General features: G+C 43.8%; 10 protein-coding genes, 1 long non-coding RNA gene and 3 pseudogenes across 39 annotated transcripts; 5 read left to right on the plus strand and 9 right to left on the minus strand.

Annotated features, from left to right (window-relative positions):
• Positions 1-25,422: 25,422 nt before the first annotated feature.
• On the minus strand, positions 25,423-25,975 carry LOC140711753 (c-Myc-binding protein pseudogene; annotated as a pseudogene).
• An 80,747-nt stretch (positions 25,976-106,722) lies between these two features.
• Positions 106,723-189,790, plus strand: PMFBP1 (polyamine modulated factor 1 binding protein 1). 2 transcript variants are annotated; one of them, XM_073015534.1, is made up of 24 exons: positions 106,723-106,865; positions 114,808-114,919; positions 126,635-126,758; positions 131,579-136,613; positions 137,619-137,690; positions 143,862-144,014; positions 153,950-154,198; positions 157,563-157,784; positions 167,820-167,990; positions 169,005-169,115; positions 171,451-171,577; positions 171,664-171,821; positions 174,264-174,507; positions 176,534-176,723; positions 176,890-177,043; positions 178,026-178,193; positions 178,465-178,602; positions 182,679-182,843; positions 183,406-183,573; positions 183,880-184,047; positions 185,159-185,262; positions 185,791-185,865; positions 188,692-188,930; positions 189,460-189,790. In XM_073015534.1, exons 5-24 carry the CDS (start codon positions 137,679-137,681, stop codon positions 189,474-189,476), a joined length of 3,033 nt encoding a protein of 1,010 aa, XP_072871635.1. In that variant the 5' UTR covers positions 106,723-106,865; positions 114,808-114,919; positions 126,635-126,758; positions 131,579-136,613; positions 137,619-137,678; the 3' UTR covers positions 189,477-189,790. The 2 variants fall into 2 exon arrangements, with proteins under 2 accessions (XP_072871635.1, XP_072871634.1); XM_073015533.1 differs by lacking the exon at positions 189,460-189,790 and having other exon boundaries at positions 131,579-134,650; positions 188,692-188,992.
• Positions 189,791-196,228: 6,438 nt separating this feature from the next.
• On the minus strand, positions 196,229-215,318 carry DHX38 (DEAH-box helicase 38). 2 transcript variants are annotated; one of them, XM_038008312.2, is made up of 27 exons: positions 215,171-215,318; positions 212,594-212,935; positions 212,064-212,251; positions 211,299-211,403; positions 210,279-210,426; positions 210,027-210,145; positions 209,792-209,868; positions 209,181-209,336; positions 208,482-208,643; positions 207,900-208,007; positions 207,480-207,592; positions 205,881-206,018; positions 205,304-205,490; positions 204,961-205,146; positions 204,465-204,605; positions 203,964-204,074; positions 203,753-203,869; positions 203,477-203,584; positions 202,989-203,101; positions 201,550-201,758; positions 201,299-201,453; positions 200,715-200,870; positions 200,491-200,625; positions 200,172-200,297; positions 199,586-199,681; positions 198,072-198,193; positions 196,229-196,723 (listed from the first exon to the last, which is right to left on the minus strand). In XM_038008312.2, exons 2-27 carry the CDS (start codon positions 212,914-212,916, stop codon positions 196,639-196,641), a joined length of 3,684 nt encoding a protein of 1,227 aa, XP_037864240.1. In that variant the 5' UTR covers positions 212,917-212,935; positions 215,171-215,318; the 3' UTR covers positions 196,229-196,638. The 2 variants fall into 2 exon arrangements, with proteins under 2 accessions (XP_037864240.1, XP_007991964.1); XM_007993773.3 differs by having other exon boundaries at positions 215,008-215,318.
• Positions 214,615-279,280, plus strand: TXNL4B (thioredoxin like 4B). Of its 14 annotated transcripts, XR_012092975.1 has the most exons (10): positions 215,470-215,694; positions 217,430-217,594; positions 218,988-219,139; positions 233,247-233,352; positions 236,733-236,895; positions 239,851-244,046; positions 249,597-249,702; positions 265,858-265,994; positions 272,419-272,571; positions 278,864-279,280. XR_012092975.1 is itself a non-coding variant. In XM_007993776.3 (6 exons), the coding sequence occupies exons 2-5, from the start codon at positions 217,463-217,465 to the stop codon at positions 249,669-249,671; spliced, it is 465 nt and encodes a 154-aa protein (XP_007991967.3). In that variant the 5' UTR covers positions 215,470-215,694; positions 217,430-217,462; the 3' UTR covers positions 249,672-249,702; positions 253,304-253,484. The 14 variants fall into 14 exon arrangements, 7 of the variants coding, with proteins under 7 accessions (XP_007991969.1, XP_007991968.1, XP_037864248.1 ...); XR_012092973.1 differs by lacking the exons at positions 236,733-236,895; positions 239,851-244,046 and adding an exon at positions 215,954-216,107 and having other exon boundaries at positions 215,420-215,499; positions 278,864-279,256; XR_012092972.1 differs by lacking the exons at positions 236,733-236,895; positions 239,851-244,046 and adding an exon at positions 215,954-216,107 and having other exon boundaries at positions 278,864-279,256.
• LOC103233192 (haptoglobin) lies at positions 231,361-234,521 on the minus strand. Its single transcript, XM_038008314.2, is given in 4 exon segments — positions 231,361-232,176; positions 232,178-232,298; positions 233,372-233,446; positions 234,166-234,521. Coding segments are annotated over 4 exon segments (1,095 nt in total). The 5' UTR covers positions 234,410-234,521; the 3' UTR covers positions 231,361-231,521.
• On the minus strand, positions 247,863-253,232 carry LOC140711692 (haptoglobin). The gene is made up of 5 exons (XM_073015536.1): positions 253,071-253,232; positions 250,921-251,003; positions 250,516-250,617; positions 249,722-249,796; positions 247,863-248,795 (listed from the first exon to the last, which is right to left on the minus strand). Exons 1-5 carry the CDS (start codon positions 253,115-253,117, stop codon positions 248,017-248,019), a joined length of 1,086 nt encoding a protein of 361 aa, XP_072871637.1. The 5' UTR covers positions 253,118-253,232; the 3' UTR covers positions 247,863-248,016.
• Positions 279,281-279,299: 19 nt separating the features above from the next.
• On the minus strand, positions 279,300-297,482 carry DHODH (dihydroorotate dehydrogenase (quinone)). 2 transcript variants are annotated; one of them, XM_038008311.2, is made up of 10 exons: positions 297,400-297,482; positions 294,260-294,472; positions 291,842-292,041; positions 289,418-289,500; positions 286,132-286,212; positions 285,304-285,491; positions 284,137-284,250; positions 283,298-283,451; positions 282,983-283,142; positions 279,300-282,479 (listed from the first exon to the last, which is right to left on the minus strand). In XM_038008311.2, the coding sequence occupies exons 1-10, from the start codon at positions 297,418-297,420 to the stop codon at positions 282,425-282,427; spliced, it is 1,269 nt and encodes a 422-aa protein (XP_037864239.2). In that variant the 5' UTR covers positions 297,421-297,482; the 3' UTR covers positions 279,300-282,424. The 2 variants fall into 2 exon arrangements, with proteins under 2 accessions (XP_037864239.2, XP_007991978.2); XM_007993787.3 differs by lacking the exon at positions 286,132-286,212.
• Positions 297,483-299,204: 1,722 nt separating this feature from the next.
• Positions 299,205-300,546, plus strand: LOC103233184 (coiled-coil domain-containing protein 25-like; annotated as a pseudogene).
• Positions 300,547-304,439: 3,893 nt separating this feature from the next.
• PKD1L3 (polycystin 1 like 3, transient receptor potential channel interacting) lies at positions 304,440-389,889 on the plus strand. The gene is made up of 32 exons (XM_007993760.3): positions 304,440-304,961; positions 306,233-306,355; positions 311,256-311,372; positions 314,222-314,271; positions 317,749-317,994; positions 320,037-320,168; positions 321,935-322,111; positions 324,048-324,175; positions 324,270-324,396; positions 325,717-325,845; positions 326,616-326,847; positions 330,585-330,778; positions 335,599-335,829; positions 337,981-338,082; positions 338,682-338,860; positions 348,587-348,733; positions 357,412-357,608; positions 358,645-358,844; positions 359,989-360,169; positions 361,523-361,715; positions 361,815-362,049; positions 364,183-364,282; positions 364,816-364,956; positions 365,959-366,144; positions 372,593-372,908; positions 373,800-373,933; positions 381,244-381,371; positions 383,491-383,651; positions 385,204-385,414; positions 385,801-385,902; positions 389,228-389,359; positions 389,749-389,889. Exons 1-32 carry the CDS (start codon positions 304,667-304,669, stop codon positions 389,887-389,889), a joined length of 5,367 nt encoding a protein of 1,788 aa, XP_007991951.3. The 5' UTR covers positions 304,440-304,666.
• A 532-nt stretch (positions 389,890-390,421) lies between these two features.
• IST1 (IST1 factor associated with ESCRT-III) lies at positions 390,422-422,718 on the minus strand. Of its 3 annotated transcripts, XM_038008310.2 has the most exons (11): positions 422,594-422,713; positions 405,972-406,070; positions 403,350-403,452; positions 402,436-402,616; positions 401,917-402,004; positions 398,119-398,202; positions 397,523-397,633; positions 396,304-396,498; positions 395,613-395,705; positions 394,188-394,236; positions 390,422-391,803 (listed from the first exon to the last, which is right to left on the minus strand). In XM_038008310.2, the coding sequence occupies exons 3-11, from the start codon at positions 403,435-403,437 to the stop codon at positions 391,604-391,606; spliced, it is 1,089 nt and encodes a 362-aa protein (XP_037864238.2). In that variant the 5' UTR covers positions 403,438-403,452; positions 405,972-406,070; positions 422,594-422,713; the 3' UTR covers positions 390,422-391,603. The 3 variants fall into 3 exon arrangements, with proteins under 3 accessions (XP_037864238.2, XP_007991952.2, XP_007991955.2); XM_007993761.3 differs by lacking the exon at positions 405,972-406,070 and having other exon boundaries at positions 422,594-422,718; XM_007993764.3 differs by lacking the exons at positions 395,613-395,705; positions 405,972-406,070 and having other exon boundaries at positions 422,594-422,718.
• Positions 422,719-431,495: 8,777 nt separating this feature from the next.
• On the minus strand, positions 431,496-449,793 carry LOC140711693 (uncharacterized). Its single transcript, XR_012092976.1, has 3 exons — positions 448,063-449,793; positions 433,652-433,941; positions 431,496-431,841 (listed from the first exon to the last, which is right to left on the minus strand). It is a non-coding gene; the product is annotated as an uncharacterized lncRNA (long non-coding RNA).
• Positions 432,410-458,047, plus strand: ZNF821 (zinc finger protein 821). Of its 10 annotated transcripts, none has more exons than XM_073015540.1 (9): positions 432,422-432,473; positions 433,784-433,846; positions 435,624-435,741; positions 437,035-437,151; positions 449,800-449,925; positions 452,815-452,960; positions 453,623-453,727; positions 455,795-455,961; positions 457,067-458,047. In XM_073015540.1, the coding sequence occupies exons 4-9, from the start codon at positions 437,112-437,114 to the stop codon at positions 457,719-457,721; spliced, it is 1,239 nt and encodes a 412-aa protein (XP_072871641.1). In that variant the 5' UTR covers positions 432,422-432,473; positions 433,784-433,846; positions 435,624-435,741; positions 437,035-437,111; the 3' UTR covers positions 457,722-458,047. The 10 variants fall into 10 exon arrangements, with proteins under 10 accessions (XP_037864234.2, XP_037864235.2, XP_072871641.1 ...); XM_038008304.2 differs by lacking the exon at positions 432,422-432,473 and adding an exon at positions 432,844-433,149; XM_073015541.1 differs by lacking the exon at positions 432,422-432,473 and adding an exon at positions 433,484-433,632.
• Positions 458,048-460,416: 2,369 nt separating this feature from the next.
• Positions 460,417-471,733, minus strand: ATXN1L (ataxin 1 like). Of its 2 annotated transcripts, none has more exons than XM_007993759.3 (3): positions 471,609-471,733; positions 469,666-469,727; positions 460,417-468,132 (listed from the first exon to the last, which is right to left on the minus strand). In XM_007993759.3, exon 3 carries the CDS (start codon positions 468,013-468,015, stop codon positions 465,946-465,948), a length of 2,070 nt encoding a protein of 689 aa, XP_007991950.2. In that variant the 5' UTR covers positions 468,016-468,132; positions 469,666-469,727; positions 471,609-471,733; the 3' UTR covers positions 460,417-465,945. The 2 variants fall into 2 exon arrangements, with proteins under 2 accessions (XP_007991950.2, XP_037864231.2); XM_038008303.2 differs by having other exon boundaries at positions 460,417-468,135.
• Positions 471,734-482,474: 10,741 nt separating this feature from the next.
• LOC119627620 (E3 ubiquitin-protein ligase TRIM13-like) lies at positions 482,475-483,550 on the minus strand (annotated as a pseudogene).
• Between the last annotated feature and the right edge of the window lie 24,731 nt (positions 483,551-508,281).

Below are 508,281 nucleotides of genomic sequence, written 5' to 3' on the forward strand. Positions count from 1 at the left end.
TACTCTGTCACATGGTCACCTTAGCTTCAAGGAGCTAGAAAGGTAAGTATCAAACAAAGAGGCATAGATTGCCAAATGGTCCCAGGCCAATTGTGATCCATCCCCTGAGGCTGGACACATTACCGTTTGAACAAAATCAGAGTTTTGTTAGCAAAGAAGAAGAGCTGTAATGGTTGTTGAATGACAAACAAATAGTGTCTGCCACCTCTTCTGTATGTTTAGTTTTAATATTATCAGTGGATATTTTACTCTCTGTCTTAGGCTATTTGGGCTGTTATAGTGAGATACCATAAACAGAGTAGCTTATAAACAACAGAAATTTATTTCTCAAATTTCTGGAGGCTGGGAAGTCCAAGATCAAAATGTCAGCAGATTCAGTATCTGGTGAAGGCACGTTTCCTGGTTCGTAGGTTGTGCCTTCTCACTGTGTCTTCACATAGTGGAAGGGCAAGGCAGCTCTCTGGGGCCTCTTTTATTAGGTCACTAATCCCATTTGTGAGCGTTCCTCCCTCATGACCTAATCACCTCTCAAAGGCCCCAGCTCCCCACACCATAACGCTGCTAAGTTTTAGCATGAGTTTTATTTTTTTTTTTTTTTTTTTTTTTTTTTTTTTTTTATTTTTTTATTTTTTTTTTTTTTTTTTATTTTTTCTTTTAAATTTATTTATTATTATTAAACTTCAAGTTGTAGGGTACATGTGCACAATGTGCAGGTTTGCTACATATGTATACTTGTGCCATGTTGGTGTGCTGCACCCATCAACTCGTCATTTACATCAGGTATAACTCCCAAAGCAATCCCTCCCCCCTCCCCCCTCCCCCCTCCCCATGATAGGCCCCGGTGTGTGATGTTCCCCTTCCCGAGTCCAAGTGATCTTATTGTTCAGTTCCCACCTACGAGTGAGAACATGCGGTGTTTGGTTTTCTGTTCTTGTGATAGTTTGCTAAGAATGATGGTTTCCAGCTGCATCCATGTCCCTACAAAGGACACAAACTCATCCTTTTTTATGGCTGCATAGTATTCCATGGAGTATATGTGCCACATTTTCTTAATCCAATCTGTCACTGATGGACATTTGGGTTGATTCCAAGTCTTTGCTATTGTGAATAGTGCTGCAATAAACATACGTGTGCATGTGTCCTTATAGCAGCATAATTTATAATCCTTTGGGTATATACCCAGTAATGGGATGGCTGGGTCATATGGTACATCTAGTTCTAGATCCTTGAGGAATCGCCATACTGTTTTCCATAATGGTTGAACTAGTTTACACTCCCACCAACAGTGTAAAAGTGTTCCTATTTCTCCACATCCTCTCCAGCACCTGTTGTTTCCTGACTTTTGAATGATCGCCATTCTAACTGGTGTGAGATGGTATCTCATTGTGGTTTTGATTTGCATTTCTCTGATGGCCAGTGATGATGAGCATTTTTTCATGTGTCTGTTGGCTGTATGAATGTCTTCTTTTGAGAAATGTCTGTTCATATCCTTTGCCCACTTTTGGATGGGGTTGTTTGTTTTTTTCTTGTAAATTTGTTTGAGTTCTTTGTAGGTTCTGGATATTAGCCCTTTGTCAGATGAGTAGATTGCAAAAATTTTCTCCCATTCTGTAGGTTGCCTGCTCACTCTGATGGTAGTTTCTTTTGCTGTGCAGAAGCTCTTTAGTTTGATGAGATCCCATTTGTCAATTTTGGCTTTTGTTGCCGTTGCTTTTGGTGTTTTAGACATGAAGTCTTTGCCCATGCCTATGTCCTGAATGGTACTACCTAGGTTTTCCTCTAGGATTTTTATGGTATTAGGTCTAACATTTAAGTCTCTAATCCATCTTGAATTAATTTTCGTATAAGGAGTAAGGAAAGGATCCAGTTTCAGCTTTCTACTTATGGCTAGCCAGTTTTCCCAGCACCATTTATTAAATAGGGAATCCTTTCCCCATTTCTTGTTTCTCTCAGGTTTGTCAAAGATCAGATGGCTGTAGATGTGTGGTATTATTTCTGAGGACTCTGTTCTGTTCCATTGGTCTATATCTCTGTTTTGGTACCAGTACCATGCTGTTTTGGTTACTGTAGCCTTGTAGTATAGTTTGAAGTCAGGTAGCGTGATGCCTCCAGCTTTGTTCTTTTGACTTAGGATTGTCTTGGAGATGCGGGCTCTTTTTTGGTTCCATATGAACTTTAAAGCAGTTTTTTCCAATTCTGTGAAGAAGCTCATTGGTAGCTTGATGGGGATGGCATTGAATCTATAAATTACCTTGGGCAGTATGGCCATTTTCACGATATTGATTCTTCCTATCCATGAGCATGGTATGTTCTTCCATTTGTTTGTGTCCTCTTTGATTTCACTGAGCAGTGGTTTGTAGTTCTCCTTGAAGAGGTCCTTTACATCCCTTGTAAGTTGGATTCCTAGGTATTTTATTCTCTTTGAAGCAATTGTGAATGGAAGTTCATTCCTGATTTGGCTCTCTGTTGACTGTCACTGGTGTATAAGAATGCTTGTGATTTTTGCACATTAATTTTGTATCCTGAGACTTTGCTGAAGTTGCTGATCAGCTTAAGGAGATTTTGGGCTGAGACAATGGGGTTTTCTAAATATAAAATCATGTCGTCTGCAAACAGGGACAATTTGACTTCTTCTTTTCCTAACTGAATCCCCTTGATTTCTTTCTCTTGCCTGATTGCCCTAGCCAGAACTTCCAACACTATGTTGAATAGGAGTGGTGAGAGAGGGCATCCCTGTCTTGTGCCAGTTTTCAAAGGGAATTTTTCCAGTTTTTGCCCATTCAGTATGATATTGGCTGTGGGTTTGTCATAAATAGCTCTTATTATTTTGAGGTACGTTCCATCAATACCGAATTTATTGAGCGTTTTTAGCATGAAGGGCTGTTGAATTTTGTCAAAAGCCTTTTCTGCATCTATTGAGATAATGATGTGGTTCTTGTCTTTGGTTCTGTTTATATGCTGGATTATGTTTATTGATTTGCGAATGTTGAACCAGCCTTGCATCCCAGGGATGAAGCCCACTTGATCATGGTGGATAATCTTTTTGATGTGCTGCTGAATCCGGTTTGCCAGTATTTTATTGAGGATTTTTGCATCGATGTTCATCAGGGATATTGGTCTAAAATTCTCTTTTTTTGTTGTGTCTCTGCCAGGCTTTGGTATCAGGATGATGTTGGCCTCATAAAATGAGTTAGGGAGGATTCCCTCTTTTTCTATTGATTGGAATAGTTTCAGAAGGAATGGTACCAGCTCCTCCTTGTACCTCTGGTAGAATTCAGCTGTGAATCCATCTGGTCCTGGACTTTTTTTGGTTGGTAGGCTATTAATTATTGCCTCAATTTCAGAGCCTACTATTGGTCTATTCAGGGATTCAACTTCTTCCTGGTTTAGTCTTGGAAGAGTGTAAGTGTCCAGGAAATTATCCATTTCTTCTAGATTTTCCAGTTTATTTGCGTAGAGGTGTTTATAGTATTCTCTGATGGTAGTTTGTATTTCTGTGGGGTCGGTGGTGATATCCCCTTTATCATTTTTAATTGCGTCGATTTGATTCTTCTCTCTTTTCTTCTTTATTAGTCTTGCTAGTGGTCTGTCAATTTTGTTGATCTTTTCAAAAAACCAACTCCTGGATTCATTGATTTTTTGGAGGGTTTTTTGTGTCTCTATCTCCTTCAGTTCTGCTCTGATCTTAGTTATTTCTTGCCTTCTGCTAGCTTTCGAATGTGTTTGCTCTTGCTTCTCTAGTTCTTTTAATTGCGATGTTAGAGTGTCAATTTTAGATCTTTCCTGCTTTCTCTTGTGGGCATTTAGTGCTATAAATTTCCCTCTACACACTGCTTTAAATGTGTCCCAGAGATTCTGGTATGTTGTATCTTTGTTCTCATTGGTTTCAAAGAACATCTTTATTTCTGCCTTCATTTCGTTATGTACCCAGTAGTCATTCAGGAGCAGGTTGTTCAGTTTCCATGTAGTTGAGCGGTTTTGATTGGGTTTCTTAGTCCTGAGTTCTAATTTGATTGCACTGTGGTCTGAGAGACAGTTTGTTATAATTTCTGTTCTTGTACATTTGCTGAGGAGTGCTTTACTTCCAATTACGTGGTCAATTTTGGAGTAAGTACGATGTGGTGCTGAGAAGAATGTATATTCTGTTGATTTGGGGTGGAGAGTTCTATAGATGTCTATTAGGTCTGCTTGCTGCAGAGATGAGTTCAATTCCTGGATATCCTTGTTTACTTTCTGTCTCGTTGATCTGTCTAATGTTGACAGTGGAGTGTTGAAGTCTCCCATTATTATTGTATGGGAGTCTAAGTCTCTTTGTAAGTCTCTAAGGACTTGCTTTATGAATCTGGGTGCTCCTGTATTGGGTGCATATATATTTAGGATAGTTAGCTCTTCCTGTTGAATTGATCCCTTTACCATTATGTAATGGCCTTCTTTGTCTCTTTTGATCTTTGATGGTTTAAAGTCTGTTTTATCAGAGACTAGTATTGCAACCCCCGCTTTTTTTTGTTCTCCATTTGCTTGGTAAATCTTCCTCCATCCCTTTATTTTGAGCCTATGTATGTCTCTGCGTGTGAGATGGGTCTCCTGAATACAGCAGACTGATGGATCTTGACTCTTTATCCAGTTTGCCAGTCTGTGTCTTTTAATTGGAGCATTTAGTCCATTTACATTTAAGGTTAAGATTGTTATGTGTGAACTTGATCCTGCCATTATGATATTAACTGGTTATTTTGCTTGTTAGTTGATGCAGTTTCTTCCTAGCCTTGATGGTCTTTACATTTTGGCATGTTTTTGCAATGGCTGGTACCGGTTGTTCCTTTCCATGTTTAGTGCTTCCTTCAGGGTCTCTTGTAAGGCAGGCCTAGTGGTGACAAAATCTCTAAGCATTTGCTTATCTGTAAAGGATTTTATTTCTCCTTCACTTATGAAACTTAGTTTGGCTGGATATAAAATTCTGGGTTTAAAATTCTTTTCTTTAAGAATGTTGAATATTGGCCCCCACTCTCTTCTGGCTTGAAGAGTTTCTGCCGAGAGATCTGCTGTTAGTCTGATGGGCTTCCCTTTGTGGGTAACCCGACCTTTCTCTCTGGCTGCCCTTAAGATTTTTTCCTTCATTTCAACTTTGGTGAATCTGGCAATTATGTGTCTTGGAGTTGCTCTTCTCGAGGAATATCTTTGTGGCGTTCTCTGTATTTCCTGGATTTGAATGTTGGCCTGCCCTACTAGGTTGGGGAAGTTCTCCTGGATGATATCCTGAAGAGTGTTTTCCAACTTGGTTCCATTTTCCCCCTCACTTTCAGGCACCCCAATCAGACGTAGATTTGGTCTTTTTACATAATCCCATACTTCTTGCAGGCTTTGTTCATTTCTTTTTCTTCTTTTTTCTTTTGGTTTCTCTTCTCGCTTCATTTCATTCATTTGATCCTCCATCGCTGACATTCTTTCTTCCAGTTGATCGAGACGGTTACTGAAGCTTGTGCATTTGTCACGTATTTCTCGTGCCATGGTTTTCGTCTCTTTCATTTCGTTTGTGAGCTTCTCTGCATTAATTACTCTAGCCATCAATTCTTCCACTTTTTTTTCAAGATTTTTAGTTTCTTTGCGCTGGGTACGTAATTCCTCCTTTAGCTCTGAGAAATTTGATGGACTGAAGCCTTCTTCTCTCATCTCGTCGAAGTCATTCTCCGTCCAGCTTTGATCCGTTGCTGGCGATGAGCTGCGCTCCTTTGCCGGGGGAGATGCGCTCTTATTTTTTGAATTTCCAGCTTTTCTGCCCTGCTTTTTCCCCATCTTTGTGGTTTTATCTGCCTCTGGTCTTTGATGATGGTGATGTACTGATGGGGTTTTGGTGTAGGTGTCCTTCCTGTTTGATAGCTTTCCTTCTAACAGTCAGGATCCTCAGCTGTAGGTTGTAGCTGTAGGAGATGGCTTGAGGTACACTCCAGACCCTGTTTGCCTGGGTATCAGCAGCAGAGGCTGCAGAAGATAGAATATTTCTGAACAGCGAGTGTACCTGTCTGATTCTTGCTTTGGAATCTTCCTCTCAGGGGTGTACTCCACCCTGTGAGGTGTGGTGTGTCAGACTGCCCCTAGTGGGGGATGTCTCCCAGTTAGGCTACTCAGGGGTCAGGGACCCACTTGAGCAGGGAGTCTGTCCCTTCTCAGATCTCAACCTCCGTGTTGGGAGATCCACTGCTCTCTTCAAAGCTGTCAGAGTCGTTTGCCTCTGCAGAGGTTTCTGCTGCTTTTATTTATCTGTGCCCTGTCCCCAGAGGTGGAGTCTACAGAGACAGGCAGGTTTCCTTGAGCTGCTGTGAGCTCCACCCAGTTGGAGCTTCCCAGCAGCTTTGTTTACCTACTTAAGCCTCAGCAATGGCGGGCGCCCCTCCCCCAGCCTCGCTGCTGCCTTGCCGGTAGATCACAGACTGCTGTGCTAGCAATGAGGGAGGCTCCGTGGGTGTGGGACACTCCCGGCCAGGTGTGGGATATGATCTCCTGGTGTGCCTGTCTGCTTAAAGCGCAGTATTGGGGTGGGAGTTACCCGATTTTCCAGGTGTTGTGTGTCTCAGTTCCCCTGGCTAGGAAAAGGGATTCCCTTCCCCCTTGCGCTTTCCAGGTGAGGCAATGCCTCGCCCTGCTTCAGCTCTCGCTGGTCGGGCTGCAGCAGCTGACCAGCACCGATCGTCTGGCACTCCCCAGTGAGATGAACCCAGTACCTCAGTTGAAAATGCAGAAATCGCTGGTCTTCTGTGTCGCTCGCGCTGGGAGTTGGAGACTGGAGCTGTTCCTATTCGGCCATCTTGCTCCGCCCAGGCAGCATGAGTTTTAGAGTGACACAAATATTCAGACCATAGCACTGTTTTCCGCAAACTCTTCATCTTGAGATTATTCTAAATTAAAAGTTCACATTTCAGTAGAACCCCTGCTTTACCGTGACAGACATATAGTTTGTCATACATAAAACCCACAAACTCAAGGAAAAAAGAAAGCATCCATGGAAATATATAAGTACCATTTTATAAATCATGATGGATTCTGGAAAAAGACTCCAGAGCTCCAAACAAGACCAGCTAAATCAGAATCTCTAGGAATGGGGCCCTACCATTAGTAAAGATTGCCTCGTGATTCTAACAGGAGCCAGGATTGAGAACTACTGCGAGAAGGATTTATAGAAAGCAAAGATACAAGTCATCTCTACTTTTAGCCTCTCTGGAAATCTTTTCCTGGCCCGTGATAAATTTTGTCATTATTTCTCAGTATTCATATTTGTTTATTCGTTAAGATACTGCCTATGTGTGTACTGTGTGCATATAGCTCTGTGTGAGAGGCTATGGATATTAAGGAGATTTTAAACAGCCTATATTTCAAGAATTTTCTGTTCTTTGGAGTAAATGAGTGAAATATTTCTATTTAAACAAGGTCATGTTTATTAAATACCAAAATGAAAGATATTACAGGCTTTAGGAGGTCCCATGAAGGCCAAATAAATGTGGACTGAAACAGTTAGTTAAGGCCTCATATCCGTGTTAGAAAACTTTGGATAGGCAATGACAAAGGAAAGGCCATACTTGGAAATCACAACATGCTATTTCTAGTGTGTTTGGGATCTGGCTAACTCTATTGATTCTCTTGGGGAATGGAAGACAAGACTAGAAGTATTGAAGGAACTGATGGTTTTGGGGTTTTGTTGACTTTCTAATTTTTAATTTGTGTGGGTACATAGTAGATGTATATATTTATGGGATATCTGGGCTGTTTTGATACAGGCATGAAATATAAAATAAACATGTCATGGGGAATGGGGTATCCATCCCCTGAGGATTTATCCTTTGTGTTACAAACAATCCAGTCATACTCTTTAAGTTATTTTGGAACTGGTGTTTTGATGTTTGATGTCACAGCTGAAGAAAATATCAAAGCAGGCCATTAGATCCTAAGTTTGCAGGAAAAAATTCAGTTTGTTGGGGCTAGGGAATGATAATTTGGAAATGTCCAGTAAGTAGTCAGAAATATAGGAGTATGCATGGGACAGAGGTGTGTTTGGGGCATAGAGATAATTGTAGAAGCTTTGCAGGTGGACACAGAGGCAGAAAACTGGAAGCTCAGTGCTCAGGACTCCTCCTAGCTCACCCCCTCCTTGGAGCCAACACTGGGCTTTGTATATACCATAATGTAAGCATTTGACACCACTGTAGTGCAATTATTCATCAGTCAACAAATATTTATTAATCACCTAATGTGTGCCAGGTATAGGTGATGTAGCAGCAAATGATATAAACAGGACCTAAATTTGGAGGGAGAGTAAGAAATAAGCATGTTCAGGAATGGATAAGTTCAATGAAAAAAATAAGAGGAGATAATGTTTAAGTGCATGGAGTTGGATGTGTCTCTGAGCTAGGGTGGTCAGGGGTCCTGAATAATGAGAAGGAAACAGCCATGTGAAGATCTGGGAACCAGCATTCCAAATAGAAGGACCAACATGTGCAAAGGCCCTGAGAAAGGAATGAGTTGGCACATTCAAGGCACAGAACAAAGGCTAGAGCATAGAGCCCAAGGGGGAGAACAGAAGGGCATTCACCCATTTCTGTATTGATTTATGTTTTACAAATATTCATGAAGAGACGACTCTTCTAGGTTCTAAGGTACAGCAGTGAGCAAGCAGAGTTTTTCCCACATGAAGACTGCGTAAGGTCAGCTGCATAGACAGAGCCTTGAAGGCTCTAGTAAGGAATTTAGATTTTCTTATGGTTGCCATGGTAAGTCTCTGGAGGGTTTTTATTGTTGGAAACACATGACCCAGTTTGTGTTTTATTTTTTCCCAATCTACTTTTTGCCACACCCTGAGGCCCTTCAATGAAGAGACTGTCTTGCTCACCTTTGAATCCCCCAACGTCTGAGCAAAGGGCCTGTCCCTTGGTAGATACTTAATAAATATTTGTTGATTGAAAGAGCCTGTCATGAATGTCTGCACCCTGAGCCTGAGAAAAGTGCTTCAAAAAGAGACACAAAAAGTTTTCAAAAAGTTAAACATAGGATTACCATGTGACCCAGAAATCGCCTTCCTTAGGTATATACCCCAAATAATTGAAAACAGGTTGACCAAATATGTGTACACTAATGTTCATAGCAGCACTATTTGCAATGGCCAAAAGGTGGAAGCAGCCCAGATGCCCATCAGTGGAATGAATGGGTAAACAAAATGTAGTACATCTGTTCAATGAACTGTTCAGCCATGAGAAAGAAAGAAGTCCCCACAAGCTTGTCCAATATGCAGCCTGCAGACCACATGCGGCCCAGGATGGCTTTGAATGTGGTCCAGCACAAATGTGTGAACTTAAAACATTATGAGTTCTTTTGCAATTTTGTTTAGTTCATCAGCTATCATTAGGGTTAGTGTATTTTGTGTGTGGGCCAAGACAATTCTTCTTCCATTGTGGCCCAGGGAAACCAAAATATTGGACACCCCTGTTATTATATGGATGAACCTCAAAAGAATCCAGACCCAAGGGTTGCATATGTATGATTCCATTTATATGAAATATACAGAATAGGCAAATCCATAAAGACAGAAAGTAGATTAGTGGTTGCCAGTGTCTAGGGGGAGGAGGGAACAGAGAATGACTGCTTAATAGGTGCAAGGTCTCCTTTGAAGGATGATGAAATGTTTTGGAACTAGATAGAGGTAATAAGTGGACAACATTGTGAATGTACTAATGCCCCTAAATTGTACATTAAAATAGTTAATTGTATCTTATGAGAATTTTACCTCAATAAGGGAAAGAGACAGATAGAAGTATCAGTCAATTTAAATCACGGGAGAAGTGTAATTCCCATACTGGAGAAATTTGACAGAGAAAAAGAAGAGTAATATAGAAGGATAGCAAAATGGACCATTGGCTCAAGAGAAGGTTTTTTGGGGTAACAGGAAGACTTGTGTGTATTTGAAGGCAAAAGGGAAAGGTGTCAGACTGAGATCCTAGGGAACACACTGAGGTCTTTCCAGGTCTGAGAAGCTGAAGACTTCAGCATAACCCTATATGAAGAGATCGGTCATTCACTCAGGTAAAGAATGCTGCAATTAGGATACTTCCAGGAGAAATGTAGTTGGGGGGAGCATTAGAAGTGATCTAGTCCAGGCTCCCTACTCACTAGTGATGCAGTGAACTGACAACCCTGTGTTGGAAGTCAGGTCTCCAGACTTACTGGGCACAGCAACTGTGATGATTTTTACTTTACTAATAGTTTGGGATTATCCACAAAGGCCATTTGCTGTTAAACCTGTATTTTATCCTTCATTTTTTTGTTTGTTTGTTTGTTTCTAAATTCAACAAATGTGCCTAGTGTGTGCTAGGAATTCAGAAGATGAGTATGTTTGACTGGTGAGTTCCACTTACCCTAATTATAGCACAGGTGTCAATATGTCAGTAACTCCCAAAGCCCAGTAGCCTGGTAATGTTGCCGAGAACTTCACTTGCCAAGGATTTATTCATCTTTCTGGGTCTGAGGTCTGATTAGCAAATGAAGTTTGATCTGGGTATACATGTGGTTATGGGTATGTCTATGTGTAAGAGCTATTTTTATAATATAGTTATTTATTAAATAGAGAATATATCCTTCGAGTTCAAAAAACAAAATACGAAAGGATCACAGTGAAAATCCTGTTTCTATCCACCTTGTTCCTTTTCCCACAGGCAAAGCATGTTATAAGTTTTTGCGTACCCTTTTAGATATTCCATACATATATGAGCAAACATTAATACATGTGTATGCTCCTCTGTCCAATTTTACACAAACAGCACACTATACAACCTGTTCTACACCTTTTGGTTTTCATTTACAATGTATTATGTTCATAGATATTAAGACCTTTCTTGACCCCTCCTGTCATTATTTTATTTTCCTGCAATGGTTACAAAGAAAGAATTTCTGTTTAGGAGAGTACTCAATGTTTTCATAGCTTCATGATATCTCATTGTGTGGACACACCATTGTTTATGTAACCAGCATCCTACTGTTGGCCATTTAGGTAGTTTCTAATCTTTTACGATTACAAAACTGCAATGAATAGCCTTCTACATGTGCCATTTCACATGTGTGCAGGCATATCTGTAGGATAAATTCATAGAACTGGACTTGCTAGATAAAAGGGTAGCTGCATGTAATTTTAGTGGGTCTTGGAAAATTTCATTCCACAGAGTTTGTGCCACTTTCCACTTCTACCATCAATGTATGAAACAAACCTATTTTACCACACCTTCACAAGTTCATTGTATTATCAGTAGATTGGGGGTTTTGCAAATAGTATCTCAGTGTGGAGTTAATTTGTGTTTCTCTTACTGTGAGTGAGCTTTTTACTTAATATGATTAAAAGTAATTTTATTTCTTTTCCTATGAACTATTTCCCTGTTTTCTGTTAGGTTATTAGACTTTTATATATTGATTTATAGGAGCTTCTTATCCATTTGTTGTAGAAATTAACCCTTTGTTTGTTATATGAATTATAAATTCTTCCCAGCTTGTCATTTTTCTGTTTACTTATGATGATTTTTTTCATATAGAAATTTGTTTTACTTTTATGATGATGAATTTATAAATCCTTATGTTTTGACTTCTGGGTTGTGTGTTATATTTAGAAAAGACTTCTCTCCAACATTATTTTTAAAAATTCTCTCATGATTTCTTCTAGTAATTTTACGGGCCTATTTGTAATATTTTTATTTATCTGAATTTATTTTGGAACATTTGGCACATTGTTGGATGTTGTCCTAGCACCATTTTGCCATCATCAAGTGAATGCCATTTGTATTTATTCATCTAGTACAATTTAAATCAAAATATTGCTGTCAATTTCCAAATGAAATAAATGTTGATTGAATTCCTACTATGTGTAAGGCATAATATCATGTTTTCTTTCTAATTTTTTTATTCAAGAATAAATGGAGACAGGATTTTAAGGCCAGAGAGCCAGAAACTTCCTCTGATAGGTTAAAAAAAAATATTTAGCCATAGTCTCTTCGTATTGGTAGGAACTGAATACAGCCATATTCAGTGAGAAAATAAGCTAGTCAAAACTGCAAGCAGAGAAAAGAAAACATAAGTAATTATTTATAGGTATGAGTTTTCCTCTGTAACCAGGGAAGGAAAATGAAATAGATAACAGGAGAGATTGTCAAAGACCACAATATCTGTGAACATATGATGCTACAATATGAAGATCATAGCTATGAACACTATGTAAATATTCACTTGAAATAGAGCTTGTGAAATGGAGCTCAAAACGGATTAGTACTAAGAGATTCTAAAATAAGTCATTATCTTTTAAGTATTCTTTCCTTTGGCATGAGAAAGACCATCATAAAGACTATAAACCTTAAATGCTATATTGAAACAATCCTAGTTATATGACTATTAATAAGAACCCTATGACTCAGCTATTGATGAACTGTTGTTCCTCCAGCCTTCCTTTACCATGGCCTGGAACCACTGGCTGCTCTTCTGCCTAAGAGCTATTATGCTTCTAGCTAGAATTTATCTGATTTTTGGAACATCATTGGAATCTATATCCTAGAAAAGTTTCTAAAGAAAACCAAGTTGTACCATTGCATGGATTCATAATGTGCATGTTTGTGTGATTCATCCATACAGAATGTTACAGAAATATTACTGGAAGGGGAAGAGACAGGGATAAGAGCCAGTGGTGGTATGAGTCAGAGGCAGGGGAGAGAACAAAATGCAAGGAGAAAATATATAGGATCCCTGTTCTTTTAAAGAACATACAGAAACTGAGGATGCACAGGAAGGTGATGTTTACAGTTTCATACTGCCCGTCTGTAGTGGGTTGAATAATGTCCCCCCAGAATTCTTGTCCACCCAGAATCTCAGAATGTGATCTTATTTGCTCCTTGCAGATGTAATTAGTTAAGATGAGGTCATACTGGATGTGGATGGGTCCTAGATCTGATTACTGGTATCCTTATAAGAAGAAGAAAGGACACACAGAGACTATAGTGATGTTGCCACAGGTCAAGCAATGCCAAGAATTTCGGGAGCCACCAGAAGATGGAAGAGGCAGGGAAAAATCCTCCCCTAAAGACTTCAGAGAGAGCATAGCTCTGCCAACACCTTGATTTTGAACATCTAGCCTCCTAAACTGTAAGAAAACACATTTCTGTTGTTTTAAGCCATCCAGTTTGTGGTAATTTGTTATGACAACCCTAGGAAACAAGTACACCACCCTACAGAAACATCATATACCACCCTAAACAAAAGCCTTTCCTCTGTGTATCCTATCTGTCCTTTTCCCAGTGTGACATAAATGAAAATATCCTCGTAAGGTTAGTCTTTGGGCCTTCAGGTTTGCCAGGCCATATTGTGACCTGATACTCACTGGCTATAGTGCCATTAGCACTTTTTTAAATCTGTAAAATGCAGAGAATAATACTTGTCTCTTTCATAAAGTTATTTTGAAAAAAGATGAGTTAATATATAGTAAAGTGCTTTTGAAAGTAGAAAATACTATATTGATGTCAACGTAATTATAAATACTGCAACTTCGTAAATAGTAAGCTCAAATAGTTACTAGTCCAGATTTTTATTTTTATCAGTCGGATTTCACCCATAGTTACACATAAAAAATAATATTTATTCTGATTTCCTTACATAAATGGTCTATCTTGAGACAACAGGCCAAATACTTTCTTTCCAGGGCAGACCAATTAATAGTAAGTTTTCTTAGTCCTCAGGTGTCTCATTTCCTCTGTCTTAGAAGTCATGGATGTCAATGAAGATACGGAATTCACTTCTTCATTCTTATAAATATTGCTTAGTTTCCTTGTGCCTGGCACTGTGCTTGGTTACTGCGATCTACTGTTCAAAAGCAAGATCACATACAGGGTAAGGGGATGGGATCTGCCTCTGAGGTGCGTAGTCTCTGAGAAGATGGTATTTGAGCAAACACCTAAAGGACAAGAGGTGGGGCAGACCTTGTTGAGTAGACCTTGACAAAGAGGTGGGATTTTAGTCAAAGTGCAATGGGAAGCCCTTGGAGGGTTTTGAGTGAGGGAGTGGCATTATCTGATTTCAATGGTAAAAGATGGAGCTGGCTGCTGTGGGGAGGACTGATTGTAAGTTGCAAAGTGGAGGCAGGAATGCCCTTTAACAGGCTTCTGGGGCATGCTATGATTGGTGGTGGCTTGGAACAGGATGATCTTGGGGTGGTGGGGTGTGAATAGCCCAGGACACATCTGAAGGAACAACAAGCAGATCCTGTAGATAGGTGGGATGTTAGGGTGGGGAAGAAATAAGTGGGGCTCAGATAACCTGACCTTTTCATCAGCAGCCCTGATTGAAAGCAGCCCTACTGGATACACCAAGTTTTGCAAATCGTTGTTGTCTGAATTATCTCTCTTCCTACCTGGTAAATCTGCATTCACTGCTAGAAGACAGATGAATGTGGTTGAACTCAGTTGCCTAATTTTGGCTGCTTAGAACAACTTGCTTTGAAACCATGCAAAGAAAGAAGTTCTCTATTAGCCCCTGCTCTTCTTAGGGCTCTGAATGACTTTGTCTCTATTTAAACCTACTAAGGAGGGCTAAGGGCATTTATCCTATCCCTGGTTCTAACATAAGATGAGAATATTCGGGTCATTTCATTTTTCTGTATCTTTCATCCAAGAAGTGGGAATATTAGTGCCCACTCTGCAGAGGTTTTCTGACAATAAGATGAAATAACATGTGGTCAGGCAGATAGTTGAACTTCAATAAAAGATAATGATGATGGTGATGGTGATAAATGTCTCACAAGACAGAAGTGAGTGAAATTGACCTGATTCCAGCTGAGCTTGGAATCATCTAGTTCCATCTAAGTCTCTCCACTACCGAAAACCCTCACTACAACTTTAGCCTGGGTCTATAAAGAAATATGCTAGGATTTGGTTCATCCAGAGCACCAGCTCAGGCTGACTGGGTAACCTCTTGAGGTTAGTACATTACTTATTCTCAGTTATTTTGTGAGACATGGGAATAATTTTTGAAACAGTAACAAGAAAAAGTAGTTTCTGGTAAAATAACGAGACTTCCTTATTTTGAGCTTTCCTTTGATGCTTGCCACCTCCCTCCCATTATGGCTTTTTGTCCACTGTTGAAAAGGCCAGTGTCCTCAATTTGTGCCCAGCTGGAGAGAGAACATTGAGCTGAACAGTGCAAAGAAGCAAATAAATCACACTGAGATGATATTTTCCTTTATGAGACATTTCAACAACCACAACAGAGAGAATATCTTATGAGCTGATCATCAGTTTTAAATATGGAAAATGTTTCTTGCTTTGGAGCCATCATTATGCCCTTATATATTTGATGTCACTGACAGAGCAAGCGAGAGATTTGTCCCATATCAATAACATATTTAACAGAAAGAGAGAAAAGAAAAAAGTATGATTGCTTCCTAAATCCTGATATCATACCAAGAGTCCCGCACATTTGGGAAGAAGTTACATTCTTTTTGAGATGGGGGTCTCACTCTGTCACCCAGGCTGGAGTGCAGTGGCATGATCATAGCCCACAGCAATTGCCACCTCTTAGGCTCAAGCACTCCTCCCCTCTCAGCCTCCTGAGTAGCCAGGACTACAGAGGTACACCACCAAACCCAGCTAATTTTTGTTTTTTTTTTTTTTTTTAGAGATAGGGTCTCACTATGTTGCCTAGGCTGGTCTCAAATTCCTAGTCTCAGGTGATCCTCCCACCTTGGCCTCCCAAAGTGCTGGAGTTACAGGTGTGAGCCACCATGCCCGGTCTAAAGTTGCATTCTTGATCTGAATGCATGACTTTTATCCTCCTCTAGTTTATTCTCTTTTTTTCCTTCAAAATGCTTTGCTATTTTTGCATGACACTTTCCTTTATGTCTTTAATCATTTTAAGCATACTTATTTGCAGTCTCTACCAGATTGTTCTATCACCTGAAGTTCTCAAAGGTATAAATCTGCTATTTACTTTATCTACATTCACTCTTGGTCTTTAGTTTTGTAATGTGTGGGTACATCCTCACCAGGGCTTTATTTACAGGAATTCTAGGTGCCCTTTGTGAAAGTGTGGCTCTCCAGAGCATTTTGGGTTTGCTCCTGCCAAATGCCACAGGGATATTCCTGGCCTGAGACTAAGTTTGATTTTAATTTTTCAGCTTAGAGGTTTCTCAACTTGGTAGATAGTAACTGTAAATCCCCTTACCTTGTAAAGCATAGTCATAGATTCTCAAAGGACATTTGTTTCCTTCCTATGCACCATGAAAAGACAAGCACTATTGTGATAATAGATGGATTTTTTTCCTCTTAGGCCATCTTTTTAAGGGTCTAGTTTTATGTGAGGATTCAGTTTCCCCTTGCTAGTTTTCATGGACCCTTGTCCCTATGTGAATACTAAAACCTAATCCCTGTAGTCACTGAGTCTGGGCAGTTCTCCTCAAGGCAGATACACGTCCCACAGCTTACTGATTTTGTTTCAGTTCCCTCTTTGTACCTGGCATTTGGGGAATTTTCTACTTGCAAGCTTAGCCCTATACTTAAAAGAATGTGTGTTCTATTTTATTCAAAATAACTTTCTGGTGGAAGGGTTTTTGAGTTATCCGGCCTACCCACCATATGGCTGGAAATGGAGCTACCAATTCATTCTTCATGCTTGCAGCCAAAGAGACCTTTCTACAATACAAGATTTTGTTACCAACCGTGCATAAAACTCTTGAATGGCTCCCCAGTGATCTTAGGACAGACACTGAAATCTATAATCTATAAGGCCTTGAATGGATGGGTCCATACCTCTTTCTCTAGTCTCATATTGCATCATATCCTTCTCATTCTCTGTGTTCTACTCATACTGGGGTTTTTTGGTTTCTGGACTATACCTTACTCCTCCTTACCATATCAACTTCCCACGTTCTGTTCCTTCTTAGTGGAACACCCCTGTGTTCTCTCAGTATTCACCCTTCATATCTCAACATCATTGCATCGTGGCGGTTGTCTAGGTTGAGTTTCCTCTGGCTCATGTTTGTTGCCTCAGATACCTATCCTTTATTATACTTATCACAGTTGTGTTTTTACTTTTATTTGTAGTTATTTTATTAATATCTCTTTCACCCACTGGGCTTCAGGCTCTGTGAAGGCAGGGGCCATATCTGTTTTTGCTTTGTATTTTTGTTAGTCAGTAAAAATAATGTTAGCTTCTATATTCACACTAACATAAACAATCCTAAAATCTCAGCTGTTTAACAACATTAAAATTGGATTCCTTTCCCCATAGTCCAAAGTGGGTCAGGGCAGTCTTCTCCAACTGGATCCCCAAAGACCCAGGTGTGTCACCATCAAGGGTCATATTGGAAGGGAGGAGAAGGAAGGGCCATGAGGAAGGTTTTTATAAGCCAGCCCAGGCATGCCTCTGTCTCACCTACATTCCATTGGCCAGAGCTCAGTCATAAGGCCCCATTGTAAAAGAGCTGGGAAATACAGATTATCTGTGAGCCTGGGAAGAAGAGGAGAAAATGGTTATCGGCAGGTACTCAAGTCTCTGCCACACCATCCTATTTTTAGCAAAGAGTAGTTCCTGGTAATAGGAAGTTCTTGATAAGCACAAATTGAATGTATCAATGAATAGGTGGCTGGCTGGTTGGTTGGGTAGTTGGGTGGATGGATGGTTTTGCTGTCAGTGAATGGCTCATGATTCATTTAGTCTGTAAGCTCTTTAAATATAATGACCATAATAACCATATCTTTAAGTATAATGACCATATCTTTAAGTGTATTGACCATAACATATTGTTCATTATGATATCCCACTGCTAGAGAAGTTTTTGGCACAGGTAGAAGCTCACACAGGAATGCATAATTACCACTGCTTGGGAGATTTCAGGAAGGAGATGGAATGCTAGGGGGTCTTTAAAGAAGTGTATGAAAAGAAATTAGGAAAGCAACTTAAGAAATAAATGTGTGAAGGCATGGGATGGATGGGGAAAAAGTAGAAAACATGATGAAAGGTTAGTGTGCCTATAGCTGAGAGTAACAAAGGAGGGAATCAATGACGAGAATGAAGAACCTTAGAGAGGTAATATTTCACCTAGCTAGTGTCATTTGAACACCATGTCTGCTAAGTTGAAAATTCCTTCATTTTCTCTTTCGATGTATGATAGCCTTACACCTAGGAATAAAGTTGTCGGTGAAATAACATCTTTCCCTCTCCCTTCTTGACCCTTACTGACTAAAATGAGTACTATGTGCACAGTAAGTGTGTATTTGGATTGGCCAGAAGTTGGTACTGTGAAAGTCACTTTGCCCCTGACCATGCAGAATGGAAAACCACACTAGTTCCAGCCCCAGCTGTCAGGCCAGGATTTCGCCCTAGCCCTTTTCCAATCAATACATAGAAATGCCTGGTGCCATCGGGAGGGAGCTGCATTTTAAAAAAATGAATAAAGTAGGACAGCCAAAATCTTTACATTCTTTATGCTCTTCTCTGCAGCTTTCTGCCCAGGGATGGAGACTACTATGATAGCTGCAGATGGGCAGCCTGAAGGTGCCATCCTCCCCTGCCCTGAGAAGGGGATTGGGGATACAAAAAGTAGCCAGTCCTACAATACAGGCTTCTGAAATGCACCATCAGAGTTAGTGACAGGAGAGCCGCTCTACCTCTGGGGCTACAGCAGTGCAGGGAGCTTTAGTGGATCAATACTTTAGTCTTGTCATGCTAATTGCTCATTGGTTGACATTCATGATCCTTCCTTGCTCCCTCCCTATGTAAACTCTTTACAGCTGGAACAGGGAGATGCAAAAATCCCGAGCCTTCAAAGCCAGCTCCTGCAGAAGAGAGAGGGCCTAGCAGCTGAGGTATGGTGCTCCCCAATTTTCTTGCTCCCCTTAAAAGAGCTTCATGTGTGTCTGTATATGGTGGTGGGATAGGGAGATGCACGAAGAAATGCCTCAGGAACTCTCCTGCGACACGTAAATGGTATTATCTTTTCAGAACAAAACAATGTCTCCTCCTCTTCCACCCCTGCCCCCCCCCAAAAAAAACCCCAGAAAACAAAAATATCCACTGGCTCTATAAGTTTGGTTGCAGCCCCTCTTCTGTTTTGGTGAATGTGTCGCCCTCCACCAGTTCACAATGAACACGTACCTGCACTGTCCTCTTTGCTCTCAGACTAGGGCATGTCAGACCAAGCTGCTGAGAGAGAGAGAGAGAGAGAGAGAGAGAATATGTGTGCGTGTGTGATCACGCCTACCATATTGGCTTCCTGTCCCTGGAACATCAGGTTTTCTAGCTGGCTGAGCCTGTCCCTACACTCATTGTTGCCACTGAGACCATCCCAACTCCTACCCTGTATGCTCCAGGCCTGTGCTATGCAGGGTTTTGTTAAGCCGGTTAGTATTAATTGATTTTTTTTTCCATTTTTTTCTTTCTTTCCCTGGGCGGGTCAATAGCTGGATGCTTCAGGAGCAGAGGATCTATCAACTGCAAACCAAGCATAGGGAGACGCAGGCAAACCTGGAACAGTAACCCAGCCAGCTCCAATTGCTCCCACAGTACTTGGTGGCCAGACAGTCAGCAGCAGAAAGCATGCCCCGGGCCATGAAGCGGGAAATCAACTCTGACTCAATCCTTGAGGTCAGGTAAGTTTCTTTACTTTTGGAAAGTAAGGCAAATGTTAACCAAGTCTTTATGTCTTGCTCAAGAGAGTCAGCAGCATCTGGGCCGATTTCAGTGAGTGAGCTAAAGATCAAAATTGGAATGCTCCAGCAGATCTGGAAGGATGGAGGGGTTAGGGGAAGGAATAGGGGCTTGCGGGATAGACAAGGGCTAACCAAACTCCGATCCTAAGGTGAGCCACTGCAGCCAAGCAGATGTCCTGTGTATCGATCCCTGCATCCTGTTATTGATTTCCTCTTGGGGCCAAGAATGGGGTGGACCCATGCAGGAGAAGAGGGGAACTGACACCCTCCCAGAGGGCCAAGCAGCCCTAATTGGTGATAACAGTGTTAAGTGGTCAGCCTGGAGATGAGGTTTGCTTAGATCTATTGATCTGCATTCCCCTGGGATATAAATCCTTCTGAATTTGCTTCCATAGATATAAATATTTATCATTAAAATAGCCTAGGAGCTTTTTACAGGAACAGAGAGAGTGGCCCATCCCAGGATAAGGCTTGATACCGATCTCTTTCGTCTCCCTACTCAGTACACTCTTCTCACTGTCTTGCATCTGTTTATACATCTCTGTTCTCTGTTTTGAACCCTATTTTGCTCAGCCTCTGAGTGACAGGCACAATATCTCAGACTATCAGAGCTGGAAAAAATCCATTCTTTCTGAATGCAGCCTCCAGCTGAGGAGGGAGTGCCGATCCCCCCAGTCAAGGCTACACAGTTTCATATGCATTCAGGAGCCTGGACTCAGAAAGGAATGGGCTATTTTGGGGGCAATGAGGGAAGACTTTTTTGAGTTGTTGCTTTGTTTTTGCTTTGACTGGGGCATCCATTTGGATCCAGTAACAAACAAGCTTTGTAGCACAAACATGTTAGCCAATGCTAAGATCCTGTGTTGACTCACTTGTAGTATTACATCTGGGAGTACAACTTGAAGGGCCCCATACTCTTGTTTCTCAGCACCTCATAAATCTAAGCTCACGTGAAATGAACAGAGCATCCCTTCTTCAAGAGAATGGAAAAAGAAAGGATGCTGAGGAACTGGTGGGGGCAGAGTCCTTGAAGCCAGCTAGCAAGACTGAGACCACTGATCAATGTTTCCCCCCTGAAAGGACAATCTTATAAAGAATTGGAACCATTAAGCTTTAATTTTTAGAAATTTGGACGCTAGGGGGAATGATCTTTAGGGACCACTGTGATGCCTAAACCCATCATCTGCCCTGGCCCCACGATACAAATCTGTTCACCCTGAATCATTCATCTACTTGAATGTCCAGGATACAATATTTTCAGTTTGGGAACTTCTGACTGTTTTTCTCAGGTGTCTGCCTTGCTTCAATGCTTATATCTTGAACAGCGTGTCTTCATGTGTCTGTCTTCGGCAGGTTTCATTAATTTGTCATTTATGCCTACAAAATTGTTTAAGCACTTCTGGATCTTACACTGGTCAAGGGTGTGTGGTAGTGGGTGTGTGTGCACTCTACAGATTGTCGGGGAGAATCTACTGGGTTTTGCTTCTCCTCATTTAAAAATGCTTAGTCATTCTGATCCATATGTGTGAGTTTATAAGTGTGTGTCTCTGTATCTTGGTGCAAGTGTCTGTACTCGGGAAGCAGTGAACACGAGCAGTTTAGAATAGTGTTCCACATTTCTCTACCATTTGCGTTAACTGTGTCTTTCCCAAATGCATATCCAGCTTCATTGTTTTTCTTTTTATTCAGAGGTGGTAGTTTTCAAACTCAAATCTAGCTCATTTGTCTCTTTTAGCACGTGATCGAGGATTAGGGACTATTCTAACTGGCACTCAAGGGTCAGTATTTTGGACTCCATTTGGCTTAGATAATTTATATAGAATAAAAGTCTAACAGATATAATCACAATAGCCTTGGCTTAATAATTTTCCAAGCATACTTGAAGTTGAAAAACACTTCAAACTAAAAATGGAAGAATGTTCTGGTTAGTAAGTTGTATGCTTCTGTAATAATGGAGAGAATTGGAATGCAGTTCTCTTTGTTTGATTTATATGGCAACACCAAGAATGTGAAACATGTGTTTTACTGTAGAAATAAACTTTCAACATTGACCTAGAGAATGGAAGACTCAGATTGATACTTAAATCCTGCTCTGCCAAGTTATAATGAAAAGCATCTTAATAAGAACAGATATTTTTAGGAAGAAAAATCCTAAGATTTGTGTCTTTCTCCCATTATTTGCAATATTTGTCAACATTTGCTTGCATGATTCCTGTGAAGAACCAGCTTATTTGGAGAAAGTGATTTAAATTTTAGAATTGAGTGTACTCCACTAATTAAATGTGTATGTCCTTGTGATCTTAGTGCCACTAAATCTAAATAGCACATACATAAATTCACTGCTGTCTTATGCTACAGGTCATATTTGAAAGCTTGTTGCCAGCCATAAGAAAGTGATTTTATTATGGAGTTATCTAAGACTTAAGATAACACGTTGCATTGTCTACAGTCTTATAAGAATTTAACTCTTATGTTATAGATATTTCATATGCTACATTTACATTTTATATTTTGTACATATAGAGGTCTTTAAAATACTATGTCTAAAAGGTTTCCTCTTCAATATATTTTATAATACAAGGATACAAAATTTCACTTTATTTCTATATTCAAAACATAAAATGTTATAATATTGATATTTCACCTTTATTTCCATATTAATAACATATGTATTATGTTTCAAACCTTTCTAAGCATCTTGACATACTCATTTGATCTTTAGAGCAAATTTACAAGATAAGTTAGAGCAGAAGTCATTATCTTCATTTTACCAATAATAAAACATGCACAAGGTGACACAGATATTAGTGTCAGACTTGAAGCTGTGGCCTGAAGCTAAGGACTCCTGGTCAAGTACTCTTTCCACAGCTACTGCTGCTTCTGTTAATGTTTGATAACTTTTTGGCATACTCTGTATTTCCAGCACCTATTATAACCATTACAATGCATGTAAGGCAAATGTTGGTTGCTCTTAGATGATCCTTAGCATTCTAACCACACAAGAAAAGGTAGCAAATAAGTATTTCAGGCATTTTTCTTGGGCTTTTATCACAGCACAACCTGCTGCAGAGTCTGATGTCATGATAGACCTTTATTGTCAGCTTCAGAAATTCTAGGTGAGCTATTAATATGCTTAATGATTTTGCTCCCCGGCAACATGTTCCTGTGAAAACATGGGAAGTATATATGCCTCACTATGTTTCACAAAACAGTTAGGTACATATTTTGTCTTCATGCCGATCAACATTTGCCTTAAAGACACATTATGTATAATTTGAAACATCCATGAAGCTTTTCCTCTTCCTGGAATAACTAGCACCCCTTCCTCAACCTCTTCCCCATTCAGGGGTTCTTGACCCTCACTGTGTTATGGACCCCACTGCCAATCTGCTATATACCTAAAGCCTATGTACCTTTCTTAGTATAATGCTTTTAACTACATAAAATAAAGAATAAAGCATGTAGAATTACAAAGAAAATCAATTTATATTGAAATTCTGCTATCAAAATATTAAAACCAAATATAAACACCAATATTTTGTATGATAATATGTATAGTCTCTGTTAATACATTAATAAAGTTCAGTGGTGGTTCTACTACTATAATTTTAAAGCAGTGATGAGTGTAAGGGATATTTTGAAATATCTACAATATCTGATATGAATGAGATATGAAAATAGCTATGGTTTCTATTGGTGATGTTGTCACCAGTATGTTAATATTACTGTAGTTTGTTTTCTACATTTATTTTTTTCACTTTTACATCCATTATATTTAATTTGATTCTTACAACAACCTTGTGAGGTAGGCAAGATGTGAAGTCAATATTTTATAGACAAAGCAGCTGAAGCATAGCAGGAGCTTAACTGATGGAATCCATTTTCTCTTCCATCAAGCATCTTCTTGTATATTGTCTTCATCCAAATCCTTGACAGAAATGCTGAAGAGGACCTCTGTAGGCTACACTGATCCTGAATTCTTAAATAGTTTAAATAGATTAAACTAACTGGTACAGCAGTTTAAGCAAGTCAGTTTCACCTAGAAGTGTGATTATCCAACCCACATGTTGCCATTCTGTTCAAAAAGGATGGCACAAAAGAGAGTCACAGTCACCTGGCTTACTGACAGAAATATTAATATTAATCCAATGAGTAAAAGGCACATGAGGATTGGATGCCACAAAAAAAAAATTTCGACCTGTATCTACCAAGAAACTGTCATACCAACTAAAGAAGCCAAGTCTCTCTCTCTTCCAAAACCCTCATGGGGTCATGTTTTATTATAACGGTTTGTCACAGGTCCTAACCCACACTGTATTTGATTATATACATGTCTCATAATTAAGTCATTCCTCTTTATCACACCCGGCACTTAGTCTACTGCTGCCCATGTAGGAGGCACTCAAATTGGTAAAAGAGAAATCTATTCAAGCGAATGTTCTTCCAATAGTATCTGGCCCCCCTCCAAGAGCGAACTTGTGACTAGAAGAGGTACCAGTCTTTGCCACATTCCTACTAACATGACTGATTTAAATGCCGTTATAATTGGCTTGGTCATAGTTTCCAACAGGTGCAAAGGCTTTTGCTAGTTAAACCAGTTTTCATTGGATCATTTTGTTTTCTATGTGTGTTTTGACCAAAAACAAAGATAGGTTCTCTAACAACAGGGAGAGAATACATGAAATAGGAATACGTCTATAAAATGATGGTCTATCAATAAGGAAAATAAGTGATTAATAAAATAAAACATCCGACTGTAGGCCTACCCAAAGAAAGGAAAAAAGACTAACAAACAAGAATATAGTGCTTTACCATTTATGTATCTTTCACATACATTCTCATTTGACCCTCACAACAGCCCTGTGAGGTAAGCATCACGGATATTCTTTTCATTAAACAGATGGAGACAGTAAATCTCAGAGCAGTTCACTGATATGCCCAAGGCTCTACAGTTAGTGAGTGATTTGTATTAACATCAGTCTTTGGCCTAAAAATTCAGCACCCAACTTCCCCTCATACTTGTCCCCACCTACTTCACAGGGATAATGAAGATAAAATGAATTCAGGCCTAGAAAAATACTTTGAGGGAAACAAGCGCTATATAATTATACCTACAAACTATGATTTTCCACAATATATGGCTCATTCCTCTTCTCATCCCAGCTTGTGTGTGAACCCAGAGTTGTATATTGCCTCTGTTCTATGCTCAATAAGCAAATAAGGCAGGCAGGGGGTACAGTGTGATCCTGTTTAAAGTTACATAAATTACAATCAGGGTAACTGCTGTTATTAGGCAAATTGAAAAACAGCACAGAAAGGTCAGTGTGCAGCTAGGACCCACTAAAGCTCAGAGCAAAGCAATGCAAGATTATCAAACAAGGCATGATTGCATAGAAGGAAAATGTGATATCAGAGTTCAAACTGGCACACACACACAATTATCTAAGGCAAAGTGGTGGCAAAGAAGAGTTATTTGTTCCATGTTACACAAACAAGAGCAGAAGATTCATGGAACCCGTACAAAAGCATCTTATGCCACACGGATCTCTCCAACTGCCTATAGGGAATGTACACAACTGCGTCACCTTCGAAGAATGACTGTACCTATGTTCATGTCCTGAACTACACCGAGGAATAGCTCCATGCTGAGCTGCCTTGGCTAAAATACAACCAGTGCCGTCATTCCTAATCAGACTAATGAACAGAATGGCTTTTAAGGTATGGAGTTAGATGGCTGTGTTTAGTTTTTTTTCGGGATTTACTTTGGATTCTCCTGCTTTAAGACCCAAAGAAAGTTATATTGAGTTTTTATTGATGATTCTGTGTGTTTATAACAGAGTGTGATAGGTGAATTAAACATATTAAAAGAGTTCTGTAGCATCCATTCAGAAAAGATTACACACTATACAAAGTATTCAAGTCATACAAAACCGTTTTTCCATGTCTTTTCAACTGGGAAAAATCCTATTCAGCACACTTCTCCTCCTGAGGTGGTTCGTACTGAGCAAGCTGTGCTTTCAGTTTTTTTATTTTTTTCTACAGTAGCTTTATATTTCTCTTTCATTTTGACCAGTTCTAGGTGAAGCAGCTCTATTTCTGGATTTTCTGGAGTAGCAGCTGCTAAGTGATGCTTTAAGAAATCCAAAGCACTGTTAGGTTTCTCTGGTTCTTCATACCAACACCTTGGTCAGCGTGTCCAGCACACCTGACTTCTCCAAGTACCTCCGGAACGGCTCACACTTCGAGTTGGCAGATTTGTAATGGGCCATAGTGACAGCAGCAGCAGCATAGCTGGCCAGTTTTCTACATTTGTAATAGAAGGAAATGGTAAACTGTAGTTCAATATTAATGAAAATAAAGGTGGATTTTTTTCCCATCTAACATTCATAAACACATTGAACCCTATCCTTGGCTATCAGTGGATGACAGGTTAAGAACCCCTACTCTAGCTAGTTCCTACTTATTTTCAAAACTATATCATTTCTTCTAAAGAACTTCACCAACCTGCACCTAGACAGAGTTAGCTGCCACTCTTCTGTGTCCCAAGAGCACTCCACAACCTCTCCAGCCTACCACTTAGTACACCACTGGCTCTGCTTCAATGTGCTTGTTTGTCCCTCCTACAGGAGCACACATTCCTGAGGCATGGACCGTGGCTTGTGAGGCTTTATATTACCACCATGTAGCCCAATATCTGGCATATAGCAGGGGCTCACTAGACATTAAAAGGGAGGAGGAAGGAAAATTCAAAGATAAGGTAGCCATAGATCATAAACTATGATCTTTAAAATAGAAAATTCAAGTTAGTAGCTTGAATGTTTCCTTGAGTCAAATTTCCTATCAATGGGATCTTCATATTTCAGGGAGTAGAGATGACTATGTGTACCTCTTCTACTTCCCTTTCAGCGCAGCTCTCAATTTTCAGCCTCCTAAGGAATCACAATCCCGTACTACTGATCTAATAATAATAATATCCCAATTTCAGACCTGTTTCTTTTAGGTTCTCATTAGTACAGATGAGGAAAAGGGGCAGCAGAGACATGAAGATAAAAGGCTTTCTTCACACCCTAAGCTATTTAGGGCTTTATCATTCAAATTTTCTTTATACTTTAAGTTCTGGGATACATGTGCAGAACATGCAGATTTGTTACATAGGTATACATGTACCATGGTGGTTTGCTGCACCTATCAACCTGTCATCTAGGTTATCATTCAAATATTAAAAGCCAGGAAACATGATTTAATTTTAAGGCACATACATAATGTATATATTCTCCCTAGAACTCTATGTATTTGAAAATGATTATTAATATTTCCTTAAAAAATAGAACACTAGTAATAAAACCCTCCTAAGTCCTCAGCACAGATGCTTTATGTAGAATAAACATAGATGCTTGTACACAGCAAGATACATTTTCAGACATAACTTCTTCCTATTAATGTCGTATAAGCATTGGGACTTATTCATGCATATTCACTTAATTTTGTATGCGTCTCTTCTTTCCCAGTAATAAATACTTGCCATTCCTACCCAAATGAATGGACATCACATATCAATGTGAGGCTGCATATTTCTTGGGTACAAGTTGATTTTTGCTCTACAATGAACGTGTTTATTATAGGAGGAAGAAGGTAGAGATCCACATGGAGATAAAATTGGAAAAAATTTATAACCATTTTTATTGTCTAATAGCGGTCTTCTATTCAGTGTTCTAATGTATGAGTACAGGTTCAACCAAGTCTTTAATTAGCATTTCAATGGTATTCAATAAACCCCTACAGACTATCCTATTGAAATATACTAGTCACCCTCACAAATTTAAGTTACTAAATTGAATCTGATTTAATATAAAGTTCTAAGATCTTGACTTGAATGAAGTTTATTTCACCTCATCATTTTATAAGGCACTGACCCGTTCTCACTGCATGTATTCTGTAAGCGGTATCTTATCAGGGTCTTTGGTAGGTAACCAAGGAGCAGATGCTAAAATATCCTTGTGGGCCTTGGTTCAGCATTCGCCACCCTTTACCTACCGAGCAGCAAGTTGAAAAGCAGTATTCTGTGTCCTCCTTCCCACTAACTTTCCTAAATGGAGTGTTGGTTGTACACAGAAGAAAAGCTGGACAATGATTATGATGACAGATGAGAAGTCACTTGCATTGGAACTGTGGGTCAAGGAACTGATCTCAAAGAATTAGTCTGTATTTGAGCCTCTACATCTTTTGAAAGGAAGCCCCACAGCACCTTAACTGTACTTAGGATTCTAAAGTTCCACAACTTATTGAGTGCTCTTTTACCTGTTACATACCTGCTTCTCTGATTTTATCATTCTTTTCTTATGTTATATTGTTCCTTTCATTCCTGCTCTCTCTCCTCTTTTGAAAACATCTTATATTTTGAATTAGCTATTACCCTAAATTTACTGATTTGGTATATAACATTTGAGCTCTTCAGAAAAAGAATCTACCCCAAACTAAAAGTTTAGAAGTATGTTTAGAAGACAGGCAAATTGATCTAATACATATAGAGAAACATTTGCTAAGATTTTTTTGCAATTAAATGTAGTCATTCATAGTGGATATATTAGTATTATAGCAATAATTTTATACTGATTACCACCCTTAATTTACATAATACTGTACACATCTTTCCCAGGCAGAAGGGGAAATAGGAGGCTGGAAAAAATAATTCAAACAAGCAGAACAGGAAAGACAGCTTAAATACTGTTTTATGGTTCATAACAAAACTTATTTTAAAAGAAAATAAGGCCTGGGAAAATGTTTTCAGAATCATCGCTTGAAGTAAAGAGATTGTATTAAAGCAATTTGCTTGCAAATTTAACAGTCAGTAGACATTTTCAATAATCCACATTTTAAAGATTACTTGAAAACCTTAAATATTTTCTAAACAGAAAGAAAGGTGTTACCAGTAATTATCATCTGTTAAAATATAAATCCTGTGTCTAACAGTATAATGAATCAGATGTGAAGAGGGAAAAACTGAAAGGATGGAGAGGATAATAGAGCCAAGAGCAGGAGGCAGCTTTGGGGATGGATAAAGGACAAATCATTCCAGACAAATGTGATCACTCTTTTAAATCGCATTACAAGATTAATGGATGAAGGGAATGCACTAGAGGTAATATGTATGGATTTTACTAAAGCATTTGATACACTACTCCATGAATTTCCACTTGCAAAATTAATTCAAATTGGGTAGAATATGTGCATGGTCACATAGATTGAAAATTGGCTCAAGGACCATAAACAAAGAGCAGTGACAAACATTGGTCCCTTATATTTAGGTGGGAGACAGTGTCCACTGCATTCGTGAGGACCCATGCCCACTTTGGCATCACACAACCACTTCACTGATGATCTGGGGGAAGGAAAATGAAAGTACAGAATTCACAAATCTTGACATGGGAAGTATCACAAACCAAGGCAGTTAGAGCACAAAAAGAGTTAATAAAAATAGAAAATAAAATTAAATATAAGCAACGCTTAACCTCTTTTAATGACTAAAAGAAGAACAAAGAATTACTAGAAAAATTGTTATACACAATTTTCATTTTAATTGTTAAAACACTGATTGGGGAAAGTGCTCTTAAAGTCATGCTGTCAGCTGGGCACAGTGGCTCACGCCTGTAATCCCAGCACTTTGGCAGGCCGAGGTAAGTGGATTACCTGAGGTTAGGAGTTTGAGACCAGCCTGACCAACATGGTGACACCCTGTCTCTACTAGAAATACAAAAAAAGCCAGATGTGGTGGCGGGCGCCTGTAATCCCAGCTACTCGGGAGGCTGAGGCAGGAGAATTGCTTGAACCTGGGAGGCTGAGGTTGCAGTGAACCAAGAACTTGCCACTGCACTCCAGCCTGGGCAACAGAGTAAGATTCCGTCTCAAAAAAAAAAAAACATTGAAATGCTGTGCTCCTGTGTTGCTCCAAAATTTTAATTCATCCAAAGAAACTCATAGAAATGCTGAAGGAGCAAAGATAATTGATAAAGAATTCTTTTATAAATAAAAATTAAATAAATTTATAAAGAAGAATTTATTTATAAATAAAGAATTCCTTCTTTATAAAGAAAGAATTTAATGTCTACTTAAGTGAGTAACTATTTAGGTATCAGTAATTTCCCCAAATATGTGACGAAAACAGGACAAATAATCATCTTAAGTGAATCTTGGCTTATTGTAGGAATCTTTCTGATGAAAAGTCTCCAAATACCATTTCGATAACTGCCAGGTCAAACTTAATATTGTTTCGCATTTTTTTTGTTAGAATTATTGAAATTATGTAAAATTTAATTGTTTAGAAGCAACATGAGCTCTTAAAAAGTGGATGGGTAAAATATGATTTTCCTTTTACAGAGAGCAAGATCTTATTTATAATCAAAGCCATTTCATATTCATCTCATCCATTCCTCATGACCACCTCGTGAGGGAGGTATCATCATCCCTGAATTATAGATGTGGAAACTGAGGCTCAGAGGGGACAAATCTTTACCCAAGACTATACCTTTAGTAATGTCAGAGTTACTAAACCCAAATTTTACAGACACCTAGTCTTGGAGTCTTTCCACTAAACAGAAATGTTTCTCATGTGTATGCCATGAAAGAGACTGTCTCAGAAGCCATGTGCCAGAGTCTGACCTTGACTTTAACTGTTCATTTTGTGCTGAATTAGATAATGTAATGGAAAGGGCCTAGCATAGAATCTGGGACAGAGAGGCGCTTAATAATGTTCAGCTCATTTGCTTTTACCCTATTTACAATGTCTTCATTCAACAGTTATTAAGCACCTAAGAGGTGCTGGGCACTGCCCAGCAGGTCAATCATCTTAGCTCTTTTTAAGCTCAGGTGTCCTAAGTGAGACCTGAGGCCCCATGAGAGAAGACCCCTGTGTCTGCCTGTTCACTGCAGTGTCCTCAACACCTAGCACATACTCAGTGAAGACTTTCTGAGTTACAGAGAAAACATTTCACCTCATCCCTCCAAAGTTCTCGTGAGCTCTGGCCAGGCTAAAGCTTCATGTGCTCTCTTCATACAGCATCAGATAAATGACCAGCAACTCCCTGCACCCACTAAATTCCTGGTTGGGACCATTAGGAAGCTACTTGGCTTCACTTGTCAAGGTTTTGGGTTTGTTTTGTTTTGTCTTGTTTTTTTCTTTCTTTCCTTTCACCAAAGCATCCCTGGGGCCTGATAACAAGTTAAGGGCCATGCTAAAGCACTTGACGGCTTTGCTAATGTAGGGGACGGGTCTTCTGCTTCCCCTGTGCCTATTCTTGAACCTCTCCGCAGAAAATTCTGTAGAGGAGCAGTAAGAGCGCATGACTTTGTAGCTTTTGAACCATCTTTCCTGCAAATTTGGAAGGAGACTAGAGTAGGGAAGGCCCAGATGATGGAAAAGCTTGGAGCTTCCTTGGTGACTAGGCCAAATCTAAAGACAGTCACAGGGCATGTAGCTCAGGTAGTGATGCACAACATAGAGATTCCCCATTGCCAGAGAAAAGACCTGCCCGTAACACAAAAACAAATGTGTGCATTCTGCCTGGGAATATTTTACACCACAGATAGTTCCACCCACAATTGAATTAGTCTTGTTATTTTCAAAAAATACTTTTATCATTTCCAAACCTCTTCTGCATCAGGCTTATTGCAGTTGGGTGAGTGCACCTGACGTCTTCAGTGAAGTGTCAGGTGTAATTTAGCACTGGGAGATGAATTATGGGATTGCCCTTTAGGAAAAGGCTAGGAGCTCAGCCCTGCCTGTCAAATAGGTCCCTGCCTTAAAGTGAACTCTGCAGGTGAATGAATCAGTATTTGGCATATCAGCATTTCATTGAGCCTCCATGCTAATGTCTTTTTGAAATGAAACCGAGAAAGCTGTTAACCTCAGTTAGCTGGGTGTCCCCTCTGTGACCGGGATAAATCATCAATGTAGAGGCTGAGAACTCTGTTCTTACTGCTTTGGGGAATGAGAGCCGGGGCTGTGGGGAAGCTGACGGAAGGAGACTCCAAATCTCAGAAAACTAAATCAGGATTTTTATCTTCCTTAAAAGGCGAAATAAATATTACTTCTCCTTGCCTCGTGATTTAGCAGATCTAAAAGAATTTTGGAGAATTTTATTCCATTAGATAGCATATCCTTATTTATCCTTTTTTCCAAGCCCTTTGATCATATATATATATGCATATGTGTGTATATGTTCATATACATAAATACATAAATTCCTGGGATGTCTCACAACTGAAAACCTGGTCTTAACTGCCTGAGTAGCTATGGTCAGCCAACTAGAAATTCTCCACCATTTGTTTTTTGTTTTGTTTTGTTTTGTTGAGACGGAGTCTCTCTCTGTCACACAGCCTGGAGTGCAGTGATGCAATCTCAGCTCACTGCAACCTCTACCCCCTAGGTTCAAGAGATTCTTCTGCCTCAGCCTCCCCAGTAGCTGAGATTACAGGCATGTCCCACCATGCCTGGCTAATTTTTGTATTTTTAGTAAAGATGGGGTTTCACCATGTTAGCCAGGCCAGTCTTGAACTCCTGACCTCAAGTGATCTGCCCACCTCAACCTCCCAAAGTGCTGGGATTACAGGTGTGAGCCACTGTGCCCGGCCTCCACCACTTCTTGAATATTTTTCCAAAACTCGGTTTCAAAAAACATCTACATGAAATCTTCGCGTCAACCTTGTGAAGCAGGAGTCATTATTTCTGATCTTCCATCTGAAAACACTGGGGTGCAGAGAAGTTTCGGGAGTGGCCAAGCTCAGGGTCAAACCCAGAGCTTCTGCTTCAGTTGTCTGTTCCTCAGTCGGTAGCTGCTGTGCAACCATTGTGGCCAGATGCAATGCCAGGCACCAGAAATCTTTCCCCTAACAATCCAGTGCAAACAGAAGGTTTATGACCTGGGCTTGCAGGCTGTTTTTTGCCTTGAAGGCTGTGGACTACTTCTTCCTGCAGCTGTCCCAAAGGGAAGGCTATTTGATTACTACTTATGTCTTTAGCCTTTGGTATTTACAATCAGTTGTACAATTGCTATTTATAGCTCCAATGTGCATGTTATTCCCTTTTTCACTTTGCCTGCCTGAGCTTTCTGAACTGGAAAAGGAGTAGATGAATGAAGTTAGGGCCCATGATTTTGAGTGTTCAAGAGGAACACAGGGCAAGATGCTAGAAGGATTCTCAATCAGCAGGAAAACAAACTAGGTTAAGTAAGCTGCAAGGTTTTTAGAACAATTGCAGATTCATGATAAAATTTATTCTCTAAAACTTAAATCCCAGAAAAAAAATTGAAAAGCACAAATTATGAAAAGGCCATAGATGGCCCGTAAGCATGTAAGTGTCATGCTTGGAAAAGGAGCTTTCTTGCTTGCTCCTTTTATTCTTTGGTTGGAGGGAGGAGCGATCAGAGTGGGGATGAAACTGGCTTGTAAGGACAGAGTTCAAACATTGATAGAATGCAAGACACAAAGGTTTGAGGACCAGCAGGAGGGTCCAACTGCATGATTTTATGGAGGTGAAAACTGAAGCTCAAAAATGTCGGCCAATTTGTCCAAGGCCACAAAGCTTGCTAAATTGAAGAATTAGGACATAACTACAGATCTTCCGGTGCCAAGTCAGTGTTCTGTATGACATCTGAGGTGGTCTAATTGAGTTTCCTTCCTTTGTTGAAAGTCCCAAGTGGCAATTCCAAAGGAAAGAACATAAATTGACCATCCAGTGCTACTCAGTTTTGAAAGAATGCAACCTTTATTTCCAGGCCTGTTTTTCACTTTTGTTTACCCACACCCAGGTCCCGCCCACCTACTCCCACAAAATCACATCCTCCACTAGCCTTCTGTTACCTCCCCGGAAAAATTTAACCATGTCTTCATTCACACTACATCTATAACTTTGAACATACCTCTGTACTTCATTTATCCCTCATGTTGTAATTTATTTGTTCACGGGTCTCTTAAGATTCTATATATTGTGTTCCTATAGATTGTGATTTTCATGAGAACCCATTCACCTTAGCGCTTCCCCATATCTAGCATTGTAATTGGAAAATGGCAGGAACCCCGTAAAAGTTAGTTGAATTGAATACCATCTGCTCTCCAGCAAACTGAAGTGGTCAGGCAATTCTATCTGAGTTTCATATAATCTGGCAATGACAAAGATCTATTGTCTTGGGCTTCATGTTGAAGTTTGAAGGTTCATTATAGCTTCTTCTCATCCCCTTAGCCTGTTTAAGGGCTGATCAGGGCCAGGCACAGTGGCTCACACCTGTAATTCCAGCACTTTGGGGAAGTGAAGTGGGAAGATAATTCGAGCCCAGGAGTTTGAGTCTGCAGTGAGCTATGATTGCACCATGCACTTTAGCCTGGGCGACAAAACAAGACCTTGTCTGGAAAAAACAAAAAAAAACACTGATCAGAATAGAAAGAAATTTATAAGTGTTTTCTTGTACTTGTGACTAACTGTACTTGTGCGAATAAAATTTGCAGTGATCTGGAGACCCTCAAAATATACTTTCTCCTTGTGAATCCACTGAAATGGCATTACATTAGTTTTACTTCTTATTCTTTAATGACAGTAAATCAAAACTTCGTGGCAACTTTGCACTCTTTTTATATTTCCAGAAGCAGATATGTAGACAGAGCCAGAAATCACTCCTCAAACAGCAGAGAGATATAAGGAAGTACAGCTATATGACTTCACCTTTAAAGGAGTTACACTGATTGTGGAAGATGGTTTTCTTGTGAACCCCCCAAAGGAAAATTCTGAATCCACCTAAAGGAAATTTCTGGGTTTTCCAACTTGAACATCAAAATTAAATGCAGGGGAATTTAATGTTTTGCATGCCCAAATATTCATTGGTTCCTCAGCATGTCAGTGGGATCAAATCAGAAGAGGTTCCCAATTAAACATTTTAAAAATGTATTCACACAAATCAAAACTACAATGAGATATCATCTCACCCCAGTTAAAATGGCTTATATCCAAAAGACAGGCAATAACACATGCTGGCAAGAATATGGAGGAAAGAGAACCCTCATACACTGTTAGTGGGAATGTAAATTAGTACAACCACTATGGAAAACAGTTTGAAGTTTCCTCAAAAAGCTAAAAACAGAACTACCATACAACCCAGCAATCCCACTCCTAGGTATATATTCAAAAGAAAGGAAATCGGTGTATCAAAGATATCTGTACACCCATGTTTATGGCAGTACTATTCACAATAGCCAGATTTGGAAGCAACCTGAGTGTCCATCAACAGACAAATGGAAAGAAAATGTGATACATATACACAATGGAGTACTAATCAGCCATAAAAAAGAACGAGATCCAGTCATTTGAAACATGGATGGAACTGAAGGTCATTACATTAAGTAAAATAAACCATGCACAAAAAGACAAACTTTGCATGTTCTCACTTGTTTGTGAGAGCTAAAAATTGAACAACTGAATTCATGGAGATACAGACTAAAAGGATGATTACCAGAGGCTATGAAGGGTAGTGGGGAGGGTGGGAGAGAAGTGGGGATAGCTAATGGGTACGAACAAAATACTTAGAAAGAATGAATAAGACCTAGTATTTGCTAGCACAACAGGGTGACTATAGTAAAAAATAATTGCACATTTAAAAATACCTTAAAGAATATAATTGGGTTGTTTGCAACACAAATGATGAATGCTTGAGGTGACAGATACCCCATTTACCCTGATGTGATTATTACACATAGCATGTCTGTATCAAAATATCTCATGTACTCCATGAGTATATACGCATACTATGTACCCACAACTTAAAAAAATGTTTTTAATGCATTCACAATACATTAAGATTTTGGAAACTGGCTTGGTCTTTCTCTGTTCCATAACAGAAAAAGAAACTGCAATTCATTCACATTTCCACCACTGACAGGGAACTTACAAAGTATTCCATGGAAATAGGAAACAGGGATAACATAATAACTTCAATCCACAAATAACTCCCAATCCAATGTTAGCTAATAATTCCAACCCCTACTCACCCTTCCTTGTATCAGAGCTGCCTTAACGAAGAGAGAAGAGGTGACAGATTGAGCTGCATCTCCTCGGATTTCCTTGGCATCACTTGAACATGCAAGGGCCGAAAGAAAGGAAGGAAAGGTAGGAAGGAAAATAAGAGAAAATCCACAATTCATATAGAACCAGAATCACTGAGATTTGATTATATTCACAAGACTAATAACCATCACAGGTCTCTCACATTCACCAATGGGAGAGGAAAGTGGAAGTTCTCCTTCACTGATTCCTTTATAAGAAGATCTATGTTGAGAGGGAAATCTCGTATTATTCTCTCCACTCTCCAAACAGTATATGCTGGGGAAATACTTCTCCCAGGGGAACTCTAAATTCCTTCTGATTTGGTTTTAGCTGAGGGGTTGCAATCAGTGTTCCCTAAGGATCCCTCAGGTGAAGGGGGCAAGAAGGAAAAGAAAACGGACTGACACTGTCAGATCTAGGTAGAAACCCTGGACCTGTAGAAATTTGGAGCTATTTTCACTTTCTCAGGTGGGCTTGACTAAGATCAGGTGTTGACGAACTACGGCACGTAGACCAACTGCCTTTCTTTGTACATAAAGTTTTCCTGGAACCCATCCACACTCACCATTTACATATTATCTATGGCTGCTTCCACACTACAATAGCAGAGCTGAGTAATTGTGACAGAGATTTGGCTCATGAAATCTAAAATATTTACTATATGACCCTTTATAGAAAAAGTCTGCTCACCTCTATTAAGATTATCAACTGGCCGAGTGAGGTGGTTCATGCCTGTAATCCTAGCACTTTGCGAGGCCAAGGTGGGCGGATCACGAGGTCAGGAGATTGAGACCATCCTGGCTAACATGGTGAAACCCTGTCTCTACTAAAAATATAAAGAATTATCCGGGTGTGGTGGCGCATGCCTGTAGTCCCAGCTACTTGGGAGGCTGAGGCAGGAGAACTGCTTGAACCCAGGAGGTGGAGGTTGCAGTGAGCCAAGACTATGCCGCTGCACTCCAGCCTCGGTGACAGAGCAAGACTCTGTCTCAAAAAAAAAAAAAAAAAAAAATCATCAACCCTGAGCAAAGATAAGAAATGAAAAATCTGTATAAAAGCATAGACCACAATCAAGAGTTTGTTATAAACTACATCTAGAGCCAACAATTATAATAGAATGTGACACATTTGTAATAAGTATAAATTTGTCTTTTCAACCAGGTGGGACTCCATTCGGCTGCAAGGAATAGAAACAACAATAGCAGGCTATAGCTGGAGGGTGGTGGTGTGTACCTGTAGTCCTATCTACACGGGAGGCTGAGGTGGGAGGATCACCAGAAGGTCAAGTGCTAATGAGCTGAATCAGTGATATACTGTCTATATCTTTCTACCTAGAAATGAGCACTTGATCTCCTAGTGATCCTCCCTCCTCAGCCTCCTGAGTAGCTAGGACTCCAGGTACACACCACTACACCCAGCTATAGCCTAGTGAGGTGGGAGGATCACTAGGAGGTCAAGGTTACAATGAGCTATGATTGTGCCACCGCACTCTAGCCTGGGTGACAGAGTGAGACCCACTCTCTCAAAAAAAAAAAAAAAAAAAAAAAAATAAGTGAGCTAAACAAATAGGCTTTATTTACCTCCAATAAGTCTAGGTGGCATTGATTCAATACTCAAAAATGTCATCAAAGAACCAAGCCTTTTCTATCTATGATGTCAGAGCCAAAGATGCTGAGATTCTTGACTTTTCCTTCATATTGGTTACACGATGAGTGCTATGGCATCAACCATGATGTGTGTGCCCAAAGAAGGTAAAAAGGTGAAGAAGGGAGAAAAATCATGCCCTCTGTGCCTGTATCTTTCTACCTAGAAATGAGCAGCTTCCCCAGAAGTCCCATCCCACTGCACTGGCAGACATCTGCTTACACCTCACAGCCAGATGGGTCCCAAAGCCACCCTCACTGCCCATGCTGCTGGGAAAGCAAGAATTTACCACCCCAGTCTCTATGTGGGAAGGCTGCAAAAGACAAGGGGTTAGGAATGGCTTTGGGCTAGCCAATCAGTAGTGTCTTCCGTAGATAGTTTTTCTCATTTTAGGTATGTAGGCACAGAGGGTAGTATCTATGAATATTTATTAGGTGGCCAAATGTACAGGTGGTTCAGTTGATTATTTATTTTATTCCATATCAAAGCAGTTATGTCCGGACAGGAACTGCAAAACCTTTTCTACAAATACTTCCAAAGATCTCTCAAGAGAACGCTATTGAAACAGGGCAATCAGGTGGGAGAAAGAAATAAAGGTATTCAGTTAGGAAAAGAGGAAGTCAAATTGTCCCTGTTTGCAGATGACGTGACTGTATATTTAGAAAACCCCATCATCTCAGCCCAAAATCTCCTTAAGCTGATAAGCAACTTCAGCAAAGTCTCAGGATACAAAATCAATGTGCAAAAATCACAAGCATTCTTATACACCAATAACAGACAAACAGAGAGCCAAATCATGAGTGAACTCCCATTCACAATTGCTTCAAATAGAATAAAATACCTAGGAATCCAATTACGAGGGATGTGAAGGACCTCTTCAAGAAGAACTATAAACTACTGCTCAACAAAATAGAAGAGGACACAAACAAATGGAAGAACATTCCATGCTCATGGATAGGAAGAAGCAATATCATGAAAATGGCCATACTGCCCAAGGTAATTTATAGATTCAATGCCATCCCCTTTAAGCTACCAATGACTTTCTTCACAGAATTGGAAAAAACTACTTTAAAGTTCATATGGAACCAAAAAAGAGCCCGCATTGCCAAGACAATCCTGAGCCAAAAGAACAAAGCTGGAGGCATCACGCTACCTGACTTCAAACTATACTTACTACAAGGCTACAGTAACCAAAACAGCATGGTACTGGTACCAAAACAGAGATATAGACCAATGGAACAGAACAGAGCCCTCAGAAATAATACCACACGTCTACAACCATCTGATCTTTGACAAACCTGACAAAAACAAGAAATGGGAAAAGGATTCCCTATTTAATAAATGGTACTCTGAAAACTGGCTAGCCATATGTAGAAAGCTGAAACTGGATCCCTTCCTTACACCTTATACGAAAATTAATTCAAGATGGATTAGAGACTTAAATGTTAGACCTAAAACCATAAAAACCCTAGAAGAAAACCTAGGCAATACCATTCAGGACATAGGCATGGGCAAGGACTTCATGTCTAAAACACCAAAAGCAATGGCAACAAAAGCCAAAATTGACAAATGGGATCTAATTAAACTAAAGAGCTTCTGCACAGCAAAAGAAACTACCATCAGAGTGAACAGGCAACCTACAGAATGGGAGAAAATTTTTTGCAATCTACTCATCTGACAAAGGGCTAACATCCAGAACTTACAAAGAACTCAAACAAATTTACAAGAAAAAAACAACCCAATCAAAAAGTGGGCAAAGGATATGAACAGACATTTCTCAAAAGAAGACATTTATGCAGCCAACAGACACATGAAAAAACGCTCATCATGACTCGCCATCAGAGAAATGCAAATCAAAACCACAATGAGATACCATCTCACACCAGTTAGAATGGTGATCACTAAAAAGTCAGGAAACAACAGGTGCTGGAAAGGATGTGGAGAAATAGGAACACTTTTACACTGTTGGTGGGACTGTAAACTAGTTCAACCATCGTGGAAGACAGTGTGGCGATTCCTCAAGGATCTAGAACTAGAAATACCATTTGACCCAGCCATCCCATTACTGGGTATATACCCAAGGGATTATAAATCATGCTGCTATAAAGACATGCACATGTATGTTTATTGTGGCACTATTCACAATAGCAAAGACTTGGAACCCACCCAAATGTCCATCAGTGACAGACTGGATTAAGAAAATGTGGCACATATACACCATGGAATACTATGTAGCCATAAAAAAGGATGAGTTCATGTCCTTTGTAGGGACATGGATGAAGCTGGAAACCATCATTCTCAGCAAACTATCACAAGAACAGAAAACCAAACACCGCATGTTCTCACTCATAGGTGGGAATTGAACAATGAGAACACTTGGACACAGGGTGGGGAACATCACATACTGGGGCCTGTCGTCGGGTGTGGGGATGGGAGAGGGATAGCATTAGGAGATATACCTAACGTAAATGATGAGTTAATGGGTGCAGCACACCAACATGGCATATGTATACATATGTAACAAACCTGCACGTTGTGCACATCTACCCTAGAACTTAAAGATAATTTTTAAAATGTAAAAAAAAAAAACGGCCTCAGAATAAAACCTACCTTGCTGGCACCTTGATCTTGGATTTCCCAGCCTCCAGACTGTAAGAAATAAATCTCTCTTGTTGAAGCCAAAAAAATAAAAAATAAAACAAAGAGTTGGGGACCAGGCAGGTGGATGCTCTGGGTGAATGGCAGAGCTAAGATGCTCTCAAACACAGATGGTGCCTATCTGTTTGCTCACCAGATGGTTCTAATTGGATTGGCACAGCGTGGATTTATGGCTCATTTTAGGGACGGATTTTATCTTGGAATTTATGTTGAAGCTAAAAGTGTCCACACCATTTCCTTTAGTAATGTGAACCTACTCACTTGACGTTAAATATTAAACTAGTCTCCTTAAATAAACCAATAAAATCGTAAGATAAGGTCAGAATCTGTAAGTTGACTTAGTCTCATCTACCTGTGAAATTACAAAATAATTTCTCCTTTTTATTTTTCTTAGTCTTACTACTCACAAAGCTATTGTATTTATGTTATTATTCAATTCGTCTTTATAATGGAGAACCTCAAGAGTTGAAGATTTATAAGTTTGAAACGTTATGTCAGTCCTCTTAGAGGGTTAATGCCATTGTTATAGCCATGTCAACTTCGTCTCTTTGTCTGTAAACTTTCTGCTTGTGGCTGGATCTCACCTCCTAGTCAGACAGGTGGAGGACAGAAAGTAATCATAGCTTGACAGGGATTTTGTTTTAGCGGAAGTTTGTCTATGATTCTATTGGGATAATAATAATAAAATAGTAATAATAATAGTAAAAGGTTGCTTGTTCTTTCAGGGTTTCACAGGAAAACAGAGCAATTCACAAATTTACAACTGAGGGAATTTAATGCAGGGAATTACAGGGAGACACTGAGAAGCCAATGGGAATGGTGAGGTTAACAACAGCAGGAAGCCACTACCCTCACTAGGCTGAAGAGACAAAGCGAGGAAGTGGCATTACCAGAACCCAGAGGCCAGGGTTATCTCATAGAAACTGGAATCATGGAAGAAGGCCTGTGTGGGAGAGCTAGAGCTACGGAGGAGACACAGCTGGGGATGGAGCCCTATCCCAAAACAGAGTGGGAGGCAGAGATGTGCCTAATTTCTCCCTCCCAAACTCCATTCTCCCTTCAGCTCCTTCCACTGCCTGAACCTATCTGGAAGCTAACTGACTGGTGAGCCTAGAAATGCAGGTTTTGGGGGATCAGATCCCAGCCACACAGAGCATAACGGGAAAGTGGGGAATGGAGTTGAAAGCAAGCAGGCTTAGAAACAATACAGAAGCTCTATTCCTCCTCTTACCCCACTGTAGGTGAAAACATACACTTTGGCCTCTAGTAATTATTAAGCTGTGCCTCTCAGCCATGTGTGGGTTTCTTTCTAGTTTGGGTTACGATGGTTATGTCAGCACATTAGCAATCTTTATTGCATATTAAATATTACTAGACTCTGTAGGAAATAGAAAGAAATCGGAGACAACATCACTGACTATATGTCATTTACCCTTACACTTATAGTTAGTTGGAGGTTTTCTAAAACAGGTAAATCCTAAAACAAGAGGTAAAAGGTTTCCTATAGAGTAGATAAGAAGAGTGTTTTAGGTAGAGGAAGTACCCTAAGGAAGTGTGAAACACATTTTGCATGGCACACAAATATCCTTAACAGGAATACACAGTCTAGATGGGCTTGGGTGACAGAGAAGTCAGTGGAAAACTTTGGAGGTCCAACAGAGTACTTTAAATGTGATCACCAGGAAACACGGTAAACCTTCCGTGTGAAAAATGATATTGAGCTCTGCTTGGTGCCAGATAGAGCACTAAGGAGCTATTGGGATAGTCTAGTCAGGAGGTAGAGAGCAAGTGTCTGAATGTAAGGAGGCATCATAATGTGGTGGTTAAGAACACAGATTCTGAAGCAAATCTGTCTGGGGTCAAATCTCAGTTCTACCACTTACTAGATCCTTCTCTGGAGGACAAAGATGATAATAGTAAGCACCCCTGCTTGTAGGGTTCCAAGCATTAACTCCATGCCTGAGACATGATAAATGTTAGCCATTATTGAAATCATATTAGAGGACGAGCTTACCAAGGAAGGAAAAGAGAAAGAGTAAAACGCCCTTCAGGCAGCTCAGATGTATATTTGGAACTGTTCGTAATATAAATTGTAGTTGAAATCACTATGAATGCATAAACTCACTGCAAGACTGAATTCAGAGGAAGGAAAAACAGAGGATCCAGGACAGACAGGAGACAATAGAAAAGCAGTCAAGGAAATAATAAGGGAATTCTGTGGACCAGCATATTAAAACCTCAGAGAATAATAAAGTCATGCAAAACAGTGGTCACTTGACAGGATATTGAAGCCCTGGATGAATGTCTTCTGTTCAGTTTGCTGAGTTGGTTTTCTGCTTACTCTGACCTAGGCATTACCATCATTTTTGCACGTTGCAGCATTTAAAATATCCCAATGTTGTATAATACAAATCCCAATGTTGTGTAAGTGCCTGTCATCAGTGACCATAAGTGATACTTTTTAAATCATCCATAGGGAGTTGAGTGTACATCTTTAAATCTTCCAAGGAAGCTGATTTGGCAACAACAAGAACACAAGACTTTCTTGCAGGGTGCCAGAGCCACGTCGCTAGTACCAGTTTCCCTGCTTGTCACTGGAGCCTAAAAACAATATGGAGAAGGAGTTTAGGAAATGAAGACATTACCAACAGCCACAAAGCACCCAGAATTGCTGCAAACGGTCTCGCGTTAGCCCAATACCAACTTTGGCTGAGCCTGTACATCTATATGACATGTCGTTATTGTGCCTGACGTTTGGAATGAACAGTGAAGTGCTGGCCTGAGAGCAGAGATAAGGAAAGGAGATGAGGAAGAGAGAGATGGGTGGACAGATTTGCTGTAGGGTTTTGTATGTTCAATTTCCACCACTGCTTAAAGAATAGGTGTGCAGAACTTCATTTGGTGGCAGCTTAGAGAATGTGCCTTTCTGTGTTTCTCCTTTAATTAAAACCAGTAGGGTTGAAGTGCTTAGTAGTATGGAGGCCACTAGGGTTGTGGAAGGGGCTGTGATCTTACCAAGGGAATCAAAGAAGCTGGCTCTTGTGGGTCTTGTAGTGTGTCCTAGAAAGGCAGAGCCATTTCATTTATTTTTCTTAAGTGCCTTACAGTTCTTAGTCTCTATACATCACATGAGCCAACACTGAAGAGTTTGAAGAAAAGCCCCGTGGTTGATCAGTTTCTCTTATAACTAAAGTAACCATATAATTTGTCCTCCAGGATTTTTATTGAAAGAGCATACAATGAATAGTTTTGCTGGGACAACAGGCATAAACTGGACCATCCCAGAATGATTAGAATATGTAATCATTGGCTGGGTGTGGTGGTTCATGCCTGTAACCCCAGCACTTTGGGAGGCCAAGGTGGGTGGATCACCTGAGGTCAGGAGTTCGAGACCAGCCTGGCCAACATTGCAAAATCACGTCTCTACTAAAAATACAGAAAATTAGCCAGGTATGGTGGCACACACCTGTAATCACAGCTACTCAGAAGGCTGAGGCAGAAGAATGGCTTGAACCCAGGAGACAGAGGTTGCAGTGAGCCCAGATCATGCCATTGCACTCTGGCCTGGGTGACAGAGCAAGACTCCATCTCAAAAATAAAAATAAAAAAATTTAAAAAAGTAATCATCCTACTTATAACCCATTTCAAAACTTTTTAGTTCATATAGTATAGTGATTAAGACAACAGACCTTGGAACCAGACTCACTAAAACCTTGGCTATGCTGGCAACTAGCTATTGACAAGCTATTGACCTTGACAAGTCGCTTAACTCCCCTGAAATTCAGTACCGTCATTGGCAAAATAATTGTTCCTACATTTGAAGGTTATGGTACTAAGTTAATATGGTTAATATGTGGACAGGCACTTATAGCAGTTCCTGGAAGATAGTGCAAGCTGAGTGTGTACTGTTCTTGTTATTTCACACACTGAAGAGTAAGTAACCTAATCTTACAAACCTGATGCCCAGCCTTCTTTTCCCATGCCATGGCATGGAGGGGCATTCAGCAAATTATTTATATGCTGAATGAATAAATTAAAAGAAAGAAGGAAGAAAAGAACATGATTTTTATCCTTTACCTACATTTTTTCTTTATTATATATTCTTTCACTACTTTTAGGCTACTTTGAAGGACAAGGAATAGACATTCATGCAAGAAGCCTTTCAAATGCCTGTTCTAATCTAGCCTTTACTGTGACCTGGGATCCCTTGTATTTTGAGCTTCCTCTGGAAGGAAGAGAGATGGATTTGAATTAAAGAGAAAATTAGGCCTATAACCCACACTGGCCTCTCTTCATCATCTGCTTTTCCACCTGCACGCCTCTCCCAAGCTGGTAGACCTTGTTGTAGAAAGTTATGTCTTGTCAATTAAAATTAAATATGTCAGTTAGCACTATTGCTACCACCTCAATTAGGTCTGTTAGCAATTATTTTATTTTCTCTCAATCATATTCCCCAAAGATACCATCTTTCCCATCCCTCAAGCTTGCAGCCCACTCACCCACACATCTCTCTCCCAAGTTGACCTGCTTTCTACTTTACTGAGATGAGACTTTCTAGCATGAACTTCAACTTCCTCCTTCCACATCCAAGTGATTTACAACCCATCCTATTATTTCCTTGCCCGTGCCAGAAAGGAAACTGCCCCATCTGCTTTACAAAATTTGCTCCTTAATCGAAATCCATCCTTCTTCCTTCCAGAGCCCTGTTCCATCAGTTATCCCATTCTGTTTTGTTTTTTACAAGACTTCCAAATTTCTAGTTTCTTCTCTTTTACATATTAATATACTTAAATATTTTCCTATCATAAAATGACAAGAACAACAAAAAGTTCATCTTTCTCCTTCTTTTCATTACCAAACCTGCCAAAAGAATAATCCATGAATATTAGCCTCTCTTACTCTTAATCATTTCTAAACCCTTTTAAAGTGACCTCTTATACCATTAATTTGAAATTGTCCTCTCCTAAATTGCTATTGACATTCTAATCCCTATATCTGATGACTTCTCCTGAGTCCTTGTCCTCCTCAATCTCTCTGCAGCATTTTATGTCATTGATCACCGTCTCCTTCATAAAACACATCCTTGGCTGCCTTGACTTGGATTGATCTTGGCTACACTCTTGGAACTCTAATTTACATTTGCCTCATCCTTCTGTCACACAGAGGTGCTCCCCCAGTGTTCAACTCTTCCATTGATGATCAGTCAACTCTTGTGGTGACTGCAACCATTTCCAGGCCCTTGACTATCTCCTCAGTGCAGCTGGCTCCCAGATCTATATTTCTAACCCAACACATACTGCAGGTCCACATTTCCAGTATTCTGCTGGACATAAACATTTACTAAAAACTAGACTTTTCTCCTCAACATATTCTCCCAAACCAACTCTACCCCCTGGGTTTCCTGTTTCCCATCTCCAGACTCAAAAGTAAAAATTATTTTTGTGCCTTCTTTACCTAATTAGTGTCCAGGTTCTATCAACTCTACCTCCACCCCTGTCAAATCTATCACTTTCTTTCTGTGAGCACTGCCACTGTCCAGCATGTCACCTCTTGTCTCAGATTTCACAGCAACCTGCCACCTGCTCCCACTTCTTCCAGTCTATTCTTCCAGCACGTCCTGAATCTTCCATTATTCTCTCTCCTAATAGTGCTTTATATGCTACAGATGAAAGCCCCAAATGCCACCATCTGGACCCTTTTTTTTCTCAGACATAATCTCTCTAATTGGTCTTTACACATACTGCTCTCCAGCCAATCCAAACTTCACCTTTCAGAATAAGTCCCACACTTCCTACCTTTGGGCCTCATCTTTTTCCCTCTTGCATTAGCTTCCTAAGGCTGCCATAACAAAGCACCACAAATTGGGTGGTTTAAAGCAACAGAAAGGTAGCCTTGCCCAGTTCTGGAGGCTAGAAGTCCAAAATCAAGGTGTCAGCAGGGCCATCTTCTCTTTGAAGGCCCTAGGGGAAGAACCCTTCCTTCGCTCTTCTAACTTCTGGTGTTGCTGCAGCCCTAGGTGCTCCTTGGCTTGTGGATACATCACTCCAGTCTCTGCCTCCATCTTGTCATGGCCTTCTCTCCTGGATATCTATGTCCAAATTTCCCTTTTTTAAATAAGGACACCAGCTCTAATCCAGTATGACTTCATCTTAACTTGATTACATACATCTGCAGACTCAGTTCCCAAAGGGGATCACACTCTGTATGCACTGAATGTTTGTGTCCCCATCAAAAATTTTAGGTTGAAATTCTAACCCCCAGTGCAATGGTATTAGGAAGTGGAGGTTTGGGGAGGTAATTAGATCATGAGAGTAGAACCCTCATGATGGAATTAGTGTCCTCATCAAAGACACCCTAGAGAGCTCCTTGACCTCTTTCCACTTGTGAGGATACGAGAAGATGGTAGTCTGCAAATCAGAAGAATGCTCTCACCAGAACTTGATCATGCTGGTATCCTGATCTTGGACTTCCAGCCTCTAGAATTGTGAGAAATAAATTTCTAATGTTTATAAGCCACTCTGGCCATGGTATTGTCTTATAAGTGCACTTACAGAGTGTGGCTAAGACACACTCACAGATTCTGGTGGTTAGAACTTCAGCATATCTTTCTGGGGGACACAGTTCAACCCCTAACACTTCTCTGCAGAGACCTGTCCCTCTACCCAGTTCCATAAGTCAAAATCCTTCCACTGCTCCAGAGTTTGGTTGATTTTGACCTCTCCCAAGAAGTTGCTTATAATCCCCTGAGATAACACAGTATTTTGCCCCTTTTTATAGTGTAGCTATTTCTATATATCTTCTTTGTGCTGCTAAATTCTAAACCCTTCCAGACATAGGACACATATATCACTCATCTTTGTATTCCCTCCCTCACCCCATGCCTAGCAGAGTACCTTTTACTCATGAACTTACCTGGTTAAATCAAATTAAAATAAATTTCCTTTTAGATAGGAAATTTTGACCATTCCTATATTTTTGTCACTTAAAGTAATTTTTCACTTCCATCATTAAATCTAAATGTTGGCCAGACCCAAATAATTTCAATCTGGATTTACTTTTCATTGAAATGTTTCAACATTAATAACATATCTCTTTCCCCTTTTTTTGAAACTCTATAAATTGGTTTCTATAGGTCATTTTTCTATGCATCGATTCTTCCTTGGATTATTTTGAAGTTAATATTGCAGGTGCCCTGAATTCTGTTGGAATCTAATCATCTAGCATTCAGAAGATATATCAAAGAGCGGTCCGGGGAGCCTGGCTTGGACCTTCAACTTCAGCCTTGCAGGTAGTATGCTGAGGTTAAATAAGCATAGTCAAACACAGGTTCCTTCAGGCCTAATTTTTATGTTTTAAATATGTAAGTAACTCTTTATTGTAGGATGATCATAATTAATATGGTATCCCCAATCCTATATTAATTAATTTTTTATTCCTGCAGGTTTCAAGTTTGAAAAAAGATAGAATAACTAAATGCTTTGATAGCTCACAGCATTATTGCTCAAGAGAAATAATGCTCTTGTACTTTAGAGTAGGTAACTATCCTAGTTTTTCATCTAGAGTTGCTGCATATGTATATTCCTCTGTGTGTGTATGTGTGTGTGTGTTTGTGTGTGTCTGTGTGTGTGTGTGTTCATGGAATGGCTGGAATCTGTTTAATCTCCTAAATAGATTGAGCACATACACAGCAAGAGCATTCAGAATTTGGGCTTTTAGTCAAGGACATGATTCTCTTTCTAATGCATATTTGGGACTGACAGACAGAATTACTGAGGATCAGCAGTCATGGGGAGAAAAGGAAAAACAAGTGAAATGGTAGATTGAAATGGTGTTTAAGGGCTAGTTTCACTGCATGTGCTCGCTCTACAGAAAGGGTCCTAGGGGCTGTGGGGAAATAGGTGGCCTGCGGGCTGTGAGCTAATGCGGCACTGCTGCTGTTTGCATAGCTGTACAGCCCTAGGAGAGACCTGGGAAAGCTAGCTTGAATTCCAATGAATATTTACAATTACACTGTTCCGTAGCAGAATGCAATCACAGCGCTCCAGTCTACAGGTTTTATGCATCAAAAGAAAATGAGAGGAGAGCAGCAAAAATGGAGTTGCCTTTGGAGAGACTTACAAACACAGATCTCACTGCTTGTGGCAGAACTAAAATGCTTTCTTTCTGATAGGAGCAATTTATTCTTCAGGCACCTTTCTTGATAGTAGAAAGCACCTGACTGGGTTTTGAAGTAAGAAAGTCTTCAGTAGACGGTTTTTAATTCTGAGCAAGAGAAAGACGTGGAAGGAATTGTATTGCATAATTTCGATTTTGTTTTCTAACAGCAGACCCTAGAGAGCGGTGGGAAAATCCCTAAGCCTGTTCACAAACTCCTTCTTTCAGTTTGTGTTTTCATTCTGTTCTCATAGATTGTCATTGCTTCATTGGGTAGCCCTGGGAAAAGCTGCCACCATTTTGTATCTCCAGTTTAAAGCCTTCGGATAATTGATTACCAGTAAGGCATGCAATCCCCTTGCTCATTTTTTTTCTCATGAGCTGTTGATCCACACCAAGGATTCAGAGAGAGCTAGATGGGAAAAATTAGTCAGAGCCACTTGGACCCAGTGAGGCAATTCTTAACTTTTAGAGGTGCCAGAGTAGATGAAATAGAATGCTTTAAAAGGACTTGACCAGAATCTAGTTTTGGACTCAGCTGACTAATCTCCCTGACTATTAAGATTTATATTGGATTACTATTTGCTAGCAGCCTGGGTTGCTGCGCTAAGCAGAAGCCCTGTCTGCTACCCATCCATACTTTTACCCATCATCAGTCCATTTCCTCCCATCAAGATGTCCACCTGATGCCGCTGTCGCCCATCCACCTCCCTGCCTGTTGCCCTGTCCTACCACTAATCCACGCATCTTTTCACATATCTATATATCAACTTGCTTGTACATATCCAAGCTTGGAGCAGAGGCAGGCAGGAGTCAAAAATCTATATTTTTGTGACTAGGCATTGGCAGATCTGAGAATGCACTTTTCCTTCTCTGATTATATCTTCTCAGATTCTCAGTGGATTATGGATGCAGCGGAAGTGTCAAACCAGGAGCTGGGAAAAGGGGAGGCTTTAGGTCCTCATGACCTCCATCAACTTTCTGCTGTTCTTTGTTGTACATGAATCATGTGTTCTCAGTCATACATAAGTGCTATGCAAGCACAGCTTCAGGGCATTCCTCCTGCCAACTGGATCACTGCCTCTAAGTCCCTTCTTCAAGGAAATTCGGTATCCACTAAAGTTATTTAGTAAGTCTTATGGTATGCAAAACACATATGGCCTATGAGTTTGCAATAAACGAGTAGATATTTGTTGTAAAAACCCATGGATGTGGTATTACTTAGTGCAGGACAAATAATCACCTTAAGCTAATGTGATTGCTTGTTCTTTACTCTTACAGTCAAAGAAGTATTACACTTAATCCCTAGTGATGCCAGGAGGCCAGGCATTTGTTCCAATATGGCTGCTACTGCTGAAAACATTTGAGTCTCCTCTTCTGGAAGTGCCCATTAAAAATTTTAAAGTAAAGGACTTCAATAGACATTTTTTCCAAAGATGATCTACAAATGGGGCCTGGGCACAGTGGCTCATGCCTGTAATCCCAGCACTTTGGGAGGCCAAGGTGGGTGGATTACTTGAGCCTAGGAGTTTGAGACCAGCCTGGGCAACATGGCAAAACTCCATCTCAATTAAAATTTTATAAAAATCTTTTAATAACAAAAAAGATATACAAATGGCTAACAAGCACATGAAAACAAGCTTAACATCATTAATCATTAGGGAAATGCAAGTCAAAACCATGCAACACCACTTCACATCCAGTAGGATGGCCACATTTTTTAAACGAAAAACAATAGGTGTTTGTGAAGATATGGAGAAATCAGAACCCTCATACATTGCTGGTGTAATGTAAAATGGTATAGCTACTGTGAAAAACAATTTGGTGGTTCTTTAAAAAGGTAAACATAGAATCACCATATGCCCCAGCAATTCCACTCTTAGGTATATGCACAAAAGTATTGAAAACAGGTGCTCCGACAAGGACTTGTAACTGAATGTTCATATCAGAACTATTCACAATAACCAAAAGACATTTGGAGCAACCTATATGCCCTTCAACAGATGAATGGATGAACAAAATGTGGTACATACATACAATGAAATGTTGATTTTAAAAGGATTGCTACATGCTACAAAATTAATGTACCTTGAAACCATTCTGCTAAGAAGTTAGTCACAAAGTACCACCTATTATATAGTTCTGTTTATATGAAATATCTAGAATAGGCAAATCTATAGAAAGTAGATTAGTGGTTGCTTAGGGCTGGGTTGGGGAAAGAGGGGTTTGTGAAAAGTAGGGACATAATGGCTAAAGGATGTAGGGTTTCTTTCTGTGGTGATGAAAATATTTTTAAATTGCCTGTAGTAATGGTTACACATATCTGTGCCTATACTAAAAATCATTGAATTGTACACTTTAAATGGGTGGATTATATGGCATGTGAATTAATTTTCAATAAAGCTGTTTTATTTTTTAAAGCAGGTTGTAAACTGTACTTATAAAAAGTATTAACTCATTGGTTTATGGTCCTACCCAATATTTTTAAGTAACAAATAATATTATCCGCTTGTTGACTTACTTATTTTAGAAGTTTGATCCCAAATGACCTTTAGCTATTTTTAGAAATCTACTTTGAAGTGGTAAATATTTGCCACCAATGATGATATTCACAATAAAGGCAAGAGGTGATGAGAGAACTGCCCAGAGAAGAGTTCCCAAAATGTTTACTTGTATCTGTGAAATAAATTGGTCATCTCATGACTTCAGAAAGGGCAACTCTCATTTGGAGCTAAATGTTCTGGTGTGTTAAAAAAAAAAAAAAAGTCACACCTCATCATATATCTATGTATACTCTGGTGTACACATATAAGTGGTATATACATCTACATTTACACATATAATTTAGTATACACATATAATAGGTAAATCTCCGTGTGTATGTGGTCAGTCTTTGATTTGTAATAGAGCAAGTAGAAAGAAATGGAAGTGAGATTTTTTTTCTACGCTTTCAATGAATGTTTATTGGGCATTTAATAAAGGGTATAAAAATCATAAGACACATTTGTCAGGAAAACCCCTCATCCAATTAAACAGACGTAGTGCAGATTTTTGGTAAACTCCAGACTAGAGTTAGGGGCCAAATAATTCATTAGTGCTTAAGAGCAGAGAAAACTTTGTACAATAGTCGAGGCATGTGTTCCCCTGAAGAAATTCCCTGGCAAATATTTTTTAAAGCTTCTAAAAGGGCATTTGACCAGCAGAATATCCAAAGGTAGTATAACTAATTGTCTTGGCAAGAACTTATATACAGTTGTTATTTACCTACAGAGAGGAATCCATCTTCAGTTCTTCCCATAGTTTCAAGCCCTCCAACAGTAAGTACCCAATAATTTTTATTAAAATGGTTCCTGTTGGCCCTCTCAGCTGATGACAACTACATAATCATACAGCAAGAGAGGGTGTTATAGGTATTGGCTTCTTTGAAATACTATCCACTGTACTAATGAGCTATGGGTAAAAAGAGTCACTCGTGTATTTCTATAGAATTATTTTAGGTTTTTGTCATTTTTCCTTCTGCTAAAAATGTACTAAGTAAGTAAAGTCATAATAACTAGCTAACTAATTGCCTCCCCCACTGATGTCCAACTTCTGTAGCAGCTGGGTTTGAGTGGAAACTTAGCCAGAAAATGATTTTTGTGAACTTAAGTGAAACTCTAATGATACCACCACATAAGAGAAAAACTGCTGCCATCATATAAAAAAAGTTATCGCAGAGCAGACTGATATCTAACAGAGGCCTTTTCTACCCTGCAGGCAATGGTGTTTTCAAAAGTTTGCAAGCTGACCATTCTATCTGGTATTGTTTGAATGTTCAGATGTGCCCCAGAAGGATAGATAACATTTTTTTTCTAACCTTGAAATAGACACTCAATGGAAATGGGAAATAATGAGATTTGCCTGTACATTTCTACTAATATATCAGTCCTCACTAATGGTTGATGTATCCAAGATTTCATTCCTTAGTCAACTTGAATCCCTAACAAACCACCTTCCACGACTATTAGTTTTATTGATGATAGTTCAGCATTTATTGTTTTGGGAAAAAAATAGTTATTTATTTACAGAGTTAAAAACTACTTGGATTCCTACCTCTGGGTAACTACTGGTCAGTCACATTGCCCTTCTATGTTTATGTGTACATTTATAAAATAGGTATAAAATGTGCACAACTATACCTGGAGGAATATGGGAACCAACATCTGTTGCAAACATACCACATTTCAGACATTGTACTTGTTATTTTACAGGCATGATTCCATTTGAATCCTCAAAATAATTGTGCCCAGTTAATGAGATTCCCATATTACAGACAACAAAATAGGAATTCAGAAAGTCACTCAACATGTGACCTTTGGCAAATAATGGTACAAGGATTCAAACCTAAGTGGAAGGTCCATATAATGTTTAAGGTCCTTGTAATTTTTAAGGTCTTGCATGCACACCCACTCCCTACACCTTATGTCTCAGATCTCAATTCCTATTATCTCCTCTCCTTCACTCTCCTCCAACCCTGCAAGCCTACTCCCACCTCAGGGCCTTTGCACTGGCTGTTCCTTCAGCCTGAAACCTCTACCCCCCATGTCTAAATGACTTATTCCCTCACCTTCTCGAGTCTTTGCTCCAATGTCACCTTCTTAGTGAGACTTCTGATCATCCTATTTAAAACCACAACCTACAACCCACTCCCCACTCCCAATCATTCTTACCCCAATCTGTTTTCTTTTCCTGTAGCATTTATCACCCTCTAATGCTATTTTTATTATCCGCTCCTCTTGCTAGAATGTATGCTCCACTAAGACATCAATTTTTGTCTGTTTGGTTCTTGATATTTCTCAGCTACTAGAACTGTGCCTAGCACATAGTATGGGGCCATTAAGTGTTGACTGAATAAATGAAAGACTCAGTTGACTCCAAAGCTGTGCTCTTTACTCAATGGCCCCAGTAATGAGCTTCTAGAGATTTTCATTTTAAACATTATTAATCTGAATCTCTCCTTCTGCTCTCTGACTTTCCCCTTTCACCAAATAGTGGGAAGAAACCCTTCCCTCAACTACCTGGCTGGTGTTTATGTGATTGAGGGTCATGGTTAAGGATCAGACTATGCAGGATATTATTTGTCTCATATCCATGAGGGTCTCTGTTATGTGTAGAGCTGTGAGAAGATGATCAGGGGTTCTGTGTATACAAAAGCTAGATGTGACATGCTTCTAGTTACCTAGCAAGGGGATTGTCAGCTCTGCTAGCCATCCCACAAGCAGGGTGAGTGAAGCTCTGGTGCTGGCCAGCATGGACACTGGAGCTGCAGGGGAAGGCAAGGAGCTCATTCCTCCCCTGTCTTCTTAAAGCTTCCTAGGCCTGAAGACAAGGTCCATGCTGTACTTGGCATTGGCAGTCTTGGAGGATGCAAAATAACCCTGAGCTTGGATTATGTTTCTAGATGGTTACAATTCAAAATTTCATAACCGTCATCAGGCTTACTGGATTTTGTGCTTTGCTTTCACTGTTGGATATTTGTTGAAATTCGGTGTGGAACTAATTCATCTTTGAAAGCCATCTTAAACTTTCTAATAACCCATAAGCCTGTTGGAAGAAAGGCAATGATAGAAAAGAGGCTCTTGGCCAGGGGTGGTGGCTCACGCCTATAATCCCAGCACTTTGGGAGGCCAAGGTGGGCGAATCACGAGGTCAGGAGTTTGAGACCAGCCTAGCCAACATGGTGAAACCCCGTCTCTACTGAAAATACAAAAAATTATCTGGGCGTGGTGGTGGACGCCTGTAATCCCAGCTACTCGGGAGGCTGAGACAGGAGAATCACTTGAACCCGGGAAGCAGAGGTTGCAGTGAGCCGAGATGGCGCCACTACACTCCATCCTGGGTGATGGAGTGAGAATCCGTCTCAAAAAAAGAAAAAGAAAAAACGTTCTTATCATTTCGTTGGTGTCATTCTTCGTAGGCCTGAAATGAACCCACTTTTTTTTTACTTTATTAAAAAATTTGTATTTTTGGTTGACTCACTGTATAATAAAGGAAAACTGTATAATAAAGGAAACCCAATAAAGTGTTCAATACAAACATACATAAATGTGCAAACTATCTATCTCCTTTCAGGCTTTTTCAATGTGTACGTGTGTGTGCATATATACTAACAAGAAAAGTTGTTGAGGAAGTTATTTCTGAATCATAGGATTCAGGGTATTTTTATTTTCTTTTTCAAAAATGTTTCCAAAATCCACCCTCCCATCTGCACAGTGATACTTTCTTTACATGTCTGCATATTTTTCACACTTTTTGCAGTAAATGTGTATTACTTTGTAACCATGCAATTAATTTTCTCAGTAATGTTTATAATGTTTATATCATTTTCTTTGAAGATCTACAGAAAATTTCCCCTATATTCATTATGTTGCTTTGAGTCTATTTGCTTTTTCTGAATCCCTGCCATAAAACTAAAAGCAATGAAAGTGTTTTACTAATTAAAATTAAAAAACACTTTTTGATTTTTCATGCTAAAAAAATACATTTAAAAAAATCATGAAACTATTTGTTCAATGATTTGTCAGGAAAGATTGGTAGTCTTCTCTATGACAGGATAGGACAATATTTATAAACCAACAACTTAAATGCAGAATTATCTTCTGCCTTTGGTTAATACTGTCCTGCCATTCCATATTGCCATCCATGATAATAGTGGGGAGCCATAAGATGGAATACTGCATAGTCATTGGGAAGAATGGGGTAAATCAGCACACTTAGTGGCTGGAAAAGATGCTCATGAAACACCCTTAAATAGAAGAAAAAGTTCAAATCAGGATTAAGTCTGCTCATATGTTCTTAAGAAATTGTTTTGTATATGTATTTGTAAACAAACAGAAATCCAAAAGGACATATAGCAAATTACTCATAGTGATTATTACTTAGAAGTAGAGTTGGTAAAGATGTTGGTGTTTAAATTAATCTGTGTTTTTGAAATGTTAAAAATAAAATAAAATGATGTTCATATTTTAAATATGTTCATTTACTCCATTTTTCTAAGCATTCCTTTCTAAGATTCCAACAACTATTGATTGGTGCATGATTTCTTTTTTTTTTTTTTTTTTTTTTGAGATGGAGTCTCGCTGTGTCACCCAAGGCTGGAGTGGAGTGGTGTGATCTTGGCTCAGTGCAACCTCCACCTCCTAGGTTCAAGCGATTCTCCTGCCTGAGCCTCCTGAGTAGCTGGGACTCCAGGCACCCGCCACCATGCCTGGCTATTTTTTTTGTTTTGTTTTGTTTTGTTTAGTAGAGATGGGGTTTCACCATGTTAGCCAGGATGGTCTCAGTCTCCTGACCTCGTTGTTCACCTGCCTCAGCCTCTCAAAGTGTTGGTATTACAGGTGTGAGACACTGCGCTCGGCCTGATACATGATTTCTTTCCCCCAAACTCAGATATCAGATCAAGGTCACTGTTATCTTCCCAAGAACGTGCAAAGTGCCTGACATAGAGTAGGTGCCAGTAAATAATTATTGAATGAAAGAATACACATATCAAAATGGTATCTACTTTCTAAAGGTTAAAAAAAAAACCTTAACAAATTTTTCTTCATAGTTTGAGAAAAAAATCTTGTTTCCCGAAGAGCTAATGAAAGGAAACACACATTCACATATACAATACTTTTTTTTTTTTCAAACTTTGGGGAATGGATCCATAGTAAATACTCCTCCCCATACATTCGCCTGCTTCACGTTTTTTTAATTTTCTAATATATTATCAAAAGTCCTGAGGTGACATCTAAACTTCTTCTCTCCTCAACTTACAGACAGAGAAAACAAAAGCTCAGCTGGAAGAGACTGAAATGGAGGCACCTACTTTCAAGCCCAGACTTTAAGAGAGGTAAACCACATACCTACTCCTTCCTAATAGATTCCAGAAAGAACATCGATGAAACTTCTCTTGATCTTTTTTTTTTTTTCTTACACAAATTTAATACTTTGATCGCTTACAACCAAAAAGCAGTATTTAAAGAAACAGCACAGGCCACTTTTATTATATACAGCTCTGTTAGCAAGATACTACCTTGAGTAGCTGTTTAAAGGAATCAGACTTCAAAAGGTAATTGACCTAAATTCTTCTTCCTGCTCTGCACTCAGTGAGTCTTCCCCATGTGCAGCCCTCCCATGGATATCACACATGGAAGAGATACAGTGAGGTCCTGGGGAGCATGAGAATCTAGGTCACTGTGATTAAAACTAACTCAAACATTATTTTAATGGCTGTGTTTAGTTTGCTAAAAATTCTCAACTTCATTGGGTGCCTAAAAGCTGACAGCCCCACTCTGGAACAAACCAGAAGTTGATTTATAGAGAAGAACACTCTAAAATGATCACACCTGTTCTGATCCCATCTGGTTGGGATATGCTGAAATGGAATTCTGTGTTTCTGCTTTCAAAGTATTTGTTTTGGTCTGAGTCATTAACAGAATTACAAAATACATCTCAAAGAAGAAACTGTGCTCTAGCCAGTTGTCCTATGAGTAGCCTAATGCTACCTCATTTCTTTTGTTCATCTCAAAGAGATTTTTTTCTTTTGGCAGATACTCACTGATTCAGTCACATTATCTGGTAATTTTCCTATTCCAGGTCCATATCATTGCTTTGACCCAATGATATAAAGTGTTTTAACTTGTATGTTTAAGCAATATCTGGTAGTCATATTCTTAGGATAATTGTGCAATTGGTTGAAGTTCTTTAGAATTTACTGGAACACTGATTTAAAGTTTTAAATGTCCAACACATTTCCTAGTTGTAGAAATCCTGTCAGCACCAACTAATCATTGTTCCAAACATCTTTGGAACAAAACAAAATCAACCAACATCTTTGGTACATGATCTTCCTGGAGTGTTTTTATGGCTTTCTCCCATTATTTTGGAAAATAATATTGTTGCTATCATTTTAGAACACTTCCAGAAGCCGACTTGGCCTTGAAGTTCTGACTCATTTATAAAACCATGTGTTACAAATCACAGCTTTCGGTTCGATACTTGGCAGACCAAGGCAGATGTTTGGCTGGAAAAATTGCTGTTACCTGAAGTTGTGTGTTAGCAAAGAAAAGTATGCGAACCAAATTTCTAACTAATATTCATAATTCTGATGTGTGTCATCATATGAGCAAGTGTCCTCATTGTGTGTTCCCCAAACAAAACCATAGCCATTGCCCTTTAAATTCTAAAATTAAACAGGATAAAAATAAAGAGATATACATAAAATCTCTGATACATAAAAAGGGAAATGGCTAGGGAAAGGAAACAAAAATCAAGCTCTTTCTATCCTAAGATTATATGAATATGAGCAAAAACCCATATGAAGTCACTTAATAATGAGGTCAGGAATGCTGAATAATTTAACATACCCTTGGATCCTGATTTGTGATTGTCCAAAACTAATATTTCACAAGCCACATTGCACCTTGTCACTGAATCCTATTTCACCCTCAAGATAATGTCCAAGTATTAATGGACCCAATTTTGTGGAAATTACCTAATTGGCTGCAGTCACTTCAACTTGAATGTGACATTTTGGGCTGTTCTGTAGTCACAAGGATAGGTTAGAAGCTTGGGCAGCAGACTTGCTCTTTGTGATAATTGTAGCTGAAGCTTGTGTTATCACTGAAGCTTATTATTTTGCAAGTTGTACACTCAGCTTTTTGTAAAAACTGTACTCTAAGGAAAAATCCCTGAGGAGGCTGCTTTTCTCTCCTGGCTTTTCTAAAACCTCCAGATGAAAATGACCAAACAAAATGCTCTGTGATTGCATTTAAGCACACTTAACTACTTGCCTCCTTATAAAATATCTTAGTATCATGCATTAGACAGAGATCCTTAAGTCTCTGTGTTCTTTACTTTGTGTGATTATTCAGTTAACTAAATTACTGCTAGCAAATGGCATTAATGAAGGGCATTCCTTGTATCCTGGGGAAATCGTGTACCTCTTCATCGGGCAGGTAAATGGGGAGTGAGAAGTCAGCTTCCTGCTCTCATGGTTGCCTGCCCCATTTTGTGTTGGAGCATTTGCCTGTGAAAACAGTAAGCTCATTCCTGAACAGTAGGAGGGCATCAAACAGTGGGCATCTTTCTCTTGTTAGTAATACTTTGTATTTATAGTATATAGTGCTTTATAGTTTCAGAAGGATATTCTCCTTCCCTCTCTCCCTCTCTTTCTTCCTTCCTTGTTTATTCAGAGTAAATAAGATGGTCCATGCCCTTTGCTAGGCACTGAAGATACAAAGAGAAATAAATATAGTCTCTGCCCTCAATAAGCTCCCTGGTTAAGAAGGGGAGAGAGAAGAATAACCAACCAATCATTATCCTATACAGTGAGCATTCTAACCATGCGTACTACGGAAAATGCTGAGAAGACAGGAAGCCTCACAGAGAAAGTAACCTTGTGGCCAGATTTTGAAAGGTGAACAGGTGTTTACAGCTGGAGAAAGAGGAGTAATGAGAGGGGACTGGGGAAGTGGTCACCTCAAGCAGAAGGGACAGCAGGCGTGAGGACATTAAGGCATGAAAAACATTACTGAAATGGCAGGTGAGGCCAGATAACAAAGGACCTATGTGCCTTGTATAGGTGTCTGGAATTTGTCATATGGTGCTTTCATTTCAGCTGTTCCTCACAGTAACCTGAGGAGTCTGATGTTATCCAACAGCAAACCAGTGTCCTCACAAATAGAGGACCTAGGCTGTAGTAGGGTTTTGCCACCTACCACCACTTGTCAACTTGAGGCAAGGGAAGTGGCAAGCCTGGGGAGTGAAAGGGATTTGTTGCACAGGAAGAAATAAAATTTAGCCTAACTTTAAATAAACTAAAGAATATTTCTCCCAACATTTACAGCTCAAACATCTTCTGTTGGTCCCCATACCAGTAGGAGATTTGATCATCCTTTTGGAGAAAGTGAAGGGATTTTCCACCCAATTTGGGGGAAAAAGAAATCTTTAGATGTGGCCCTTTGTCTTAATCACCCATTGCTCTTGTTTTATGTGGCTGGAATCTCATTCATACTTGTTTCCTTTCTGGTGCAATTATGGCAGTTCTTCAAGGGCCCAGTAAAACCTGAAGAAGCGGGGAGAGGGGAGAAGGAGAGGGGATGTATTTCCTTAAAAAACTGACCTATCCTTTATCCTTTAGTGTCAATTTTGGCAATCTTTGCATCTATATTCTTTTCTACACATTTACAACCCACTTACACATAATAGAGACTCTGGTCTCTAGCTACTGGAAATGAAGCTTTCCTCTTTTGTTTATTATCTCTCTTTTTTCTCATCTGTGTCCATTTCAATATTAGAATAATCATTACCCCCTTAAAAGCTAAAATATCTGTGCAGGGTTTATTTTTTTAATAAGTATTTTTCATTTGACTGAACCAATTTCATCAAAGGAGGTTAATGTGATCACTTTAATTTGCAAAATGTCTTCCTCTTTTTATTTCTTCTACATTTGATTTTGAGCACACGTTTAATTGTTTTTGACGGTTTGTGTTTCAGCCTCAGCTGGACATGCAGAATAGGCTCTAGACAGTCTCAGAATTTCATTATGACCAAGGAACCACTATTCTATAAACACTGAAAATTGGAAATTATCTCTAGAGCTGTTTGTTAACGAAGTCGAAGGCTAACCTTTAGGGCTCATTAAAATTCCACTGATGAAAACTCTTGTGCCGGTCGGTCTCTCTTTCAGGAATCTATCCCCATGTTACGAGTGCTGGTGTGCGGAAATTGGTCTGGGCCCTCCCCTTTGCCCTCCCCCTTTAATCTCTTGGTCTGGTTTAGGCAGAGATTTTTAAAGCTTATAGATTTCTCTTTCTCCCTACTCAGAGTATGTGTTGTGAATCCAAACAAACATGAGTAGGTCTCTGAATGTGTAACTGTGAGTGAACCATGTGGACTGGCAGTCCTGCTGAATCTCCCTTCCTCCATCAATAAGGAACAGAGTTATTGATACTAGGGATAATTAAGAGGGGCAAAAAGAGGGGTACATTTTCTGTACCTGACAGTAGAAATAAACATGGAGGCAGGGGCAGTAAATGACAAATCTCCAGTTTACACCGGTATACAAGTACACTGCACAATTGATGGAATGCAATGAGTTGTTTTAATGAATCTATTTGCAAATGACAGTTAAAGTACAGCCATTCTTTTCCAGAGATCCCTGCATGGTGACAGTGGCCACTCTCCTGTCCTGCTGGCAGATGAAACCTCCCAAACCCTCCCAAAGTGCTGCAGCATCCACGTGCAGAAGGGTATTTGCATTCACTCGGTGCCTCATTGTAAGGAAGGACACCATTGACAGCACATAGCATCACTATTATTATTGCTAAACAGATGGAAAATAATTGTTTATGGAATTTGTGTTTTAATCGCATTAATGTCTTTGGCAGGGAGATCCACCTAAGTACACAATTCAAAGCCTGCCTTTGATCTGGGCCCCTTGGGGGCATTTTCCATGACTGATAAAATGCTCCTCTGAGTTCATAGGCAAATGATGAAAATGATAAAAAGAAAAAAGTCAGGCACCAACCTCCCATTTGGATATTTTGTCTCCTTGGAGAATCACAAGCTCACCAGGCTTGCAGTCATGCTGATGATACAACACATCTCACCCTGTTATACCTACGCAGGCCTCAATATGAATGCCCTCATCTCTCTCCTCCCTCCTTTTCCAGTTCCCTCCTCCCCTTTGCGCACAAACACACATATGCTTGATGCAAGAATTCATGTGCTCTCTCTTTTCAAAGATTATTACTGCCTTTTTATATGGGCCAGTTTAGATACTTATAAAGTATTTCTCAGTAATAGCCCTTACGCATATTTTTCCCCTCTCATCCATTGCACATTTCTTGGTTACCATTATATTGTGACAAGACAGAAATCAAAAGCCTTGCTTTTAATGAAAATGAACGTTCTAATTGTGAAAGTTTGTCTTCTAAATATTCTGCCATAAATCAGGCTGAATGCAGTGTAGTCAAGACCAAACCCTGAAAATTTGACAGTTTCCCTCTTACCAAGACCCAAAGAACAGACACTAGTGTAGAAATTTTGATAGCCAGTGAAAAAGAAAAGGTTCTACAGATTTTTGTCTCAGAAGCACAATCCCCATCTTTTCTTCTCCTGAGAAGGTTGATTACATACTTTCTTTTCCTCTTAGAATACAGAGAACTAACGAGGTTTTAAATTCATAAATGTATTTTTTTGTTTATTTGTTTGGTGGATTTTTCCCTCTCATTCTTTCTTCTCTGCAGAACACAACTAGTAAATGATTGGATCTTTGACAGAACAAAGGTATTTTTGATGGGCTCTGTAATCTAGTGCGCTAATGCGCCCAGTCCCCTCATTGTCTTGCTGTCTGATCCCATCCCTTCTGCCAGACAGTCACTGCAGGATGAGTCACTTTTAATGTCTGATAATCAAGGTGAATTTTCAAAAAGCTGCCATTTTGGAATTATGCACTATATCACGGTGTCAGGGAGGAGAAGAGAAAGAAGGATGAAGGGAAGGCTAAGATAGACACCTACTGCTCATTGGGAGAACTGCAGGACCCGACCAGCACTGTGCCAGACAAGATGTGTCCGGAGGGTCCAAGTCGATCAAGGCGTACATAATGAGAAGGAGACTATGTTAATTATAAATTAAAAATAACTTCTACGATAATGAAGATTATATGCACAGGAGGAAATGTCTTAGTTAAAACAGACTGGAGGGATGGAATTAAACACCAGCCATTTGGGGGTATGAATTCTGTACCTACTGAATATATTGTGATCCGTTAAATAACCTAATACAAACTTACATTTGAAAAAGAATAGAAGTGAACTGTGGCTGTCTCCACGGATGCTGTATTGTCTGCCATCCTTATTTAAAGCAACGTCAGCGAAGGGATGTTACTTAGTAGATGTATACAGCCTTCCTTCAACTAGGGAGACTGGTTATTTCTGGAATCATTTAAAGAACTGAACCCCCACCCCCGTGAAGTAGAGAGGGAGATACTGGAAACCCTGGGTAAACAAAGGCCAATCAAATATTCTTGCAAGGCTTCGGCTGTTCAAATATATGGCAGTCAGTGTCTTCTCTAAGGTAATTAACTGAACCCACTGTTAGGTATGATGGCTTTGAAATTTTTTAAATTATTGGCATTGTATTAAATAGTAGGATAGCTGAAGGAAAATGATAAAATATGATAATAACTTGCTACTTTTGTTTATTATTCAGAGAAGTGAATACCTATAAATAGAACCAGGATGTTTTGACTAGGGAAATGCTGTCCTCATTACAGCTGAGAGATGCTGGAGCAATTTAAAGCCAAAGCTTCAAAGCTTTGTCCTGCTTTATAAAAGCATGAAGGTTTTCATGGCTGTTTCCGTGGTTGGTCAGAGCCTGCAGGTGCTTTATCTGTCCTGGAGGAGAGAGGAGAGACATTTCTGAGAGTGCTATTTTATAACCATGATGAGTACTTACATATTTCCTCCAACAGAGGTATTTAAATACCTACATATCTTCTTCAACACAAGTTATGTTTACAGATTATTACACTTTCATATTGTCTACCAAGGTTAAGTAGTCCCTCCTGTCCTTAACCCCCTCCACCTTCACCTTTGCCACTATCTCTCTCTCTCTTGCACGCTCTCCCACTCTCTCTGTCTCTCTCTTGCACGCTGTCTCTCTCTCGCTCTCTCTCGCACGCTCTCTCTCTCTCTCTCATACACACACACACTACCTAACACACAATTGCAAAATAAGCAAAGATAACATAGAGTTACTGTGTTACTACTGTCATATTTACATATTAAAAAATTCAAAATATAAAGAATATTTAAGATGGAAGGGACCCTTTAGAGATCTTTCGGCACAGCCCTAATTGTACTGAGATAACAGAGAAGTGACTTGTCCTAGGACACTCAGCCGGAGAACAGCAGATGCCAGGCTGGCATGCTTTCTGCCACAGCATGCTATCTTCCTATTAAAAGAATTAAGCCTCTACAGCTTGGCTACACCATGATTGAAGCACAGATGTCACAATGAAAAAATAAAAACCTAAGGAAGAGATAAGAATCGTATGCACTTTCAACCATGATACAAAGGAATAAAATAGAATATGGTATGAAATTAAGGAAACCAAAATGCTAACGAACATCTATCTAACAAAATGATCTGTCTAGTCAGGAATTCTATTAGAAGGCAGAATTGTCCTACTTTTAGTAGAGACATTTGGAATTAGCTAAGAAAGCAAGTGCTGCTTGCAAAAATCACAATGCTTTATTTCTCTGTATATATTTTCATCTGCAATATTAGAATAATTCAGTCATATTCAAGTATGTAGTCATTGAGATCCTGCCTAGGCTCTGTAAACTAGTGAAACAACTGAAACTAGAAAGAAACCAGCATTTCTTTTTATTCTTCCAGAATCTAGGTCTTTAGCAGGTACAGCCTCCTTGCTCTCTGCGCCAAAGTCTACCTGATATGACCTGTTAGGTATTTTTGCCTCTATAACTTGTATTTACCTCCTGATATGTCCTTCCTCCTGTTGGACTAATCTCTAGCTGAAATGTTCTGTGCATTTTTATTAAAATACTTCCCTGGTGCTTAAGGAACCTGAGGTTCTGGGTAAGAAACCCCTAAACCCTCGAGTGTATCTCCTATTTTAATATTAAACCTTATGGATTTTCTTCACAAATACCTAATGACAACAGGAACATTCTTTTTTTTTTTTTTGAGACGGAGACTCGCTCTGTCACCAGGCTGTAGTACAGTTGCAATCTTGGCTCACAGCAAGCTCCACCTCCTGGGTTCAAGTGATTCTTGTGCCTTCCGAGTAGCTGGGATTACAGACACGTGCCACCACACCCAGCTAATTTTTATATTTTTACTAGACACAGAGTTTCACCATGTTGGCCAGGATGGTCTCAATCTCCTGACCTTGTGACCCACCCACCTTGGCCTCCCAAAGTGCTGGGATTACAGGCGTGAGCCACCGCGCCCAGTCAACAGGAACATTCTTGGAGACACAAGATGATAGTAATGATATACCTGACATTATTGTAAACCAAATAGGACTTCTCAGTAGCTCTACTTTTCCTTCTAAAAAGTTTTAAAGAAAGGCCCACACTAAGAATTAAACAGTAAAAAAAAAAAATGCATATAAATTGAGAATGTGTTTTATTTAGCATCACGGAGAATTTTGGGGTAGATAAAGGAATGGATCAAAAGATTATGTATCATGTAAAAAGCCTTAACAAAATAAAAGATGGAGATGTGGTGGTCAACAGACAATGAAAGGGTTACAAAAGAACAAACTGTGATTCCTTCAAGTCTCAAAACAAATGGCCTTTCATAGTCTTCCTGATCCTACTTTTTGCTTCTGAGGAAGAAAAAAATTGAAGAATATATGTGTGGCTGGTGGGGTAAACATGGAAACATGTTATCTTTGTTTTTGCTTAGAGAGCCATCGGGAATCTTAATGGGATTTCAGGTTCAATGGTACTATGAGGAAAAAAGTTTCTCAATCTCAGCACTAATAACATTTGGGACTAGACAATTCTTGTTTTGTTTTGTTTTGTTTTGTTTCCTTACTTTTTGAAAAATATCTTTTTCTGGTTTTTGTTTGTTTGTTTGTTTTTTAATTTTATTATGCAACACCCTCTTCATAGAATTGGCAGGATAATTATTTGCTGAGGGGAGGCAGAGGAGGGGCTGTCCTATGCATTTTAGAATGTTTAGCACCATCCCTGGCCTCTACCCACGACATGTCAGTAACACCCACCCCACCAAGTTGTGACAATTAAAATGTCTCTAGACATTGCTCCATGGGGAGCAAGAGCACCTCTGGTTGAAAACCACTAGACTAGAGTGAATGATCGTTATTTTAGAAAACAGGCTTGGTTGTCTCATGTTTTGGAGACATTATCTATGCAATAAAGTCTCTGTTTCTGAAAATATGCTCAAAACATAGCAGGTACTTTATGGTTCCTGATGTTGCTTGTGAATAGGCCCTTCCACAGAACTCTGAAAGCTCAAGATATATAATTAAGTCTAAAGGGAAGCATGTTTCAAAAAGAGTGGAGCAATTGATTACTGAGTACAGACTATAGACTATAAGGAGCTTATACAAATTTACAAGAAAAATTCCCATTAAAAAGTGGGCAAAGGACGTGAACAGACACTTTTCAAAAGAAGACATACATGCAGCCAACAATTACATGAAAAAAGTCAGCATTGCTGATCATTAGAGAAATGCAAATCAAAACTACAATGAGATGCCGTCTCACACTAGTGAGAATGCCTGTTATTAAAAAGTCAAAAAATAACAGATGCTGGCAAGGTTATGGAGAAAAAGGAACACTATACCCTGCTGGTGGAAGTGTAAATTAGTTCAACCATTGTGAAAAGCAGTATGGCAACTCCTCAAAGAACTAAAAACAGAACCACCATTCAACTTTGCAGTCCCATTACTACTAGGTATATACCCAAAGGAATATAAATCATTCTGTCACAAAGACACATGCACACATACGTTCATTGCAGCACTATCCACAATAGCAAAGACATGGAATCAACCTAAATGCCCATCAATGGTAGACTGGATAAAGAAAATGTGATACATATGCACCATAGAATACTACGCAGCCATAAAAAAGAACGAGATTGTGTCCTTTGCAGGAACATGGATAGAGCTAGAGGCCATTATCTTCAGCAAACTAATGCAGGAACAGAAAACCAAATGCCACATATTTTCACTTATAAGTGGGATCTAAATGATGAGAACACATGGACACACAGAGGGGAACAGTGAACACTGGGGCCTATAGAGGACGGAGGGCGGGAGGAGGGAGAGGATCAGGAAAAACAACTAATGAGTACTAGGCTTAATACCTGGGTGACAAAATAATCTGTAAAACAAGCCCCCATAACACAAGTTTACCTATACAACAAACCTACACATGTACCTCTAAATTTAAAATGATTTTTTTTAAAAAAAGACACATAGAGTTGGCCAGGATCAAGTAGATACAAAACCAATGACATTTTTTGAGAGATTTGATGCCAAAAAAAATTTTTTTTGAAAGACATTGAAGACCTAAATAAATGGAAAGACATCCCATGGTCATGGATTGGAAGACTTCATCTTGTTAAGATTTCAACCGTCCTCCAAAGAGCCACCACCTAGAATTTTTTTTAATGTGACTATTTGAAAGAAAGATGGCCTGGAATCCCGAGTCTTCTATGGAATGCAGGCCAAGCCACAGTGGAAAGCATTTTTTTCAGTGCCTTTCTCTGATGTGGCCAAGGAGGGAAATGAGAAAAAATTACCTCCCTGAGCTATGGACAACAACAATATAGGAAGCTTCCCCCAGGGAGCAACCAGAACCTAACCAAATAACAGCTCCTCCTACCTCTAGGGGTCTCTTACCATGTCATCCCACAAAGAATTTAGAGTTGGCTGTGAATCAGTGACTGCTCAATGATTTTCCTTCTTTCTCTTTCTAAACGGGAGTGTTTATGGTAGTTACTCTGTCCCTCTGCCACCACATGTTGGGCATGTGGGAACAGGTAACTTGACTTTTAGTTCACAAGTCTCTGGAGCAAGAGGAGTCACGTGAGATCCGGTGTTTTGAGTTTGAAATGTGATTGAATAAGACTTTGGGACTTCTTCAGAGAAGAGGTGAAAGTATTTTGCTTATAAAAGGGGGAAACAAATATTTATCACTAAAAGAGCCAAGTGTGGTAGATTTTATTACTCTTCTCAATTATTTGTTGCCCTTTCCCGTGAAAGTACTATACATATCACTCATTTTCATTTTATTTTCAGCACCTATCCATATGGGATGACTGTCTCTTTGACATCAAGCTTGGTAAGACTTTCTTTTGCCAATGAAATGTGGGTGTAAGCGAGGTGTACAACTTGCCAGCAGAAGCTTACACGGCTGGTTTGATCATTGATTTCTGTTTTTTGTTTTCCCCAAAGTGGGGGTTTCAGTCACTTTGTCCAACTGAAAACGTTTAGTGGGTACTGCCAAATCAATTCAGAGATTACACAGAAGGAATGATGGCCTTAATTTTTTTTTTTTTTTTTTTTTTGAGACAGAGTCTTACCCTGTTGCCCAGGCTGGAGTGCAGTGGCGCAATCTTGCCTGACTGTAAGCTCTCCCTCCAGGGTTCACGCCATTCTCCTGCCTCAGCCTCCTGAGTAGCTGGGACTACAGGTGCCCGCCATCATGCCCAGCTAATTTTTTGTATTTTTTTAGTAAAGACGGGGTTTCACCACGTTAACCAGGATGATCTCGATCTCCTGACCTCGTGATCCGCCCAGATGGCCTTAATCTTGATCACGTCTTGGATGTGGGGCTTTTAAAAAATCAGCCTTATTACTAAAGACATTTCTCAATTTTATCTTTTGCTGGTTGGAAATTAAAAATAGTTACATTTTGCAATCTCTCTTAAGTTCCTTTGAGGACTCTCTTTCTTGTAGTACCTTTGTAAATGTAGCTAACAGAAACTAAGACAAACTAGTAACATTTTGTTTCCGGTCCTCTTCACTTAAGTTTACAAGTTCATTAAGTACGTGATCTGCCTTTCTGGAAAAACTAGACTTAAACAATGCAACTTTTGAATTCAAAAAACAGAGAAATAGCAGAATAAGCATTTGACAAAATCTAATACCCATTCGTGATAAAAACAGTCAACGAACTAGGAATAGTAGAAAAATTCCTCAAACCAAAAAAACAGCATTTACAAAAACCCCAAAATTAATATCATATTTAGTAGTGAAAGACTAAATGCATTCCCCCTAAGATAAGGAACAAGAGAAAACATCTACTCTCATCATTTCTATTCAACTTTGTATTAGAGATTTAGTGATGATAGTGAGGCAAGAAAACCAACTGAAAGCTTCTAGATTGGAAAGGAAGAAGGGATACTCACTTATTTTTAGATGGCATGATCTCGTATGTAGAAAATCTTAAGCAATCTAAAAGCAACTCTTACAACTAGTGAACAAGTTCAGCAATGTTGCAGGATACAAGATAATAGGCAAAAAATCAATTGTGTTTCTATACGGTAGCAATAAACAATCCAAAAATGAAATTAAGAAAACAATTCCATTTATAATAGTATTTTTTAAAACTTGGGAATAAATTTAATAAAAGAAGTTCAAGACTTGTAACTGAAAACTGCAAATCATTTTGAAAGAAATTAAAGACCTAAATAAATGGTCATGGGGAAGACAGCTGTCAAGATGGCAGTATTTCCCAAAATGATCTATAGATTCAACACAATCCCTATCAAAATCCCAGATGCTTGGTTTCAGAAATCGATACTAATACTAAGCCAATACTAATATGCATACAGAAATGAAAAAAAAAAAAGAATGCCAAAACAATGATGAAAAATAGGATTGTTAGAGAACTCACACTTTCTTATTTCCAAACTACTACAAATCTATAGTAATTAAGACAGTGTGGTAACAGCATAAAGATAGAAAATAGTAGATAACTGAAATAGAATTGAGAATCCGGAAGTTTCCCCTTACGTTATTATAGTCAACTGATTTTCAAAAGTTGTGGTATGACAATTCGATGAGGAAAGAATTGTCTAATAAACAAATGGGTCTGGAAAAAGTGGATATTCACATGCAAAAGGTACACCATACACAAAAATTAACTCAAAATCAATCATAGACATAAATGTAAAAACTAAAACTACAAAAATCCCAGAAGAAAACATAGGAGCAAATCCTGACCCTGGATTTGGTTTCTTAGTTGTGACACCAAAAGCATGAGCAACAAAAGAAAAATAGACAAATTGGACATCAAAATTAAAAACTTTTGTGCTTCAAAGTACACCATCAAGAAGGTGAAAGTACAACCCACAGAATGGGATAAAATATTTGCAAATAATCTATCTGATAAATAACTTGTACCTGGAGTATATGAAGAAGTATTACAACTCAACAATAAAAAGACAATTCAATTTTTTAATGGGCAAAGGATTTGAATAAAAATTTACCCAGTCCAAGATATCCAAGTGGTCAATAAGCACATAAAAACATGCTCAGGGCCGGGCGCAGTGACTCAAGCCTATAATCCCAGCACTTTGGGAGGCCGAGACGGGCGGATCACGAGGTCAGGAGATCGAGACCATCCTGGCTAACACTGTGAAGCCCCGTCTCTACTAAAAATACAAAAAAATTAGCCAGGCATGGTGGCGGGCGCCTATAGTCCCAGCTACTCGGGAGACTGAGGCAGAAGAATGGCATAAACCCAGGAGGCTGAGCTTGCAGTGAGCTGAGATCCAGCTACCGCACTCCAGCCCGGGCGACAGAGCGAGACTCCGTCTCAAAAAAAAAAAGAAAAAAAAAAACAAACAAACATGCTCAGTATCATTAGTCATTAGAGAAATAAAAATCAAAACAACAAAGTTGTCAGTGGGTCAGTTCAGGTTCTTGACTTTGTGACACAAAAGAATTTGAGCGCGAGTTCCAAGTAAAATAGGCAAAGAAGTTTATTGCAAAGCAAAAGTATACTCTTATAGCAGACTGCTCAAGAATAAGACAGTCCCATGTGACACTGGGGAAATTCCCTTTATGGGAAGCTTATATAATTCGTAAGAGGGTGGGGTTGGGCATTGCTGTTAAGCATGTTGTAGGTAGTCTTCTGGGTGCATATGCCAATTGCTGTACATGCTAGATACATCACATGTCTCATTAGCATCTTAATTCTCCACCCAAGGGTGTGTTTTTTTACTATTATAATGAGCATAGGTCAACTCAGGGACACTAATCATGAGTTTATGTGTTTGCATGAATTTGGGGATTGTCCCTTCTGCTCGTTGTCCTCCTTGCTGTAGGCTGTTTTAATCACAAGTCCCAGATAGTTTGTGCACTGTCGGATCATTTGTTCTCTCTATCTATTTGGCAAGTTTGTTCCCCTTTAAGGGAAGCTATGACAACAAATGCTGGTTAACATGTAGAGACTGGAACCTTCATACATTGCTGGTGGGATTCTAAAATGGTGCAGTCACTTTGGAAAACAGTGTAGCACCTTCTCAACATGTTAAATATATAATTACCAAATGACCGATAATTCCACTCCTAGGTTTAAAACCAGGAAAATTGAAAACATATGTCCACACAAGAACTTGTACAGGAAACCTCATAGCAAAATTATTTATAGTAGTCCAAAGTGGAAAAAGCCCAAATGTCAATCAACTAATGAATGAACAAAATATGGTATGTCCTTACAATGGAATACTATTTGACCATCAAAAAGAATGAAATACTGATACCTATTAACAACATGGATAAGCCTTGAAAACATCATGCTAAGTGAAAGAAGCCAGACACAAAAGCCACATATTGTATGATTTGCATTATATGAAATGTTTAGCATAGGCTTGCCAGGGTCTGAGGGAAGGAGGGAATGAGGAATGACTGCCAATAGGTATATTGGTATATTTCTTTAGGGGTGATAAAAATATTCTAAAGTCAGATAGTGGTGATAGCTACACAGCTCTGTACATGTTGTGTACATGTACTACAAATCATTGAATTGTATACTTTAAAGAGTTGAATTCTGTGGCATGTGAATTATATCTCAATAAAGTTGTTATAAAAACAGAAATAGTGAAGGACAATAGTATTGGTAATTATTCTTATTAGTTACCATCCTATCACAAAGATGCTGTATTCCATTCAATCTTTCAAAGCATTTATCTGTTGCATATTTGTTCAGAGGATCTAAATGTGTCCAAGCCCAACAAAGATGTAGGATGACCATCTCTTCTGAAGATTTAAGCCAAGTAGAGTTCATTCTTTTCATCAAGTATTATTTGCCTTTTTGTGGATCCCTCAGTACTCACTCAGAACGGTTATTTCTTAAAGACTTGATCCTGCTTGAATAAGAGCTTTACTAGATGGTTTTGGGTTAGGGCTAGGGGTGTTGGTATGTGTACGTATAATTTTTGGTGGAAGGTAATTGTCCTAATGAAGAGTTTTTAACCTAATCCCTTATTACTGGGGGGTTCAAGTACATACTGGACTACAGGTAAATTAAACCTTAGGTTTCCCTTTAGCAACTTATAGAAATGATTTACCTTAACATTTTGAGAGTCACTTTACCAATATAAATGGCTTTGTAAGTTCTTGTTTGCTGACAATTCTGACAGTTAATTACTGTCTCATCTGTATATCAATATCTTGTATAAATTCCTATTTCTGCATATCTCCTACCATTTTGCAATCATTTATATACGTATCTGCCTCTGACACCAGACTATAAAAATAGAGATAGTGTTTTATTAACTTTGCATCCCCAACACTTAGAACATATTCAATGCATGTTTGCTGACTGGAACTCCCACTTCCATAGGATTTGTTTTTCATTGCTTGAAGGCTATCTCCCTGAAGTCTTCACTCCTCCAACCTCTTCATGTCAGTTCTCTCAAATTAAAGTTTGATCTATAAATTAATACTTATCCTCTTCATGCTCTATATCCATTTTCTTATTTCTAAAGTTACTACTAACCATTATTTCACCATTGGCTATAATGAGAAACAGTCCATGACAGTCATGTTAAATGTGTCTTCTAATGGGATTTCAAGCCACAGTATAAGGATAGCTTATCTGCAAACAAGATTTTAAGTGGTAAGAAATAAATTTCTCTGTTCATTCTTTCTTTTGACTATCCCTGCTTTACCAACCTTTCTTAGCCTTTTTAACCTAAAGCAATAGTGGGTCTGAGAAGCTGAGATCTTCTTTCTGATATTTAAGCACAAGACTATGCTTGTCTTTTCCAGAGAGAGACAGCTGCCCTTGTGTTTAGAATAAGGACAGCAAGAAGCCTGCATATAGCTTGTGCTTGACAGATATTTATTGTTCAGCAAAACCTGCCCTATCACTAGAGTTTCTATCACTATGGCTATCAGCCTCTCAAATCAGACATCATGATAATTGATTGAGATCTGAAAGGCATGGAGGGACATTCTTTATAATTGATTGAAAAATCCGTCACTAAACAGTACAGTGAACATTATAGTCACAGCCTATATATTCTCTGATGAGGGCTTTTAATCCACACAACCATTGTTTTTCTAGAGATTGACTTCGAGCTCACTAGTTTGATAGGTATTTTCTCATGAAATCATGTCAACTTGACCTGACCAGAGATTGAAGTTCTCCAAGACCCAAATAGCCAAAATGTTTCCATCTTTGAAGGAAAAAATCCAAGAATATCAGATGACAAATTGGTGTCTTCCCAAAAGTATATCTTTGTGAGGAAAATTTTTCCCATCTATCTTTAATAAATGCTTTAACACAGTGCTATTCAAAGTGAGGTCCATGGACCAGTTTGTTACTGGTTTGTAATAAAATAAATATAAAAATTAAGAATGAACACTTAGAAAATGTTGCAGCAGCATGACAGAGTAATTATATATCTGTGCAATCCTCATCATTAAATACAGGCCTTGTATTTTATATTTCTTTGATATTTTATATTTTAATATTAACTGTATTGTATTTTACAAAAATATTAGTCCATAATGTTTGGATATGTTTTAAAAACTGGTCTTTAGCACACACAGTTGGAGAAACACTAATCTAAACACCATGTCTAGTCTCTACTTGTTTCTAAAGCACCATGTCTTGTCTCTACTTGTTTGCTAGTCTTATTTGCCTTATTCCAATGTTCAGGCTTCATCCCATTTTATACTCACTGCTATTTTCTCTAAACATGTAAAACTAAGGCTGTTTTCCCATCTCTAACCTTCAGGCAGTGGATGTGTCAAAGGTTTGAGGCACTGGTAGCCTCCTCTAAAGCCTCTCATATTTGGGGGTTCATTGTGGTCATGAAACTGAAAGAGCCTCCTTTTAGAGACTGTAGTAATGTATTTGTCATTTTGAGGGGAGAAAAGTTTGTTCCTGTTGGTTGTGACTTTGGCTCCTGGAATTATCAAGCTATAATAGGCTTTCGTAAATGATCCTCCACCTGCCATGTTCACAAAGACCACGTGGCCCTCAAAACACTGGAGAAGTTCCCTTTAATCCTCTGTGCCCTTCCAGCACTACCCCCACATCATCTCTGCACAATCCAATCAATGTCAGTTCTCCCTGAGTGTTATTTAAAGTGAACTGATATATCATTCATTGTTATATTTCATTTGATTCTCAAGCCAAGCAGTCAACCTGTCTCCAGGAGAACTATGTTTAACTGATTATGTCTTAACCTATGACATCATATTTTTTAAAGAACACGATTTGAAGACATTGATATCTATTGCCGTTTACGGCTCTTTTTCATCCAGATTGATTATATGCTTATGACAGGAATATGAGTGATGGAATGGAAGGAGCAAGACCAGAATCAGGGAGACCAGTTGGGAGGTCACTGCAGTAATCCAGGCAAGAAATAATGAGGAGCTGATTCAGGGTAGCAACAGTTGAGGAGGAGAAGGGATGGGTGTGAATGATGTCTAGGTGTTGGAACATCAGGATTTTGTGACTAATTAGATGTAGGGGTGAGAAGAGGGAAGTGTTGATCGTGACTCCAAAGTTTTTGGCTTGGGGTAACACAAGCCAAATGATGATGATATGGGAAGTTACACAGGAAGAGCAAATTTGGACAGAAATAGTTGGGAGTGGGGATGGATCGAGCTTTGAGCATGCTGATGTTGCCATACCTGGACCATCTAGGCAGTTGGATAGATGAGTCAACTCAGGAGAAAGTTCTAGACTAGAGATTTGGATTTTTGAAGTCATGGACATATGAGTAATTAAAACCATAGGATTGAATGTAATATTTTAAAGTGTCTTAGAGTCATCTCAACCTATTCAGTTTCCCTTTAAATGTAAGATTTTTATAGTTGTGGTTTCTCTACCTTCCATGTGACAAAATGGGATAACCTGGTTATATCCTAATGGTTTGTGTATGAAAACTGTGGGATCTTATGAAAAGGGAAGCCAATCAGAGAGGTCAGTTTAAATATTTCCTAAACTTGGACCTCTGTTCTCCTAGTGCCTAGCTCTCCTCATTACCAGTTAGTAAAAACACACAAATGAATGTGTTAGGATTCTACGTGTGTTCACCCATTTGATTCAACTCAATCATCACATGATCCCCTAAGAGGTATTGTTAAACCCATTTACAGATGAGAAAATAGGTTCATAGAAATTACATGGATGGAAAGTGACTAAAGTCACCAACCTTCAGCAGTGTGTACCTCCAGCCCTCTGGTAGTATGTGCTGCTGGACAGCAACATTTTCTAGGGCCCTAGTTTGTACTAGTCACCCCAAGCACTGGTACCTCTGTTTACCTCAACCAAATCAGGTGCCACAAAAAAATAGCCAATTTTTATGGTTCAAAAATTGGCTTCTTTAGCTGCATTCCCAAACACAAATAGCAAACACTAATGGACACAGGAGAGACAATTGTCTTTCGAATGAATGTCTTATAATTTTTTGCCATAAATCTTACCAAGAGTGCATCAAGAAGCCTAGGCAAAGGACATGAACAGACACTTCTCAAAAGAAGGCATGGGCCACAAGCATATGAAAAAATACTCAATGTAACTAATCATTAGAAAAAGGCACATCAAAACCACAGTGAGATACCATCTCACACCAGTCAGAATGCCTATTATTAAAAAGTAAAAAACAAAACAAAACAAACAAACAGATGTTGGCGAGTTTGTGGAGAAAAAGGAATGCTTAAGCACTGCTGTGGGAATGTAAATTAGTTCAGCCCTTGTGGAAAGCAGTTTGGCAATTTCTCAAAGAACTTAAAACAGAACTACCGTTCAACCCAGCAGTCTCATTACTGGTTACATACCCAAAGGAATATAAATTGTTCTACCATAAAGACACATGCACACATATGTTCATCACAGCACTATTCACAATAGCAAAGATATGCAATCAACCTAAATACCCATCTACAATGGACTGGATTTTTAAAAGTGTGGTACATATATACCATGGAATACTATGCAGCCATAAATAAGAATGAGATCATATACTTTACAGCAACATGGATGGAGCTAGAGGCCATTATCCTAAGCAAACTAACACAGGAACAGAAAACCAAATACTGCACGTTCTCACTTATAAGTAAGAGCTAAATACTGAAAACACATGGACATAAAGAAGGGAACAACAGACACTGGGCTTACTTGAGGCTAAAGGGTGGGAAGAGAATGAGGATCAGAAACTACCTATGGGGTATTGTGCTTATTACGGGTGATGAAATAATCTCCACACCAAACCCCCATGCCACCCACTCTACTCATACAACAATCCTGCACATGTACCCCTGAACCTAAAATAAAGTTGGAAAGTTAAAAAAAAAAAGTATATATATATTTATATATATAAAATATACACGAAAAATATTGTGCTCATCTGTAGAGAAGTAAGGTAAAAAAAATACAAGATAAAAAAAGAAGCCTAAAAATGGTCATCCTTTTGACCCAGTAATCTGCTTCTGCAAAACTATCCTAAAAAAAAAATCAGAGAGGTACCCCAAATTTATTCATAAGTTTGTAGATTTAACAAATAGTTTTGGTGAGCATTTAGCAGTACCAGACGTTATGCTGGGGACTGGGAATACAGCTGTCAAAGAGATACAGTCTCTGTCCTATAAGAGCTCACAGTTCAGCTCTGTGTTCCCCACAGTGATGGAGAACTTGACCAGGTATCCTGGAAACAGGGGAGAAGAGTGTCTCAGCAGCCTGGAGCAGGGATGGCTTCCTGGGTGAAGTGATGTGCAGATGGAGTCCGTTGTAGGTGTTAGCCTTGGGAAGATGGGAGTTAAGGACATCCCAGGCAAAAGCAACAACATAACAAAATCATAAAAATAAACTGCATCGGGGTCTTTCAGGAACAAGCAGTTTGGATGTATCATACGCCATACTCAGAGCCTTCCTTTTACCCGGTAGGCCAAAGTTCCTCCCAGTGTGTTCAGAGTAGCCTTAGCATTCCTCAGAAATGCTTTAGGGGCCTATGTCAACGACGGTGGAAGAAGGGCTGGGAATTGGTCCAGGCTCTGAACCCCACCCCTGCCACAACCCAAGTTGCCTGGGAAGTTTTCCTTAAGATGTTTAACAAAAGCCTTCCACTTCTGAAAAGAAAGTTTGAAAACCTTCGATGGGGAGCTACAGATAAGAATAAGCATAACAGATACACATTTCAGGTAGGTTACCGTGGTGGCTACAGGGAAGATATTTCACCTGGTGTTTAGGTGTTTACTTATAACTGGAAACAACCTAAATGTCCAATAATAAGAATGTGATAAAATAATAACAATAAATAGCTACCATTTATCAAGCGCTCATTGTGTGGGGGCACAATGCTAAGTACATATATAAGACACATCATTTAACCTTGATAGGAACCACATGTGGTGAATATTATCAATATTTTGCATATGTGAGGACTGAGGCTTAATGAGAATAAGTAGCTGGTTTTGCGTCACCTAGCTGTTAGAGGGGTGGGGCTGGAATTCTATCCCTCGTCTCTCTGACTCTTAAGGGCATACTATTCTGCCTCCTGAGCAATGATAAATCCACATGGAATAATGTTATATGGCCCTTTGAAATCACATTTTCAAAGACTGTTTAATAATATGGGGAAATTTCAATAGAATAATGTCAATTTTTTTAACTCAAGTACAAAAAAATATATGGAATCTCCCAATTTTATTAATCATGCCAAAATGTTAAAAATATGTATCACAAGGTGATGAACTGTAGGTAGTGTTAATTTTCTTTCTTGCACTTTTCTTCCAAATGTTCTAGAATAAGCATGTGTCCCTTTAATCATTGGAACCATAACAAAAAGTTATAAAAAGGATTCAAGGTGAATTGCTGTCATCAGTCATTCTCACCCTAGACTCAAGAGGAAGGATCAGTTCTTTAACACATCTTTCAGAATAACAGTGCAGACTATCCTGTATGCAAAATGTAAGGGAAATCAGCATGCTAATTATTAGCCATATAACCTTGAAGTTAATGTCTCTGAATCTCAGTTTCTTTTCCTATTAAATGAGGACATTAAGCTAAGTAGTCTTTACAATTCCTAAAAACACTAAATTTTATAGGTTTTTTTTTTTTTTTACTACAAATGAAATCAAGCAGGGGGCATAAAAGAAATATATTAAATTCTTCTTGGTTTAGTTAAATTTTCATGAGCATTTAGGGAGGATGGGTTTTTATTAGGTCTCAGCTATTTGGTAATATGGTAGTATGCTCAGATGCATTTGACATCCAAGCCATGCCAGGTACTTTCATAAAATTTTTTCTCATCTCATCTTCGCTAAAACCTTTTTAGGTGAGCATTATTATCCTCATTTTTGCTGATGGAGATCAAGGGGTTAAGAAACTTACAAAAGATCTTTCATAACATGTTGTGGTGAGATTGAAATCCAAACGCTTCTTTGTGAATCTCTAGAATATTGTTAGTTCAGATGTGGAATTGTTGTTTGTTTATCATTTCAACCACTTTATGTACCGGTTACCAAATAAAATACTGTTTCTGCCCTCAAATATTTTTTGTTCTAAGACAGAGACAAAATTCTTACAAAGAAACAATTCTGAAATTAAACTTAAAAATGATCTATAATGGGGACAAATGGAAGCTCTTGGCAATGTGTCTGTATCCTTTAGTGAGAAGCAAATAAAAGGACATTATTATAAAACTGCAAATGGGGGCAGAAACAGTCACTTGTCATTAGTGTCAGGGTCATTTTAATGAAAATTAACCCCAGAAATGCTTGACTAAGCAGTGGAAGCCTACACACCACTTGGACCTTGACAGAACCAGGGCAGTTAAATCTTTCCTACCTGCACATGAGCTTAAGAGAATAAATCAGTCCAAAGCTACTGGCCATGCTAATTGCTCTAATTATTATCACTGGAAAGGCTAGATAATACCTAGGAGGTATTGAAAGATAACCACAGCCCAGAATAATCTAGTAACCCAAGAATTCCCAGAGGAATACTCAGACACTGCTCACAAAGCCTGGGCCAGTCAGATTGGATAATAAAGCATACAAATATGTAGCTTGACAGAGAGGATGGATTCCATAGCATAGGGTGTAGTCTTCAGCTGGGGTTGACCATATTCAGTGGGAATAAAGCGCTGTTAGGAAGAATTGGGTAGGGAATCTCAGAAAGCAGTGTTTGGTAGCTTAGAGATGCTTTGGCTTCTAAAGACTGTTGCTGTGTGTGTGTGTGTGTGTGTGCACGTGCGCATGCATGTGTGTGTGCATGTACATGCACATGTGATGTCAGGAATAACAGGAATAAGAACTAACCAATTTTTCATCTGCGACCTAGATTGATTTCTTCAAATGTGACTACACACCTAGCATCTATGGGCTATGTGAAAAGGATTATGTCTAAATAAGAGCTTCTAGGATTTTGTGAGGCTTTTTATTATTATTATTATTATTATTATTATTATTATTAGAGACAGTCTCACTCTGTCACCCCAGCTGGAGTGGAGTGGCATGATCATAGCTTACTGTAACCTTGAACTCCCAGGTTCAAGTGATCCTCCCACCTCAGCCTCCTGAGTAGCTGAGACTATAGGCATGCACCACCACACTTGGCTAGTTTTTTGTTTTGTTTTCTTTTTGTAGAGACCCCGTATAAAGACATGGGGTCTCACTATGTTACCCAGGCTGGTCTTCAATTTCTGGGCTCAAGTGATCCTCTCACCTTGGCCTCCCTAAGTGCTGGGATTATAGGCATAAGCCACTGTGCCAGGCAGGTGGGGGGTCTATTGACTTCTTAATTTCCCTGCTGTCCTGAGATAAAAGAGTGACCTAAGGTATAAGCTTGACCTCAGAGACTAGGTGAAACAGGCATCTTGTGCATGACCAGCAGAATGTGCTTTCTGTGCATCATCTGGGGTGTGGGGAGAGCACATGGTTTCTCCTACTCAGACATTGCTTCTCTGATAGGCTCTTTTTTCAGGTGGTTAAAGAAGTAACTATTCTGAAGTGTTCTAGTTCTTTGAGGAATGCTGATGTATGGATAAAGTATGATGTAACACTGGACCAGAAGTTGGGGAGGTGGCCTCAGCTCCACCACTGACAGAGAGGATGGATTCCGTAGCATAGGGTGTAGTCTTCAGCTGGGGTTGACCATATTCAGTGGGAATAAAGCGCTGTTTTAATACACCAGTAAATTCATCTACAGGTACCATTAATTCTTCATTATTAAAGACAGAACTACATGCTTGTTTATTTAAGTAACTCAGAACAAAAAATATGTCAAAACACATAAATTCTATTGTTAGTAGAGTATGACTAAATTTAAGAAGCCCTTACCATGTGCAAAGTACAGATTCTGTGTGGGATACAAACAAGGCCTGTTTCATATCTTTAGGGATCCTGGAATCTCGGAAGGTGATAGACCAGTGCATGTATTGCAACCAGTTGAGGTGTAAGAGACAATATGATAATTGCTATGAGCAAGTTCATTCACTCAACAAGTATTCGCAGGCACTGTGTGAACTCTAAAAGCAAATTACTTCTCTCTGAGGCAGGCAAGGCAAGGTCACAGAAGCTTTATGGAACTGAGCATTTGGGCTGGTCTTTGAAGAGGAGGTTAAAATTTGTCAGGCAGAGCAGAAGGGAGGCAGGTATGACAAAGGTCGTGTGGGAGTCAAAGGCGTGCGAAAGTATAGGGTGTGCTTGGGAAATAGTGAGTAGTTGGGTTGGGCAAGAATCAAAAATGTGTAATTAGAAAAGGAGGAGATAGAGAGAGATATGCTTGAAAAGATCAATTGTGGCCAGATTCCAGGTGGTAATGTTGAGAAGCTTGAAATTTATTCCGTAGACATCAAAGTCTTGGGGCACAGAAGTCACGTGGGTTTGTCTATGCTGTAAGACAATCTGGCAGTCAACGGAGTAAAGGAGGAGAGACTGGAGGAGGGAAACTCAGGAAGAGGCTTTCACAAGAGCTCAGACAAGAAAGAGCCAAACTAGAGTGGAGTGGGATGGAAAAGAGAGATGGGTATAGAAGACATGGAGGATAAAGAATCCACAGAACATGACACCAATTTGGACATGAGGCCAAGAAGAGGACAGAGTTGCTGATGAAACTTCTCAAGTGTGGCCATCAGCAGCCCAGCCCTGGACAAGTTTTTGAAATAGGTTGGCTTTATTTTTTGTCGCTTCGGAGAGCTCAGTGCAGTACCTCCCTTCTGCAGACCAGGGTCGTGTCTGTTTACTTCCTTTCTACTGTCAAACCTGTCATCTGGAAAGAGTGTGAAATTCATCCTGAAGGTAAGAATTTACAATGCTATCCTTCCAGGTATTTGCCCTTCAATAGATATCTGGCCTTTAAGGTATAGACAGGAACCTTTAAGAAGGAAATTTCTATTCTTAGCTAGTCATTTTCCAATGTGTTTCTCTTCATGTATTCGATTCCTTTCGGTATAAGCTTGAAGTTTCAGAAGGCAAGTCCTGTAGCCCCATCCTCTGATAGGTTCCTGGTGCCTGTGACCACGCAGCAGCCCTCCTTTGTCATGTCTACTAGTTTTTGTCCTTTTCCTATTCATGGTACTCTACTCAGCAGCTCTAGCTTGTTGGTCCTTACTTATGATTTGGGCAGGTGACCTGCTACCTAGGAAGTCTTTTATTCTCATGCTCCATATATTTCAAACTTTGCCTTGGTCCAGCATAGTATTCAAAACACTGAATAATTTTACAGCCCAGCCACTGACTTGTCATAAGGAATACTGAGAGCACTGACTGTAAACAACTGTTAGGGCCCTATCAGAACAGCCAGCTGAGTATCCACTTGGATATTGGCATCTTCTGGGTTACGACAGCCTTGCAATTAAGGATGAGCCAACAGACCTGTAATCGGGAACTACACCCAGTCTTTTAAAAACTAGATTAAAACAAAATGAAAAAATAAAATGCAATCCACTGCACTGTCACTGAATTTCCAAAGATTAGTAATGCCAGTCCGCTAATACTGATCCACAACTGTCTCTTAGGCAAGGCAGGAAAGAGCCATGGAAATTCGGTGTTGTGACACACTCCCTCAGCTTTAACCTTTCTTCCTTGTGCAGGGTGGGATTTTTTTTCCCCAGTGCCTTTGAGATGTCCTGGAGAACAGGAAGCAAAACTTCCCCCCAGTTCTTGCCCTGCTGTATCCCACTCCCATGCACAACCCGGGGCAGCATATTCATGACCCAGTGAGGCTGTGTGTCATGACAAGCTGGCTAGTCTTTTATTAATACCCAAGATTATTCACTCCCCTTTTTATTTGAAAAAGCCAAATAATTTTAAATACCACCCATAAGACTGCAGCTGTCCCCAGAAATGGAATTCTGATTGAATTCCTACTGCTCCTTTAAGAGTCAACTTAAATGTCACCTTTAAATAATAACTGCTGACATTTACCCAGAGCTTACTCTGAGCAAGGCACTTTGCTAAGGACTTCTCATGGATTTCTCATTTCATCCTCAAAAAAGAAAAAAAAAAAATCCCTCCAAGGTAAGTACTAGTACTCTCCCCATTTTACAGATGTGGAAACTGAGAGGTTAAATAACTTACCCAACGTCTCATACCTGGTAAGTGGGAGAGTCAGCAGTCTGACATCTGGGTCCTCAGCACCGTTACATAGCAGGTATTTAGTAAATGACCTGAGGGATGGGCACAGTCTTTGTTTCCCTTTGTGCTGTGTTCTCTACAGTGGCCCTCACATTTGCAGTGACTTAACCAGCACCCATCTTCTGAAACCCAACAAGGCCACTGCTCTATTCCCCCAGACCTGATACCATGCTTGGTGTATTGCAAGCATGCAATAAAATATTTGTGGAAATAAGAGATAGAAGGAGGAAGGAGGGAAGAACAAAAAGCCTTTCTAGTTTGAGGCTTGGAAAATACAGTGACTCGAAATGAACTTTGGAATGAAAAGAAGCTGAGGGTTGCACTGGTCTTAGGTTTAACATGCCAGGGATATGCCAGGTGAGTGCCTTTAACCTAGCTACTTGAGAAGCTGAGGAGGGAAGGTCCCTTGAGACCAGGAATTCGAGACCAGTCTGGGCAACATAGCAAGATCCAGACTCAAAAAAACCCAACCAACCAAACCAAAAAACTCCACCAGGATTGCAGCCCCAACTCTGCCACTTACTGGCCGCACGACTCCTACGCGTATTGCTTTACTTTGAGCCTCAGTTTCCACATCTTGTAAAATGGTTTTCTTTTTTGGAGTTATGAAAATCAAATGAGATGACATATGTACCTGAGCCCAGCAAAGTGCCTGCTACTCAATAACTGTTGTTAAGTGAGAGATAACAGGGAAAATGTTGGCATATTTCACCTCATATAGAGGAACATGTAGTCATCACTGATACATAAAATATTGCAAGAGACCAGTAACTGTTTCAAGTGATTCCACCAAATGACTATATATGTCTAAACATTAAAGTGTGACATATGAAGTATCATCAGGAACATCAATTTTATGTCTCAATGCCAGCTTTACTGAGATGCGTAACTGTTTATATTTATAATGTAAATGTATTGCACGATTCCTGGTCAGAAGAGTTTAAACGTCTGTTCTTTTCTCTCCTCCTTCCTCCCTCCCGAGAGTATGTACTCCTTCCCCACACTGTCCCTCCAGCACCCTTCATCTGCCTGTCACTTTTCAAAGACAAGCTCCTCAGAATGAAATCTCTGCTGTCTTTGTTTTCCTGGTTTCCATTTTGTATCCTAAAATATTCACTCCAAGTTCCGCCTGACAGACGTCCCTAATCTAATCTCCACGTCTGCTTTCTAATTTTCACAGTCAGGATAAAACAAATAGGTTGGAGTTAATTGCCGGAGCAGCGGGCCGGAGCGCTGAGCTGTGATTTATGAGCTGAGTGCAGGCGCTCTGCAACACATTTTTCTTAATTTATTTTTAATGAGTCTCTCAATTAATTTTCTTGGAAACATCTTAATGATGTTGGAGGCGGGTGTTAATGAGGTCTGCACCAGCTCCTAATTTTGCATATTTTAAAGTGCCTAATGTCATCATGCACCCTTTCTTTCCATTTTAAGAAGAGGTGTCGGGGGTGGCGGGGGGCGAGGATTATTGTTGAATGGAGAATTTTCACTCTTCATGCCTCAGTCTTTGCTTAACCTTTCAGACTTTATGGGCTTTTGGTGTTCTCAGCACAATCCCATGCCCCCTGCTCTCCTTCCCCACCCTTGCTCTCTCTAGGCTCACTTAGGCTGAGAAGCTGCAGCAGGAAAGGGAGGGAAAGGGCACAATCCTTAGGAAACTGAGAGTTCTGGGGAGCAGTCAGTGGCCCTAGTGAGGATGTCCAGGCGGTACTTTTGCTAGGTTGATTGACCTTTCCCAAAGCAGACTGTGATTAGGGAAAAATGCAACTGGAAGAAACAACTCGAGGGATGTGTTCTTACCATCTGGCCATTTGTTTAGAGCCCTGGATCCCCTCAATGTGTCTGCAGAGCCTGGGGCACCAGATCCACAGGACTGCAGCACTGTCCACCTTGCATCCTGCAAGGCCTGGAAAAAAATGCCAGAGTACTGTCTCTGAGCCCTGTCTCATACCTCCTGTCTCCACTAAGTCTTCATCATTCTTCGCTCTGCATTTGCTAGTTGGAGCTCATTTTTCTGATTAAATAGTCGTTAAATGTTTATATAGAAAATCAAGGAAATGCAAAAGAATTTATGAATTAAGGGAAAACCAAGCTCTAATGCTTAAAGACAACCTCTATTCAAATTATGGTATGTTTCCTTCTAGATATTTTTTTCCTGTTCATGGGCTTTTGGTTTTTATTTTATGCATTTGTGATGATACCAAATATCCTTTTTTCCATTTAACATTATAACATTAGATAACATACTTCCTTCAAACATCACTTTTAATGGCTGTTTAATATTCCATCTAACAGATTTGTCATAATTTACTAAACCACTCCACTGTAGTTGGGCATCTAAGCTAATTCTCAAACTGTTATTGCAAATACTTTGGGATGAACATCTTTGTACCGAAGTCTTTTTTTAAAAAATTAGAAATTAGTTTCTTTGGAATAACCTGAGGAATTATCAATTTAAAGAGTTTAATTCTTTTCAAGACTCTTAATATATATTTCCAAGTTACTTTTCAAAGAGTTATGCCAGTTCATTTCCAACTGCCATACATGAGTGTATCTGTTTCTTCAATCTTGTGATAGTATGGAGAATTATACAAGTGTAAAAAATATTTGCTAAGCTGGCATTTTAAATGTATTTGTTTAATTTCTCCACAAGTCCCCTCTTTGGGTAATGTTTCAGTTAAACTGAAGGCTACTTTTTCTAAAGAACTTTCTAGGCCATAAACCCTAACATGGCCAAGACCTGGATTCTTCTGGCGCATAGCAGAGTCTAAGCAAATGTGTGTTATATTGACTTATCCACAAAACAGAAAATTGAGGACGTATCTCTCCTTTGACTTCCCTGCTTTCCTCTGTGAAGGCTCTCTGCCTTCACTGCCTTTCTGCTGATAATTCCAAACCTGTATCTCATCCTTCTTCTTTTTCTGGAATGCCAGCCTCAAATTTCATACCATCTGGGTGTCCCACCTCCACCTGGATCTGCCAATGACCTGTCCGGCTCAGCATTTCCAAAACTGAGTACACATCTCTTCACTCATGTTTTCTATCTGGAGCAAGCAGGTCCCCCCGACATCAAGCAGCTCCCATCGGCACCAGACATCAATCTTCTGCCGGGCCCCGTCCTCACAGGCCCCCAACACATGCACATTCAGTCAGTGAGCAAGTCCTGTGGATATACCTGTCCACGCCCTCCTGGGTGCCTCTTCCCTCCCATCCCTGCAGCCCTGCTTCAGACCCATCTTTCGCCCTACACTAGTGCAGAAGTCGTCTCCCAGCTCTCTTCTGCCTGCAGTCTTTCCCTATGCGCCGTAGCCCTTCACAGTGCCCGGGCACTTTCTAACACAAGTAAAAAGCCCTACATCGATTCTCTCCTCCTTGAACAAAGAATACAGTTCACAAACCTCAATAATACATCATGGTGACTACAGTTCATAACAATATATTGTATATTTGAAAATTGCTGAGAGAGTCAATTTTAAGTGTTCTCACCACAAAACATAGGTATGTGAGGTAATGTATATGTTAAATAACTTGATTTAGCCACCCCTCAATGTATACATGTCTCAAAACATCATGCTATATACCATAAATTGATAGTTTTTACTTAATTTAAAATACTTAATTACTTAATTAATTTTTTAAAAATCCACAGTATGTGATGAGGGGCTTTCATACCATTTGTCCCCTAGTGTTTTACACATTTTTCAAACATTCCATGCCCTTTATTGGGGTTACTTCCTAAGCCTGTGATGCCCTTTTACCCATACCCCATAGAACAGTTGCGTGCAACCTTTTCCCTGAAGATTTATTTACCACTGTGGTTTCAACACATCTGGAATATATTTTGCACATGGTAGATGCCTAGTGAACTTTAGCGAGTGAGCATAGGGATAAGGCATGTGTAGAAATGTGTGTCCTTTAAAGCTGTTACCCACTGTACTTTCTGGAATGTTTTGCACATGAGGTTAGAAGCTGATATTTGAAATTTTAAAGAGCCTTTCAACTTGAGGATTAGACATTTATATTTAAAATGTTTAAGTATTAGACTGGGTGCGGTGGCTCACGCTTGTAATCCCAGCACTTTGGGAGGCTGAGGCAGGTGGATCATTTGAGGTCAGGAGTTTGAGACCAGCTTGGCCAACATGGGAAGACCCCTGTCTCTACTAAAAATACAAAAATTAGCTGGCGTGGCGGCTGTAATCCCAGCTACTCAGGAGGCTGAGGTAGGAGACTTGCTTGAACCCAGGAGGTAGAAGTTGCAGTGAGCCAAAACAGCGTCACTGCACTCCAACCTGGACGACAGAGTGAGACTCGGTCTTAAAAAGAAAAAAAAAATTTAAGTATTAAGAATCCTTCAATCTGGGAAAAATAGTTTTTCAAGGCATTTCTGTTTTCTGGTAGATTCCATTGATTTTTTTGCTGGACATTCATTAATTTCCATTAAAGGATCTATTGAGTGTCTCCCACTAATTCCTTGTGCTTAGTGTAGGTATTATCAGAAGGTTCCCTGAGAAAAGAGCACAGATTTTAGCTTTAGGTGCTAATTGGTTCAAATAAGATTTTGTATCCAGATGCAGACCTAAATATCTAGTAGTCTTAGAGTTCAAACAGGATCTTTCAAGCATTATCTTAAAGCTAAAGGATTTTTTTTAAGCCTTCTGACCAGTAGCAACAATTCCTGTACAACTGTGTGATTCTAGCCTTTGGCCCAAACATTTGTCAAATAAATTAATACACTACGAGTGAAACTCTAACATCAGAGGCATTGTTTTGGAGGTATTTTTAAGCCATGGATTTACACAGAGATCATCAATGGAAGAAAGCAAGATGGGAAGGCAAGGATAATATCAATGGTTTTAGATATGAGGTTGAAAATAACTGACTTTGGATCTGATACATAACATTACTATTATTTCTAATATTGACCATTGTATTTTAGAGTTTTTAAAATAGTGTCATTAAATTTCTTGTTTTATTTTTAATTTTTAAAATTTTCTAGCAAAGTATATTGTCATAATAGATTTTGCTGTGACAAATAACCTATTAAAGTCCTAATAGGTTTTGCTATAACAAATAACCTCAAATTTCAGAGACTTAACATGACAAAAGTTTATTTCTTGTTCACACCAAGTTTAAGGTAGACAATTTTAGTAGGATGGCACTTCCAGGCCTCTCCCTGGTGACCCAGGGATGCAGGCTCTGCTTTCTCTTATGGCAATCTTGGTGTCTTCTGCTGGATCCTCTGTGGTAGGCTAGCCAGCGAGTGGAGGCGAGTTTATGAAGGGCTATCCTGCAGACCTCAGGGGCCAGCTGTGGAAGTGGCATACTTCATCTTAGTGGTATGCCAGAGCTGACTCATTATAACTCTCAAGAGTCCCTTGTTAAATTTTGCAAGCTAATTTTGAAACACAGGCATTATTACAAATTAAATTATATAAGTATACCATTACGTAAAAATAAATAAATAAATAAATAAATAAATAAATAAGGTAATAGAGGTTGAGTATCCCTTATCTGAAATGATTGGGACCAGAAGTGTTTCAGATTTCAGATTTTTTTCAGATTTTGGAATTTTTGCATATGCATCAGGAAATATCTTGAGGAGTGGACCCAAGTCTAAACATGAATTTATTCCTTTATGTTTCAGGTATACCATATACACATAGCCTGGACATAATTTTATATAATATTTTTAGTAATTTTGTGCATGAAACAAAGCTCATGTACGTTGAACTATCAGAAAGCAAAGGTGTCACTGTCTCAGCCACCCGTGTGGACAGTGTGCAGTTGTTTGGCATCATCATCATTCCTGACTCTGACTTCGTATACTACTGATAAATAATTGTTGTCTTACATTCATGCACACACAAGTACTTGACAGTAAAAAATAGGATGTACCATTAATTCTGTAAAAAAATAATGTGTTCAGAGTAACTAAGCAGCTTAGTAGCATCCCCAGAATACCCGCATCAGCTCTGAAACAACAGCAGCAACCAACAATGGCAGGCTTTCTGCCTCCACCTGTGATGCTGTGTTTTGATTACAAGGTTACCATGCAGCGTATTTTTTTTTTAGGTGAGAAGAAACATCAGAAGTAGTTAAGGAATCAGGAAATGTTTCCTATAGGGACGAGGAGGCATTCTGCTGGCTTTTTGAAATGTTTCCTCCAGAATCATCTGCCTCATTAACAAGGGTTTTTGTCTTAGAAGTTGCTCTTTGAGTTTATAAACTGACATGATTTCTTGTTCTGTTATGAACGTGTGCTGCTTTAAATGCTTCAGGAAGCCCATCGCACATTTTCACCATGTTGTCTCTAAGCACTTTTTCTACAGTGTTAACAATATCATGTTGGCTGGGCACAGTGGCTGAAGCCTGTAATCCCAGCGCTTTGGGAGGCCAAGGCAGGTGGATCACCTGAGGTTAGGAGTTCGAGACCAGCCTGGCCAACATGGTGAAACTCCACCTCTACTAAACATACAAAAATCAGCCAAGTGTGGGGGTGTGCACCTGTAGTCCCAGCTACTGAGGAGGCTGAGGCTGGAGAACTGTTTGAACCCAGGAAGCGGAGGTTGCAGCTCAAATTGCACCACTGAATTCTAGCTTTGGTGACAGAGTGAGACTCCATCTCAAAAAAAAAAAAAAAAAAAAAGAAACCCACAACAATATCATCTTCAACATTGTGCACCTGTGTTTTAACTGCAACCCATCAAATGAGGTCAGGTGTGGAATTTTCTACTCATGGCATCATGTCTGTGCTCAAAAAGTTTCAGACTGTGGAGCATTTTGGATTTCAGATTTTCAAATTAGGGATGCTCAACTTGTGACTATTCAAGCGTCATCATTTCCTATTTTACTACATTCGGCTATTATCTACACTTGAGATTATTTAGGCAACTTGTATGGATAAGCAGGAAATACTATATAGCAATAGCTACTGTGCATTTCTTCCTGACCCCATGTTTGGAGGCATCATGTTGATAGTTTGAAATTGACCATGGTGGGGATATTTATACCATGGAAACAGGCAAACACTATAAATCAGAGCTTGACTTATTGTTCTGTTGATTTTCTAGAGACTTTTGTTTTGTTTTGTTTTGTTTTGTTTTTGAGACAAACTTTCACTCTTGTTGCCCAGGCTGATCTTGGCTCACTGCAACCTCCACCTCCCGGGTTCAAGCAATTCTGCCTCAGCCTCCCGAGTAGCTGGGGTTACAGGCGCCTACCAGCACACCCAGCTAATTTTTTGTATTTTTAGTAGACGCGGGATTTCACTGTGTTGGTCAGGCTGGTCTCGAACTCTTGACATCAGGTGATCCACCCGCCTTGGTTTCCCAAAGTGTTGGGATTACAGGCGTGAGCCACCGTACCTGGCTGGCCTAGAGACTTTTAAAAGTTATGAAGTGTTATTAATTCAGATTAACTAAAAGCATGTTGTGTCTGTAGCCATTACATTCCGAATAGCACAAAATATTGAGAGAATATCCTTACAGTATTTGAAAACTGTTAACTGATTCAGCAAAGAAGTTGCCCACGTTACCGATGAAGAAGTAAATTCTGACATACATAAAAATCAACAAAAGCATTCTGAGAGAATCAATCTGCTGTATGGAAATGACAACAGAGTATTGTGTATTTTAAAATGTAATTATAATATTAACTATAAAAACTTGCTATGCAACCCTTATATTAGCAAATTTATCATAAATTCAATACATATGCATATGTTTTTTCTGGAGGGCCAATTGTTAAACTTTTACCAGCATACCCTTCCCTTTTCTTATGCTTCATTGGCCAGAACTCAATCATGTGGTTTCACCTAGATGCAAGGACTGGAGAGCAACTAGATTAGCTGTGTGTCCAAGAAGAAGAGAACCATCTATAGGACACACTCATCTCTCCCCAGGCAAGACAACTCAGAGTCCTATCCAGTCACTTCATTCCAGCTAAAAGTCCGAGATCTCTGGATGATGCAAAGATCTATCATGTGACTCTTCTTGGCATGGCACCCAATGAACTAAACGAAGTTATATTTCCTCCCTTTCTCGCTTCACTACTACTTATACTGTAGTGAAGCAAGCTGCCTGCAATAATTGCAATTACAAATTCCTGCTCAGAAAAGGAATGAAAAGGGGGTACACTGAAGCCACTCACTCTTAACAAATGCTGGAATCCTATGGGGCAGATCTCTGCTTGTTTCTCTGGGCCTTTGTCATTTATGCTCTACTGGAAGCAGTAAGTTTTTTCAACCCTTTGACTCAGCAAATGTCTGGACTCTTTGTATTCCCATTTATTTCTGTTTACAAACCTGCTAATTCTCTCCTGAGTTTATCTCCTTAATAGCGTAGCAAACGCTGCCAATAAAAACCAACACACATTACTAATAGTCTGCTTTCTAGACTCCTCCTCTAGAGCTGCCAGCTAGAGAGGAGACCTTATATCTAGTGCATTACCACAGGTGACAGTTTTACCACTGCATACTCTGGGCCTTTTCTTTCCAGCTGCTGCTGATGGTGTCCTTGTCACTTACTGCCTGACCATTAAACCAATGCCACATATATTTGGTTTTTATTAGGGCATTGTTTCACTTCCATTTCTGTATTAATCAAATAGGATAGGCTAAGCTGTGATAACAAAGAAATTCTAGCAGCTTAACACAAGAAAATCATTTCTACATAATGGAAAGTTCATCCAGATTCTTGTCATAGGGCAACTCTCCTCTAAGTAATGATTCTGGGATGGAGGATTCTTCCACCCAGTAGTTCCATGTCCCCTGGGGTTTCCTCAGAGCCCTCAACACTCAACTGACCATCAAGCAAAAAAAGAGCAAGGAGGCCCAGGTGTACTTTAGGGGCCGGGCCTGGCAGGGGTATATCCCTCTTCCACCCCATGGGCCATTGGCCCGGACTCAGTCACATGTTCCCACTTACACGCAAGGTAGCATATGTGCTTTGGTAGTGTAGAAAGAAGAGAAAGGAAGAAGAAGAGAAAGGAGAGAGAGATTGGTGAACAGTAGCATCTACATACAGCCAAAGAGGGTAAAGGTATTTAGTATATTTATCCTCTTCCTGACAAAAAGATCTTAAAATGCCTGAACTTCCCTCATGACTTCTTCCACCCATCTTCCCTGTTAGGATTTTCTAGTATTGTAGTTTCACCAACCTTTTGTATGAGCCAAATGAGGGTTTTTTGTTGTTGTTGAATGGGCGAGTGGTTAGTTTTTGTGTGTTTTTACAGTGAGTACTTACTTATTTAATCAACACATTTCACCTGCTTTGTTCACTGTTGCTTCCTGTGTCCTCTTCTCTTCTGGTATAATTTGCCTTCTTGAAACTATTTCGTCTATTCATTCTTTCTGCAAGGATCTAAGACAAGTAAACTCTTCATCTTTATATGTCTGGAAATGTCTTATACAACCTCACTTTTGAATTATAATTTAGTTGGGTATAAAATTCAAGGTTGTCAATTATTTTCCCTAAGAATTTTGAAGGTTGTTCTGTTATCTTCTGATACGATTATCCTGACAAAAGTTAGCTGTCAGGCTAATGACTTTTCTTTTGTAGACAATCTTGTTCCTCTCTCTCTCTCTCTCTCTCTCTCTCTCTCTCTCTCTCTCTCTCTGTCTCTCTCTGGAAGCATTTATTACCTTACATTTCTCTGCTTCACTACACTGTGTCTAGGTCTGGATTTATTTCTCTTTATTTTGTCATGTTTGGGACTCTGTATGCTTCTTAAATTTAAGGGCTCATGTCCTCCTTCAATTTTGGAACTTCTGTTTTCTCAAATATTGGTTCTTCTCCAATCTTGTTTTTCTTTCTCTGGAATTTCTATTAGACATGTATTGGCAGGTTACATTCTGGGATTTCTCATTACTTCTCTTTCACATTGTACATTTACCTCATTGTATAGTATTTTTTATTATTTCCTTTGGTCTCTCTTCCAGCTTGCTCATTCTCACTTCAGCCATGTCTAATCTCTTTCACCCACCACTGAAGGTATATCTCAAGACTGATTTTTATTTCTGGAATTTATATATTTTTTTCAATGTATATTGGGACTTTCTTTTTTATGGTGCCCTAATCTTACCTTAAGTTTTTCATTCCTTTCATTATGTTTTTGAACCTTTTAGATACATTGCTAAAGTCCCTTTTATATTCCTCTAATTTCCATGAGGTCTTTGATATGATTTCTCCCTTTTGATGTACCTGCTGACATCTCTTATAATGTTGGATTTATTCCTGTGTTTTGTCACATTGTCAATTAGCCTGTTTTGCTGGTAGTTATCTTTTGTGGGGTCCTACACATGCTCTGTATTGTGAATGTGTCTTTATTATGCATTTCCATCATTACACTGGGAACTCTACAGGATTCAAACATTCCAGATCAATTTTTATGACAGTTTCTAGACTCTGAATTTCCATAGAGCATGATTAGTAATAGAATTTGGCACCACATAAATTAGGAATACTGATTTCTCATCATTCCTTCTAACCTGTGCCTGGAACAGGCAGCCCATCAGTGCTGCATCCTGAAGCTGACAGAGTTCTTCTGACTGCACCATCTTTTCACTGTTTGCAGAGAGACTCCTTCTAGGTTCCTCTCAGCACCTATCCCCAGATGGATCAAATCCCGGGCCTTAAGGCACATATGGTTTCTGGTTACTTCCGTGAGCCATATGACATCATGTGCTATGAACTATCTTTATTTCTGACTCCTAGAATGTTAATTTTCTTGATTTAAATTTTGCCTATGTAATATTTAAATTTATATTTATTTTTGCATTTCTTTGTGTTTGCATATCAGTCTAGATGGTCAAGTTGACATCAAAGTAATATATGCAAAATTAGGTATTCAAATAGTATCAAAAACTTATAATGGGCCGGGCGTGGTGGCTCATGCCTGTAATCCCAGCACTTTGGGAGGCTGAGGCGGGCGGATCACAAGGTCAGGGGATCGAGACCATCCTCGCTAACACAGTGAAACCCTGTCTCTACTAAAAATACCAAAAATTAGCCAGGCGTGGTGGCGGGCGCCTGTGGTCCCAGCTACTCTGGAGGCTGAGGCAGGAGAATGGCATGAACCCAGGAGGCAGAGCTTGCAGTGAACCGAGATTGCATCACTGCACTCCAGCCTAGGAGACAAAGTGAGACTCCATCTCAAAAAAAAAAAAAAAAAAAATTATAATGAAAAACAAGAGACTCCTTTCTACCTGTCCCCCATGTACTGTCCTAGTTCTGCTCCACGAGGACAACCACTTTCAACTCTTTTAGCTGTTTCTTCTGATAGTTACCTCCACACTTAACACAGTGTATTTAAACTGGTCATTTTTTTTCAATGTTAGAAATTATTCAGTGACTGCGTATTATGATAAATGAGAACATAGTTATCTTATTCCACTTATCACTCCTTGTTTTGGTTATATACTCAATATTTATAACAGAATGATTATGTTAATACTGTTCACTATGGAGCCAAACAGTGAACTATGATTGCATTTTCTTTCCAGTGCAACTTTGGAATTTTCTGTAAGTTTCTATTTGCTGTTTATGGGTAAAATTTGCTACCTACTAATCCTTGATCTCTTCCCCAAAATATTCCATCATATCAGTTTTCGCTCAGCTTTTTTGTATTAGTTATCTTTCACTGTATGGCAAATTGTCCTCAAAACTTTGCAACTTAAAACAATGAGCATTTATTATCTCACAATTTCTGTGGGAAAAGAATCAGACTTGGATTAGCGGGGTCCTCTAATTCAGGATGTCTCACAAGGATGCGATTAAGGTGTCAGCCAGGACTGTAGTCCTCTCAAGGTTCAACCAGGAGAAGATCTACTGCCAAGCCCACTCCAGTGATTGTTGGCAGGATTAGTTCCTCACAGGCTTTGGCCAGGGCCCTCCCTTGGTTTCTTGTCACATGGGCCTCTCCACAGGGCAGCTCACAACCTGGCTGCTGGCTTCATCAGAGCAAGCAAGTGAGAGAGCAAGATGGAAGCCAGAGTCTTTTTAAACCCTTATATTGGAAGGAACACCCCATCACTTTTATCATATTCTATGAATTAGAAGCAAGTCACTAGGTCCAGCTCAAGAGGAGGGGATTATAGAAGAAAGGACTGCAGGGAGTCTGAGATGACTAGAAGTCTCTTTAGAAGATGCCTACTACAGCTTTTCCCCAACCCCCGGGGCTCTTGCTCTAATCTGGACCAGTTAATCTCCAGTGAGAGTTCCTTCACCACTTCCTTAAGTTGATGTCTGTTTCTTGGAACCCATGGTCTCCTTTCGTGGTTTACTCTCTCTCATTTTAGGAGAGCACATCTGTAGCAAGTGCTGTCAATTAAAGATACTGTGAAGATAAGTGTTCTAAGTCTTTTTGTGTCTGAAATGCCTTTGTATTTATATTCCCTAACATTTGGATAGATATAAAATTCGAGGCCAAAGATTACTTTCCATCAGAATTTGTAAGGTGTTGCTCCATTTTCTTCTAGCATCAAATGCAACTATTAAGATGTCTGATTTTTCATTCCTCTGTAAGTGACCAGTTTTTATCTCCCCTGGAAACTTTCAGGATCTTTTTTTTAACCCCGATATTCTGAAATTTTACGGTGATATTATCGGTTTAAGGCTCAGTCTTCATTTATTGCGCTGGATACCCCGTTCACCTTTTCAGCCTGAGATTCATGTCCTTACATTTTGGGAATTGTTCTTGTATATTTTCTTTGATAATTTCCTGTGTTCACTTTATCTCTTCTCTTTTTATAGAATTCCTATGAGTTGGATGTCGGACCTGTTAGAACAGGAGTAAGCAAGTTTTTTGGTAACGGGCCGGACGGTAAACGTTTTAGGTTTGGTGAGTCACATGTGGTCTATCACATCGTCTTTCTTTTTTTTAATACAACCCATTACAAATTTTAAAAGCACTCACAGCTTAAAGAACATATAAAAACAGGCCACAGGCTGGACTTGGCACATGGACCATTCATTGCCAACCTCTTCTAGATAGGTTTATCTTCTATATATCTTATCTGTTCTCTCCTATTTTCTATTACGTCTTGCTATAATTTCTGGGAGATTTTCTTGAGGGTGTGGTAGGTATCTTCTAAAGAGACTCCTAGTGTTCTCAGGCTCCCTGTAGTCCTTTCTTCAGTAATCCCCTCTTGAGCTGGACCTAATGACTTGCTTCTAATAAATAAAATATGATAAAAGTGATGGGGTGTTCCTTCCAGTATGAGGGGTTTAAAAAGGCTCTGGCTTCCATCCTGCTCTCTCACTTGCTTCCTGTTTTCTATTACATCTTGCTGTAATTTCTGGGAGATTTTCTTGATGTTACCTTCCTACTATTTTACCACTGTTTTTTATTTTAGAAAATTTTTTTTGGATACAAGGTCTCACTATCTTGCCCAGACTGAAGTGCAGTGGCAGGATCTCAGCTCACTGTAACCTCCACCTCCCAGGCTCAAGCAATCCTCCCACTTCAGCCTCTCTAGTAGTTGGGACTACAGGTGCACACCACCATGCCCAGCTAAGTTTTTTGTATTCTTTGTAGAAACAGGATTCCACCACATTGCCTACACTGTTCTTGAACTCCTGAGCTCAAGCAATCTAACCACCTCAGCCTCCCAAATTGCTGGGATTACAGGCATGAGCCACTACGCCGGGCCCTAGAAATTCTGTTTTTAAATTCTAAGAATTCTTTCTTATTCTACAATTGTTCCCTTTGCATAACATCTTCTCAAATCTCTCTAAAGATTTGAATTAGAAGGGTTTTTTTTCTTTTTTAAGTTTATTTTCTTTTTCCTACATTATTTCTCTTTCTGTTTGTCTATTTTTGTTTCCTTTCATTCAGAAGCTTCCCTCAAAAATCCTTGCCTGTCACTGTATTTAAATATGACATTCTAAACAGGGGGCATTTTCTTTGGGAGTGGGAGCAGGGCTTGCCAACTAACAGGCTTCGCTTTAAGGTTATGAAGTAGAGAATGTTTGTATGGGAAAGTTTAGTCCCTAGGGCCATCTAGTTTATTCAGAGAAGAAACTTCTGGTTTTCTGCCTGAGGACAGATGCCTTGCCTCTGGTGTTCCGTGCATTGAGACTGGGAGGTGGGAGGAAGGCCAACTGTTCTGGTCACTGATTTTTATCCAAGCCCTTCAAGCATATCACACTCACCACACACAGACTTAAGCCCCAAGCTCCAAGTCTAGTTTGTTTCATAAGACCTAAGTCCCTATGTTGCTATAGGGCTTGAAGAAGACAACTTCTCTGAAAGCACCTAGCACACCCTTAAGTGCAAAAGAATCTCTTTTCCTTCAGCTTCCCTTTACTAATCTGTCCTCTAAGGTGATAAAACCATCCCTTACCACCCTTCACCAACTGTTAAGAACTTACCTAGGAAAGAATTCGCTTGACAGGGGACTATTTCTAGCCCCTTCTGGCATATGGTAGATCTTGGTAATCTTGGGCTACAGAAGAGTCGGCTACTGGATCATTTTAGTAAAGGTGGCCATGAGACTAACTTAACGTGTCATTTGCCCCGAGAACAAACCCCTGGCAAGCGTCACTCTTACTGTACTAGGGAAGACTTCACCTCCTCAACACTCTATTTTGCTTTGAGTCAACCACTGGTGACCCAGTAGCTAAGGGAGTGAAATCGCCCCTGGTTTCCTCACAGCCTGTCAGTCTCTATTAAATCAGAGAAAGCTGAAAAATTGATTCTTTTTTGTCCCTGTCCAAATGTGGCAGCTGTTTAATTTCAATTAGCAAAGCTTGAAAAAGAATATTATGCCAGGAGTAATTAAAGCAGGAGGGGGTTCCTTGCTCACCTGCACTCATCCTCCTAATTGAGGATCTGAGGTGTCCCCCAGCAGGGCTGTGAAGTTTGGGTTCTCGGGAATTCTGGTGCCTGGGGCTTTGATGTAGCTCTCTCTTCAAACAAGTGACAGGACAGGAAGCACAAGCCTCCAGGAAGGATTCATTTAACTTTTTAAAGTCTAAAAATTAGCTGTACAGATCAGACTTGTCTACACCAAAACACCAACTTGTTCACTTCAAGCCCTTGCTTTTGCTCTCTACAAGTCATCTGTCTGCTTTCAAAGTTCCTCCTCCTCTCCTGCTGGGGAAGGCTAACTCCTTTCTCCTTTATCAAACAAGTATTTGTTCTGGTTGACACATTTGAATCTTTACCAACAAGTGAAGCAACCCCCTACCTGCAACTTCATAAGTTTCACTGCATCCATCATAGTCCCAGGAGGAAACAGAATTCACTTCTAATGGTACAGATGGATGGAATTTAAGGAAGGTGCTACTGACAGAGGAATGGACAGGGGTGTGAGAACAAGCAAGGAAAGCTGCCCAGAGACTAGCAACACCAGGAAGCTGTTACTACCCACAGGGTGAAAGGAACAATGGAAGGACCAGAGCCAGTGAGAGCCGGGGGAATGGCCCAGCAGCAGCTGCAGTCATAGAAGGATGTGACCTTCCCAGAGAGGCTGAAGCAGGGTAAGAACAGGGAAGACACACCCTGCTGCCTTTCCATCTTCTGCATGTGCCCCCCATGGCCAACTAGCCAGGAGAGTTCATTGTCACTTCCCGTGTATGGGTCTTGTTTCCTAGCTTGTGTGTGGTCAACCTGAGAGTCAATATTATGTCTTATAGTTGTTCTGTATCCCATGTGGCTTAAACTAATACTGAGCACATGGTGCTTAACAAATGCTCTGGTTAGATTATTTGAGTATAATTTGTTGTTATATTTTATAAAAAATTGAGAAGATGTCTCCATATATTGTATTTTACATATATTATGATGACAATGTATATTTAAGAATATGATATACAGATATATTATGTACAGATAATACATACATGGATTATATATAGATAATATCATATATACAGATATCTGTATACGAAATGATATATAGATAACTATTTATGATAATAATATATAATAACTGAAAATATGTGTGCAGTATCCTTGTAAATTAATAAGTGGGTCTCAACTGAAAATATAGAGATGACCTTCTTTAAAATAAAAGTAAGAAAACAGTGAAGTCAGTGACAAATGACAGCTAATGGGCATGTTTGGCAGCAGCTTACATATCATGCAAAGCCAACCTACCTGGCATGCTTGGAGTAGAGATACAGGCATGCTATGCATGTGACTTTCTGGACACAAGTGCTATTTGAGGGCTATTTGTATGCTCTTCTTTAAGAGATTTAAGTGATGGAAGATATGGGGTTTCCAGGAAGAGGGCTCACCAGGGCTGAGTGCCCAGCCCACTGGCCATGTGGGATCTGTCTAAGAGCAGAGTTGTGTGGAGGAAAGGGAGCCACACTGGTGAAACATGAAACTAGGATTATAGAAAACAGTTTGCAAGCTCAGAAAGGATTTCATCACTCTTTACACTTAACATTCTGCAGAGTCTCAAGCCCTCCATTGTGATCATTGCACTGATCAGATCAGATGGGACCAATGCAAGGACATGTTACTGTGCCTCAGCCAACTCACCACCTGCTCCAGCTGACACAACTGCAGGTTCTCTGGCTTCTTTCTGACCCATCTCGCACCAATGCCTGAAAGGTGTATTTCCATGTATTTCTTTTAAGTAAACACTAAGGTGGTCAACACACTGAAACATCCCTTGTTCTGCACCAATGTTGAAAAGCCACGAATCACACAGAAAAATTAACTTTGATGATATCTTTCTAAGAGGCATGCATCTTTATCCGCAGCACACTTTAGATTATGAACTGGATTATTCCTTTGCCCCAGAGCCCTTCTGAGCCACCTGCTTCTGCCAACAGTTGGCATGCCTGCCAAAAATGCAAACTACTTTAAAGTTACCTTTGGGAAAATATCATTAGAATGGAAAATTATATATTCAATTTAATAACCTGGGGGAAGAGGAATGACAGAACAAATGTCCACATGGATTAGCATAAAAGCATCAAGTCAGAAGGTCTCTTTTACCATGTAAAGAAATGTTGAGTAACCCTGCTGCCCATTCAGATTAGTCTGTGACTTTTCTGCTTCTTTTGGCTGACAACATTCTCAATTGTATGGTCTGTGTCTTCCTGCATCCTTTTCCCTACCACACATTTCTTCATTAGCCTTCAACAGCTAACTTCATGGCACTGTGGTGGTGAATTTTATGTGTCAGCTTGATTGGGCTACAGGGTGCCCAGACATTTGGCCACACATTATCTTGGATGTGTGTATGAGGGTGTTTGTGGATGAGTTTACCATTTGAATTGGTGGACTGAGGAAAGCAGATTGTCCTCCCTAATGTGAGTGGGCCTCACCCTATCAGTTGAAGTCCAAAAATTCAGACCAAAAAGGCCAAGAGGGAGCTTTTCCTGCCTGGCTGTCTGAACTGGGACATTGCCTCTTTCTGACCTTTGAATGTGAACTGAAACATTGGCTCTTCTTGGGTCTTAATTCCGCTAGCTTTTGGACTGAAATTTGTGCTATGCTCAGGCATTTGGACTCTCACTGGAACTACACATTGGCTCTCCTGGGTCTCCTTCTTGCTGACTGTAGATCTTGGGACTTAGCCTTCATATTCATGTGATCCAATTTCTTATGATAAATTTCTTTATATATGTATATGTGTGTGTATATATCAATATGCACACACACATGCGCGCACGCACGCACGCACACACACACACTCTCACGCCCTATTGGTTCTTTTTCTCTGGAGAACCTGGACTGTACTCTCAAATGTCACCAGTGGTCTTCCTTCCAGGCTCTATGAGAGGCTCTCCACATTCACCTTGTTGATGCTGGAGTTACCTCTTAGTTCTCAGCTCTCCTCTCACAACCTCCTCTAATTCTCAATGCCGTAATTCCCATTTCTCTACTAAACCTCAAGCTTGAGTTATTCTGTGTCCCAGCACAAGATCTCCTACTACCTATTAGCCTTGCAACTTAGTTCCCCTGTCTCTCCTAAAATTCACTGGGTCTGAATCTTGTTTCTCTCAAAACCATTCCTTTTTCTTCTTAAGTCTCTTGCTTCTGGCTGAAAACCTCCATGTCTGCTTCTCCCACCCCAGGATCCAATTAATCACAAGCCCTGTGGCTTTTCCTTTTATTTCTGAGGGCATCCCCATCTTTTCATTCCCTCTTCTTCAACCCTAGCCCAGCCTCCTCCTCACGTGCAGCAGCCTTCTCATTGGCCTCTCCGTCTTCCATCTCCCTTCAACCTGCACTCTGCACTGTCAGCCTGATTGCAGCAGAACAGTCATTCATCCCATCTGTCTCCACTTGAAAATCTCCAGTGACTCAGGGCCAAGCCCAGACTTCTTTACTGAGTCTCTAAGCCTCTCCACCATCTGACCCGCCATTCCAGGGTAGCTACCGAGACAAAATGGAGCTCCAGGCCATTGGAGCCACAGGGCTGCCTTCCTCAGAAAGCTTGTATTCCTTCCAACTGTAAAACATATAGTATGGGAAGGACTCATCTTTTCCAATTTAAAATCCCCTTTCTACAGGCATATTTTTAAAATTTTGAGATCACATGCAGTCTGGGTGAAAACACGATTCACATGAAGTTCACTATAAAGCTTTTAGGAAGGTAAGCATTTCCTAGCCTCCTTTGCTATTGTTACTTTTAACTACTGTCATCATTGCCATGTTGAGTTCAGCTAAAAGCAGTGTGATGGGAAGCGATGATTAACAGTGTGGACTCTCAAACCAAACTACCTGGATTTGAACCCCAGCTATACCACATACAAGCAATATGGCCTTGGGCAAGTTAGTTAACCTCCTGGGGCCTTAGCTTCATCATCTGCAATATAGAAATAACAATAATCACACCCATGGACTGTTGTGAGTTTCCCAGAAAGTGGTTAGATCAATGTAAATGAACATTACAAAGGCCGTATGCATTTCAGCTATTATCGCATTGCTCCTGATGGTGAGCTACCAGCAGTATCAGAATTGACTCACCTGTGGAGCTGCCTTCCTGGAATGCTGATGTCATGGCCATGAGTGAGCATCCCAGTGTTCCTCCAAATCTTGGCTCAGCTACAAAAGCTGTCAAGAGGTGCAGGTCACAGAGGCTCCCGACCACAATGTGCCTTTGGTTCTATTTGTCAAACATCCTATGAGGACTGTCACATACACTATCTCATTTCAACTTCTCACCAACCCATAAAATGAAACAGAGACTCAGAGAGACCTTGCCCAAGTCTCACAGCCAGAATGTGAGCCCAGATCTAACTGTACATTTAACTCATGCCTCTGCCTCTGTCCTGTCTCTGCCAGACCTTCCCAAGTCACTCTCGCTCACTTTCCCAAACCCCCAGCCCATTTCCCAATAGCAAGCAATTATCTAGTCAGGACATTCATTCATTTTCAGTGGGCCCTAAGTGAAGCAAAACAAAGTGGTGAGGTTTCTCTCTGGCTCTGTGTGTGTGTTTGTTGTATTTGGAGCTTCTACTTTCGTAGACAGTGACCCTAGAGCAGTAGAACAGGAAGAGACAGAGGCCCTCAGAGCACTTGATGCTTCTAGAACGTACCTGCTTACATTATGCCAAGGGCATCAAGGGTGATGGGTTGTGCTGAATTCTGTGGATAAGAATATGGGTGCGCAGCAGAGTGGATCAAAGCGTAGCTGATGATCTCCAAGAACTCTATGAAAGAGATGACTATAAACAAAAGGGCCCTGCATGTGTGCTCTAGGAACCTCATGAAAGGAGGCCACTCTGCAGCCAGGTGACCATATATGTGCACTAAGAGTGTGTGCCATGTTCCGTCTTGGCATCATTATCCTAGTTCTGTCCTGGCATCATACCCTTTTGTATGTGTATGGAGAGCTAGCAAAGTGGCCAGGCCTGGGGTGTGTTGAAGTCACCCTACCCACAGCAATCCAGGGTGCTCACAGGGGCTGTTTGCACTCTTGCTGTCCAGCTGCAATTGGACACACACATGTGGTGGCTGTAGGAGATGCCACAGAGCAGGACAAATGTCCTCATGAGAAACTCATTATGCTCTCCAAAAGGAGCTATCCATTCAGGGCCAATGGGTAGCAGGAGGCTGCTCGACACAAGGCCAACCACCCTTCTAGCAATGTGCTGCCTCATGCTGCCACAGCACCACACCAATACATCAGCACTTCGGAGTGCAAGCAGCAGGCAGATCGCTTTTAGAAATTAGGGAAAAGAGTATTTAAGAGCTGCTCATCCATTTTTAAAGCCTCCCCATGAAGCTTCCACATCTCTGTCTTTCTCCTGCACTGTAAGGCCCTGATCCTGGGCCAGAAAGTCAGAGTCACAGCCTAGACACACTGAGGATGGCATCCAGAGTGTCCTGGCCTGTCATCCTGTCCATGGCAGAATGAGTAGTTAGTACATAGGGACTGTGTGCCCGCCAGGCTAGGATGTGATTTGATGGCGCACTCTCCAGTATGGCAGCCAGTAACCTCAGTGGCTGCTTGGATTTAAATTAATTAAAAATAAATAAAAGTTAAAATTCCATTCCTCAGCCATACTGGCCGCGTTTCAAATGCTCAGTAATCACCGGTGGTTAGGGGCTACCTCACCGGACAGATAGAACATCTCCATCATCACAGAAAGTTTTGTTGGGTGGTAGCAGCACCATCATTGGCACCAGTGCCATCATTTAAACTGGCATGAGGTCTCTGAAAGGCCAAAATCCACGTGGAGGAAAATGAAAAATAATATATCAAGTCCTAGGTGGGGAGCACAGCTACCTGTACATGCTTTCCTCCACTCATTCATTTGTGTCAGGAATGTCATCATGTACCTGTATACATAAGGCACACCAGTGTTGACATACTCAGGACCTGCCAAAATGATCCAGACTGTGCTCCTGCTCTTAAAGGACTAACCATTTGGTTCAGGAGATAAGAAATATGCACAATGGCCAGGTGTGGTGGCTCAGGCCTGTAATCCCAGCACTTTGGGAGGCCAAAGCAGGCAGATTGCTTGAGCCCAGGAGTTTCAGACCAGCCTGGGCAACATAGTAAAACCCTATCTTCACCAAAAAAATCTAGCAAGGTGTATTGGTGCATGCCCCATCTCTAAAAATAAAATAAAAGTATTCCCCACAACTCAAAAGGCTGAGGCAAGACAATCACTTGAGCCCAGGATGTTGAGGCTGCAGTGAGCCAAGATCCTGCCACTGCACTCCGGCCTGGGCAACAGAGCAAGACCCTGTCTCAAAAAAAAAAAAAAAAAATGTGCACAAGTAACAATAACACAAGAAGAAAGTGATCATTTCATCATAAGAGAAGTATGGTGAGTGCTCTCAGAGTTCAGACAAGAAAAATCTGCTTCCAGCTCAGGAAAAGGAGTAGCTCTCAAAGGAGAAACATGGAAGTGGAAGAAAAACTATCCCAAGCAGCGGGAAGGACATGAGCATGGCACAGAGGCAGACAGGGTCCTCCCTGGCAGAATGGTGGCCCTCCTCCCGGGAACATCCAGCCTGAGGCTGAGGAAGGACCCCTGCTGACTGACTGATTACCTCAGTGCACCTTGCTCAGCAGTGGGGGATTAATGTCCTAGCCCAATTGCCCTCTGTTTTGATTAAGGGTCAGTCATAAGGAAGTCGTAGGGAATTCACTTTAGCAAGTGAAAGAGGGGTATTAAATGACTTACAAAATTACCAGGAGAGCTGAAGAAATAGACGCTAGATTGAGCTTTCGGGAGTGTCTTGGAACACCAGGGCACCGAGGAAACTGCTGCCTCGGTGGTGATCAGGAAGCCACCAAGATCAGGAAGTGGTATAATTAGAAAGTGGCCACCATCCGTACTTGCCACAGAAAACCCTAACACAATTGTGATGGTGCGGCCAGAGAAGCAGCAGCCCCAAAAACACGAGCTCTGACTCACTTCCCCTTCCACATTTCATCCGGGCACACCTGACTGGCAGAACTTAAATCACATCCAGAGCCCCAGGGAGAAACACATCTGAAAAATAGAAAAGAATGTGGAAAACAATGGTTGCTAGTTTTCCAGACTCCAAAGTATAGGAAGGAACATTGGAAAAGTGGAAATCCATTTCACCTCCAACCTGTCACACCCTCCTACGTACCAGTGATGGGGGATTAAGTGACCGGTCATACTCCAGGGTGATTAGAGCAACTTTCAAAGGTGAGAACCTGAAATGTTTTCTGCTAAAAGCAAAAATCAGGAGACAACACTCATATAAATGCATTAACAAGAAAGAAAAGTGTGGAAAATATTTGAAGGAGACTGGGTGCCATTTAGAAACCCAAGGTTCCAGAACTGGGCAACCTCTTTGTTTCAATGCAGCTGCTGTGCTTCCTAGCTTTTCGCAAAGAACTGCAAGAATCAGCAGGTTTTACAACATCCTAGACAGCCACACACTGTAAGGACTGAGGGAGGCCATGGGTGGGGTGAATTTCCAAGTCTGAAAAATACCAGGGAAGCCAAAGAAACAGACACTAGCTTGAGCTTTCAGGAGTGACTCTGAACGTCGGCACCCAGCTCTTGGTTTTGTTTGTCATACCAGTCCCTGCTGAGGAAAGCAAACAGCAGGTAACTGTAGAACACACCTGTCTATAGCAGCTGTTTGATGTTAGTAGGCTTTGATTGTCAACCGAGCAATTTGCTTAGGATTTGGAAACAAAGGAAGGAGATTGTCAAAAGCCCGAGGAGCAGGTGACATGCAGCATGCCTATGTGCTCCCAGCAGTCAGGAGGAGGATGCGTGAGCGAGAGATTGGCACCAGAGCTAGTGCAGTTTGGGGAAGTGACAGCCTCCTACGGGGCAATAATGGGATCTCTGCAATAAAGTGCCAACTTCCTATCCCAATAAAGTGTTGATGTCAGCAGAGACCACACTACATGCGAACGAGTCTAACCAGTGTCGGGGTGGGACCTAGGGAGGAAAATTGTTCAATTCTTAGTATGGTTAGAGAAAAACGTCAGGGCCAGGCACAGCGGTTCATGCCTGTAATCCCAGCACTTTGGGAGGCCAAGGAGGAAGCATGGCTTGAGCCCAGGAGTTCAAGACCAGCCTGGGCAACATAGCAAGACCCCATCTCTAAAAATAAAATAAAATTTAAAAAAGAAATACATCAGTGAGGAGTCCACGAAGGATGCCAGCCAGAATGATTTATAGGTCATAGTGACTAATCTATAGTCTATTGTGACTGAGAAGTGAATCAACCCTGCTGATTCTCGCAGTTCTTTGGACACTGAGGAGTGTCTAAACCGAACTGCCCTTTAAGATCCAGCTCCAGTCCCAAGTCGAGTAATTCACTCACTGATTCATTCATTCAAGGGTCTCTACTCAGCACCTTTTGTGTACAAGATATACAATGAACTGTGCTAGTCATGGTGTCCACAGGGAGATGAATGAAAGTAATTTCTCTCTAATATGGTAGGACAATATGAATAAATAACTCTAGTACAAAGTAGCAAGTGAAATAAAGTAATGTGAAAATTCCAGGATAGGACAGTTACTTCAGTTTGGTGGAGGAAAATGAGAAGGATCTGGGAGGCCTTCCTGGAGGAGGAAGTGGTCTTGGTGAATGCCTCGTGGAATTTGTTGCTTTCAATATATCTGATCTTTTCATTTATATCTGACTTAAATAATGGGCTTTGAAAGTATTTTTTAATGAATCAAGATAATGTATATAAAGAAAGGTGTTTAACCATATAGTGGGTAATTAATCAATATTAGCCCTTTTCTGGGATGGAAATGGGCACAGAGGGAAAGGTAAATGTTGTGGTTGAATATAAGCGGGAAATGCACTGCAGTGCCTTGAGCTACTTCAGTGTTAAAGGATTGGGATTGGCAGCTTTGCTGGAGTTCTGTGTTATTTGTTTTGGAGCCAGGCCCTTCTGTAACCTGGGAAAGTGTTCCCCATCGTATTCTAGACAATTACTCTGAGCATCTCTGTTTGTTTCTAACTATGATATTCAGAAGAGGCATACAGGATTTTAACTGAATTGAAAACAAGATGTAACGTGGGAAGTATTGGAGATATAATAACTGTTGGGAATGAGGAGAATGTATAATGAAAATGTAGACATAGTTCCTGTAATTTTTGCACCTTTCAAACTCCAATTGAAATTTAAATCAAAAATGCATTATTCTGAGGATAATTGTTCAGCATAAAATTATGAACTCAAATTAGTGTCTCATCACCCTCTCAAAGGAAAGCCTGAGAACCAAGGACGTAGAACCAAATTTTAGCTTTCCCATCGGACCCCTCCAGGTCAGTGTTAAAGCATTGTTGGGGGAGGGGGGAAGAACTGGGAAAGCAATGGTGTGGTCACACATTATGCATCCGCACCAGTCTTGAGAGCTCTGCAAATCTGTCCCATAGGTGGGGTGGGGACGAGGAATTAATCAGTCTGTGAAACAGTAAATGGGGAAACACTGAGTGGACAATTGTCCAGGCAAAGAGCCATAACCAGGCTAAAGCACTCAGGGACCCCCCACGGCCAGTCTCTGTGGATGTCACCAGCAGCATACATAGCAGGCAACTCCCTTTCTCCCCTGGCAGCACTGGACCAGGGGTCCTAAGATCTAGATCTTGTCCTTACTCTGTGTGATTCTGTTCTAGCCCCGACCTTTCTAGATCCAAATTTTCTCATCTTTAAAATGCACCTACCTACATCACAGGGTTGCCATGCAGTTGAAATAAGGTAATAGTTATGAAAGTACTTTGAAAAGCTGTAAGAATTGTAATAATGTTATTCCTTGACTGTAGATTAACGAACATAATAAAATTGCTATCGCAGATATTAGCATAATAGCACAGATTGTCCTTCCCTTTAATGAAATTCATCAGGAATAAAATGCTCCTGCTTTTTCCTGACATTCTCTCACTGTCTTTCCTCTGTAGGAGTCCATGAGGTTCAGTGGTCTCCAGAAATGTACCTCTGTGTGTGGAAATGTTCCAGAAGGTCACTCTGTCTACAGGGCCGTTGCTTCACTGCAGATTAGATGTCCTCCCAGAACCTTCCAGGGCACTAATGGCCTAAACAGCTCTGGTAAGAGGATCAGCAAGTATTTTAGACTAGTAAATGTGGAAATTCTGCTCCAGTATAAATCAAACCAATTTCGATTAGAAAATATACTCTGTTTCCTGAACAGCTGGACAGTTTACTCTGCCAGTTAAAGGACAGTGCTTCGCCCATCCTAGCCAGAGGGAGCTTGCGCTGGGTTGAAGTCCCTGATAGGAGTCAGAGGGCTGCTTCTACCTGAAGTCACCCTGCTCCCCTGCTCTGTGGATAGGTGACGATAGATTGAGCCTGTTTGGCAAAGGCTGCTCAGAGGCTCCATCCCAGCAGGGCGGGCACAGAGCCTTGTGTGCTACCCACAGCTTGCTGTGTAGTTTTCTCCCTCCAGATCCCAATGTCACACTCAAACTGCTGACATAAAATTCACCACAACGCTTCCCTTCATTTCCTCTCAGGCTGCTTTTCACTGACAGGCTCCATGAAGATTTCCATAGTTACCAAGCTCTCTATGTAGAGTCAGCTCTGACCACCAGCAACCCCATCCTAATTCCACGCTGCCATTCCCTCTCTTCTTGACTTCTCTCCACATTTCCTATTCCAGTGCAGCATTAGAATAATGGCTTGGTACTAGCTGAGTAAGTGATTTGCAACTACGTTTTCCCCTCCCACTAGAGGAACCAACCTGCTAAAGGAAGTCACTGCAGAAACTACCCCCCGCCCCCGCTTTTTTTTTCTGAAAAGACCTTTCCAATAATCTCCCTACCTTTTTTTTTTTTTTTTTTTTTTTTTTTTTTTTTTTTTTTTGAGACGGAGTCTTGCTCTGTCTCCCAGGCTGGAGTACAGTGGCATGATCTTGGCTCGCTGCAACCTCCACCTCCTGGGTTCAAGCGATTCTCCTGCCTCAGCCTCCCAAGTAGCTGGGACTACAGGCGTGCACCACCATGCCAAGCTAATTTTTGTCTTTTTAGTAGAGACAGGGTTTCACCATGTTAGCCAGGCTGGTCTTGATCTACTGACCTCAGGCGATCCACCTGCCTCAGCCTCCCAAAATGCTGGGATTACAGGCGTGAGCCACTGCGCCCGGCCACATTTTTAATGTTCCTTTTGCATGACCTTCAACATGGACTTTCTGAGAACTGGGCTCTGCATTGTCTTCATTTAGCTCTTCAAGCAGGTCTTTGTCTTCTTAAAAGTGACATTCATAAAGCAGGGAGGTCAATGGAAGGCTAGGGCCATACAAAGGCTGTCAGCCACAGAAGATGCTGCCCCCTGCCTCAGAACACAGGCGGACTGCTGACAACACCTGAACCGGCAGGGGAGAGGTGACCTTGGGTTGGAAACAAAGGGCTAAGCCCTGGAAGCATGCTTCCTAGTTCCCTGCAACAACATAGCCACTCACCCTAGGCAGCGCAAGAGCACAGAAAACAAAGCCTCATTTGGCATCTCTGATATCATCTTTGGAAGTGAATAAGACAAATAACTTAAAAGGTGCAGGGGAGATCGATGACGCTGCTAACTTGAGACTGTCCATATGAGAGGTTCTGATTTATCAGCCTTCATAGGAGCTGATAAGCTCTTGAAATGAGTGTTCTGTGATCGGCGGCCGTACCTGCTGGTAGTCTGTGTTGCTCTCCTGGTTGGGGTAGGTGGGGGTGGGGGGAATGTGACTGTGACAGGGACTGAAAATACACACTATGATTCCATCATTCACTGATCCACAGGCTTGCCTTATTATGATGGGGCTGTTAATTGTGTCATCCCCAGGTATAGCCCAAAGCTGGTAGGAATTATATTTCAGCACAGGTTTGGGGTGGGGGGAGAAAAAACTACTGCTAAAAGTGGAGACCTGTCATTTTTTAATTGGTATTATTATGAAAGCTATGTTGCTTGCATTAGCAGAAGGAGTCAGAGAAACCGTGCAGCCATTCGGAAAGGAGGAGGGCAACTCTCCCCAGGGCAGGGAGATGTGCGGCATCCAGCAGGGAGAAGGAAGCTATTATTTAAAATAAGAATAAGAAAATAGAGCTGTAAAGTGGGTGAGTAGCCCTGCTGAATATTGGTGCTGAACAGTGTCTGAGAGCACTGGCTGGGGCTGCCTGAGTAAGATTAAAATCTGCAGGGAAATTTTGTTCCTTAGCACTGGCAGAAATTAGGAATAAATTCAATTGCATTCTGCACAATAGCTGGAAGCGATTGAGGTTAAGTGGCCACGCTCTCTGATGTGTTAGTATTACTGAGCACTCTCCGCTCACGTGACTCGGTGTGAGCTGCTCTTGGAACACGTCGCCATGGCAACTGATGATTTCTATTACAGTACATTCAAGTTCACATTCTAGGCCTGTCATACACTTGGAAATTTCCAGTTAAAATATTTATTTATGAAAAAGGCGAAAAGAAAAGAAAAGCCACCCCCAGACTCTTTCAGGGATAGAAAACAAAAAGGTGCCCCCAACGAAGAATGATTTATCTGCCGACAAGAAGGGAATGCTGCGTTTTCACTCAGCTGTTGCCGCCAAACAAAACATGTGCCATGGGGTGGCCAACTTTGTCAGGGAGGGGACAAGTTGGAATCTCAGCTGCTGTGGTTCGGTGTGCAGATGTGATGTCGCACTGGATGCAGAGTGACAGAAGTGGCGCTAAAAACCTGCAGAGCAGAATCTCCATTTGACCCTCTGAGACACATGGCTCCAATTTCAGCTTCTCGCTGAGGTTCTGCACTTCATCTTAGTCAATCCTCAGCTGGGAGAGAGCTGCACTCTCCCCTCAGCCACAAAGAAGGGGTGGAGGGAGCTCTCACTGGGTGGGTCAATATTCTGGGGTCCCTGGGGATTCCAAGGCTGACCCCAGTGGAGGAGGAGGGCAGTCGGGGACATAACGTGGCAGACTGCTCTCTCGAGGAAGCCGTAACCTTGTCCATGACAGAGTTCCATGTGGCTTTCTCTGTACTCCTCCCAGACACTGCCCATGGAGCCCCAGGGACGCCCAGCCCTTTTAGGAAGACTACTATTTAAGTGTGTCTATGCCCGCTGGCTTCTCCCTGGAGAAAGACAGCCAAGGGTTAAACTAAACCTCTCCTGAGAAAGAAAGCATTATTTCTTCGCCATGCATGATGCAGAGTGGCTAACAAGGCCTCCTGGCTTCTCATACTCTTTTTCCCTTAGTCAAGCACATTAAATATGTTAATAAAAGATTCCCCAATGCTTTCTCTGTCAGAAGCTTCCAGGTGGCTGCAATGGCCATAGGTGCCCAATTACCTGGTGAGGGCATCCCATGACACACAGATGGTTCCTTCTCTGGCTATTAAAATCTCCGTGATCTTTTTTTGCATTGTGGCTTCTGTTGAGTCTGATAGGACTCACACACTGGTTTGTAGCTGGAACCCACTTTGTACAGAGGGTCATTGTTTCCTGACTTGCTTGATCATAAGAGTCATTGGGCTGCTTGTTTAAAATGTGTATTCCCAAGGGGACCTCAGACCAACTGAGTCAGAGTCTCCAGGGCAGAGACCTGGGAATCTGTATTCTTATAATCAAGCAAATGTAAGTCACACTGCACTTGGATTGTGGAGCCTATCAGCAATATTAGGGTTATCTTTCAAAAATTATCTTGCTGACATACTCCTAATGTCTCTCTATAAGGCATTGGGCCAGGAGTCTTCTGGGAAATTCCTAACCATTATAGGTGCAGAATGGGCCAAGAGATTGGGCAATATTAGAGTGGATTGATGGTTGTGGTCCTGGAGATTCCCCAGTGGAGGCACGGATGAATTCAGTCTCGTTAATATGAATGTATTCTCTATGCAACCAAATAGTCATCCCATATGTAAGAAAATAACTTCTTCAACTCAGATTAACCAATGTGCCTACCCAGCTGCTGCACGACAGGAGTGCTGTGCATGTAGAACAGATACCACTCTCTGGGGTGGGAATGAAATGCAGGGTTAGATTTTTAGTCCCACTCAGCAGCTTCACATATGAGGATTTACAAGACAGGTCTTATGTTTACCGATTGCTAACTGCACACATCAGAGGTTGGGGGAGGCAGCATCAAAGATGGCAGTGTTAAAGAAAGAAACCTGGCCAGGGAAGTGCCTGTTCTGTACTACAGAAAAGACATCAAGCACAGAAGAAGCCCCCGTACCCTGTACTCTATTTGTCTAACACAAATGAGTGTTGCCCAGACACACAACTCTTTGGAAGAATTCTAGATAAAGACTCTGGTGTCAATACCATTCGTATTGATCTTTCTCCCGTATCTGGGAGCAGGAGGTGGGGTTGCGGAACTTTCAGTTGTTCTGTGGATCCAAAAGTGTGAGCATTCATGTAAGGTGGACTCAGGGGCACCTGGAGAAATTAGAGCAACCAGAGTTAGTTTCTGAATCAGTTCAAGAGTTTTTGAAAACTCCTTCTCTCTCTCTCTCTCTCTCTCTCTCTGTCTGTCTCTCTCTGTCCGTCTCTCTCTCTCTGTCTATGTGTGTCTCTCACACACACACATACACAACATACACACACACATTCTGTAAGCTCAGAGAGAGAGAGAGAGAGAGAGAGATTTAACACACATACTTTTCTAGAGTCCAGACTCATGGATACAGAAATGACTTTTTCAGTTTCTGGAGTGGATTGCAGACCTGCGGGCCCTACTCAGCCAAGGAAAGGCAGGACCCCCAGCCCAGGACGGCCCTGGCCAAGCCTAGCTCAGGCTGCAGCCTTTGTGTGGGACAGCAGCATCACCTAGTGCTGCTGAGGTTTAAGTACAAGCTTTTCCCAGAGAGGGCTCCAATGTGATCAAACTGTAACAAGATCAATGATCCACTTTAATGAATGAGAGTAGTAGTACATACAGCAATCCCATACTGGAGACAACATCCAGGTCCGTTTTTTACTTAGCTTGGAATGTATTCAGTGACTATATAGCATTTGAGTTTTCCATAAAGTAACATAAAAGAGTGTATAGCTGGGCTCATGCAGGCAGGATGGATGGGGGAGGCAGGAGGGGTTAGCAAGGTTAAAGGGGGGCTGGGTTCTTGTGTCAGTTCAGGTCCTTCAAGAAGCAGATGCTGAGATGGCATTAGAAGTGCAAGAGATTTAGTGAAAGATAAAGGGGAGAGGGAGCAGAAGCAGGCAGGGAAAGCCATCAGACTTCAGTGCAGGTCTGACATCTGTGAAAAGGAGAGGGGGAAGGAAGGAAGATGAGGTAGGAGGAGACTCAGACTGCAGTGTGGCTCGGAGAACAGCTTGACCAGCCCAACAGGACAATCTGGTGCAAAGATCACCTATTGAGGAGTCCTGCACTGGCTAGAAAACGTGGGCCCTGGTGTCATCGCTGCACCCAGTCATTGACTGGAAGCTGCCCTGGAGACATTGACAACTGGAGGCTGTCCACTAAGTGCACTCCCTGGTGCAAGTTCTTTGTCAAGGGACACCTGAACAGCAAGCCTCCACGGCTGCTGCGGATTGAAGGGAAGCTGTCTCAAATCACATATTTACCTGCAGATCCCCACATCCACGAACTGACAAAAACAGCATGAAGGAACACTGTGGATTGATGCATCTAAACTGATGAGTGTAAAATCTAGCACTTGTGGCCGGGCGCGGTGGCTCAAGCCTGTAATCCCAGCACTTTGGGAGGCCGAGACGGGCGGATCGCGAGGTCAGGAGATCGAGACCATCCTGGCTAACACGGTGAAACCCCGTCTCTACTGAAAAATAAGAAAAACTAGCCGGGCGAGGTGGCGGGCGCCTGTAGTCCCAGTTACTCGGGAGGCTGAGGCAGGAGAATGGCGTGAACCTGGGAGGCGGAGCTTGCAGCGAGCTGAGATCCGGCCACTGCACTCCAGCCTGGGCGACAGAGCGAGACTCCGTCTCAAAAAAAAAAAAAAAAAAACTAGCACTTGTTCTCATACCATTAACTAATGTAAGCCAGAAAGAGGAACTCCTGAGCAGCCTTTATTAAGCATGGATTTTTATTTTTTATTTTTATTTTTTAATTTTTATTTTTTATTTTATTTTATTTTTTTGAGATGGAGTCTTGCTCTGTCACCCAGGCTGGAGTGCAGTGGCACAATCTCAGCTCACTGCAACCTCCGCCTCCCGGGTTCATGCCATTCTCCTGCCTCAGCCTCCTGCGTAGCTGGGACTACAGGTACCCGCCACCATGCCCGGCTAATTTTTTGTATTGTTAGTAGAGACGTGGTTTCACCATGTTAGCCAGGATGGTCTCAGTCTCCTAACCTCGTGATCCACCCGCCTCAGCCTCCCAAAGTGCTGGGATTACAGGCGTGAGCCACCACGCCAAGCCAAGTATGGATTTTTAAACAGCAAGTGGCCTTCCTTCTGAGGTGTGTTCTCTGCCGAGGAAACCAAGTTTAATGTCAACAACCTGGAACACCAACAGCGCCTTAGCTTCTCTGTCGAGGATGGATTTGGGTCTGAAAATGTCTATATCCTGCCCAAAGCATGAACAGTGACCTCACATCTCTACCAATTCTCTCCCTCCCATGAATGGTCTTTGATACTACTGACCACAAGATACCACTGCCCAGATGATATGACCTGATCTATGCATTTAAAAACATTAAGGAACTTGCTCAAGCTCAGAGATTTTCAGAAATCCAATTTGGGTGAATTAAGAAATGCAGATAGCACTACAGGCAAGGGCACAAAGTTTTCAAATAACAGTTAAGCCACAAAGGCCTAGGATGCCTTGAATAAAAAATGCAATGAACTGCTTAACAAAGAATCTTGAAAAGATCTAAGGGTGGAAGAAAGCCCACTGCGGAAATAGAAAAAGGATGAGGAAGAGCCAAAAAAAGGAAAGAAAAAAAAAAAAAAATATATATATATATATATATATATATATATATATATATATAAAATGTGCAACTCTTTCTAAGGCTCATGGAGGAAAGAAAGATAAGAGCAGCTGCAGAGAAAGCAGAATGAGTTAACACCGCCAAAGGGTTCAGGGCAAGAAAAACCCGGGCTGGGGAGGAGGAAGCCTGGCAATGAAGTGGCTGAACTAATAAATGAGAAGGGGAGTGAAATTCACAATGCTTCTGAGTGGCAGAGATACCAAGCTGCTCTTTTAAACTAGACTTTAACAAGAAAAATAAAGAAAGGGAGCATAGATAATTAGGAACTAATTAAGACTTTTAAATATAGATGTTGAAATAAACCAGGTAAGGGAATACTTGAAAACATGGTACAATGTGTAAATCAGCAGGTCCAGAGAATGCACATTCCCCAACCTTAAGAGAATTAGATAATGAACTTGCTGAACTACTGACCATTATTTTCAAAGGCTTCAAGAGACCAGAGGACTATAAAATGAGAATATTTGACCAGTCTTTTACCAAATTTAAAAAAAAAAAAAAGCAGGCTTGATAATTACCATACCTACCACTATAGACTCTTCCCACCTCATGGGGAGGTTGTAATGACAAATGGAACTAGAAATATTAACCCACCCTGTGGAAAACACTGGGAGGTGTGCTTAGCTAGCAGTGGTATGTATGGGCCATACTGATAGACTGGAGCCGGGCACATATGATTGGGGTAATACAGATGTTTGAATTTTTGTTCAATAGAATGCATTTGGGGGTTGTATAATTGTATTTCTTTTTTTTTTTTTCCACACTGATAGAAAGTCAGTTTGCATCCCCAGAGAGCACAGCAAGGGAGAAAAGGTCTTCATAGTAGGTATCAATCTATGATTTTAAATTTTCCATCCACAGATGCATAATGGAGTATAGCTCACATAAAAAATCTCCAAGCTTTCTCTTTAATAGACTAGTTCAAGCTATTTTTCATTTTCATAAAATAATGCATTACTCTTCTAGAAAGACAAAAAATACAGATAAGCAATAATGATAATCACCTAAAATATTGTCCCTGTTTATACGATTTGGTGTTTTTGCATTCACAATTTTTTTCATACATATAAATTTATTTATTTGTTTATTTATTTATAGAGATAGAATCTCACTGTGTCACTCAGGCTGGAATGCAGTGGCACCATCATGGCTCAATGCAGCCTCAAACTCATGGGCTCAAGCAATCCTCCCACCTCAGCCTCTTGAGCAGGTAGGACTACAGGCATGCATCATTCTACCGGGTAATTTTTTTTATTTTATTGTACAGACAGTCTCAGTCTGTTGCCCAGGCTGGTCTCGAACTCCTGGCCTCAAGTGATCTTCTCGCCGCAACCTCCCATAGTGCTGGGATTACAGGTGCGACCTACCATGCCTGGCCAGAAGTTATTTTTATAAAAATTAGAATGGTCCTCCATATAGGATGTTGTTGTTATATAATTGTTATGTATTATATAGCTGCTTTTTCCCACTCACTATATCATGCACATTCTTTCATCATTTTAAATCACTGCATAGTTATTTAACCAATAACTTTTGGACATTTAGATTATGTCTTCTTTTTCTTTTTCTTTTTTGTTTCTTTTGTTTGTTTGTTTGTTTTTTCAGACGGAGTCTCCCTCTGTCACCCAGGCTGGAGTACAGTGGCATGATCTCTGCTCACTGCAACTTCCGCCTCCTGGGTTCAAGTGATTCCCCTGCCTCAGCCTCCCGAGTAGCTGGGACTATAGGCATGCACCACCACACCTGGCTAATTTTTTGTATTTTAGTAGAGACGGAGTTTCACCATGTTGGCCAGGATGGTCTCGATCTCCTGATCTGCCTGCCTCGGCCTCCCAAAGTTCTGGGATTACAGGCGCAAGTCACCACACCTGGCCCTGCAGTTAACATCCTTAAACAAACATCTTTGTATACTTATTTTCTTCTTCCCTTAGAATAAAATCCTGTAAGGGGTATTGCTTAGCCAATTGTATCCCCATTTTTTTAAGGACTTTTGTTCCATCCATATTGCTAAATTACTTTCAAGAAAAAAAGGCAATTCACACTCTACAAACAGTACATGAAGCTGCCGGTTCCCTTCTATGTGCACCAACTAGATTTAATAAATTTTAAAATTTTAATAAAATTTAATACATGTAATAAAATTTTAAATTTCTCAGTACAATAACATATTTAGCATCTTCTAACTGTTGAATTGAGACCATTAGGTGAAACAAAACAGCTGAAAATGTGTGTATTTTCTAAAGTAACATGAAACTATTTGAGGGAATTCTGTCTCTCTCTCCTCTCAGACGTGTGTGTCTCTTCTTCCCTGTCTCTTCTTCCCTCACTCCCTCCGTCCGTCTCTCTCTTTCTCTCTCCTTCCCTCCCTCCTCTTAGGAGGATACATATGTGATATAAATATTTTTTAATCACAGATAAATAATAAACACAAAATTCAGGGGAGGGGCAGGGGTCAGAGGAATGCCACAAGGAGAAATTCTCAGAAGCCACATATTGGTAATGTTTCAGCTCACAGGGGATCACACACATACATTTGATCATTCTGCTTCATAACTTATGTATATGCTGTAAGCATCTGAATGTATTAGCTACAGAGTGGGGATTATGCATTGCACACTCAGTAGTTAGCAAATTTCATTTTCCAATATGTAAAATCGTGTTCTCACGTCCCCAAAGAGTGGAAGCAGTTTTTCAGTGCTAAAACCAGGCCCAATACCTTACTAGCTGGGTGCCTGCCAGGACAGAGCCTCTCCAGAGGATTCCAGAATTCCCCAGAGAGGTGGCCATGCCCTCATACCTCAAGTGGAGAATTCCTCCCTACTGGATAACCAGGAATGGAGAAAAATAAACCAGAACATACAATAGATACAACTTCTCTGGGAATTACCTCAGGCTCAGGGCTATGACCTTACCCATTCTCATGTACTTTTCTAAAAATAGATCCCCAATTCTGGTAAACTGTTGAAGGAAAATAGCCTATTTTTGAAGGAGAGCTCCTAAATAGCTAAATCATTTTGCTTAAGCAATGAGCCAAGTCGCTTCTGATGAGGTTGTAGCATTACTGGAAATAAGATATATATTTAAATAAATAGTCCATACATTGCTCCAATAAATCACTTGAAAAATATTCTCGAATGTACTAAATGTATTTTTAGTGACATGTGCCTGACCTTTCTGGAAGAAGAAAGATAATGCTAGAACATTTTGAGAATAAACATTTATCCAAATTAGTAGGCAAGACACTAGTAAAATTGTTCTACATTTTTTTAACACCTTTAACTATACCCTATGCTTCAGAAACAATTTTTTTTTCCCACCTTTAATAAAATACAGAATCTGTCTGTAAAGTAGCGGGAATATAGGAGCAGAAAGTTTTTTGATGACCCAGTGAGAAATCCTATAATGGCCCTATTACCTCAAGGCCTCAGGCAGGATGGATGCATGTATTTGCAACATTTCCTGAAATGACTTGCAGGCCATAAAATTTTCATTTTTTATGACTGTATTTCCAAGTGTTTTAAAATCAGTGTGATGTTCTTTTTTCATAATATTCACAATAAAAAATGTAAATAAGACCCATTTATTCATTCAACAAACACACTGAGAACCTTCTCTTTGCCTGGTACTCCGTTAAGGAAGCGTAGGTCTTCCCCTCAAAGTCCTCACGATCTAAGGTCTCCCGTAAAGCTTCCTGTGTTAAACCTGCAACTGCACCTTTAATGTTATGCTTCACTGCCTGAAAGAGATAATAATTACATTGTGCCTCAAAGAGTATGTGCTCAGATTGAGGTGTGCCAGAGAGAAGTTCTGATCTCAATCTTTTTCATCCCCAACCCCACCTCTCTCTCACCCCCTCAACTCTCTGCTCTCCCGCCTGCCTCTGACCCTAAGCTAGGCTCACTCTCTTCCCTTCCATCCCATTTCACTCCCTCTCTATCTCTCCCTTTCCCTTTCTTTTCTCTCTCTCCCCTCTTTCCTTTATTATATCTATATTATGTCTTGTAGAAAGACTTTCACACCACTCTCTCCTCCCATCAGTTCTTCATCAGTAAGTGTAACTGCAGTCCTCTGTTCTACCCACCCTGTGTTCACTAAGGTCAGCAGCAAAATCGCCTTTGCAAAGATTATGACAGTGAGAGAAATCAAGCATGGCTGAATCCATCTTGCCTCTAGCTTCATGGGCTGGCTGTCCACACGCATTCCTGGATATAGACCAAACTAACCAGGGAGGAATTTTGTTTATGGTTTAACTTTGAAGCAAGGATGATAATAGTCTCCTTGCTCAGGGACTGAATAAAACTAACGAAAACCCAGGAGATTAGGATTGTGGGAGGAGCCTGAATTCTACTTAAAATGTAGGCATAGTTTCTATAATCCCTTACTGCTTAGGAGTCATGTAGCAAGAGGTCACAAGATTTGTGACTTCCCCGATTGCTCATATAGATAACATTGCTAGCGTAGAACCTAAGATTGGTTTTTTGAGATGTTTTTCAGACTTTTTCAGTCTAGCAACTGACTGCCTGCCTGCCAAGACCCGTGACTCATGACTCAATCAGTCCCATGGCCCTCACCCAGAGGCAGACTCCGCGCACAAGGACCATTTTCTACACCCCTATGATTTTATCCTCAACTAATCAGCAGCATCCATTCCCTAGCCTCCTACCCACCAAATTATCCATTAAAAACCCTACCCTCTGAGTTATATGGAGACTGATTTAAGTAATAACTGTTTTCCATGTGACGAGCCTAGCATTAATTAAACTCTTTCTTTACTGCAATACCATGGTCTCAGTGAATTGGTCTTATCTTTGCAGCAGGTAGGAAGAACCCTTTGGTCTATTACAGCAGAGGCTCCTAATCTCCAAAAGAATGGCTTGGTTTTCCTCATCTTACTCGAACTTCTGTAGCAGCTGACACTGTGGTCTCTGCCATAATTTATCTTCCTTCTCCCCTTTGGAGAGGCCCCTCCTCTGGTTTTCCTTCTGTGGGCTCCTTCTCAGCCCTCTTTGCCAGTTCTTTTTCTCTGCCCATTCCTCCAAGATTGGCACTCACACCCAAGCCAGCATCCCTTCTTATCCCACTGCTCTGGCCACTGGATTTCTCCTTGTGGGCCACACGTGGTCACACATCAGTGCCCTTGAACAAGCTTGTCCCTTTACCGGGAATGCTGTCCTTGATGTCCTCCTCTCACCTATTCCCCTTTTCTCTATCTGTCCAAATCCCATTCATCTTCCAGGGACTGGCTTAAAGGGACGGCAGCATGTGGTGGCTGAGGGCATGGACTCTGGAGCAAGATGGTGTGAGTTCAAATCCTGGTTCTGCATTGATGAGCTGTGTAGCCTTGGGAACATTACTTAACCTCTCTGTACCTTAGTTTCCTCAACTATAGAATGAAAATAATAGTGTCAGCCTCTGGAGGTTATTGAGAGAATTAATAAGCTAATATTTGTAAAGTCCATAGAATGGTGCTTGGCACATCGTAAGTACTATCTGTGTATTTGTTAAAAAAAAAAAAAAAAGTCAACACTGAAAGTATTTTCCAAATGCCCAAGCTTTTAATCATCTCCTAATGCCCGTTTGTCAACATGTGTTATACTTTTTAGATAAGTGCCTCCCCAGTGCACTCCCCGCTCCCTTGGTCAGGGACCCCATCCTAGTCGTCTTTAAATCCTAGCCTGGCACAAGGCAGGTCTCCGCAAATGTCTGCTAAATAAGCAGGAGGTCATAACAGATGGGTTTTCCATGGCCGCTGAACTTAATAGCAAATTAGGGAGTATGGGCGTAGAATTTCCTTGGGAAGTATTTTGGTGGGGTGGGGTTGGGGTAATATTAGGCACCAGCGCTTTCCATTCCCACAACTTCTTCAGTCCAGTAAACTGATCAGCTGACAAGAGCCATAATCGTGCCAAGCCCAATTAATCCACACCAGAATGGCACACACGGTACCTTTCTGTACCCCATCAGTTGAGTTTTATTTTCCATCCTTCATACCTGTTTCCTTCTCTGTGTGTACTTTATGAGCTTTATATTTAAAGCATGAAAAATCCAGTAAAACAGGAAAACCACAATTCAACGGTGCTTTGTTCAAGAATATTCCTATTAAACAAGAAACTTTCCCAAGTAATGCGCTCAATCCACCCACCAGGTGCCAGGGGGCAATAGGTGCTTAGGGAGAGGGTTAGGGAGCATGTAAGAGAGAATAACTGTGCCCCTGGCCTTGGGAAGCTCTGAGTGCCATCTCTGATTAGAATACACCATCCCCCTCCTAGGAAAGCATCTTTAGAAATCAAAGGTGTTCATAACCCACTAATGCATCTGTACCTTTAATTAGCCCAATCGAGCATATAACTCGGAAAAATAACCTCTTTTGCTCCTTTCAACTAATTTCTGAACACTTCATTTTCTAGTAAGCTTTCACTGCATAACAAGCAGTAATGAAATGACCAATATTAACCCATTGTTATATTAAACGAAATACGTCATTGGCTGTTCGCATTCTATAGTCTCGGGGTTTGAAATGGGTTCTATCCTATGATGAAAACATTGGTATTTGCCTAATGAGACCATTCTTGTACCTACAAAGGAAAAGAGACACTGTATTAAAACATTTCGTGTTAACGACAGCATGTTCAGCACTTTCTGCTCACAGCCACATCTGTGGGTGAGGCAGGTTTCCCAATATTAAATGCTGCAGTTGGGCCCATATTCTTAGCAAGGTGTCTGATTGGCTACTCCCCAAATATAACTTAAATTGGCTTAAAATAGAACAATCACATGCTAACCCGGTAGCATTAGCAACTCTATTAACAGCCAATTTCACATCCACACCAGAGGGAGTAAAAGGTAATTTGCTCATTATCAACACCCTCCGGCAGTGGGAGGAAATGACTGTTCATCAAAAAGTATTTTCCAACATAACAATAGCAGTGTCCATATGTAACCACCTCACTCTCCCTTCCCTTCCACGACTTGATCACTGAAGAACCACTACAGGAAAAGGACCTTGCAACATAAACAGGTTCGATATAAGAAGTCTCACCACTCTTCCTCCAAAATCAGCCCTACTATCATCTCACCTTTACTCTTTAGGGTTACAAGTGAAATGTTTGGCAAATCACCCTACAGGGTACGGGGTGGATTCCAATATAATATTAGATAATATCATGTAGACATTGTCTAGACCAAAAAATTCCCCATCCCTCTGACTTGACCAGTACCCCAGACTGCTTTAACCCAATGATTTGAATGTGGACAGTTCTTGGAGCCCACTGTAACCAAATCCTTAATCTGCAGACTCATCTAAGGATGGAAGATACTGGACCATTCAAAATTGTAGTATTGTCCTAATGATTATTTTAAATCTCATCCACTATCAATCTTTATTTAGTAAATGTTTCTTAAGAAGTTAAGTTTCTTTGTTTGTTTTTATTTATTAATTTATTTATTTTGAGACGGAGTCTTACTCTGTCGCCCAACCTGGAGTACAGTGGCATGATCTTGGCTCATTGCAACCTCCACCTCCCAGGTTCAAGCAATTCTTCTGCCTCAGCCTCCCCAGTAGCTGGGATTACAGGCGCACGCCACCACGCCCAGCTAACTTTTGTATTTTTAGTAGAGATGGGGTTTTGCCATGTTGGCCAGGCTTGTCTCGAACTCCTGACCTCAGGTGATCTGCCCACTGAGGCCTCCCAAAGTGCTGGGATTACAGATGTGAGCCACTGCGTCCAGCCTGTTTGCTTGCTTTTAATTGCTGCTTAATAAACTTCTATAGATGTGTTTATATATTTGGATATAATATACTATTACAGTGACAAATTAAAGAAATAGATTTCACACCTATCACTCTGCTCAACTGCCTATTTTTATTTGAGAAGAGTCATCTGCTAACTCCTGTCTAGCTTTCTAGGCCTTCTGCGGTGCTTCCTATCTCTATCTATTCGGTCTCCTACACACAGAGGTCAGGCTAATGTACATGAAGTAATTGTTGATGTGTCGCTCCCCAGCTTGAAAATCTTCAGGGCTCCCTGTTGCCTCTAGATAAATTTCAGACTCTGAATTCTAGCATCTACAGCTCTTCACATCCCAGCCTCTCCTTCTCTTCCAGCTTCAGCTTGAAAATTTCATTTCTCCTCAACTTAGAATATAGCCCCTCTTCATCTGTCAGAATCAAAAGTAAGATCAAATGCAACTGTCTCCATAAAATATTTCTTGACTATTTGAATAGAAAATGATCCACGGCACCTCTGAATAGCAGAAGACATTTGGAACATTCTGCAACTTCAAAGTAGATTACAGGGGGGCTTCTTCCAGAACTTGAAAATGAAAGAAAGGTTATTCTGGGAGAGCTGAACCATACCCAGCGTCACCTTAGAGAGACAGGATGAATCTCAGATCTGCAAAATTTGACTGGACCAGAGTAGTGTATGTATGAAAGAGCTTATCAGTCTCATGATGCAGACAAGGGGGGAACATATAGTCCCAGAGGGAATGATGGGTGGACCCCTCCTCGCTCTGTCCAGGAGAGAGGGAGCTTCAGCCAACAGACTGATTTTATCAGCCCCAAGATCTTTGCTCTCTAAGATAGTTACAAGATGCTCTCCTAGTCAGTTACAATTCAATATCAGATTATTTCAGTATCCCTTACTTCTGATTCTGTCACCCAAAACCCTCTTTGGCTTCTCATGTTGGTCTGCCTCTAGAAAGAATGTGTGCTGGTCATGTGGACTAAAAGTATTCCAGTTCCCATGACAGTGATCTCTTACTGTAAATTAGTTAATTTGGCTCTTCATTCTTTCAATAAATATTACTGATCATCTACTATGTGCCAGTTATTTCTCTACTCACTTCAGATAAGACAGTGAACAAAAAAAAATACAATCCCTTGATCTACGGACTTTGCAGTCTAGAGGAAGATACACACAAGTATGCCCACAATTCTTGTATAGTGTGAGGACTGCCCCAGTGGGGACATTCATATCGGGAAGGGAGCACATGCTTGGAGGAAGAACCCAGGCTTGGGGATTCAGAGAAGGCTTAGTAGAGGAAATGATGTTTCCCTGAGTTCTGAAGAATCAGCTGGAGGTAACCCAAAGATGATGGGAGGAGAGAAATGGAGCGATGCACATAGCCGTAGCACAAGCAGAATGGGCCAAGGACTGGGTGTGTGTCCAAGAAACTGAACATAGTTCAGTAGAGCTCTGGTGGGAAATGTAAAGAAAGGCAGGGAGGAGGGTCAGAAAATAGGACACAAGGCTGGGCATGGTGGCTCATGCCTGTAATCCCAGCACTTTGGGAGGCCAAGCCAGGTGGATCACTTGAGGTCAGGAGTTCAAAACCAGCCTAGGCAACATGGTGAAACCCCTTCTCTACTAAAAATACAAAAATTAGCCAAGTGTTATGGCACACGGCCGTAGTCCCAGCTACTCGGGAAGCTGAGGCAGGAGAATCACTTAAACCTGGGAGGCAGAGGTTGCAGTGAGCCGAGATTGCACCACTGCACCAGCCTGGGTGACAGAGTGAGACTCTGTCTCAAAAAAAAAGAAAAAGAAAGCAGGATGCAGATCAAGAAAGGCGTCTTAACCATTTAAGAGTCTGTACTTTACCTTGAGAGCAATGGATAATTATTAAAAGGCTTTAGGCAAGCAAATGACATGATCGTATCTCTAGTTGTTGGAGGAGTGGGCAGTAGTATTGGAGTTGAGGAGAAGAGGTCCAGTAGAAGATTAATTGGGAAAGTCCAATAGGCAGGACATGGTAAGTGATGGGATGAAGAGCCTGGGAGTTGAAGTGAGTGAGAGAGAGAGAAAGACAAAGAAGAATCAAGATGGTGCTTAGATTTCTGTGCTGGAACAAACGAAGTAGATGGCAGTTCCTTTCATTGATGCACTATTTAGTGGTTAAGAACAAATTCCAGGCTGGGCGCGGTGGCTCAAGCCTGTAATCCCAGCACTTTGGGAGGCTGAGACGGGTGGATCACGAGGTCAGGAGATCGAGACCATCCTGGCTAACACGGTGAAACCCCATCTCTACTAAAAAATACAAAAAACTAGCCAGGCGAGGTGGCGGGCGCCTGTAGTCCCAGCTACTCGGGAGGCTGAGGCAGGAGAATGGCGTGAACCCGGGAGGCGGAGCTTGCAGTGAGCTGAGATCCGGCCACTGCACTCCAGGCTGGGTGACAGAGTGAGACTCTGTCTCAAAAAAAAAAAAAAAAAAAAAAAGAACAAATTCCAGAGTTGGGCTACTTGGGTTTGAATTCCTGCTTTACCACATACTACTCTGTGATCTTGGGCAAGTTTATTCACTTCTCTGTGCCTTGGTTTCTCATTTACAATAAAAATAACCACGGTACCTATATCATAGGGCTGTTACGCAGATTACGTAAGTTAATAGTGAAGTGCTCGGAATTGTGCCTCTCCTTCTCACACAATAAACGTTATGCAAGTTTGTTAAATACATTAAAAAGGTGATATCAGAGGAGAAGCAGGTTTGAAGTAGAGGCTTATGGATTTAGTGTTGGAGAGATTGAATTGCAGAAGCCTGTGGATCCGTGGAGCACACCTGTGTAGAAAGCAGTTGTTATCTAGATCTGGAGCTCCAGATGGAGAGCTGTGTTGGAGATGTTATTGTAGGAACAATCTGCTATGGATGATAACTGAAATCTGACAAGAGAGAACAAGACCAGGGAGGATGTAAGTGAGAATGGGAAGGACAAGACCAGGAAGAACCTGGGACCATTTCAGGAATGGCCAGAAGGAGAGAACTTGCCAAGGAAATGAAGGAGCTGTCAGACAAGCAGGAGGAAATCTGGGAGAGAGTCTCAGAAACGAAGGACAGAAAGCGTTTCTAGAAGGAGAAAGTGCTTGTAGAAAATGTTTCTAGAGGTTGCCACTGATGTCAAGTTTGTCAGACACAATAAGGACCAAAAAAGACCCCCTGGAGTTGACAACCAAAACTTTGACCTTGACCATTCAGAGTTGCTGCCACCAGGGTAGGGGTGACAAGGTGAGTGTGGGGAAAGAGGGATAGAGGAAATATCAAGAGGCAGCAAATGCTAACAATTCATCCATGAAGATGAGAAGTGAGGGACAGAGAGGAGAGAGAAGACAGTGGCTGGAGGAGGGCAGGAGAGGATTTTTTCCCCCAGTATAATAGAAGATTCTTACTCATAGGTAACTGCTGTTATGGGTTTAGTTGTGTAGCCCCCCACCCCAATTCATACGTTAAAGTTCTGACCCCCCAGAACCTGAGAATGTGACCTTATTTGGAAATAGCATCATTGCAGATGTAATTAGTTAAGATGTGGGCAACCTGGAATAGGGTAACACCAACATGACTGGTGTCCTTATAAAAGGGAAATTTGGAGGCAGACATGCACATAGGGAGAACACTGTGTCTAGATGAAGGCAGAGATGGGGATGATGAGTCTACAAGCCAAGGAGCACCAAAGATGGCCAGCAAACTGCCAGAAGCTAGCAGAGAGACCTGGAACCGATTCTCCATCACAGCCCTTAGAAGGAGCCAGCCCACCAACACCTTCATCGTGGACTCCCAGCCTCCGGAGCCACCTAGAGTGTGGTATTTTGTTACAGTAGCTCTAGGCAACTAACATGCCTGCAAATGAAACTTCCCGTTATTTACCTTATAAACTAAGATCCCACCAGGAAGCAGATGGCATGCTCAAGCTGAGTAATTTGTGGACTACTTCATAGAGGAACTAGGCATAAAGATGTGGCCATGGTATAAGGACGCTACAAGGTGGCATGCAGTGCCCAGGTGTAGTAAGGGTAGGCCTTGACCACCTCCAAGCCTCAGGGGCCAGGGGAGGGAGCAGACCTGAAATGGGGAGTGGAGAAGGCCCCAAGACCCTCTGGGGACCTGGCAGGGCAGAAGCTGATGACCCAGTCCCCTCTCCCACTGACCTTCCTACTGATGTTCTGCACTGGTCAACCAAGCAGGGGCCAGAGAGCAGAGGGCAAGAGAGCTGGTTGATGCAGCTCATGGAGTACAGAGTGGAGGGGAGAGAGGCAGAGAGTATGTGAGGGGCAAAGGAAAACCCAGCCCAACTCCTTATCACATTTTGAAACCAACAGGACTGTTACATATTCAAATGTTGAAATGTGAACGTGCTAATAAGAAGAACCACTGGAGAGGGAGAGGCTACAGCACAAGGTAGCTCATTATAGGGCACCGGTATTTTTGGAGTTACACTTCTCATCGTACATTTCTGCTTCACCTGATGCATACTGGGTTCTCAGCACTTTTGAATTAATAAGCAAGCTCATATTTATAGTCTCTGTTTATCCTTTCATCTTTGGAAATAATCATCGAGAGAGACATTTCCTGCTATCCCCTAACCTCTTGGCCTTTTTTTTTTTTTCTTTTTTTCCCCGAGAAGGAGTTTCACTCTGTTGCTCAGGCTGGAGAGCACTGGCGTGATCTCAGCTCACTGTAACCTCTGCCTCCCGGGCTCAAGTGATTCTCGTGCCTCAGCCTCTCAAGTAGCTGGGATTACAGGTGTGCACCACCATGCCTGGCTCATTTTTTGTATTTTTAGTAGACATGGGGTTTCGCCATGTCCAGGCTGGACTTGAACTCGTGAGCTCAAAGCCATTCGCCCACCTTGGCCTCCCGAAGTGCTGGGATTACAGGTATCAGCCACCTCTTGACTTTTGAAGTGACTGAGGTGCACCTCCCTTCTAGAATACCTGTGAGATATGCCAGTGACCAGGAGAATAGGTCTGGTCTAAACTATGGGCTTATACGAAGCAAAGTGACTCCGTGAGAAGCTTCTAAACCAAGCTTGTCTAATCCGCGGCCCATGGGCCACATACGGCCCAAGACAGCTTGGAATGTGGCCCAACACAAATTCATAAACTTTCTTAAAACATTATGTGATTTTTCTTGCAATTTTTTATTCTTTTTTTAGCTCATCAGCTCTCGTTAGTGTATTTTATGTGTGGCCCAAGACAATTCTTCTTCTTCCAATGTGGCCCAGGGAAGTCGAAAGATTGGACACCCCTGTAAACAGAAGTGTGAACACAGCACAATCGGTAAGAATCATTTCTTTTATCTGTGATTATAAACATTTATTTAACTAAACCTACTACAAAAGACTATGTTATCTAAACTAATACGTGTTGGCATGCTATCTTCTTATATGCTTCTATGCTAGATTCAGCCAATGCTTTGTTTTATAATGAATATAATCAATTCATTAAAGAAGTCAGCACTATAATCATTAATAAGAATAACAAGCCTTTTATAATGAAGGACAGTGTTCACATATTCATAGCAGTTCACCTTTGAGTTTTGCAACCTGAATAATTTTTTAATCCCACAAGGAAGGGCTAGCTTCATGATAGTCTTTTGAGTCCCTGGATCGGGACTCAGTGTTTGAGTTGACTCTCAGATGTTTGAGAAGTGGATAGCAATATAGGGAGAAAACTTATGAAGCAATGAGAAAAAGCCATAGATAGCTAAGAACTTTTTTAAAAGTAAAAATAAAAGAGGCAAGAGACAAAATGGAAAGGAAGTGTGCAGTACCCAAGCTGTCTTCCAATAAAATGCACTTCTGTGATGACCCATAATCCTTATTGAGTGTTTGATTTAATTTAATTTAATTTTTTTTTTTTTTTTAATGAAGTCTCACTCTGTTGCCAGGCTTGAGGGCAGTGGCTCGATCTCGGCTCACCGCAACCTCCACCTCCTGAGTTTAAGTGATTCTCCTGCCTCAGCCTCCCGAGTAGTTGGGATTACAGGCACACACCACCACGCCCAGCTAATTTTTGTATTTTTAGTAGAGACAGAGTTTCACCGTGTTGGCCAGGATGGTCTCGATCTCTTGACCTCGTGATCCGCCCGCCTCAGCCTCCTGAAGTGCTGGGATTGCAGGTGTGAGTCACCTCACCCGGCGAGTATTTAATTTTTTTTAAAAAAGTTACGCCCAAATGCTGCAGTGCACAGGAATCTTTTCATTTCTTCCACTCACTTTGGGGACGGACATTCCCTTTGAAGGCTCCTGGTTACAAGGACCATGGGAGCACTGGAGTTTCCTCCCTCATTGCCACTTGTGCAGTTGATGTGCTCTTAGTTACAAAGCACCAGACTGCTGCTGCCTCAGTCAATCTGTTTAGCCAAAGGCCTCTGATTTGTTCACATTTACTACAACACATACAGAGGGCTAGAGATTTTTTTTTTTTTTTTTTTTTTTACTATTGATCTGGTGCTTTAAGAGGGGAAAAAATCTCCTTGGCTGTCTAAACACTATCGATCCCTGCTTGGGAGTCGCAGCAGAAGTGTAGAAAGGGCGTGGATGAATTGAAATTTCATTTCCGACAACTTGTTCCTGTTATTTTTACCCTTTTGGACGGGGAGAAACACGTTGCTGCGGCTTCAGTCAATGTGGTCGATAGCTCCACTGAGAAACTCAACACGGCTCCTGCCAGAGGTTTGGCAATGAGACATGATGTTGGATTTAGAGCATATGAAACTGAAGGATGCTTGTGAAAAGTATGAGGTCTTAACACCAGTGGAGGCAGAACAAGTAGCTCTGGGCTCACTACAATCTACAAGGGCTGTGGCTTTGCAGAAAAGCAGGATTGTGGAGACTAACACCAGTCCCATGTAGGAAGGGCCCAGAGTATGCACCAGAAGCTTCCCTGGCCTCTAAGTGCCTTGCTTCTTAGCTGGCTTTCTGCAGCAACCATGGGAGAGGTACCCTCTAGCAAAGCTACATTTCAGCCCTCAAAGAAGACCATGATATTGAGCCCTTACAGGAGGTTGCTTATGTACTGTGCGGGAAAGGACCCATGTAGAAACTGGAGCTGCAGGCCTGCGGGGAACTAGTGGACAGACTGGGCATGCAAGGGTAGGTATCTGCAGCCGATGGCTTTGGGAAGCTCCCTCACCCCTTGAACACACCAAGTAGGAGATGTGGTTTGGTGCCAGCAACACCAGCTTTGTTCTTTTATTAGATGTTCAAAGAATACAGGAGAGAAGCAGGCTCCTTCTTCCTAATGGCAACATCTGGCATTTATGTAGCCAGGCACCTTTGATCCTTAAGGATCCCAAAGCACTTTACAAACTGCGGTAGTGCTAATGGCCATAGCAACGATAGTACAGTAAACATGGCCAGATATTCCCCGTACTGGTTCCCTTCTCTCGATTCCGCAGTGTACACACAGTTTTTCCTTCTGGAAGGAAAGATTCCAATTTGGATCTGAAACATCTCTTTTGTTTGTCATTTTTTGCTAAGTTTGTTCAGGACTGTCTTTTTTTTTTTTTTTTAACAAAAATACTTCACAATCATTTCTTAATAAACAGTACTTCATTTACATTTTCAATTGTCTTATAAGCCCATTTCTGCCCCTCATCCTCATCCCTCCCACTCTAGAGAAAGATGGAAATGTTCTTCTCTCTTGGGAGTCAAGAATCTGCATTGCGGATGAGGTTGCAAATTCAGACACAATAAACAGAATTAAGAAAAACCGAGCTGGCGTTTGACAGAAATTGTAAAATGACACTCAGAAATGTTGCTCTTGTGGAAATTACTGATATTAAAATATAAATCAGTGTCTTGTGTTTCCCATAGCACCAGGGGCTCTATTAGGTTATGCAGTTTGATTGCTGAGCTGAACCTAAGAGACTTGGCAGTTCAGAGCTGAAGTTATCACCAAGCATTTAACCCTTCTCCTGCTGGAGAGCAGGCACCTCTGAGAATGCCAGTTGATAATATCACCCCCAAAAGGCCTTGACTTTTTTGTTGAGCCCTTTGAAACCTGGGAGAAGATGGAGGAGGGCTGGGTTGGTGAGAGCAGATAAAGGAATTTGGAAAATCTTTTCTTAAGCGTCTTGTTTCATAGTACCAGCCCAGAGTAACTCGAGAAGCAGAGTCTATGTTGGAGTTTATGTTGGAGAGGGCAAAGAAAAAATGCCCATTAAAAATATCTAAATATTACCCCATTACATTATTTATTTAATCCCCATATCAACCCTGTAAGGTAGGTATTATTGTTCCAGTTGTTTCCGAATGAGGAAACTGAGACTCAGAGAAGTTAACTTGAGTCAAAATGTGAGCCCTGACTCCATGACGAAGTGGCTGAGGCAGGGAAAGTATAAGATGAACCTGGAGCATATTGTACCCAAAAGGAAGGATGCGCTTAAGAATGGGTATTTTTGAAAGGGCCCAGGAACCAACCTGAAAGAGCTCCCATTGGCCAAAGCTGGAATGTTTGAGCAACAAAATAAATAACAGTATTAGATTATAGCCCATATAATAGATATCCATGAGTTCATAGTGATGTGAACAAAACATTATTTAAATGGGTGAAAAAGAGCAGCTCTTTCTTACAGAATAATTCCAGTAAATAAATGTAAAAGAAATAAAGGAAAAAGAAGACCCCCATTAAAATACTACTGTAATAATTATTGCAAGTGAGATCCACCTTACTAAAGATAGCAGGAGACAGTTTAAAGAACAACAGGATATTTGTATACTCTCAAAGTATCTCCCTCAAGATATTTATTAATTATAATGGGGAAAAATAGTAACTTTATAGTAGATAAACCCAGTAGACACCAGCATAACCAAGTGACCAAGGCCAACGTCATCAGGGATAAGATGGATATCATGTATCCCCCGACATGATACACTAAGAAGGTGTATGATACACTTGCCCAAAATGCATAGCCTCAATCTCAGCACAGAGAAACATCGAGCACTTTGGGAAGCCGAAGCAGCCAGATCACTTGAGCTCAGGAGTTTGAGACCAGCCTTGGCAAAACCCTGTCTCTACAAAAAAATACAAATATTAGCCAGGCATGGTGGTGAGTGCCTGTAGCCCCAGCTACTTAGGAGGCTGAAGTGGGAGTATTGCTTGAGCCTGGGAAGTCCAGGTTGTGGTGAGCTGTGATTACACCACTGCACTCCAGCCTGGGCAACAAAGTAAGACCCTATCTCAAAAAGAAAAAGAAAAAAAAAATCAGGCAAATTCAAATTAAGGGGCATTCTATGAAATAACTTTCCAGTACTGTTTAAAAGTGTCCAAGTCATGGAAGACAGGAAAGACTGAGGAAATATCATAGATTAGTGGAGTCTAAAGACCTAAGGCAACTAAATGCAATATGGAATACTGGATCAGATCCTAGAACAGAAAAAGGACATTAGTGAAAAAACTGGTGACATACTAACAAAGTACATAGTTTTGTTCGTCGTTTTGGACCCATGTTAATTTCTTAGTTTTGATCATTGTATCATCATGTAAGATGTTAATACTAGGGAAACTAGGGAAACGGTATACAGGAACTCTCTGTACTATTTTTGCAACTTTTCTGGAAATCTAAAATTATTTCAAAAAGGTCTGTGTGTTCCTGTTCTTTCACCAGAATACATCACTGCTACCTTTGGGGAGAGACAAGGCAAATCACAAACAACCATAATAAAGGCAGATCATTGTGTTAAAAGAGGTATAGCAAAAGGGCTGTAAGAGGGAAAGAGTACACACCTGGCAAGGCTGCTGTGAGAATTAGCTCTGTTATTTTATGTTCAGAACACTGCCTGGCATATAGTAGCTGCCATACAAGAGTTAATAGGACATGTAGTTTAGGGAAGGTGAAAGAAATGGCAATTGGGTTGGGTCTTGAAGATGTGTGACTTTTGACAGGCAGAAAGAATATATCTCATAAAGAAAGAAAGAGCGACCAAATGACAGAATTTGCTCCATGTCAGTCAATGATAATGGCAACAAAGATTACGTGACTGTGTACTTCAAAATGGGAAATTTTCCAAAATGGCATGGGAGTAATGGTGGTGGCAGTGGGAGGGCTGAGATGTTCCTCTCTCCCTGACCCTGGCTCTTTCTACTCCATACAGCAAGTGGAAAAGGAGAAAGTGAAAACAAAGAACTGATGTCTGGAGAGAAAACCAAGGCAAGTCGAGGAAGGGAAGGGGCATTTGAGAAACCTATCTGTGGAATCACCGAAGAGCTGGTCCACGACGAAAAAGGGGTTCCAAAATGTAGAGTAAAAGCAACTAGTGGAGGTGCTAGAAATGGTGAGTGAGTTGTAGAGAGACATCTCTGAGAGTAACTTCAATAAGGGTGTTTTGTCAGTGTCAGCTTGCATTAGATTCAGGTGTATGAAACAGAAAAATTAAAAACAAAATCATGACTTAAGCAAGATAGATATTGCTCTTTCTATCCAGGGCTGACAATGGTGGTTTCATAGCATTAGGGCATCATGTTCCAGATGGCTTCTGGAACACCAGGCACTAAATCTGCATTGCAAGCCATTAAAAAGGTGGGAAGAACAAAGAGCTGTGCACTACTTCTCTTTAAGAAGATTTCATGGACGTCCCCACAATACTTCCTTGTATGTCTCGTTGACCAAAACTTAGACACATAATCATACCTAGCTGCAAGAGAGGCTAGGAGATAGAGTCTTTTAGATGAGTGCCTGTGCATCCCAATAAAATGAGCATCTGTTACTAAGGAAAATAAAGAGTATGGATGAATATGGATGTTGGGACAGACAACAAACAGCCTCTGTGAAAGGTAGTAAAGGAGAGAGCCAGGGGGAGAAGTTTTCATCTAGGACAGTGAGTCTCATAAATCCTGGATTCCTTCTCCTGCTCCTCTTGGCCCTCATTTCTTCTGTCATCCAAAAGCCTCTTTCTGGGGGGACCCAATTAGCCCTACTTTCTCTCCAGAAGAACCTCAGTCCTGGAACTGGACTATGGCTCAGTCAGTGACATTGGTGTCAGGTTCCTATTCACTGTTACTCTGCAGAACCCCAAACCCTGGCAAAACCATCTCCAACATCATCTCCTCATACCTTCTCCCCCTACCGGTTATGCCCTACACTACCAGGGATTTTCTCCTTTAGAACTGGGTTTGGATTCAAAAGGCAAACTCTCTTCATGCCAAAAAGCCTCTGCACATTGGCTCCAGTCATACATTCTGGATAGAAATAATTTAGTATCGAATAAGCATCCCTGTCTGTTCATGGGGCTCACTTATTTTTAAAAATACAGAAAATGTTGAGCACCCTCTCATCATTTCAATAATGAAGAGCTCTAAGATTCATCACACTTTTTTCATTGGTAAGAGGTAGAACATGGGAGAAAAATCTAAAGCCCAACATAAGTAAAGGAAAGACTTATGGCTTAGTATAGGTAAGCCTAAGTTAGTTTGTATTATCCCACAAAGATAGTTTTAATTTTAAACCAAAAAAGCATCTTTCCTTGAAAACTCAGAAACATGTTTTAGATTAGGAAAAACAGATCCTTGATATTCTTCCATCCCGGCCATGAGGGAAAAGGAATAGTCGGTGTTCCTTAGAGCAACAATGTTGCCGTAAGGCCAGGAGTCAACCATATACCCAGGCAATTACCAGTTCCTTGGGGAGGGAGTCAAAATTAGCAATCTGTGATTATGTCATTTGTGTAACCTAATGTGGACAGGTGGCATGTGAAGTACTAACTGATGTGTTTCACATCCTGGCCTGCTCAGACTGCACTTCAAAGAACTTGTTCACTTGTACCCCTTTTCGATCCTCTCCCCAAAACTAAACAAACACCCTCTGAGTTAGGAAAGAGGAGGAATAGGATTATTAGAATGTAAGCAGGAGAATTAGACCCTGGTGAGATCTATGAAATGGGGCAGAAGGGAGGGAAAACAATAGATTCCCAGATAGGTTTAGCAATTCAAGGGCAGAGGGACTTTTGATCAAAACCAGGAAAGTGAATATCATGTCCCCTTTCTCTCAATACCTTTCAAGGTATAATATAGAATGCTGATAGGACAGATCTAAAAGACAGTCTGAAACCACTCACATGTGGTGTGTGTGTGTCTGTATGTGTGGTGTGTGTGTGCATGTGTTTGTGTCTTCATGGGGAACAGGGAGGAACATCTTTGAAGGATGAGGAAGGGCCAGGCGACCCAAAAGCCCTTAGGATGAGGAAGACACAGGATATAAGGTGATATGGTTTGGCTTTGTCATCTTGAATTATAATCCCACAATCCCCTTGTGTTGTGACAGGGAGCTGGTGGGAGGTGACTGAATCATGGGGTGTTTTCCCCCATGCTGTTCTTGTGATAGTGAATGAGTTCTCATGAGATCTGATGGTTTTATAAGCGTCTGGCATTTCCTCTGCTGGCACTCATTCTCTCTCCTGCCGCCTTGTGAAGAAGTGCTGTCTGCCATGATTGTAAGTTTCCTGAGGCCTCCCCAGCCATGCAGAACTGTGAGTCAATTAAACTTCTTTCCAGTTTCGGGTATTTCCATATAGCAATGTGAGAACAGACTAATATTAATACATGTGGCCTACTGACCAGGACAGTGACACCTCAGCATACTCTACCTGGGAGAGATGCCCATGACCATGGACCAGAAGCTTCCCCTGGTGCCAGGATCCAAACTGGGACCTCAAAATCTTAGGCGGACTCTGGAGAGGCCTTAAAGAGGTTGAGGGAATCATGAACTGTGAGGGAATCATGAACTGATTCATTTTTAACCTGAAAGTCATGGTGCTTTCTCAGAAATAACTAAGATTAAGTTTTCTGCCATTTGGTGAAAATGGGGCTTAACAAAAACACTGAGTAATAGAAATATGTATTTTCTCTTTTTGCACACCTAACTTGATACTTGCTGCCTTAGTCACCCATTTGAGGTGTGGTGTTAGGTGTTTCTTTGGAATCTGCAAGGTGCTCTGAGAGTGGACTGAGGGGAGGCACAAAACATCACTAGAAGCTCTGACCAAGTCTTTGTTTTCACTACAATCACTTTTTTTAGGCACAGCTGTCACCAAGAGAAGGCCTACTTTGGAAAGCAGATGGCAGGAGTTTTGAATACAAGAAAGGAGTTCCCGGGGCAGATGGCAGCAGACAAGGCATGAAGAAATGAAGGTCTCAACAGAGAGGCAAGAGGCGTCTTTGTAAGAACAAAGGTTTGAGAGGAGAGAGACATGAGCAAAGTCCTGGCTTCAGAGAGTCGGTAGCTGGGGATCTGGTAGAGAGTCCCTCCTTCTGGGATGAGCCCTTCCTCCACAAAGTATCTGTCCAGCCACACTCCTCAGTCAGACAGTACTGTGAAGGTTCCCATGAGCATTTCGTAAAGCCTGTGGGGCTCCCCCAAAGCACTCTTCTCTATCCATCTGGCAAACATTACTGTCAGATGCATCAAAAACTTATCATATAACACTTCCAGTTTTTTCATCATAAGCCCTTCCAAACTGCCCGCTGCTGTTGTTAATGACTCAAGATTCTGACGTCTCCGTCATGCAACAAACTCCAGCTCTCTTTTTTCTTCTTACCTTACTTAGCAAATTCAGTATATTTTCTTTTTTCTTTTTTTTTTTTTTTTTTTGAGACGGAGTCTTGCTCTGTAGCCCGGGCTGGACTGCAGTGGCCGGATCTCAGCTCACTGCAAGCTCCGCCTCCCGGGTTTACGCCATTCTCCTGCCTCAGCCTCCCGAGTAGCTGGGACTACAGGCGCCCGCCTCCTCGCCCGGCTAGTTTTTTGTATTTTTAGTAGAGACGGGGTTTCACCGTGTTAGCCAGGATGGTCTCGATCTCCTGACCTCGTGATCCGCCCGTCTCAGCCTCCCAAAGTGCTGGGATTACAGGCTTGAGCCACCGCGCCCGGCAAAATTCAGTATATTTTCATGCAAATATTAGAACCTATGCCTTCTACTTTTTCTTCGGAATGCTCTTGGCTCTTGCAACTACAGCTGTGTAACTCCATAATGGATGAAACCATCACAATCTAGAAAATAAGTTTTCTGTCTTTTGGACAAGATTTCATTTGGTTTCAGAATCATCTCCTGACTATCCAGTGGGCTTGCCTGCAAAGAAGTATGATTCTCAAGGATACATTTGTTCCATTACAACTTTTTGTATGATACTTGGGCTGAGTTCATAGTTCCTCCTACAGAAAGATGTCCATCATGGTAGAGCACTGAATCAGTGAACTTGAAAGCTAGGAAAGACTTCTAAAGGCCATTTATTACAGCTTCCTAGTTTACAGAAGCAGAAATGAAGGTGCAGAGATATGAAGACCTTTCCAAAGGCCACTCCTCCAGTGAGCTGCTGAACCAGGTTTAGAAGCTTGGTGGCCTAGAACCATGTTTAGTGTTCTTTTATGCCACGCTATTTTTAATCTTCTTGCTTTACTAGTGTGGAAGTCATTTGTGATGTTCACCAATACAGGCATGCCTCGTGTTATTGCTCTTCACTTCACCGTGCTTCACAAATATTGCATTTTTAACAAATAGAAAGTTTGTAGCAATCCTGCATCAAGCAAGTCTATTGGCGCCATTTTTCCAACAGCATGTGCTCCCTTGTGTCCACATCAGCATTTTTTAGCAATGAAGTATTTTTAATTAAGTTATGCACCTTGTTTTCTTAGACATAATACTATTGCACACTTAGTAGACCACAATATAGTGTAAACATAAGTTTTCTATGCGCCGAGAAACCAAGACATTTGTGTGTCTTGCCTCATTGTGATATTTGCTTCGTTTTGGTGGTCAGAAACCGAACCCACAATCTCTCTGACATACGCCTATATTTCTTTGGGGAGATAAAGGAAGAAGTTAGGCATGGCCATGTGACTTGTTTTGGCTAATGAAGTGTGAGCAGAAGCAAAGTGTTTCACTTCCACTTTAAGAACCAGTAGGTGATTCACCAAGTTCCCTTTCTGCTACCATGGCAACAGGCAACATACTAGATAATAGAAGTTCCACCAGCTGAGGACTACGAGGAGAGGAGACTGAGGACGATGTGGAGCAGAGCCCCAGCTGACTCATAAAGGACATGTAGCAAGAGTAAAAAATAAACCTTCACGGTTGTAAGCCACTGAGACTTGGGGGTTGTTTGTTGCTACACCATCACCTAGCCTGTCCCCACCAGGTGAGCCTGAGCCACACCTCCATTCCCACGACACACCTCTGTGCATGAAGATTTCAGAGGGTACACAATGCAGGAAATCAGAATTCAGCTCCATAAAACATTCCAGATTCCACATATCACCAACATTCTTTCTTCCTCTTGGTTTATATTAGGGATAGGGGATGTGGTTTATTACAAAAGATGAGTATTTTAATAGCTTCTTATTCCTTGAGCTATTCTGCAGGTAAGTTCCTGGTGGAAATTCCTCTATTCTTAGGGTTAAAAACAGAATGAATGAGATAATTTTAATAAGCTCAGTGCATTATGACCTCAAATGCATCATCCTGTACTTACACACACACATGTGCAAAGACCTTTGGTTTCCTTGGAGGCTTTCTAGCTAGATAAGTCTCAGCACTTCACACGTTTCCTAACTTTATGAGCATCAACATTATAACAAGCTGATGCTTAAAAAAAAATCACATCATCAGATATTTCATATGAATAGTTACAAAATTAATGGAAGCTCCTCATAGAGTAGTAAGAGAGCCTCTGTGACCTTGGGTAAGTCACTTAGCCTCTCTGGGCCTCAGTTTCCTTGTCTATAAATGAGGATAGTAGTAGTCCCTGCCTCCCAGGGTTCATGTGAGAATGAAGTTGGGTCATGCACATCATGTCTGGTTCATAGTAAGTATATAATGTTAACTATATCTGAGCCATAGAGTACATAGAAATCCAAAAAGTAAACTCGATTCAGACTTTTTGCTTTCCAAGAAGGGTGAATTCAGAAACTGTTTGGTTCACCAAGTAGTAGTTTTCTGGAAAAGATGTAAAACCATGGTCTTACCATCTGGAGGTTTTAACACACTTTTGAAAACACAAACAGATGGGTAGGCAAGTGGGTATTGCTAACAGTTCGGAAAAATTTTCCAAACCTCTTGCTGAGGGCCTAGATCCAGCTGGGAAAATCTTTAAAGGGCAGGCTCATTTATACTTTTTCCATCTTAAATACTTGGACTTTTTCAGGTTTATAACAAAGCTCAGAAAATACTAAAGGTTAAAGGAAAACTGAGAGCTGCCAAGGAAATGAAAGATGAGGTAAGGCTCCTAACTCCTCTTCATACGTGGAGTTGAATATTCATTACAAGGGACTTTTTTTCATGTTTTATTATTCAAAATTCCAGTAATAAGCATCACAAAATATCATGGACAGAGGTGGGCAGCAGAGCATCGTGTTTAAGAGCCCAGACTCGAGCTGGGTGGGTCTGGGTCCATATCTATCAGCAGTATGATACTGAGTTTTTTGCCTACTTTAAGTTTCCTTTGCTTTATCTAGAAAATATGAATGATGATCACCTATTCCAAAGACTTGGTATGAGGATTAGCAACGTTAGTGCATGTAGAAAGCACTTAATTGATATTAACTATTGTTGCTAACATTCTGTCTTTATCTGGAATGATATGAAAATAGAGTGTCTGATTAGTTTAATCTTTTGGTCAAACTGTGTTTATGGGGTCAGGCGCAGTGACTCAAACCTGTAATCCCAGCACTTTGGGAAGCCAAAGCAGGAGGATCGCTTGAGCCCCAGAGTTTAAGACCAGCCTGGGCAACACGGTAAGACCCCTGTCTCTACAAAAAAAAAGATTAGCCCGGTGTGGTGGCATGCCCTTTTGGTCCCAGCCACTCAGGAGGCTGAGGCAAGTGGATCACTTGAGCCTGGGAGGTTGAAGCTGCAGTGAGCCGTGATCACACCAGTGCATTCCAGCTGGGGCGACAAAGACCCTGTCTCAAAAACAACAACAACAGCAACAAACTATGTTTATGTATGGCCTACCTTGTTTCAGAAAGGACTTAAGGGGACTGTTTTGATGAGTAAAGGATTATCCCACGTACTATATGCTTTTTAACAGACCTCCTACCAAGAGGTGAGCAGATTCTGAAACAGGCAGTCCACTCCTTTCCTGCTGCATTACTGGAGCCATACAGAACTTGATACCAGTTCTGTGGGGAACAAGGATCTGGTATGGATTTTCTAGAAGGCTGTTTCTTCATTTAACTTATATCTTTGGATCTCCTTCAATGTGCCAGGCATTCATTGTTCTAGGAGCTGGGAATAAAGCAGTCAACAAAATAGACAAAGATCCCTACTCTCATGGAGCTTACCTTCTTGGTAGAATAATTTCTCAAATGATATGATAGTGAAAAGTCTGTGAAAATTGCCCGGGTGCCAATAAAAATCAGCCCACGTTCCATAGGTGGCTGATCTCCACCATATGTCATGTGTATCTTACACTGTATGGGGTGTGCCAATTTTGTTTTTATGGCAAACACTAATCTAGCCTTCCATGATATGTGTCAGACAGTGTTCTAAGTACATTGTATTTACCAATGCATTTAATCATCACAACAACCTTAAGGAAACTATAATTATCTCTATTTTATACATAGGGAAATGTAGCCACAGAAGTTAGATAACTTGTTAATGAATACACAGCTGATAAGGGAATCTCTCAGATATCTTTTTTAATTTGTTAATCTAAGTGTGTGTGTGTGTGTATGTGTTTAGCCTTCTTACATTTCATAATGTTTTCTTTTTTTAATCTTTTTTATTATACTTTAAGTTCTGGGATACACGTGCAGAATGTGCAGATTTGTTACATAGGTATACACCAATTTTTAAAGAATTTAGAACACCATAAAATACAGTCACTCTTCAGTATATGAACATAATTGGTTCTAAATGTTTGTTCACAGGCAAAACCTTGTATAAGTACCCATTCATTTCCATCATAAGTAATGCAAAAACTGTAATATTTCTATAAATGGAAAAGTCAACTGGTAATCAAGTCAGTAATATCAGTAATAGTGTTTAAAATTACTGCAGATAACTGTAAACTCTACTATTATACAAGTAAAATGTAAAAATTCCTGAATCAATGTTAGTTTTTAAGGTTTCGTGATTCTTAAGGCATGATTCTCACCATAAATTGAATGGTTGTGATATTAGTAGTGGTTAAAAGTGGTTTCCCATTGATTATTGAAGATTTGTCCTTATCCTCAGACAAATAAGATAATATCCCAAAGATGACGACCTTTATCGTGTTATTGGTTGAATCCTAAATTACTCTGGATTTTCATGTTGAAATGCCAAATCCCTGGGAATGCTGCCATTTTGAATCTTTGCAATGCTCTTGGCCTCTGAAAATGCTACTGAATCACGAGCTTCAGTTTAACATTAGCTTCACCCAAGAAAAAGCTTGAGACTGTCAATACTTGGAAACCTAGAGCAAAATGTCTTCACCTGTTTTGAAGTATGTGTTTGAGATACCATGCTTTTTGACAAAAGACCTATTTAATCAATACAGAAAATTTACTTCAGTAAATAACCTGTTTTCCAATAGTTATCATGAATATGGTAGCCACTGCAGTATCAGCACTCATCATTTTGCCTGTGGGTTGATAGCTGCTGCTGCTGTCATATGTTTCAAAGCAGAGTGACCAGGTTCCAACCTTATATAAGAGAAACCAGGTAACTAAGTACATGACTTACGTAAATGAAAACTCACCTGGCAGCGGAGACGGGCAGTGGAGACTTGTGATTTCAGCCATTGTTAATGACTTCAGGTCCAGGACAGGATCAGATGGTGCCTGAGGGTCAACATTATGACTCTCGGTTCATCTCATGCCCCAGTAATGGTTACAGAGCTATGATTGATGAAATGTCAGATTAAATCTATCCCTATTGCATGTTGATACTCAAAAGGCATCTGCCTGGGATTTAGCCTTCATAAAGTAGATAGGATTATAAATAGTTTACAGCTAATATCTGTGTGAGATACTAGCAAGAAATTAGGTTCACTGAGACCCCAGAAACATTGGCTTTTCTGGGGTTCTGAGGTGAGCACAGCCTTTTCTAATAGCTCCCTATAATTAAAAATTGAACATGGTTCTGGAAATCACCTGATCATTCTCCCAGCATTTTTACTCCTTTTCTGATGCATCAAAACCTCTTTATAATTTGGTTTCCAGGAGTGAATGGTTAAGTTTTGTTTTTAAAAGTAAATTTCACTTGACATCCATCAAAACATATTTGTTATTCAACTGGTTTAAGGAATGTTCAAAGAAAGATGATTTATTCCAAACCTTGTTTCATGAATGAAGACATTTTCTCAGAGACTCTGAGCCAATGCTAAATGTACAAATTAGATGAGATCATCTACATTGAAGATCCAATTCTGAACTTCTGGTGGTGCAAAAGAATTGGGCTATCAGGCCTTCTACTCAGAGGACATCCAAAACTGGAGGGAGAAAGGATATTTTTATTGGCCTGAGAGAGAGCACTTAACTTTTAATTTAGAGAAACTCAAGTGTGTATCATTGGTATTTTGTTAGTGAGCCTTCAGTGTACTAGTCTCCATGGGGAACAGTATGCTGTCAGGGTTCCTGCCTTAAGACACAAATATTCAACACCAAGGCAAGAATATAGGGTATTTGGCTCTCCTGTGGAACAGGCATCTTGTTGTCACCTAAACTGCTCGTAGATGCCAAAGAAAGACAGTCCTGTGACCAGAGTGAAGAGGTTCCTTAGGGTCCCACTTCCTGGAGAGGCTCCATACCCTATTCCCAGTGTGGTAACCACAGGAAAGGGATCCAAAGCACCAGAATCAAACTACCACTCTTTATCGAGTTAAGCATTTTGTTTCCAAGTTAGAAAACAGTGTCTGTACACCATTTTTTAAGGCCACTCTACACATATTCTCTTAAGAGAGTCCCTGGTAATTGTCTTAATGGTAATTACATGCTTGGGGCAGTTGACATCCACTGTTATTTTTCTGGAAGTGAGGAACGAAGGATGGGAGCAAGAGAGGAGGAGGGAGAGTTTTGAGATAATGAAATCCTTTTAATGACAGAGCCATGCCGTTAACCTAATTAAACTGTAAAGTGGTTAAAAAAAAATCCAGGTACTAAATGGAAATGAAGAAATAAATCAGCGGAGACAGCAGCAGTTCTGGGAAACCTTCTGAATTCCGAATACTCTGACATTGCAATGTCCGATTCTCGCCGTTGTCCTCCGGCCCCCCTCGGCTTTGTGTAGGAGTCCTTTAAACTGACCTGTCCAGTAAGGCTTGATTTACGATGCCCATATCAGGTCTCCAGTTCCTCTGGGAATGTGTGTTATGCAGCTCATATATTTCAAAAGACAAACCAGTCAGTCGGATATGATGGCAGAGCACCAGCTACAGGGTCAGGAAGAACGTGCTGTCCTGGCCCTACTGCTAACCAGATGTGAGACCTTGGGCACTGTGGCTTAGTTCCCTTCACTATTTCCATGCACCTATCCCCTGCTTACTGTGCACTTTTGCAGCTGTAACTCTCTTAGAAGAATTGTCTTTAGACTACTGAAGTCACTGCCTACAGGGGCAGAGAGCTGGAAGTTCTTAGTTGCTTGTAACCCATGGGATGGCCATTGGCCATTGACTGACTGATGCTGAGTTTGACAGCCCAGCTTTCACTGACACCAATCGGGACAGACTCTAAGGTGTAGCTCATATTCCAGAGTTTCCTGTATGAGCAGGCTGAAATTACTGCCCACAGGATTCTCTGAAAATGTACCTGTACTTGGTTTTTACCCCTTCCCTATCCTGCTTCCCCTTCTTCCATGCTGGTTTTTCTTGGGAGTGTTTCTTTAATAGATGCCATGAATCCTCACTTAAGAACCCTCTCGGTAATCTAACCTAAGAGATAGGTACTGTATTAGTCCATTTGCACACTGCTATAAAGAACTACTGGAGGCTGAGTAATTTATCAGGAAAAGAGGTTTAACTGATTCACAGTTCCACATAGCTGGGGAGGCCTCAGGAAACTTACAGTCATAGCGGAAGGCAAAAGGGAAGCAAGGCACATCTTACATGGCAGCAGGAGAGAGACAGTGAGGGGAAGCGCCACGCTTTTAAACTATCAGATCTTGTAAGAACTCACTCACTATTATAAGAACAGCATGGGAGAAACCACCCCCATGACCCAATCACCTCCCACCAGGTCCCTCCCTCAACACGTGAGGATTACAATTTGAGATGAGATGTGGGTGGGGACACAGAGCCAAACCATGTACTTACCGTGAAGGAACCAGCCTCAGTTCCTAGATTTAAAACTCAGCAGCAGTAACACCTGTGCTCATGAGCATTGTAGAAAACCAGCACCGTGACAGAACTGAAGCACTACACAGGTTCACACAGGACTTCTTCCTCATTCCTTTTCACACCATTACCACCCACAACTCTGGGAGTGGAGGTGGCATCCTGGTATGAGAAAGCCCCACCCTCCTACAACAGCTCTGCACCCGCACCCCCACCCAAGTTACTATGCCCCACACACTCTATTTATATCTCAATCACTACTTTCCATCCCCATCTAGCAACAATTAGCTAATTCTTTTCACTCATAATCAAAGACAGAACTTACACCACCAGCCCAGGGATCTCACTTTGTTCCCATTGTGAATGCCTCTAAAGAAAAGCACTTTTGGGAGGCCTAGGTGGGCAGATCACGAGGTCAGGAGATCGTGACCATCCTGGCTAACACGGTGAAACCCCGTCTCTACTGAAAATATAAAAAAATTAGCCGGGAGTGGTGGCGGGTGCCTGTAGTCCCAGATACTTGGGAGGCTGAGGCAGGAGAATGGCGTGAACCCGGGAGGCAGAGCTTGCAGTGAGCAAAGATTGTGCCACTGCACTCCAGCCTGGGTGACAAAGCGAGACTCCGTCTCAAAAAAAAAAGAAAAGCACTGGGTTTATAGGTGAAGGAGATCTTTTGGTAGTCTAGTGGGTAGAAGAGAAAGGTAAGAGACTTCAGAATCCCGTATCAAGCCCATCATGGATTCACTGTACTTGTCTTGACAAGTTCATTTGACATCTCAATATGTTCATCAGTGGCAGAGCCATTAATATTTATAGACAGTCCACTAGGTGCCTAGAATTATTCTAGGCACTGACTTCCTCTTGAAAAACAGGGGAATTGTCTGTGGTGCACCCTCAGCAGTGTGGTGAAGATTAATTAATATAAATCAGTAATTGTCTGAATAATGCAGAGCACTCAGACACCTGGCAATTGGAAACTGTGTAAACGTTACACACGATGAGTAATAACAGCTAACGGTTGATGGACAAATTTCCAGCAAATTTCAAGTCTCTGTCAACCTGTTAAGTGAACGAAAGCAAGCACTTTCTTGATAGCTTATAATTGATGCTTTTGTTTTTCTGGCTGCCTAGGTGGGGGAGAGAGACAGAGAAGTGAGCAGCCTGAACAGCAAGCTGTTAAGCCTGCAAGTTGACATCAAGAATCTGCACGATGTCTGCAAGAGACAGAGGAAGACCTTGCAGGACAATCAGCTCTGCATGGAGGAGGCAATGAACAGCAACCACGTAAGGGACTTGGCAGCGGCCGCTCACCCCTGCTCCCTCAACTTCTGCCTCTCTTCCCTTGGGCGGGGATAATAGAAAGTTCTTCCACTGTTCATTCAAGAGTACTTATTGAGCAAGCAATGAGAGAGAATTAAGAGAATTAAACACGCACACCCCAACACACATACACACGGAAAATGCCATTCCTGCCTTCAGGATTTTTCCATCTATCTCCAAGGTCATGTACATCCTAGGCACAATGTTTTCCTTATCGGGCCTTTCACACCTGTATTTACAACCCGTTGCCCTGAAAATATCAGATCATAGTGATACAAGGGGAGCAGCATCTGCTATGGATCTCGGACAAACTTCTAAGTCAACCATGAAAATAAAAACCATCGCACCTGCTCCAAGGTATCAGTGGCATCAGGGTAGCAGAGGATCTTTGTTGCTGCACCTGTGTCTTACTGCCTGTAAGCTTTTCTTCTGGATGCAGGAACCTGGTAATAGGACAAGCTCAGTTTCTCAAGAGTTAATGCCTCTAGAAGCAACCTTCAAGCAATGTCAGATGAGGAGGTAGTAGATTCCATCTCCCACCTTCCTTTCTCCCTCGTCAGGGGTAACCCAAAGCATGCTGTCTCACAGACTTCCTCAATGCACCTGAGCCCAGTTGCTCACAGTGGTACCTGACTTGATGACACACCTTTTTTTTTAACCCAGTGTTGTTGTTGTTGTTGTTGTTGTTACATGAGTAAGTTCTTTAGCGGTGATTTGTGAGATTTTGGTGCACCCATCACCCAAGCAGTATACACTGAATCCAATTTGTAGTCTTTTATCCCTCACCACCCCCAGCCTTTCCCCAGAGTCCCCAAAGTTCATTGTTTCACTCTTATGCTTTTGCGTCCTCATAGCTTAGCTCCCACTTATAAGTGAAAACATATGATGTTTGGTTTCCCATTCCTGAGTTACTTCACTTAGAATAATAGTCTCCAATTCCATCCAGGTCGCTGCAAATGCCATTAATTCATTCCTTTTTATGGCTGAGTCGTATTCCATTGTATATATACACCACATGCAAAAATATGGAACCAGCCAAATGCCCATCAATCAATGAGTGGACACACCTTTTATCTGCTTCCTTCCCTTCCTTCAGTCTCCCACTCCCCAGCCAGAGTTTACTAAGACCACCTCCCACATCAACTACTACTTGACCCTCAGTTCCTTGTCACAGAGCCTGCTTTCAGGGGTGCCCAAGCCAAGACACTCAGTAGTGCTGATCCTCCGCATGTGTGAACATGCAGACCCCCGGGCATGAGCATCTTTCTTGAGACTGTGATTTTGGACTAATACTTATCTAGAGTCTAGGCTATTCATCAGCTGAGGTAATTTCATTTCAGCCTGAGGTCTGCTTTCTTTGGAAGCTCTAAATCTAAGGTCTTTAAGTCAGTCTCTAAATTTATCCACACAAGCTGGGGAGCCAGCTGGGAGATATTTTCCCACAGCTCTCTAAACACTGGGTTTCCAAGAATTCTTTACTTGTGGTCTTCATTTCCATTTAGTGACTTGAGTTCTTGGTAAACAGAAAGCAGGTCCTGGCTGCACAGACCTGTTGCTGGACACCCAAAGTTAGCCTCTGGGAGGCTGTGAAGCCGCCACCGTGTTCTTCACTGTTGGTGGTCAAGGATCTGGCCTCTTTTCATTGCGTCTGTAAGAGTTCTCCCAGGACTTACCGCCTCACTATTGAAACCACAAACTGTTCCTCTGCAATGCCCTAGAAATACTACCAACAAAGCATTTCTACTTCATCTTCTAAGCATTGCTTTTCTCAGGAAGTCACAAATAGAGAAAAATCCACTGGTTTCCTAAATGGATCTCAGGAAGAAGATTATCATAATTTACTTCTTTCTAAATATTAACATTTTAGGATATTTTCACCATTGCTGTCATGAGTTTACTTATTCCCCCAGTCAGGAAAAGCCATGTGGCTTATAAACGTACCTGGCAACTTGGAAGGAGAAAGGTATTAAATTGCATTTTATTATTCTAATTGCCCAGAAGAAGGTCTAACAGCTTGAAACAAGCTTTAAAGCGGGCTCTTTTTTCCCCTAGCACTTAGTGCAGAATTTAAATAGCAGACTACGCATACAAATACACAATTAGATGTAGACTTACACTCATCTGCCCAGAAAATCCCTTTAAGATCTGCCTTCCACATGGAAATGTAATATGGGAACAAAAGGGAAACCAGGACTTTCTGAAATTCTGACTACCCTCTAACAAGGAGCTAGGGAAACAAGCAGGAGGTCAGAGTTTACGACCACAATTATGCAAAAAGATTAAAATATTACATTAGATGTTATGTATAACAAAAGGAGTGGCAGGGAAGGGGTGAGTGATATGACCTTGCAAATCAAAACTACGTTATGCTCCCAATCCCAGGAACAGAGCAGGAAATAGGGCAAAGCAAATGGGGTGGCTAAGGTGCAAAATTCATGGGCACAAGTTCTTCAGATGCCAACCTGCATGTGCTCCACCCTGAGACTGAGTGCCTCCTTAAAATTTGCATCTCACTTGCCTCACCGTAGTCCTGGGCCTGCCCAGGAATCAAAAGAGAATCTCAATTAAAGTGAAAGGAGAAAAGAACAACAGAGATATCATATTAAAATGATCAAACCAGAAAGGAAAGGACCTTTTGAGCAATTTTCCCAGGCTCCATTCTCTGATGGTGGCATAGGGTGCATGCCCTGATATTCAGTAGAGCTCAGATTGCCAAACTCATCTTTGAAGTGTACAGAGGACACTATTTTTAGCATAAAACTATATAAGGCGAGTTTGATTCCTGCGGATAAAAGTAATTTGTTGAAGATGTAAAGTTAGTAGAATCTTGATGGGCATTATTACACAGTATCATTTTGAATCATTGGGAATGGAAAAAAAATATTTCACTGAATCTTCTAAATGCAATGTGAAATCCTGGATTGGATATTGGAACAGAGAAAACACATTAGTGGAAAAACTGGTGAAATCCAATAAAGTATAGTTCATAGTAATCTTCCAACATTAATTTCTTAGTTTAGACAAATGTACCCAGTTATTTACGAAGTTTGCCTTAGGGAAAGCTGTATGAAGAACACATGGGAACTCTCTGGGCTACTTTTGCAATTTTTCTGTAAATCAAAAATTATTCTAAAATACTTTTTTTTTAAGTGAATCTCAGGCAAGCAGAAGTCACTAGTGAGAAGAATGTCTACATCAGAAAGATGCGTCTAAAATTCATGTCACTTAAACATACAGTTCTCTGCTCTACTAGTACAAGGAAGTACAAGAAATGTAATTTGTAGAAGACGTAAAAAGTAACAGATAAGTCCGGGTGCGGTGGCTCACGCCTGTAATCCCGGCACTTTGGGAGGCTGAGGCGGGTGGATCACCTGAGGTCAGGAGTTCGAGACCAGGCTGGCCAACATGGCGAAACCCCATCTCTACTAAAAATGCAAAACTTAGCCAGGAGTGGTAGCAGGCGCCTATAGTCCCAGCCACTCGGGAGGCTGAGGCAGGAGAATCGCTTGAATCCAGGGCACAGAGGTTGCAGTGAGCCGAGAGCATGCCACTTCACTCCAGCCTCAGCAACAGAGTGAGACTCCATCTCACAAAAAAAAAAAAAGAAAAAAAAAAAAAAAAAAAAAAGCAGATAAACCTATCCAGTGATATAAGGCTAAACTAGAGTTCAAAGGAAATATCCCACTTACCTCAAAGTTAGGAAAAGAAGTTCATGGCAATGACTGAAAAGTAAGTTAGTCCTCATCTGTGCTAATGGTTGCTGCTGCTACCTCGTGAACAAGGAGAAACTGATTCAAAAGCCAAATAATCCCTCATGCAATTCAGCTGAAAGTTTGCAGACTTCCTATATTGTTCTATGGGCCTCAACACCAAGAATACCTATCACAAATTTAATAGATCATGCTGTATCAAAAGGTCAAATATGAAGCACTTAGAATTTTTCAGCTATACAAATGTATTCTCTGGTTCTGCTGTGGCCCAGACAGTGTTAACTTCTTTTTTCTATTGTGGATTTTAGTCCCCTCCCCAGGAAATTAATTCAGTTTGATGTGCAAGTCTTAAGTTTCTCAATAAAGAAAAAAATCTCCATTAAAAAAAGATAGTGAGACTTTTTGGTTCTTAAATGAAAAAAAAAAAAATCATTAGGGATTCAGTTATCAGAACAATGCCAACCTAGTCAGCGCAAACTAGAACAGGGAACAAATGGTTAAAAAGTATTTTGAAAAGCCAGCTTTAGGCAAATCAGCAGGGCCTGATGACATACTTCGAAGAGTACTTAAGGAATTGGCAGGTGTTATTACATAGCTGCTAGTGATTATTTTTGAGAACTCAAAAGGATAAAGAAAGTCCCTGTAGACTGAAAAAGGGTAAATGAAGTGCTCATCTTTTTAAAAAGGGAAAAAGGACAATCCTGGTAATTATAGACCTGTCAGCTTAACTTCAGTACAAGGAAAATACAGAACTTAACATCAATCAATTAGCATCAACTTGAAAAGCACAAAGTATTGGGTGGAAACCAACGTGACTTTTCAAAAGGCAAATCATGCCAGGCCAATTAATTTCCTTCTGTGATCAAGTGGCCACATAGGCAAGGAAGGAGTAATAGCTATAATCTCTTTGACCACAAGTAGGGCTGAAAGGTTGACTAAATACGGGAACAGGTTCCTATGGACAGCCAGCAGTCCCCATCTTTTCAAGCAGCTGAGACCTGGATAGAAATCCAGCTGAGAAACCTGGTAGACCAGATGGCCTCCAGAATCACATCTCATTCCAGATGGTCATTTTAAGAACTAGTCTCACCTCTGTAAGAACTAGTCTTTCAACATGCTTATTTTCTTCAGATCTCAGTTTAAAAGTCAAAGAAGACTCTATTAAAATATCTGCATCTTCATTAGAAAGAATGTTTAAAGAAAAAAAGACAAAGAAGCAATAGGAAATAAGTTGGTGTCTTTGTGATACTGCTCTTCAGCACATTTGTAAGTGAAGTGTAGGCTTAATCCATAGTGTGTCATTTTCTATTCCTTTAGAATTTAGAAAAATAAACTTTTGAATGCATAAGGATAAATAAGTAGAAATTTAATAGGTCTCAAGTAAGTCTAGGCATTTCTCCAAGTCTTTGAAATTTGATTCCTCTAAACCCATTGATATCTATAGTGTGCAAATGTTTAAAATTCCTATCCAAAGAACTCTAGTTTCTCTGCAGATAGAAGCAGTCCTTGGATCTTTATAACCAGGCAAATTAGGTTGGGTGCTATATTTGTCCTGTACTGGAAGAGTTGCATGAACTTTCATCATCTGGCTAGCCCATCATGTTTCCTCAGACCAAAATTAAACCCAGAAGATTCAAGATGACCTCTGGGGAAAATAAAGCATTGACATCTCACCAGTATCCATGCCAGACTGCTAAGCTTTATACACAACATTTAGGAAAGATGTTTATTTCCCACAGGAAGCTTTAAGGCCAGAGAGCAATTCTAAACACACCTAGGTATAGATGGGTGTACCAGGTACCAGAGGGGAAGCCCTAAAGAGAGAGAGAGTTTGACTTCTTTTAAAAGAAGAGCATTTCTCTCATTCTTCTGGGCAGTGAAGAAAAAATAGGGATGTGGAAGGAAAGAGAAGCAAAGAATGAATATACAACAGGAGACCACGGTTAGTTTTCAGCAGGGTTATACACACTCAGCAGTGGACAGATGCTTAATAAAAAGCAAAATAAAAAGGATTTTGGTAAAATCTGACAAAGGTTTTTTTGGAGACAGTATCTTGCTCTGTTGCCCAGGCTGGAGTGCAGTGGTGTGATCGTAGCTCACTGAAGCCTCGAACTCCAGAGCTCAAGTGATTCTTTCGCCTCAGCCTCTCAAGTAGCTGGGACTACAGGCACGTGCCAACATGCCTGGCTAATTTTTTTATTTTTATTTTTTGTAGTAATGGGGGTCTCGCTATGTTGCTCAGGCTGGTCTTGAACTCCTCATCTCAAGCCATCCACCCACTTTGGCCTCCCAAAGTGCTGGGATTATAGGGGTGAGCCACCATGCCTGGCCTGATAAGAATTTTATTGGATATATACTAAAATAAGCCCTTCTGAATTAACCTTACCCCAGATGTTCACTCCTTCGCATTAATTCTGTCCATGTTAAGTACTTATTTGTGATCATGTTTTTTCCAGGTAGCTCCCCACCCTGTTAACTTACTATATAAGCAGGAGGACTCAGGCTCTTCAGAAGCCCCTGTATCCATGCATGTGCACGTACACACAGACATGAGCACACCACACACGCTACTCCCGACTCTGTTCTCTCCACACCTCATTCACAGATGAGTTGTGAGACTAGCACTGTTCTTATCTTGAAAAGAATGAAAGCCCTAAACAACAACATTTAATATAAATGCTGGCAATTATAGCTACACAAAGTAAATACAAAATTTAGCTTTGTTCAGCTTAGAAAAGAGGTCTCATCAACTTTCCCCTAGTCACATATACTGGATTCAGGCCAAGCATTCAGTGTGTCTCTGCCTAGGATTTCTTTTGCCTAGTGACCATAGTGGGTCCATTTTCTCTGTCTGTCTTCTTAATTCTGAGGCACTTAGGATGAGACACTTCCACTAGAGCTTGGAAAGCATCATTCAGATTGTACTGACACAATCAGCTATCATCTTTCTGGTTCTGGACTGGGTTGAGCCTCCTTTACCTTCTCTGTGCTGCCGCCACCACTCTCAGTAGAGGTTTTTTGTCTTTCAGGTTCCAGCTCTTACTGAATTAATCTCATTAAAATTCCATCTCCCCAGTTACTCAGACCAAAACCCTGGCATCATCTGTTATGGATGACCATCATGTCCCATCATCCAACCTGTAACCCAGCAGCAAATCCTGTGTCCTGTCATTTCAAGATACATCTAGAACCCAACCACTTCTCCCACCCTCCATTGCCATCATCCTTTGTCTGGATTATTGCAGTAGCCTCGTACCTGGTCTTTCTGCTTCTGTCTTTGCCTGCCTAGAGTTGATTACCGATAAACAGCCATTGTGTCCTTCATAAAAGCTCAGGGAGATCATGCTGCTCCTCTGCTCAGTACCCTCCAAAGGTCTTTCATCTCCCTGAAAGAAGGTAAAGTCTCGAGAATGGCTATACAGTCCTAAAGACCTCACCTTCTTTTCCTATCTCATTCCATCAGGTACAGCTTTCCCCCTTACTGTCTCTGCTCCAGCCAGAAAAAAAAGTGGCTGCAACCCCTGGGGCTCCTCAAATATCACCAGGCATGCCTCCACTTCCAGGGCCATCTCTCCCTAGAGCATTCCAGATGCCTTCTTTTGCCTCCTTCAAGTTTTGGGTTAAATGTAGCTTCTCAATTTGGTCCTCCATGCAAACATTTAATTCAAAAATATAACCTCCTCCATCCTGGCTTTCCTCATCTTCCTCCCATTTCACTCTTCCCTATTGCATTTTGTCCTTCTAATACACTACATATATACTTGCTTAGTTTTCTCTCTCCCCATTTTAGATGCAAACTCCACAAAGTTGGGATTTGTCTGTTTTATATAATGCTATATCCCCATTACCTAGTGTAGTTCTTGATATAGTAGGTGTACCACATTATTTGCTGAGCACATTAATTAAATGAAAATATCATACCCACACAAAGGCTAGTATGGTTAATGTTCATAGCAGCAGTATTCATAATTGCCAAAAACTTAAATAACCCAAATATCCATCAACTGGTGAACAGATAAACCAAATGAGACAGAGTCTCACTCTGTCACCCAGGCTGGAGTGCAGTGGCGTGATCTCAGCTCACTGCAAGCTCCGCCTCCCAGGTTCACGCTATTCTCCTGCCTCAGCCTCCTGAGTAGCTGGAACTACAGGTGCCCACCACCACGCCCAGCTAAATTTTTTTGTATTTTTAGCAGGGACGGGGTTTCACTGTGTTAGCCAGGATGTTCTCAATCTCCTGACCTCGTGATCCACCTGCCTCGGCCTCCCAAAGTGCTCGGATTACAGGCATGAGCCACCGCACCCAGCCTCAAATACTGATTCTTGCTGCAACCTGGACAAACCTCAAAAATATTACGCAGCCAGGCACAGTGACTCACACCTGTAATCCCAGCACTTTGGGAGGTCAAGGCGGGCAGATCACATGAGCTTAGGAGTTTGAGACCATCCTGACCAGCGTGGCAAAACCCCATCTCTACTAAAAATACAAAAATTAGCTGGGTGTGGTGGTGCATGCCTGTAATTCCAGCTACTCGGGAGACTGAGGCATGAGAATCGCTTGAACCAGGGAGGTGGAGGTTGCAGCGAGCCAAGATCACACCACTACACTCCAGCCCAGGTGACAGAGACTCTGTCTCAAAATAAAAAATAAAAAATATATATATATGCTAAATTAAAGAAGCCAAAAAATGACATATTATACAATTCCATGTGTGAAACATCTAGAAAAGGCAGAAAATCCATAGAGGCAGAAAGCAGATTTGTGGTTGCCTGGAGCTGGAGGAAGGAGCAGGAGTGACTGAAAATGGGCATGAGGAAATTTGGGGGGTTGATAGAAATGTTCTAAAACTGGATTGTAATGATGGTCACACAATTCTAAAGTTTATTACAAGTCATTGAATTGCACACTTAACAATGGTTGCATTTCATGATATGCAAAGTATACCTCAATAAATCTGTTTTCAAAAAGTTAGTTTAAAAATTGGAAAGCCACTGTATTAGAAGTACTCTGTTAATGAGGCCAACGCCACAGGCTCAAACCCTTGGAAGCCAATGAGATTGCTTGGACTCTATTTTCATTTCTTTCGTTCAATACATAGGTATGTATGAATCTATAATCTAGGCCCTATAAGAGCAGACATGGCCCTGCCCTCCAGGAGTTTATAACCTAATTAGAAGTTAAAATGCACAGAAATAATTACAGACAGAATACAGAATACCACATTAAGGACATGCCAGCAAAGTCTGTGGTACTGGTGCAAAGACAACTTTGCAGGGAAAAAACAGGAAGGAGAGCAGGATTTAAACAGGATCTTAAAGAATGAGTAGGAGGAGAATAAGCAGGGTTAGATGCTAAGGACTGCCCACAGGCTACCCTCTTTATCCACCTTTTCCTCACATATCATTGTCATAAGGGATGCTGGAAAGTATAGGAAATATAGAAGCATCAGCAACACAGGGATGTGTCCTACCAGCAGAATACCTGGTACAACCTAGGTGCTTAGCCTGTGTCTGTTGAGTGAATGAATGAATGAAGAATGAATGAATGAAAATGTAGGATAAGACTAGCAGCATTTCAGGTAGATTGTGGATTAGCAAGAAGAGATCACACACACACACAGACACACAGAGTCAGCATCTACAAGGTCACATCTTCCTTCAGGAGAAGGAGACAGAGTCAGTGCCCAGATGTACCTGAACAATATCTCTGGCTCTCATTTTTCAGCATTTCAAAATCCCCAAGAACTCACCATTGACTCTTTGCAATGCTCCTTTACCCAGGTGTTTTTAATACCAAGTTTAGTCCAAGAACCATGGCCAGAAATCCATTTCCTTCCAAGTCACTAGTGTTATCTTTATATGGGAAGGCAACACCTGAGCATATTATTACACATATCTCTCTAGGTCCTTTATGTGTATATTTTTTTTCTTCTGACCTAAATAATAAGATTTTGGTGGATAAGAACCATTTTTTTTTCTTCTATTGAATTCATCTTACTGAGTGGGAATACTAAGTGATACATTTCCTTGTGAATAGAGTGAAATGTTTAATAAGTTATCTGTAGATGAAGAGATAAAAAGATGAATAGATGGATGTGAATGACTGAACAAATGAAAACAATCCTGGAATGAATATACATCCTGAGTGATGACCTAAAGCCTTTTCTGTATATCCTGTCTCTATTGTAGAACAAGAAGCAAGCACAGGCATTAGCATTCGAGGAGTCACAGATGGAATTTGGGTCCAGTAAACAGTGTCATCTGAGGCAACTCCAGCAACTGAAGAAAAAATTGCTGGCCCTTCAACAAGAACTGGAGTTTCGCACAGAGGAGTTGCAGACTTCTTACTGTTCTCTCCGCCAGTATCAGTCCATCCTAGAAAAGCAGACTTCTGACCTGGTTCTTCTGCACCATCACTGCAAACTGAAAGAAGATGAGGTATAGAAAGATTAACCATGGAAATACCCCCACATTCTTAGCTACCTGCAGAAATCAGACTAAGCCCACTAGAAAGCAGATGTTGGACTTAGGAGAGCTTTGCAACATCTCAAGCAGGTTTTATAAACTTTCCCCTTTAATTCTTGATCTTTTTGAAGCTGAGCAGAAGGAAACTAAACTGAATGGTGTAACTGGGTGAGATCTCCAGTATTCATGCATGTGGAATATGTGGAATGTGTGTGCAGGCGTGTGTGTGTGTGTGTGTGTGTGTGTGTAAGCTCATCTTCTCCATTCTATTACCATTGCAATTTAAATGCAAAAGACTGTAGGCCTCTGAGGGTTATAAAAGAGGTATAAGGTCCATTAAATCCACTATTTTTAGAAAAATAAGGTCTTGATAATATATAAATTCCTGGCACCTGCACACTAGATAAGATAACCAGACGTTGGCGTTGACTGGGAGTCAATCATTGAGAGTACCAGATAATTTTTTCAGACTGGAGTTTTAGATCATATAGACTTCACTTAAGTATATTCAGGGCATTAATTCCCATTCATGGTCCAGGGTGGTATTTTCTAAGCCAAAGAGTAGCATCCCTGCAGAATCCCAGGTAAATTCCAAGGACCCAAAGCTGCAGCACTAAAACCACTTGAGCAGTGATAGCACTAGCTGCAGTAAACCATGGGTTCTAAGTGATGAGACAGACATACTCTTCCATCCTGGGGTTTCCCCTGGCATTTTCTTTCTTTAGATTTAAAGATAAAATTTCAAGGAGTTAGGTTCTATTTGAAGGACAGAGAAGAAAAAAAATTTCAAAGAGTGTTTTGGATGGTGCTCTTGCTTAAGGACTAACTTTAAAGACTTTAGGAGCAACCTTAAAGACCATAAACTTTTTTAAAAGGGAATATTGTCACCTAGTGAAATTTTACTGAAAAGAATTGAGAGTGGGAGGAACAGAGAAAGGTTATTCTAACCCTACAAATATAATCTGTGACTAAGCCTGTGCACACACACGTAGTTTTAAAAAGACAGTGCAAGGCTGTGTCAAAACTTACTGGTTCAGTACAACTTAAACAAAAGGGTTCAGCCTGGATCAAGCGACCCTGAATGAGTTAGGATTCTATTTAGCAGCATATAACAGAAAATGAATAAGCTAGTTTACTTCTGTGTCATATTTAAAAAGGTCAGAGACAGGTGGTCTGTTGCTGTTATGGCAGCTGTATGTGTCATCAGGTCTAAGGGTCTATCCTTGGGTTCCACCATCATCAGCTCAGGGCTTCCATTCTCTAAGTCACCTGAGGTGCCTCATGGAGCTCCAACTGTCACATCCTTTTTTTTTTTTTTTTTTGAGACGAAGTCTCACTCTGTCGCCCAGGCTGAGGTGCATTGGCCCAATCTCGGCTCACTGCAACCTCTGCCTCCCGAGTTCAAGTGACTCTCCTGCCTCAGCCTCCTGAGTAGCTGGGATTACAGGCATGTGCCACCACGCTGGGCTAATTTTTGTATTTTCAGTAAAGATGGGGTTTCACCATGTTGGCCAGGCTGGTCTTGAACTCTTGACCTCGGGTGATCCACCCATCTTGGTCTCCCAAAGTGCTGGGATTACAGGCGTGAGCCACCATACTCGGCCACATCCTTGTTCCAAATAATCCAGATAAATGGGCAGGGGACCAGGTGACAAAGGTGGAAAGGAAAGGCACACTCCCCTCCTTTTAAGGACACTTTCCGGAAGCCACAACACCTTCACTTAAATATCACTGGCCAGAATTAGTCACATGGCAACAGCTACTTTCTAGGAAGCCTAGGAAATGTGGTGTTTTAGGAGGTGCGTTGCTGCCCCCAGTAGAGTCAAGGCTCAATTACTAAGGAAGAGCGGGAGAACAGATATGGGACTCAGCAAACAACAGTCACTGTCAAAGATCCCAAACCGAGAAAGCACTGAGAAAATGATTTTAGACATTCTGCCAAGTTCCCCCAATGTCTTGTTGCACAGCCTCATCAAACTTCTGTCTAAGGTTGGGTTCACTCAACAGCAGACCCTAAAACAAGGCTATAAACACAAGTAACTAATTTCGGAGGTGATTCCTGCAAGCACACGAGCAAGTGAGTCAAAGAAGGACCGGAAGCCCATAAAGAACATTGGTATTGAACAGACTGCTTGCTTGGTCCCTCTGGGGAACTCTGGCAGATAGTGTAGGACATGCCTCAGAGTGAACCCACCAACACACCCCAGTCACTGGTTGAGGGCTGCTCCTGAGGGTGTTAACTCCCCAGCGCTTCTGACCTACCCTGTCTTCCCTCTCTGGTTGAATGGGCTCCCGGTATCAGAGAAGCCCTCAGGCAGAGTTGAATATGCTTGCAGTGGGAATGGGGTTAGCTTGCAAAGAAATAGCAAGTGCCCAGGGGATATGGGCTGGCCACTGATAGCTTCGGTTACGAATATTTGGATATAAAATATTCCTCTCTTCTTCTCCTTACATAGTAGATACCTCACACAAAGTTATCCTTTCCTGAGAAGAATCTCAAATGACAGGCAGCAAGTATAATGAGCTTCAACTAATGGAACATGTTCTATCAGCATTCTGCATTGGATTATTTAAACTAATATAAAGTCATCCTTGATGACTCTTCTGCTGTTAACTCCTTCAACACATCAGATTCAAGTCATATGATTTAGCACACTCAACTACCTACAGCTGTTTATTCATTTTAACTCTTATCTCCCCAAGATTGTGAAAGTTTTAAACTCTTTGAGGGGTGAGCATATGTCTAATATGTATATATCCCTTCTGCCCTTAACACAATGCTCATGAGCTTTCAATAAATATCTGTCTGTTGGTTGACTAATTACTTGATAAGGAAGAAAATAAATCTAAATAAGGATTGTGCAAATCCCAGAGGAACTTTGGGTCACATTCCCCACCTATCTCTTGGGAACTTTGTGGACATCGCCCTGTGTGCGGGAGAAAGTCTACATTTTCTAAGTTCAACTTCTAGAGAATGCCTGGAAAGGAAAAACTACCAGCATTTCAAGCCCTTAAAAAAACAGAGCTATAAAAATTATTTCCTCTTAGTCAACTAGCAAGTATTTACTGAGTTCCTACCACATGCTGGGCAGAATAGGAAATGGATATGGTCCCTGCCTTGAAGGAGCTTACCTCTAACTAGGCCATCTTTTTTTATTTCCAATCATTAATATCTTGACATTACATACTGTAGCTTTTAGATCTGTGCAGCCTCTCTTCTGTTCATCTGGTCTTCTGGTTTAGATACAAGACTTCTCTGCAGGGAGTCTTACAACTGCATCCTTTCCTCATTACATGCTTCCATGGGCTCAATGTGGATTTATTCCTACACCTACAGGTGATTCTCTATGAGGAGGAAATGGGAAATCACAACGAGAACACAGGGGAGAAGCTCCATTTGGCACAGGAGCAACTCGCCTTGGCCGGGGACAAGATCGCCTCCCTAGAGAGGAGCTTAAGCCTCTACAGGGATAAATACCAGTCTTCCCTGAGCAACATCGAGTTACTAGAATACCAAGTGAAGATGTTGCAGGGGGAGCTCGGCGGGATCATGGGTCAGGTAGGACTTAAGCCAGGCCATTCAATCCAGGCAAGTGGACGTGCTCCCAGGTGGTCCCCTCAGACAGTCCCAGCCTCCTCCACTGGAAACCCAAACCTTAACCCAAATGTCATTTCCTGCCCTTGATTTTGTAGCCCTCAGGTTTTGAACCTCCAGCTTTCACATATGCTATAAGATCACTTCTTCACAATTTTGAGGCTCTTTAATTAATATAAAGAGCCACCACTTCAAATAACGCCAAAAGAGAATTACCAAATAAGCTCCAGCCCCGATGTTCCTGTGGGGTTGGCTGAGCCTTTGTTGAGATTGCATCACAGCTCATCACCCTCTGCCCAACCCTGCTTCCTTCCTCTTTCTTTCACAGGTGTTAATACCAACAGCTCTCCCTAGCAATGTCCAATCTTTTGTTAGTTCTCATGGGGGTCCAGCAGGGGGCTCTGCTAGGCCACAGGACTCATGCAAACCACAACTTCAGGATCAAATAGGAGGAAAAAGCTATGAAACATGGGAAAGAAGAGTCAAAACACCTGGTTTGTTTCTTTTTTCTTTTAACTGCTGTTTTTAATTACACAAGTAATACAATTATTATAGGCTTTCTAGACAGAAGTACAGAGATTAGATATGAAAGTCTGCCTTCAACCTCTTCCCCATCATTCTCCTCCTCTTCTTAGGTAATTACTTGAATCATATGTTGAGAATCCTCTTGGGGCTTGTGCTATATACAGTTACATATATAAATGGGCGGGAGGTTATTTTTACCTAAGTGGTTATCAAAGTGGTTTTAAAACTTACTTTCAAAATGCATTTTTTTTTTTTTTTTAAGACAGTGGTGCAGTCTCGGCTCACTGAGGCCTCCATCTCCCAGGTTCAAGTGATTCTCCTGACTCAGCCTCCAGAGTATCTGGGACTACAGTCACATGCCACCATGCACAGCTAATTTTTGTATTTTTAGTAGAGACAGGGTTTTGCCATGTTAGCCAGGCTGGTCTCAAACTCCTGACCTCATGTGATCCACCCGCCTCAGCCTGCCAAAGTGCTAGGATTACAGGCATGAGCCACTGCACCCAGCCTAAAATGCACATCTTAACAATTTATTTTACTTACTACCTTGTATTCTGTAGTAGGGATGTACTACTTATTGACTTGTTTTTTCCTCTCTTTACAAACAGGCTGTAATTAACTTCCTTATTTCTTTTGGATAATTCTTGAAGTGTGATTGCTGGGTCAAAGGATATGCTTAGTTTTATTGTTTAAAGATACTTCTAAATTGTATACCAAAAAGGTTCTACCAGTTTACACTTTTACCAACAATAATTAAGAGAGTGTATTTCCCCACTCCCATCCACACTGTGTGTTTTCATTCTTTTAAAGTTGTGCTAAACGCTGATGGGTATGGGGAAAACACTAACTGGTTACAATTTTCATTTCCTTAGTTCTAATAGTTGCAGTTTGGGTTACCCAGGAAGCCAACTCGAAGACAGAGTAGTGTGCAGGACATTTTTAGGGAGAGCTCTTGGTATTAACACCAGTGAAAGGAAGGAGAGGAAAGCAAGGTTGGGCAAAGAAAGAAGTTGAGCTGTGATGCAGTCTCAACAAAGGCCTCAGCCAACCCCACAGAGCTAGATGAACCTCAGAGCCTTGCTAAATTGAAGGGAAGGGAGCTGGCCTTTAAGCCTCCATGTCATCAACAGTTATGGGATGTGGGCCCCCCAGGGAGAGATGCGTGGCCTTGGGCAAAGCAGTTTTCTTCAGCCTACACAATCCCCATAAAGGGCAATAAGTCCTTCATTGCCAAAGGGGATCTGGAAAGCCCATCACAGTCTCCACCGCACTTACGAAGTATTGAGCACTATTCATAAGCGTATTGGTCATATGGATTTCTGTTTCATGAATTACTTGTTAACTCATTTTTTACTGGGTTGTTAGTCTTTTTTTGCATTGGTTTGTAGGAACTTCTTAATATATTACAGGTAATAATGCTTCATTACATATGTGGCAAATACTTTCTCCCAGTCTGTAACTTTTCATTTTACTTTATTAGTGGTATTTTTCACCATACAGAAGATTTTAATTTTTATTATTATTATAATTTAAGTTCTGGGGTACATGTGTACAACGTGCAGGTTTGTTACACAGGTAAACATGTGCCAGGCTGGCTTGCTGCACCATCAACTTGTCGTTTACATTAGGTATTTCTCCTAATGCTATCCCTCCTCCAGCCCCCCACCCACCGACAGGCCCTGGTGTGTGATGTTCCCCGCCCTGTATCCATGTGTTCTCATTGTTCAACTCCCACTTATGAGTGAGAACATGCAGTGTTTGGTTTTCTCCTCTTGTGATACTTTGCTGAGAATGATGGTTTCCAGTTTCATCCGTGTCCCTGCAAAGGACATGAACTCATCCTTTTTTATGGCTGCATAGTATTCCATGGTGTATATGAGCCACATTTTCTTTATCCAGTCTACATTGATGGGCATTTGAGTTGGTTCCAAGACTTTGCTATTGTGAACAGTGTGGCAATAAACATATGTGTGCATGTGTCTTTATAGTAGAATTATTTATAATCCTTTGGATATATACCCAGTAATGGGATTGCTGGGTCAAATGGTATTTCTAGTTCTAGTTCCTTGAGGAATCACCACACTGTCTTCCACAATGGTTGAACTAATTTACACTCCCACCAACAGTGTAAAAGCATTCCTATTTCTCCACATCCTCTCCAGCATCTGTTGTTTCCTGACTTTTTAATGATCACCATTCTAACTGGCATGAGATGGTATCTCATGGTGGTTTTGATTTGCATTTCTCTAATGACCGGTGATAATGAGCTCTTTTTCCTAAGTTTGTTGGCTGTATAAATGTCTTCTTTTGAGAAGTCTCTGTTCATATCCTTTGCCCATTTTTTGATGGGGTTGTTTTTTTCTTGTAAATCTGCTTAAGTTCTTTGTAGATTCTGGATATTAGCCCTTTGTCAGATGGATAGCTTGCAAACATTTTCTCCCAATCTGTAGGTTGCCTGTACACTCCGCTGATAGTTTCTTTTGCTGTGCAGAAGCACTTTAGTTTAATTAGATCCCATTTGTCTATTTTGGCTTTACTTGCCATTGCTTTTGGTGTTTTGGTCATGAAGTCTTTACCCATGCCTACGTCCTGAATGGTATTGCCTAGGATTTCTTCTAGGGTTTATATGGTTTTAGGTCTTACATTTAAGTCTTTAATTCTTCCTGAGAGAGTTAATTTTTGTATAAGGTGTAAGGAAGGGATCCAGTTTCAGCTCTCTGCGTATGGCTAGCCAGTTTTCCCAGTATCCTTTATTAAATAGGGAATCCTTTCCCCATTGCTTGTTTTTGTCAGGTTTGTCAAAGATTAGAGGATTGTATATGTGTGGTGTTATTTCTGAGGCCTCTGTTCTGTTCCATTGGTCTATATATCTATTTTGGTACCAGTACCATGCTGTTTTGGTTGCTGTAGCTTTGTAGTATAGTTTGAAGTCTGGTACCATGATGCCTCCAGCTTTGTTCTTTTTGCTTAGGATTGTCTTTGGTATGCAGGCTCTTTTTTGGTTCCATATAAAATTTAAAGTAGTTTTTTCCAATTCTGTGAATAAACTCAGTGGTAGCTTGATGGGGATAGCATTGAATCTATAAATTTCTTTGGGCAGTATGGCCATTTTCACGATATTGATTCTTCCTATCCATGAGCATGGAATGTTCTTCCATTTGTTTGTGTCCTCTTTTATTTCCTTAACAGTGGTTTGTAGTTCTCCTTGAAGAGGTCCTTCACATTCCTTGTAAGTTGGATTCCTAGGTATTTTATTCTCTTTGTAGCAATTGTGAGTGGGAGTTCACTCATTATTTGACTCTCTGTTTGTCTGTTATTGGTGTATAGGAATGCTTGTGATTTTTGCACATTGATTTTGTATCCTGAGATTTTGCTGAAGTTGCTTATCAGCTTAAGGAGATTTTGGGCTAAGACATTGAGGTTTTCTAAATATACCACCATGTCATCTGCAAACAGAGACAATTTGACTTCCTCTTTTCCTAATTGAATATCCTTTATTTCTTTCTCTTGCCTGATTGCCCTGGCCAGAACTTCCAATACTATATTGAATAAGAGTGGTGAGAGAGGGCATCCTTGTCTTGTGCCGAATTTCAAAGGGAATGCTTCCAGTTTTTGCCCATTCAGTATGATATTGGCTGTGGGTTTGTCATAAATAGCTCTTATTATTTTGAGATATGTTCCATCAATACCTAGTTTATTGAGAGTGTTTAGCTTGAAGGGCTGTTAAATTTTGTCGAAGGCCTTTTCTGCATCTATTGAGGTAATCATGTGGTTTTTGTTGTTGGTTCTGTTTATGTGATGGATTACATTTATTGATTTGCGTGTGTTGAACCACCGTTGCATCCCAGGGATGAAGCTGACTTGATCATGGTGGATAAGCTTTTTGATGTGCTACTGGATTCGGTTTGCCAGTATTTCATTGAGGATTTTCTCATCGATGTTCATCTGGGATATTGGTCTAAAATTCTGTTTTTTTGTTGTCTCTGCCAGGTTTTGGTATGAGGATGATGCTGGCCTCATAAAATGAGTTAGGGAGGATTCCCTCATTTATTATTGATAGAATAGTTTCAGAAGGAATGGTACCAGCTCCTCTTTGTACCTCTGGTAGAATTCAGCTGTGAATCCATCTGGTCCTGAACTTATTTTTGTTGGCAGGCTATTAATTATTGCCTCAATTTTAGAACCTGTTATTGGTCTATTCAGAGATTCAACTTCTTCCTGATTTAGTCTTGGGAGGGTGTATGCGTCCAGGAATTTATCCATTTCTTCTAGATTTTCTAGTTTATTTGTATAGAGGTGTTTATAGTATTCTCTGATGGTAGTTTATATTTCTGTGGGATTGGTGGTGATATCCCCTTTATCATTTTTTATTGCATCTATTTAATTCTTCTCTCTTTTCTTCTTTATTAGTCTGGCTAGCGGTCTATGTATTTTGTTGATCTTTTCAAAAATCCAGCTCCTGGATTCACTGATTTTTTTGAAGGGTTTTTTTGTGTCTCTTACCTCCTTCGGTTCTGCTCTGATCTTAGTTATTTCTTGTCTTCTGCTAACTTTTGAATTTGTTTGCTCTTACTTCTTTAGTTCTTTTAATTGTGATGTTAGGGCGTCGATTTTAGATCTTTCTTGCTTTCTCTTGTGGGATTTAGTGCTATAAATTTCCCTCTACACACTGCTTTAAATGTGTCCCAGAGATTCTGGTATGTTGTGTTTTTGTTCTCATTGGTTTTAAAGAACATCTTTATTTCTGCCTTCATTTCGTTACTTACCCAGTAGTCATACAGGAGCAAGTTGTTCAGTTTCCATGTAGTTGTGCGGTTTTGAGTGAGTTTCTTAATCCTGAGTTCTAATTTGATTGCACTGTGGTCTAAGAGACAGTTTCTTGTGATTTCTGTTCTTTTACATTTGCTGAGGAGTGTTTTACTTCCAATTATGTGGTCAATTTTAGAATAAGTGCGATGTGGTGCTGAGAAGATTTGATTTGGGGTGGAGAGTTCTGTAGATGTCTATTAGGTCCACTTGGTGCAGAGTTGAGTTCAAGTCCTGGGTATCCTTGTTAATTTTCTGTCTCATTGATCTGTCTGATATTGACAGTGGGGGTATTAAAGTCTCCCAGTATTATTGTATGGGAGTCTAAGTCTCTCTTTGTAGGTCTCTAAGAACTTGCTTTATGAATCTGGGTGCTTCTCTCTTGGGTGCATATATATTTAGGATAGTTAGCTCTTCTTGTTGCATCGATCCCTTTACCTTTATGTAATCAGAATATTTTAATTTTTATGGAGTTGAATCTGTCAGTCCTTTATAAATTCTAGGTTTTATGTCTTGCTTAGAAAGGCCTTCACTGCCTTCAGGATTATAAAAGTTTATTGTGTATTTTCTTTAGCACTTTTATAATTTTGCGTTTTTATGTTTTTATCTTTAGTCCATCTGGAATATGTATTTTATATGTATAATGACATAAGGCTCTAATTTTATTGTTTAAATGGATATCCAGTGGTCCCAAAACCATTTATTGAACATCCCAGGCCTTCCACACTGGTTCAGGTACCAGCTCACAAACCGATTCTTCTGTACACAGGACCTTCTCTGGATTATATATTCTTTTCATCTTTCTGCCAGTTCCTGTGCCAGTGTCAGAGTTTTTTAGTGACTTTAACTGGTAGCTTGTTTTAATAGATCCCCCTTCACTTTTCTACACTTTTCATTTTTTCTTGGCCATTTGTTTATTTCTTCTCTTAATGAAATTTAGATTCATGTTGACTGACTTTCAAATTATGTATGAATTTGGGGGAAATTAGCATGCCCTATGGAATATAACATATTTCTACTTTTATGCAAGTTTTCTTGTGTATGCTTCAGTAAGATTTTGTACTTTTCTCTGTAGATCTCACATATTTCTTGCTATGTTTATTCCTAGACATATTTCAGTTGTTATTGGTTTTATAAATGGGATCTTTTATACATTTAATTTTATTAATTTTTTTTTTTTTTTTTTTTTTTTTTTTGAGATGGAGTTTCACTCGTTGCCCAGGCTGGAGTCCAATGGGACAATCTCAGCTCACTGCAACCTCTGCCTCCCACGTTCAAGCAATTCTCCTGCCTCAGACTCCCAAGTAGCTGGGATTACACGCATGTGCCACCAGGCCCAGCTAATTTTGTGTTTTTAGTAGAGACGGGTGTTTCTCCATGTTGGTCAGGCTGGCCTCGAACTCCTGACCTCAGGTGATCCGCCTACCTTGGCCTCCCAAAGTGCTGGGATTACAGGCATAAGCCACCAGGCCCAGCCAATTTTTTTTGTTTCTGAGATGGAGTCTCACTCTGTCACCCAGTCTTGAGTGCAGTGAGGCAGTCTCTGCTCACTGCAACCTCCGCCTCCTGAGTTCAAGCAATTCTTCTGCCTCAGCCTTCTGACTAGCTGGGACTACAGGTACATGCCACCATGGACAGGTAATTTTTGTTATTTTTGCAGAGACAGAGTTTCACCGTGTTGGCCAGGCGGGTCTTGAACTCCTGACCTCAAGTGATCTGCCCACCTCAGCCTCCCAAGGTACTGGGATTACAGGTGTGAGCCACCATGCCTGGCCTAATTGTATTATTACTGATATATAGGAAAACTTCTCTCTTATCCTGCTACCTTACTGAGCTCTCTTACCAGATTTTCACTTGACTGTCTTGGATTTTCCTAAATTGCTTTCCTTTTCAAAATTTACACAACTTGTTTTCCACCTTATCATATTGACCAGCACCTCTAGAGCAATGTGGAATTGTGTAGCCTCTTTGCCTTGCTCCTCAATTTAAAGGAAGTAATTCTTGTATTTCACTATTAAGTATAATGCCTGTTTTTGGCTTCTTTTCAATCTCCTTTCTCAAATTGCAAATATGACTCTCTATATTTAGCTTATCAAGAATTGTTATGAGGAATAAAGGATGAATTTTATCAGATATTTTTATTAGCATCTATCCTTCAAGGAAGCAGATTACATGAATAGATTATTATATATAGTAACAATCTTTATGTTCCTGGAATAAACTCTACTTTATCATAACATATTTATTAATTTTAATGAACTTTACTAAATTTATTAAAAGTTTTTTTTTCATCCATTTTCAGAAATGAGATTAGTTTGATGGCTTAAATGTTTGTGCTTTCCTCACATATTGGTGTCTGGATTATGCCATCCTAATATAATGAGCTGGAAAGCTTTTTACCTCCTTTTAAATCTCTGGAACTGTTTATATAACATAGGAAATATCTATTTCTTTAGTATTAGAAATAAACCCAACTGTTTCTCATTACTGTGCTCAGCAGTCCCTTCACCTCTTCTACATTCTTGCAGTTTTCCTTGTGCTGTAAATAATTCCTTCTTAATTCTTTCAGAAACAATTGTGGGTGGCACAATTTCTCAATATTTCCATGTCTGAGCAAGGTTTATTTTGTCATCATCCTTGAATGCTAGTTTGGCTGTATATACAAACTTTCAAAAGCATCTTCCCTTAAGTCTTCGAAGATACTGCTGCATTTCCTTGTACCACCCAGTATTAGAGATGCATTGTTAGATGTCAATGTGTTTCTCATTTTTCGTAGATTACCTGTCTTATCTCTTTGAACACTGGAGGTTTTTAGGCTCAGGGGGTTAAGCCACTCAACACTTCACTAACCCTTTTAGTCTGAAGATCTACATTTTTCTTCACATCAGAGAATATTTCTCCTATTCCTTCTAAATTAATTTCCATTTTTCATCTCATAGTATTAAGAAGATATTGGGAGCTGTAGATATCTTATTCCTTATTAGCTTTTCTGTTATGTTTTCCAGTCATTTGCCCTTATAGACTCTGTATTACCTATATGAACATTATTTACAGTCAGTTTTAGATTTCTGCCTGGCCTTTCTGCAGCTTGCTCACGGGGGGCTTTCATGCTCAGTGAACAAGAAGTATTCCTAACTTTGCCTGAAAAACCCCGGTTAGGGAGACAAGTTTAATGGGGAAAGGATCTACCATCCAAACTAGAATTTTTTTTTTTTCACCATGTATATCAATTTACCCCCTTATAAATGCGAACCAATAAGAGGGCAGTAACCTTCATGCATGATTTCAAACGATCTAGGGAAAGACATTTTAAAAAAAACAAACAAACGTGGTTCAAGGAAAATAGCCATACTCATGTTGATGACAGTGTTAAGTGTTAATTTCTTTGAAGCACAATAGTACAAGATCCAATTTTAAACATGATCTGGGAGTCCTACTTCTATGAATTTAATGTACACAATTACCAGAATAAATACTCAAAGATTTATGTGCAAAAGTATTCATTTCAGCTTTGTTTCAGAAAAAACAATGTGGAAACAACCTATCTTCTCATCAGTAGGAAACCAGATTCACACATTTAAAAGCAATTTAAAAGAACAAGATAGAAGCACATGTACTAGCATTGATAAATCTCTAACACATCTTGCTGAGTAAAAAAACATATTTTTTATGTTTTAAAAGCCAACATAACTTATATTGTAGAGATTCATTTATATTATGTAAATATAGTGTAAAGTTCTAGAATATGCACAGACTGTCACCTCTGGAAAGTAAAGAGATAATGAAATTAGAAGTGATGGTCGAAGAAAAATTCAGATCTGCCTGTAGTGTTACAATGTTTTAGAGAGACAATATAAATATAATTACCTGTGTAATTTGAAATTAATTTTAAAGGAGGAGTAAGGTAGATCAATAAGTAACAATATGAAAACTATCTTAAATTAATTGTGAAGTGAAAACACAATGTTTAAATACTGTATAGAAGACTCATTTGTCGGCCGGGTGTGGTAGCTCAGGCCTGTAATCCCAGCACTTTGGGAGACTGAGGCGGGTGAATCACCTGAGGTTAGCAGTTTGAGACCTGCCTGGCCAACATGGCGAAACCCCGTCTCTACTAAAAAATACAAAAAAAATTAACCTGGCGTCGTGGCGCATCCCTGTAATTCCCACTACTTGGGAGGCTGAGGCAGGAGAATCGCTTGAACCCGGAAGGCTGAGGTTGCAGTGAGCCAGGATAGTGCCACTGAGCTCCAGCCTGGGTGACAAGTGAGACTCCATCTCAAAAAAAAAAAAGAAGAAAGACTCATTTGTGTAAGAAAAAAAGTGAGAGTTATATGTGTATACGTATATGCATATACAAATATGCATAAAATATTCCTGAATGATATCCAAAAAGCTGGTAACATGGATTGTCATCAAGAAGGGGACCTGAGTCATAGTTAGGATGGAGGAAGACTTATCTTTCAGCGTCTTCTTTTGTGAACCATTTGGGCTTTTTACCATGTATATGCCCTAGTTAATATTTTTTCTTTTGTTAAAGAAACCATGATTTCCATATATGAACATACACCTTTAGAATATAGGTCGAGAGATTTTCCGTGCTCGTGGAATTCTGAAGTAACTCACAAACTATAAACAAAACCAACCCATTATTTTTAAATCTCTCAGGAGCCTGAGAACAAGGGTGATCATTCAAAGGTACGAATATACACTGCTCCTTGCATGATTCAGGAGCATCAGGAGACCCTGAAACGACTGTCTGAGGTCTGGCAAAAGGTCTCTGAACAGGATGATCTCATTCAAGAACTTCGAAATAAGCTGGCCTGCAGTAACACTTTGGTAAGTGCCTTCTTCTAGAAATGTCTCTGGGAGACCCTCAATCAAGACATGGGGAGAGAAAGGAGGGAAAAAGAGTCACCTAAATGAATCTTTTTCACCAAGAATCCTCGAATGTCTGATATATACTTGCCTTCCCACTTTGTTCATATTCTTCATGGTAATGCCTCTCCCCATCCACGTAGTTTGAAATTCTAAAGAATCTTAAAATCTCTCACACAACAACCTAAATGCCCATCAGTCGGGAAATGGTTAAAGAGATTAAGAGAAATAATTAAAGAGATATCCCTATTGTGGAATAATATGCAGCCAGTAAAAACAACTAAGCACATCTGTAAGAGCTGCACGGAAGGAGCTTTGTGACTTATTGCCAAGAATAAGTTGCAGAATTCCATGTATAGTTCAGTCCTACTTTTGTTTTACCTCTAATGATAATACTAATATGTAAGTACAAACAGAATTTTCAATACTGTCCTCTCCCTTAGTGGAAGTGAGAGAGGGGGGAATAAGTGAAGAGGGGGTTTCACTTTTCCATGCTTGGGTTTTATTTGAATTATTTTCAACAAAATCAAAAAAGCATAAAATTAAAACCAAAATTTCGTGTTTTTTTAATTTTTGAAAAAAGAAATTACACACACAGTCACCCACTCCATAAGGAACTTCCTTCTTTAATTCTCAAACTTTGTATCCTGTCCTCCGATAGATTAGGTACATCTCTCCATCACAGCCCCTGAAGAACCTTCTTCTGCCTCATCAAATGGACCAAACAGAGGTTTAGGAGAGAGTGCAAGTGTGGGCATTGATGAATTTGAGACAGATCACATATGCCTTAGAAAACCTTGATGTTAGATGGGGAGCTTAACTCCTTCTCCCTACCTACCCCACAGGGAATGCCTGATGAATTGTATAATTCTGCAACAAACTTATGCCACAGAAAGGAACACTCTGAAATAATAATCATGGTAACAAGCATGTTTCATTGATCATCCGGCATAACAAATCTAAGCTTATTTGCAGGTTCTGGAGCGTGAAGAGGCTTTGATAAAACTACAAGCCGACTTTGCTTCCTATACAGCTACCCACAGATACCCTCCTAGCTCCTCAGAAGAGTGTGAAGACATCAAAAAGGTGGGAGAAATTTGCTGATCTGTGCCTACCGGGATCGGGCTGAGCTGGGTTTGATTCTGGGCTTTCCTACTTATTTTTTATTTTTATATGACAGTTTATATTTTATTTTATATCTGTGTGACCTTGGTTGGCCCTGCCACAAGGATACTGTGTATAATGTATGCCAAACTCCAAAGACAGGCTGCATTCAATTTTGGAATTGCACCTGTCTCTTAACCCACTTCTAACAGTACACCTAAACAAGAGAATACTTCTGTTGCCTTGCTAGATTCAAAAGGACCATCCAGCCTCCTAGTGTCTGGCTGGAGTTGAAAAGTAGCTAATTTAGGAAAGATTATTAATCCAAATTTATTCCCCCTTTGAGAACTCTGTGTTTGCAAAATTCAAAGCAGTATCGAAAGTTGATTCTAATAATAAATAAGCAGTTAAACCATGTAAACAAATAGCAAGAATTGATTGGCCAGGTGTGGTGGCTCATGCCAGTAACCCCAGAACTTTGGGACGCCAAGGTGAGCAGATCACTTGAGGTCAGGAGTTTGAGACCCACCTGTCCAACTTCGTGAAACCCCATCTCTACTAAAAATACAAAAATTAGCCAGGTGTGGTGGCACATGCCTGTAGTCCCAGCTACTAGGGAGGCTAAGGCAGGAGAATCACTTGAACCCAGGAGGTCAATGTTGCAGTGATCTGAGATCACACCACTGCACTCCAGTCTGGGCCACAGAATGAGACTCCATCTCAAAAAAAAAAAAAGATGAACCAGGAGTTAAAACATGGCCAGGTGTCCTCTTAGGTCAGGTCCTGTTAAGTCAACTGTGACTGAACTTGGTACCTGGCAAAGCCAGCCACAGGAGGCCACGCTGGGCAGGTGCTGGCATGCCTGCATGCCCCAAGACTGATGCCGAAATAGGGGTGAAGTGGGGTGGCAGAGGGAATAAACAACACGTCAGCTCCCCAAGGGGTTCTCTAGTGGGGGAGGAGGAGACTCTCCTCTTTCCAGGACTTTCCAATCCCAGAAAGTTGGTTGAACAAGGGATCAATATTGAACTTTGTAATTTTTCCTTGGACATCTGTCAATATTTATTTTAAAGATCAGTTACATGTTATTCACATCCTGACCTAGAGCAAAAATCTCATAAGACTCCATTTTTTTAATGATACAAACTTCCCCAAGAAGCAGAGTACACCTTCCCCCATTGTGCTGTGTTTCCTTTCCAAAGCCTTCATGCTTAGCAACGAGAGACCCACGCCAGCTTTTTCCAGCAGGCCTCAGGATCCTCCCATCCGCCAGTGTGGCACAGTGTGGGGCTTTGAGTCCCTGCAGTGCCCACTCCTGGGTCCTCTCCCCAATATCCCTGATGCCTAGGCAACGAATTGCTCCTCCCCAGCCACATGCTCCTGCCTTCTTTTGGTGAGGAAGACAATCCCCTCTCCTTCAGGGTAGAAGCCAAAGGCCTTTCAGAAGGGCCCCAAGCCCCACGTGATGTGACCACCAGCTCCTCACCCCTCCTCCAGCTCTCCCCATCGCCTGCTCCGTGCCAGGCGCGCTTGCCTCCTACATGTTCCCTCCACAGGCCTTGTCTCTGGCTAGTCTCCCCGCCTGAAAGCTCACCTCCAGCAAGTCTCAGCTGAGAGGCCATCTTTGCAGGGAGGCCAGCCTATTGTCCTACTTAAAATTACAACATGCACCTTGCCCACCCATGCCCCTCCATTCCCCTTCACTCTTCGGTTTCCCCCATAGCACTTATCAACTGTTAGCATTTTCTATAAGTCACTACTTATTATGCTCTTCATCTCACCCACTAGGGCAGCTCTGCGGGGACAAGGATTTGTCTGTGTCTTTTGCTCCACATTATTTGCTTTGAAAACATTAACAGAGTCATGCCCAGCACCCAGGACAGTGCCGGGCACACAGTAGATTCTCCATAAACAACTGTCTGTCTCAGGGAGGAAGGAATACAGGGATGGCTGCTTTTATGTGTATTCCGTGTGAGCCTGAGAAGTCTGCAGTATCCTTTTGTTTTATTCTGTTTAAAAAAAAAAAAAATGTAATTGAGATACAGTAGTTGAGATACAGTGGACAAATTCACCGTTGGTTTTTAGTATATTCACAACATTGGGCAATCATCACCACTACCTAATTCCAGAACATTTGTGTCACCCCAGAAGAAACCCTGTACCAGCAGTCACTCCACGTACCCATCCCCTGGCCCCCAGCAACCGTTACTCTACTACTCTGTCCCTACCGACTGTTGTGTGTGGCCGCTGGGCATTTTAGAAAGCATTCTCCATTCTCTCTCATCTCCTCATCCTGCCCTATTCTTCCGTCTGCCAGATACTGAAGCACTTGCAGGAGCAGAAAGACAGCCAGTGCCTGCATGTGGAGGAGTACCAGAACCTGGTGAAGGATCTGCGCATGGAACTAGAGGTCGTGTCGGAACAGAAGAAAAACATCATGAAGGGTAAACAGGGCGGCAGGCTATGGCAGGGGAGCCAGATGGAAGCCTAGCTCTCCCCTGAGCATAGACTCTGTCCCGCCCCATGGTAGACATGATGAAGCTGGAGCTGGACCTGCACCGACTGCGGGAGGAGACATCTGCCCACATTGAGAGGAAGGATAAGGACATCGCCATCCTGCAGTGCCGGTTGCAGGAGCTGCAGCTAGAGTTCACCGAGACCCAAAAGCTTGCTTTGAAGAAAGACAAGGTAAAATGAGGAACACTGGTTGGATTCCCAATGGGGCAGGTGTGAGGCCATGCCCTGGCAGGAACCGGTTCTGCCTTCACCCACCGTGATTGCTTTGGGAGCCTCAACATAAGCACAATGAGATGGTGGCTCTTCAGGCCCAGGTGCAATTCTAAGTACTTCTTTGGTATTTCTCATCATACATAATAAATGAATCTGATCATGCAGGGACCAAAACAGAGGCACTGACTTTTCCCAAGCCCCGCAAGGTAGCAAGAGCATTTGGGACACACTTACTTGCATCATTCCCTTATACTCTTTTTATGCTTGATAGTGGAAGGAAATGATATAAAATAATAGGTAGCCTTACTAAGAATTTCAAGTGAATTTCACTTTTAAAATTACAAATATCTGGCTGGGCATGGTAGCTCATGCCTGTAATCCCAGCACTTTAAGAGGCCGAGGTGGGGAGATCCCTTGAGCCCAGTTTGAGACCAGCCTGAGTAACATGATGAAACCCTGTCTCTACAAAAAAATACAAAAATTATCTGGGCATGGTGGTGTGCACCTGTAGTCCCAGTTACTTGGGAGGCTCAAGTCACAGGATCATGTGAGCCCCTTGAGCCCAGGAGGTGGAGGCTGCAGTGAGTCGTGATCATGCCATGCACTCCAGCCTGGACCTAGAATGAGACCCTATCTCAAAACAAACAAACAAATTACAAATAGTTTATGAATATGTAAATAGGCAGTTTGAAAATATTAATGGAGCTGTGCCCTAAAAGAACTGTTACTGCCAACATAAATCAAGTTCTTAGAAAAACCTAGAAATGGAACCAAGAACAGAAAGGTTGTGAAACCAATGCAAGCTTTTGTAATCAGTACTATTCCGACTCTGAACTTCCGTCAGAGCTATTAAAAATAATCCAGCTGAGGGCTAGGTGCAGTGACCCACACTTGGAATCCCAGAACTTTGGGAGGCCGAGGCGGGTGGATCACTTGAGGTCAGGAGTTCAAGACCAGCCTGACCAACAGCCCGTCTCTACTAAAACAAACAAACAAACAAACAAAAAAACCACAAAATTAGCTGGACATGGTGGTGCACAGCTGTAATCCCAGTTACTTGGGAGGCTGAGGCAGGAGAATGACGTGAAGCCAGGAGGGGAGGCTACAGTGAGCCAAGATTGCACCACTGCACTCCAGCCTGGGCAACAAGAGTGAACTCTGTCTCAGATAATAATAATCACCATCATCATCATCCATTTGATAGACTGGCTGGTCAGGAAAACCTCCTGTTTCAAGGCACAGAGGAGATATGCCCATCAAAACAGAGGCATTTGGAGAGATGATGACAAGGCACAGAGTCTGGGTAAACAGCTTTGAGTCATTTGTATATTCACTCCACAAATATTTTTGAGCCCTGAGATATGCCAAGCACTGTCCTAGACACTAAGAATATAATAAAACCTGCAACATGCCGCCTCTCATGGAGCTTGCACTCCTGTGTGGGGAGACAGCCAGTAAACAAAATTACTATATAATACTGGTATACCCACGTCAGACACTGATAAATCCCTCCGACAGCTTGGTGGCGGTTTTACACAGAGTGATCAGGGAAGTCCTCTCTGATAAGGTGACATTGGGGCAGAGATTTGAACGAAGTAAGGGAGCCACCCAGGCAGAGGTCTGGCGGAAGAATATTCCAGGCAGAGGGAATAGCAAGTGCAAAGGCCCTGAGGTGGGGTCTGCTTGGAGTGTTCCAGGAGCTCAGCAGAAGCAGAGAGGGGTGGGGGTGGCAAGGGGTGAGGTCAGACAGGTTAGCCTCGGACCAGACCATAGGGTGATTGTAAGGACTCCCTCCTTTTTCTAAGAGATGGAAGCTGGTGGAGGGTTTTGAGCTGAGGCAAAAGATCTGACTTGCACTTTTAAGATCCCCGCCTCTAGCTGGGCGCAGTGGCTCATGCCTTGATCTCAGAACTTTGGGAGGCCAGGCATGGTGGCTCAGACCTGTAATCCCAACACTTCGGGAGGCTGAGGCAGGTGGATCACTTGAGGTCAGGAGTTTGAGACCAGCCTAGCCAACATGGTGAAACCCCATCTCTACTAAAAACACAAATATTAGCCAGGCGTGGTGGCGCATGCCTCTAATCCCAACTACTTGGGACGCTGAGGCAGAAAAATGGCTTGAACACGGGAGGCTGCAGTGAGCCAAGATCATGCCATTGCACTCCAGCCTGGGTGACAGAGAGAGACTATGTCTCAAAAACAATAAGAATAAGAATAAAGACTCCCTCTCTCGACGGTGTGGAGAATAGCCTGAGGGGAACAGGAGTGGAGGCAGGGAGGTTCGCCCATTGTCCAGACAGGGGATGCCAGTGGCTTGGATGAGGGCTTGAGACAACCTCTCATTGCCTTCATCCACCGCCGCTCAGAGCTTTCCCAGCATTTGCATTTTGCTTTCTTCAGTTCCTCCAAGAGAAAGATGAGATGCTGCATGAGCTGCAGAAGAAACTGACACAGGTTCAGAACAGCTTCCTGGAAAAGGAGAAGGAGCTGGAGAAGCAGCAGTGCATGGCCACAGAACTCGAAATGACGGTCAAGGAGGCTAAGCAGGACAAGTCCAAGGAGGTGGAGTGCGAGGCCCTACAGGCTGAGGTCCAGAAGCTGAAGAACAGTCTCGAAGAAGCCAAGCAGCAGCAGAGGCTGGCTGGTGAGGCCCCCGCAGGTGCTGTCCCCACCACACTTTTCTGTGGGGCTAGAGCAGCCCTAGAGCAGCCACCTTCTCTCTCCCAGAGGCCACTTCCCTCGCCCCCTCCAGTGTCTCACTGCAGACCTTCTCAGGGCCTCATCCTACACCTCACAGCAGTGGCCACCACCCTCTTGTATTCCTTCACCCGCTCCCAAGCTCACCTGCCCTCTGGAGTCACCCACCCACCATTCTCCCAGCAGTCTTGCCTGAAGACCCTGGGCCTTCCTGGCCACAGGGAGGCAGGGCTCTGTCCTTTGCACCACATTCCTCTCCATCTTCTCTAGGCCCTCATCACACAATTTGCTTCTCCCTTCCCTGGCTTTTTATTCCCTTTCTCCTTTTTGCCCCCAAATACATTCTGTTCTGTGCAGCTTGTACTGTGGATGATGTCCTTGTCCCTCCACAGAGCCTGCTTTCTCAGAGGTCACCAATAACTTCTTGCCTTAGGTACAGGGTTTCTCTGGGGATGATGAAAATGTTCTGGAATTAGATATTGATGATGGTTGCATGACTTTGTGAGTATCCAAAAAAACCACTGAATTGTATACTTTTAAAGGGTAAATTTGCCAGGCACGGTGGCTCATGCCTAGAATCCCAGCACTTTTGGAGGCCTAAGTGTGCAGATCACTTGAGCCCAGGAGTTCAAGATCAGTCTGGGCAATGTGGCAAAACTTTGTCTCTACAAAACACAGAAATTAGCCAGGCATGGTGGTGGGCACCTGTAGTTCCAGCTACTTGGGAGGCTGAGGTGGGAGGATCACTTGAGCCTGAGAGGTCAAGGTTGCAGTGAGCTGAGATTATGCCAGTGCACTCCAGACTGGGCAATAGAGTGAGACTCTGTCTCATAAAAAGTGGAGGGGGGGTGCTAAGTTTATATTACATGAATTACTTACCAATTTATAAGATAAGATCCAAGCTTAGCTTCCTTCTTTACCCTCCTTTAATGCTGTGTTCCTTGATGCTATTGGCTACTTATGCCTCAAATCTTGTTTCTCAGCTTTGGAGATATCACAGGTCCATCCTTCTCCTACAAACCTCCCCATCGTTCTCTTTTCCCTCCTGCTTTGACTGTAGTCATCTAGAGACTCTCCCCTTCTTACTCATTCTTCAGTGAGCTCCCTCCTCTGTGTAGCTCCCTTTCCCTACAGGTAACTCCAAAACTTCAAGCCCCAGCTCTAACTTTGTAACTGCCTTCCCCTCATACCCGGTGGAAGCAATGGCATGGGCTAGAAGAATATTGCTGAAAGTTTTTCTCTATTCTAATGTGTTCCAATTTTCCTGAAGCAGTTTTTCTTTTATGTCAGATTCCTGCTCAAGAACCCGCTAAATCACATCTAAGCATTTCTCTTAGGCTTCCAAAGTCCTCCAAAGCCCCCGCTCATCCATCCACTTATTCAACTCTATCACCCACCATTCCTCCCCACTTCCCTTTCCAGTCAAACTGATGTCTTCTACCCTCCTCCCACACACCTTCCCCATTCTCCTCACCAGGCATCTGCTCTAACAATCCCCGCCCCTGGAATTCCCTTCCTCCCACTTCTTTTTCTACATCTCAGCTTCTGTTTCTCCACTCATCCATCTCCAAGCGCTCTGGCCCATGTGGATCTCTTCCTGAACCCAGTCAGTGTGAGTTTAACATGACAATGTTCTCCAGGACGGTGGGCCGGTAACCCTCCCTCAGGAGCCTCTAAACTCCAGGAGGGTCAGGATTTGTCCCCAGTGACAGAATGAGTTGCACATGAGTTACTGAGAAATTTCTACCAATGTGTTTAATTTTAGTCCAGAAGGTGTCCACAGCTGAGGGGTAGACAAAGACAGATAATTTAATAGGGCTCTTTAGGACTGATCGTGAAATGGAGAGAAATGAGGACAGACTGGGAATTGAAGTAGAGCACGAAATGAAAGGAGAAACTCTTCAGCCAGGCTGAAAAGAGTGTGATCTTCATACACCCTCCCTTCTCACATGGCCATCTTCCCACTTCCGCAGCTCAGCAAGCAGCCCAGAGCAAAGAAGAGGCTGTGCTGGCAGGCTGTCACCTGGAGGACACCCAGAGGAAACTGCAGAACGGCCTCCTCCTGGACAAGCAGAAGGCAGACACCATCCAGGAACTACAGCGAGAACTTCAGAAGCTGCAGAAGGAGTCTTCGATGGCTGAGAAGGAACAAACCTGCAACAGGTGCCCAGGCTCACCTCCAGAGAGAGGTTCTGTCCCTCTTGAGCCAGCCGGGCCCTCTGTGGGCAGCTGCCCAGGCATGGGAAAGCAAGGACTTCCCATGGGGTCAGCTCTGCAATCTGCCCACATGGGCACTGAAGTCTGTCCTGTGGCTGTTATTTTGCTTTAGAAAACGGGTGGAGGAGCTGTCATCAGAACTCTCTGAAGCCCTGAGGAAGCTTGAAAATTCAGACAAGGAAAAGCGGCAGCTTCAGAAGACAGTGGCTGAGCAGGATATGAAAATGAATGACATGCTCGATCGTATCAAGCTCATTCAGCACCAGGTGTGACGGGCAGGCAGACAGCCCATTCAAGTGCTTGCTCTGCTTAAGATAAAACACAGGCCAGGAGCAGTGGCTCACACCTGTAATCCCAGCTCTTTGGGAGGCCAAGGCAGGCAGATCACTTGAGCCCAGGTGTTCCAGACCAGCCTGGGCAACATAGCAAGACCCCACCTTACAAAAAAAAAAAAATACAAACATTATCAGGGCATAATGGCACGTGCCTGTAGTCCCAGCTACTTGGGAGAATAAGGTGAGAGGATCCCTTAAGCCTGGTAGATTGAGGCTTCAATGAGCTATGATCTCACCACTGCACTACAGCCTAGGTGACAGAGTGAGACCCTGTCTCAAAAAAAAGGAAAAAGATTAAATATATCAGTCATTATTTGGGAAGATGTCACTACCAATCCATGCAAATTAATTGACCAGAATTGTGGTAGTATGCTAAGCCAGCCACTCAGCACCAGCTCCCATTACCAGTGAGAATCATTTTCAATGGTTAACCTTAAAATTAATCAAACAACAATGTTGTTTTTTCTAGGATTCAAAAGCTATCCTTATCAGTCAATTTATTTATTTTTTTAAATAGTGCCCAGCAGCAGGAGATAATTGTCAGTCAATTTAAAGTCTTTAATCTCTGAATTACTCTTTTTACACTCTTCTAAGATTTTTTAAACTTCATTCAAAAAGGTTTTTGATAAAGATTTGGAATCTTCCAAATCTTTGGGAAGAATTGATGAGAAAGTAGGAGAGAAAGCCGATGCTTAGGAATTGGATCAATAAATAAAATAAATTGCTATATCTGACTGAACAAAGAAAAAATGTTACAGACATTAGAGGAAACCTTTTATTTTACGTATGCTATATAACTAAGGAATTGTCTTCTTATTCATTCCAGCCATGCCCTGTGTGCAATTGTCTGTGTTTTTCCCCCAAATATAATATAGTCTAAGACAGTCTTTCAGCTCAGTCTTTATTTTTTCAGCACAGGGAGCAAGAATCCACCAAATGCAAGTTAGAAGATGATCTTCAGGAGGCCACAAAGCTACTGGAGGACAAACGGGAGCAGCTGAAGAAGAGCAAAGACCGTGAGAAGCTGATGGAGGAAGAACTTGAAGCTCTGCGGCAGGAATTTAAAAAGAAAGACAAGACGGTGAGTGGGAGAACCCCAGGAGAGCTGGGTCAGGAATCCAGAGTGGGACATGACCCCAGCCGGACTTTGGGGGATGCAGAGGCAATGGATGCTCAGACCTTAGGAAAGACAGGAAGGACAGTGGGAAAGGCCAGCAAGGAGGGGAGTGAGAAGGCCTGAGCTCCCTCAGGGTGGAGATAGAGCTGGGGGAGAGGGAGGATGGAGTGGGGCTTTTATAGTTATCTGAGATTAATACCTCTTTGCTGTGCTTTATTCTTTAATGAGCGAACAGTTGAAAGAGAATTCCAGAAAGTTGGAGGAAGAAAATGAGAATCTCCGAGCAGAGTTACAGTGTTGTTCTACACAACTGGAATCCTCTGTCAACAAATACAACACCAGCCAACAAGTCATCCAAGACTTGAATAAAGAGGTGAGTAGACAGGAACCCCAAGGGAGTGAGGAACTTGAACCCTGTGACCCTTGACCTGAAATCTGTACCCACCTCTCCTCCACACAGAAATGCAGCTAACTGCTCAGCCAACTGTGGATCCCGGGCCACCTGCAGCTCCACTTCCCTCCCGGTTGGCACCTGGTTGCTGAGCCAGAGAAATGTTTCTTCCATATGTGGAAGATCTCATCTCATATCTGGTGGAGCCCCCAAGCTATCTGGGCTTTGGCATCAAGTCTTCCAATGTTCTGTTTTAGACCAAAGTTGAATGAATCCATTTTGGGGGGCAATTTGCTAGGGAACACTTCCAAAACTTGTCACGAAGCACAAAAAGGAGATGAAAGGGGGGACAGTTATTTTTCATTACACAAGTAAAAATGACAGAAAGGAGTAAATAGCATCTGACATATGCTAAGCACTGTGCTTGAATTCAGTCATGATTTATTTATCATCCACTTAAGCTCTTTACATGGCTTCCATCTGCTTTACTGCCAACAAGAGAGACATGATAGAGGAAAGAAAGATGGAGGGCCAAAGTCACTGACCAGCAAGTGATGGGATGAACCACTATTTGAACCTGAATTATCCAGTTCTAACACCTCTTCCCTTTCTCCCTCATGATAAGCAGCCATCCTTTCTCCAGCTAAATCCTTTCCACCTTTCTGGGCAAGAGAAAAATATAACACCTTGGTAGATGGTCTCTTGGGCTACAAATGAAAGGCCAAGCAGCCCTTTCCTATTATTGACAGTAATTAATTTATAAAATACTATGGAAATATTCTAGAATCAAAGAACCCCAGTATAACTGAGGAACTGAATTTGTAATTGTAATTAATGTTAAGCTTTTTTTAATGTAAATAGCCTCATGTGGCTAGTGGCTACTATATTATACAGCACAGGCCTAAGGCACTGACTATTCTCAGAGTTGTCCTCCAGAGATAATAATCTCTCCTTGAGTGTGATCTAGAGTTGAAGTCTGAGTCACTGAGATCCCTAAGGAACCTCCATGAATATATGGGATACTCAGATTCCTACGTGTTTAGTATGAACCTAGTGTCATATTTGCCAAAAGAAAGATAACCAAATAAATGTGAAAGTAAAAACAATAATTTCAGATTACCTTTAATAAGAATCAGGAAGTTAAGGGATGTGTGTGTGTGTGTGTGTGTGTGTGTGTAAGCATCTTCAACTTTTAAAAACATACCTCACATAGGAAAACTTAATTAATTGAAATGGCCATTAGAAAGAAGCTTTGATTATTTTTCTAGAATGCATTTCCTTTCATTAATATTCCATATTTTAATTTGAAAATTTTCCATTTGAAGCCAAGGCAATATACCTTGATATCTGTTTCGTCTCTTTGATTCTAGAATATGTCTACAGTATTTTATAAATTAATTACTGTCAATAATAGGAAAGCTCATTTATTTTTTACATATTCAGTCTGTATTTGGACATTTTATTGAACTCACTTATAAGTTGTAATTGTTTTTAGTTACTTCTCATGGATTTAAGTAGATGATTATATTATTTGCAAGCAACAACAGTTTTCTAATATCTCTTTGCAATATTTATATTTACTTAATTTTTCTTGCCTTATTGCATTGGACAGTACCTACAGTTTAATGTTCAACAGCAGCAGTGTTGGCAGACATTTGTTTCTGGATCTTAAAGGAATGCCTCTGTTTTAGTATGATGTTCCCTGTAGCCTTCTTGTTGCTGCCTTTAGCAGTTTTTTTTCAGTTTCACATTACTAAGAGTTTTATTAATATGGATGCTGAATTTTATCAAATGCTTTTTAAAAAAAATTATTGAGATGATTATATCAACCTTCTTAACCCACTTCCCATTTAGAAAGAAAAAAATTGCAGCTCACTGCTAGTGCAGTATTCTTGGGGCAAATGGGAAATGAGTTAAATAAATAATGTGGTGAATAAAATTAAGTAATTGATCCCAATTTTGGCCTACCCTTGCATTCCTAGTATGAGTCCTGATTGTGCATCATGTCTCATTCTTTTAATATAACATTTGGCACATTCTAAGAAGTGAAATAAGATCAGTATGATTGGAATGCATTGATCAAGGGAGATGTTGATATAGAATGAGATTAGAAAGGAAGCAGGGACAGACATTATGGCCTCTGTTAAGAAATTTGGGGTTTTATTCTAAAAGCAACAGAAAGCCATTGATGAATTTCCTCAAAGGGACAGGGGAGGTGATTTGATCTAAGTTTGCAAAATATAACTTTGACTACTGTGTGGAAATGGATTGGAGGGAGTGGTAGGTATGGAAGTGAAGAGACCATTTGGGAAGCTATTTCTGTCCAGGCTAGAATGGTATCAGTGAAGAAGGAAGGGAGCAAATTCAGGATGTGTTTTGGAGGTCTAGCTAGAATTCACCAGTCTAGCTGATGGAATGGATATGAGAGAAAGTGAGGAATCAGTGATGACTTCATGAAATTCACCTATAAAACCATCTAGACCTAATACCATTGACAGCAGAGAGAGTAGGTCTTTTATTAGAACTTTTACTAGAACTTCTTGATTCTATAATTCACATATTTCTATATGTAGATTTTTAGAATCTTTCTCCAAGCTAAACCACTCATGTTAGCAAAATTTTTTAAAGCTTCCATTTTAGCTTCTAGCTTCACTGTCATTTTTTTTCACCATCCTCAGTTTTAGTGTCTTACCTCTATACTGACATTTCTCATTCAGCCATCACTTATCAAGCACTGACAGTGAATTATAGTTTCTCCAGTGATTCCTCTGGTTTACTGGGCAGACCCTGCTGACTCCATGTTTTTCAGAAGTCCCCAGAAAAGATGCACTTCTGTTTTCAGAAGACCAAATTATTTCATCTTTAGGAATAGTTTCACCACCAGGGCATGTAAAATATAGTGTCAGAAGTCCAATCTACCACTTTTCATCTCACTAATTCCCAGGGCCAAAGGTACTCAAAATTCTATCTGAAAAAGTAATAAACTTGAAGCAGTGAACAGTTACTGGAGATAAAACAAGAAAACCCGAAAGAATGTGTTTCTGTGTGCATGGCCACTTTCAGATGCAGGTGTGCTAGAATACCAAAGAATACAAGTCAGGCATATGAATTTCTGTGGTCTCCCTCCAGCTTCCAGACTCAGAAGCAGGTATCTGTCCTGTACGTAAAGTATATAAGGTGGCTAGTTTCTCTGTGTGTCTATGACAATAACTCATAGTCGTATAGTAAAAGAAAGCCCTTCGTACATGTATCACCTCATTTGATCATCATAAAAACTCCATGAAACAAAATGATTTCACTTTGTGGAAGCAGAAACTGATGCTGGAGAAATAAGTAAATGATAGAACCTGGACCTCAACCCAGATTTTTCTGACTCCAGACTTCAACTTCCTTTTAACTATACCATGAATACTCATTACGAAGTTGAAAACAGACTTCAGTTTTTAAACACACTTCTACCCGAACTACATGTTCCCTAACATGTTGATCAATTGATCCCTAACTCCAAAAATGCAATATTTCACGTGACAGAACAATGACCATTTCTGAGCATTTCCTGAACCTCTGTCATGTGCCATGCCCTGAGTTACAGCAATGGGGAAACAGCAGGAAACAAAACACAGGCACAGTCCTGCTTTCATGGTACATCAAGTCTAGTGAATTACATCAGGAACTAAGTGAGTCATAAAACACAAAGGAAACGTTGTTATCATGTTCACTAACCTCAAATCGGATTCCAGGTCGTTATCAAAGACTGCAGAGTATGTGACACAGACTTTTTTGTGTACTTGGTATATCATGCCCCAGCACAGCTGGTACTCCTGGTGTTTGAGGGAAATGCTAACTAGAAAGGGAAATGTGGCCGGGGGTTGCAAAAGAGCCTGGAAAGACAGCTCTACCTTTTACAACGGTGAAGTGAAGATGTGAGTGTTAACACGGACTCTGCAGGTTGTTGCAGACAGGAGAGAGCCTAGCTCTTGTTCATTTCCTATAGGCACAGAGAATGCCTCTATGACCCTGAGCTGGCACCTTGACAGTTCTGCTCTCCCTCCCTAAAGATAGCCCTTCAGAAGGAGTCCTTAATGAGCCTGCAGGCCCAGCTGGACAAAGCTCTGCAGAAGGAGAAGCACTATCTGCAGACCACCATCACCAAAGAAGCCTATGATGCATTATCCCGGAAGTCAGCCGCCTGCCAGGACGACCTGACCCAAGCCCTCGAGAAGGTGAGGCCACACCCTCTAGTCTCCAGGGCTGTTTTCAGGCAAGGAAATGTCAAGGTAGCGGGAGAGGCACAGGAGCCAATTTCCTGCCTATTGACTGTCACTGGGGCCATCTCAAACCCTTGTGTGGGCTGGGATGTCTGTGCAGAGAAGGCCTGCTTCCTCTTTGTGAGGCTTGGAGCTCGGTGGAGGGCGGAGGAAGAGGCCAAAGATCAAGGCCAAATCTGGCAAGCCTTTCTGCCCATGGGTGACACGGGGGCAAGGTTTTCCCAAAGTCTGGATTGTCAGGGAAATTCACGCCCCATCCTGTGCTGATCATGGCCGGCCCATCAATTCATGGGATTGGAAAGGGTAGAAATGGAGGGAGTGAGTAGGGAGGAGAAAGCAGGGTACAGAAAACCAACCACTGTCATTTCCCACCCCGCTCTGGGAGACTAAGCAATGTGACCATCTGTTTCACCCTGGGCAGAGGACAGGAAGGGACTGGAACCCTCCTCCGTTCAGGACTCAGCAGAGAGGGCCAAAGGCTCTGATAGCCATTCGTCCTCTTTGTCTTTTCCGGAAGCTCAATCATGTGACCTCGGAGACAAAGAGCCTGCAGCGAAGCTTGACACAGACCCAAGAGAAGAAAGCTCAGCTGGAAGAGGAAATCATTGCTTATGAGGAAAGGATGAAAAAGCTCAATATGGAATTAAAAAAACTGCGGGGCTTCCACCAGGAGAGTGAGCTGGAGGTGACGAGCTGCCCGGGGCTTGGGCTGCCTTCCTCGTAGGGGTCCACAAGGTCACCTCTTGCATCCAGAATTATTTAGCACGAAGCCATTCCCTTGGGCTGATAGGTTCCTTCCACTTTCTTGGCTCCCTGAACTTCAGGCAGAGGCGGCAAAGATCGGAGCAGGGGTGCCCTCTGCTGGCTGCTGGGAAGAAAATACCCCCAACACATCTCCCAAGGCCCAGGAAGCACCCTCCGGCCTTGTTGTGGGTCCTGGGGTCAGGGAGGCCAGCTGGAGTCCCCCTCCTCACTTTGCTCTCCTGAGTAGGTGCACGCCTTCGACAAGAAGCTAGAGGAGATGAGCTGTCAGGTGCTGCAGTGGCAGAAGCAACACCAGAATGACCTCAAGATGCTGGCAGCCAAAGAGGAGCAGCTCAGGGAGTTCCAGGAGGAGATGGCCGCCCTGAAAGAGAACCTCCTTGAGGACGATAAGGAGGTGGGCATGCCTCAGCTTCTGCGTGCCTCCTCTCCACGCCTTCAGGCACATCCTGCGGCCACCCAAATGCCAGACAGCCCTTGGTGGGGGTGGGGGAGCCTGGGGGCAAAGGAAAGGTCACCCCCTCCATTTAGCACAAAGCAAGGGCCACAGCTGCTGGTTCAACCCACCCGTGTTCTTGTGACTTTGTTGATAGATACTGAGCAGAATGAAGGCCCCATTCTAGAGAAGAGACTGTTGGGTACACCAGCTACCCCTGACCTAGTCCACTGCGTACATCCTGACACTTTTGGCAGCCCTGGACCCTACAGTAGAATGGGCTAAGTGACCTTCTGGGCTTGTCCCAGGCCCACCTCCCTGAGCAGTGAAGTTCATGGCAGGAGGCCACAGGACAGCTCAGGTGGTCACTGGGCCTTTGCTCGAATTACAAAGAAGGCATCTTAGGCCAGGCACAGTGGTTCACACCTGCAATCCCTACGTTTTGGGAGGCCAAGGCAGGAGGATTGCTTGAGTCCAGGAGTTTGAGCCCAGCCTGGGCAACATAGCAAGACCTCATCTCTACAATAAGTTTAAATGTTAGCTGGGCATGGTAGCCTATGCCTGTGGTCCCAGCTACTCGGCAGGCTGAGTGGGAGGATAGCTTGAGCCGGGGGGAAGTTAAGCTGCCATGAGCTGTGATTACACCACTGCACTCCAGCCTGAATGACAGGGCAAGACTGTCAAAAAAAAAAAAAAAAAAAAAAGAGAGAGAAAGAAGGCATCTCTTCCTCTTCCTCCAGATGTTTTTCTTCCATCGGTTAGAAAATTGGCTTAGCATACTTCTTTTTTAGGAGTCACTTTAATGCCTTCACACTGGAAACCAGGATTATAAATGTACGAATCTACTGTGTCTCTGCTATAAATGGTGCCTTCTCAGAAATGTCACCTTTGTGTGAGATGCTACCCACACAGCCAGAGGGGGAGGCCTGGTGGCAACTCCACAACTGTGGCCTCGGGTTGGACAGCAGAGTCGAGTTTTCTTTTCCCAGGAAGACAGAAGAGGCCTGACTCGGAAGGAGGGATGACAGGCCTGTGCTCCCACCTCTGACTGTCTCGTTTTCTTCTACCCAAGCCCTGCTGCCTGCCCCAGCGGTCTGTACCCAAAGATACCTGTAGCCTCTACCGAGAGAACGATCAGATTATGACTAGCTTGGAGCAATGGGCGAAACAGCAGAAGTGAGTATGGGAGGAAAAAGGAAGGCAGGGTCCAAGGCCTGGACTGAGCCGAGGAGCCACACGGGTGCTAAAGATGAGTCACACACACACCTGCACTCCTGGAAAACAGATCCAGTCTCAGCCCACACCCACGGGACGGGAATAAGATGGAGAGGAGGGCTCAACCCTTCAGGCAGGTCTGGAAAGCCCTGCTGACCTGGAAACAGCAGCGGCAAGGAGGAAGGAGTGCTTTGCTGTGGCTCTGATGTCCTCCTGTCCCGGGATCCAGCTTCACTGCCTGGCCCTCTTGAACTCATTCCCTTGAACTCACCTGGGCTGACAGGCATTTTGCATAGGAGTTGAGTTCAGAGAGTCCACTGAATGCCCAGGTGCTAGGAAGGCCCCAACTCTGGGGACAGGGTGATGCATGGGGGGCCTGGGATGCAGCTGCCATCTTACTGAGAATCCAGCGTCCCATTCAGCCCGCTGCACCCTTGCTCACAGGAGGCTGGCAACTGGCCACTCTTTTCTCCTGTGATTTTATTACAGGGTCGCCAATGAGAAACTGGGAAACAAGCTCCGAGAGCAGGTGAAATACATCGCCAAGCTGAGTGGTGAAAAGGAGTAAGTCATCTTACACTACCCCGGCTGCTTCCTGGGAGCTGACTGGAAGGGTCAGTAGGGAGCCAGGGCTGGCTTTAGCCCTTGATAGGGGGATCAGCCCAGGAAAGTGCTTCGGAAAGACCTCCAGGTCCCGAATCTGCATCTGTGTCACCTTGGGCATATCACTTGACCTCTCAGAGCCTTAGTTCTCTCACCAAAAATCCAAAGGGAGTTTAGTAGTCTTTTTGTTCCTTCCTGCTCTCATGGTTCTCAGAGGTCAAGGATGCTAAGCAGGGAACAGGCAGTGAAAGGCAGACTGGATTAGTTAGGGCAGGAGCTGAGCTGCTCTAACAGATCCCAAGTGAAGGAACAAACAAGGAACATCTCTTCGTGAAATCATCAGGTGAGCAGGCCAGGTTGGAGGAGCCCTTCTGTTCCACCTGTTCATCTGGGGGCCTCTGGTCTTGCTTCCCCTCATGGTCAAAGCTGGGTCCATTAAGAGGGAGGTATGCGAGGAGTGTTACCAGTTTGAGAATGGAGGTGAAGGTATGAAGATCTAAAACCGAGATTTTGGAGGTGGCAAAGTAACAACTAACAACAAGCCTTAGGACAGCGCTTCCCATCCTTTTCTCAGGGAACACTTAGAAAACGACAATACCTTACATAACACCATGGATACTGTGCAGCTATCAAAAAGAATGAGATCGTGTCTTTGTAGAAACATGGATGGAGCTAGAGGCTATTATCCTTAACAAACTGACACAGGAATAGAAAACCAAATACCACATGTTCTCACTTGTAAGTGAGAGCTAAATGATGAGAATTTATGAACAAAAAGAAGGAAACAACAGACACTGGGGTCTATCTGACGGGGGAGGGTAGGAGGAGGGAGAGGAGCAGAAAAGATAGCTATTGGGTACTGGGCTTAATTCCTGGGTGAGGAAATAATCTGTACAACAAACTCCTGTGACATGAGCTTGCTGATGTAACATGTACCCTGAACCTAATAAAAGTGAAAATAAAATAAAAGTGAAAAAGAAAATGACCACAGTTTAGGATCACTTGAGGCCAGGAGTTTGAGACCATCCTGGGTGACAGCAAGGCCCCGCCTCTACAAAAACAAATTAAGAATTAGCCTAGCCAGGCATGGTGGTGCACACCTACAGTCCCAGCTAATTGGGAGGCTGGGGCGGGAGGATTACTTGAGCCCAAGAGATTGAGGCTGCAGTGACCTATGTTCACACCACTGCACTCTGGCATGGGTGACAAAATGAGACCCCATCTCTAAAAAAGAAGGATAAAAATAACCACATTTGTTTGGCATACTTGTGACAAAGCTGACCAAGCAGTGGCTGCCCCAGAGCCTTGCCCCTAGGGCTGTGGGCATCTCCAAACACCTGGAATCCATTCGTGGCACCCCAGGTGGAAAGCCCTATTCTAGGCTTTGGCCTTGGGTACATGGCAGAGTTGAAGAGAAGGCTGAGACCTTTGGAATAAGGAGGCCAAGGAATTGAGAAACCAGGACGTGGATGAACTGTATGGGATATTGAAGGCTTTCGAGATGCTGACAGGAGGGGGCCAGAGAGCCAGGGAAGGAGGGCACTGCTGAGACCCCCTCTCCAGACCCAGGGGCACTGGGAGTGAGGGGCTACTGGGCAGGGGAAGAGGCGTCCTCAAGGTTGGCCAGCTTTGTAGAGAGGAAAAGGGTAGAGCATATGCCCAGAGAAGAGGTTGAGGATGAATTCTCTACTTGATTTCCTCTAGAAAAGACCATGAAACTTTTTACTGGGGTGTAACTAAAAGAAAAGTTGTCAGACTCTGAAGGTAACAGATAACTTCAGTCTTTTTCTTCTGTTGTGCCAAGTCCAGGAAGTTCTCTTTTACAAAGAACTCACTCTTGAGTTTTCCTGTTCTTATTTGAAAGAAAAGCATCTTTTAATGATAATAGTAGCTCAACTAATACATATTTTTGCTGTGTGTGAGGTACTGTCTAAGTGTTAACACGTATGAGCTCATTTCATCTTCATAAGACCTCCTGCGTTCAGTATAGTCATGATCCCCATTTATGGATGAGGAAAGAGAGGACCTGGGAAACTAAGTAACTTGCCCCTGGTCTCAAAACTAGTAAGTGGCAGAGTCACAATTCCAATGTGGGAAGTCTGGTTTCAGAGCCCACTTTCACCCACTGCCCTCAACATTGATTTGGAGACACACAACAGTGATAATAAAAGTTGCCGTTTATTGAGGCATGGGGAATGTGCTAAATTATCTTTCCCCTCCTCTGCATGGCAGCCTCCATTTCCTCATCTGTAAAATGGGGATAAGTAACTTGCCCAAGTTCTTGACAGAGCTGGGATCTCCTGTGCTCCCGACTCTTCAGCAAAGGGAAGCAGAGAGAATGCGAGCTTTGGCATTGGTGCTGGGTGAGAATGTTTCCAAGGCATGGCCATGAGAACCCGAGGACACATGATCACAGTTGTCCCTAACAGCCTTCTGGTTCTTCAAGTCAAATTTCTATCATTTATCAAACCAGATCCTCATATGAACCCCAGCAGTCAGGCCAGGCCTGACTGTCCCTGTCTGACAGATAAGAAAACAGGCCCAGAACTGGCAGAGTTGGGCAGGAGTACCAGCTCCTGGTGTACTCGGACCCCAGGCCTGGGCTTCTTCCACAGTACACATGTAGGCCTCCATTTCTACAGAGCACGTGTAACAGCCCAGCTCTGAACAGACCCACGTGGGCATCTGTGCTGTCTTCCCTGTGACACCTTTATCTGTCCTTTCTAGCAGGGAACCAAGCAGAGCCAGCAGCCCCAACACAACCCGTCCTTCCTCTCCTTCCTACAGCCACCTCCACAATGTAATGGTCCACCTGCAGCAGGAAAACAAGAAGCTGAAGAAGGAAATAGAAGATAAGAAGACGAAAGCTGAGAACACAAGGCTATGCACCAAAGCCCTAGGCCCGAGCAAAACAGAGTCCACACAGAGAGGGAAAGTGTGCGGCGCCTTGGGCTGGAAGGGGTTGCCCCAGGACGGGGGTCAAAGAATGGACCTCACCAAGTACATCGGGATGCCCCATTGCCCGGGTACGTCTGCCATTTGTCAATAAAATAAGTGTGTTTTTTTCTTTAAATCACTGGATTGAGAGTTCAAGTAGGAAGAAGAAAATAGGCCTTTTGTGACCTCAAGTCATTTCTTAGCTACTTGGGACCAAAGATTGTTGTTTTCACATCTGTAAAGGGAGGAGGCAAATTAAGACCCCTTCTGATCTAAGAACATCTGAAGCATACCCAAGTGCCTCACATCTCAGACCTGTCCCTTCCCCTGTCCCAGACCCATTTTAGGGAACAGGAAGTAGAGGCATCTTCCTTCTACATCTGGAGACCCCGTAAGAGCACCCCAGCCACCTACCTAGCCTGGGTCCACAGCCACCTTTCCTGCCACCTGGAAACTCCATGTTACCCCAGAGGCAAGAGGTCACCTGCGGCAGTCACCAGGCAGAGCTGCCTGGCCACGCGGCCAGTCCTTGAGGAGTCACCTCCATCACAGTTAACGAGGTGATTCCTCAAGGAATCTCCTCAAATCAAAACTCTCATTTCCTCCCTGTTCCCTCAGGTTCCTCGTATTGCTAGAATCCACATCTAGCCATGAGCAGCATTTCCACGCGTGTTTCTTCCGAGGACAGTGAGTTCCCAGCCCTCCCTCTCTCTTGACCTGGATCAGCTCTTACGGGAATATATCACGGTCCCAGCCTATTTTGCAAGACACTAACGTTCGTTGAGTTTTGCCCACTTCCTGCCATGGAGTGAGCTTTAGAAGCATACATCCATCTCCAGGCCCAAATATGAAATAAAGACATGAGCATGAGCACAGCGGTTGTGGTGAGCTCTTGGTGTCTTGCAGACATTTCTGCCCTGCAATCCCCCAGCAACATGTTCATCCTGTTTTCTCTGGATTTTAACAGATACTGGTCTCTTCCATATACGGGGAAGCCATTATCCCCAATGCAAGCTTCTGGATTCGTTTTTAAACGAACAAAAGTCATAAGTAGCACCTTTTTTATTTTCTTTCCATTACTATCTGAAACTTAAAAAGAAAAAGTCTAAGAACTCTAAAAAGGAAGTAATCCTGAGACCCCAAAGAAAGGAAGAGCAATAAGGGCTGTATTTTTCAAATGGGGGAGCAAGAGCACACCACCTGCCTCCCGCCCTTGGGCTCCACATTCCATTCCTTCTTCTAACAATTGTATTTTCCTCCCCAGCCACCTCAATACAAGTGAAATTCCATTATGACAAACTCCAAGGACAGCTAAAATTTTATTCTGGTAGGATTTTGTTAAACTGAGTACATGTCTAGAATTTATATTTCTAGTCTATAGGAAGTGGAGACAACTCATTACTAGTGTAATATTAATATAAGAAATGAAAGATCTTACACTTCTGAGGGGGGCAGTAAAAGTGAAGGAAGAAACCCACTGGTTAGCAATCGTTCTTCAATATTCTTCCTGGGCCTAATAAAGGCCAAGAAAATTCACTGCTAATAGGAACACTAACAAGTTATATAGGATGCCCCTGTTAGAACTTGGGAAGGGCAGTTCCAGAAATGCAGTGTGAGCTAGGAGTGACAGGCATCTCTGGTAGTTTCTGTTACCATAGTTGTTGTCTGTTTAAGCTCTTTGAACTATGTTCCCTCATGTGGTTTAGAATATGGGTTTATTTTCTAGAGAAAACAAAGATTGAAAAATCTAGTACTAATCTAGCCTGTGGCTTACTTTATTCAAACAAAAGTTCAATGCCATTAAAATCCCCAGCCTCATCTACTAAAAAGGGATTTTATCTCTATAATTTACCAAAATATTTCATATATTTTGGCCAAAATGACAATCTCTGGTTTCTTTTAATGTTGTACATCTTTCCCAAGTTATCTTTCACTTCCTGTGGAGTGATTACACCAGAGCAAAGCAAGTAGTCAGTTATGGAGAGCTAATTGTTGGCAGAGCCAGAAAAACATCAACATATTACCCAGCCATCTGACTTTGACAGCCCAGCCAGGCGGAAGACCTGGCTGAGTACAGGGGATGGACTTAGAGAAGTGCAGTTTCTCTAAAGACAGGAGGAAGGGCAGGGAAACTGAGTGTTGCCTGCCTATAATTTGTTAAGAAATAACCAAGGAATTGAGTTCCTAAAAAAGTAGTTCGAACAGCTGATAATAAAAAGAAATGGTTACAACAACACTCTTTTATGAATTTTTTTTAGAAAGCACTCAACAAATGAGGATTAGAAAGAAACTACCTCAGCATAATAAAATCACATATGAAAAACCCAGAACAAACATCATACTCAATGGTGAAAGACTAAAAGCTTTTCCTGTAAGATCAGGACTAAGGCAAGAACACCTACTTTGCCACTTCTGTTCAGCATTGTACTGGCAGTTCTAGCCAGAGCAATTAGGCAAGAAAAAGAAATAAAAGGGATTCAAATTGGAAAGGAAGAAGTAAAATTATCTCTGTTCACAGATCTTATATGTAAAAAACCGTAAAGACTCTACAGACCACCTCCCCTCCCAAAAAAAGCCTGGTAGAACTAATAATGAATTCAGCAAAGTAACAGGATACAAAGTCAACACACAAAAATGAACTGCAGGTTTATATAACAACAATTAATAATCTGAAAAGGAAATTACAAAAATAATTTCACTTCATTTATAATAGCATCAAAAATAAACAAATACTTGGGAATTAACCAAGGCAGTAAAAGACTTGTACAATGAAAAGTGTAAAACATTACTGAGAGAAATTAAAGAAGACATAAACAGAAACATATCCCATGTTCATGGATTGAAAGACTTAAGATGTCAGTATACATAAGGTGATCTACAGTTTCAATGTAATCTCTGTCAAAATCCCAATTATTATTATTATTATTTTTTTTTTTTTTTTTTTTTTTTTTGCAGAAATAGGAAAACTCAACCTAAAACTCACATGGAATCTTAAGGGATCCCAATAGCCAAAACAGTCTCAAAAAAGAAGAACAGGCCGGGCGCGGTGGCTCAAGCCTGTAATCCCAGCACTTTGGGAGGCCGAGGCGGGCGGATCACGAGGTCAGGAGATCGAGACCATCCTGGCTAACACAGTGAAACCCCGTCTCTACTCAAAATACAAGAAAATTAGCCGGGCGTGGTGGCAGGCGTCTGTAGTCCCAGCTACCCAGGAGGCTGAGGCAGGAGAATGGCGTAAACCCGGGAGGCGGAGCTTGCAGTGAGCCGAGATCGCGCCACTGCACTCCAGCCTGGGGCACAGAGCAAGACTCCGTCTCAAAAAAAAAAAAAAAAAAAAAAAGAAGAACAAAGCTGAAGAACTTACTGATTTCAAAACTTACTACAAACCTGCAGTAATCAAAATAGTGTGGTACTGCCACATAAATCAAAAGACAGACATACAAACCAGTGGAATAGGCTAGGAAGAATCCCAGAAAGAAACCCTCACATATATGGTCAAATAATTTTGACAAGGATGCTGAGACTATGAAATGGGGAAAGGATAGTTTTTTATTTTGTTTTCCAACAAATGGTGCTGGGGAAACAGAATATTTGCATGCAAAAGAATAAGGCTGTGCCCTTACCTAATACCATATACAAAAATTAACTCAAAATGAATCACAGACCTAAATGTAGCCACTAAAACTATAAAACTCGTAGAAGAAAATATAGAACAAAGCCTTCATGACATTGGATTTGGCAGTGATTTCCTGGGTATAACACCAAAGGCACAGGCACCAAAAGAAATAATAGACAAATTAGACATCATGAAACTTTAAAAATTTTGTGCATCAAAAGCAATACCAACAGAGTAAAAAGGCAACCCACAGAATAGGAGAAAATATTTCCAAATCATATCTCTGATGCTAATATCCAGAATATATAGAGAACTCCTAAAACTCAAGAAAACAAACGACCCAGTTTGAAAATGGGTGGAGCATATGCCAAAGAATGAAATTGGACCCCTATCTTTCACCATATACAAAAATCAACTCCAGATGGATTAAAGATTTAAATGCAAGACCTCAAACTATAGAAATCGTTACTGCCTGTAATCCCAGCACTTTGGGAGGCCGAGGCGGGCGGATCACGAGGTCAGGAGATCAAGACCATCCTGGCTAACATGGTGAAACCCCGTCTCTACTAAAAAAATGAAAAAAAATTAGCCGGGCATGGTGGTGGGTGCCTGTAGTCCCAGCTACTAGGGAGGCTGAGGCAGGAGAATGGCGTGAACCTGGGAGGCGGAGCTTTCATTGAGCCGAGATGGCGCCACTGCACTCCAGCCTGGTGACAGAGCAAGACTCCTACTCAAAAAAAAAAAAAGAAAAAGAAATCGTTATCAGGTCAGGTGTGGTGGCTCACACCTGTAATCCCAGCACTTTGGGAGGCCAAGGCAGGCGGATCACGAGGTCAACAGATCGAGACCATCCTGGCCAACATAGTGAAACCCTGTCTCTACTAAAAATACAAAAGTTAGCTGGGCATGGTGGCGCTCATCTGTAGTCCCAGCTACTTGGGAGGCTGAGGCAGGAGAATCGCTTAAACCCAGGAGGCGGAGGTTGCAGCGAGCCGAGATCAAGCCACTGCACTCCAGCCTGGCAACAGACCAAGACTCCATCTCAAAAAAAAAAAGAAATCGTTCTCGACATCCGCCTTGGCCAAGAATTTTTGGCTAAGTCAGCAAAAACAATTGCAACAAAAACAAAAATTGGTAGGAGGGACGTAATAAACTAAAGAGCTTCTACACAGCAAAAGAAACTATCAGCAGAATAAACAACCTACAGAGTGGAAGAAAATAGTCACAAACTACACAGCTGACAAAGGCCTAATATCTAGAATCTATAAGGAACTTAAACAAATCAAGCAAAAAACAAATAACCCCATTAAAAATGGGCAAAGGACATGAACAGACACTTCTCAAAAGAAGACATACAAGCAGCCAACGAAAATATGAAAAAATGCTCATCATCACTAATCATCAGAGAAATGCAAATCAAAACCACAATGAAATACTATTTCACACCAGTCAGAATGGCTATTACTAAAATGTCAAAAAAATAACAGATGCTGGCAAGGCTGGTGAGAAAAGGCAATGCTTATATAATGCTGGTGAGAATGTAAATTAGTTCAGCCACTGTGAAAAAAGGTTTGAAGGTTTCTCAAATAACTTAAAACCGACCTACCATTTGACCCAGCAATCCCATGAGTAGGTGTATACCCAAAGGAAAATAAATCATTCTACCAAAAAGACACATGCACTCACATGTTCATTGCTGCACTATTCACAATAGCAAAGACATGGAATCAACCTAGGTGCCCAGCAGTGGTGGACTGGATAAAGGAAATGTGGTACATACACACCATGGGGTACTACGCAGCCATGGAAAAGAATGAAATCATGTCCCTTGCAACAACATGGATGCAGCTGGAGGCCATAATCCTAAGCTAATTCATGCAGGAACAGAAAATCAAGTACCACCTCTTCTCACTTATAAGTGGGAGCTAAACATTGAGCACACAGGGACATAAATATAGAAACAATAAACACTGTGGACTACTTGGTTTGGGGGAGTAGAGAGAGGGAAATGGGTTGAAAAAATACCTGTTGGGAACTATGCTCACTACCTGGGTGATGGGATCCATACCCCAAACGTCCACATCACACAGTATACCCATATAACGAACCTGCACATGTACCCTCTGTATCTAGAATAAAAGTTGAAATTTAAAATTAAAAAAAAAGTTACCAATGCAAAAAAAAAAAAAAAAAAAAATGGGAAGAGGACTTGAGACATTTCTCCAAAGAAGATAAACAAATGGCCAATAATAAGCACATGAAAAGATGCTCAGTACCACTAATTATTAGGGAAATGCAAATCAAAACTGCAGTGAGATAGCAGCCATTAGGATGGCTACTAAAAAAGTACAGAAAATAACAAGTGTCGGCCAGACTCAGGAGTCCACTACGGGGCCGTGGTGCTAATTAGAGACCATGCTGTTGTCACAGGTATGCTTTTGTACCTCTAAAAAAACAATCAGTTGCCATCTGAAGAAAAGACAGAATCAGAATATTAAAGCTGGAAGGAACTTTAAGGAAGATCTGAATGGAAAGGGTCAGTAATTTAAAAAACTACTGGAAACACAAGAAGAGACAGAGCCTCGAGCAGAAGCTCCAGTACCGCGGCAGATTCAAGGGGAGCTGCTGCGGGCAGGGGACCCCTCCATTCCTCTTGTAGCACCCACATGTACCAAGTATCCTTCACCAGGTGTTCCTTGCTTTTAAATAAGAAGGTTGAGTTGGACCCAATGTTTTAATAGCCTCTCTGACCTTTTTATCTAAGGGACTTAGTGAGTTTGTGATCAGGGTCACAGCTTATTAATAACTGTTAACTGGAACGTCAATGTTTTTCCTACTCCATTGCCTGAGTCTGTAAATAGGTCACACATCAGCCAACTTCTCCTAGTCCTCCAACCAAGGGCCGAGATTAGAAGGCTTCCTAGGCAAAGTGCTGGCAGCCCTCTCTTCACTATGGAGCCCTGAAAAGCCCATTTCCACCTGCATTCCCCAAGGGGGCTAGAGGTAAGGAGAATGGAGGCAGAAGTGGTAGCTGGTGCTGGCTGGCAAAGCTAGGCCTCTGAGCTCACCCACAAAATTGACTTACATTTTAACATTTATTGAGTTATAACATGGAAATGCAAATCCCAGGAACAGAGGGAGAAAGGGGTCAGAACAGCACGGCAGGCCACGCACCACAGGGCTCACGCCAGCACTGGCCTGGTATCAAGGTGCTTCTGAGCCCCAATCCTGTCTGTGACTCAACCCCAACACAGAACCTGCCAACCAGCACACCTGGCAGAAGCCCGGCCCGGAGGAATCACAGCATACAGACCATGGTTAGTGCAAAGGGCCAAACCCCCCAAAAGCCACCTCAGCAGACTTAAGAGACTGCTTAAAAAGAGAAAAGACTAGTGATTCTGGTGTAAGGGTCACCTTTTACATGAAAATGAATAAGCTACATTTTGCACTGTTTTTCAGTCAATGGACAACCCTTACCCTCTGCCATCCAGAGCAATCACATGGACCTCTTTCAGGCAGCCAAACCACGCCAGGGAAGGCTGGGGCGGACTCCTGCGCATCTCCCTCCCACGACCTGGCCATCAAGGCGCACTGCCATTGCCCCCCCTGTCTCAGGAGCAGCTGGGCACCCTCAGAGCTCGGCCTGCCTTGTGCATTAATAAGGGTGGATCCAGGACGACCCATGCAAGGGAAGTCAGGGCAGGCTTTTGCCCCCCTCCCCCACCTTTACTACATGATTTAAGGGGGTGAAGGAAAAAGTCAGACATGCAGTCATGTTTTACAAATAATAAATTTATTTCCAAATCCTGAATTATAACCAAATTACAATTCCCTTTAGGTCTTTTTTGCTGCTTTACACAAGGATTAAAAAAGACACAGCCACAACCAAGTCACACATACGCCAAGTGTCCTGGGTCAGTTTATTTGGATGCAATGGGTCCAGCCACCTCCCGGCAGCATCTCAGATGCTCTGCAGCCCGGCTCCTGCCATACCGCACTCCTGCATGGAAGAACTCCACCTCCTCTGCCAGAGTCTAGTCCAGCAGGAACTGCCCTAGGGGGCCGTGATGTGCACAGATGAAAGTCCTCAGATGAAAGGGCTTTGTCCACAGCCTCAGGGCTCCCGCCAGAGGGCTCAGGACCCAATACCTGCTGCCATCCTCTCTGGGGACAGCCTCAGCTCACAGACCAAAGCGGGCTGGCGTGCGGCGAGGGGTCATAGGCTCCCCTTGCTCTTTCCGGCCTGGAGTGTAGATCTTCGTAGACCTGGAGACACAGCAGGAGGGATCAGGAAACACCGTGCCCTCACCCCCAGCAGGGAGGGCAGGAGGATGCAGAGCCCCAGGACTTACTGTTCCTAACCCGTGGTGGGGAGCTCTGGGGCCGAGGGATCTCCTGCCCAGCACATTCCCACTCCCCTGCCGCCCCCATGTTCGACTGGAGATGTAATCAAGGAAGCTCACTCATTCCGAAATGCTGTAGATCAGATTTTAACAACTCCTCCACAGCCCCTAGGGGAGCTACAAAAGCAGCTTCCCTCCACCTCACTGCCGCCACTCCAACTGCGTAGCAGCCTGCCTTTGTCCCCAGTGCCTGGGAGGCAACTCTAAACCCTTGGAATTTCCCAAGTGACTGGAGTGTCTGCTATTCATGGGGGCCCCTCAGCCCTCTTCTGAGAGATTATGCTAATGAGGTCACTCTTGGTGAGCCCCTTGAGTTTATCCAACAAGATGACTCAAGGCGGGCTGGCCTCTCGGCATGGGGTTAGCACTGGTGCTCTGAGCCACGTGCTATCAGCCTCACCTCTGGAGAGGAGAGGGGACTCGAGGCTGAGCGCTACCACGTGACAGGAACCGAACCCCGATGATCAGAACTCCGGACACTGAAGTTCAGGTGAGCTTCCTGGCTGGCGATAACCTGTCATACTGTCAGGCATCAGTGTGCCATGTGGGGACGTGTTCCTGAGGACAAATGAGGCTTCACATTTGAGACCCTCCCAGACCTTGCTCTATGCATCTCTCCCTTTGGCTGCTTCTAATTTGTACCTTTTTGGTATAATAAATCTACAATGGTAAGTACAGCACTCTCCGGAGTTCTGGAAGTCATTCTAGCAAATACTGAACCTGCAGGGGTCCACAGGATTCCCCAGATTTGTCGAGGGTTGGCTGGAAGTGAGGATGGTGTCCACACCTGCAGCTGGTATCTGAAGTGAGTGGTCTCACGGAGGACTGTGCCTGCGACCTGTCAAGTTTGGCCTAACTCCAGGGACCAGCACAGACACAGAAGTAAGGCGCACTTCTCCCCACTGCACTGTGGTTTCCAACCCTCTTGCTTGTGAGTAAAGCTGTGAGACTCACCCTGCTACTCCAGCCCACCTCAGGCCCTGAATCCCTGCCGATGACTGGGAGTTGCAGGCGTACAGTCGCCCCTTTAAAACTGTGGGGAACTCCTCCCACATGTCCATGTGACCACCCAATGCACAAGCAACTTCTGTCACCAGTTCGCCTTCACACATGTACCTTCCCATAAATCCTGACCCTGCATCAGGGCCTGGTCTCTGGCAGCCTCCTGGGATGGGTGCCACCCCGGCCAGAGTCCCAAGGCTGGAGCTCACCTGACACTGCCCAGGGGGCTGCGCTTCTCCTGCTCCTGCCGCCGTGCTCGCAGCTGTTCCTCGGCCAGCGCCATCTCCTCCTCCATGGCAGAGGCTTCCTCTTTGGCCCGACGACGGTTCTCCTATTGAAGAGGGACAGACCTGGCTGAGCCTACTGGGGACCACTAAGGAAGGAGGCTTCCACCTGCATCCACCAGGCCAGTGCTCCACATGGCTGCCTGCCCCAGTACCAAAGCCGCCTGCTCTTCTACATCTGAGGCCTGCTTTTTTCATTGACTCAAGATTGACTCAAAACACGGGACAATCAGTCCTAACTCAGTCATCCGTCAGTCCAGGAAGTACTTACATTTCCTTCTTTTTTGAAAAATCAAGTTCACAACTATGCCAGGAAGTACAGAAAAACAGGGAAGATGTTACCTGCTGGCTGGAACGGACAGGCATAAGATGCAGGGGAGCCTGGTGTCAGGGGAATGATGCTACGAAAGGGGTAAGCCAAAGCCCAGCACCATTTTGCAACCCTAAATATGGATCTAGGTGACGGCTATCGACAGACACTAAAACCTCAAGGAGATGGAGGAGCAGTGGAAACCTATCAGGGAAGGGGCAGGCTGCCACTACTGTGGCCCCTCATCCATCCTCCCAACAGCAAAGGTGGGGCCACCAGACCTCACACACCTCCTGAAGGCATCTAAGAGGAGGTTCAGAGCGCCACAGGCAGGCATCCTTGCCACACACAGCTGAGCCAGGATCTAATCGAGCGACTGGACTCATCACCAGCTTACAGCAAGTGCACAAAACACAGGCACAGGCTGACACCACTGTGAGCAAGCGATGAGGCAAATACATCATACGGACTATCTGACAGGACAAACGACCTGGCGGCTCCAAAACATCAATGTCATGGAAAAAGCGTGGGGTGGAGCCTGTTCTAGAATGAAACAGTTAACACACATAAGCAGTTGCAATGTCTGGATCCTAATTCAAGCACATCGATCATAAGAAGTTATCTTTGAGACAAATGGAGAAATCCGAATGCGGACTGGAGACTTAGGTGACATTCAGTATTCATTTCTTTATGAGTGATAATGGCACAGATGTTATATTTAAAATTTTAAGTCCTTTTAGTCAGAGACACATACTCAAGTATTTATGGATGAATAATATGACATATGAGATGAGCTTTAAAATATTCCAGAAAAATAATGGGTGTGTGTGGATGGGGGTAGGAATAGTGAAACTGAACAAATGTTGACAATTATAGAGGCGCGGCATTGAATTCATGGTGGCCTGTTGTACTGTTTTTCCCACTTTTATGAATATTTGGACTTTTCAATAATGAGTTTTTTGGTTTTTGGAGTGGGTGGTGGGGAATCACAGACCAGCCTGCTAGATCGCAGCCTTTATGTCTGCAGAGAGAAGTAAGTGGGTTGGATGATCACAAGTCTTCAATACCCAGTGGAAGGAACATTGACCCCACAAGCAAACAGCAGCCCCGCGGAGCACAGAACCCTCACCTGCCGTGACTTGCCCGCCTGTTTCACGCTGTAGAACATGGGGCCCAGCTCCGCCAGCCACTCCCCGTCCACAGCGGTCACGCACTGCATGTACTCCTGTGGGCAGAAGGGCAGGGAGGCGAGGGTCACAGGAGGGCCAATGTCCCTCCCAGAGTGGTTCCAGAATTAGGAGCCACATGGGAAGGGGCCAATCCCTGACCCTGCAAGGCTGAAACAAGGAAGGGAAAAACCCCAGATACTCCCATCCAAACTCCTCCACACCTGAGAAAATGCCCCCTAGTATCTAAGAGAAAAGGCCCAACCCCTCCGAAAATCCTACTGATGACACCAAGAGGGGTTGCTCACCCCAAGCAGCAAGTGGGGAACGATCCTGCCCGCACAGCTGAGGTCACTGCAGTCTAGAGGTCAACCCTGTGCAGCGCCTCCCCAAGTCCCCAAATGAAAACTAACCTCACACACCCCGCAAAGAAATGCATGTGGCCTTAAGGCTCCCAGGCTAAAAGCTCATGCCAGAAGGCAGTGAAGGGTTTCAAAGCCTGGCCAGACAGGGGGCCTGCGTTATGCAAGTGCCTCGGTAAAGACTCACCTTGGTGGTCATGACCAACTCGTGATACACTATGTAATCTGGGGTGTAGCCCATTCCAAAAAGGGAGCTGGTGGGGTGCAAGTGGCAGGGCATCCCTGTGCGGATGTTCACGTACTCCCCAATTCCCTAGGGAGGAGACACAACAGGCAGCCATGTCAGGAAAACACCACCCATTTGGGCAGCTACCCCATCCCTTAACACTGTCTTGACACAGCCTTTGGGGGAAGCCCAGCTCTGCAGAACCGCACCAGGAGAAAGGATGACTTTGCCCTCATACAGGTATCAGGCCGGGAGGGGCCCACTGGGCTCCTGGGCTCACCTTGAGCTTGGCTGCTTGGTGGAAATAGGCAGCACAGATGCACTTCCTGACGATGTCCCAGTCAGTGCCACATGAGGCCAGGCTCATCCGCTGCTGCACCATGATGTCCTTGAGTTGAGCTCGCACCTCCCGGACCTAGGGCAGGACACCGAGATGCCAGGAGCGACCTCCTTCCCTCCCGACCCTCCCCTCATCCCAATATCCTGCTCATCCACCACCCCTACCTTCCGCATGGCCTTAGCATGGATGAAATGATCGTTACACCAGATGGTGGAGTAATTATTGTTCTTCCACTGCAGGTAGACATTCAGGTAGGTCAAATGATCGCTCTCAGGGACAGCAAACTTCTCCCGGATTTGATCGCTCTCCTCCTCTCGACCCTAGGAAGGGAAAAAGAACCTTCACTCTAAGTACAGGGGGGTCCAGGCCCACTGAGCACACCCCAGGTTCTAACACTACCACCTACCCACACACAGAACTTCAAACATGTCAATAGGTTGCCCTGACAATTTGAGAAAAACAAAAATAATTTTTAAAAAGGTCTATTCTAAAACATGAGGGCTCAAGAGCAACCATAGTAGAAGATAAAAAATGCTCCTGCAAATTTCCAAAGCATTCCCTGAGAACCACTGGCCCAGCCCTTCCTTTCCCCTATCCCCAACCTGCTTAACCGAGAACAGCAAAATCATTCTTCAGAAACTTTGATTCCGCCCTCTGTTCCATTTCAGTTATACAGAGAGAAGCCATTCCCCTTTCCGACGCTTGCTCGAGCCCTCTGGGGAGAGAGGAGAGCCAGCCGCTGCCCCACCTTGGGCCTGTAGAAGATGGCCGGGACGGAGAGCATGGAGACGATGAGCAAGATCTCGGAACTGCAGCCCATGTCACAGGACACGATAAGCATCTTGGACAGGGCAGGGTCCAGCGGGAACTCCACCATCAGCCGCCCGGTAGAGGTCAGACCACCTAGGAGAGATGAGCAAACCCAGATATTTGATGGGACAGTAGAGAGAAGAGGGAAGTCAAGCGCCAGCACCCATGAGGCTCCCGGGGCCACTTCACCTGTGTTGTCCAGGGCCCCGAGGATCCAGAGCTGATACATGGAGTTGAGCATGTTGTCCTCCGGGGGCGGGTCCATGAAGTGGAACTGCAGCAGGTCCTGCACCCCAAGGGACTTGAGCAGCAGCACCACGTTGGCCAGGTTGGTCCTCTGGATCTCGGGCACTGTGGTGGTCAGGAGCTCATTCTTGTAGGCGCTCTGGGTGTAGAGCCTGCCAGGAAGAAGACCCCATCTTCTCACCACAAGGAAACCCCACGGCAAGCCAGTACAGATGGAATCCCACAGGGAGGGAGGACATTCTCATTTCTTCTCCCCACCCCCTACTTCAGTGAATCACTGACTTCCACCTATTCAAAACTCCAGCCTGCCAATTCAGCCCTTCTGGGGCCTCTTACCTGTTTCATTTCTCCTTTTTTTTTAGACGAAGTCTGGCTCTATCACCCAACCTCTGCCTCCCAGGTTCAGGCGATTCTCCTGCCTCTGCCTCCCGAGTAGCTGGGACTACAGGCACCCACCACCACGCCCAGTTGATTTTTGTATTTTTAGTAGAGATGGGGTTTCACCATATTGGCCAAGCTGGTCTTGAACTCCTGACCTTGTGATCTGCCCACCTCGGCCTCCCAAAGTGCTGGGATTACAGGCATGAGCCACCGCGCCCAGCCATCTGTTTCATTTCTGGAACCAATGGGCCTGGGACTAGAATCATGGCTGGATTTTATTTTGTTTATATTTTTCTATAGTCACTAATGCTCTATAGTGAATACATTTTTTTTTTAATTGGAACAAAAAAGGGGCAGAGAGCCAGCACAGTGGTTCACGCTTCTAATGCCAACACTTTGGGAGGCCAAGACAGGAGAATTGCTTTAAGCCAGAAGTTCACACTACCAGCCTGGGCAATATAGCAAGACCCCATCTCTACAAAGTATGAAAAAAATTAGCCAGGTGTGGTGGTGCCTGCCTGCAATCTCAGCCACTTGGGAGGCTGAGGTGGGAGGCTCACTTGAGTGCAAGAGATCAAAGCTGCAGTGAGCCGTGATTGTACCACCACACTTCAGCCTGGGTGACAGAGCAAGAATCTGTCTCTAATTGGGAAAAAAAAAAAAAAAAAAGAAAGAAAAGAAAATGGGGAAAGAAAACAATAGAAATAAAGAACCAACGGCATCATTTGTCCAGACCTACCCTCTGAAGGGAGGCAGGCTGTAATTACCTGCAAGTCTACCTACATCCATGTAAATTGGCCTCAGACCTCAGAGCTCCCTGGAAAGCCACTCCTTCCTTCCTCAGTAGCATAAGATGAAAGGACTAACAAGCGGCAGCCCTGCCAGCAGCTTCCAGCCTTGGGGACCAACTCTAGGGCCAGCATCCTGCCCGCCCCCACCCAGGTTCCATGCTCAGCAACCCCGGCGCTGCCCCGGAAAGCAGGCTAGCACAGGGCTCCTACCTGAAACACTGACCTGGGCCCGTCCTGCCGGCTCGCCCTGACCGCTGGTTGGCATTGGCCTGGCTAATGGGATAGATCTGCAGAGCATCCATGCCAATCCTGGGGTTGAAGACCTAGGAGGGGATGGCAAAGAGCTGACAAAGGACAGAGTGAAGGGAAAGTGGAGGTAGGCCTGAGACAAAGGCAAGCCCTGGTTGCTACACATGGCAGAGGAAGAGCTAGGAGCCTCTAAAAATGTTCTCATGAACACCTGAAGAAGTCTTCCCCACAAACACCAGCTCTGTGAGCTCTACTGTTAAATTATCTACCTCATCGAGGTAGATGAGTTAAACGGACCAAGCACAGTGAGTCAATGTGAGCCTCCTACCACCACCACCACTTCCACGCGCTCCCCGCATCCCAGGGCGAGCGAGGCCCTGGCTTCCCATCCCGCAGCTCAGTGAGCTTCCGGTGAAGACCCAGGCCCTGCCTCCCATGTCTTCTCTTACCTTTAATTTGCAATAACCAGAATCGATAACAAACATGATGCCATCAACAGTCAGAGACGTCTCGGCAATGTTGGTGGCAACAATGCACTTCCGAACGCCATCTGGAGCCTAGAGCAGGACGTACAGGGAGGGAAAAATGAGTCCCTCGAGACAGGAAAGGCTCCACGAGGGGGAAAAGCCCACCTCGTAGCCCACCCCTTGCCAGGACAGTCACATCCCCTCTCGCTTCCTTTAGAGAACTCCAGGAGCCATTCCTGGACATTCCTGCTGTCACACCTTCTGGAAGATTTTGGCCTGGAGGTCAGAAGGCAGCTGAGAGTAGATGGGCAGCACGGCCAGGGCAGGTGCATTCTCCAGTTCCTCCAGATGCTCCACAATTTGGTCTGAGGTCACCTGAGAGCCCAGGGAGAAGCTGTGAGACACTGGAACCCTAACCTTTCATATGCAGGACATACCCACTCATCACAGTCGTGACCAAGGCACGCACCTCAATGTCCTCCTGGCCAGGCATGAAGATAAGGATGTCCCCAGGGGCCCCTGACAGGTGTACCTGCAAGGACTGCTTCACTGCAGCCTCCACATAATCCTCCTGTGGGGTCTGCAACAGCAGTGGGGACACAGTCAGAGGGAGGTACTAGAAGCGCAGGCCAGGCATCCCTTGGGAGCCCTGTGGTCCAGGCACTGCTCTGGGCTGCAGCCATGGACTTTAAGGGTCACCTCCAGATGGGCCTGACTGCGAGGCCTCCACAAGAAGGCACAGTGCCTCCCTGGGCCCTGTACTTCAGCCCCAAAGAAACAATGAAACGAAACCTCACCCAGAGCAGAGTGCTTGGTCCCCCTGAGCCCCAGAGCTGCAGGCTGCCCCATTTGCCCCATGGTCCCCAAGAAATCTTCTCCAACCCAGTCCCCTACCCACCTTCCAGCCGGCTTCTCATCAGAGAAGTGCATGGCATGGAAGGGTCAGTTCGTAACATGGTGGCCTCAATACCTTGCTGAAGAGAATGTCAACAGGGAAGGTACGGCCAGGGATGTGGAAGATGGGGACATTCCCAAAAAAGGCAGCAAACTTCTCTGCATCCATCGTGGCTGATGTGACGATGAGCTTCAGGTCTGATCGCCGAGCCACCACCTGAGAGAAGAGGCGGCTCAGAGGCCTCCATGGTGGGGACCCTTGGCTCCTGCCCCCAGTCCCATCAGCACCACCCCCGAGGAAACAGAAGCCAAAGCTGACGAACAGGCCTATTCGATTCTTACCAATCCTGACGACTGAAGCAATGGAGCCACTGCCCAGAAAACCCCGAGTCACCCTCAGCAGGGCAAGAACAGCATAAACTACAACCCGAATATGAACTCTGCAACCAGAGGCCTCAGGAAACTCTGGCCTGCCGGAGAACCCCTCAGCCCACCTGGAGCACCCCACTAGCTACTGGTGGTGCACTGGTCAACACCCCATGCGCAGAGAGACCAAACCACACAGCCCTCACCTCCCGGAGCAGCCCGAAGAGCACATCAGTGTTGAGGGAGCGCTCGTGGGCCTCGTCCATGATGATGGCGCTGTAGTGATCCAGGTCGGCTTCCCGGAGGGACTCTCGGAGCAGGATCCCGTCAGTCATGTATTTGATCAAGGTGTTCTCTGAAGTGCAGTCTTCAAAGCGGATGGCATAGCCCACCTGGCAGTCAGAGAGATGGCTCAGACGCCCTGGCCAGTGGCTCACCACCAGCACACCCCGTACTGGGGTCCGGGTCTTAGCAGATCACACCCTTTGGCACAAATGGGTGGAAGCTACCAGGGAATAACAACATGACTCAGCCCCTATGCCCACTCACCTCCTCACCAAGGTTTCCCCCCATCTCTTCACTGACTCTCTTGGCCACTGACATGGCAGCTACACGCCGGGGCTGGGTACACCCAATCATCCCGTAGTCCGTGTAACCATCTTCATGCAGGTACTGTGTCAGCTGAGTGGTCTTACCACTCCCTGTCTCCCCAACCACGATCACGATGCTGTTGTCTCTACAAGGACAAGCAGGCAAAGGACTTATCAGCCAAAGTGGAAGGCCAACGCCCAGCCTTCGAGAAGACTCCGCTACCTCCTATCCCCGTGACTAGCTATCCAGGGAGCATGCCAGTTTAGAAGGGAGAATTTCACTGGGAAAACAGCCTCTTACTGGGATACCACCGGAAACATCTGGAATATAGTGAGGTTTAAACAGGTGAGCTAAAACAAAATGGTGCCATCCCATTATTTTGTGCAGTGTACCCCAGGCATGAGGTCAGAGGAAAAAATTATTTCCCTTCTCCATTGGGTGCAATGCACAAAAGAAAAAGAGCTCCTGGGTAAACATGGGAGACCAAGGGCACCCCTGATTTGACACTAGATTCTTGGGCCCCGGGTGAAGTTACCTGATAATAGTGAGCAGCTCCTGCTGCACTGCAAAGATGGGCAGGTACTGCCTCTGCTCCAGGATGGACTTCTTCTTTGCAAATTCACTGCTGGCTTCGCTCTTTTTCTTCATGTGATCTGCAAACTTCTGCTCTGTCCTAGGAACACACAGCAGCCTAAAGACCCTGTATGGTGCCCCATGCTGTCCTTCCTGATTGGGTTACTGCCCTTCTTCCTACGCTCAGGAATGAGGACTTCGGCAAGAGTCTGAGACACCAAAGCAGCCAGGGAATCTGAGACGGTTCTCATCGGCCTCAGGACTGAAACTGCTATGTGAGAATCCATCATCCACAACACACTCAACACCACAGGGTCCAACAGAGCTGAACACGGATCGGAGGAGTTACAGATTACCACGCTAGCAAACCCTCTAACCAAAACAGAGTGAGCAGAAGAGGAGTGGAAATCAATCCCCAGGTCACAAACTTTTAGAAAATACCCTCAGGCAATTTCAGCACAGCACCTAAAGGGCTAAAATAGCCACACAGGCCTTGGGAGGAGGTAAGGGTGCAGAGCACACGACATGGGTCAAACTTCCTCCCTCCTCTTGGCAGGACAGCAGGAAAGCATAGTCTGTAATGGCTTTGTTTTCAAACAATTGTGAAAACAGCCCCACTCAACAGTAACCCGCAACCTCTACCGAAAGCTCTCAATGTCTGATATGTGAACACACCCGAGACACAGAGCACTGTCACTTTCTCAAAGCTGCCTGGCAAAAAGACACCAGTTCGGTGCTCCAAACTGTCCACAGACTCCTCCCCAACCCCTTCCCCAGAGACTTCCTGTCTGATCTGCCGCCCCATGCTCTGTTGAGCTTCCTATTTCTAATTTCACCCAGTCCCTCCTGGTCACCCAATAACTAATACCTAAGGAATTAAGTTAACTAGAGATGAATAAGAGCTGATCAATAGTATCAACTTCTCATCTGGATATTTCACACAGGAGTAGAGAGAATTATTAACTCAGATAACTGCTCAGTAGAACATGACGGCATTTGAAGGATGAGGATCTTGAGGGGCAGATGAGTCCAGCCACCTACCTGCCCATCGCAGGAATCCCAACTCAGTATCTGCTTAGATGCCTCTATGAACAGAGAAGTCACTGGCCAATAAGATAACCCTTTCTATTTTGGAACCTCTTTTAAAAGCAGTTCTTATAGTGAACTGAAGTCTAAGGGACTAAAACCCAGCGGCCCACGCTGAACTCCTGGGAGGCACTTCAGCAGAGTGGCTCTGATGTGGGACGGCCTGGGTCTGATCCTGACTCCCTCACTGATGAGCTGGGCGACCTCAGACAAATTACTTAACTTCCCTGGGCCTCCTTTCTCTCACAACACCAGTACCAGAGGAAGCAGTGGGGCAGCAGGAATCACATCTAGGAAAAGTAGAAGACAGTGAAGAGACCAGGATGGAGGGACCGGAGAGAGTGGAAGATGCAGACAGGCATCCTAAGAGTCTCCCACTCGGGAGCCACAAAGTCAATGAGTTCTGCCGCGACTGCTTGCACAGGACGCCCATCTGTGGAACAAGGCTGCTCCGCTGCTGGCACAGGCTGCCCACCTGTAGTCCACCTTCCCGTCCTCCGTCACAGCTTTATCTGGTTCTTCCTCCTTCTTGACGCCCATTATATCTCCCAGTTTGGTCCCAGCCAGTTCCCAGTGTTTGTGCTGAGCCTGAAAAGGAAAAAGGTCAGTCTGTTCCATCCTGCCACATGACTGTGGGCAATGGAAAATCAATCCCAGGGGGCAGCAGGCTTCACCCTGCAGGTGGTAAACTCCTCCAGGGCGCTGGTGGCACTAACCACACATTCCGAGCCTCAGGCCTCCAGCTCTCCCAACACCAGGCCCCACAGCTGTCATGACTAAGGACTTGATAGAGGGGACTCGTACCTTCTATCTGTGGGCCTAATAAGACTTTTGAAAAGAAGAAAAAAGAAAAAAATACGCATAGACTTCCCAGCCCCAGTGACAAGAAACCAACCTTCTTGCGCTCCTTCTGCTCCCTGTGCTTCCGCACTGTTTGGCTGCCTTTCCGAGCAATGATGGCCAGGTCAGAAGTGGCGTCCTTCACCGGAATCACCGGCTCCGGCTGCAGCGGTGGGTAGAAAGAGCAATGCCCATTAAAATCAGCAAGAGTCCCACCTGTGAAAGGGACTACCATACTCTCATGGTACAGGACTGTTTTTCCCCTTCTCTTTTTCCTGTCTCCACATCAGGCCTTTTTTTTTTTTTATTTTGAGACAGAGTCTCGCTGTCACCCAGGCTGGAGTGCAGTGGTGTGATCTCTGCTCACTGCAGCTTCTGCCTCCCAGGTTCAAGCAATTCTCCGGCCTCAGCCTCCCAAGTAGCTAAAACTACAGGTGCCTGCCACCACGCCCTGCTAATTTTTGTACTTTTGAGACGGGTTTCACTATATTGCCCAGGCTGGTCTTGAACTCCTGGTCACCAATGATCCACCCACCTCAGCCTCCCAAAGTGCAGGGATGACAGGCATGAGTCACTGCACCTGGCCCACATCAGGTCTCTCTGAGCTGTCTTGTCCCTGGCCACAGAGGAGCCTCACCTGCTTGGTGAAGACAATGCGCCCATCCAGAAAGGGAGGCACCAGATTGTGCACCATCAGATGCACCTTGGCTGCGTTGTCCTCTTCAAAATCCTCGTCCACCTCCAGCCGATGGACCACCCCACTGGTGAGCATGCGGTTTGTCTCCCAACGCTCGTTATCCTGTGAGGACACAATGGGAGCCATACTCAAATTTCCACCCCAAAGGTCGTCCTGAAAGGTTACGAGGTGTCCACACATCAAGTCCTGACAGAAAGCCACTGGTGGCTGCAAAGATGTCACAGGCCTCTACCCACAGCTCCAAAGACAGAAGAGGAACTGATCCCAAATCACCTGCAGGACTCTGTTCTAAGAAGCAGCACCTTTCATGTAAATCAGAACCTCTAGATGGACACATGAATGGTAAGCACCCCTAGCCCACATCAGAGACACAAAGAACACAGACCACAGAGGCAGGTCCCAATGCACCTGTTCCCATCAACAGTACCTCCCCTCAAGGAAGTACTGCAAAAGAGAGAAGTATGAGCCAGGGCTTCCCTTAAGCTACTAAAAGGCTCATCACCCACTCCTCTTCCACCTCTGGTCCTCTCGGCAATCAGGGCACAAGCTGTGCTGCCCTCACTTGGGCATAACCTGCTGCTTCCCCACGTGCTCTACCACCAGCTCTGAATCTGCTCCAACTTCTGCAGGCTGCCTCACCTCATTGATCTGTCTCCGCTGAGCTGAAATGCGCTTCTGCTTCTGTTTATGCAGGTGCTGCTCCCGCCTCCTCACATAGTCCTCAGAGGAGTAGGCCAGTGGGTTGTGGAACTCATCATAGCCCTCGTCCATCATATACCAATCCCGATCGGCTTGCTGCAGGGCAGGAGGTGAAGCAAGGGAGTGAGGGACAGATCAAGTTTATGCACAAGACATGGCCAACAGAGGAGGGGACGTGTGGTAGGAAGTCACTACTGCAGTGGAGCTACCCTTGTGAGGGGTGCTGGAGAGGCCACCCTGCAGCCACGTGCTGTCTGGAGGAGAACCACAGTGGGAGACTGACTACACAGGACTGGAGGGCAGCCCATCACAACAGCACTTCTTAGAGTTACCACATGGTGGCACCAACACATAACAGAAAAGTTAGGTCAGCCTACTGCAGTGAGTGACAGGGTTCCCCCTGCTGCCTACGCCTCTGCAAAGAGACTCCAGGGCATCGGGGCTGAACAGGGCTCAGGTGCACCCCCATCAAAGCCCAGTCCTGCTAGAGGGTCACCCATTTACAGACGGCCACCAGCTTTGATAAGCCCCTCAGAGGTATAAAGTTTTACCCTCTGGTCATCCTCCCACTGCTGCCGCTCCTCCTCCGTGTCAAATGAAATTCCTTCTTCACCTTCCTCGCGTCTTCCTGGAGGAGCACAGGGAGCAGGTCAGTCCACGCCCTGGACTATCCCCAGAGGCCCCGGACAGATCTGCAGGGCCACGCAGCTCCAGAAGGGCAGCCCCTGCTCATCCTCGCTAGGGCGAGCAAGCCTGCTCTTCTGCCTCCTGTCCCCCAGGCCTCACCTCGACCCCTGGACAGACGTGGAGTAGACCCCAAGTGTCTTCTGTCATCGGCCCACTCATTGTATTTGTAGGAGGGGGTTGGCAGAGGCGTGTCATCCGAGTACTTGCCCCTCACAGACCTGGGAACAGCAGCACCAGCATCACAAAACTGTCACTGAGCTAAGCCACGTCCTACTGGCCGCCATCTGCTCTCCCTGCCGAGGTTCCTTACCGCCACCCAGTGAAACTGGGCTGCTCTGCCCGGAACATCACCTGTCTCGATCTCGAGTGGACAGCCGATGGCTCCGCTCAGAATCCCGATAGGAAGGCGTCGGGGAGGGCGATTCCCACTGGGAGCGCCTTGAGGAGCCATAGCCACTGTCCTCTTCCTCCCAGGTAGACCTTGAAGGGGTGGCTGCATCTGGGGCCACAGAAGACACATCCACAGGAAACATCTCACTTAACCACGACATGGCTCTAAAACCAGTTGCCAAAAGTAAATTCCCCAAATTTACTTCTTTTACTATTTCTAAACCTTGCATGTATCTATAATGGGTAAGATCAGTTTTGACAGTTTTTTAAGATATCTCAATTTTTAGTGGTCCAGGATATATTTTTCTTTTTTTTGTTTTTTTTTTTTTTTTTTGAGAGGAAGTCTCGCTCTGTCACCCACGCTGGAGTACAGTGGTGTGATCTTGGTTCACTGCAACATCAGCCTCCCGGTTCAAGTGATTCTCCTGCCTGAGCCTCCCAAATAGCTGGGATTATAGGTGCCCGCCACCACCCTAGGCTAATTTTTGTACTTTTACTAGGAACGGGGTTTCACCATGTTGGCCAGGCTGGTCTCGAACTCCTGACCTCATTTGATCTGCCTGCCTCAGCCTCCCAAAGTGCTGGGATTACAGCTATGAGCCACTGCACCTGGCCAATGGTCCAGTTTTCATTCTGTGTTTATGACAACATTTTAAGGGATATTTACTTTATCTCTACAAACACACCCTTCTGGGATATAAATAGTTCTTTTTAATAAACCCTTCTACCTCCAACTCCCTATTCTTTCCTGCCATTTGGAAAACTGGCCATTCAGCAAACCAGCCTCTCACCTTACAGGAACCATATCCACCCCAAGTGCAGAGCCGTGCCCACCTGACTCAGAACCAACTATCCCAAGATGTTCATGGTGGAATCGGGAATTCTGACTCAATGCCTCAGCAATCTCACTGAAGACAAGAGTCACTCACTCTACCTTTTATACACTGGAATCCTCACAAGCTGCCAAAACAGTGAGTCTACCTTTAGGTCGATGTCGTGGGCTCTCAGGCTCATTTCTTCTGCTGCTACGCTCTGACCCTCCATCTCGCTCCGATCTGCTGCTGTGCCTACTTCTATCCCGGTCATCTATGAAGAGTCACACAAAGCTTAAAAACATGCACCCCATCCTAAGGTACACTCATCTTCACCCTAGAGAAAGGACATAGGCTGCCCACTCACTCACAGGTGCAACCTGCACTGCTCGAATGTGATCCGTAGACTCCTGAAACTCACCTATGCCCATTCTCCCAAGGGGGAAAAATAGTTACTGCCTAGAAAGTTTCAAACCCACAGTAACAGTTATTTTCCAGCAAAAATTCAAAAAATAATAGTACAAGTTTACAGTAAATCTTTTTTTTTAATAGTTATAATTCTATCAGCTATAAAACTTAATACTGAGCAAAGACAGCATTGGATTTTTTTTGTCTAGCTTTGTTCCATAGCACTGTCCTTTCTCTATCACCAATACTATTAGAAACGCTGGTCTCTTGTACATATTTACCCATTATCTCCTTTATCATAATAAAACAAAGACCACACACTCAAGGAGAGTACCTATGTTACAGGCAACAGCTCTTTTCTTAAACTACTGTTCCCAATCCCAACAAGGTCAAAACCACTCAGGCGGACATCATGCAAACAGGACTCCCTAACTAATGGGTGTTGCAAAGACTCCTGCAACAAGAAAAAGGCTGACACATTTATTCAAATGCTAATGGACAACAGGAAATGTGCTGGACAGTTTACCTCTGTCCCTCTTGCGGTCATAGTCTCGATCCCGCGATTTCTCCTTCTTCCAATCCTTTTCTTCTTTGGATGAGGCATAGACACCATGTTCGCGCCGCTCCCGCTCTCTCTGCCGACTGCGCTCCCAAAACTCTTCACTCACACCACCTGGATGGGATGGAGTTTCTACCCGGGCAGATCGATAATGTCTGAAACAGGGAGAGCAACTGGTAAGGGCCCCTCTATAGGAGAAAAACTCTGCCCTAAAACCTTTGGCTGTCCAAACAAGTGATCTCCCCTTTTCCACTTTCTCTCCCTGGGACAGCAGGCTCACATATGGCAACAACCCAAGGCATTTCTAACCTCTACCATCTAGTCTTTAGTCACCTTTGTTTTTCCCCAAAAACTCCGACCTACCTTCAATATTACAGAATCAAAATAAAATCATAAAGCTCTAAATCTCCAACAGGAAAACTGAGAGATAAACATGAGATGTTATTTTCCAGCCTCCATTTGCTTCCCTATGGGCTAACCCCTCCTAAGGCCTTTACCTGTCTTTCCGGATATTTCGGCCAGCCTGGTCACTGCCCTCTTCCTCGGCATCCTTCTGGTCATCCTTGCTCTCTTCCCAGTCCTTGTAGGAAGAGATTTTGGACTTCTTCTTGTCCTCCCCATCGTCCTTCTCCTCTCGCTCCCTCCGTTTCAGGGAAGCCAGCAAGTCCAGTCCCAGTAATGAAGGGCGGGGAGCAGGGGCCTTGAAGACATGCTGCTCGCTGGCTGCACTTTTGGTCTTGCAAATAAGACCGCCAACCTGAGAGTCCAGATCAGTGCCTTCCAATCGATGGATGGAGGCATCCTCACTGGTGTCCCCCATCACAGGATCTGGGATTTCTCTGGAAGGAAGGCAAACCATTTGGTACTGGAAAAGGCTCAGCTGTACCATATCCCAGAATAAATGCAGTTATGGTTATATTTAGGTGATTAACCTTTCCTATCTCCCCCTAAGACCAGGACTACTTTTGCTGCCTCTCTCCAAGACCTTTCCATCAAGTCACTGACAATCTCCAAAGATCCTCCTATTCTAACCCCCAACAAACACCAAAATAGGTGCACACACACACACCCCATATATTCCTCCCCACCCCCCACAAGGATCCAAGAGGCAATAAAAGGCCTCACTAAGGGATACTTTCTAGAGCCTGATGTCATCTGTAACAGGGGTATAGGGAAAACACCACTAAATTTGAGTCAGAAACCTCAATTAGAAACCAGGCTCTTGATACTTTCTACCTGTATGATGGTAAGTAAATAACTTAATCTTTGTTTAACCATAATTTCATATTTATTAAATGGAAATAATTTTTACTTTATCTAATCCATGAAGCTATTGTGAGAATCAAACAAAAAGTGTATGTGAAACCATAAAGAGTAGCTCTTTATGTAACCATAAGAGTTAACATAAATGTAACTGCTACATTATATTATTTGCTATCCTTCTATATACTGTTGGTCCCTCACCCATTCTTTACATGAGTTCCACCTCCTCCTCTCTTTAAACAACAGGTACAGCAGCACGGAGATGGGGCAGAAGGCTACCATCCATGTTCTCCATACTTTAGTGGCTTTTCTTAGCCTAGCTGCGTTTTACAGAAAACAATTTACTCACAGCAGCCAAAATCAGTTTAATAACAATCCATTTTTACCAAAAATATTTATGAGAAATACTAGGTTAGGAAAAGGTGTTACTGAGAAGTATTTAAGTGGCTACAAGACTTCTGGCACTCAAGTTGGAACAAGCTTCTCTTTACCTCTCACTACACATCTGCCACTCATGAACATATACCATTTCTGGGTGCTTGGATAATTCCTCTCATTCCAACAAGTTAGCAAAGCAAAGGAGGTGCCAGCAGAATCCAGAATTTTTTACCAAACTCTAATTAAATGCACAGCTCTATAGAGTACTGCCAAACAGACTGGACACATAATATTAATGCAGAAACAAGAGTTACATTTTGAAAATGCCATCAGGCAGAACAGAAAAAAGAAAGCTGCATATTGGTGACATCTGTACGTATGCGAGGAAATCCACACAAGAAAATAAAGATATACAGGCTCTACTCAATAGTTGTCTAAACTAGGAAATGTACCCTGGACTGCCATTCTACACAGGTGAGAGAACACTGGATGTGTCGTTGACTGCTGTAGCTCAATGTCTAGCAAAATAAGCGTTTGATAAACTTAAAAATGAATTAATTTAAACTTATTAAAGGAAAACAGAAACCCAAACATTTCTGGAGACAGCAAAGGAAGATTCCAGCAACACAGGACAAGGAGGCAGCCAGACAGGACTTAACTAGCTGCTGAGAAGAACAAATAAGAGCTAAAGAGCAAGATTCTTGAGAAGAATTAATGGCAAAGAAACTACAAGGGGTACGAGAAAGCCAGGGAAGAAAGAACCTAGATTCACGCATTCAACAATTATTCACTGAGGGCGTCGCTGAGCCAATTGCTGTTCTCGGCGACAGCAACAGAGAAGAGAACAAGACAAAAATCCCCGCCCACCTGAAGCTGACATTCTAGTAGAAGAGATCGCCCACCAGATTGCCTGGTATAAATAACACTGTGAGAGAGCAGAGGAAGACACAAGGAGTCCTACTCGGGCTCGGACACAGTCTGGGGTGGGTTACAGCGGAGGCCTGGGAGAGGGAGCAAGGCCACTCCAGGCAGCACTCCTGGATCTCAGCGAGGCCGCTCCAGGCAGCAGGATTTGACCAGAGCAAGGAGGAAGGCCAAGGCTGGCAGGACGGGTGCAGCATCCCTGAGGTGAGTAAGGCAAGGTGGGTGACAGGGACGACAGAGGAACTCCCCAAACTGGGGCCCGGACCTAAGCAGGGAACCAATATCCGCCGCCTGGAGCCGCCATGATTATAGAAGGGCAGGCCAGGAAGGAAGAAAGGACTCTCACCTCACCAAGCGCGACTCTTGGGACCCTTCTGTCCCGGATTCTGGGGCGCCGGCGCTGCCACCCCTCGCTTAGACAGGCTCAAGGAGCCAAAATCCACACCTTGAAAGCGGCCATTATTGTCCCTTAATACCTTGCGCGGCCCCCTCTATCCGCCCAAAGCTACCATAGAGAGCAGTCTGGAACACGCCGATTCCTGGATCCAAGTGTGGAACGGAACGCGAACAGGCTCTCAAGGCCGCCTCTGGGGCTCTGATCAGAGACACTTCCGAGTCTCCTTGTGACCAATCACTCTCAGTCTAAAAGACGACATCCCGCCTCTAGTCTGGGGGCAGGAAAAGGAGGGGAAAAAGGTCGACCATCTTTAACACTGGCGGAGGCGACGCCTAGCTTCCGGTCAGAGCTGCGCAAGGTGGGCGGTGACTAGAAGCTCTTCTGTTTATTGGGCTGTTGAGCGGGGGCCGACCGACGACCGGGAGTTTCTTTTCTGTGCTTGTGCGTTTTCTATTCGGTTTCCTTCCGGCTAGCGGGGCCACAAGGGTTGCTAGGCAACAGGTCCTGGGTGACTTGGCCTTAGGGTTCTGCCCGGCTTGGGGCTGATGAAAGGAGCCGTCCACGCCCGGGCTCTTCCGAGAAGGGGTTGCCGACAGTCACAAAGTGGAAGGGAGGGAGGCGGCGTAGACGAGTAAGGTAAGTGCTACGGTCCCTAGCGCGTGTGGGCCAGGAGCAGCGTAACACAGGTGACTTTAAATACATATATCGGATATTTTGGAAAATAGAGATGCGCGCCCCGCTGTAAATAAAAATCACCCGTGCCTTCATACGCAGAGGTGACCACTGATGGTGTTTGGGGATATTTATTTCCAGTTGTTTTTGTGGAATACATTGTAGTAAGGTTTTGTACAAAAGTGAGTTCAAAGTTTTTTTCTTTTTTTTGGTGTTTCTGCAGTTGTGGCGCGCGCCTGAGGTTCCAGCTACTAGGGAGGCTGAGGCGGGAGGATTGCTTGAGCCTGGGAAGTTGAGACCAACCTGGGCAACATAGCGAGACGCCGTCTCAGGAAAAGAGAGGGAGAGAGGAAAGCAGTGGAGTTATTGGTCAAAGAGTATGTACCCTTTCTTTCCAGAAAGATTTTGTGCCTGCATTCCTGCAGGGACTCCCTGTGTCTGCCCCTACATTCATACTCTTGCCATTATTGTGTCCCAGTGTCTTGTTTGATTTTCGCCAATTCAGTGACTTTGTAAACATATCTTTTAATTTACTAGTAAAGCTTAACTTTTCAAATATATTTAGTGTCCATTTGTACCTCTTCTTTTGGACTAGAAAGTTGGTGGCCTGTATTCTAGTCCTTGTCGTTGTAACAGGAAGTGCAACTGTAAGCAAGCTAGTTTGTAAAATGACGGGGTTGAATTAGGCCCCTTGTACCTCAGCATTTTATGATTTGTTTATGGAATTGTAGTTTTCACACACACTCTTAACTGATCTGTTTGCCATGTAATGAGGTGCACCTAGAATCTTTAAGCCAGGTTTTGTAATAATATAATGTACACAATAAACGACTGTTTAAAATGTGTAACAACACATGCAAGAAATAATATGCTGCCATGACAAAGAATATGGATGTTTTCTATATAGAGATATGGGGCAATCTTCATAGGTTAGGTTTGAAATAATGAAAAGTGCAGAAGAGTAGATAAAGTGTGCGTGCTGAACATCTGCCTTTGGTCCCTCCACAGCCATTCTTCATCCTCCTCTAGACTGCTCTGGGATGGGGAGGTTTGCCTGCCTCAACAGGCCCCTGCCCTCTGGTTCCAGTTGGAGTCAGCCAGTGGTTTCCCAAGCAAAGGTCGGAGGGAGGGAGGAGAGTGGCCACAACACTTAACAGCAGGCCGCCCTCCTATACACTGTCCTCTCCACTCACCTCTTTTTGCCACACAATTCTTATAACTGCTTCCTCCCGTGGCCTAGGGATGGATATAGCATCCTGCTGTTACTAGCCCCAAAGTAGTACACTTCACCCTGTTGTTTTTCTACAACTGCCTTAATTAAACTGCTTTCAAATTACCAAAGTTGAGAGTGTCATGGCTTTCTTGCTGAAACACTGATACAATAGGCTATCTTTTGAGGGGAGAGAGAGGGAGAGAAAAAATATAGGAACACATATTTGTATTTTTTTGTGAATGCGTAACAAAACTCTGAAAGATACATGAGAAACTAATGAAAGCAGTTATCGGGCCGGGTGAGGGAGCAATGAAAACAGGGCACAAGGAGCAGGGACAAGGAGAGGGAAACTCCACGATATTACCTTTCTATGATGTTTCTTTTATACCATGTGAATGCATTAGCTACTCTGTGAATTAATATTTTTTTAATGAGGGCTCACACACTTAATCTAAACTATCTTTAAACATTGCACCTTTGTTTCAGGAGTGACAGGATTCACATTTGGGTTATCTCAGGATGAGCTTCCTACTGCCCAAGCTGACTAGCAAAAAGGAAGTAGACCAGGCGATAAAAAGTACTGCTGAGAAGGTGTTGGTTCTCAGGTTTGGAAGAGATGAAGATCCTGTCTGTCTGCAGCTAGATGATATTGTAAGTGACTGTCTAAGTGGTTTTTATTAATAATCTGTATTCTTACTTCAGCATCTGAATAGTACATGAGAGGGAGTAGTCAGGGCTGGGTATATGGCTACTCATTTGTTAGTTCACTAAGAGCTGATTGTGTGCCTGGCCTGAGCCAAACCCCCAAATCTGTGTGTGCTGAATCTGTCTTGGATGTCCTTACCCGCTAGAAGCTGTCAATGCTGTTTCACCAACAAGGCAATGGAAGAGCAAAAAACTATTAACAAGCATCTGTTAACACTATCTTTTCAGTGCTTACAATAGTAAGATAATAGTAGCCCCATTTGCCAGTGGGAGAAAAAATGCCAGAGAGGTCAAGTAACTTCCCACAAGCACAGATCCACTATATTGCAGAGCTAAGATTTGAACTCAGTTTTCTGTAGCTGCGAATCATCTTTTCTTGTGTGCTGCCTCCAGTATGCGCCTGATGCAGAGAGACCTAACCCAAAACTAAGACCTCTTAGCACCATTTCTACTGCTGCCATCCCGTGTAAGAGCTGAGCGTACAAATCCACATTTCCGTGGTTGCAATGAGGGTGTGATGTGTTAGCCATGGGGAAAAAAGGACCAGAGGATTCTACCCTCAGCCGTAGGGAGGAGGAAATACCACATAAGTCAGTAATGTAGACACTGAAGCCACGCTGCCAAAGTTCAAATCCCTGCCCTACTGCTTAGGAGCTGTGTGACCTAGGCAAATTACTTTACCTCCCTGTGCCTCAGTTTCCCTATCTATAAAATGAGGACTCTAGTAGCATATACCTTTTAAGAATGTTGTAAGGATTAAATGGGTTAACAAATGTTAAGCACTTAGGACAGTTACCACATAGTAATGTCATATAAGTGTCTGTTACTAATTATTGTGATTTTCATTTCTGGGAGGATTGGGAGGAAGGAGACATTAGGGAATTTCAGTATCCATATTACATATTTCTAAGTTGTGTTGTTTTAAATGAGCATGGGTTACTTTTATAAAAACATTCAAAGAAGGAAATTAAAGGAAGAAATAGATTCACAGTTTTCCCCAAGGATTTCTACGCTTAGCTCTTACACAGGATGGCAGCAGTAGAAATAGCCAGAAGACGTCTTAGTTCTGGGTTAGGTCTCTTTCTGTAATGAATAAACAAGAATACTCCCATGCTGTCACCCTCCTAACCTCAGTTTCCCAAGGTTCCTTCCTAACCCCATCTGCAGGGAATGAGATTCTGGAGGATGGGGTTACCTTGTGTCTAATGTGGGAGCCACAGGGGCTGCATTGTTGGCCCAGGAGTTTTTTTCAAACGAAATACTCTGTTGTAGTGACAAGTTTCACAGAAGAAACATTAGCTGCCTCTCATATTGTAACCTTCGTCTCTCTCATTTGCAGCTTTCTAAGACCTCTTCTGACTTAAGTAAAATGGCTGCTATATATCTGGTAGATGTAGACCAAACTCCAGTTTATACACAGTATTTTGACATCAGTTATATTCCGTCTACTGTCTTTTTCTTCAATGGGCAGCATATGAAAGTGGATTATGGGTAAGTGCAGTTGATCTGAAGTTATTGCAACCTTGTAAGTTTCCTTTGGTAAGCAGTTTCAGTGGCTTGCCTATTTGCATGTGATGTTGACTCTGTGAGTCTTATATCAGTACTGTTTCCTCAACTGATGCACTCTCTAATTTTTTATGCAAAGCCTTGCTACAAAATGACAGTGTTTCAGGTATGATTGTCTAATTTTATTTATTTTTTTAATTAAAAATATGGTGCATACACATGGTTTATCAAATTTTAATTTCCAACTTAAGTATAAAGAAATAGTACAGTTTGCGAAGCACTACCATCCGTAAGTCTATAAAATATAAAATAGCTATGTTAACTAAATAAAGAACTTTTAAAATTTTCCCAGAAATTTCATTTGAAAGAAAATACGTAGTTGTTCTTAAACCTTTGGACTGGTGAGTGGCATTTATAAAAGAAACATTCCTTCCAGCAAACTAAGATGTGCTTCTCTCTTGCAAAGTTTCCTGCTTTTCGCCATTCAGAGAATTTTAAGTCATTCTTCAGCAAAGCCTGTCAAGAATAAGTAACATGAAGTCTTATTTAATGCCTTCCACTCCATCCAGTTACCATCTCAATACTTAATATTGATGATTGGATGCATCCATGATTCTGACCATTTCTACTGTGGTTGAGGTGTCCACTTATCTAGATCTGTGTACCCTTTTTGTCTTTATTTGAAAATGTGTGAAATATTATCTTTTTAAAGTGCCTTAGGCTGGGCACAGCGGCTCACGCCTGTAATCCCTGCACTTTGGGAGGCTGAGGCAGGCGGATCATTTGAGGTCAGGAGTTCAAAACCAACCTGGCCAACATGGTGAAACCCCATCTCTACTAAAAATACAAAAATTAGCCGGGTGTGGCCAAGCGTGGCTGGGCGCGGTGGCTTACACGTGTAATCCCAGTACTTTGGGAGGCCGAGGCAGGCGGATCACGAGGTCAGGAGATCGAGACCATCCTGGCTAAGACAGTGAAACCCCGTCTCTACTAAATATACAAAAAATTAGCTGGGCATGGTGGCAGGTGCCTGTAGTTCCAGCTACTCTGGAGGTTGAGGCAGGAGAATGGTGTGAACCCAGGAGGTGGAGCTTGCAGTGAGCCGAGATCGTGCCACTGCACTGCAACCTGGGCAACAGAGTGAGACTTCGTCTCAAAAGAAGAAAAAAAATGAGCCGGGCATGATGCTGGGCGCCTGTAATCCCACCTACTCAGGAGGCTGAGGCAGGAGATTCACTTGAGCCTGGGAGGTGGAAATTGCAGTGAGCAGAGATCGCACCACTACACTCCAGCCTGGTGACAGCAAGACTCCATCTCAAAACAACAACAATAACAACAACAAAAAACACAAAATATTTTAAAGCTGTTTATTCTACTGGAACACAGTTGATGTAAGTATTAATTTGGGACAGCCTTTTAAGGGGGCCAGTTCAACATTGTGTATCAAATACTTTAAAGTGTTTAAACTTTTTAACCCAGTAATTACACTTTCAGGACTTTAATATGATGTTGTAGATGCAGATTTAACAACTGAAAGAAATACATGTTGGCTAGAAAAAAGCATATTACTGAATAATTTGTATGACATAATTTCCAGTGTTGGGAAAAAAGAAGTGTGTATCTGCACATACACACACACACACACACACACAATTGGAAGGATATACACTGAAAAGTGACCTCTGGCCTCATTGGTGATTTTGTTTCTTTCTTTAAAATTTTTATAGTAACATACCTGATGTTTGAGATACTTTTCTAAAAAAAATAGTTTTTTAATACCTACCACTCAAAAGTATAAGCGACTAGAACTTAAAGGCTGTGAGTATTGAATGGGCTTTGCACGTTGCCCAGGCAAAAACAATAGCAAACACAGAAACAGTGTACATTCCAACACTTGGTGATAAAAATAGATTTTGTGATTACGATAGATTTGAAGCTGAAGCTTTTCACGTGATAGAGCTTTCATGCTAGTGGCCCACAGCACTGGGTTTAGTCATTTACTAAATGGAAAAAAATGTTGGACTTTATGTCTGAAGTCTCATTGACAAGAAGAAAATAACAAAGCTGTTGTTCATTTTGTTTATCCTGAAAGTCTTCCACAAGGTGATTATTCAAAGTTCTTAGAGCAGTTGTTTCTCTTCTATGGTGTCTAGATCTCCAGATCACACTAAGTTTGTGGGAAGCTTCAAAACCAAACAAGACTTCATAGATTTGATTGAAGTAATCTATCGAGGAGCAATGAGGGGGAAGCTTATTGTCCAAAGTCCTATTGATCCCAAGAATATTCCCAAATATGACCTTCTCTATCAAGACATTTAGTACATTAACTGCTGTCAAAGATGAAGAAAAAGGCACATCTTGACACAGTACCTGAATCCAGCTGTGCTGTTTCTGAAGTCCTTTGGAAATGTGTGTCCCAGACGAGAAGAGGTTATACTTGCATGTAGAAAACCTGGCCCCTGAGGAGAAGACCCCGCTAGTTCTCTGATGACCTGGGATGCCTGTCTACTCCCTGCAAGCCTCAGAGCAGCCAAGTCATTGGTGTTCATTTTCCCCACGGTGATTGTTGTAACTCCTCTTTCTAATGTTTGTCTTTATTTCTTTAATACAGAGTCCTCCAAAACATTGGCTAGTACAATTTGATTTAATCATGTTCATTTGGTACACAAGTGAACTGGAAAGTCACTTCCTATAGAAGCAAAAGTACTTATTTTCTACCCTAGCTGGCTGCATGCCTGCACACACACATGCACACACTCTCACACTCACACACACACACACACACACACACCCCTTTGCCCATTCCTCCACTCATACATCCCTCATGCTTTCCCATCTCCAGTCTGTATTACTGTAGTTTCTCTTCAAATAAATAATTGAGCAGACAGGTTTGTTTTATTTTGAAGCCTTTTGGGTCTGACTTTTAAACATTGTCCTGGTTGGCTTTTTTTTTTTTTTTTTTTTTGAGATGGAGTTGCCCAGGCTGGAGTGCAGTGGCACGATCTTGGCTCACTGCAAGCTCTGCCTCCTGGGTTCACACCATTCTCCTGCCTCAGCCTCCCGAGTAGCTGGGAATACAGGCGCCTGCCACCACGCTTGACTAATTTTTTGTATTTTTAATAGAGATGGGGTTTCACTGTGTTAGCCAGGATGGTCATGATCTCCTGACCTCGTGATCTGCCCACCTTAGCCTCCCAAGTGCTGGGATTACAGGCGTGAGCCACCGCGCCTGACCCATTTAATTATTTTTTATATTATAAAATTGAATATGAAAAGTGAGAATTTGAACCTTCACTCTCCACCACTCTATTCAGGTAAAACAATGCATGAGCCACCCTTAGCAAGAGCAGGTTTTTCCCAGAAGCTGCTGCCTCTTCCTGAGGCAGAAAATTGTATTACTAAAGCTCAAAACTAAGAGATGTTAGCATTGTTAGAAAGAAATGTCACCCTTATGGGATTTGCCTGTTTTAATAACTTTGTGAGGAATTCTTACTCTTCCGGGGCACCTGGTGCAACCGTGGGCAAGTTACTGTCCCTCTTTAAACCTCATGATGGTTACTGAAACATTTATTAGAAGGAGAGGGTAGGCGCAGAGCTGGAGAACCATGGTCGAGGCAGCTTGTGATCTGCCTAGCAGCAGCTGACCTCCTCGCCAGCAGAAGCCCAGTCCTGTTCAGAGCAGCACTGTCACTGCAAGTCCATCCCCTTTTGCCAGGGGTTCCATTCCACCCCTTTTCTGCAGGGAGAGGTGCCATGAGGCTTGCTTCTGGCTTATACAGGACAGAGGGAAGGCTGCTGGGCACTGCTTGTGTTCCTGCTGATAAAAGGAGGGAGTCACTCCAGGAATAAGACAAAACAAGAGGAGGAGGCCGTCACCTCTGTCCTCTTCCGTCATACACTTCCTGCCTCTGGTTTAATCATGATGCATGGAGCTACAACAGCCATCTTAGGCCCATGAGGTGCCCAGCATCAGGTAAAACATCGACATGCTAAGAAGAACAGAAAGAGTCCGATCCCTGATGTTACTGAACTCCTGCGTGAACTCAGCCTGCCTCCCTCAGATTTCTGTGAAAGAATAAAATTTCTTTTTGCCTAAGTCACTGTTAGTCGGGTTTTCTATTCTTCAGCCCAGTTCACGCAGTATTTGAGGTATGGTGAGCACTCAGCCCACCAGCCAAAACTCAGAACCTGCATGCGCAAAATTCTTGTGTCTTCTTCCTCCTGTTAGAAATAAGTTCTTGGTGCCGCAGAGGAAGAGCAGCACTCAGAAGAAAAGTTTCTCAGCAAGGCAAAGTTTACTTTGCAGAAGGGTGCTGCCTGCACCTATAGCAGTCACAAGAGCACAGCTAACAAAGGAGAACAGAGGTGTTTAACCCTAACGCAGTTCCTGCCTCTTTGTATTTCCCCCATTGGCTGGGGTTGGACTGCACAGTCTAGGCTGACCCCAATTGGCTATGTGCTTGAATCTTTCTCAAAAGGCACAGGTTAAAGGTTACAGGTTAAGGTTTGGAGCAAGGCAGTTTACAGCCTATGACAAGAAAGTTGGATCTTTGAAGAGGAACCTTTCATTTATTCTGACAATTTCCCCCTTTTTTTATAATTCTTCCTCTTCGAATTATTTTTGTAAGATTTGACTTTGTTGCTCTTCTTGATTGTCTAGGTAAAAGTTTATCTGAATATGGAGGGGGAGAGACAGAGGAGGTTTTAGTGAGAGCTGTTTCTACGAGTCTTTGAACTAACCCACGAACACAGTGTGTGATGCAACAGCCTACAAGGATGAGTGCACTTGTAACAATTGCAAGGGAAGTGAGGATAGAGGCCATAAGTCCTTTCCATTTACCAAACTATCTTTCCAGTAAACCTGTGAAGGGGTCATCTGTTCCAGAATTTTCAGCCAGCTCATTTTCAGGGTGTTGAGGCCTTGTAGAGCCTTGGTAATGGTTCCATCGGGAACTGTGTTATTTGGGATCAAAGTACAACATTAGGGTCTGATGATGACACAAACTCTGCCTTTTTCTGCTAATATCATGTCAAGAGCTATCCTGTTTTCCCAGGCCATCTGGCTGGTGGGACCAAATTGCTCCGCTATCCCGTTAATGGCATCTGTGGTATAAATAACAAATCCTTGTTGATTGTCATATGTATAATTTATCCAATCTACATTTGTGTTTATAGTAGACCACCAAAGTAAGACTGACTGAAACCCAGCAGCTATTTGATTTCAAGCTTTAAATTCATTGTCTACTCCTCATGGTACTCCAATTGCCTCTATATAGACATGGGGGTCGAAAGACCCTTGAGCTTCTCTTTTTTCCCAAGAGGGTGACTTTTTGCCGGACTGATGAAATGCCAGGGTGAAAGAGATGGCCAATTGGATTAGAGCACAAGTGCCACTCCAATTATTTGGCAGCGTACCCAGTAGAGGTCCTCCACAATACCACCGAACATCTGCTCGTGGATAGACGAGGGCAGTCTGATTGGTGAGCTATCGAAAAGGCTTGGATTCACTGCATCCTGTTAGATTCCTGAAAGATGCCAAGTTTTCCCCCTGTTGCGAGAAACATGAGGTAAAATTGGCATGAGAGGTCGGGTACTGGATGGCCCTTGGGGGCTGACCCACAGAGCAGTCTTTGACTTTCAGGAAAAGCGGTGAGAGAGTGGTGCATGACTTACTACCCCAGGCTGGGAGATGCTGGAAGAGAGCTACCATACTGTCCATGCCCGGTTGGTTAGACCATCCAAACAGGAAAAGAACTATTTGGATTTCTGGCCTGCCTGTTGCACAGGTGTAATAGTCGCTTTTATTTAAAGTGCACACTGAGTGTTTGATCAATTTCAGCCAGGCATTTGTTTCTTGGTATCTGGCCTCAATAACCAGAGTGTGTTTTAGGTCTTTGACTTCCACTATGGTCACTTTAGTTTTGTCATTAGGTAATGGCAAGATAGTTGTTTGATTTGGAGGAGATCTTGGGGAAGGAAGGGGTGCTGGAGGGGTGACAAAACCAATCTCCAAGGACCCTATGGGGTCTTTCCCAGTAACATCTGCCCCTATACCATAAAAGCGACTTAGGGTGGGAATAGGGTTAGCGGAGATTGAAGTAGTAATAGAAATATGCACCGGGTTATGTCAGGTGTTGGCAGTTAAAGGAGTTATTTCGTTTAGTAAAATGGATATAAGGTTTTAGGGAGGTACAGCCTGCTGGGAAAGTCCAGCCTTGGGACTGAGTGGTCCAGGGAATATCGTACCAGGAATGGTAGGGTAGCCAATTATAAGGAATCTTACAAAGATCAGATTGAGGGTGGGGTGAGTACCAAAGGCAAAGATACTTTTCCGAAGAGGCTAGTTGCCTTTAACTTGGTAGGTCTCCGCAAGGTATGGCTAGGCAAGCATCAAACTCAACAGCTTGAGGGGAGGCTGATTTGGTTACATTAATAATGAAATGCCCCTGGGCAATTAGGAGGAAGAAGAGACAAATTAGACCTTTTGAATGTTAATTTTGAGGGAGTTGGTCCTGGAGTGGTGGTCCATGATTCCATAAGGGGTGGGGTCCTTTTTACCCGAGTGTGATGAGTCCACCCCTGTTCAGCTGTTGGGACTGCTGTTTTAGGTGTTAGGAGTATTAGATAGGGTCCCTCCCACGATGGTTCCAGTTTTTCTTTCTCCAGCTTTTGATGAGCACATAATCCCCAGGCTGATGTGGGTGTACTGGAAACTCTAGAGGTGGCGTTTGTGCTAAGAGGCCTTGGATCCTGAGGGAAGACAGGGTGGAAGACAGACGACACACATAGTTTTTAAGAAATTGATCTTTTGTTTCCAATGTGGGGATGTCAGTGGTGGAATTTAAGTATGGCAATCTGTAGAGCATTTCGTAAGGGGACAGGCTGATATCTTTTCAAGGAGTGGTACGAATTCTTAGTACGGCGATAGGGAGGCAGTTCATCCATGGCAGTTGGGTTTCGAAGATTAGTTAGGTGATTTTTTAGAGTTTGTTTCATTCTTTCTACTTTTCATGATGAGGGTGGGTGCCAGGGAGTATGATATTCCCATTTTTTTTTCTAGTGTCTGGGTTAATCCTTTAATGACCTGTGCAGTAAAATGGGTTCCATTGTCTGAGTCAGTGTTCTCTATTAATCTGAATCTGGGTATGATGTCTTCTCTTGTGATACCTTACCCTGTTTTAATATGAATTGACTGTCCCTTAGCTGAGGAAGCCAGACAGACTCCGTTTGGCTCCTTCATTTGCAAGACATCAAGGGCTCCTTACCCACCCCCTTCCTCGAGGATTTAACTTGTGCAAGCTAACTCCCAACACATCAAAGAGTGCAATTAACTGATAAGGTACTGTGGCAAACTATATCCGCAGTTCCCAGGAATTTGCCCAGTTGATAGTACCTATAGCCCCCGCGTTTGTGTCCAGTAGATAGCATCCAAGGCCCTCGCACCTATCACCTTGTGATGGATTTAAAGCCCCTGCACTTGGAACTGTTTGTTTTCCTGTAACCATTTGTCTTTTTGCTTGTTTTACTTCTGTGAGATTGCTTCAGCTTGATTCCCGCTCCCCTTTCTAAACCAAAGTGTAAAAAAAATCTAGCCCCTTTTTCAGGGCCGAGAGAATTTTGAGCACTAGCCGTCTCTTGGTCACCAGCTAATAAAGGACTCCTGAATTCATGTTAAAGTGTGGCGTTTCTCTATAACTCGCTCAGTTACAACACTATTGGTACTTTAACTACATTATTGTCAGTTGCACTTGGCAGGTGAATGGCTTCCACCCAGTGAGTGAGATGGTCCATTATAACTAACAAATATTTGAGGCAGCCTATTTGGGGCATTTCAGTATAGTCTCTTTGGACACTTTAGGAATGGCCGTAGCCCAGGATTTCTTCCCCCAAAGGGTGGTTTTTTTAAAGTTTGTTTATTGGTTTTTCTGCATACCATACAACTGTCTGTGACTTGCCTGGTAAGGGTATAAATCCCTATACACCCGTAGGTTCTAAGGACTGCGTCACACACGGCTTGGGGACCCCAGTGAATTCCTTGGTGAAGTTGTACTAAGATTTCTCTCATTAGGGGCTTAGACAACATTTCTTTGTTATCTGGCAGTATCCATTTCACTTCTGAGTTTTCATTAGCCCCTATTTTCTTTAATTTTTCTTTATGTGGTTGGGAGAAGATGGGGGTTGCGGATGGGGAAGGGAGACAAGGGGTTAAATGGAAAACGGGTGCTTCTTGGGAAGCGACTCTCGAAAGAGGAACCTTTTTGGTGTCCTGGGACATAAACAATGACTGTATCCTCTAGTAGCTGAAGGTTTTCTAATACTTGCATGATTAACTCTTTGTGGACAAGGTTTTGGCCCTTGCTAGTAATAAGACCTCGTTCAGTCCAAATCTTCCCAAAGGTATGGGCCACTCCAAAAGCATATTTGGAATTGGTGTAAATATCCCTTCTTGATTCTGCAGATATTTTAAGGCTTGATTTAGTGCGAACAACTCACATGTTTAGTTAGACCAGTTATTGGGCAGTCTCCCTGATTCAACTTCTATGAGAGTTTCTCCATTAACACTGAGTAGCCATTATGTTTTTTCTCTTCAGTTACCCAGGAGGAGCCGTCTACAGAGAAATGGTGCCCTGTTTTTAAAGGGGTCTCACTTAGATCAGGCCTTACTTTAGTCTGATGATTGATTAAGTCTAAGCTTTTGTGCTCAGGGTCTCCGGCATTTGGATTTCCTGTCAGGAAGTTGGTGGGGTTGGCCAGGTGCAGTGGCTCATGCCTGTAATCCCAGCACTTTGGGAGGCCGAGATGGGTGGATCACCTGAGGTCAGGAGTTCAAGACCAGCCTGATTAACATGGAGAAACCCCATCTCTACTAAAAATACAAAAAAATTAGCCAGGTGTGGTGGCACATGCCTGTAATCCCAGCTACTCGGTAGGCTGAGACAGGAGAATTTGCTTGAATCCGGGAGGCAGAGGTCGTGGTGAGCCAAGTTGTGCCATTGTACTCTAGCCTGGGCAATAAGAGTGAAACCGTCTCAAAAAAAAAAAAAAAGGCCGGGCGCGGTGGCTCAAGCCTGTAATCCCAGCACTTTGGGAGGCCGAGATGGGCAGATCACGAGGTCAGGAGATCAAGACCATCCTGGCTAACCCAGTGAAACCCCGTCTCTACTAAAAAATACAAAAAACTAGCTGGGCGAGGTGGCGGGCACCTGTAATCCCAGCTACTTGGGAGTCTGAGGCAGGAGAAGGGCGTAAACCCAGGAAGCGGAGCTTGCAGTGAGCTGAGATCTGGCCACTGCACCCCAGCCTGGGCAACAGAGCGAGACTCTGTCTCAAAAAAAAAAAAAAAGGAAGGTGGCAGGGTTGAGCTCATTGTCAGTGGTTAGGGTTAAATCACCTTTTTCTAATAGAATAGCTTCATATTTTAGGATTCTTGAATCCGTAAGCTATCTCCCTGCTTTTTGGCTAAGAATGGTTTTAACCTGATGGGGTGTGCTTACAATGAGACTTCCCCCAAAGGGTATTTTTCTACTTTCTTTTGTCAATAAAGCAGTTGCTGCTATAGATTAGATACATTCAGGTCACCCATGGGTTACTAGGTCAAGAATACTTGACAGAAAGGCTGTGGGCTGGCGATGGCCCCCATGCTTTTGAGCGAGTACTCCTATAGCTGCCCCCTTGCTTATATTAGCAAAAAGGTGAAATGGCTGTTCTAAGGATGGCAGAGCTAAGACAGGGGCAGTTATAAGTAGATGTTTTAGTTCCTCAACTTGCTGGACTTCTTGTGGAGTCCAAAGAAAGGGGTCGGGCCCTTCTTGGGTGAGTTTTAGATATAGAGGCTTTGTCTTTAAGGCATAAGAGTCAATCCACAGGCAACAATTTCCAACTAGCCCCAAGAATTTTCGAAGTTTTTGTTTTGTCTTAGGCAATGGCAAGGATATGATCCCTTCAATTTGTTCGGGCCCTATCTTCCGCTTCCCTTTGCTTGTTAAGTCCCGTGTATTTTACCTTGGGTTCTATGAGCTGGAGTTTACTTTTTGGACCCATAACCGTTGTTTCCTTAGGAAATTTAGAATTGTGTTTACTTGGTCTTTGGTGCCTCCAGAAATGAGCAGGTCGTCCACATATTGGAGTAGATATAAGGATGATGAAAGAGTGAAATTCTCTAGGACTTGTTCCAAAATTTGACTGAATAGGTTTGGAGAGTCTGTAAACCCTTGGGTTAGAACTGTCCATCGGTACTGTTGCTTCCAACTGGAGTGAGGGTCCTCCCATTCGAAAGCAAATATGTCCCAGCTATCCTCAGCTAAGGGGCAAGCCCAGAAGTCATCCTTGAGGTCTATTACTGTGAACCACTGGCGGTCATGAGGGATCTTGCTGATAATGGTGTAAGGGTTAGGAATGACAGGGTGGGTGGTCTGGACTATTTGGTTAATGGCTCAAAGGTCTTGTAGTAGTCGATATGACCCATCTGACTTTTTTACAGGCAGTATTGGAGTGTTGTAAGAGGACATACAGGGTTTAAGAAGTTCTTCCTGAAGGAGACCTTCGATTATAGGTTATAAACCTATTCTGCCTTTCAAGGGAATAGGGTACTGTTTTCTCTTTACAACTTCCCCAGGATTTCTTAATTTTACATGGATTGGAGAAACTTGTAATTTCCCCCAATTTCCTTCCTCTGACTATACATCAGAATGGATTTGGCTCTCCTCTAGGATTTAAAGTAAGTTTAAGGAAGTAGAGAATTTTCCTTGATTAACATATAGACCTATACCTAATTTTATCATTAAGTCCCTCCCGAACAGGTTTGTCCCTGCTTCTGGAATTAACAGGAATTTGATGCTAGCTAATTAGTCCTGATACGTGACTTTGCAGAAGCCCACAGGCTGAGGCCAGGAGGTGGTGCTGGGGAGGAAGGCAGGAAGATGAGTGATCAAGAGAATGCCACAGCTTTTCTCTTACTGTTATTTTACCAGAGCCACTTAATACAATCAGACAATTCTTTAAGAAAACTGGAGACTGCCTTCTTCTTCCAAGAAACTTGGTACTGAAGAGAACTACAAGAGGAAAAGGTGTAAGTGACTGTGTTCTGAGAGGCATTTTTTAAGAGTTTGGTGTTTCCCAGTTTCTGGCTACTATCTCACAGGTTCTAGAATACAGGTCTTATTGGCCTACTAGCGCTAACCTGTTGAAGTTTGTTGATGAATCTGCAGGGCGCCTGTGAGGAGAGCTTCACAGAGATGGCTAGACCCTGGTGAGAGAGAGTGACATCAGTGTCGTTTTACACCCTGCAAAGGAGGGGCTGTATTTTGGCATAAGAAGGCGCATTGGTGATTGGTGGTAGTGAAGGCTTATAGCAAGAGAAAGTTCCGTTAGAAGAACTTCTGTTTATCAGAGCTCCAGAACCTTTCTTCTGGGAGACCATTGATGGCGAGACCTGCCATCAGGAGAGGAGGCTCAGCCAGCTTGCGTTTGATTCCTGGCGAAGGGTGGGTTTGTTCCAAGCAGGAAAAGCAGCTTCTACTGAAGCAGGGACTCTACCTCCCACTCTGTACAGAGTCCCGGAAGGTTACTGCTGATAGGGACATTACTGTGGCTCAAGTCCTTCATGGAAGAGACCAGGAACTGATGGCCCAAATTACCTAGCAAATGTTTGGGCTGAGCTGTGATTTGGACCCAGCACATTCAGAGGTCCTGCCTTTACATCATCGTCTTTTGTTTTCTGGAGTGCTGGTAGGTTAGATCCCAAACTCTGAAGTACTGTGTGTGTCAAAACACTTTCTCCCCATCCCACTTTGACCTAGCCTCTTCCTCAGCAGGCCCATGTCCTTTCTCCTAATTCACTTTGAAGAGGCAACAGGATACAGTGAAAAGAGCTCTGAGTTTGTATCAAACAGGGCTGGGTTCAAAGTTCTGCTTCATTGTTTCATGGCTATGTAACCTTAAGCAACTCACTTACCATCTCTGAGTCTCTGTTTCCTTCTCTGGTAAAACAAGGACAACAGTTGCCTTTCTGGGGCCTAGCATTCAATAGGCACTCAATCAGTGAGCGTGATTTCCTAAGGTGGAAGAGTTTGTATCACCTTTGGGATTTCCAGTGGGTTTGGGGTGTTTTCTGCCATAATCCCAGTAGACTCTATACCTTCTGGCTACCCTGGACCATAAAGGAGTGAATAAAAAAGTCTCAAGACTGAACACAAAACAGAAATGAGTCAAAAGAAAGCTCTTTATTGATTGACTCAGCAACCCAGGGCTGGCACCCATCAGCTTCAAACCACATCTTATCCCATCCACTCCTGTCCACTCCCGTCCACTTTGCCCTCTTCCAGGCTGGAATCTTGCTTTCAGGCAAGGGCTTCCGGCCAGCTTTGCATTAGTTCTCGGCCATGGTTTTCTGAACCCAGTCCTGGATGGAAGTCACCTTCACATACACACCATACTCAGCCACACCACAGCTCTTATCAAAGCTTAGGATCCCAGCCGCGTACCAGGTATTCTTCTCCAGGTCATGAACGGCAAAGGCACTGCCCGCATCGCCATAACAGGTGTCTTCCTGGTACTTAGACATGCCGGCACAGAAGGTGTGTTCATTCAGTATGGGCTGCACCCCTACAGGGCTCTTCGGTGCTTTCCTTTTGGGGCATTTGCTGCCTTCATAGTGCTTTATGCAGTCGTATTGGTCAGCCACAGGCAGCATGACATACTTCAGATGGTCAGTAAATTTAAAATTGGCATTTCGCCCCCAGCCAGACACGTAACCCACACGCCCTACTTCTGCATAATCCTTTGAAGGTAGGCAGATGGGCATCACTCTCTCATTAATAGGCACCTTCTGTTTGAGTTTGATGAGCCCAATATCTACCTGGGAGTAGTTAGGGTGTAGAACCACCTTCTCAATCTCTACAAGCTGCTTTTTCCCCACATAGAGTGTGGAAGTAGGGGCAATGTCTTTTGCTGTTGCATTTTCTGAATGGTCCAGGAAGAGATTTTTAGCCATGGTCAGCAGCTGTTGTTCATTGATCAGCGTGGCCCGTGGTGAGATTATGGTGGGAAACCATCTTAGCCTGCCAGGGAAAGCTGCCTTTGGCATCCAGGTGTCCACCCAGGATCCGCTGCACTGCATCTGCCGGATTCTTGGGCTTCCCACATACTGTCAAAGAGAGCAAGACACTCGTGAGTGGAAATGTGCAAGAGCCTTTCCATCTGAGAAAGAGGGGTAAAAGCATGGGCGGCTGTCACTGCTGCGTAAACTAGGAAGATTTAAATGCTTTGCCCTTACCACCTGCTCATCTCATTCCCAATAGTTGCAGTTCTAAAATAATTTTTTAAATTGTTTACATTACAAAAAGCTCTATTTCTAACTAAGGAATTTAGAAATACTGAGATTTTGAGCCCTGGCTGGTGAATTATGTTTAAACGGTTATCCCAACAAAGGAATTTTCACAATTCCCTGAAATTCATTCAAAGGTCTAGGGGCCAGACGTGGTGGCTGACGCCTGTAATCCCAGCACTTTGGGAGGCCGAAGCAGTTGGATCACCTGAGATCAGGAATCAGCACCATTGCACTCCAGCCTGGGCGACAAAAGCGAAACTCTGTCTCAAAAAATAAAAAACAAAGAAAAAGAATAAGAAAGGGCTAGGAACTACAATAATTCATTATCTCTGAAGAAAGAGGAATCTAGAGCAACATTGGCTGGAGCTCATATTTTGTAGAATTTGCAGTTAATACGAGGCAGGTTGGGAGTTCCGCACCCCTCACAGCAGAAGAGGCTGGGCCTTTGCCTCTGGTTCTTAGAGGGAAAGCAGAGAGCAACAACTCTTACTAATAACAAGAAGCGGGAGTCCCAGCCCACGTCCATTTTTAGGCTTCCGTGGATTAAGATTTTATAATCCCTTGACTTGTTCTCCCTGGAGCTTGCTTCTCTTTAGACCCAGGGCTCCCTAGCAGGTTCTCTGTATGCACAGGCTCTCCTGATCTGTGGGCAGTGTAGACAATGGATTCAGCCAGTGCCCTTCAGGCCCCAGTGATCAAGACCCTTAGACCCTTAGTGACCCTTAGGAAGTTACCACCTAACTGCTTAAGTCTCTCCCTGGCCAGCTGCGGTTCTCCCACATCCCTCCTCCTGGCTCTTGTGTGCTCAGAGGAAGCCGCACTGGAAGGCTGTGCCTCTAGGACGTCCCCACCCAGAAGCCCGCCTGCACTGGTAAGTACTCAGCACCCACCTGCTTCACATTCAGGAAGTTTATCTCCAACAGCCTTATTTGTCCACTGCTTCTCATTGTTTAAGGTGTACACTCCTGAAACAAAAGGCAAGAAATGAGCCAAAGGCAAAGTCAAGTCTGAACCCCGAGCAGAGTGAGAAGGCATTTAAAGAGAAGAATTAAAAGGAAGAGGAAAAGGGGACAAATAGGAAGGGGAAAAGGAGAGAGAATATGAGGAGGAGGGAAGGAGTGCTGTGCTGGAAACCAAGTGCCTGGACTCCAGTTACGCCCAGCAGAACCCACTGTGGTCATGGCGGTCACAGCCAGGCAGTACAGGGAGGGCTCGGGGTTCAAATCCTGACTGCATCTTACAGGCTGCCTGAATTTGGGCAAGAGATTCAACCTGTCTGTGCCTCTGTTTCCTTATCAGCAAAGTGAGAACAATAACCTCTATTCAGAGGGATACTGTGAGGACTAAGTGAGTAAATAAATATGAAGCACTTAGAGCAGTGCCAGGACAGCAAGACTCACTAGGTGGGGGTGACCTATCGTCATCAGTGTTCCTCCTTTTCCCACATCTCCCGCTGGAGATGGAAATCTGACTCTGAGATAGGTAGGCTGCCTGGCATGGCCTCCCCTTAACAAAACAGAAAACTTGAGGCTGACAAAAGTTCGTCTGCCCAAAGGGCCACAGCTACCGGCAACAAAACGCTTATTAGAATCTAACTCTCCTGGCTCCAAGGAGAGCAATGAACTTTCTGGCGAATCACCCCAGCACCGCCCATAGGGCATAGAGACAGTTGTCCAGGTCTTACCATCTCCTTCTGTGCGCAGCCTGTAGTAGTTCTTACACTGGTAGCGAACCGAGTGCTCCACGTAGCCATTTGCGATCATGGGGGGCTTTGGGCAGCCGTCATCTGCAAAGAGAGAAGCCAGAGAGTTTACTATTTGGAAATTGTTCCCAGAGACCCATGAAAAGTCAGATGAGAGGAAGCTGCTCTGCACATCAATCTCCTTCTGCCCCAAATAGAAGCCAACAGAAGTGCACGCTCCCCTCATTTCTGGCAGGAACCCCAATGTTCCTGGCAGTTCTGAAAGCTCAGAGGTCGGGATGAGAAGGGGGAACTTTCTTCTCTCAAAGAAAGAATGCAGACCCGAGAGGGTAAGAGTGGGATGCGGCAGCGCCAGGAATGCATGCTCCTACCCAACCAAAGACTGACCTGGGATATCTGTGACATCATTGCCTGAGTACAATGCAAAAAGCTGTCGTCCCCAGAGCAGGAGGGAAATGACAGCTCCCAGGTCACTGCAGAGAGAAAACAAGGAGTGGAAAGCTGGTCTCCCTGCTTCGCAGCACATGCATGCATCCACACACACATGCATGTACACACACGCGCGCGCACACACACACACACGCATACACACACACTCCTCCCACTAATCAGCCAGAAAAGAAAATCGATATATGGAAGTGCTACGACCAAGAAGTTGCCCCCGCCCCCTCACACACATGCTTCAGCAGCAGCTTCTGAGCATACCATGCTTCCAGCAAGCTCTGTCATGCTGGGAATTCTGCAGAAGCTTCAGAGAGGGATAGAAGGGTACATAGGTAGGAAGGGACCTCAGTTTCTGGCCGCAGTCAGGAAAATACGTTGGCAGTAATACGGGAGCCCTCCAGGAAAGAGAAAGCTCCCTCAGGCATCCCAAAGATACTGGTAATGAAATGTAGATAACTCAAAGATGAGAACACAGGGCTTAGTATGCTATTCCCTCCACTTCTTGAAATTTTCCATAATCAAGGGTTCCTTAAATATATAATTGTTGAAAACAAATGCTTGGTGCCGCAAAGAAGAACTAGCACTGAGACAAAGGACAAAGGGTCTCTCAGCAAGGCAAATTTAATTTTGCAGAAGGTTGCTCCTCATAGGTTTGGTCGCCACGAGAGCACCACAAACAAAGGAAAGCAGAGGTTTTTATCTCTAACGCCGCTTGTCCCTGCTACTGTGTCCTGACTCCATTGGCTAGAGTTGGACTGCACAATCCCTAAGTTGAACCCAGTTGGCTAACTTGAAAAGTGCAGTAATGTGACTACACCAGTGGGAAGGTGGGAAGATCAACTTTGCCAGGAGAAGCCGTTGTGATGGGAGGGGTAACTCACAGAGTGGGTAGCAGATGTGGAATGTGGGCTCTATAGACAATGACTGGTGGGAAGGTTGTTTACCAGGGCAGGGGAACACAGAGAGTAAGGAAGTCTGGCCTTGAAAGCAGGGAGCAAAGGACAAGGAAACTTCAGCAAGCTAAACCTTTGAAGAAGAATTTCTTACCGTATTTAACAATCCCCCCCTTTAAATATTTTATAGTATTTTTTCTTTAAACCCTTTTAACATAGTTTGGCTCTTTTATTCTACTTGGTCTTCTAAAAGAAAAATCTCACTGGAAAAAGGAGGAGGATGATTGAGGGAAGTTTTGGGGAAAGCTGTTTCAATAAGCTTTTGTATTAATCCTCAGGCACAGGGTATGACACAGCATCCTACAAGAATAAGCAACCCTATTCTGATGGCAAGAGACATGAGGATTGAGGACATTAATCCCTTCCATTTGCCGAACCAATTTCCCATTAAATTTGTGAAGGGGTCATTTAGTCCAGAATTTTTAGCTAGCTCATTTGATAAGGCAGTAAGACTTTGTAGTGCTTTTGTTGTGGTCCCTCTCAGAGCAGTATTATTAGGGGTAAAAGTATAGCATTGGGTTCCGATAATGACACAAACTCCACCCTCTTTTGCTAGTATCATGTCTAATGCTATCTTATTTTCCCAGGCCATTTGACTGGTGGGTCCTAATTGTTCAGCTGTCCCTTTAAGAGCATCTCTAGTGTAATTAACAAATCATAGGCCAGGCGCAGTGGCTCACGCCTGTAATCCCAGCACTTCGGGAGGCCGAGGCGGGCAGATCACCTGAGGTCAGGAGTTTGAGACCAGCCTGACCAACATGGAGAAACCCTGTCTCTACTAAAAATACAAAATTAGCCAGGCGTGACGACGCATGCTTGTAATCCCAGCTACTCGGGAGGGTGAGGCAGGAGAATTGCTTGAACCCAGGAGGCAGAAGTTGTGGTGAGCCAAGATCACACCATTGCATTCCAGCCTGGGCAACAAGAGCAAAACTCCATCTAAAAAAAAAAAATCGTCGTTGGTTGTGATAAATGTAGTTTATCTAATTCACATTTTTATTTATAGTTAACCACCAGAAAACCGTGGATTCAAATCCTGCAGTTGTCTGATTTGGGGTCTTAAATTCATCTGGCGCTCCTCGTGGGACTCCAGTGGAATCTTTATAAATATGGGAGTCAACAGACCTATGAGGGGCCTCTCTTATTTTACAGTGTTTGGTTTCTATCTTTTCTGGTTGATGGAACGCCGGGGTGAAAGGGACGGCCAATGGAATTAGCACAAGTTCTGCTCCAGTTACTCGGCAGAGTGTCCAATAATGGTCCACCACAATACCACCATACAACTGCTCGAGGATGACTAAGGGCAGACTGATGGGTAAGCTCTTGGAAGGACTTAAGCTCACTCCGTCCCGTTAAGGCTCCAAGGAACACCAGTTTTTCTCCCTGTTGTGAGAGACGAGAAGTAAAGTTGGCATTGGGAGACGGAAGCTGATGGCCCTCAGGGGCTGATCCTCAGGGTGTTGAGCTTCAGGGAACAGCAGAGAAAGAGCTTGACATGATTTGTCGCCCCAGGTTGTGTGGTCTTAGAAGAGAACTACCGTACAGCTTATGCCTGGTCAGTTAGAAGACCATCTGAGTGGAAAAGGGACAATCTGGGCCTCTGGTCTACTGTTCGCACAAGCATAACAATCGCATTTGTTTAAAGTGCAGATGGAATATTTAATCCATTTTCGCCAAGCATTTGCATCTTGATATCCTGTCTCTAGAGCTATAGTCTGCTTTAAATTTTTTACCTTTACAACCGTTACTTTGGTTGGGTTGTTTTGGAGATGGCAGAAGGACGCTGGGCATTGGGGAGGGCGTTGGATTCCAGTTGTTTCCCAGACTCTGGATATGGATTTTTGTTATTATTATTGTTAACCAGTGGTTTAGCTAACCTTAGAGATTTTTATGGGATTTTGTTTTGTAACATTTGCTCCTAATCCATACCGTTTGAATTTAAAGGGTTCTTGGGCCATTGTTTGGGGATTATCTATAATTAGCAATGAGGGGTTACACTGCAGTGCCTTACAATTTGGTGGGGTGGGACCATGAATTAGTTGGAGTTTCTGTTTTAGTCCCCATAACTTATTTGAAAAAGGGGGCCTGGCTGTCCACCCTCCATACTGAGTGGTTTACACAACATCTGCCCAGTCACCACAGGGACTTTTTAAGGCTCTTTACTTATGCTTGGTTGACTCTTTATGGTATGGACATAGGTATTTATCTACATGAGACAGCTTCCTTTGAGCTTGCTTGTCTCCACACGGGATGACTGAACAAGCGTCAAACTGAAGGGTTAAAGGATGGTTAGCCCAAGTTACATTGATGACAAGACGACCTTCTGTTGAAAAGAGAAAATAAACAAGTGATTATTAAGCCCTTTTTAGAGTTAATTTGGTTGGGGTGAGCCCTGGAGTGACGGTTTATGATTCTGGAGGTGGCAGTGCCTTTTTGACTTGGGTGTGATGAGTTCATCCTCTTTCTGCTGTTCGGACTGCAGTCTTAGTATTTAGGAGCACCACGTAGGGTCCTTCCCAAGCTGGTTGGAGTTTCCCTTCCTTCCAGCCTTTTAAGAGGATGTGGTCTCCAGGCTGACGCTGATGTGCTGGAAACTCCAGGGGTGGCACCTGTGCTAGGAGACCTTTAGTCTCAAGGGAAGAGAAAGTAGAGTATAGACCAAGTATATAATTTTTGAGGAACTGATCTTTTATTTTGAATGTAGGAATGTCAGCAGTGGAGTATAAATAGGGCAATCCATAGAGCTTCTCATAAGGGGAAAGGCCAATATCTCTCCGAGGAGGAGTTCAGATTCTTAACGAGGCAATAGGAAGAGGTTTAGTCCATGGCAATTGAGTGTCTAGAACTAATTTAGTTAAATGACTTTTTAGAGTCTGATTCATCCTTTCCACTCTTCCTGAGGAGGAGGGATCCCAAGGGATATGGTATTTCCATTTTATGTCTAGTACCTGGGCTAACTTTTTAATGACATGTGCAGTGAAATGGGTTCCATTATCTGAATCAGTGTTTTCTATTAGTCCAAATCTGGGTACAATGTTTTCAATTAATGCCTTAACTACATTACTGGTGGTTGCACTTGAGGGTGGGATAGTCTTTACCCAGTGGGTAAAGTGGTCTATTATTACTAATAAGTATTTTAAATGACCAACTGGGGGCATTTCAGTATAATTAATTGAACACTTTGAAATGCTCTTAGACCTGAATCTCTTTCTCCAAGGGGTCGTTTTCTTAGACTCTGCTTATTAGTCTTTTTACGTATTAAGCAACTGTCTGGAACTTGTTTGGCTAGAGTGTAAATTCTTATACATCCCTAGACCCTGAGAACTGCATCGCACATGACTTGGGGTCCCCAGTGTGTCCTCAGATGTAGTTGAGACTAGATCTCCCACATAAGGAGCTTGGATAACATTTCTTTTTGGCCTGGTAACAGCCGTTTTCCTTCTGGTCTTCTCCGGCTCCTATCTTTATTAATTTTTCTTTTTCAATGGAAGAGAAAATGGGGATTGCAGTAGGGGAAGGAAGACAAGGAGTTAAGTGAAACATAGGCATTTCAGAGGAAACAGCAGCTTGTTTGGCTATCTGGTCTGTTAGGTTATTTCCTCGACTTTCAAAAGAAAGGCTTTTCTGGTGTCCGGGGACATGGACAGTAGCTATTTCTTCTGGCAACTGAAGGTTATCCAGTACTTGGATGATTAACTCCTTATGAACAAAGTCATGACCTTTAAAATTAGTGAGGCCTCATTCAGTCCAAATTTTTCCAAATGTATGAGCCACTCCAAAGGCATACTTAGAATCAGTATAGATGGTTCCTTCCTGGTTTTGCAAGTACTTTAAGGCTTGGCTGAGTGCAAACAGTTTACAAGTTTGGGCAGACCAATTATTAGGCAATTTTCTTGACTATTCTTATACATAGAGAGGTTCTCCATTGATTACTGAATACCCATTATGTCTTTTTCCCTCAATCACCTGGGAGGAACCATCTATAAATAAGTGACATCCTGTTTTGAAAGGGATCTTTCCTAGATCTGGCCTGACTTTTGTTTGGTAGTCAGTTAAATCTAGACATAGGTGTTCTCTTTTTAGGTTTGGGTTTTCCGTCAAGAAACCTGCTGGGTTGAGTGAATTATCAGTAGTTGAGGTTAAATCATCTTTTTTTAGTAGAATGGCCACATATTTTGAGATTCTGGAGTCAGTTAGCCACCTTTCTGCTTTTTTATTTAAAATAGGTCTAACTTGGTGGGGTGTGCTTATTGTTCATCTCTCCCCAAAGGTTAATTTTCTACTCTCTTCAACTACTACTGCTGTAGCTGCAACAGATTTGATGCACTGAGGCCATCCACAGGTGACTGGGTCCAACATTTTTGACAGGAAGGCCACGGGCTGCCAGCAGCCTCTGTGCTCTTGGGTAAGCACCCCTAAAGTTACTCCATTATTCACACTGACAAACAGGTGAAATGGTTTTTCTAGGGAAGGTAAGGCTAGGGCAGGGGTAGTTATAAGCCTTTCTGTTTGCTCTTTGACCTGATTGACCTCTTTAGAAGTCCACAGGAGATGATCAGGTTTTCCCTGGGCAAGTTTTTGGTATAAAAGTTTACTGTTTTGTGCATATGAGTTAATCCATAAGTGTCAGTATCCAACTAACCCTAAAAATTTCCTGAGTTCCTCTTTAGTCTGAGGCGAGGGTAAGGACACAATTCCTTCAACCCGTTCAGGCCCTATCCTTTACTTGCTTGCACTTATTAAGTGGCCTAAATATTTAACTTTAGGCTCCATATACTGAAGCTTTCCCTTTGAGACCCGTAACCCCTCAAACTGCAGATGGTTAAAAATACATGTAGAGAAGCCAGCTACTTTCTCTGTATCCTCACCAGATATGAGAATATCATCGACATATTGAAGCAGGCATAATTCTTTTGGAACAGAAACTTTTTCTGGCACTTGTTCTAAAATTTGACCAAAAAGGTTGGGTGAATCCATGAACCCTTGAGGCAAGACTGTCCATTGATACCATTGTTTTCGCCTTGACGGGATTTTCCCACTCAAAGGCAAATATGTCTCGACTATCTTCAGCCAAGGGACATGCCCAAAAGGCATCCTTTAAATCTATTGCAGTAAACCATTGATGATTATATGGAATTTTGCTCAGAATGGTGTAAGGATTGGGACAACGGGATGAGTGGTCTGGACTATTTGATTAATGGCCCTGAGATCTTGCACCAGCCGGTATGACCCATCTGATTTCTTGACAGGCAGTATTGGGGTGTTATAAGGAGACACACAGGGTTCAAGAAGCCCATCATTAATGAGACTTTCAATTATAGGTTTTAGCCCTGGCATGCCCTCTAAGGGAATGGGGAATTGCTTCCTCCTCACTACTTCCTGGGAGCTGGAGGGAGGCGGTTTAGCTTGATGTGGATTGGGAGAATTGGAAGCTTTCGTTGGTTTTCTTCCCTTGACCAGGCATCAGGATGAATGTATTTCTCATCCGCAGTGGTGAGTAAGTTTAATGAGGTAAGGAATCCCTTTGGGCTAACTTGTAGGCTTATGCCTAACTTTAACATTAAGTCTCTTCCTAACAAACTAGTTCCCGCTTCAGGTATTAACAAAAATTGAACCTGGGTTGTTCAGTCTTGGTACTTGACTTCTGTATTTTCTAAGATTCTTGCCTTAAATCCTTCCCCTTTTATCCCAGAGACTGTAAGTTCTTCTGAAGAGCAGGCGGTATTAGATGAGGGGAAACAAACAGAGGAATGGGCCACCCTGAATCGACCAAAAATGTGATAAGCTCATGTATAGGTCCCACCTCCAAATGTATCAAGGGCTCCTGGTGGGACTCAGGATGAAATAGAGCCCCTGACTTCCCTATTCCTCTTCAAAGGTCATGAGTGGAAGGACTTCTCTCTCCTCTTCTTATTCGGGACATTCTCTTTTGAAGTGGCCCATCCTTCCACATTTGTAACACCTATCTTGTCCTTCCTCTCTTTCGGTTTTGGGATTTTTTTGGTCTTGCTTTTCTGTCCTCTTTAGGGGGCCTGGGAAATGTAGACTTAGGTCCTCTACCTGAAGGTTTGGATTCTCTAAACTGGGTTTCAGAGGCTTGGGACCTTTTACAGTTTCTGGCTCCCTGGAAGCCTCATTTAGTAGTACATGGGTTTGGAGCCACCTGCTGGAAAGTAGATAACATCAGTTTTGCCTTCTATTTTTGTTTTTCCCTGTCCCTCCTCACGTACACCTTTTGAGCTTCTCTGAGAAGTTCGCTTAGAGGTCGGTTTTCCCAGTCCTCCAATTTTTATAACTTTTTTGACATGTCTGGCCAGCTTTTAGTGACAAAATGGATCTTTAACCTCTTTTGCCCAAGGGGATCTTCTAAATTCAGACCTGTGTATTGCTTCATTTGTTCCTTTAGTCTGTCTAGGAATCTTTTAGGCCCCTTATCTTTCTCCCGTTGTATATCAAATGCTTTAGAGAGCTTTTGAGTTCAGGGTATGGATTCCCTGATTCCTTTTATTATTATTTTCCTTAGGTCCTGCATGTTTTCTCGGTGGGCTGCATTGTTTTTGTCCCACCAGGAGTCTTGGGCAGGAAATTTTGGGTCCGCAGTAGGAAGGTTTTGACCGGGAGGGTGTTCACATTCCCAAATTGCCATAGCAGCCCTACAGATCATGCTTCTTTCCTCCCCTGAAAAGAGGATGCCTAGGATAGACATTTGCTCGACCCAGGTGTTTAACTGCGGTCCTAAGAATTGATCAACTTGATCTGCCACGTCATAGGGGTCATTGAGCAGTGGCTTAAGTTCTTTCTTCAGACCTCAGACTTCTGAACTAGTCAAGGGAGCATTTACAAAACCAGTGAGTTCCCCTCCTTATGGTACCCCTTTTAAAGGGAGGAAAGTTACAGCTGACTCCTTAGGTGTGGAAAGAAAAGGGAAGTTCTGAATGTTCTTTTTACACTGCTTTATTTCATGTTGGAGCCTTTTTAAGGAAGGATATTTACGTTGGCAGTGAACAGGCTTTTGGGACGACTGCCCCTGAGAGTCAGGGTTGTAAGCCAGGGGAACATCATGAGTTGGGGAAGAATCTGGGACGGGATCTGGGGCAGTGGCAGTTGCCTGAGGAGTGGGGGTGGTTAGAATTAGGGGCAGTAAGTGGAGGAAGACAGTCTAAGGGATCCCATGTGCTGACTTTAGGTGTGGGAGTTAGCTTGTCTGACTTCTCAATTTGAGATGCTGTATTGGGTTCCTCCCTAGTTGTCTTTAAGGGAAAGAGGAGGACAGGTCCCTGCCTCCAACAATGAGCGTAGTCTAGTTCTTCTTGAGAAACCAGACTTTTATCATTAACATATTGAATTAGGAGTTGACACATTACATCCTCATTCGACCCGTACGTTGGCCAGAAGATTGAGGGTTTGAGGATGGAACCTTGGGTCCAAATGAAGCAGCAATATTTTATCATTTGCTGCTTCTTCTTAGGCTTAGTCCTCTCATTATCTTTCCAATATTTTAACATGAAACCTAGGGGACTATCAGGGGGTATATCCTTGTTACTATTTTTATCCTTCTTACTCTCCCTCTTTCTTGGGGTATTTCCTATATTAGGTCTTAGCCAGGCTCAATCCCTCGTATTAGGGATTTCTTGCCTACTAGAGGCTTGCTGTGGCTCAATCCCTCATATTAGGGATTTTTTTTTTTTTCTATCTGGAGCTTTCTGTGACTCAATCCCTCATATTAGGGATTTCTTGCCTATCTTTTAGCCTCACCTCGTGGAGGCTCTTCACACTCTTCTCCTTTCACTTCATCCACTCTGCCCGCTTTCCTCCTGGGAATATTTCAACTCCCGCTTAGCACTGGCAGAACTATAACCCCAACGTCAGGATCCTTCTGAGACGGCTAAGCCATATGAGGCAACCGCGGATCCGAAGATTGGATTCATTCACTCCGCACAGCAGTAGCGCTTGTTACCATTCACTGACTTTCAACCACCAGAATGTAATGACCACCAGGGAAGTACTTTGTCACTCCTGCGACATTTGTTACCTTGGTCTGCGCACAGAGTTACCTGGTCGCCATGGTGTTGCAAGCCTTTTTCTCCCCGTGTTGTTGAGAGTCGGGTTATTCGTCACACCGCGTGGGTCTCAATTCCTTACTCGTGAGGCCACTGCAACAAGGCAGCAGGACACGTTTCCTCACGAGAGGTGATCAAAGACCCTTTCCCAGAGGAGAATGTTTTCACCATATGGACCACCAAATTTGCTGGAAACAAATGCTCGATGCTGCCAAGAAGAACTAGCACTGAGACAAAGGACAAAAGGTCTCTCAGCAAGGCAAATTTACTTTTGCAGAAGAGTTCCTGATGAGTCCAGTTGCCACAAGAGCACCCCGGACAAAAGAAAGCAGAGGTCTTTATCTCTAACGCAGCTTGTCCCTGCTACTGTGTCCTGCCTCCATTGACTGGAGTTGTACCGCACAATGTAAGCTGAACCTGGCTGGCTAACTTGAAAAGTGCGGGAATGCGGTTACACTGTTGGGAAGGCAGGAAGATCAGTTTTGGTGGGAGAGGCCGTTCCCATGAGAGGGGTAATTCACAGAGTGGGTAGCAGATGTGGAATGTGGGCTATCTAGATAAGGATTGGCAGGAAGGTTGTTTACCAGGGCAGGGGGAACACAGAGAGTAAGGAAGTCTGACCCTGAAAGCAGGGAACAAAGGACAAGGAAACTTAACTTTTGAAGGCTAAACTTTTGAAGAAGAATTTCTTACTGTACTTAACAATAATTTTAAACATTTATGTGGTTATTTCTAGTATTTTATGATAATTCACCTTTAGGAAATGGTATCTGAAACCCCAAAATGCCAGAAGGTTACCTGGAAGAGAACTGGTGTCTGAAAGCAGAACTGTAGCTGTGGGCATTGACGCACAGGCGCCATCTGCCAGTTCACCTCTTACTAACAAATGCCAACTGTTCAGGCACTATTTGCTTCTATTAAAATAGTTTCTAGGCAGGGCACGGTGGTTCATGCCTGTAATCACAGTACTTTGGGAGCCCAAGACAGGCGGATCATGAGATCAAGAGATTGAGATCATCTTGGTCAACATGGTGGAACCTCATATCTACTAAAAATACAAAAATTAGCTGGGCATGGCCGGGCACGGTGGCTCACGCCTGTAATCCCAGCACTTTGGGAGGCTGAGGCGGGCAGATCACAAGCCCAGGAGATCGAGACCATCCTGGTTAACACAGTGAAACCCCATCTCTACTAAAAATACAAAAAATTAGCTGGGAGTGGTGGTGGGCACCTGTAGTCCCAGCTACTTGGGAGGCTGAGGCAGGAGAATGGCGTAAACCCGGGAGGCGGAGCATGCAGTGAGCCGAGATCACGCCACTGCACTCCAGCCTGGGTGACAGAGCGAGACTCCGTCTCAAAAAATAAATGAATAAATGAATAAAATAAAAATTAGCTGGGCATGGTGGCACATGCCTGTAGTCCTAGCTACTCGGGAGGCTGAAGCAGGAGAATTGCTTGAACCGGGGAGGTGGAGGTTGCAATGAGCTGAGATCGCACCACTGCACTCCATCCGGGTAACAGAGCGAGAATCCTTCTTTAAAAAAAAAAAGTTTCTAGTCTTATTATTTCAGCATTTCAAAAAATCTTTGTATTGTTTAAGATCTGAGTGTCTTAATTAGATGTATCCCAGGTACTAATGTATATCCCAGATAATAGTCAATTAATTGTGTCATTCAAATGTGTTGCTACTAGTCTTTCTTATTATATATTTTTGAAGAGGAAAATATCTGCTAATAAATATATTCAGAATGCCAGGAAGCCTACCACAGGAGCTGGTGACATCCCCTACAAAGACAAAAATGTAACCTCAAGGAAAAAGACACTGCTGAGAGTAAATCTCATCTCCTGGGAAAGACAGCACTGTCTTCTATGGATGCAGAAAAGGAGAAGATTTAACACACTAAGCCCTTTAGTTCACTATAATTTAGCCCATTTGCCCTGTTTCTTTGTTCTATTTCTGCATCTCTACCAATGTACGCAAAGAAGACTGAAATAAAGAACCAGAGGAAAGCTTTGCAGGAGAGAACGCTGTGGACCCACCTCATCTTGGTTGGTCTTGCCTCTGGAAGAGCAGTGCTGTGGGGCATCTGCTGGTCTTTTTATGCTGCCACCAGCTCACCTCTCCCCCTTCTCCATTTCGTAATTCCTGTGTCTACATAACTTTGGCCCTGACAAGGTCACTATCTTTTCCAGTAACAAAACCACAAACATTACCCCTATTAAGAGTTGAGCTCTTGATTCACACTTGATTTTCCTGTGGTGTTCTTTTTTTCTTTTTTTCTTTTTCTTTTTTTTTTTTTTGAGACAGAGTTTCGCTCTTGTTGCCCAGGCTGGAGTACAACGGCATGCTCTCAGCTCACCACGACTTCCACCTCCGAGGTTCAAGCAATTCTCCTGCCTCAGCCTCCCGAGTAGCTTGGATTACAGGCATACGCCACCATGTCTGGCTAATTTTTTGTATTTTTAGTAAAGACGAGGTTTCTCCATGTTGCTCTGACTGGTCTCAAATTCCCAACCTAAAGTGATCCGCCCGCCTCAGCCTACCAAAGTGTTGGGATTACAGGCGTGAGACACCGAGCCCAGAACCCTCCTGAGGGCTTTTGATCATCTTTCTCTCAAATCCTGATTTGTATTTTTGATCCTATCTTAGTTGCTTTCCATTCCACAAGTATTTATTAAGTGCCTGCTGTATGCCGTATCCTATGCTCACAGCTACGTAAGTACAGATGGCTCCTTAGAGGAGGCAGTGTCTGCATATTGAAGGAGAGTAGGAGGCGTTTATACAGCAAGGTGAAGGGAATTTCAGCAGAGGGGCCCCGAGGGGCTGGAGATGGCCAGATGTGTCAGAGAACAACATGGAGTTTGGTGTTGCTGAAGCCCACAGGCTGAGGCCAAGAGGTGGTGCTGGGGAGGAAGGCAGAGAAGATGAGTGATCAAGAGAATGCCACAGCTTTTCTCTTACTATTATTTTACCAGAGCCACTTACTTAATACGATCAGACAATTCTTTAAGAAAACTGGGGAATAGCTTGTTCTTCCAAGAAACTTGGTGCTGAAGAGAACTACAAGAGGAAAAGGTGTAAGTGACTGTGTTCTGAGAGGCTTTTTTTTTTAAGAGGTATGTTATTTTCCAGTTTGTGGCTATTATGTCTTTCACAGGTTCTAGAATATAGGTGTGTGTCTTATTGGCCTACTAGCACTAACCTGTTGAAGTTTACTGATGAATCTGCAGGGTGCCTGTGAGGAGAGTTTCACAGAGATGGCCACCCCTGGTGAGAGAGAGTGACATCAGTGTCGTTTTACACCCTGCAAAGGAGGGGCCATATTTTGGCATGAGAAGAAGGCGCATTGGTGATTGGTGGTAGTGAAGGCTGATAGCAAGAAAAAATTCATTAGAACAGCTTCTGTTTTTCAGAGCTCCAGAACCTTTCTTCTGGGAGACCATTGATGGCGAGACCTGCCATCAGGAGAGGAGGCTCAGCCAGCTTGCGTTTGATTCCTGGCGAAGGGGGGGTTTGTTCCAAGTAGGAAAAGCAGCTTCTACTGAGGCAGGGCCTCTACCTCCCACTCTGTACAGAGTCCCGGAAGGTTACTGCTGATAGGGACATTAGCCATTGCCTGGCTCAAGTCCTTCATGGAAGAGACCAGGAACTGATGGCCAGGAAGCCTAAATTACTTCGCAAATATATGCACCAATCTGTGATTTGCACTCAGCAAGTCCAGAGATCCTGCCTTTACATCATCGTCTTTTGTTTTCTGGAGTGCTGGTAGGTTAGATCCCAAACTCTGAAGTACTGTGTGTGTCAAAACACTTTCTCCCCATCCCATTTTGAACTAGCCCCTTCCTCAGCAGGCCCATGTCCTTTCTCCTAATTCACTTTGAAGAGGCAACAGCATGCAGTGAAAAGAGCTCTGAGTTTGTATCAAACAGGGCTGGGTTCAAAGTTCTGCTTCACTGTTTCATGGCTATGTAACCTTAAGCAACTCACTTACCATCTCTGAGTCTCTGTTTCCTTCTCTGTAAAACAAGGACAACAGTTGCCTTTCTGGGGCCTAGCATTCAATAGGCACTTAATCAGTGAGCGTGATTTCCTAAGGTGGAAGAGTTTGTATTACCTTTGGGATTTCCAGTGGGTTTGGGGTGTTTTCTGCCATAATCCCAGTAGACTCTATACCTTCTGGCTACCCTGGACCATAAAGGAGTGAATAAAAAAGTCTCAAGATTGTCAAAAGAAAGCTCTTTATTGATTGACTCAGCAACGCAGGACTGGCACCCATCAGTTTCAAACCACATCTTATCCCGTCCACTCCCATCCACTATGCACTCTTCCAGGTTGAAATCTTGCTTTCAGGCAAGGGCTTCCGGCCAGCTTTGCATTAGTTCTCGGCCATGGTTTTCTGAACCCAGTCCTGGATGGAAGTCACCTTCACATACACACCATACTCAGCCACACCACAGCTCTTATCAAAGCTTAGGATCCCAGCCACGTACCAGGTATTCTTCTCCAGGTCATGAACGGCAAAGGCACTGCCCGCATCGCCATAACAGGTGTCTTCCTGGTACTTAGACATGCCGGCACAGAAGGTGTGTTCATTCAGTATGGGCTGCACCCCTACAGGGCTCTTTGGTGTCTTCTTTTCGGGGACTGTGCTGCCTTCATAGTGCTTTATGCAGTTGTATTGGTCAGCCACAGGCAGCATGACATACTTCAGATGGTCAGTAAATTTAAAATTGGCATTTCGCCCCCAGCCAGACACGTAACCCACACGCCCTACTTCTGCATAATCCTTTGAAGGTAGGCAGATGGGCATCACTCTCTCATTAATAGGCACCTTCTGTTTGAGTTTGATGAGCCCAATATCTACATGGGAGTAGTTAGGGTGTAGAACCACCTTCTCAATCTCTACAAGCTGCTTTTTCCCCACATAGAGTGTTAAAGTAGGGGCAATGTCTTTTGCTGTTGCATTTTCTGAATGGTTCAGGAAGAGATTTTTAGCCGTGGTCAGCAGCCATTGTTCATTGATCAGTGTGGCCCCTGTGGTGAGATTATGGCGGGAAACCATCTTAGCCTGCCAGGGAAAGCTGCCTTTGGCATCCAGGTGTCCACCCAGGATCCGCTGCACTGCGTCTGCCGGATTCTTGGGCTTCCCACATACTGTCAAGGAGAGCAAGACACTCGTGAGTGGAAATGTGCAAGAGCCTTTCCATCTGAGAAAGAGGGGTAAAAGCATGGGCGGCTGTCACTGCTGCGTAAACTAGGAAGATTTAAATGCTTTGCCCTTACCACCTGCTCATTTCATTCCCAATAGTTGCAGTTTTAAAATAATTCTGTTTTCTTAATTGTTTGCATTACAAAATTTCCCACTTTTCTAACAAAGGAAATGGGAAATACTGAGATTTTTGAGCCCTGGCTGGTGAACTGTATTATATTTAAACAATTATCCCAACAAAGGAATTTCCACAATTCCCTGAAATTCATTGAAAGGGCTAGGAGCTACAGTAATTCATTCTCTCTGAAGAAAGAGGAATCTAGAGCATCATTGACTGGAGCTCAGATTTTGTAGATAGTGCAGTTATTACGAGGCAGGTTGGCAGTTCCACACCAGTAAGAGCCGAAGAGGCTGGGCCTTTGCCTCTGGTTCCGAGAAGGAAAGGAGAGAACAACAGCTCCTACTAATAATGAGAAGCAGAAGTCCCAGCCCACATCCAGCCTCCTTCTAGGCTTCCATGGAATAAGATTTTATATTATCCTTTGACTTGTTCTCCCTGGAGCTTGCTTCTCTTTAGACCCAGGGCTCTCTAGCAGGTTCTCTGTATGCACAGGCTCTCCTGATCTGTGGGCAGTGTAGACAATGGATTCAGCCAGTGCCCTTCAGGCCCCAGTGATCAAGACCCTTAGACCCTTAGTGACCCTTAGGAAGTTACCACCTAACTGCTTAAGTCTCTCCCTGGCCAGCTGCGGTTCTCCCACATCCCTCCTCCTGGCTCTTGTGTGCTCAGAGGAAGCCGCACTGGAAGGCTGTGCCTCTAGGACGTTCCCATCCAGAAGCCCGCCTGCACTGGTAAGTGCTCAGCACCCACCTGCTTCACATTCAGGAAGTTTATCTCCAACAGCCTTATTTGTCCACTGCTTCTCATTGTTTAAGGTGTACACTCCTGAAACAAAAGGCAAGAAATGAGCCAAAGGCAAAGTCAAGTCTGAACCCCGAGCAGAGTGAGAAGGCATTTAAAGAGAAGAATTAAAAGGAAGAGGAAAAGGGGACAAATAGGAAGGGGAAAAGGAGAGAGAATATGAGGAGGAGGGAAGGAGTGCTGTGCTGGAAACCAAGTGCCTGGACTCCAGTTACGCCCAGCAGAACCCACTGTGGTCATGGCGGTCACAGCCAGGCAGTACAGGGAGGGCTCGGGGTTCAAATCCTGACTGCGTCTTACAGGCTGCCTGAATTTGGGCAAGAGATTCAACCTGTCTGTGCCTCCGTTTCCTTATCAGCAAAGTGAGAACAATAACCTCTATTCAGAGGGATACTGTGAGGACTAAGTGAGTAAATAAATATGAAGCACTTAGAGCAGTGCCAGGACAGCAAGACTCACTAGGTGGGGGTGACCTATCGTCATCAGTGTTCCTCCTTTTCCCACATCTCCCGCTGGAGATGGAAATCTGACTCTGAGATAGGTAGGCTGCCTGGCATGGCCTCCCCTTAACAAAACAGAAAACTTGAGGCTGACAAAAGTTCGTCTGCCCAAAGGGCCACAGCTACTGGCAACAAAACGCTTATTAGAATCTAACTCTCCTGGCTCCAAGGAGAGCAATGAACTTTCTGGCGAATCACCCCAGCACCGCCCATAGGGCATAGAGACAGTTGTCCGGGTCTTACCATCTCCTTCTGTGCGCAGCCTGTAGTAGTTCTTACACTGGTAGCGAACCGAGTGCTCCACGTAGCCATTTGCGATCATGGGGGGCTTTGGGCAGCCGTCATCTGCAAAGAGAGAAGCCAGAGAGTTTACTATTTGGAAATTGTTCCCAGTGAACCATGAAAAGTCAGATGAGTGGAAGCTGCTCTGCACATCAATCTCCTTCCACCCTGAATAGAAGCCAACGGAAGCACAAGCTCCCCTCATTTCTGGCAGGAACCCCAATGTTCTTCACGGTCCTGAAAGCCCAGAGGTCAAGATAAGAAGGGGCAGCTGGGTGTTCTCAGAGAGAGAGTGCAGACCCGAGAGGGTAAGAGTGGGATGTGGCTGCGCCCGGGATGCACGCTCCTACCCAACCAAAGACTGACCTGCGATATCCGTGACATCGTTGCCTGAGTCCACTGCAAAAAGCTGTCCCCAGAGCAGGAGGGCAACGACAGCTCCCAGAGCACTGCAGAGAGAAGACAGGAAGGAGTGGAAAGCTGGTCTCCCTGCTTCACAGCACATGCATGCATCCACACACACACATGCCTACACACACACTCCTCCCACTTAGCAGCCAGAAAGAAAATAGATATATGGACGTGCTAGGACCAAGAAGTTACCCCCACACCCGCAGACACATGCTTTAGCAGCTTCTGAGCGTGCCAAGCTTCCAGCAAGCTCTGTCCTGCTGGGAATTCTGCAGAAGCTTCGGAGAGGGATAGGAAGGCACGTGGGTGTGGGGCGAGTAGGCGCTCAGTTTCTGGCTGCATTCAGGAAAGTACATTGGCAATAATAGAGGAGCCCTCCAGGAAAGAGAAACGTCCCTCAGGCACACCAAAGATACTGGTAATAAAATGTAGATAACTCAGAGATGGGAACTTAGGACTTTTTATGCTGTTCCTCTACTTGATATTTTCCATAATAAAAGTTCCCTTAAATACACAATTTTTTTTTTTTTTTTTTTTGAGATGGAGTCTTGCTCTGTCACCCAGACTGGAGTGCAGTGGCATGATCTTGTCTCACTGCAAGCTCCGCCTCCCAAGTTCACACCATTCTCCTGCCTCAGCCTCCTGGGTAGCTGGGACTACAGGCACCTGCCACCATGCCCGGCTAATTTTTTGTAATTTTAGTACAGACGGGGTTTCACTGTGTTAGCCGGGAGGGTCTGATCTCCTGACCTTGTGAGCCACGGTGCCCGGCCTCCTTAAATATATACTTTTAAACATATGGTTATTTCTAGTATTTTATGATAGTTCATCTTTAGGAAATGGTATCTCAAACCCCAAAATGCCAGAAGGTTACCGGAAGAGAACTGGTGTCCAAAAGCAGGACTGTGGCCATGGGCATTGATGCACAGGTGCCATCTGCCAGTTCACCGTCTCGCTAACAGATGCTGACCATTCAGGCACTAATGCTTCTATTAAAATGGTTTCTAGGCCGGATGTGGTGGCTCACGCCTGTAATCCCAAAACCTTGGGAGGCCAAGGCAGCCAGAACACGAGGTCAAGAAATCGAGATCATCCTGGCCAACATGGTGAAACCCTATCTCTACTAAAAATACAAAAATTAGGTAGACATAGTGGCGCACACCTGCAGTCCTAGCTACTCGGGAGGCTGAGGCAGGAGAATCACTTGAACCCAGGAGGTGGAGGTTGCAGTGAGCCGAGATCGCACCACTGCACTCCAGCCTGGTGACAGAGCGAGAATCCTTCTAAAAAAAAAAAAAAAAAAAAAAATTTCTGGTCTTATTATTTCAACATTTCAAAAAGTCTTTATTTTTATAAGATCTAAGTGCCTTAATTAGTTGTATCCCAGGTACTAGTGTATATCCCAGGTACTAGTCAATTAATGTGTCATTCAAATGTGTTACAATTAGTCTTTCTTATTATACATTTTTTTTTTTTTTTTTTTTTTGAGACAGAGTCTCACTTTGTCGCCCAGGCTGGAGTGCAGTGGCGCGATCTTGGCTCACTGCAAGCTCCGCCTCCCAGGTTCATGCCATTCTCCTGCCTCAGCCTCCCGAGTAGCTGGGACTACAGGCACCCGCCACCTCACCCGGCTAGTTTTTTGTATTTTTTAGTAGAGACGGGGCTTCACCGTGTTAGCCAAGATGGTCTCCATCTCCTGACCTCATGATCCGCCTGTCTCGGCCTCCCAAAGTGCTGGGATTACAGGCTTGAGCCACCGCACCCGGCCTATTATACATTTTTAAAGAGGAAAATATCTGCTAATTAATATACTCAGAATGCCAGGAAGCCTACCACAGGAGCTGATGACATCCCCTACAAAGACAAAAATGTAACCTCAAGGAAAAAGACACTGCTGAGAGTAAATCTCATCTCCTGGGAAAGACAGCACTGTCTTCTATGGATGCAGAAAAGGAGAAGATTTAACACACTAAGCCCTTTAGTTCACTATAATTTAGCCCATTTGCCCTGTTTCTTTGTTCTATTTCTGCATCTCTACCAATGTACGCAAAGAAGACTGAAATAAAGGACCAGAGGAAAGGCAGGAGGGAAAGCTGTGGACCCACCTCATCTTGGTTGGTCTTGCCTCTGGAAGAGCAGTGCTGTGGGGCATCTGCTGGTCTTTTTATGCTGCCACCAGCTCACCTCTCTCCCTTCTCCATTTCGTAATTCCTGTGTCTACATAACTTTGGCCCTGGTAAGGTCACTACCTTTTCCAGTAACAAAACCACAAACAATACCCCTGTTAAGAGCTGAGCTCTTGCTTCACACTTGATTTTCCTGTGGTGTTCTATTACAGACCCCGAAGAAACCTGGCACCTCTGTGACCCACAAACCTGCCAAAGTATTTCCCGAAATCAGCAACTGGGCACGACAGGGCAGCAGCAGGAGCCATCAGTCTCTTTATCTTGGAGGATTTTCACGCTGCAGAAGCCCTCACTTTGAGTTGTTTTAAACCCATTGTAGACATTTCTGCAACCTAGCTTAGATGGGGCTCTAAAGAAAGAATTCCCTTTTCACAGTAATTTTCTCCACCTTGTGTGTGGACATCTCCCTGTTGCTTAAAAGCTCTCCAGCCTGAAATCAGTAAATGTGTTTATTGTATCTTCCCTGATTGTTCTTTGCAAGAAATCACACAACTAGTTAAAGCTATAGTGTAGACCGACACAGACCATACTCAATGGCAGTGGTTCTTATGGTTTTATAGTCTGTTGATTCGCCTAAATAGGCAGATGAGAAAAATCAGTATGTCTAAGTCAAATGTCTGCATCTGTGTGTATCCCAAGTACCAGTCGATTGAAATTTAGTAGCAACTCGATAAAAGGTTGATTTATTCGTTAAAAAGGGTTAGTGGTTCTTAAATTAGAGCGTACAAAAGAATTACTTTTGGATAATCATGGTGACACTGATGTAGTACCAAAGTAACTAGAAACAAGACAAATGCCCATCAACAGGAGGAAGGGTCAATACTGCGTTGTGTGTGGATATAATGGAGTATCATACAGCATAAAATGAATAAACTCTGCAAGAACATGGATAATCTTATAAACATAATTTTTGAAAGAAAAGTGCAAGTTTCAGAAGATTACCTTCAGTATGATAGCAGTCTTCTAGACATCAAAACCAAGTAAAACTTGGCAATGGATTCTTAGATATGACACCAAAATCACAAGCAATCAAAGAAAAATTAGATAAATTTGGCTTCATTGGAATGAATGTTTGTGCATCAAAAGACATATTAAGAAAATGAAGACAGGTCAGGCGCAGTGGCTCACGCCTGTAATCCCAGCACTTTGGGAGGCTGAGGTGGGCGGATCACGAGGTCAGGAGTTTGAGACTGGTCTGACCAACATGATGAAACCCCATCTCTACTAAAAATACAAAAATTAGCTGGGCATGGTGGCGCATGCCTGCCTGTAATCCCAGCTACTCAGGAGGCTGAGGCAGGAGAATTGCTTGAACCCAGGAGGCAGAGGTTGCAGTGAGCCTAGATCGCACCACTGCACCCCAGCCTGGGTGACAGAGCAAGACTGTCTCAAAAAAAAAAAAAAAAAAAAAAAGTGAAGACAATCTACAGAATGGGAGAAAATATTTTCAAATTATATATCTGATAAAGGGTTATTATCCAGAGTGTTTCCTACTACAACAACAAAAAGACAAACAATTAAAGCATAGGGAAAGAATTTGAATAGACATTTCTCCAAAAAATATACATAAAGTGCCAAAAAGCACATAAAAAGATACTCAAGACTCAAGGCGGTGATTCACACCTGTAATCCCAGCACTTTGGGAGACCGAGGCGGGTGGATCACCTGAGACCAGGAGTTCGAGACCAGTCTGATCAATATAAATATGGTGAAACCCCATCTCTACTAAAAATACAAAAATTAGCCAGGAGTGGTGGCATCCACCTGTAGTCCTGGCTACTACTTGGGAGGCTGAGACAGGAGAATTGCTTGAACCTGGGAGGCAGAGGTTGCAGTGAGCCGAGATTGCACCACTGCACTCCAGCCTGGGCAACAGAGCAAGACTCCATCTCAAAAAAAAAAAAAAAAAAAAAAGTCACTCACCACCATTGGAAAATGTCAATACGGAAATTTGCAAATCAAAACCACAATGAAACACCACTTCACAACCTACTAGGATGGCTACAAATTGTGTGTGTGTGTGTGTGTGTGTGTGTGTGTGCGCGCGTGTGAAATGTTGGCAAGGATGTGGAAGAGTTAGAACCCTGGTACATTACCTTGCTAGTAAGAATGAAAAATGGTGCAGCTACTGTAGAAAACAGTTTTGTGGTTCCTCAAAAAGCTAAGCATAGAATTGCTATCTGACCCAGCAATTCCACTTCAAGGTATAAACCCGAAGAATTAAAAGCAGAGACTCAGAGACTTGTACACCAATGTTCATAACAGCATTTTCACAAAAGGTCGAAGCAATCCAAGCATCCATCCACAGATAAACGGATAAACAAACCGTATTATATACATACAATGGAATATTATTCACGTATAAAAAGGAATGAAATTGATACATGCTACAACATGAATAAACCTTGAAAACATACTAAGAGAAAGAAGCCAGACACAAAGGGACAAATATTACTTGATTCCACTTATAATAAAGTATCTAGAATAGGCAAATGCATAGAAACAAAAGTAGATTCGACTTTACTGGGGACTGGGAGAAGCAAGAAATGGGAGGTGATTGCTTAATGGGTACAGAGTTCCTGTTTGGGGTGATGAAAAAACTTTGGAAACTGATAGTGGTGATGGTTGCAGAACGTTGCTAGTGTAATAAATACTGCCAAATTGTACACTTCAAAATGGTTAAAATCAGAAATTTTGGCCGGGCACGGTGGCTCAAGCCTGTAATCCCAGCACTTTGGGAGGCCGAGACGGGCGGATCACGAGGTCAGGAGATCGAGACCATCCTGGCTAACGCAATGAAACCCCGTCTCTACTAAAAAAAAAAAAAAAATACAAAAAACTAGCGGGGCGAGGTGGTGGGCGCCTGTAGTCCCAGCTACTCGGGAGGCTGAGACAGGAGAATGGCGCAAACCCGGGAGGCAGAGCTTGCGGTGAGCTGAGATCTGGCCACTGCCCTCCAGCCTGGGCGACAGAGCAAGACTCCATCTCAAAAAAAAAAAAAAAAAAAAATCAGAAATTTTGTGTTATAAATATTTTAGCACAAAAAACTCAAGAAATAAATAAGTAAATAAACTTATCTTTATTGGAGTAAAAGAAAGAAAGAAAGAAACAAGAAAGACTCAGCACTATGTTGCTCAGGCGTAGATATCAAAGAGTCAAAACTGTGTTTTTAAGTTTCTTGTTGGAATGGAAAACCCAAAATATAAAATGTTACATCTCATGAGGAGGTAAGAGGAAAGTATAAGAGAAAGACACTTAGGTAAATATAAATAAATTGTTAATGACCCAGCTTTTGGGCTGGGTAGTAGGTTCATTAACGTACATTATATTATTGTGCTTTATTTTTAATAAAACACATATATGCCCACACATATATGTCCCATATAATATTTTATAAGTATTAAATAAAATATTTTAAAATATGAAGGAGGGAGGGACTCATCCTAAGGACATAGTGAGAGGCCCCTTTTCCATGAATTGGATCCAGTAGGTCTGCATGGGGATGTGAGAATCTACATTTCAAGCGTCCATAACTTCCCACCCTTGCAGGTACGAGGCAATAGACTGCAGCTCTTCAGTCATAAGCAGGAGCCTGTTTCTTCACCCCTGGAATCTGGGGTTGGCTCTGTGACTATGTTGAAATAGTAGCAGACGTAACAAGGATAGTCTTGAAATGTGCTTGTGAATTGGGGTTTGCCTGCTTTTACAACACCTGGAATCTGGGAGCTGCCCTGTGAATGAGCCCAAGTTATTCCTCCATTGCTGGAGAATGAAATGTCCCCATAGAGCAGAACCCAGGCATCCCACCTGACAGCCAGCCAGCCCCAAATTTCCAGAAGCCCTCCACAGGTGCATGAGTGAGCTCCTGCCAAGATCAGCTGAAACTGGTCCTGACCAAAACCACCTCCAGCTAAGCCCACATTGCTGACCCACAGAATCATAAGCTAAATAAAAGACCACTGTTCTAAGCTACAAAGCTTGGGGAAGACTCCTTAGGTAGCAAATGTTAACCAGTAGAACTGGTGTATGGAATGATGAAAATAGCTGCTCTGACTGAATCTAGGGTGAAAGTATTAGAATTCTGCTCCCTAGGTCCCTGGGTTCCTGCTGTCCTCTGTCACAGCTTGTCTTTACCTGTGCTTTGCCACCCAGTTTTTCCTTCAATGGCCAGAAGGAGGGAGCTACACCCTACGTTTTCCAAAGAGAACCTGTGCTGTAGACTGTAAAGGATTCCATTAAAACTGGAACACTTCTGTCCTATGGCATCCTTATGCCCTGCTCCCCCTCCCAGCTCATCCAGTCCATCATTCCTCCCCACAGAAACTGTCAAACCTCAGCCTTTCACAGTCCTCTATGTAGAGTCTTGCAGATGTCAGAGCCCCAGGCTGCTTTTTTCTTTTCTGTTCAGTTGCTGCTACTTTTCCACAGAGGGAAGAGATGGCCTCTATTTCTGCAGCTCTGTGGGTCCCCAGGGAAGTGGGGAGAACACCGGTCCTATGAAATGGAGGGAGAGACTTCCTCCTCGGACTGGTGCCCTCCTAGGGTGTCTAAAATGAACCATTTCTCACCACTGCTGTAGAACAATTGTTTACTCACTAGGTGCATGAAAATTCACTTTCTTCCTCTGAACGTACCCTGAACTCTATTACTCTGACCCCTTGTCTTAGGCAACAGGGGAGCATTCACACACAGCCTTCCTGCCCTGGGCGTCTTTCATTAACTTGAGAAACAGAATCCAGCCCCAAGGCTTCTCTCTTTCACTGGACAAGTCAAGATGAGAGATAGCAAGTCAGAAGACTCCATCAAGGAAAGCAGGAATGTATTTTGTTGGGAGAATAGAAAGCAGGAAAGCTTGAAATATTAATAGGCCAGGACAGCAGTTGACAGAGGAGCTTGAAGGGGAGAGTTTTGATTTTAGAAGGAAAAAATGATTTTTAAAAGTTCACTCTGCCAGCCAGGCACAGTGGCTCATGCCTATAATCCCAGTGCTTTGGGAGGCCAAGGCAGGTCGATTGCTCGAGCCTAGGAGTTGGAGACCACATGGAATAAAATGGGCAACATGGTAAAACTCCGTCTCTACAGAAAATACAAAAAATTATCCAAGCACAGTGGCACACACCTGTAGTCCCAGCTACTCTGGAGGCTGAGGGGGGAGGATTGCTTGCGCCTGGGAATTGACTGGAGGCTGAGGTGGGAGAATTGCTTGCACCTGGGAATTGACTGGAGGCTGATGGGGGAGGATTGCTTGCGCCTGGGAATTGACTGGAGGCTGGTGGGGAGGATTGCTTGTGCCTGGGAATTGAGGCTGTAGTGAGCTATGATCGTGCCACTGCACTTTAGCCTGGGCGACAGTGAGACCCGGTGTCAAAAAAACAAAAAGTTCACTCTGCCATTACAAAAGTCTTGAAATTTTGTAAGCTACCAAAAAATAAAAAATAAATAAATAAATAAGTCTCCGATAATTTCACCACCTCAAGACAACCAATAGCCACTATTAACACTTTAGTGTTACTTCCTTCCACATTTTCTCTGTGCATACTTTTACACAATTTTGATCATTCTTTTGATAGAATTTTTTGGTCTACCCTTTTCACCTGTTAGAAATGCAAAATGCTTGTTCCCCAGTGCCATAAAGAAATAGGACTTGAACATAAATTCAATTCTCTCAGCAAGGCAATTTTTACTTTCTGCAGAAAGGGTGCCCATTGCATGTGGAACAAAGGCAAGGAGGTAAAAATCATTTATATCTGACCCATCCGAACCCTACTGCTGTGTCCTGATTCCATTGGCTGGTACTGGACCTCATAGTCTAGGCAGCACCCGGTTGGCTAAAGGTTTAAAACTTTTTCTAAAGAGGTAATGGCAGAGGAGAACAAAGGAAAAGAGAAGGTTGCTTATGAAAAGACTTAGAAAAGTAATAACATTCTCAAATAAGGAAGGGGCGTAGGCTGCGAGCTGGGGCATGCCTGTGAGCATCTTGGTTAAAGTACAAGGACATAGAATGTATTTACTTTCTTATATTTAACAGCTATATAGGATAGGGCTTAACAAAGAGTTATTAGCACAAAGCAAGGAGGCTTGAAGGAAGTTACTTTTTAAAAGAAACTATTGTTTCTAACACTTGTGATTTATTCTTTAACAAGAAGGGAAATTTTGATGACAAACTTTTTACTTTCTACATCACCCAATGTTGTAGGCATTTTCCATGTTGCAGCAAACTCTTTAAAACATTTTAGGCTGGGCGCAGTGGCTCACGCCTGTAATCCCAGCACTTTGGGAGGCCGAGGTGGGCAGATCACAAGGTCAGGAGTTTGAGACTGGTCTAACCAACATGGTGAAACCATATCTCTACTAAAAATACAAAAATTAGCCAGGTGTGATGGTGTGCACCTGTACTCCCAGCTACTCAGGAGGCTGAGGCAGGAGAATCGCTTGAACCTGGGGGACGGAGGTTGCAGTGAGCCAAGATCACGTCACTGCACTCCAGTCTGGGTGACAGAGCAAGACTCTGTCTCAAAAAAAAAAAAAATTCTTAAATGCTGTATTACACTCCTAACTTAAGGAGGTATCACATGTACTTTAATTTTGCTGTTATTAATAGCTTACATACACACAGGGAAGTGAGGTAGGGAGACCACACTCATTTTACTCCGTATGGATGTACAGTTGATCCAGCATCATTTACTAAAAATACCAAATCTTAAGTGTCCATCTCAATGAATCTGTATAGTACAAAATATTTCTAGCACCACAGAAAACTACTTTGGGTTCCTCTCAGTCCACACCCTTCCCCTACCAAAGTAACCACTGTCCTGACATCTATCATGATGGAATACTTTTGCCTGGTCCTGAACTTCATATAAATAGAATCAAATAGTAGGCATTCTTGGTTCCTGGCTTGTTTTTTGCAACATAATGTCTGTGAGAATCATCCATGTTGTCACACTGGTTCCTTTTTTATTGCTGAGAAGTGTTCTATTGTGTGACTAAAGCACAATTGATTTATCCATTCTCCTGTAGATGGATATATGGATTAATTCCATCTGGGGACTATTGTAAACCAAGCTGCTGTGAACATTCTTGCATATATCGTTTGATGGTTACCTGCACTCATTTCTCTTGGATATGTACCTGGTCGTGTCATAGGATAGGCGTATGTCTAGCTTTAATAGATTCTGCCAGTTTTCCAATAAACTCTCCTATCAGCAGTATATCAAAGTTCCAGTTGCTCTGCATCCTTGCCAATACTCTTTAAGTTTTGCCATTCTGCATATGTGTAGTAAAATATAATAATAGAGGCCGGGCGCGGTGGCTCAGCCTGTAATCCTGGCACTTTGGGAGGGCAAGGCAGGTGGATCACCTGAGGTCAGGAGTTCAAGACCAGCCTGGTCAACATGGCGAAACCCCGTCTCTACTAAACATACACAAATTAGCCGGGTTTGGTGGCATGGGGCTGTAGTCCCAGTTACTCAGGAGACTAAGGCAAGAGAATCGCTTTAACCTAGGGGGTGGAGGTTGCAGTGAGCCGAGATCGCACCACTGCACTCCAGCTTGGGTGAAACAGCAAAACTCCATCTCAATAAATAAATAAATAAATAAATAAATAAATAAATAAAATTAATAATAATAATAGCTTTAATTTTGCATTTCCCCAATGTCAAATGATGTAGAGCACGTTTTAGATTTGTGTTGGACCACATAGATATCCTCTTTACAGTATGTCTTCTCCTTGTAGATTTGTTGTCTTTTTCTAAAATATTCTGAATGCTAGTCTTTTGGATAAGTGTATTGTAAACATGTTCTCCCATTCCATGGTTTGTCTTTTAATTCTCTTAATCTTGTGTTTTGATGAACAGAAGTACAGAAGTTCTTAATCTTAAATAAGTCCTAATTTGTCCGTTTTTTAAATTTCATAGTTAGTGATTTCTGTGTTTTGATTAAGAACTGTTTGCCTACACGGTTGTGACAATATTCTCCTATGTTTTTCTAAAAGTGTATTGTTTTGCCTTTCAGATCTAGGTCTGTGATCCATTTGGAATTAATGTTGGTATATGATATGAGAGAAAAGTTCATTTTTTCCATATAGACATATTATTATTATATCCAATATATTTTATATATATTGGATAATATTATATCCAATATTATTTGCTAAAATGACCATCCTTTGTCCCTGAATTGCAGTGGTATCTTTATTATAAATCAGGTGATTATGTATGTGTTAGCCTCCTCTTGAATCCTCTATTCCTTTCCACTAGTCTATGTGTCTAATCTGGAGCCATTGTGATACTGTCTTAATAATGTGTGAAAGGGAGCCGGGCGCGGTGGCTCACGCCTGTAATCGCAGCACTTTGGGAGGCCGAGGCAGGTGTATCACGAGGTCAGGAGATTGAGACCATTCTGGCCAACATGGTGAAACCCCGTCTGTACTGAAGTATAAAAAATTAGCCGGGCGTGGTGGCGGGCACCTGTAGTCCCGGCTACTCGGAGGCTGAGACAGGGGAATCGCTTGAATCCGGGAGGCAGAGGTTGCAGTGAGCTGAGATCGTGCCACGGCACTCCAGCCTGGGCGACAGAACAAGACTCTGTCTCAAAAATAAAAAATAAAATTAATAATAATAATAATGTGCTAAAGGAAACTGTCTTAAAGCTCCAGAATCACTAAGCTAAAGGGAAAAGTGAAGCAGAGAACTGCGTAGGGCAAAGCTGCCCCCCATTCTATTCAAGGCCACCCCTCTGCTCACTGAGATAAATGCATATCCTTTTGCCTCTTTTGGAGAGGCCCATCAGAACCTCAAAAGAATGCAACCATTTGTCTCTTATCTACCTACGACCTGGTAGCGCCCCCCCTCCAGCTTTGAGGGTTGTCCTGCCTCTGCGGACAGAACCAAAGTTCATCTGACATATGTTGATGGATGTCTCAGGTCTCCCTAAAATGTATAAAACCAAACTGTGCTCTGGCCGCCTTGGACACACAGCAGGACCTCCTGAGGTTGTGCTGGGTGTGCGTCCTCAACCTTGGCAAAATACACTTTCTACATTAACTGAGACCTGTCTCCAATTTTGGGGGTTCACAAATGGGAACCTTCTTTTGAGACAGGATATTCACAGTCCCCCAGGCGGGAGTGCAGAGGCACGATCTGCAGCCTCAGCCTCCTGGACTCCAACAGTCCTCCCGCCTCAACCTCACGGGTAACAGACTACAGGGATGCGCGACCACGCACAGCCAATTTGTTGTTGTAGCTGTAGAGATGTAGTTTTGCCATGTTGCCCAGGCTGGACTTGAACTCTTGGGCTCAAGTGATCCACCCACCTCAGCTTCCTAAAGTGCTGGCATTACAGGCAAGAGCCTCCACACCTGGCCAATAATGGGAACTTTATACTAAATCTTGCTCTCTGGTATTACAAGTGTTCCAACTTTATTTTCTTTCAGAGTTTGTCTTGATTATTCTAGGTCATTTCCATTTTATGTAAATTTTAAAATCGGCTTTCCAATTCTCACAAAACGTCCTGCTGGGATTTTTATTGGGATTACATTGAATCTCCAGATCACTTTGGGGAGAGTTGACATCTTGACTCTGTTGAGTCTTTCGAGTAATGCACATAGCATGTCTCTTCATTTATTTAGGCTGTCTTTAATTTTAATGCCTTGTTCATATTGATACAGACCTCTGGCACCTCTTTCATTAGATTTATTCTTAAGCATTTGATGTTTATGTTACTGTAAATGATACTTTATTTAATTGATTTAAATAGTGTGGGAATAAATACCTCAGTAGCCATGAAATGAGAACCCTGGATTTTCCCAGGAGTATACATGACCTTCAAACAGAATGGAGAGTGGAGTGTTGAATTCAGAACAGCACATGTTGTTCAGAATTGCAGTTTATCTTGATAAGAAAATTAAACAAAGACATTCACATGATTACACCTATTTCTAGAATTTCTCCCTTTTTTCACAGTCACCAGGACCAGGGGCTACAGGGTCCCGCGGTGCCTGGAACATAGGCATTGCTTCCTAGTTGCACTCCCTTACGGTCAGCAATTCTCTTCTCCAAAACTGAGCCATTGGCAGACACACATATTGATATTTCGTACCATACACATTGATATTTTAAACTTTGTAAAAGCTTCTTAAAAGTAGGATCAACCTTGACAGATTGTAAATGAGGAACTTCCAAGGTCCAGGCTGCTAAATCAATTATCCTCAGACCAGCTTCCTATCAGCAAAGTCAACCAACCAAGGTGGAAAACCCACACAGCCTGTCAAAACTTCCAAAGAAATGCTGCCTTTCCCAGCATGAAACTAGTCAGATGTCAAAGGCATGAGGACATTAGTATGAGTGTAAAAACTGGCTCTATATTCAAAAGAATTCATATCAACCTTCCTCAATTTCTTCAACCTACTACATTTGTGGGATGGGACCCGGGAAACAAGGTAGGACCACGTTGGTATTTTTTCATTCACCTTTATCTCTATACCCAGCAATGCCTGGCGTACAACAGAGGCTCAGTCCAGTTGGTTGAATCGAATGGGTGATAAACATAGCCTCTGCCTTCAAAGAGTTCAGAGTAGGGGCAGAAATAAAAACTGTAACACGAGTAAGTACTGCCTGTCTTGTCAGCTTCTATCTGCAGTGGAGAAGATCCAGCCCTTAGAAGCATAAAAGCTGTCCACAGAACTAGCCCTGCAGGTACTTTAGGAGAAAAGCCAGTCAACTTCTAGTAATAACAGGTAACATTGGGAGGGTCCTATGTGTCAGGCGCTGTACTGTGTGCTTTCTGTGTATTTATTCATTTAATTCTTCAATAGCCCATAAGCACTGGGTCTTTTAATTATCTAACAACTCCATTTTTTATAAGTGGGGCACAGAGAGGATGAGAAACTCGTTCAAGGTAACACAGCTAGTAAAGAGAGGAGGCAGGATTCAAACCCAGGCCAAGCCCTTGACCACCCTGGGGTGCTACCTCTCCCACATGACGAACTACACAGAATTTCCAAGACTCCCTCACATGGGCTGGACACAGTGGCTCATACCTATAATCCCAGCACTTGGGAGGCCATGCTGGAGGATTGCTTGAGGCCAAGAGTTCAAGGTGAGCCTGGGCAACGTAGGGAGACCCATCTCTACACAAATAAAAAATAAAAAAATAAGAAGTTAGCCAGGCATAGTGGTATGCACCTGTTGTTCCAGCTACTCAGGGGACTGAGTGGGGAGGATCACTTGAGCCTGGGAGAGGCTGCAGTGAGCTCTGACTGTGCCACTGTACTCCAGCCTGGGCAATACAGCAAGACCCTGTCTCAAAAATAAAATAAAAAAGATTCCCTCGGGAGGCTGAGGCTGGAGAATGGCGTAAACCCGGGAGGCGGAGCTTGTAGTGAGCTGAGATCCAGCCACTGCACTCCAGCCTGGGCGACAGAGCGAGACTCCGTCTCAAAAAAAAAAAAAAAAAAAAAAAAAAGGTTCCCTCACATAATCAGCATCAAGGGCTCACCATTAGAGTCGCTTTTAAGAGTCATCTGGAGACAGATCTTTCGCTGGGTTAAGGCATTTCTTACCTGGAAGGGATAGCAAACTTGCTAGCTAACCACATTAGCCAGGCTAAGGGTGTCAATTCTACGTGGCTATGGAAGCCCATTAAGAACCCTGTGTATCAGATTTAAGCCATGACTGAGGCAGTGATGCCCAGCAAAGAGGATAAAGAAGACCTTAAAGCATTGGCACCCAAGTCTGGAGAAGCCTGAGGCTGTAAAGAGTTGGAGGCTGTCTCCAAACATGACCCCTGTGTTGGCCTTGGGGGCACTGGAGCAGACAAAAACCACGTGGGCCATGGCTGGAAAGCACATTAGGAAATAGGTCAAGGAAACTACCTGACAAAGCATTTGGGCAAGAGTGCCCTGGGTGCCAGCCAGATGCAGAGAGGAGTTGAACCATCCACCCTGGTCATAGGACAGATCTCTCCAGAAGGAATGGAATTTAAATGGAGCTCTGCTTTTGAGCAGTCAGTGCAAGAAATCAGGGACTTGCATAAACTTGCCACACCCCAAAGCAAATCCCCTCTCCACTAAAGAGGCACTGGGCTTGTTGTAGGGTGTGATCCACTGGATGCTGGCGGGCTGTGTTTGTGCTTGTCTCTTCTGAGAGACTGAGAGATGCTGGAAAACTCAGCATCTCAGTGAATGACTGAAAGAATGAGGGAGTGAAAGAACATGAATGTGGACCAACCCTATTCACACACAGACATATGTATGTGTGTTTAGATATTTGTATATATGCGTTTCTATTTTTAAATGATTATTTCTGGGTCTTGGATAGAGGTGAAATTCTAACCAACTCAGAGTGATTTCTTTTAGGTTCCTAGACCTGGGATCCACATTTTTTGCTCTGCTGAGGTAGGAAGGTGTCACTAGATCCATTAAGAACTGCAAATTAAACAACTGTGAGAATGGTTGAAGCTCAAAAGGCTGGTCAGCTTCTCAAATACCCAGTGACTGAAATAACTGGCCAGCTTCTCAAATAGCCAAGGCAGTGCCAAGGTTACTACTCAGGAGAATGTCTTCCACGTGCCTGGGGCAGACAGGAAGTGTTCTGACCCTCTGCCCATAGCTGTGTTCCTGTACCCACCAACTCAAGTGATTAACGGGGTGGCATGTGGTGCAGCAGCCAGGTGACCTTCACACACTGTAACTCGTTTTGTTTCCTAGGGGACACTTTCCAGATGGGGTTTTCAGCACTCAGGAAACCTCTTCGTGGCTGGCATGAATGCAAGAAGTGCAGTGTTCATCCATTTCCTCTCCTGAAGCCCTGCCCTTTGGAGCCTCATCCTTGTATTGCTGCCAAGGTATTTCACAAATTCCAGATCATTCCCACACTGTTCCTGCACACACACCACTGTCCCCTGTCCCCTGCTGTCCTCTTGCATGTGACAAGCCGCAGTGACTGTATTTCCTACATTTCTAACCACAGGGTTCTTACAGAAATTTTCCCTGGCTGCCAAGACTCATTCAACATCATAGGTGGCCCAGACTAGAGGGTAGGTAACATTATTCTCTCAGAATGTTCTTATGGTGTGTTGGGACCAGAGATCTGCACCTGGAGGAAAGAGAAATCCTGAAACATGTTTTAGCCAAGTAGGAAGCACATAACATCTCTTCCAAGCAAATATAAAATGATAGTAGACCTCAATCTGGCTTATTAGCTAGGATTTAATTTGATTAAGTGACTTAACAGGGATTAAAGCACACAAGGTCCCAGCCTGGGCAACATAGTGAAACCCCATGTCTACAAAAAATACAAAAATTAGCCAGGTGTGGTGGCACACACCTGTAGTCCCAGATACTCTGGAGGCTGAGGTGGGAAGATCACTTGAGCCCAGGAGATTGAGGCTGCAATGAGCCATGATCATGCCAGTGTACTCCAGCCTAGGTGACAGAGCAAGTGAGACCTTGTCTAAAAAATATTTTTTTAATTTTTAATTAAAAACACACACACACAGATACACAAAGTTCTGTTTTCTCAAGTAAAGGGGGTGGGGAAGTAGGCAGACAGAGCTGGTATTGCTAGCAGCATTAAGCGCTTTCCAGCTTTTGCCTCCATCATCCTTGCAGGGTGACCCTGATCCTTAGGTCTAAAATGGATGCCAGAGCTCCAGCCATCATACCGGTATTCCAGGCAGCAGCAGACTTTTCAGAAACTTCACACAATACTTTCACATATATGTCATTGAATAGCACTTGGTCACAGGACCACATCCAACTATACTGGAAATCAGGAAATGTCTTTATGCTGGGAATCCAGAACATGGAACCACTGATATGGTTTGGCTGTGTCCTCACCCAAATCTCATCTTGAATTGTAGTTCCCATAATCCCCACGTGTCATGGAAGGGACCCAGTGGAAGGTAATTGAATCAGGGGGCAGTTACCCTCATCTGTTCTCATGATAGTGATTTCTCATGAGATCTGATGGTTTTACAAGGGGCTTTCCCCCGACCTTCACTCTGCACTTCTCGGTCTGCCACCATGTGAAGAAGAACATGTTTGCTTCCCCTTCCACCGTGATTGTAAGTTTCCTGAGAACTCCCTAGCCGTGCTGAACTGTGAGTCAATTAAACCTCTTTCCTTTATAAATTACCCAGTCTTAGGTATGTCTTTATTAGCAGCATGAGAACAGATTAAAACAGCCATCTACAAAATAGGTGGCCTGATCTCATGAGAGGTTACTGTTCTAGATTAAAAGAAACTAGTAGGACGTGGTGGCTCACGCCTGTAATCCCAGCACTTTGAGAGGCCGAGGTGGGTGGGTCACCTGAGATCAGGAGTTTGAGACTAGCCTGGCCAGCATGGTGAAACCCCGTCTCTACTACAAATACAAAAAAAAAATAGCTGGGTGTGGTGGCAGTCCCCTGTAATGCCAGCTACTCTGGAAGCTGAGGCAGGAGAATAGCTTGAACCTGGGAGGTGGAGGTTGCAGTGAGCAGAGATCGTGCTAATACATTCCAGCCTGGGCAACAGAGTGAGACTCCCTCTCACAAAAAATAAATAGGACGGGCGTGGTGGCTCACGCCTGTAATCCCAACACTCTGGGAGGCTGAGGCGGGTGGATCACGAGGTCAGGAGATCGAGACCATCCTGGCTAACACAGTGTAACCCCGTCTCTACTAAAAAATACAAAAAATTAGCCAGGCGTAGTGGCGGGCTCCTGTAGTCCCAGCTACTTGGGAGGCTAAGGCAGGAGAATGGCGTGAACCCGGGAGGCGGAGCTTGCAGTGAGCCGAGATCGTACCACTGCACTCCAGCACTGCAGCTTGGGTGACAGAGCGAGACTCCGTCTCAAAAAAAAAAAATAAAATAAAATAAATAAATAAAATAAAATAAAGAAGGAAACTGAAGAGGCATATGGATGAGCCTTGATTGGATATGGAAGATATTTTGGATACAACAGGAGAAATTTGAACATGAACTCAGTGTTAGATGATATTAGCAAATCATGGTTAATTCTCTTATGTGTGATTATAGAATTATGGTTACATAGGAGCATGTACGTAGATAATGCAGGTTACAAAGTACTTAGGAGTGAATCAAAATACACAATAAAAATAGGCTAAAAGATTGGCAGAGCCAACAGGGAAAAGATAGTAAGAATTACTGAGTGTAGGTGGAAGGAGTATGGATACCCATTTCTTTCAGATTTCCTGTATATCTAAATTTTTTTTTTTTTTTTTTTTTTTTGAGACAGAGTCTCACTCTGTCACCCGGGCTGGAGTGCAGTGGTGCGATCCTGGCTCACTGTAGCCTCTGCCTCACAGGTTCAAGCAATTCTCCTGCCTCAGCCTCCTGAGTAGCTGGGACTACAGGCGCCCGCCACCACACTCAGCTGATATTTGTATTTTTAGTAGAGACAGGGTTTCCCCATGTTGCCTAGGCTGGTCTAGAACTCCTGGCCTCAAGTGATCTGCCCAGCTTGGCCTCCCAAAGTGCTGGGATTACAGGCATGAGCCACCATGCCCAGCCTAAAATTCCTTATAATACAAATTATAGGAGGGTAATTATCTATTTGTGCTGACTGTTCCTCAGCTTTCTCATGTGAGGCTGATGGCCTCCTGCTGAAAATGAGTGAGGTTCCTGTCAGTATTCTGGAACCAGTCAACACAAAGGGTCTGAGGAGTGGGTTGAAGCCCATGGTCTCAGCCAGGATGGATCTTAGAGCTTGTGGATGTAGGGAGAGAAAGCTGCCCTCCAGCCTCAGCTTCTCCGATAGTCTGTCATCACCCAGCACTGCTGCAAGGATCCACAAATCCCATCACCTATTTGAGATAACAACACGACAGAAGATAGAAAATGAATCTAAGACATCTTACGTAGTGGAGACATCAGTACTCTGTCAGGACATGACTGGGTGGAGCAGAACAAATGCCAGACTTGAGATTAGGAGAATTTGTTGCCCCCTCCACCATTTCTGCCCATATCACCTTGAGGCAGGTGCTTAATCTGTTTCCTGGACTGTAAAATGGGGATTGTAATTGCCACCCTCACCTGCTCCACAGAGCTGTCTGAGGCTTCAATAAGATAATGTGTGTGATTTCTGGTAAATGTGCAGGACCATTTGGAAGAAAACCTTGCTTGTCCCTGAACTACTGCTTCATCCTGTTAGGCTCGCATGCAATTATCCACAGACCCCAGAACCAGGTGAACTTTTTCAAAACCCTGCTTGTGGTGGTTGAAAAATATCTCCACAAATTATTGGACATTCCTCCCTTCAAAAGTGGAAGCCACCACATCTTTCTCACCAGCTTGCTTGGAAAAAAAGAAAACAAAAGTGAAAGCCATTCCCTTGAGTGGTGGGTTGGACAAAATGACTTGCTTCTAACACAGGGTTTCCAGAGAAAATATATGATACCCAATGAAATTTGAGTTCAGATAAACAACAAGTAAATTTTAGAATAAGTATGTCCCAAATACTGCATGAGATAGACTTATACTAAAAGTGTATTCGTTGTTTATCTCAAATTCAAATTTAACTTTTGTTTTGAATTTTGTTTTAATTTTGCTTAAACTAGCAACTCTATTCCAATGAGTAGAATGAGGCTGGGCACAGTAGCTCATGCTTGTAATCCTAGCACTTTGGGAAGCCAAATCTGGAGGATCACTTGAACCCAGGAGTTCGAGACCAGCCTGGGCAATATAGTGAAACCCAGTCTCTACAAAAAAATACAAAACTTCGTGAGCCCTAGTGGCATGTGCCTGTAGTCCCAGCTACTCAGGAGGCTGAGGTGGGAGGACTGCTTGAGCCTGGGAAGTTGCAGTGAGCCGTGATCATGCCATTGCACTCCAGCCTGGGTGACAGAGCAAGACCCTGTCTCTATAAATAAAATAAGAATAGAATGAATGTGGCGTAAGTAATGATGTGTGACTTCCAAGACTAGGTCATAAAGGCACTATAGCTTTCACCTTGCTCCCTCTTAGATTACTCACTCTGGAGGAGCTGGACGCCATGTAGTAAGGACACTCAAGCAGCCCTATGGAGAAGTTCACCTACACTTCCTGCCAACAGCTTGCATCGGGAGGAGATGCTCATACCCTGGGGGCTCCAGTTCTGTTGAATCCTAGCCTCATGGTTTAGGGAAGTTATTTAATCTCTCAAAGCACTTGTTTATTCTGTAACTATGGGTATACTAATATCTATTTTCAGGACCTATTTGTGATCAGAAACATAAAAAACAATAGCTAACATTTATGAGAAATTTAGAATATGCTAAGCACTATTGTAAGCACTTCACATTTAATTCGCATAGTAACCCTCTGAGATCGGTGCTGTCCTTATTCCCATTTTACACATTGGGAAACTGAGGCACACAAAATTTACATGATCACCCACAGCTAATAAGTATATAATGTGACAGGCACATAATATGCATCCTTTTTTTTTTTTTTTTTTTTTTTTAAAGAAAGAGACTTGCTCTTGTTGCCCAGGCTGGAGTGCAGTGGCCTAATCTCAGCTGACTGCAACCTCTGTCCCCTGGGTTCAAGCGATTCTCCTGCCTCAGCCTCTGAAGTAGCTGGTATTACAGGTGCGCGCCACCATATGCAGCTAATTTTTGTATATTTTGTAGAAATGGGATTTCGCCATGTTGCCCAGGCTGGTCTCAAACTCCTGAGCTCAAGAAATCCTCCTGTCTCGGCCTCCCAAAGTGCTGGGATTACAGGCTTGAGCCACTGTGTCCAGCCTGCATCCTTTTACTTTTTATTTTTTTTTGAGACAGAGTCTTGCTCTGTTGCCCAGGCAGGAGTGCAGTGGCACTATCTTGGCTCACTGAAACCTCCACCTCCCAGGTTCATAAGATTATCCTACCTCAGCCTCCTGAGTAGCTGGGACTACATGTAGGTACGCACCACCACACCTGGCTAATTTTTGTATTTTTAGTAGAGATGGGGTTTCACCATGTTGCCCAGGCTGGTCTCAAACTCCTGGCCTCAAGTAATCTGCCCACCTTAGCCCCTCAAAGTGCTGGGATTACAGGTGTGAGCCACCATGCCCAGCCAATATTCATCCTTTTAGAAGTTGCTGTTGTGGCTGGGCACGCTGGCACATGCCTGTAATCCCAACACTTTGGGAGGCCGAGGTGGCAGATCACTTCAGGTCAGGAGTTCAAGACCAGCCTGACCAAGATGGTGAAACCCCGTCTCTACTAAAAATACAAAAAATTAGCCGGATGTGGTAGCAAGTGCCTGTAATCCTAGCTACTCTGGAGGCTGAGGCGGGAAAATCGCTGGAACCTGGGAGGCGGACGTTGCAGTGAGCTGAGATCGCACCATTGCCTGCACTCCAGCCTGGGAAACAGAGTGAGACTCCTTCTCAAAAAAAAAAAAAAAAAAAGTTGGCTGGGCGCGGTGGCTCAAGCCTGTAATCCCAGCACTTTGGGAGGCCGAGGCAGGCGGATCACGAGGTCAGGAGATCGAGACCATCCTGGGTAACACGGTGAAACCCCGTCTCTACTAAAAAAATACAAAAAAACTAGCTGGGCGAGGTGGCGGGCGCCTGTAGTCCCAGCTACTCGGGAGGCTGAGGCAGGAGAATGACGTGAACCCGGGAGGCGGAGCTTGCAGTGAGCTGAGATCCGGCCACTGCACTCCAGCCTGGGCGACAGAGCAAGACTCTGTCTCAAAAACAAAAAAGTTGCTGTTAGCATATCATCGAACCTGCCAAACCACTGTTTTTACAGTTGAGAAAACAGGGCCTCAGGGAGGTGAGGTATATCTTACAAGGCTGACTCCAATGTCTATACTTCAATCCTACACCCAGTGAGTCTGGGGTCAATAGCACACCCCCTGGGGCCCTCCTGCCCCACCCCTGGATGGAATGGGCCACTTTCCTGATATACCCCTAAGTCCTCCACCAGTGCCCCTGGTTCATGGACATTACTAATCACTACCAAGGATTGGTATTGTCAAATTTTGCCCCCAGACAAGATCGACCTGAGAGATGCATCTAAATTAAACTATGCACACAATTAGAACAAAGAGGAGTCTGGACTTCTCAAAAACACTCAGAGGCTTTCCTTTAATCAGCATTTTTGAAAGCTCTAAATGCAATTGGCAGTCTCTAAATTTTTAAAGGAGACTAACCAGAACAATTAACCACATCTCTGAAAGCTTGAAAGACTCTCAGACCCTAAAACAGAGAGCCCTGTATCTCCCTGCTCCCCCACTTGCATTCCACCTCCATTTTTCCCATCTCACCACCACTGTTTGCCTGGAACATTGCAGGGACCCTGAGGGTACCAGCAAAAGCCCTTTGAGCCCCTCCAGCTCCTCCAAGATCGAAGACAACTGGGTGCCTTTCTCCTGAGTCTCAGACTTCCCACACAATTCCGGTCCTGAGTTCCGTTCAGCTAGATATTCTCACTCCTCGATGAAGTGGTGAGTTTCTCCTTGAGGCTTTATCTTTCTCAGGAAGCGGGTAATCACTCTGGGGTTCTCCCCTGTGTGCACGTGGATAACTGTATGCCATTTCTAAAACTCTTTTGTGAGGTGATTTTTCAGTGAACTTTCAGAAGGCAAAGGGGAAGCTTTCCCTTGGATCCTACAGTTTTGGTGCTGTGGGCAGGCTCACCAAAGCCACTCTGCTCTTCTAGCAGCCACAGTGAAGGGAACCCAGGGCTTGACAATGGGCAAAAGGGTAAGAATTCCTCAACAGTCAGGCTCCCAGCCTGTCTTCTTGTGAAACCCAGTTGAGCAGACAGGAAAAAATAACCGTTTATCTCCTCTACATAATCTCGATTAATGGGAGTGATATGGTTTGGCTCTGTGTCACCACAAAAATCTCACCTTGAATTGTAGTAATCTCCACATGTCATGGGAGGGACCCGGTGGGAGGTAACTGAATCATGGAGGCAGGTTTTTCCCGTGCTGTTCTCCTGATAGTAAGTTTCACAAGATCTGATGGTTTTATAAAGGGGAGTTCCCCTGCACACGCTCTCTCTTGCCTGCCGCCATGTATGACATCCCTTTGCGCTTCCTTCATCTTCCACCATGATTGTGAGGCCTCCCCAGCCATGTGAAACTGTGAGTCCTTTAAATCTCTTTCCTTTATAAATTACCCAGTCTCGGGTATGTCTTTGTTAGCAGCAGAGAACTGACTAATTCAGGGAGAAAAGGATTTGTGTGACTAGTTTGGGGTGTAGAACTCTGGTGTGCTTTTTGGTAGTTTTTGGTATGAATATTTATTGTTTGATCCCTTTTCCTCACTGAAATAGTGTTTTCCTTTGTCTTCATCTTTCTGTGTCATTCTGTCACAAAGAATGGATAGAACAGGGATAGAACACAAAGGGATAGAACAGGAGCCTAAGCCCCTAGAAGCCCACTTACTCAAGCCAGCCCTGCAGACTGCTCAGTTTGTGGTTCCGATCAACATACTTTTTTGGAGGCAGGGTCTTGCTCTGCCACTCAGGCTGGAGGGCAGTGGCACAATCATGGCTTACTGCAGCCTCAACCTCCAGGGCTCAAGCAGTCCCCTCACCTGAGCCTTCTGAGTAGCTGGGACTACAGGTGGTTGCCACCACACCTGGCCAGTTTTGAAATTTTTTATAGAGACAAGGTCTCTTTCCTGTCCCAATGAAAGTACATACATTAAAAAAAACAACAGGGTCTCGCTGTGTTGCCCAGATTGGTCCCGAACTCCTGGTGTTACCGGTTGAAGGTGTCCAGGTTCTTGGAGTCTTAAACAAAGAATTGGACAAAATGTGCAAGCAGCGCAAGGAAAGAATGAAACAACAAAGCAGAGATGTATTGAAAATGAAAGTACACTCCACAGGGTGGGAGCAGGCCGAGCACAGGGGCTCAAGAGCCCCGTTACAGAATGTTCTGGGGTTTCAATACCCTCTAGAGGTTTCCATTGATTACTTGGTGTATGTCCTATGTAAATGAAGAGGATGAAGTAAGGTTACAAAGTCATTTACCCAGTGTATGCCCTATGTAAATGGAGAGGGTATTTCCTGTCATCGCTGAAGTGTCTCCATTTGATTTAGTTCTAGGAAGTGAGTGTGAATCAGCCTTATGTTCCCTATCTCCAGACCCTATTCTTCTGCCTCACTGGGCTCAAGCAGTCCTCCCACCTTGGCCTCCCAAAGTGCTGGGATTACAGGCATGAGCTGCAGTGCCTGGCTTCAACACACATTTTGTTCTGAATATGGCAAGTTCTTGGAGGAGTTTGTCTTAAGAAGTCACTGTGGGGACTGGGCGCAGTGGCTCACACCTGTAATCCCAGCACTTTGGGAGGCTGAGGCAGGCAGATCACGAGGTCAGGAGTTCGAGACCAGCCTGGCCAACAGAGTGAAACCCTGTCTCTACTAAAAGTACAAAAAATTAGCTGAGTGTGGTGGCACATGCCTGTAGTCCCAGCTACCTGGGAGGCTGAGGTAGGAGAAACGCTGGAACCTGGGAGGTGGCGGTTGCAGTGAGCCGAGATCACGCCACTGCACTGGGCGACAGAGCGAGACTCCATCTCAAAAAAGAAAAAGAAAGAAAAGAAGTCGCTGTGGGGCTTCTCTCATCTCAACCCTTGTTGCCTGGTTAGTACTGGAGAAGTCAATTCCAGGAGGTCTGCCCAGTGTCACAGATTGACAGGTCTGTGACTAGCAACCCCCCACAGACTTGTAGGTAGCTGGAGGCAGCATATGTACAAACACCATCATCCTTGACCATCTGTGGCAACAAGAGTCTTCTGCCAACTTAGCCTATTCCTGGGAGTGAATTTTTTTGCGTAGGGGGATATTTGGCATTACCTCTTCTATACCCTTTCCAGGAAACACCTGTTTCTTAACTGGTTAAAAAAAAAAAAAAAAAAATTTTACCCTACACCTGGAAAATTACATTCTGGACTTTCCATAAAGAGGCTATTGGATTGTGCCATTACTGAAATGAGTACACCATTGAAAATTCTAACTGTCAATGGCCAGAAAACAGATCCTTTAAATTACCCTCCTAAATTTTAAAAATATATTAGAGATCTCTCATTCTAAACAAATGCCTTCTTTGTATTTATAAAAAGATTAAGTTAAAATATAAAAACAATAGTTTCATGGCTAGCCTTAGAAATTCTCTTGACAAAATTAAAGAGCAAAAACATGATCTAAAATAAAGCTAAAATAATTTTTATGCTCAAACTGCCTGCTTTTGATCCCCTGTAGGATTTATAAAAAGCCCTCCACTCTGTGGTCTAGTGGCTGAGATTCTGTGCTCTTGTGGCTGTAGCCCAGGTTCAATTCCCAGTCAGGGAAGTAATCCCATTTGTTTTAAATTGTTTGACTCTTGACCCTTTGTGGGTACCCATTTGTTATTGATCCTTTTTCCTTCCATGGACACTTAGGAGTGTCATGAATAGCCTTGGAAACTCTCTTGACAAAATTAAAGGGCAAAAATGTAACCTAAAACATGATTTGATTTCCTGTCTTTTTCCTTCTATGGGGCATATGGGGCCTTTGGGCCTTTACGCATAGGTGCTCAGCTGAGAAGCTGAGATCCTAGAAAATATGGCCAGCTAGAAGAATAGATTGTATTCCATTTGTGGCTAACAAGACTTTTTATCTTTGAGCTGACTTTGGGGTCGTTCTGGATCTTGTGAGGACTGCTTTTTTGCACCTCTTGGAGATGCCTGGTTCATCTTTGACTAACCAAGTCATAACCTTGATTAAGGGTTATTGCTTTTGGTGAACTATTTGAAAAGGTACCTTTGGTTCAAAAGAAAAAACAAGCTAACGAAAGTGTTTATAAAAGATAGGCCCTAGGCCGGGCGCGGTGGCTCAAGCCTGTAATCCCAGCACTTTGGGAGGCCGAGGCGGGTGGATCACGAGGTCAGGAGATCGAGACCATCCTGGCTAACATGGTGAAACCCCGTCTCTACTAAAAATACAAAAAACTAGCCGGGCGTGGTGGCGGGCGCCTGTAGTCCCAGCTACTCGGAGGCTGAGGCAGGAGAATGGCGTAAACCCGGGAGGCGGAGCTTGCAGTGAGCCGAGATCGCGCCACTGCACTCCAGCCTGGGTGACACAGCAAGACTCCGTCTCAAAAAAAAAAGATAGGCCCTGAGGTAAAACTAGACTTCCTAAGTCCAAGCATTGAAAAGGCTGCCTTCACCCTGTTAAAGGGCTCAATCATCTCATCAAGAAACAACCTAATTTAAAAAGACCAATCTAATTAGATTGGTCACCAAACTATTTTCTGGAATTTAGCTGGCTATTTTGAAATTTTTCATAAAATAAATGTACATATATAAAAAATCTCCATTTGTAAGGGCATCTGCATCCCCACACTTAAACCACTACAAACTTTCCAACAAGGAAGATGTCTTAAAGTTTACATAACAAACCTTACATTTGTTTAAGATACTTTTCCTGGAAAGCTTGTCTTGACTGGGCTTTTACGTACCCCTTTTTGTCTTGGCAAATAATGGTGTTTATATCTAAGTTCTGTGTCTTTAAAATGTAAATTTTTACCACAAAAGTCCTGTCTTTGAAAGTACAAATTTCAGGTTGCCTAGCTAACAACTGCTTAGAGCTTGATAGTCTGTCTGCAGAGGGGAGAAAAACTATTTGAAAACTGGCAAATGAAGAATCTTGTAAAGCTATAAAATCTTCTTCTGTTTGTATGTTTATATGTGTCACGTGTATGTGATATTTCACTACCAAAATAGACGAAAGAGCTCTCATTAGTTGGCTTAATGAAAAAGTAAGTGCTTAAATCAAAATACTTTATCAGAAAAATAGAAACTAACTCAAATGCTTTTTAGCTCATGTGACTCTAGTAATCTCTGGTAAATAAAATTAGTTTAAATTGTTGGCAAAATAAAATTAAACGTCTTCAGAATTGTCCGTATTAAATTTGACTCAGACTTACTGCCTGAATGTACTGGTCAGACAGGTTTAGGTGGTTTCTGTAGATGTTTTTGTTTCTGTTTTGTTTTTGTTTGTTTTAGTTTTTGTTTTTTTGAGACGGAGTCTCACTCAGTCACCCAGACTGGAGTGCAGTGGTGCGATCTCAGCTCACTGCAACCTCCGACTCCCTCGTTCAAGCGGTTTTCCTGCCTCAGTCTCCCGAGTAGCTGGGACTACAGGCACAGCTATATTTTTAGCAGAGAGAGGGTTTCACCATGTTGGCCAGGATGGTCTCTATCTCCTGACCTCGTGATCCACCTGCCCCGGCCTCCCAAAGTGCTGGCATTACAGGTGTGAGCCACTGCGCCCAGCCTATAGATGTTGTAAGGTCATAAAACTGTTGCTTCTTTTGTCTGTGAGCTAAAGCTATGAGAGTTGGCTGTTGGGCTCCCCAAAGCCTTGGACATATCTTACTGTCAGCTTCCTTCCAGTTTTGAGCATCTGGATTCTAGGGTCTGGACAGGTTGGCCATGGTGGGACCTGGGGACATGTCCTCAGTTCCTGACCGCCAGCTGTAAGGCAGAACCAAGCCTAATATGGCCCCATCCTCCCTGGCCTAGCTTTGCCTCCTTGCCTGCTGGGATGGGTTGGATTCTCCAGGCATTATCTTCACGACTCTGTCCTGTCCTGAGCACTATACCTGGTATGTAAATTTGGGACCCCAACAAGACCTGCCCTTCATAGCTGTCCTTGGGTGCCACATGGCACTTGAGACCCAAGACAACAGAAAAAAACATTAGGAAGGGTACCTGTGTCATCCTTTCAAATTATTAATTTAAAAATCTTAAAATCATGCTATGTTAAATAATAGGTAATCATAGAATGTCTAAGTCATCTATATGGTATAGAAAACAATATATTTAGATCTGTTAATAAAAAATTGAGGAAACAAAATGGTCTTCATCTACAAATACTGATATAAAATAATTCAACATCACTTCCTAAGTTTTCCACTAGAAATTAGGGCTACTAAGAGTTAAAATTATATTCAATACATATAAGTAAAACTACTAGATATGCCTGTAATCCCAGCATTTTGGGAGGCCGAGGCAGGTGGATCACCTGAGGTCAGGAGTTTGAGACCAGCCTGACCAACATGGTGAAACCCCGTCTCTACTAAAAATACAATAATTAGCCAGGCGTGGTGGCGAGCACCTGTAATCCCAGCTACCCTGGAGGTTGAGGCAGGAGAATCACTGGGCTGGGCACAGTGGCTCATGCCTGTAATCCCAGCACTTTGGGAGGCAGAGGCGGGTGGATCACGAGGTCAGGAGATCGAGACCATCCTGGCTAACATGGTGAATCCCTGTCTCTACTAAAAAATACAACAAAAATTAGCCAGGCGTGGTGGTGTGCGTCTGTAGTCCCAGCTACTCAGGAGGCTGAGGCAGGAGAATGATGTGAACCCGGGAGACAGAGCTTGTAGTGAGCTGAGATCGCACCACTGCACTTCAGCCTGGGCGACAGAGCAAGACTCCATCTCAAAAAAAAAGGTATTGGCTACAGAACTTGACCCAGAAGCAGCCTATCAGAAAGTCAATGGGGAAATGGATTATTTCAAAATACTGTGTATATGACCTGACGTACCTGCCCCTTTGAAGGAAGCTGGTGCACGTAGGAACCTCAGCCCTTTCTGATACAGAGCTGAGCCTATGGTAGGAAAGAGGAGAGAAAAAGAGACAGAGAAATGCATGTGGCAATCACTCTGGCTGCAGCCCAAAGTAACTTGCTAAACCCTCCATTTCTTTTCTCTCTCTGTTTTTCTTTTTTTTTAAACCAAGGGAGAGCCATAATGCAAGCTATTCCTAGTGGAAAAGTTGAGAAGGAAGAACAGCTTGTTCCAGACCAGTGAAATTGAAATTCCCATGTGGAACAACATAAGAGGAAAGAGGCCCTCCCTGACAAAGCTGGACAGCCCTCTCTCATGGCAATTTGGCAATAACTATCAACATGTTCAGTGTGTATAACCTTTGCCCAAGCAATACCACTGCTGGGAATCTACAGAAATTCTACCAGAAGACCACAAAGATACATAAGCCCTGAGCACTGAAGCACTGTCTGATGTGAAACCTGAAAATATCCTTTGTGTTTACCCATAAGGAAACATTGATGTGTTTATGCTGTGAACAGGGCTGTTAGAGCAAGGCCGATCTGAGGGCTAAATATTGAAGTATATCATTATGATGACATGTGAGAAGAGTAAGTCACAGAATAGGATTAGCTTACTGCTTATATTTAACTGATATGAAATTGCCAAGCAAAGACAATTATGCACTCCACAGAAAACACAAGAGTAATGTAAATAACATTTGGAATTCTGCACACCCTTCTACCATCCTCAGTCCCAAAGGGAGACGCAGGCATCATCAATCTCCCGGGTCTCCCAGCACTGAGAGCTGCTCTGGGGTCTGAGTGTGGCTTCCAGCATTAAGAAAAATAGGTATCCTTGAGCTGGGTGCAGTGGCTCATGCCTGTAATCCCAGCTCTTTGGGAGGCCAAGGCGGGCAGACTGCCTGAGGTCAGAGTTTAAGACCGGCCTGGCCAACATGGTGAAACCCCGACTCTACTAAAAAATACAAAAATTAGCTAGGTGTGGTAGCAGGCACCTGTAATCCCAGCTACTTGGGAGGCTGAGGCAGGAGAATTGCGTGAACCCGGGAGACAGATGTTGCAGTGAGCCAAGTTTGTGCCATTGCACTCCAGCCTGGGCGACACAGCAAGACTCTGTCTCAAAAAAGAAAACAAAAGAAAAAAAAAAATAGGTATCCTTGCACCACATGGCACCTGAATGCAAAGACAGCTCTTTACCCCAGTGCTCAAGCAGCCTCTTCCAGCTGTGCTGAGGCAGAATGTCAGTCTCTGAAGCTGGGCGCAGTGGCTCACGCCTGTAATCCCAGCACTTTGGGAGGCCGAGGCAGGTGGAACAAGAGGTCAGGAGTTCGAGACCAGCGTGGCCAATATGGTGAAACCCCATCTCTACTAAAAATACAAAAATTAGCAGGGTATGGTGGCACACGCCTGTAGTCCCAGCTACTCTGGAGGCTGGGGCAGAAGAATCCCTTGAACCCAGGAGCGGAGTTTGCAGTGAGCTGAGATCATACCCCTGCATTCCAGCCTGGGTGACAGAGCGAGACTCCGTCTCAAAAAAAGAAAAAAAGTCAGTCTCCCATGGAGAACCTTCCAAGGGCCGACTCTTCCCCCTTCTCCTTCACTCCTTCCCTTCCCTTTCCTGAATCGTTCAGTCCTAAAGCTATTAGGTGGGACAGAGCAAGGTAGATGCCTGTAACGTGGGGAAGGGAGGGCAGGTGACTCACAGAGAGCATCCAAGCCCAGAGAGAACGAGGAGGGTATCCAGAGTGTGTGCGCTGGCACCTGACGTGGCGTGTGGGAGCCCAGGCTGATGAGGAAAGTGACCCCACGGTGGACTGGCCAGCATGTGGCTCCTTTTGCCCTTTCCCGTTTCTCCTTCAGTGCACTGCTCTTCCTGGAGTAAGGAACGAATATAGAGAAGCATGAGGCAATGAGCCGGCTTTTAGAGCAGCCAAGGCTTGGTCCATGGCAGAGCCATTCAGCACAACATGCTCTGTGAAAACACCGCCAGGCTTGAGCCCAGCCGAGCAGCCTCCACGCAGGCGGACTGGACAATCAGCTGCCTCTCTGCCCGTTTCCTCATCTATAAAGAGGAAACGTCAAGCCCTTGGCACAGCGTCCGGCCCACAGTCAGTGTTTGGTGGACATGAGCTGCCTTCATGGCAGCTGTCTTCAGGCCTCACAGGGTAGCTTTGAACAGGCAAAGCCAGAGGAGCTGGGGATGTCTCCTCTGTTGCTGTCTCCATGGTGGGAAATGGGCAGCCTGAAAACCTGATAGGAGCAACTTGGCTCTATCTATCAGAATGTGAAACATGCCAGCCCCTCAGCCTAGCTGTCACACTCCTTGGACCCTGCTCTGCACTGACGCCGGAACAAAGGCACAAGCACTTTCACAAGATGTTCACCGAGGCACCGACGGTGATAGGAAAATGCCGGAAGTTAGTGATGTGATCACCAACAGGGGACTGGCTAAATAGACCCCACTCAAAAGACCAAGGCCCAGCATGAACCATGCCCACATGAGAATAGTGAAGAAAGTCAACGGCAGAATCATATTTGTAGGATGATGTCATTTGTATGAAAATGTAAAGTAACTATACAGAAAACAGTGTGCATTCCATCCATATATAGGTATACAAAAAATACAGCCACATATATGTCTGAGTGTATGTACAAAATGAACATCTTTATGCAGGGGAAAAAGTCCAGGAGGATAGACAGAAAGGCATGTCTGCAGAGTGGAGTGAGGAGGAACAGGAATGTTTACACTTCAAGAGTGCTGTACCATTTGGATTGCTAGTAAAGAATGCAGGTCAATTTTATAATCAAAAAACTAGTATCAGGATGCTTAGAAGATGCAGACTGAAACACTTAAGAGTAAGGCACCAATGACTCAACAATAATAAATACATAATACATGTGAATATTTTATCCATGTTATAGAGGGAGGGAGGGAGAGAAATGGGAAAAATGTGTGTGTGTGTGTGACGGAGTCTCGCTCTGTCACCCAAGCTGGAGTGCACTAGTGCAATCTTGGCTCACTGCAACCTCCGCCTCCCAGGTTCAAGCGATTCTCCTGCCTTGGCCTCCCCAGTAGCTGGGATTAAAAGTGCCTACCACAATGCCTGGCTAATTTTTTGTACTTTTTGTAGAAACAGGGTTTCACCATGGTGGCCTAGCTGGTCTCCAACTCCTGGCCTCAGGTAATCCGCCCACCTCGGCCTCCCAAAGTGCTGGGATTACAGGCATGAGCCACCATACCCCACCCTTATGTTTGAAATATTTTAAAAATAAAGTTTAAAACATTAAATAAATAAAAATAAAGATCAAATGAAAGACAGTCAAGTTCCTGGGAAGCCCACTGGAGATGCAGGTAGCAGAGGCCTGGAAGGACCTGCAGCGTCTGGGCAGGGCCTGTGGCAAACCAGAAAGGGCTAGCGTTGAAACCCAGGTTCTAAATGCCTTTATTTTTTCCATAACTTTTTCCCCCTAATATTCAATGTCCTTGCAAGACTGACGGATCCTAGGGTTTGAATCCACAAAGAATCACAAACACAGTTTATAGTCTGACCAAGGGACTGAAGAAAGCCTGCGGTTGATCCTGGTGACCCCTGATTGGCGTTTATGGTGCAGCTATGCCACGGCTGGGGGACATGGCTCAAGACAGAGTCCCTCCTCTCACGATCCAGCCATAAAGGCTTGCCTGAGTCCTTGGGAAGGTTCCAGATCAGGCTTCCCAACAGACGCTGTCCTCACCTCCGATGATCTGCTCCAATGGCATCTGTGACTCTGCCAAAGCCCTGCTCTCTGGAAAAAGAGCAAACAAAGCAATTTCAGCAAACAGTGGAGGACAGGCCCTGCTCTTACAGGAAGCCCATGTTCACCCAGAAATGCATCATCCCGGCCCAGGCACATCTGGTTTCCTCTACACTCTTCACCCAGGGACACAGGGATAGTTCTACCCAGGTAGGAACAGAGCAGGAAGGAAAGTGCTTTTAAGTACTGACAGCTCCCAACATTGAACCAGTGTTGTTTAATTAATGGGAATGCTGACGCGAGTCCTTAGGCTCTTCTCCCTCGAGCAAATGGACAACTCTGCCATAGAAACACTATTGCCTTGGAGGTTAATCCTCAGTTCTCCTTGGCACTGTTTGTCCTTCATCAAAAGAGTAACCCAGAGTTTCTCTCCCCTTTCAGAGTGTACCCCTCAACTCCTTTTTGAATGAGTAAGAAACAGATCAACAGTATCTCCTTGACTTGAGTGATTCTGAATTAACCTCTGCCTAACTTCTGTTTCAAGCCTCACTCACTTCAGAAGGGCCTCCAGCTCCCGCTTAACTCTGCCCACGACGGGTGGTCCCCAGAAGGTGAGGGCCGTGTACAGCTGCACCAGGGAGGCCCCTGCCCGGATCTTCTCCAGCGCGTCCTGCCCGCTGCTCACGCCACCAACCCCAATTATGGGAACTCGGCCTACAGAGAAGCACATGGTGACACTGTAAAGAAGGATATGGCTTCCGCCCCAGAGTCCCCCACAATCAAGGCAGATTAGGGAATGATGATTCCCATCAGGACCCAGGAGCCCAAGCCACACGCAGATCTGAAGACACAGATGCCGGAAGCCTTGCCTTGGGTGAGTGCATACATCTCCCGAATGGTTTGAGTTGATAAATCCCGGAGGGGCTTCCCACTCAGCCCTCCTGTTTCAGAGCGCAGGGCACCCTGGAGGCCAGCAGGGCGACTCACGGTGGTGTTCGTAACAATCAGCCCATCGATGCCCAACTGCAGTGTGAGATGGAGAAAAAGCCATGAGTCATGGCACCGAAGGACGCAGAGGCGCTCCTCTGGGAGTCAAAGGCAGCAGCCGGGCCAGGTACCCACACCTACAGCCCCCAAAGCAAGAGCTACACCAGACCTTACTACTCATCTTTTCCTCAACAAGTTTTAGAATGAGCCATAACGTGACAACAGCAGCCATCACACACTGACGACCCACAGCATTCCCCTAGGACGGGGTCCAGTCCTTAAAACAACCCAATTACAGTGTCTTGTCTGAGGCCCTCAGGTAGTAAGTGGTGGAACCATGATTTGAACCCATGACGGCCAGGCTCAGGCTATTTCCACTACTCTCCTATGCCACAGAGACCCGCTGTCCAGACAGGCTAGAGAGAGGAGTGAGGGAAAGAATTTTGAGTGCCAGTCAAGACTGGCCAAGGACCCAGGCTCAAGCCTTAACCTTGCTGGATGCAGATGAGGAAACAGAGGAGGAGGCATGAGAAAAACTCCTTCAAGCATTGATTCCAACATTCACTTTTGACCACAGGGTGAGTCCATGACAGACACCAAACCAGCCTTCAATACCAAGGAGAGGAAATCATAAAGGCCACCATTCTGAGCTAACCCAGCTGGCCAAACAGCCTCTGCAGACCATGGGAGGCACACCCTGGGCCCAGGCCCCGACTCAAACCTCTTTGACCACACTGGCAATGTCCTCCTTGTCCTGGGCGGTGAGGTCAGGAGCGATCTTCACCAGCACTGCCGGCCTGTGCACTCCCTGCAAGCCGTCCCTCTCCTGCAGCACCTAGGGCGACACACGGCCAGAGCTGGGGACCCTGCAGACCGCAGCCCCCCAGTGCAGCTGCGACCTACACTGCAGGTCAGTCGGTTTCCACAAAAGAAATCAGACTAAAGCAGGAACAATTTCTCCTTTTCAGGAAAGCCAGCCTCAGACACGTGAGGAGCACTAACGAGATGGATCCGAGTCCATTCTTTTAGGCCAAGGGATCCCCATGGACATTGGCTCATAGCTTAAGGGTGTTTCAGACTTTTCTTTCTTTTTTTTTTTGAGACAAGGTTGCACTCTGTCACCCACACTGGAGTGTAGTAGCATGATCATGGCTCACTGTAGCCTGCACCTCCCTGGGCTCAGGCAGTCCTTCCACTTCAGCCTCCAGAGTACCTGGGACTGCAGGTGTGCGCCGCCATGCCCAGATAATTTCTGTATTTCTTGTAAGATGGGGTTTTGCCAAGTTGCCCAGGCTGGTCACAAACAAACTCGTGAGCGCAAGTGATCTGCCTGCCTCAGCCTCCAAGTAGATGGGGCTATAGGCTTGAGCCACTGTGCCTGGCTTAATTTTTAAATTTTTTGTAGAGACAGGGTCTTGCTCTTTTGCCCAGGCTGCTCTCAAACTCCTGGGCTATAAGTGATCCACCTGCCTCGGCCTCCCATAGTGCTGGAATTGTAGGCATGAGCCACCATGCCCAGCCTTTTTTAGACTTTCATTCCTAAAAGATAGCCAGGAAATATTACCACAAGTACTGGGTGAAGTCCTTCAGTTCACTCAGAGCTCTGGGTGCTAGGGTCAGAGTGACAAATGGGAGAGACGCGGTCTCTGCTCTTACAGACCTCGTGGTTTACAGCAGCAGGGACAGATAATTTGTCACTGTCCCGTATAATCAGTGTCATGACAGGGGATCAGAGGGGACCCTGGGAAGGCACAGCCAGGGGTCCTACTGGTCCAGGTGCTAAGGACAGCTTCTGAGGGTGATGCTGAAGCTTTACCCTGGAGAATGAAGGGGAGCGGGTGGGGCAGGCTGGTGGGACGGGGCCTGGAGAAGGGGTGCAGTTGCCCACCTTGGTCAGCAGGCGGCGCAGCTCGGCCTTTCCCTGAAGGCTCCGCAGCCCGGCCGTGTTGGGGCTGGACACATTGACCACCAGGTAGTCGGCCAGCGGGCCCAGCACGCGCACCCCTTCTGCGTAGTCCTCCGCGGCGTCCACTGAGGTCTTGTTCTTCCCCAAGTTGACCCCCAGCGGCAGTCCATCTGCAAATGTCGCTGGTCAGGCCTGCAGCCCGCACACCATTTCCTGTGCCACTTTCTGAGGCTGTCCTTGACCAAACTACCGCGGACAGTTGGGCAGGTCTTCCCTCCAAACCTGACCGACCCGACACCAGCTGACAGGTGCTCAGCTGCGGCCTGGGCCTGCCTACCAAAACCACTCGCCGGCCTTGTCTAGCAAAGTCTGGGCAGCTACAAGGATGTTTTGCTGCATTTTGCCCTTTTTTAAAAAAATTTTTCATGGAAAACGGACAAATTAGTGCAAATACTTGTGGGGCAAAAGATGGGCCTCATAAATTGAATAAAACTGAGAACAGACAGAATTCAGTAGGCACGTCAGGCCGGCAACGCTCACCTCAAGGGATGCTTGTTGGCCTTGGCTCAGTTGACTGGATGTACAGTTGTGAAGAAAAAACAAAATGAAAGAATATGTATAAAATTCTGAAAAACAGGCCAGGTGAGGTGGCTCATGCCTATAATCCCAGCACTTTGGGTGGCCAAGGGTGGAGGATTGCTTGAGCCCAGGAATTCAAGACCAGTCTGGGCAACATGGTGAAACCCCATCTCTACAATTAAAAAACTCAGCTGGGCGCGGTGGTGCACACCTGTAGTCCCAGCTACTTACTCGTGAGGCTGAAGTAGGACTGAGGCTCCAGTGAACTGTGATCACACCACTGCACTCCAGCCTGAGCAGCAGAGCAAGACTCTGTCTCAAAAATATATATATATATATATATATATATATTTTTTTTTTTTTTTTGAGACGGAGTCTCACTGTTGCCCAGGCTGGAATGTGGTGGCACAATCTTGGCTCACTGCAACCTCTGCCCCCTGAATTCAAGCAATTCTGCTGTCTCAGCCTCCTGAGTAGCTGGGATTACAGGCATGTGCCACCATGCCCAGCTAATTTTTGTATTTTTAGTAGAGATGGGGTTTCACCATGTTGGCCAGGATGGTCATCTGACCCCATGATCCGCCCGCGTTGGCCTCCCAAAGTGCTGGGATTACAGGTGTGAGCCACCGCACCTGGCCTAATTTTTGTATTTTTAGTAGAGAAGCGGTTTCACCCCTTCTCTGGTCTGGCTGGTCTCGAACCCCTGACCTCAAGTGATCCACCTGCCTTAGCCTCCCAGAGTGCTAGGATTACAGGCATGAGCCATCATGCCTGGCCAAATGTTTTCAATTATGCCTAAAATGTAGAGGTGTAATTGTTTTCTAACTTATAATTTTAGTTCTCTGAGGAAAGGGACTCTCCCTCATATAATAACTGAGGGGACCTTGTGTCTTCGGTGCTTCCCCGGACAGCCTGATTACTCCCCTAGCCTGGGCATCATTGTTAGCACCTGCCCTTTTTTACTCTCAAGAGGGTCTCAGTTTACATGTATGCAACGAGGTCAGCTTACTTAAAAATCCATGGGACTGACTATCAATGGACTTGCGTTTTGGACGTCCAGAAAAACACATTTTCAGAAACACACTATGTGTAAAAGAAAAGGGTTGTCTCTACTTGACTTCTCTTAAGATACTATCTTATCTGCATGAGGAGTGGTACATCAATGGCACAGGCTGTTTTTTCCATCTGAGAGTTGGGGAAAGACTTAGAACACCAAGTAGCTCACAAAATGTGTTGTCAGGCCAGAGAGGATCAAACAACATCTATTGTACTGCTCACCACCTTCTCACAACCCAATCACACTCTCGCATCATTAGCAAATGAGATTAGTGTAGCTACTTTCCAGGGTGGGGACTGCAGGAGGGGATCAGAACCCACCCCATTAGAAGCCGGGCACAGCGGCTCACGCCTGTAATCCCAGCACTTTGGGAGGCTGAGGCGGGCGGATCAATTGAGGTCAGGAGTTCAAGACCAGCCTGGCCAACATGGTGAAACCCTATCTCTACTAAAAATATAAAAATTAGTCAGGTGTGGTGGTGGGCACCTATAATCTCAGCTACTCAGTAGGCTGAGAAAGGAGAATCACTTGAACCCAGGAGTTGGAGGCTGCTGTGAGCTGAGATCGCACCACTGTTGCCTGGGCAACAGAGAGAGACTCTGTCTCAAAAAAACAAAGAATCCAATTAGACAAAAGGTTTATCATAGGTCTCCAAGCTTCCCAGTCTAGCACCCATCAAGCCCAGATCATTTGTAAGCTTGAATTCTTTTCCACACAAGTAAACTGGCTTGAAGGAGAATATCACTTTCATGTAGCTAATGGATTAGGAGTCATCTGCCCAAACCGACAAGATTTGGGAGTTAGACAGAAATTGCTGGATTACTCTGTCCCCAGAGGGCACCAAAGCTTTTGTCAACACATGTTCCTTGGCATGGTGCTAACAAGCTGCCATGAACCTCTAAGCTGCTGGCAGACATATCCGTGCAGAGCCCTGCTACAGGCTCTGCTTCACTCCACAGACCAGGAGGGCCACTGGGCGGGAGGGCTGGGTGAGGAAGAACAGGGCATGAGCCAGGAAACTGCACTGCAGACACCGAGAAGAAAAAGCAAGCACGAAGGCAGGCAAGCATCACAAACCATGCAAGTCCTGTGATGACCTCCAAAGCTCCCCAGGTGGGCAGCTCTGCAGTTCAGCAGGGTCTGCTTCCAGCCAAGCCAGGGGTTTCCAAAAGATAATTTCCTATTCCCCAAATCTGGCACTGCTGAGTGCCTCAGCCCTTTCCACCTCACTTCCTGAAATGAATCCCATATCCATTGGTTTCTTCATCCTGCTACCAGGACTATCTGGGACTAAGACATCCTGGAAGGAGTTTCAGAAGGACCCAAAGAAGACAGTGGTCACTACTGAGCCGCAGCCCCCCCCACACAATCCACAGTCCCGGGGCATCAGGGTCAGGACAACAGAGGGCTGTGACCACTAAGTGCCTCCTGAGAGCGAGTGAGGCACAGGCCACAGAGAACACCCGCATTGCCGGAGGCACCTTCAAAAACCATGTTGTGGCCGGGCATGGTGGCTCACACCTGTAATCCCAGCACTTTGGGAGGCCGAGGTGGGTGGATCACGAGGTCAGGAGATCGAGACCATCCTGGCTAACATGGTGAAACCCCATTTCTACTAAATATACAAAAAATTAGCCGGGCGTGGTGGCGGGCGCCTATAGTCCCAGCTACTTCGGAGGCTGAGGCAGACGAATGGCATCAACCCGGGAAGTGGAGCTTGCAGTGAGCTGAGATCGCGCCACTGCACTCCAGCCTGGGAGAGAGAGCGAGACTCCATTTAAAAAAAAAAAAAAAAATGCACATTGTTTTTGGTTTTTTAGAGAAATAGGATCTCACCATGTTGCCCAGGCTGGTCTTAAACTCCTGAGCTCAAGCGATCCTCCCACCTTGGGCACCCAAAGTATTGAGATTACAGGTGTGAACTGTGTCGAGCCAAAAATGAGCAGTTTCCAAAACAACTCATGAAGAATATTTTCCCAAATGCTAATATTAGTTATCCTTGAGTAGGGAGGAGTATCCGTTTCTTGAACTTTCTTTCTTTACGCTTCTCTGTATTTACTGTCTTCTGTAATTAATGAACATTAGTTACACAATAGACGATTAAAAAGGGAGGACAGAGTGGGCCACAGGAAGATGACGTTCAAGTCCTGCTCCCGCCCTCCCTGCCTGTGTGATCACAGCCCAGCCGCTTCGCTTCACTTGCTTTCAGGCCTCCCTAGTTACGGTAACAGGTTACATAACGAGGCAGAGGCAAAGGGAGTATTTGCTAAATTGTGAAATCCAGTTAAACTCTTGGAGGCTGTGTGGGACCAGGAAAATCCCTCTAGGAGAGGTGCCCTGAGGTCCTCAGTGGTTTTTGCTATTGCTCAATCATGTTTATTTCACTAGAAATGTTCCCAGTGTTTCTCCCACGTTTCCTCCTGATAAATAAGAAAGGCCCTCTGATGCAACTCACTTTACCTTCTGTGAGCTTGGCCTGCTTCTGCTGTCTGGCCCGTAACCTGTGTTCCACCACCGAAAGCCCGTGACTGTTAAATCCATACCTGCAGAGCCACAAGCAGATGAGAGGCGCAGAGTGAGAGGGCACCATAGCCACTTCCTGTACACTTAGGACTTTTTAAAACAAGAGAAAAAAAAATCACAGTCAGTTCTTACACTTCCAGGGTCTGAAGACTCCTGGGGCTCCTAGAGAACTTGCCAGAACACTATCCAATACCCAGGGGAAAGATTAAAATTTGCAAATGCTCAGCCAACTAGCATTGGAAACAGCCCAGATGCAGCAGCAGCTGCCCCAGACCTGCTGGATCCCCACTCCTTACCCAGCCACTCTGAGAACTGCACGCTCACTTGCCACCTGCCTGGGCTCCCAAACAGCCTCCTGAAGCCCCTGCAGCCACTATATCTCCCTATGCTTTCTGCCTGTGAAAATCACCTCTCTTCCTAGCTCAGAGCAAATGCTCCCTCTCCTCCTGCACAAAGCTCCCAGCTGCAAAGCATCCCTCATCCCCCTGGCTCATACAGAGCTTTGGACCTACCTTTCTCCTGGCTCGGGATAGACACATACATATGTGCTTAAGGTCCCATACTAGGTTACAGTCTTCTTGAGGGCAAGCAACATCTCATACCTCTCTTATCCCTCTATCACTGTCACTAGACACTCCCCAAAGGCAGGGACCTCATCCCTGTATCCCCAGCCCCACTGTGGGTGTTGACTTGGTGGCCAGTCCCCCTTCCTCTTCCTCCTTGCCAGTGAAACCCACCTGCCCTGATACAGGGTAAAAATGCTAATGACTCCTTTCCCAGCCTTGCTGGCAAGTGAAGCAAAAGTGTGTGCCCAGGTGTAGACACTGAGACACAAGTGAGGCCTACTGGGAGCCTCTGAGAACATCCCTGCCCTTTTTCCTTTCTGCTCTTGAGCATCCGTGTAAGAACGTAATACTCGCGGCCGAGGTCACTCTCTGACAAGCAAAAAGGAAAGGCCCAAAGAAGTTGGACCAGAGTCTCAACACCGCCCTAGTGCTCAACCAACCCTGGGCCTGCCCATTGCACCTTTTATGAGAAGAAAATAGTATCAAATGTGCCTGTTGTTTAAGCCACTTTGTTAGAACCAAAAGCATCTATAATAGACACACTGGCACACATATTTGATGACTTAATAACTTCACCCATTCATTCAGCAAGTATTTACAGCACACTCACTACATGCCACGAAGCCAGGAGGCCACACACACAGTGCTCAGAGCATGATCTCACACCCCTGCTCACCTATAGGATTCACCAAGTACCATCATCCCAGCACCTGCAGTTATCTGTAGCAGCTGAATGATAAGCAAATATATTTTGCCTGGCCAATTCTGAAGATATTGATCCCCATCTGCAATGCAGCAGAAAGATCGATAACTTGATCTCTAATGCTGCAGATTTTCCCTGAAACAAGCACAAGAAAGCAGGAAGCACGGCCAAGTAAATGTCCTACAGGTCCATCTCTCAGGAGGCCACCAGTGACCCCAAAGATGCCCATCAAAATCTCCCCAAGGAGGCTCTTCAAAATCCTCTTACCAAAAAGTAGGCACTTCTTCACCTTTTGGGTTTGCTGCAGTAAAAATTACCCAGGGATGACAAAGGGAAGGGCTTTATACAGTCTAGAAGGATTTCTCTTACTAAGAGCAGCTGTGCATGTTGAATATTACATTCTCCTGTTTGCTAAAGGCTGGGGCTGTGCTGGCCAATACACGTCTGCTGGCCACATGTGGCTACTGGCTGCTGGGAATGCGGTTGGTCCAAAGGGAGAGGTGCTGGAAGTAAAATGCACACTGGCTCTTAGACTTGGTACCGGCAAAAGAAGGTAAAAACAGCGAATTAATACTTTTTATGGTGTTTTAAACACATGTTTTTTTAAATACTTGTAACACATTAAATATAACTAAATTATAATTTTAAGTAAGTATCAATTTCACTCATTCTGTTTACTGTGTTAGTGTGGTCACTAGAGCACTTTAAATTACACATGGGCTCACATTACATTTCTCTTGGACAGTGTGGAGTAAGAGCACTGGAGAAACAGCATGGACAGAGCACAAACTCTCAAGTCCAGTAAGCCCAGGCCATGCCCAAGCTCTCCTGCTTATTATCTCCGTGACCGAAGCAGAGTTATTTGGTTCTACGAGCCTCCGTCTACACAACTGTTAAATGGACGTGACAAAGCCTGCTTTTCAAGATAGATGCCTGGGGCACGTAGTAGATGCTGAACGGGGTTCCTGAACATTCCAAACGACAGAAGAATATCCACATTGTATGAGAGAAAAAAACAGAGGCAGATCTTACATCTCTGAAAGCCCAGCTGGAAAGAGGGCATCCCCCATGAACTCTGGGCCGCTCACTTACCTGTTAATGACAGCTTGGTCCTCGGGGAGACGGAAGACTCTGGGTCTGGGGTTTCCTTCCTGAGGTTTTGGAGTCACACTTCCTATCTCAACAAAACCAAAGCCCATCTTATAAAGTCCGTCCACGGCTTCCCCATGCTTGTCAAATCCTGCAGCAATTCCTACTGGATTTCGGAATTTATGGCCCAGAACTCTCACTTCCTGGGAAGAGGAAGACAAAGTCAGAGGCACGCAAGGCTATCCCGGTGTTTCTCAAAGCATGGTTCCTGGCACGGCTACACCAGAATGACCTGGGAAGCTTGTGAAACCTCAGATCCCAGGGCCCACCCCCAAGGTCAAAATCTTTGGGGGAGGAATGGAGCACTGGGGGAACCTATTTTTAACAGTGCTGGCTCTCCAGGGGACTGTGACGCCTACTAGAGTTTGAAAACCACGGGGCTTTATTATTAGCAAGCCTGGGGGGAGAAACGGTGTTTCCACCATGGGTTGAACAGGAGACAAGCGCTGCCTTTTCCAATTGTGGTTAAGGTTCATACCTTCTTATCAACTAGCCTTGGTGGGAGAGAGTAGCTCGCTGGTGTCAGGCCCTAGATAGTGCCTCCCTGAAACCAAGGCATGGTAAGCAGCAAACCCTTTAATCAGCTTAATAAACATCAGCTCCAGCTGTGTCCCTCCTCATCCAGGCTGGTAAGAAGCCCCAGCCACGACCTCCAGCCTCCCACAGGGAACCCGAGGAAGGAAGGTGTTCAGCTGGGCAGAACTGACTGATGGGCTCCAGCGACCTTTCAGGAGACTAGCAAAGGCCTCCCAGGGTGAACACCGTGGGATCCTGGAAGCAGGGGCTAAGAGAGATGCTCCAAGAAAGAACAACAACAAATGAAGGTGAGAATGCTCGCAGCACCTCAGGAGACTGGGAGGCAAGATGTGTGTGGCTGGACTAGGGGCCTTCCTCCAGGACTGCGGTTCTCAGCTGCGGCTGTACCACAGAGGCCCCTGGCAGCTTTCAGGTCCCACTCTCAGATGTGGCGGTGAAACTGGTCTGGCACCAGGCCAGGGCATCTGGATACTCCAAATGCAACCCCGGGGGATTCTAACATGCCTGACACAGGTGAAGGGTGGAGAGCTAAACCAGGAAAGCTGTGAAATCATCAAGAGTCCTGGCTACCAAGTTAAAAAGTTTGAGTCACATTCTAAATGAGCTGCTGCAAGCGTGGGCACAGGCAGCAGTGTTTAGGACAACACCTCCGAGGTCAGGTTTGCCTGTCTCTGTCATCTGTGTCTACACAGACATAGCCTGCGCCCTCAGGCACACACTTCCTTCTAAATTCTCCTCATCTCTGCATCCCACTCATTATTCACTCCCATTCACTCCAGGGCTCTCAAACTAGCAGTCTGGGTTGAGGACAGTTTAACAGAGTGCTCTGTCTGAGCCTACAGTGCCTGTTAGTGTGTGAGCATGGCGAGTCAGGGGAAATGACACATCTGCTCAACAGCATACAATCAGAGAGTGAAAAGGAGTCTAAGGTCGGAAGGGGAAATGCGGTGAAGGCCCCTTTAATTTGTAACAGTGACCCTTCCTCCCCAGAGTTCTGAGGACTTCTTGTTTGCGTTTTCACACTCAAATCATTCCGATGTCCTCCCATTTGAAAAGAAGCCTCTCAAAAGGAAACTGCCGAGACTTCCATGAGGAAGCAGCTTCTATGAGGATGGGGATTCTTCTATTCAGTTTGCTGCACTAAGCCCGGAAGGTTGCATGAAACAGAGGCCCTTAGCCATCTGCTGACACTGGCCTCTACAGTTAGAGGCTGTATCTACACTTCTGCCTACACACCCTCTTCCAGCCCTAAAGGCTTTCCTGGGACTCTAGGCCAAAGATTTCAAGCATGTGGAGAGGGCCTGTGTGCTGAACATACGGCTGAGTGAGGCTGGGACCCAACGCTCCTGTCTCGCACGGTGCTCAATGACTCTGGCAGTTTCCCCATTTAGCCGAGGGGAAGACTGAGCTACCTGCAACCTCAGCAAGGCAGGACAGCGGCCAAGGGGCAGGAAGCCAGTGTCAGACTCCGTGGGTTTGAATCCTGGTCCTGCTACCCCCTAGCTGTGTGACTGGAGTTCCTTTCTGTTATTCCTTACTCTGTTTCTTGGTCTCCTGATCCATGGCTGGGGATGGTAACAGATCTAGCTCATGCAGTAGCTGGGAGGATCAAACAAGAACATCGCCTAACACAATCCCATATATGTAATAGATAATCATCATTGCTAATTACATGACACAAAAAAAGAATGCTCAGACTGAATTCCAAATCTCCACTGCTCACTTGAGGTTCTGGTGTTCAAAAAGATCAGTCCTAGCTGAGAAGTTTAGGGACTTCAGCCTTCACCTTTGTATTTAATGCACAGGGTATCCAGGAACACCTACCAGCATGTCAGAATCTTGAAATCTGGCCTGTGGAAGGAGCCCCAGGGAGGTGAAGCGAACGGCCAGTCTGTGGGCTGACTCCGGATCCAGCAGCCCCTGCAGAGCTGGCATCAGGTGTTCAGCATAGAAACGCTCATCTCCTGTGGCCATCAGGTAGGAGGCGAAGAGAAGTCCTCCACCCCCCAGGATGACCACAGCATCCTGGGCCCGCTTCTGCAAAAGAAGAGCCTATTAGGGGGGCCCTCCAGGCCAGGCTGCAGCACCCTCCCTAAGCCCTTCACACCCAGGCACATAGAGGGCATAACGGCAGGTCACATGAAACAGACGCCCTTAGCCTTCTGCTAACACTGGCCCCTACAGTCAGAGGCTGTATTGACACTTCTGCCTACACACCTCTTCAGGTCCTAAAGGCTTTCCTGGGACTCTCAGGCCAGAAATTTCAAGAGGGACCATACTGTCCCCTAGGGGGATTGTGGTGGACACTGCTACTGGTTACAGTGACAGGGTAATGCTAATAGATGTGGTGGGCAGGAATCCGGAAAGTCAGACATCCTTCTCGGCTTGAGACTATCTGACATGAACTGCCCCATTTCCTGTGTGACTTTTGAACATCCTACTGACATTCGTGTGCGTAAAAAATTTTATGTTCATATTATCTGAGCCAAACTCTATTTTACCATATACACTGTCTTTCTTGACTTCCTGGTCTCAAGCAATCCTCCCACCTCAGCCTCCCCAAATAACTGGGACCACAGGTACATGCCACCAAGCCCAGCCAATTTTTTGAAGAGATAGAGTCTCGCTATGTTGCCCAGGCTGCTCTAGAACTCTTGGGCTCAAGGCAGTACTAGTACTGCCTTGGCCTCCCAAAGTGCTGAGATTACAGCATGAGCCACAGTGCCCAGCCTTCACATGGTTTTCACATACAGTACAAGTATCTTGTAAATGGAGGGACAACTATACAGTGTTGCATAGAACATTCCCAAGAATTGTTCATTTCAGAAAATCTCATCGGGAATGGTACAGTGCTTTGCTGGGGTGTTTGATAATGTAACACACCTGTGCACTTGCATTTCTAAGTAGAGGCTTAAACACAACCATCTCACTAGGGGAGTCAGCAATATTTACATACTGAAATACATGTAATTTTATTAATATAAACTACTTTTAAATTTTCTCCTTTATATTCCACTTAGGGTATTAATTATGCTGGCTTTCAAAAATTGCACATAGCTGGACTTGGTGACTCATGCTTGTAATCCCAGCACTTTGGGAGGCTAAAGTGGGAGGACTGCTTGAGCTCAGGAGTTTGAGACCAGCCTGGGCAACATAGTGAGACCCCATCTCTACAAAATATAAAAAATTAGCCAGGCATGGTGGTGCATCTGTGGTCTCAGCTACTTGGGAGGCAGAAGTGGGCAGATCCCTTGAGACCAGGAGGTCCAAGCTGCAGCAAGCTGGGATCATGCCACTGCACTCCACCTGTGCAATGGAGTGAAGACTCTCAAAAATGTATACATACAAAGATATTATACATATATTCCATTTCAGGGGGTGTAAAATATAAAACAGAAGCTTCAGATCTTATTGGATCAAAAGTGGTTCACGATGCTTTTCTCTAATTATCACTGCCAGATGCTGAGTTATTCATTCATTAGTTTAGTCATTCATCAAATACTGATTGAGCAAAGATGGCAAAACAGATCTTGCCCCTACCCTCATGGAGAGTGTGATCTTATGAAGCGACAGACAGAAATCAATGATCATGCAAATACGTAGTCATGGCAACTGTGATGAAGGATAAAAAGTATAAGGTAATGAGAGTATTCAACCTAATCTTAGAGGTAAAGAAAGGCTTCCTTAAGGAAATGACTTAAAGCTGATACTCAAGGGATAAACGAATTGTTGGGAGTCTCTTTGAACCTGTTCTGGTTCAATTATTTTTAAAAAGTTAATCAGAAGGCAGTAGGGAGAGGAAAACGTGTAAAGGCTCTCTCAGTAGCAGAAGAGAATGAGAAAGGGAGAAAGTTTGGAACAGAGGAGTGAGGGAAAGTAAGGCTTAAGACGAAACAGGAGAAATGAGCAGGAGTTTGGCCAAAATCAAGATGTGAGTTTTGTTCCCTAAGCCAGGAAATAACATGATCAGATTTGCTTTTAAAGATACTTCCAAACTGCTAAAGAGATGTAGATCAAGTATTCATTGGCTGGGTGCGGTAGCCCACGCCTGTAATCCCACCACCTTGGGAGGCTGACGCGCGAAGATCCCTTGAGGCCAATAGTTCTAGACCAGCCTGGGCAACACAGTGAGATCCCATCTCTCTCCATATATTTATTTTAAAAAAAGATTCAGGCCGAGCGCGGTAGCTCACGCCTGTAATCCCAACACTTTGGGAGGCTTACGAGGTCAGGAGTTCGAAACCAGCCTGACCAAAATGGTGAAACCCTGTCTCTACAAAAAATATCAAAATTAGCCAGGCGTGGTGGTGCACGCCTGTAATCCCAGCTACTCAGGCCGAGGCAGGAGAATCGCTTGAACCCGGGAGGCGGAGTTTGCAGTGAGCCAAGATCGCTCCACTGCACCCCAGCCTGGGCGACAGAGCGAGACTCCGTCTCAAATGAATAAATAAAAAGAGACTCAAGGTTTTCATTGCCTCCTTTGGAGACTGCACGCCCCCCCCCCCAACCCCATGCCAATCAACAAATATTTGAACACCTACTACATACGGGGATACAACTAAGAACTTTTCACATAGAGCCCCCCGCCCTAACAAAACTTTACCTAAAAGGACTGGGACCATGTCCTACTCTAGTTTCATTCCCCATTGGATCCTGCACACAACGCTAGGCGGTCATGTGTTCACTAAGCACCCCTGTGCCAGGCTCAAAAACATGGCCCAGGCGCAGACACTCAGATCAGCACCCACCCAGCCCTGCAGGCGCTGTCTGCTCACGCCTGACCGAGTCCACGTGCATATGCACACGCGCGAGCATTTACAGGCTTCCCCGGAAACACGAACACGTCCCGGGGGGCCCACACCCCCGGAGCCGCCTTCGGTCCATGCCTCGCCCGGCCTGAGTCTCCGTTCTTGCCCGCCTGGGTCCCCGGTTCCCGATTCACACTGCTCACTCGCGGGACTCACTTTCAGGTGTCTCCACGCCATGCTCCTTCCGTCAATAAGCCCGCCCCTGTCTCCGTTCCATTGGAGAAGATGGCAGCGGCCCCTCCTATCTCCGCCCCTTAGCCGCCAGCCCACCAATCGCCGGGCAGAAGGGTTGAGCGGTCGCCTCCGCGCAGCGGGGAAGGCCCGGCATCACCCCAGGTTCTGGTTGGGTGCGTGTGCGCAGTAGCGGCAGCCACACCTCTTCCGCCCGCCCTGCTCACGGTCTGCCGCTTGGTCGCCGGCGGTTGGCAGAGAAGCTGCTGCGCGGGGTTTGTCCATGGTACTGCAGCCTCGAATCCGAGGGTCCGCTAGGCGTCGGGGCTCTGTGAGGAAGACAGGTGTTGAGGTCGTGCCACACACCGCTGCCTTTCTGCCGGGGCCGCGTTGTGACTTTTGTGGGCCACTTCCTGAAGTTGTTTTAGTGTAGACATCAAAACGCTGTTTCACACCAGAAATATTTGTACAGTTTTTATCACTTTAAAAAATGAATTTTACTGCTGTGTTGATATAAAGATGAATATGTCAATATATAAAGTTTTTCAACTTAAAAGTTGATTTTTCTTAAGGTTTTTTAAGGAAATTAAAACATTTTCTTGAGGCTCGGTGGCTCACGCCTGTAATCCCAGCACTTTGGGAGAACGAGGCAGGCGGATCACTTGAGGTCAGGAGTTCGAGACCTGGTCAACACCCAAAACCCCGTCTCCACTAAAAAAATAAAATACAAAAAATTAGCCGGGCGTAGTGGCGGGCGCCTGTAATCCCAGCTACTTGGGAGGCTGAGGCAGGAGAATCGCTTGAACCCAGGAGGTGGAGGTTGCAGTGAGCCGAGATCACACCACTGCACTCCAGCCTGGGCGACAACGCGAGACTCTGTCTCAAAAACAAAGAAAAACAACCAAAAAAACCCCATTTTCTTGAGACCCTAAAAGTGTCAGAGGCCCTTCCCTGGCCCTGCGCCTGTTATGCCTCCTGGAGAAAGTGTCCCTGGTTAAACCTTGGCATTCTGGTGCAACAGATGTGGAGGTGTTTTTTTTTAATACTGTTTCTCATCAAGACCCTGAGTGTGCAGCCCTGTTGGAGTGTGGTTTACTGCGGTGATTTTTTTTTTTTTTTTTTTTTTAAAGACAGAGTCTTGCTCTGTTGCCCAGGCTGGAGTGCAGTGGTGCAATCTCAGCTCACTACGAGCTCCACCTCCGGGGTTCGCGCCATTCTCCTGCCTCAGCCTCCTGAGTAGCCCAGTTTGGTTCTGACCTCAGTGCTCCCACTCAACTTTTGAGTCGTGGTGTGCGTCTAATTGAGTTGCTGAAGCAAGGACAGTGTTCTCCCATGGTTACTGAAGAACAAGTGGCTGTTATCTATGTGGGTGTAAAGGAGGTATCGTGATAAACTGGAGCCCAGCAAGATTACGAAATTTGAGAATGCTTTCTTGTCTCGTGTTGTCAGCCAGCACTAAGCCCTGCTGGGCACTATCAGGGCTGATGGAAAGATCTCAGAAGACTCAGATGCAAAGCTGACGGAGATTGTAACAAACTTCTGGCTGGATTTGAAGCTTAAACTCCTATGGATTCACATCAAATATCAGTTCAGTTTTGTCATTGTTTGTTCTAGTAAATTAGGTTCGTTTGTAAAAGGGTTACTCTCATACTCCTTATGTACAAAAATCACATTTAAAAGTTTCCGTAATGCATTAAAAAAAAAAAAAAAAAAGAGTTCCAGGGACCAGGCGGCCGCCGCAGTTGAGCACAGCTGCTCCGTGCTGGAGTCCTTGCACCACTACCAGGATCATGGTGTTCTACTTCACCAGCAGCAGCGTTAATTCATCTGCCTGCACTATTTACATGGGAAAGGATAAATTGAAATAGAGACAGGGTTTCACCATTTTGGCCAGAATGGTCTGGATCTCCTGGCCTTGTGATCCACCGGCCTCAGCCTCCCAAAGTGCTGGGATTACAGGCGTGAGCCACCGCGCTCGCCCTTGAGTTCTATCTCTCTCCTACCAACCCATATATCATCATGAAGATCTGATCAAGCATGATTGGCCTCAATATATCTGGTTTCATGTGGCCAAAGTCTCTTTGGCTCATATGTACCTTCGGTTGCATAAGGGAGAGAATATAGAAGACATTCCAAAGGAAGTGCTGATAGACTGTGCCCACTTGTGAAGGCCAATAGCATTCAAGGCTGCAAAATAAACAGCGTTAATGTGGTATATATGCTGTGGTCTAATCTGAAGAAAACAGCTGACGTGGATGTGGGGCAGATAGTATTTCACAGGCAGAAGGATGTAAAAATTGTGACAATGGAGAAGAAAGTAAATGAGATCCTAAACCGATTAGAAAAAAGCAAAGTGGAGCGGTTCCCAGACCTAGCAGCAGAGAAAGAATGCAGAGATTGTGAAGAGAAGAATGAGAAAGAAGCCCAAATTCAGGAAATGAAAAAGAGAGAAAAAGAAAATATGAAGAAGAGAGAAATGGATGAACTTAGGAGCTATTCATCACGAATGAAAGTTGAAAATATGTCTTCAAATCAGGATGGCAGTGATTCAGATGAATTCATGTAACAGGAGAAAAGGACCTTTGAAAGATGTGAATGTAGAGACAATTGCAGACCTTTTGGTTTCATCTGTGTTCTGAAGTATAAAATACAACCAAAATTCTACTTTCATCCTACCCAGAAATGATTGACTTTGGAGTTTTAAAAAAATTTTACCTTTTTTGCTGACATAAAAGGATCAGATATGTATAAAATAGTTGAACTTGACTGCATATAACTTAAAGTGAAAATGTTTTGGCTAGAACATGTCTTGGTACCTTGTGAAAGCCAGCTGCCCTTGTTCTTGAGCTAGACTTTAAAACGAACTAACTCTGAAAAGTACTTCTGTTGCTGTGGTCTATCCCTGAAAACAGGTGTCTTGAAACACTTTTCATATTCTTAAAATAATCTTCACTTCTGTTAAGAAGAACATGTTGATGGGTAATTATGCGAATGTTTCCCTGTCCCTGATTTCGCCGTTAGAAAAAATGGTGTATGAGTTTTGAAAAAGAGATTTCCAGAAGATTGTTGGCTTCAGTATTCACGTTCCATCGTGTCATCTGGGTCTGTTAGTATAGTGACCCTGCACGCAGCCTGTCCCAGCTTTTACGTCCTTGCTTCCTCTGAGCAGGGGACTCCATCTTAGTATCATCATATTTAAATAAATCGATGGTGTTCATCAAGGTGGGGCCTGTGGCAGTTGTTGCCTGAGCACCAAGTCACCCAAGTCACCTATGCAACAACTTCTGGGCTCAGGAGTAATTTCTCAGCACTGAGGGTAAAATAGGAAGGAATGCTCTGTTGATCATTTGGGAGATGTAGGTTAGCTGATTGGTGCCTTGGGATGCAGCATGAAGCAGAAGTCCATATTGCAATTATGATTTTAGAAGGAACTAAGCATTTCACCAGCCAGCCAAGTAATTATTTTCTTTACCTTGAAATCATATTTGAGTTGTAACCCCAGAGTTCAATTTCTTATTGTAAATTCACTAACTTACTGTGTAACATTACTTCTCACTTGAACCTCTCACTATCTGTTGTGATTCTGAGCAGAAGATGTCTTTTGATTGCAGTATGTAAGGCAACCCCTGTAGAAGGAGACAAAATGAGGAGAAAGAGAACAAAGCCTGCAGGACCAGAGGCATACAGATGGACATTTTACTCACACCCACAGCAGCAAGAATGACCTCCTGCAGCATATACTCCACGTGTAATAGCACTTTGGAACTGTGGGCAAAACCAAAAGGCTAGTGTTTCCATTTATGTATGGGGTTGAACTGGAAAATTCCCTGAGGCATAATTCATTGGCCAAATTTTGAGAGGGTATAGAAGATGACTTTAGAAATGAGTGGTTTTGGCCGGGCGCGGTGGCTCAAGCCTGTAATCCCAGCACTTTGGGAGGTCGAGACGGGCGGATCACAAGGTCACAAGATCGAGACCATCCTGGCTAACACGGTGAAACCCCGTCTCTACTAAAAAATACAAAAAACTAGGCGGGCGAGGTGGCGGGCACCTGTAGTCCCAGCTACTCTGGAGGCTGAGGCAGGAGAATGGCGTAAACCCGAGAGGCGGAGCTTGCAGTGAGCTGAGATCTGGCCACTGCACTCCAGCCTGGGCAACAGAGCGAGACTCTGTCTCAGAAAAAAAAAAAAAAAAAAAAAGAAATGAGTGGTTTTGTGTATGTGTCTAATGATATTCAGCCTGATGTTCTGCAATTTTAAAAGTTATAATAAAGTATCATTTTTTAATCTGGAAAAAAAGCTTGAAACATATGTGTGGCTGTATCGTATATTTATTTTTGTACGTATATGATGTTTAGAAGTTGAGGCTCTGTGAACTTGGAAAACAAAAGCATCCCGCATCCAGATGATTCCATTGCCACACACTCTTGTAAGGGTGGACTACTCTGCTCAGAAAACTTCCAAATAAACCGCAAACCCTTTATCCTGGCATTTGAAACACTCCCATTTTCTGGTTACAGTTCCCACTACTGTTGCACCAGGTACCCCCTACACACACACACACACACACACACACACACACACGTATTTCTTTATCAATACCTTCCACTTTCCCACCTCTGTGTATTTATTCACATCGACTCCTCTGCCGAGATGTCCATTTCATCTGTCTAAATATTGCCATCTTTATGTGTTCATTCCAAAAGCTGGAAGTAATTTCTTCCTTATCTGAACCTTCACGGCAGCACCTGAGCTGTCCCTCGAGGCTGGCACTTTTCACTGTCTGTATTAATTACAATTATTGTGCCTTTTCTTCCTTAATTGGACTTTTTGAAAGTGAGGATCATACTGTATTTATCTTTCATTTGATTACTGCAGTGTTTTGGTTTTTTTGGTTTTGGGGCTTTTTTTTGAGACAGAGTGTTGCTCTGTCGCCCAGGCTGGAGTGCGGTGGCTCTATCTCAGCTCACTTCAACCTCCGCCAACTGGTTCAAGTGATCCTACTGCCTCAGCCTCCTGAGTAGCTGGGATTACAGGCACGGGCCACCAAGCCCGGCTAAATTTTGTTTTTTTAGTAGAGACAGGGTTTCACCATGTTGGCCAGGCTGGTCTTAAGCTCCTGACCTCAAGTGATCTGCCCACCTCAGCCTCCCAAAGCACTGGGATTACAGGCGTGAGCCACCGGCCTTGGTTGATTACTGCAGTGTTTTCTAAACAGGATGTATTCTTGCAGTCTGTGTTTTAGAGAATTTCATAATGTTGGTGGCCACTCCTGTACTGATTTTTAGAGTAACATAAGCATCATTTGCACTATCTGGATAACCATCTTAACCCTGAAACCTGCCAAGTGGTTCAGTGTCCACATTTGCTTGAGTTTATGATCACTTTTTGGCACCGAGAAAGAACCAGCTGTAATCCACAGGGTGGGTATGCAACAGGTGGAGACCAAATGACCTGCTGTGTGAACAAAGGGTTTTTTTGTTGTTTTTGTTTTGTTTTGTTTAGTGAGTCAAATAAAGAAACGTGTTATCAGAACTGAATCCTCCCCATATCATAAAATAGCATGCATGCCAGATTTAAAGGAACCTGAGTAGTCGTAGGCCAGAACCCTGTTTGTCTGCTACTGAGCTTGGCAAAACATGGATCTCATTGGTTTTCAGTTTTGTTTGTATTTACTTTGTATTCATTCTTCCATTTAATATTGTTTGGTTTTTATGACTGTGTAAGAGCTTTAAGATAAAGCTCATGAACCAGGGGCGGTGGCTCACACCTGCAGTTTGAGAAGCCAAGGTGAGAGGATTGTTTGAGTCCAGGAGTTCAAGTGTGCACTGAGCTCTGATCACGCTACTGCCCTCCAGCCGGGGTGGCATAATGAGACCCCCATATCAAAGAAAAAAAAAAGAGTTTATGTCTAGTTCTGTTTGTATGTACTGAAGAGACAGAATACAGTAATTTAAATCAGTCCTGGCGGTAGCAGAGATGTAGGATGAACAAGTCGAGAGATGTAATGTGCACCCTGAGGACTGCAGGTAACAAAACCATACAGTAGACCGGATTCATGCTGGATGAGATTTTAGCTGCTCTTGCCACAAAAAACAAAAAAAAGTGGGTAACTAATGTGAGGTGTTGAATATGTTTGTTTTACTATAGTAACTTTCTTAATATCTATATGTATCCCATAACATTATGCTGTGTGCCTTAAATATACACAATACAATTTACTTTTTTAAAAAATGAGGCCAGGTGCAGTGGCTCACGTCTGTAATCCCAGCACTCTGGGAGGCCAAGGTGGGTGGATCACCTGAGGTTAGGAGTTTGAGACCAGTCTGACCAACATGGTGAAACTCCATCTCTACTAAAAATACAAAATTAGCCGGGTGTGGTGGCACATGCCTGTAATTCCAGCTACTTAGGAGGCTGAGGCAGGAGAATCGCTTGAACCCAGGAGGCGGAGGTTGCAATGAGCTGAGATGGCGCCATTGCACTCCAGCCTGGGCAGCAAGAGCAAAACTCTGTCTCAAAGAAAAAAAAAAAAATCCTAGAGGGTCTGCAAGAATGACTTTCTTTAAAATATATATATATATATGGCTGAGTGTGGTGGCTCACACCTGTAATTCTCCAACTTTGGGAGGCCAAGGCGAGCAGATGTCTTGAGCCCAGCAATTCGAGACCACTCTGGACAACATAGCAAGACACTATCTCAAAAAAAAAAAAAAAAAGAGGTGGGCGTGGTGGTGGTGGTGCGCTCCTATAGTCCCAGCTACTCGAGAGGCTGAGGTGGGAGGATTGATCACTTGAGCCTGGGAGGTCGAGGCTGCAGTGAGCTGAGATCATGCCACTGCACTCCAGCCTGGGCAACAGAATGAGACCCTGTCTCAGAAAAAAAAAAAAAGCTACACTTACTAATTTTTAGCCACACTAACTTAGATGTTAGATATTCATCATCCTCTACCCAGTGCAGCTTAGACTCAGCTTTATCATCTATCTCTACTTGCTAAAGTCATATTTGGTAGGTAGACACAGATGGTGGGGCCCCAGACACAAAGGGCCATTGCTTTATTGATCTCTGCTATTTGTTTTCAGCTTGTAGGAACTGCACCTGGGTCCTCAAAACAAAACCTTTTGTATCCTTGGTAAATTGTTCCCAACTCATAAAAGAAGAACACTAATAATACAAGCCCGTCAATATGTATATTTAAAGGATCAGGCAGCTGCTAAACCCCCACACTTTTTCTTGCTACAATTCAGAGAACATGTTCTTCAAAGGAGGAAGCTGGCTTTGGTTATACATCAGAACAAGTATCATTCTAGGAAGTGAACTAAACAGCCCAGGGCCACATGGGCAAAATAATTGTTACCAGTTTAACAGATTTCACTGCAGCTTTGAGGAAGCAGAGCATTACTGTCATGGGCAGAGAGGATTCCTAGCTCATATTTGGAACCAGGAAGTTCAAGATCTCATCCAGGACTTTCTGGAAGAAGGAAAGAAGTGGTGGATTGGGCAAAATGTAATGCCACTGAGAAAGCATCAAGATGAAAACTACCCAGGTAAGACTCTAGGGTTTGGTGTTTATGAAGGAAACTTTGTTATATTTTATTCTGGGACAGAAAAAAAAAAAAAAAGAAAATCTTAATCTTTCTGCTTTTGTACACAGAAAAACCAATCACTTTACTTCATTACCATCTTTCCTCTGAAATTATTTCCATTTTGTGCTACAGCCTTTGATTTGTCCGTGTCGCAAAAGTGATGCAATTTTTCCTAGAACCCATCTAAAGTTAACTTACCTAACCTTTCACTAAAAGAATTGAGCTAGGTTTGCCTGGCACGGTGGCTCACGCCTGTAATCCCAGCACTTTGGGAGGCCGAGGCAAGCAGATCACAAGGTCAGGAAATCGAGACCACGGTGAAACCCCGTCTCTACTAAAAATACAAAAAATTAGCCGGGCGAGGTGGCGGGCGCCTGTAGTCCCAGCTACTCGGGAGGCTGAGGCAGGAGAATAGCGTAAACCCAGGAGGTGGAGCTTGCAGTGAGCCGAGATCGCGCCACTGCACTCCAGCCTGGGCGACAGAGCAAGATTCTGTCTCAAAAAAAAAAATTGTGCTAGGTTCGAAAGACAGAAACCTTTGGTGGTCATTTTTTTCCTAATAAACATCTCTTCATTGTTCTGATCTTTAAGTTTTCTAACACAAAACTAAGAGGAAGATTATCTACCTATTGTATTTCTTACAGTGTTTTCAAAGCTATGCACCATAATCTTGAAGTTTTAGAGACAAATCCAAGCCATTATTATATCATTCTCATCATCCTCATTAATGTGTAGGTAAAGTAATACTAAGCCTTGTGGTAAGGAACACATACAAAAAAATAAACTATAATCTATGGGAGGAAATTCTACATTTTTATCTATTGGAAGCCAGCCAAATTTGGCTTTCATATTTACTTTTTAAAAATGCCTGGCGGGGCGGGTGCAGTGGCTCACACCTGTAACCTGAGCACTTTGGAAGGCGGAGGTGGATGGATCACCTGAGGTCAAGAGTTCGAGACCAGCCTGGCCAACACGGTGAAACCCCCTCTCTACTAAAAATACAAAAATTAGCCAGGTGTGGTAGCAGGTGCCTGTAATCCCAGCTACTTGGGAGGCTGAGGCAGGAGAATTACTGGAACCTGGGAGGTGGAGGTTGCAGTGAGCGGTGATGGCACCACTGCACTCCAGCCTGGGCGAGAAAGTGAGACTCTGTCTTGAAAACAATAATAAGAAATAAATCTAAAAGCCTGGCTTTCGAGTATGAGGCTCACCTGGGTCTGATCTCCCCTCAGCAGATGTTGCAGCCCCCGGAGCCCCAAAGCCCCCCAGCTGCACCTACCTGTCCAGAAACCTCAGTCGGATCTTATCCAAAGAGGACAATTGCTTCCTGAGACACTATTTCATTTGCCAGACTGGTAAGTGATAAAGTTACGTGCTGCCAAAGACCCACATTTTAAAAACTGATTCTAAATAAGGAGTGCATGTGAGAGTATTAGTTAAATAATCTGTGAGTGGTAGACCATGGGATGATACAGAGCTATTGATTTTCATGATACTGATTAGCATGAGAAACTCATCTGGAGTGACTCCCTTATCCATCCCCACGGGAGTTGAAAGAGTTGCGCCTTGATGTTCTCCTCGTGTTTTGACTTGGGCAGAGTGTGGAAGAAATTGTATTGGCGACACCATTTTCCACATGCACACTCATAATTCAATCAGCATTTGGGATTCCGAGGGAAGGATGGGAAAGAGAAGGAGGAGAAAAGAATATGGCAGAGGAAGATGAGAAGGCGAAGGGTGACAGGACTGTTATCTGAGGTTCGCTTCTGCAGAAGTAGATCAGGATTAAGCTATGTGTGTATGTATGCGTTTTTGTGTGTGTAGTTGTTGTATTTATTTATTTTTTCCAACATGGAGTTTTGCTCTTGTCGCCCAGGCTGGAGTGCAATGGCGTGATCTTGGCTCACCGAAACCTCCGCCTCCCGGGTTCAAGCAATTCTCCTGCCTCAACCTCCCAAGTAGCTGGGATTACAGGCATGTGCCATCATGCCTGGTTAATTTTGTATTTTTAGTAGAGATGGGGGTTTCTCATGTTAGTCAGACTGGTCTCTAACTCCCAACCTCAGGTGATTCACCTGCCTCAGCCTCCCAAAGTGCTGGGATTACAGGTGTGAGCCACCGCGCCCAGCCTATTTATTTATTTTTTTATATGGAGATGGGGTCTTGTTATGTTGCCCAGGCTTGTCTCGAACTCCTGGACTCAAGCAATCCTCCCACCTCGGCCTCTCAAAGTGCTACGATTACAGGAATAAGCCACTGTGCCCGGCCTTGGTGATTTCTTAAAAAAATAAAAATAAAAAAAATAAAAAACAACCATACAACCAAGCAGTTGCTGGGCATTTATCACAGAAAGAGAAAACCTGTGCTCACATAAAAATATGTATATAGATGCTTATAGCAGCTTTACTCATAATAGAGCAAAACTGGAAACAATTCAGATGTCTGTCAATAGGTGAATGGTCCAGCCATGGCAGTCACACTGTTTCCACTCTCCCTGGTGACTCTGTCCCATTTCCCTCTCTCGACTCAGCCTCCAACACCTGGGAGCCTCCCTCAGTCTCATTCTCAGGTCAGGTGATAACCTTGCTTTCTAACTCAAGGAGAAAAATCAAAGCAATTTGGAGTCCGTCCAAGGCTCGGACTGCTGAATCTAGCCACCTACCAGCACCTGTTCCTGTAGCAAGATAATGCCTTCTCTCATGCTGCTACAAACCTTCGTACTCCTACCCAAAGTGAATCCCTCTGATTGTTGAATTGGATTCCATGGAGTCCAATTCAGTAATAAAAAGAAACAAACTATTAATACACATAGCAATCTCCAGAGAATTATGCCAAGTGAACAAAGCCAATCTCAAAATGTTATGTACTCTATGGTGCCATTTATTGAGCATTCTTGAAATGATAACATGATAGAAATGGAGAACAGATTAGTGGTTGTCGGGGTCTAAGAAGGGCATGGGGGCAGGAAGGAAGTAGGCATGGCTATAAAAGGGCAATGTGGGCCAGGCACAGTGATTCACGCCTGTAATCCCAGCACTTTGGGACGCCAAGGCGGGTGGATCACGAGGTCAAGAAATCGAGACCATCCTGGCCACCATAGTGAAACCCCAGTCTCTACTAAAAATACAAAAATTAGCCAGGCGTGGTGGCATGCACCTGTAGTCCCAGGTACTCAGGAGGCTGAGGCAGGAGAATGGCTTGAACCCGGGAGTCAGAGGTTGCACTGAGCCAAGATTGCACCACTGCACTGCACTCCAGCCTGGTGACAGAGTGAGACTCTTGTCTCAAAAAAAAAAAAAAAAAAAGGTGGGGGTCAATGTGAGGGATTCTTATAGCAACTAAAAAAAAATTTTGACATGACTGTATCTGTGTCCATATCCTGTTGTTACCCTTGCAAGATGTTACCCTTGGAAACTGGATACAGGCATCTCTCTGCATTTTCTCTTACATCTGCATGTGAATATACAATTATCTCAAAATAATAAGTTACATTTTTTTAAAAAAGAAAAATGCCCTGATGTAAGTATACATATCACTTACACAGTATTCTTGAAAAAAAAAAATAGAGTAACGCAAATTAAAAACAAACTGAAATACCCTTTCCCATCTATCAGATTGGCATAAATCCACAAACTTAACAACATATTCTGTTGTCAAGGCCTTAAGAAAATAGGTACTCTCAGAAACTGCTAGTGAGAATGCAGTAAGATAGCTCTATGTGTTTATAAATAAAGGAGAACTCAGCAATATCTAGCAAAATTACATATACATCTACCCTTGAACCAGCGTCCACTGCTAGGAAACTATCCCAAAGGCAAACCAGCAAAAGTACAAAAAGATGCACGCATAAGGCTGTTCATTGTAGCTCTCTGTGATAGCAAAAAAGTAGGAATAATCCACATGCCCATCAAGAAGGAACTGGTTGTAAAAAGCAAATAACAACGATCTCCATATACTGCAGTGGGGTTATCTCTATGATGGATTTTTTTAGTGGATAATAAAGGTACAGAACATATATATTTGCCTATATACATACACGTACATATAAATATAACAGAAGGAGAAACAAAAACTAATGGAAATGGTTACCTATGGGAGAGAGAGAAAACAGGGCAGAAAGGATGAAGATGGAAATGAGACCTTTCGAAATGTACCTGGTTTTATAGTTTGGCATTGGAACTCTTTCAGTGTTTTCCATAATTATTGCTATGGTTTGAATGTGCCCCTTCCAAAACAGGTGTTGCCAATGTGATTGCATTAAGAGGTGGGGCTTTAAGAGGTGGGTTGGCCTACAGGGTTCCTCCCTCGTGAATGGGATTAGGTGTCCTTATAAAAGGAGCTGGCAGAAGGAGGGCTTTTCTTGCCCTCCCATGTTATGCGGATGCAGCCGTCATCCAACTCCGAGTGCTGGTGCCTTCATCTTGGACGTCCAGCATGCAGAACTGTGAGATTTAGATTTCTGTTCTTGATAAATTACCCTGTTTGTGATATTCTGTTATAGCAGCACAAAACAGTCTAAAGCAATTATAAAACAATTTACGTCAACCTTTTTTTTTTTTTTTTTTTTTTTTTTTTTTTTTTTGAGATGGAGTTTCGCTCTTGTTGCCCAGGCTGGAGTACAACGCCGCAATCTTGGCTCACTGCAACCTCCACCTCCCGGGTTCAAGTGATTCTCCTGCCTCAGCCTCCCAAGTAGCTGGGGTTACAGGCACCTGGCTAATTTTTGTATTTTTAGTAGAGACGGAGGGGGGTTTCACCATCCTGGCCAGGCTGGTCTAGAACTCATGACCTCAGGTGATACACTCTCCTAGGCCTCCCAAAGTGCTGGGATTACAGGCGTGAGCCACCGCGCCTGGCCTGTCAACATTTTAAAAAGCAATCCCTAAAAGTAGGGAAAGAGAGGAGAGGAGAAGAATTGGAGCTAACAAGTTTGGACAGTTTTTAAGGTAATTTTGCTCAAGAGCAGGAAACAGCTGGGGCAATAGTTCATAAGGCCAATATAAGTTGTTGGGTTTTTTTTTAAGACAGAAAAAATAGCATGCAGTGAATGATGTACTTAATCTGAGCTACCGAACAACTGGAGGGATTCACTTTGGGTAGGAGTAGGAAGATTTGTAGCAGCATGAGAGAAGGCATTGGCGCTCTACAGGTACAGGTGCTGGTAGGAGCTAGATTTGATGGTCAGAGTCATGGAAGGACTCTAAATTGCTCTGATATTCTCCTTGAGTTAGAAAGCAAGGTTATCACCTGACCTGAGAATGAGACTGAGGGAGGCTCCCAGGTGTTGGAGGTTGAGTAGAAAGAGGGAAGTGGGAGTCACCTGGGAGAGTGGAAACAGTATGGTTGCCAGGCAGTGTGAAGGCAGGCCGCCCGAGCTTCATGATCGTGAATTTAAGCAAAGCCATAGTCATCGTGGTTATATGATTTTCTCTAGCCGTGTCCAACAGCGTGTGTGAGAAACTCTCGCTCATGTATGAAAGGAGGCATGTTCAAGAATGTTATTGCCAGCCGGGCGTGGTGGCTTACGCCTGTAATCCCAGCACTTTGGGAGGTCAAGGTGGGCAGATTACCTGAGGTCAGGAGTTCAAGACCAGCCTGGCCAACATGGTGAAACCTCGTTTCTACTAAAAATACAAAAATTAGCCAGACGTGGTGGCATGTGCTTGTAATCCCAGCTACTTGGGAGGCTGAGGCAGGAGAATCACTTGAACCCGGGAGGTGGAGATTGCAGTGAGCCAAGATCGCGCCATTGCACTCCAGCCTGGGCAACGGAGCAAAAACTCTATCTCAAAAAAAGAATGTTATCACCCACCTTCTGAACTCTTTTATCTCTGCCAATGAGAGTTAAAGAACACAAAGGAGAATATTACGCTTAGTATGGAATTTTCCATTTATGCTGGAGGTTGCAAACTTTTTTGGTGAAAAATCAGACCCTGGCGATGACCTTAAGCAGTAGGATGTAAATAGCTCCACAAGCTTAGTGTTCCAACAATGGAACACTAGGCATAAATGGGTTAATGAACTTCTCAGTGTTGACCCAACTAGTGGACTTAATTTGAAATGTGGGACACCATAATGTGATGTAAGCAGCCTCCACAGCAAAAGGGCTACTGCAGAATTCGTAGTGTCCTTAAAACCTCGATAGGAATTTTCAATTTGTGTTTTCCTAATTATCACATAAGTGCGTGTAATGATGGTTTTATAGACTTGTAGCCATAACTATCACCTATAAATTGTGTATTGGCTTCCAAATAGATGGCGTTTTGGACAGAGATGCCCATTATGAAAGAAATGAAAATAATTCTCGTTTGTGCCAGAGAACCGAGAAGATAAAAAGAGGAGTTGCAATAGCAAGAGACAAAATGCCCCCAGGTAATGTATTCCTCCTCTAGTAACCTTAAAAATCCATAGAATCAGTTTCTGCTAAAGGAATGCACGAGATTGAATTAATGCTGAAATGTATTATAGCACGTGCCCAATATTCGTTGCATTCTATTCTGTCTGATCTTATTATGGCAATCTTTGCCTTCATTTTATATGTGTGTTTTCTTGATACGCCCTTGGCCATCTTCTTTTCATATATTCCCAAATAAAAGACAAGGTTTTATTCCCACAACAATTTTCATCAACAAAGAGAAAGTCGTCTTAAAGTTCTTGCAAAGTCTTTCAAATTATGGTGTTAACACTTGTTTATTTAATTTTGAAAACCAAGTACTATTTGGGAAGGATGCATTAGCCTGAAATGATAGCAATCAATGTCAGTGGATGGCTGGTTATAGAGATCACTGGAAAGAAAGAAGTAAAACAGATCAATTTAAAGTGGATCTCGTGATCATTCCTCGGGGTATGACCTCACAGTGCAAGTGTTAGACGTCCTGGTCAACACACCCTTTTAAATATCACTTAGCAATTTAGAAAGTTTTATTTAGAGACATGAATATATATTTGAAGAACAAATGTAAAATTCAACTTTGCTCAATCCTTTGTAAAAGGGGACTTGTGAGTTGTAGGAAAATATTTAGTGATAGCATTAGGTGGAAGTAAAGACGTATTTTGGAAAACTGTTAAATCCAAAAGTTGTTCTGATGATAATTAATGCAATGATGTTAAAGACACATTTGAAGTATTTAAACTGTGTCATGAAATGTGAGTTTCGTGAGAGCAATGCTTCCAATATTACTTTACATAACATGTGGCTTAAATGTCATAGTAAAACTAAATTACTGAATTAAATAGACATTTGACTATTTCACCTACATCCTTTAAGTTTATATTGTCAAGCTTGCCCCAGAAATGCTTTTTAAAATCTCCTCATTGGGAAAAATGTAGACTGCCTTATTGTGGGGCAATTTACCTAACAAGCAATATGCCTAATATTTATGTATGTAGAACCCTTTATAAAATTTGCGGGCTGGATCTCCCCTCAGCAGACGTTGGCTCACACCTGTAATCCCAGCACTTTGGGAGGCTGAGTTGGAAGGACTGCTTGAGGCCAGGAGTTCGAGTCCAACCTGGGCAACATACTGGGTCTCTCTCTACAAAAACTTTTATAAATAAAAATTTAAAAAACTTAGGCAGGTTTGCTGGTGCATGCCTGTAGTCTCAGCTACTCAGGAGGCTGAGGCAGGAGGATAGTTTAAACCCAGAGTTAGAGGCTGTTAGAGCCATAATCAAGTCCCCGCATTCCAGGCAGCCTTTTTAAGTCTCTATCAGATTGTAAAAGTTTTTTGTAATTCAAAAATTTTCTTAGTGTGTATCTAGGTTACTTTTCACTCATTGTGCCTAGAACATGATGCTACATATACATATCTTTCTTGAATCAAGAATATCCTACATATGTATCACTTCTATTTCATTTGTTCTGGTTCTGTCCTTAAGAAATATCAGGTATCTATGTGCCGTATTGCTACTTCCTATCCTCTGTATCTTTCCTGTACTCTCTTTAAATGAAAAGAATGGTTTCATGTTGATCACCCTTTCTGTTGTTAGAGGAGGGCACCTTACATTTATCTTCTTTATCAGGGACTAATTTTTCCACATCTGCTCAGTATTCCCTCCCAGGTGGATTTTAATTTTTCTGCAGTATTTTTTTTTTTTGTCATCTTGAAATCCTTTGATACCGTTTATTTTTCTTTTAATGTACCTCATTCTGGCGCATGTTAGCTTCAAATAGTTTATCCTTACGATTTTGTTTGGTTCCCTCTACCTTTCTCCATCATCATGGTGTCTGTGGTTGACTCGGTTTCTTGCCATGTCTACTCACAAGACTTTCAGAATCAAGTGATTCCTGGCCAAGAAATAAAAGCAAAATCATCTGATTCCCCCAGTGGATGATAAAATCACATACAACTGATAAAATCAGGTACAACTCCAGGAGGAGACACTGGAGAAGAGGCATGCTGGGTCTGGAAGGAATTGCAGTTAAGATGGCACATGTGCTTATGCTGTATCAGTCAAGGTCATCTCTGTATCCATCACTGTCATCTCCCCGTTTCAAGCTGAATATGTCACCACATTTTCAGGCATGTTTTATTGGGAAAATGGTTTTTCTCTTTGTTTCTATGCTCTTCACTCGTAAGCTGATGCAATAATAAATATGTGAGACCTTTTATTTGGGGAAATAACCTGTTTCGTTCCTATTAAGGACCTATTTACAGCTTTCTGAACTTTTTTTCTGGATTTTGCTGTTGATAATTTTCAGGGCTCTGCTTTTCTTGGAGTCCTCTGGATTCCATTCCCAGGTTCTTGAGTGATCATCTTAGGTTCCCTTTCGTCTTTCCTTCCTTATCTTTATTTTTTTTGGGGGGGGGGCAGGGGTGGTGTGGAATCTAGCTCTGTCGCCCAGGCTAGAGTGCGGTGGCACGATCTCGGCTCACTGCAACCTCTGCCTCCCAGGTTCAAACAATTCTCCTGCCTCAGCCTCCCGAGTAGCTGGGATTATATGCACCTGCCACCACACCAGCTAATTATTATGTTTTTAGTAGAGACGAGGTTATACCACATTGGCCAGGCTGATCTCAAGCTTCTGACCTCAAGAGATCTGCCTGCCTCATCCTCCCAAAGTGCTGGGATTACAGACATGAGTCACCATGCCCGGCCTTGGTTTCCTATGTAAAACAATTTGCATTATTTTTTAGCCATGAATAAGAAGTCCTCAAGTAAAACAAATATTTCTGTCTTAGGCTTTTACTTGAACTTAGTCTGCTTTCTTTTTTCTATAGGGCCTGGTCCTCTTTCAACCACATGTCACCATCCTCTTCCTGCTCATCTCGTAAGTACTTCCCCTGACAACATACACTGTGAAATGTTGATCTCTTTGTCATACCTGGTAGATCTGGTCAGAGCTCGATCTTCTAGAGTGTTCTGAATATAGTTTTCTAATAAGGAAAATAAAGTACTTACGTGCAGGAAAAAAATTGGGTTTAATAGGTGCTTCAAGGATTTATTTTTATTTTTTATTTTTCTTATTTTTTTTGAGACAGGGTCTCACTCTGTCACCCAGGCTGGAGTGCAGTGGTGTGATCTTGGCTCACTGCAACCTCTACCTCCCAGGTTCAAGTAATTTTCCTGCCTCAGCCTCCCAAGTAGTTGGGATTACAGGCCTGTGCCACCACACCCGGCTAATTTTTGCACTTTTAGTAGAGACGGGGTTTTGCTGTGTTGGCCAGGCTGGTCTCAAAATCCTGACCTCAAGCAATCCACCTGCCTCAGCCTCCCGAAGTGTTGGGATTACAAGTGCGAGCCACCATCTCCAAACTTGTTATAGGAATTTCTAAAGCCTATCTTTCTGGCTGTCATGCTGATGTAATTATCATGTATTTGTTGGTTGGGTGTTTATTCCCTGCTTCGTTCCAAAAAGGACTTGTGGCATCTTACAAAACTACAATGCAATAAAATGTAAACATCAAACAGAAAGGGAAAGGAAAATAAAGGTAGAAACTGTCCATACAATCTGTAAAGTTTCACCTTCAAGAAATCTCTCAGCATTCTTGCCCTTGTGTCCTATGTAGAAACCCTTCAGTTGATGCCTAAACACAGATATGCATTTGTTTGACTCAATGCTTACTGCAAAAATAAGTGTTTCTAACGGTATAAAAAAACAGGGGCTAGGCATGGTGGCTCATGCCCATAATCCCAGCACTTTGGAAGGCCGACGCAGGCAGATCACCTGAGGTCGGGAGTTCGAGACCAGCCTGGCCAGCATGGTGAAACCCCGTGTCTACTAAAAATATGAAAATTAGCAGGGTGTGATAGTGGGCGCCCATAATCTCAGTTACTCGGGAGGCTGAGGCAGAAGAATTGCTTGAACCTGGTAGGTGGAGGTTGCGGTGAGCCAAGATCACACCACTGAACTCCAGCCTCCACCCTCATCTCTACTAAAAATACAAAAATTAGCCAGACATGGTGATGCATGCCTGTTATCCCAGCTACTCAGGAGGCCGAGGCAGGAGAATCACTTGAACCTGGGAGGTGGAGTTTGCAGTGGGCCAAGATTATGCCATTGTACTCCAGGTTGGGTGACAGAGTGAGACTCCGTCTCAATAAAAAAAAAAAAAAACAATCGGGATGAAGTAAAAAAAATCCCTCACATCAGTATTCCCCAAGCTGTGTTCTGCAGAGCAACAACCACTAGCCCTTGAAATTGAAAGGGTTAAAAATATGCCACTCTGGTATATTGATGATTTCAGTTAAAGGCATTTGAAAAACAGCAGGTGCAAAAACAGCACTCTGACCTTGGTACTGTTTCTTAAAAACAGGAGATAAAATTCCCATGTAGAATATGCAATATTCTTATCCTCCAGGAGCAGCAGTCAAGACCCGGAGAAATCTGCACAAACCTTGTTAAGATAACATTACCTTTTAAGCCTCCCCACATGATTCTGCTTCTTCACAACTAACTACTCTTTGTCCAATTCAGCACAGGAGAGACGGACTCTAACTGCTGCTTCAGGTCTTCATTTTCTTATGAGGAATCTTGTGCCACGTAAAACTCGGACTCAATGAATGTGTGTGCTTTTCTCCTGTTTATCTTATGTCAGTTAAATTCTCAGGCCCAGCTGGAGCCCTAAGAGAATGGAGGTGGAGTGTTCCACCCCTATAATATGTTACCAGAAGAGAAGAAAACACAGGCTTTTGACTAGAGGACTTTGCAGTCTTTAACAGGTCCCAAATCTAACCCCTTCTCACCGTTGTCACCACGATCACCACACGGTCCAAGTCACCATCTCCCATCTGAACTTTCACATTTGCCGGCTGGTTGCAGTGGCTTTTGCCTGTAGTCCTCGCACTTTGAGAGGCCAAGGTGGGTAGACCACTTGAGGCCAGGATTTCGAGGCCAGCCAGGCCAACAGGGTGAAACCCCGTCTCTACTAAAAATATGAAAATTAGCAGGGTGTGATAGTGGGCGCCCATAATCTCAGTTACTCGGGAGGCTGAGGCAGAAGAATTGCTTGAACCTGGTAGGTGGAGGTTGCGGTGAGTCAAGATCACACCACTGAACTCCAGCCTGGGTGACAGAAGAAGACACTATCTCAAAAAAAAAAAAAAAAAAAAGAAAAGAAAAAATGAACGTTTACATTTGGCTCCTACTGATCAGCTTCTACTCTTGCCCCTTTTTCTGACCCTTCTCAACAGAATGGTTGATCATTTAAGACACAGAAGGATCCATTAAAACAGAAGTGAAATCATGCCGCTGTTCTGCAAAGCCCTTTGTCTTCCTGCCTCATTAAAAATAACATCTGCACCAGGCACGGTGGCTCATGTCTGTAATCCCAGCACTTTGGGAGGCCGAGGCGGGTGGATCATTTAAGCTAGGAGTTCGAGGCCAGCCTGGGCAACATAGTGAAATCCTGTCTATAAAAAAGTGAAAAAAAGGCCGGGCGCAGTGACTCACGCCTGTAATCACAGCACTTTGGGAGGCTGAGGCGGTGGATCATTTAAGGTCAGGAGTTTGAGACCAGCCTGGGCAACGTGGTGAAACCCTGTCTCTACTAAAAATACAAATATTATCCAGGTGTGGTGGTGTGTTCCTGTAGTCCCAGTCACTTAGGAGGCTGAGCCAGGAGAATTGCTTGAACCAGCGGGAGGAGGCTGCAGTGAGCCGAGATGGCGCCACTGCCCTCCAGCCTGGGGAACAGAGTGAGACTCCATCTCAAAAAAAGGTAGCCAGGCATGGTGGTGTGTGCCAGTAGTCCCAGCTACTTGGGAGGCTGAGGCAGGAGGATCACTTGAATCCAGGAAGTCAAGGCTGCAGGGAGCCATGATTGTGCCAGTGCACTCCAGCCCAGAAAACAGAGTGACACCCAGTCTCAAGAAATCCTCTCCTTACCACTGAACACCCTCCATGATATCCACTTTCTCTCTGCTTAGCCTTATTTTCTTCTTCAGAGCACGTATTTAATACATGACATAATTTCTCTTTCTGTCTCCACCACTAACACAGGCTCAACAAGGGCAGGAACTTGGTTCCTTTTGCTCATTGCCATATTCAGTTCTCCAGAACATCCTCAGCCGCTTGTAGATGTGTAACAGTTGTTGAATGATTGACAATAAATACTCTAACATAAATCATGAATCTTAAGTAATATGCAGCTTTCTCAAAATTTCAAAATTCTGAGCACAGAATTTTTGAACAGAAATGCTTATTAGTATCTCATAGGACAGAGTTTCAGAGCATTTGGGGAAATGCTGCCTTAATTATTAAATGGTAAAATCAGATTCAGCCTTTTCCTTTATTTTTATCTTTTAGTCCAAGACTCTGTGTCATCCCATCAGCCCGTTTCCTTCAGTACTACAAAATACCACATCACAGATAACAGCCACATCTGAAGCCAGCAGCCAGCCTCTCCCTGTGATAACACAGCTCACCACGCCTGTGTCTGTCACACGTGCTAGGCAATCTCTGGCAGAAACAACTTCAAGCCCAAAGAAAGCAGCTCATCTGAATACCGTCACCTCTCATCTGCAAGTGTCATTGCAGAATGCATCTGGTCAGGTAAACGTGGGAAATTCAAGTGACAACTAGGTAGCTTTGGGACCCCAAAAAAGTTCTTGGTTTACCATTTGCCTCCCTGTAGAACTGCACCTAAGAATGTCTGACAGATCAGCATAGATGCCAATCCAAAGAAAAACTAAACAAGTCCGTGGAAATGGCCAATTTGACGGCACATACACAGCCCAGCATTTCCCTAATGATGCTATTTAATGCTCTTATATTTAATGCTTCAGATGGGGAAGAGGTTTTGTTCACCTACCCTGCTTTTTCAGCAGCAGCAAACTTCTAGACAATTCCTTCTACTCATTGTTCTCTCTTTTTGCCTTGTTTCCTTCCTCCCAAAAATATAGACAACAAGGCAGCCAGACTGAGTGAGTCACGCCTATAATCCCAGTATTTGGGAGGTCAAGGTGAGAGGATCACTTGAGCCCAGGAGTTGGAGACCAGCCTGGGTAACATAGTGAGACCTTGTCTCTACTAAAGTTCAAAAAAATTAGCTGGGCACAGTGACTCACGCCTGTAATCCCAGCACTTTGGGAGGCCGAGGTGGAGGATCACATAAGCCCAGGGGTTTGAGACCAGCTTAGGCAGCGTTATGAGACCTTGTCTCTATTAAAATTCAAAAAAATTAGCCAGGTGTGGTGGTGTGTACCTGTAGTCCCAGCTACTTGGGGGGCTGAGGTGGGAGGGTCGCTTGAGCCTGGGACGTCCAGATTGCAGTGAACTGTGATTGTGCCACTGTACTGTAGGCTGAGCAACAAAGCAAAACTCACCCAAAAAAAGGCAAAGCCTCTTTGACAGTATTGACTGAAGAAAATAATTCTGCTTCCCCCACGCTTTTTTTCCCCTAAATTCAAGCGAGCCCTGTTTATATGCAGTTGAACATTTCCCTGCTGAAACATAATCCTGTTCACTCTGGATCTGCCTGCAATGGCAATGGAAATTTGGTGTTCTACTGGGGGGAGAAACTGACCTACAGGAGTTTAAGCAAAGAGTTTTGTTTTTTTTTTTTCCTTAAATAGAAATCCTGAAGTATAGAATATCCAAAAGAATCTATAATAAATTATTAGAAATATTAAGAGAATTTAGCAATGTTCAGCATTTAATCAAGATTTCTTGAATATGTGATTGAATTAGGCTGAGAGTGAGCTGGTCTCCAGAAATGGCCCACGGAGTTGGCATTAACGGTGATCGCCTGAGGATTGGACTTCAAGGACAAGTGCAGTGGCCGCTTAAGCATTGGGACCGCGGCCACTTGCTCAGTTTGTTTCTTGGGAGAGGGAGGTTTTCTGCTTCCCACCTCCTGTTATGAGTCATTTCAAGTCATTACCTCTTGAATATGAACTCTTGTTTGTTTTTTGAGACAGATTCCCGCTCTGTTGCCCAGGCTGGAGTGCAGTGGCGCTCGGCTCACTGCAACCTCCACCTCCCGGGTTCAAGAGATTCTCCTGCCTCCGCCTCCTGAGTAGCTGGGACTACAGGCGTCTATCACCATGCCTGGTTAATTTTTGTATTTTTAGTAGAGACAGGGTTTTGCTATGTAGGCCGGGCTGCTCTTGAACTCCTGACCTCAAATGATCTGCCTGCCTTGGCCTCCCAAAGTGCAGGGATTACAGGCATAAGCCACCACACCCAGCCTTAAATATGAACATTTGAATGGAGGTAAACACGCACAGAGGGAAACCTGACAGGAAAACATACTTCTGAATAGAAAAGTTTGGTTTTGGCTTTTTGATTTCCAAGTTTCCCTCATCTTTGCTCATGGCCTTAAGACTTAAAGTTACTGCTATAAATCTTATTTCCAGACTCATTTGCCCTTGGAGCAATCATTGTCTAACCTCGTTATTCATTTTCTCGATCGTATGGAAGTAGAAATAAATTCTGTCCACTCACAGAAAAGCTTCTGAAAGTAATCACTGTTTCAGAGAGTTGTGATTCATAGTTTATAATGTTATCCAAGGTCAACTTTGATTAAAACAATCTCCCCGACTACTACAGTAATCTTGTAGAAGTAATTTTGACAACTTCTTTGTTCCCGATAGGTCATAGATGAGATAGCAGGAAACTTCAGCAGAGCAGTTCATGGTTTGCAAGCTCATAACAAACTACAGGAAGCTTGTGAGTTCCTCCAGAAACTGACAGCCTTAACCCCAAGATTTTTTAAGCCAGCTCAGGTAAGCGGAGGGTGACTGGGAGGGAAGAAGGTAGGAGAGAGGGAAACATGGAAAACAGAAAAAGAATCTGAGGCTGGGTGCGGTGGCTCACACCTGTAATCCCAACACTGTGGAAGGTCGAGGCGGATGGATCACATGAGGCCAGGAGTTCGAAACCTGCCTGGGCAACATGGCAAAACCTGTCTCTACTGAAAAAAACAAAAATTAGCTGGGGTTGGTGGTGGGCGCCTGTAATCTCAGCTACTTGGGAGGCTGAGGCACAATAATCGCTTGGACCCAGGAGACAGAGGCAGTGAGCCAAGATCATGCCACTGTGCTCCAGCCTGGATGACTGAGAGACTGTGTCTCCAGAAAAAGAAAAGAAAAGAAAAAGAGAATCTGGAGATTGTGCCTTATGCCAAGCTCAGCATTATAAAGACTATATTTAAATTTTAGCAAGCATATTTGTACCTTTAAATCTGGAAAGTTATGAATTAAATTGATCAGTAGTGACATTGTTAGATATACTGTATGTTCGTTTGTTCATTAATCAGCTTACTGCCTTGCTGATGTATTTGTTACAAGTCTGGGCATTCAGTGGGACATGGTGGCTCCTGCCTGTAATCCCAGCACCTTGGGAGGCTGAAGCAGGCGGATAGCTTGAGCCCAAGAGTTCAAAACCAGCCTGGGCAACATGGTGAAACCCCGTCTCTACTAAAAATACAAAACTTAACCGGGTGTGGTGGTGCACGCCTGTAGTTGCAGCTACTTGAGAGGTGAGATGGGAGGATGGTTTGAGCCCAGAAGGTGGAGATTGCAGCGAGCCAAGACTCTACCACTGCACTCCAGCCTGGGTGACAGAGCCACACTCTGTCTCAAGTTAAAAAGACAAAAAACTCAGCATTGGTCTTTTCTTCATTCCTTTTTTTAGTCTGGTGGTGTTAATTGGATATTTGGTCTACTTACCACTCAAAAAGAATTATCAGTTCGTCAAAATAACATGAAATATGAATCCTCCCTTATAGGTTATATGAAATAATATATTCTTCCCCGTCAAATTGTAACTTTTTTAATAAAATGCATTTGAAATGTATAAAGAATATTAAGCTGCTAATAAGAAGTATGCAAATTTTAAGCAATCATGTGCTAGGTGTGTGGCTCATGCCTGTAATCCAAATACGTTGGGAGGCTAAGACAGGAGGGTCTCTTGGGGCCAGGTGTTTGAGACCAGACTGAGCAACATAGTGAGCCCCCTCCTCTACAAAACAATTTTAAAAATTAGGCGTCGTGGTGCACACCTCTGTCCTAGCTACTGGGGAGGCTGAGGAAGGAAGATTGCTTGAGCCCAGGAGTTCAAGGCTGCAGTGAGCCATGATTGTACCACTGCACTCCAGCCTGGACAACAGAGCAAGACCGCATCTCTTACCATTTTAAAAAGCAATCATAGGCTGAGCATGGTGGCCCACACCTGTAATCCCAGCACTTTGGGAGGCCAAGATGGGAAGATCACCTGAGGTCGGGAGTTCGAGAGACCAGCTTGACCAACATGGAGAAACCCTGTCTCTGCTAAAAATACAAAATTAGCCAGGCATGGTGGCTCATGCCTGTAGTCCCAGCTGCTCAGGAGGCTGAGGCAGAAGAATTGCTTGAACCCGGGAGGCGGAGGTTGCTGTGAGCCGATTGCATTCTAGCCTGGGCAACAGGAGTGAAACTCGGTCTTCAAAAATAAAAAGAAAAAAGAAAAAATCATAATTCAAGGATGCATGTTTGCTTTCTAATACTCCCAGGTTAATCTCATCAATTCCCTTATTTACCTGAGTGAGGAGTTACTCAGGATCCCATTTCTGAACAACAGCGGTCTGGACTTCAAAGTTCCTGCAACTGTCTGCCCCTTTCATTCCTTCAACGATGTCACCAAAGCTGGAGAAGGAAGTTGGCTGGAATCCAAGCGTGATACTGAGCAGGTAGGTGCCAGATCTGCAGGTGGCCAGATCTGCTTAGAAGCATTTTAATCTTGACGGGTCCAGGTATCACAGCCTCTCCCCAGACCTTTAAAGAGAATCTTGCTGAAGTATGTGCTGCAGAAAAACCACTCTGCCAAGCGTTCTCTGGGGTCTCCCTCCCCACCTACCAGTGAGCCAATACTCCCTAGTGCTGTAATCAAGTGAAAAGGACTTAGGGGCTGAACCCGGTGGCTAATGCCTGTAATCCCAACACTTTGGGAGGCCAAGGCAGGCAGATCACCTAAGGTCAGGAGTTCAAGACCAGCCTGGCCAACATGGCGAAACTGCATCTCTACTAAAAATACAAAACATAGCCAGGCGTGGTGGCACGTGCCTGTAATCCCAGCTATTCAGGAGGCTGAGGCAGGAGAATCACTTGAACCCGGGAGGCAGAGCTTGCAGTGAACCGAAATCGTGCTGCTGCACTCCAGCCTGGCAACAGAGTGAGACTCCATCAAAAAAAAAAAAAAAAAAAAAGGAATTTAGGAAAGTGTTGGCATAAGGCAAATACTCATAGGTTATGTTTGCTATTCACATGAAAAGATGCTCAACTTCATTGGTCATTAGGGAAATGCAAGTCAAAACCAAAATGAGATACCGCTTCACAGCCAAAAAGACAGAAAATAACAAGTATTGGCAAGGATGCAGAGAACTTGCAACCCTATTCATTGTTCAATTGTAAAATGATGCAGCCACTTTGGAAATCAATTTGGCAGTTGCTTAAAATGTAAAAAATAGAATTACCATGTGACCTAGCAATTCTACTCCTAGCGTCTACCCAAGAGAGTTGAAAACATATGTCCATACAAAAACTCGTACGCTCATGTTTGTAGCAGCATGGTTTAGTAGCTAAATAGCCAAAAAGTGGAGATAACCCACACATCTACGGTCTGACAGATGGCTAAGTAGAATCTGGGCTGTTCATACAATGGAATATTATTCAGCAACAGAAAGGGATGAAGTCCTGGTACATGATCCCACATGAGCTTTGAAAACATTATGCCAGGTGAAAGAAGCTGTCACAAAAGACTGTATGTTGTGATTCATTTATATGAAATGTCCCAAAGAGGTAAGTCTATAGACACAGAAAGTAGACTCGTGGTTGCCTAGAGCTAGAGGGACAAGGGATAGGGAAATGGAGAGTGATTGCTAGTGGGTATCAGGTTTATTTTATTTTGAGACAGAGTCTCACTCTTGCCCAGGCTGGAGTGCTGTGGCGTGATCTGGGCTCACTGCAACCTCTGCCTCCCAGGTTCAAGCTATTCTCCCACCTCAGCCTCGCGAGTAGCTGAGACTACAGGCGCACGCCACCACGCATGTCTAATTTTTTGTACTTCTACTAGAGACAAGGTTTCACAATGTCGGCCAGGTAGGTCTCAAACTTTTGACCTCAAATGATCCACCTGCCTCAGCCTCCCAAAGTGCTGGGATTACAGGTGTGAGCCCCCACACCCGGCCACCAGGGAGGTGGATCACCTGAGGTCAGGAGTATTTGTTTTAGGGAGGATGAATCCTAAAATTAGATTGTGGCGATGGTTGCACAACCCTGTGAATATACTAAAAAACATTAAATTACATACTCTGAGTGGATGAAGTGTATGTGTGAAAGTTATCTCAATAAAGCTGTCATTTAAAAACTCTAGCATGAGCAGGTCTGGAGCAATTATATGATGGGGCAAAGGCATATTTCCTTGGCAGGCCCTCTTAGTCTGGTTCAAAGGACAGTAAGTCTTTAGCCAGGTTGCAAGTAGTTTCTGTGAGAGTCCAAGGCCCTCTCTAAGGAATACCACCCTTCATTACGTCACTGAAAATTCCCTTTCCAATCTTCTCCAAAACAGTTTACTAACATAAGACACTGAGGTTTTACAGGTCACACGCTGTCTTCCTCTCCATGCAGGTAGAAGACATCCTGGAAATGTCCTTGGCGGAGCTTGGGAATATCGGGGAAGCATTTCTGGAGCAGGACCAGTCCCCCGAGTCTTCAGTGACTTTGACCTCCTCTGTTGCTACTCTGCTGCTGAGCAGGTTAATGAGAGGCAGGAACAGGGAAAGTTTCACTGTGTTTTTCACTTTCAGAGGACATACAAAAATTGACTTCCATTTTAACTTTTCTCATTAGACAAAACACATCCACCTTACCACTGAGCTCTTACACTCTGGGTCACCCAGCCCCTGTGAGACTGGGCTTTCCGTCGGCTTTGGCTTTGAAGGAGCTCTTGAATCAACACCCAGGAGTTAATGTCCAAGTGAGTGTGAAATTGATCGTGGTCAGAATGAAAGTGGGATCTGATGGCCATGGAGGCATTTGGGTGAAAGTAATGTACCATGAAATGTAAGCTGAACAGACCAGATCAGATGAGAGAGTTGATGTGGCATTCGTTTTTATTTTACACTGGCAGGGATAGAGGCCTCTTAAAAGTGATCCACTGTAGAAGCTGGGAGCATTAAGCAGATTTCTGGATTTAACTAAATTTCTGTTCCGTGATTTGGATTAATCTCAACTCTGTAGTTTGTTTTTTTTGTTGTCGTTGCTGTGTTGTTGTTGTTTTCGAGATGGAGTCTCAATCTGTCACCCAGGCTGGAGTGCAGTAGCGTGATCTCAGCTCACTGTAACCTCTACCTCCTGGGTTCAAGCAATTCCCCTCCCTCAGCCTCCCAAGTAGCTGGGATTACAGGCGCCCGCCACCACGCCTGGCTAATTTTTGTATAGAGATGGGGTTTCGCCACGTTGGCCAGACTGATCTCGAACTATGGACCTCAGGTGATTCGCCTGCCTAAGCCTCCCATAGTGCTGGGATTACAGGTGTGAGCCACCATGCCTGGCCTCTGCACTATTTACAAAAAGCTGGGACTATTGAAATAATTGTTGACTCAGTATACCAACCCAGTCATATCAGTATATTGTATTTCTTTCAGCAGTTACCTGACAAATAAAAGTAGCATTGTTGCCTTATCCTGAAGAGCAGAATAGTTACTTCCTAGTAAAATAGAATCCTCTAGATATAAAGATTAAAAATAATTCTGAGGGTCCCAAGTATAATTCATCTTTAATTTACTATTGCTCATAGAGGCTATAATGGGGAATGTTATTTCATTTGTGGTATTAGTAGGGGGCACATCCCAATGTTTACTTTAATATATGATATCCAGCTGGGCATGGTGGCTCAAGCCTGTAATCTCAACACTTTGGGAGGCCAACGCGGGTGGATCACCTGAGGTCAGGAGTTCGAGGCCAGCCTGGCCAACATAGCGAAACCCTGTCTCTTCTAAAAATACAAAAATTAGCCAGGCATGGTGGTATGCACCTGTAATCCCAGCTACTTGGAAGGCTGAGGCAGGAGAATTGCTTGAACCTGGGAGGTGGAGGTTACAGTGAGCTAAGGTCACGCCATTGCACTCCAACCTGGTTGACAGAGCATGAGTTTCTCAAAAAAAATATATATATATGTGTGTGTGTGTGTATGCACACACACATGTATATACATATATATATGATATATCTTTCTATTGGAGTCATTTAAAAATATTTCAGCAATGGATAAAACTGGACTTTTCCTTGTCTCTAGGTAACAGGACTAGCTTTCAATCCCTTCAAGGATTTGGACCACAGAAACGTTGTTGGAAGCATTGGAAGTGTGTTACTAAGCGCTAATCGCAAATTGCTCCAAGTCCATGATTTAGTGGAGGACATTGAGGTAGGAACTGATTCTTAGGGAATAAAATAGAAGAGAATGGGATATTCTGGAACAGGATCGAAGGATGCAACAACTTAAAGGGAATCATGTTAGACCGATGACTGTGCCATTGTTTTGTTATTAACATATTAGGAACTTTTACAAAGAGGTACACCTTACCCTTAGAAAAAGTGTTTTAGAGGGCTGAGTGCATTGACTTATGCCTGTAATCCCAGCACTTTGGGAGGCAGGCAGATCACTTGAGGTAAGGAGTTTGAGACCAGCCTGGTCAACATGATGAAACCCCATCTCTACTAAAAATACAAAAATTAACCCAGTATGGTGGTGGGCGGCGGTTATCCCAGCTACTCTGGAGCCTGAGGCATAATAGCTTGAATCCAGGAGGTGAAGTTTGCAGTGAGCTGAGATTGTGCCACTGCACTCCAGCCGGGGTGACAGAGTAAGACTTAGTCTCAAAAATAATAAGAATAAGTGTTTTAGGTCTTGGACTATGTACTTACCCTTAACCCCAGCAGTATTAGCTACTAATATCCAATGAAGAAGACCTGGCTGGGCACAGTGGCTCATGTCTATAATCCTAGCATTTTGGGAGACTGAAGCGGAAGATTGCTTGAGACCAGGAGTTCAAGACCAACCTGGCCAACATAGCAAGACCCCATCTCAGAAAAAAGGAGGAAGACCTAGGAAGTTTCCTTACCTTATCAATATAAAGTATTTTGAAAGGCATCAGTGGATGGACCATTATAATGATTAACTGTCTCTTATTCTAGATCATGCTCTGGAGAAACGTTAGCATGGAAACCCATCCCACCAGCTTCAACATGAGCACAGATCAGCTTACAATCACAGTGAACGTCACCTCCTTGGAGAAATCCCTGATAGTGAGCATAGATCCTGACAGTCCCCTTTTAATGACGCTGTACCTGGGGTTCCAGTATCAGCCTAACTGCACTCACTTCCACCTAAACATCACCCTTCCGAAGGATAAGGTGTGGCAAAAAGGTAAAACCCAATCAGCTGTCAGAAACTTGCTTTGATTTTGTTTTGCCTAGGATGGAGTGCAGTGGCACCATCATGGTTCACTGCAGCCTCAAAATGTCAAGCTCGAGGGATCCTCCTGCCTTAGCCTCTTGAGTAGCTGGGACTACAAGTGCACACCACCACGTCTGGCTAACTTTTTTCTTTTAATTTTGTAGGCTGGGCGCAGTGGCTCACGCCTGTAATCCCAGCACTTTGGGAGACTGAGGCAGTTAGATCACGAGGTCAGGAGATCAAGACCCTCCTATCCTGGCTAACACGGTGAAATCCTGTCTTTACTAAAAATGCAAAAAAAATTAGCCAGGCATGGTGGCAGGCGCCTGTAGTCCTAGCTACTTGGGAGGCTGAGGCAGGAGAATGGCATGAACCCGGGAGGCGTAGCTTGCAGTGAGCTGAGATCGCGCCACTGTGCTCCAGCCTGGGTGAAAGAGCGAGACTCTGTCTCAAAAAAAAAAAAAAAAAAAAATTTGTAGAGAAAGGGTCTTGCCATATTGCCCAGGCTGGTCTTGAACTCCTGGCCTCAAATATTCTTTGTCTCAGCCTCCCAATGTGCTGGGATTACAGGCATGAGTTACTGTACCTGGCCACATTTTTTTCTTTTTTTTAAAAATTTTTATTTTCAGATAATTGTAGATTCACATGCAGTTATAAGAAATAACAGAGACAGGCCAAGCGCAGTGGCTCACACCTGTAATCCCAGCAGTTTGGGAGGCCAAGGCGAGTGGATCACCTGAGGTCAGGAGTTTGAGACCATCCTGGCCAACATGGTGAAACTGTTTCTACTAAAAATACAAAAAATTAGCTGGGTGGGTATGGTCGCGGGCACCTTTAATCCCAGCTAGTTGGGAGGCAGACGCAGAGTTGCTTAAACCTGAGAGGTGGAGGTTGCAGTGAGCAGAGATCACACCATTGCACTCCAGCCTGGGCTGCAGAGCAAGACTTGGTCTCTAAAAAATAGAGAGACAGCCTGGGCACTCAGTGACTCCTGCCTGTAATCACACTATAATCCTAGCACTTTGGGAGGCTGAGGTGGGTGGATCACCTGAGGTCAGGAGTTTGAGACTAGGCTGACCAACATGGTAAAACCTCATCTCTACTAAAAATACAAAAATTAGCTGGTCATGGTGGTGGGCACCTGTAATCCCAGCTACTCGGGAGGCTGAGGCACAAGAATCGCTTGAACCCGGGAGGCGGAGGTTGCAGTGAGCTGAGATTGTGCCACTGCACTCCAGTTTGGGTGACAGAGACTCTGCCTCAAAAAAAAGAAAAAAAAAAGAACAGAGACAGCTTGTATACCTCTCATCCAGTTTCTCTGAATGGCAGCATCTTGCATAACTGTAGTATATCACAACCAGAAAATAACATTAATACAATCACTGATTTTATTCCGATTTCACCAGGTTTACAGACACATTTCTGTATGTGTGTGTATTGCGTTCTGTGTGGTTTTGCCACATGTATAGACACATGTGACAATGAAATGCATTTTTAAAAAGATTGATTAGGGGATGGATAAGGATATGTACGTGAAGAAGCAGATTTAGTAGCATTAATTGTAGAATCTAGTTAATGGTTATATGGTTATTCCCTGTAAAATTCTCTCTGTATTGTTGAAGATTTTCATAATAAAATATTGAGACCCACAGCAGAAGTAGTGTTCACAGCACCATGGGTTACATGTACTTCACATTTATATATTACAGATGACTATATATGAAATATGTTGTATGTATTTCAACTTTATTTCTAATCTAAGATTTGAGGAAGATAGTCCTGATGATATCTCTATAAGTCTTTGTATAAGACCAGAATGACTGTATTGTAGTTTAGAAAAGTTAAGAATTTATGAGACATAACATTAAAGTTAAAAATGTCTAGCCTGGTGTAGTGGCTCACCCCTGTAATGCCACCACTTTGAGAGGCCACGGCAGGAGGATCTCTTAAGCCCAGGAGTTTGAGACCAGCCTGGGCAACATAGCGAGACTCTGTCTCTATCAAAAAAAAAAAAAAAATTTAGCCGGGCAATGGTGGCGTGCATCTGTAGTCCTAGCTACTTGGGAGGTTGAGGCAAGAGGATCGCTTGAGCCAAGGAATTGAAACCTGCAGTGAGTTTTGACAATACGACTGCACTCCAGCCTGGGTGACAGAGCAAGGCACTGTCTCTAAAAACTAAAAATTCCCGATAGATAGAAATAGTGCCCAGATACACTGGATCAAAAACATGTTCTGTGGGTATCGACTTTAAACATTTTACCGAAAAGTCTTAAGAGCTACACTTCTGTATTTGTTTTTACGTTGAGAAAAGTCTGAATGGAGAAAGCATGCGACAGTCTCCCGTCATGACCACCTTCCATATTGAGAGAACTTTCTCTGGCTCTCGCATGGGGCCTGCTCACGCAGGAACAATCACTTTTAAGTTCTTGCTTTTAGGCAAAGTCCCTGAGGCAGCCATGCTCACTACCGGGCTGCCCACTACAGAGTTTGCGTGAATTACCAACGGGCCCTTTCCCAATTCCAGAGGGGTACTCAGTTTTGTTTTTGTTTGTTTTGAGACAGAGTCTCACTCCGTCGCCCGGGCTGGAGTGCAGTGGCGCATTGCCGGCTCACTGCAGCCTCCGCCTCCTGGGTTCAAGTGATTCCCATCCCTCAGCCTCCCAAGCAGCTGGGACTGCAGGCACGTGCACCACCATGCCTGGCTAATTTTTTGTATTTTTGGTAGAGACAGGGTTTTGCCTTGTTGGTCAAGCTAGGTCTCGAACTCCTGGGCTCAAATAATCCTCCTGCCTTAACCTCCCAAAGTGCTTGGATTATAGGCATGAGCCACTGTGCCTGGCCATGCACTCAGTTTCTCTTGCTGATCTTGGCAATGATGTCATTGAGAGCTGGAAGGAACCTTCGAGAGCCTTTGTTTGACAGACAGGACTGTTTGAAAGATGAGAAAGCTTGAGGCCCAGAGAGACTGGGTGACTCGCCTTAGCCCTACCAGCCAGCTTGTGACAGAGCCAGGCCCGACCTCAGGTCCCTGGCGTGCAGTCCTGGGCTTTGTTCCTGAAGCCACCCTGTTCCTATCTTTGCTTCACCGTGGGGTTTCATTCGTTACCTTAGTCTTCTATCTGCTAACTTAGGTGTGTGATCATTTCATTTTTCTAAACCTCATAATGTATTCTAAGTCATTAGGCCTAAATGTTCATATGCCAAAATAATATAATTCTTTTTTTTGAGACAAAGTCTCACTCTGTTGTCCAGGCTAGAGTATAGTGCTGTGATTTCAGCTCACTGCAACTCCCACCTCCCAGGTTCAAGCAATTTTCCTGCCTCAGCCTCCTGAATAGCTGGGATTACAGGCTCACATCACCACACCACACCAATTTTTGTATTTTTAGTAGAGATGGGGTTTCACCACGTTCACCAGGCTGGTCTCGAACTTCTGACCTCAAGTGATCTGCCTGCCTTGGCTTCCCAAAGTGCTGGGATTATAGGCATGAGCCACCACACCCAGCCAAAAGAAAATAGTTCTTTCCTGGAATGGCAGTAATCCAGAGCCCGGGATTGTATCACTGGTCATTTTCTTTCCAATCATTTGTGACTCTAGGTTTATCATGATCTCATTTGCAAAATATTAATAGATGCTTTAGAAGAGAGGTTCTAATGGTGGTTTTGTTCTGTTTGATATACAAGTAAGCACTCTTCTTTGTTCTAAGATGAGGAGTACACGTGGGTGCTGACTCCTGAGCATCTACAGTACGGGATTGGCACCTACTGTATAAGAGCTGTGCTGAGTGAGAGCCAGAAGGGTGCTCAGCAGACGCCCAGCTTGGTCTCGGTCATCACCGCCGTCACTCAGTGTTACTACTGGGAGAGCCACAACCAGACATGGAGCAGCAATGGATGCCAAGTAAGAAACTGAGCCGCTTCTTGGGTCTCTCTCCTGCCGTCGCCGCTGTTAAACCCAATGCATCTCATTTGGGGCAGCCCAGAAAGAAAAATAGGAGGTTTCAAATAACTCTGCCTTGGCCAAAGGAGGAGGAGGGTTATGTGCAGTGGGCAGGGTGAGTGTGGCTCTTCCAAGCAGGAGCAGCTTTGTGCTTTATCTTTGTAATTTCTTTCTCAAACACAGTCCAGGGTGGATCTGACAATTTTGGATAAAATAAAACATGTGGAAGCCATAAAATTCTGTAAGTATTAAATATGTTGTGGATGGGTAAAATGAAACCTCTTGCTAAACAAAAGAGAACCTTCGTAGCTCAAGAAATACGTTCTCAGATTCTTGTACATTCTAGGCCTGGTGAGGACAGGTTGTCATTTTTGTAATGATCACCTTGTTCCTGGTGTCCAGCTGCTTTAAACCAGCACTATTACGTTTGTACACTCATGATTCTGTGAGATCCTGCCTGATGAAAGTCCTGGCTCGGTTGCTAAAAGAATGTGGTATAAGGTCTTTCAGATCATGAAGTTGTTCTAGAAAGAGCTGAGAAAGTACCATCTAGACTGGGAAGAGAAGGAAAGAGAATTGGTTGTTTTTTTTTTTTTTTTGAGATGGGATCTCATTCTGTCCCTCAGGCTGGAGTGCAGTGACGTGATCACGGCTTACTGCAGCCTCAACCTCCTGGGGTCAAAAGATCCTCCTGCCTCAGCCCCTCAAGTAGTGGGGACCACAGGCATTTGCCACTACGCCTGGCTAATGTTTTAGATTTTTGGACAGACAGGGTCTTGCCATGTTGCCCATGCTGTTCTTGAACTTCTGGGCTCAAGCAATCCTCCCACCTGCACTTTGGGAGGCCAGAAAGGGGATGATGATGATGATTATTATTATTTTTAGATGGAGTTTAGCTCTTGTTGCCCAGGCTGGAGTGCGATGGCACAATCTTGGCTCACCACAACATCCACCCCGCTGGGCTCAAGCAATTCTCCTGCCTCAGCCTCCCCAGTAGCTGGGATTACAGGCATGCACCACCATGCCCAGCTAATTATTGTATTTTTTTAATTATACTTTAAGTCCTAGGGTACATGTGCACAACGTGCAGGTTTGTTACATATGTATACTTGTGCCATGTTGGTGTGCTGCACCCATTAACTCGTCATTTACATTAGTTATATCTCCTAATGCTATCCCTCCCCACTCCCCCCTCCCCACAATAGGCCCCGGTGTATGATGTTCCCCTTCCTGTGTCCAAGTGATCTCATTGTTCAGTTCCCACCTATGAGTGAGAACATGCAGTGTTTGGTTTTCTGTTCTTGTGATAGTTTGCTGAGAATGATGGTTTCCAGCTGCATCCATGTCCCTACAAAAGACAGGAACTCATCCTTTTTTATGGCTGCGTAGTATTCCATGGTGTATATGTGCCACATTTTCTTAATCCAGTCTGTCACTGATGGACATTTGGGTTGATTCCAAGTCTTTGCTATTGTGAATAGTGCTGCAATAAACATACATGTGCATGTGTCTTTATAGCAGCATGATTTATAATCCTTTGGGTATATACCCAGTAATGGGATAGCTGGGTCACATGGTATTTCTAGTTCTAGATCTTTGAGGAATCGCCACACTGTTTTCCACAATGGTTGAACTAGTTTACAGTCCCACCAACATTGTAAAAGTGTTCCTATTTCTCCACATCCTCTCCAGCACCTGTTGTTTCCTGATTTTTTAATGATTGCCATTCTAACTGGTGTGAGATGGTATCTCATTGTGGTTTTGATTTGCATTTCTCTGATGGCCAGTGATGAGCATTTTTTCATGTGTCTGTTGGCTGTATAAATGTCTTCTTTTGAGAAATGTCTGTTCATATCCTTTGCCCACTTCTTGATGGGGTTGTTTGTTTTTTCCTTGTAAATTTGAGTTCTTTGTAGGTTCTGGATATTAGCTCTTTGTCAGATAAGTAGATGGCAAAAATTTTCTCCCATTCTGTAGGTTGCCTGTTCACTCTGATGGTAGTTTCTTTTGCTGTGCAGAAACTCTTTAGTTTAATTAGATCCCATTTGTCAATTTTGGCTTTTGTTGCCATTGCTTTTGGTGTTTTAGACATGAAGTCCTTGCCCGTGCCTATGTCCTGAATGGTATTACCTAGGTTTTCTTCTAGGGTTTTTATGGTTTTAGGTCTAACATTTAAGTCTCTAATCCATCTTGAATTAATTTTCCTATAAGGAGTAAGGAAAGGATCCAGTTTCAGCTTTCTACTTATGGCTAGTCACTTTTCCCAGCACCATTTGTTAAATAGGGAATCCTTTTCCCATTTCTTGTTTTTGTCAGGTTTGTCAAAGATCAGATGGCTGTAGATGTGTGGTATTATTTCTGAGGGTTCTGTTCTGTTCCATTGGTCTATATCTCTGTTTTGGTACCAGTACTATGCTGTTTTTGTTACTGTAGCCTTGTAGTATAGTTTGAAGTCAGGTAGCATGATGCCTCCAGCTTTGTTCTTTTGGCTTAGGATTGTCTTGGCAATGCGGGCTCTTTTTTGGTTCCATATGAACTTTAAAGCAGTTTTTTCCAGTTCTGTGAAGAAAGTCATTGGTAACTTAATGGGGATGGCATTGAGTCTATAAATTACCTTGGGCAGTATGGCCATTTTCACAATATTGATTCTTCCTATCCATGAGCATAGTATATTCTTCCATTTGTTTGTGTCCTCTTTGATTTCACTGAGCAGTGGTTTGTAGTTTTCCTTGAAGAGGTCCTTTACATCCCTTGTAAGTTGGATTCCTAGGTATTTTATTGTCTTTGAAACTATTGTGAATGGGAGTTCACTCATGATTTGGCTCTCTGTTTGTCTGTTACTGGTGTATAAGAATGCTTGTGATTTTTGCACATTGATTTTGTATCCTGAGACTTTGCTGAAGTTGCTTATCAGCTTAAGGAGATTTTGGGCTGAGACCATGGGGTTTTCTAAATATACAATCATGTCATCTGCAAACAGGGACAATTAGTAGAGATGGGGTTTCTCCATGTTAGTCAGGCTGGTCTCAGACTCCCAACCTCAGGTGATCCGCCTGCCTTGGCCTCCTAGAGTGCTGGAATTACAGGCCTGAGAGAAAGAGGATTCTTAGGAAGGTATCTGCACCATTCATAGCCTCAGGCAGTCATAGCTGGACAATGGCTATCAAGCAAATCTATAAATAGCTTGTTAAAATGTAGATTCTGAAGCAGTAGCTCTGGTCAAGCCTTTCTAACAAGCTCCCAGCTGTCCCAGTGCTGCTTGTTAGGCAAATCATACTTTGAGAAGAGTAGCTTGAGAGCTTTTCTCCTCTCTCAGCACACACCTGTTGATTGCAGAAGGCATTGGATATTTCCCACTTCCCTGAAGCTCTTTGAAGTGCTTGGACACCATGAAAGAAATTGACCTGCCCCAAGTACAGCACAAGAGTTCTTCCAAAGGTGGACTAGCTTGGGCCTCCAGGACTTAACCCTGTGCCATGGAAAGAAGTAGTCATAATGACAATACTGGAGGCTTCTCATCCACGAAACCAAACACAGAATTGGTAGCTTCCATGTAATCACCTACTGACATATTTTTAAATATGCAGAAATGTTCTAACATATGGAAAGTCATACGGAATAATAAAAAACATTGAATGCACATTCAGCTTTATCAAAGTTAGTATTTTTCTCTGCTTCAGATTTTCTTAAATAATAAAACACTCAGGAATAATTGAAGCCCTCTGTGTATCCCTCTCTAGTCTCTCGCCTTCCTTCCCTTCCACCAAAGGGTAACTACTGGCCTGAATTTGAGGGGGGAATTCATTCTTTCAGCAAATATTTATTGAGTGTCTTCTACGTGCCATGCCCAAGTCTAGGAACTAGAGATACAACAATGAACAAGACAATATCCTCATGAACTGACATTCTAGAGAGGGAAACTGACAATGAATAGATAAATAAGTGTTTTGCATGCTTCTTAGGCTTTGTGCAAGTGGCATTATACTGTACATATCTCTTGTTTTATTCACTCAGCATTTATCCATGTTGATACATCTACCTCTAATTCATCCTTTTTTTTAAATTTTATTTATTTGTTTTGGAGACAGTCTTGTTCTGTCACCCAGGGTGGAATGCAGTGGTGTGGCCTCGGCTCACTGCAACCTCTGCCTCCCGGGTTCAAGCAATTCTCCTGCCTCAGCCTCCCAAGTAGTTGGGTCTATAGGTGCCCATCACCACGCCTGGCTAATTTTTTATATTTTTAGTAGAGATGGGGTTTCACCATGTTGTCCAGGCTGGTCTCAAACTCCTAGCCTCAGGTGATCCACCTGCCTCAGCCTCTCAAAGTGCTGGAATTACAGATGTGAGCCTCCGCGCCTGGCTAATTCATTCATTTTTAACTGCTGTATAGAATTCCATCAGTTTGCCTCTGCTTACTTATGTACCGTTCATTTGTATGTTCTGTTATTGAACATATATAAGTTGTTTCCTATTTTTGATAATTATCAAGGGTGACAAAACATTCCTTTTTGCATATCTTTATACACATGTGCACAGTTCCCCTAGAACATATATACACTCAGAACTGGAATTGCAGGATTCAAAGAGTTTGTGCTTCTTCAGCTGTACTAGATGTTGCTAAATTGCTTTCCATATTGGTTATACTAATTTACGTCATCACCAGCGGTGAATGAGAGATCCAGGCACCTCTTTCCATCTCTAAATTGCTGGTGTTTGTTTTATGTCTGTCCCCTCCTTAGCACTCTGTCCAACTAGAATCAACGTCTTGATTCTAATTCCAGGTTGGGCCACAGAGCACAATTCTGAGGACACAGTGTCTCTGTAACCACCTGACCTTCTTTGCCAGCGACTTCTTTGTCGTGCCCAGGACCGTGAATGTTGAAGACACGGTTGAACTGTTTCTTCGCGTGACCAACAATCCTGTTGGGGTGTCACTGCTGGCTGGCCTTTTAGGATTCTATGTGATCACAGTTGTGTGGGCTTGGAAAAAGGATCAAGCAGATATGCAGAAGGTAACGAGACTTTGAGTTCAACAGATTTGCCATGATGGTCTTGAGTAATTAAATAAGATGGGGGAAAAAAACACACCTTTGTCAAAGCCTGGTACTGGCAGGCATAGAAATTCAAGTGGAACTTTTCTTACATTTATCTTCATGTCTACTGTCTGAAGACCTAAGAACCTTTTCTCTATTTTTGTTTCCTTTGGTTCCGAGATTGGACCCTTGTGGGACTCCTTCTAGGACAGGAATGAGCCAAAAGAAAATACTAGCCAGGTGCAGTGGCTCATGCCTGTAATTCCAACATTTTGGGAGGCCAGGTTAGGAGGATCACTTGAACTCAGGAGTTGAAGGCAAGCCTGGGCACCATAGCAAGACCTTGTCTCTATTAAAAATTAAAAACAAAATGAGCTAGGCATAGTGGTGCATGCTTGTAGTTCTAGCTACTTGGGTAGCTGAGGTGGGAAGATCACTTGAGCCCAGGATTGTTGAGGCTGCAGTGAGCTATTGTGCCACTTTACTCCAGCCTGGGCAACAGAGACCCAGTCTCCAAAAAGGAAAACAAAAGACCTAGAGAGCTTAACTAAAGTCAAATGCAAGTTTATCTTACTTTATACATTGGATATGAAAGTTATATGTAAATTGGCCAGGTGCAGTGGCTCACGCCTGTAATCCCAGCACTTTCAGAGGCCGAGGCAGGTGGATCACCTGAGGTCAGGAGTTCGAGACCAGCCTGGCCAACATGGTGAAACCCCATCTCTACTAAAAATACAAAAATTAGCCAGGTGTGGTGGCGCGAACCTGTAATCCCAGCTACTTGGGAGGCTGAGGCAGGAGAATCGCTTGAGCCTGGGAGACAGAGGTTGCAGTGAGCCAAGATCATGCCACTGCACTCCAGCCTGACTGACAGAGTGAGACTGTCTCAAAAAAAAAAAAAAAAAAAAAATTACATATAAATCAAATTATAATTTAATGTAACTGACTGGGTGAGGTGGCTCACGCCTGTAATCCCAGCACTTTGGGAGGCCGAGGTGGGTATATCACTTGAAGTCAAGAGTTGAAGACCAGCCTGGTCAACATGGTGAAACCCCATCTCTACTAAAAATCCAAAAATTAACCGGCCATGGTGGCGCATGTCTGTAGTCCCAGCCACTCAGGAGGCTGAGGTGGGAGGATCACTTGAACCTGGGAGGTGGAGGTTGCAGTGAGCCAAGAATACAACATTGCACTCCAGCCTGGGCAACATAGCAAGACTCCATCTCAAAAAATAAAAATAAAAATGTACCTATATACAAGAAACTTATATGGTATGTTTTTTAAAACAAAAATCTTTTGACAGCCTCTTCTTTCCATGTGTGTGTTCTTCCTATGTTTTCTTGCACTTGGAAATTCTAGAATATGTTAAGTGTTCATTTCTTGTTGCCCTGGGTGTAGGGTTCTCTGCGTTAGTAAACAAAAATACAGGCTACCTAGTTAAATTTGCGTTTTAAATAAATAGTTCATCTTTAGTGTAAGCATGCCCCAAATTATTCATAGTTTATCTGAAATGCAAATTTAGCCGGGTATTCTCTGTTATGTGGTACCTAAGTGGGAGAGAGGTGCAAGGATTTAGAGGCTTAAGACCTGATTGGGGCCGGGCGCGGTGGCTCAAGCCTGTAATCCCAGCACTTAGGGAGGCCGAGACGGGCGGATCACGAGGTCAGGAGATCGAGACCATTCTGGCTAACACGGTGAAACCCCGTCTCTACTAAAAATACAAAAAACTAGCCGGGCGCGGTGGCGGGCGCCTGTAGTCCCAGCTACTCCGGAGGCTGAGGCAGGAGAATGGTGTGAACCCGGGAGGCGGAGCTTGCAGTGAGCTGAGATCCGGCCACTGCAGTCCAGCCCAGGCTACAGAGCAAGACTCCGTCTCAAAAAAAAAAAAACCTGATTGGGTGATTCTATGACTATTTCACTTGAGAGATACAGGCCCTGGAGGTTCAGGCCTCATCCCCACTTGAGTGGCTTAGGTCTGCTCATGTGTGTGTCTGCTGCCCACACCTCAGCCCTGCTTTCTGTAGGGCTGCCACACCTGCCAGAGTGCATCCTCCTGCTCCTCAGTTGGAGGAGGCAGGAGCTATACTACGTGGAGGCCTAGTAAGTTGCTTGGTTCTGCTTTTCTTGCAGGTGAAGGTTACTGTCCTGGCTGATAATGACCCCAGCGCTCAATTTCACTACCTTATTCAGGTCTACACCGGATATCGAAGAAGGGCTGCTACAACAGCTAAGGTTAATGAAATAAATGTTCTTCACTTGTTCTTGCTTTGCGTCTTCTGCCACATGAGACACACTCTGAGCTGGTGATATCCTGGCAACCAATAGCATTTTAAACACGATCAGAGATTGGTATTTTCTAGTTCTAAACTGTACATGTGGGCCGCGCATGGGGGCTCACACCTGTAATCCCAACACTTTGGGAGGCCAAGATGGGGAGGTCACCTAAGGTTAGGAGTTTGAGACCAGCCTGGCCAACAAGGTGAAACCCCTTCTCTCTAAAAATACAGAAATTAGCTGAGCGTGATGGCCCATGCCTGTAATCACAGCTACGCAGGAGGCTGAGGCACAAGAATTGCTTCAACTCAGGAGGCGGAGGTTGCAGTGAGCCAAGATCACGCCACTGTATTCCAGCCTGGGTGACAGAGCAAGACTTCGTGTCAGAAAAAAAAAAAAAAAAATACTGTGTGTATGAAGAATTCTCTATGCTTGTCTAAGATCCGAAAGACTTTGTCTAAATACAGTTTTCTATGTCTTCATCTCTCTCCTTAGGGATAAACCCAAAGAATTGTGTTAAAATTCCCTCTATTTTATCTTTCCCTGTCTCATGGTAGGTTGTCGTCACCCTCTATGGATCAGAGGGACGGAGTGAGCCCCATCACCTCTGTGACCCCCAGAAGACAGTCTTTGAACGAGGGGGCCTGGATGTCTTCCTTCTCACCACTCGGTCCTCTCTAGGGGACCTGCACAGCCTTCGGCTCTGGCATGACAATTCTGGCATCAGTCCCTCCTGGTGAGTACTTATATCCTGTTGGCTGTTGCTGCTGCTTTGTGGATCCAAGAGAGAAGAAGGAAGATCACCACAATAAATCACAGTAAAGCTTTGAGCCCCAAATAGTAACAAACGACTATTAGATTTCAGTTTTAAAGCTATCTACAAAGAATAAGCCCTGGAAAGAAGTGTGAGAGATTAACAATATGATATTTTTTTATGGTAGAGTAACAGATGCTTTGTTTTCTCTAATTTTATTTTCATTAAATGTCATGATTGTGAACAGCAAATAACACCAATGAAATAATGCCTGAAAGTGCCACAAATTAAAAGTATTTGTAAATATGAAAAAATATCCTTAAAGACTAACTTTAGTAAACAACTATCTACTGACAGTCAAACTTGGAGTCAAACTTAAGAGCTTAAGGACAGGGCGTAGCAGCTCACACCTGTAATCCTAATATTTTGGGAGGCCAAGGCAGGAGGATCACTTGAGGCCAGGAGTTTGAGAACAGCCTTAGCAACATAGGAAGACCCTGCCTCTACAAAAAAAAAAAAAAAAAATTGCCAGGCATGGTGGTGTGCATCTATAATCCCAGCTACTCAGGAGGCTGAAGTAGGAGGATCACTTGAGCCTCGGAGGTTGAAGCTGCAGTGAGTATATCTGCACCACTGCACACCAGCCTGGGCAACAGCAAGACCCTGTCTTGGGGGGAAGGAAAAAAAAAAAAGTCAAGATCTTAAGGAAAGAGAAAGGATAGAATTACTGTATTAGATGTGCCTGAGGAGTTAGAGAAATAACTAGACGATGATAAAGTCCTTGAACCTAACATATGTTAGGTTCGAATGATTCAGCATCTTCCTTCAGCAGCACCCAGAATTAGGAGAGGTGCTACAGAAAGTAGATGATGCAATTAATTAAGAACGAAGATTACTGGTTCCTTGGAGTTAGGAAAAAAGAAAAATGAAGTGGAGTCTTGAGGCTCAGGCACTCAATCTGTTGCTAAATGTTGCCCACCTGCAGAGAGCATGTGGTCTGCCTAAATTTATTACCAAAATACATTTTTCCCCCCAGGCTAGATGTACCAGCCACTGGGTCAGTAGAGCCTAATAACTGTCTTGCTGCTTCCGTTCTGTTCCAGTATGCACAAATCAGCTTGTAAACCATCCTTCCCGTTTTATTTAAAAAGGTGAATAATGTATAGTAAGCACTTGAAAAGATGTTCAACGTGATTAGTCATCAGTAAATGAAAATGATAGAGCACTAGCCACCCATCAGAATGGCTTAAATTAAAAATTCTCACAAAAGACCGGGTGCAGTAGCTCACGCCTGTAATCCCAGCACTTTGGGAGGCCGAGGCGGGCAGATCACTTGAGGTCAGGAGTTCGAGACCAGCCTGACCGACATGGTGAACTCCTGTCTCTACTAAAAATACAAAAATTAGCCGGGTGTGGTGGCAAATGCCTGTAATCCCAACTACTCAGGAGGCTGAGGCAGGAGAATTGTTTGAACCTGGGAGGCGGAGATTGCAGTGAGCCTGGATGGTGCCACCGCACTCCAGCCTGGCAACAGAGTAAGACTGTCTCCAAAAAAAAAAAATTCTCACAAAACCAAGTTCAGGGAAGGATGGGGAACAACTAAAACTCACACACCGCTAGTGAGAGTGTAAAATGGTATGGCCACTTCAGAGAACAGCTTGCCAGTTTCTTGTGAAGTTAAACATACACTGACCATGTGACCCAGAAATCGCACGTATAGGTATTTACCCAGGATCAACAAAAACATGTGTCCACTGCAAGACCTGTACACATATGTTCATAGCAGCTTTATTAATAGCCCAAAACTGAAGACATCACAAATGTCTATCTAACGAATAAACAAATGTTAGTATATTCATTCAATGCAATACTACTCAACGAAAAGGAAACTATTGTTACATATAACTACATGGATGAATTTTTTAAAATTATGCTTAGTGAAAGAAGCTGTACACAAAGAATGTATAGGCCAGACACCGTGGCTCACGCCTCTCATCTCAGCACTTTGGGAGGCCAAGGTAGTTAGATCACTTGAGGTCAGGAGTTTGAGACCAGCCTGGGCAACATGGTGAAATTCCATCTCTACAAAAAAAATACAAATATTAGCTGGGAGTGGTGGTTCATGCCTATACTCCCAGCTACTTGGGGGGCTGAGGCGGGAGAATGACTTGAGCCCAAGAGGTGGAGGTTGCAGTGAGCCAAGATCGCACCACTACACTCCAGCCTGGGCAACAGAGGGAGACCCTGTTTCAAAAGAAAAAAAATACGTATGTATATATAGCGTATGATTCCACACATGTGAAATTCCGTAAAAGGCTAACTATTCTATAAAGATGGAGGACAGCAGATCATTGTTCTCCTAGGGCCAGGAGTGAGGGGCCGGAGGTGACTGGAAGGAGGGATAGGGAGCTTTTGGGGGTGACATTTTGATGGTGCTGGTGTATAAGCATTTGTCAAAATGCATTGAACGGGCCGGGCGCGGTGGCTCATGCCTGTAATCCCAGCACTTTGGGAGGCCAGGGCGGGCGGATCACAAGGTCAGGAGATCGAAACTATCCTGGCTACAACATGGTGAAACCCCGTCTCTACTAAAAATACAAAAATTAGCCGGGCGTGGTGGCTCGTGCCTGTAGTCCCAGCTACTTGGGAGGCTGATGAAGGAGAATCACTTGAAGCCGGGAGGCAGAGGTTGCAGTGAGTCAAGATCATGCCACTATACTCCAGCCTGTGTGACAGAGTGAGACTCCATCTCAAAAAAAAAATGCATTGAACTGTGCATTTTAGGGGCACGTGTCATCAGGACCTCCTGAGGCTGTCACAGGTACACATCCTTAACCTAGGCAAAGTAAACTTTCTAGATTGACTGGGACCTGTCTCAGATATTCAGGGTTCACATTTTGGTAACTACGAAGGGATTCTAAGTTGGAGGTGCCCTAACCTTTGACAGATCTATCGGTGCTTGGTGCCAGCTCGAGCTACCTTTATGGCTCAAACCAATAGGACAATTTGCTGAGGCCTGGAAGCACCCCCTCCAGAGAATCTCTGATCGCCCAAAATTTGGTCGAGATCTAAAGTTTATTTTGCTGTACAACTCCTTTTTCTGGAGTTCTGCTTGCTTCCAACAAGGAAAGCAAGTTTTCCTGCCTTCATGACGATAGAAGGCAGGTAACTCCTTTCTAGAGTCTGAGCTCACTTCTAACAGGGAAGGTGAATTTGAGTTTTTTCCTGCTTCTAGGGTAGTAGAGAGCAGTATTCAGCATGAGACCTATCCCTAGGTACGTAGCTGAATTGGGATTTTGCCTTGGCTAAAGTTAAGATTAACAACCAGCTGGTCTTAATTTCTCCTGACCATTAGAGCACTCGGTGATCATAGTTTTGGGTTTTGTTGTTGTTGTTTGTTCCAGTCTTTGTCCTGTCAGATTTGACCAACTCTACCTTACTTGGTCAAATCCAAATGAGAATTCCAAATTATGGGTATTAAATTGGTTAAAGTTCGTCACAGCTGCAAAAGAGGGAAAAAATGTATTGAACTGTACATTTTAAATGGGTACATTTTATCAGGTATAAATTATATATGTGATAAAGTTGATTTAAAAAAAAAAAAGTGGCCAGGCACGATGACACATGCCTATAATCCCAGCACTTTGGGAGATGGAGGCAGGCGGATCATGAGATCAGGAGTTCAAGACTAGCCTGGCCAACACAGTGGAACCCCAGCTCTACTAAAGATAAAAATTAGCCAGGCGTGGTGTCACATGCCTGTAATCCCTGCTACTTGGTGGCTGAGGCACAAGAATTGCTTGAACCCAGGAGGTGAAGGTTGCAGTGAGCCAAGACCACACCATTGCACTCCAGCACTCCAGCTTGGGCAACAGGACAAGACTCCATCTCAAAAAAAAAAAAAAGTATGCGGGCCAGGCATGGTGGCACACGCCTGTAATCCCAGCGCTTTGGGAGGCTGAGGAGGGCAGATGGCTTGAGCCCAAGAGTTCAAGACCAGCCTGGGCAACATGGCAAAACCCCATTTCTACAAAAAATATATATACACACACACACACATATACACATATATATACATGTATATATGTCTATATATGTATATATGTATATATATGTGTATATGTGTGTGTATACATGTATATGTATATGTGTATATATGTACATATGTGTATATATGTATATGTATGTGTGTATATGTATATATGTGTGTATATGTGTGTACATATATGTGTATATATATGTGTGTGTAAATATATAGCACCAGGCATTATTGGGGGAACCAGCCCCCAATATTTCAATGTAGGTTCTTTCTATTTTCCCTAAGTGTTGGCCAGTCTGAGAAATAAAGAGAAAGAGTACAAAGAGAGAAATTTTACAGCTGGGCCTCTGGGGGTGTCATCACATATTGGTGGGACCATGATGGTGACCCCAAGCCACAGAACCATCAGGTTTTTATTAGGGATTTTTAAAGGGGAGGGGGTGTACAAACAGGGAGTAAGTCACAAAGATCACATGCTTCAAAGGGCAATAAAGGTCACAAGGCAAGGCAAAATTAGAATTACTGATGAGGGCCTATGTCCCGTTGTATATGCATTGTCTTGATAAACATCTTAACAAGAAACAGTTTGAGAGCAGACAACCAGTCTGACTAGAATTTACCAGGCTGGAATTTCCCCATCCTAGTAAGTCTGAGGGTACTGCAGGAGGCAGGGCGTATTTCAGTCCTTATCTCAATTGCATAAGACACTACCAGAGCAGTCATCTATAGACCTACCCCCAGGAATGCATTCCTTCCCCAAGGTCTCAATTATTAATATTCCTTGCTGGTAAAAGAATTCCATGATATTTCTCCTACTTACACATCCGTTTATAGGCTCTCTGCAAGAAGAAAAATATGGCTATATTCTGTCCAACCCCGTAGGCAGTCAGGCCTTATGGTTATCTTTCCTTGTTCCCTGAAAATCACTGTTATTCTGTTCTTTTTCAGGGTGCACTGATTTCATATTGTTCAAACACACACATTTTACAATTTTACAGTTAACACAATCATCACAGGGTCCTGAGGTGTGACATACATCCTCAGTTTACGAAGATGATTCGATTAAGAGATTAAAGACAGGCATAAGAAATTAGAATATTGATTGGGGAAGTGATAAATGTCCATGAAATCTTCACAATTTATGTTCAGAGATTGCAGTAAAGACAGGTATAAAAAATTATAGAAGTATTAATTTTGGGAACTGATAAATATCCATGAAATCTTCACAATTTATGTTCTTCTGCCTCAGCTCCAGCCAGTCCCTATGTTTGGGGTCCCTGACTTCCCACAACAGTCCATGGTGGTACATGCCTGTAGTCTGAGATACCCGGGAGGCTGAGGTGGGACAATCATTGAGCCCAGTGGTGGAGGCTGCAGTGTGATGCATTTGCGATTACTGCACTGCACTCTAGCCTGGGCAACAGAGTGATACTGTCTCAAAAATATAAAATAGACTGGTTGTGGTGGCTCACGCCTGTAATCCCAACACTTTGGGAGGCCAAGGAAGGTGAATCACAAGGTTAGGAGATCAAGACCATCCTGGCCGACATGGTGAAACCCCATCTCTACTAAAGATTTAAAAAATTAGCTGGGTGTGGTGGCACGTGCCTGTAATCCCAGCTACTCGGGTGGCTGAGGCATGAGAATTGCCTGAACCCGGGAGGCAGAGGTTGCAGTGAGCCAAGATCACACCATTGCTCTCCAGCACTCCAGCCTGGGTGACAGGGTGAGACTCGGTCTCAAAAAAATATATATATATATATTTTTTAATTTATATATGTATATATTTTTTTATATATATATATTTATATGTACACATACACATAGGCCAGTCATGGTGGCACATGCCTGCAATCCCAGCACTTTGGGAGGCTGAGGAGGGCAGATTGCTTGAGCCCGAGAGTTCAAGACCAGCCTGGGCAACATGGCAAAACCCCATTTATGCAAAAAATACAGAAATATATATAGCTAGGCATGGTGGCACACACCTTTAGTCTGAGATACCCGGGAGGCTGAGGTGGGACAATCATTGAGCCTGGTGGTAGAGGCTGCAGTGTGACACATTCATGCTACTACACTCCAGTGTGTACAACAGAGTGAGACTCTGTCTCAAAAAAATAAAATAGGCTGGGAGCAGTGGCTCATGCCGGTAATCACAGCACTTTGGGAGGCCGAGGCAGGTGGATCGCAAGGTCAGGAGATCACGACTATCCTGGCTAACATGGTGAAACCCCGTCTCTATTAAAAATACAAAAATTAGCTGGGTGTGGTGGCACATGTCTGTAGTCTCAAGTACTCAGAAGGCTGAGGCAGGAGGATGACTTGAACCCAGGAGGCGAAGGTTACAGTGAGCCGAGATCGCGCCACCGCACTCTAGCCTGGGGACAGAGCGAGACTCCGTCTCAAAAAAAATGAAATAATAAAAAAAGTATGTGTATAGGAAAAGGTCTAGAGTATATATAATAAGTTAATTTTTTTTGAGACAAAGTCTTGCTCTGTTGCCCAAGTTGGAGTGCAGTGGCGCGATCTCTGCTCACTACAAGCTCCACCTCCCAGGTTCATGCCATTCTCCTGCCTCAGCCTCCCAAGTAGCTGGGACTACAGGTGCCCGCCACCATGCCCAGCTAATTTTTTGTATTTTTAGTAGAGACGGGGTTTCACCGTGTTAGCCAGGATGGTCTCGATCTTCTGACCTCGTGATCTGCCTGCCTTGGCCTCCCAAAGTGCTGGGATTACAGGCGTGAGCCACCACACCCGGCCAATAAATTATTATAGTTATCTCCAGGTAGCAGGATTATAAATCTTTTAAATGTTCTTCAGCGTACTTTTAGGTATTTTGAAAAAATTGAATGATGGATGTTATTTTATAATCATAGCAAAATAATTTTACAATTTAACTCTTTTAGAGGAAGCACCCAAAGAAATTTACATCAATGTAATATTTTCTACTTTTCTCACATTTTTTTACCACTGGTTTATATCAATCCTAATTCTATATGTAGTCTTTGATTATAATTCTATTATTTTTTAGCTCACAGTGATTTCATGCTCCTCAAGGATAAAGATACTACTGTCTTATTCTATTCTCAGCAGCTAGAACAGTGCCAAGATTATAGAGGAACTGGATAAATACTTGTTAAAATTAAGTTATAATTAATATTGTAACAATAAGTATTCGTTACAATTAAATTCTCAGGATTATGTGTCACCTCCAGAGCTTCCTATCAGGTATTACGGCTCTTTTTTTGTTGTTTTGTTTGAGACAGAGTCTGGTGCTGTCACCCAGGCTGGGGTGCAGTGGTGCAATCTCAGTTCGCTGCAACTGTGCCTCCCAAGTTAAAGTGATTCTCGTGCCTCAGACTCCCGAGTACTTGAGACTACAGGCATGCGCCACTACACCCAGCTAATTTTTGTGTTTTTAGTAGAGATAGGGTTTCACTGTGTTGGCCAGGCTGGTCTCAAACTCCTGGCCTCAAGCAGTGCACCCACCTCAGTCTCCCAGAGTGTTGGGATTACGGGTGTGAGTCATTGCGCCCTGCCCTTAAAGCTCTTTTGAAGGCGTTCTCTAGTCACCATTTGATTTTCTTTTCATTTCTGTTTTATTCATTGTTGTTTGAGGTCCTACCCTGTTGCCCAGACCGGAGTGCAGTAACATGATTATGGCTCACCACAGCTTTGACCTCCTGGGTTCAAATGATCCTCCCACCTCAGCCTCCCAAGGAGCTGGGACCTCAGGTACACGTCACCACACCCGGCTAATTTTTCTTATTTATTTATTTATTTTTTATAGAGATGGGGTCTCCCTGTGTTGCCCAGGCCAGTCTCAATCTCATGGGCTCTAGCAATCCTCCTACTTTGGCCTCCCGAAGTGCTGGGATTGCAGGTGTGAACCACCGCACCTGGCCTGTTTTTATGTTATTAATTGCAAACAGTGTATGTGCTTTAATGCAGAAAACTTGGAAAGCACAGAAAAGCAAAAGAATCACCTCCCATAAAAAAGACTGCCAGTCCTTTTTTTCTTTTTGTAGCAAATGACAATTTTTTCCATAATATTTCTGCTAATCATAGTGAATGCCTCAACTAGACTTTCCTAACACTCACTTTGGATTCTCTACTTTTTCTTCTATTTGAAAGAATATAAGAGTAAAAGTTACACTGGACACACAAAAAGCCTGGGAATAGTTTCTCACCAACCAGAAAATAAGTATTTTCTTCTTTATTTTGTTTTATTCTGCTTTTATTATACCTTGCTTTTATTTTCTTATTTTCCGAGACAGGGTCTGGCTCTGTCACCCAGGCTGGAGTGCAGTGGCATGATCACAGCTCACTGCAACCTCTGTCTCCCGGGCTCAAGTGATCCTCCCACCTTAGCCTCCTGAGTAGCTGGGACCACAGGCATGCACCACCATCCCTGGCTAATTTTTGTGTTTTTTTTAAATAGAAATGGGGTTTCACCACATTGCCCAGGCTAGTCTCAAATTCCTGAGCACGAGCAATCCACCCGTCTCAGCTCCCAAAGTGCTGGGATTACAGGCATGAGTCAGCACCCCTGGCCCATACTTTGCTTTTAAGTGAAAGCTTTATATGTATAAAATGCACTCCCTGGTTGAATCAAATGCAACTTAGTCACCTGTTGTTTTATAAACTGCTTCAGTGAGACAGTCCCCAGAATTACTTTAGGTTTAAAGGAGTCTATATTCCCAACACAGAAAATAACTTTCAACTAAAATTAAGATTTTGACAAGAGAAATTTAAGTGGTTTCATGACACGAAACACAGACCCTTGGGGAAAATAGCCTCATTCCAGTAAAGGAGGAGGTTTGCTGACTAGTTGTGAGGTGAAATCAAATAGGTTGTACAATCAGGTGCCCCAGAGGACAAGTGTGTAAACAGCTGAAGGCAGTGGAGAAGTTAGTGATAAAACACTGTGGTTGGGAAAAGGATGAACTCTCAGGGCCTGTGGCTCTGTGAAGTGGAGATGAGGCTAAGGAGAGCGAAAAGTCATTAATGTAAACGTTAAAGACTACACCCCATTTATACCCCGATGATGAAAGAGAGGCAGATGGGATATTTGAAAAGGTGGCAAGCCACTGTCACATATGGGACAGAGAAAGGTTATAAAAAGTATATATACATACTGAGCTATTCATACGTGAGAAAGGTTTGCAGTCTGGTGTCTAGTACGTGAACTCCCTTAGAAGTTGGGAAGGGAAAGATCTACTCTCATTTCTTTGTTTTTATTTTTTGAGACAGAGTCTCAAGTCTGTCACCCAAGCTACAATGCTGTGGTGCAATTTCAGTTCACTGCAGCCTTGACCTCCCGGGCTCAAACAATCCTTCCACCACAGCCTCCCAGGTAGCTTAGGACTACAGGCATACACCACCACGCCCAGCTAATTTTTATATATTTTTGTAAAGATGGGATTTTGTCATGTCACCCAAGCTGTGCTCAAACACCTGAGCTCAAGCAATCCGCCTGCGTCAGCCTCCCAAAGTGCTGGGATTACAGGCGCGCACCACCATGTCCAACTTTCCTTTCTTTAGTTCTTGCCTTGCAATGAAACAGTTCATTTACTTGGACAGTTTACTAATGGTCCGAGGTTACGTCTTACTACAAACAACTGGTTCGAGCCCACCTGCCTAACGTGATTATCTTCATTTTACTACAGGTATGTCAGCCAGGTAATTGTCTGTGACATGGCAGTGAAGAGGAAGTGGCATTTCCTGTGCAATTGCTGGCTGGCTGTGGACCTCGGAGACTGTGAGCTTGACCGCGTCTTCATCCCAGTTTCAAAGAGACAGCTCTTTTCCTTTAGGTACTGTTGGAAAATTACTATTAACAGTGAACATTGATGTTCACTATTAATTGAATTGTTCACTGTTGAATTGTTTTTAATGCAAATTAACATTTTATTAATATATTATTTCAAACATACATAAGCTTTACTGTTGTGGTTGTAAATGGTGTAAGCATTACCTTAAAAATCAGAAGGAAGACAAAAAGACATTTGCAGTATAAAAATTATAAATAGTGCCCTTATTTTCTGAAACTGTTAACCTAGAGAATCATTTATAAATAATTTACTAAGATATCAAGGAATAAAACAATCACTCAGATCAATAGAATATAAAAAGGATACCACTACTTCTATTTATGAGAACAAAATATAAAAATAAAGGAAAGTATGAGAGGGCTGTAGCCTTCAACTGATTTTCAAAGACACTAGTAAACTGGCCGGGCACCGTGGCTCACGCCTGCAATCCCTGCACTTTGGGAGGCCTAGGCAGGCAGATCACTTGAGGTCAGGAGTTCAAGACCAGCCTAGCCAATATGGCAAAACCCTGACTCTACTAAAAATACAACAATTAGCCAGGTGTGGTAGTGCACGCCTGTGATCCCAGCTACTCAGGAGGCTGAGGCAGGAGAAGTGCTTGAACCTGGGAGGTGGAGGTTGCAGTGAGCTGAGATTGCCACTGTACTCCAGCCTGGGTGATGGAGTGAAACTCCGTCTCAAAAAATACAAAGATGCTAGTAAACCAAAATAATTAAAGCAATGTGGTACTGGTGAATTCAGACCAGGAGAACAGTATAATGTGCGTATCGACTTCTGTATCTTTCTAGGTATCCATGTATCTTTCTATGTCTCCTGAATGCTAAAGATGAGAATATGCCTAGGAGAATATACCTCTGCTATGTGACATCCTTCTTATCTTCAGCTTTCCGGTTCAATATTAGGGCTCTCGGCTTTTTCCTCATGGGAACAAGATGATTGCAAGAGGCCCAAACGTCATGTCCTGGCCGGACATGGTGGCTCACGCCTGTAATCCCAGCACTTTTGAGAGGCCAAGGTGGGCAAATCACTTGAGGCCAGGAGTTTGAGACCAGCCTGGCCAACATAGCAAAACCCCATCTCTACCGAAAGTATGAAAATTAGCCAGACATGGTAGCATGAGACTGTAGTCCCAGCTTCTTGGGAGGCTGAGTCAGAAGAGTGGCTTGAACCCGAGAAGCGGAAGTTGCAGTGAGCCAAGATAGAGCCACTGCGCTCCAGCCTCAGCGACAGAGAGAGACCCTGTCTCAAAACAACAACAAAACCAACCAACCAAACACCATGTCCTTACATTAAAATGCCTAAAGGCAAAAACATGGAGCTGTTTCTTCTGAGACCGGACTCCTATCCCGATCTTGTGTGATTGAGTAGTTAGGATGTCCAGAACAGCAAGAAATGTCTATTTCTTTATTAAGATCTGCTCCAATAACACTTGCTGCGTAACAAATTGCTCCCAAAACTGAGTGGATTAAAACAACCACTTTACTTTTCTCCTGGTTTTGTGGGTCAGAAATTCAGTAAGGCCATGGCTGGGGAGTTTTCCCTCCGGCTCTTTCATCCTGGCTGGGTCTGTACTCACCTGTAAGTTCCTGATAGATTTCCAAAAATTATTCGCTCACAAGGTCAGCAGGGGGCGCTGGCTGTCAACTGAGAGCTTATCTGTGGCTGTCAACAAAGCACCTACGCGTGGCTCCAGCCTCAGGAGAGTGGCCTTTTTCATAGGGTGGCTGTCTCCCTCCAGAATGGGCAGTTCAACAGAACTAAGTAGGGGCTTCAGCCTTTTATGTCCTCACTTTGAAAATCAGATTCAAGGGGGAGGGCCGGGTATGGTGACTCACTCCAGTAATCCCAACACTTTGCGAGGCTGAGGTGGGCAGATCACCTGAGGTCAGAAGTTTGAGCTCAGCCTGGCCAACATGGTGAAACCCCTTATCCACCAAAAATACAAAAATTAGCCGTGCACAGTGGTGCATGCCTGTAGTCCCAGCTACTGGGGAGACTGAGGCAGGAAAATCACTTGAACCCGGGAGGTCGAGGCTGCAATAAGCTGAGATCGTGCCACTGCACTCCAGCCTGTGCAAAGGAGCAAAGATTCCATCTCAAAACAAATAAGTCTTGAAACCAAAAATCAGGGACTCTCAGCAAGCAAGAAGTGGGAAAAAAATAAAATAAAAACAAAAAAACAATGAGTTCCTGTCTCCAAAACAAACAAGAAATACACATTTTAAATTGTGTGTTACTTTTGTATAGGAATAAACTGGCAGAAATTGTCTCTCCTTTATGAAAACTTAAGGAGTGGTGAATACTATTTCCCCTCCCTAGACCCGATGCAGTCCTAGGTTTGCTTTGTTTTGTTTTGATTTTTGAGATAGGGTCTCACTATGTTGCCCAAGCTGGTCCCAAACACCTAGGCTCAATCAGTCCTCCCACCTCAGCTTCCTGAGTAGCTAGGATTACAGGCATACACCATTGCATCCAAAGTTCTAGTATTTTTAAAACATACATAGGTATATTTATTCAAACATTTTTGTTGAAATGTGATTTTTTATTTGTTTAATCTCTGTGTTTCCAATAGAGGAATGACTGTGAGTTTAATTCTCCTTCAGTTACATAAGTTTTTACCATACAGACATATTTTATATGTCTATTGGATATTTATTAGGAGCATTTAAGTGCATGTTATTTCTTCTGGAGACACTGGGGGTTTTATTATATAGATCTCCCTTTGATCCTGTTGACACTTTGTATCTTAAATTCCATTTTATATTAACTAAAGAAAGTTGACATACTGATATTATTTCTATTGTTTGTTCTTATCTTTTTACTTTCAGCCTTTTTTATGGTTTTGCTTAGAGTTATGTCTTGCAAGCAACATATAACTGGATATTTAAAAAACCAGATCTAATAATGTCTATCTTTTGATACATGACTTTACTATGTTTACATTAATTATGATTACCGATCCATTTGGACTTACTTTACCATATTATTTTGCATTATTTGTTATAATCCATTCTCTATCTACTTTCCACATTGTCAAATTGACAGGTTTTGTGGTTTTTTTAAGGTTCTCTGCCTCTTGGTTGGTTGGTTGGTTGTTTTTTGAGATGCGGTCTTGCTCTATCACCCAAGCTGGAGTGCTGTGGCATGATCACAGCTCACTGCAGTCTCAACCTTGCTGGCCTCAGGTGATCCTCCCACCTGAGCTCCCTGAGTAGCTGGGACTACAGGTGTGTGCCACCACGCCTGGCTAATTTTAAAACTATTTTTTGTAGAAACAGGGTCTCACCATGTTGCCCAGGCTAGTCTTAAATTCCTGGGCTCAAGTAATCTGCATGTCTTGGTCTCCCAAAGTGCTAGGATTACAGGTGTGAGCCACCATGCCTGGCCACTTCTTGTATTTTTTAATCTTTGCTGGTTTAGAAACTATACATTGTATTTTTTTCCTCTTTCTCCTCTTCTTTTTCCACTTCCTGCTTCTGTTCCTCTTTTTCCTCTTCTAATTCTTTTTATTGGTTACTTTTAATTTTTAACACGCTTTTTCTCTATATCAATTTTCTAAGAATGTTTCTTCTGCCGGAACATGACAAAGAATTAGCAATGCTTTAACCATTCTTGAGTAACCTCTCTCCCAATTCCCATGTTTTGAATTACTCTCTAGTGGTTTGGTTTTACCATTATGTTTTTAGATGCACAAAAAAGGCTTTCCTTTCATAATTCACAGTTAAATATATTAATAATGTAATTTTTCTGTTTATTTTAGTTTTCTGTATTCTTTGCTTTTTGTTTGTTTGTTTGTTTGGTTGGTTGGTTGGTTGGTTGGTTGGTTGGTTGGTTGGTTTTTGAGACGGAGTTTCGCTCTTGTTGCCCAGCCTGGAGTACGATGGCCCTATCTCAGCTCTCTCAGCTCACCACAACCTCTGCCTCCCAGGTTCAAGTGATTCTCCTGCCTCAGCCCCCTAAGCAGCTGGGATTACAGACATGCGCCACCACGCCCAGATAATTTTGTATTTTTAGTAGAGACGGGGTTTCTCCATGTTGGTCAGGCTGGTCTTAAACTCCTGACCTCAGGTGATCCGCCCACCTTGGCCTCCCAAAGTGCTGGGATTACAGGTGAGGGCCACCGTGCCCAGCTTAGTTTTCTGTATTCTTTTTGTGGCTTTTTTTTTGTTTTGAGACGGGAGTCTTGCTCTGTCACCCAGGCTGGAGTGCAGTGGCGCAGTCTCGGCTTACTACAACCTCCGCCTCCCAGGTTCAAGCAATTCTCCTTTCTCAGCCTCCCAAGTAGCTGGGATAACAGGCATATGCTGCCACGCCTGGCTAATTTTTTGTATTTTAGTCGAGATGGGGTTTCACTCTGTTGCCCAGGCTAGTCTCAAACTCCTGCTCTCAGGCAGTCTGCACGCCTCACCCTCCCAAAGTGCTAAGATTACAGGCATGACCCACCATGCCCGGCTTTTTTTTTTTTTTTTTTTGAGATGGAGTCTCGCTGTGTCACCCAGGCTGGAGTGCAGTGATGTGATCTCATCTCACTGCAACCTCCGCCTCCTGGATTCAAGCGATTCTCCTGCCTCAGGCTCCTGAGTAGCTGGATTACAGGCACCCTCCACCACGCCTGGCTAGTTTTTGTATTTTTAGTACAGATGGGGTTTCACCATGTTGGCCAGGCTCGTCTCGAACTCCTGACCTCAGGGTGATCTGCTCACCTCGGCCTCCCAAAGTGCTGGGATTACAGGTGTGAGCTACCGCGTCCAGCCAGTTTTCTGTATTTCTTATCGTTACTCTGGGCTTTTTTCTTGTTGAAGTAGCTCTTTTAATAGTTCTAATGAGAAGTGTGTGTCCATCTTTACTCTTGACTCATAGTTAGCTATTTAACTGGATAGAAATTTTTTGTTATTTTTCCCTTAACACGTTGAAGATTTTAATACATTGTCTTCTGCCTGTGGAGCAGTTCCTAAGCAGAAACACTGTGACAGCTATATGGCTGGCTGGTAACACTTCATTTGACTTGCAAGAAAACAAGTGAGCACAGGCGAATTTATCTTCTTAATAGACTGACCCTTTAATAAAATGTCCTTTACCTCTAGTAATAATTCTTGTCTTGAAGTATATTTTGTCTTATATTATTAGTATAGCCACTCCAGCCCTTTTTTGATTGCTGTTTACATGGAATACCTTTTTCCATCTTTTTAGTCCAGTGGCGTGATCTTGGCTCACTGCAACCTCCCGGGTTCAAGCAATTCTCCTGCCTTAGCCTCCCGAGTAGCTAGGACTACAGGCACTTGCCACCATGCCTGGCTAATTTTTGTGTTTTTATTAGAGATGGGGTTTTGTCATGTTTGCCGGGCTGGTCTCGAACTCCTGCCCTCAAATGATCCTCCCACCTTGGCCTCCCAAAGTGCTGGGATTACAAGCATGAGCTACCACTACCTGCCCATCCTTTTAATTTCAGTTCATTTGTGTCTTCATATCTAAATTATGTCTCTTGTTGACAGAATATAGCTGGATTAGGCATTTTTTGGTCCATTCTGCCAATCTCTATCTTTTAATTTGTGAGTTTAACCTATTTACGTTTGATATAATTACTAATAAGGTGAGGTTTGTGTCTGCCATGTTGCTATTTGTTTTCTGTCTGTACCGTATCTTTTTTGTTCCTCTGTTTCTTTATCACTGCCTTTTTTTTTAATCTCCATCACAAATGGGGTTCAACAGTTACCCACACCTACTGGCATAGAATCTCCCAGTGGACATCACTGCCTTCTCTGTGTTAAATGGATATTTTCCAGTCTACCCTGTTCTTTTGTCATATCTTTTACTATATCTTTTTAAATTATTTTCTTTATGCCTCCCCTGGGGAATGTAATTAAAATTCTAATTTATGACAACCTAGCTGGATTACTATCAACTTAATTTCAATAGTATACAAAAATTTCACTCTTATAGCTCAGTTCCCTTCCTGCTCCTTTGTGCTACTGTTGTCATACAAATTACATCTTCATGTATTGTGTGTCCATAACATAGATTTATAATCACTGCTGCATGTAGTTATTTTTTAAGGCAGAAATGTTGCAAGCTATATATTTATTTATGTTTATGTTTACACTATTTTTACAATTTTTAAAGTTATGGAAAAAACCATAACATTTACCATCTTAACATTTTTAAGTGTTTAGTTCAGTAGTAGTGTATGTATTCACATTGCTGTGCAACAGAGCTCCAGAACTTTTTCACCTTGCAAAACTGAAACTCTACACCCAGTGAACAACTTCCTGTTTCCTCCGCCTTCCAACCCTTGGCAACTATTCTATTTCTGTACACTTCATTGCTTCACATTCCTCATGTAAGCAGAACCATACAGTATTTGTCTTTCTGTGACTACCTTATTTCATTTATCATAATGTCCTCAAGTTTCATTCCTGTTGTAGTATGTGCAAGAATTTCCTTCCTTTTTGGGCTGGGTGCAGTGGCTCACACCCATCATCTTAGCACTTTGGGAGGCCAGGGCAGGTGGATCACCAGAGGTCAGGAGTTCGAGACCAGCTTGGCCAACATGGTGAAACTCCATCTCTACTAAAAATACAAAAATTAGCCAGGCATGGTTGTGGGTGCCTGTAATCCCAGCTACTTGGGTGGCTGACACAGGAGAATTGCTTGAACTTGGGAGGTGAAGGTTGCAGTGAGCCAAGATCGCGCCATTGCACTCCAGCCTAGGCGACAAGAGTGAAACTCCGTCTCAAAAAAAAAAAAAAAAAAAAAAAAAAAAAAATTCTTCCTTTTTAAAGCTAAGTGAGGGCCAGGTGCAGTGGCTCACACCTGGAATCCCAGCACTTTGGGAGGTTGAGACAGGTGGATCACTCGAGCTCAGGAGTTCAGGACCAGCCTGGGCAACATGGCAAAACCCCATCTCTACAAAAAATACAAAAATTAGCCAGGTGTTGTATTTAGTACATTCTCATGCTGCTATGGAGAGACATGCCTAAGACTCGGTAATTTGTAAAGGAAAGATGTTTAATTCACTCACAGTTCAGCATGGCTTGGGAGGCCTCAGGAAACTTACAATCATGGCAGAAGGGGAAGTAAACACATCCTTCTTCACATGGTAGCAGCAAGGAGAATGAGTGCCCAGTGAAGTGGGGAGCACCTTATAAAACCATCAGGTCTTGTGAGAACTCGCTCACTATCACAAGAACAGGATGGGGGAAACCAACCCCATGATTCAGTTATCTCCACCTGGTTCCCCCCATGACAGAGGAGAGGATTTTGGAAACTACAATTCAAGATTAAATTTGGGTGGGGATACAGCTAAACCCTATTAGATGTGGTGGTGTGTATCTGTGGTCCCAGCTACTTGGGAGGCTGAGGTGGGAGGATCACTTGAGTCAGGGGGATGGAGGTTGCAGTGAGCTAAGATCTCACCACTGCACTCCACTCCAACCTGGTGACCCAGCAAGACCCTGTCTCAAAAACAAACAAAAAACTAAACTAAATGATACTCCATTGTGTGTGTGTGTTTACATACACCACTTTTTTTGTTCTTTTTTAGATGGAGTCTCTCTTTGTAGCCCAGGCTAGAGTGCAATGGTGCGATCTCGGCTCACTGCAACCTCTGCCTCCTGGGTCCCATTACATTAATTTCTTTTGGGCTGGATTATTTTCCCTCTCCCTCCCACTCCTCTCCCTACCACTGCACCTCCACACACACACATACCATCCCTCCCACCCCTTCCACCACAAACACCATCCCTGAGTGGTTTTGCTACTGTTTTCATTCCACCCCTTCACATCTCTAGTCTAGAACTGGGCCTTATTATATGGAACTTTGGAGCTCCTATTTTTCAGTGAAATTAATGAAACTAGGAGTATTGCAGATCTTGTCATGAGTCTTGGATCTCGACTCAGTTGCCGGTCATGAAGCTGTCCTTTTTTTCCTCACCTCCTTAATATAAATGTGTTGCCCTACAGAGGTGGTTTTGTTCTGACGTATCCTTTCATGAGCTCCAGCCTCAACCCTAGCTTCTAGCAGTGAAGTTGGTTTTGTCCCGCCCTTTCCTGTACCCAGTGAAACATTTTGAGTTCAGTTACCCTACAAAAGTCAAGCTCCCACTTTTGTACTGGCTTCTTCCAGATCAGGAGCTCGGTAATCCTGTGGCTTCTACCTCACTCTCACCACCTTGTTCTCTCATTCTGCTTCTCTTCCTCAGAAAGGTTTATTTTGTGTTTAAGCCCAGCAAAGTCTTTTTGGTTCTTTCTTTTTAGATATTATTTATAGTGCCTCCATATTTGGAGTAGAGAAAGTGCTCAGAGTATGAATTTACCAAACTATTTTGAGCAGTAGTTTAATGTAAACTTGTGAAGAGTAAAAGATTTATCAAAACTCTTATAAAGCTAAAACAACCATTTTTAATTTTAAACTCGCATACTGTATAAATTATCCTCAACAACCTTTTATCCTAAAATAACAAAAGAATCTTACATGGACACATTTGTGTGGTGGTAAAAGAATTTAAATAGAAGAATTACGATATCGGAAAGCTTATTCACAGAGGTGTTGAACAGAGGCTGGGGAGCTGTCATGTTGCTTGTTGCTGGGCAAATCACATCTTAAACTGGTGCACTTTCAGAATAAAATCTCATGTATTTCCTCTTCTAATTTCTCTTTTCAGACATCTGTTTTCCTCCATGATTGTCGAAAAGTTCACCCAGGATTATCTGTGGCTTTCAGTTGCAACTCGGCATCCCTGGAACCAGTTTACAAGGGTCCAACGGCTGTCTTGCTGCATGACACTGCTACTCTGCAACATGGTCATTAATGTTATGTTCTGGAAGATAAACAGCACCACTGCCAAGAGAGATAAGCAATGTACGGATGAGCCCTGATGTGTGTTGTTTGTAGTAAGCAATCCTTTTTTTTTTTTTTTTTTTGGACAGGGTCTCACTCTGTTACCCAGGCTTGGTCTGGAACTCCTGGCCTCAAGTGATCCTCCTGCCTCAGCCTCCTGAAATGCTGGGATTACAGGCATGAGTCACCATGCCTAGCCTACTATGTAATACTATTACTGTATTCCATTCTCCTTACTTTCAGGGTTAGAAACAGAATCATGTTGTGTGATATGGTTTGGCTCTGTGTCCCCACCCGAATCTCCATCCACCTGTAATCCCCCTGTATTGGGGGAGGGACTTGCTGGGAGGTGACTGGATCATGGGGGCAGTTTCTCCCATGCTTTTCCCATGATAGTGAGTGAGTTCTCATGAGATCTGATGGTTTAGTTGCTTGAACTGGACCACGGAGGCAGAGGTTGCAGTGAGCTGAGATTGCGCCACTGCACTCCAGCATGGGTGACAAAGCAAAACTCCATCTCGGGGGGATAAAAAAGTGTGTGGCAGTTCCCCTGTCATTCTTCTGCCGCCATGCAAGATGCCTTGCTTTGTAAGGCATGTAAAGTGTAATGCCACGTAAGGTGCTTTGTAGTGCTTTGTAATGCTTTGTAATGCCATGTAAGGTGTCTTGCTTCCTCTTTACCTTCTGCCATGATTGTAAGTTTCCTGAGGCCTCCCCAGCCATGAAGAACTGTGAGTCAATTAAACCTCTTTTCTTTATAAATTACCCAGTCTCAGGTAGTTCTTTATAGCAATGTGAAAACAGACTAATACATTGTGCCTTCATTTTTCCTCCACTGCCCTGACATTAGAATACTCTAACAAATGTTCTCGGTGTTCTCATTCATTAATAAATGAAGCAATATTAGGAACACAACATGGTCTTTACTGCCATGATAATTTTATCCCGAGATAAATGTAGTTAACTTCCTCAGTGAATAGTTAAACCTAGGAGAGGAATGACTTTGCGATTATGTTAATTGTTGACGATAAAAGTTGACGTTGTGCTTTTCTTTCAGTGGGTCCATTTGGTGTGGCCTGGTCTGAGCTGCTGATCAGCATCCACACTGCTGTCATCCTCTTCCCCATCAATCTTGTCATTGGGCGGCTCTTCCCGTTGATTGAGCCACAGGAGACTCTGCCCCTCTTTCCTCCCGTCCAGGCCTCCTGCCTCTCAGATGCTTCTGTTGAGCCTGTCTCTGCCGCAATCGTAGTTGAGGTAAGTTTGATATCAAATTTTATTTTATATTTTATTTTATTGCCTGCTTATTTGTTTTGAGATAGTGTCTGGCTCTGTTGCACAGGCTGGAGAGTGCAGTGGTGCAACCTCAGCTCACTGTGGCAGCCTCAAGCTCCCAGGCTCAAGTGATCCTCCCACCTCAGCCTCCCAAGTAGCTGAAACTACAGGCATGTGACACCATGTCTGGCAATTTTTTTTTTTTTTTTTTTTTTTTGTAGAGACAGGGTTTCATCGTGTTGTCCAGGCTGGTCTCAAACCCTTGGGCTCAAGCCATTCTCCCACCTTGGCCTCCCAAAGAGCTGGGATTACAGGCGTGAGCCGCCACACCCAGCCAGTATCAAATTTTACAGATAAATTATATGCTCCCGGCCGGGCATGGTAGCTCACACCTGTAATCCCAGCACTTTGGGAGGCCGAGGTGGGCAGATCACGAGGTCAGGAGATCGAGACCGTCCTGGCTAACACGATGAAACCCCGTCTCTACTAAAGATTTAAAAAAAAAAAAATTAGCCGGGTGTGGTGGCATGAGCCTGTAGTCTCAGCTACTCAGGAGGCTGAGCCAGGAGAATCGCTTGAACCCAGGAGGCAGTGGTTGCAGTGAGCCGAGATCGCGCCACTGCACTCCAACCTGACGACAGAGCAAGACTCTGTCTCAAAAAAAAAGAAAAAATGACATGCTCCCCTTCCCCACGCAGTGGAAGAGAGCAGTGGGAAGAATCTCATGGGAGGCTGTCAGGGTCCTGTTACCTGTAATACATTTTTCCCAGTTCCTGTCCCCTGAGCTGTGATCAACCACACGCTTAGCTTTTACTCTTGATGATTAAGTATTCTGAGAACTAAATGGGAGTGCGTGGGCACTACTCTGGCCTTGCTGTAGTCTTTGATGTTTGATCAAATTGTCTCTTTTTTCATTCTGTATTCTCTCATGAAAGTGATATTGAAGCTACCGTGAGCTGTGAGGTGACTGCTTTCTGAAAAATTCAAGGAACATGAAAAATTGCGGTTCTTCATGCTAAGCAAATCCCCTTCTGACTAAAGGAAACGGCCTTACCACCTGTAATTGCTACAAATGCTGGGTTAATGAAAAACAGGCTGATTTTTCTCATCTTGGTCCTACATTCAGGAATTAAAGGAAACTGTGAGATTCCTGCTCAGGAGAGATACATACCTACTCTCCAAGTGTGAGCAGCCGCCATGGAGTTCTTGTGACGTTACTAAGCTGGTGAAACTTTTATCCAGCCTCATATCGTCTCACCTGGAGGGTCAAAGCTGTCATCAGCAGGCAGAGCGCCACTGGGCACGTGGTAAACTTCAGTAGATTTCAGTAACAGTCTTCCATCCGCCTCCCACTCCCTTGCATGTCTCTTACTTTCTTACTCATTCATAACCAACAGGCCTGATACAACCTTCTGGTTGTTTTAATTTCCTTAAGCTTCTAATATGGAGTTGATAGCTTTGTTCCCCTTGATGATTTCTGGACAATCTATCTCTATCTGGTGATACAAAGTACAGGATTAAGTAAAAAACACAAGCCAGGCATGGTGGCTCACGCCTGTAATCCCAGCCCTTTGGGAGGCCAAGGTGGGCGGATTACCTGAAGTCAGGAGATCAGGGCCAGCTTGGCCAACATGGCGAAACCCTGTCTCTACTAAAAATACAAAAATGAGCTGGGCGTGGGGGCGGGCGCTTGCAATCCCAGCTACTGGGGAGGCTGAGGCAGGAGAATTGCTTGAACCCAGGAGGCAGAGGTTGCAGTGAGCTGAGATCGGGCCACTACACTGCAGACGGGGCAACATGGTCAGACTCCGTCTCGGAAAAAAAAAAAGAAACACAGGTCGGGCAGGGTGGCTCACATGTGTAATCACAGCATTTTGGGAGGCCAAGGCGTGCAATCACCTGAGGTCAGGAGTTCAAAACCAGCCTGATGATGTGATGAAACCCTGTCTCTACCATAAATACAAAAATTAGCAGGAGGTGGTGGCACATGCCTGTAATCCCAGCTATTAGAGAGGCTGAGGCAGGAGAATCAGTTGAACCTGGGAGGTGGAGGTTGCAATGAACCAATACTGTGCCACTACACTCAGCCTGGGCGACAGAGCAAGACTCCATCTCAACAACAACAAAAAAAAAACAGAAAAAATGTTTTCTGTATTAGACCCACATATCCTATCTGCTTTGTCGAAGACTGTTGAAACTTGTCATCCTTTTTCTTTTATGAGATGGTGAGATTATGAAATTTATGGATTCTTAAATACAATTTGAGTCTCCTGAGCACATACTAGTATAGGTCACATGTACTGCCACTCTGGTGAAGCACTCAGTAAATAGGTTTTAAAAGTCTTTAGATCAAAGCTTAGAATTTTACAATTGCTACAAATTCACCGGCATCCTCAGAGAAGATGGTAGTACTGCAAGGGTTGGGTACAGTCCAGTCTCTGCTAGTGGGAAAATACAGCCTCAAATCAATTAATGAATTGTTCATCTCTACCACTAATTGCTCCTTATGGAAATCCACTTGTGATGGGAGCTGCCCTGACTCAGGCTAGTTGCCCTGGCACTCGGGGAGGCGAGGCTACACGTTCGAGGCCAACCTCGTCAGCACTGATTGAAAAAAAAAAAAATCTACTTGTGAGTGTCAACTTGAAATATATTTTCAGTTGTTCCTGAAAACCACCATCATTTCTGCTGTTACCTGCGTAGAGTTCTGCAGAGGCTGAAATCTCACTTAGGCACGCTGGGTCTCACCCAGGGTCACCAGCCCTGTGACTTCCTAGATGCAGCCAGACAACTTCAAAAACTCCAGGAACTCTTGGAAATACATATTCTTCCCACGGAGCAAGAGCCATCCAGGTAATGCAGCACACCAAGCCTTCTTTATCCCTGTAATCTTCTTCATCCTCTCTCTCAGCTGATGCTTATGGGATTATTCCTTCAACTTTTGTGCTTCAGGGAAGTCACCAGTTTCGCCATCCTGAGCTCAGAAGAAGGGAAAAAGCCCATCTCTAATGGCCTGTCCAAATGGTTAACTGCAGTCTGCTGGCTCCTCCTAGGTCTGACTAGCCTGGCTTCAGCCTTTTTTACAGCACTTTATAGCTTGGAATTGAGCAAAGACCAAGCCACCAGCTGGATGATTTCAATTATTTTATCAGTGCTTCAAAACGTCTTCATCAGCCAGCCAGGAAAGGTATGTGCGGGACGGGAAGAACCACTGGAGTTGCAGAAGTTAGGGACACTGAGGTCCCTGGGTGTCAAGTGGTTTTGACAATGCAACATAACAAAAAACAAATAGGCAAACCAGGCTGGGTGCAGTGGCTCATGCATGTAATCTCAGCACTTTGGGACGCCAAGGCAGGCAGATTGCTTGAGTCCAGGTGTTTGAGACCAGCCTGGGCAACATGATGAAACTCCATGTCTACAAAAATTAGAAAAACTTAGCCAGGCATGGTGGTGTGCTCCTGTAGTTCCAGCTACTTGGGAGTCTAAGGTGGGAGGATGGCTTGGCCCAGAGGTTGAGGCTGCAGTAAGCCGTGATTGTGCCACTGCATTCCAGCCTAGGTGACAGAGCAAGACCCTGTCTCAACGCTAAAAAACAAAAAGAAAAAGGCAAACTGACGTTTGTTAGGGATACATGAAATTCATGACAGAAAAACTAATAAGTATGGCAGAAAAGGATTGAGGAGCGAAGAGGACAGTAACAAATCAACAACCCAAACCACTTTGAAAAAGTAACAGAAAACTTAAAATGTTTTTAATTGAGAAAAATGTCAAACCCACACAAAAGTGTGAAGACTAGTATAATGCATTCTAAGCCCTACCACTCAGCTTCAACAATAACCATCTTATGGCCAATCTTGTTTCATCTATTATTTGGGGAAACAATAGCAGACTTCATATCATTGTATCCATTTCATGTATTTCAGACTTTATATTTCTAAAAGATATGGACTGTTCCTTCTAAAACATAAATATAAAGGGACAGCCTGAGGGAGTTTCGGGGGTGATGAAACAACTTGGTATCTTGACTGTAGTGGTGGATATACAACTGTAAGTATTAATCAACACTCATGGAATTATACACCAAGAAGCGAACTTTTTTTTAACTATATGTAAGTTAAGATATAAATTTTTTAAAGCAAAACCTGTGATTGCAGTGGCCAAAACACATGTAAGAAATTCAGCTTCGCTAGTCCAATAAAACTATCATATTGCATTTTTGTTTTAATAATGGCAAAGAAAAATAATAATACACAGTAATGCCAAGGAAATGAACAGCCAGTCCTGGTTAAGGGAAGTCTGGGAATATATAGTGACAACCTGCAAATTCTGCATCCTTTTGCTAGAGAGGTTTCACATCTAAGGATCCATCTCCAGAAAATCCATAGTGGCCAGGAGCGGTGGCTCACGCTTGTAATCCTAGTACTTTGGGAGGCTAAGGCGGGCAGATCAATTGAGGTTGGGATTTCAAGACCACCCTGGTCAACACGGTGAAACCCTGTCTCTATTAAGAATACAGAAATCCCAGGCCAGTTGTGGTGGCTTACGCCTGTAATCCTAGCACTTCGGGAGGCCGAGGTAGGCAGATTACCTGAGGTCGGGAGTTTGAGACCAGCCTGGCCAACATGGCGAAACCCTGTCTCTACTAAAAATACAAAAATTAGCCAGGTGTGGTGGTGAGTGCTTGTAATCCCAGCTACTCAGGAGGCTGAGGCAGGAGAATCACTTGAACCCGGGAGGCGGAGGTTGCAGTAAGCTGAGATCGTGCCATTGTACTCCAGCCTGGGCAGCAGAGCGAGACTCTGTCTCAAAAAATAATAATAAAATAAAATAAACTGCGTGTGGTATGCACCTGTAGTCCCAGCTACTTGGGAGGCTGAGGCAAGAGAATCACTTGAACCCAGGAAGCCGAGGTTGCAGTGAGCCGAGATTGCATCACTGCATTCCAGCCTGGGTGACAGAGCGAGACTCCGTCTCAAAAAAAAAAAAAAAAGTCTGGATTTTCATCAGAGGTCTTCCAAAGATACTGAGAGATGTTATTGAATAGACATCACAAATCGTTTGACGGTATCAGCTTCTCCAGCCAACCAGATTAAGATCTATAAGCAAAAAATATACATATTAACATTATTTAGAGTCTGATGGCCCTTCTCCTAGTCCCCATCATTGTGCAAAAATTACTGTGAAATTAGTTTTTCATTAACATGAAGAGCCAAATAATTGAAGTTTTTCATGAGTGCCCACCTCTTCCTTTACATATGGTGTTATCTTCCTGGGTCTGTAACGTCTGCTCACAATGTTCTCCTGTAATTCTCCTGCCCAGGTGGTCTTCTTCACATTCTTATACTCACTGATGATGAGCAGGATGCCACAGCTTAACAAAGAGAAGGAACAACAAACAAAGAGGATCTTGGCACTCTTGGGTAACTCAAGTAGTTCTAACAACTACCTAATTTTGAAAAAAGCATATTAGATCAGTGGAACTCTGGCCACCTTGCCATACTTGATATCCCCCCTCTCCCCCCACCTCCCCTAGCTGGGACCACAGGCAAGTGCCACTATGCCTGGCTAATTTTTTATTTTTTTTGTAGAGACAACGTCTCACTGTGTTGACCAGGCTGGTTAACTCCTGGCCTCAAGCGATCCTGCTGCCTTGGCCTCCCAAAGTGCTAGAATTGAAAATACAGGCATGAGCCACTGTGTTCAGCCTAGTAACTCATTTTTACTGTATTGTACAAAAGTATCAGTCCTCAACTGATTGGAATTGTTTTAAAAACAGGTCCTTTATAATAGAGAGCTTAAGAAGCACTGCGTGGGCAGTTTTACATTTAAAATTTAAAAGGAAGTGCTTGTTTAACATTTAAAAGGAAATGCGCACAGTAGATGTTCAGTGACTGGTGAGTGGCCGCTTAATGAAATATAACGTTTCTTTGGTCTGCATTTGAATTTTTGACAGCAAAATGTTCTTCGTCAGTACCAGGTTCAAGAGATAAGAACAACCCCATCTATGTAGCCCCAGCTATGAATAGTCCAACTAAGCGTCCAGAAAGAACCTTGAAAAAGAAGAAACTCTTCAAGCTGACTGGAGATATTTTGGGTATGGAGAGGAAATGGCAGCATATTGATAATACAGCACCTTTTCAGAAGGGAAAGGAAGAGAGAGAATAAAATGGAAAGTAAAGAAGGGTTGAAAAGCTGTCTTTTAAAATCTTCACCTCATGAGATTTGGGATTCCAGTGAAGCAGGTGGGATGGTAACTGGACAGACCCCTGACCTTGGAGTCTAGAGGTTTCATTCTGTGCTAGAGTAAGTCACTTTCTCTACCTGCAAAATTTAATAACACGATCTAGGGAGGGAAAACGAAAATGCTTTGGCAAACGGCTATTCTGTAGGTGCTAGTTGACTGGCTTCAACACATCTAGTTCATTACTGGATTCCCTAGTCCAAAGAAGACAAATTCTGTTTTTATCATGACTTTGCTTCTTGTAAACACAATCACACGAGTGAAACAGAGCGCATGCTTGGTCCTTAGAGCTGAACACCATATTTCTTGTGTGGGATTTTATGTATATTTTTCTTTTTCTTTTTTTTTGACACTCACTCTGTTGCCCAGGCTGGAGTGCAGTAGTGCAATGTCAGCTCACTGCATCCTGTGCCTCCTGGGTTCTAGTGATTCTCCTACCTCTGTCTCCTGGTTAGCTGGGATTACAGGCACACACCACCACGCCCAGCTCATTTTTGTATTTCTAGTAGATAGGGGTTTTCACTATGTTGGTCAGGCTGGTCTTGAACTCTTGACATTAGGTGATCTGCCCCTCTCAGCTTCCAAAGTGCTAGGACTACAGGTGTGAGCCACTGTGCCTGGCCACAGCCAATGTATCTTATTTTAAGTAAAATGTATGATTAGTGGCAGAATAATTCTGGGAAGGAAATGTCAGTGTGTGTATTTATAATTATTAGACTGAACCATATGAAACTGCCAATTTTTGACTGGTTTTGACCTGCATAAGTCTATAGACTTAGGAAAATGAAGAAAAAGACATAGAGGATTTCTAAGTTAACCACTCAACTATGACATTTTTTTCCTCTTTTAAACTAGTACAAATCCTTTTCCTTACCCTGTTGATGACTGCAATCTGCTCTGTAAAGAACTCCAATAGATTTTACCTCCACCAAGCTATCCAGAAGACCTTTTCGCCCCGATTCTCGGAAATCAAACTTCTTCAGGATTTCTATCCCTGGGCCAATCACATCCTCCTTCCTAGCCTGTATGGGGAGTACAGAGGTAAGAATGCAGTCCTGAAGCCCATTCATTGCAAATATGGGGTACAATTAATTTTCCAAATACCCTGTACCACGATCTATGAGAAAGTGGAGGAAGGTCAGCTGGTGTTTTCTGATATGGCCGTACCTGTGGGCATCCCAAGAGCTTGTTCCCTGGACTTCATCTAAGGAGGTTCAGTTACATCTGTTCACCCAGGCCCATGGGGCCGATTCCCCACTGATGAGCTTCACAAAAGGCTGACAAGCAAGAATGACAGTGGATTCAGTTACATCATGAGAAGTAACCAGAGTGACCTCTAGGACTCAACCACACATAGCAGAGAAGGCTGTTCAGTAAGTGCAAAACCAGGAATGTGGGTTCATTGGAGGATCTCCACATGAGATGCTATTTTGGCCTGAGCCATCTTTCCCAAGTCTGTGAGGATGTCTGTGTGACTTTGCTTGCATGGGTATCCAGTTCAGCCCCACAAAATGCATTGAACTTCTCTAATACGCTTGGAACTGTCCTAGGAGCTAACAGTGAAAAGATGGACACGATATGGTTTGTGTCTTCAAGGAACGCCACCATGCAGAGGAGTTAGTATGCCTTGCTGTGGACAGTGATGAAGAAATGCTAAAGAATGACTTTCTCAAGGATCGCATTTTTTTTTTTTTTTTTTTTGGAGACAGTCTTACTCTGTCACGCAGGCCAGAGTGCAGTGGCACAATCCAGGCTCACTGAAACCTCCACCTCCCAGGTTGAAGCAATTCTCCTGCTTCAGCCTCTCTAGTAGCTAGGATTACAGGCATGCACTACCACATCTGGCTTTCTTTTTTTTTTTTTTTTTTTTTTTTTTTTTGAGGCAGAGTTTTGCTCTCATTGCCCAGGCTGGAGTGCAATGGCATGATCTTGGCTCACTGCAACCTCCGCCTCCCGGGTTCCAGCGATTCTCCTGCCTCAGCTTCCTTTAGTAGAAATGGGGTTTCACCATGTTGGTCAGGCTGGTCTCAAATTCCTGACCTCAAGTGATCCACCCACCTTGGCCTTCCAAAGTGCTGGGATTATAGGTGAGAGCCACCGCATCTGCCAGGAACGTTTTGTATTCAAAATTTTTCCACCAGTTACCAACACTGTCATTATTTAACTTTAGATCTTGTTAAGTAAGCTGCATTCTGGAAACTGTTACATTCGTTTATCTCAGGATTGGTGGCTTCCTGATGAGATTTGGATCACTTCCTAGGTTCCTGAAAAAGAATCTAAAATGCATTTTTATCTCAGCAAACATTTACAGTCCTAAAGGTGTGGTTAGTGTGTTTGAGAGAGTTTTTATAGATGATAACTCCTATTTATTGCATGTTGAATCTATTTAGTTCAATTTTTTTTTTAATTTTACTTTTAGAATCAGGGTCTCAGTCTCCCACTCAGGCTAGAATGCAGTGACATAATCTCATCTCACTGCAGCCTTGAACTTGTGGGCTCAAGCAATTCCCCCACCTCAGCGTCCTGAGTAGCTGGGACTACAGGTGTGTGCCACCATACCCAGTTAATTATTATTTTTTTTAGAGACAGGTTCTCACTATGTTGCCCAGTCTGGTGTCCTTAGTTCAGTTTTAGGTGGTGACAGTTCTGGGTTCAGGGTACATTCTTTTTTTTTTTTTCCCCCCCCAAGACGGAGTTTCACTCTTTCGCCCAGGTTACAGCAAAGTGGTGTGATCTCGTCTCACTGCAACCTCCATCCCCTGGGCTCAAGCGATTCTCCTCCCTCAGCCTCCTGAGTAGCTGTGATTATAGGCGCCCCACACCATGCGCAGCTAATTTTTTTTATTTTTGGGAGAGATGGGGTTTTGCTATATTGACCAGGCTGACCTCAGGTGATCCACCCACCTCAGCCTCCCAGAGTGATGGAATTACAGGCATGAGCCACCGCACCTGGCCCAGGGCACATGCTACTTGCAGTCTATAATTGTACCTTGTCCTGAACAAAATACTAAATCAAGGTAACTGGGCCAGGAACAGTGGCTTACGTCTGTGATGCTAGTGCTTTGGGATACTGTAGCAGGGGTATCATTTGAAGCCAGTAGTTCAAGACCAGCCTGGGCAACATGGCAAGATCCCATCTCTACAAAAAAAAAATTAGCCAGGCATGGTTGCACGTGACTGTAGTACCAGCTGCTTGGGAGTCTGAGGCAGGAGGATCATTTGAGCCCAGGAGTTTAAGGCTGCAGTGAGCCATGGTCTCACCACTACACCCTAGTCTGAGCAGAGCCAAGACCTCATCTCAAGAACAAAAATAGTGACTGGATCTCTGGCTGAGGTCTGCACCATCACAGCAGGCATGGTCTCTCTTGCACTCCTTGGCTCCTGTAGTATGTAGTGTCTTGGCTGGGCACAGTGGCTCATGCCCGTAATCCCAGCACTTTGGGAGGCCAAGGCTGCAGGATCACTTGAGCCCAGGAGTTCAAGACCAGCCTAGGCAACATGGTGCAACCCCATCTCTACAAAAAATATACAAATTAGCTGGGCATGGTAATGCAGACCTGTGGTCCCAGCTACTTGGGAGGCTGGGGTGGGAGAAATGCTTAAGCTGGGAGGCGGAGGTTGCAGTGAGCCAAGATCGCATCGCTGCACTCCAGCCTGGGTGACAGAGTGAGACCCTGCATCAAAAAAAAAAAAAAAAAGAAAATCCAAATGTACAACTAAAGGGTATATTGTGCAGCTCTTCCTTGTCCCCTAGATCCCCGTCTCTCCTCTCAAAAGACAGCTACAGTCCCAATTTATTATACATATTTATTATACATTCTTTCAAAGGTAATGGCCGGGTGCAGTGGCTCCTGCCTGTAGTCTCAGCACTTTGGGAGGTGGAGATGGGTGGATCACAAGGTCAGGAGTTCGAGACCAGCCTGGCCAACATGGTGAAACCTCATCTCTACTAAAAAGACAAAAATTAGCCATCCGTGGTGGCGGGTGCCTATAATCCCAACTACTTGGGAAGCTGAGGCAGGAAACTCACTTGAACCGGAGAGGTGGAGGTTGCAGTGAGTCAAGATCACACCACACTGCACTCCGGCCAGGGCAACAGAGTAAGACTCTGCCTCAAAAAAAAAAAAAAAAAAGCATTTTGCTTTTTTCCCTTAACAGTGAATCTGGGGCTTGTTCTATCAGCACATATGAAGATGCCACTATTATGTTTTATTCACTTACTGTATAGTATCCCACTGCATGGATGTACCATAATTTATATACCCAGCTCCCTACTGATAGGTCTTTAGATCATTTCCAGGCTTATTGTTAGCAAGACTATCATTAATATCCTTGCACGTACTTAATTCCACAAAGGTGCAAATACATCGAAAGATAAATACCTTGGAAAAGACTGCTAGGTCAAAGTATATATACATTTTTAATTTAGAAAGAGATGGCCAAATTGTCATAGTGTACCAATAAACACTGCTATTAGCGATATATGGCTGGGTGCAGTGGGTCACATCTGTAATCCCAGCACTTTGGGAGGCCAAGGCAGGCAGATCACTTGAGTTCGAGACCAGCCTGGTCAACATAGTGAAACCCCGTCTCTACTAAAAAAAGAAAAACAAAACACACACACACACAAATTAGCTTGGCCTGGTGGTGCATGCCTGTAGTCCTAGCTACTCAGGAGGTTGAGGGAGGAGAGCTGCTTGAACCTGGGAGGCAGAGGTTGCAGTGAGTCAAGATCGTCCCACTGTACTCCAGCCTGGGAGACAGAGCAAAACTCTGTCTCAAAACACAAAACAAAAAAAAACAAGAAGCAATATATGAGAGCACCTGCCCACATTCCCAAGAGACAGCCTGGTGAAAATTGGTGTTTTCAAGCAATTCAAGTGTCCATGAAATATATGAAAGACTTTGTAACTGCACCCAGAAAAATGAAAGTTTAAACTAAGACATGCTTTTTCCCTTTTCATAGGGGCAATACTTGTCCATATGCTTTTGCCTTTTTTCACTCAATCCTCCCCATATTCTATTTTTAAGACATAAATCTGTTGCTTCATTGTTGAAAACCGCCCGGTGGATTCCCATCAAACTTAAAAGTCCCAAGTCCTTTCCAAAGCTTACAAGGGCCTGCCCGGTTTGGCCCCCAGTTGCATCTGTTACTTCATCTCTTACTCCTCTTACCCTCGTTCACGCGACTTCAGCCACTCAAGCTTCTGTGCTTTCCTTAAATATGTCAAGCATGCTCTCACTCAGGGCCTTGGAACTTGCTGTTCTCCTTGTGACTGATTTCTGACTGTGTTAGGGCCTCTCCTATGCCATCTTCCCAGAGAAAGCTTCTCTGATGATCCTACCTAAGGTAACAGCGTTGCTCCCTCTCCAAATCACTCTTGATCCCCTTACTCTGCTTAATTTTTCTTCATAGCCCTTAGCATTACCTGAATATTATTTGGTTATTGCCCATCTCTCTTGCTCCTCAAATATGGGCTCTCGGTGGCCTGGACTCTGTTACACCCATTGCTATATTCTGGGTACCTAGGTGGGACCTGGTGCCTTTGAGCACTCAATACATACTGATACAAAGAATGGATGAGTAAGCATCCGCCCATATTCTTTGGCTACTTTTTATCAGGCTGTGTGGTTTTGTTTACCCGTTTTGTTTTGTAGGAGCTTTTTATATATTAAGAATGTATATAGTTATAGATCTAGATCTTTATAGAGATATAGACTAAGAACCTATAAAGATTAGGGAATTAAGATTTTTATTATGTTCTCTTCCTCCCTGAGAGCATGGTATGCTTTTCTATTTGTTTTCATCTTCATTTGTAGCTCTCAGTAAGATTCAGAATTGTTCCCCATAGAATTTTTGCACATCTCTCGTTAGGTTTATTTTACCTTTTGTGTTACTATTATAAATGAGATGTTTTAGGACAGGTATGATACTTCATGCCTGTAATCCCAGCACTTTGGGAGGCCAAGATGGGCAGATCACCTGAGGTCAGAAGTTCCAGACTAGCCTGGCCAACATGGTGAAACCTCATATCTACTAAAAAAATTTTTTTAAAGTAGCTGAGTGGAACACCTGTAGTCCCTGCTACTCAGGAGGCTGAGGCAGGAGAATCACTTGAACCTGGGAGGCAGAGGTTACAGTGAGCAAAGATTGTACCACTGCACTCCAGCCTGGGCAACAGAGTGAGAGTCTATCTCAACAAAAAATGTTTGATTTCTGTATACTATCTAAGTAAATATTGTGTGGCCATATGAACACTGTTGATTTCTTTGTTTATTTAGTATCCAGCCACCTTGCTGAATTCTTTTTGTAAGTACAATTGACCCTTGAACAACACAGGGCTTGGGGTGCTGGCCCCTGATGCAGATGAAAATTCATGTCTAACTTTTTTTTTATTTTTTATTTTTTTTTTGAGACGGAGTCTGGCTCTGTTGCCCAGGCTGGAGTGCAGTGGCCGGATCTCAGCTCACTGCAAGTTCTGCCTCCCTGGTTTACGCCATTCTCCTGCCTCAGCCTCCGGAGTAGCTGGGACTACAGGCGCCCGCCACCACGCCCGGCTAGTTTTTTGTATTTTTTTAGTAGAGACGGGGTTTCACCGTGTTAGCCAGGATGGTCTCGATCTCCTGACCTCGTGATCTGCCCGTCTCGGCCTCCCAAAGTGCTGGGATTACAGGCTTGAGCCACCGCGCCCGGCCCATGTCTAACTTTTGACTCCTCAAAAACTTAACTACTAATAGCCTACTATTGACTGGAAGACTTACTGATAACATAACAGTTGATTAACACATATTTTGTATGTTATGTGTATTAGATACTGTATTCTTAAAATAAGCTAGATAAAAGAATATTAAGGAAATCATAAGGAAGATAAACTAATTTACGGTTCATTAAGTGGATCATGACAAAGGGCTTCATCCTCATCGTCTTCACATGGAGTAGGCTGAGGAAGAGCAGAGGGTTAATCTTGGTGTCTCGGGGGTGGCAGAGGTGGGAGAAAATCTACTTATAAGAGGACCCGTGCAGTTCAAACATGTGTTGTTCAATGGTCAGTTTTTCAGTCGATTCTCTTAATTCATCTAGATTAGACATATCATTTACAAATTGTGATAATTTCACTTTTTTATTTTTATATATCTCATTACTTGAACATTTTTTTTTTTTTTAATATAAAGACCGTGTACACCTGTGTTGCCCAGGGTGGTCTTGAACTCCTGGCCTCAAGCCATCCTCCCGCCTTGGCCTCCTAAAGTGCTGGGATTACAGGTGTGATGTACCATATCCAGCCTTACTTCTTTTTCTTACCTAATAGCATTATCTAGAACCTCCAAAAATGTTTTCAAACCTAATGGTGAAAGTATGCATTTTTTCTCGTTACTAACCTAATGCGGCACTTTTCACGTCGTTTCTTTTTTTTGCATTCTGGATGTGCTGGAAAAAAAGATTTTAAAAAATATATAAACAAAACTGTTTCTTTCACTTTTTCATTAGGATTTATTGCTGATGGGAACTCCTTTCTTTTGGGCAATGTTCTGCTGCGTCAGATTCGCATTGCTGATCCCGGACTCTTCCCAGCTGGAGTATCTCCCCGGGAGCAAGTGAAGCCACCTCACCAACATCAGGAGGATACAGAGAACTATGGGGTTAATTGGGGCCCCCTTGATACAAACATCACCAAATCAGATAGCATTTGGCATTATCAGAATCAGGAGACCCTGGGTGGTTCTCCCATTCAAGGGGAATTTGCCACTTACTCAGGAGGAGGATACGCTGTGAAACTTGGAAGAAACTCCAGTACTGCAGCCCGGTGAGTAAGCCTGGGCCCTGAGCAAGAAGACCAAAATATTTGCTTTTGGCCATTCATAGGACAAATAGGAATTTCAGACCCATTTGAGTAGTTTTGACAGCTACTATACTGTCTGTAACTCTTATGGATACTTTTATTTTAGACTTCTAAGGAAATATACCCTTTGGTTTAAAAATTCCTTGCTCAACCTCAGACTACAGGTATGTTTTGGTTTGGCAATTTGCCAAAATTCATTTTGTAGCTGGAGAAATACCTATCATTTTCAATCCTAGCTGAAGTTAAATTCAAGTAACCATAGCTTGGACAAACTGTAATCTTAACATATAAAGGAAACCTTGCCGTTCATGAGCCAAAATACAGGAACCCAAAAGTCCAATGCCAAAATTAAATTTCCTGAGACTTATAGAGTGGTTTAGTATTCTGAGAATCTCTGTCATTACATGAGAAAAAGTCTAAATAAAAATAATTATCTCTTCATTTAAATGCAAGGAATTCATTATTCACAAACAATGCCAACTGAATAATGACATTTATATTCCTCCTACCTCCCAAAACTGAACAGCTGGTAGTCAAGAGTAGCATTTAATACTTCAAGTAGAAATACTTGTCATAGCATGACATTCTACTTCAGACCTGAAATGCCAAGTATATTTTCCTGAATATTTAACCTTGTTGTGAATACTATTGTAAAAACTTTCATTTTTATGGTCTACTAAATTTAATACCAGTGAAAGTTTGGGCATTAGTAATCATAAAATATTTCATAGGAAAAGTAGATTGGGAACTGTAACATCTTACCTGGTATATGACAGTAATATTTGAAACATCAGGATATTTTCCCCCTTTGCAGTATTGGAGAAAACGAGCTGACCCTGTCCTCTGTTTACCCAGAGTTCTACAGCATCTTGAACAGAGGCATTGGCTAGACCAACGCACAAAAGGCCTCTTTGTGGAGTTTGTGGTCTTCAATGCTAATGTGAACCTATTCTGTGTTGTGATCCTGATGTTGGAGTCCAGTGATGTGGGTACGAAGGCCTCTCTCTTCTCTCCTCTCTCTATGATCTTGTGCTTTGGGTTGGATGTTTGTCCCCTGTAAACCTCATGTTAAAATTCGATTCCCAGCATTGGAAGTGGAGCCTGATGGGAGGTGTTTGCGTCCTGGGAGGCAGATCCTTCATGGATAGATTGATGCCCTCCCTTAGGAGTAAGTGAGTTCTCATTCTATTAGTTCCCAAGAAAGCTGTTTGTTTAAAAAGAGCCGGAATCTCCCCCACCCCTCTCTTGCTTCCTCTCATTCCATGTGATCTCTGCACAGGCTGTCTCCCCTTCACCTTTGCCATGAGTGGCAGCAGCCTGAGGCCCTCACCAGATGCACACGCCCAATTTTGAACTTGCCAGCCATCAGAATTGTGAGCCAAAGAAACCTTTTTTCTTTATAAATTACTCAAGGTTTGGATACTCCTTTATAGCAATACAAAATGGACTAAGACACCTGAGTAGCTCAGGAGAAGTCCCAGTTTCTTTCTCTGTCTTATACCATTAATTTAAATATATTACTTTAATTAAAGTTATTATATTTAAATATAACTTTAAAAGTCAAATAGTTCAAGGGAAAAACAGGAGTCCTCAGTTCATCCCTACCTCATTCCTACTCCCCAAAGGCTACTTTCTGTTTTTTTAAACTAGATCTTTCAGAATTTAAAAATTATTAACATGGGCCGGGCATGGTGGCTCACGCCTATAATCTCAGCACTTTGGGAGGCTGAGACAGGTGGATCACCTGAGGTCAGGAGCTCGAGACCAGCCTGGCCAACATGGCGAAACCCCATCTCTACTGAAAATACAAAAAAATTAGCCAGGAGTGGTGGCAGGTGCCTATAATCCCAGCTACTCGGGAGGCTGAGGCAGGAGAATCGCTTGAACCCAGGAGGCAGAGGTTGCAGTGAGCTGAGATTGCGCCATTGTACTCCAGCCTGGGCACCAAGAGTGAAACTCTGTCTCAAAAAAAAAAAAAAAAAAAAAGGCCGGGCGCGGTGGCTCAAGCCTGTAATCCCAGCACTTTGGGAGGCCGAGACGGGCGGATCACGAGGTCAGGAGATCGAGACCATCCTGGCTAACACGGTGAAACCCCGTCTCCACTAAAAAATACAAAAAATTAGCCGGGCGAGGTGGCGGGCGCCTGTAGTCCCAGTTACTCGGGAGGCTGAGGCAGGAGAATGGCGTAAACCCGGGAGGCGGAGCTTGCAGTGAGCTGAGATCCGGCCACTGCACTCCAGCCCGGGCGACAGAGCGAGACTCCGTCTCAAAAAAAAAAAAAAAAAAAAAAAAATTAACAAGATTATTGTCTATTTCATAAATTTTCAGTTTTAGGTGTTACCTGTTTCTGTTAGGATGAATTTTTTTTTTTTTTTTTTTTTTGAGGCAGAGTGTCACTCAGTCTCCCAGGCTGGAGTGCAGTGGTGTGATCTCAGCTCACTGCCACCTCTACCTTCTGGGCTCAAGCCTTTCTCCTGCCTCAGCCTCCTGAGTAGCTGGGATTACAGGCGCCTGCCACCACACCCAGCTAATTTTTGTATTTTCAGTAGACATGGGGTTTCACCATGTTGGCCAGGCTGGTCTTGAACTCCTGGCCTCAAGTGATCCACCTGCCTCAACCTCCCAAAATGCTGGGATTACAGGCATGAGCCACCTCAGCCAGCCGGTGGTAGTTTTCTTACACCCAGATATATCTCAAACACATACACATCTTTGATCTTTTCTCATTCTCCCAACATAGTAATAAAATTTATTTAGTTTAATATTGAGCATTTCCATTATGTTTTTCAAAGATGAGACATTAGTATATTATAATTAGATTTCCTTTCTTATACATCCTTTCTTTTCTCTAGAATATTACTTTTTTAAAAATTTGGTTGGTTTTCTATGTATCTGTCACTGATTAATCTCCAAATTCTTCCTAAAAGTAGAAATCTCTCATTCTCTTAGAGTACCATGTAAACTGTCATTTTATCTTCTTGGAGACACCTTCCCTGGAGCCCTCCTTCTTGGGTACAGTCTGGATTGATTATTCTCTAGGCTGCTCTACGGCTCTCCAGGACTCTCCCTTCACCATTACCCTGGGATTATCTTTACCTCTCTCCTCTACTGAATTCCCTGTCTTCTGGATTCCATGTCTTCCTTTCTTGGCTTACTTGCTCATTTTGCTAGAGCACGTGCTCTGGTAACTTCCTGGAAGAGTACAAGGGAGGTAAATTTGTTGGAGACTTACATCTCCAAAAGTGTTTTTATTCTCCCATCACATTAGATTCTAATTTATCTGTATATAATTTCTTTCTTGCAGGATTTTGGTTCATTTGTTTGTTTTGAGATGGGGTCTCGCTCTGTCACCCAGGCTGGAGTGCAGTGGCACCATCTCGGCTCACTGTACACTCTGCCTCCTGGGTTCAAGCAATTCTCCCTGCCTCAGCCTCCCAAGTAACTGGGATTACAGGTGGCCGCCACCATGCCTGGCTGAGTTTTTTATTTTTACAATTTATGTATTTACATATTTTATGGGGTTTCACCATGTTGGCCAGGCTGGTCTTGAACTCCTGACCTCAAGTGATCTGCCCACCTTGGCCTCCCAAAGTGCTGGGATTACAGGCATGAGCCACCATGCCCGGCCAGATTTTTGAAAAGTGTAGCTCCAATGCTTTCTAATTTTTCATGTTAGTGTTAAAAAGTATTATACTGGCATTCTGATTCCCAGTCCCCAACCTCAAAAGTTTTTAGGTTTTTTTCTTTGTCCTCTGGGTTATGAAAGAATGTCACAGAGGCTGGGCGCAGTGGCTCATGCCTGTAATCTCAGCACTTTGGGACGCCAAGGTGGGTGGATCACGAGGTCTAGGAGTTCGAGACCAGCCTGGCCAATGTGGTGACACCCTGTCCCTACTAAAAATACAAAAATTACCTGGGCATGGTGGCTCACGCCTGCAGTCCCAGCTACTTGGGAGGCTGAGGCAGAAGAATCACTTGAACCCAGGAGTGGAGGTTGCAGTGAGCCAAGATGGTGCTACTGCACTCCAGCCTGTGTGACACAGCGAGACTCCATCTCAAAAAAAAAAAAAAAAAAAAAAAAAAGAATGTCATAGAATGTTCTATCATCTGGAAATGTGTCCTTAAGTTCTGAGAAATTTTCTTCATTTTTCTTTGTTAATTTATTCTCCATTTTCTCTGTTCATTTTTTCTGATTTTCTAGCATTTTGACGTTATAACTCCTGGAGTTGCGATTTTCTTATATTTTTGCTTCTGTTTTTCATCTTTTTCGTCTAATATCTGCAATATTACTTTAATTTTTATCTTCTAAACTATTTTTTCTTTCTATAATATTTAATTTCCAAAATTGTTGTTCTCATGTTTTTTCCATAGTCTCTTATTGTTCTTTTATGGATGCAATATCCTCTTAACTCTGGTATATTACAGTGGGTTTTCTTTCCTTCTGATCCTTTACTGTCTCTAATTCCTCTGAACTCCTTTTTTGATTTGTTGTTTTTGATCTACAGTTTTCAACGTTAGAGACTCAAGTGCCTGGCTGTCCTTTTAAAGAAAGGCAGGCTGGGTGCGGTGGCTCAAGCCTATAATCCCAGCACTTTGGGAGGCCAAGGCAGGAAGATCACTTGAGCCCAGGAGTTCGAGACCAGCCTGGGCAACATGGTGAAACCTCATCTCTACCAAAAATATAAAAATTAGCCTGGCATGGTGGTGTATACCTGTAGTCTCAGCTACTTGAGAGGCTGAGGTGGCAGAATGGTTTGATCCTGGGAGGCGGAAGTTGTAGTGAGCTGAGATCATACCAGTGTACTCCAGCCTGGGTGACAGCCAGACCCTGTATCCCACACCCCCCCACCAAAAAAAAAAGGGCAATAAAAAGCAACTAAATGCTAATTATAAGCTCTGTGCCTGGCTGGGTGCGGTGGCTCACGCCTGTAATCCCAGCACTTTGGGAGGCCGAGGCAGGTAGATCACCTGAAATCAGGAGTTTGAGACTAGCCTGGCCAACATGGCAAAACCCCATGTCTACTAAAAATACAAAAATTAGCCAGGCTTGGTGGCGCATGCCTGTAATCCCAGCTACTCGGGAGGCTGAGACAGGAGAATTGCTTGAACCCAGGAGGCGGAGCTTGCAGTGAGCTGAGATCATACCACTGCACTCCAGCCTGGGTGACAGAGTGAGACTCCATCTCAAAAAAAAAAAAAAAAGCTCTATGCCCATGCATAGAGCTTATCAACTGGTATCTAAGTCTCTCTTTTTAGGCAGTCAGTTTTTAAAGACACTCCAAACTCCTACCTTGAGAGTATGAGCCTATTATACTTATCAGAGTGAGTTGAGGGAAGGGATCTGGGAAGTGTCTCACTAGGCAGCATGTAAATTTTTCCTTTTCCAGTAAACCGTTACTCTCAGATGTAGCTGGTGCCCCAAGTCCAGATTCTCTCATTCAGCATCACTAGGAAACAAACCTTTAGTTGTGGGGTGGTAGAAGGCAAGATGGGTAGCAAATATCTGGTTGTGAATGGTGAGGGAGGAAATTTGGAATCTAGTTGTTGTTTATATATATATATTGACTTTCAGTTGACGCTATTTTCAGTTCCATCTGAACTTCTACCTTCAGAACTACCTGATGCCTGCAATTTCTGAGGCTTTCCAGGGTTTCGTGGTTAGAATGGGCTTGCTTCCAGGTTTCCTGTATGACTGCCTTAGATTTCAGCTTTCTTGAACTTGCTGAGTCAATGTGATTCCTCTACTTTTCAGCTTCCAGCACTTTGTTGCTCTCATCTGCCCTCCTTTACTTCATCTATTGAAGTTTTTACTTTATCCTTTCACTTTCATTATAGTGGCATTTTGTAAGGGATTGGAGTTAAACTGGTCCATTCATTTCCCCCACTTTCACAGGATGTCTGTCCGAATCCACCTTCTTCGCTTTCTTCTTTCTCCCAGAATTGGCTCACAAGTATCCTTCCATTTCCATCACATCTTTCTCCCAATCAGGAATTTTTCTCCTCTCAGACCTGCAGAGTAGACCACTTCTCTTATGCTTGTTTCTAATGAAGCATAATGGCTTCCTGAGGGTCTTCCCGGGGTTTTTAGTTACTAACAAAATATAGACAGGGATTAAAATAAACATGGGAAAAGTTCCAGTCTTGAGAGCTTGCTAGGTGAAATAGGAGTTCCTTTTGTTCTTAAATGTCTTTTTTACCTACAAGGGGTATATCTTAGTTCTAATGTCACAGCATCCTTAGGGTGTTGCTTTGCCAGCCAGAAACCTCTGTGGCCTGCAGCACCTTCTGCCTGAGTGTTGCTTACACCCACTGGGCTTGTTCTGCCCACTTGGCCTGGCAGCCTGTTCTCGGCTCCTGCTACTGGCCTGGATCCCACACCTGCCAAGAGAGAGCCAGGCACGGAGCAGTGAGGGATATATGGATGAGCAAGCACAGGGTCCAGCCACTGCACACAGCCAGGCACACTGGCTGCTGCGGTGGGGTGGGAAGCTCTATGTGCTGGCACAGGTGCTGGCTCCCTGAAAGGCTGAAGCTGGACCAGATGTACTGCACGTGGTTTCCGCTGTGGGTGCCTACGTCTGAACGAGAGGAATGCCATGGTGCCCAGAATCTTGGAGAGGCTAGGAACCACAGAGCCCCGAAGAGGGTGTCACAGCTCTAGCTCAGGGAGCCTGTAGGTCTGGACTCCCGCAAAGAGCCACAGCTCTTCTCTCCTTCTCATTGCCTGCAGTGTGGCAAGCGAGGGGGTGTGTTTCAGCCCTGTTTGTGTTACAGCTCTTTTAGTCCCACCACTCAGCAGGTCCCGAGTTCTTGTCCTGCATCCGGGAAGAATGAGGTACACAGACAACTGGAGGGTGAGAGAGGTGGAGAGGAGCTTCACTGAGTGACAAGACAGTTTTCAGGAGACCTGGAGTTGGTAGCTCCTATCGACAGGCAGGTCGTCTCATTGTTTGTGTAGCCCTCAGCGGAGAGACCTGGAATGGTAGCTCCTATCTGCAGGCAAGTCATCCTGCCATCTGCCCAAGTCTGTCTGAGTCTGGAGGTTTTATGGGCTTCAGAGGGGAGTAAGTGTGTGCTGATTGGTCCCTGGGCAGCCATGGGTGGGCTCAGAAAAACTGCCATAAGTTCTCATTCGAGTTGGTGAAACTGGCAGATTCCAGAACTGGCAGCCCAGCCCCCAGGCTTCAGGCCATCCCTGGCTTAAAGGTGGGGCTTTACTGGGGACCCACCCCTTTCTGCCCAGGAGCCTGCCTGCCTCCTGCCGCCACCCAAGTCACCCATGGTGTCCAGGCTGTTTGTGCCAAGGGGCACCTGCAGGTCCATGCCAAGCTGCCCTCAGTGCCCCCTCACCCTCCCTGCCTCCCATGCTCGTCTGTGTCCAAAGTTTGGAAAGGGCCGAGGCAGTAGGGGGCTACTTGTCAGCACTGCCCCAAGGGCACACACATCCAGCTGGGTCATGACAGTGCCCAGGCTTGGCCAAAACTTTGTTCCAAAATTAGAGCAGGTGCTGGCAGTGCAGAGAGGCCAGGCAGCGGGAGCAGGCACTTCTGAACCTGCAGGGGCAGGGGGTGCTTCCTGAGCCCCCAAGAGTGCAGGGATGCTCGGGTCTGCAGCTGTGGCTGGACGGCTGCAGCTGCACCCAGGAGGGTGGGGCTCCCAACCTTCCACCTCAGAAGGGGGCAGGGTTCCCACCTGTTACTGGCTCCCACGGCTCAAGAGAGCACAACGCCCCGGCCACACCTCGCCCACTGCAGCCAGTGTCATGGCAGCAGCCACTCCAGACAGGGTGCTGCTGCCATCACTAATATTTTGAAGCTTTATGAAAGGTTTATATTCACAGGACCTTTCATGATTTTATAAATGTCACCATTTTCAGTGTCCTTCCAGGTGAAGGCTGAAGCCTTTTAGTCTATCCTTATGTAAATGACTGAGTATCCATGGGATACCATTAGTACTCATGGGGTTTCAGTGCTTTAGACTTCTCTCTGCAGCCATTCTGACATGGTTAGGGTAACATCTATAATAGCTGTTAAGTCACCAACACCTCCCTTCAAGGTAGGGTCAACAGCATATCCTTTCCCACTACTGACTTCTGTAAAACCAGTATTTCTCCAATAGCCTTGCGTACATTATCTCATTTAATATTCATGACAGCTCTAAAGGAAATACTAAGTGGAGCACTGAGACTCAGAAACATTTGATGATACAGGAAGAGTTGGGGTTATTCAAAGACAAAGTTTAACAAGAAGACGGCAAAAGTTTTAGACTCTTGACTCCAGGTGTTCTTTGTCATTCTCAGGTGCTTTCTTCACCTCTGTGAGACTGGAAAGCTTCACTTCCCTTCAGATGTCAAAGAAGGGCTTTGCCTGGTCTATCATCTCACAAGTCATCTATTATCTACTGGTCTGTTACCATGCCTTCATACAGGTGAGTCAATAATGTTAGATGTCAGCCTGGGCAACATGGCAAAACCTCATCTTTACCAGACTACAAAAATTACCCAGGTGTGGTGGCATGCACCTGTGGTCCCAGCTGCTCGGGAGGCTCAGATGGGAGAATTGTTTGAGCCTGGGAGGCAGAGGTTGCAGTGAGCTACGATCACGCCACTGCGCTTCAGCCTGGGTGACAGAGCAAGACCCTGTCTCAAAAATAATGATGATGATGATGGTATTAGATGTGAGAAATAAAGGTTGCCACATTTTATTTGGGAAGCTCTACAATGATGTGTTACTAGAGTTATGGCTATAATTTTGGTTCTTTTCAGAAACCTGAATTCAGTTAAAGGTTGACTGGTTTCCCACCAAATAGAGTGGCTCTTTCAATTTTCAGGAGCTAAAGAATTAAGTCTATAGAAATAGTACTTTTGGCCTGGCGCGGTGGCTCAAGCCTGTAATCCCAGCACTTTGGGAGGCCGAGACGGGCGGATCGCGAGGTCAGGAGATCGAGACCATCCTGGCTAACACGGTGAAACCCCGTATCTACTAAAAAAAAAAAATACAAAAAAAATCTAGCTGGGCATGGTGGCGGGCGGGCGCCTGTAGTCCCAGCTACTCGGGAGGCAGAGGCAGGAGAATGGCGTAAACCTGGGAGGCGGAGTTTACAGTGAGCTGAGATCCAGCCACTGTACTCCAGCCTGGGCAACAGAGCGAGACTCTGTCTCAAAAAAAAAAAAAAAAAAGAGAAATAGTACTTTTGTAGTTTTACTAGCCCTATATGAAGTAATACCAAGCAAGTATGATGAACAAAGAGCAAGCACTCAGAAATACAAATGATTGGCTCATGCCTGTAGTTCCCGCACTTTAGGAGGCTGAGGCAGGCGGATTACCTGAGGTCAGGAGTTTGAGACCAGCCTGGCCAACATGGAGAAATGCAGTTTCTACTAAAAATATATAATTAGCTGGGTGTGGTGGTGCATGCCTGTAGTCCTAGCTACTCAGGAGACTGAGGCAGGAGAATCACTTGAACCCGAGAGGCAGAGGTTGCAGTGAGCTGAGATTGCGCAATTATACTTCAGCCTGGGCAACAAGCAAAACTCCCTCTCAAAAAAAAAAAAAAAAAAAAAGTGGCCAAGAACAGTGGCTCACACCTTTAATCCCAGCACTTTAGTAGGCTGAGGTAGGTGGATCACCTGAGGTCAGGAGTTCAAGACCAGCCTGGTCAATATGGTGAAACCTGTCTCTGCTAAAAATACAAAAATCAGCTGAGAGTGGTGGCGGGCTCCTATAGTCCCAACTACTCGAGAGGCTGAGGCAGGAGAATTGCTTGAACCTGGGAGGCAGAAGTTGCAATGAACCAAGATGGCACCACTGCACTCCAGCCTGGGTGACAAGAGCTAAACTCCGTCTCAAAAAAAAAAAAAAAGAAAAATACAGATGATTACACTCAGAAGAAAATATATTTATATCTTAAGCCAAACACAGTATTTTTTTCTTCATTCTCAGGCTTGATAACTAATTTAGAAACTTTTGCTGGGCATGGTGGCTCATGCCTGTAATCTTAGCACTTTGGGAAGCTGAGGTGGGCAGATCACTTGAAGCCAGGAGTTCGAGACTAGCGTGGGCAAAATGTCAAAACTCTGTCTCTACAAAAAAAAAAAAAAAAACTTAGCTGGTCATGGTGGCATGTGCCTGTGGTCCCTGCTACTTGGGAGGCTGAGGTAGGAGGATTGCTTGAGCCTGAGCCTGGGAAGTTGAGACTGCAGTGAGCTATGATCACACCACTGCACTCGAGCCTGGGCAACAGAGCGAGACCCTGTCTCAAAGAAAGAAACTTTTGTATTTATTTTTAAGTGACAGTTTATGATCTCCAAGAAAAAGAAGAAATGTATCCAATGGAAGTTGTGTTCGAAGATAACTTTTCTGTAAGCAGCATTTCTGAAGACTACAGAGTTGAACTAAGACCATAGCCCATTTGTCCAAGTGAGATCTGATAAACGCCTGGCAGTGTGCTTTGCCCATAGACATCAGCTGCGTTCATCACACTTGAGCAGGGAGAGACCTAGTTAATCTCTCAGACAAGCAACAGTGACTGTGCTGTCTATGTTTAGGGTTGTCGGCTGAAACGGCAGAAGTGGAGGTTCTTCACTGAGAGAAGAAACATTCTGGACACAAGTATAATCCTCATTAGCTTCATCATCCTGGGGCTTGACATGAAGAGTATTTCTCTACTTAGGAAAGACATGGCACGATACCGCGATGACCGGGACAGGTGAGAGGAAACCTGAGGGGCACAGCATATTCCTACCTCATGGCTGAAGTTTCCCGGTTATACACAAGTATTCTTTCAGACTCCCCTTCCTTCACTGCCCTACCAGATCTGTATATGCACAATATTAGAGTTAAAATAGAACATGGACTCATGTCCACAGCAGAGATAACAGTGAACTGGAAGCCATTTAACTGCTGGTCACATTGAAGAGCTCTTCTGTCTTCATTAGTGCTTAGGTATGTGCTTAAGGATAATGCATTTAAATTTCAGAAAGACCTTCGCCTCTGGCGAAGGCATAAAGCCTAACGCAGGACAAATAATCCTTTAAACAAAACCACAACACGGCCGGGCGCAGTGGCTCAAGCCTGTAATCCCAGCACTTTGGGAGGCTGAGACAGGCGGATCACGAAGTCAGGAGATCGAGTCCATCCTGGCTAACCCGGTGAAACCCCGTCTCTACTAAAAAAATACAAAAAACTAGCCAGGCGTGGTGGCGGGCGCCTGTAGTCCCAGCTACTCGGGAGGCTGAGCCAGGAGAATGGCGTAAACCCGGGAGGCGGCGCTTGCAGTGAGCTGAGATCCGGCCACTGCACTCCAGCCTGGGCGACAGAGCGAGACTCCGTCTAAAAAATAATAATAAAAATAAATAAATAAATAAAACCACAACACATAGTCCATCCTTTAAATGCAAAGGGAGCTGCTTTCTGGGTAGGGATGTTCATCCATTCACTCATCCATACTAAGAGATGTTTGCTGCCCCTTTGGGCACCTTCTCTGGTTTTTCCCATGGAGAGGAACATCTATGTTTCCCATGCAAAGTGTTGCCAAGTGGTGCTTTGCTAACCTTTGCATCAGTGGCCAACAGCCTGGGCAGTGATCTGTGTAATTGTTCCTGAGGCATTGTTTCAAGTAGGCCTTATGGAGAGCAGTTTTATGGAGGCACAGCAGATCTGTGCAGGGCACCAGTTGCTAGTGTCTGTGGGGCTCCTTCTGAGTAATCTGGTTGCTGCAACCTAAAATTATGAATGTATCTCTCACAAAACAAAGCCTAATTGCTGAGCAACACCCCTCACCTCTAGTCTACCATCCATCATTTTGTTCTAAGCTTTATTGCACCTATTACATCAATCCTGTACAGCAGAGAACACAGGATTCATGTGCCACAGAAAACAGACCAGGAGCATGGCTCCTCTCTCTGGGCTGAGTTAATCTTTTGAGAGGAGAGATTTGGCTCAGAGCAGTGCAGGAGGCTAGTTTTGCTTCCCAGGATGAATTTGGAATAAAGAAATCAGCTAGAGGTCACATTTTAAGGTTTCTTCGGCACAGCTCCCAGTGCAATCTGCAACGGGTAGACCACTTGAATAATCCGTGGCCTTCTGTTATTCCCATATCCACAACTCACAGGAGGCCACACTAGAAAGCATTTCTCACATCAACAAGCATTTGACCTCACAGGACTCAGGGCTGCCGCGCTCAGCAGCAGGGGCGCTGGGGAAACCGTGGCATAGGCACATGCTTCCTGCTCAGTAACTGTCAACTTTCCTTGGTGCAGGTTTATCAGCTTCCACGAGGCAGTAAAAGTGAACTCTGCTGCGACTCACCTTGTGGGCTTCCTGGTTCTGCTGGCAACCGTTCAGTTATGGAACCTGCTGCGTCATAGCCCCAGGCTGCGGGTCATCAGCAGGACACTGAGCCGAGCCTGGGACGAGGTGGTGGGCTTTCTGCTGATCATCCTAATCCTGCTGACAGGCTATGCCGTTGCCGTAAGCCCCCACGTTGCTGTCTCTCCTGCGTGTGCTGTGGTCTTAGAACCGCATCGCTTCCCATAGAAACGGTCGCAACACAGAAACCCGAGGTGGTAGAGTAGGAAAGCCGGGTTTAGTTCTAGTTCCATACTTAACTGGTATGATTTAAACCCACACGTTTGTCTCTAAAATGGGGATAAAAGCTTACATGGTAATATAAAGGTCAAATAAATTTCTATGAAAACACTATGTTATTACAATGGAAGTTTATTCTTTTGGCATAATTTGGCCACAAGGAATTTCTTTCCATTCCATTGGTTCTATGTTGGCCACATTGCCAGGCACCTCAAGACAGAAAGATGTGCACTTGGCTTGCACTAACTGGCCTTTCTCCTTCTGTTCAGTTTAACCTGCTGTTTGGATGCAGCATCTCTGACTACCGGACATTTTTCAGCTCAGCAGTGACTGTTGTTGGTCTCCTGATCGGAATTTCTCACCAAGAGGAGGTAAAAATAATAATTTGTTTCCTCACAGAATTCTATTTAATATATTGAACAAGGAAAATTGGGGGAGTCCTTAGGAAAACAACCCCCTACTGTAGACTGCACACTGGAAAGGGGGAAAATTTCAGTCCTTTGCTCTTCTGCTTTAAGGTACTGCCTATGCACACAGCATTTACATGGCTGTTGCTTTCAGAAATCTGCCCTTTACTAAGCACTCAGTCCCTCCTTCCTCACTTCTTGTGTCCTTAATCTTATTGGCAAAGGACACTGGGACGAAGCTTGTGCTCTTGTGCTTGGCCAGATTAACATGATTCTCTGCTTCTCAGTGGCCCTTTGAAAGTGCATTAACAGTGTAAGGTAAGTTGGTTCAAGCCATGAGAGAGGCCAAGAAGGCGGGGAGCACTGCTTGAGGCCAAGAATTTGAGACCAGCCTGGGGAACACAGTGAGACTCTGTCTCTACTAAAAACAAAAAATAAAAATTAGCCAGGTGTGGTGGCATGCACCTGTAGTCCTAGCCACTCAGGAGGCTGAGAGAGAATTCTGTGAGCCCAGGAGTTGGAGGCTACAGTGAGCCATGATCATGCCACTGCACTCCAGACCCTATGTCTATTTTTAAAAAAAAAAAAAAAGGCCAGGTCTGGTGGCTCACACCTGTAATCCCAATACTTTGGGAGGCTGAGGCCAGCGGATCACTTTTGAGGTCAGGAGTTCAAGACCAGTCTGGCCAACATGGTGAAACCCCGTCTCTAATAAAAACACAAAAATTAGCCAGGTGTGGTGGTGCACGCCTGTCATCCCAGCTGCTCAGGAGGCTGATGCAGGAGAATCACCTTAACCTGGGAGGCAGAGGTTGCAGTGAGCTGAGATTGTGCCACTGCCCTCCAGCCTGGGCAAGAGAGTGAGGCTGTGTCTCAAAAACAAACAAAAAAAAGTGACACAATGGAAGTGACAAAGAATTAGGAAAAACCTGCCATTTAAGCAGTGAAAGTGGCAAGATTTTGATCATGGTTGATCATTCTGATGATCTAGAATTCCAAAATTACTAATTAAAATAGGTAGGTTCAGTTTATAATGTTGTATCCGCAGGTTCCGCATCCACAGATTCAACCAACCCCAGAATGAAAATATTGGAAAGGTAACAATAAAAAATAACACACATCTTAAAATACAGGAGAAGAGTCAGGCGTGGTAGCATGTACCTGTAGTTCCAGTTACTTAGGAGGACAAAGTGAAAAGATTGCTTGAGCTCAGGAGTGAGGCTGCAATGAGCCATGATTGTGCCAGCACCCTCTGAGCGAGACTGTCTCCCACAGAAAGCCACAAACTGGTATAACAACTATTTTACGTAGCATTTACACTATATTAGGTACTAGAGGCAATCTAAAGATATTTCAAGTATAGCAGAGATGTATATAGGGTTTATGCAACTACTATGCCATTTTTAAAATGGAACTTTCTAGGCTGGGCACAGTGGCTCATCCCTGTAATCCCAGCACTCTGGAAGGCCAAAGGTGTGGCTGATCACTTGAGGTCAGGAGTTCAAGACCAACCTGGCCTACATGGTGAAACCCCGTCTCTACTAGAATACAAAAATTAGCCAGGCATGGTGGCAGGCACCTGTAATCCCAGCCACTCAGGAGGCTGAGTCAGGAGAATCGCTTGAACCTGGGAGGTGGAGGTTGCAGCGAGCCAAGATCAAGCCACTGCACTCCAGCCTGGGTGACAGAGCTAGACCCTGTCTCAAAAAAAAAAAAAGGTGAGTGGGGAAGACACTTTCTTAACCTGTAGGGAAGGTTGCAATAAACAAAAAATGATAATAGGCTGGGCGCGGTGGCTCACGCCTGTAATCCCAGCACTTTGGGAGGCCGAGGCAGGTGGATTACGAAGTCAGGAGATCAAGAGCATCCTGGCTAACACAGTGAAACCACGTCTCTACTAAATATACAAAAAAATTAGCTGGGCATGGTGGCAGGTGCCTGTAATCCCAGCTACTCGGGAGGCTGGGAGCTTGCAGTGAGCTGACATCGTGCCACTGCACTCCAGCATGGGAGACAGAGCACAAGATTCCGTCTCAAAAATAGTAATAATATAATAATAATAAAAACAAGGGACTTAAGCATCCTCAGATTTTGGTACCTGTGGGGGCCCTGAAACCAATCTCTCTCAGATACTGAGGGACAATTGTAACTGCTACTTTGGCGAACTAGGCTGTTCTGTTGTGGTCCTAGCTCCAATAACTAGGGGATGAGCCTTCGCCACTGGAGCACTTCATATCCTAAAGCTGTGAAGGAAGTAATCAGAATAACAAACTTGTGCTAACACCTGCTTTTTGGGGAAAAAAGCAAACTTTTCTGCTTTGGATGTAATTGTACATAAAAATAGAGTGAACATAAAAATAAAGAGTAAAAAACAAAAAATAAAAATAAGAGTAAAAAACAAAAAAAAATAAAGAGTAAACAGAGTAAAATTGTACATAAAAATAAACTGATTGGGAAAAAAGTCTTGTAGCACAAACTGAGATTGCCCACATTATCTGGTTGACCTGAAATTGTTCTAAGTATTTTAAAATAGGTAACATTTTGGTGCTTAAAAATATTTTGCCATATAGGAGATTGCCATCAGGGTGGTGTTTATTATAATCATCCCCTCTGTTGGGATATTTTTAAACAGTGCCTAGTGGCAACTATGAATAGGCCAATACCAAGGGAAAATAAATACCATTTGTTGAGAACATCTACATTTTTAAAATTTGTGTAATGGGAACCATTTTAGGAAGCCCAGAACTTGGTATTTACTTATGCAGAAAAGTAAAGAAAGGCAGAACTCAATGCTTAGACCTTTAAAAATGACAATGGAAAAAAGAAAGTACTCTAAAGCCAGTTTTCTGTGGCCAACCTGTTAACTTTTACTGGAATGCTCCTGTGTTTAGGGTTGTAGTTTCTTGATATGGCAGAGACAGTTTGCATTCTCACTTCCGGTAGCATTTATTCTTTCAGTGTTTGTGACCCCCCCCTTTTAGCTTCGATGATTAGATGTATTTTCTGGAATTGCCAAAATTCATGTGACATTTGAATCATCTCCAATTCCACTGCAACTCACCTGTTTTCTTGTGAAAGCCCTGTAGTCAAAATTATCTTAACCTCCTCAAAATCAGTCATTGCTGCTCTTCTGTCCATTTAAAAGTATTTTCCTTCTTAATATCTTTGTGCCTCTCCCCTGGTTTCCATTGGATAAGCTTTTCTTCTGAAAAGATCCCAAACGTTAGCACGTAGCTTATGTTTGTAAAGTAGAAACTAGTCACTGAAAGTGTTCTTATTGTTTTCCCAGGTTATCGATTTAGACCCAGTCCTGGGCACCTTTCTGATCCTCACCAGTGTCATCTTGATGGTACTTGTGGTAATTAATCTTTTTGTTTCTGCCATTCTCATGGCCTTTGGAAAAGAAAGAAAGTCGCTTAAGGTAGGTAACTAAAAGATAAACTAGCATGCTGCTGTATCACTGGGAAAGCTCCACTGTAACTGCCCCTAAGATTATGGGCTGACATAACTTACAATGCACAGTATCATATTCCCTTTATTAGTTTCAAAAGCTCTGCTAGCTATCTTCCTAGGAAATACAATTTATAAGACTGCATAATATTCTATAGCCACTGTCCTATAAACAGCTGGCTCTCAACCATTGATTAGTGGAAACACTCCAATGCCTGACTGTAAATTATCAAAGAAATGTATCTTTACTATACATTTACTATTTTTTAAAAAATATTTGGTACTTTGGTACTTTTTTCACTCCAGTATTAGTAGTAATTTCAATTTTCTCACTTTTCTCTTTTTGTTTTCAATACTCAGAAAGAAGTGGCACTAATAGATATGCTGCTACAGAAGCTCTCAAATTTGTTAGGAATCAGTCGGCCCCAAAAAACCTCATCTGAGCAAGCAGCCACGACAGCAATGGGCACTGACACTGAAGTTTTAGATGAACTACCTTAATCCTGTTATTTCCTATTTGGCTATTTCTTAGCATATTACTACTTATCTTTGCATGACATAGCTTTAAAATTATAATATACTTTGTTTTTAATTTTGTAAGTTAGAAATCAAAATCCCCTTGGTCCCAAGTCCTTACTTATGGATCTTGGCACTGTCAAGATAGGATTAACAATGCAAGAATACTACGAGACAAACTAGCTCTGCTGCCAAGCAGCAAGTAATGGAACACTCATCACCCATGGCCCAGAATGGCTGTGGGAAATGAAGGAGTCAGAATTGAACTCATTGCAACTTACTAAAAATAAACATCCAAGGATGAGGCATGGCAGATGCGGAGCCCTGCCACAGAGGAGGACAAAGCAAATTCAGATGCTATCTAGGCTATCTAAACACAGATCAAAATGAGCCCTGCACTGCTCCAGGAATCCTGAAGGTAAGGGCTGGTTTACATGGATCACTTGGTTAAAATATTCTCCACTGAAATCCAGATTTATACTTCCTCATCTGACCAAACAGTAAAGAAAGCAGGACACAGGATCTTTAACTTTATTAGCAGCTACTGAGCTTCAGAATACAAACCAACTGAAAACATTAAAGGCTGCCTGAAGCAGGTATGTACAAGTATACTACACAGAAGCAAAAGCTGTATCATCCAATCCCAAAGCCACCCCTGTGGGGAAGGATGACCTTAGCTATGGGCCAAAGGAGTACAGAAGTTACAACATGAGAGTCCCATCCATCCAGGAAAGCAGTGAACAACTACAGCTGCATGGGCACCAAAAATTTATCTGAGATTAGTTTTAAAGGTTCCATGAATCAAAGTTTTCAAATGAAAACAGGTACCCCCCTTTTCCTGTAGACTTTCCAGCTCACTACCCAAAAGACTTGAGTACTTCTATTAAGGCAGCTGGAAGCCCACCCTAGACTTGAATGGCAACTTGTCCTTTCTCTGCCAGTAATGCAATCCAACAGAATATGCTACGGGGAAAACAATTTCCACAGTGCCGCCCTCTGGTACAAGGGGAACACAGCACTCAAAGCAAAAAGGCCACAGAGGGCTCCCTGAGAATCCAGTACAACTAAGCGAGGCCTTCAACTGTGGAGACAAACTTTGCAACTGGATCCCGGTGGGACAGTGCCCTGCGGCAAGGAGTAGTGTGTATGCCAATGAGAGGGCCCAGCTTCCAAGAACAGTTACAATGGCGTCCTGAGTCACTTTCTCTCTCCCACTTGCATTCGAGAGTGAGAAAATACACACTGTGGCCTTGATTCTCACTCATAATCCCCCTGTACAGAGAAGTTTGTTTCTAAGTCTGGAACCTCAACACGAGGCTGGGATGCTTCACGACATGCTCTCTCCCACTGTCCAGCCATCTTTGGTGGTCTCCCCACAGTGCTTCCCCATCCTCTCACGCTCCTGTGTAGGGACCATGGGACTGGCCAGGAGGAAACCTGGGATCACTCTGACAGGAAACGGACAAGCACAGCTGCCAGGAGTCAGCTGCTCCGGCTCAGTCTCCAGTTGTTAGTCTCAGGATCAACAGAGAACTGGAAAGCAGCAGAATCTGGAGGAGCAGGAAGAGAGCCCAGAGGAGGAGTGTTGTGCTCAGTGACAGTTAACAGACGAAACGGAATTTCATGGAGATTCTTTGTTACAAGGAGAAACTGCTCAGTCTCAACTCCCAGAATGTGAAAGTTGCCTGGTTTAAGAGACCTATGTTTTCTTTTTCAGCTCTTCAAACCTCCGGGAAAGATCATCAAAGTCAATGTCTTCAGATGCTGAGGTGCTGGCACCAGCAGATGCAGTTGGTAGTGTGTCTGGCACAGATGGCAACTCTGGTAGGACAAAGTTGTCATAGTTATCCGCAGGTCTGGAAGGAAGCTTTGCAGAGGCTTCTGGTTTGGGTCCAGGACCTAATTAGGGCAAGGAGCACAATGTTACAAACACCAGAGAAATGACTCAGATCCCCTTTGGCAATAAAAATAAAATGATCAAAATACAGGAGAAAACCTTATTTCAAGAACTTTTGAGTCTCGCTCCTGTCACCCAGGCTGGAGTACAGTGGTGTGATCTCAGCTCACTGCAACCTCTGCCTCCTAGGTTCAAGCGATTCTCCTGCCTCAGCCTCCTGAGTAGCTGGGATTACAGGCGCACATCACCACACCCAGCTAATTTTTGTATTTTTAGTAGAGACGAGGCTTCACTATGTTGGCCAGGCTGGTCTTGAACTCCTGATCTCAAGTGATCCACACACCTCAGCCTCCCAAAGTGCTGGGATTACAGGTGTGAGCCACCACACCTGGCTAAAGAAATTTTATTTCTGAAGGCTAATAAACACTTGAATGACAGTTAACATCTACAATTTCTAATTAGAGTTGAATCCTATCTGTTTTACTTTCCTGTGGTGAGAAAAAAGTTTAAGGGAAATCAAAGTGGGATACATGTGGCCACATCCACAGAGCAATCGACTGTTCCCTTTCATAAGGTCTGCTCCTTTACCAACCAAGTCCAAGGAGTGATAATAGGATTCTGCTAAAACAAACACTGCTTCCTTAAGAACCAACATTCTTTAGGGATTGAGGGGCAAAGTTTTTTTAAAGGAATATAATGTCCAAGTTATTTGATATAATAGTCTGATCTGTATTTCTAGTCTTCTATTTAGTATTTCATATTAAGATAACCCCCTCCCCCACCACCACACACACCTACTGTATGGTTTCTGTAAGTTCTAGAATCAGGAAAACTAAATTACAAAAAAATCAAAATAGTGCTCTGACTCTGGAGGGAAGGGCAGAGTTGACTGGAAAAAGGGAACTTGGAGGTAAGAGTAACATTGCATACCTTGACCAGAGAGTGGAATTTGTGTGTGTGTGTGTATATATACACTTTTTTTTTTTTAATGTAAATTATATCTCCATAAGACAACTGTCTAATTTTATTTATTTATTTTTTGAGACAGTCTCACTCTTGCCCAGGCTGGAGTACAGTGGCACAATCTCAGCTCACTGCAACCTCCGCCTCCCGGGTTCAAGCAATTCTTCTGCCTCAGTTTCCTGAGTAGCTGGGATTACAGGCACCCACCACCACACCCAGCTAATTTGTGTATTTTTAGTAGAGACAGGGTTTCACCATATTGACCACGCTGGTTTTGAACACCTGACCTCAGATGATCTGCCCATCTCGGCCTCCCAAAGTGCTGGGATTACAGGTGCCAGCCACTGCGCCCGGCCCCTAATCTTCCCTCTGGTTTTTGCTGGTAGGTAGTATCTTAATTTTTGTTTTTTAAGACAGGGCCTCACTTTGTCACCCGGGCACCCAGGCTGGAGTACAATGATAGCTCACTGTAACCTTGAACTCCTGGGCTTAAGAATGCCTCTTGAGTAGCTGTGACCACAGGTCCACACCACCAAGCTGGGTTTTTAAAAATTTTTTGTGGAAACAAGGATCTTGCCCAGGCTGGTCTCAAACTCCTGGCCTCAAGTGATCCTCCTGCCTCAGCTTCCCAAAGTGCTTGGATTACAAATGTGAATCACCATACCTGGCCAGTACTTTTAATTGAGTACGTAGCTACATGAACATGTTTGCTTTGTAAAATTCACTGAGCTGGCCAGGGACAGTGGCTCATGCCTGTAATCTCGGCACTTTGGAAGGCTGAGGCGGGCAGATCACGAGGTTAGGAGTTCAAAACCAGCCTGACCAACATGGTTAAACCCCTTAAACTAAAAATACAAAAATTAGCTGGATATGGTGGTGTGCACCTAGAATCCCAGCTGATACTCAGGAGGCTGAGGCAGAATAGCTTGAACCCGGGAGGCGGAGGTTGCAGAGAGTCAAGACTGCGCCAGTGCACTCCAGCCTGGGCAACAAAGCCAGATTCCATCTCAAAAAAGGAAAGAAAAAAAAAAACACTGAGCTATACACTTAGCATTTGTACTTACTTTCTCCTCAACATCTCTTTAATGCCCCAACTTAAAATTTGGTATTTTGAAGCACAATGGATGTTGAAGCAGCAATAATATAAAGTCACGCATGACTGAAAAAAACCAGAAGGATGAAAAAGAATAGTGATACCACTGACAAAGAGGGAACATGGAAGCTGCTTCTGGGCTAGGGACAATCTTTTATCTTTGGAAGCAGGATATCCTGAGTTCTATTTTAGCATTTGGGAAGAGAACAGGGCATGTAGATAGAATTCCGTGGACTTGGAACCAGTCTCTAAGGGAGGAACAATGAGAAATGAGAAAACAGCAGAGAGTTCGGCATTGAGCCCTGAAGGTTTCTGATTGACACTACTCACCAACAATCTGTGCAGAAGAGATATTCTTATCAGCATTAACGTCATCTACCTGAAACACACAGATTGTTACCAGAGGAAATAGCAATGGCATCACTGAAGAAAGTACTGGTATAAGCCCCTGTGTTTCCAAAAGCTAAGGTGTTCACCAAATACAACAGAGCCTGTTCCAAAGAAACTGCCCCTGCATTTCTTCCAATCAGGTAGACACCATGTTGAACTCCTTTGATTTTAATTGAGACAGGATCTTGTTCTGTCACCCAGGCTGGAGTGCAGTGGTACAATCACAGCTCACCACAGCCTCCACTTCCTGGGCTCCAGCCATTGCCCCACCACAACCTCCCGCATAGCTGGGACCACAGGTGTGCAGCACTATGCCTGGCCAATTTTTGTATTTCGGGTAGAGACAGGGTTTCTCCATGTTGCCCAGGCTGGTCTCGAACGCCTGCCTACGCCTCCCAAAGTGCTGGGATTACAGGCGCGAGCCACCACGCCCAGCCCCATGTTGAACTCTTAACTGCCAAGCAGAGAAAAAGAAAATCCTTACCACACTATGACAACTTTAATGATACTTTCACCTTTGGGCAAAGGGAAAGCATTCCTGAATATATCTGTAAGAACCAAGTCCTCAAATACTGATGAAGATTTTCGACCTCATTCCTACAAACAGCTGTGGGTTATGCTCCGACGCATGCAAAACCAAAGCATAAGAAAAACTCAGGCCCACGGTAGAACACATCAGCCACAGATGGGAACCAAATGAAAGAACAGAAAGCAAGCTCAGGAACAGGAAGATCTTCCTAGATGAGTAATTTACATAGCAAATGCCACACCAATTTGTTTCTCAGTAAAATACTAGATGGAGACAGGTCTCAAAAGGCCTACAGTAACTGAAGAAACAAGGCTGGTCAAAAACAAGTAACCTAAACCACCTACAGTTCGAGGTATTAGCTATTCATTAGCAAGTTTTAACTAGAATACTAAAATGTGAAATTAATGCTATCGGCCGACATGTAACTGGACCTTTCAGATTATTCCTTTACATGTGTTGAGAACATATAAGACTAATATTTTAATAATTATGATACTTTAGCACCACAACTGTATCAGCTCAATGTGAGTATCTGCCTAGTCGGTCAAAACAACTGGTTAAGTGCCCTCATAGAGCACTACAACTTTCTAAGAAATCTGTAGTTCCTTCCTGATTCCTGGCTTAATTGCAGACAAAGCATTGCCACCAATGATACTGCCATCACCACCATTCCCCTTTTCCAGGGTAGTGTTATAAAGCAACATAAGAATCCCAAAGCAAAAACGATGACAGTACTAGGAGTTGATCAAAACTCTGCCTTCCCTGTGGTCATTATATTGCTCCCTCTTCATGGCATTCACTCTCCTGTTGCTTATAAAACAGGCTCAGGCACTTACAGATTCGTACGATGGGGGAGTTGCTGGTATCTGAGGTGGATGAATATTGGGAAAGGCCTGAAAAGTCCCCATTGGCAATCCATTGAAATCTGACTGTAAGAGGAGAAAGGCAACATCAGAGACACTGTCTCCAGTTTGCAATCTCAAAGGTTTGAGTATTGGAAGGGAGAAATAAATACATGTATATTCCCACACTATATATAAATATTCAAGATCCTTAAAAATGCCCCAAAAGACCATATGTGGTCAGGATTGCAGATTTATAAAGAGCTAATAGCCAAAGGCTATTTAATCAAGTGCTTCAGTGTTACAAGGGAAAACTCTAATGAGACTTACTTTCTAGCAATGACCATCTTATCTACAAAGGTTTTTCTGCCTGATAATAATTGGTGGTTTATTCATTTGTGGAAAAAGCTACTAGTATGACTATAACAGATCCCAAAGATATTCAGTAAACCTATATGAAAAGTGTTTTTCTGGCACCATCTCTATAGATTGTCTTACAGCTGAACTAAAAGATCATCTTTGAATCCAATTATTTTTTCCCCACAAAATGACTGCCAGCTAATACCAAATGTTCTTACTGCTGACTGTTCCTGACAACCTACGATTCCTGAGTGTATTCACAGAGCCAGCCTGTCATCTTCTACAACATTTTCTAAAGCTCACACCCACACTTATGTATACTTACAGGTCCCTTTGGCAGTGGATATGAGAAAGGCGTATTTGCAGATGGCATGGGCATTGGCATTGGCACCGTTCCATCAGGTCCACCAACTGGTGCTGTGAACCCACCACCCCCTCCTCTTCCAGGGCCTCCTTTCTTCACATCATCTGTGAATCCAACATCAATAAGATCTGTATCTACCCCAGGAGGAGCTTCTGCCTGAGACAAAAAGAGAAACCATGTCATTAACACATGTCCAAGACCAGGTTCCCCAGAAAGCAGACTCAGATGGAGATTAGCATGAAGCAAGTTTACTGGAGTGCTTCTGGGATCAACACGTGTGAGGGAAAAGGCGGCAGAGTTAGGTGGAAGGAGAAGTTGGGCTGCAACACAGTCACAACAAAGGCCTCAGCCAATTAATTCCCCAATGACTTCTGCAGCTGGAATGGACCTGATGGTGTCTCCAACTGGGGGTAATAGGGATATCTGAGCAGTATACACCAAAGCATCCACCAGACCCCACTGACCTTAACTGGTGGACGATTTTATTTTATTTTTTGAGATGGAGTCTTGCTGTCGCCCAGGCTGGAGTGCAGTGGCTTGATTTCGGCTCACTGCCAAGCTCCTCCACCTCCCGGGTTCACACCATTCTCCTGCCTCAGCCTCCCGATTAGCTGGGACTACAGGCGCCCGCCACCACGCCCGGCTAATTTTTTCTATTTTTACTAGAGACAGACAGGGGTTTCACCGTGTTAACCAGGATGGTCTCAATCTCTGACCTCATGATCCACCCGCCTCAGCCTCCCAAAGTGCTGGGATTACAGGTGTGAGCCACTGTGCCTGGCCAACTGGTGGATGATTTTTTATCCCTGTATCCTCAGCTTTCTGTGCACTACCTGACACATGGTGGGTACCCAGTAAACGTTTCGGGAACTGTTTGGGCCTTGGGGCATTTCTTGCTATCTACAGGAGGTTTCTCAATTCTGAAGTTCACCAAAAAGTAGCAATAATAGTGCCATTTTACATTTGTATCAAGGTTTGGACCTTCTCAGTGTTGTTATTAATCTAATTCCTTAAGTTCCCTGTGAGATATGCAGGCACATTTATTGTCAAAAAGCTACTAATTGGACGAAGGCTTAAACTCACACAAATTTAAGTTAATGCAAAGAATATGGATTTTTTTTTTTCCAGAGAAGGTCATACCTACAAATTCATTTTTCTTTGTATTCTGGGATAAACTTACCATGACCACAGAGTCAGGTTCATAGGGTACATTGTAATTCTTCGCAATTTCAATCAGGTATCTCTCCACCAGGATTTTGGGTGGGGCTTCCACACTCAGCTTGTGCATGAGCTGTAAGTAAAAAGTAAGATGCATCTATACCAACCAGCCTAATCCTAACCTCACTATGCAAAGTTAGCTCCTCTCATTTTACAGGTAACATTCAGGAAAAAAAGGTTCAAAGCAGTTAAATTTTTTTCAGAGTCACAAGACACATCAGAGGACCCAAGTCTCTTCACATTCTCATTACACATGACCCAGATGCTGGTAAAAGACAATACTGCTGCCTTCCACAGTTCAATTCATCCATCACCCTCCCCACCTCATTTCCAACCTTCACAAATGACATGAGGCATACAAAGTGGGGAAGTGGAGTCAGGAATGACAGCAACCAGAGGAACTCAGCAGGTGTAAGGATTGGACCACACTGCCAGCCACACAGCTGAAATGTGAAACCCTATACTGAGCCATACAGTGGTACCCACTACAATTGCCACAGGCAATACAATAAACTGCTCCCACATACTGCTTTCATGTTTACCAACTATGTTCATTACCCTGTCATTCACAGTTCCAATCTGGTTGGTCCTACATAGCTTGCCATACTCCTTGCTATACTTGGCACAGAGCTGATCAGCAACCTAAAAAGAAAAAGGACAGTAAATAAAAATAGAGACCACTCCAACAGACTGCTCTACGCTTCTTCCTGGCAACAGTAAATATGCGTCTATTACAAGATTTCCAAAACACTGGAGTCTGCAAAACCTTAAGGGGTATGCATTAATCCACTATTTGTTCATCCATCCATCCATCCATCTATCCATCCAATGAGCAGCACTCAAAGTGCCAAACACTATCATGAGTGTTATAGAATATAAATAAAAGGAACAAAATAGATAGTTCCTACTCTTACAGTCTTATGTTAATCAAATTGTACAAAGAAAAAAGTTTCCTCTTCAAAGTTTCCCTTCTTGTTAAAGAATAAATCATAAATGTTAGAAATGTTTCTTTTGAGGCCAAGTGCAGGGGCTCACGCCTGTAATTCCAGCACTTTGGGAGGCCGAGGCAGGCAGATCACAAGGTCAGGAGATTGAGACCATCCTAGCTAACATGGTGAAACCCCATCTCTACTAAAAAGAAGAAATGTTTCTTTTAAAGACTAACTTCCTTCAAGCTTCCTTGCTTTGTGCTAACAACTCTTTGTTAACCCCTATCCCATGTAGCTATTAAATATAAGAAAATAAATACATTCTATGCCCTTGTACTTTAACCAAGATGCTCACAGGCATGTCTCAGCTCGCAGCCTATGCCCCTTCCTTATTTGGGAATGTTACTACTATTCTAAGTCTTCTCATAAGCAACTTCCTCTTTTCCTTTGTTCTCCCTTGCATATACCTATTTTTAAAAGTTTTAAAACCTTTAGCCAAATGGGTGCAGCCTAGACTGTGAGGTCCAGTTCCAGCCAATGGAATCAGGACACAGCAATAGGGTCCAGATGTGTAGGATATAAATATTTTTACCCCCTTTGTTCAGTGTGCTCTTGCTATTGTTCCATCTGCAAGAAGCACCCTTTCTGCAGAAAGTAAAAACTGCCTTGCTGAAAGAATTAAATTTATATTTGAGTGCTATTTCTTTGTGGCACCATAGAACAAGCATTTCTAACAATAACACGGATAAAGGCACAACTGCAGCTACAATAAGTGATACCAAGTGAAGGTACAGCGTGTCAAATCTTACCAGAAAAGTCAGGTAAGGGTTCCTGAAGGAAGTGATGCTCTGCTGAGATTTAAAGGATGACTAAGGTCAGGCATGGGGGTTCATGCCTGTAATCCCAACACTTTGTGAGGCTGAGGTGGGCGGATCACTTAAGCTCAGGTGTTCAAGACCAGCCTGGGCAACATAGCAAAACCCTAGCCTCTATTTTTAAAAGACACAAAAATTAGCTGGGCATGGTGGCATGCACCTGTTGTCTCAGCTACTCGGGGGACTGAGGTGGGAGGAGGAGGATCAGTTAACCCCAGGAAGCCGAAGCTGCAGTGAGGCAAGATCATGCCACTGCACTCCAGCCTGGGTGACAAAGCAAGACCCTGTCTCAAATAAATTTAAAATGACTAGGAGTTAACTAAATAGGGAAGGAAGAGCATTCTAGAAAAGAAAACAACAGTGCAAAGCCCTCTGGTGGAAAAAAACAAAGTCCTCAAGCTTGCAATCAGCCAGTGAGCCTCTAGTACAGAGGCCAAAGAGTGTGGTAGGAAACGAAGAAAGGGAGGTGGGAGCCAGACAATGCAGGACCATGTAGGCTGTATAAGGGAGTTTTGTTTCTATCACAAGAGCAACAGAAAGCTACTGATGGACTTTAAAGCAAGAGGTCATGACAGGATCAGAGCTGTGTTTTGGACAAAACCCTCAGGTGGTTCTGATAGAATAGTGAATAGATTAAAAGAAGCCAAAGTAGGAATAGGAAGAATATTCAAGAAGCTACTCTCGCTTTCCAGACAGGAAACGATAGTAGCATTGGACCAGAGCGGTCCCAACATTCCAGGAGCCCAGTAGGAGAGTTCTCACTGTTCAATATGAAGACTTTCAGTGGTACCTGGCACCTATGATTTAAATGGCATTTGTCTTTTATGGTTTTTGTTTTGGCTGGTTTATACTATACAGAGATTATTTTTATTCACATTAGTGTATCACTCTGTTTATGGCTTTTGAATTTTGTAACATATTTAAGCCTTTTCCGAGATTAATTTTAAAGGAGTACAGAAGAGACCAAAAACGGCCGGGTGTGGTGGCTCATGCCTGTAATCCCAACACTTTGGGAGGCCGAGGTGGGCGGATCACAAGGTCAGGAATTCGAGATCAGTCTGGTCAACATGATGAAACCCCGTCTCCACTAAAAATACAAAAAATTAGCTGGGCGTGGTAGCAGGCACCTGTAATCCCAGCTACTTAGGAGGCTGAGGCAGGAGAGTCGCTTGAACCCAGGAGGTAGAGGTTGCAGTGAGCCAAAATTGTACCACTGCACTCCAGCCCAGGCAACAGTGTAAGACTCTGTCTCAAAAAAAAAAAAAAAAAAAATCTACATAATAATCAGTTGCCTCTATTGTCCCTCTTCTCTGCCCACAAAACTCAATGACTATCCCTGGCACCCTACTGGACTATCCGAGGTTTATTCTCTGGGGAGACTAAACTAAAGGGACTCGAGTCTACACACGGGAGACAACAGTGATACTTACAACAGAAGAATTAAGTGTAAGTCTTCTATATATCAAATAGATTTTTGGCTTCCTTCTCCACTGGGCTCTCAGAAATGCTGGCAGCCAGCTTATACACTCTAGGTAGAAAATAGGATTCTGGAGAAAACGACCAACGCAAGGAAAGATGACTAGTTCCTCACAGTCTGGAATTCCTCCAAATAAGAGCTTAGTCAGATCACTCAGCAATGAAGGCATCTGGCAATAAAAACCCACCCATGCACACAAGAAGGTCCAATCTCCTTTTTAGTGCCTCAACCTTAAATGTAAACCGACACGCAAGGACCACTAAATCTTTGGGAAAACTTCTACTATAAAACTAAGAAATACGAAAAATGAACTTGAGAGAAACAAACATGACAAATTTAAAAATTAACTATAATTAATATCCTCAGAGACTCAGAAAACATTGTAGCCATGAAACAAACGGAGTATGAAAAATATTCAGAGAATTTTCTAAAAAGAGCTCTTGAAAAAAACCTAGAAAACAAGGAAATCTCAGTAGATGGGTTGGGAGATAAGAATGAGACAATTCCTAGGGAATAAAACAGAAAGGCAAAGATGTAGAAAATAGAAAACAACACAACTGAATTTGTATCCTAGGAGTCAGTACCATATCCATGTTGTGATGTGCGATTTTCTGGTTAATGTCTATCTCTTCTGCTAGACTAACCTATAGGAGTATGGCTGGTGCCATATTTTGCTCACCACTATCACCCCCAGCACTCACATAGCTCATACAATTTACTTAATAAATATTTGTGGAATTAATAAATAAAGCAAAAACATTTGTCACCTTAATGTTATTTTCACTTTACTTGTTTACAGTTGTATAAGAACTTTTCTATTTGCATAGAGTTAAATAACATTAAGACAAAACTCGAGAACATGAAACTTTGCTCCTTAAAAAAATTACTCAAGTTTGCAAAACACTGTTCTATTCTACGATATAAGGTTGAAAAAGAGAAACACATTTACAAAACCTATTTCAAAAGCAACATAAGAAGGGTACAAAATATCTGGTCAAATCGACAGAAGTAACTTATATTAACCAACCTAACAATATGAAAAGCTACAGACATCACTGAAACTACTTGTACTCACTATTTTCAACTCAGCCACTTCTGACTGGAGTCGAGGAGCAGCCCAGATCAATGTAGACACAGATTCAGCCAGACCAGAATCTAGTTCCCTAATCAAGGAAAAACATTAGTATTTTTTTAAAACATTCTTTAAAACAAACCAACAAAATCCTAGCTTTTGTTTCATATACTTTATAGCCTCTGAAGCTATTTTGTGAATCTCACTAGATTCTCACAATAACTCTAGGCTTCTAGCCATTTTCGTGATCTTATTTCACTTTTGAAGAAACTCAAAACTACGGAACAAGCCCAAGGCCATGAAGTCAGAAAATGGTTGAGCCAAGATTCAAATTTAGGCTTCTCAGTTTCAGATTCTGTATTTTCTTTTTAACAGTTATCTACACTGAGATCAGGCCTTTAAGCAACTGTTAGGAAGCAGATCCTTGGGCATGTGAAATAGTCCCTTCATGCAGAAAGAGACCATATTATTCCTTTCTCAAATTCCAGAAGTCATTTAGGTCTTTGAATCAAAGTATCTTACTTCATAGACTGGATAAGGCCAAACCGAGCCAGCAGCAGGTCACAGTACAGCTCCAGGATCTCCATGGCCTCCACCAGGTAGTCTTCCCGGATAATGTGCTCAACACGGATCCGAGCTCGTTCATCTTTCCCAGCAGCCAGATAGTCAGCAATCTCCTTTCTCGCTTTCTGGGCCAGTTCCGCTAAGACACAAATCCCACTCCAATCTCACAGTAGAGCACTGGCATATGGCCTACAGGCCAATCTCCCCCCAGCAAGAAGAACTGGGTGGTTTCTATTATATCCTAGCTCCTCTCCCTTAGCAAATCTAATCCCATCCCATCTACTGTAGAATTTGCTACTCTGTCTAGGTGAGAAAATATAGTTCATGTGGCTTGACATTTCCAACTTAGGAGTCAGGTGACCTAATTCCATAACAACAGAGTATGTCCCTTTCTCTGCAAAAAAGGCACTTAGTCTATTAGTCACAAAGGGCAGAAATGCATCCAAAGCTTAAAAGATACAATCCCAGGCCAGACATGGTAGCTCATGCCTGTAATCCTAGCACTTTGGGAGGCCAAGGCAGACGGATGGCTTTGAGGTCATGAGTTCAAGACCATCTGGCCAACATGGTGAAATCCCGTCTCTACTAAAAACATGAAAATTAGCCAGGTGTGGTGGCACATGCCTGTAATCCCAGCTACTTGGGAGGCTGAGGCACAAGAATCACTTGAACCCTGGAGGTGGAGGTTGCAGTGAGCCGAGATCACACCACTGCACTCCATCCTGGGCGACAGAGTGAGACTGTGTCTCAACAAAAACAACAACAAAAAAAGATACGATCCCTAAGACTTCATAGTACTGGCCTCAAAGATCCACTACTGAGGTGCTAGTATCCAGTGATGTATTTTGGAGAAAAAAAGGTACACTACTCACTTTTTTTTTTCTCCAATAGTTTAAGGCGATTTATGACTAATCTCAAATTCACTCTTAAGCGCTCAGCTTTAAATCCAGAGCCCAGCATGCTGTGCTGTTCCTCCTAGAAAGAGAAGAAGCACAATGACTATTTTCAAGTCAAAATTAGTTCAGGAACTAAAGCCTCTTAGGGGTGAATTATGTGAAACAATAAACCAGAGTGTTTTTCTAATATAGGAAAATGACATGCTCTAATTCACATTTTTTACAGATTGTTTTGGCTGTTGTAAAGAAAACTAATTGGGGAAGGATAATACTGGAAGCAGGAAGACCAATGGGAAGGCTATTATTATCATCCAGACAAGAGATGGTAATGGCTCAGACTAGGGTGCTTAGTAGTGTCAGGCAACTGGATTTGAAATCTACTTTGAAGGCACAGCTGAAAGAATTTGGTGACAGATGAAATTAATACCTAAATATTGGCAGGGGGTGGTGTGATAAAAAGATAAAAAAGCAGAAGGGCTCCCTGCTTCTCCCAAAAAAATCTCAACAGGGATGGCAATGGGGAAAGATGATCGAATTTAGACCCATAATTGAAAATATTCTCATCTTAACTCCCCAGATCCTGCCAACAAGTCTCAGTCTTTGGGGAAAAGCTAGTACCCAAGAAATATCATTGACATCTACTCATGTACAGAGTTACACAAAGGGGTGAAAAGTCCACAAAAAAAACTGCTCTACAAAATTCTACAACAGGCGGCTCTTTAACCAGGAATTTCACTGAATAGTAGAGTTACAGTCAACAAAACCACCCCTCCTCTACCCGCAAGACTTTAGGGTACACCATTGTGCATTGATCACTGTGCATTCTATTTCGAAACAGCACAATTTCTATTTCTCTCAATTTAAATTCTGGACTCAAACTTAAAAACATGTAACATCCAAACAAAAGATAGGTCAAACAAAGTAACTGAGGAACAGACAAATCAAAAGAGCACCAAAGAAAGAAAAAACAGTAGGAATAGTACTTGTCTACTAGTGAATTAACCACTAATAAAAAACATCAGATGGGTTTTCCTTTTGTAAAACTGCCCCCAAAAGTCTTTACCCTACATTTAAGAATTAACCTAAGTCCCAGGTTAAAATGGGGCTTTTATGTCATCAAGTATCTGGAATCCAGCAATTGAGTTATGTTCAATCCATGCAATAAGTATTTACTGATTACCTGTATGTCAGATGTTGGCTTGATGCTGGAGATAAAAAGCATAAATTAAGTATAGTCCTGGCCAGGTACGGTGGCTCACACCTGTAATCCCATCACTTTGGGAGGCCAAGGTGGGCAGATCATGAGGTCAGGAGATGGAGACCATCTCTACTAAAAATACAAAAAAAAAATTAGCTGGGCATGGTGATATACACCTGTAGTCCCAGCTACTCGGGAGGCTGAGACAGGAGAACTGCTTGAACCCAGGAGGTGTAACAGTGAGCCAAAATCGTGCCACTGCACTCCAGCCTGGAAACAGAGCGAGACACTGTCTCCAAAAAAAGAAAGAAAGAAAAAAAAAAGGTACAATCCCTGTCCTCAAAGGAACCTGTATTCTACTGGAAAAAAAACAAACAAACAACAAAAACAATCCCAGCACTTTGGGAGGCCTAGGCGGGCGGATCACCTGATGTCGGGAGTTCGAGATCAGCCTGACCAACATGGAGAAACCCCGTCTCTACTAAAAATACAAAATTAGCTGGGTGTGATGGTGCATGCCTGTAATCCCAGCTACTTGGGAGGCTGAGGCAGGAGAATTGCTTTAACCCAGGAGGCGGAGTTTGCAGTGAACCGAGAATGCTCCATTGCACTCCAGCCTGGGCAACAAGAGTGAAATTCCGTCTCCAAAAACAAAAAGCTAAATAGTAGGGTGTGAGTGTGGTGGCTCATGCCTGTAATCCCAGCGCTTTGGGGGGCCAAGGTGGGAGGATTGCTTAAGCCCATGAGTTCAAGACCAGCCTAGGCAACATGGAGAAACCTCATCTTTACAAAAAAATACAAAACTTAGCCGGGCATGGTGGCATGCACCTGTTGTCCCAGCTACTCAGGAGGCTGAGCCAGGAGGACTGCTTGATTTCCAGAAGCAGAGGCTGTGGTGAGCCAAGATCACACCACAGTATTCCAGGCGTGGTGAGAGAGCAAGACTCTGTCTCAAAAACAAACAAAAACCAAGAGCTAATTACATATAAAGGACTCCTATAACTCAACAACAACGTGATTAAAAACTGGGCAAAAAACTTGAAGACATTTCTCCAAAGATGATATACAAACAGCTAACAAGCATATCAAAAGTGCCAATATCATTAATCTCTAGAGAAAGGCAAAATGAAATCACAATGAGATACCACTTCACACCCATTAAGATGGCTACTATCAAAAAAAAGAAAGAAAATTTTAAGTACTCATGAGGCTGTGGAGAAAACGGAACCCTTGTGCACTGTTGGTGGGATTGTAAAATGGTACAACCATTATGGAAAAACAGTATGGCAGTTCCTCAAAAAATTAAAATTAAAAATGTAACTACCATATATCTAGAAATCCCACTTCTGGTATATATCTAAAAGAACTGAAAGCAGAACTTCAAAGAGGTATCTGCATACCTATGTTCCCAGCAGCGTTATTCACAATGGCCAACAGGTGGAGGCAACCCAAACGGCCACTGAGGGATGAATGGATAAACCAAATGCCTAGGCAAGACCCTGTCTCAAAAAAAAAAAAAAAAAAAAAAATCCAAGTTTAAATGTCTATCCTGAAGAACAGTTCACATTCACTTGTATATACAGGGGAACGTACAATGACAAAATCATCTAAATTCCAACAATTAGAAACTGATTAAAACACATCTGTTTTATGGGATACATGACAGTAGTTTTGTTTTTCGGCTGTTTTTTTATGGTTTCTGAGACAGAGTCTTCACTTTGTTGCCCAGGCTGGAGTGCGGTGGCGTGATCTTAGCTCACTGCAACCCCTGCCTCCCAAGTTCAAGCAATTCTCTTGCCTAAGTCACCGGAGTGGCTGGGATTACAGGCATGAACCACCACACCTAGCTAATCTTTGTATCGCAATAGTTTTTTTTTATGTTTTTTTTTTTTAAAAAGGTAATGTAGCATTCTAAAACATTTTAGCACAAAGCAAGCACTCAGATAATAATTGCTGAAAAAATTAAAGGGAAGAGCTCCAAGATGTGTTACTTTTGTTTTGTTTTTGACATAAGAGTCTCATTCTCGCCTAGGCTGGAGTGCAGTGGTGCGATCACGGCTCACTGCAACCTCCCCCTCCTGGGTTCAAGCTATTCTCCTGCCTCAGCCTCCCAAGTAACTGAGATTATAGGCACGTGCCACCATGCCTAGCTAATTTTTCGTATTTTAGTAGAGATGGGGTTTCACCATGTTGGACACGCTGGTCTTGAACTCCTGACCTCAAGTGATCCACCCATCTCAGCCTCCCAATGTTTTTTTGTTTTGTTTTGTTTTAAAATCAAGCTGAAAAGTAGCATACACATTATACTACTTTATACACGTATATAAATGCATGGAGAAGGCGCCTATAAAAACAAGTATTAACATTTTAATGGTGTTAACTCTGGAAAGTAAAGCTAAAGGGAAGCCTCAGTATTTTCTCTTATATACTCCAAACTGATGAATATTTACAAAAATGTATTCACATATATTTGAGTAAGAATATTTCTATTAATACATAACCACCACTGCCTTTATGAAGTACAGTAGTACCCCCTTATCCAAGGGTTACGCTCCAAGACCCTACTGGATGCCTGAAATTGCAGCTCATACCGAATCCTATACATAGTACCATGTTTTTCAATCTGATATCCAACGGGGCTAAGTGACTAATGGGCAGGTACCATACACGGCGTGGATACGCTGGACAAACAGGTAATTCAAATCCCAGGTGGGATGAACAGGATGGCATGAGAGTTCATCAAACTACTTGAAATAACACACAATTTAAAATGTATGAACTGTTTATTTCTGCAATTTTCCATTTAATATTTTCAGACCACACTTGACCAAAGTAGCTGAAAGTCCAGACAATGAAAACATGGATAAGGGAGGACTGCTGTACATCAAGGCCTTTTATTATATAATCAAGACAACAAATCAACTCCCACACTGTTTTTATCACTCCTGAGTAGCTGGGACTACAGGCACATGCCACCACACCCAGCTAATTTTTGTATTTTGAGTAGAGATGGGGTTTCACCATGTTGGCCAGGTGACTGAAATTAGAAGACACTAACCCAAAGAACATTATCCAACTTGCTGTTAAATTATTCAGTATACACTCGATTAATAAAGTAACTAGGTTTAAAAAGGCACAAAAAATATTCCTGAGTATTTCTCTATCATGGGTCCTACAAAGATCTTGCCCTCAGTAGACAATTACTCCAGCTTAAACATGGATACACCAAACTTGTCAAGTAAGCAGTTACATTTCTAAGAGAAGGATAACCTAAGGAGTTATTCTCAAGTTTTCATTTACTATTTTGTATAATCCTAGAAGTTAATGTGGTAACAAAGATAAGATTATACCTGTCAGATTGGCAAAAATTAGAAGTAGGCTTTCAAATAATGGCCGATATAAATGTACAAATCGGTATGACCATTTTGGACACTAATTTGGCAGTATTTAATGAAAAGTATGCTTTAATGAAAGGTATCCATATACCTTAAGAGCTTTAATGAAAGGTATCCATATACCTTAAGACACAGCAATCCCATTCCTGGACATACACCACCACAGAAATTTGTACACAGCACCATGAAGACACATGTATGCATTTTGTGGTAGTAAGGAAGCAGAAGAATGCTAAGTGTCCATTTCAAGAGGACAAATGAGGCCAAGTATCACGGTCCATGCCTATAATCCCAGCAGTTTGGGAGGTCCAGGCAGGAGATCGCTTGAGGCCAGAGTTCAAGACCAGCCTGGGCATGGGGCGTGGGGGTGCATGCCTGTAGTCCTAGCTACTTGGGAGGGTGAGGTGGGAGGCTCACTCGCACCCAGGAAGTCAAGTCAAGGAGGCAACAAAGAGCTGTGTTCATGACACTGCACTCCAGCCTGGGTGACAGAGTGAGACCCTGTATCCAAAAAAAAAAAAAAAAAGACAGATAAAATGTGACAAAAACATGACAGAATACTATGCAGCAGACAAAATTAATTAAACAGCTGTACTTAGAGCAACATGGGTGGTCCTTAAAAATACAAACAAAAAAATATAAGGAACAGGGTTCTAGGTTCAGTGTCTGTTTCACTGAATGAAGCTATAAAACCTGAACAGAATGCATTTAGCAGCTATCTGAGAACTATGAAAAATAATAGCAGATGGACAAAGAAGACCACAGTTTGAAGTACCAATAAACTGGGATCAAGTTTATCATTCTTCCCTCTGATGTTCCCCAGCCTGGATGCACAGCAGCCTGAAACCCAGAAATTAACATCAGCAGAGAGAAAGCGCATCAAGAGCTGTCTAGTCCTGGTTTGAGGAACTAGAAAGGGGACCCCTGGTATAGACAAAGAGTGGGTGAAATACCCACTGGGAAAATCTCACCTCACACAATCAACCTGAGACAACACCGATGTTGGAATTAACTGACAAAGACTTTAAAGCAGCTACTACAAAAATGCTGGCTGGGTGCAGTGGCTCACGCCTGTAATCCAACACTGTGGGAGGCCAAGGCGGGCAGATCATCTGAGGTCAGGTGTTCGAGACCAGCCTGGCCAACGTGGTGAAACCCCTCCTTTACGAAAAATACAAAAATTAGCCAGGCATGGTGGCACATGTCTGTAGTCCCAGCTACTCAAGGGGATGATGCAGGAGAATCGCTTGAACTGGGGAGGCAGAGGTTGCAGTGAGCCGAGGTTGTGCCACTGCACTCCAGCCTGGGCAACACAGCAAGACTGTCTCAAAAAAAGAGAAAAAAAAAAAATGCTGCCGAGACGGGCGGATCACGAGGTCAGGAGATCGAGACCATCCTGGCTAACCCGGTGAAACCCCGTCTCTACTAAAAAAATACAAAAAACTAGCCGGGCGAGGTGGCGGGCGCCTGTAGTCCCAGCTACTTAGGAGGCTGAGGCAGGAGAATGGCGGGAACCCGGGAGGCGGAGCTTGCAGTGAGCCGAGATCCGGCCACTGCACTCCAGCCTGGGCGACAGAGCGAGACTCCGTCTCAAAAAAAAAAAAAAAAAAAAAAAAAAAATGCTGCAACAAGGGAAATTTCTCTTAAATGGAAAGATTAAAAAGTAAAGAAAGGCCAGGTGCAGTGGCTCATGTCTGTAATCCCAGCACTTTGGGAGGCCGAGGTAAGTGGATCATGAGGTCAGGAGTTCAAGACCAGCCTGGCCAACATGGTGAAACCCCGTCTCTACTCAAAATACAAAAATTAGCTAGGTTTGGTGGCGCATGCCTGTAGTCCCAGCTACTTAATAGGCTGAGGCAGAGAACTGCTTGACTCGGGGAGGCGGAAGTTGCAGTGGGCTGAGATCACACCACTGCACTCCAGCTGGGCCAGAGTGAGACTCCGTCTCAAAAAAAAAAAAGAAAAAAAAAAGTAAAGACATAAAGAGGAAACAAATCTTAGAACTAATCCTTGCTTCTCAGGGGGCTGAGGCAGGAGGACTGCTTGAGACTAGTTTAGCTGACTAGCCTGAGCAATATGGTAAGATCCTGTCTCAAAAAAAAAAAAAAAAAAAGAATAAAAAAATACAAACCAAAGGAGGAAACTGCATGGACTAAATACCAGAATGGGAAATGACAGAGAAAAGAGCCAGGGCACTTGTAGGTTAAGTCAATAGAAAGTATCTAATCTGAAAAACAAGAGAGAAAAAAATTGAAAAAAGTGAACAAAGCCTTACAGATCTGTAGGACAACACCAAGGGGTCTTAATGTCTTAATGACAGTTGGGTCATTAAATCCCATAAGGGGGCCGGGCGAGGTGGCTCACGCCTGTAATCCCAGCACTTTGGGAGGCCAAGGCAGGCAGATCACAAGGTCAGGAGATCGAGACCATCCTGGCTAACAAGGTGAAATCCCGTCTCTATTAAAAATGCAAAAAATTTGCCGGGCACGGTGGCAGGCGCCTGTAGTCCCAGCTACTCGGGAAGCTAAGGCAGGAGAATGGCGTGAACCCGGGAGGCGAAGCTTGCAGTGAGCTGAGATCGCGCCACTGCACTCCAGCCTGGGCGACTGAGCGAGACTCCATCTCAAAAAAAAAAAAAAAAAAAAAAAAAAAATTGCGGACCTGGTGGCTCAGGTCTGGTAATCTCAGCACTTTGGGAGGCCGAGTCAGGTGGAACACCTGAGGTCAGGCCAACATGCTGAAATCCCGTCTCTACTAAAAAAAAAAAAAAAAAAAAAAAAAAAAAATTAGCTGGGTGTGGTGGCAGGCGCCTGTAATCCTAGCTACTCAGGAGGCTGAGGCAGGAGAATCGCTTGAACCCGGGAGGTGGACGCTGCAGTGAGCCAAGATCTGACCATTGCATTCCAGCCTGGTCAACAAGAGCAAAACTGTATCTCAAAAAAAAAAAAAAAAAAAGGGCCAGCCTGTAATCCCAGCACTTTGGGAGGCTGAGGCAGGCGGATCACAAGGTCAGGAGATCAAGACTATCCTAGTTAACACAGTGAAACCCCGTCTCTACTAAAAACACAAAAAAATCAGCTGGGCGTGGTGGCGCTCGCCTGCAGTCTCAGCTACTTGGGAGGCTGACGCAGGAGAACTGCTGGAACTCAGGAGGCGGAGTTGCAGTGAGCCGAGATGGCGCCACTGCACTCCAGTCTGGGTGACAGAGCAAGACTCCATCTCCCAAAAAAAAGAATTGCTAAGAAGTTTTTAATGCAGAAAGGAAGTGATAACCAGAAGGAAACCCGGAATATTATAAAGCAAGACTTACAGAAATGGCAAATATCTGGTTATAGATGGCTCTGCAAGTCTCTTAAAATATGTTTAACAATTAAAAACAAAACCAGTACTGTCTGATAGGGCTTTCAATGTACGTAAATGTAATATATAAGATAACCACAACATTATGGGATAAAGGGAAGAAGGGTAAAGAGATCATCTATAGAATAGTAAGGTTTTTGTGTTCCATGAGAGGTGGAAAAACATGACTCTAAGTAGCCTATGAAAAGTTAAGTTCAGCTGGGTGCGGTGGCACATGCCTGTAATCCCAGCACTTTGGGAGGCCAAGGCAGGTGGATCGCCTGAGGTCAGGAGTTCGAGAACAGCCTGGCTAACATGGTGAAACCCCATCTCCACTAAAAATACAAAAAATTAGCTGGGCATGGTGGTGAGCGCCTGTAATCCCAGCTACTCAGGAGGCTGAGGCAGGAGAATCACTTGAACCCAGGAGGTGGAGGTTGCAGTGAGCTGAGATGGTGCCATTGCACTCCAGCCTGGGCAACAAGAGAGAAACTCTGTCTCAAAAAAAAAAAAAAAAAAGAAAGAAAGAAAGAAAAGAAAAATTAAGTTCATCCATTGTAATCCCTAGAGCGATCACTAAAAAATACTATACAGCCGGGCACGGTGGCTCATGCCTATAATCCCAGCACTTTGGGAGGGCAAGGCGGGTGGATCACGAGGTCAGGAGTTCGAGACCAGCCTGGCCAACATAGTAAAACCCCATCTCTACTAAAAATATAAAACTTAGCCCGGTGTGGTGGCATGCACCTATAGTCCCAGCCATTTTGGAGGCTGAGGCGGGAGAATCGCTTGAACCCAGGAGGCGGAGGTGGCAGTGAGCTGAGACCACGCCACTACACTCCAGCCTGGGTGACACAGTGAGACTCCATCTCAAAAAAACAAACAAAACAAAAACACTATACAAAAAAAGCAAAACAAAAACAAAAACAGATTTTAAACTGGAATTTTAAAATGTGTTCAAATAGCCCAAAAAGCAGGAAAGAGAAACAAAAATGAGAGGACAGAAAATAATAAAACATAAACCTAAACTCAAACATTCAAAAATTACATAATTAAATGAAAATGGTATAAACACAATTAAAAGACAGATATTGTGGCAATGTACCAAAAAATGATCCACTATATACTGTCAACAAAAAACTCACTTCAAATATAACGATGTAGGTAGTTTAAAAAGTAAAGTATAGGAGGCCGGGCACGGTGGCTCAAGCCTGTAATCCCAGCACTTTGGGAGGCCGAGACGGGCGGATCACGAGGTCAGGAGATCGAGACCATCCTGGCTAACAAGGTGAAACCCCGTCTCTACTAAAAATACAAAAAACTAGCCGGGCGAGGTGGCAGGTGCCTGTGGTCCCAGCTACTCGGGAGGCTGAGGCAGGAGAATGGCGTGAACCTGGGAGGCGGAGCTTGCAGTGAGCTGAGATCCGGCCACTGCACTCCAGCCTGGGCGACAGAGCGAGACTCCGTCTCAAAAAAAAAAAAAAAAAAAAAAAAAAAAAAAAAGTAAAGTATAGGAAAGGTATATATGCAAACACTAATCAAAAGAAAGTTGGAAGCCAAGTATGGTGGCTCATGCCGTAATCCCAGCACTTTGGGAGGCTGATGTGCGAGGATCGCTGGAGCTCAGGAATTCAAGACCAGCCTAAGAGCAAGATCCCATCTCTACAATTAAAAATAAAAATTAGCGGCCGGGCGCGGAGGCTCATGCCTGTAATCCCAGCCCTTTGGGAGGCCAAGGCAAGCAGATCATGAGGTCAGGAGATCGAGACCATCCTGGCTAACACGGTGAAACCCCGTCTCTACTAAAAATACATAAAGTTAGCCGGGCATGGTGGCGGGCACCTGTAGTCCCAGCTACTCAGGAGGCAGAGGCAGGAGAATGGCGTAAACCCAGGAGGCAGAGCTTGCAGTGAGCCGAGAATGCGCCACTGCACTCCAGCCTGGGCGACAGAGGGAGACTCTGTCTCAAAAAAAAAAAAAAAAAAAAAAATTAGCTGGACATGGTAGCATGTGCCTGTAGTCCCAGCTACTTGGGGGGACTGAGGTGGGAGAATTGCTTAAGCCCAGGAGGTCAAGGCTGCAGACAGCCATGTTTGTGCAAGTGCACTCCAGACTGGGCAACAAAGCAAGATCCTGTCTCAAAACAACAACAGGCTGGGTGCAGTGGCTCACACCTGTAATCCCAGAACTTTGGGAGGCCGAGGCAGGTGGATCACTTAAGGTCAGGAGTTCGAGATCAGCCTGGTCAACATGACGAAACCCCATCTCTACCAAAAATACAAAATTAGCCAGGCTTGGTGGCATGAGCCTATAATCCCAGCTACTTGGGAGGCTGAGGCAGGAGAATCGCTTGAACCTGGGAGGCAGGGATTGCAGCAAGCCAAGATCACACCACTGCACTCAGTCTGGGCAACAAGAGCAAAACTCTGTCTCAAAACAACCACCACCACCAAACAAACAGAAAGTTGGAGGGGTTACATTAATATCAGACAGACTTCGGAGAAAGGAAAACCAGGGATACAGAAGGACATTACATAAGCATAAAAAGGGTGAAGTCACCAGGAAAATACAACAATCCTAATTGTGAATGCACCCAACAACAGAGCTTCAAAAACACAAAGCAAAAACTATGACAGAGAGGAAAGGAGAAATAAACAAATCTAATTATAGTTAGAGGCTTCAACATACCTCCCACCGTAACTGATCAACCTAGTAGACAGAACACAAATAAGGACAGAGAACTGACCACCACCACCACCTGATGGCATCTCATTGACATTTACAGAACGTACACCGAACACAGCAGTGCACATGGAACATTTATGAATGCAGGACATACCTGGGGTCCTAAAACCAAACTTAACAAATTAAATAGGACCAGGCATGGTGGCTCTCATCTATAACTTCAGCTACTTGAGAGGCTGAGATAGAAGGATCATTTGAGGCCAAGGGACCAGCCTGAGCAACAGAGTAAGACCTCATCTCATATTAAGTTTTTTTAAAAAAAGAAAACAAAACCCAAATTAAACAGAACTGAAGTCATACCAAGAATACTGTAATGGAATTAGACTAGAAATCAACAGAAAATCTCAACATTTGGGAATTCAACAATATACTTCTAGATAAACTGCTTGGAGGTCAAAGAGAAAGCTTCAAGTGAAAAAAAATTTTTAAAGGTTTGTACTGAAAAAAACCCATATATATATATGTATTTAACAAAAATTGGTGGGATGTAGCTAAGGCAGTGCTTAGAGAAAAATTTGTATCATTATGGTTTTAATTAGAAAAGAAGAGGCCAAGCTCAGTGGTTCACACCTCTAATCTCAGCACTTTGGGAGGCCAAGGGCAGAGGATCACTTGAGGCCAGGAATTTGAGACCAGCCTGGACAACGTTGCAAGACTCCATTCTCTACAAAAAAACTAAAACATCAGCAGGGCTTGGTGGCACACACCTGGAGTCCCAGCTACTTGCAAGGCTGAGGCAGTGAGCATAAGAGTTTGAGGGTGCAGTGAGCTATGATCATGCCATTGTGCTCTAGGCTGGACAACAGAGCAAGACCCTGTCTCTCCAGAAGAAAGGTCTCAAATTGCTAATCTAAACTTCCACATTAAGGAACTAGAAAAAGAGCAAAATCAAACCAAAGTAAGCAAAAGCAAACAACAATAAGAAAGCAAAAATCAATGAAATTGAAAAAGAAATAGAAAAAAAACAATCAGGGAAACTAAATGTTGATTCTTCAAAACTATTTTTTTAAAAACTGACATACCTATATAACAAATTCACAAATAAAAGGAACATATAAATAAATTATCAGTATCAGGGATCAAAGGGTATCACTACAGATTCTAAAGATGTTTAAAGGGGATATTATAACCAACATATATCTATAAATTCAACAATGAAATGAAATAAATCCCCCAGAAACTCAAATTTACTAAATTTGACACTGAGAAATAGAAAATATACCCGCACTGTATCTATTACAAAAATTGAATCTAGGCCGGGTATGGTGGCTTATGCCTATAATCCCAGCACTATGGGAAGCCGAGGCAGGCAGATCACTTGCGGTCAGGAGTTCGAACCCAGGCTGGTCAACATGGTGAACCCCATCTCTACTAAAAATACAAAAATTAGCCAGGCGTGGGCCGGGCGCGGTGGCTCAAGCCTGTAATCCCAGCACTTTGGGAGGCCGAGACGGGCGGATCACGAGGTCAGGAGATCGAGACCATCCTGGCTAACACGGTGAAACCCCGTCTCTACTAAAAAATACAAAAAACTAGCCGGGCGTGGTGGCGGTGCCTGTGGTCCCAGCTACTCGGGAGGCTGAGGCAGGAGAATGGCGTAAACCCGGGAGGCGGAGCTTGCAGTGAGCTGAGATCCGGCCACTGCACTCCAGCCTGGGCGACAGAGCCAGACTCCGTCTCAAAAAAAAAAAAAAAAAAAAAAAAATTAGCCAGGCGTGGTGGCAGGTATCTGTAATCCCAGCTACTCGGGAGGCTGAGACAGAAGAACTGCTTGAACCTAGGAGGTGGAGGTTGCAGTGAGCCAAGATCACACCACTGCACTCCAGCCTGGGTGACAGAGCCAGACTTTGTCTCAAAAAAAAAAAAAAATAAATAAATCTAAAATTAAGAACCATTCCAAAAGAAAATCCAGGCCGAAGTGGCTTCTCTGGCAAATTATACCAAACATCTAAAGAAAATTAGTACCAACATTACATGAACCTTCACACTTCTTGTGCTGGTATGAGAATTAAATGAAAATTTGTAAAGAAATTAGCACATTGTGTTATATGTACACAGTAAGCACCATGTAAACATTTGTTAAATAAATTCCAGTCAACGGACCCATATTTTAAAAAGTCTTAGCTCTTCATCTAAAGATTAGCTAGCCCTTCTGTGTGTTTTATGTTAAAATAAAATGTTTAAGGCATGCTTTATTTATTTTTCCCCCGGTTTAACAACTTTGATTAATCTGTTTCAATCTCACTGCAAGACTTCAACTGTTTCTTACATGTCACTGTCACCCCCACACTGCCTAGCACAGTGTTTTGTACAAAGCTGTCACTCATGTATTATGTTAATTAGTAGAAAATTAAAAACCACATGCTTTTAAAAAATTCTACGAACTTACATAATCTAGTTTTGCTTTAGATTTAAGGAAAGAAAAGCAATTTGCTCAACTATTTTGGTAAGTACTGAGGATTTTTTCAACTCCTATTCAACAGATCCCCATCTTACAAAGAAACTAATCATTAAAGACAATGACAGTAAACCACAAAAGTAACAACTAAAGGATATATCCTAAATGATTACCAATACATTAAATAAATTAGACTAAAACTGAATTTAAAGCAAAAGACTAGGCTGGGCACAGTGGCTCACACCTGTTATCCCAGCACTTTGGGAGGCTAAGGTGGGCGGGTCATGAGGTCAGGAGATCGAAACCATCCTGGCTAACACAGTGAAACCTCATCTCTACTAAAAATACAAAAAATTAGCCAGGCGTGGTGATGGGCACCCGTAGTCCCAGCTACTTGGGAGGCTGAGGCAGGAGAATGGTGTGAACTCGGGAGGTGGAGCTTATAGTGAGCCGAGATTGTGCCACTGCACTCCAGCCTGGGCGACAGAGTGAGACTCCGTCTCAAAAAAAAAAAAAACAAAAACAACAACAACAACAAAAAAAAGCAAAAGACTGAGTTAATCACTATCTCAGAATTTGAACCTGTTTTCAAAGCTAAACATAACATAAACTTTGTTATCTGGTATGATTAGGAATATTAATTTTAGAGATAACCTAAAAGTTAATAAAATATTCTAGTCAACATTTACTATTTATAGATACATTAACAAACATATAAACCAATTTTTATACATACGTGATTATATACACATCACATACTAACACTGTACAGTAAGTAATCTAAAATTCTTTTAGGGATTCAGAGGTTACTCTAAAATCACTATGTGCTTCAACATCTTTACTGTCATTCACTCACTCACCAAGTATTTGTTGAGTGCTATTCTATCAAGCACTGTGCTAAGCCACTGTCTACAACAGACATTCAAATGAGAGCTTCCCTAGCCTTCAAGAGGCTCACAACCAAATGGGTATAGCTGACATAAAAACAACTATAAGACAAGTAAGCAATTATAACATAAACCCTAAAAAATGGTTCTGAACTAGTGACAATACTAGTTCTCAGTATTCTGCTTATATACATAAATATACTTATCTTTATTAGTGTAACACCATTATTTTCATCAGTGTCACACATGCATCAGCAGCCCAATCCTTCACTTTACTTCAATTCTTAACACTGGCACAGCAAACCCATCTCGTTCCTCTTTTATCACTCACCTCGCTGAGACTTTGGGAACTAGACAGCCTCTGCATCCTGAATAAGCAAAGTAAAACCGTGGACTGAGTCCCTCCTCTTAGGATATTTGGGGGAGGAAAGGAATCAGAACTGCTGCCCAAAAAAGTGAAGCTGCCCAGAGGTAGTGATCCTGAAAGCTGTATTCAAAGTAGTAGTAGCTAAAGGTAGCCCAAAAAAAAAAAAAAAAAAAAAAGGAGTTCCTAAGGGAGTATGAACTCCTAAGGGAGTTCATAAAAGTATGAAGTGAGGAGGGGAGACAGCGGGGTCAAGAGTGGCTACAGACACTCCAATACGCACAAAAGCTTTTGGGTTTGCAATGTATGTGATCTTTTTCTTTTTTTTTTTTTTGAGAATGAGTTCTGCTCTTGTTGCCCAGGCTGCAGTGTAATGGCACGATTTCGGCTCACTGCAACCTCTGCCTCCCAGGTTCAAGTGATTCTCCTGCCTCAGCCTCCCAAGTAGCTAGAATTACAGGCGTCTGCCACCAGGCCTAGCTAATTTTTTCTATTTTTAGTAGAGATGGGGTTTCACCATGTTGGCCAGGCTGGTCTCAAACTCCTGACCACAGGTGATCCACCCACCTTGGCCTCCCAGAGTGCTGGGATTACAAGTGTGAGCCACCACTCCCGGTCTGAGTGTTTTTTATGTTCTTATAAAAGAAATAATTCAAACAAATTTAGGTATGACCACTGTATTACAGTTATGAAAATGTGACGTTACAGTAGAAACAGACACAATGAGGTGCTAAGACACATCTCCAAGATAATACAGGCCAATTCCTTTATCTTTTTAAAAATTTTTATTAGTAGAGATGGGGCCTTGCTATGCTGCCCAGGCTGGTCTCCAACTCTTGGGCTCACCAATCCTCCCGCCTCAACCTCCCAAAGTGCTAGGATTACAGGAATGAGCCACCACACCTGGTGGTCCAATTCCTTTAGAAGCATTACATGTACAAGTGGCACAAAGTTTACCGTGTATTTTCACACTACAATCAAATCTTCACTGGCCAAACTAATTAAGACTGAAAATTTAATTTAAAAAAAAGACTGTAAGATCAATAGCATCATGTGTTTGTTATTCAGAAGAAAATAAAGCTTCAGAATTCAGAGACCATCAAAATTTTCTTGAAGGAGCTATAAATACTGAAATGCACAGGCATTATTATCAAAGTATCTTTATCTTGTTTCTCAAGAAAACTGAGTTAAAAACATATGGAAAATTCATTGGGACTTTTACCAAGAGTGTTTCCTTTTATTTATTTATTTATTTATTTTGAGACAGCGGCTTGCTCTGCTGCCCAGGATGCAGTGCAGTGGTGTCATCTCAGCTCACTGCAATCTCCACCTCCCGGGTTCAAGCGATTCTCCTGCCTCAGCCTCCCAAGTAGCTGCGAGAAGAGGCACCCTGCTAATTTTTGTATTTTTAGTAGAGACGGGGTTTCGCCATGTTGACCAGGCTGGTCTCAAATGCCTGACCTCGTGATCCACCTGCCTCAGCCTCCCAAAGTGCTGGGATTACAGACGTGAGCCACCACTCCCGGCCTGAGTGTTTCCTTTTTTGTTGTTTTTTTTAAGACAGAGTCTCACTCTGTGGCCCAAGATGGATCCGCCTCCTGGGTTCAAGCAATTCTCCTGCCTCAGCGTCCCAAGTATTACAGGTGCCTGACACCATGCCCAACTAATTTTTATATTTATAGTAGAGGGAGGGTTTCACCATGTTGGCAAGGCTGGTCTTGAACTCCTAACCTCACATGATCTGCTCACCTCGGCCTCTCAAAGTGCTGGGATTACAGGCGTGAGCCACAGTGCCCCACCCCAAGAGTGTTTTTTTTTTTTTTGAGAGAGAGGGAGTCTCGCCCTGTCACCCAGGCAGGAGTGCAATAGCACAATCTTGGCACACTGCAACCTCCACTTCCCGGGTTCAAATGATTCCCCTGCCTTGACTTCCCAAGTAGCTGGGATTACAGGTGCCCACCACCACACCTAATTTTTTTGTATTTTTAGTAGAGAAGGGGTTTTACCATGTTGGCCAGGTTGGTCTCGAACTCCTTACCTCAAATGATCCGCCTGCCTTAGCCTCCCAAAGTGCTGGGACTGCAGGCGTGGGCCACGGTGCCTGGCCAAGAGTGTTTCTTAAGGCATATTTTTACAAAGCTATACTCATGGACCGAGTAATATAGAATCCTCATCGTATCTTGTTACAGTCTAAAACCCTGTAGTATACGCTGTCTAATATTCCACTCAGTAATAATTTTCTTCCTTTCTTTTTTTTTTTTTTGAGCCGGATTCTCACTCTGTCGCCCAGGTTGGAGAGCAGTGGCATGATCTCAGCTCACTGCAACCTCTGCCTTTCTGGTTCGAGCATGCAATTCTCCTGCCTCAGCCTCTGGAGTAGCTGGGACTACAGGCCACACCAACACTCCAGGCTAATTTTTGTATTTTTAGTAGAGACTGGGTTTCACCATGTTGTCCAGACTGGTCTCAAACTCCTGACCTCAAGTGATCCACCCACCTCAGCCTCCCAAAGTGCTGGGATTACAGGCGTGAGCCACCGCGCCCGGTCTCCACTCAGTAATAATTTTCTTATCAGTTCTCCAAACTTTTGATATGTGTACCATATAAACAATGCTGAAATAAGTATTCATGGGCATATTACTTTTCCTGAATTTGGCATGACTAATTGTACTACTTTTTTTCTAGTTTTATTGTAAAACCCTGAGACTTCATTCTGATTTTATGAGAACCAGAGCTTAAATCAAATAAGCTAGAGACAGAGATTCTGGAGCTCCTAATAATTTAAAAGTCAGTGACATAGGAACAAAGAGGGAGAATGAAAAATTATTTGGACAAAATAATAACACTATTTTAAAAATAAGATATACAAAACTGGATGACTTTAAAATGTGACACTAACACTGGAGATTCAAAATACTTCTAACCCCAGCACTTTGGGAGGATCACTTGAGCCCATGAGTTCAAGACCAGCCTGGGCAACATTAAGAAACTCCAACTCGGCCGGGTACGGTAGCTCACGCCTGTATTCCCAGCACTTTGGGAGGCCGAGGAGGGTGGATCACGAGGTCAGGAGATCGAGACCATCCTGGCTAACACGGTGAAACCCCGTATCTACTAAAAATACAAAAAGTAGCTGGACGTGGGGATGGGCGCCTGTAGTCCCAGCTACTCAGGAGGCTAAGGCAGGAGAATGGTGTGAACTCGGGAGGCAGAACTTGCAGTGAGCCGAGATCATGCCACTGCACTCCAGCCTGGGCAATAGAGCGAGACTCCGTCTCAAAAAATATATAAAAAAATAAAAAAAATAAACTCTATCTCTCCCCTCCCCACCTCGACCCAAAAAAAAAAAAAAAAAAAGCCAGGTGTGGGCCTGTAGTGTCAGCTACTACTCCCGAGACTGAGGCGGGAGGATCACTTGAGTCCTGGAGGTCAAGGGTGCAGGGAGTGCACTACTGCACTCCAGCCTGGGAAATAAAGTGAGAACCTCCTGTCTCCAAAACCAAACAAAACAAAACAAAGGAAGTGTTTCTTTTTTTTTTTTTTTTAAAGACAAGGTCTCACTCTGTCCTCCAGACTGGAATGCAGTGGCGCAATTACCGACTTACTGTAGCCTCCACCTCCCAGGCTCAAGCAATCCTCCTACCTCAGCCTCCCAAACTATAGACGCGGGCCTCAACGCCTGGCTATTTTTTTACTTTTGTAGGGGTTTTGCTATGTTGCCCACGCTGGTCTCCAACTCCTAAGCTCAAGTGATCCTCCCATCTAGCCCTCCCCAAGTGCTGGGATTACAGGGCTGAGCCACCACATCTGGCCACTTTTATCTTCTAATGACTATTATCAAGTCCCCCTATCCCAGAAGTTCTTAGGAAGCAAATTTCCCACAAACTATTGACTTGTAGGTACAAAAACCAAAAGGCTTATACTGGGAAAGGAAAGGGAAATATATACATATATATTTCAACCATTATTTTGTTAAATTAGAAAATACAGACATAGGAGGGGTATAGATAAAACAAGATTAGGCAAGAGTTGATCATGTTTGAAATTTTCCATAATAGTTAAAATATTACATATAATTTTAAAATTCAAGTTTCCCCTAAAGATCTGTTTAAGACCAGACTTTAAGTTTACTACGACAGAGAGTGAAGCTACTGTGTCTTTTGTAATTAAACCTACAGCTCCTGAGTCCCGACCCTCCTCAAAGTTTACGCTGTTGAGTTCCAAGAGCTCACCTCCAGCACCCCGGAAGAGGAGCGCCGACAAAAACAAAGAGGTGAGGCGCAAGGATCCTCCCAAGATCTCTCACCACACAAGCAGGGATCCGAGAAAGCGGGCAGAGGCCGCTCCTTGCTTCAACGAAAGAAAATGTAATTTTCTCCGGCCAAAGTGGACCCAAGTCCGGCCCCCCCAACCCAGGAACAACCCCAGGAGGCCACCCCGCCCACTGGAAGCGTCCGGGATTCAGGGGCATCTGCCTCTCGCAGCACTGGAGGCCCCGACCTTCCCGAAGTCTCTCCAGGCCAGAAAAGACGGGGTAGGGGTGTCGCCGAAGAGCCCTCGCCGAGGCCGCGGTGTTTCCGCCCCAGGGAAGATACACCTCGGGGCAAGAGTACTACGGAAAGTTAAGCGGCTTCGGGTATCCAGGACTAGCGGCCTCCGAGACGCTCGCGGTCCTGCCACGCCCCCCCACCCAGGCATGGGCAGGCTCCTACGCCGCGGGCCCTCGAGGGCCTGACCCCAGGTCTGACCCCCACTCCCACGATCCTTCCCTTTCTCCTCAGCTGCCCCCTCCGAAGTCGTTTGAATCCCGGGCCCTAGCGCTACAGACCGCTAAATCCGGAGCGCAAAGGGAAGAGGAAGAAGAGACCTTTGACGCCGAGGATGCCACACTCACCTAACCGAATCCTGCCGTGAATGCAGCAAACACCGACTTCAGAATCTGGGTTCAGCATCCAAAATGGCGGCTCCTCGGCCTCAGCGCAGCAAGCACGAGCGGAGGGATCCACGGGGCCGAGATAGCCACGCCCTCCTTTCTAGGGATTGGCTGCGCGATCGCCGCTGCCGGGACCCACGCTCTGACTCGGGGCACCTTCCCTTGGTTTCCTTTGGAGTTGGCGCGGCTGGGGACTAGTTCCCGTGGCGGAGGCACGGGAGACGATGGCAGACGCGACACGCCGACTGGGTCAGCTGGTGGGGCGTGCCCTTAATTTCGCTCTGGGCGAGGTGAGGCCAGCAATGGCTGCTGGTTCTCGGACTCTGCGCTCATGGCCTCACCGCGCCCAGTGCCTTGGTTCCGGATTCTTCCATAACCTGCTCCCAGTCCTGCCTCTGTGACGCCGGGAGTTGCTCCCTGAGATTTGTTGCCGCCCTTCGCTGGACTTTCGCCCTGGGTGGAGCGGCCGGGCGGGTTTCGAAGCCTGCGTATCCCTGACTCTTCACCCAGAGCCTCCGAGTCCCTCTACTGACTCTTCGCGTTCCCCCGCCCCGCTTTTAAGCCGTCCGGTTGCCCTTTCAACCAGCATCGCTCCGGTCTGTGTGGTGTAATTTAGTAGTGTTCCCTCAGCACCACATTCTCTGGCGATTTCCCTAATTTATCTCGGTATTCAAAGAAAACTTTTTCTTTGGTTACCTTTCAACTTATCTCTACTTAAGTTTGGAAGGGGCCTTCCTAGCACTTTGAGAGGCGGGGCGGGAGGATCTCTTGAGCCCGGAAGTTGCAGACCAGCCAGGGCACCGTCGTGAGACCCCATTGCTTAAAAAAAAAAAAAAAAAAAAGTTAAAAATTAGGGAAGCAGCAATGCGCACCTGTGGTCCCAGCTACTCGGGAGGCTGAGGCAGGAAGATCGCTTGAGCCCAGAAGTTCGATGCTGCAGTAAACCGTGATCACGTCACAGTGCTCTAGTCTGGGCTACAGAAAGAAAAAAAAAAAAGGCCAGGTGCGGTGGCTCACGCCTGTAATCTCAGCATTTTGGAAGGCCGAGGCAGGTGTATCACCTGAGATCGGGAGTTCGAGACCAGCCTGGCCAACATGGAGACACCCCGTCTCTACTAAAAATACAAAATTACGCGTGGTGGCCGCATACCTGTAATCTCAGCTACTGCAGAGGCTGAGGCAGGAGAATCACTTGAACCCGGGAGGCGGAGGTTACAATGAGTCGAGATCGCGTGATTGCACTCCAGACTGGGCAAGAAGAGCGAAACTCCGTCTCAAAAAAAAAAAAAAAAAAAAAAAAAAAGGTGGGGGGAAGAAAAAGAAATGAGCCTCTAGAAGGAAGTCATTTGCTTCCTGCTGTAGAGGCTGCATCTGACTCTTGAACCGGGGCAGTCATATGACGAGTAGGAGCTAGCCGTTACCATAAAATGTTGATATGAATTGGGAAATACTGTATCTTTATAACCATTTGCAACATTTCAAGATAAAACCAGGTTCCATGCCGGGCGCGTTGGCACACGCCTGTAATCCCAGCACTAGGGTAGGCTGAGGCAGGTGGATCACCTGGGGTCAGGAGTTCAAGACTAGCCTGGCCAACATGGCGAAACCTCGTCTCTACTGGAAAAAAATACAAAAAAAAAAAAAAAAAAATTAGCTGGGCGTGTTGGCGCACACCTGTAATCACAGCTACTCCAGAAGCTGAGGCAGGAGAATCGCTTGAACCCAGGAGGCAGAGGTTGCAGTGAGCCGAGATCTCGCCATTGCAATCTAGCCTGCGCCATAGAGCAAGACTCGTCTCAAAAAAAAAAGTGCGGATATTTTTGGCTGGGCGTGGTGGCTTATGCCTGTAATCTCAGCACTTTGGGAGGCCGAGGCAGGTGGATTACCTGAGGTAAGAAGTTCGAGACCAGCCTGGCCAACATGGTGAAACTGTCTCTACTAAAAATACAAAAATTAGCCGGATGTGGTGGCAACACATGTGTAATCCCAGCTACTTGGGAGGCTGAGGCAGGAAAATCGCTTGAACCTGGGAGGCGAAGCTTTCAGTTATCTGAGATTGTGCCACTGCACTCCAGCCTGTGCAGCAGAGTGAGACCCTGTCTCAAAAAAAAAAAAAAAAAAGAAAAGAAAAACAAAACAAAAGTGGACCAGGCGTGGTGGCTCACGCCTGTAATCCTAGCACTTTGGGAGGCCAAGGTGGGGGAATCACCTGAGTTCAGGAGTTCGAGAGCAGCCTGGCCACATGGTGAAACCTCATCTCTACTAAAAATACAAAAAATTGGCTGGATGCGGTGGCTCATGCCTGTAATTCTAGCACTTTGGGAGGCCGAGCCGGGAAGATCACGAGGTCAGGAGATCGAGACCACCCTGGCTAACACAGTGAAACCCCGTCTCTACTAAAAATACAAAAAAAAATACAAAAAAAAAAAAAATTAGCTGGGCGTTGTGGCGGGTGCCTACAGTCCCAGCTACTCAGGAGGCTGAGGCAGGAGAATGGCGTGAACCCAGGAGGTAGAGATTGCAGTGAGCCAAGATTGCGCCACTGCACTCCAGCCTGGGTGACAGAGCCAGACTCCATCTAAAGAAAAAAAAAAAAACAGGCTGGGCACTGTGGCTCATGCCTGTAATCCCAGCACTTTGGGAGGCCGAGGTGGGTAAATCACTTGAGGTTAGGAGTTGGTAACCAACCTGGCCAACATGGTGAAACCCTGTCTCTACTAAAAACATAAAAAATTAACAGGGCGTGGTGGCGGACGCCCATAATCCCAGCTACTTGGAGGCTAAGGCAGGAGAATCGCTTGAACCCAGGAGGCGGAGGTTGCAGTGAGCCAAGATCATGCCTTTGCACTTCAGCCTGGGTGACAGAGCAAGACTCTGTCTCAAAAAAAAAACAAAAGAAGCCGGCGTGGTGACTCATGCCTGTAATTCCAGCTAATTGGGAGGCAGAGGCAAGAGAATCACTTGAACCGGGGAGGCGGAGGTTGCAGTTAGCCAAGATCGTACCACTGCATTCCAGCCTGGGCAACAGAGAAAGACTGTCTCAAAAAGAAAATTTTTTTGGCCGGGTGGAGTGGCTCACACCTGTAATCGCAGCACTTTGGAAGGCCGAGGCGGGTGGATCATGAAGTCAGGAGATAGAGATCATCCTGGTTAACATGGTGAAACCGTCTCTACTAAAAATACAAAAAATTAGCCGGGCGTGGTGGCAGGCTGTAGTCCCAGCTACTAGGGAGGCTGAGGCAGGAGAACAGAGTGAACCCGGGAGGCGGAGCTTGCAGTGAGCCGAGATCGTGCCCCTGCACTCCAGCCTGGGTGACAGCGCGAGACTCCATCTCAAAGACTAAAAAAAGGTAAGCTGAAAGTATCATTGAGCCCCACCTAAATAAAAGTGACATAAATCTTTTTTTTTTTTTTTTTTTTTTTTTGAGACGGAGTTTCGCTCTTTGTTGCCCAGACGAGTGCAATGGCGCTATCTCAGCTCACTGCAACTTCCGCCTCCCAGGTTCAAGCGATTCTCCTGTCTCAGCCTTCCAAGTACCAACTAGCTGGGATTACAGACATCCACCACCACGTCCAGCTAATTTTTTTTTTTTTTTTTGAAATGGAGTCTCGCTCAGTCGCCCAAGGTGGAGTGCAGTGGCTCAATCTCGCTCACTGCAAGCTCTGCCTCCCGGGTTCAAGCGATTCTGCTGCCTCAGCCTCCTGAGTAGCTGCTACAGGCCTGCACCACCACGTCCCGCTATTTTTAGTAGAGATGAGGTTTCACCATGTTAGTCAGGCTAGTCTCAAACCCTTGACTTCGTGATCCGCCCGCCTCAGCTTCCTAAAGTGCTGAGATTAAAGGCGTGAGCCACTGCGCTCGGCCGATTTTTTGTATTTTTAGTAGCGATGAGGTTTCACCATGTTGGCCAGGCTGGTTTCGAATTCCTGACCTCAACTGATCCACCCGCTTCAGCCTCCCAGGGTGCTAAGATTATGGACATGAGCCACCGCGCGCAGCCGCCATGATTCCTTTATTCGTTTAGAAAACTTGCTTTCCGGCCGGGCGCGGTGGCTCACGCCTGTAATCCCAGCACTTTGGGAGGCCGAGGCGGGCGGATCACGAGGTCAGGAGATCGAGACCATCCTGGCTAACACGGTGAAACCCCGTCTCTACTGAAAATGCAAAAAATTAGCCGGGCGAGGTGGCGGGCGCCTGTAGTCCCGGCTACCCGGGAGGCTGAGGCAGGAGAATGGCGTGAACCCGGGAGGCGGAGCTTGCAGTGAGCCGAGATCGCGCCACTGCACTCCAGCCTGGGCGACTGAGCCAGACTCCGTCTCAAAAAAAAAAAAAAAAAAAAAAAAAAAAAAGAAAACTTGCTTTCCACTCAGGGGTTGTGAAGATTTAGCGATCATCACCTGTGTCCTGGGCTTTAACAAAACCTACCTGTCTAGTTAGATTCTGTAATACATCAAGCAGCCAATTATTCGAAACAGTATCTCTGAGGGAATAAAAAAACACAACATTATCTCTGTCCCTGGCTGAACAGACAAGTTTCATTCAGAAGCTAAACGTACTCAAAAACAAACACTGTTTCCCTTGAAAATCCTGTTTTGCTGTTGGGACAAATGTTAACACATAACATTTCTTTGGTAACTAACCAGGTACTTTTTTTGTGTAAATGACTATAACTAGTAGCTGTAACTAAAACCAGATACAGTGTTGGAGCCCAATAAAATAAGAATCTGTAACAGGCCTGCAAGCCCTAATTAGCCCGCCTGTTTTGTATACAGCCTCTCCAGCTAAGAATGATTTTTATATTGTTGAAAGGTTTAAAAACAGCAAGGGGAGGAGCATGAATGTGTGACAGTGACTTTATGTTGCCCACAAATCCCAAAATATTTACTATGTGGTCCTTTATAGAAAAAGTTTGCTCACCTGTAATCCCAGCACTTTGGGAGGGCAAGGTAGTGGGATCACTTGAGGTCAGGAGTTTGAGACCAGCCTGGCCAACATTGTGAAAATCGGTCTCTATTAAAAAAATACAAAAATTAGCCAGGTGTGGTGGTGCACTGTAATCCCAGCTACACAGGAGGCTGAGGCAGGAGAATCGCTTGAACCTGGGAGGCAGAGGAGGCTGCAGTGAGCCCAGATTGTGCCACTGCACTCCAGCCTGGGAGACAGAGTGAGATCCTGTCTGGAAAAAAAAAAAAAAAAAAAAAAAAGCAATGGAAAAAAGTTTGCTGACCTGCAATAAAAGTACTACACATTCTGTAAAAGAAAGAAGGGAAAGATGATGGAAATAGGGTTATTTCCTTTAACTATTAACATTTAGACTAAAGAGTATACAATGAAAGAAAAAAAGAAAAAGAAAAAAAAATTTTTTTAAAAGAATATACAATGATATAGGAACTGCTCTGGACATCTTCCTAAAACCTAGGGGGAAAAAAAAAATCAAGATCACTTGTTAAAGAACCTATGAAACAAGTCTTCAGAGAACTTATCAATATAACTAATTAGGGCTATATACAAATATTAACTTATCTTTGTGGCATTTTACAGTTTACAAAGCACTTATAAGCACATTATCTCAATTTCAGGCTGACATTTCTGTGAAGCAGTTGCAGGTCAAAAATCATTTTTTTGTTTTTGTTATTCTTCTGTTTTGCCTGAGACAGGGTCTGACTCTGTTGTGCAGCGTGAAGTGCAGTGGTGCAATCATGGCTCACTGCAGCCATGATCTCGGGCCCAGGTGGTCCTCCCACATCAGCCTCCTGAGTAGCTGGGACTACAGGCGCATGCCATGCAACCACACCTGGGTAATTTCTTGTATTTCTTTTGTAGAGATGGGGTTTTGCCATGCTGCCCAGGCTGGCATTATCAGGTCAGGTTTTTTGGGGGGTTTTTTTTTGTTCTTTTTTTTGAGACAGAGTCTCACTCTGTCTCCTAGGCTGCAATGCAATAGCACCATCTCAGATCACTGCAACCTCCACCTCCCAGGTTTAAGTGATTTTCCTGCCTTAGCCTTCCAGGTAGCTGGGATTACAGGCATGGGCCACCACACCAGGCTAATTTTTGTATTTTTGGTACAGGCAGGGTTTCACCATGTTGGCCAGGCTGGTCTTGAACTCCTGATCTCAAGTGATCCACACACCTCAGCCTCCCAAAGTGCTGGGATTACAACAGGTGTGAGCCACCACACCCGACCATGATCAGTTTTTATAGGAGGAAAGTGAAGCTTAAAGTTATGAAGTGCCAATCTAAGGTCAACAGCTATAAATGCCAGGATCAGATCTTGAACCCAGACTTTGACACTCAACATCATATATTTTCTTTTCATTTATTTACTTTTTATTTTAAGACATAGTTTCACTCTGTCACCCAGGCTGGAGGGCAAGGGTACGATCACAGCTCCCTGCAGCCTCAAACTCCTGGGTTCCCTTCTCATCCTTCTAAGTAGCTTAGACTACAGGTACAGCCACCATGCCTGGCTAATTTTTTTAAAACATTTTTGTAAAGACAGGATCTCACTATGTTGCCCAGACTGGTCTCAAACTCCTGGCCTCAAGTGATTCTCTCACCTCAGCCTCCCAAAGGCATGAGCCACCTCGCTTGGCCCGATTATATACTTAATATATATATCCATGTTTCCATAATAATTTCCATCCCTGTTTTACTTTCAATTTGTGTATATGGAGTTTATCAATACGTGAAAATAAAATGCATTAAATCACAGTTATTACTGTGATTTGGGTTCATATATAAGATCAAAAAAGTTTTCTAAATCAGGTTGTTTTCACATTTATCATCATTGTAATCATCTAGAAAACTTAATTTTTCCTTAGATGAACTCAAAGGCATGAAAACTTGTAACTCTAGATTCTAAACATAAACACAAAAGTTTAAACATTGTCCTTTAAAATATCAGATTTTCGGCTGGGTGCGGTGGCTCACGCCTGTAATCCCAGCACTTTGGGAGGCCGAGGAGGGTGGATCACAAGGTCAGGAGTTCAAGACCAGCCTGGCCAAGATGGTGAAACCCCATCTCTACTAAAAATACAAAAAATTAGCTGGGCATGGTGGCGGGCGCCTGTAGTCCCAGCTACTGGGAGGCAGAAGCAGGAGAATAGAGTGAACCCAGGAGGCGGAGCTTGCAGTGAGCCAAGATGGGGCCACTGCACTCCAGCCTGGGCACACAGCAAGACTCCGTCTCAAAAAAAAAAAAAAAAAAGTTGAACATAGAGTTACCATCATTTGATCAAGCAATTCCACTCTTAGATATATGTATGTACCCATGTGCATACATAATTTAAAGACATATGTTTTCACAAAAACTGTACACAAATGTTCATAGTAGCATTATTCATCATAATCAAAAAGTTGACCCAAGCCAAATATCGTTCCACTAATGAATGGATAAATAAAATGTGGTATATTCATACAACAGAATATAATTCAGCCATAAAAAGGAATTAAGTACTGATACATGCAACAACACGAATGAACCTTGAAAACCTATTAAGTGACAAAAGCCAGATACAAGAGGTCCCATATTGTATGATCAATCACATTTATATGAAATGTCCAGAATAGGCAAATCCATACAGACAGAAAGTAGATTTATGGTTGCCAGGAGCTGGGGGAAGGAAAATGGGGAGTCACTGCTACTGGGTATGGGATTTCTTTTTGGGGTGATGAAAGTATTCTGGAATTAGATAGTGGTGATGTTGTCAACCTTGTGAATGTACCAAAACCCACTAAATTGTACACTTTAAAAGCATGAGTTTCATGGTATGTGAATTATACCTTAATTTTTAAAAATTTAACATGAAGTTCTTAAAATCCTCCTACCTTTACTGTTGGAATATAGAGCTCTAACAAGGTGACTGTAGGAGCCAACAAATATAAAATGGATTAGGAAGATATTTCAAGTGGAAAGTTAAATACTTGAAGTGGCAAAATGATGACATAACTGAGTAGATTGAGAAAGTAGAAAAAAAGTGAAGCTAAAAAAATATATATGGTTAATTAAAAGGTCTTCTAGATGTAGAACAAGTTTAGGTGAAAGCAGAGGAAAAATAAATTAATTCTTCTTTTTTTAAAGAGACAAGGGTTTCACTATGTGGCCCAAGCTGGCCTCAAACACCTGGGCTTAAGTCATCATACCATCTCAGCCTCTTGAGTAGCTGGGACTACAGGTGCCAGCCACTATGCCTAACTTAAACTAATTCTTTATTTAATAATTTTTTCATTATTTGGTTGTAACCCTGAGTCACAACATCTCTGAGACTTTTAGAGCACAGGAAAGTTATAAGAATAGCATTATTATGATCTCATTTTATTTGGAATTCAAGGAGATGGAACAAGCTGCCCAGCATTACATAATAACTTGATAATGCATCCAAGAAATTTCACTGGAGGCAAACTTTACCTGTTAGCTACTTTTGTGTTGAAAATGTCAATTAAGTCAGCTTTAAAGTGACATAATAAAGCCATACTTGTATCCCTCAGTCTAAACTGATCAAGAATTACTATTAAATATAAAAGCCAGTGTGTATTCTAGGTTATCTTCTTACAAAACATAGTATAAAAACTTGCTTGTTGGATGATAATATTCCATTTTCTGTCTACTTGGAAACTAAGTTTTTAAATGAAATTAAAATGTTTCCTTGACCGAAGTTAAACAATAATAATTGCTATCTAAGTATCCCAATCACAATAAATAAATGAGTGAATGATGAATGAGCTATTTATCACAGAATTGTGAAGGACCAAGATCCCTCAATGTAGTCATTCTATTACATTGAACACAAGATGCAGACAATGAGATCATCTCATAAAAGATTTTGGGGAAAGACAATGTATAAGAATGTTCTATGCAAATACCAGGATTTGTCACTTTATCAGCAAATGTCAGCATCCTCATCAGCTCGCCTTTGTGGGGCCAGTAATCACGAAAAACATTTTGCATGACGCTTTTAGCCATTTGTTTTACTTAACTGGCACAACAACCCACTGAGAGTAGAGGCCGGGAATTATTGCATCATTATCCATTTGACATCTTCGGAAGCAGAGGCTCAGAACAAGGAAGTGACTTGCCCAAAGTCAACAGGCTGGTCGGTGGCAGAGCTGGGGCTCAAAGCCGGATCGCCTAATACCAGATCTCATCTTCTTTCCTCTGCATTCCCTACTTCTCCAGGTAAGCAATGTCAGGGAAGGCTCAGGCATTCTAGAAGAGAGGAAGAAAAGAAGGCAACAGGAACTAGGAGAGAGAAGGACATGGACAGGAGGAGGTGTTTGACTAGAAATGCGTCCAACAGTGGCTTACACCTGTAATCCCAGCACTTTGAGAGGCCGAGGCGAGCAGATCACCTGAGGTCAGGAGTTCGAGACCAGCCTGGCCAACATGGTGAAACTCCGTCTACTAAAAATACAAAAATCAACTGGGCGTGGTGGTGCACGCCTGTAGTCCCAGCTACTCGCGGGGCTGAGGCAGGAGAATCGCTTTAACCTGGGAGGCGGAGGTTGCAGTGAGCCAAGATCGTGCCATTGCACTGCAGCCTGGGTGACAGAGCGAGACTCTGTCTCAAAAAAAAAAAAAAGCATCCAACGGCTCTCCATTGCCCCCAAACACCCCTCACATGACAACAGTGCCACAAGTTTCCCTGCCCCTGGGTCAGCAGCCAATGTTTATCACTTGAGAATCATGTCAGAAAATTAAATGCTCAAAAGAAATCTCAAGATTTCCCAGCTCCGAGGTTCTGACAGCTGAACTTGGCCCCTCCCACCAAGGCCCGTGGTCACATTCAAAGCCTCGGGAGTCGAAGCCACTGCGACGCGTGGGGGAATGAGGCGAAGAGGGTTTGTGACGGTGGTGGGGATCCGGGCTAAGGTCGGGCTAAGGAGAGGGGGAGCCTGCGGCTGAGCTGTGGTTGGGGGATGTGGGTTTTGTGGCTGAACTCGATGGTGGGGTATGAAACCAGGATCGGGGCTGGGTAGGGTGGCGTTTACACGTCCAGGAAGGTCGGGGGGAGCTGAGCGGCTGAGACAGCCAGAGAAAGACCTGGGAATGGGCGAGGCAGGGGGTCCCGAAGTCCTGCTACGCGGCCGAGCCCTTCTGGGGCGCCCGGGATTGGGCGCTCCCCGGAGCCCCTCTCCTCAGGCCCCGCCCACAGCGCCGGGCGCGCGCCGAGCCGCGGGGAGGGGGACCTGGCCGGCGCGGGGGAGGGGGAGAGGGAGGCTCGTGCACGCGCATCACTGACTGCGGGTGCGCGAGCCGCGCGCTCCCGTCGCCCGCGTCGCCATCTTTTTCCCTCTCTGTCTGTCTGTCTGCCGTTGGCTTTGTCCGTCTGCCGCGCCGCCCCTCGGCTCCCCGCCACTGGCTCGGCCCGGAGCCCCTTCCGCTAGCTGGGGCCCAGTCCCTGAGCGCCCCGGCCCGGCTGGCTTGGGCTGCGATCCCGGGTCCATTGTCCGGCGGTCCGTCTGTCCGGAGGCGGGGCCCAGGGACCCAGAGCGCAGCGCAGCGCCGAGGCGCCGGGTAAAAAGACCCCTGAGCCCTCCCTCCGGGTCCGGGCTGGGGATGCGGGCTCCTCGCCCCCTCGCGGCCGCCGGCTGTCGGTCCTTTTGTCTGCACTGGGGAGAGGGCCGGGGGCCAGCTTCGGCCTGGGGGGCAGCCCGAGCTCACCCTCCCCGCTCCCACCCCGATTCCTCCCTGGCCGCTCCTCCTGCTCTCCTCGGCGCTCTCGGGCGCGGGGCGCGGGGTGCGGGGCCGGGGGGCTTTTGCGCGGGCCGCAGGCACCCCGCCTCCTCGGGCCCTGGCGGGGACGGCCCCGGCGTCTGACAGCCTTGGGTGGAGCTGGGGGAGGGGAGGATGGGCGTGGGCGTGCAGACCGGGGGTTATCAGTCCCCGTGTCTGGGTCTCGCAGAAAAGCTTCTAAATTTAGATTTCAGAGATTGTGTTGTCTAAGGGTTTGTCTGAGCCGCCTCGGAAGACCTCCGGCTCTTGTCCGGCTCTTGTCTGGTAATTCCTGGGAATTTACCTGGGCTCGTGCTTGAAGAAACAGAGGGACCATCTCGGCTGATTAGACACACGCCCCAGACCCAACCCCAGGGGTCAGGTGAACAGCCAGGCGGCTAAGTGACCAGCTTTCTTGTCCTCTCCTTTTTGGCAGATACAGATCACTTGGATTCAGTCGAGTTTGCTTTGCTCCGTGGGAACTGCACCAGAGCTGGAGGTGGGAACGCACTCTCTTTTCATCAAGCTGGGGTTTCACCCGTTTTTTTTGGTTGCTAAAGTCTGTGGTGTGCACTAGACGCTGCAACCTAATACCTGTGGGAGAGCAGAGACAGTGTTCAGGGGAGACGTTGCACCTTCCCAAGGACTCTTAACCTTGCTGTGAAGACGGACAGAACTGCCTTCCTCTTAAAATGGAATCCCTTTAGACCTGAATCTCACCGTTTACCTATCTTCCCAGCACATGTTCAGGCAGCTATTTACATTTTTGGTTTGGTTTCAGATTTTAACTTGGAAGTTGAGGCAGCGTTAAAAGTAAAATAGAATGAGTGACCTTTAGGGCTGTATGTCTGTGGGTTTTATTACCTTTAACTGCCTATAAAACAATCATCTGGCCTCTTGAGATCTTGCTTTGTGATCAAGAGTGTCCTTTCAGAGCCATTATTTATTTACTTATTTATTTTCAACAGCCCATGACCCTACAGGCCTGTTTTTGTGGGTGTTCTTGTTATTATTTTCGTTTTGTTGTGTGGGAGGGGACTGTAATTGCTTATTTTTCTCTTAATCACTCAGGTGTGAAGTCCCATTGGGTACCATCTGGTCAGTTCCCCATTTGGCCACTAGGAGGATTATAAGATGCAGCGGGCAGTGCTGATTTAAATATGCAGATACTCATCTCTGTCTTTTGACTTGCAGCTTTAGCATTGAAATGTTGCCTGATTCAAATTATTTGGCCTTCCTTCAGAAGGGACTTTATTACCTTTATCTTACAATTTCAATTTCTGATCTTGAAGGGAGAAAATAAAAAATTAGTCAAGATTCTGTTTTTCTCTTCTATAATAGAGTATCTATATATTTAGCCTCAATAGATTATCATATTAGAGGAGTATATTTTATTTTTAAAAAGTTTTTATTTATTTATCTTTTTTTTATTTTTATTTTTTGAGATAGAGTCTCACTCTGTCGCCCAGGCTGGAGTGCAGTGGCGCGTTCTTGGCTCACTGCAACCTCCACCTCCCGGGTTCAAGCAATTCTCCTGCCTCAACCTCCTGAGTAGCTGAGATTACAGACATGGGTCACCACGCCCAGCTAGTTTTTGTATTTTTAGTAGAGACGGGGTTTCATCATGTTGGCCAGGCTGTTCTCAAACTCCCAACCTCAGGTGATCCACCCACTCGGCCTCCCAAAGTGCTGGGATTACAGGCGAGAGCCACCGCGTCTGGCAGTTATTTATCTTTTTTTGAGATGGAGTCTCACTCTGTCGCCCAAGCTGGAGTGTAGTGCCTCCATCCCAACTCACTGTGACCTCCCCTCCCCAGGTTCAGGCAATTCTCATGCCTTAGCTTCCTGAGTAGCTGGGATTTACAGGTATGCGCCACCATGCCCGAGTAATTTTTGTATTTTTAGTAGAGGTTTCACCATATCGGCCAGGCTGGTCTCAAACTCCTGGACTCAAGTGATCTGCCTGCATTGGCTTCCCAAAGTGCTGGGATTACAGGTGTGAGCCATGGTGCCTGGCTATATTTTTTAAAATATTAATAGAGCCGGCATTTCGTTTCCTTTCCACTTGGTGATTCCATACACATATAGGAAATCCAAAGTGTGATATTCATTCACTGCTTCTATGAATAAAACAACTACTTGATTAGAAAAAAATGTCATACACAAAACTTAGAGAACACACACTATCAGCACTCAGTATATTGCCCTCTAAATAGTTAAAATCGATTTTTATTGTATACATTTAGAGTTTTGTTTTGTTTTGTTTTTAATTAAAGGTCTGGAAAAGAACTGTGTTTGATATGCAGATATGCTAGAAGACTGCCTGAAAGCTGCTTCCTTTGCCACTTCCTGTGGAGGCCTGTCTTTGCCATTTGCGGTTTCTTTCTTCTTTTGGTAAGGGGAGGCAGGATCTGATTATAGGTTTGAGGTTCTTCTAGCTACATAGAGGAGTTAGTTGGCATAACAGGAGGTGAGTCTTCATTAGCTGGAGTACAAAGTATAGCTAGCAGTAGTCTCCCATAACTCCTCTTAAGGCAATAAACTATGATTTTGTATTTGCTTATTCAGTGTGAGTATAACTCAAGAAGGCAGGAACTGAAAGAAAACTTAGAGCGTGACCAGATCCATATTCCTGTCTTTGGTAGGAAAGACAATCCTTTTTTATTCTATGTCTTTATTTACTCTATCTTTCTAAGAAAATGTCACAGCTATCAATACTAATCCATTTCGGATTCTCTAACAATGCTTAAGGCTGGGGCACTCTTTCTGTAGTTCATCAGGATCCTTCAGGCTTACGTATATATCCCCTCCTATATGGGGTGGGGAGCAGATGCACGTCTTGGCAGCATTTTTCATTTGGGGAACTTTTCTTTTTGTTCCTCCCACTGGTCTCTTCACTATCCAGAGGCTAGATTGAGAAGAGCCTCTAAAGTTACTAACTTTGACCGCCTCTCTGGAATGTATGAGGAGGGCCAGGTGATATTCCACACTGGGGTGTTGAATTAGTACTCATCAATGTGGATGGCATCTGTCTCTTCTGGTGAGAGCCCATCTTCAACATTAGAAGTTTGATTTGCTTAGTGCCGTGTCACCCACAGTGCAGCATAGCATTGCACCTTTATCACCAGATAGAGGCTTTATGTCCCGTGCTGTTCTCATTTGCAGATGCCTCTTTGAGACATTTTCTGTTTCGCAGGGATGTGATGCCTTTGCTACCTCTAGGCAAGATAACATCATGAAAAATCCGCTGTTGTCGACTGCAGGGCTTGACTTCCAGTGGGCATGTGACATGAGAGCTGCCACCCTCTTTGGCTTCCTTTTGCTTCCTTTTGCAATTCATGGGGGTTATCCCCTTGAGCCCATAGTACTTCTAAATCTGGTTGCCTGAGTTTTGCTTCCTCTTTTATCCTGTGACCTTGATCGTGATCACTTAACAGTATTCTGGATTCCAAAGATGGATTTAGAGTATAATTCTCTAAATCCTCCGAGGGAGTCCCTCTAAAACTTTCTGGGACCTTGACATTAGGCTAGAGGTTTATTCATTTCTCTTTCTTTCATTAGTTCAATTATTTATAACTGGTGAGTTTTATATGCTCGGGAGCTGTTTTTTAAAGACATTTTATCCTTAAATTTTGTATAAGTGCTGGGGAAAATGACATGTGCTAACAATAACCTTTTTTATTGTAGGTTAGCATCTTGCAAGGAGGTAGTAACACATCCAGTCGTGAAACTGGGAAAGACCAGAGCTCTTCCATCAGGGAAACATGTCCCGTCGGAAACAGACAAATCCAAATAAAGTTCACTGTGAGTATCGGACTTTGTCTTCTGGAATCTGGGAATGCCGAGGGGTGGAATGGAAGAGTAACCTGAATTTAGGGGAGAGGCTCACACTGATTTGTGAAGAAGAAAAGGTTAAATGTAAAACACAGTTTGCTGAGCAGAAGAGAGAAAAAGAAAGAAAAAGGGTTAAAGATATTGGATATGATGGATTTAAAGTGTGTCCGGTTGCTGGGGGAGGTGTTGAAAACCTATCTTAGGGGTATATGCACTTGATTTATCTTTAATATCACATTAACAAACAGTTATAAGATACCTACTCTGTGCAGATCCTTGTGCTAGATGTCAGGGCTATAAAACAATATAAGATCTATAAGACTGTATTGTAACCTCAGATATATAAATATGAATGATAGTATATGTTAAGTGCCAAAAAGAAGCTGCAGATTGTATGCACTAGAGAAGTTAGGAGGAAGGAAGTTAAGAGAGCCCTGTGGACTGAAGTAGCAAGGGGAATGCTTAATGGAAAAGCCTCTAGACCATGCGCCTGAGCTGGGCCTTAGAGGGTAGAAATGGATTTGAAAAAAAATTTAAAAACAAGAGGCAGGGAGAGGGAACATCAGGTAGGGAAAGTGAAGTGAGCATAGACAGAAGCGGGAATCTACATGTTCAGAGGACAAGGAGACTTTATATGAAGCAGAAGTTTCATTTGTTCAAAACTCAGAAGATGTGAGCTCAGAGATGCTTAACTCTACACTGTGGAAGCCTGAATGCCAGGCTAAATTCAAAGTTCATTCTGTAGTCTATAGGGAGCTACTGAAGGTTTTTAAGCAGGGAGAGGGGAGTAACATTTAGAATGCAGCGTTTTGGTACCATGAAGCAATTTGTGGGCTGGATCACAAGAGGGAGAGGCTAGAAACCAGAAGACCAAGTATACACTATTACCTTGTGTTGTTTTCAACAGTTTCACATGCATGTTTTTCTTTGCTTTCTTTCTTTTTTTTTTTTTTTTTGAGACAGAGTCTGTGTCACCCAGGCTATAGTGCAGCAGTGTGATCTCTGCAGCCTCCACCTCCCGAGTTCAAGCGATTCTCCTGCCGCAGCCTCTCGAGTAGCTGGGATTAAGGTGCTCACCACCATGCCCAGCTAATTTTTTTGTATTTTTAGTAGAGATAGGGTTTCACCATGTTGGCCAGGCTGGCCTTGAACTCCTGACCTCAGGTGATCTGGTCACCTCGGGCTCCCAAAGTGCTGAGATTACAGATATGAGCCACTGCACCTGGTGCATATTTTATTTCAGTAATTGCATAGTGAACTTCTAGAAGGCAGAGACTATGTGCCATATGTGTTTCCTTATATATACTCTCTACTTCTAGCACTGCTCATGGAGGGTGTTCAAAAAGTGCCTTCTTAAATTGACATTAATATCTACACAGATTTGAGATAATTAGCCATTTTCCTATGATCTGGGAAGAGAAGCATTCCAACCCAAATGTTCATTAAAAAGACAAATAGTGGCCAGGCACGGTGGCTCACGCCTGTAATCCCAGCACATTGGGAGACCGAGGTGGGCCATATCACCTGAGGTAAGGAGTTTGAGACCAGCCTGGCCAACGTGGTGAAAAACCCATCTCCACTAGAAAGACAAAAAAAATTAACCAGGCATGGTGGCAGGCATCTGTAATCCCAGCTACTCTACTCAGGAGGCTGAGGCAGGAGAATCCCTTGAACCTGGGAGGTGGAGGTTGCAGTGAGCCGAGTTCATGTCACTGACTCCAGCCTGGGCAAACATGGTGAGACTCCATAAAAAAAAAAAAAGACAAATAGTTCCCTATTATTATGGAGTGATTGAGTAAAGTGCAGCAACATTTGAAGAGAATTCAGAGGTACAACAGATGAAAAGTTTGTAAAAAACCTATATATGTGTGTGTATATATATATAAAATATATATACTATATATACTATATTATATATAGTGTATAATATGGTATATATATTTTTTATTTTTTTATAAAATATATATAATTTTTTTTTTTTAAGATGGGGTGTTGCTTTGTTGCCCAGGCTGGAGTGCAGTGGCGTGATCTCAGCTCACTCACTGCAACCTCGGCCTCCTGGGCTCAAGTGATCCTCCCACCTCAACCTCCCAAGTAGCTGGGACTACAGGTGCACGCCACCACGACCGGCTAAATATTTGTATATTTTGTAGAGATGGGGTTTCACCATGTTGCCCAGGCTGGTCTTAAACTCCTGAGCTCAAGTGATCTACCCACCTCAGCCTCCCAAAGTGCTGGGATTATAGGCATGAGCCACTGCAGCTGGCTAAAACCCTACATTGGAGAGGACAGATTAGTCAAGTAGTTGACAAGAGAACTAAAATTTATTCAAAACAAACTATATAGGCTGGGTGCAGTGGCTTACCACTGTAATCCCAACACTTTGGGAGGCCAAGGCAGGAGGACTGCATGAGCCCAAGAGTTTGAGACCAGCCTGAGCAACATGGCAAAACCCCATTTTTACAAAAAAATACAAAAAATCTAGGCCTGGTGGCATACACCTGTAGTCCCAGCTACTCAGGAGGCTAAGGTGGGAGGACGGCTGGAGCCTGGGAGGTTGAGGCTGCAATAAGCCAAGATTATGCCACTGCACTCTAGTCTGGGTGACAGAGTGAGACCCCGTCTCAAAAAAACAAACAAACAAACAAAAAACAAACAAACAACAAAAAAAATCCAAAACACTATATCCCAGGCACTATGCACTTTATCTGAATCTTACTGGGTTACTTCAAAAGTAGAAGACAAAATAGTATGAACAGAGGAATTAAGAGGGTTTTGACATTTTATACATTAATGAGATTATAATAGCAAACCTCCATATACAAATCTTTCTTCTATTTAAGTCCTGGAAAAGTATAAATGGAACCAGTTGGATGCTTCTAGGAGTATATTCTGGAATGCGGATGTGCAAGGCTACTTAATATACAGATGAGTGGTTTAGGGAAGATTTAGAAATTGCTGCTAGGCCGGGCGCGGTGGCTCAAGCCTGTAATCCCAGCACTTTGGGAGGCCGAGGCGGGCGGATCACGAGGTCAGGAGATCGAGACCATCCTGGCTAACCCGGTGAAACCCCGTCTCTACTAAAAAATACAAAAAACTAGCCGGGCGAGGTGGCAGGCGCCTGTAGTCCCAGCTACTTGGGAGGCTGAGGCAGGAGAATGGCGTAAACCCGGGAGGCGGAGCTTGCAGTGAGCTGAGATCCGGCCACTGCACTCCAGCCTGGGCGACAGAGCGAGACTCTGTCTCAAAAAAAAAAAAAAAAAAGAAATTGCTGCTAAAACAGCAGAATGCAGCGGGCTTGCACATGAGGATTGTCAAGGAAGATAAAATGAAGTATCTTTATCCGAGCTCGGTGGCTTATGCCTGTAATCCCAACACTTGGGGAGGCCAATGCAGGACAGCTTGAGGCCAGGAGTTCAAGTGCAGCGTGGGCAACAAGGCAAAACTCCATCTGTACCAAAAATACAAAAATTAGCTGGGCATGGTGGCACACACCTGTAGTGCCAGCTACTTAGGAGACAGAGGTGGGAGGATCACTTGAACCCAAAAAGTTGAGGCTGAAGTGAGCTGAGATCATGCCACTGCACTCTAGCCTGGGCGTCAGAGTGAGATCCTGTCTCCAAAAACAAAAAAAGAAAAAGAGAAAGAAAAAAATGAAGTATTTTAGCATAGGCCATCCATCCCAGGGGTTTAGGATTGTTTCTCCGCTCTGGTTGATAAAATACACAAGTGGTCAGGCACAGGTGGTGCATACCTGTAATTCCAGCACTTTGGGAGGCCAAGTCTGGTGGATCATGAGATCAAGAGTTTGAGAACAGCCTGGCCAAGATGTTGAAACCCCATCTCTACTAAAAATACAAAAATTAGCTGGGTGCAGTGGCGGGCGCCTGTAATCCCAGCTACTTGGGAGGCTGAGGCAGGAGAATCGCTTGAACCCGGGAGGCGGAGGTTGCAATGATTCGAGATAGTGCCACTACACTCTAGCCTGGGCAACAGAGCAAGACCGTGTCTCAAATAAATAAATAAATAAACATATAAATAAATAAATAAAAAGACACAAATGTGACCCCAAGAAGGCATCTGGAAATGTACTCTTAATAGAGATGATAGGCGAGTATAGGAGTTGGGTGTTCACCTACAAAGCCATCTGTCCAAGAGCCTGATTAGATTGGAGGAAAGTTGCTGGTGGGGTGATGGTGTGATTGTAGTAAGGCCAGGGGAGCCACTTCAGGCTTGTGTGGCCGATGTCCACGCCCACGTCGCATATATCCATCAGCTCCATCTCCCTGCACCATAGTCAAAGCCAAGATGAGCTAGTAATGGAGTTGAAAAATAGATGGAGGCCGGGCGTGGTAGCTCATGCTTGTAATCCCAGCACTTTGGGAGGCCAAGGTGGGCGGATCACCTGAGATCAGGAGTTTGAGACCACCCTGGCCAACATGGCGAAATCCTGTGTCTACTAAAAATACGAAAATTAGCACCGGGTGCGGTGGCTCACGCCTGTAATCTCAGCACTTCGGGAGGCCGAGGCAGGTGGATCATGAGGTCAGGAGATCGAGACCATCCTGGCTAACACGGTATAACCCTGTCTCTACTAAAAATACAAAAAAAAAAAAAAAAAGCCGGGCTTGGTGGCAGGCACCTGTAGTCCCAGCTACTCAGGAGGCTGAGGCAGGAGAATGGCGTGAACCTGGGAGCTGGAGCTTGCAGTGAGCTGAGATTGCGCCACGGCGCTCCAGCCTGGGCCACAGAGCGAGACTCCGTCTCAAAAAGGAAAAAAAAGAAAAGAAAAAACAATTAGCTGGGCATGCTGGGGCACACCTATAATCCCAGATACTCGGGAGACTAACGCAGGAGAATCCCTGGAGCCTGGGAAGTGGAGGTTGCAGTGAGCCAAGATCACATCACTGAACTCCAGCCTGGGCGACGGAGCGAGACTCCATCTCAAAAAAAAGGGAAAAAAGGAAAAAAAAAGGAAAAACAGATGGAAAAACAGGCCATGGAGGTGGGGAGAATATCACACATCCACAGTTGCAGAAATGAAGTTGCAGAGTCAAGCAAAAGAACATTGTTTTGCAATGGAGTAGGTGGGACTTTGCAGGCTCTTCGGAGGTGGCCGTTACAAGGGCCTTTACTGTGGGGCTGTGAGCACAGATGTTCAGCTACAACTAAAGAGCAGACCCCTCGGGAGGGGCTGTTTTCAGTGACGCATTTGATCAGGGAGCCACGAAGTCTTCGCAGGTGATACACTAAGCTTGACTAAAGAAGAAAAGACACTGAGATTTGCTGGTTTCAGAGGACCTTCTATTTATTTGTTATTTGGGGACTGAAGCTGACCCTACCCTTTTCACAAAATCATCTTTTCATTGTGCATGACAAAGTGGCAAGTAGAAATACGTAACTTCATTTTCTGACCATGTGAGTCTCCTGTCACCTTGCAGTGAAATGGAACCAACTAAATATATTTAATTTAATGCTGCTTATATATTAAAAGTAAATGAAATGGGGCCTAGCATGGTAGCTCATACCTGTAATCCAGCACTTTGGGAGGCCGAGGCAGGCAGATCACTTGAGGTCGGGAATTTAAGACCAGCGTGGCCAACATGGCAAAACCCTGTGTCTCTACTAAAATCCAAAAAAATAGCTGGGCATGGTGGCACACGCCTGTAATCCCAGCTACTTGGGGGGCTGAGGCAGGAGGGTTGCTTGAACCCAGGAGGCAAAGGTTGCAGTGAGCTGAGATCACGTCACTGGACTCCAGCCTGGACGACAGAGTGAGACTTGGTCTCAAAAATAAATACACAAAATAAAGTAAATGAAATGAACTCAAGGTCTGCAGGGCAGGAAAGTCTGCATTAAGCTTTGCTTAAATATCAAAGCTAATTGACATTTGATCAGAGTAATAGCTGAGCTTCATTAGATCTGCCTTCTGGGAAGACAAAGATTGTGTGGCATGAAACTAATAGGCCACCTAAAGGGATATATTAAGAACTCCCCGGCCGGGCTCAGTGGCTCGTGCCTGTAATCCCAGCACTTTGGGAGGCCGAGGCAGGTGGATCACCTGAGGTAAGGAGTTCAAGACCAGCCTGGCCAACATGGTGAAACCCCATCTCTACTAAAAAAATACAAAAATTAGCTGGGCATGGTGGCGGGCGCCTATAATCCCAGCTACTCAGGAGGCTGAGGCAGGAGAATCGCTTGGACCTGGGAAGTAGAGGTTGAGGTGAGCTGAGGTGACACTGTTGCACTCCAGCCTGGGCAACGAGCAAAACTCCATCTCGGAAAAAAAAAAAAAAAAAGAATTCCAGCCGGGCATGGTCGCTCACACCTATCTCAGCACTTTGGGAGTCTGAGATGGGAGAATTGCTTGAGGACAGGAGTTCGAGACCAGCCTGGGCAACACAGTGGGACTTGATTTCTACAAAAAAATTTAAAAATTAACCAGGCACAGTACTCATGCCTGTAATCCCAATAGTTTAGGAGGTTGAGGTGGGAGGATTGTTTGAGCCTAGGAGTACAGGGCTGCAGTGAGCTATGATTGGACCACTGCACTCTAGCCTGGGTGACAGAGCAAAACCCTGTCTCTTTTTTTTGAGACGGAGTCTCGCTCTGTCGCCCAGGCTGGAGTGCAGTGGCGCAATCTCGGCTCACTGCAAGCTCCGCCTCCCGGGTTCACGCCATTCTCCTGCCTCAGCCTCCCGAGTAGCTGGGACTACAGGCGCCCGCCACTGCGCCCGGCTAATTTTTTCTATTTTTAGTAGAGACGGGGTTTCACCATGGTCTCGATCTCCTGACCTTGTGATCCGCCCGCCTCGGCCTCCCAAAGTGCTGGGATTACAGGCGTGAGCCACCGCGCCCGGCCAAAAAAATATATATATATATTTTTAAAAAAGAATCCCACTGCTGTAACCCAGCAACATTTGATGGATCCACATTAGAAGCCAGTGGGCAGCTGCTTTGGTACTCACTGGGTTTTTATCAGGACTGTTTTTATGTCTAAATCACTGGCATGATCCTTGCCTCAGAAATATCTAGATAGACTCTTATATTTTGCCCAGTTCACTTCATTAATAGATTTGTTACAAAGCTTTTGGAATAAAAGCCCAAAATTGTTCTTAGTTACGGAAAAATTGCTGATGGGCTGAAATCTGTTTTAGATCTTTTCCCTACCTCCTTCCCCATTTTACCCCTTCTGAGTACAGTTTTTTTTTTTTTTTTTGAGGTGGCGTCCCGCTCAGTCGCCCAGGCTGGAGTGCAGTGGCGTGATCTCGGCTCACTGCAACCTCCGCCTCCTGGGTTCAAGCGGTTTTCCTGCCTCAGCCTCCCAAGTAGCAGGGATTACTTTCGCTCGCCACTATGCCCAGCTAATTTTTGTATTTTTAGTAGAGACAGGGTTACGCCATGTTGGCCAGGGTGGTCTCAAACTCCTGATCTCAAGTGATCTGCCTGCCTCAGCCTCCCAAAGTGCTGGGATTACAGGCGTGAGCCACCTTGCCCAGCCCTTAGTACACATTTCTGTCAACTACTTGTAGAAAGGCTGAAAATATAGTCCCTTGCACACTTTCATTTAGTGTGTTTGAACTAACCAAACCACTAAGAAAATGAAAACTTCTTTTACTTGAGAGACTTTTGCTTTCAGATTGCAAAACACATGAGTGACTTAAACCTTTCAGCTTCAACTAAAAGCTTTACAAAGAGAAGGAGGAATAAAAGCCTTTGAAATCCTTTCTCTTATAAAAAGCACAACTTACTTTGTTTTTTTTTTTTTGTTCATTCTGTTAGCATCCTCGTGAACTAAATGGCTATGTTCCCCACCTGTGATAGCACTGTGGGTTACAAAGACTGTCAGCTAGCCTTTGAAATCCTTTCTCTTATAAAAAGCACAACTTACTTTGTTTTTTTTTTTTTGTTCATTCTGTTAGCATCCTCGTGAACTAAATGGCTATGTTCCCCACCTGTGATAGCACTGTGGGTTACAAAGACTGTCAGCTAGAAATGAAATCCCAATACTAGCTCATTTTTCCTGAACTGGATATCTGCACTCTTTTTTTTTTTTTTTTTTTTGAGACGGAGTCTCGCTCTGTCACCCAGGCTGGAGTGCAGTGCTGCGATCTCGGCTCACTGCAAGCTCCACCTCCTGAGTTCACACCATTCTCTTGCCTCAGCCTCCTGAGTAGCTGAGACTACAGGTGCCTGCCACCATGCCCGGCTAATTTTTTATATTTTTTTAGTAGAGACAGGGTTTCACTATGTTAGCCAGGATGGTCTCGATCTCCTGACATCGTGATCCACCCACCTCGGCCTCCCAAAGTACTGGGATTACAGACATGAGCTACCACGCCCAGCCTATCTGCTCTCTTAAAGAATGTTCCAGCCGCTTTACTTAATTGTAGTCAGCTTGAAATAACATTGGTTTAACTGCACCAAGGACCCAAGAGAGAACTGTAAAATCTTTGCCTTTCTAATAACTTTCATATCATTCCTCTTATCTGTTCTCCAAACTTGCTTGCATGGCCTTGTTCTTATCTGGTCTGAAAAACCTTAACCAGGCCGGGCGCAATGGGTCTCTCCTGTAATCCCAGCACTTTGGGAGCCCAAGGCAGGTGGACCACCTGAGGTCGGGAGTTCGAGACCAGCCTGACCAATATGAAGAAACCCTGTCTCTACTAAAAATACAAAATTAGCTGGGCGTGGTGGTGCTTGCCTGTAATCCCAGCTACTTGGGCAGCTGAGGCAGGAGAATCGCTTGAACTCAGGAGGCAGAGGTTGCAGTGAGCCGAGATTGCGCCATTGCACTCCAGCCTGGGTGACAGAGCGAAACTCTGTTTCAAAAAAAAGAAAAACCTTAACCAAATCGCAGACAAACAGTATTTTCTTGATTTTGTATCCAAAAAAGAAAAAAAAAAAAAAGAAGAGCACCTTGGTTTTTATTGTGGGAGTATAGCTGACTCTTAGCTATTAATAGACAAATAAATACCCATATTAAATAAGATGGTTGCCCTACATTAATATCTAGGGAACAGAGGATTTTTAAAAACCTACTCCAAAGGTCTCAAGACAGAAGGGAATAATAATTCTAACATTATAAAAATAGGCAGTTCTGTAACACTTCTTAATCACTAGTGTCTCCATGGATCACATTATATGGCAGTTAATATGACATGCTTTTAGCAAGTCTCACTCCCTTCTTATGAAGGGATAATTCTGGAGAATTTTACTTGGAGATTAGGTAAATAGTAAGTAGTGGAAGATAATTCACATATCTTTTCATATGAGGTCTGCTAAAATGGCTTCTTTTTTATGGTTTTTATATATTTTGCTTTATGGTGATGTTTAAAATAGGAATAGTCCTGAGGAATAAAGTTCACCTTATTCTTTTTCCCAAGTCAGGAATAGACTAAAATATAAGAGCACAAGCTTTTCTTTCCAAAGTGCCAAAAAGGAATGACAGAATTAACTTATCCCGGTTACACCAGGTGAGATTGCCTAAGAGTCCTAGATAGGCAAGTTGTATTGAACAGACTCCTCTCTGTTCCATGAAAGCCTCAATATTTAGACAACATCAATAGAAGAAAATAAATTTGAGCTCAAGTTGGAGACAAAACTGAATTACTGACTCATCTTGAAAGGTATATATCCTTTTAGATGTATTTTTACTAATCCAATGGTGAATCCAAGAAAGAAGATAGAATGTTTATTCTTAGTATGTTCTAAATCTAGCTGGTTTCTAAGTTTCTTTGGAGACCAGAAGTGTCACTGATGAGAAAGGTCTTCCCCTTGATAATTATATGCTAGTATATAACTTGTTCCTTAGTGCTATGTCTTCCTATGGCTCCTAGGTCTGAAAACATGCACCTACCCCAAATAATTCAGTAACTATTCCAGTTGGCCCTTGGCCAGGCATAGTGGCTCATGCTTGTAATCCCAGCACTTTGGGAGGCCGAGGCGGGTGGATCACTTGAGGTCAGGAGTTCAAAACCAGCCTGGCCAACATGGTGAAACGCCATCTCTACTAAAAATACAAAAATTAGCCGGGCATGGTGGCATGCACTTGTAATCCCTGCTACTCAGGAGGCTGAGGCAGGAGAATCGCTTGAACACAGGAGGTAGAGGCTGCAGTGAGCCAAGATGACGCCACTGCACTCCAGTCTGAGACTCTATCTCATTTAAAAGAAAAAAAAAAGAAAGTATCAATTGACCCTGGTCTTGTTGCACTGTAACCAACACGGAGATATTAAGTATTTCACTTCTGCAAAGGGATGAGGAAGTACTCCCCACTGAATTCATTTTTTTGCTTTCTCTACCGAGTGATTTATATCCAATGTGTCATCTTGGATATTGTGAAGATGGACTTAAAACAGCTTATTTTTCCTTTCCTTGAGGGATAGGTAGCTAAGAGAACACTTTAACATGAACCATCTCCATTCCCAATCACAGTATGAGTCATAATAGCCATAATGTTAGTTACTCAGATCTAAGCATGATAACTCATGACGTGATATCAGAACCATCATTTTTCCTTTGGTCATATACTGGCCCTGATAACATACTTTTGCTATTTGAGTTGTATGTATCAGTTTATCATGGTATGAAGGAAACACTAACAATAGGATCAGAGCCTTTCTCACACAGAGATAAGTGTTTGTTTTCAGCAAAACCATCTGAAGAAGCTTCTAAACTTCTAATTACATCTCTACTAGAAGGCGGTTAAGGAATATAGACATTAGGCCGGGCGCAGTGACTCACACCTGTAATTCCAACACTTTAGGAGGTCGAGGTAGGGGGTTCCCTTGAGAGCAGGCATTGCAGACCAGCCTGGACAACACAGTGAGACCCTGTCTATACAAAAAATATATATTAGCCAGGCATGATGGTGCACACCTGTAGTCCCAGCTGCTCTGAAAGCTGAGGTAGGAGGATTGCTTGAGACTGCGAGGTTGAGACTGGAGTAAGCTGTGATCACACCACTGCACTCTAGCCTGGGGGAGAGAATGAGACCCTGTCTCAAAAAGAAAAAAAAGGAAAAGGACATTAGAGTTAGATCTGTGTTTGAATACTTGGTTCCACTGTTAACCTTCATTTTCTCCTAAGTATAGGTAGTAATATCTACCACATAGAGTTTTGCAGAGAATTTAGGTAAGGTGATAACTATAAAACACTTACCATAGAGCCTGGAACTTGCAAGTGTCAAACTATTACTAGTGTTTGGTAGTTGGTATATAATAGATGCCCAATGAATATTTGCTGGACGAATGACTAAGGGGATCACATGAAGCCTACTCCACATCAAGTCTTTCACTCCCCAAGGTCTAGGAGTGCAGGTCAGCTCACCATTTAGTTCCTCCCACATCATTGTATCTTATCTCAGAACCTGAGCCTGTGTACTTTCCCTCCTCTCTTCAGCAAGAAAGGGCCTGGCTTTTGTCAGACATTTCACTAGGGCTTTTTATTATTCCCTCTTGCTGACTGGTGAATGGAGACTGTAGTTTCTACTCTGACTGAGATAATAGAAACCTCAAGAAACCCAACTCTGTTTTCTCCTTATGCCTGGTCTCCTGGAAATAAAAGGGCACTATACTAACTCTTCAGTAGCCACATGGATCCCAAGCAGAGGTCACGAGAAGTAAATGCAAAATCAAGGATCGGTTCAGGGCTTTGGGATACTACATTTAAAAAAAAAACCAAAAAACTGGACTGGCTGGGTGCGGTGGCTCACGCCTGTAATCCCAGCACTTTGAGAGGCCGAGGTGGGCAGATCATGAGGTCAGGAGATTGAGACTATCCTGGCTAACACGGTGAAACCCCATCTCTACTAAAAAATAAAAAAAAAATTAGCCAGGCATGGAGGTGGGCGCTAGCACTGCACTCCAGCCTGGATGATAGAGTGAGACTCTGTCTCCAAAAAAAAAAAAAAAAACTGGGCCAAGAAGACTACATGAATATTCTTTGTTGTAAATTAGTGTGTTTCAGGAAGTTTGTTCTTCTGCAGAAGTGAGTTCATATCTATTCTTCTAGTCTACTAATCAACCGGTTAATTTTCTCATGGCTAATTATGATAAACATTAGAAAGAAAATCAAGGAAGAACTTCCAGAGTATGTTTTGGAAGGAGAGTGGATGAAAGATGGGGTTAGAGAGATTGTTATTTAGAAGGATGATTTGAAGCACTTGTTTATAGTCAGAGATAAGACACTGAGTCAAGACCATAATGCTAGTACATTAAGGTACAGAGACTTGGCCCAGATTTGTTGCCCTGTCTTTATCCCATCACTTTGCCCCTTCTTGCCTCTATCCTCCCAATCCTGATGGAAGGTTGTAAATGGATTTGACAGTCTGCAGTTACATTTGTGAAGTAGCAAGTTGATCACCTTTTGAAAGGAGTCAAGACTAGGAGGATTTAAGAGGAGCAAGTGATGCTTTCTAGAGCATCTGGCTTACTGCCCAGGAAGAGCAGCTGCACCCAGAAGCTGTTGGAGGCAGCAAGCTGACTTGGAGATGAATGACTCCACCACAGGGTACCTGCCTGTCTCCTACCTTTGAATGGTCTGACCTTCCAACCAGCTTGCCTGGGGATATGCTGCCCAGCTGGTGGCCTGACTATTTTTCCTTGTGACCACCAGGGGATCAAGTATTTGCTGGGCTAGAAGAGCAAGCCCGCCAGGCGATGATGAAAACTGATTTTCCTGGAGACCTTGGCAGTCAGCGACAAGCTATCCAACAACTAAGAGATCAGGACTCCAGTAGCAGTGAGTTCTGCACCTTCTGGTAATGACTCAGGGCAATGGGAGAAGAATTATCAGAGTGTGTGTGCTCTGGGGATTGTGCATGGGGGTTGGGAGAAAGACATGAAAAAGGAGATAAAAAAAAAAGAAAAAGGAGATATGTGACTCCTCAGTGTCCCCAAAGGTGGTCTAAGGTGTGTGGGCATATGTTTATCCAGAAAAAGAGGACAGGTTTGGCATTTCATTTATATATATATCTCTAATTTTTTTTTTTTTTTTTTTGAGATGGAGTTTCGCTCTTGTTGCCCAGGCTGGAGTGCAATGGCGTGATCTCAGCTCACTGCAACCTCTGCCTCCCAGATTCAAGCGATTCTCCTGCCTCAGCCTCCTGAGTAGCTGGGATTACAGGCACCCGCCACCACTCCCAGCTAACTTTGTATTTTTAGTAGAGACGGGGTTTCTCCATGTTGGTCAGGCTGGTCTCGAACTCCCGACCTCAGGTGATCCACTTGCCTCGGCCTCCCAAAGTGCTGGGATTACAGGCGTGAGCCACCGCGCCTGGCCGATGTGTATGTTTTTAGCTTATGGACTACAGTACTTGGCACAGTGCCACATGCAGATAGGTTTGTCAGTTGTGATAGGCAATGATATAGGAATAAATAGTGCTCTAGCAGTCCCTGGGTTAGGTCAAATGACAAGAAAAAAATCCCTGTCTCCTAGGATCTATGTATTTGTAATCAATAAAATATAAGAGTGGCATTAATGAAACCTTGCTTGAAGGCCCAGTTTTAATGTTAAACAAGAAGATTTACTTAGTAATGAGGTTATGCAGTATATAAAATGCTAACATCAAGGTCTTCCCATATCAGTTCCCTAAGAAAATCCCTGTAGTTAAGACAGTAGCTGTTATAAGTTGAGCCTCATGGATTGTCTGTCTGTCCTGTGACCTGTCTGAACAAACACGTCTTGAGATGTGTTTTCCTAGGAAGATTTCAGCACTTTCCCCACTTCATCCATTTGATATAGGTTATTATTAGTATGAATTCAGAATGACTTTTCCAGTTTTTCATCACATTTGAGGCTGGGTTGGGTGAAAACGGAGAGAGGACTCTGCAACCTTCTAGGAACTTTTTTCCACCCAACCTAATAATTAATCAACATCAACAACATAAAATAATTTAGCAGTTAATTGCTTAGGCACAGAAAAATGAACCCAAACCTATGGAAGCCACTACTTTCTTGAGTAGCAGGTAGGAATTACAATATCTGCAAAAGTCTAATAGGTTTCCATTCTGAAGGATGTACTATCCCTCTAGACAGTACACATTTTTAAAAACATTTTCTAGTAGCGAGATATATTTGGATTATTGCAAAATTACAAAAATATGTTCGATACATCACTTTATATTATACTAAGTTTACAAGTATTTCAAATAAGCTGGTGAGAAAACATGGTGTGATCTAATCTGTGCCCATCCTTCATTATTGAGTTGGATTCAAATGAAAGGAACTTTGGGCTAGGGAATAAGACACACAAACCATAGCTCTTTCCAGGCCCCAAATCCAGTCCACCAATTGCCTGGAGTATCTAATAAGGACACATGTAACTACTAGCAGATGATTTGGTTAGACCTTCTCATGAAGAAAGGGAATGTAACTAGTTTTGCCAAGGAAGAAGGGAAATATGAGGGGTGTTGCTCACATACTGGTGGATTTAGATATTATGCAAGGGGTAGTAGGAAGACAGGCAGCATTGTTAGCTAGGAAATCTGAGTCTCATGTGGACAGCCTGGTGAGACTCTGCCCTATATTTCTCTCTTGCTCACATCAGGCCCAGAAGTCCAGGATCCAGGTGGGGTTAAGATAGGGCTGGAGTGTGACAGCTTCCCTAGGCTTGGCTACCTCTTGTGATCTTCAAGGTACTAGCACTTTATTTATTTCCCTTTCAGAAAGAACTACATTTGTTATTTGTTTTCTGGATCCTTTTTCATTTTCTATTTTATAAGTAATAGAGAAGAAAAATCAGCGCACATAAACCTTGCAGATTCCCCAGCCACAGGCTGGGGAATTCCCCATAGACACATCCTACCCCTAAAACTAAAACTTAACTCAATTCCTATGTTAGTCACAATAAATTACATTTCATCCTAAAGAATGGCCCGTTCCTTCCACTTAATGCATGGAGTTACCCATCAGATAATCCAAATCATCAACAGAAACAGCGGATTTACTTAGTTCAGAATGCCGTGTTACAATAGTAGAGTAAGAACCGAGTGAGTCGGATACCACTGCAAAGTGCCTGAGGTTGGTTGCTGTGCTAATTTTTTCACTGTAATGAGCAGCCCTTTCCCTATAAAGTGACATCATTTCAAACTAATTTCCTACTGCTTCCTTTGCTGGTAAGAGGGAAGAAAAACTCGATGTTTCTGTAAGTCTGCCTTGGGGTTTGCTGGGAAAGAAGAGATTAGTGGGGTTCAGAGTAGAACAGTATAGTGACACCATGGAGAAGTTGTGCAGGGGGCTCATGGCAAAATCAGTGGAAAGTGTTGGTAAGTCAGAGGTGGTGTACAGTGGGAATGAGCTTGGTGTAAGGTGCCTGGGGAGGTGTGATTTGAAGTGTGAGATATTTGAAAACCATGAGTCAGGAAGATTATTTTTATAATCATATTGAGGCACAGTAACCATTTCCAATGCAGTTTTGCCTCACATCTTCCCTTTACGTGTATATGGCATAACAAATGACAGCTATAGCTGGTTTCCACTTGACATAATATGTACCCAACAACACTATATAAACTATATTATGGAAGATCTGAAAATGTTTTCTGTTATAACTGCCAACTGTAGGGTGGAGAGCAGCTCAGGATGTATTCATGCAAAAATCAGAACAAGTGACCAGTTTGTGTGTTCCAGGTGACAGTGAGGGTGATGAAGAGGAGACCACACAAGATGAAGTCTCTTCCCACACATCAGAGGAAGATGGAGGGGTGGTCAAAGTGGAGAAAGAGTTAGAAAATACACAACAGCCTGTTGGTGGGAACAAAGTGGTAGAGCACGAGGCAAGTGACAATGGCCCCGGGTCCAGGTCCAACAATGCCCTACCCTTCTGCCTTCCCTTATGCTGCTCACCCCTGTGGCACAGTCTTTGCCTCTGATGGTCTCCTGGGCCTGCACAGGAGGCCTCTTCCTTCATGGCACCAGAACCCACACCTCAGACTCTCAGTTCTCACCACATTCAGCTTTCCTTTTCCATCCATGAATCACTGCGCGCGTGCACAGCTCTCTTTCCTACAGCTCCTCACATCTTTTCAGACAGGAGAGCTACTTTGGTGAAGTAGAAAGCTGACTTCCCAAGGTGGACTCTTGAACATGCTTGTAAATCTAAGTCAAGGTGTCACCTGGAGTGCCACCTTCTCACTAACTTGTTTCCTGAGGATTCCTGAAAGGAACATGACAGGAAAAACACTACCCCTGTCTGCAGAGTTTATCTTCAGGGAAAAAAATAGATTGACTCTCTCTGAGGCAATCCTGTGTCCTCATGGCTGAAAGCCGTAATTCCCTTTCAACTATTACTTTTTCCTTCAGCCCACAATGGGAAACTAAGAATAACATGTGCCATCAGTCTGGGTTCCTTTTAACAGGATATCCTGTTTAAAAAGCTGGGGCAGGGAAGAGATGAGTCCTAATAGTCCTAATGAGTTGCCTATTTGTTGAATCACAGGTCACAGGGAATTTGAATTCTGACCCCTTGCTTGAACTCTGCCAGTGTCCCCTCTGCCAGCTAGACTGCGGGAGCCGGGAGCAGTTGATCGCTCATGTGTACCAGGTATGCATCGGGGAGCTATGTGCTCTGGAACACAAGTGTGGGTAGCTTGTCTGTAGCCCAGATTCCGGTTTGGCCTTTGTCTCTCTCTGGCTCCTGAAGGAGTCGTGGGTTGTCGCTTCCATTAAGATTCGTCTTAGGGAGGTTGGGCGCAGTGGCTCACGCCTGTAATCCCAGCACTTTGGGAAGCCGAGGCGGGTGGATCACTTGAAGTCAGGAGTTCAAGATCAGCCTGGCCAACATGGCGAAACCCTATCTCTATCAAAAATACAAAAATTAGCCAGATGTGGTGGCATGCACCTGTAGTCCCAGCTACTCGGGAGGCTGAGGCAGGAGAATCGCTTGAACCCAGTAGGTGGAGGTCACAGTGAGCCAAGATCACACCATTACACTCCAGCCTGGGTGACAGAATTAGACTCTGTCTCAAAAAAAAAAAAAAAAAAAATTCGGCCCAAAGCCAGGCGTGGTGGCTCACACCCAGAATCCCAGCACTTTGAGAGGCTGAGATGGGAAGGATTGCTTAACCTTAGGAATTCAAGACCAGCCTGGGCAACATAGCAAGACCCCAGCTCTACAAAAAATTTTTTAAAAATTAGTTGGGCATGGTGGCATGCACCTGTAGTACCAGTTACTTAGAAGACTGAGGTGGGAGGATAGCTTGAGCCTAGGAGGTTGAGGCTGCAGTGATCATGCTTCAGCTCGGGTGACAGAGTGAGACTGTATTGAAAAAGAAAAAAAAAAAAAAGATTCTGCTCCAAGCTTCCAACATTTTAGAAAATACATGAGATATATTAGATAAACACGTTCTGGGTTTCTGGGCAGACACACTGTGAAAATTAAGTGATTTTTTTTCTAAATTATTTAATGCATATTTTAAATAGTGAAATAGAAACTAATGTATACTAATAATGAGGGCTTTGTGTTAAAGAAAAGAAAATTAGTTAGCATGGGCCAGGTGCAGTGGCTCATGCCTGTAATCCCAGCACTTTGGGAGGCCAAGGTGGGCAGATCACTTGAGGTCAGGAGTTCAAGACCAGCCTGGTCAACATGGTGAAACCCTGTCTCTACTAAAATACAAAAAAATTAGCCAGCTGTGGTGGCACGCGCCTATAATCCCAGCTACTCAGGAAGCTGAGGCAGGAGAATGGCTTGAACCTGGGAGGCGGAGGCTGCAGTGAGCTGAGATTGTGCCATTGCACTCCAACCTGGGTGACATAACGAGATTCCGTCTAAAAAAAAAAATTAGTTAACATAAACGGTATGTTAAAAATTGGTGTGAACCAGTATTTCTTCAGAAGACTATCTTCAGAAGATTGAGAAGGCAAGATATAAATACCTGTTGCATACCCGTATTCTAGGCCAGCTTCAAGATTTGGCCTTTATTGTTCCCTTAACACGTATTTGTACCTGTGCAGTGTGAGCCAGGGAGACAGAGAGAAATTGTTCGAGACAGGAATTCCTCTCAGGCTCTGAAGAGGGCCCTGGCGCCCCATTGTTTCTTTTCTTTTTCTTTCTTTCTTTTTTTTTTTTTTTTTTTTTGAGACAGAGTTTCGCTCTATTACCCAGGCTGGAGTGCAGTGGTATGATCTTGGCTCACTGCAAACTCCACCTCTCAGGTTCAAGCAATTCTCCTGCCTCAGCCTCCTGAGTAGCTGGGACTACAGGCGCCTGCCCCTACACCCGGCTAATTTTTGTATTTTTAGTAGAGATGGGTTTCACTATATTGGCCAGGCTGGTCTCGAACTCCGGACCTTGTGATCCACCTGCCTCGACCTCCTAAAGTGTTGGGATTACAGGCATGAGCCACCGTGCCTGGCCCCCACTGTTCCTTAAGTCAGCCACATGTCCCAGAATGTAGGCAGAGCTCAAGCTAATGAAATCTAAGCACTGGTCTAAATGGCCAGGGCCTCTAATGTAAGAGACTGACTTTTCTAGGGGCTAAACAGAATACTTGCAAGTTCCTTATTCTGAGACTAAAGAAAGGGGACATTTCCCAAAAGTCATTTCTAAGTGGGTGCAGATTGTCCTGGAGGTAGCACAAGACTGACAGATCAAGGCTCTGTTTTACAGCACACTGCAGCAGTGGTGAGCGCCAAGAGCTACATGTGTCCTGTCTGTGGCCGGGCCCTTAGCTCCCCAGGGTCATTGGGTCGCCACCTCTTAATCCACTCGGAGGACCAGCGTTCTAACTGTGCTGTGTGTGGAGCCCGGTTCACCAGCCATGCCACTTTTAACAGGTCAGCTGGGCACTTATCCCTGTTGTGCTGGGAGCAGATTACTGGGTGTGAGTTCTGCTTTCTGAAGTCAAAGCAAAGGCTAGGCATAGGTAATGCAAAGGCAGCTGATGCATGCTCCTTGGAAGTACAAGTAAGAAGGCTAGGAAGTATGCCTATTCCATCACATAACCCCAAAGGAAAATGAATTCCCATTTCTTTTCCCATCAGAATATCTTCAACTAGAAAGCGATGTAGGCAGTTCCAAGAACACTCATGATAAAGCATGGAGAAAGAAGTTATAGGGTGGAGAGGACCCTGGCATGAGGACGCAGTCTCCTCCATGTCCTAGGAAGACTGGAACGTTGTGTCCTTGTCCCATTTGTCTAGTGTACAGTGCAGTGTCTGCCTTTGCATGCAGGCAGTGTGCAGGAAGGAAGTGAGTTGGTGGTCTGCACCTTGCCTGAAGGAGGTCTCCACCTCCAGGAGCCTCCATTCCCACAGCAGGACTGCCCTTGGAAAGCTCTTATCAAAACCATTATTCTGACTTGAGTGAAAACGCCTAGGGTTTGTCTGATTTCTGGTGCGTTGCTGTGGCAGGTGGCTCAGTCATTAACTCCAGATGGGCTTTAAGAGTGGGTAGACACCCGGCCGGGTGCGGTGGCTCACGCCTGTAATCCCAGCACTTTGGGAGGCCTAGGCGGGTGGATCACAAGGTCAGGAGTTTGAGACCAGCCTGATCAATGTGATGAAACCCCATCTCTACTAAAAATACAAAAATTAGCCAGGCGTGGTAGCAGCCACCTGTAATCCCAGCTACTCAGGAGGCTGAGGCAGGAGAATGGCTTGAACATAGGAGGTGGAGGTTGCAGTGAGCTGAGGTTGTGCCATTGCACTCTAGCCTGGGCGACGGAGTGAGACTGTATATCAAAAAAAAAAAATAGAGTTGGTAGACAACTCTTGAGCAAAGAGAAGGGATGGAGCAGTAGAAGAGGTCCACCAAGCATTCAAACTGACCCCTTGTGGTGAATGTGGAGCCACTGGCCTCATAGGAAAAGAATAAGGCAGGGCTGGAGTCCCAACTCTTGCTGGAAGGAAACACTAACCATCCAAAATGTTTGCTTTCCAGTGAGAAACTTCCTGAAGTACTCAATATGGAATCCCTACCTACAGTCCACAATGAAGGCCCCTCTAGTGCTGAGGGAAAGGACATTGCCTTTAGTCCTCCAGTATACCCTGCTGGAATTCTGCTTGTGTGCAACAACTGTGCTGCCTACCGTAAACTGCTGGAAGCCCAGACTCCCAGTGTACGCAAGTGGGCCCTACGTCGACAGAATGAGCCTTTGGAAGTACGACTGCAGCGGCTGGAACGAGAGCGCACGGCCAAGAAGAGCCGGCGGGACAATGAGACCCCTGAGGAGCGGGAGGTGAGGCGCATGAGGGACCGTGAAGCCAAGCGCTTGCAGCGCATGCAGGAGACAGATGAGCAGCGGGCACGCCGGCTGCAGCGGGATCGGGAGGCCATGAGGCTGAAGCGGGCCAACGAAACCCCGGAAAAGCGGCAGGCCCGGCTCATCCGAGAGCGAGAGGCCAAGCGACTCAAGAGGAGACTGGAGAAAATGGACATGATGTTGCGAGCTCAGTTTGGCCAGGACCCTTCTGCCATGGCAGCCTTAGCAGCTGAAATGAACTTCTTCCAGCTGCCTGTAAGTGGGGTGGAGTTGGACAGCCAACTTCTGGGCAAGATGGCCTTTGAAGAGCAGAACAGCAGCTCTCTGCACTGAACCACAGCCTCCTGACTGCCCTCCTCCCCACCTACCCACACCCACAGCCACGAGGACCAGTGCTGCTGCCACCCACGAGGCCCTGTCCTTGCTGCCAGAGGCAGGCCTGGGTTTGTTGCAGGTGGACCTGAGCGGCCCTTGCATGTGGGAGCAGGATGACGGGGTCAGGAGGGACCTGGCCCAAGGCAGCTCTGGACAAGGGAGCAGGCAGTCCAGAGAACTGGCCTCCCCAGCCCACTGCCACAGGCCGTGCTTCTAGGACTGTGAGGCTCCTGTATGGCCCATGAAGTTGTGAGGTCAAATAAATTAATTTTATCTTTACTGCCCCTTTCTTGCTTTTCTCTTAATGTCATTCTAGCAAATGAAGTGATCTAGGAGAAACCTGGGTAGAAATTTTCAGACAGTGGCTTCTGGTGGCTTGCCCTTTTCTTAGGGAGGGTGCTTCTCAGCTTAGGCTGTCCAAGCAGAGGTCCTCATTTGGGTCTTTACAAGTTGCCAAGGAATTAGCATGACGCCGAAGAAAGAACCGATGTTGACTGTGATGATTATTCCCACAACCATAATGAAGATACCTGTGGTCCCAAGGGCTATTTAAACCTAGCTTACCTTTTCCAAACTCAGAAGTCTCTCCTCATAACTGGTGTTTTCTACAGACTATGCAATACCTTCAACTAGGTGTGCAACTTTTCCCAGCAATACTGTTTGTTGAACATTTACAATTCTAGATAGTAGTCAGCTGCATCTAGGAATAGGCTCATAGAAATAGCTGCAATATTAAGGTCCACAGCACCAAGAAACTCATGTTTGCATTTTTTTAATGTTTTATTTATTCACCAGAGGCAAGGCAGGAAAATAAGCTCACTGAAGAAAATCCAGAAGTAAGGTGGTAAGAGCTCAGGTCAATAGTGGTTAAGGCTAGGGCAAAATGATTACTCTGGCAGGTTGTATGGCTGCCAAACCATGGAGGAGACAAGAGCTGAGGTCATTTCTAAAGTTTCTGTGATGGTACGGAACAGGCACAGAACCTTCCTAGCCTGCACCAAAGGTTGTGTTCAGTTTAGATAATTATAGATCTTGAGGTCCAGAAGGAAGTGCCCTAGTTAAATTGTAGCCAGAAAAATAACTATGCCAAGAATGTGGACTTCTTCCAATATCTTAACAGGGAAACTTGGATTCCTCTCTGACCTCCATAGGTCCAAGGCTGTTTAAGTGTCAACTGACCCCCACCAAACTAGGATTTCTTTTGTTTTTTGGGTTTTTCTGATGTTTTTTGCAATGGAGTCTTGCTCTGTTGCCCAGGATGGAGTGTAATGACGTGATCTTGGCTTACTGCAACCCCCGCCTCCCAAGTTCAAGTGATTCTCCTGCCTCAGCCTCCCGAGTAGCTGGGATTACAGGCACGTGCCACCACACCCGGCTAGTTTCTGTATTTTTAGTAGAGACAGGGTTTCACCATGTTGGCCAGGCTGGTCTTGAACTTCTTACCACAGGTGATCCGCCTGCCTTGGCCTCCCAAAGTGCTGGGATTACAGGCGTGAGCCACTGCGCCCTGCCTGGGGTTTGTTTTTTTGAGAAAGGATATCACTACGTCACCTAGGCTGAAGTACAGTGGCAAGATCGTACCTCACCGTAACCTCTAACTCCTGGACTCAAGTGATCCTCCTGCCTCAGCCTCCCGAGTAGCTGGAACTATAAGTGTGCGCCACCATGCCCAGCTAACAAACTAGGATTACTTTCACCAGGCAGGCTACAATATTTGTTTTGAAAAATACATTTAAAAGGAAATACTTTGTTGACGTGCTTGTAATCAATCCCAGCTACTCGGGAAGCTGAGGACGAGAAGATGAGAATCACTTGAACCCGCAAGGTGGAGGCTGCAGTGAGCTGAGATTGTGCCACTGCACTCCAGCCTGTCAACACAGTGAGACTCTATCTCAAAACAAACAAACAAAAAAAAAAAACAAAAAAAAAACTACTTAATTGACCCAAATGCCTTTCTCTCAGAGTCAGAGCTCCATACTGGAGTCCTACTTGGGATACTTTAAAATGACTTGAGTCCTCACTATGTACCAAAGATGATTCTGAGCGCTTTACATAGATGATCTCAATCTTCACAAGAAACTCTGAATTCATACCAACTCAGGAGTTGCATCTCTGGGTTCAGAAGTACCCTGCCACTTACTAGCTGTGTAACTTTGGGGAAGTAGTACTTAACCTCTATGTCCTGGCTTCCCCATCCACAAAATGGAAATAGTAGCAACAAATGCTTGTCCGTATAGAGAAAGCACTTAGGATATTTTGTAGCACATAATAAATGTTCCATAAATGCCACTTACTAGTGGCAAGCTTTCTAAATTTTAGGCAGTAGCTATGATTGGGGCTGACTTATTCCAACAATTTCTGGCAGTATTCCTGAGTAAAGAATTGGGGAGAAGGCCAGCAGTGAAGGTGCCTACAGATCCTTGTGATTCCACTAGAATCTAAGTCTTCAGGTAGACTTCTGGGTCTCTGAAATCCACACCAACAGAGGGGACAAACCATGCTTGAGGACAAAATCATCCCATCTGCCTTGAGCTCACCGCACAATATAGGCACCATTTGTGCTCCATTACAACTGCTCCCACAAAGGTTTCTATCCCCCACCCCATGGCCACCATCTAAGGCTGGGATAGGAAGAAGGCGCAAACACCAAAAGGAAAAGCTAGTAGTTTATATAGATAGATATATAGATATATAGATATTGATAGATATTGTGTTTACATAGTCCACAAGTTAAATGCAGGTATCCATAAGAAGAGCATTAACAATAAAAATACAATCTGTGTGTAGCCAAGTACAGAGACTTAAAATGGTAAAACAGCAAAAAGGATCTCACAAAAGTACAAATATACAGTACAAATTGATTTATTTAAAACAGTTACAAAAAAGCACAACAAAATAGAGATTATCCTTAGAATTATTAATGCTTTGTTAAAGATCAGGTAGGATTAGAGGGTAAGAAATGGTATTGGGTGGAGGGAGCACCTGACTAGTTCTAAGGCTTTAGATACAATGCAGTTGATTACATATTAATTCAGCCATTACATACTGGGGATAGTAGATGGGGGATCAGTAATTTATCTACAGGGAACTCCTACACAGATCCATCCAGACCTCCCCAGTGCCATCCTTCTCCACTCCTTAGGACCCTAAAGCCACCTGGATGACAACATTCCCATCCTCCTTTCTCCACCCCATTCCCTATCCATATATTCTTCCCTCGCCTAAGGTGCTGTGCAAGCTGAGAGCAGTCTGCTCTCTGCAGCTGGATCATCTACTGTTTTGGCTACAGGGATCCTGTGTGACTAAGAAGGTTGTAGGGGACAGCCTTATTTTAATACTTTAAGTTAGCCATGAGTACAGTCTCTCCCCCAACACAATCTAGATTCTCTTGAATGCAAGTATCAATCAAGTGAGGGATCAACCCTGCCTTCAGCAATACCAGCAATGCACTAACCACTCACAGCTCACAACTACGTGCAAACTCCCTGTCCAGGGGGTGGGTGTAAAACCACTGTGTCATCAGCTCACTCTCTCTCTCTCTGAAGAACCTCAGTCCCCGTGACAGTCATAAAGACAAATAAATGCTTGCAAATTTGACAACAGGTAAAGGCACATGGGCTGCTGCCACACACACTGCAGGCAGGAACCCAATTTGAGGCCATCTTCACTGCTGGGCATTTGCAGTGGAATGGCTTTGGGATCACAAAGACTTTGAGTTCGCAATCTACCGGGGGGATCTAGGTTTAACTGGAGAACTAATAAAGAAACCTTTAGTGTGAAAAGTGCATTTATGACTATTGTTCCTGCTGGGGAGGCAGCAGGGCAAACTCCAACACCTCTCCTCCTTCCGCCCCAGGCACTGTGCATAGTCTGCAGCTAAGGAGAGAGTGCAGTCGACTCTAGCATCTCTGGGGCCAGTGTCATCCTAGGCCCAGACCAGGCTTCTGGTCCAAAGATGGATCCTAGAGTTGAAAGAGCAACTGACAGCTGCAAAGACCCAGATGCTTATTTTATTATTGCATAATGTGGGAGACCTTCCCTACCCCAGGGAAGATGGAGGGTGAAGGCTTCCCAGCAAAGGGCAAACAGGTTCCTGATCAACATCCAACCTAATAAGGTTCAGCTCCTCAACTGTAGTGTACACTTTTGCCCATCTGGAAGGTACTGTAGCTTCAGTGTGGTTTAGTACACTTAGCCTAGGAGGCCAAGATGTCTCCCTAAAACTTAGTCTCTGTCCTATTTACTTTGTTTATAAGACTGTGACCTAACTTCCCATGGCCAATTCAATCAACCAGGTTGTCTTTACTCCAACGGACCCAGGCCTTTTCCCAGTCAATCCATGTCCAACCCTTCATCTCCAGCGTGATCACTCAACTCTTCAATATGCCTGCTTGCTGCAGGTTTAAACCACACCACCATCCTGTGCTTCCCCCTAAATCGCTCATGATGCCCACCAGTAAAAATAAAACTAAACCCCACTTCAGGTGCTATTTCAGCCAAACTTTAAACCCTCTTCAAACTCCAGAATCCACTTAACTGGAGCTGGACGAACTTCACTGGGATGCTGGCATGGGCCCCTAATGTGGTTCCCTTCATTTAGTTTTTAAAACAGGATTCAAGATACCACAAAGGAAAGAAGTTAATACAATAGAAGACACCACTAGTAGAAACCTGCTTGTTTCTCCCTCAAGATAGTCAGACATTTGGAGCCAAAAGGCTCCCAACAGCACTGAAGCCATATCCCTTTGGATTCACCAGTCCACCAGCAGCATTTCATACCATCCCTATTCAACATGACTTTGCTATAAAATAATGTGGCCTAACACAGGTAAGAATGAACTGGACGCCTAGACTTAATCTACAGGGCCAAAGACATGGAGGATAGGGAGCTGTAGAGGGCAGCAGGCAGGACAGTGAGCGGACAGCAGCAGTGGCAAAGCAGCACAGAGCAAAGCCCTTGGTGGTATGACCAACTGGGACCAAGAATGTAGAAGGATTAGCCCAGATCGGCTGAGGCCCCTCCCCTCAGGTACAAACACTCAGCTCTGAACTCCTAGATCCCCATCCCCCCATGCCACCTCTTCCTCATGTGTACTCATCTTGATAGGAATGATTCAAGACTTGGCTTATTATCCATCCATGACTGGGTTCCCCTATTCCCAAATTGGTACACACATTTTTATACAGTGCCAGACAGTCAGCAGTCCTCCTTTCTATTCGTAAGAGCTGGAAACGTCCTACTGCTGACAAGAGACAGGCTCTGGCCCTCGTCAACTGCTCATTCCTAAAAAGTTGACAACTTTCCACTAAAATACTCACTCTCTAAAAACTGCTCTCATGTCTCCTGCAAACTCAGGAAATTCCTATAAGGAAGGATGGGCACACCACAGGTTAGTCATATTTTTCATGCCTGGAGGAAAAGACTAAACTAGAGGTTAAAGGCAAGGGGAAGGCCACAGCTCTGACCGAGATTTAGAGCACAGAGCTGCTTTTCCTGGGGACCATAGTTTATGAAAGATACCTTTGCAGCTCAGCAAAATCAAGTATTAATATGTTATATATGCATGGAACGATATTGTGATATTACAGGAGCTGCTGGTATTGCTTCACCAGCAAGAGACAGAACAGGAGCAGCAACAGAAAGGTCAAGGCCCAACCTGCCAGGGTCCTCAAGAATTTCTCTTTCCAGAATTCCGTGGAAGTTACCAGGTTGGAAAGTCACAAGTAGCCCAAGTGGAGCGTGATTTGATTTAAACTAATTGGTCTGTATCTGGTTAGATATAGGTTTGCCCCATAAGCAGAAAGCTCAGCTTGTGTCCTTGCAGACACTGCTTGAGCATCTTCTGTGAACATGTCACTAAATTCAGTTGATGAGCCTTCCTATGAGGAAGGACGCTTGTGAGAAACCCGTGCAAACAATGAACTCTAGGAATGAGTTGCTCATGAAACAGCCAGAGATGAGGCCTTCTCCCAAGGCTCTCATTTGAGGAGATTCCTCAAGACTCAACCCCACAGGCCCCCACTGTAGGAAACAAGCCAGAGAAAGCAGCATTCAGAGAATGGGGGACAGAGAAGGGGAAAGATATGATCCCAAATGCAGTACGAAGTTGGTGTCTGGTTCTGATACAAACCAGATACTGAAGCACTCGTGGTCAGGTCAGCAGCTTCCTTTGATGGACCCCCAAAAGCTGACTGACCAGGCAACTGCTTTCAAGGAATGAAAGAGTGTAGGGCTTGTAGCAAACAAGCCAGTTTCAGTCACTCTGTTCCCCCAGGAGAACAACCTTTAGCACCTGAACACTAAGAATGACTCCATTCTCAGAACTTCCCCTCCCCCCAGGAGGTAGGTAAGATTATTTATCCCCATTTGGCAGGTCGGGAGGAAGTGAAAGAGCCAGAGGTCACGAGACTTGCCGAAAGTCCTTGACAGAGCAGACATCAGACCTCAGAGGTTTGGACTCCTGATGCCAGGCCAGGTCTCGGCCAATCCCGAGTACACCTTATAAAGGACATGCCAGGATCATAGCCTGGGAGAAGTCTAACCAGAGAGCTGGGTGGATAATACCCTGAGTTGCCTTCAAGAGTCTAAAGACCCCCAAAAAACAAACAAAAAAACTCACCCACCTGAAAGCTAGTGGGGGAGCCTAATTCCCAATACCCAATGGAACCCCACGGTCTGAGCTGATGCTAAAAGTTGTGAAGAAAATGTGGGATTAAGACATTGGCGGGGGCTGGGGGGGGTGCAAATGCAACTAAGATTGAAAATACTTTTTGCAGAGGTATATACCACCACAAAATGACATCTATTCAGGTATTGAAATGTTATCAAGCCTATCCTAGAATCTTAGAGCTGGTGGTGGGAGGGGATGGATTGGAGACACCAGAATGCTGGGAGAAGCAGTGGAATAAGACGTGAGGGGCATATGGGACGTGTGAAAATGCTATGATGGGCACTGCCCAGCCATGCATTTGCCCTGGCCCAGGGCATAGTTCCCTTCTTCTTTCTCCACCAAGCTGTTTGGCAGTGGAAGTGGAGGGGACATGATTTTGAGATTTTAAAAATAGAGATTATAGCTGAAGGGGAAACCAGAGAGACCCCTACCCACCAAAAACTAGAGGTCTTGGTCAGAGTGGACCAAACCAACTTTGCAGACAAGGAAAGGCAGTGCAGCTACAAATGAGGCCCAGGTCACGACACCATGCAGAGGTCAGGGCAGCAGGAGGGTGGGGGCGGCGCAGGCACTTAGGCACAACACAGACAAAGGTGGGGGATCAGTGCCTGGGAAAAAAGGGTCTACTAATTCTTTCTAAAGTCACCATTACCAGCAAGATTCTGTGAGATTTCAAAGTGAGTCTGGCATGCTGAATTGGAGGAGCTTTGTTAGGTGAACTACCTTTCCAGAGGCCCTGCCTAGAACCCAGTCAGCCTGGCTATCAAGTCTCTCTCCCAAAGACCGCTGACTGAATCCCTGGCAAGGTAGTACTTCACTCTGAACCCTGAAGGGGCTCTCCCTCTGGGCCCCTGTGCTGCTAGAAGCCTTGTAGGCGGAATGGTGAGGAGAGATGGGGAAGAGCTATGAAGCAGAGGATCAAGCAGAGTCCTGTAGATCAGAGTGCTCCTCCCCTACACACTCAGCCACAGACATCTGGAACAAAATCACCCTTTAAAGTGCGCATCTCTCACAAGAAGGGTTCTGGGTGGGAACCCTCTTATTTCCAACCTTGGGGCCTCCTGCCCTTCCACCACAAAAAAGAAAAAAAACTTCTGACAGTTTAACTGCTACTATAAGCTGTGGATCATCATTTTTGGCTCTCTTTACTCCCTCCCTCTGCCATCTGCTCCCAAAGCCTGGACTTTCTCTTGCAGGAGCTAGGGATGGGGAGGAAAGAACAGGGAGGCCCTGATTTTGGAATGTTTCTCCTCCTGTGTGCACCCCCTTCCTTCCTTGCCCCAGGCCTGCTGCTCCCCATCACAACACCCTCTGGGGTTGTCCTGAAAGGACGCCATGGGGTAATGAGCAACAGATCCTGCCTTGGGAGGCTGACTTCATGCCTCCCCTTTCCCCCAAATCTCACTGCCAAGAAAGCCATTCCCTGCTCGGCGTGTGCAAATCCTCTGCCTGCTCACGGCGGCGAGGCAAGGCTCTGGGGTAAAGCCCCAGTCCTGGTCTGGGAAAGAGGTTCATTTTCCCGCATTGGAACGCCCTTCAATGGACAGCTTTACCTCCTGTGGAATGAAAGAGGGACGGAGCAGCGCAGCCCGTGCCTCCTCCCCTTGCATGCCATATCTTTGGAAGCTCGGGGTTGGCCAGCAGGCCTGAGCACCAGGCTCAGGCTGGGAAGGCTCTACCACATGGGAGCCCTCTCCTGCCGGCTGGCTCTTCCCCTCACTGTCACATAGCTCTCTGGGTCCCAAGACCGTCCTCTCAGGCCTTTCTCGGGGGGGACCCAGCTGGCCTGGGGGAGCACAGCTGGCCTGAGAAACTGAGTTACTGTTCAAGCTCTGTAAACTGATAGAGATGCAGACATCTCCCACCTGTAGCCGATGGCAGGGCAGAGAGAAGAGTTGTGTCGTCCGCCCAGGGCTGCAAGAGGACCAACCCTGGCCATATACAAAGAAGGGGTGCTCAGGGGGCACCTCGATGCTCACTCTGCTCTGCTGCTCACCAACCACAAAATGTAGCATGACAAATCCAGGCCATTGGCTCTCCTGAATGTCCACGACCGTGCTAGAGTCAATCTTCAGCCCCCCACTCACTTCGGCACTGCGCACAAAATCCTGGGTCTGGAGGTCCTCCACCCGCTTCAGCTCTCCTGTAGCCAGCTGGATGATGGCGCCTTTCATGAAATGGGAAGGCAAGTGGGAGGAGGTAATGGGGGGCGGCGTTGGCTCTTTGTCTGGGAAGGTGGCTCTGGCCTGCACGTCCAGACTTGATGCTACCAGGATCTCCGAGCCCACAGGCAGCAGGCCTGAGTCAGTTCCAGTGGGCACCAGGTTGCCATTGGCTACAACCATTGCTTTGGGTAAAGGTCTATGTTTTACTGGTTCCTGATGGGACTGAGGGTAGAACCCACGGGCTTGATTTTTCTCTGCCAGCTCTGCAGGGTTCCTGGCTGACCCTCGCCCCTCACCCTGATGGTCGGGGGGATGATGGGATAGGTTGAGGGGGCTGGGTTCCTCTTTCCTCTGAGCTGCCACCACACGATAGTCCTGAGAAGCTAAAGCGCCAACCACTCGCTGGACCTCAAGGTCGGTGTCCGGGGTCCCCCGGTGTGCTGGTGCCACTACCTCCACCCGTGGAGTCTGAGAACCTGAAAACAACTGTCCATCCACCACACATTCTACCACTGGCACCAGTCCCTGGCCTTCACCCTTGCTGTTGGGGGAGTCAAGGGCTTCACTTTCCCGTCTTACTAAATTTCGTTCTCGCGGTCTCTGTCCTCCATTTGCAGCAGCTGCTTCCAGAGCAGACTGGCTCTCCTGAGGGGTAAGAACTGGGCTGGCACCTGCTGGAGGGGTTTCATGCAAAGTATACCCAGCAGGTAGCCTGGACATCTGATAATAAATGGGCATCCGACCTGGAGCAAGGTCCAGCGGCTGAGTACTTGAATGATGTGGCAATTGCCCAGGTGGGGAGGTGGCAGAGGGAGCTTTGTTAAATGAGTGGGCTGGGGAGGGAGCCTGTGGGGGAGGAGTGGCTCCTTCTGCCAGAAGTGAGGCATATGGCACAAAGTGTGGAAGGTGAGAGGTGGCAAGGTTGGCAGAAGGAGACAAGAGGGGACTCGGTAGGAAATTAGGTGGCACAGCATAGGGAAGGCTATAAGGAGACCCAATGAACTGCAGTGAGGTGGATGGAAGCTGAGCATAGTGGATTGGGGGATAGTGGATGCCTGGATGTTGAATTAGTGAAGACGCTACATTAAACGTCGGGGGCAAGGGGCTCATATTCACCACAGATGGGAGGCCAGTTGGTGAGAAGGTGGCAGGTGGCACAGCCACCTTATACAGCATGCCATACTGGTCCACTGTCAGACCGGTGATGGCCTCAGCTCCATCACCCCCCAGGCTGACTCTGGTTCCTGCCTGGCTCTGCCCAGCCACCACAACCCCTCGGGACCATTCAGAAGCATCACTGGAGGGTGTGTGGTTAGCAGAGCAGCTGGTAGTTCTCCCCATATCCTCGCTGGTCACGGGGAGGTCTCGTTTCTTTGGTGGAAGGCATTCCTGACTCCTCTCATGAACAGGTTTCATATTGCTTTGTGGTGTTCCTGGAGCCTGGAAGGAGTCGGCTTGCTCCCTGGGGCATCAGAAGGGGCTTCTCTGTAGTTTCCCTGTACCCCTCTCTGCTTCTGGCTGGGGCGCCCACATCTGCTAGGGAACAAATCAGAGGCAAAGAAAAGTAACCTAGGGATGAGCCAAGACAAAGGAAATAGAAAGAACTGTGCCATGGAGGAAGATGTAACAAAGGGGACTGTTAGAAAATAAGGAGGAAAGAGAAAGGGGCAGACAAGGAGGCCACCCCCAACTCATTCAGCCTGGGACATGAGAGAAACACAAGGCACAAAGAGCTATAGGGACAAGCATTCACCAATGCACAAATAACCTGTGGGCTCCACAAGCCCAGAGAGACCAACAGCTTCACAGTTAGTAATGTGTCTCATGAGCCATGAGCACACCTTGTCTCTTTTCTGCCTTCTTCCCAAAGGGGTCTTTGAACACATGGTCTTTCCTGCTGGCTCTTTTGGTGTTTTTGTTTTGTTTTGTTTTTTACACATGGAGTTTTGTTCTTGTTGCTCAGGCCAGAGTGCAATGGTGCAATCTCAGTTCACTGCAACCTCTGCCTCCCAGGTTCAAGGAATTCTGCCTCGGCCTCCCGAGTAGCTGGGACTACAGGCATGCACCACCATGCCCAGCTAACTTTATATTTTTAATAGAGATGGAGTTTCACATGTTGGCCAGGCTAGTCTTGAACTCCTGCCCTTGGGTGATCTGCCCGCCTTAGCCCCCTAAAGTGTTGGGATTATGGGTGTGAGCCACAGCGCCCAGCCTCCTGCTGGCTCTTTTTCTTAAGTTTCTCCTTTTGCTACCAAACATGAATGTGCCACCTTCTTTCCTGAACACATGACCTCATCCTTGCTTCCTTTCTGTAGCCTAATTTGGGTTATGATCTCACCTACTACTATCCCAAGCCTGGCTAAAAACTCTCTTCCTCCTTTGCCTCATATCATCCGTACCTCAAGGACCTAGGTGTCAAAATCTTCAGGTCTGCCTGTGTCTTTTTTTTTAAACTTTGCTCCCTAACCAGGTTACGAAAATTAACATCTTTGCCCCATGAAATAATACATTTTAACTCAGCCTCTATATAGTGAGAGTGATTAAACTAGTTTGCTGTCAACTTGTTTCTCCTCTTCACCAAAGAACAACAAAATTCTTCTGACCTTACGTACACTTCCGGTTCCCTAGTCTCAAAAGGCTTCTTTTCTTCTCAGTGATCACCTTCAATTTGCCTTCTCTATTCATTCCCTTTCTTTTTTCTTTGTGCTTTCTTTTACCAATAGCTCTTTCTCCACTGTAGGTCTGCTCCAGGCACCACTCCATAAAATTCTGGTTCCATTCCTCTAAACAGGCCTGTTTTTTCCCCCATATCCGTATGATTCATAAGAAAGTTCTCTTTCCCCTTCCTCTTATTGTCACCTTTTACAAATGCTTCTGTCCATTGCTATAAAGCAACTTTTTGGTCTGAACACTTCAGTACACATGAACTTTGCTGCCTATTTCTTCCAAACAGGTTCCAGTTCTTTGGATCTGAAAAGAGCTTTCTATATTATATTCTGTTCTGTTTTTCCACTGTGACATCCCAGATACTTTCCTGAAACAAGGAATTCAAAGTGCCGCAATTACCTGAGTTTCCAGTGGTGCTTCTGAGCAGCTGTAGTAAGTGTCCTCCCGGCTGGCTCGGGAGCCTAGAAGATAGAAACAGGAATGGAGTAAGCGGCTGCCTGACCTCTGTAATTCCAAAGCATTACAGTATACACGTCCTTGCCTCATCTACTTCCCCACAGGTAAACGGTACATCTACCCAGAGTGCACAGGCAGTTGAACAGAAAGAAAAACATCTCGAATGTTCCAACTTGTAAGAAGACATCCCTGAAAAAAAATTTATATCACATTTCATTGGTTTTCCTTAACATCATTTCCCTAACATCTACCTGTGCCTGTTCCCCAAAGGTTAAATTTGCTTCCAATCCAAATTTCAGATAAATGCAAATAAAAATGGAAGCTTTAACACTGTTCCCATATGAACAGTGGTAAGCAGAAAAAATCAACTCCATGGATTTCCCCTTTATTCTGGGCCTGTGAAAACATAAATGTGGCGTTATTTAAATGAAAAAAGCAGCACTAGATGAAAAAGAACAATTATTTATGTTTCTAGGGCAGAAAAAGAGGTCAAGGGGGAGTCACGCAAGGGGAAGACTTATTAAGAGATTTTCAGGGTTAAAAAAAAATGAACGTGTGTGTGTGTGTCTGTGTGTATGTAAAATTTTCTGAGGGACAACTTTATACTAAGTGCTGAATCAGGTATGAAATAAACTGAAAATATTGCCTTGGTCCTCAGGTGGCTAACATTGGTGAAACAAAACTACCGCTAAACCATCAATATGTGAATCTACACTTGCCAGAAACGCAAAGCGTGAAAGAATGGAGCCTTAACCTCTCAAAACAGAGAAAGTAGTACAGATGAGTGAGTGCTCTGAGAAACTGACTCTCCTGTCCAAGTCCTATAGAACACGCCAAGCCTCAACCCAAACCAAATGCAACATCTCAAGATTGGCAAGGTGCAGGTGTACACAAAAGGTGAAAGGATAGGAAAACACAGTGGGAAGACAAATTCCTAATTCCACACACACATATTACACAGTGGCATAAATGATGCCTCTTTTCTCCACCAGCAGTTTTAGTAACTGAAAAGCAGTTTGCTTTCTTCTTCATTCCCAACAGAAACTGGGGTCACATCTTCAATCCCAAAATGATCCTTGCTTTCTGTAACGAAAACTTTAAAGAAAACCTGCCTCCAGGTCACCCAGAGTTTAGCAAACATAGGCTAGTAAAAGGACCGAAAGAGGCAAAAGGTCTGCAGAAAGGACAACAAAGAGCCAAGCCTGTGCGCCAGGTTCCCACAACGCAAAACACACTTAAGAATCCGAAACCTCAGCCTCTCGAGAACCTCACTGTAGATCTCAAAGGGAAAACGCAGCTTGTGACCCCAACCGACCTAACAGGCTGTTAGGAGAGTTGCCAACGCTGCTAGTAGAGCCCGGAACCAAGCTCCTCATCACGCTTGGGTCGGAATCAAGGGGCTGAACCCAGCTGGAGACTCAAATTCTCTGCGGGCTAGAGGTGCGCCCGACAGAAAGGGAGAAAGAGAAGCTTGTCAGAGACTAGGGTTATGGCTCCCAGTGGTCCCGCAATCCTTGTGCCAACAAGGGTAGGGCTCGAAATCGAGAGTTCTGCGTTTAGAGAGTAGGGGGTCCACCCTTCACCAAGGGGGCAGGGACGAGGCCCTGCAGACGACGCTTCCTTGTTTGGGGGCCCTTCCCGCCCCGCAGACTCGGACACCTTGGCTCTCAGGGACACAGCCTCTGGGGCGCCGGGGCCTGAGGCCGCCTTTCAGGCCAGGCTAGAGAGAAGCGCAAGGGGGTCTAGGTGCGGCCTCTCCCCTCCGCCTGTCCGCGGTTCATGGGCCCCGGCCCGGCGGAGCAACGGGCTCCTGAGGGCCACTTCCTCCGAAGCACCGAGCCCAGGCCTGCCTGGCCCCGGCGGCCACCACTTCCAGGGACACTCACCAGCCCATTTCACAGCGCTTCCCGGGATCCACCAGCTCGTCCCGGAGCCGCCGCAACCGCGGCCGCCGCCATCCCCGGCCCCGGAGCCGCCCCACACCCAGCGCCCCCCCAGCCGGGCGCCCAGAGATGGCGTCAAGCGCGTCCCGCCCCCGGCGCGGAGAGATTGCGTCGCGCCGGGGTGGGAGAGCAACGCCCAGGACTCCCCGGGAAAGGAGGGTGCCACACTCCCATCGCGTTCGGCGTTCCCTCTGTTGGGTGAACAAACTCTTCTCCCTGGGACCGGGTCACGTGAATAGGTCTGGGCCCGGCCCCCTCAGCCTGACCCCATAATGACCCCGCAATCGTTCCACCTCAGTAAATTTTGGGGGTTCCCAAACAGCCCTGGGGCGTGGTCATCGGCGACCCCCCATTTCCTGGACTTCTTGTCCTGACTTGTGCAGCCTTTTCTGAGGAACTTCGGGGAACCCCGAGGTGACCTAGGCTCAGGAGAAAAGGAGATACCTCTTGGGGACCCAGGTGGAGATAGGAAGTCTTTTTTTTTTTTTTTTTTTTTTTTTTTTTTTTTTTTTTTGAGACAGAGTTTCGCTCTTGTTGCCCAGGCTGGAGTGCAATGGCACGATCTCGGCTCACCCAACCTCCGCCTCCCAGGTTCAAGTAATTCTCCTACCTCAGCCTCCCGAGTAGCTGGGATTACAGGCATGCGCTACCACGCCCGACTAATTTTTTGTGGGTTTCTCCATGTTGGTCAGGCTGGTCTTGAACTCCCGACCTCAGGTGATCCGCCCGCCTCGGCCTGCCAAAGTGCTGGGATTACAAGCGTGAGCCACCGTGCCAGGCCAATAGGAGCTCTTTAAGTGTTGAGAAGTGGCCCCGAGGGAGGTAAGAGAGTGAACCCCACTCAGGATCTAGGGGAAGGTGACAAGGAGTGGAACACCTGAAAGTTTAGAGAGAGGCCGGAGTTTAGTACAGTGAGAAGAAGCTTGGTTTAGTGGAAAGAGGGCTTGACTACTCAGTGAAATATTAGGTCACCATTCATTACAAAGTAACTAGTCAACTTCATAGTAACATGAACATCTGCTTAACTTAAGTGAAAACAAAAGTGAGCGCCAGTTGAATTTATGTTTGAATAACAACTGTGGTTTTCTTGTTTTTAAAGTATAGGTTGCTGCAAAAATAATTGCGGTTGTGGCCACCGAAATGAAGACTTTCAGTTTCTGCAAACTCTGTTCAATAAATAAAATCGAGCCCGGCGCGGTGGCTCACGCCTGTAATCCCAGCACTTTGGGAGGCCGAGGCGGGCGGATCTCGAGGTCGGGAGATTGAGACCAACCTGGCTAACACGGTGAAACCCCGTCTCTACTAAAAATACAGAAAATTAGCCGGGCATGGTGGCGGGCACCTGTAGTCCCAGCTACTCGGGAGGCTGAGGCAGGAGAATGGCGTGAACTCGGGAGGCGGAGCTTGCAGTGAGCCGAGATGGCGCCACTGCACTCCAGCCTGGGCAATAGAGTGAGACTCCATCTCAAAAAAAAAAAAAAAAAAAAAAAGATATATCATTGCAGTTTAGTGTGTGTGTACATATATATATATATTTTTTTTTAACCCTGTTGCCCAGGTTAGAGTGCAGTGGTGCCATCTTAGCTCACTGCCTCCTCAAATTCCAGGACTCAAGCAGTCCTCCCACCTCAGCCTCTGGGGTAGGTGCCATGATAGGCATGCACCACCATGCCCAGCTAATTTTGTGAAATTTCTCGTAGAGACAAGGTCTTGCTATGTTGCCCAGGCTGGTCTTAGACTCCTGCGCTCAAGTGATCTTCCCTCCTCGGCCTCCCAAAGTGCTGAAATTTCAGGCATGAGCCTACCACACCCAGCCTGGGTTGTATGTATTTGTGTGTATCTGTACAGAAAAGGAGTAGAATACATAACTACGTAACATTGGATATTTTTGGGAAGGAAAGTGGAATTGGGTGGTGGTCAAAAGGCAAAGAACTTATATTATTGTTTGAATATTTAGGAGAATATTATCTTAGAAATAAAAAAAGTAAGTTAAGATACAAATACAATGCATGATCTCTAAGATTCTTTCTAGGGAAGCCTTAGACCTCACCTGGATGAGCACATAAGGCCATAAAAAATTATCAAGCACCACACACACACACACCCCACAAGTGGGAAAAAACATAGTGAAGTTACTGCTGTCATCTAAATCATCAGAGTGTTTTGCTTCATTAATATTAATATTGTTCATGACAGTCTCTTCTCTCAGTTTGGCCAAGAAGGAAGTCCTGTGGTCACTCAGTGTGTCCGTTTTAGCACTAACTGGCATTCTGGTTTCTAGTTCATTTCTTAGCTCTCTAAACTGGCATTAAAATCGTCAAGATAGGAACCCTTGCCGGGCGCGGTGGCTCAAGCCTGTAATCCCAGCACTTTGGGAGGCCGAGACGGGAGGATCACGAGGTCAAGAGATCGAGACCATCCTGGTTAACACGGTGAAACCCCGTCTCTACTAAAAAATACAAAAAACTAGCCGGGCGAGGTGGCGGGCGCCTGTAGTCCCAGCTACTCGGGAGGCTGAGGCCGGAGAATGGCGTGAACCCGGGAGGCGGAGCTTGCAGTGAGCTGAGATCCGGCCACTGCACTCCAGCCTGGGCGACAGAGCTACACACCGCCTCAAAAAAAAAAAAAAAAAAAAAAAAAAGGAACCCTTGGACTATCCAAGCATATTCAAGGATAGCTAGTTTCTGCCAGATCAAGATACACACTCGGAGCTGGGTTTTCTGTACAAATTTGAAAGAGTAGATACAGGTAGATGTAAGCAAAAAAAAGTTTTATGGCTACCAACCATTAACATAATGACCTATGTGATACAAAAGCATGTCCATTAAAATATAAAAAACAGGATGTTCTGATTGGTGAAACACAAGTGATTTCCGGGTTTGGCACTGCAGTCCCAAAAGGGTGGGTCATATCTCCGCTGTATCCCATTCCAGAACTCTTTACTACTATGAGTAATCCTTTTTTGTTTGGTTGTATATCTTGATGGTAGAAAGCTCCATAGCAACAGTTTGACAGGTATATTAGTGATAAGTAAACTAATAAAGTTTTTAGGTTTATGGCACAAAAATAACCAAAAGTTACCTAATTTATCCAAATATCTGTATTATTTTCTGGAATCTGGATAATGCCCCTATTTAAGCTATTTATAGTCAGGCCAGGTATGGTGGCTCACTCCTGTAATCCCAGCACTTTGGGAGGCCAAAGCAGGTGAATCACCTGAGGTCAGGAGTTCGAGACTAGCCTGGCCAACTTGGTGAAACCCCATCTCTACTAAAAATACAAAAATTAGCTGGGCATGGTGGCCCATGCCTATAATCCTGGCTTCTTGAGAGGCTGAGGCAGGATAATCGCTTGAACCGGGGGGCAAAGTTTGCGGTGAGCCAATATCGCGCCACTGCACTCCAGCCTAGGCAACAGAGTGAGACTCTGTCTCAAAACAAAAACAAAAACAAAAAACTGATAAAAGTAAAGGGTTTTTTTGTTTTTGATGTGTTTTAGGTATTTGGGGTATTTGGAAAATGAAAAGTTAAACTTCAGTCTGTTTTGTCCACTTCTTCCCTTTCCCTGGATTCCTATTTAATTCCATTGTTGTGTATAGATTGAATTTTTGTGATGGGAGAGCTTGAGCTGCTCTGTTGGAAGGAAAACAAAAATAAAACCCTGTTATGTGGGTTATTTTTCTCCCTGAGCAGTCAGGAGTTGCAAACCAGCTCTCTGTGTTACCTAGTTCTCACTGGTGATGTTTCTTGTCATGTTATACGGGGCGGGGAAACTCAGGAAACTACCCCAACTCTTTTTGACAATGCAGATCAAACCAGACAGAAGCACTGGTAACCATGCGTGTCATAACAAGAGGAGTAGGTGGCGTCTTTCGTACTGTCATGTCTTCCTGTTTGTATACTTGAGTATGTCAAGGTGTCATTTTAGGAAAGGAATTTTTATCTTTGGGTGCTAATTGCAGAGACAACAACAAACCAGCCAGCCGCGGTGGCTCACGCCTATAATCCCAGCACTTTGTGAGGCCAAGGTAGGCGGATCACTTGAGGTCAGGAGTTCAAGACCAGCCTGGCCAACAGGGTGAAACCCTCTCTCTACTAAAAATACAAAAATTAGCCAGGCATTGTGGCAGGTGCCTGAATCCGAGCTACTTGGGAGGCTGAGGCAGGAGAATGGCTCGAACCCAGGAGGCACAGGTTGCAGTGAGCTGAGATTGCACCACTGCACTCCAGCCTGAGTGACAAAGTGAGACTCTGTTTCCAAAAAAAAAAGAACAGCAAATCCTAAGTATACATTGAAATTATACTGATACTCTAGAAACGTATTGGTGCCTAGTATTAGATTACTTTTTTTTTTTTTTTTTGAGATGGAGTCTTACTCTGTCTCCCAGACTGGAGTGCAGTGGTGCAATCTTGGCTCACTGCAACCTCCACCTTCCAGGTTCAATTGACTCTCCTGCCTCAGCCTCCTGAGTAGCTGGAATTACAGGTGCCTGACACCACGCCCAGCTAAATTTTGTATTTTTAATAGAGACAGGGTTGTTGCCATGTTAGTCAGGCTGGCCTAGAACTCCTGACCTCAGGTGATTCCCGCCTCGGCCTCCAAAGAGTTGAGATTACAGGGGTGAGCCACCGTACCTGGATTTAGATTACTTTTCAAAAGCTTTTCTAGATATCCAAATGGAGAGATAGGCAATTCTCAAGCTTCTATTTTAGCTACTTCTCTGAACAATTCTGTGTCCTCATTTCCACATGCTTTTAATGTTGTATGACCTTCCTGGATTCCAAAAGGGATTTCCCTTGAAAGTTCATAATATTTTATTTAGAAGGAGGTCTTATAATTTCTCTGTAAGTGACTACTATTTCCTTTGGGGAGGGGAATCTCCATCTCTTGTATATTTCTTCAGACACTTGCCAGGGACTTTCGTTTTTGTCAGAAACTTCCTGCAGAACTCTTTTTTTTTTTTTTTTTTTTTGAGATGGAGTCTCGCTTTGTGGCCCAGGCTGGAGTGCAGTGGCCGGATCTCAGCTCACTGCAAGCTCCGCCTCCTGGGTTTATGCCATTCTCCTGCCTCAGCCTCCGGAGTAGCTGGGACTACAGGCGCCCGCCACCTCGCCTGGCTAGTTTTTTGTATTTTTTAGTAGAGACGGGGTTTCACCGTGTTAGCCAGGATGGTCTCGATCTCCTGACCTCGTGATCCGCCCGTCTCGGCCTCCCAAAGTGCTGGGATTACAGGCTTGAACCACCGTGCCTGGCTCCTGCAGAACTCTTAAAGGTTACAGTAGGAAGACTGACCACTGGAATAAAGTGAAGGAAAACTAACCCTTATTTGCACTGTAAGAGTCATATCTGAGGAACTGGTCTACAGAGAAGCAAGTGCATTCAGGCCATTGCTGAGTGGCCAGAAGTTCCCTGCAGGAGGCTTGTTGAATGAATAAATTGGGTGTGGAAAAACTGGAGCCATTCGTAATACTAATAACTTTCTCTAGGAAGCTTGCTCAGCAAGGTGACTTGTGAGCTGTTGTGTCTTGTGATGAAATATTCAGCTTTACCTGCAAAGTTAACTTTGTAGTTAATTTGCAACTAGTTATAAATTGCTTATAACTCCTGGGAAAAATGTGAGTATATACTCCAGGCAGCATGGCAAGCTGCCTCTCAGATCACTGCACAATCCTCTAGGTGATACATCACCTAAGACCTCATTAGCAATTTTGGAATTTAAAGGAATGTTTCTGACTTGTGAGAATGTGGTAATAATTATGATAGTGATCAACTCATTTTAAATGTTTCCAAAGACTGGACGGGCACGGTGACTCGTGCCTGTAATCTCAGCAGTTTGGAAGGCCAAGGCGGGCGGATCACTCGAGGCCAGGAGTTCGAAACCAGCCTGGCCAACATGGTGAGACCCTGTCTCTACTAAAAATACAAAAATTGGCCAGGCGCAGGGGCTCATGCCTGAAATTCGAGCACTTTGGGAGGTTGAGGCGGGTGGGATCGCCTGAGGTCAGGAGTTTGAGACCAGCCTGGTCAACGTGGTGAAACCCCGTCTCTACTAAAAATACAAAACTTAGCCCAATGTGGCGGTGGGCACCTGTATTCTCAGCTACTCGGGTGGCTGAGGCAGGAGAATTGCTTGAACCCAGGAGGTGGAGGTTGCAGTGAGCCAACATCACGCCATTGCACTCCAGCCTGGATGACAAGAACGAAACTCTGTCTCAAAAAAAAAAAAAAAGAAAGAAAAATTAGTCAGGCATGGTGGCAGACACCTGTAATCCCAGCTATTCCAGAGGCTAAGGCAGGAGAATCGCTTGAACCTGGGAGGCGGAGGTTGCAGTGAGCCGAGATTGTACCAGTGCACTCCAGCCTGGGTGACAGAGCGAGTCTCCATCTCAAAAAAAAAAAAAAAAAAGTTTGCAAAGTCTGTTCTGTATCTTGATCATATCAACATCGAGATCCTGGTTGTGATATTCAACTACACCTTTGGGGAAAGATAGGGGAAATGGTACTCCAGATTTCTCTGTATTGTTTCTTACCATGTGTGACTTACATGTGAATCTACAATTGTCTCAAAATAAAAAGTTTAAATTAAAAAAAGTTTCTGAAGGTTTAAATGTAAAACAATGTCCAGGATGGGCGTGGTGGCTCACGCCTGTAATACCAGCACTTTAGGACGCCAAGGCCGGTGGATCACAAGGTCAGGAGTTCAAGACCAGCCTGACCAATGTGGCGAATCCCCATCTCTACTAAAAATACAAAAATCAGCCAGGTGTGGTGATGCGCACCAGTAACCCCAGCTACTCAGGAGGCTGAGGCAGGAGAATCGCTTGAACCCAGGAGGCGGAGGTTGCAGTGAGCTAAGATCTCACCACTGCACTCCAGCCTGGGCGACAGAGCAAGACTCCGTCTCAGGGAAAAAAAAAAAAAAAAAAAAAAAAAGTCCAAATTACCAGACTTCTCTCCACAAAGGCAGAGAACTTTATCTAGTCAGTCTTTTAAATTGTGCAATAGCTATTGAGTTTGAGCCCTCTGGGCAAATTTCTCTGGAAGGGCTCCTTTACCTTTTTTCAAACATACACACACAATGCTATTCCTTCCATCAGGTGACAGCTCAAGTCCAAGTACACCCATGAGCAGGGGTAGTGCTGCGTGTTGTTTTTCTTAAGTTGAATTTGTTTTCTGTTGCCTTTTGCTCTTTCCTCATTCCCATGGGTCACATGAGTCATTAACCCCTCAATAAACTAAAAAACTGATTATCTCTGCTTACGAGAAGGGTTCAGGTGAAATAAATATTGCATTATGTTAAATAATTGCAGTTCCCTGAGTCTACAGTTAACAGCCCTGTTGATTTATCATCATCTATTAGTAGGAACGTAGCTGTCGCTCAGACTTTCAAATTGATTTTTGGGCTTCTTTAGCCAGGTCTTAAAGATGTTTGTGCATTATTTAGACAATAAAGACCTAAGGAAAGTATCCAAAACACGTGACATTTATGCAAACCCACTAGTATCCATTATTATGACCATGAACAATGAGGATGACATTGATGGTATAAACAGCCCTTGTAAATTTTAAACTGCAGGCCGGGCATGGTGGCTCACACCTGTAATCCCAGCACTTTGGGAGGCTGAGGCAGGCAGATCATTTGAGGTCAGGAGTTCGAGACCAGCCTGGCTAAAATGGAGAAACCCCATCTCTACTAAAAGTAGGAAAAAAAAATCAGGCATTGTGGTGCATGCCCGTAATCCCAGCTACTCTGGAGACCGAGGCAGGAGGATCGCTTGAACCCAGGAGGCAGGGGCTGTGGTGAGCCAAGATCACACCACTGCAGGCTGGATGACAGAGTGAAACTGTCTCAAAAATATATATATACATATATATTTTAAACTGCATGTCCACATGTTCTTTTATTTGATCCTGACAATCTGGGGACACATATTATCCAAATAAATATTACCCTCTTTTTACAAATGAAGAAATTTAAATGAAGCACCCTAGTGATTTGATATAAAACAAATTAGCCCTGTCTTACCGAAGTTTATTCCTTTTTTGAAAGGAGATAATAATCTTGAGCTATCTCACCAGAGTTCTATTTGTAACACAGTTCTGTTACCTGGGTACACAATAAATGTGTGCAGATACGGTGGCTCAGCATTTATCTGAAACAAATCTGGTATTACCATTTCTTTTCTCTGAGCTGTCTAGTGGAAAGAACATTTTCCTACTTTGGACTTAGCCACGCTCCCTTTCAAGCACTGGGCCTTGTGTTTATCTCAGATCCAAATGTAGTCTCATGTCAGCATGTTTTGCAGTGACAGAGTAACTCTGTCTACTCATGATTAGATGGTAAACATCACCTGTTAGGGTATGGCGCACAGACAGCATATGTAATTTGGAGGCTCACAGGTTTTCTGGGCTTGTGAAAAGACCATTTCCTCAGGACTAAGTCATCAACTGATAACACAAAGCAGAAATACTTTTTTTTTTGAGACGGAGTCTCGCTCTGCTGCCCAGGCTGGAGGTGCAGTAGTGCGATCTCGGCTCACGTTGCAAGCTCTGCCTCCTTCTCATCTAACAGCATTCTCCTGCCTCAGCCTCCTGAGTAGCTGGGACTACAGGTGCCCACCACCACACCTGGCTAATTTTTTGTATTTTTTTAGTAGAGACAGGGTTTCACCATGTTAGCCAGGATGGTCTCGATCTCCTGACCTCATGATCTGCCCACCTCGGCCTCCCAAAGTTCTGGGATTACAGGCGTGAGTCACCATGCCTGGCCTCTTTTCTTCTTCTTCTTTTTTTTTTTTTTCTGAGACGGAGTCTCGCTCTGTTGCCCAGGCTGGAGTACAGTGGCTGGATCTCAGCTCACTACAAGCTCCGCCTCCCGGGTTTACACCATTCTCCTACCTCAGCCTCCCGAGTAGCTGGGACTACAGGCGCCCGCCAGCTCGCCCGGCTAATTTTTTTGTATTTTTTAGTAGAGACAGGGTTTCACCGTGTTAGCCAGGATTGATTTTCTTCTTAATATAATTTTTTCTTTTCTTTTTTTTTTTTGAAACAGAGTTTTGGTTTATTGTGCAGGCTGGAGTGCGGTGGCATGATCATGGCAGCCTCGACCTCCTGGGCTTAGATGATCTTTCTGCCTCAGTCTGATGAGTAGCTGCGACCACAGGTATGTACCACCATGCCAGGCTAATTTTAAATTATTTGTAGACGGCCAGGCACGGTGGTTCACGCCTGTAATCCCAGCATTTTTGGAGGCCGAGACAGGCGGATTGCCTGAGGCCAGGAGTTCTGGCCAACATGGCAAAACTCTATCTCTACTAAAAATACAAAAACTAGCTGGGCATGGTGGCACACACCTGTCCCCGCAGCTGCTCGGGAACCTCAGGCAGGAGAAATGCTTGAACCTAGGAGGCAGAGTCTCAAAATTTTGAGAGTGAGGCTCAAAAAATAGATAAACAGGCCAGACATGGTGTCATACACCTGTAATATCAGCTATTCGGGAAGGTGAGGCAGAAGAATCGCTTGAACCTGGGAGGCGGAGGTTGAACTGCAGCCAAGATTGCACCACTGCACTCCAGCCTGGGCAACAGAGTGATACTCCGTCTCAAAAAAACAAAACAAAACAAAACAAGAACAAGCTCCAGGGAATCTTGTTAATGAATGTGCCAATGTGTTGAGGCAAAGAACATGTATGCACAATTACTAGTTTTATGTCCTCCCACTGACTGGTATCAAAGTTCTTCATTAGGGAACTTGTGGGCAAATTAGAGGGAGGTAAAGGAGTTTTCTTGATTACCTCCCAGAATTCCTGCATCTGTTGCAGCACATGACGGGTTCTGACACGACTTTGAAAGCTTCAGCAATATTAAAGCCATTCATTGCTCCTGCAAGACGGTGTTGAGTTTGTTGATCTCTGGATCAGTGGTTTGCCTAACTTTAAGTTTCATTTTTTGAGGCTGTGTACAGTGGCTCATGCCTGTAATCCCAGCACTTTGGGAGGTGGAGGCGGGTGGGTCACCTGAGGTAAGGGGAGGCTGAGGCAGGAGAATCGCTTGAACCCTGGAGGTGGAGGTTGCAGTGAGCTAAGACTGTGCCATTGCACTCCAGACTGGGCAACAAGAGCAAAACTCCATCTCAAAAAAAAAAAAAAGTTTAATTTTTTTATTTTTTGGATCCAATTCACTTGATTTAAATTTTTTTTTTTTTTTAAAGACAGAGTCTCGTTCTGTCGCCCAGGCTGGAGTGCAGTGGCACAATCTCGGCTCACTGCAGCCTTCGCCTCCTGGGTTCAGGCGATCCTCCTCCCTCAGTCTCCCAAGTAGCTGGTACTACAGGTGCATACCACTGTGCCTGGCTAATTTTTTTTTTTTGAGATGGAGTCTCATTCTGTTGCCCAGGCTGGAGTGCAGTGGCGCCATCTCGGCTCACTGCAAGCTCTGCCTCCCGGGTTCACGCCATTCTCCTGCCTCAGCCTCCCAAGTAGCTGGGACTACAGGCTCCTGCCACCATGCCCAGCTAATTTTGTTTTTTGTATTTTTAGTAGAGACGAGGTTTCACCGTGTTTGCCAGGATGGTCTCGATCTCCTGACCTTGTGATCCACACGCCTCAGCCTCCCAAAGTGCTAGGATTACAGGCGTGAGCCACCACGCCTGACCTAATTTTTGTATTTTTAGTAGAGATGAGGTTTCGCCATGTTGGCTAGGCTGGTCTTGAACTCCTGACCTTAAGTGATCCACTTGCCTCGACCTCCAAAGTGCTGGGATTGCAGGTGTGAGCCACTGCACCCGGCCTTTATTTCAATCTTTAATATTTTACTTAAATACTTTAATCAGTAACTTGCTAGTCTCCATGGTATTCAAGTGAGAAGGAACATCTCCACAACGCCAGTGCTCAAAACTCTAGAACAGGGATGCAAAGGCATAGCCATTTCTTTTCTGAGCATAAAGTTCTTCAATAGAGCAGAAGACAATGCTTGGTGTGGTTACCACCAGTAGCACGGATTCCACAGATTAGCTGTATGTCCGTCAGCCAGAGAATGCTGAGAGGTACTCCAGATGTCCTTTGCACGCTGGCATTTTAGAAGAGATCTTGATCTTGTTACATTTTCCTCAAACCCTTCAGGGTGTGATTAACCTGCAGGCTATTGACTCCAGTTGCTGAAGTTTCCTGACAGCACCCCAGGGCACTTGACTGATTGGAGATAGTCTCCACAATGAATTCTTCACATTCTCCTTTAAAATACCTTGTATTGGAGTTCTCTTAGAGGGGAAGAACTAATAGTTTTTATATATGAGAGTTTATGAAGTATTAACTTACATGATCACAAGGTCCCACAATAGGCTGTCTGCAAGCTGAGGAGCAAGGAGAGCCAGTCAAGAGCAAGGAGAGCCAGTCCGAGTCCCAAAACTGAAAAACTTGGAGTCTGATGTTTGAGGGCAGGAAGCATCCAGCTTGGCAGAAAGATGTAGGCTGGGATGCTAGGCCCATGTCTCCTTTTCACGTTTTTCTGCCTGCTTTATATTCGCTGGCAGCTGATTAAACTGTGCCCACCAGATCAAGGGTGGGTCTGCCTTCCCCAGCCCACTGACTCAAATGTTAATCTCTGGTGGGTCTGCCTTCCCCAGCCCACTGACTCAAATGTTAATCTCTGGTGGGTCTGCCTTCCCCAGCCCACTGACTCAAATGTTAATCTCTTTTGGCAACACCCTCACAGACACACCCAGGATCAATACTTTGTATCCTTCAATTAAGTTGACTCTCAGTATTAACTATCATACGCCTTCTAAGCATTTTTTTTTTTCCGGAAGTTGTGCAAGTAAGCCAAAACTCAAGGATCTTCAAACAGACTGTAACAAATTGGGCATATGAGATCTTTCAGCCCCTCCATCACATACTTCGTCCCCTGACAACAGATGTATTCAGCAGGGTTACCATCTCCCAGGCAAAGCAATCACATTTATCTCCAGATCTAGACATAAGAATTGTGGTGTCTCTCCTTTCAGTCCCTATATATGTAACTATATGTAACATACACAAGTGTGTAGATACAGGTATATTAATATATAGGTTTATGTTTCAATTTTAGTTTTTAAAACTGATTTAACATTATATTGTGAATGTCCTCCTTGGGCTACTCTTGAAGCAAGGAAAAGGGAAACATAAGGCCCCAAATTTCATAATGTTGCGCTTTCCTTAGGGAACTAGACTATTGTCTGGCTGAATCTGTATCTATACTAATCTGGGCAGTTGTCAGTTGCATGTAGAGTTGCCTGAGTGTGATGAGTTTTTTTTTTTTTTTTTTTTTTTTTTTTTTGAGATGGAGTCTCGCTCTGTCGCCCAGGGTGGAGTGCAGTGATGTGATCTGGGCTCACTGCAAGCTCCGCGTTCCGGGTTCACGCCATTCTCCTGCCTCAGCCTCCTGAGTAGCTGGGACTACAGGCGCCCGCCACCATGCCCGGCTAATATTTTTGTATTTTTTTTAGTAGAGACGGGGTTTCACTGTGTTAGTCAGGATGGTTTTGATCTGACCTAGTGATGCGCCTGCCTCAGCCTCCCAAAGTTCGGGGTTACAGGCATGAGCCACCGCGCCCAGCTGAGTTTGACCAGTTCTAACTCTCTGCACCGTCATTGTTTTTTGTTTGTTTTTAGGCAGTCTCACTCTGTCACCCAGACTGGAGTGCAGTAGTGTGATCTCGGCTCACTGCAACCTCCGCCTTCCGGGCTCAAGTGATCCTCGCACCTCAGCCTCCCAAGTAGCTAGAACCACGGGTGCATGCCACCACGCCCTGCCAATTTTTGTAAAGACGGGGTTTTGTCATGTTGCCCAGGCTGGTCTCAAACTTCTGAGTTCAAGCGATCTGCCCACCTTGGCCTCCCAAAGAATTGGGATTATAGACGAAAGTCACCGTGCCTGGTGTGTCTGTGCCATAATTGTATATGAGGGTATTCCTAGTGTTACTTGTTTGGAATTGTAGGATTATTTGGGGAATTCTTTTTTCTCTTAAGGGATAACCAAAAAATATTCCCTTTTATTAGCCTTTTTAAAAAGTGAAAAAGAAATGCTTTATTATGGCAATGGTATAAAAACTAAGCTTTAGGCTGGGCACAGTGGCTCAAGCCTGTAATCCCAGCACTTTGGGAGGCCGAGATGGGCGGATCACGAGGTCAGGAGATCGAGACCATCCTGGCTAACACAGTGAAACCCCGTCTCTACTAAAAACACAAAAAATGAGCCGGGCGTGGTGGCGGGCGCCTGTAGTCCCAGCTACTCGGGAGGCTGAGGCAGGAGAATGGCGTGAACCCGGGAGGCAGAGCTTGCAGTGAGCTGAGATCCAGCCACTGCACTCTAGCCTGGGCAACAGAGCGAGACTCCGTCTCAAAAACAACAACAACAACAACAACAACAACAACAAAAACCTAAGCTTTAACTATAAACAAAACAAAACTTAAAAACTGAGTTTGTTTAGAATTAAAGGTTTTTTTGTTTATTTGTTTGTTTTTTTTTTTTTTTATTGACAAGTCTTGCTCTGTTTCCCAGGCTGGAGTGCAGTGGCATGATCTCGAGTCACTGCAGCTTCCACCTCCTGGGTTCAAGTGATCCTCTCACCTCAGCCTCCGAAGTAGCTGGGACTACAGACACACCACCACACTGGACTAATTTTTTGTAATTTTTGTAGAGATGGGGTTTTGCCATGTTGCCCAGGCTGGTCTTGAACTCCTGGGCTCAAGTGATCCACCCACCTCAGCCTCCCAAAGTTCTGGGATTACAGGTGTGAGCCACTGCACCTGGCCCCAGTTGTTCTTCGTCTAAAACACATTCATCATAACTTTATGAATCTTGCCTTTCTTTCTTTCTTGGTGATGGTTTGCTGCAGGTGTCTAATGAGCTGTGTGCCAAATACAGCCAAGAATATAATCAATGAGATTGGAATTGTCAGCTCTCAAGTAGTACTATTTCTGGAGACACATATTTTTTCTTCTCTTTTTTCTTTTTCTTTTTTTCTTTTTTTTTTTGAGACGGAGGCTCACTCTGTTGCCCAGGCTGGAGTGCAATGGCATGATCTCATCTCACTGCAACCTCTGCCCTCTGGGTTCAAGCGATTCTCCTGCCTCAGCCTCCAGAGTAGGTGAGATTATAGGAACTCGCTACCACGCCCGGCTAATTTTTTTGTATTTTTAGTAGAGACAGGGTTTTACCATGTTGGCTATGCTGGTCTCAAACTCCTGACCTCAGGTGATCTACCTGCCTTGGCCTCCCAAAGTGCTGGGATTACAAGTATAAGCCACCACCCCAGTGACACATATTTTTTCTAAATGAAGAAGTCTGGGAAAAGCTGAGTAACTTAGAACACATAATTTGGTCCAGACGGAAAGATGTATAGAAATAAGTTTTGCGGGGGGAGGAATTGCATTGGGAGTTATACCTGATGTAAATGACGAGTTGATGGGTGCTGATGAGTTGATGGGTGCAGCACACCAACACGGCACAAGTATACATATGTAACAAACCTGCATGTTATGCACATGTACCCTAGAACTTAAAGCATAATTTAAAAAAAAAGGAAAAAAAAAAAAGAAATAAGTTTTGCAATGGCGGCAAAGCAACTTGGATAAAGGTCTCAGGCTAGGGAATTGAACTTTATAAAAAAGCTAATGCTGCCAGGCATGGTGACTCATGCCTGTAATGCCAGCACTTTGGGATGCTGAGGTGGGAGGATCACTTAAGGTCAGGAGTTCAAGACCAGCATGGCCAACATGATGAAACCCCATCTCTATTAAAAATACAAAAAATTAGCTGGACATGGTGGCGAGCACCCGTAATCCCAGCTACTCAGGAGGCTAAGACAGTAAAATCACTTAAACCCGGGAGGCGCAGGTTGCAGTGAGCCAAGATCACACCATTGCACTCCAGCCTGGATGACAGAGTGAGACTCTCTCTCTCTCAAAAAAAGTGAAAGTCAAGAAAACTGAGCTGATTTCTTTTTAAAGAAAGTACACATTGGCCGGGCATGGTGGCTCACGCCTGTAATCCCAGCATTTTGGGAGCCTGAGGTGGGTGGATTACGAGGTCAAGAGATCGAGACCACCCTGGCTAACATGGTGAAACCCCATCTCTACTAAAACCACAAAAATTAACCGGGCATGGTGGTGCATGCCTGTAATCCTAGCTACTTAGGAGACTGAGGCAGGAGAATTGCTTGAACCTGGGAGGTGGAGGTTGCAGTGAGCTGAAATCATACCGCTGTACTCCAGCCTGGAGGACAGAGCAAGACTCCATCTCAGGGAAAAAAGAAAAAAGAAAAAAAGTAAAGTACACAGTTTCCTAAATATAACTGGCTTAGTAATATAAAGGAAGCTAATGAAACTTAGAAGTTTCATTGTTCAAACATCTGACATCATGACCACATTTACGTAATTCAAAACTGACATTCAGTGGAACACAGAGATCTGGCCACAGCAGTTGCTTCAGGCTGGTGGACATTTTTTGTCATTCATGGTGTCCATTCTGATTGGCTAGTGCCATGTTGTACTGGTTCTTGAACATGTGACTGTCACCCTTGACATAATTCAAATACTTATCACAGAATCAGAACTGTTGATTCAAAGTTTGGATTTTTTTTTTTTTTTTTTTTTTTTTTTTTTTTGAGACGGAGTCTTGGGCTGCAGCCCAGGCTGGAGTGCAGTGCTGTATTTTTAGTGCAGTGCTGTATTTTTAGTAGAGACAGGGTCTCACCATGTTGCCCAGACTGGTCTTGAAATCCTGGCCTCAGGTGATCCACCCACCTTGGCCTCTCAAAGTGCTGGTATTACAGGCGTGAGCCACCATGCCCGGCCTTTTCTTATATTCACTTTTTTCCTCATATTATGTTTGGTTTGAAGTTCTCTAACTCCAGAATAGGGCTCTCTTATACATTCACAAGCAAGGCCCCTTTTTGTTGCTAAATTATACATCATCTAAAAAAATTATACAGTAGTCCCTGCTTATCCGTGGGGACCACCACCAAGACCCCCATTGGATGCCTGAAACTACAGATCGTACCGAACCTGAATAAGTTTCTGTACATGTTTCTTACCCCTAAATTTAAGGCTTTTTCCATCGTAACTAAGCATTTATCACACTCTACGGCCAAAAGTTTTGCAGTTTGTTTGAGCTGCGACAGCCAAACTAGCATGAATTTCTTTTTCCTTCTTCACAATTTCACAGATAGAAGATTCATTCTTGGCTGGGCACGGCGGCTGACACCTGTAACCCTAGCATTTTGGGAGGCCAGGCAGGTGGATCACTTGAGCCCAGGAGTTAGAGACCAGCCTGGGCAACATGGTGAAACCTAAACCCTGTCTCTACCAAAAAATAATTTTTTAAAAAATTAGCCAGCTGTGGTGGCACGTGCCTGTAGTCTCAGCTACTCGGGAGGCTGAGGTGGGAGGATACCTTAAGACTGGGAGGCAGAGGTCGCAGAAAGCCAAGATCCTGCCACTGAACTTCAGCCTGGGTGACAGTGAGACCCTGTCTCGAAAAAAAAAAAAAAGAAGAAGAAGAAGATTCATGCTACCCATAGATCTTTGCTCTTTGCAACCTTACCATTTTTTTTCTTTCCTTACACCTTTTTTTTTTTTTTTTTTTGAGACAGTTTTGCTCTTGTCGCCCAGGCTGGAGTGCAATGTCATGATCTCGGCTCACTGCAACCTCCACCTCCCAGGTTCAAGCAATTCTCCTGCCTCAGCCTCCCGCGTAGCTGGGATTACAGGCATGTGCCACCACGCCCAGCTAATTTTTGTAATTTTAGTAGAGATGAGATTTCACCATATGGGCCAGGATGGTCTTGATCCCCTGACCTTGTGATCCGCCCTCCTCGGCCTCCCAAAGTACTGGGATTACAGGCGTGAACCACCATGTCTGGCCCATGGTGAGTACTTTTAAGATGGGAAAATTGACTTAAAGCTGAGGTTTTTATTGTGCACTGAAAGACTTTTTTTCTACTTAGTGATGTGGCTTCTAGAGTAGTTCTGGAAGAATTGTAAAGCAGGTAAAATTTGTACTTTTTCTCTGCCCACATACTATTCCTAACAGACCCTTATAAGTAGTTAACAATAGAGTAGAAAACAAAAAAACGAAAGTACCCAAAAGTGTTATATCCAGAAGGGTGTGAAACATTTTTAGTTATTTTCTCCCCGGTCCTCTACTAAAAATAGAAAAAAAAAAAAATTAGCGGGGCATGGTGGCGCATGCCTGTAATCCCAGCTACTTGGGAGGCTGAGGTGGGAGAATCGCTTGAACCTGGGAGGCAGAGGTTGTGGTGAGCTGAGATCACACCATTGCACTCCAGCCTGGGCAACAGGAGCAAAACTCCTTCTAAAAAAAAAAGAAAAAAAAGAAAGAAGAGTATGAGTTCAGGAGTGAAACGATCCATGTTCAAATCCTTGCTCCATCATATATTAACCGTGAGACCTCAGGCAAGTGTCAACAACTCAGTTTTCTGGGTTGGGGATAATAGTATTTCCTAACTCATAAGTTTGTTGAGATGACTCAATTAGCTAATACACATAAAGAATTTAAATGCAAAGTCTGGAACGTAACAAATGTAATCAAATTTTGCTTTTGCTTTTTGTCATTGTCATCATTATCATGGGGGATGAATTAAGCCTCCAGAAGGTGACCATGAACTGTCTTAGGACAAGAGAGATTTTCCCCTAATGCATCTCAAATCATTTCATGTAGGGAGCTACTTGTTTTAGTGATTGATTAAGCTGTCTCTGGAGACTTCTTTATAAAGGATGGCTTCATACTTGGGTGCCAAACTTCTGCTTAGTGCAGGCATGAAGCAAAAAGTCTGTTCCATCTCCTGTGTTCCCACTGCTCTGCTTTCAGATTGCTGGATGTATCGTGTTGGATTCCAGAGAAGGGGCACATTTATCTTTGCTGATGATGGTTTCTTGATAGGGATTCTTTTTTTTTTTTTTTTTTTTTTTTTTTGGAGACAGAGTCTTGCTCTGTCTTACTCCCAGGCTGGAGTGCAGTGGCGTGATCTCAGCTCACTGCAAGCTCTGCCTCTCGGGTTCACGCTATTCTCCTGCCTCAGTCTCCCGAGTAGCTGGGACTACAGGTGCCCGCCACCATGCCTGGCTAATTTTTTTCTGTATTTTTAGTAGAGACGGGGTTTCACTGTGTTAGCCAGGATGGTCTCGATCTCCTGACCTCGTGATCCGCCCACCTCGGCCTCCCTAAGTGCTGGGATTACAGGCGTGAGCCACCGCGCCTGACCCCTGATATGGACTCTTTACTCTTGTTGTCTTCCAAAGAGTTACATAGCTTGTTGAAAAATGACACATTGTATACATTTAAACAATACAGGAAGGGACTTTAAAGAAGTAAAAGACATGAAATGTCACTAGAGATGTGCTCAAGGGCTTAGTCTTTGGACCTCTTCCCAACTCTTTAGCTGACTTCATCCAACCTCATGTTTTACAATACCTTCTTTATGGTGGGGGCTTCCACATGTATAGCATTACCTAAGGCTTCTCAGTTTATATGAGCTCCAGGTTCATAAATCCTCCTGCCTTCTTGACATCTTCACTTGAGTGTTTTGTAGACATCTCCAACTTAACATGTCCCAGAGTGCTCTCACCCCTTCCAAAATATCTACTCATTCTACCATTAATGGTAATTCTTTGCTAGGACAAAAATACTGATATCTTCCTTGACTCCTCCTTTTCTCTCAACCCCTACCCACCTAGGCTGGAGTGCAGTGGTGCAATCTTGGCTCACTGCAACCTTTGCCTCCTGGGTTCAAGTGATTCTCGTGCCTCAGCCTCCCAAGTAGCAGGGATTACAGGCACACACCACCACGCCCAGCTGATTTTTTAATTTTTTTTTTTTTTTTTTTTGAGACGGAGTCTTGCTCTGTAGCCCGGGCTGGACTGCAGTGGCCGGATCTCAGCTCACTGCAAGCTCCGCCTCCCGGGTTTACGCCATTCTCCTGCCTCAGCCTCCGGAGTAGCTGGGACTACAGGCGCCCGCCACCTCGCCCGGCTAGTTTTTTGTATTTTTAGTAGAGACGGGGTTTCACCGTGTTAGCCAGGATGGTCTCGATCTCCTGACCTCGTGATCCGCCCGTCTCGGCCTCCCAAAGTGCTGGGATTACAGGCTTGAGCCACCGCGCCCGGCCGATTTTTAAATTTTTAGTAAAGACAGGGTTTCACCATGTTGGCCAGGCGGTCTTCAACTCCTGACTTCAAGTGATCCACCTGTCTCGGCCTCCCAAAGTGCTGAGGTTACAGGCGTGAGCCACTGCACCTGGCCTCCAGTGCGTTTTTATTTTTATTTTTTATTTTTTGCTTTGAAATAGATTCTCGCTCTGTCACCCATGCTGGAGTACAGTGGCTCAATTTCAGCTCACTGCAATCTCTGCCTCCCGGGTTCAAGCAATTCTCTGGCCTCAGCCTCCTGAGTAGCTAGGATTACAGGTGCCTGCCACCACACCCGGCTCATTTTTTATATTTTTGGTAGAGATGGGGGTTTCACTATGTTGTCCAGGCTGGTCTCCAACTCCTGACCTTAAGTGATCTACCCACCTCCACCTCCCAAAGTGCTGGCATTAGAGACATGAGCCACCACGCTTGGCCATATTTCACTTAGAATCACAGGCAAAGTCTTTCCCACAACCCATACCTTCCCTCCCCATCACTCTGACTTCATTCCCCACAACTTTCCTCCTTGCTTACTCTGCCTTAGCCACACTGGCCACTTTATGCTTCTTCAAATGCCCGAGAAGAGTCCAGCCTCAGGGCCTTTGTATCTCCTTCCGGTATTCTGTGTTCTCTAGATATCTGCCTGGTTCCTCCCTTACTTCCTGGAAGTCTATACTTAAATGTTCTCTTCTCTGTGAGGTCCTTCCTGGCTATATTCTCTAAAATGTCAACCTCCTCCCTCTTCTCTGCTATTTTTTTTTTCCCTCTGTAGTATTTATCTCTGTCTCACATCCTGCATAGTGATTGTGTTTATTATTTGTCTCCCCCACTAGAATGTCAGTTCCATGAGGGAAGGGACTTTTGTCACGGTTGCATCCCCAGCCCTGTTCCTGTCTGTTCATTTTGTCAAATGAATGAATAAATCTGGAGTTTACCACTGCTAAAGTTTAATAAACTTTCTTGTAGACCTGTCTATGCGTGTTTACATTTAGCTCTTAACGGTCTGTGTGCTAGTGTCTAACCTCATAGGTACTCAAAACATAGGCATAGAAAGAGAGAGAAGGAAGAAGCCTGTGGACTGGAAGGCCCAAAGTTTGCTTTTAACTCTCATTGACTAAACTATAAGCTTCATGAGGGCAGGAACCATGTCTCTTTGCTCACCATTTCTTCCCCGGTGATTCCAGGAATGTTTGGCATGTAGTAAGCATGCAGTAAACCAATGTATAAAAGATTCAGAACCTGGCCGGGCATGGTGGCTCACACCTGTAATTCCAGCACTTTGGGAGGCCAAGGTGGGCAGATCACCTGAGGTCAGGAGTTCGAGACCAGCCTGACCCCAACATGGAGAAACCTCGTCTCTATTAAAAATACAAAATTAGCCAGGCGTGGTGATGCATGCCTGTAATTCCAGCTACTTGAGAGACTGAGGCAGGAGAATTGCTTGAACCCAGGAGGTGGAGGTTGTGGTGAGCCGAGATCGCGCCATTATACTCCAGCCTGGGCAACAAGAGCAAAAAAAAAAAAAAAAAAAAAAGAAAGAAAGAAAGAAAGAAAGAAAAAAAACATTGAGAACCTAGTGGAATTCTTACCCTCTTGTAAGGCTGAAGCCCCAGCAGACCTGGTCAGTATTGGATTTACCGATGATGCCAAGAAAGATGACCTCGACAGAGGAGGCGGTACTGTAGTAAGAAATGGTGATCAACTCAGTGTCTCAACAATGTTTGCACCAGGACCCTTACATGTCATCTCCAGCCCTTTGTTGCTCTGTCCTTCCTCCTAAAAGACAGATCAGTATGGATAAGGAAACAAAATCTGGAAGGAGACTACGGGTAGTGACAAAATACATATTTTTTTTTTTTTTTTGAGATTGAGTCTTGCTCTGTCACCCAGGCTGGAGTGCAGTGGTGTGATCTCGGCTCACTACAACCTCTGCCTCCTGGGTTCAAGTGATCCTCCCACCTTAGCCTCCCAAGTAGCTAGGATTGCAGGTGCACTCCACCACACCCAGCTGATTTTTTATTTTTTGTAACGATGGGGTTTCATCACGTTGGTCAGGTTGGTCTTGAACTTCTCACCTCAAGTGATCTGTCCGCCTCAGCCTCCCAAAGTTCTGGGATTACAGGCATGAGCCACTGCACCCAGCTAAATTTTTTTTTTTTTTTTTTTTTTTTGAGACAGGGTCTTACTCTGTTGCCCAGGCTGGAGTTCAGTTGCATGTTCTTGGCTCACTCAAAGGCATGTTCTAACCTCTGCCTTTCAGACTTAGGCAATCATCTCATCTCAGTCTCCTGAGTAACTTGGACCACAGGTGCACACCACCATGCCCAGCTAATTTAAAAATTTTTTGTAGAGATAAGGTCTCATTATGTTTCCCAGGCTGGTCTCTGAACTCTTGAGCTCAAGTGATCCTCCCTCCTTGGCCTCTCAAAGTGCTGGGATTACAAGTGTGAGCCACTGCATTCAGCCCAAAATACATTTCTTTTTTTTTTTTTTTTTTTGAGACGGAGTCTCACTCTGTCACACAGGCTGGAGTGCAGCGGCGCGATCTCTGCTCACCGCAACCTCTACCTTCTGGGTTCAAGCAATTGTCCTGCCTCAGCCTCCCAAGCAGCTGAGACTACAGGCACGCCCAGCTAATTTTTGTATTTTAGTAGAGACAGGGTTTCACCATATTGGACAGGCTGGTCTTGAACTCCTGACGTCAGGTGATCTGCCCCCCTCAGCCTCCTGAAGTGCTGGGATTACAGGCATGAGACACTGCACCCGGTCTGATCTTTGTAATGTTTTTAAGGTTGGAGGGATATTTGCAATCATTTAGTTGATATGCGATGTATTTTTACGCTTAAATCATAAGAAAAGAAGGTTATAGTCTCAGCAACCTCTAAACAATAAAACAGTACAGACTGCAGAGAACATTTTTATGAGCTGGAAAAATTTGAAAGTCTTAATGTACAGTGATTTAGACTCATGTTTTAGATTAGATATATTCAATTCATGTAATATGGAGAACAATTTACTTTTATGTTGAAAATAGTATTAAGTCTGGGCGCAGTGGCTCATGCCTGTAATCCCAGCACTTTGGGAGGCGGAGGCGGGCAGATCACCTGAGGTCAGGAGTTCAAGACCAGCCTGGTCAACATAGTGGAACCCATCGCTCCTAAAAATACAAAATTAGTCAGGCATGGTGGCACATACCTGTAATCCCAGTTACTCAGGAGGCTGAGGCAGGAGAATCATTTGAACCCAGGAGGTGGAGGTTGCATTGAGCTGAGATTGCATCATTGCACTCCAGCCTGGGCAACAAGAGCAAAACTGTCTCAAAAAAAAAAAGAAAAAGAAAGAAAATAGTATTAAAAACTTTGGGTGGGTATGGTGGCTCACACCTATAATCTCAGCACTTTGGGATGCCAAGGCAAGAGAATCATTTGAGCCCAGGAGTTTGAGACCAGCCTGGGCAACATGGAAAAACTTCATTTCTATAAAATATAAAAACAAATAAGCTGGGCATGATGGTATGTGCCTGTGGTCCCACCTACTGTGGAGTCTGAGGTGGGAGGATCCCTTGGACCCAAGGGGTCAAGGTTGTGGTAAGCCATGATTGCGTCACTGTACTCCAGCCTTGGTGACAGAGCAAGACTTTATCTCAATAAAAAAGAAAACCTCACAAAATCTGTATACATAAATCTGAAGAGGTCAAATAAATAAAAACTAAAGAGCTGTAGGCAGTAATTTTCTTTACTTTTTATTCCTTCAGCATAAATATAACTTCTTTGATTACTTTGCTAGGCTTTTTTTTTTTTTTTGGTTTTTACTTCAAAATTTTCCTCATTACTTGCTAGACATTTCTGAGCCTGAAGCTCTTTTTCTGAGACTTTATATTTCATACATAATCTAAGTCTGATTTTCTTGTTGAAATTATTTGTCTCAACCACACCTTGTATATTGCTCAGCTTCTAGTCTTGAAATTTGAGTCCTCTGATTTAAAAATAAAACAAAGAAAACCTTATTATGGAAAATTTTAGATACTGCATTTACAAAATTAGAGAGAATTACATATGAACTCCCATGTACCTATCATTCAGTTTCAATAGTTATCAATATTCTGCTGCTCTTATTTCATCTATCTCTTCTTAACTCTTCTGGGGGAGAAAGCAGAGGAAGAATTTAAGCAAATGTCAGAAATTATATAATTGCCACTGTAAATATTTCATTACATATCTCTAACACATATCCTTTGTTTAACATAAAACAATGTCATTATTCTCATTATAATGAAAAGAAGTCCTGGCCAGGCACAGTGGCTCACACCTGTAATCCCAGCACCTTGGGAGGCCAAGGCGGATGGATCACGAGGTCGGGGGTTCGAGACCAGCCTATCCAACATGGTGAAACCCCGTTTCTATTAAAAATACAAAAATTAGCTGGGCGTGGTGGTGCGTGCCTGTAATCCCCGCTACTCAGGAGGCTGGGGCAGGAGAATCGAAGTGGAGGTTTCAGTGAGCCAAGATCATGCCATTGCACTCTAGCCTGGGTGACAAGAGGGAGACTCTGTCTCGAAATAAATAAATAAAATATAATATAAATAAAAGAAGTCCTTAATATCATGTAATATTTGTCTATATTAAATTTATCCCACTGTCTCAAAAATGAATTATGCAGTTATTTTGTTGAAATCAAGATACAAAAAGATCCACATATTGTATTTAGTTGCTATGTCTCTGAGGTCTTTTAATCTTCAACACTTCCTTTTTACCCCATTGCTCCTTTTTCCCTCTCTATTTATTTATTGGAGAAAATGTCCTCTGATTGTTTTTTTTTTTTTTTGAGATGGAGTTTTGGTCTTGTTGCCCAGGCTGGAGTGCAATGGCACGATCTTGGCTCACTGCAACCTCTGCCTCCTGGGTCCAAGCGATTCTCCTGCCTCAGCCTCTTGAGTAGCTGGGATTACAGGCATGTGCCACCATGCCTGGCTAATTTTGTATGTTTAGTAGAGACGGGGTTTCTCCATATTGGTCAGGCTGGTCTCAAACTCCTGAGTTCAGGTGATCAGCCCGCCTCAGCCTCCCAAAGTGCTAGGATTACAGGCGTGAGCCACCGTGCCCGGCTGCCTCCTCTGATTTTATTAAACAAACATCTTTCACAAACAGCATCTCCAGGCTCAAAGATAAAACATTTCCTGGGTTCTTATATGAGGCTATAGGTGACAGAAGCAGCAAGACCTATGGTCACTGTAAGGCTAATTGTTAGAAAGCACTAAAAAACAAAACAAAACAAAACAAAAACTTCACCCCAAACAGGGTGGGAGCGGTGGCTCACACCTGTAATCCTAGCACTTTGGGAGGCTGAGGCAGGCGGATCACAAGGACAGGAGATTGAGACCATCCTGGCTAACACGGTGAAACCCCGTCTCTACTAAAAATACAAAAATAAAATTAGCTGGGCGTGGTGGCGGGCGCCTGTGGTCCCAGCTACTCGGGAGGCTGAGGCAGGAGAATGGCAAACCTGGGAGGTGGAGCTTGCAGTGAGCCGAGATCACGCCACTGCACTCCAGAACCTCTGCCTCCTGGGTTCAAGCAATTCTCCTACCTTAGCCTCCCAAGTAGCTGGGATTACAGGTGTGTGCCACAACACCTGGCTATTTTTTGTATTTTTAGTAGAACCAGGGTTTTGCATGTTGGCCAGGCTGGTCTGAACTCTTGGCCTCAAGTGATCCTCCCACACTGGCTTCTCAAATTGCTGGGATTACAGGTGTGAGCCACCGTACCTGGCCTCATTGAAAATATTTGAGTTGTTATAAGACTATTTATTTTATCCAGGTACTGTTTCTCACGCATATAATCCCAGCACTTTGGGAGGTCAAGAAGAGATAATTGCTTGAGTCCAGGAGTTCATGACCAGCCTGGGCAACATGGTGAGACCCCATCTCTACGGAATAATTAAAAAACAAAAATAGCTGGGCATGGTGGTGCACACCTGTAGTCCTAGCTACTTAGGAGGTTAAGGTGGGAGGATGGCTTGATCCCAGGAGGTTGAGGCTGCAGTGAGCCATGATTATGGCATTGCATTCCAGTCTGGGCAATGAAGTGAGACTCCCTTTCAAGAAAAACAGAAAAGAAAAAATAAATTATATATATATACTTTTTTTTTTTTTTTTTTTTTTTTTTTTTTTAAGATGGAGTCTCGCTCTGTAGCCCAGGCTGGAGTGCAGTGGCTGGATCTCAGCTCACTGCAAGCTCCACCTCCCAGGTTTACGCCGTTCTCCTGCCTCAGCCTCCCAAGTAGCTGGGACTACAGACGCCCGCCACCTCACCCGGCTAGTTTTTTGTATTTTTTAGTAGAGACGGGGTTTCACCGTGTTAGCCAGGATGGTCTCGATCTCCTGACCTCGTGATCTGCCCATCTCGGCCTCCCAAAGTGCTGGGATTACAGGCTTGAGCCACCGCGCCCAGCCCTATGTATATTTCTTTAGCCCTTAGTATGTGCTCAACAAATTTTAGTTTCCATTATTTCCTATATTCTAGTGGACTAAATGTTAGTGATTCTGTGAGACTGGAGAGGCCAGAAAAGAAGGCCAAATTATTATTATTTTTTGGTTTCTTGCATAACTAGCTTTTGTTTGTTTTTATTATTATTTTTTTGAGACAGGGTCTTACTCTTGTCACCCAGGCTGGAGTGTAGTAGCTCGATCACTGCTCACTGCAGCCTTTATCTCCCTCAGCTCAGGTGATCCTCCCATCTCAGCCTCCTGAGTAGCTGGGACTACAGGCACACATCACCACACCTGGCTAATTTCTTTCTTTCTTTATGTTTCCCTCCCTCCGTCCCTCCCTCCCTCCCTCCCTTCCTTCCTTCCTTCTTGTCTCTCTCTCCATCTCTCTCTCTCTCTCTCTCTTTCTTTCTTTATTTCTTCTTTTTCCTGAGACGGAATCTCGCTCTGTCTCCCAGGCTGGAATGCAATGACTCGCGATCTCCGCCCCCTGCAAGTTCCGCCTCCCGGGTTCCCACCATTCTCCTGCCTCGGCCTCCCAAGTAGCTGGGACTACAGCCGCCTGCCACCACGCCCAGCTAATTTTATGTATTTTTTAGTAGAGACGGGGTTTCACGGTGTTAGCCAGGATAGTGTCAATCTCCTGACCTCGTGATCTGTCTGCCTCGGCCTCCCAAAGTGCTGGGATTACAAGCATCAGCCACTGCGCCCGGCCCCATTTTTCTTTTCAATATACTTTATTTTTAAGATTCATTTTAGGCTCATACCCAAAAGCCAAATTAATTTTTAGATGTAATTATTGGTTATGCAAAATTTTTAATTCAGAATTCTCTTTTATGTATCCTGGGAGTATACATTCCTCCTTTTGCATATGAGAAGGTGATACCTATAAACCAACGACTCTTTAAAAACTCGATTTGGGGCCAGGCGCGGTGGCACATGCCTGTAATCCCAGCATTTTGGGAGGCCGAGGCGGGTGGATCACAAGGACAGGAGTTGGAGATCAGCCTGACCAACATGGTGAAACCCCCATCTCTACTAAAAATACAAAAAAATTAGACAGGTGTGGTGGCGCACACCTGTAATCCCAGTTACTCAGGAGGCTGAGACAGGAGAACAGCTTGAACCCCGGAGGCGGAGGTTGCAGTGAGCCGAGATTGCACCACTGCTCTGCACTCCAGCCTGGCGACAGAGCGAGACTCCATCTCAAAACAAACAAACAAACAAACAAACAAACAAACAAACAAAAAACATCAGTTTCGTCTTGAATGCTTCATTCTAAGATTTTCTACTCCTCATAAAAGACAAGTTTATTTAAAGAATATGGAGTTAGAGAGATCTTTAGGTCCAGGCCAGGGACCCACTTGCATAGCAAACTGCTTGCCTCTCCTTAGAAGTAAGACACCTCACTCTTGGCACCTACTTGGGTCCTGGACCGTCAGCTGGCATGTGTGGACGGCTTGGCGAAGGAGTTTGTTGTTCCCTGAGCTGGGCACTAGGGACTGGCTGCCCCAGTTACTGCAGATGTCTTAACACTTCTTGGACGTCCCAGGCTAATTTTAAAGCAACTGATAGAACTGATTTTGGAAGAACAAGTTTAAAACTACGCAATTAAAGGAAAACAAAAACAATTTACTACAGATTTTTCTTTTTTTTTTTTTTTTTTTTTTTTTGAGACGGAGTCTCGCTCTGTCGCCCAGGCTGGAGTGCAGTGGCGCAATCTCGGCTCACTGCAAGCTCCGCCTCCCGGGTTCACGCCATTCTCCTACCTCAGCCTCCCGAGTAGCTGGGACTACAGGCGCCCGCCACTGCGCCCGGCTAATTTTTTTCTATTTTTTAATAGAGACGGGGTTTCACCGTGTTAGCCAGGATGGTCTCGATCTCCTGACCTCGTGATCCGCCCGTCTCGGCCTCCCAAAGTGCTGAGATTACAGGCGTGAGCCACCGCGCCCGGCTACTACAGATTTTTCTAGACAAATGATGATGCCCATATGTATACATATTTTCGAGATGAGGTCTCACTATGCTGTCCTAGCTAGTCTCAAACTTCTGGGTTCAAGCGTTTTGCCTGCCTCATCCTCCTGAGTAGCTGGCACTACATGTATGAGCCACTGCTCCTGGCTCAGTGGTGTCCATATTAAGGAAATAAAATTACTTGAGTAGAAGACAATAGATCAGAAATCCTGCTTTGTTTCTAGATGGTGCATTCTCTTCTAGTGACCTTAGTTTTGTCATTCCTCACGGGAGAATGTCACCATTTCCTCAATTTGCAATTTAAGTTGATTGCAGTCTCATACCTGGTAAAGTTTTTCCCTCCAAAGGTGCCAAAATAATACTGAATAATTTACAAGTCAAGAAAAACTACTCTACGAAAAAGAAAATATTGTGACATAAAGCATCTCAGGTGGCACTCTGGGCTGCCTTTTTTTTTTTTTTTTCCTAAGATGGAGTCTCACTCTGTTGCCCAGGCTGGAGTGCAGTGATACAGTCTCGGATCACTGCAACCTCCACCTCCCGGGTTCAGGTAATTCTCCTGGCTCAGCCTCTGGAGTAGCTGGGATTACTGGTACCTCCCACCATACCTGGCTAATTTTTGTATTTTTAGGAGAGACAGGGTTTCACCATGTGGGCCAGGCTGGTCTCGAACTTCTGACCTCAGGTGATCCACCTGCCTTGGCTTCCCAAAGTGCTGGAATTACAGACGTGAGCCACCACACCTGGCCTAGGGCTGCCTCTTTTGAAAAAAATTTCTGAAACAAAGCAGCAGCTTGGCAGAAGCTAATGTCCTCTGGGCTTTGGTCTTTACTCTTTTACCTACAGCAGAGTTCCTAATGCTCTTGGTAAGAGGTCAAAGAGTGTGTGGAGTTGGCTGCTTGAATTTTAATTTTTACATCCTTTCTGGCTTTTGTCATAGGTGAAAGATGAATTCCTAAACTCTTGTCTCAGGCCAGCATACATTGTGATTAGGGACTGTGCTTTAAAAGAATTGTGAAAATGCTTTTTGTGAAAACATTACATAAACAGCAGACAGGCTAATTTCTCTCTGACTTTCAGTCTTATTTATAGATTCGAGTGACTCAAAGGATAACAAAACAGGCCAGTGGAGCCGCCTCTTTGACTCACGTCACTGTATTTCTTACACGGCTGTGCCCCTCTTCACTCTCCTTTCTAGGTTGAGATCTCTGGCACGTGGAGAGGCAGGAAGGGTTCCTTGTGAAAGATGCTGACCGCATTTCTTCAGAGAGAGCTTTCCCCATCTGCTCTAAAGGTCATATGGGCTTCAACTGCTGATACTGACCGAATCATTTAAGAAACTCACTGTTTCGAACGCAGTGGCTCAAGTCTGTAATCCTAGCACTTTGGGAGGCTGAGGCAGGCGGATCACGAGGTCAGGAGTTTGAGACCAGCCTGGCCAACATGATGAAACCCGTCTCTACTAAAAATACAAAAATTAGCTGAGCGCAGTGGCACACCCGTGTAGTCCTAGCTATTCAGTAGGCTGAGGCAGGAGAATTGTTTGAATCCGGGATGCGGAGGTTGCAGTGAGCCAAGACTGTGCCGCTGCACTCCAGCCTGGCCGACAGAGCGAGACCCTGTCTCAAAAAAAAAAAAAAAAAAAAAAAGAAAGAAAGAAACTCACTGTATCCCTAAGCCCAAACAAGACAGTTCCCCTCTAGTACCCTAGATTCCACCAGATACCATGTATTCCAAAAGCCTTCTTTCACTGCTCTGGCTCCCAGCGACCTCTCCTTTTTCTGCTCCTTCTGAACTAGGACTTCAGCGGCTTCTCCATTTTCTTCTCTTTCTGAATTAGGACTTATCTGCTGAATGATATCAATGGCTTATTTTATATTTGTGGATTTAAAAAAAAATCTTGTTTTCCTCAGTGAGATTGTAATTATCTGGAGGGTAGGGGCAGTCTCTTTTGTTAGGTCTATTACAAGATTCTGGTGCACCCAGGACAGTGTGGCATAGGGGAAATAATCAGGTAGCCTCTTTGAATGATTACTGTATGGGTTAGAAGACGAATCCAGAGTTGGAAGCACTAGATTTGAATCTGGTCTCTACTGCATGAAAGTGTGACTGATCATTTAATCTCTCCTCCCTTCTCCTCCCTTCCCCCCTCCCCTCCCCTTCTCCTTTTCTTTCTCTCTCTCTTTTTTTTTTTTTTTTTGAGACGGAGTCTCGCTCTGTTGCCCAGGCTGGAGTGCAGTGGCCGGATCTCAGCTCACTGCAAGCTCCGCCACGCAGGTTCACGTCATTCTCCTGCCTCAGCCTCCCGAGTAGCTGGGACTACAGGCGCCCACCACCTCGCCCCGCTAGTTTTTTGTATTTTTTAGTAGAGACGGGGTTTCACCGTGTTAGCCAGGATGGTCTCGATCTCCCGACCTCGTGATCCGCCCGTCTCGGCCTCCCAAAGTGCTGGGATTACAGGCGTGAGCCACCACGCCCGGCCTCTCTTTTTTTTTAATATATATTTTTTGAGACAGAGTCCCGTTCTGTCACTCAGACTGGAGTGCAGTGGTGCAATCATGGCTCACTGCAGTCTTACCTTCTGGTGTCAAAAAATCCTGCCTTAGCCTCCAGAGTAGCTGGGACTACAGGCACATGCCACGATGTCCAACTAATTAAATTTTTTTTCTTTTCTTTTTTCTTTTTTGAGACAAGAGTCTCCTAGGATGTCGCCTAGGATGGAGTGCAGTGGCGCAGTCTTGGCTCACTGCAACCTCTGTCTCACGGGTTCAAGCAATTCTTCTGCCTCAGCCTCCTGAGTAGCTGGGATTACAAGTGCATGCCATCACGCCCGGCTAATGTTTGTATTTTTAGTAGAGACGAGGTTTCACCATGTCAGCCAGGCTGGTCTCAAACTCTTTTTTTTTTTTTTTTTTTGAGACGGAGTCTCGCTTTGTCACCCAGGCTGGAGTGCAGTGGCGCAATCTCAGCTCACTGCAAGCTCCGCCTCCCGGGTTCATGCCATTCTCCTGCCTCAGCCTCCCGAGTAGCCGGGACTACAGGCGCCCGCCACTGCGCCCGGCTAATTTTTTTCTATTTTTTAGTAGAGACGGGGTTTCACCATGGTCTCGATCTCCTGACCTTGTGATCCGCCCGCCTCGGCCTCCCAAAGTGCTGGGATTACAGGCGTGAGCCACCGCGCCCGGCCGGTCTCAAACTCTTGACCTCAGGTGATCCACCTGCCTTGGCCTCCCAAAGTGCTGGGATTACAAGTGTGAGCCACCGTGCCTGGCCTAATTAAATTTTTTTTCTTTTTCTTTTTTTGTAGAGAGAGGGTCTCACTATGTTACCCAGGCTGGTCTCAAACTCCTGGGCTCAAGTGATCCTCCTGCCTTGGCCTCCCATAGTGCTGAGATTACAGGTAGCCTCTGTTTTCTTATCTCTAAATTAAGGATAATAATATTTATCCTAAGTAAGCTAATATTTATTGTGTCCTTATTATGTGACAGTCGCTTTTCTAAGTGCTTTAAGTGTGTCAGCTCATTTAATTATCACGCCAGCCCTAAGATGCCAATGCTAGTATAAGCCTCATTTTTCAGATGGGAGCACTGGGTTCAGAAGTGTTCAGAGATGTTAAGTAACTTGTTGCAGGTCACATAGTAAAGAAAGGAAGAGCAGGGTTTTAAGCCCAGGTAGTCTAGCCCCAGTAACTTACACTCTTAACTACTGTGCTATAATGCCTGTGTGGTTTACAAATTCATGGTGTATGAGGAGCAAATGAATGGAAGTATATGAAAATACCCTTCTATTTTCTTTTTTTTGAGACAGAGTCTTACTCTGTTGCCCAGGCTGGAGGGCAGTGGTGCGACTCTGGTTCACTGCAACCACTGCCTCCCAGGTTCAAGTGATTCTCCTGCCTCAGCCTCCCGAGTAGCTGGGATTACAGGTGCATGCCACCATGCCTGGCTAATTTTTGTATTTTTAGTAGAGATGAGGTTTCACCATGTTGGTCAGGCTGGTCTCGAACTCCTGACCTGAAGTGATGCACCCACCTTGGCCTCCCAAAGTGCTGGGATTACAGGCATGAGCCACTGCGCCCCGCCTGAAAATACTTTTGTAAATGTAAGACATGCTGTACTACTGTTATTTATAAAGGGCAGTCAGTAAATGCTTTAGTTGAATTATGAGGCAGCACAAAAATTTCAATATTTACATTCTTATGATGCTTTAGGCTTTTCAAAGTGCTTTCATGTAGCTGATCCCTTCTGGATAACAAGCCACTCTAAATCCATTTTGGAGCAGGCAAGACATAAATAAACATTGGCAAGCTGAGTAAACAGGCTCAGAGATGTTTAACACCTTGCTCTGGGCAAAAAGTGAATCAAACCTAGCCAAGACTGGCATCTAAGTGGTCTGACTCCTAGCCAGTGTTTCTTCAGTTTTATTTTTTGTTGTTGCTCTTTGTTAAATTGTTGTTATTAGTGCTATTCATTTATTTTACAGATGGAGTCTCGCTCTATCACCCAGGCTGCAGTGCAGTGGCGTGATCTCAGTTCACTGGGACCTCTGTGATTTTCAAGTGATTTTCCTGCCCCAGCCTCCCGAGTAGCTGGGATTACAGGTGCACGCCACCACGCCTGGCTAATTTTTGTGTTTTTAATAGAGATGGGGTTTTGCCATGTTGGGAAGGCTGGTATTGAACTCCTCACCTCAGGTGATCCGCCGGCCTTGGTCTCCCAAAGTAATCACGATGGGATTACATGTGTAAGCCACTGTGCCTTGCCTATTCTTGTTAAATTGAAGCAGTTCTCAAAAGTAAACAAAACCATAAAAATAATAATATTTGGCCAAGCACAGTGGCTCATGCCTGTAATTCCAGCACCTGGGGAGGGTGAGGTGGGAGGATCACTTAAGCCGAAGAACTCCAGACCAGCTTGGGTAACATAGCAAAACCCTGTCTCTACAGAAAAGAAATACAAAAAAAAAATTAAAAAAAATTAGGTGGGCATGGTGGTATGCACCTGTAGTCCCAGCTACTCAGGAGCCTGAGGTGGCTCAATATATACTTTTGCAAGCTCATTTTATAACATTGTTTTATAACATTTCCTTTTAAAGTCTGCCTTACTATAATAATAAAGTTTTCATTTTACTGGTAACATAGTATTCCCTTTTATTGATGTGCTGTAATTTATTTATCTGGAATTAGGGATTATGTTTGAGAAGACCGGGAGTAAGCCTTCCTAGACTTAAATGGCTAGCCGTGGAAACCAAAGATCCCAAGATAATGTGACTATGCTACATACTGGGGCAATTGCTTTTATTTATTTATTTATTTATTTATTTATTTTTTATTTTTATTTTTTTTTGAGACGGAGTCTCGCTCTGTCCCCCATGCTGGAGTGCAGTGGCCAGATCTCAGCTCACTGCAAGCTCCGCCTCTCGGGTTTACGCCATTCTCCTGCCTCAGCCTCCCGAGTAGCTGGGACTACAGGTGCCCACCACCTCGCCCGGCTAGTTTTTTGTATTTTTTAGTAGAGACGGGGTTTCACCGTGTTAGCCAAGATGGTCTTGATCTCCTGACCTCGTGATCCGCCCGTCTCGGCCTCCCAAAGTGCTGGGATTACAGGGTTGAGCCACCGCGCCCGGCCTTATTTATTTATTTTATTCATTCATTTAAAAGATGAAGAGGTAGGGTGTGGTAGCTGATGCCTGTAATCTCAGTCCTTTGGGAGGCCGAGGCAGGTGGATCACCTGAGGCCAGGAGTTCGAAAGCAGCCTGGCCAACATGGAGAAACCCTGTCTCTGCTAAAAAATACAAAATTAGCACGGTGTGGTGGCGCATGCCTGTAATCCCAGCTACTCGGGAGGCTGAGGCAGGAGAATCGCTTGAACCCGGGAGGCTGAGGCTACAGTAAGCCGAGATTGCACCATTGCACTCCAGCTTGGGCGACAAGAGTGAAATTCTGTCTCAAAAATAAAAGTAAAATAAATAAATAAATAAAAGATGGGGTCTCACTATGTTGGCCTGGGCTGTTCTTAAACTCCTGGGATCAAGTGATCCTCCCACCTTGGCCTCCCAAGTTCTAGGATTACAGGCGTGAGTCACTGTGCCCAGCCGGGGCAATTGTTTTTAATTTTAGTTGCATGGAAGAAGGGTTTAGTACTAAGATAAATGGGCTGGGCGTGGTGGCTCACGCCTGTAATCCCAGCACTCTGGGAGGCTGAGGTGGGTAGGTCATGAGGTCAAGAGATCAAGACTAGCCTGGCCAACATGGTGAAACCCTGTCTCTACTGAAAACACAAAATACAAAAAAATACGCGAGAATAACTTGGACCCGGGAGGTGGAGGTTGCAGTGAGCTGAGATCGTGTCACTGCACTCCAGCCTGGCAACAGAGCAAGACTCCACCTTAAAAACAAAAACAACAACAAAAAAAAGGGAAATGTAAGTAAAAAAAAATACTGAAAAAGAGTTTATTTTTTAATGTTTAAAACTCTTTAACACTCTGCACTTGGCATGGTAGCAAAAAAGCTCTTTCTTCCTTAGGTAGCTGGCTTAATTTTTCTTTTGTGGTTCACAATGATGTTCATTTAAATTTGACCTCTAAGCAATTTTTGTGGTGTTCCAAACGGAATACTTTAGCTAACTCTACTTTGCAATCTGCAAACTTCTTATGTGGAAACCCCAAACTAAGTTTGGCCTGTGTTCCCTACATACCTCAGAGGAAATTGTGTTTTGGCTTCGTTCCACTATTTACTAGCCTTGTAGTCCAGGGTTGCACCATACAGTAGCAGCGTGGCAGAGGATCTGAATTCCGTAAACATTCTGTTCTTTAAACCACTCGTTGGTGGCTGACTCCACCCTGAGAGTGTAGGTGTGTGTGTAGGTAGGTAGGTGGGTGGGTAGGTAGGGGTGGTGGAAGTTGGTGGTACCCTATGCTAATTTATAAAATGGCACTCTGACCTGGCAAGGTGGCTCATGCCTGCAATCCCAGCACTTTGGGAGGCCGCGATGGGCGAATCACCCGAGGTCAGGAGTTCGAGACCAGCCTGGCTAACATGGTGAAACCTCATTTCTACTAAAATTACAAAAAATTATCTGGGCATGGTGGCGCATACCTGTGTAGTCCCAGGTACTTGGAAGGCTGAGGCAGGACAATCGCTTGAACTCAGGAGGCGGAGGCTACAGTGAGCCGAGATCACATCATTACACTCCAGCTTGGGCAACAAGAGGAAACTCTGTCTCAAAAAAAAAAAAAAAAAAAAAAAAAAAGGCCGGGCACAGTGGCTCACGCCTGTAATCCCAGCACTTTGGGAGGCCGAGGCGGGCGGATCATGAGGTCAGGAGATCGAGACCGCCTTGGCTAACACGGTGAAACCCCATCTCTACTAAAAATACAAAAAATAGTTGGGCACGGTGGTGGGGACCTGTGGTCCCAGCTATTCGGGAGGCTGAGGCAGGAAAATGGCGGGAACCCGGGAGGCGGAGCTTGCAGTGAGCCAAGATCCGGCCACTGCACTCCAGCCTGGGCGACAGAGTGAGACTCCGCCTCAAAAAAAAAAAAAAAAAAAAAAAAAGCACTCTTTAACAGAACCCCAGTGGAAGAGGGGAGAGGATGTGTCTTTTAGCCAAGTCAGTTTCTTGGAGCCTGTTTCTCCTTATTTGTAAAGCTAAGTTACTTACGTTTGACTAGCCTGACTCAGGAGGTTGTTCAGAGGGTCAGATTAGATTACACACAAGAAAGTGCCTCATGAACAATGTGATATCAATATTTAATAATAAAAATGATAATTATTATCACACCCATGGCCTCATTTCTTTCCAGCCACTTGGCATGCCCCCGTAGTTCAGGGACAAAATTGTACAGATGCGCCTGCTTGGTTCAACTTTTTTCGTGTGTTTTTGAGACAGGGTCTCACTCTGTCGCCCAGGCTTGGCTAACTGCAACCCCTGCCTCCGGGGTTCAAGCGACTCTCCTGCCTCAGCCTTCCAAGTAGCTGGGTTTACAGGTGCCCACCACCATGCCTGGCTAATTTTGTATTTTTAGTAGAGATGGAGTTTCACCATGTTGGCCAGGCTGGTCTTGAACTCCTGACCTCGGGAGATCCGCCCGCCTCAGCCTCCCAAAGTGCTGGGATTACAGGCGTGAGCCACTGCGCCCGGCCTACTTAGAGCAATTTTTGTAAAGTATTTTGAAATCCGTGCATGAAAATGACTAAGGAAAAAGGTGCAACCTTCTCTCTATGACACCCAGGTCCTAGACTCAAGATTTGTGGTTAGTTCTGGGCAGGCTGGTGGCTCACACCTGTCATCTCCACACTTTGGGAGGCCGAGGCAGGCGGATCACCTGAGGTCAGGAGTTCAAGACCAGCCTGGCCAACATAGCGAAACGCTCTCTTTATTAAAAATGCAAATATTAGCCGGCCGCGGTGGTGGGAGCCTGTAATCCCAGCTACTTGGGAGGCTGAAGCATGAGAAATTGCTTGACCCCGGGAGGCAAAGGTTGCAGTGAGCCGGGATGCCGCCCCTGCACTCCAGCCTGGGCAACAGAGCGAGACTGTCTAAAAAAAAAAAAAAAAAAAAATTGTGCAGTTGGTTCTGTTCTGTTTGGCACACAGCCTGGTGCTGTGTTGTACTTTGTTGCCAATCTAGCAGAAGGATTTTGGTCTAGGTAGGTCACCTTTACTTTAAACAGGCCAAGGTATCAGGCCCCCTTTACGTTCACACGGAAAAGACTCGCGTCATATGTTAGTAATTATTTATCAGGTTAGGAACTGTCTGGTTAGACTTTCTTTGGCCCTGGTCATTAATTCATGGAGTCATAGACCGAAAGCCCATTCCGTAAGAGTTTCAGCCAACATGAGTCCAAGTCTTCTTTCTACATACGAGGAAACTGAATCCCTGGAGTTTAAGTGACTTGAGCTCTGCATGAACCGCAGTACTGGGCGTGGAACCCATTCTTGTGAGTCATCTTAACTCTTCGTAAAATA

The sequence above is a fragment of the Chlorocebus sabaeus genome, chromosome 5 (genome assembly GCF_047675955.1).
Source record: "Chlorocebus sabaeus isolate Y175 chromosome 5, mChlSab1.0.hap1, whole genome shotgun sequence".
NCBI classification, from domain to species: domain Eukaryota; kingdom Metazoa; phylum Chordata; class Mammalia; order Primates; family Cercopithecidae; genus Chlorocebus; species Chlorocebus sabaeus.

What these genes read in the sequence shown, in the direction of transcription:
- TXNL4B (XM_007993776.3), top strand. Translation starts at nt 217,463, where the DNA reads ATGAGCTTCCTACTGCCCAAGCTGACTAGCAAAAAGGAAGTAGACCAG. An exon ending in GTCTGCAGCTAGATGATATT is followed by an intron (nt 217,595 to 218,987) that starts GTAAGTGACTGT and finishes TCTCATTTGCAG; the next exon opens with CTTTCTAAGACCTCTTCTGA. An exon ending in CATATGAAAGTGGATTATGG is followed by an intron (nt 219,140 to 233,246) that starts GTAAGTGCAGTT and finishes CTCCCTGGCCAG; the next exon opens with CTGCGGTTCTCCCACATCCC.
- PMFBP1 (XM_073015533.1), top strand. An exon ending in TTGCTTTGAAGAAAGACAAG is followed by an intron (nt 171,822 to 174,263) that starts GTAAAATGAGGA and finishes TGCTTTCTTCAG; the next exon opens with TTCCTCCAAGAGAAAGATGA. An exon ending in ACCAGGAGAGTGAGCTGGAG is followed by an intron (nt 183,574 to 183,879) that starts GTGACGAGCTGC and finishes TCTCCTGAGTAG; the next exon opens with GTGCACGCCTTCGACAAGAA.
- PKD1L3 (XM_007993760.3), top strand. Translation starts at nt 304,667, where the DNA reads ATGTTCTTCAAAGGAGGAAGCTGGCTTTGGTTATACATCAGAACAAGT. An exon ending in ATTTAGTGGAGGACATTGAG is followed by an intron (nt 325,846 to 326,615) that starts GTAGGAACTGAT and finishes CTCTTATTCTAG; the next exon opens with ATCATGCTCTGGAGAAACGT. An exon ending in ACGGAGCAAGAGCCATCCAG is followed by an intron (nt 361,716 to 361,814) that starts GTAATGCAGCAC and finishes TTTGTGCTTCAG; the next exon opens with GGAAGTCACCAGTTTCGCCA.
- LOC140711692 (XM_073015536.1), bottom strand. Translation starts at nt 253,117, where the DNA reads ATGCCCCACAGCACTGCTCTTCCAGAGGCAAGACCAACCAAGATGAG. An exon ending in GCAAGACCAACCAAGATGAG is followed by an intron (nt 251,004 to 253,070) that starts GTGGGTCCACAG and finishes TTCTCTCTGCAG; the next exon opens with TGCTCTGGGAGCTGTCGTTG. An exon ending in GCTGCGCACAGAAGGAGATG is followed by an intron (nt 249,797 to 250,515) that starts GTAAGACCCGGA and finishes CTTTTGTTTCAG; the next exon opens with GAGTGTACACCTTAAACAAT.
- IST1 (XM_007993761.3), bottom strand. Translation starts at nt 403,437, where the DNA reads ATGCTGGGCTCTGGATTTAAAGCTGAGCGCTTAAGAGTGAATTTGAGA. An exon ending in GGCCTTATCCAGTCTATGAA is followed by an intron (nt 402,005 to 402,435) that starts GTAAGATACTTT and finishes TTCCTTGATTAG; the next exon opens with GGAACTAGATTCTGGTCTGG. An exon ending in CTCCCCCATCGTACGAATCT is followed by an intron (nt 394,237 to 395,612) that starts GTAAGTGCCTGA and finishes TGTGTGTTTCAG; the next exon opens with GTAGATGACGTTAATGCTGA.
- DHX38 (XM_038008312.2), bottom strand. Translation starts at nt 212,916, where the DNA reads ATGGGGGACACCAGTGAGGATGCCTCCATCCATCGATTGGAAGGCACT. An exon ending in GCATTGTCTTCACCAAGCAG is followed by an intron (nt 208,008 to 208,481) that starts GTGAGGCTCCTC and finishes CCACCGCTGCAG; the next exon opens with CCGGAGCCGGTGATTCCGGT. An exon ending in GGGGAAACCTTGGTGAGGAG is followed by an intron (nt 205,147 to 205,303) that starts GTGAGTGGGCAT and finishes TCTGACTGCCAG; the next exon opens with GTGGGCTATGCCATCCGCTT.
- ATXN1L (XM_007993759.3), bottom strand. Translation starts at nt 468,015, where the DNA reads ATGAAACCTGTTCATGAGAGGAGTCAGGAATGCCTTCCACCAAAGAAA.
- ZNF821 (XM_038008306.2), top strand. Translation starts at nt 437,112, where the DNA reads ATGTCCCGTCGGAAACAGACAAATCCAAATAAAGTTCACT. An exon ending in AAATCCAAATAAAGTTCACT is followed by an intron (nt 437,152 to 449,799) that starts GTGAGTATCGGA and finishes TGTGACCACCAG; the next exon opens with GGGATCAAGTATTTGCTGGG. An exon ending in ACAAAGTGGTAGAGCACGAG is followed by an intron (nt 452,961 to 453,622) that starts GCAAGTGACAAT and finishes GTTGAATCACAG; the next exon opens with GTCACAGGGAATTTGAATTC.
- DHODH (XM_038008311.2), bottom strand. Translation starts at nt 297,420, where the DNA reads ATGGCGTGGAGACACCTGAAA. An exon ending in TGCGCCGCCTGCTGACCAAG is followed by an intron (nt 284,251 to 285,303) that starts GTGGGCAACTGC and finishes GTGTCGCCCTAG; the next exon opens with GTGCTGCAGGAGAGGGACGG. An exon ending in GAGCTGGAGGCCCTTCTGAA is followed by an intron (nt 282,480 to 282,982) that starts GTGAGTGAGGCT and finishes CTCTTTTTCCAG; the next exon opens with AGAGCAGGGCTTTGGCAGAG.